At 39.9% G+C, this 576,716-nt stretch overlaps 3 protein-coding genes across 5 annotated transcripts in view; 2 read left to right on the plus strand and 1 right to left on the minus strand.

Moving 5' to 3' along the window:
* Positions 1-5,562: 5,562 nt before the first annotated feature.
* On the minus strand, positions 5,563-171,971 carry LOC126094658 (angiomotin-like protein 2). Its single transcript, XM_049909167.1, has 13 exons — positions 171,837-171,971; positions 170,247-170,419; positions 158,837-159,053; positions 155,489-155,711; positions 128,080-128,411; positions 100,891-101,029; positions 90,661-90,946; positions 87,080-87,225; positions 83,619-83,992; positions 72,455-72,589; positions 72,075-72,268; positions 45,390-45,652; positions 5,563-8,225 (listed from the first exon to the last, which is right to left on the minus strand). Exons 2-13 carry the CDS (start codon positions 170,323-170,325, stop codon positions 7,518-7,520), a joined length of 3,096 nt encoding a protein of 1,031 aa, XP_049765124.1. The 5' UTR covers positions 170,326-170,419; positions 171,837-171,971; the 3' UTR covers positions 5,563-7,517.
* A 65-nt stretch (positions 171,972-172,036) lies between these two features.
* Positions 172,037-399,087, plus strand: LOC126094702 (rhodanese domain-containing protein CG4456-like). Of its 2 annotated transcripts, XM_049909233.1 has the most exons (3): positions 172,037-172,223; positions 321,657-321,816; positions 398,980-399,087. In XM_049909233.1, exons 1-3 carry the CDS (start codon positions 172,115-172,117, stop codon positions 399,035-399,037), a joined length of 327 nt encoding a protein of 108 aa, XP_049765190.1. In that variant the 5' UTR covers positions 172,037-172,114; the 3' UTR covers positions 399,038-399,087. The 2 variants fall into 2 exon arrangements, 1 of the variants encoding a protein (XP_049765190.1); XR_007521861.1 differs by lacking the exons at positions 321,657-321,816; positions 398,980-399,087 and adding an exon at positions 267,896-267,978 and having other exon boundaries at positions 172,088-172,223.
* A 123,633-nt stretch (positions 399,088-522,720) lies between these two features.
* The window catches only part of LOC126094676 (uncharacterized), a 261,576-nt gene continuing 207,580 nt past the window's right edge, over positions 522,721-576,716 (plus strand). Inside the window, exon 1 of one of the 2 annotated variants that reach the window (XM_049909190.1) lies at positions 522,721-522,939. In XM_049909190.1, the coding sequence (XP_049765147.1) occupies positions 522,831-522,939 (109 nt within the window). In that variant the 5' untranslated portion in view covers positions 522,721-522,830. The remainder of the gene's footprint in view (positions 522,940-576,716) is intronic. The other variant, XM_049909200.1, reaches the window with a different exon arrangement.

A 576,716-nucleotide genomic window follows, 5' to 3' on the forward strand; every position in this document is an offset into this window, starting at 1 on the left:
TCTTTTTAAATATATTTTTCCCACGTGGAATGTTTCCCTCTATTATAATATATATTATATATATATATATTTAAAAAGAAAGATGATGAGACTTACCCAACAAAAGCGCTGGCAGGTCGATAGACACACAAATAAACACAAACATACACACAAAACTCTAGCTTTCGCAACCAACGGTTGCCTCGTCAGGAAAGAGGGAAGGAGAAGGAAAGACAAAAGGATTGGGTTTTAAGGGAGAGGGTAAGGAGTCATTCCAATCCCGGGAGCGGAAAGACTTACCTTAGGGGGAAAAAAGGACAGGTTTACACTCGCACACACACACACACACACATATCCATCCACACATACACAGACACAAGCAGACATTTTTGACAAATGTTCTGTGGAAGGTTCCAGAGCCACTTCCTCATCTCCTCAAACCCGGAACCTTCCACAGAAGAACCCCAAAAGTGCCCCACTTGTGACAGGATACTTTCCGGGACTGGATCAGATTCTGAATGTGACTCTCCAGCAGGGATACGACTTCCTCAAATCCTGCCCTGAAATGAGATCCATGCTTCATGAAATCCTCCCCACTCCACCAAGAGTGTCTTTCCGCCGTCCACCTAACCTCTTAGTTCATCCCCATGAAATCCCCAAACCACCTTCCCTACCCTCTGGCTCCTACCCCTGTAACCGCCCCCGGTGTAAAACCTGTCCCATGCACCCTCCCACCACCACCTATTCCAGTCCTGTAACCCGGAAGGTGTACACGATCAAAGGCAGAGCCACGTGTGAAAGCACCCACGTGATTTACCAACTGACCTGCCTACACTGTGAAGCGTTCTATGTGGGAATGACCAGCAACAAACTGTCCATTCGCATGAATGGACACAGGCAGACAGTGTTTGTTGGTAATGAGGATCACCCTGTGGCTAAACATGCCTTGGTGCACGGCCAGCACATCTTGGCACAGTGTTACACTGTCCGGGTTATCTGGATACTTCCCACTAACACCAACCTGTCTGAACTCCGGAGATGGGAACTTGCCCTTCAGCATATCCTCTCTTCTCGCTATCCGCCAGGCCTCAATCGCCGCTAATTTCTAATTTCAATCTGCCGCCGCTCATACCTCACCTGTCTTTCAACATCATCTTTGCCTCTGTACTTCCGTCCCGACTGACATCTCTGCCCAAACTCTTTGCCTTTACAAATGTCTGCTTGTGTCTGTATATGTGTGGATGGATATGTGTGTGTGTGCGAGTGTATACCCGTCCTTTTTTCCCCATAAGGTAAGTCTTTCCGCTCCTGGGACTGGAATGACTCCTTACCCTCTCCCTTAAAACCCACATCCTTTCGTCTTTCCCTCTCCTTCCCTCTTTCCTGATGAGGCAACAGTTTGTTGCGAAAGCTTGAATTTTGTGTGTATGTTTGTGTTCGTTTGTGTGTCTGTCGACCTGCCAGCACTTTCATTTGGTAAGTCACATCATCTTTGTTTTTAGGTATATTTTTCCTTTGTGGAATGTTTCCTTCTATTATAACTATATATATATATATATATATATATATATATATATATATATATATATATATATATATAGTTTGTGTTCGTTTGTGTGTCTGTCGACCTGCCAGCACTTTCATTTGGTAAGTCACATCATCTTTGTTTTTAGGTGTGTGTATATATATATATATATATATATATATATATAATAAGGAAGGCTTGATAACTTTCAAGTCTCCCACTTCATTGTACCTGCACAAGCTGAGAACAAGATGCCATTGTCAGTCATCATAATTGTTACATTACAGTAATGGCTGTGTCTGCAATTGGGGGAAGGGGGGGGGGAGGGGCGACAGCTGTGGTGCTCCAAGAATGCATCGCACTCTCGTCTTTGAAAGGGACGTACTTTTTCATGCAGAAGAAAACCCAATGATGAGTACTCAAAACACTGCCCATGCTTTGATCTCCTGTAGAGCATACATGTCAAAGCTCACTGCCTGTGCACATAGCATTAAGTAGGGCATATGACAGTGATCTTTTCTTCAAACTTACTTTATATAAAAATTGTACATTTCTGGACATGGGTTTCTTATCAGAACTTTCAACTAAGTCCCCTCTATAACCCATACAAGCCCGTAATGGGAAATGTGTAACACCCTTTATAACCTGAACAGTAGTGGCCATATCACACTTTGAAGTGGTGTGCTAGCAGTTATTTTTATCCATGAAGACAACACACTAACTAGAATAATGCAATGCTTTCCCAGTCAAGACTTACTCTGCCCAGTTGCACACGTGTACAAACCTATCAGGTCAGTGTGATTATAAGCAGTCAGCTTATCAAAAGCTCAGAAAAGTTAAATCCACTTTGTTTTCTCCATCCATTGCTTTATTACGTAAATTTTAGTTGGTTGTGCTGGGTGGTGCTTTCGGAATCCAATTTAAAAAGGTGGTTGTATTTGAACTATGAATATGATCTAGAATGCTGTTAAATGTAAAGATGGTATTACTCAGAAACATATCTGGATCCTTTCACTATGCAGGCACGTATGGCCTGCAGTCTCTACCAATCACTGGAAACAGTTCTCTTCTCAATAGATCTGTTGTAGCATACACCAGAAGAGAAAAAGATCCAGAAGACCAAATACTCTATGTAGCTTACAGACACAGATGCAGTCAGTTTTCCGTAGCAGTTTTTGGTGGTCACAACATAAGTATGGCTGCATCCTGGCTATTTATAGGTACCAAAGCAGAACACTTATGAACACTTTAAAAAAAAAAAAAAAAACAACCAACAACGTGAGAACTACTGCACTTAAACTTCACACATGTTATTCCTGGTCAGAAATCCACACTTGCAAAGCAGAAGAGAAGCCACCGAGAATAATTTCTATTCACTTGCAGTTAATTAATGTTTTGCAATATTTCAGCATTGTGTTTGTGGATACCAGTGCCAAGTTCTGTTAGCTGCTGTTAGGAATCCCAGCTGATTATATGATTATATGATTACAATTTGATTCTGGCTGAGTATCTTATGTTGTACATCAACTATTTGTTTTGTGGAAATATATATGTAATTTGAGACTATTATGCTACATGACACCAGTAAATTAAAATAAAACCTTAGTTAACAAGAAAATTTTATTATGTCTACAGTTGGCATAGATACTGCAAGAGTCACTGGACCTAGTTGAGCGGTATCAATAATCTGTATTTTTTTCAAAGTCCAATGTGTTAGATAAGCATGTGTAAAAGATCTGAAAGTACTGCAGATATGTTAATTTCTTTTTGTACACTAAATTTATTAGAACACTTTTTATTTAAAAATACAAAGTGTTATGCAGTTTTCTCTTAGAGTGCTCGAATCATCTTCATCACTGATGACGTATTATGTACAGTTTGCGGTGATCAGCAGAACAACAAATGATATTTTGGAAAATTCGCTGGAATTTTGCATGAAATGCAATTTTTTTGTTTTCTGACACTAAATGCATATCAGCCATCAGCTTCAAAAATCAACTGGTACACTACCAATAACATAAATGCTCTCTGGGAGTACTTACCAGATGCGAAAATTCTGTGAAAACTCTCAGGATTCCATAACAAAAGAAAGCTATGAGCTTATACATGCATTTTGGTAAGAAGGGGCTGATGCAACAGCATGATGTTATGAAATGAGGCTATGCTTTCATTAAGATGGTGATGAAATTTGCTGAAGCATTTTGAGGAGCACAGAAACCAAGTGCATCAAATAATTTTAGAAGATAAAAGACTTCCAGCATCGTTTTTGTAATTATGACATAGGGCATCATTGGGAATGTCAAGGAAAGGGTATGTAGGAGAGAGAAGTTCTGGAGGCACTGTTATAGAAGAGTGAGCAAGAGCTAAGGTAGTATCACAATTAAAGCAACCTTGCTGAAAAAGGGGGAATTTTCTGCAAAAAAAAAGCAAGATAAGGCTAATGAAGTAAATGACAACTTGACTTTAATTGCAGGCATAAGTGTTTTAGATGTGGTATGCATTATTGAGTGGCAATAAACAGATAAGTGGACTTCTGTTACTACACCGTATTTCATATCTCATTTTATGCATGGCATTTTTGTATATCTGTTGTTATGTGCCTACCCACAGTCACATAAACAGCACTGACAAAATTATCTGTTGCTACTCATGTTGCACAATAAGGGTTCATCCTTTACTTTTTGAGACAAGTAGTATTGTTAGTCTCCTTTATCCTATTTATCCTTTGGGGGAGGGGGGGGGGGGGGCAACAACCATGGAATCTTTCCTCAAAAGGAATCACCACAAACATCAAGACAACTATCCCACTGGGAGATGAGATGATCGACTCAGCCGTTAATTGATCCACAACAGCACTGACTCTTGCCATTCCTCATCTGACTGAAACCGCTGTCCAGTTTCTTCAGGTTGCCAAAGATGCGAAAATCGCATGGTGAAAGATCTGGGCTGTACAGAGGATAATTCAGAGTTTCCCAGCCAAATCACTGAAGCATAGCCTTCATCCGATTGGTGGTGTGGAGGCAGATTCATCATGCAACAGGATGCTTCAGTCCAAAAGGATTCTGGGATGTTTTGACTTTATGGCACACTCCAGTTTCTGCAAAGCGCTGTGAACTGATTTTGGTTCCATGCTTGAGGAAGTCGACAAGGAGCAGAGGGCCTCTGCAGTTGAAGGATGTGGTCATCACAACCTTCCTGGAACTTGCGTAAAGGGAGATGTGACATGTTTCTACTGTTGGGCTTGCCATTTGCTTTCGGGCTGTTGACTGGCATCGTCCTATTGGCTGATAATGTCTGCCCCTACACTGCCCCTCGGATGAAGGCTACAATTCAGCGATTTGGTTGGGAAACACATCCCCCATAAGGCCGAATATTTCACTGTGTGATTTTCACATATTTGGGAACCTGAAGAAAGACATGCATGGGCGTTGCTTTCTTTCAGATGAGGAAGTGCAAGAGTGGGTGCAGCTGACCTTTGTGTTCTATGAAACAAGAATTGAGCATTTTGTCTCACAGTGGGATAAATTTCTTAACATGTGTTGTGATTATTTTTTAATGGAACTATTCGTTCTTGCCTTCCTATGCCCTGTTAACTGGTTTCCACAGCCACTTATAGATGAGGGAGGACATAAAGTTTCACTAAAAAGCCAGATCATTATATGATCTGTGACATTTTACACACATGCCAAATATTGCCAAAGGTGAAATTAATGATGGGTGACAAAGGATCCTGAGGCGGCTCTTCCTCTCAGAAAAATGGAAGCTGCAGGAAGGGGAGGAGGGAGAGAAAAAGAAAGAGAGAAAAAAAGAACAATCCTCTCTGGCAAAGACCAAACAGTACTTATCTCTCAGATTGAGGGGAGAGAGGGGGGGGGGGGGGGGGGGCAGATGTAGAAAGGACAAAACTGTGTGCCATTCATTAGGCAACTCCAATGAAAACAGCAATGGCTTTACTATACTGTCATTAATTGTTCAAGCCAATTGTAAAGTGAGCAGGATCTATTTAGAAAATGCTGACTTCTTGAAAATGAAAGACAAGATTTTAAATTGTGATGTAATTGCCATTTCTTTATTACAAAATTAATATCTGTTTCAGTACTGCAGAGTTTATCACAATATTTGTAAATAATAAACAGTGTATATATTGCAAAAAGCCATCAATACAAACATACACATGTAACAAGTTTTCCCACAAAAGTAAATTATCTCTGAAACAGGAAAATGATTTTCCCTGCTGCTCGTTATAGACACTTAAGAGAATTACAAAAATATTTCAGTATCTAAAAATTTCAACAATTTACATTTGTATATGAGCCTCATGTTCTTCAGGATACTAACAGGAACACATTACTAACAGGCACTTAAAACTAGAAGGGATGTCTTGCCTAGTGCTGGTGAAACTAGAAGTAACAACCACAACTGACTGGGAACATGATTTTTTGACCAAACAACATGGCAAAGACAGGCAACCAATACTGGTGTTTGGATGTGGATGAAAAATGAGTGTCTTATCTATGTATCTTGACTGTGAAGAAATAATGTAATTTACTGTAACTGCCAAACTATATTGTCCTCTAAAAGCCAAATTCAATTCACTTTCCCATTGTTGTGTTATTTTTCACTTACTGTTGTTATTACACATGGATATCATTGACTAACTGAGTAACACTGATTCTAACAATGCCAAATTACAAGCATTTCTTGCAGCTCATCAAGCTCTTTTTTGGTGAATGCTATGTTCCCTGTACTTGCAGAATAGTAATTACTGATTTGGTGTCTAATGTCATCCTGCTTACAGAATGAAACCTGCATTTTTTTCCCAGCCATAGCAAGACATTCCTATGAAATGCACAGTGCAGTCAATAAAAGAATAGATAAAATAAGATAATAAATTTCTGGTTGCTGACAACTTCACAGAGAAAATAATATAATCTTAAAAATTGTGTATGTTTAACATATCAAAACCATTTTCACGTACTTAGAAAAATGGCAGCGTCACAAAAATAGTGCAAATAGCAAGACAGCTAGTGAAATGGTACAGTTTCCCATTCTTCTCTGTATATTTCTGAGAGGAAACATACATGAGCACTTTGTATACTATATCTGAAGCAACAGCAATGGCCACCACTGATTACTATATGACAAATTGTAGCTAAATTTATTTACAACTATCTGATTTCTATGAGAAATTGTGACAGAGAAACCACAATCAATATGCATAAAATTTCAGTCAAAATTTGTTTCCTTGCACTACAGAGTACTAATTTGTTATTTTGTCTGTGGTATTTTAAAGCACACTGTTGATTCTGATGTTATAAGGAAGACTATTATTTGAAGGCACAGTAAATATTATTAAGATACGGCAATTTCCTAGAATTCTATCACATTTTTAAACATACTTGACAAGAAGAAAAAAAAGGAAATCTGTCTTCACTATATGAATACTTATATACACAAGGCACATAAAACATTAATTCATGGCAAAGAGCACCTTACAAGTGTGTCAAAAGCTATGATACATCAGACTAAATAATGAGACTAGAATTGTGGTACTAGCAAGTTACTTGAATACACAAATTAAATTGCTAAAAGCAGAAAACTTTGAGGTAGGGTCTGCTACATAAAACTAACTTTATTCTGCAAACACACTTTCATGGAGGGGGGGAATAAAAAAAATGGGAGAAGTAAACAGAGTGTGACTCCTATTGCATTCTGACCATACTGCTTTTGGGTTCATTTTTATGTCATTCACTTTCTTCACATATTAAAACAGTAGTTAACATTACTCATTACAAACAGTTAAAAGGCACTATAACAGGAATCTGTATGTGATGTTTTATAAAGCTCATTCTTCCATGGATTGCAAATCACAGAGATAACTGAAACACAGCTCTGCTCAGTGATTGAGGAAGAACACTAACAAGTCTCACTGAAGAAACATTGAAATCATTAAACACATCTATCTTAATTTTAAATCAGTATGGAGTAATCACCGGCAAATGGAAGACATTTGTTAGAACTGAATTCTGTACTTACCAGTACTAGCAACCGACTTACTGCTAGCATTGCTGCTATCTGTAGAAGCAGGCTTCGCTACAGATGAACTACGACGTGATCGAGGTCCTGTAAAGAGTCGCAGCTTGGCACCTTCTGCTCCAGCTACACCTGAACTACTCGGTTGGCCATTAGAATGAACCGAACGGCTTACACTTCCTGACACTGAACAGGGAATTGACGATTTCCTCTGGCGAGAAGGTGTTTCTACAGATCCTTCAGCGAGACGCCCATATCCACCGAGTTTGCGCGGGATGCCGGAGCGGTGTGATGCTGATGGTGGTGGCGTAGCAGCTGGAGCCGGAGGTGGTGATGGTGGGACAGGTCCATGGCTCTCACTGCCGCTAGCACTTCCATCTCCGAGGCGACCATACCCTGCACCACTGCCAGCTGGTGGCCTGCGAGGTGGTCGTGGCAGAGATGTTGGAGGAAGGCTGGCTGCACGCTGCTGCTGTGAGCTGCGTCCTTGCTTCTCTAACAGAAGTATCTCTTCAGGACGACCCTGCTCATAGCGTGTGGGCACCAAGCCCTGCAGGAACCCTGATGGCTCAAACAAATGGTGGGGTGAACCTGTTCGCCCTACACCCGCCAATAATGGCTTGGGTAATTTTCCTTTTCGCGGCGTAGTGCCTGTATTAGAGAATCCTGGAAAACAGCAAAGACCTCTCTGGAAAAAAAGAGAAGAAACGGCCGAGAGTTGGGATGGTCCGGGACGGACGATGGTTGGTTAGAGGTTAGTGGCACACCACACATGTATGCAAGGGAAGGTAGGTTAAATAGGTTGGTTTTAAGGAGAGAAACAAAACTTTCCTAAAACAAGCTTGGGTGAGAACATTTTTCTTTGCTAACAGTATAGTAACAAACCGTGATTTGCTAGTCATATTTTCTCTCATGTTTTAGCAGACAGTTTCAATTTAGCTTTTGCAACGTGTGACTAGCGTCAGCCCAAAGAAACATTGCTACTAAAGTCTTTCATGCGACACTCAGTGTCAACGGAAAGTGTTTGTTTCTTTCCCTGTTATGAACAAAATGATTTTTAAAGCATAATTGTATTTGCCCAATCCATAGAGTGGCTCCAAATTAGCCTAGTGGGATATCCGTTTCATCAGTATGCATTAATGGGGACTGTAAAACATGAAGAATACCCCAGCTTCTGTGTGGTGCATGGTGGTGGCAGCCAGTACAGGCATGGCTCGTGCTGTTGTTGCTGGAGTACTGGTTACTCTTCATGCTTTGATGTCTCTGTTACTGCATAAAGATAAAACGAATATCACACTAGGCTAATTTCGGACAGCTTCAATGATTGGGCACATAAAATTCCACTTTAAAAATAATTTTGTTTATAACGGAAAACAAAATGATGCTTTCTGTCAACAGTGAACACTGCATGAAAGGCTCCAGTTACATACTGCAAAAACGAAATTGTAAATATCTGCTGAAACTCAAGAGAAAATGCGTCTAAAGACACTTTCGAAAGTGCTGGTATGTTGATAGACACAATAAAATAAACACACACACAAATATTCAAGCTTTCGCAACCCATGGTTGCTTCATCAGCAAAGAGGGAGGGAGAGGGAAAGACGAAAGGATGTGGGTTTTAAGTGAGAGGGTAAGGAGTCATTCCAATCCCGGGAGCGGACAGACCTTAGGGGGAAAAAAGGACAGGTATACACTCGCACATTCATCCGCATATATACAGACACAGGCAGACACATGTAAATGCAAAGAGGTTGGGCAGAGATGTCAGTCGAGGCGGAAGTACAGAGGCAAAGATGTTGAATGACAGCTGAGGTACGAGGGGTGGAAACTCTAAATTAGCGGAGGTTGAGGCCAGGTGGGTAACGGGAAGAGAGAATATATTGAAGGGCAAGTTCCCATCTCCAGAGTTCTGATAGGTTGGTGTCAGTGGAAAGTATCCAGATAACCCAGACGGTGTAACACTGTGCTAAGATGTGCTGGCTGTGCACCAAGGCATGTTTAGCCACAGGGTGATCCTCATTATCAACAAACACTGTCTGCCTGTGTCTGTTGATGCGAATGGACAGTTTGTTGCTGGTCATTCCCACATAGAAGGCTTCACAGTGTAGGCATGTCAGTTGGTAAATCACGTGGGTGCTTTCACACGTGGCTCTGCCTTTGATTGTGTACACCTTCCGGGTTCCATTCGCATGAACGGACACAGGCAGACAGTGTTTGTTGGTAATGAGGATCACCCTGTGGCTAAACATGCCTTGGTGCATGGCCAGCACATCTTGGCACAGTGTTACACCGTCCGGGTTATCTGGATACTTCCCACTGACACCAACCTATCAGAATTCCCATTACCCACCAGGCCTCAATCTCCGCTAATTTCAAGTTGCCGCCCCTCGTACCTCACCTGTCATTGAACAACATCTTTGCCTCTGTACTTCCACGTCGACTGACATCTCTGCCCAACCTCTTTGCATTTACATATGTCTGCCTGTGTCTGTATATGTGCGGATGGATGTGTGTGAGTGCGAGTGTATACCTATCCTTTTTTCCCCCTAAAGTAAGTCTTTCCGCTCCCGGGATTGGAATGACTCCTTACCCTCTCCCTTAAAACCCACATCCTTTCGTCTTTCCCTCTCCCTCCCTCTTTCGTGATGAAGCAACCATGGGTTGCGAAAGCTTGAATATTTGTGTGTGTGTGTGTGTGTGTGTGTGTGTTTTTTTATTTTATTGTGTCTATCAACATACCAGCACTTTCTAGTTTGGTAAGTTAAAGCATCTTTTTTTATATATATATATATTTTTCCCACGTGGGATGTTTCCCTGACCCATTTAGCTTGTCTCAGGACAATACATTCAACTACTAACTTAATCAAACCACAATGTAATGTAAATATGTTAAAAGCAAACATAATTCTACAGCTAAAAAACAAACAAGCACAAGATTATAGTGTTGTCATTTCAGGTTTTTAATACAGTAACAAGAACATTATTCCTTTTCTTGTGACAAAGGATTGTGGAGAACTGAGAAAATTTTACTGGAAAGAGATTCACTAAACATAAGTTTTGTGTAGTAAGAGCTAGTATGTTTTCATGAATCACCAGACAGAATTGCAAATACAGGAGCAACATCCCTTTGTCACATGCACAATAATAGGGTAAATGTTTGCACAAGAATAAGGTAAATGTTTGGAAACACCTTCAACAAATAAACCCTTTAGTGTATTAAATGAACTCCATGCACTTTTGATAAAAGTAAAAGGAAAAAAATGTGTTAAATATTACTATCTAAAAACTTGGTAACACCTACAATAAATGAAAGCTAGATTAACTCAAAACAGACATTCCCATTGTAATTCTTCTGCACGCAGAAAACTGTAAATGCAATAATTTTCATTGTAATCCTAAACTGTCACACATGTCAAACTGCTTTTAATTACTCTTCTTTTACAAAAATTGCTTTTACCTGCACATTTCGATACAAATGTAGCACACAGGTGATACTGCTGTGGAGTTGGCCAACATGCACTGACTCCAGACCTAGAGATACAGTTTTCTACCTGAACACAATATGCTGCTCCTAAATATTACTGTCATGTTACTATCGCAGACTGACCTTTATTTTTTTAATGCGCTGAGTCACAATTTACTCTCATTCAGTAGAATTGTTGAAAGGAATTAACCGATACTATATCTCTGTCAACAAAGAGAGGCCAAACATGTTTGTGGCAGGCTACACTAAGCTCTTAATCCATCACCAGTCTTAGAATATCATAAATGTTAATCTGATCTCAAAAGCTGTACTGCCAAATAAACTAACAAATTGTAAAAATACAATTGCAAGTAAAACCATTTCACACAAATCACTCACTCATGAACAACAATTCAATGAAACTTTTCACAAAATACTGAACAGTTTGAAATATGTACATCGGCAGATGGAGTAAATGCTAACAAAGTGAGGTCTTCAAGAGTGCGATCAACTTTTTGAAATTGTCTATCTGGAGGTGTAGGTTAGGATACTGATCATCACACCTTGCAGTCTTTCACCAAAGTAAACCCTCATTTGTGAGTAATCAATGAATATTAACTCCACATGGAAGCTCTAGAGCAAGGGTTCCCAAACTTTCTCCACCATGCCCCCTTCTGAAACCACTTATTTTGTCCCCCCCCCCCCCCCTCCCACCCCCATTTTTCTTCCCTTCCTCAGGTCATCTCATACTTGGCACAATCTGTCTAATTAAACAACAACAACAATAATAATAAGTAAGAATGTGTCCTTCACTCGTTCGGACAGCCATGCAGGGAGGTGTGCTGGCCCTGGACTGAATCCCCTGGCAGATTAACAATAATGATCAGCGTGCAGGCCAGCCTGGATGTGGGTTTTAGGCAATTTTCCACACCCCCACTAAGTGAATACTGGACTGGTACCCAAGTCCTGCCTCTGTTACATGATTTGCAAACATTTAGAAAACTTTTGCTCACTTTCACATGAATAAAGCTACATACAGACAGTTGATGATACACACATTTCGACCAGAAGGAGGGGTGGGGGTAATAGGTTGGCGACAGCATGTTTTTTTTTAAGTTAGGTAAAGTTTAATTGTTTCCATCTATATTGCTTTTAACACATTTAGAATGTTGTTATAATATATGAAAGTTCATGAGTTACAAATGATGATAAAATGCTAAGTCAACTTTTAAATGCCAATAAAAAAAAAAAGAAAAAAGAATGTTATATTCAAACCGATCATCCAACAATGGAACACACAGGAGTAAAAAGGCACAAGGTTCAAAATTCTGGAATTTTTTGACATATGTACATTTAGAATGATGTGTATGCTCGAATTTGTGAAGAAAGCAGATCCAGTTTTCGTTGGATCTTTGGAACAGCAACTTGCAAGTCCTCTTGCAGATGCAGTCGAGAACAATGTTTCATCTTTGGTAATGTTATTGCGGAAAGTGTTGACTCACATAAGTAAGTTGATGTGAAGTTCTATTTTTAACAGCATATCAAATGGATTGTTGATCCATTAACACTCAGATGAAGATCCTGGAAATTTATCCCCTAATTGCTGATTAAGGTTTTCAAGACATACTATACCAATTCTACTAGTTTTACTTACGAGGTGCGATAACAAAGTAATGAGACTAATTTTTTTTGCAAGATGTGGCAACCCTGCAAGCTTGTGTAGGCACAATATCTTTGACCTTGGTCTATAAGCTGCTTCTAGTCCAGGCGGCACATCGATGCCACTACTCAGTCATTAGTTGTTTTGTAATAAGTTAACACGTGTTTGTGTCTCTCTCACGGAAATGGAACTGCATAATATTGCGCAATGGTATACCATTTCTTTTTGCGTTAAATTGGGTGAAAACATGATGACAACTTATGGTAAGCTTCGGAAGGCTTTTGGAGAGAAGGTTATGTCAAGGGCTCAAGTTTTTCGTTGGCATAAAATGTTTAGTGTAGGCAGAACGAATATTGAAGATTAAGACCCCAGTGGACGACCATCAACCTCACGGAAGGATGTCAACTTGGCCAGGGTACGTGAACTCTTATGATCTGATCGATTATCCATGAAAATGATTGCAGAAGAACTGAACATCAATCGAGAAACAGTTTGTCTAATAATAACTGAAGATCTTGGTATGAGAAAGATTTGTGCAAAAATGGTCCCCAAAAATTTCACACCACACCAGCGACAAATACGGAAAAAAGTGGCAGCCGATCTGTTAGAGCAAACGGAAATCAATCCAGAATTGTTGAGCCATGTTATCACTGGTGATGAAAGTTGGTTTTTTCAGTACGATCCAGAGACAAAACGCCAAAGTTCGCAATGATGCTCAAAGGGATCACCCAGACCAAGAAAAGCTCTCATGTCAAAGATAAAAGTAAAATGCAAGCTTGTGTGCTTTTTTGATTCCAAGGGAATTGTTCATAAAGAGTGGGTGCCTCCTGGACAAACACTTAAACAATATTACTACAAAGAAAGTTTAGAAAGACTTCGAAAAAGAGTTCTTCATGTCCGTGCCGACATTTCTGACAATTGGATTCTGCATCACAATAATGCGCCATCCCATACTGCTCTGTCAGTACAGCAATTTTTAACCTCAAAACAAATTTCAGTACTACCACAGCCACCTTATACGCCAGATATCAACCCATCCGACTTTTTTCTATTTCCAAGAGTCAAAATGGCGGTCAAGGGACACCATTTTCAAACAACACAAGATGTCCAGAAAGCTGTGACTAGGGTCTTGGACAATATTACAGAAGATCAGTTCCAGAAACATTACCATCAATGGCAGAAGTGCTGGAAAAAGTGTGTGCAATCAGAAGGGAACTACTTTGAAGGAGACAACATTAAACTTGACAAAAACTGTAAGCAACATTTTTTTCCACATCAGTCTCATTACTTTATTGTCACACCTCATACATCCAACCCTTTTCTCTTCAAAAATTTACTCAGACAAGAAAACATCACTTAGTTGCCTTTTTCCATCTGGATTTTCCGCAGTCCAAGGTTTCTCTTAAATGCAAACATTTGCTTGGTTGGATAGAAAGATGAATTACTATTTCAGCATTGAAGTGATATGTGACAGCATTCAGTTTCTCAAAAATGTCAATAAATTATTGGAAGCCATTTTTGACCCAGGAAAACAGGAAAAAGATGACCTTCATCCTTCAATGTGATGAAGGACTTTACTAAGAGACAATCAATACACCTCCATGTAACACAACTCCTTGTGTAGAATGGAAAATTTACAACACTGATTGTGTCCATTCAATACTTTATTGATTTCCAGCTGTACTATGTTAGAAGATAGTGCCTCCCTCTATATCATGCAATGTGTAAATTTTACAGAAGGAGAAACAGCACACAGTCTTGCCGTGAACCCCTTTTTAGTTCCAGTAAATGCTGCTACCCCACTGGTGCAAACACGAACATAATTCGTCCATGACACACTTTCATCAACAAAAAGAAACTCAAAGCAAATGAAATCTATTCACTTGTAGTCCTCCCATACAGAGCTTTACCGAACAAAGTCCTCATACATTTCATTTTCATAACAGTAGCACACTAGAACAAGAAGTTGTGAAATATTTCAGATAGCAGTACAATCAAAAGTTGCAGGGCGAATTTTGGGTTATTGTGAAGATGTAGTAGCAATTGGTTTTTCATGTCAGTGACTACTGCATCAATACGATGAGCCACAGTATCATCTGAGAGTGGTCAACTTCAGACTCCCGCCAAGCTTTCTACACACAAGATTTCGCACATTTTGACAGCTGTGGGAAGATGTAATTTCTCACCGCTGAAGTGTGGTGATTTGGATTTTTCAACTAAGCAGGATACCTCTAGGATGCTCTTAGGGCTTTCTTTACAACTGGTATTATTATTATTATTATTTTGAGAAACCTGGCATTTCCTTTCAGTTGTTGCTTGCGACGCTCAAAAAATTCAAAGCGTTTACTTATATGGACTGAATGTTTTGCCTGCAAGTGTATTGTTTAATTTATAAGCTTCAACCTATCATTGGCTAAAATCTCCAAACAAAGAGAACACTGTGGTCATCACATAATCAACTTGTAATTTGGTCTTGCATTTAGAACTAACGTTGCTGATAGGAACAGAAAAATAGGCATAAGAAGAATGTACTTTGATTACATTTGAAACTTTTTCTTTATTAGAGCAGCATACTTTCCAAAGAGAAGAGAGACTCAGTGAATCACTTCAATGGGATTCTCTTGTTACCACTGCAAATTAGTCACTTCTATATGGGAATGACAGAGCTTTTACCACTTTATTGTAAATCCTGTTGACTACTTACATTGAACATGTTCTGGATTCAACTTCTAGCTCCAGAAGCCTGTGTGAAATCTAGTGGACAGTTATAACGGCTCTGGTTAACAACCTAATCTTGTAATCAGTGTTGCAATGAAATGGTAGTCAGATCATGAAGCAGCTTATAGTTACTAGTGGTTATTAAAAGTTTAGTAAGCAGCTAACCCTGCATGTGATCAATGATGGGCTGTAAGGTGAAATATTGCTAGTGATTTGTCTCAGCATTCCTACTGACAGGGTATACTAGACAGTTCTTGTGAAATAAGACAGCAAATTAACAAGTTTCCTAAATTGGTTCATGAAAATGAGAATCTGAGGAGGAGATTAATGTTTAAAGTCCCGTCGACAACGAGGTCATTAGAGACAGAGCACAAGCTCGGATTAGGGAAGGATGGGTGAGGAACTCGGCCGTGCCCTTTCAAAGGAACCATCCCGGCATTTGCCTGGAACGATTTAGGGAAATCACGGAAAAAGAATGAGAATCTGACACTAGCAATATTTGTTCACTGGAAGTCTTATTCTTACATAATATGAAATATAAATACTTAGTCACAGAATGACACAACAAAGAGACTGTTGAAAAGTTAGCTTTCAGCCAACATGGCGGTTGTCAAAAATAGACCCGCGCGCACGCACACACACACGTGACCACAGTCTCTGGCAGCTGAAGCCAGACTGGGACCAAACCCCCCCCCCCCCCCCCCCCGTCTAACCTCTTGACTGCATCTAACTGCCCTGCTCTCCACCTCGCTCTGCATGCTCCCAGCAGCACTTTACTGACCCCCCCAACCCTATCCTGCTATCCCTTCGCCTCTCTGCACCAGCCTCCTCCTCACACCCACCCAGTTGCCTCTCTCATAATGCCCTGCTGCTCACAGCTGCTTCAGACTGTGGTCATGCATGTGTGAGTTGCATTTGCATCTGTGTGTGTGTGTGTGTGTGTGTGTGTGTGTGTGTGTGTGTGTGTGCGCGTGTGAGACAAAGGTCTTGTTGGCCGAAAGCTAATTTTACAACAGTCTTTTTTGTTGCGCCTTTCTGCGACTCAGCATCTCCACTTTACGGTGAGTAACTACTATACTTCGCATCATATTGTTACATTCTTTCCTGAATTTTCCATTGTTTGAAATATAAATTTCTCATTGAGAGCCACCGATTCTGAGAACAGCTGCTGGGGCAGTGCAGTGTACCTGTTACGTTCTTTTCCTGATACACAAGGGGAAGTGTTCAAACACTGATGTGCTTTTAAATTTTTATTCTTAAATCTACACTGAAATGCCTTTGATCATTGTTTTTATTCAATTAATTTGTTTAAATATAAGGGTTTTACTTTTAATTCTTTGCCAGATCATTTTAATCACACTATTACTCTTTGTACTTGCTCTCATTCCTCCCCCCCCCCCCCCCCCCCACCATTCTTTTTTCATTTGGAACCATTGTGCATGTGATTTTAATCGTTTTTCTTTAACAATCGAAACATTTAAACATTTTAAAATGCCAATCAATCAGTTAATAAAAAACAGAAAACAAAACAAACTATTTATATCTGCTGTGCAGTGGTGCCATTATAAGATATACACTTTTTGGATGGTAATCGTCAAACAAACATTGAAACAAATTATTCTTGTACTACAGATAAAACAACATACATGCACCTTTACATGAAAGAAGGGACTGTAAACAAAACAAAATTCAAGTGAAAATTAAACAATGAAAACTCCAGGTGGGAATATCAACAATGTAGGAAAAGATAGATTGTTTTTACTTACTGTGAAGAATACATGTCAAGTTGCAGACAGGCATTCTTAAAAGACACTCACATATAGCTTTCGGCCCCAGCCTTCATCAATAAAGACACACACACACACACACACACACACACACACACACACACACACACACACTCTCACTCTCCAGCATCTCGGGCTGGAGTGCAACATCATGTGGGATGCAAGCAGCAATCTGGAGGGGATGTGGAAGAGGAAGGGGAAGGTGAAAGGATAGGAGTGTAGGGCTGGGGAGAGAGACAAACACTGTCTGGTAGAGTGTGCAGGGACTAAGGGACTAGACTCCAACAGGTGCAGTGTCAGGAGACTGCAGGGCAGGGACGTAGGGAAAAAAAGCAACAAAAAATGAGAGGAGCAGGAAAAGACGGTTGGATGAATTGGCAGATGGCTGCAAATAAACAGGGTGGGAGATGAGAATGGGGAGGAGATGACAGGACATAGGGGGTGGAAACTGTTGTGTGGAGTGTGTGGGGACAGCATGTTACTAAGGTTGAGGCCAGGATAATTACGGAAGCAGAAAATGTAGTTTAAGGATAATTCCCATCTGCACACTTCAGAAAAGCTAATGGTGGAGGGGGGGATCCAGATGGCTTGGGTTGTGAAGCAGTAATCGAAATCAAGTTTGTTATGTTCAGCTGCATGTTGTGCCACAGGGTGGTCTACTATGCTCTTGGCCACAGTTTGGCGGTGACTGTTCATTCTGGCGGACAGCTGGTTGGTAGTCATACCAATATAAAAAGCTGCACAATGATTGCAGCAGAGTTGGAAAACGACATGGCTGCTTCCACAGGTGGTCTGGCTCCTGACAGGGTTAGATAAACCCGTGACAGGATTAGAATAGAAAGAGCTGTGTGGGTGGATTAGGAAGGTTTTGCACCTGGGTATGATCCTTGCAGCATGGGATTGGAATTGGGAGTGGCATGGGGATGGACTATGATGTTGTGGAGGTTGGGTGGGCAACGGAACTGTACTTTAGTAGGGGTGGGAAGAATCTCAGGTAGGATGTCCCTCATTTTAGGGCATGATGACAGATAATCAAAGTGCTAGTGACAGATGTGGTTCGGTTGTTCCCATCCTCAGTGGTAATGGGTGACGAAGGGGACACTCCTTTGTGGCTGGTGGGAGGACTTGGTTGTTAGGGGAAATAGCACTGGATATCTGCTTGCGGACTAGGTCTGGGGGATACTGCCTGTATGCGAAGTCCTTGGTGAAACCCTTTGCATATTGAGCAAGTGAGTTTTTGTCACTGCAAGTATGCCATCCCTGGGTAGCCAGGATATTTTGGTGTGAAAGGGATGACAGCTGTCACAATGCACGTACTGTCTGTGGTTGGTGGGTTTAAAGTGGACAGAGGTGCAGATGGAGCCATCAGAGAGGAGGGGGTCAACATCTAGGAAGTTGGATTGCTAGGTTGAGGAGGACCATGTGAAACAGATGGGAGAGAAGGTTTTGAGGTTGGGACGGAAAGAAGATAGGGTATTTTTGGACCTGGTTCCAGATCATAAAGACATCATCAATGAAGCTGCACCAGACTAGGGTTTGGTGTTTTGCGAGGCTAGGAAGGTCTCCTCTAGACGGCCAATAAAAAGGATGGCATAGGAGGGAGCCAAGTGGGTGCCCATGGCTGTTCCACAGATTTGTTTATATACTTTCCTTTCCAATGAGAAGTAGGTGTGGGTTAGGATAAAGTTAATAAGGTGTATGAGGGATGAGGCAGTGGGTTTGGAGTCTGAAGGATGTTGGGAAAGGTAGTGTTCAATAGTGTTAAGACCATGGGGATGTATAGGGAGGTGGTGTCAACAGTGATGAGTAGGGATCCAGGAGGTAAAGGGGTGGGGATGGTGGTGGGTCGATGAAGGAAGTGGTTGGCGTCTGTGACTTGGGAGGCTAGACTACAGGCAACTGGTTGGAGGCGTTGGTCAATGAGTGCCAAAATTCTTTTAATGGGGGCACAATAACCAGCCACCCACCTTCTACATGCTCCCCAAAATCCACAAACCCAACAATCCTGAACACCACATTGTGGCTGGTTATTGTGACCCCAATTAAAGAATTTCGGCACTCGTTGACCAAACCTTCACCCAACTGCCTGTAATCTGACCTCCCACGTCAAAGACACCAACCACATCCTTCACTAACTCTCCACCATTCCCACACCTTTGCCTCCTGGATCTCTACTTGTCACTGTTGATGTCACCACTGTATACACCAACATCTCTCAGGCCCATGGTCTTACTGCTGTTGAACACTACATTTCCCAATGTCCTTCAGACACCAAACCCACTACCTCATTCCTCATACACCTTACTAATTTCATCCTAACCCACACCTAGTTCTAATTTGAAGGGAAGGCATATATACAAATCTGCAGCACAGCTGTGGGCATCCACACGGAACACTCCTACATCAACCTTTCTATGGGCCGTTTAGAGGAGACATTCCCCTTCCCCACTCCTTCCTGGCATCCCATGTATTGTGACATTCCAGCCCGATATGATGGAGGTAGTGTGTGTGTGTGTGTGTGTGTGTGTGTGTGTGTGTGTGTGTGTGTTTTTACTGACAACACCAAACCCCTAATGTTATTCAAGTTCACTGACGACATCTTCACGATATGGACCCAGGGCCAAGACAATATATCTTCGTTCTTTCTCAACCTCACCACCTCTCCCATCCACTTCATGTGGCCCTCCTCAACCCAGCGAGCCACATTCCTTTTTCCCCACCTCCCTGCTCCACAACCACCTGACACTACACCTGTTGGAGCCTAGTTCCTGCACACTCCACCAGACAATGTTTGTCTCTTTCCCCAACCACACACTACTGTTTCTTCTCCTTCTCCTTCCCCTTCCCCACTCCTTCGTTGCATCCCATGTATTGTGGCATTCCAGCCCGATATGATGGAGGGAGGGAGGGAGTGTGTGTGTGTGTGTGTGTGTGTTTTTACTGACGACACCAAACCCCTAATGTGGTTCAAGTTCACTGATGATACCTTCATGATATGGACCCAGGGCCAAGACAATATATCTTCGTTCTTTCTCAACATCACCACCTCTCCCATCCGCTTCATGTGGCCCTCCTCAACCCAGCAAGCCATATTCCTATACGTTGACCACCTCCTATCTGACGGCTCCATCAAAACCCCTATCCACATGAAACCCATCAACCACCAACAGTACCTGCATTTTGACAGCTGTCATCCCTTTCACTCCAAAAAATCCCTACCATTATATAGACTGGCTACCTGGGGATGGTGTACCTGCAGTGACTCACTTGCTCAGTATGCTGAGGGTCTCACCAAGGACTTCACAGACAGGCGTTATCTGCCAGACCTTGTTCACAAACAGATATCCCATGCCCATGCCATTTCCCCTTACAGCCCCAATCCTCCCACCAACCCGCTACAAAGGAGTGTCCCCTTCACACAAAGGAGTGTCCCTTCCATCACCCAGTACCACTCCAGACTGGAACAACTGAACCATATCCTTCGCCAGTGCTTTGATTACCTATCAACATGCCCCAAAATGAGGGAAATTCTACCTAATATACTCCCCCCCCCCCCCCATAAAGTGCTGTTCCGTCACCTATCCAACCTCCACAACATCCTAGTCCATCCCTATGCCAATCCCAATTGCTTGTCACAAGGATCATATCCCTGTGGGAGGCCCAAGTGCAAAACCTGTCCAACCCACCCACTCAGCACTTCCTATTCCAGTCCTGTCACAGGTGTACCTTACCCCATCAGGGGCCACGTCATCTGTGAACACAACCATGTCATTTACCAGTTCTGCTGCAATCACAGCACAATGTTTTATATTGGTATAACTACCAACCAGCTGTCCATCAGGTTGAACGGTCACCACCAAACTGGGGCCAAGAGCAAAGTAGACCACCCTGTGGCACAACATGCAGCTGAACATAACACACTTTATTTCAATGGCTGCTACATTACCCAAGCCATATGGACCCTTTCCTCCACCACCAGCTTTTCTAAAGTGCACAGATGGGAATCATCCTTACAATAGATTTTCCACTTCTGTAATTATCCTGGCCTCAACCTTAGTAACATGCTGTCCCCACACACTCCACCCAATGGTTTCCACCCCTTATGTCCTATCATCTCCTCCCCATTCTCATCTCCCACCATGTTTATTCGCAGCCCTTTACCAATGCATCTGCCTGTCTTTCCCTTTCTCATTTGCCCCCCTTTTTCCCCACCTCCCTGCTCCACAACCATCTGACACTACACCTGTTGGAGCCTAGTCCCTGCACACTCCACCAGACAATGTTTGTCTCTTTCCCCAACCACACACTACTATTTCTTCTCCTTCTCTTTCCCCTTCCCCACTCCTTCGTTGCATCCCATGTATTGTGGCATTCCAGCCCGATATGGTGGAGGGAGGGATTGTGTGTGTGTGTGTGTGTGTGTGTGTGTGTGTGTGTGTGTGTGTGTGTTTTTGTGTGTTTTTACTGACGAAGGCTGTGGCCGAAAGCTACAAGTTAGTATCTTTTAATCCTGCCTGCTTGCAACTTGATGTGTCTTCTTTACAGTAAGTAACAATCTATCTTTTCCCATATTGTTAAAATTTAAGGAAAATGAGGAATAGAAATAATGAATGCAATCACACGTGAAAATATAAAATGATAAACAGAAGAAGTTAAATCAAAGTTAATACGCAAAAATAATGAAAATCACACATACAAAAATTAAAACTGTGTGATAAGAGATTAAAATGGGAGCAGATAAAACAGTTAATACGATGATTGAAATGACACAGATAAACCGAAATAAAAAAAAAATTACATTGAAACAAATCAATTGAATAAAAAGAATGAATCATTTCTATAAAGATCAAAAAATAAAAATTTGAAGGCACCTGTCAGGAGTGAAACCCACAATCTTCAGCCGTCAGGAAAGGAAATAACCACTACACTACACTGTTGCTCTGAATAAAACCATCATCATCAGGCTCTAGAATGTGCTGTGCAACTCTTTTACATTGATTACTCATAAACAAGGGCTCACTTGGGTGAAGGGCTGCAGATTGTGATACATCACCGTATACAGTAGAACCTCAATCATCTGCCCTTCCATTAACTGATTTCTATTATTATCCAACAATCTATCTGCACCGAATGGCATCCCAGTGTTATCGATCGATTTTACTCCTGTCACAACATGTCCAACACTGAGTTATGCCCCTTCAAAAACATAAAACTGTCAACCCTTCCTGTTTATTAAAAAGCCAAAAAAGTGCTTGGAGGAATGGTAATTTGTTTAAAGACTGGTTTCTTAATGGATTTGTTCCAGCTGTTACAAAATACTTGAAATCAAAAACCTATAACCCCATGCAACTGTACTGCTTGGACAATGCCCCAAGCCACCCCTCTGATTCTGAAGTTCAACAAGGTGACATAAAAGCTATGTTTTCACCTCCCCTCCCCCCCTCTCACACCTCCACGTGACTTCAATAATCCAACCAACAGACTAGAATGTTACTTAGTGGTTTAAACAACGTTACAAGAGGAAATATGTCAGCATTTTGTTAGAGAAAAAAGGAGAGGGTTGTCATATTTTTGAAGCAATGATAGGCCTTCACATAAAAGATGCAATTTACACAGTTGCACAGACTTTGGAAGAACTAGAGAAAACCACTCTACAAAAATCATGGAAGGAAGTCTGTCCCAGCCTAAACCATGAACATGAACTTCCAGAAACTAACGAGTCATATGCTGCAGATTTAGTGATTGATCTATAAACTCTTCAGAATGATGTCTAACCTGCTGAAGTACAGGAAGGACTACAAGAAGGTGATGTTGCTATAGTCACCAGTGAAGAACTTTAAGATGATCAGATCATTGATGGTGGTTCCCCCCACACCTGCTCTCTCTCTCTCTCTCTCTCTCTCTCTCTCTCTCTCTCACACACACACACACACACAAAGAATCAAAGGAAGAAATGGAAATGTCAGCCATTCTGCAGCAAAGTATGCACATTCGAGACTGCCCTCAAATATTTGGAACAACAGCTAATTGCTACAGCTACGGACATATTGTACGGAAAGAAGTGGCGTGATGCAGCTACACAATCAAGGTTAAGAAATAGAAACAAAAAATATTTTATACTTTTATGTAGGATTTTCAGTATCAATTTTTTGTTTTCCTTTCTCATAATAAAAATGTAATTTTTTACCTTAATTTTGATTTACTACATTGTTTCGAGCTCAATGACTTGTTTCATTCACCTCTGATTATCCAACCTTTTTACCATTCTGTCCACCCCTAGTCCCAAAAGTAATGGTTAACAGAGGCTCTACTGCAGATGCTGTCTTAAAAGTTGATCCCACTCCTGAGGACCTCCCCTACAAACAGGTGGCTCATAAAGCAACAAGATGAATGCATGTACCAGAACAGACCTGAAACACAGTCATGAACCTTTCCTCCAAAAGTCTTAGCCTCACAGAAGTATCAGTCCTTTCCAAAGGCCTCACCTTTTGCCTCACTCCCAAATTCAATCATGCAGGACTTATTAAAGACCTCTCTCCTCCTCCTTATCCCTACAGTCGAAGCACTTTCGCCACCAATCCTAACAATCAGATTCAACCAAAGACCAATATTTGACCCTGCCTGACTCAGTTCACTCCTTTTTCCAACCATGATCCACTCCCATTCCCTTTGCTCCCAAATCATCCCTTGTTAACTTTCCAGAATTTCTTAACCTTGAACCTCGCCTTGCCATTATTCCCCAAATCCCTCAACAAGCGAGCTAACCTTACATCCACAGAAATAATCGCAAAGCTGATACTGACCTCCTAATCCTACCTGCCAACAAAGGCTCCACCATTGTTGTTTTGAACTATAAGGATTACCTGGCAGAAGAACTCTGCCAGTTGTCAGATTCATCCACCAACAAAACCTGTCACAGTGATCCCATTCCAGGAATCCAGCAGGATCTCCAGTCTTCTCACAACCTCAGGCCCACCCTACCCCTCCCTCCACTCTCACCTTCTACATGCTTCCTAAGGTCCATAAATCCAACCACCCAGCACACCCCATTGTGGCCAGTTACTGTGTCCCACTAAAAAAACTCTGCTCTCGCAGACCAACACCCTCAGACTATAAACTGCGACCTACTCTTCCACATCAAAAGACACAAACCTTTACCTCCACTGACTCTCCACAGTTTCTGTTCCTTTACCACAGGGTGTCCTGCTCGTTATTATTAATGCCACCTCCCTTTACACTAATATCTCTAATGCACATGGCCTTACCACTACTGAACAATACCTTTCCCAACACCCAATGGATTTCAAACCTACGACCTCCATCCTAGTCATCATGACCAACTATATCATCCAGAATTACTTCTCCTTTGAAAGCTTCACCTACCAACAAAGCCAGGATATGGCTATGGGCACCCATATGGCACCATCCAGGCCAACCTATTCATTGGCTACATCTAGAGAAATCCATTCTAATCACTCAGAATCCTAAACTCTTCACCTGGTTCAGATTCACTGATGAAACCACCTTGATTTGGATTGAGGGTGAGGACACCAGCCACATTTCTCCAGAACCTCAACACATTCTTCCCCATTCACCTCACCTGGTCCTCTTCACCCCAACAAGCCATCTTCCTCAACGTTGACCTCCACCTCAAAGACAGCTACTTATTAAACCTACCCAACCACCAGCAGTAACTCCTCTTTGACAACTGCCATCCATTGCATACCAAGAAGTCCCTTCCCATACAGCCTCACCACCTGTGGAAATCACATCTGTAGTCACAAGCAAATACATCAAGGGCCTCACTGAGGCCTTCACAAATTGTAATTACCCTTCCAACCTTGTACAAAAACAGGTCTCCCATGCCTTATGTCTTGTCACCCACCACCTCCCAAGTCCCACAGTCCAGTCACACAGTCCATTCCACTCATGACTCAGTACCACCCAGAACTTGAGCAAGTGAAACACATTCTCTGCCAGGGTTTTGACTACCTCTTGTCATACCCTGCTCCTTGCCTCATGGCTCACCTAGACACAAGACCTGTCAAATACATACTCCCACCACTACCTACTCCACCCCAGTCAAAAGCATCACCTGTCCCAGTCTGTTCGCAGTAATAGCCACCAACAAACTTTGGCCAAGAAACTGGTGGACCACCCAGTTGCTGATCATGTTGTCCAACAACATTTCAATGATTGCTTCACAGCCTGTGCTATCTGGATCCTTCCCACCAACACTAGTTTTTCTGATTTGCACTGGTGGGCACTCTCCCTGCAATATATCCTACATTCCCGTAACCCTCCTAGCCTCGACCTTCATTAGTCATAGTCCTTTATCCATCTCGGCCCCGTCCTCTTCCATTTCAGTACTACACAGCCCTCTGTTCCACCAATGCACCCACAGTCTATTTACTTCTTCCTTACCCCCTCCATTAACCCCCCCCCCCCCCCCCCCCAAACCTCCGCCTAACCTTCCGACTGCACCTAGCTGCTATACCTTCTTCCCACCTCATCCCTGTATGCTCTCGCAGGCAGCACTTTACTGTCCCCCTCCCCTCACATGTGTGTGGAAGTTGCATTTGCATTTGCATTTGCATTTGCGCGCGCGTGTGTGTGTGTGTGTGTGTGTGTGTGTGTGTGTGTGTTGCCTAATTCAAAGAAAGCCTTTTGGCTGAAAGCTTAGTTGTTTTACAGTCTTCTGTTGTCCTTATCTGTGACTCAGTATCTCTGTTATATGGCAAGTAGCAACTATCCTTTTCATTATATTGTCGGAACAACATTTTTAATGTCTAGTCTGGTTTGACAATTTTCCTCCATTTCTTCTTATCCTGTGCCAATTTGTTTTCATCTTGTCATACTTATTGTACTGACATATACTGTAGCTTGTTTAGCAGTTACCAATTTTTGTTTTCTTTCATAATTTTTCTCCTCTACTGCTTCCTCCACTTCCAAATGAGTAAGTTCTGGTTGGCTTACAATACGTTTTGCTAACTAGTTCTTTCTTCTGCTTAAGTTTTTTTAAGGATTTCATTTCTCACCTATATGTTCTAATTATTTTCACTTCATACGTAATTTTTCACAGTTTCATAAAGACATGCATTTCAAATATTACCAAATTCTTAATTTTCTGAGCTTTCATTCACTTGCCTCTTTGTTCAACACTGAGATGTGCTGCAAACACACAGCTTCGGGGAATTCTTCCAAGAATGATGCCAACAGATTCCTTTTGCTTGAGGACTGCTTACTCTGCATATGGCAATCTGCACTTTATACCTTTCTTACTTTGGCTGTTAGATGTATTAGTGTGCTTAGAGTAACAGTACAGTTATACTACTACTAATTATTTTCTTTAATTCTAAAATACAACATTTTGTATTGTCTTAATAGTTTTCCTTACTACTAGCATTGTTTTGTTATGTCCCAAATTTGAATATCATTCACAGTTACTACCATTATTCCAAAGTTGTTCTATGCTGTTATTACTTTCAACTATATGGGCAATGTCATCTCTAAGCTAAGTACTGGTAGAGTGTCCCCTGCACTTTCATTATTCTTATAAAAATTTTGTTCTCTTTTTCACACCTTCACGGTGTATATGCAGATAAGAAGTGAAAAAAATCTGATTTTTCTCGGTTTTTCCAGTTAAAAAACACACTTTTTCTCAAGTGAAATTACATTTTTTCATGGGTAAAAGCACATTTCTTCCGTGTTAACTGACAATATACACTGTGTATCTTCATATTATGAAAGTATAAACACAAATTCCACCAAATACAGCAGGGCCGCTTCCGAATCAATGGTATCAAGACTGAGATGCATTTTTGTCAGTCAGTTACAGCTCATGTCATGTGATCTCGCCAGCCAATGACAGCAGATATTCAAAGCATATGACACTGTGCTCCAAAAATTTTGTGGGTGACCTGGCTGAATACATGTTCCGCCAAGCACTTACTTTTCCAAAGAAAAGCCAATTACGTGTGAAACTGCATAAGAACTCACTTTGAACCTTTTTTTGAAGGATGATTTTACTTTTTTCCATCATTATTGCATAATTTGTAATCTATGAAAACTAACATGAAGAGCTAACCTTGAAACTTCATCTATTTTAGTGTGCATTTCCCTTTAAGACATATCAAACACAAACATGGCATAAATGGCTGGTCAGTTGGGCCACAATTATTTCTACGTAGCTGGTACTCAGTGTTAAGTTTTGAACGAGTGTCTAACACTCCATGGTTTAAAAAATTCATTGCACATTCTCACACATAACATACACTATGTGATCAAAAGTATTCAGGCACCTGGCTGAAAATGACTTACAAGTTCGTGGTGCCCTCCAGCAGTAACACTGGAATTCAATATGGTGTTCGCCCACCCTTAGCCTCGATAACAGCTCCCACTCTTGGAGCCGTACGTTCAGTCGGGTGTTGGAAGGTTTCTTTGGGAATGGCAGCCCATTCTTCATGGAGTGCAGCACTTAGGAGAGGTATAGATGTCGGTCGGTGAGGACTGGCACGAAGTCAGTATTCCAAAACATCCCAAAGGTGCTCTATAGGATTCAGGTCAGGACTCTGTGCAGGCCAGTCCATTATAGGGATGTTATTGTCGTGTAACCACACCGCCACATGCTGTGCATAATGAACAGGTGCTCGATCATGTTGAAAGATTCAATTGCTATCTCCCAATAGCTCTTCAACAGTGGGAAGCAAGAAGGTGCTTAAAACATCAATGTATGCCTGTGCTGTGATAGTGCCTCGCAAAACAAGGGGTGCAAGCCCCTTCCAAGGACAACACGACCACACCATAACACCACCACCTCAGAATTTTACTGAATGGCACTATACATGCTGGCAGATGACGTTCACAGAGCATTTGTCATACCCACATCCTGCCATTGGATCACTACATTGTGTACTGTGATTTGTCATTCCACACAATATTTTTCCACTGTTCAATCATCCAATGTTTACGCTCCTTACACCAAGTGAAGCAGCATTTGGAATTTTCCAGGATGATGTGTGGCTTATGAGCAGCCGCTTGACCATGAAATCCAAGTTTCCTCACCTCTCACCGAACTGTCATAGTACTTGGAGTGGATCCTGATGCAGTTTGGAATTCCTGTGTGATGGTCTGGATAGATGTCTGCCTATTACACATTACGACCCTCTTCAACTGTCGGCGGTCTCTGCCAGTCAATAGACGAGGTCGGCCATACGCATTTGTGCTGTACATGTCCCTTCACATTTTCACTTAACTAACACATCAGAAACAGTAGACCTAGGGATGTTTAGGAGTGTGGAAATATTGCATACAGATGTGTGACACAAGTGACACCCAATCACCTGACCATGTTCGAAGTCCGTGAGTTCTGTGGAGTGCCCTATTCTGCTCCCTCACAATGTCTAATGACTATTGAGGTCACTGATATGGAGTACCTGGCAGTAGGTGGCAGCACAATGCATCTAATATGAAAAACATATGTTTTGGGGGGTGTCTGGATACTTTTGATCACATAACATAATTCATCCTGCGTAGAATGAAATTTACTTTTAAAGTAACACTTCTCAAACCACCATTTGCAATATTTTTCTGTTACCTGTTAAGGTATGTTGTCAATAGCACTATTACTGATTGCTACAACTCTTGTTATAAATTGTATGAAGGAGAATTAGATTATATGAAATGACAAGTGACTTGAGTATAACTGTTTAATTGATTTGCACAGAACATTTTAATTTAAATGTCCTCTTAACATCACAGTAGGTACATATGCCATTATATTTGGAAGTTAGAAACTTTGATAATGCAAATAATTATTTAATAAATAACACAAAATCATAACATGGAGCCCACTGTATCATGACCATTACTATGAGCTTCCCATCAGTTGTATTTCTATAGCACATGCTTTGCTGCAAAGTCAGAGGGGTCCTATTTTGTATTACTTCTTAATATAAATGGCATCTCCAGCTTCCACTTCTCACAGACGTTTATGGTCCCTGGATAACTATAAATTATAATGTAAATTTCCTACTCAATGTGGGCGAAGCAAAACGAAACAAAAACGCAGATTTACACTTGAAAAATAGAAAAACAAGTCCAGTCACATTGCCACACATTGATGCTAACTAGCCAAGCAGTCATACTGAAGGCATGTATCACATGCAGTCCGTCAGATTGCCTGGGATTTCCACATAGCCAGCAGTGACCGACTGCTGGCGATTTGTCCATACATGTGCTATCTACGAAGCAATTTGTCGCTTGTGCTACGGATCACTGTGATCTGACACTTGTCTGTTCTGCCCTTTAGAAATGTAAACAGTCGTCGTGTCACGCTCGTCGAAATGAGGCCCACAAGGAAGATACATCGAAAGCAGTTCATTGTTACGAAGTATTGTACAGTCATTGACATGTTTTGCTGTCAGCAGATGCTTGTGTGTGCACTGTGTTTCATTGATGTAAATGGCAAATTTTCTTTGCAACTGAAATTTTATTTCGGTGTTATTTTCTCGTTTATGTTTTATTGCTGCAGTCTTAATCAGCAGAAGCAGGCTAAAGTAAACTTTTTTCTTTGAGTATCAGTTCTTGCCAGTCAAAATTATAAAACTTTAACTGTGAACTAAGAAAATGAAAAATTCCCAGGATTCTAAAAAATTCCCATGTTTTCCTGGATGAAAAAATTTACTGGTTTTTCCCAGATTTCCTGGTTGTCCCAGAGTGTATACACTCTGCTTTCTACATTGCCACTTGATGTATTGGGCGGGATAGGTAATGAACTTTGGATCTGTCCAACAGGCTTTTTGGTATCACCCAGTCTTCCGTCACTTTTAACTTTGATTATTCTAATTTTTCACCTTTGCATTTATATCAACTCTCATTCTGGACCTCACATTAATTTCTGCCCAAACTCTGATCATTTTATAACACTCTATAACACCAAAAGTTACACATACGTAACAATAGGTTTGTACGCTTTCTGCAGGTGTGCATCTTGTTAAAATCCATCCATGTTCACTGTTACATACCTGAACAAACCACATAGCACTTATCCAAGCATGGTACAAGTGTATCACTGTCTTCGTTTGAAACTTTTTACAAGCATCAGTTCAGAAGATTGTACCCACCATATTTTACAAGGCATGCAAGATGCTTTTTTGCCATGGAATGTATCTCTCAATTAGCAGATGAATTATTTCAATTCCTCTGGCTCTATTATTTAAATAAAGGTGAAATGTAAAACTACACTCACATTATGTGTATACTATTATTAGAGTATGAGGTTACATTGACAAATATTCATTTCTCCGATGCTTAAGTATTTTCATTTATGTTTCATTACAACCTGATGACATTAAAATTTTTAACACTCCTCAAGGCCTGATTTGTTGCTGTTGTTGTTGTTGTTTGTGGTGGTGGTGAAAAATTTCTAACAAATGAGAATAATTTTCATGTTAGTCCAGAAACAATTGTCGATGTGTTGCAACAGGAAGAGATTTGTGCTTCAATAAACCTACTGGATGATCTAGAAGATACTGGGTTGTCAAGGAGTGTGGTGACTTCTATTACATAAATTTGTGTTGTGTAGTTTCCAGTTCACCCATCTGAGTATTTAAGATCACTTTTTACATGTGAAATGCTGGAACTCTGCACTCAACAACATAATGTTTTAGTGCATAGAAACTAGATAAATCTACTGAAATTACCATACCTAAACTACAGTAGCTTTTCAGAATGTATCTGTAAATGGTCTCAGTTCAAGTATCTAGTGTGTGATGTCACTGGGAAACATGGGTGTCTGCAAAAATTCTAAAATTGTCATTTTCAATATAACTGATTCAGTTGGTCTGAAAAACATGTAGCCCCTCAAGAACTTATTGCATCCAAATCAATTGCTAATTACCCCCTTAGCACGCTGTGCTAGGAATGTTCATATCAAGGTGATGAACCAATTCATTTCTGCAGCTTGGTAATGGCTGTATGAGGGAGTGAAAGAGGAAAGATTGAGGACAGTTACGGCAAGTCACTGTATTTCCTGTCTCAGTCACCAATGTTAAATCTGCAGTTTAGTAGTGTGGCAGACAGTCACTGCTATAAATTCATGATACTTTCGTAACGAATAAAAGGTCTGTGACCACTTTGCAGGAGGGGCCAAGTGAACCTTTATACTCCACATCATGTAAATGAACATGGAATTTTTTAAATGTAGGTTTGATGCAGCTCTCCTCTGTAAGTCTTTTCATCTCCAAACAACTACTGCACATACAACCTTCTGCTTATTGTATTCACCTCTTGTCTCCCTCTACAATTTCCCATTCTTCCTTTCAGGACTACAGATCCATCGATGTCTCTGACTGTGTCCTACCAACCAATACCTTCTTCTAGTCAGGTTGTGTTACAATTTCTTTTCCTCCCAATTCTATTCAGTATCCCCCTCATTTGTTACATGATCTACCCATCTGATCTTCAGCATTCTTCTGTAGCACCATATTTCAAGTGCTTCTCTTCTCGTCTAAACTGTTTATTGTCCATGTTTCACTGCCATACATGCCTAAGCTCCACCCAAATATTTTCAGAAAAAGACTTCCCTATACTTAAATCTACAGGGGGAAAAGTATTTAAACCGAAAAACTCTGGGAGGTTGTAGGGGACATCAAAACAAATATTTTTCCCTAATGTCAGGAGTATTTAAACAGGTAGAGGAAGATTTCTCTGGCGGCGAATTAATTAAACCAACAAACACTTTTCCATTTTTTTATGACCAAGAGACAACACATTAACACAACCAAATTTCAATTACAGTAGGTTTTTAAAAATGCAGTCATTGACACATAGACAAAGGTTACACTGTCTGATCATGTTCTGTCTGACACGGGCAAAAACCCCACGAGTATCCTGAATTGTTCCTGCTGCTGCTACTATACAGGCAACCAGATCCTCTTCTGAAGCAACAGGAGTTGCGTAAACAAGGTTGCGCATCTCTCCCACACAAAAAAGTCCAGAGGGGACATATCTGGGGATCGAGCAGGCCATGGTACAGGACCACCTCTGCCAATACACGTTTCTGGGAACCGCCGGTCCAGGAATTTACGCACACGACTGAAATGTGAAGGCGCCCCGTCATGTTGGAACCACATGCGTTGTCTTGTAGGGAGGGGGATGTCTTCCAGTAATTCTGGCAATGCTCTGGGGAGAAAATTGTAATAGTGCCTGCCATTTAATGGCCTAGGTAGCAGATATGGCCCAATTAAACAGTCCCCAACAACACCGGCCCACACATTAACGAAGAATGGCACTTGATGAGTGCTGGTAACTGAGGCATGTGGGTTATCCTCACTCCAAGCATGCGAATTGTGCAAGTTAAAGACTCCATCACGCCTGAACTTTACTTCATTGGTAAACAACACAGAGGATGGAAATGTGGGATGCATTTCACACTGTTCCAGGTACCACTGCAAAAACTGTGCTCTGGGTGGATAATCAATGCTCTACTACACTGGTGGACAGCAGTTGTCTACCACTGAAGAGTGTAATACGCCCTCTAACAACTGAAGATCGTAATACAGCCTCTAACAACTGAAGATCGTAATACAGCCTCTAACAACTGAAGATTGTAATACAGCCTCTAACAACTGAAGAACTTAATACGGCCTCCACCGGGAAAAATATTTATTTGATGTCCCCTACAACCTCCCAGAGTTTGTCGGTTTAAACACTTTTCACCCTGTATATTCAGTGTTAACAAACTTGTCTTCTTCAGAAACATTTACATTGTCAGTCTACATTTTAGATCTTCTCTACTTTGTCCGTCATCAGTTATTTTGCTGCCCAAATAGCAAAACTCATCTACTACTTTAAGTGTGCCATTTCCTAATCTAATTCCCTCAGCACCACTTGATTTAATTCCAATACATTCCATTATCCTTGTTTTGCATTCTTGTTATTCACCTTATATCCTTCTTTTAAGGCCTTGTCCATTCCGTTCAACTGCTCTTACAAGTCCTTTGCTGTCTCTGACAGAATTATGTTGTCACCGGCAAACCTCGAAGTATATATTGATCCCCTTGACTTTCATTCCAAATTTTTCTTTGGCTTCCTTTACTGCTTGCTCAATGCACAGACTGAATAATGTTAGAGATAGGCTACAGCCATGCCTCACTTCCTTCTCAAGCATTGCTTCCCCTTCGTGCCGTTTGACTCTTATCACTGTCGTCTGGTTTCTGTACAAGTTGTTAAGAGTCTTTTGCTCCTTGTATTTTCTCCATGCCACCTTTGGAATTTAAAACAGAATATTCCAGTCAACATTTTCAACAGCTTTCTCAACATTCACTATAATCATATTTTTGCCTTTCCTTAACCTATCTTCTAAGAAAAGTTGTAGGGTCAGTTTTGCCTCACATGTTCCTACATTGCTCCAGAATACAACCTGATCTTACCTGAAGTCTGCTTCTACCAGTTTTTCCATTGTTCTGTAAAGAATTTGTGTTAGTATTTCACAACGGTGACTTATTAAACTGGTAGTTCATTAATATTTGCAGCTGTCAGCACCTGCTTTCTTTAGAATTGGAATTATTATATTCTTCTTGAAGTCTGAGGGTATTTTGCCTGTGTCATACACCTGGCACACCAGATGGAAGATTTTTGTCATGGCTGGATCTCCCAAGGCTATCAGTAGTTCTTATGGAACGTACTCTACTCCTGGGGCTTAGTTTCAACTTAGGTCTTTTGCTGCTCTATCAAATTCTTCTCACAATATCATATATGCTATCTTATCTTCAATTCTATAATATTGCCTTCACGTTAGTCTCCCTTGAATAGACCTTCTATACACTCCTTCCACCTTTCAGCTTTCCATTCTTTGCTTAGGAATGGTTTTCCATCTGAGCTCTTGATAGTTATACAGTTCCTTTTGCCTGCCTAATTTGCTCCACTTTTATATTTTCTCCTTTCATGAATTGTGGTTGTTGTTGTTGTGGTCTTCAGTCCTGAGACTGGTTTGATGCAGCTCTCCATGCTACTCTATCCTGTGCAAGCTTCTTCATCTCCCAGTACCTACTGCAACCTACATCTTTCTGAATCTGCTTAGTGTATTCATCTCTTGGTCTCCCTCTACGATTTTTACCCTCCACGCTGCCCTCCAATACTAAATTGGTGATCCCTTGATGCCTCAGAACATGTCCTACCAACCGATCCCTTCTTCTAGTCAAGTTGTGCCACAAACTTCTCTTCTCCCCAATCCTATTCAATACCTCCTCATTAGTTACATGATCTATCCATCTAATCTTCAGCATTCTTCTGTAGCACCACATTTCGAAAGCTTCTATTCTCTTCTTGTCTAAACTATTTATCGTCCATGTTTCACTTCCATACATGGCTACACTCCATACAAATACTTTCAGAAACGACTTCCTGACACTTAAATCTATACTCGATGTTAACAAATTTCTCTTCTTCGGAAAGGCTTTCCTTGCCATTGCCAGTCTACATTTCATATCCTCTCTGCTTCGACCATCATCAGTTATTTTGCTGCCCAAATAGCAAAACTCCTTTACTACTTTAAGTATCTCATTTTCTAATCTAATTCCCTCAGCATCACCCGACTTAATTCGACTACATTCCATTATCCGCGTTTCGTTTTGTTGACGTTCATCTTATATCCTCCCTTCGAGACACTGTCCATTCTGTTCAACTGCTCTTCCAAGTCCTTTTCTGTCTCTGACAGAACTACAATGTCATCGGCAAACCTCAAAGTTTTTATTTCTTCTCCATGGATTTTAATTCCTACTCCGAATTTTTCTTTTGTTTCCTTCACTGCTTGCTCAATATACAGATTGAATAACATCGGGGGAGAGGCTACAACCCTGTCTCATTCCCTTCCCAACCACTGCTTCCCTTTGATGCCCCTCGATGAAGAATTTGATAGAGAACTGAAAGACCTCAGTCGAAACAAGGCCACACAAGCAGACAACATTCCATTAGACCTACTGATAACCTTGGTAGAGCCAGCCATGACAAAACTATACCAGCCTTGGGAGAGCCAGAGATGACAAAACTGTACCACCTGGTGAGCTAGATGTACGAGACAGGCGAAATACCCTCAGCCTTCAAGAAGAATGTAAAAATTCCAAATCCCAAAGAAAGCAGGTGCTCAAGATGTGAAAATTACTGAACTATCAATTTAATGACTCACGGCTGCAAAATACTAACATGAATTCTTTATAGGCGAAAGGAAAAACTGGTAAAAGCTGACCTTGAGGACCATCAGTTCGGAGTACGCGAAGCAATACTGACTCTATGGATTATCTTAGAAGATAGATTAAGGAAAGGCAAACCTACAGTTCTAGCATTTGTAAACTTAGAGGAAGCTTTTGACGATGTTGACTGGAACACACTCAAATTCTGAAGGTGGTAGGGATCAAGTACAGGAAGCGAAAGGCTATTTACAATTTGTACAGATACCAGATGGCAGTTAAGTGTCGAGGGGCATGAAAGGGAAGCAGTGGTTGGAAAGGGAGTGAGACAGGGTTGTAGTCTATCCCCGATGTTATTCAATCTGTATATTGAGTAAGCAGTAAAGGAAACAAAAGAAAAATTCAGAGTAGGAATTAATATTCATGGAGAAGAAATAAAAACTTCGAGGTTTGCCACTGACATTGTGATTCTGTCAGAGACAGTAAAGGATCTGGAAGAGCAGCTGAACATAATGGACAATGTCTTGAAAGGAGGATATAAGGTAAACATCAACAAAAGCAAAAGAAGATAATGGAATGAAGTCTAATTAAATCCGGGGTGTCTATGTGGACAAGAAAAAAAAAAAATTCCCGGATTTTTCCCAGATTTCCCTGTTAAAAATGCCATTTCTCCCGGATGAAATTACGTATAAAGCGGGTGAAAATACATCCGTGTTAAGCAACAGTATACTTTCCCTTGGAGCTGTAAAACCTATCAGTCCTTTGAATCGCAAGGTCTTATACTGGCGGAGGACGTCCCAACACTTTAGAAAATGAAATCCAGGAAAAACAATGCATTTGGAAAGATGTTTGATGCGAGACAATGTGCACAGAGTTTATTTTCGTATTGCGAAAGTATATACACAAATTCCACAAATTACAGCCGAAACTCTAAAATAGAGATTGCGTTGAGTGATGCACTTTTGTCAGCCAGTCATAGCTCATGTCACGTGATCTCGCTAGCGAATGACGGCAGTTATTCAGAGCACGAGGCCTATGAGAAAGACAGGCCGCGGCACGTACGTTACGAAGGTAGGCCGAGCTCGCTCAACTCAGCAAATTGCGTTTCTACACCGGTTAACTCTTAACTAGATGTGTATGTACGGACGAGAATTTCATCGTCTATTGGAATTCACTGTTATTAGTCCTACAATGATAGGAAGTCCGTAGGCCTAATAACAGGCTGTAATTTGACAATTAAAATCATGCCAAAATGATTATCATTTGCGTAAGGTACCACATCTTCTATGAAAGGAGAACTGTTACGAAGAAGAGATTAAATGCTATAAACGAGCGGTTATACCATTGCTATCGAGAATTGATTTTAAATTTCGTTGTACGAACAGTAATCAGTAAGACTTCATAATAACGGATTCCAGTACAAGATGCAATTCTCATTAGTATGCACGCACCCAGTTGCGAGTTAACAGATTTAGAAACGCATTTTGCCCGCTGAGTTAAGGGAACGAGCGAGCTCAGGCCGTTCTTCGTGACGTACACGCCGCGGCCTGTCTTTCTCGTGGGCCTCGTTCAGAGCATAAGACAGGTTATGTAATCAACCACTAGCAGCATCATTGTTAAGTAGCGCGACCATACAAAGATGAAAGGTTAGTGGGTGAAAGTAATGTAAGCACACTATATTTTCACGAAAAGCTGAACTTTCACATATAATATTGGGCATTAACAATGTTTTGCTGTTTTTTCTCGGAGGGCAAGGTTAGGCAGGAACCTAACAATGCTTTGGAAACTAAACTTCTGTATTTGATGTATTTCATACATCTACTTTCGTATTAGGCAAACATGCTGTTCAAATGCCGATGCTATTCAACTATCTTTCCAAAACGCATTGTTTTTTGCTGGATTTCGTTTCCTAAAGTGCTCGGAAGTATAAAACCACTAACCTTTCCATAAGCCGTTTTCCAATAACACAATTTATTTAGTTTTTATTTCGTGATCATGGCTGCAGCGATTTAGGAGAACCTTTACAAAGTGAAGTTTATCCTTTAATGTAGTCGGTGTCATGTTTTCTCGAAGAGTGATGCAACAACTTTTACATTGTTTTTATTCGAAACTCCAAATATACTGTACAACATTTAAACACCCACTGACGTAAGGCTGTGAGCACTCACAGCGAGGTCTAGTGATCTTTGCGAGCATTCTGCGTTCTGCCTGACTGGGAGTGGAGTGGCAATGAAGGTTGGGACAGAATAGGAGCAGTCAATGAAAAGCGATCCAGTGACTGGATGAAGTGGGAAGAGACATCGCTGTGAGCTGAGGAGGCGAGGTGAGATGACCAAGCCAGCAATCGATCACACGAAAGACGAGCCATCGCTTTCAGCAGCTAACATCGTTACATTCCTGCTCAAAATCCCAATACCGTGAAATGCAATAATAATACAGCCGCTGTTACCGTGATTAAATACAAATAAAACAATTCCCGTTTATACATCCAATGCCAAAAAATATAACTTGATATATGTAAAGAGAAAAAAAAAACGTTGAGACAGTATTACAGGAAAATACTAACTGGCAGATAAGTGGTAAACAAAAATGTTAGGCAGATAAGTGGTAAACAAAAATGTTACGCAAGTTGGTCAATAAATAAAGAAGAAAAGTCTGGAGCAAGAGTCTTGAAATGCAAGTTTATTGAGCCGAGTAGCATGTTCTTCAGAGGATCATAGACCACCGTGTAGCTAGCACGTTTCGGGTTCTTTTTGTGCTCTATCTTTGCAACAAACATCCGCAGATACAGAAGCAGTTACTAGAGCGCACTCGGCAACATCTACGTTCTCCAGCCAATGGATCACGCAAAACTTCAAGGGCAACCGTTCCGATTCTGTGGTCCAAATATACAGAGCTACTCTGGAATGGAAATCCTTAAATAGGTTTTACAAGGTACGTACAAACTAAATTATCATCCAGGGTGTTTCCTTTACTGCGGACTTGATTAGTAGAAAAATATGGAGAGGGGGCTTGCAAGTACGTCAAAAAACAGCAAGAAAACATAACGTGAAGACAACAATAACAGCTGAACAGCGTTAATTACATTTCTAGGTATGGAGTGATACATAAAAAGCGACATTATCAATATACTGGATGTCAAGTAAAACCATATTTTAAAATTAAGCAGGTAAATCATTCCTCTACAAGTAAATCAACATGTACGCTGGTAAAGAATCTAGGCTTTAAATTAAAATCGGTATATGTACAACAGAAGGTCTACCAAGTCCTAGAGCACTTCAGAAAATTTACATACAGTAGAGTGCCTCAGCTGTAAAGTAACTGGGAGGCCAAGTCGTTCGTAACCGGCAGACTTAATAACTTAGAAATTGTGGATGCGAGATGAGAGCAACTAACCAATAGCAGCAGCAGCAGCAGAGAGAGAGAGAGAGAGAGAGAGAGAGAGAGAGAGAGATACTCATGATAAGGAATAAGCTAGAACGAAAAGGTGGCAAAGTGTTCAGAACAATCTTTCGTCTTTATAACTGAGGTGCTGTACTGTACATGTAAAATTAGCTAGAAACTTGCAACAGATTACTGGAGTAAGACTAGTTGATAAGTCTTGTCATTCAGAGTTTCTTAAAGGGTCAACAAACGCAGCGCTACAAATAATATCATAATTAATGCTGATTGTTGTTTGGCAGAGACAGTATTGTCAAACATGCCTCGCTCACTTTTCAAATCACAGTCTGTCAGTAGTCAGTGTGCTCGGCTCACCTGTTGAATTCAGTTCTGCGCACGTGTGGGGCAAAGTTTTATAAACTGACAACGTAGGTAATACTCATTGTGTCATATTTCATTATGCGTAATGACAAGGCGCAGTCTTATTTGCATCCATCGTTCCTCTTTCTCCAATAAAGGTTGCCCACCAACAATCACTGCGACTGCGCCATGTCGATTGGTTTTCAAGATATCTAGCTTACAGATCTAGCATTCAAGGACTGGTTGGTGAATGGACCCACAGACCTTTATAGTGCTAAATGTGGATTATGTCCAGGGACCCTCATTAACATCTGTACGATGGGAAGATCGGCTCTTACAAGTCACATGACAAAATCCAAGAAGCACATCACGAAAGTTCTACACCCGTCCGGTGGTGACCACTTCAACCCAGCAGACAGATTGTACTTCCACTACCACATCTGCGGATTCAGCTGGGTCTACAACAGTGGCGTTGGCCGCTGGAATTGTAGCGCCTCCGCAGAAGGATGTCACTGCAGTGTCAAAACCCAGGGATAAAGGATGAAGTAACAAAGGCGGAAATATTGTGGTGTTTGGCGTGCATCGTTTCACACAAGTCACTGCGTTGTTCTGCGAACGACGTGTTACTTTTCTCCGCAATGTTCCCCGAGAGTGAAGTGGCCAAGAGCAAGCGTTTACAAAAGGACAAAATTGGTTATATCGTGCAATATGGACTAGCTCCCTTCTTTGAATCTGAAATTAAAAGCTGACCTCGTAAAAGCATCACGGATTATTGTTTATTTTGACGAATCCTTGAACAAGGTGTGCATAAGAATCCAGATGGAAATTTTAGTGTGTTATTGGGACATTAAAAAGAATCTAGTGTGCAATCGTTACTACACATCGGCTTTTCTAGGCAGTTTGACGGCAGCTAAGCTACTCGAGTCCTTCAAGAAAAAAACTCCCAGCGAAGCAATGAAAAAACTTTTACAAGTATCGATGGATGGCCCTAACATCAACTTCGCGTTTTTAAGGGAACTTCAAAATTTTTTGAAAGAAATTGAAGGAGTAGACACCGTTTTATTGGAAATTGGAACATGAGGGCTTCACATTGTTCACGGCGCCTTCAAGTCCGCAATTCACGAAACACAGTGGATGATAATTCAGTTTTTACGTGCCTTGTACAATCTTTTTAAGGATTTCCCTGCCAGAAGAGCTCTGTGTATTTCGACAATGGAATCGGAACTGCTGCTCTTAAAGTTTTGCGTGATCCGATGGCTGGAGAATGTGGAAGTTGCTGAGCGAGCTCTAGTAATTCTTCAGTTTCTGCGAATATTTGTTGCAAAGCTGGAAGAAAAAAACAAATAAAAATGTGCTAGCTACAGAGTAGTGGAGGATCACCTCAAGGACAAGCTACTCAGACCGAAAATTGCCTTTTTCAAGACTCTTGCTGGAGACTTGACACCCTTCCTAAAGGATTTCCAATCCGATTGGCCGCTAGCACCGTTCCTCCACTCTGCTTTGACAGAGATAATGGAGACAACAATGACACGATTCGTCCAGCTGACGAAGATCTCACCATCAGTTAATTTGGACAAAGAATCCAATCTTTTGGGTGCGAACCACATCAAGATGGGGTTCACCATCAAGAACAAGTTCATTCAAAAAATATTTGAAAAATAAACCTAATTTAAGAAATAAAGTATTAAAATAAAGACCATAGGTAAAATTTAGCAACACTAAAATCCGAAAAAAAAGACTAAAAATGCACAAAATATTTTACGGAAAATCTCTTATTATTCTAAAATGAAATAAAGTAATTCAAGGTCTTTAACAAGGATTAAACCGCAAGCTTTTGTATTTAAATAAAAACAATAATAAAATCAGAAAAATCGAGGAATGGAAGAGGTAAAAGACAAACTTGTCCTTACTGAGAGCAAATTTTAGAGCAGGGAATAGAATAGCCGTGCTTGACACAGGTTTTTGCTCTAAAACTGGACTATTTTCGTTCGAGAGCAAGGTACGAATGTCCCGCTACCTGTCGCTTGACTGGTGCTGCCTTCTGTTGTCCATTTATAGGATTAGTTAGAAAGAAGTAGTAGCGAACATTAGAGCTGTTCGGAGACAACGAGACAATTCACCGGAAAAGAAGTAGAAAAGGAGCCACCTGGTATTGCTCTGCATGCCAGAACACTTCGTCTTTTCTATACTATAGAAAGGTCGAAGTGTTCTGGCATGAAGAGACTTGTGACATTGCTCAGTAACACATTATGCACATTTTTTTGAAGGTCAATTACACTTTTTTCCATCAATTGCATAATTTTTTTAATCTATGAAAGAACAACATTAAATATGAAAACTAACTTGAAGCTTGGTCTTTTTTTTAGCGTGTGTTACACATTAAGTCATAGAAATACAAATGTGCCGGTAAAATTTTAAATAGTGGCATAAATGATTTATCTTCTGGGCCCGAAATTTTTCAAATGGCTGATCCTCAAAGTGTTACGTTTTGAGTGAGAGTTATAACGCCCTGTGATTTAAGAAATTCACTGCACATTCTAACTCTTAACATAAATCATCTTGCGTGGAAATTTACTTTGAAAGTAACGCTTCTCAAGCCACTATTCGTAATATTTTCTAGTGATCTGTTAGAAATGTAAACAATTGTGCCGTCACGCACATCGAATGCTCGTTAGTTGTTACGGATGTACAGCATAATCTTCAACCTAAAGCCTTTGACACTTTTCGGTGTCGGCAAACTGGTCTGTGCATTGTGTAAATTACCCATTTTCTATGCAACTAAACTTTTATTTTGGTGTTATTCTCTGATTCATGTTTCATTGCTGCAGTATTATTCAACAGTAGTGGACTAAAGTTCTTTATCAGCGTATCAGATCTTACACGTCAAACCTACAAAACTAACGGAAATCTAAAACAATGAAAAATCTCAGAATTCTAAAAAATTCCCGGGTTTTTCCCAGATGAAAAAATTCTCGGGTTTTTCCGGGATCTCCAGGATGTCCTGAGCAAATTAGATTAGGAAATGAGACACAAAGCAGTAGATCTATTTTGGAAGCAAAATAACTGATGATAGTCAAATTAGAGAGGATATAAAATGTATACTGGCAATGGCAAGGAAAGCATGTCTGAAGAAGAGAAACTTGAAACTTCCTGGCAGATTAAAACTGTGTGCCCGACCGAGACTCGAACTCGGGACCTTTGCCTTTCGCGGGCAAGTGCTCTACCATATGAGCTACCGAAGCACGACTCACGCCCGGTACTCACAGCTTTACTTCTGCCAGTACCTCGTCTCCTACCTTCCAAACTTTACAGAAGCTCTCCTGCGAACCTTGCAGAACTAGCACTCCTGAAAGAAAGGATATTGCGGAGACATAGCTTAGCCACAGCCTGGGGGATGTTTCCAGAATGAGATTTTCACTCTGCAGCAGAGTGTGCACTGATATGAAACTTCCTGGCAGATTAAAACTGTGTGCCCGACCGAGACTCAAACTCGGGACCTTTGCCTTTCGCGGGCAAGTGCTCTACCAACTGAGCTACCAAAGCACGACTCACGCCCAGTACTCACAGCTGCCAGTACCTCGTCTCCTACCTCCTAGAGCACTTTCCTGCGAAAGGCAAAGGTCCCGAGTTCGAGTCTCGGTCGGGCACACAGTTTTAATCTGCCAGGAAGTTTCATATCAGCGCACACTCGGCTGCAGTGTGAAAATCTCATTCTGAAGAGAAACTTGTTAACATCGAGTATAGATTTAATTGTCAGGAAGTGTTTTCTGATAGTATTTGTTTGGAGTGTAGCCATGTATGGAAGTGAAACATGGACAATAAATAGTTTGGACAAGAAGAGAATATAAGCTTTCGAAATGTGGTGCTACAGAAGAATGCTGAAGATTAGATGGGTACATCACATAACAAATGAAGAGGTATTGAATAGAATTGGGGAGAAGAGAAATTTGTGGCACAACTTGACTAGAAGAAGAGATCGGTTGGTAGGGCATATACTGAGGCATCAAGGGGTCACAAATTTAGTACTGGAGGGCACTGTGGTGGGTAAAAATCATAGAGGGAGACCAAGAGATGAATACACTAAGCAGATTCTGAAGGTTGTCAGTTGCAGCAGGTACTGGGAGATGATGAAGTTTGCACAGGATAGAGTAGCATGGAGAGCTCCATGAAACCAGTCTCTGGACTGAAGAAGACGACAACGACGACAACATTTACTGTGTTATACAAGGATTTCTGCCTTGGCTTTTCATCTACTTGATCCTTTGCTGCCTTCATTATTTTATCTCTGGAAGCTATCCATTTATCTTCTGTTGTATTCCTTTTCCCTGTTGTAGTCAATCGTTGCCTAATGCTCCCTCAAACTCTCAACAACCTCTGGTTCTTTCAACTTAAACCAAGTCCCATCTCCTCAATTTCCTACCTTTTCGTAATTTCTTCACTTTTAGTCTACAGTTCATAACCAATAAATTGTGGTTAGAGTTCAACTCTCCTCCTCAAAGTCTTGCAATTTAAAAAGATGTGTTTCCGAAATCTGTCTTAACACAATATAATCAATGTGAAATCATCTACTGTCTACATGTGTCTTCCACATATACAACATTCTTTCACAATTCTTAAACCAAGTGTTAGCTATGATTAAGTTATGCTCTGTGCAACATTCTACCAGACTGCTTCCTCTTTTGTCCTTTTCCCCCTTTCCATATTCACCTGACTAGAAAAAAAAAAAAAAAAAAAGAGTGTGAGTGTTAGTGTTAGGTGGGGAGGGGGGGGGGGGGGATAAAGATCATAAAGGGAGACCAAGAGATGAATAGAATAGGCAGATTCAGAAGGATGTAGGCTGCAGCAGTTATTCAGAGATGAAGAGGCTTGCACAGAATAGAGTAGTATGGAGAGCTACAGTAAACCAGTCTTCGGACTAAACACCAAAACAACAACATAAAAAGTAATACCTATTCATTTTCCAGGAAAGGCATCCACAATGTGAGGTAAGAGGCACTTGGCTCCTACTGAAAAATGGGCACAGACTTTTTATTCATTACAGAAGTATCACAAATTTGCAGCAATGACTGCAGATTCCGCACTGCCAACTGTGACAGGAAATGCAGTGACTTTAGCAGTCTCTTGGGCTTTTTGGTTGTCAAGTTGTATACGATCAATTTCTGAAACTTGGTAAGGGCTGTATGAGGGAGTGACAGAGGAAAGATAGATGACTATTTCAGCACTGTTCTGGAAACATTCGCAACCATTTTGACATCATAAGGTCATGGAAACCACTGCCTTACCAAGGAGCCAGCAAAATTTCTTGTGTACGACGTGACAACCGAAAAGCACTGATAAACTCTCTGCATTCCTGTCACAATATGCAATGTTAAATCTGCAATTTAGTAGTGTCGCAGACAGCCACTGCTATAAATTCGTGATACTTCTGTAATGAAAAGAAGGTCTGTGCCTAGACAGCAGGAGGTGCCAAGTGTTCCCTCTCGACCTGCTTTGTGAGTACCTATACCGGATAATGAATATGCATTGTTTTTTATATCAAACAGAAAATTCAAATGTGGAAAAAAACTTAAAATAATAAGAATAATTGGCTACTACTTATCACCATCTAGTGAAATTCCTACAACAGCTGACAGAAAATAGCAGGCCTATCTTTTGGAACTAGATGTCCCTTCTTCAGAGAGAGAATCAGGAATACCAGGTGCACAAAAACTGGGGAGGGGGATTACTCAGAGCTTGGTACCTCTTGATCAAGGTTCTGAGTAACCTGCACCCTTCCTCTTTCTAATCTTCTCCAGTGGATTATCTTTCCTCCGTGAGGAACAAACATTTAGTTCCGAAAGCTATGATTATCATTCCCCCCCCTTTTCTGTGTTTCTATCACAAGAACTCTGGATTCTGCCTACTGAAGGCTAATAATGGCCAGCCATTCTGGTATTTCCAGGAGAACCTCAATATTAATACAACGAGTGAAGACTCTGAGAACTGTTATTTTGTTATACCCAAGCAGTCAATCGATTACAATAAGTTTTTTACCGTTTTTTCATACTAAACTGGTATGTTTTTATCTTATATTTGCTTGGAGAGACAAGTGCTACGTTACACACTTTTTACCACTGTACATACCAAATTAATGATGGTTACAACAATCCTGTAGCTTTCTTTTATGCACAACCAGCTGCAAATTTTTCAGCTAAACAAAACACCATGTTTGCAATTGGCTGTTTCAAATCAAACTTTTGCTCTTAGGTAAAGCTTTGTTATGTGCTGTATGTGCCCAACAAGGTGGGCTTCCTACCTTACTGAGGAGTTGAGAATCCAGCTGAGAATCTAACTCTTTAAGCTGGTCATCAAGTGACTTGTTTGTTTCATCAAAACTCTTGTTTGCTGCAACACTGCCGTACTTTGTACGAGTTGCAGCATAACTTGAAGTCAGAGGGCGATGGTAAGAGCTCAGCTTGCTTCCAGCAGAGTCACTACAGCTCCCTGTGTACGAACTGATGCCAGTACTACAGCTTGCTCCACTGACAGTGGAGAAAACACTGGTTGTAGACACAGGGTCTGTAAAATAAATATGCGCACTAAGTAAGGACAATAATGAACCTTATCTACAGAAGCATAAAATTCAGATAATACAAAACCAAAGATTTTAGTTTACTAATACATGTGGGTTGCACACAGAACATTCTTCTAATCAAGCAATATGTTTTGACACCACTTATTTATAAATCAAAACACAGGACACATTCCTAAACAAAAATTATGTTGAAGCTTCCAATGAGTGGAGGGCAAATGGCCCAATCCACATTTTACAAATAAATAAAGTGGTTACAACCCCAATATTGTTCTGAATGATATAGTATATTAAACATGACCAACAAGTGAAAGATCATATAAAAAAAGTTACAATAAGACCTAACAGTTTCACATGGAATCTAAAACAAAGCATGTATTGGCATTTTTCATATACATAAACCACTGTCAGATACAAAGAGAGACATTGAGAACAACAAAAGAATGTGTGAATATTCTCTGAAATTGTAGTCTGACAATTGAGTGGTGAACTGTCATGCTGTCACTGAACCACAAGCTACATTTGATAATTTTTCTGCAATAGTGTGGTCATATGGGGTGGAAATTAAACCCCATGAACTTTATTTGGGATCTAAATGTGACAGATATCATTGTTTTTGGTCATTCACAAATCAAATATTTTTGTGAGCATTACACTGTAAATTTTTTAAAATGTAGGGGAAGTCTATTTTTACTGAAAAAGTCCAGTTAATGATCATCACCCTTAACTGTGTGATTTTATACAAGGACTTCATAGTCCCTAGTGTCTTGTTAAGGCAGATATCCACTAGCAAGTAACTTACACAAGTAACTGCACTTGTTGAGGTGTTTATGTTAGAACAAAAACTTGCAGAAATTTTATACATCTGCAAGTTGTTTAGGCAAGTTAATTTCAGGAACTTTGTTGGAAATAATTCCACCTGTGTTTCCACTATAGTCATATTGTGAAACAGGCAAGTGGAAGTTTACAGTGTCACGGTTAAAAACCAGAGCAGCCACCAATGTTGAATAATAATAATATTTTCATCACTGAATGTATATTTAAGTTTCAAACATCTCTAGTCTATTGTACAATCAAATATTTGGAAACAGAATACTAAAATGCGGCAGCTACATCATGAAGAGATCACCTTTTAATTATTCTTCAATATTTGCAACCAATATTTATTACTTTTACTGCTAATGTAGTAAGTCTATGTTTACGCTAATGTTAAAAAAATCAACTAAAATTTATAGACGTCCTTACTGCAATTCTACTTCCCCCTATGGTGAAACAAGTTAAGTGATAAATTCATTTCAGACCTCCTTGGCTGACGATGGCCGCTTATATTTATTTAGCTGTTCCAATATTACATTTGTTTTGGCACATCTGTCTCTATAAAATTCTCCTTTTCAACACTGCCTTTTTTGTACCAGTACTGAACGCACAAAACTTCAAGCTTGAGATAAACCTCCATCAATTGGTAAATACACTAAGTATGTGTAGCAAGATGCGGAAAATGTTAACTTGCAGAAGCTTACTCGTTTGTGGGTGTACAATTCATTCAGTTTGCTACCTTGTCACAACAGAACATTTTCAGTACGGTAATGAGGTTTTCACCCCCCCCCCCCCCCCCCCCGTTCCTCTACACGTATAGTGTCCTATTACTGTCAGAGTTCAAATATGAGAGTGAACAGGCAAGAAGGATTCTCAAGATAGCTCACACAAATGTATTTAGGTCCTTTATCTTTATACTCACGTCTCAGTAAACTTTACAGTTTTTGAAGAGTCCTCCAACAACTCACACAGATACGTAAATCACTTATGTAAGTCACTTATGTAAGTCAAGACCAGAAGCAGGCCAAGCACCAAATCATACGGGAAACTATTTTAATGTCTCCCACTCTGAATTTGATTTTATTACTATTATATTTTTTGTAATGCAGCCTTCAGATTTCTTTTAAGGTAAGACTACATCCATGAAAGGGGAACATCTTTAATGCCATACAATTACAGAATCCTTACAGTCAAGAGAGCAGAAGAAGATCCCTGACAGTTCGCTGTGATGTTGCCAGCTTTCAACTGCGAAGTACTAATGGTTGCAGATGAAAGCAGTAGCTGCCTACAGAGCTGTGATAACACTGAGGCGTTTCCACAGATGTGTTTACAAAATTGTGTTTTGTTATTGGTTGAGGTAGGCCCATGAAACTGCTGTGCCCAGCCCACTGCAAGTGTCAGGGATCAACTTTTGCCGAATCAACTATAGCGGAATTTCATGACCTACACAATCGACGATATTGGTTAGATAAAAGAAAATGCCAATAGGGTAATTTTTGTTGTTTATTGCTATGAGAACCGAGTTTGTGAAATCATATACTGGTTTTATAATATGTTCTGAAGAATTAATTTAATTTGGTGGCAAACGATTTGAATGTAATAACATTTTTCTTGATGCTACTGCCATCAAGGAGTTGAATATAATTTGCCTTACTGACTTTATTCACATCACGGCTAATACTACTACACATTGTTATTGTCTTATTGTCTTTAAAATTTGGATTTCTTGTACACAGTACACGGTTTATGCCTTTCTGGTGGTATGAGAATAATTTTACAATATATTTTTTTTTAATTTTAAAATTCACAATTTTACAATACTACTAATACCGCAGTTTCAATTTTTGATTAGGGCTAGTTCTCCACATAGTGCCTTTTTCATAGAACAATGGAAATGCCTCTGTTACCTGGGCTATACATTCGAATTAGCATGTTTTAAGTCAAAAGAAGTTTTTGAAGAACTTTATTCAGTTCAGACACCATGTGTGATCCTGACTTACAGTTAAACCATACATTCTCTTGACAATTGGTCAGTCTGATGTGATACTTCAATATCAGTAACCACATCTGCCCTGGTCTGATATACAGAGTGATCAAAAAGTCCGTATAAATTTGAAAACTGAATAAATCACGGAATAATGTAGATAGAGGGGTACAAATTGACACAGATGCTTGGAATGACATGGGGTTCTATTAGAACAAAAAAAATACAAAAGTTAAAAAAATTTCCGACAGACGGCGCTTCATCTGATCAGAATAGCAATAATTAGCATAACAAAGTAAGACAAAGCAAAGATGATGTTCTTAACAGGAAATGCTCAATATGAAACTTCCTGGCAGATTAAAACTGTGTGCCCGACCGAGACTCGAACTCGGGACCTTTGCCTTTCGCGGACAAGTGCTCTACCAACTGAGCTACCGAAGCACGACTCACGACCGGTACTCACAACTTTACTTCTGCCAGTACCTCGAGTCTCGGTCGGGCACACTGTTTTAATCTGCCAGGAAGTTTCATATCAGCGCACACTCCGCTGCAGAGTGAAAATCTCATTCTGGAAACATCCCCCAGGCTGTGGCTAAGCCATGTCTCCGCAATATCCTTTCTTTCAGGAGTGCTAGTTCTGCAAGGTTCGCAGGAGAGCTTCTGTAAAGTTTGGAAGGTAGGAGACGAGGTACTGGCAGAAATAAAGTTGTGAGTACCGGTCGTGAGTCGTGCTTCGGTAGCTCAGTTGGTAGAGCACTTGCCCGCGAAAGGCAAAGGTCCCGAGTTCGAGTCTCGGTCGGGCACACAGTTTTAATCTGCCAGGAAGTTTCATATCAGCGCACACTCCGCTGCAGAGTGAAAATCTCATTCTGGAAATGCTCAATATGTCCACCATTATTCCTCAACAATAGCTGAAGTCGAGGAATAATGTTGTGAACGGCACTGTAAAGCATGTTCGGAGTTATGGTGAGGCATTGGCATCGGATGTTGTCTTTCAGCATCTCTAGAGATGTCGGTCGATCACGATACACTTGCGACTTCAGGTAACCCCAAAGCCAATAATCGCACAGACTGAGGTCTGGGGACCTGGGGAGGCCAAGCATGACGAAAGTGGCAGCTGAGCACACGATCATCACCAAACGATGCACGCAAGAGATCATTCACGCGTCTAGCAATATGGGGTGTTTCTAATAAAACCCCATGTCATTCCAAGCATGTGTGTCAATTTTTACCTCTCTATCTACATTATTCCGTGGTTTATTAAGTTTTCAAATTTATACTGACTTTTTGATCATCCAGTATATGTGGTTGACTGACCTTTTCAGGCATGTAAGTTTACTTCTTCGAAAGGAAAACTGATTTTCATCTAGCATAAAATGAGAGAGAGAGGAAACATACTTATACTGTAGCAGCTGGCGTTATGTCAATGTCTTTGGCCCCCTGGTAGAAACACACTGAATCGCATTTTTATTTCATTGCAGGCAAATATAAAAGTTGAAACAGTTCTGATTTAGAGTGCCTTCAAACTGTTTCTGAACAAAGAAGAAGTACTGTAGAGCTTCATGCTAATCACATGCATAAAACTAAGAAACAAATACTTATTTATTTACATATTTGAAATCACTGTCGCATTTCAGTGCAGTGGCACTTGGTAAAGAGTGAAATAGTACAAATTCTTGTGATCGAAGAAATTTTATTGGTAATGTCTCCCCAACAGGTGGAAAAGAGGTAACCGTGTCAAATTCTTATTGCCAGAGCTTGTATCAATGCTCTGAGTTATATCCCAGAACTCTCTGCAGAGGGTCGGAAGCTGAGGGCATGTGATACTATTAACTATGATTAGTTTGTTGGATGGGGCATTAAACACTGTGGCCCCTTTGGTGCTCTTGAGAGTACTGTAAGTCCCAGCATTATGTTTCATCCCCATTCTTTATTTCATTCATTTCATCTATAACAAAATCATCAACATGCGGTACAAGCACTTACCACAGTTCTCAACATGACAAACATTAGCAATATTATGAGGAGGATAGATTGTTACTCACCGTAAAGATTAGCATGTTGAGTTTGTAACAACAATAGCACTATACCATTGTACTTATAATAAATTTTTCCCCTGAATTTCAATAAATTAGCCTAATCGATGTTCTGATTTCATTGCTTTTTGGTTTCATGCTATTATGTTAAAGCAACTGTAAACAATTTTCGATGTAAATTTTAATATTTATGTCAAATTTCAAGCAATGTTGTAATCAAAGTGAAGTGTAACTAATGTTGGAAATATTGTAAGATGTGAAAGATGTAATTGTATGCCTGGTCCATACGTAGGTAATGTATTAGGATAAGTAGAATGTAAAACCTTTGGTGAATACCCTGTCTGTAGGGGAGCGGTAAAAGGTGGAGGCAGGCGAGCGCGGGAAAATGCACACGGGCACGGTACGGCACAACGGGCTCAGCAGTAGTAGTCGGAGTTGGGCATCGATCTGAGAAACACGTGCTGGATCGACGAGGCTCTCCTGGAAAAAGTGGTTTCGTTGAGCCTTGGATGCGCTGTTTCCGACGCCTATACAGCATGGCTATATTCCATAGGCACTAAATGGAAAAGCATTGTGACGCTATGAAGAAGTAAACTTCCGATATTTCATGAGCCATTGCTGTAATTACATGCGTGCTTTGTGCCTCGCCATCTCGCCGCCTGCCGACCGCCTCATCGATACGAACAGGTTGAAACTTTTAGTACTGTATTCGTGTGGACCAGTGTTACTTTTGCTACATACTGTTCAATAACAACTTAAATTTTACCAGAACTGTCCTATCAATTAATTATACTCACTACTAACCTAGACAGGGTCCTTTCCACATGTTGTGCAATCCGAGTGTCCCAAGATGAAGATTTAAAGTTTACGTTAATAATAATTACCTGCAGACCTATCTATGTTAGAAAGATGTTTAAAGAACTTTGTTGTTAATGAATACTGGACGAGTAATATAGGTATGACAAAGTTGGAAGATAATGTTGAAATTGGTTTAGTAATGAAGTTTATTTAAATTGAGACAAAAATAACGGTAGTTAAATGAGCAGGAAATAAGACAAAAAGAGCAGTAAATCATATTTTGGAAATCTTGAATGCTTAATGCTCTCAATAATCAAACTTTCACTACAGTGATCATAATAGTTTCAGGGTCACCCCCCCCCCTTTTTTTTCTTTTCTATTCATTTGAATTCTGAAGTGTACTGAACTGCTTTGACCAGCAAAGTTAAAGTCTATATAAAACCTAAATTTATCAGTGTTTTACCCTTCTTAAAATTGACTTTGTATGTGTGTTTCAAAAGTGCTATTTCTAGGGTAACCTATGCCCGAGTTCAGTCGGATCAATGGACAAAACGCAGTTTGTAGTAAACATTATAGTGTAATGTTGTGTATTTATAGCTTGCCCAAATTAGTACAAAAAGTGAAAATATTAGTTCAGTAGATTTTTCTGGTTCTCGAATTTACCATATAATGCAGTTTTACTACTTGTTGTTATGCTTGCACGTACATCCACTTGTACAGAAAAAAAGAAACTCAGTTAATGCCTAATTAGGCTGGCGACCGTATTATTAACAATTGGTAGCATCTGCTGTGTATGTTTCTTGCCCGTCCTAACGTGTAGTTGCACTTTAGACTTGCTTGACGTATCATTGTTGTTACTGAGTGGGTGTAAGTCTGATTTTGCCCCCATTCAGGTACACACGGTCAACTTATTTACTAAAATCCTTTCTTATAAGGTGAAGCCCGTCAACTTACCATAGTACAGGCTTTAAAGAGTTAACGTACGCCAGAGACAGGCGTTACAAGTGGCTTCCCGGTGACAGGACATCCAGTTGTTGTCGGTCACAAATTAATGTGAATACCGAGCAGTGGATGTTCAGTGGCACGAATTGTAATAATATTCAGTAAAATAAATAGCAGTGAACGTCAAGTACGGTAGTGTGGTGTAGCTTGCATTCAGTATGGACAGGAAAGTAGACAGGGTAGATGTGCCGAGCGTAATGGAAGATGCACATGGCAATAGCAGGAGTTTAAGCGGCCAGATAACAGATGGCGTTAGCAGAAGACAGTTGGCATACATACAATATCACGAACATGTTAATGAACAGATTAAGATGTCGAGATTGCCTCGAACACAGCAAAGGAAAAAACAAGAAGTAGGGGATGACTTTGTAGACGATAGTGGATACGTGAACGAATCCACTGACATGTTTGATTCTCCACAGGTAAAGAAAGAACCAAAAGAAACTTTTGAAGTAGGATCGGAATACACCGATCCCGTAGAACAAAACAGTGTGAAAATTTTAAGCATGAACGATTTATTTGAACAATTAACCAAACAAATTGCAGGGCAGAATTATCAGCTTCAAAAACAAGTCAGTAATCAGGTTACCGTATTTACTCGAATCTAAGCCGCACTTTTTTTCCGGTTTTTGTAATCCAAAAAACCGCCTGCGGCTTAGAATCGAGTGCAGAGTACACGGAAGTTCTGAAAAATGTTGGTAGGTGCCGCCACAACTAACTTCTGTCATCGAATATATGTAGCGCTACAACAGGCATGTTTTGCAGGCACAAAGATAAATATTGGTGCCAAAACCTCTTCGTCAGTAAATAAATTTAAAAAAAAGGTGGAAAACGAGCTTTTTTTCTCCGCCCCAAGTTTCGACCACTGCACTTTCATACATTATCCAACGAAGTAAATAGAAATTTCGTATTGTTCGTCTTCTAGCAGCATTTCAATGTACTACGAAAATCCGACTGGCAAGACTGTTTGGGATGTTTGTCAATATGGGAAACTCTACGTCCTGAATTTTTTCCTACCTGTGAGAAGAGATGGTTGCTACTAGGAACTTTTATAAATTGTGAATCACATGCAGTATTCTCTTCACAATAAGAATAATACGAATATAAACATTTTGCCACGTATTCTTTCGTGTTTGCTGCTGTCTCATTTAAATCCTGTCTGCCTAATAAACTACGAAACTACAGCGAGACAACAGCAAACGCGGAAGAATACACATATCATGTCATGTTCGTCATATTCGTATTATTCTTATGCCTAATAGTGATACAGTCAGAAATGAAGCACGGCAATTGACTAGATTTTTAAATCTAAGATGATTCTAATTTCTGTGCAGAATATAATGTACTAAAGAGGCATCTGCAAAGATTTTCAAATGGTGAAAAATGTTCGCTAAACTCTCGTTCAGAACATCTTCCATCATATGCAGTCTATTATTTGGTTCTTGTTGATCATTATCAAATAAAGCAGCAGTGTAAGTAACCTCGCACAAGAGCAAGCCACGCCGCGAGCGGCGACAGGCCGTAAACACTCATTATCAGAATGCGACAAACAATGCAAGACACAGTACAGTAATGCATTTTCAGCTTAGAGTGACGTAAACACATAACGGCACTTATCAGATCAAAGAAAAATAAGCAATCAATTCAAACCAGACGAAGCACGTGAAAAAGGAAGGGTACCCGTATAAATACGGACGGAGCGCCTGATGCATAGCAATGGCTTCCTGGTAAAGCTTAACTGCTAAGCTTACGACTCGAACCAAACTACTGTAGCTGTATCGTCATTCATTTGACCTAAATTGTGTCTCGTATTATAATGGACCAACATTGTTTCGATTTGGAGGTGCAGCCTAAAACTTTTATCTCCCCTTGAATTTCGAGTCTCAAATTTCGGGTGCGGCTTAGATTCGGGAAATTTTTTTTTTCCTTTATTTCGAGTCTCATTTTTAAGGTGCGGCTTAGATTCGAGTAAATACGGTAGTCAGCTCAGAACACAAAATGATCAGCTTAAAGCACAAGTTGATGAGCAGCTTAAAACTCAGAGTAATCAGCTCAAAACACAGAATGATCAGCTTAAAAAACAGGTTGAAGAACAAGGAATTAAAATTACTAAACAATTAGAACAGGTAGAACAAAAAGTGGGTAGTTTAAGCTCTGTAGTAAATACTATGAAGTTTGAAATTGACACAATTAATAAAAATATGGATACTATGCAGGTGGAAATTGTCAACATTAACAGTAGGTTTGATGTTTAAATTCTCAACATGCAAGAGAAAGTAGAGCCTCTAGTGGAAACAAAAGTAGACGAAAAAGTTTTCGGTCTTAAAACTGAGATCGTAAACGAATGTCAACATGGAATATCACAGTTGAAAAAGGCAGTTTCAGACACTGAAAGAGAATTAGGGGAAAAAGTGATCGGATGTGTACAAGTGTGTGAACAAAATACTTTCGAAAATTCAAGGCAAAATTTTAGATCTTGAGGGTAAAATTAAAGATAGGCCTGGTGTTGTCTATAATGGCACACCGCTTATGAAGCTATTGGAAGGTGAGGAACGCTTCGATCCCGCCAAGAAACATAACGGATGGCATCCGTTAGATTTCATCAAAAATTGTGAGAGAATATTTCCTGAACACTTGTCTGATCAGGAAAAGATAAACGTAGTAATCAGCGCCTTAGCAGGTGACGCTAAGCGCTGGGGAATTAATTTGAATACCGAACGAATGACCTTCGAAGAACTTAAGCAAAAGTTTACAGAAGAATATTGGTCTGAACAAAAACAGGATCATTTGTGGCGCGAGTTTATCATGGCCAAACTTCACAATAACAGGGGCAGGAATTCTTTGAAAGATTTCTGCAAATATTGGTACCGAAAGTTGACGCATTTAAGAGGGAGAAGATCTGATTCTGAAATCATACGGGAGCTATATAAAAAGCTTCCAGAAGATTCAAAGAGATACGTGGGAAGCAATCATCGCAGCTTCCAAGCGTTTCTCGAAAGGGTGAAAGACAAAGACCACTGGCGCGAAAGTCGTGCCAATTATCAGAATTTTGGCAACAGAAATAATCGTAATAGTGACGAAAGAAATGACGGCGATGGAATTCGCGTCAATATGATACAGAGAGGAAGAGGTAGAGGAAGAGGAAGTTATATAGGTCGCGGTAGAGGGTATACCGCACAAAATAATAACGACGCGGGAAACTGATTTCCGCGAACGTTGCGGGCCAAACGGAAGCGGATAGTACATACCGGTCCCGATTTAAGAAATGTTACCGAACTGACAGTAATGTTATGAGACAGGTTAGAGACAGGCGTGGAACGACGCAACGCGTAGTTGCGGGCCAAGCGCCAGGTGCGAGCGGTAGTGAGTCATCTGCGCCGCGCAGAGCGCTACATATTAACAGGCGAGTGGAGCATCAGAGGGCAACGGCCCAGCCTAGCAGAACAGCTGTTCAGAGAGAAGCCGCTAGCGATGCGGCAGCATTAGATACGAACATTGCCGTAAGAACTGGTGCATACATTACGAGTGGTAATTCCGTGGCGAAGGAAATAATAGATGAAGCAGTGGATACGCAGAGAGGTGCGGTTAGCAGTGTTAGCAATAAAGTAAATGGCGAGAAAGAACTAGCAGAAGTAACTAATTGGTGTGTGCAGATCGACGATCTGTGCAAGGGTCTCAAGCAATGTGAGTGGGAAGATTTTAAGAAGGAGTATGAGGCAAGGAGGTTAATTAGTGAAAAGGGAGATAATAGGGACGTTGATAAGGTGACGTGGCCCAAATTGGAAGAGGAGAGATTAAATAGCGCCGCGCAAAGTACACGTGCTGCCGATAGGACAATGATTAAAGATAGGAAGGAATTGGAGGATGAAATCCTAAGCACTGACGAGGAAGTAACTTCTGTTAACGATCCGCCAACAGTATGAGCTGCTACCGAAAGGCACCGTGAGGAAGAGGCAGGTAATTACCTGGAAGTAATTGAAGTCCACGAGGATTACACTAAATATGAAGTAACAGTAGATGCGAGTAAAGCTGATAATGAGGACGTTTTGCCGAAAGAGGATACCGAGTTAAAATCTAAACCTGACGAAAACGCAGAGGAAGAACTTAGTGCCTGTCTCAGAAAAGTTTTTATGTTAGAACCTGAAAGCGATCCAGAATGGTCGGATTCTGTCGATAGTTCAGATGACGAATATTTCGGTACTAGTGAAAATAATGGGGATACAGCTAATTGCGATATTGTACCTACTGATGACGAAGTTTCAAAACAAAATCCGGATGTTGAAACTGAACAAAGAAAGAAGGAACCACCTGACGACTCAGTGTTTATTTTGCAAAGAGTTCGAGTAAGTAAAGACTTTGAACTCCAGAAACCGAAAAAGCCGCCAGATATAAATGGTTCACAGGTCAGGAACGTATCTTGGGACAATGTCACAGTCGACCAAGGTGCGTTGTGGAAAAAACAGGAAGGGGCATGATTTAGAGTCTGGGGCAGATTTATATTGGACTTTGAGAACATCATGAACACCTTACATCATGAAACTACTGGATTCCCACCGGAAGAAATTTTGTTAGGCAGCAGAAATAAAAGTTTAATTGAGGAAAAACTAGAGTTTCCGCCTTGTACAAGCTTGGGGTTGAGTCACAAGAAAGAATTAGTCAGAAAACGGGCTAAGCAAAAAGCTGAATCGAGATCTAAAAGACATGATAAAAATCTGAAAGTTTCAAAATTTAATATTGGAGATTATGTTCTTTTAAAAATCCACGAAAAATCTAGTGAACTGAACCATGAAATTTCCAAATTTAAATATATATTTATAATGGACCGTATGTAATACAGAACATTCCACACGATAATGCTTACTACCTGATCTACCCAAAATCCAAAAGACCTTTACGTGTAAGAAATGTTGTGGACCTGAAACTGTATGTTCCTAGAAGTGAGTGAACTAAGTACAATCAGAAAACAATTTACAGTAATTGTGCTGTATATAATGCTGAAACTAATTTATGCCAAATGTAACAAACCTTTGTAACATAGGTAGACCAATATCAGTGTACTAATGTAATTATGTGAGTTTCAGATTGCCAATTGTACTATCAATGTAAAGAGGTATGGAGAAAAGGGCTGAAAAGAAAGGATAAATGCTGTCAACCAGATAAAAGATGGGACTGTCAAAAATGAAAATGGGCAGTATATGAGTCATAATATAAAGGACTGCCAAACACCAAAGAGGGCAGATAAATAGTCAAAGGAGAATTGTAAGTGTGGTACAGGAGATGTGATAATATGATGTGAAAAGGACTGCCCAAATCTGAATAATAGGCAGCAAATATGTGTGGTAATTTTCTAAATATTATTGTGTGTTTTTTTTAGTAAGTAAGAAAATGGACTGCCATTCAATGCAAGCAGCAACAAATTGTTTTATAGTGTATATAGATATTTTTATTTGCTTTTGTAAATAAGTGTTTGTGTTCCAAATTTGGTTTTATTTGTCTGAGAAATAGAACAATGATGAGTAATTTGCTACTTAAATAATGTTGTGATTGGAGGTTGGACTGTGCCAAAGGTACTTAAGCAAACGATAGGTAAATGTTCTTGATATATTAAAAAATTATAGACTTATATAAAGTGAGTGAAAGTAAGTTTGCGGTATAAATTTTTTTTTTTTTTTGATGGGACAATCACACAAAGATTCAGAACCATTATATAAATATAAAGTTCAGTGTTCCCATCAAATTTGCACTTAGTGAAATTTACTGGAAACAGGGGCATGTGTAACAATAGCACTATACCATTGTACTTATAATAAATTTTTCCCCTGAATTTCAATAAATTAGCCTAATCGATGTTCTGATTTCATTGCTTTTTTGGTTTCATGCTATTATGTTAAAGCAACTGTAAACAATTTTCGATGTAAATTTTAATATTTATGTCAAATTTCAAGCAATGTTGTAATCAAAGTGAAGTGTAACTAATGTTGGAAATATTGTAAGATGTGAAAGATGTAATTGTATGCCTGGTCCATACGTAGGTAATGTATTAGGATAAGTAGAATGTAAAACCTTTGGTGAATACCCTGTCTGTAGGGGAGCGGTAAAAGGTGGAGGCAGGCGAGCGCGGGAAAATGCACACGGGCACGGTACGGCACAACGGGCTCAGCAGTAGTAGTCGGAGTTGGGCATCGATCTGAGAAACACGTGCTGGATCGACGAGGCTCTCCTGGAAAAAGTGGTTTCGTTGAGCCTCGGATGCGCTGTTTCCGACGCCTATACAGCATGGCTATATTCCATAAGCACTAAATGGAAAAGCATTGCGACGCTATGAAGAAGTAAACTTCCGATATTTCATGAGCCATTGCTGTAATTGCATGTGTGCTTTGTGCCTCGCCATCTCGCCGCCTGCCGACCCCCTCATCGATACGAACAGGTTGAAACTTTTAGTACTGTATTCGTGTAGACCAGTGTTACTTTTGCTACATACTGTTCAATAACAACTTAATTTTTTACCAGAACTGTCCTATCAATTAATTATCCTCACTACTAACCTAGACAGGGTCCTTTCCACATGTTGTGCAATCCGAGTGTCCCAAGATGAAGATTTAAAGTTTACGTTAATAATAATTACCTGCAGACCTATCTATGTTAGAAAGATGTTTAAAGAACTTTGTTGTTAATGAATACTGGACGAATAATATAGGTATGACAAAGTTGGAAGATAATGTTGAAATTGGTTTAGTAATGAAGTTTATTTAAATTGAGACAAAAATAACGGTAGTTAAATGAGCAGGAAATAAGACAAAAAGAGCGGTAAATCATATTTTGGAAATCTTGAATGCTTAATGCTCTCAATAATCAAACTTTCACTACAGTGATCATAATAGTTTCAGGGTGCCCCCCCCCCTTTTTTTCTTTTCTATTCATTTGAATTCTGAAGTGTACTGAACTGCTTTGACCAGCAAAGTTAAAGTCTGTATAAAACCTAAATTTATCAGTGTTTTACCCTTCTTAAAATTGACTTTGTATGTGTGTTTCAAAAGTGCTATTTCTAGGGTAACCTATGCCCGAGTTCAGTCGGATCAATGGACAAAACGCAGTTTGTAGTAAACATTATAGTGTAATGTTGTGTATTTATAGCTTGTCCAAATTAGTACAAAAAGTGAAAATATTAGTTCAGTAGATTTTTCTGGTTCTCGAATTTACCATATAATGCAGTTTTACTACGTGTTGTTATGCTTGCACGTACATCCACTTGTACAGAAAAAAAGAAACTCAGTTAATGCCTAATTAGGCTGGCGACCGTATTATTAACAATTGGTAGCATCTGCTGTGTATGTTTCTTGCCCGTCCTAACGTGTAGTTGCACTTTAGACTTGCTTGACGTATCATTGTTGTTACTGAGTGGGTGTAAGTCTGATTTTGCCTCCATTCAGGTACACGCGGTCAACTTATTTACTAAAATCCTTTCTTATAAGGTGAAGCCCGTCAACTTACCATAGTACAGGCTTTAAAGAGTTAACGTACGCCAGAGCGAAGGCGTTACAAGTTGTACATAGGCTCAATGAAAATACTGTTACACATTTAGCTTTCAGACGAAGTCTTAGAAAAGAAAACACACATTCGTACTTCCAAGCACACCTCACCACATTACTACTATTTCCATCAGCTCCGACCGAAATGCAACTGTCACGTTGAATGAAAGAAGTAATCTGCAGTGCAGTAGGGAGGGGGAAGAGAGAGCAGAGCATGAGTGCTGGAGAGATGGGGGTGGGATGCTGATCAGGGAGGAAGGGGGGGGGGGCTGTGGAAAAGAAGAGGAGAAGAAAAGTGGAAAGATTGGTGGGTGCATTGGCACGGAGTAATGCACAATGAGGGTGATAGGATGTGAATAGGGAGGAGGTGATAAGATGGGGGCGGGAGGGGGAAATGTTGGGCGGAGGGTGTGAGGACAGTAGGTTACCATAGGTTGAGGTCAGGATAATTTCAGGAGCAGAGAATGTATTGTAAGGATAACTCTCATTTCTACAGTTCAGAGAAGCTGGAGGTGGAGCGTAGGATCCAGACGGCTCAGGTAATGAAGCAGCCATTGAAATCAAGTGTGCTATATTGAGCTGCATGGTGTTTCCACAGGGTGATGTACTTTACTCTTGGCCACAGTTTGACAGTGACCGTTCATCCTGGTGGACAGTTGGTTGGTAGTCATACCAATATTAAAAGTTGTGCAGTGATTCCAGCAGAGCTGGTAAATGACATGGCTGCTTTCACAGGTGGTCTGGCTGCTGGTGGGATAAGATAAACCTGTGACACGACTGGAATAGAAGTGCTGAGTGGGTGCATCGGACAGACCTTGCACCTAGGTCTCTCACAGGGATGTGATCCTTATGGCAAGGAGTTGGGATTGGGAATGGCATTGGGATAGACTAGGATATTGTGGAGGTTGGATGGGTGATGGTGTACCACTTTAGGATGGGTGGGAAGGATTTTGGTTAGGATGTCCCATATTTCCAGGGCATGATGATAGATAATCAAAGCCATGACAAAGGATGTGATTCAGTTGTTCCAGACCGGGGTGGTATTGGTGACAAAGGGGGCATTCCTTTGTACCTGGTTCTTGGGGGTGGTGGGAGGACTGGGAGGTATATGGGGATAGGGCAAAGGAAATCTGTTTGCAGACTAGGTTTGGGGATAGTTCTTGTATGTGAAGGCCTTGGTGAGATCTTCAGCATACTGGGCTAGGGAGTTCTTGTCACTTCAGGTACGCTGTCCCTAGCTGACCAGGCAGTATGGAAGGGATTTTTTTGGTGTGGAAGGGAATGCAGCTGTTAAAATGCTGGTGGTTGATGGATTTGATGTGGTCAGAGATGTGGATGGACCCATCAGAGAGGAGACAGTCAATATCCAATAATGTGGCATGCTGGGTTGAGGAGGATAAGGTTAAGTGGAGAAGAGACATGTTGAAGTTAATAAGGAATGAGGATAGGGTGCCTCATCCCTGAGTTCATATCATGAAGGTGATATCAATGAACCTGAACCAGACAAGGGGTTTGAGGTTTTGGGAGGCCAGGAGGGTTTCCCCTAGATGGCACATTAACAGGTTGGCATAAAGGGTGCCATATGGGTGCTCATGGCTGTGCTCCAAATCTGTTTGTATACCTTTCCTTTCAGAGGAGAAGTATAAATGGCAGGGGCTTTCCACCAGGTAGTCATTGTGATTCACAATGACAGTGGTGGAACTCCTCTGTCTGCAGGTGGGATGGTAAGGCCGGGATCCATTTCGAGGCTATGTAAGGCTGTCCTTTCTTCTGCTGAACGGTTGGTGTTCTCAGGAAGGATGGTGAGCCCAAGTTGGGGGTAAAGAATTCGTGGAGGGTGATCAGGGGGTGATTATGTGGGAGGGAGGAAGGATCACAGTTGCATGGCGGTATGGACTGGCAGGGTTAAATGCTGGGATTAGGATGGCTTTGATTGGGAGGATTAGTGGCAAAGAAGTGGTTCCATTAAGACATCGGGAGGACAGTAGGTATTTAAGAAGTACAACATGATTAAATCTGGGTGTAGAGCTAAAACTTCTGCTGGCCTGAAGATTTTGGTAGGAAGGGTAACAACAGAATCACAGGATTGTTTTGGCTGTGGACTTCGTGGAATGTTGGTTGGGAGAGGTTTGGAGGATGTGTCAAGTTCAGACGGTCATCTAGGCAGGGTCTGGTTGCTATGAGGGGTTCACAAGGAGGAGCACTGTGGGTAGGATATGGGTTAGACGATGGTGCCCCAAGGCAGCAGTAGCATTTAAGGAATAGGATGTAGGAATGGGTTTTACCCAGGGAAAGGGATACTTTTCTGAACTAGTGTGTAAAGATGAAGCACCAATCCATTGTGCTTTGATTATCTAATATAATGCTCTGATATGAGGGACATCCTACTCAAGATCCTTCCCACCCCTCCTAAAGTCATGTTCCGTTGCCCACCCCTATGCCACTCCTAATCAGTCCCACCCTCTAGCCACAGGGATCAAATCTCTGAAGAAGACCCAGGTGCAAGACCTGCCCAATCCAACCACCCAGCACTTCCTATTTGCATCCTTTCACAGGCATATCCCATCCCACCACATGCCAAACAACCTATGAAAGCAGCCATGTCATACACCAGCTCTGCTACAACCGTTGCGCAGCTTTTTATATTGGTATGACTACCAAGCAGCTGTCTACCAGGATTAACGGCCACTGCCAAAATGTGGCCTAGAGCAAAGTAGATAACCATGTGACCAACATGCAGTGGAACATAACATGCTTGGTTTCAATGGCTGCTTCACAATTTTGATCCTTCCCTTCACCCCTAGCTTTCCTGAACTTGTGACGAAGCAAACTAAGATAATTTTAACTCCCCTCTTGTTTTGCAATCTGCATCCTTAAATTTGTTTTGTTAGTTTTAACTAATTATAATTAACATAAAACTAATTATCATTAACATACATGAATATAACCTGCATTTCCATAAAACAGAAAGATTGGTCCTCAGTTTTAAAGTAAATAACACATCTAATTTTGTGCTTAGTTTTATGTATGTTATTGATTTTCTAATTTATTTTGACTATTCCTAGTAAAATCAGTAATTGTTTAATAACATAAATTCTATTGTTGACATATAAACAAATATAAATTCTGTACTAATTATAAACATTTGTAAGACAAAATACTAGTAATCTTAAAGTATCTATTTGGCGCTATTTGAAAACATATTAGCAAAACCAGCCCTGAATTAATTCCCAGGTAATTAACAGTTTCGGCAAAAGTGTTGTTTACATAACTATAGATGTTAATTTCATCATTTAAACAAATAATTCCGCTTAACCCTTGTAATAGGAGAAACTGTTAAAAGGAGCAAATCTTTCGGCGTATTCAGTTAATTTAATGCGATAAGTTTTAATTGTAATTTCTGTAAATTTAACTCTGAACAAAGTATAGTTTCAGCACCTTTTCTTGTGATGATATATAAGGGTCCGATTTTTGGTCATGAGACAGTCAGTCCACAGCAGAGTTTCAGACAACTAACCTGTGCTGGTTAGAACAACAACAGTGCTTCAATTTAACTGTGAAATAAGTGTTAAACAATAAGGCCGTGTGTAAAAACAGTGACAGAGTCTCCTCCATACGTACCTGATTATTCTTCAAGAGCTGTGGACTTTGTGGCTATGTTTGTACCACTCGTAGATGTTCAACAGTAAACTATTGTAGCAGTATGTGGAGTTTCGTATGCAAACTATTAATGAGGCTTAAGGAAAGTTTAAACACTAGTGCACTGGCCATACACATATAACTGTATATTATTGGGAGGTTGTGAACCGTGACATTAAAGTACTATGAAAAACAACTGTGCACCTGTCGGCTACATAAATTGCAGTAGCCAGTGTCAAAATCCACAACCCATTTTTTCAGCCAGTGTAGTAATGCAGTACATCTACACCGAGGACAATAATCAACAAATGAAGAAATAAAAGCAGGAGGACCCTAATAGTGTCCCTTTCCATATATTTGACATGAACAATATAAATAACGACAAAAGAACAATACATGCGCAAGGTTGTGTGAACTTTAATGTCTAAATGTGATACGGACAAATTGACGAAATAACTTTAAAGACAATTTATCGATTCTGATGGTTGGTTGGTTGTTTGGGGTTTAAGGGACCAAACAGCAAGGTCATCAGTCCCTTGTTTCAAATGTGGTCCATTTCGCTAATGTGACATCTCAGGAAAGCCAGAACAATAAAAGGGAAAAGGCTAAAAACGTAAAAGGGCAGTCATGTTGTCAATGGTAAAAACAAAATGAGGGGAGTCAGCAAGAGAATGAACCCAACGCTATGCTGAAGCAGTATAGGCAAGACCACCTGTGACTTAAAAGGTGCAACCGCTAGAATGTAGAAGTACGTATGGGAAAAGGAGACTAACCAATCCTTAAAAAAATGGTAAAAACAGAGTAAAAGGGGAAGAAAAGAGGATCTCGGTCAGGGAGGTGAGTCGGGAATCTCCAAACACGGCTTACAGTGGGAGACACCCAAACACTCACCGCCCTGCCCTACACCAGAGAGAGATTAAAAACCTTAAAACTGAGAATAAAAACCACTTTCCCAGAGGAAACCGAGAACCAGAGAGACCATCAGGGAATCATCAGCCAACATCAAAGGTAAAGTGTGGGGGAGTCTGTACTTAGCACGCAGAGCCAAAAGAAGGGGGCAGTCAACCAAAATGTGGGTGATTGACTGGAAGGCTCCACAACCACAAAGTGGAGGTGGCTCATCACGCAAAAGAAAACCATGGGTCAGCCTGGTATGGCCAATGCGGAGACAACACAGTGTGGTCGAGTCCTTTCGGGAGAGGCAAAAGGAAGAACACCATGGGCCTGGTGTCACCTTAATCGCACGAAGTTTATTAGACAGGGGAGTAGTCTCCCAAGAATTGGCCCATGACTGTGCAAAGTGGGATTTGATGTGAAGCCGTAAATCTGCTGCAGGAGGGGTTACAGAAAATGGGGGGTAAGTGACTGCTCCCCCACCCAAACGATCAGCGAGCTCATTACCCGGAATACCCACATGGCCAGGGACTCAAAGGAAGTCAATGGAACAAGCAGCACAGTGAATATCAGCGAGATGGTCATGGATGGCAGAGACCAAGGGATGGCGCGGAAAACACCGGTCAATAGCAAGAAGGCCACTCATCGAGTCCGTACATAACAAAACGCAGTTGTGTTGGGACTGTTTAATAAAGGTAAGGGCCTGGGAAATTGCCATCAATTCCGCAGTAAACACCCCACATGTAGGTGGCAGCAGATGATTTTCCATTCCAACAGAGCACGTGAAGGCATACCCCACATGATCAGCAGATTTAGAGCCATCAGTGTAAAAAACAACAGCAACCCGAAACTCCCATAAAATTTGGCGGAAAAAGGAACGGAACACCATCGGGGGGATGGAATCTTTCGGACCTCGGCGGAGATCCATTCGAATTAGAGGCCGAGGAACTAACCAAGCGAGGAAGACAGGACAAAGAAGGAAGCTGAAAATCACGGCAAGGAGACGCAAGGCGGAGCTCAAACGGTAAACCCACCCGAGGGCGGGAGTTGGGCAGACGCCGTCCATGGTCTGGGAACAGGATAGAATAAGAAGGATGAGTGGGAGAGGAACGGATAGCGAGTGCATAAGACACCAGAAGCTGGGACCGCCGAACAGAAAGGGGGGGGGGGGGAGGGGAGATCCCAGCTTCAATTGGGGGGGGGGGGGGGGAGATCCCAGCTTCAATGAAGAGACTATCAACTGGGCTAGTAGGGAAGGCACCGGTGGCCAAATGGATACAACGATGGTGGACTGGATCCAGCACGTGCAGTGTGGAAGGAGCAGCTGAACCATAAACTTGACAACCATAGTCCAAGCGAGACAGAACTAGAGCACGATACAGACGGAGAAGGAGGGAATGGTCCGCAACCCAAGAGGAGTGGGCAAGGAAGCAAGGACATTGAGTTTACAGAAACATCCTACCTTCAGAAGTCTGATATGGGGCAGACAAGTGAGCTTGTTGTCGAAAAGAAGACCCAGGAAACGAAACTGTGGGACCATAGGAAATCGTTGTGCATCGAGATAGAGCTCTGGATCAGGGTGGATCGTAGTACGGCGACAGAAGTGGACCACCCACGATTTTGAAGGAGAGAATTTAAACCTGTGGGAGAGGGTCCATGCAGAGGCACGCTGTATAGCTCCCTGGAGCTGCCGTTCTGCAGATGCCATCGAGGAAGAACTAACCCAAATGCAGAAATCATCTACATACAGGGCAGGGGCGACCAAAGGACCGACAGAGGCCCCAAGTCCATCGATAGCAATGAGGAAAAGAAGGACACTCAAGACAGAACACTGTGGGATGCCCGTCTCCTGGGTCTGTGGAGAACTAAAAACAGTACCAACTTGAACTCTGAATGACCGATTGAACAGGAACTGGCGGATAAAAATCGGGAGTGGGCCCCGAAGACCCCACTGATGAAGGGCAAGTAAGATGTGATGGCGCCAGGCCGTGTCATAGGCCTTGCGAAGGTCAAAAAAACACTGCAACCAAATGACGGCACTGGGAAAAAGCCTGCCGAACTGTGGATTCCAAGCGAAGTAAATGATCGATTGGAGACCGTCCCTCTCGAAAGCCACAGTGGTAAGGGGACAATAGATCCCGAGATTCGAGGACCCAATTGAGCCGACGGGCTACCATCCGTTCAAGTAACTTACAAACAACATTGGTCAAACTAATTGGCTGATAGCTGTCAACAGATAGGGGTTTTTACCAGGCTTAAGGACAGGAACCACGATGCTATCCCTCCACTGAGAAGGGAAGTCACCCTGGAGCCAGATACGGTTAAACACCCGAAGTCTGGGATGTTGAAGCAGTTGGTTATGAATGGAATTTGGGCCAGGGGCCGTATCATGAGAAGAAGATAGAGCAGAAAGAAATTCCCATTCAGTAAAAGGTTCGTTGTAAGATTCTGACTCACAAGGGGTAAAACATAAGGTGGAAGCTTCAGCCCGCTGTTTCTGGTGAAGGAAAGCAGCTGGATAGGAGGCTGATGCTGATGCCACTGCAAAATGGGTCGCAAGATGTTCTGCAAGAACTAATGGGTCCGTACAAAGGCCATCTGGGAGGTGAAGGCCTGGGAGGATGGACTGCCGATGGCAACCTTGGAGAGAGCGAAGTGTAGCCCATACCCGTGACAGAGGGACAGTAGAACCAAGGGAAGAAACAAATCGTTCCCAACATATCCACTTGCTCTGTTTGATTAAATAACAGGCTTTAGCGCGGAGGCGTTTAAAGGTAGTAAGGCTGGCTACGGATGGGTGCCTCTTAAAGTGTTGCAAAGCTCGACGGCGATCACAGATGGCAATGGCAATGGCCGTACTCCACCATGGGACTTGCCGGCAACGAAATGGTCCAGATGAGTGCGGGACAGCAAGGCTAGCAGCGCGAACAATCGCGTCAGACACGTCACGTAGGACGTCATCAATACAACCCGACAAAGAGGGAGGAAACATGACCTGTGCAGTGTATAGAGGCCAATCGGCGCATTGGAAAGACCAACGAGGTAACCTGTCCATCGGGGAGCGGGAAGGGAGCGAGATAATCAATGGGAAATGGTCACTATCACAAAGGTCATCGTGTGGTGACCAGTGTAATGAAGGGAGGAGAGAGGGAGAAGAAAGAGAAAGATCAATGGCAGAAAAGGTACCATGACTGGCACTGAAATGAGTAGGGGAGCCATCATTAAGAAGGCACAAGTCGTGGTCTGCAATACACTGGTCTATGAGAAGACCTCGTCTAGATGGAAAGGCACTGCCCCCCAAGGGATGATGAGCATTAAAATCCACAAGGAGGAGGAAGGGAGGAGGAAGTTGCTGAAGAAGGGCAGTTAAGGCAGCAGGTGTAAGAGTCCTGTCAGGAGGGAGATAAAGATTGCAAACTGTGACCGCAGAGTCTAGGTGGACCCTAACAGCAACCGCTTCCAATGTAGTTTGAAAAGGAATCCACGTGCTAGCAATGTCTGTATGGACCAACATACAAACACCACCAGAAGCCCGCAGGGGTCCGACCCAATTTCGACAGAAAACATGGAACCCACGGAGGGGCGTTGAGTGAGCATCAGTAAAATGAGATTCCTGGAGAACCACACAAGCTGCAGAGTAAGACGAAAGAAGGGATTTCAATTCCGGAAGGTGACGATAGTACCCATTACAATTCCATTGGAGAACCACAGAACGATGATTTAAATGGGGGCTGAACATGCTAAAGCCAGTCATACCGCCAGGTCCCCACCTGTCACCGACAAGGAGGGGGCGACATCCATGAACGACAAGTTAGAATCCGGTTGTGAAGTCGGAGATGGGACCTCCGGTGACACCAGAGGCTCTTTGTCCTGGGACTTATGTTTCTTCTTCCTTTCAGGCTGAGATCGAGGAGGGTTGTGTGGCATAAAGGAGCCAGCTGCAGCAAGATCAGGAACAGAAAGAGACCGGGTGACCTGGGGGCCGACAGACCGCGGTCGTCGCGCGGCAGCAGACCTTTGGCCTGGAAGGTGCCGGGAAGGGGCATCCCGGGAGAGGCGCCCTTGACTGGCAGACGCCGAAGGAGTGGCCCATTTCTCTGGCTGGGGAGGGGGAGGAAGGGGTGAAGATGTAACCAAAGCGTAACTAGATGTCATGGACACAGGGTGAAGACGTGTATACTTCTTACGGGCCTCTGTGTAGGTTAAACGATCAAGGGACTTTTACTCCTGTATCTTCTTTTCCTTCTTATATACTGGGCAATCTGGTGAATGTGGAGAATGACTGCCATGACAATTTACACACACAGGAGGGGGAACACAGGGACTCCCCTCATGGAGTGGACGTCCACAGTCACCACAGAGAGGGGCCTGTGAACAGCGGGAAGACGTGTCCAAAACGCAAGCACTTAAAACACCTCATAGGAGGTGGGATGTACGGCTTCACATCACATCGATAAACCATAATCTTAACTTTCTCAGGGAGGGTATCCCCTTCAAAGGCCAGGATAAAGGCACCAGTATCAATGTGATTGTCTTTAGGACCCTTCTGAGCACACCGAACAAAGTGAACACCCCGCCGTCCGAGATTGTCCTGAAGTTCCTCATCAGTTTGAAGGACGAGGTCTCTCTGAAAAATCACACTTTGAACCATATTTAGAGACTGGTGGGGGGGGGGGGGTAATGGACACAGGAATTGTGCCAAGAAGGGTACAGGCACGAAGGGCCACAGATTGGGCAGCTGAAGCAGTTTTGATCAGCAACGAACCTGACCGCATCTTGCTCAGGGAGTCCACTTCGCCAAACTTGTCTTCAATGTGTTCCACAAAGAATAAAGGTTTGGTATTGGTGAAAGTATCTCCATCAGTCCTGGTGCAAACTAGATAATGGGGGAAAGGTTTCGCCCCTAGCCGACGGGCCTGACCCTCTTCCCATGGGGTAGCCATGGAAGGGAAGGCCGAAGGGGCAAGAGAAGTAGCACTCGAAGAATCAGTTCCACACAGAGAGACGGCCACAGAAGAACGGCCAGAGTTCTGGACCCGTATGCGTTTCATTTGCGTAGTGTCCGCCCTGATACCACCCACTCTGCTCAGGGGCTCTCCTCATGGGCGCCACCCAGCCACAGCAAGGGCTGTCTGGCACGGCGGCCATTGCCGCGAGTTCCGATGCTCCAGGATGACAAGCAACCACTCCAAGGCATGCATGAGGAGGTATCAGAAGTGTGATCCCTGTGTGTTCAGGGGGCTCAACCAAAAGGGTACATAGCGACCCCACCACACGGGCTGGCTACCGTGCTGGCTATGCACCCTAGCATCAGACAACGAAGTGAAAGAACAGGTGGAATGTACTAGGAGGGCGCACGTCGGAGACACTAGGTAAGGTGCTCTTCCCCAAATGGCTCACACTACAGAGGAGAAATTTTGTAATGGAGGTCAAACGCCAGAGGGGGACCAGGGAATGCCAAAAGGAGGAGATGATTACGCAACAAAGCCGAATTGTAAAACCAACAGAACCAGGAGGATAGCGGGGGCCAACATAAGCAAGGACACCAAGAGAGGGAGAGGAGAGGGCGATGGGAAAGGAGCAAGGAGGGGGAGGGGAAGGGGAAGGAAATGCAGCCCTGGAAAGAAAAAAGGCTGCAATAGCTCGGGGCCCCGTGCTCGCCATGCACGTATCCACAAAAGAGTTGTCGACCCCCTGGGGGGTTTCGATTCTGATAACAGAAAAGAGACATTATTCTCCGTGATATAAGATCATATGTGTAAACTAAAGAACTGAACACTATAATCTTTGTTATATTATAAAAGGACAGGAAGACAATGAACTTAGTCGTCTTCTGATGTTTTCTTGTGTCTTAGCTATTGTTTGAGTGCTGAAGGCACGATTGTATTGCGATAGCTTTTGTCTTGCTCTCGTTTAAAACAATACTGATGTGTAAAAGAATTACGAAAATATAATAAGCTAACCTGGAGTGCAGAGTAATCATTTAAGGAACCTACGCTACATTTGTTATAACACAAGAGTTTGTGTAGCATTTTTTGCAGCTTCTGCAGAGCTTGTGCGATCATCTTTGACCAAGAAAGTTGGTCACCATGACGTGGCGCATTTAAACTTTTTATTTCCACTGGAAATACAACAAAGCCAGAGCAGAAGAACTTATTTAAAAATACTATCAACATTAATGAGCATCAAATCACAAGATTTATTTTATCATAAAGTGACTATTTTAAGTGATATAATTTATTATAGGTCAGGTGCCTCTTTGCATAAATTTTATTACACTAACACGTCTGATATTATTTGTAGGGAGCCTGACACTCGTTTTCAATCAGAATTTAAAGTTTAATTTGGCAACCTGCAAGTATAATACTGATTATTTGTAATTGTTTCTTATGAGGTTTCATGAAAAATAACTTTACGAAATTTAACTCCACGAACTTAATAGAACCCTCAGATAACTTGTAGCAGAAAGAGACATTACAAAACGTCATGAACTACACAGATGGGAGTTTTCCTTACAATACATTATCCACTCCTGGAATTATCCTGCACTCAACCTAACGTAACCTACTGTCCTCACACCCTCCACCCAACAGTTTCCACCCCCTCCATCCCATCATCTGCTCTCTATTCATGCCCCCTCACCCTCAATCTTCTCCATTCTCTGCCAAGGCACCCACCAATCTTTCCCCTTCCATGCACCACTACTTTTTCACCTCCCTCCCCCCACCTCTCTGCCCTACAGCCATCTGATATTGCACTGGACAGCACTACCATGCCACCATCCAGCCCTAGCATGCTCCACCAGACAGTGATCTTGCTTCCTACGCCCATACTCTGCTATTCTTACCTCCTCGCTGCTGCATCCCAAATTGCTGCTTTCATTCAAGTGAAAGCTGCACTTTGTTCGGAGCTGCTGGTGGTCATATGTGCACGTGGTGTTCTTGCTTGTGTGAATGAGTGTGTGTTTTCTTTTCTGAAAAAGACTTTGGCTGAAAGCTAAATGTGTAACCGTCTCTTCGTTGTGCCTGTCTGCAACTCCTGTGTCACGTGTCTTCTTTACAGTGAGTAGTAATCTACCCTTTTGCTAATATTGTTGATATTCGAAGCAGAATTTTCCATTATTTGACAAATTACCTATATACATAACACATTAGATACATAACAGCTCAGAAGAAGGCAGTAATCAAGATTATTGCTTGTAAAAACGTAATATTATAGCAGTAACAAAATTACCTCTATTTCTAAAATGTGAGGCACCTCTTAGGTTTTGGTAATGATGAAATTATGAACTCACTGTTTACGATAGCCATCTGACTTCATGCCTGTTAAAAAAGTATGACTTATTCCACACACATATCCTGTAAATTTTGTAATCTAAGAGTTCATACTGTGTGTGTGTGTGTGAGAGAGAGAGAGAGAGAGAGAGAGAGAGAGAGAGAATGCACACACTAGCATTTGTTTCCTCTACATGCTGTGCAGTTGTCTTTGTTCTTACCATCATAACTCAGTTATTTGTTTCACTGATGTAATTCAGTATTTAAACTGGTTACCATTTATACACATACTTTCAGAACCCATAAAGAAATTTCACAGAAATGCAGGTTCCATAAAACAAAGTGATAGAACAGTTACAATAGAGGCAGAGTAATTATGAAAATGCAACTACTTTATTGTATTTCTACTGGTTTTACTAAGGAAAGAAACTTCTTACCGAGTTCCTCTCTGGAAACTGAAGTTCCCAAAACACCAAGATCAGAATTGCCATGTAGACTGGGATGAGGGGTGTGATGAGGTGAACATACCAGCATGCTCGGAAAACTAGACACATCTTTATCATATGTGTGTTTCTGTAGCACCCTGATCATCGCATCACGTTCTGCAAGCTTTGATTCTAGGTCCTTTAACCTATGCAGGGTAAAGTTATAAATAAATAAAATGGTACACTATCTGACAGCGGATTAATTATTAATTCAAAAAATACATGCTATAATGTGAATTTAGCATTATTTAATGTGATAGTAATTGTCAAAATACTGCAATTTGAATATGAAATGCCTCAATCATAGGAAAATAAAGCATTTAAAATTGTACCTGGACTCTAGATCAGCTACTTTTTTCTGAGCTGCATGGACTTCATCCATGTGGCGTATCTTTTCAGATCTTGCTTCAGCAATCAATTTTTCAGTTTCCTGGCTTGTTTTCTCAAGGGCAGCTATCTTTGCATCCCTTTAAGAAAATCGTACATTTAATTAAGTTTAAGTCCACGTCTAGATTGTGACTAAAATTTTCAGTTTGGTTTAGGCAAATGCAACAGGTCACTTCTTTCCGTTTTTCCATTTCTTATTAACTACAATAAATAGGTCTTAAACTAAAGACTGACTAGCTGCGATTCCAAAAACTTATCCCAAGATTACATTCCACAACTATCACAGATTTAAACAAAATTAATGTCTAGTGCAGAAGTAATCCATTGTTAGAGCCATAGTTTAATATAGTTTTGGAAGACTTGCAACCAAATATGGCAGACGCAATAGACAAAATTCCTTCTGAATTTGTGAAATAATTGAGGGAAGTGGCAACCAAGTGATTATTCAAGTTGGTGTGTAAAATCCACAACTTTGGAGACATATCATCAAACTTTTGGGAAAATATCATACATATGATCTCTGAGACAGCAAGGGCATAGAAAAGCAGGAACTATCGCACAGTCAGCTTTAATGACTCCCGCATGTATGTTGCTGAAAAGGATAACACACATTAGAAAAGAAAGAAAATTTAGGATCTGTCAGACAATGATCAATTTGTCTTTCAAAAATGTAAGGGCACCAGAGAGGCAGTTCTGCTGTTGTGAATGATTCTGAAAGCAAGCCTGAAGAAAAATCAAGACAAGTTCATGGTATTTTTCAATCTGAAAAGGCACTGAACAATATAAAATGGCGCAAGATGTTCAAAATTCTGAGAAAAATGCAATAACAACTATGGATATTCCTAGATGGAATAATACATAAGATAAGGAAGGGCAACCTCTCACCTATATCTGACTGATGTGTGTGGCTCAGAAAAACACGCAACAGAAAATAATATTCACACTAGCTTTCAAAGTTCTTCCTCCTTCTCTAGCAAAAGTAAACACACAATCATGCACACAACTGCCAGAATATACACAATCTTGGCCGCAGCAAGACTGCCTCAGCCAGTGGCTGCAGAAAGACTGCCTCAGTCTAGGCTCAGCCACACGTGTGTTCAAAGAGAAGTCTGCTAGTATCAAGCATCAGTCTTAATCCAACAAATTTCTGAGCATGTACGTTTGTATCACAGTACCATTTTGCAGTGAGTTATGAACTGTAGGAAAATCAGAAAAGAACAGAATCAAAGCATTTAAGATGTGGTGCTACAAAAGGAAGTTGAAAATTGGGTGGACTGATAAGTTTAGGAATAAAGAGGTTCCCCACAGTAACAACAAAGAGAGAAACATATGGAAAACACTGGCAAGAAGAAGGAACAAGGTGACAGGACATGTGTTAAGACCATCAGGGAATAAATTACATAGTAGCAGAGGGATCTGTAGGGAACTGCAGAGGAAGACATACATCGGAATCCATCCAAGAAAGTGGATTTAAAGAAGACAAAGTGTAATCATAATAAAACGTTTTTAATTAAAAACTCAACAATTAATTTTTTCTTATAACAAATATTTGCAATTTGAATAAAGGCATACTGCTGTGGTACATATCCGACTGCACGTATGAAATCGCTTTAAAAAAAATCTAGCATCAAGATTATTATTGGCAGGTTGAGTTGTACAAGGGGCGCAAGTTGGTAAGACACACTCAAAACCTTCATTTCAAAATCGAGAACTGTAGATTTTTCTAAGATAATTACATAATAAACAACAATTTGTTATTACAGAGAGTGACGAATGTGCCATCTCTTGCTTAGTACACCAAAGAAGCATTCTATAAAATGATTAGCACAAATTAGCTTTTAACTGATAACTCTTTATCAGTCCAACTACATTACGCCATGGATGCAATGTTACAGTCTGTGCCGAAAGACCGAAAGCTTAAGTTTCCAAACCACACAAAAAGCACACTTACTCAGTCTTCATTTACAGGGAACTGTTGTTGATACTGAATGTTTAACCGCTTGTCAGTAGCCTCTTCCCAAAAATTTGGAATTTTCAATTTGTTTGTGTCACTACTTATGCCATTAGGATCTACGCCTGAAGAAGAGAAACTGCAATTTGCCTCACACATCCTCTACTGTAACAAATTGGTGCATGAAACAGTATGTGGCAAAAGAGCTCATAACCAGCACAGCTTGGGTTCTTTATCCACATTTAATTTCCCTTCTATTGCTAAAATTCTTCAGTTTCACTCTAGTCATCTCCGTTTCTGAAAGATGGCACATACGAGGGCAAATCATACAGTCTTTGTCCCTATTTTTTATTGGCCAAAGTAAGGTACATATAGGTAATGACAAATATACATCCTATTCTGTGTACATGACCATTCTGTGTACCTTATGCTATTTTCCAAATAGTCCCCACACCAGTTAACCCATCCGTCACATCGCAGAACTAAATTCGAGATGCCCCTGCGGAAGAATTCGTCCAGCTCAGTACAGAACCACTGTCCGACTGCTTTCTTTGTTACATTACTTGTGAATCACAGCACTCCCATACAATATGTCAAGCTACTGATAAATGGCTGTGATGTGCACTCACTGATCTGCTTTCACCATTGCATCCACAGGGGACATGCTGTCATCAGTCAGTGAGGAACGCAGCCTCCTCGACCACTCACTGTCATGCAAGACTTCACGGCCTTTGTCAAACTCACACCACCACCACCACCACCACCACCACCACCTCACAGTTCTCAAAGTGAGACAGTTTTCCAAAGTGTGGGTTGCATTTCACTGTAGGTCTTGATGGGCGTTCATCCCTTGCTCCATAGAAAATTAATCACACTTTGCTGCTCTAATGCTGTGGATGTGTGAAACAACTGCTATCTTCAACAACTGACAGTAGTGGCATGCAGCAACACTACCAGGAGATAAGGCCGGTGCAAACAAAGAAAGGCCCAACACCAGGAATGGATATGTTGACTTTGCATTTACAGCCATAATTTGGCTAAAATTATAGGGGCAAAGACTTTCTGATATGCCCTCGTAATTCGGCTGCAAACAGGTGGACAGTTGCTTGGGTATATCACTGATTATTTCTCTTACTGAGCAAATATTTTATTATAATGAGTAGAAACTTTTACTTCAACTTCTTTCAGGTAAAATAGTGCAGAACATATGGAAAAACTGCTAAGTAGTTGGCATTATAAATGTAGAGCATGCCGCTTTCAGTTCTTTCAATGGAGCAGCATCACTCTATATGCAGCATAGCCAGTGAAATATGTTTCACACAGAACCTGAAGCTATTGAGCCTGAAACTATCCAAACTGAATTTAAACACCTACAAATCCTACACCATGTACTCTTACTGACCACAGTCATAGGAAGCCAAAGTAAGATTATAAACAGCAGCTGCTGGACATTTTGAAACAGAAGAAAAAAAATGTGAAATAAAATGCTATAATGTTAGTATCCACAAAGAGAAAATTAAGCATGTATTGATGTAATGGATAGTTAAAACCCTAATTTTAGCTGTAATCAGATATCTCACACAATATGACTCATGCAGAAAACAACCATTGCGAGTGTACTCACTCTTGTAGGTTTACTTTTTTTTTAATTATTTTCTAGTCACAGTGAAAGCACCACATGGCATTTTATGTTGCACAACAAAATGCAGCATTACAGACCTAATCTTAAGACACTAAGCATTTTCAGCAAGGCATGTAGATACTTCTGACACGTGGGCAACTATATCAAATCTACAAATATTTTCTGTGCTCATGAAAATAAAAAATACACTGTAGAATAACTGGAGCTATTTTTAGTGACCTGGCACACAGAGCATAGTGCAGCAGGGAGTTAAAACACATTGTGTCTCCTTATACACACATTGAAACTTTTGCCCTCATGAACCGGATCCACATGTACAACGCCACCTCAACCTCTCCAACCTGCTCACTTACTGCTCCCGCCTTTGAGTACCACTGTCCACTACCTCCACAACCACCTCCAAACCTCCAACCGTCTCCTCATAGCTGACAAAACCTGTCTTTCAGACCTACTACATTTACCTCACCCTCCAAAACTCCCTCCCACCACCACACAGAATCCAGAACTGAAACACAGTCATGAACTTTTCCTCCAAAAGCCTTAGCCCCACAGAAATACCAGTCCTTTCCAAAGGCCTCACCTTTTGCCCCACTCGCAAATTCAATCATGCACGACTTGTTAAATACTTTTTCTCCTACTGCGTGACCCTACAGTGAAAACACATTTCTGCCATCAGCCTTACCAATCAGACTCAACCAAAGACCAGTGTTGAACCCTGCCTGACTCAGTTCACTCGTCCATCCAACCGTGATCCATCCCCATTACCCCAAATCAATTCCTGTTAACTTTCCAGAATTTCTTAACAACCACATTGCCTCACGATCATTCCCCAAATCCCTCAACATGCAAACTAACCTTACAGCCACAGAAAGAACTGCAGTCCACCTAAAAACTGATTCCGACCTTTTATATCTACATCTACAGTAAAAGCCCGCATTTCCAGAATTAATGTTTTCCCATCCTTTACAACATTTTTTATTGCTCCCGTCAAATTTCCTATGTTCACAATGTTAATTCACACCTGATTTTGTGTCAACATATTTATAATTTTCCCATAATTTACATTTTATGAAAAAATATTTGTGGGGGAAAAAAACTGATGTAAAATTACACTGGCATGATGTTGGCCGTCAAGTAGTGTTTACGAACATTATGTGGTTAAGTTTCTTGACACTAGGCTGCTCTACTTAGTGGATTTAAACCAATAAACGTGTAAAAGTTTGAACAATTCATGCCATATCTCCTGTCGCTGCCAGACTTTAATCTGCATGGTGGCTGATAGGAGCAACTAGGTTCATACGAAAAAAGGTATCATGACTAATCCCATTGATTTCCAAACTGTCTCTACAGCGCACACGCAGTTTTGTGATTGTTGTAATAGTCATCACACTTCTGTCGAACTATATTTAGTGTGAAACTTCCTGGCAGATTAAAACTGTGTGCCGGACCGAGACTCAAACTTGGAGGTTTGGAAGGTAGGAGATGAGGTACTGGCAGAAGTAAAGCTGTGAGGATGGGGCGGGAGTCTTGCTTGGGTAGCTCAGTTGGTAGAGCACTTGCCCGTGAAAGGCAAAGGTCCTGAGTTCGAGTCTCGGTCCGGCACACAGTTTTAATCTGTCAGGAAGTTTCATATCAGCGCACACTCCGCTGCAGAGTGAAAATCTCATTCTATATTTAGTGTGTTTCGTCTCTTGGCCACTTGCAGCACTAGCTGACACCTTCACTCAGCTCGCGGCGATGCTCAGATGTTTTCAGTTTAAACACAGCATGAATTACATATATTCTCATGCTGAGCAAAATGTGTTTCCAGGATTTATTCTCTTTGTTAAGTGCAATATTTACATATGTATTTTTTGTAACGTTACACAAAAAGAAACCATGTGAGTGATAGTTTGCATGTGTGTGGTTTTCTACACAACTGAGGAAGCACAGTACCGGATAACCTCAAAAAGACAACTACACTTCAAGAGGCGCAGAACTATACATATGCAAACACTGCACGAAATACTTATGTAAATATTTTCACTTGATATAAAGAAAAGATTCTCAAAACACACTGTGCTAAGCATGAAAAAATATTTAACTGATGCAGTGTTTCATTATTTAAATAACGAATGACAGCTGCAGGCGTTCCAGAAACATTGATAATGACGAATGGTAAAACCATTATTAGTTAAGAAACAAGTCCCTGACATGAGTATTTTGATGACTATTATGTGCACATACATAAAATGAGAAAATGTAAGGGAGTATCCTATACATAACTTTTACAGCTTAAAATGTTATTCACCACATTTTACATTTTCCTGAGTTTTACACAATTTTTTTTGCAGTCCCTTGAAAAGTGTAAAAGCAGGGTTTCCCTGTACATCTACATGGATACTCTGCATATCACACCTGAGTGCCTGGCAGAGGGTTCATTGGACTACCTTCACAATAATTCTCTATTATTCCACTCTCGAACAGCGTGCAGAAAAAACAAACACATATATCTTTCTGTGTGAGCCCTGATTTCCGTTATTTTATAATGGTGATCATCTCTCCCTATGAAGGTCGGCAGCAACAAAATATTTTCGCACTCTAAGGAGAAAGTCGGTGACTGAAATTTCATGAGAAGATTCTGTCACAATGAAAAATGCCTTTGTTTTAATGGTGTCCATACCAAACCCTGTACCATGTCCTTGACACACTCTCCCCTATTTCGTGACAATACAAAACATGCTCCTTTTCTTTGAACTTTCTCAATGTACTCCATTAATCCTATCTGATAAGGATCCCAGACCATGCAGCAGTACTTCAAAAGATGACAGACAAATGTAGTGTAGGCAGTCTCTTTAGTAGATCTGTTACATTTTTTAAGTGTTCTGCCAATAAAACAGAGTGTGGTTTGCCTTCCCCACAACATTCTCGTTGTGTTCTTTCCATTTAAATTGTTCATAATTGTAATTCCTAATTATTTAGTTGAATTTACGGTCTTTAGATTGGGCTGATTCATTGTGTAACCGAAATTTAACAGATCGCCAATTCATGCGTCGTTCAGATATATTTTCTAAATCGCTTTGCAACTTGTTTTGATCTTCTGACGAGTTTCCTACTCAATAAATGACAGCATCATCTGCAAACTACCTAACATGGCTGCTCAGATTGTCTCCTACATCATTTATAGAGAAAAGGAACAACAGAGGGCTTATAACACTATCTTGTTGAACACCAGAAATCACAAACCAGTAACTTAACTGAGATGATATTCCAGAAGTGTGTAATTTCACTACAAGCCACTTGTGTGGTACAGTGTCAAAAACCTTTTGGAAATCGAGAAATATGGAATCATTTTGAAATCCCTTGTCAATAGCAGTCAACACTTTGTGTGAGTAAAGAGCTAGTTGTGTTTTGTAAGAAGGATGTTTTCTCAATCTGTGCTGACCATGTGTCAATAGACGGTTCTGTTTGAGGTAATTCATAATGTTCAAACACAATATATGTTACAAAATTCTTCTGCATATCGACGTTAACAATATGGGCCTGTAATTTGGTGGATTGCTCCTACTAGGACCAGAAGACTTGCTTTTATTAAGTGATTTAAGTTGCTTCACTACTCTGATGATATCTACTTCTAAGTTACTCATGTTGGCAGCTGTTTCTAGATTCCAATTCTGGAATATTTACTTTTCTTCTTTGGTGAAGCATTTTCGAAAGGCTGTGTTTGTAATTCTGCTTTAGCAGCACTGTGGTCAATAGTATTTCCATTGCTATTGTGCAGAGAAGGCAGTGACTGTGTCTTGCTGCTAGCAGCCTACATGGTGACAAAGCCTCCACCAATGTTGTCTTGAACCGTAATGATTACCTGGCAGAAGGTCCCTGCTGGCTGTCAGACACTTCCACCTAGAAATCCTGCCACAGTGACCCCATTCCAAAAAAATGCAGCACGATCTCCAATCTCTATTCAAATCCTTTGGCCCATCCCAGAACCTCTTTCAGGAGTTGATATCTCTGCTCCTCCCTACCAATCCCCGCACTCCTACCTTCTATATGCTTCTTGAAGTCCATAAACACAACCACGCAGGACACCTAATTGTGGCCGATTACTGTTTCCCCACTGACAGAAATTCTGCTCTCACAGACCAACACTTTTAGCCTATTACCCACAACCTACCCTTATATATTTTATATAGAAATTATTTTCTTCACCAACTCTCCATGGTTCCTGTTTCTTTACCAGACAGTGCCCAGCTTGTCACTATTAGTGCTACCTCCCCTTACACTAACATCCCTTCTGTCCATGATTTTACTGCTATTGAACACTACCTTTCCCAACATCCGATGGATTCAAAACCAACAATCTCCTTCTAGTCGCCATGACCAACTATATTGTCATGCACAATTACTTTTTCTTTGAAGGCATTACCTATGAACCAAGTTCCGTCGCTTTATAAGCTGGTGAATGCGGAATCACTTAATACTTGGGTGTTCTAGGGAAGGGTGCCGCTTATGTCACTGTAGAGCTCGCCGACACACTTTAATTGCCTTAGTGACTACTGGCGCCTACCAAGTGACTGTCCTTTGCCGGGGACACCCTAAAGAACAAGGGATCGCATTTTCTGCTGCAGAAACGATTGTTGTTGTGACCTGCTCAACGACAATATTGATGGCACCTTGACGGGGAGATTCAGCGGTGACAGCAGAGGTGAAGGCTTCAGAGTCTGTCTTGTTTAAAGCCCATCTGGTTAGGCGTCTGTGGGCATGACACCAGGGGAGTGACAGGAAGATGGGGAAGTGGTCACTACCACACAGGTCGTCATGTGCTCTCCAGTTGATAGGCAGGAGAAGGCCAGGACTGCAAACAGAGATCAATGGCTGAATATGTGCCATCTGCCACACTGAAATGAGTGGGGGCATCTGTATTTTAAGAGGCAGAGGATGAGTTGACAGTAAATTCTCGACCTCCCTACCTCCGCCAGTAAGCATGACGCCACCCCACAAGGGGTTATTAGATTAGATTAGATTACATTAGATTTACTTTCATTCCAATTGATCCATAGTAAGGAGGTCCTCCAGGATGTACAATATGTCAGAAAAACAATAATACATGACAAATATTTACAACTGAAACAAATAAGCTAATGTACCTTCCACAGGTCCCAAGTGGAATGATGATCATTTTTTTTTAATGAACACGATATGAAAATCTTTTTACAAACACTAATGCACGGAATTTAAAATAAAAAAGTTTTTATTTATTTATAAGGTAATAAACTTGTAATAGAACTAATATAATACTTATTTACAATGAACACATTTCTGCACTGAAATGGTGCAGAAGTTAGATTGTACTTACCCACACACGCACACGCGCGCTCACGCGCGCCGCGCGCGCACGCACGCACGCACGCACGCACACACACACACACACACACACACACAACAAAAATCAGTTGGTTCTACTGAGAACTTCATCAATGGAGTAGAAGGAGTTGGCCACCAATAAATCCTTTAGGCTTCTCTTAAACTGAATTTCACTGGTTGTTAAGCTTTTTATGGCTGCTAGCAAGTTATTGAAAATGCGTGTTCCTGAATAATGCATACCTTTTTGTACAAAAAAGTAAGTGACTTTAAATCCTTGTGAAGATTATTCTTAATTCTAATATTGATTCCATGAATTGAGCTGCTGGTTTAAAAAAGTGATATATTTTTAATGACAAATTTCATTAAGGAATAAATATATTGGGAAGCAGTAGTTAGTATCCCTAGTTCCCTAAACAGGCTCCTGCAGGATGTTCTGAAGTTCACACCACATATAACTCTTACTGTACGTTTTTGTGCCCGGAAAACTTTAGCATGGCTTGATGAATTGCTCCAAAAAATAATCCCTTATGACATTATGGAATGAAAGTAAGCATAGTATGCCAGCTTTTTCATTTTTATATCCCCTATGTCTGACAATTCGCATTGCTAATAGAGGTGCTGGAAGTATAGCGGGAAGACATATGGCTGTATTACGCTTCATGGCGTCCTATCCGCCCAGATGCTGCCCACTCCAACCAGTGGCCTTCCCCACGGGCACCACCCAGCGCAGCATAGGCCACCTGGCAGGATGGCCATTGCCGGGAGTCCCGATGCCTCAGGGTGACGAGCATCTACTCCTTGGCATACGTGGGGAGTTAACAGTGCAGGCATCATCAGCAGAGCGATCCCTGTGTGGTCAGGGTGTTAAAACCAACAGGGTACATGGTGGCCCTACCACAACGGACTGGCTACCGTGCTGGGTATCGTGCGCAAACGAACTAAGAAATCCATTATCGTCGACAGCACTGAAAGCGATACTGCACAGAGGATGGAAGAAAATGCACCCAGGAGAGTGACCTTGCCCAACAGCTGGAGAATGAGCAGTATTGCAGATCCACGTCGGCGAAGGATGTGAGAGGTCTCAGCGCAGATGGACACTGCACCATGTAAGGCGCCCTTCCTCAACAGGCTCGCTCTTCAGGAAAATTTTGAAAAATGAAGGTCAAACCCAGAGGCCCACCACATACAGGCCGAAACATGTAAGACTACTTTTAGTCGCCTCGTAAGACAGGCAGGAATACCTCGGGCCTGTTCTAACCCCGATACCTGCAGAGGGGCTTTATTCAGGACTGAAGCTACTGTATGATCAATTCACTGTTGCTCTACAATTTCAGAACAATACTGAGAATGTACTGCAAATATAACATTACAATCTTGTTACACCAGAACATGATATTTGAATTTTTGGCGTAAATGTGATGGATAGTAGACTTGTGAAGCAACACTCCCTCTCCCTCTCTCTCTCTCTCTCTCTCTCTCTCTGAACCATCTGATTATTCTTAATGAAATACCCACATTCAATAATCACATTTCCTACTGGCAAGCCCTTCTTCCCACCACCACCTTGGTGATGTAAGTAGCTGAAGGCTGTGTTCTCAGCAGAACAGAGACAAATGACACTTAAAGATAGCTGCATTGTTTGAGACATACATGTCTACAGTACATCAAGCTGCCCAAAACTGGAACTGAAGTACATAAATTAATAGATGAGGAAGGGGGAAAAAAAGGAACTCCATGATCAGGATCTGAGGACCATGTGATAGTCGACTGATCTGTGTCATCCTCAGTCATCAATCAATGGATGCAGTATGGAGGGACATGGTGTCCACACACAACACTCACGGCCATCATAGACATTCTGACCTTGGAGCTGCAGCCTCTCAACCAGGTAGTTCCTCAACTGGCATCATGAAGCTAAATGCACCTTTGTCCAGTCCTTCTGCCAAGGAAAAATCCCTGGCAGTACAGGAATCGAGCCCATGTCCTCCCACACAAGGGTCTGTTGCACTGATCATTTGGTTACAGAGGCGGACAGGTAGGTAGAGTGCAGGGAAATTGTGAAATTAAGAATATGCACAATGTTAGCAATTTGATACGGATAAATAACTCTACTGTATTTATCAAAACTAGTAATACTTTAGAAAGATGCCTATGTGTTGAATGGTATCCTTACTTGGGAATACTAGCGGCATCTATTGCAGCTTGGCGAAGCGCACTCTCTTCCAGATATCGCTGTTCCCATTTAGCCACTTCACCTTCAAGCCGTACTAATCGATCATCACGCTCTCTCAGTTGTCGTTTTAGTTCAGCAATTACTTCGCTACTCGATGGTGCTCCATTACCGGCAGATTCTCCTGACTTGTTATCAGCTCCATTTCCAGACCCTGCTCCTTCACCACCACCACCACGCTCTGAACGCAACTCTTGCTCCAGCTGCTGCCTCAGTTTTCGTTCAGTCTGCTCTCGACGCTCACTTGCTAACTGAAGTGACGATAGTGCTCGCTGCAACTGAGCCACTCGTTCAACATAAACTTGCTTTTTTCGACACTGAAAAAGAACAGAGCTATGTTACGTCCTGATCATCAAATTCCTGTAGCCACTTTAAATTAGTGATCTATAGGTTGGAAAGTCTTTAATAATGGAACAAGTAAAGATAGTAACTCACTGTATAGTTGAGAGCCTGAGTTACTGAAAGGCAAATAAACAAGCCTGAAAATCTTATTAAGCTTTCTGACAATCTTCAGAGTTAGCAGCGCGCGCGCACGGACGCACACACGCGCGCGCACGGACGCACACACGCGCTCGCACGCACACACGCGTGCACACACACACACACACACACACACACACACACACACACACACACACACCTGTAAAGCTACACTGTGCCAGCATTGCAGCTCAAATGTGAGTGGGCGACAGGAGGAAGGAGTGGGGGAACAGGAGGGAGGATTAAAGAAAAATTGTTGATAGCTGGAACTGAGAGGCAGCAAGTGTACATGATAGGAGTGTAGTATTGACGAGCTGCTCTGGTGCAGATAGGAGTAGTTATACGTCTTGCACAATGACATGGAGGAGTGGATTGTGTCAGGAAGTCAGAAAAGAGAAAAAGGGGGACTATGGAAAGGAAGGTTTGAGTGCAGGATGAGTGAAGTGGGGGTAATGAGGACAGGGGTAGATGGAGATGTGAGGCAGGAGTTGGTGGAGACTGAGGCAATTAAGGTTACAGGACTGAAGTGTGTGCTGCAAGGACAAATCCCATCTACATAATTCAGAGAGATACACAGGACAAGTTCTGCAACAGCCATTGAAGTTGAGCATGTTGTGCTCAGCCATGTGTCCTGCCACTGGCTGGTCAGCTGTGCTCTTGAACGCAGTTGGATGCTGATTATTCATTTGGGTGGAAGACTGGCTAGGGGTGAAGTCCACATAAAATGCTGTGCAGGAGTTATAGCAGAGCTGGTATATGATAGGGTTGTGTACTCTTTTAGCTCTGAAGAAAGATTCAGAAGTAAGCTCAGCAACATTCTCAGTCTTGTTTACATGCTTGTTGAGAAATTCAGTTAAACACTGAGTTTCTATCTTTGCTACTTCCCTTAATTAATTAAAGTTTAGTTGTTGAAATTTTTAAATTGCATTTGTAACTCAGCTGGTGTAATCTGACACTGCAATTTAAGTTTATCCTTATTTTCCTAAATTATTATATGATTATCAACATAAAATTGAAGTACTCAGGTTTCCCATTATTAAACCCAGAAAAATTTTAAAGTGTGTTCCAAAATGCTCAGTCATCAGTAGCTGGTTTTTCTTAACTGTACACGACAACCCCACATTTCAAATAAACAAGAAGGAGAAGTAACTATATTTCAGAGCAACAGCACAGAAAATTGCCTTTATTTAAAAGTTGTTAAACTGTTCAATGTTTGCAGAAAAGTAGAGAGGAAAGGGTCTTGGAGCTTAACTAAGAACTTCATGGAATTTTTAACATACCATAGTTCCATACATGAAAGACGACAACTAGAGCTCTAAGAATATACATCAAAAGATTGTAATAAGAATGTGCCATACACATTGTGCTATGTTACTTAATACAGGGTGAGAATTATTGAATTATGTGAAATAAAATAATCATAACTTCTGCACAGTTCGCATTAGGACATTCAAACTGCACGTTTGGCCACAGGGCATGGTGCGAATTAATATGGTATGTATGGTTCAGTTTGGCAACAAAGCTCACTTTCATCTGGAAGAGTTCGTCAATAACCAAAATTGGCACATTTAGGGGAATCAGAAGCCGCATTTCACAATCGAGAAGTCTCTTCAGCCACAACGGGTGACTATGTAGCGAGCAATGTCCAGACACAGAATAATCGATGCAATATTCCTTGATGGCACGGTGACTACCAAAAATTACATAAAAGTTTGGGAAGATGATTTCCATCCCCATTATCCAAAGTCACCCTGATTTTGAGAAGATATGTTTCATGCAAGACGGTGCTCGCCCCGTCAAAGCAGGAGTGGAGGAGCACTTTGGTGACCGCATTCTGGCTCTGGGGTACCCAGAGAATACAGCAATGGGCCTTGATTGGCCACCATATTCTCTGGTTTTGAACACATGCAACTCCTTTTTGTGGGGATATATTAAAGACAAGGTGTACAGCAATAACCACAAAACCACTGCTGAGCTGAAAACAGCTATTCAGGAGGCCAACAGCATTGATGTTCCGACACTTCAGCAGGTCATGCAGAATTTTGCTATTCGTTTGCACCACATCATCACCAATGCAGGCATACTGACCATGTCTTTAACCTAAATCTGAATATATGTAGTGACGTTTACATGTTGAATTAAGTGTGTGCACGCCATAGTTTGTAGCTATCTCCCCCCCCCCCCCCCCCCTCCCATATAGTTCAGTAATTGCCACCCCATAAATTCTGTTACTGAACAAACATTGAGGTACTCGAGAGATAAATTTTCAGAATGTATACAACGAACTTAAGTGGTACAATGATCGGGGTCAGCTACCCACTGTTAACCAATCTACTTGATTATGCACTGATGATATGAACTCAACAATAAAAATTTAAGTACCAGGTGGTTGCAATTAAAGTGCAGAGACTTATAGAGGTCCAGTGTGGGCTGTAATTATCTTATGATATAAAAACTTGGTAGATATTCTAATATGTTAATGACGAATCGATTTACACCAGAAAATCATTAGTTCCAATTTGGGCACCAGGTGCGAATCTGGCACTGTGAATGTAAGAAAGTCAAATAGAAATGTTTGTATATGTAATGTATTAAGAACAGGATGTGGGCACAAAAGGTCAAGTAAGTGAAAAGGCATAATGCTGATTTTATTAATTGCCGCTTACATAATTTGTTCAACACAAGCACCAGAGACATTGACAAGATGCTGTACATCATCAAATTTTCACTTGCTGGCTAAAACTGGTAATTTTTTTCCAGCATCAGTCGGTTCTGCATTAATGCATTAGCACGTCTACCAAGTTTCACTGCCATACGATAATTACAGCCCACACTGGACCTCTGTATCTGCACTTTAATGATAACTAATTGGTTACATACACTTTCCTCAACTATTCTTTTATATCATGGAAAAACATACTAACCTCTTCTTCCAATCTCACTACATTTGCCTGTGCATTTGTGAGAGCAGTATCCAGAATATCAATGTGTGTTCTCTGCTCTTGCAACGTAGCTCTCTGAGCAGCCAATTCAATTTCCTGGCGCTCCTTTGCTGCAGCAAGCTCTTTGTCTGGAAGAATGGTCATACAGAACCTAGTAATATAGCACGTAAACAAAAGGAGACCACAAACTATCAAATAACATTCACGAAACGAGTCTCTATCAAATAACATTCAAGAAACGAGTCTTCCAAGAACAGAGTTATACAAGCTACACTTGAATAACAGAAATTGTTTGATGGAACAATACGTAAAATAAAGGAAAAGCAACCAGTCACCTTCAGCAGACTGGTGTGTGACGCAAACACACACACATAGTGGAACATTGTATTCTGTTAAGTGTTTCAATGCACCAAACATTAGTCTGCTAAGAGTGTGTGATCACTTCACCTTTATTTTTTGGGAGCTACAAGTGTGTGTGTGTGTGTGTGTGTGTGTGTGTGTGTGTGTGTGTGTGTGTGTACTTTTACTAGAAAAAGAGCAAGAGTTTAAAAAGTAGTGCAGTGAGTGGTTGCCTTCCCTTACATTATATGTGGTTCGATCCAAGATATCCACAATTGTTTTCTGTTAAAAAGGCTGCCAATACAAACATGATGTGAGGAAAGACAGTGTGTTCCATCCTGCGTGAGTAGTTTGGTAAGTATGATAAAAAAGCAATAGAAAAAGAATGTTAGTTTCATACACAAGTCATCTTACATCTCGACAGTCTCCTTCTCAGGGATACACACTTGATCCAGCGATCCTCTAGCTTTCTCATTACAATGGAAAAATAAATTCTGACAAACTCTGCAAAATACTTATTGAGTGCAATTATTACTACCTCACTTGATGAGAATTTCTTCCCAGAAAGCCAAAGTTTCAAGTTTGGGAAGTCTGGGGCTAAGTCTGGTAAATAGGGTAGTCGAGGAACCAATTCAAGGACCAATTCAGGCACTTTCGCCACTGTTATCGCTGATGAGTGGGTAGGAACACTTTTTTGCATGCCAACCTTGGTCTTTTTTTCAGCCAACACAAGTTTCAAACAATCCAAAAATGAAGCATAATAGTGTCCAAATACAGTTCTGCCTCTTTCCAGGTACCGTATTTTACAGACAATTAAAGCAATTTTTTCTTCGAAAACTTGCCTCCAAAATTCTAGTGTGATTTATACTTGAAATTAACATAGAAATGTCCAGTATTTGATTTAAAATTCCCGCCAGTCTTAAAAATGGCCACATACTCGATACCACAGGCAATCTATCTCTATCTGGCAACACTGGATTCAGCTGACAGCAGCAGTGCACCGATCGGGGATTCGCAAGCTTGGTAACACTGTTTTCTTCCTCCCCCACCAACACCTGTTTTCTTCCTCCCCCACCAACACCCAGCAACGCCATGTAGCCTATGATGTGTCATTGCAATCTATTGTACCAAAGAACATTAACTGAAAATGATTTGTGTTACCGGTAACAGTACAATATTTTCCTTAGTAGTTAGTTTCGTAATGGTAAAAATAAAAGGCATTCATAAGATACGGGCTACAAATTGAAAGTAGTAGCATATGCAGAAGAACACGGAAACAGAGCAGCTAAGTGGCAATTCAGCCCTCCCCCCAGCAGATAAAACTATTTGTGATTGGCGGGCTAGTAAGAAGAACTGAAAAAAATGAGCAAGACTTAATGTGCAAATACACGATTGAATGCAAAATGGCCAAAACAAGACGTTGACATTTTGAAATGGATTCATGGACAACGTCAAAATGGCACTGGAATTAATACAAACATGATTCAAATAACGCTTGTAAGCTAGCGCTACAGTGCAACTTAACAGACTTCATGGATGGAGTTGGTTGGGGTTGGTGCTACAGGTTTATGAAGCGTCATGGACTTAGTATGTGAACCAAAAGCAAACTATCTCAGAAAATGCCACAAGAGCATCAAGAGAAGATATAATCTTTCCATCACTTTGCTATTCAACATCAAATGAAAACCAGTGTGGAACTAAGCCAAACAGCGAATATGGATGAAACTCCTCCGACACTTGATGCGCTAAGAACAGTTGCAACGAAAGATGCTAAAACTGTCTATAAAAACAAATGGACATGAAAAAATGCACTACATTGTTGTCCTTTCATGCTGTGCTGACTATACTAAATCCAGTGATCATTTTCAAGTGCAAAAGCCTTTTTGCTTGGGCAGAGAATAACACAGATATTTTACGAAAGGGAAATCTATGGGCTATTTCAAGCGGAATTGAGATACAAAATTGGTCACATACGTGGCCTAACTACTAAAATCAACAGAATATGGTTTGAAGACAACACAGACACACATGAAACCTGAACACACCGAATGCCCTGGCATGTCAAGTCCCTTTATCAATAAAAATGGCAGTACACAGATTAGTGAAACTAAAAAATTCCCATTTATTGAAGTAACACACAATGTAGTCAACATATTGCAATAATGTATCTCTGTTTAAACAATTTGACATCAAATGTAGCAGAATTAAAAGTGGTGTTGAATTTGGAGACAAAATTGGATCAAACTTCCTTTCTATTCTACTCAGCCTGAGAAATGTAAGACCACACAATGAAGCCCACTGATACAGGAACTAATCATGAAGCACAGTAAGAGAATCCAGCCCCAATATTTTATTACCTTATTTTAATGTTTACATTGCCTTCCTCAAACCTCTCCCCTCCTACTTGAATGAAATTTAATTTCTGATAGCTCAAAAAATCTGCTAATTTAAAATAAATTCATGTCACAGGGCACTGCTTTGGTGTTTTCAAATCAAATGGCAAAGAACCTTACCTCTAATGACAACAGTATAAGAAAGCAGCAGGAAGTGAAACAGTGACGATAGGATATATGTTTAATTTTACCAGATATTAAACAGAATTTGTTACGGGGTGAAGCAAAGACTCCTCAAGTGCTCTGTGTCTAGAATCTGGGCTATATTGTGCCAACTGAAAATGCTATGGGTACATCTGTTTCAAGGGACCCAGATACTTCAAACATTGATCACATAGAGATGTCAATGATCAACTATGAAAGTTGTAACACATAAAATTAAGCGAAACTTGTTAAAATGTTTGTAACACTAACAATTGATCATCACACTCAATCACAGCAGACATTTTGAAATTCACAAGTATGAGAACAGACAATGAAGCACTATGCCTCATGTATGAAACTAACACTCCCTTAAAGCAAGTGAATACTGTAGCAAGTAATGATGTAACAGCATCAGTAGCTTGCTACATATTTTAATAAATTTCTGATAGTGTACAATTTAAGACAAAACTTCAACCCACCACCTTGCTTCTGTCATGTCATTTCATTCTGTGCTGTGTAAAATGCAGGCCGGCAACAATGCAGAGCAGCATCCATGCCAGCCAAACCATACAGTTATCATGCATAGGATCTTGTTCTTTTCCAGTATCCAAGGAAGGTATCTGAACAACTTCACCTCAGCCAGTTTTGATTATCTGCCAATTTTTTAAACCATAAAATGTTACTTACTCTGTGTGATAAGTTGGGCAACTAGTATTTCTCGTCGATTGAGTTCTTCTCTAAGACGCGAATCGGCAGAGTGCTCTGCAACAGCTGCTACTGACACTCGGGGCCCTGTTAGAAGCTGTGCAGACAGTAATTCAGCCTGTTCTCTAAGAGCACGGTTTGCTTCTTGAAGCCGCCGCACTTCTGTCTGCAGCTTAGTGCGAGCAGCACGCTCTAGTCGCTCACGACGCTCTGAACCCTGGACTAGTTCCTCATGTGCTCTGTGTACTTTGGCTATCTCTTGCTCCAACTGAAAACATTACAGATGCAATAATTTCATTTGTAAATGTCCTTAATTCAAGTGCACGAATGTGAGTCATATAATAGAATTAATATTTTATTATTTATTTTATGGCCTTCATTGGACCACTCTAGTCAAAAATACAAAGTTGTAAACAAATTGTTACACATGGATACAATTTGGCTCAACAATAACTTAATATGATATTTAGGTAATATAATTATTAGAGGCTATTATATGAAAGGTGTTTTGCTCTTCTGTCTGCCCAATATGTCTTCATTCTTTCAGATATTTTCTTTCTTTCTTCATCTGAGACCACTCTTCCTGTACTCCTTTTATTGATTTTCATTTGTAGTCTGGTTTGCGGGTCTTGCAGTATTCTGGTTTTCCTGTCTTGTTTTTTAGGTCATCTACTGTAATTTGGAGTTCTTTTATATCTTCCTTAATTTCTGTGATCCATTTAATGTCGCTCTTGCTACTCCACAATTTTTGTATTATTTTTTTACTAATTCTGTTTTCTGGAGTTCCTACCAGATGTCCAAAGAATGAGATGCGTTTCTTCCTGATCGTGCTCATGACAGGTTCTACTTTCTTATATACTGTTTCATTTGATGCTATTCTCCAATGCCCATTTATTTTATACTGTTTATTTATAAATGTCCTAATTATTCTTCTTTCTATTTTTAGTATTCTGTCAATTTCTGCTGTATTAGTTGTTTTGAAGATAGTTTCAGCTGCACACGTTATTTCTGGTTGTGTAACTGTTTTATAGGCTTTTTTTTGTTGTATGTAGTTTTAGTAGTGCAATTTGCGTAGTTCAGTTTTTTTATTCTATTCTGCCATGATGGCTTCTCATTTAGATTGTATGTTATTATTTCACCTAAATATTTAAATTTATCAACAATTTTGATTTCCTGTTCTCCTATTGTAATTTTGTTTGCAAGTGGTGGGTCAGTTAGCATAATCTCCATTTTTTCAAATGATGTACTAAGGCCTACTTTCTCTGCTATTTCTTGTAGTGATTTCACTTGTTGTGTGGCTTCTTGAATGGTGTTGGCTAGGAGAACAAGATCATCAGCAAATCCCAAGCAGTTTAAGCTAATATCATCTTTTGCACTTCCAATTCTTATCATCTTTGGATTGTCCTTGTACCATTATCTCATTATGTATTCCAGTGCACAGTTGAACAGTAATGGTGATAGGCAGTCACCTTGTCTTAAGCCTGTTTTTATGAGGAATGGTTCCGAAATTTCTCCTCTAAACTTCACTTTTGATTTGGTGTTGGCTAGAGTGAGTTGTATTATTTTAGTTAGTTTTGGATGGAGTCCTAGATTTCTTAAAATTTTTAATACTGATGGTCTGTGGAGACAGTTATATGCCTTCTTAAAATCTACAAATGTTATTGCCAGAGGTTTGTTCCGTTTCTTGTAGTATACCATAATCAATTTTAAACTAATTATCTGCTCTGCACAGCTTCTCCATGGTCTGAAACCTCCCTGATATTCCCCTAACTCCAGTTCTAATTGCTCCTTGATTCTTTCATATAGGATCTTGGATAGAATTTTGTATGTGCAATCTAGGAGAGAGATTCCTCTTTAGTTGTCTGGGTTGCTCTTATCTCCCTTGTTGCGTAGTGTTGGTGGATGATAGCTGTGGTCCACTGTTCGGGGAATCGTTCTGTTACCCAAATTTTTGTTAGAGCCATGTGTAAGGAGGTCTTGACTGTGTCACTTGCATATTTCCACATTTCAACAAAAACCTGATCTTCTCCACATGCTTTATAATTTTTTTGTTCTTTCAGAATTTTTTCTACTTCTTGGAAAGTTGGAGGGTCTAGTTTGTTAGGTTTGGTTTTTATTGGGGTATTTATGTTGATTTGTAAGAGTTCTTTGGGTTCCTCGCAATTCAGAAGTTTGTTAAATGCTTTTGCCATGATTTCTGCATTATCCTTGTTACTGTGTGTCATTCTTCCATCTTCATCTTTCAGTATTAGTGTAGGGGCCTCATATTATTGTAGTTGTTTCCCAAAGATTTTATAGTAGTTCCTGGAGTTGGTTTTCTGATAATTACCTTCTATAGAGTTTATAATATCTTTATGGAATCCTCTCTTGATTCTTCTAATATTTTGTGTGAATTTTTTTCTTTCATTTTTAGGTTTATGGCATTTTCTTCGGTTTTGTGTGTTTGAAACTTTAACCATGCTTGGTGTCTATCTTCATGGAATTTGTCACATTCTGATGACCACCATGCATGTTTCCTTCGGGTTCAAATTAATAATTAGCATACATTCGCTAATTTTTGAGGTTGCTCTTAGTTTTTTGTCACTTCACAATCTCATATGAAATTTCTTTTATTAAAATTTTTCCTCTGTTACCATCATTAAGAAGCAAGAACTGTTACGACCCTGCAATGAGTTTTGTTTGCTGTTTCCTCAATTACAACTGCGTGCAACTAAATACTGACTTTGTATTTCCCAAGATATACAACATCCTACAACAGGGTGTATACGAAGACAAGAAGAAAAAAAAATTCCCAGATTTTCCGGTTAAAAATATACTTTCTCCTGGGCGAAAATACACTTTTTCCATGTTAAGTGACAGTATACTTTTCCTCGGAACTGTAGAACTGTAAAACTTATCAATCCTTTGAATGATTATGGTTTTATACACCAGCATAGAATTTCCTGGCACTTTAGAAAACGAAACTCGGGGGTGGGGGCAGCAACATATACACTGCCTGCATATTTTCGTATTACAAAAGTATAAATTCGAATTCCACCAAACACTACATGTTACTTTCTGAAGCATTGAAATCGAGATTACGATGCGCTTTTGTAAGCCAGTCATAGCTCATGTCATGTGATCTCGCCAGCCGAAGACAGTGGATATTCAGAGCATAGGACACGTGATGTAGTCAGCTAATAGCAACATCACTGTTAAGTAGCGCGAACACACAAATAAGGAAAAGTTAATGGTTTAAATTAATATGCATAGCGTTGCTACAAGAAAATAAAAGTTTTCACATATAATATTGGTGTCGAAGATCAACAAGCTGCAAGCGAAGCTAAGCTTTCACATATAATGTTGATCTTTTGTGCATGTGTTACATTCAAGATACATCACACAAATGTGCCAGTAGAATTTTTGACAACGACATAAATGTCTGATCTTCTGGGCTTGAAATTCTTCTAAATAGTCGTCCTCCAACAGTTGATTTTTAAATAAGAGTCAAATGCTCTGTAATTTAAGAAATTCCTTGTACATTCTCGCACATAGTTAATCTAGCGTAAAAGGAAACACTTTTGAAACAACCATTCATAATATTTTCCCGCGACCAGTTAGAAATAAGTTCATTTCAGCAGTTGCCATAGAGTGCCAGATAACAGGCATCACCGCACTTGCGCAGCTACGATGATGCAGGAAGTCCATATTTTTGTATGTGTAAAACATTAAAAGATCTTAATTATGTCATAAAAGAAACAAGACTTTAGAGGATATTGAACTTCGGAATGTCGTGAACCATACTAAAATGCATAATTCGGCTTAAAGTGAACATTTGTACGTACAGATTCGGATGTAAATTTTCTTGGAGTACCAGTACCATTTTATCTCTTGTTTGGTTCTTTATTATGGCATAATGCCATACAAGCTTATTCTCCAGTTAACTACACTAACCCTGCGTTTATTTTCTGGTTAGGCGTTATTACGTCTTCGTACAATGTGTTCTTTACAGCGCTACTCTCAGAGTAGTACTTAAGTGGCTGCTAGCCGAGGACGGTACAACTGGCCCTTACTTGTGTAGCAGTCTGGCCAAAAATGTTCTGTCAAAATTCATTTTCTTGGATACACCGAGAAGATAATACGCAATCTATCTTACCTGTTATTCCTGTTAGTCATTTATTTCCACTCTGGCAGTCTGAATCTATGGTTTTCGCAAGTGACTATAACAATGCTGATCATTTGCAAACCCAGTCAACCACATAAACAGCAATTGGCATTCATCACTTCGGCTTTATTTCGCTCAGCTTGTGTAGCCCATCCCCTTTTGTCTGCAGGAGAGTTTATTTATAGATGCAACGAGGATTCCTCTGGCAGAGACATTACATACATTATGCACACATTCAAAAATCAACTTAGAATGTGTTCAAAAACCAACAGGGATGCGTTTCAAAGTCATATGAATAATCGATAGACCGAAGAGCGCTGGATGCTAGACGCTTTGTGAAACTACTTTTTTTCCCCTCAAGAATATGAATTTGCCTCCTCCCCGAAATTGGCACAAGGGGCAGATACCCTGCTTTGTCCCCCGCACCCTGGATCTGGACCTGTTGCGCACGTGTGAATCTGGCAGCTTCTGCGCACCAGTAAAATTTTCCCACGTAGAATCTGGCCACTTGCTGCTACTGCTTATACGGCTAACAGGCACACTCCCTGCAATGTTCCCGTAACCCTCCTGGCCTCAATCTTCATTAGTTATTGTCCTCACCCATACATCCCCTTCCCTTTTCCATTCCAGCACTACAAAGCCATCATTCCACCACCACACCCAGTCTTTTTATTTTTCTCCTTTTCCACTACTCCCCGACCCTCCCTACCTCTCCCCTGCCCTCCATCTAACCTGCAACATTTCACTGTCTGCCACCCCCATGATACTATCCCTATTGCTCCCTGCCCAGTCGCCACTCCCATCACGCACTGATGCAGCTGCTCGCAGTGTGGTTTCAGTTGTCTAGTACTGCAGTCATGTGTGTGAGTTGCATTTGCGTGCGTGTGTGTGTGTGTGTGTGTGTGTGTGTGTGTGTGTGTTTGTGTGTGTGTGTGTATTGTTCACAAAGGCCAATGGCTGAAAGCTTTAAGTATGAAAGTCTTTTTGTTGCACCTATCTGCGACTCAGTATCTCTGCTATATGGTGAGTAGCAACTTTCCTTCTCATAATATTGTTACATTCCATCCTGGATTTTCCACTGTTTGTTCCATTGTTTGATTTTTGTCTGTTGAATATGATCTATTTATTTTCAACAGCTTCTTCAAAGCCCCTTGTAGGTAACAGTACACATGGACACCACCTGCCAATAATGAAGAAAGTACTGTATGGAACCACACTGATTTCATTTTCAGAATGAATTTCTCACTCTGCAGCATAGTGTGTGCTGATATGAAACTTCCTGACAGATTAAAACGACATGCCAGACCGAGGCTCCAAATCGGAATCTTTGCCTTTCGCAGACAACTGCTCTACCAACTGAGCCACCCAAGAAAAACTTACAATTTGTCCTTACAGCTTTACTTCCACCAGCAGCTCATCATCCAGATTTTGCAGAATTTCCGTGAAATCTGCAGCACAAGCACTCCTGGAAGAAAAGATATTGCGGGGACACAGCTTAGCCACAGCCTGGGGGAGTTTACAGAATCAAATTTTCACTCTGCAGCGCAAACATCTCCCAGGCCGTGGCTAAGCCATGTCTCCACAATATCCTTTCTTCCAGGAGTGCTAGTCCTGCAAGTTTCACAGGAGAGCTGTGAAGTTTGGAAGGTAGGAGATGAGGTACTGGCAGAAGTAATCCTGTGAGGATGGGTCATAAGTCATGCTTGGGTAAGTCAGTCAGTAGAGCACCTGCCCACAAATGACAAAGGTCCCAAGTTTCAGTCTCAGATTGGCACAAACTTTTTATCTAACAGGAAGTTTGATTTGACTTTGGTTGGACAACATCTGAAAAAATAGGTGATATTCATTAAAAGTTACTCTGGTACCACTGTTTATAGTGATCATAATCCAGCAGTACTGGATTCTAAAATGCTTCACTTTGCAAAAACTAACAGGAATTCTCAGCCCCAGACCCATAATTATTAAAACACTAGGGTAATCAGGAGTAAGAAGTGAAGTAGGAAAAAGTCTTGAAGAAATAGTGAAATATCAGTAACTAGTTGGCCAGCAAAGTAGAGTACACACATCAAATATTGTCAAAGATAGTGTGACTGAAATCAAGGAACTTTATATTGGATTGTGCAACAACAAAATGAAGACCTAGAAGTAAGGAGGAAATATAAAGCAAAATATTACACTCAGTACTGAATATTGCAAAGAGACCTACAAAGAAAGTACAGAAAAGTTTGAGGAATGTAGATGTTGGACAAACAATAAGAAATTGGGATCTTACAACAGAAAAACAATTTTTATCAACCTGCAACGGCAACAATATGGTCAAATTCTGAGAAATGGCATCACCAACATCATTAAAGGCAAACTAGGTAAGTCAAAAAGAAGATGAAAAGAATACACTGAAATTCACTTCAAATATAGTAGAGATGTACAACATAGTTGCACATACTGTGAAATTTCAAATGAACGGTGAATTCAGAGGTCCAGATCAAGTCTATACTGAAGTTTCTAAGGCAATGACAGAAAGATAATCTACCACCTTCAACATCTTCATGTTCAGTGAAATATACAGCTCAAGAGTGATACCATCCAATTAGCTGTAATCAATGTTCATGCCACTGCCACATAAATTTAAGTCATCTCATCACGGCCACTACTGTAGGATTAGTTTGACGTCTCACACAAAATTTTCCTCCGAATCACACACACACATGAAATTCTCTTGGATCACACAGTCAATTCAATTCTGAAAGGTTGGTGGCACGTGTAAGGCACTTTTTTCATTAAGTGTCCTGGAACATTGGTGAAAGGATGTGACTCTGAATGTCTACGTCAGCTTTAAAGATCATAAAAAGGCCTATAACTAAAAAACAGAAAAAAATAGACTAATAAAACATTCCTCAATAAACTGGTACTGATTGCAATGATTTACATGTAATCACTAACCAATACTGGCCCAGATTGCAGACGTCAATAGTGGTCAAGGAACTTCAGAACAGCCTCAATCATGAAATGTGTTCATCAAAACCCTGTATCACTCTCTTTTGTTCAACATTTATACTTAAGTAATTTTTGAGAAAGCACCCATGAAAAATTGTGGAGGGCTCACAATAAAAGGGAAATTAATTAATCACATCAGATATGTAATGACACTGTCATCATCATAGCAAACAAACTACAGAGGCTGGAAAAAGATGTGTAAACATCACGAGAAATGTTTGCCTGAATACTAATGCAGATATTAGGCAAGCCTGAATATTGTGCTGTGCCACAGAAGACAACTATGCAAGTCTTCAACATGCTGCAAGTGCCTTTCGTGGTCAGAACAGTGTTCTGTGTAGTCGTGAGTGCATTATGTTAGGACCAAGTAACTTCAAACGTGAGCAAATTGTGGTACTCATATGCTGGATGCTTCCACAACCTAAGAGCAGAATTGTTTGGTGTTTAATGAAGCACTGTATTCATACTGCATATGGGAAAAGTGGAAAACCTTCATCAGCACAGCCACAACACAGATGAAAGTGTGTGATCACAACATATGGTCACTGAAGAGGATTGTGATGAAAAATAGGACGACAACACCCACGAAAAGTCACTGCAGAACCAATTGGTGCACAAGCGAACATTATCAGCACCAAAACATCACAAAGGGAGCTCCATTTGTAGGGCCAGCTGGAATTCCAAAACCACACATCAGTGATGCAAATGCCTGTAACAGGAAAACATGGTCCCAAAGCCATAAAACCTGGACAGTGGAGCAATGGCAGAAAGTCATTTAGTTGGCTGAGTCCTGTTGTACACTGCTTACCACTTCTGACTAATTTTACAACACACAAGTAAAACATGGCAAGTGTTTGGGATGATTTGCATAGCTTTGGCATTGTATTCCATGGGCCCCATGGCTGCTCTGCAAGGTGGCATTACTGCCAAGAGTTAGATGATCATTTTGGCTGATCAAGTCCACCACATAGTGTTTGTTCCCCAATGGTAATGCTGCATTCCAAAACAGCATGCCCCTATTCACACAGCTCTCATCATCTAGGACTGAGTTTGTGATCACGAGTATGAATTGTTGCATCTCCCTAGCGACCATTCACCAGAATCCGTTATTATTGAGTCTCGACTTATCTATTACCCCTTCAAAGATTAAAATCATGGAATTCTTCAAAAGGGAAATCCAAACAAATCTCACAATACAGGGTCCCATTGGAACAGTCCAGGAAACAATTCATCAACATGGAGAAACAGTGAAACCACAGTTTGCAACTGAGAAGCATATTTCATTGATGCTCTGCTCTCCTTTATGGGGATGTGAAACATGGACCTAGGACCCAAGTACTGAAAAACGAATGGAGGCCTTTGAAATGTGTGTGTATCGTCGTCTCTAATATATACCTTTGATACTGGCAATGTCAAGTGATGTGGTTGTTTATTCTATAAAAAAGCAACATGAACAGATAGATTATAAAACAAAGAAAAAACAATACCTGGAACATATTACGATGGGCAAAAAAAATCAATTATTACAACATACAAATCCATCCAAAAATTCCAAGACTGATTTTTTTCCAGGTGTAAAAGTGATGTCAGCACAGTAACTACACTGGCAGCTTGAATTACAGATGTCCTTTTCAATCAGTACAGATGTGCGTCCAACCAGTCAGTAGTGAACAGACAGTATGAAGTAGTGGACACGCGGGCATAGTGTTTCAATGTTGTCGCATCACAAATTGCAATGGAGCAACATACCTATATCAAGTGTTCTCGAATTTTCCAGAATGTTTTGAAGAAGAAAAAAGTGTGTGCAAAGTTTGCCTCGCACATCTTGACTACTGAAGAAAAACAATGACACACAGACACCTGTTGTGACTTGACTGAAATGCAAAATACGAACAATTCTTTTCTGGAAAAAAATTATAATGCATGACTAGACTACTTGTTATCACTGCAAACCTGCCACAAAACAAATAAGAGTAGAAATTCGGATTAAGCGTCAATGTTTTGACAACGTAACTAACATTCCAATGTGCGAGTTGGACAACATCTCGAAGAAAGACTTTTCTGACAATTTCACGTGGATGCATGAATGTTCTGTGCATTGAGTAGTTACAGGAGACTATGTAGAACATCCGAGGTATTAAAACCATGATCTTAAATTTTCTCTTTTTTTTATTAATCCAGTCTCAAAATTTTTTGGACTGATGGGTTATTGTTGAAGGAGACAGAGACTCATGACACAGACATCTGGAGATGGCACAGTGATACACCAGAAAAATCTTTCTGTGATGTGCTGTCAAGATCAGTGGATCAACAACCTTTGCAAGGAGATGATAGCTTAAGAGATTGGATTTTTTATGAATAATACTTCAACTATTGGTATACCCTTCTGTAGTATGCTCAACAAGCATATCTAGGACAACTGTTCCTGTGTAGGACCATCATCAAAACAATATGCACAAAAATGGAATTATCAACCTGTGCGGATTAAGAAGAATTCCCACTCACCACAAGAGAAAGTGTTCTGCGGCAGACAGGTACAGTTAAATGTAGAAAGTTGAAGCCGCACCTCAAGACTTAGAGATGACAGTAGTGTGTGTGTGTGTGTGTGTGTGTGTGTGTGTGTAAGCGCGCACACTCCTGTGCTTCTACATCTGACAAAAGAACTGTCCAAACTTAATAATATTCTACAGCCTATCTTAAACGTGCCTGTCTGCTGCTCAATGCCTCCTCTATGTGATCAGTGGAAATCTGTACTAATTTGCGTTATTGTTATTCTAGCCAAGATTATTCACTGTTTGAACTGTCATCCGGGTTGGACATTCAGAGAGAGCGCGCGCGTGCGCGCCCACACACACACACACACACACACACACACACACACACACACACACACACACACCCCAACGCAGATCATCTAATATTTCTCCTTTCCACAGTTGTAATCCTGTCTAAATTTAAAACAGCAACTGTTGTCGAACTACAGACATTTATCATAAAGTGCGGTACCAAATTTAATACAATTCATAGTTCTGAAATTCAATAAAAATTGTCATGCAAAAAAAAACTGGATTTACCTTCTGTGATTTTGCCACTTTTTGATAGCAAGTTTCAAGTTCTAATTTTAGCGAGCTATTTTCTTGGATCAGGATTTCAACCATTTCTGCTGGTGGCCAAACATCCCTCCTCACATCCTCACGTCCATTTGTTTTTGGCCTGTAACAGAAAGAGTTTGCTTAATTCTTTTTCTCTCAAACACTACCCCTCACATGACAATGTGAAATTCTGCAAGTAATACAAATAACTGTTTCTGTTAAGGAAGTAGCCACAACAGACTGGGTAAAAGGTGCATGTTGGAGTTTGGTTACTGTGGAACTTGAGATGTACGTTTCATGCTGCATTCAGGTCCTGATGAAATCCGTAAAACACAAAAACGGTAAAAAAATTGCAAATCTTCTGGACAAAAAGCAAAAGAAGGAATGAGAACAAAAATAAAGTGAGACGAAAAAATAAAATTGAAGAGCCAGAGAACTGAAACCCAGACGGTGGTCGGAACATGCAAACTTGAATGGTGTAGACAAAAAGCATTGTTCTGCATCGTAATGCAAAAAAAATTATATTGGAGAAACCAACATTTGGCCACAATTACAGTGGCATTCTTCCGAGCCTATTGATGTATGGTTTCTTTACACTATGATGTGGTACAATACTCAGAAAACTTTTATCTCAACTAATTCTGCTTGCAGCAGTCTATGTAATTATACTGAATGGTGTAGCGAGGACAGAAGTGACCTTTCCACAGTGTGTCACAAAAGTTATGAGCCATTAGGTGAAAAGTGACTGGTAGGTAACATGGATGCACAGAGCAAGGGATAAAAGGTATTAACATAAATAAATAGATGAACAAGAATGAAGACGACAGAATAACACACCAGAATGAGATTTTTCACTCTGCAGTGGAGTGTGCGCTGATATGAAACTTCCTGGCAGGTTAAAACTGTGTGCCAGACCAAGACTCGAACTCGGGACCTTTCCCTTTCGCGGGCAAGTGAACTACCATCTGAGCTACCCAAGCACGACTCACACCCCATCCTCACAGCTTTACTTCCGCCAGTACCAGTCTCCCACTTTCCAAAATTCACAGAAGCTCTCCTGCTTTCAGAGTATAATGTCTCTATCAACAAAACTTTCAAGTCCACCAACACTAGGTACACTGGTACCTCCACGTACAACAGCTACAGTAAGCCAGCCATTTCCATGTGAAAATGTATCATTAAGGTCAATACTAAAATTAAGTCTACAACCACAGAAAACACACGTCACCAACAAATTTTACATATTCACATACACCTTTACCTTTAACCCAAATAAACACAGACTCATTTACAGATATCTTTCTCTTACTACAGTATACAAAGACAATGGCGATGGTGACATATATGCAGATTTACCAAAGTCTTTATTTGCAAGTTCGGCCACATGGTAGGTCCGATAGGCGATAATGTCTATCAACAAAACTTTCAAGTCCACCAACACTAGGTACACCGGTACCTCCACGTACAACAGCTACAGTAAGCCAGCCATTTCCATGTGAAAATGTATCATTAAGGTCATTTTCACATGGAAATGGCTGGCTTACTGTAGCTGTTGTACGTGGAGGTACCGGTGTACCTAGTGTTGGTGGACTTTAAAGTTTTGTTGATAGAGACATTATCGCCTATCGGACCTACCATGTAGCCAAACTTGCAAATAAAGACTTTGGTAAATCTGCATATATGTCACCATCGCCATTGTCTTTGTATACTCGTAGTAAGAGAAACATATCTGTAAATGAGTCTGTGTTTATTTGGGTTAAAGGTAAAGGTGTATGTGAATATGTAAAATTTGTTGGTGACTGTACTTTGTACTTTCATAAATAAATGCATATGTATTCAAAATGATCTGTAGTTTTTAATTCCAAATAGTACATCTAGAACTGGGGACTCAAGGAGGCAACAGTGTGTTTGTATATTTCTGTTATCGCTTGACCTTCTTGACCTCCCTATCTCGTCCGGCTTACGCAATCGTGGGTACTCACGCCCCATCCTCACAGCTTTACTTCCGCCAGTACCCGTCTCCCACTTTCCAAAATTCACAGAAGCTCTCCTGCTTTCAGAGTAACACACACTTACAAAATGAAAGAATTTGCCAGCATCTCCCACATCCATGGTCTTTCTACCATGAAACACTACATTTCTCACTGTCACCAATTCCCCAACACTTCCTTAAAAATCCTTTTGGCATATGGTACTCCTGGTGTGTTGGCTTATATTTAAAGAAGGGCAGCAGCTTCAATACTACTTAAGTTTTCTGCACTATTAATTGCTAGCGCAGTGCTTAAACCCCCCTCTCCAGCCCCCCCCCCCCCCTCAAACAACCCGAGTCAGAGTGCTAGGGTTCCACTGTCCTAAATACTCACTCTTCCTTTATTGTACTTACTGGAAAAGGCACTTTTTTTACATAAGGGCATATAAAATAAACATTGATAGCACTTCATATATTGTGTGGAATGTCAAACTTGATCGGAAAGCATGGAAGTCTGAGAACAGTGACACCAGTGTGTCCTTGCTAGCTTAACTGGTTATGCAACTTACCTGCAGCAGTGTAAGGTGGATTTATGGACTGGACTAATAGCATTCCTACCTGTGGATTGCAAGTGCACACTTGTGACCACCAGCTACTACTTTGCTGCAGTCAAGTGTCATCTATCCTGTTTCTAATGTACGTCTAGCTTATCTACAACAGCAGTTAATTTTTTTATGTTTTTTTCTTTTTTTAAATACAAGTTTTCACTTTTAGAATGATTCCTCTCAAAATCAATTTTATATCGTGAACATTTTTAATCTTATATTTGCAATCTAAGAGTTACAAACTTTATACTATTATGTAATTAACTGCAGCCTTCAGTTCCAACAACTAGAGTGCAGATAATGGTTACAATTTGTATACAATGAGTAGATGTGGAATTGTTCTGTGGAAACCTCAGTCACCAGATTTTCCATCTCTTGACTGTTTTCTGTGGGATACTATGAAGACTATAGGTACACTACTCTTGTAACATCAGAGGGCCTTTCGCACATGTCCAGAATACAACTGAAATGCTGAATACACATTCACACTCATTTCACTCTGTCTGTCAAAACTCACATTGCCCATGTATATTCTGGGTAAAGTAGAAGAGCAAAATTGTGTGTTGTTTTTGTCACGTTTCATATATATCCTGAACCCTGGTTTTGGAACGTGTCAGTATAAAAAGTTAAATACAAAATTCAAACAATATAACATTCTCTCTTTGATAAATTTGATGGAAGATACAAAAATAATCTGCTGTATAAAATAGGCTCTATAGCACCTAGGGACAAGCAAGCAGTCTGGTAATAATGGAATAGGAAAATTTTTGCTGGGAAGCAGTCCCGACCTCTCCCCATGCAATTTCCATACTGTTGGAGCCTTGAACAAAGACATAAGTGGCCATCTATTTACTTTGGGTGAAGAGGTGCACTCCTGGGTACAATCATGTTTCTGCAGTCAACCACAAAGATTTTTCCACGAAGTAATTGACTATCTTGTCTCTCAGTGAGATAAATGTATTAACAGTTAGAGATACTTTTGAAATAATAAACAGTTTACACATTTTTTCCCCAACTAACTCGTTTCAATTTGAATGCCCTTATAACAGACAAATTCAACCTAGCTAGACTTGTCAAGGACCTACTCTCCTTTTCCCAACCCTTGTAACAGGAACATGTATCTGCCACCAATCCCTCGAACCAAAGCCAACACTGAACCCTGCCTCTCCCAGTTCATGCCACCATCCAAACCATGACACCCCCCCCCCCCCCCAATCACCTTCCAGGAAAACCTTACCTCCAACTTGACTTCACCATCCTTCCCCAGATCTTTTCCTAAGAACACCATACAAAAAAGGACAGCCATACGCAATCTGAAAACAGATCCTGATCGTATCATCCTACCTAGAGACAAAGGTTCCACCACTGTTTTATGAACTGTACTGACTACTGATGGTAGGCTTCTACAAAGTGTCTGACGCCCTCCACCCATAGTCTCTGCCAAAATGATCCCACCCCATAAGTACAACATAACTTCAATCCCTTCTTAAAGCCTTAGGCCTTATCAGAACTTCCCAGCTGAATTCATTTCCCTCCTCAACCCTACGACACCTCACACAGCCACCTTCTATGTGCACCCCCAAATCCACAAACCAAACAATCTTGGATGCTTCATTGTAGCTAATTATTGTGAGCCACTGACAGAATTTCATACCTCAATGACCAACACCTCCAACCAACTGCCCACAATCTAGTTCCCATGTCAATTTAACAACCACTTTCTTCACTACTCTCCAGCATCCCCAACCCCTTACCTCCTAGATCCCTACTCATCATCAGTGTTGAAGCCACTTTCGTATACACCTATGTCCCTCATGCCTATGGCCTTGCTGTTCACGAACACTACCTCACCCAACATCCTTCAGACTCCAAAGTTGCTACCTCAATCCTCATTCAAATTATTCACTTTATCCTAGCACCCAACAACTTCCCCTTTGATTGGAAGTATACAAACAAATCTGCAGCACAGCCATGGGCACCTGCATGGGTACCTCCTATTCCAACCTGTTAATGTGCCATCTAGAGGAAATCCTCCTCCCAAAATCCCAAACACCTGGTCTGGTTCAAGTTCACTGATGGTATCTTCATGATCTGGACTCAGGGCTAAGGCACCCTATCCTCATTCCTTCACAACCTCAACACCTTCTCTCCCATCCACTTCATCCACTCATCCTAAAACTAACATGCCATATTCCTGGGCATTGACCACCTCTTCTCTGATGGCTGCATCCCTACCTCTGTCCACATTACAGCCACCTATCAACAAAAGTACCTGCATTTCAAACAGCTGCGCTCCTTTCCACACAAAAAAGTCTCTTCGACAGCCAGGCTACCTGGAGATGGTGTATATGCAGTGACAAGAGTTCCTTTGTCCAGCATGTTTAGGGCCTCACAAAAGCCTCACAGACAGACACCATCCCCAGACCTAGACTGCAAACAGATCTCCCGTACCATATCCCCACACAGCCCAAAGAACCAGCTACATACAAGTGTCCCCACTCATCAACCAATACCACACCTGGCTGGAAAAAAAGTCCTCCTTCGATTATCTACACTACTGGCCATTAAAATTGCTACACCAAGAAGAAATGCCGATGATAAACAGGTATTCATTGGACAAATATATTATACTAGAACTGACATGTGATTATATTTTCACGCAATTTGGGTGCATAGATCCTGATAAATCAGTACCCAGAACAACCACCTCTGGACGTAATAACAGCCTTGATATGCCTGGGCATTGAGTCAAACAGAGCTTGGATAGAGTATACAGGTACAGCTGCCCATGCAGCTTCAACACTATACCACAGTTCATCAAGAGTAGTGACTGGCGTATTGTGATGAGCCAGTTGCTTGGCCACCATTGACTAGACGTTTTCAATTGGTGAGAGATCTGGAGAATGTGCTCGCCAGGGCTGCAGTCTAAAATTTTCTGTATCCAGAAAGGCCCGTACAGGACCTGCAACATGCAGTCGTGCAATATCCTGCTGAAATCTAGGGTTTTGCAGGGATCGAATGAAGGGTAGAGCCACAGGTCTTAACACATCTGAAATGAAACGTCCACTGTTCAAAGTGCCGTCAATGCGAACAAGAGGTGACCAAGATGTGTAACCAATGGCACCCCATACCATCGCCGATGATACACCAGTATGGCAATGACGAATACATGCTTCCAATGTGCATTCACCGCAATGTCATCAAACACAGAGGCGACCATCATGATGCTGTAAACAGATACTGGATTCACACGAAAAAATGACGTTTTGCCATTCGTGCACCCAGGTTCGTTGTTGAGTACACTATCGCAGGTGCTCCTGTCTGCGATACAGCGTCAAGGGTAACTGCAGCCGTGGTCTCCGAGCTGATAGTCCATGCTGCTGCAAACGTCGTCGATATGTTCATGCAGATGGTTGTTGTCTTGCAAACATCCCATCTGTTGACTCACAGATCGAGACGTGGCTGCACAATCTGTTACAGAAATGCGGATAAGATGCCTGTCATCTCGACTGCTAGTGATACGAAGCTGTTTGGATCCAGCACGGCGTTCCGTATTATCCTCCTGAACCCACCGATCCCATATTCTGCTAACAGTCATTGGATCTCTACCAACACAAGCAGCAATGTCGCGATAAACTGCAATCGCGATAGGCTACAACTCAACCTTTATCAAAGTCGGAAACGCGATGGTACGATTTCCCCTCCTTACACGAGGTATCACAACAACGTTTCACTAAGCAACGCCAGTCAACTGCTGTTTGTGTATGAGAAATCGGTTGGAAACTTTCCTCATGTCAGCACGTTGCGCGTGTCGCCAACCTTCTGTGAATGCTCTGAAAAGCTAATCATCTGCATATCACAGCATCTTCTTCCTGTCTGTTAAATTTCGCGTCTGTAGCACATTACCTTCATGGTGTAGCAATTTTAATGGCCAGTAGTGTATCATCACACCCTGAAAATAAGTATCGTTCTACCCAAGATCCTTACCACCCCTCCGAAAGTGGTGTTCTGTCACCCAACGAAACTCCACAACATCCTAGTCCACCCCTTTTTGTTTCCTTGACTGGTTTGATGCAGCCCACCACGAATTCCTATCCTCTGCCCCCTTTCATCTCAGAGTAGCAACTACACCCTACGTCCTCAGTTATTCCAATCTCTGTCTTCCTCTACAGTTTTTACCCTATACAGTTCCGTCTAGTACCATATAAATTATCCCCTGATGTCTTAATAGGTGACCTATCATCCCGCCCCTTCTTCTTGTCAGTGTTTTCCATATTTTCCTTTCCTCATCAATTTTGCGGAGAACCTCCTCATTCTTTACCTCATCAGTCCAACTAATTTTCAACATTCTTCTGTAGCACAACATCTCAAAGGCTTTGCTTCTCTTCTGTTCGGGTTTTCCCAAAGTCCATGTCTCAGTACCATACAATGCTGTTATCCAAAAATACATTCTCAGAAACTTCTTCCTCAAATTAAGGCCTATGTTTGATACTAATAGACCTCTCTTGGATATAAGTGCCCATTTTGCTAGTGCTAGTCTGCTTTTGATGTCCTCCTTGCTCCATCCATCATCGATTATTTTGCTGTCTAGGTAGCAGAATTCCTTAACTTCATCTACTTCGTCACCATCAATCCTGATGTTAAGTTTCTCGCTGTTCTCATTTCTGCTACTTCTTCATTACTTTTGTCTTTCTTTGATTAACTCTTAATCCATATTCTGTACTGTAGTGCTTCGAGAATTTATGTGTAAATTCTAGAACCACTCTGCCTACCAACAACTCTAACACCCAATATTCTAGTTGTGAGTGCGAGAAAGGAACCCTATTTACTGTGCATCACTTGTCTGTTTGTGCAGGTTTAAGGTTTATCGTGAGACGACTGTAGACGCGGTGATCGAAAGGCACTGACAAGTTTTTGCTGGTCACGCCATGGAAGCCGTAGTGAAAGAACAAGGAGTGTTTATGTATTGTGTGCTGTTTTATAACTTTAACTATTGTAGTGGAAAAAAAGAACAGTTGAAATATTGTTCATTAATGCTCGTCTTGGACTTTGAGAGGATAACGTGTATTTAGATTCAGAAAGAGAATGGACTTGGTTTTTAAGCCAAATTTCTATAATGTGTAAATGAACTTTGTTTCTAGCCTTTGGATACGCGAGGAGACTTACTTGACAGCGCTTGTCTATGTGGAGAATGAGATGTGTGTAAGTTTCATGTTTAAATATACATCGTTAAGTGAAGCAAAAGAAACAGTATACGTCTGTTTATTTTTATAAGTAGAAAACGTCTTGAGAAATTCCTGTTCCTAGCAAATATAGTTTGGAGAAGAAGAGAAAAGGGAGGTTGCAGCAGCAAGCTAACCAGCAAGGAAAGTCGGCTGACAATCTCAAGTAAGTAGTATCATTAAAGAAGTGGGAGTTTACACACATACTTCGCCACTTTAAGTCGTCCAAAGCATTAAAGTACTCATTAGACTGCTCATTCCATTCAGAAGACCATGTAAATATTTTTCACTTTCACTCAGGATGGCAATCTCATCAGCGAATCTTATCTTTCATATCCTTTCACCTTGAATTTTAATCCCACTCCAGAACCTTTCCTTAATTTCCACCATTGTTTCTTTGACATACAGATTGAACAGCAGGGGCAAAAGACTGCATCCTTATTTTACACCCTTTTTAATCTGAACATTTTGTTCTTGGTCTTCCAGACTTACTGTTCCCTCTTGGTTCTTGCACATATGGTACCTTACCCATCAATCCCTTTGGCTTACCCCTATTTTTCTAACTTCTTGCACTATTTTATACTGTCAAATGCTTTTTCCAGGTAGACAAATCCTATGACCATGTCTCAATTTTTCTTCAGTCTTGCTTCCACTATCAACTGCAACATCAGAACTACCCCTCTGGTGACTTCACCTTTCCTAAAGCTAGATTGATCATCACCTAACAGACCCTCAATTTTCTTTTCCAGTCGTCTGTACATTATTCTTGTCAACAACTGGGATGCAGCTGTTAAGCTGATTGTGTGAAATTCTCGCACTTGTTGGCTCTTGCTTTCTTAGGAACTGTGTGGATGACATGAAGCTGAACATAAAATGCTTGATTTCAATGGTTCCTTCACAATCTGGACCATCTGTGTCCTCCCCTTGTAGCAAAAAAAGCACTGTGTCCTTGTAGGAGAGACAGAGGCGAACGAGTGTACCAGAACTTACCCATTTCACTACTACTAGCACCATGTCATCATAATGTACCTGCGCTTAGCATACAAAGTATTGCGCCATAATCTAAGAGTGAAATTAAAAATCAAAATAACTTTACCAAAATTTGTTAATCTATGATTCAGTAGATTAATGTTAACACTGAAGTTTCAGAGCAATCTAATGAATATGTTTCGTAAAATACATTATCTTAAGAATAAAATAAGGGGTGCTAAATAATGAAACGAAAAAGCTAAATACGTTCAGGATTTGCAAAGGTATGTCACGATCAAAAGCTACAAGTCTCAACTTGAACGGAGCAACACATTAGTCAAAAATCGGCATTTTTACAAAAATTTGAAGGCACTATATATGAGAATCATAAAAATGAAAATTCACATTCAGTCTCAGTTTTATGTAAAAACATTAAGTATGTGACTCCATTACACTACCTCTATTAGTTTTTAAAAATTAAATTTGGAACAAAAACGTCTCTATTCATATTAGATTAAATATCATTTGCATTTGTTAATAGAAAGTTCTAATTACAGCACTTGATTGTGTTCATAAAATAACACAGCTGTACCAAATTCAAGACTTAATGGTAAATAACAATCACTACAAGGAATCTTAAAGAGACAGTTCAGATGTCACATTCTACCGTCGGTTCCGTTCTAAAAATTCTAGTCAGAGACGTTTAAATGCAGTCGAGCTAAAACTTTTTCAGTAACCAAATCAAAATTAACTTTTCTATGTAAAAAACACATTCATTAATATGTACCCGAGAAAGAGGCTATTTAGATGCTGCTATCTGTACCTAGAACGGTTGATAGCAGATGTTCCATTTGGCAGTCTGCTGCACCCATAAATAAATACAGCCAGAGTGTCAGTAAGGGGAGACACTTCATACCAAACTATCAATCTATCTGCATCAGTCAAAGGCTGGCATACGCTGAGCCTCAGATGACATCAGATCTAGGATGTGAACATGCGAACACTGTACACGGTCCTATGGAAGTAACTGTTCGTGTGCCACCCATAATGTTGACAATACCGTATGGCAAGTGGCAAGATTATTTTCCACTTTTAAGGCAGACATTTAATTCTGATGATTAAAAGTCACGGTGATAAACTATTTTACTTGGAACTTGCCACAGAGGTCACCTCTGAACTGCTAATAGCACTGTTCCCGATATGGACATTGTTGTTGTTGTGGTCTTCAGTCCTGAGACTGGTTTGATGCAGCTCACCATGCTACTCTATCCTGTGCAAGCTTCTTCATCTCCCAGTACATACTGCAACTGACATCCTTCTGAATCTGCTTAGTGTATTAATCTCTTTGTCTCCCTCTACGATTTTTACCCTCAGCGCTGCCCTCCAGTACTAAATTCCCTTGATGCCTCAGAACATGTCCTGCTAACCGATCCCTTCTTCTAGTCAAGTTGTGCCACAAACTCCTCTTCTAGTCAATACCTCCTCATTAGTTATGTGATCTACCCATCTAATCTTCAGCAGTCTTCTGTAGCACCACAGTTCAAAAGCTTCTATTCTCTTTTTGTCTAAACTATTTATTGTCCATGTTTCACTTCCATACATGGCTACACTCCATACAAATACTTTCAGAAACAACTTCCTGACACTTAAATCTATACTCGATGTTAACAAATTTCTCTTCTTCAGAAATGCTTTTCTTGCCATTGCCAGTATACGTTTTATATCCTCTCTACTTCGACCATCATCAGTTATTTTGCTCCCCAAATAGCAAAACTCCTTTACTACTTTAAGTGTGTCATTTCCTAATCTAATTCCCTCAGCATCACCCGACTTAGTTCAACTGCATTCCATTATCCCCGTTTTGCTTTTGTTGATGTTCATCTTATACCCTCCTTTCAAGACACTGTCCATTCCGTTCAACTGCTCTTCCAAGTCCTTTGCTGTCTCTGACATAATTACAATGTCATCGGCGAACCTCAAAGTTTTTATTTCTTCTCCATGGATTTTAATGCCTACACCGAACCTTTCTTTTGTTTCCTTTACTGCTTGCTCAATATACAGATTGAATAGCATCGGGGAGAGGCTACAACCCTGTCTCACTCCCTAATAAATCAGAACATTATTATTATTTCTTTCTATTCTCAGACGTTATGTCTGGTCAAAAATGGACAGTGACGCGGACCTCGATCAAGTGTGACTTCCTTTTACCTGTACGGTATATGTTATATTGCATTTAGGAACTTTCGGGTCATTGAACATGTATCAATAATTACAGATTTCTGTAGTTGTATATATACGTTTGGATGTATCTGTATTGCATTGACGCACTGGTGGATATTGTGTGGTATTACTCCTGTAGTTGATAGTATAATTGGTAAAATGTCAACTTTATCCTGATGCCACATGTCCTTGACTTCCTCAGACAGCTGGATTTTTCAATTTTTTCTCCTGTTTTCTCCTGTATATTTGTTTTATTGGGTATGGATATTTCGATTAGTTGTGTTAATTTCTTCTTTTTATTGGTGAGTATGATGTCAGGTTTGTTATGTGGTGGTGTTTTATCTGCTATAATGGTTCTGTTCCAGTATAATTTGTATTCATCATTCTCCAGCACCTTTTGTGGTGCATACTTGTATGTGGGAACGTGTTGTTTTATTAGTTTATGTTGTATGGCAAGTTGTTGATGTATTATTTTTGCTACATTGTCATGTCTTCTGTATTTGCCAGTACTGCACATTCGCTTGTGATGTGATCTACTGTTTCTATTTTTTGTTTGCGAAGTCTGCATTTATCTGTTGTGGTATTGGGATCTTTAATAATATGCTTGCTGTAATATCTGGTGTTTATTGTTTGATCCTGTATTGCAATCATGAATCCTTCCGTCTCACTGTATATAGTGCCTTTCCTTAGCAATGTGTTGGATGCGTCTTGATCGATGTGTGGCTATATTAGGTGATGTGGGTGCTTGCCATGAAGTGTTTTCTTTTTCAATTTACTTTCTTCGTATCTGTTGATGTTATGTGATCTAAAGGGTTGTAGAAGTGGTTATGAAATTGCAGTGGTGTAGCCGATGTATTTATATGAGTGATTGCTTTGTGTATTTTGCTAGTTTCTGCTCATTCTATCAAGAATTTTCTTAAATTGTCTACCTGTCCATAATGTAGGCTTTTTATGTCAATAAATCCCCTTCCTCCTTCCTTTCTGCTTAATGTGAATCTTTCTGTTGGTGAATGTATGTGATGTATTCTATATTTGTGGCATTGTGATCGTGTAAGTGTATTGAGTGCTTCTAGTTCTGTGTTACTCCATTTCACTATTCCAAATGAGTAGGTCAATATTGGTACAGCATAAGTATTTATAGCTTGTGTCTTGTTTCTTGCTGTCAATTCTGTTTTCAGTATTTTTGTTAGTCTTTGTCTATATTTTTCTTTTAGTTCTTCTTTAATATTTGTATTATCTGTTCCTATTTTTTGTCTGTATCCTAGATATTTATAGGCATCTGTTTTTTCCATCGCTTCTATGCAGCTGTGGTTATCCAATATGTAATCTTCTTGTTTAGTGTGTTTTCCCTTGACTATGCTATTTTTCTTACATTTGTCTGTTCCAAAAGCCATGTTTATATCATTGCTGAATACTTCTGTTATCTTTAGTAATTGGTTGAGTTGTTGATTTGTTGCTGCCAGTAGTTTTAGATCATCCATGTATAGCAAATGTGTGATTTTGTGTGGGTATGTTCCAGTAATATTGTATCCATAATTCGTATTATTTAGCATGTTGGATAGTGGGTTCAGAGCAAGACAGAACCAGAAAGGACTTAATGAGTCTCCTTGGTATATTCCACGCTTAATCTGTATTGGCTGTGATGTGATGTTATCTGAATTTGTTTGGATATTAAGTGTGGTTTTCCAGTTTTTCATTACTATGTTTAGAAACTGTATCATTTTAGGATCTACTTTGTATATTTCCAATATCTGTAGTAACCATGAGTAGGGTACACTATCAAAGGCTTTTTGGTAATCAATGTATGCGTAGTGTAGGGACCTTTGTTTAGTTTTAGCTTGATATGTCACCTCTGTATCTATTATCAGTTGCTCTTTACATCCTCGTGCTCCTTTGCAGCAGCCTTTTTGTTCTTCATTTATAATTTTGTTCTGTGTTGTATGTGTCATTAATTTCTGTGTGATGACTGAAGTTAATATTTTGTATATTGTTGGTAGGCATGTTATGGGGCGATATTTAGCTGGGTTTGCTGTGTCTGCTTGATCTTTAGGTTTCAGATAGGTTATTCCATGTGCAAGTGTATCAGGGAATGTGTATGGGTCTGCAATGTAACTGTTAAATAATTTAGTTAGATGTGAATGTGTTGAGGTGAACTTCTTTAGCCACTAATTTGCTATTTTATCATTTCCAGGGGCTTTCCAATTGTGTATAGAATTAATTGCTTGGGTGGCTTCATGTTGCAAAATTATCACTTCAGGCATTTGTGGTATCATCTTGTATGTGTCTGTTTCTGCTTGTATCCACCGTGCATGCCTGTTATGTTGTACCGGGTTTGACCATATGTTGCTCCAGAAGTGTTCCATGTCTGTTATGTTTGGTGGATTGTCTATTTTAATGTGTGTGTTTTCTATTGTCTGGTAAAATCTCTTTTGGTTTGTGTTGAATGTTTGGTTTTGTTTCCTTCTATTTTCACTTTTTTTGTATCTTCTAAGTCGTTTGGCCAATGCTTGCAATTTCTGCTTTTTTTCATCTAATTGCTCTATTGCTTCTTGTTGTGAGATTTTACCTAACCTTTTTCGTTTTTTGTCTGATATTTCATTTCTTATAAATTGTGTTAGCTGTCCGATGTCTTTTCTCAGTTTTTCTATTCTGATCTGTAGCCTGTGTTGCCATGCTGGTTTTGTGGGTTTCTTCTGTGTGTTGGTTTGTTCTGATCTCTGCCTAGTGTGTATATTTAGTGTAGTGAGTGCTCCTATATAAACCAGTAGTTGTAACTCTTCCATAGTTGTGTTTTCATTTATTTTGTTGTGTATGATTGTGTTGATAGTTTTTATTGTTGTTTCGACTTGTGGGTTATTTGGCGGTCTATGCAAGAATGGTCTAACGTCTGTATTTGTGTCTTTGTATTCTATATATGTCAGCTGAAATTTCTCTTCTATATCTAAAACATGTGTCTCTTCGTGTTCTATTTGTGCTTGTTCTGGTGGCTGTCTTAAGATTTCGTTTTCCTCTGATTGTTTAATTGATGCGTGTTGTTCTTGGTTTGTTTGCTCTGGGATGTTTGAGTCCATTACTGTATTTTCTTCTTCTTCTGATTGCACATTATTTTGTTCCAGTATTTGTTGTACTTGTTGTTTGATGTTTTCTAATTCTGACTGGGGTATCCTGTTATTTTTTATTATTACACGGATCTGATCAGCTAGTCGTTGTTCTGTTAAAAATTTTAATTCCGGGTATCTGGTAATAAATGTTGTGTATACTTGTGATCTGTATCCAGTTGTGTTGGTTCCTAGGTTTGTTGCTTGGTAATAACAGAACATGAGGTGTCGATTAACTTCATCTGACCATCTCATCCTCTGTCTTTGTTTTCCTTCTAGGGTGGTTGCAGGAAGCATGTCCTGCAAAACACCTCTATTTGGATTTATATCATTTTCCAGTTGGCTAGCAGTGTCGTTACCATTGTGGGCGGGCATAGGGTTCAAGCGTCGTCCCCGACCATGACAGCGCTTATCCGAGGCTTCTTTAGTTCTGTCCTGAACCAAGTAATCACACTAAAAGGGGGGTTAGCCCTATTAGTGGTTTGTTCTTTTCGTCGCCTTTTACGACTGGCAGAACATACCGGAGGTCTATTCTTTTCCCGGGCCTCCACGGGGGTTATTATTATTATTATTAATGACATCGACATCATCATCATCATCATCCAGTTAAAACATCTACATCTACATGGTTACTCTGCAATTCACACTTAAGTGCCTGGCAGAGGGTTCATTGAACCATTCTCATACTACTACTCTACCATTCCACTCAAATGGTGTGTGGGGAAAAAGGAACACCTAAATCTTTCCGTTCGAGCTCTAATTTCTCTTATTTAATATGGTGATCATTTCTCCCTACGTAGATGGGTGTCGACAAAATATTTACGCATTCGGATGAGAAAGTTGGTGATGGAAATTTCGTAAATAGATCTCGCCGGAAAGAAAACTGCCTTTGCTTCAGTGACTGCCACCCCAACTTGCGTCTCATATCGGTGACACTCTCATCCCTATTGTGCGATAACACGAAACGAGCTGCCCTTCTTTGCACTTTTTCGATGTCTTCCATCTATCCTACAAGGTAAGGATCCCATACTGCGCAGCAATATTCCAGCAGAGGATGGACAAGTGTCATGTAGGCTGTTTTAGTGGGTTTGTTGCATCTTCTAAGTGTTCTGCCAACAAAGCGCAGTCTTTGTTTCACCTTCCCCACAATATTATCTATGTGGTCTTTCCAATTTAAGTTCCTTGTAATTGTAATACCTAGGTATTTAGTCGAATTGACAGCCCTTAGATTTGTGCGATTTATCGTGTACCCAAAATGTATCGAATTTCGTTTAGTACCCATGTGGATGACCTCGCACTTTTCTTTGTTTAGTGCTAATTGCCACTTTCCGCACCATACAGAAATTTTCTCTATAACATTTTGTAATTGGAATTGATCGTCTGATGATTTTACTGGACGGTAAATTACAGCATCATCTTCGAACAATCTAAGGGGGCTGCTCAGATTATCATCTAGATCATTTATGTAAATCAGGAACAGCAGATGGCCTATGACACTACCTTGCGGAACACCAGATATCACTTCTGTCCTACTTGATGATTTACAGTCTGTCACTACGAACTGTGACCTCTCTGAGAGGAAATCACAAATCCAGTCACATAACTGAGACGATACTCCACATGCACGCAATTTGATTAATAGTCACTTCTGAGGAACGGTATCAAAAGCCTCCTGGAAATCTAGGAATATGGAATCGATCCGAGATCCCTTGTCGACAGCACTCATTACTTCATGGGAATAAAGAGTTAGCTGTGTTGCACAAGAACAATATTTTCTGAATCCATGTTGGTTATGTATCAATGAATCATTTTCTTCAAGGTGATTCATAGTGTTCGAGTGCAGTACATGCTTCAAAATACTACTGAAATTGAGGTCAGTTATATGGGTCTGTAATTCAATGGCTTTCTCCTATTTCCCTTCTTGAACATTGGTGTGACCTGTGCTACTTTCCAGTCTTTAGGGACAGACCTTTCGTCAAGTGCACGGTTGTATATGATTGCTAAGAAAGGTGCTATTGTGTCTGCATACTCTGAGAGGAACCTGACTGGTATACCACCTGGACCGTAATACTTGCCTTTCATAATTGATTTGAGTTGTTATGCAACACCTAAGACATCTACTTGTATGTCACTCATGCTGGAATATTTACTTCATCTTCTTTCGTGAAGGAATTATGGAAAACTGTATTTAGTAACTCCGCTTTAGTGGCATCACCATCGGTAACATTTCCATCGCTATCGCACAGTGATGGTATTGACTGTTTTTCGCCACTGGTGTACTTTACATACGACCAGAATCTCTTTGGGTTTTCTACCATATTTTGAGACAACATTTCATTGTGGAAACGATTAAAAGCATCTCGCATTGATGTCCGCACTAAATTTCAAGCTTCCGTGAAACTTAGCCAGTCTTGGGGATTTTGCATTCTGAATTTGGCATGCTTTTTTCATTGCTTCTGCAACAGTGTTCTGACGTGTTTTGTGTACCATGGTGGGTCAGTTCAGTCTCTTATTCACTTATGCGGTATGCATCTATCTATTGCTGTCGATACTGTATCTTTGAATTTGAGAAATATCTAGTCTACACTTACATAATTAGCTAGGAACGAATGGAGACTCACTCATAGGAAGGCATCAAGCAAATTTTTATCTGCTGTTTTAAATAGATATATTTTGCATTCATTTTAGTGGTTTTCGTTGGTATGGTTTTGAGCCTCGCTACAATGACCTTGTGTTCACTAATCCCTGTGTCCATCATGACGCTCTCTATCAGATCAGGATTATTTGTGGCTAAGAGGTCGAGTGTATTTTCGCAACCATTTACAATTTGTGTGGGCTCATGAACTAATTGTTCAAAGTAATTCTCAGAGAAAGCTTTTAGTACAATTTTGGAAGATGTTTTCTGTCTACCACCGGCTTTGAACATGTATTTTCGCCAACAAACTGAGGGTAGATTGAAGTCTCCACCAATTATAACTTTGAGTGGGATACTTATTTGTAATGGGATTCAAGTTTTCGTTGAAGCGTTCAGCTATTATATAATCTGAGTTTGGGAGGAGGGGGGGGGGGGGGGGTGTCAGCAGAAGGAGCCAATTATTATTTTGGTACGGCTGTTGAGTATAACCTCTACCCATAGTAATTCACAGGAACTATCTATTTCAACTTCACTACAAGATAAACGCATGAACGCATTATCGTGGCCAAGATAGATACGAAGCCCGCGCCTACTAAAGTAGTACAAGTTTATAAGCCAACTAGCTCTGCAGATGACAAAGAAATTGAAGAAATGTATGATGAGATAAAAGAAATTATTCAGATAGTGAAGGGTGACGAAAATTTAATAGTCATGGGTGACTGGAATTCGGTAGTAGGAAAAGGGAGAGAAGGGAACATAGTAGGTGAATATGGATTGGGGCTAAGAAATGAAAAAGGAAGCCGCCTGGTAGAATTTTGCACAGATCAAAACTTAATCATAGCTAACACTTGGTTCAAGAATCATAAAAGAAGGTTGTATACATGGAAGAAGCCTGGAGATACTGACAGATTTCAGATAGAACACATAATGGTAAGACAGAGATTTAGGAAACAGGTTTTAAATTGTAAGACATTTCCAGGGGCAGATGTGGACTCTGACCACAATCTATTGGTTATGAACTGTAGATAAAAACTGAAGAAACTGCAAAAAGGTGGGGATTTAAGGAGATGGGACCTGGATAAACTGACTAAACCAGAGGTTGCACAGAGTTTCAGGGAGAGCATAAGGGGACAATTGACAGGAATGGGGGAAAGAAATACAGTAGAAGAAGAATGGGTAGCTTTGAGGGATGAAGTAGTGAAGGCAGCAGAGGATCAAGTAGGTAAAAAGACGAGGGCTAGTAGAAATCCTTGGGTAACAGAAGAAATATTGAATTTAATTGATGAAAGGAGAAAATATAAAAATGCAGTAAATGAAGCAGGCAAAAAGGAATACAAACGTCGCAAAAATGAGATAGACAGGAAGGGCAAAATGGCTAAGCAGGGATGGCTAGAGGACAAATGTAAGGATGTAGAGGCTTATCTCACTAGGGGTAAGATAGATACTGCCTACAGGAAAATTAAAGAGACCTTTGGAGATAAGAGAGCCACTTGCATGAACATCAAGAGCTCAGATGGAAACCCAGTTCTAAGCAAAGAAGGGAAAGCAGAAAGGTGGAAGGAGTATATAGAGGGTCTATACAACGGTGATGTACTTGAGGGCAATATTATGGAAATGGAAGAGGATGTAGATGAAGATGAAAAGGGAGATACGATACTGCGTGAAGAGTTTGACAGAGCACTGAAAGACCTGAATCGAAACAACGCACCCGGAGTAGACAACATTCCATTAGAACTACTGACGGCCTTGGGAGAGCCAGTCCTGACAAAACTGTACCATCTGGTGAGCAAGATGTATGAAACAGGCGAAATACCCTCAGACTTCAAGAAGAATATAATAATTCCAATCCCAAAGAAAGCAGGTGTTGACAGATGTGAAAATTACCAAACTATCAGTTTAATAAGCCACAGCTGCAAAATAGTAACGCGAATTCTTTACAGACAAATGGAAAAACTAGTAGAAGCCGACCTCGGGGAAGATCAGTTTGGATTCCGTAGTAATGTTGGAACACGTGAGGCAATACTGACCCTGCGACTTATCTTAGAAGCTAGATTAAGGAAAGGCAAACCTACGTTTCTAGCAATTGTAGACTTAGAGAAATATTTTGACAATGTTGATGGGAATACTCTCTTTCAAATTCAGAAGGTGGCAGAGGTAAAATACAGGGAGCGAAAGGCTATTTACAATTTGTACAGAAACCAGATGGCAGTTATAAGAGTTGAGGGACATGAAAGGGAAGCAGTGGTTGGGAAGGGAGTGAGACAGGGTTGTAGTCTCTCCCCGATGCTATTCAATCTGTATACTGAGCAAGCAGTAAAGGAAACAAAAGAAAAATTCGGAGTAGGTATTAAAATCCATGGAGAAGAAATAAAAACTTTGAGGTTCGCCGATGACATTGTAATTATGTCAGAGATAGCAAATGACTTGGAAGAACAGTTGAACGAGATGGACAGTGTCTTGAAAGGAGGATATAAGATGAACATCAACAAAAGCAAAATGAGGATAATGGAATGTAGTCGAATTAAGTCAGGTGATACTGAGGGAATTAGATTGGGAAACGAGACACTTAAAGTAGTAAAGGAGTTTTGCTATTTGGGGAGCAAAATAACTGATGATGGTTGAAGTAGAGAAGATATAAAATGTAGACTGGCAATAGCAAGGAATGCGTTTCTGAAGAAGAGAAATTTGTTAACATCGAGTATAGATTTAAGTGTCAGGAAGTTATTTCTGGAAGTATTTATATGGAGTGTAGCCATGTATGGAAGTTAAACATGGACGATAAATAGTTTGGACAAGAAGAGAATAGAAGCTTTTGAATTGTGGTGCTACAGAAGAACGCTGAAGATTAGCTGGATAGATCATGTAACTAATGAGGAGGTATTGAATAGAATTGGGGAGGAGTTTGTGGCACAACTTGACAAGAAGAAGGGTCCGGTTGGTAGGACATGTTCTGAGGCATCAAGGGGTCACAAATTTAGCATTGGAGGGCAGTGTGTAGGGTAAAAATCATAGAGGGAGACCAAGAGATGGATACACTAAGCAGATTCAGAAGGATGTAGGTTGCAGTAAGTACTGGGAGATGAAGAAGCTTGCACAGGATAGAGTAGCATGGAGAGCTGCATCAAACCAGTCTTAGGACTGAAGACCACAACAACAACAACAACAACAACAAGATAAACTACTATTAACAGACACAAACACACCACCACCTACTTTATTTAATATACCCTTTCTGAACATGGTTTGCGGCTCTGTATAAATTTCAGCAGAATTTATCTCCAGCTTTAGCCAGTTTTCTGTTCCTATTGGAACATTACAAGTCAAGATAGCTGTAACGGAACTTGAATAGTGTAAAGTTATCATTAAAAATGCACGGCGCGCGATTTGTTACGATTTGGTTGGTCATAATAGTAGTAACATGCTTTTGAATACAATTAAAATATAACAGCGATACCTGTTTAGTGTTATTAGAAATAATATGTAGTAAATTAATGAGTAAGGTAGCCGATCCTATAAGAAGAGTGTTTTGCTTTATATTGACTAAGCCAAGGATACGGCGTCTTTTTTTTTCCGTTTACTCTTAGGAAAAAAAATAAAAATAAAAAAAAAAGTAAAGAAGTGCTAATTGTGCATTGTGAAAAATATAGGGGTGAATTTTAAATAGCTATTTTTTTTTAAATTATATCGCGGAGAGCGGGCTTCAATTTATAAAAAGGAGAAAAGCTATATCATTATCATTGACTGTTGGTGTCAAGCAACCAAAACTGTTCATCAAAGGGTTTCGGTGAATGCGAAATGAAACTGTGAACGAAGTTATGTTAAATAAAGCAGAAGAGACAAGACAGTTTGGTCGTATCTGTTATTATTCCATAAACTGTAACATTTCTTCTCGTTGTACGAAGCCTTTATAGACGATTGTTATGACAATTTGCTTTGAAGGGATCTCGTTACGAGTTAAGTTTTGGGGACCTGGTCAAGAGGGGATAGTTCGTAGATCCTAACTACTGCAGCTATTCTGGAATCAGGTGCTACCGTGACCATTGTGTGTTGTCAATGGCTTAAGGTCATCATATCTCATGCTCTAAGATCAACGCACCTTTCCTCTTGGTATAACAGTGTCTCACGGTAACAATGACAATGCCGACAGCGAAGGAAGATACGGTAGACTATAACAATTTCAGCTTCAGTGCTTTCTATCAGCGCTTGAAGCTCTGGTACTTTTCCAACGCAGCTATGACAATTTACACCTACAATACCGACTGTTGCTTGGTCAAGTCTCGTCATTTCTTTACCATGTACCCTTAGAGACTGGAGCCCTTTCCCAAGACTGTCTAACCTAAAAAACCGCTAAGTCCACGCCACACAGCCCCTGCTATTCGTGTAGCCGCCTCCTGTGTGTAGTGGACACCTGACCTATTTAGCAGAACCCAAAACTTTTGTTTATAGTCATAGTTCCTGATCCCGCCGAGTAAATAGCACGTAGTAACGTTTTCTTTCAGAGATTACGAAGTGTAATGTGGACTTGTAGGCTGGAAATTATGATCAGTATGTTCTCCATCACTTTCTGGCTGGCCGCAAAAATAGATATCAGGCTCTTGTAAACTGCAAAGCTATTTATTAATTTACCTGCCACCCCCCACCCTCCATCAGTTTTTCTGAATTTCGCAGATGCAAGTTACCTTACAATAGATTCTCAACTCCCGAAATCATTTCAGCTTCAACCTACGATAAAACTTACTGTCCTTGCACCCTTCACCCAACAGTTTACAACCCCTCTGCCCTTTCACCTCCTCCCAGTTCACATCCCCTCACCGTAACAGTGCACCGCTCTTTGCCACTGCAGTCACTGTTCTTTTCCCTTTCAGTGCTCCTCTCCTCTCCCGCCCCCTACTTACCCCACTAATTCCCCCACAGCCCCCAACACTGTGCCTGGCAGCCCTGTCCTGCCGCAAACTCTGCCAGTCAACGCTCCTCTCTTGCTGCACCTGTATACCCTGCTAATTCTCCCCCTTTCACATCCCATTCCGGACTGCTGATTTTGTTACAGGTCAGAGTTGTATTCTGGCCACAGTGACTGGAGACAGTGCTAATGTCTGCATCAGATGTGCCTGCTTGTGTGAATGTGTGTGTGTGAATGTGTGTGTGTGTGTGTGTGTGTGTGTTTGCTTTTCTGAAGAAGGCTTTGGCCGATAGCTCAATGTGTGACAGTATTTTCATTGTGCCTGTCTGCAAATCAATGTGCAATCCTTATGGTGAGTAGCAATCTATCCTTTTTACAATACTGTCAATGCCAAACATATTTTGTTGTGACAAGAGTACTATCTTCATGCTACAAATTTTTAGTGTATATTTAACATTTCTTGTCATGAACCTCTTATTTTTGGGGAAATACTACATAAGATTTCTGGGCTTCAATAAACCAACTACAAGACTACAAATGACAGTTCCTTTGCAGAGATTGAAACGTTTATGCAAAGTTGAGTGTAAAACTGTAGCACAGATGAACATAGAACTATTCAATCAGAATGTCCAAATTTTCCCCCACAAGTTTTGGTGTGACGTCATAAGCGAGTGACTGCGTGTGAGATCGCTCTCTAAGTTTCCATATATTTTTAGGTTTCAGATACATATTTTAACAGTTTTTGTGGTAATATTTACTATGTAAGTGACGTATTAGTGGTTTCTTCATTCACCTCTGTCTTTCTTGTGTTGTGACCTGATGTTTGTGAGTGTTTCGTATCGAGCAACTTAACCTCTTGCCTGTGTTTACATTCCGCGCTGACCAGTTGCAGCTGTAGCGGCGCATCGAAAGCTAAGTACTAATTAATTGTTTGTGTATAGTGGTTTATTTAGGAACTTTAGTAGTCTTCAACCGGTGTTCTTGGTGTTTTCTGGTGAAATAGTTTCAGAAGAACCTTTTGGGAACTGTTTACAGCTTCGTTACTGTGTCATTAGACATTTGATTCTCTTTCTGTAATAGTCTTTTGTTATATTCACATTTGTTGTTTATTAATACTGTTAATAATAGTAGTTACTTCCCTTGTAGAGGAAGTTTGTGATTATTGTAGTCAGGTTTTTAACATCTTCTTATTGTAGTAGCGGAACTTAGATAAAGTAAAATTTTACCATGAGTGAGAAGTGTGGGCTTTGCCGTAGGTTCGTGAGTAGTGGATTGCGGTGTGAGACTTGTTTGAAGTATTTTCACTGGGGGGAATGCAATGGGGAAGCCAGTGGGCATTCTGGTGAGATCCTCTCCTGGAACTGCAGGTTATGTCGCAAGAGTAAATTGATAGAGGAGCAGGAGCGTAAGATCTGTGCCCTTCAGGTGCAGTTGAAAGACGCACAGGAGGAGCTAGATAGGATGAGGAGGGAGAAGGGGGTTGGGGAATGGGAGCTGGCTGTTGGCAAGAGATCTGATAGGAGAAGAAGATTTTCAGATAGTTTTACTATTGGTGCTAACAATAGATATGACCAACTGTCAGAGTCTAGTGGAGAGGAATCTCTAGTAGCTGTAGATGTAGAAAGTATGCAGCAGACCTCAGTAGTTACTGTGCCTAGAACAGGTGAAAAGTCGAAGAGGAAGAAGAAGGTTCTGCTGTTAGGTAGTTCTCATGGCAGAGGTGTAGGCCAGCAGTTGCAGGAAGTGCTGGGGAGTGAGTACCAGGTCACCAGCATTGTGAAGCCTAATGCAGGGTTGGCTCAGGTGACTGTTAACATAGGGGGGTTATGTAGGGATTTTACTAAAGAGGATCAGGTAGTGATTGTGGGTGGGGCTGGTAATAGTATTGATAGGGATGGGGAGTATAACATAGATGGTGACCTGGAAAAGATAGCCACTCAGACTGGCAACACGAATGTGCATTTCGTGGAACTGTTTCAGCGTCACGATCGACCTCATCTTAATACAGCCGTCAGGTGTAATAACATGAGACTTGGGGGTGCGCTGATGACAGAAAGCATGGGTCACATTTCAGTGGTGTCAGTGGAGTCTATCAGCAGGACGGGTTTCACTAGACACGGCGCTGCACCTCAACAGGTATGGGAAGGGGAGGTTGGCAAAGCTTATAGGTGATAGCATAGGTGGGGTTGGTGGGATCACTCATGGGAAAATTCCTGCAGTAGTGGGTGTTAGAGCTGCATCTTTTTTAGATTGAAGTCAGCTGATAGGTATTCCTGCTTAAGGGAAGTCTCTCTAACAAGGGAATCACTTTTGACAAAGCTTAGGTATCCGAGTAATGAGGGAATTAGTATATTTCATCAAAATATACAAGGTATTAGAGATAAAGTTAGTGTACTGCTTATAGATGTTGACTCTGAAATTATTGGTATATCTGAACACTTCTTAAATAAGGAGATAATTCAGAGGCTTCCTTGACCAGGATACAGGTTGGCTGGCTGCTTTTCGAGGAGCTCTTTGCGGTGTGGGGGAGTAGCCATGTATGTGAAAAACGGCATCGCATTTGAGTCAATTGATGTTTCAAAGTACTGCACTGAAAAGGTGTTTGAATGTTGTGCAGGTGTGGTTAAATTTAACGGAGCTAAACTTGTAACTGTTGTTATTTATAGATCCCCAGACTCTGATTTCACAACATTTTTGCTAAAGCTAGAGGAGGTTCTTGGTTCACTTTATAGGAAATACAAAAAGTTAGTTACATGTGGTGACTTCAATATTAATTGTATAAGTGATTGTGCAAGGAAGAGGATGCTGGTAGACCTCTTTAATTCATATAGTCTTATGCAAACTGTATTCTTTCCAACGAGAGTGCAAGGGAACAGTAGAACAACCATAGACAACATTTTTGTTCATTCCTCATTACTAGAAGGGCATTCTGTTAGCAAAAAGGTGAATGGCCTTTCAGATCATGATGCACAAATTTTAACTTTAAAAGATTTTTATGCTGCAACACGTGTTAAATATAGTCATCAGCTGTTCAGGAAAGCTGATCCAGTTGCTGTAGAGACCTTTGTAAACCTTATAAAGGAACAAGAGTGGCAAGACGTTTATAGCGCTGATACAGTAGATGATAAATATAATGCTTTTCTCAAGACTTTTCTTATGCTCTTTGAAAGTTGCTTTCCATTAGAACATTTAAAACAGGGTACTAGCACAAACAGGCAGCCTGGGTGGCTGACTAGAGGAATAAGAATATCTTGTAGAACAAAGTGGCAATTATATCAAAACATTAGAAACAGTCAAAATCTAAATGCAGCAGCCCATTACAAACAGTATTGTAAGGTGCTTAAAATGTTATTAGGAAGGCAAAAAGTATGTGGTATGCAGATAGAATAGCTAAGTCTCAGGATAAAATTAAAACCATATGGTCAGTCGTAAAGGAAGTTGCTGGTCTGCAGAGACAGGTCGAGGATATAGAATCAGTGCGTAGTGGGAATGTCCATGTTACTGATAAGTCGCATATATTTACAGTATTTAATAATCACTTTCTGAATATAGCGGGTGAACTAAATAGAAACCTAGTCCCAACAGGGAATCATATAGCGCTCTTAGAAAAAAGTGTTCCGAGACTGTTACCTGAAATGCTCCTCCATGATACTGACAAGAGGGAGATTGAGTTAATAATTAAATCACTAAAGACCAAGAACTCTCATGGATATGACGGGGTATCTAGCAGAATACTGAAGTATTGTTCTATGTATGTTAGCCCAGTTCTCAGCCATATCTGTAACTTTTCCTTTAGGAGTGGTCGGTTTCCTGACCGATTAAAGTACTCGGTAGTGAAGCCACTTTATAAAAAGGGAGACACTGATAATGATGACAATTTTAGACCTATTTCTATGCCATCGGTGTTCGCTAAAGTTATCGAGAAGGTTGTATATACAAGGTTACTGGAGCATTTAAATTCACATAATTTGCTGTCAAATGTTCAGTTTGGTTTTAGAAATGGTTTAACAACTGAAAATGCTATATTCTCTTTTCTCTGTGAGGTTTTGGATGGATTAAATAAAAGGTTGCGAACGCTAGGTGTTTTCTTTGATTTAACGAAGGCTTTTGACTGTGTTGACCACAAAATATTACTGCAGAAGTTGGACCATTATGGAGTAAGGGGAGTAGCTTACAATTGGTTCGCCTCTTACTTTAAGAACAGAAAGCAGAGGGTAATTGTCCGCAATATTGAGAGTGGTAGTGATGTTCAGTCCCAATGGGGCACTGTTAAGAGGGGCGTTCCCCAAGGGTTGGTGCTGGGGCCACTGCTGTTTCTTATTTATATAAATGATATGCCTTCTAGTATTACAGGTGATTCAAAAATATTTCTGTTTGCTGATGACACCAGCTTGATAGTGAAGGATCTTGTGTGTAATATTGAAACAGTAACAAATAATGTAGTTCATGAAATAAGTTCATGGCTTGTGGAAAATAATTTGATGCTAAATCACAGTAAGACTCAGTTTTTACATGTGACTTCTGAAATTTTCCCGGCGTATTTCTTCTTCTAATAATTTCCGGGTATGCAGCCGGATCCCGTCGACATTCTGCCAGTTACAGTTTCTAACTCACAATTCAACAAGAACCGATATTTTGATCAGACAGAATGGGCATATTATAAGCGAGACAGAACAGTTCAAATTCCTAGGCATTCGGATAGATAGTAAGCTGTTGTGGAAAGCCCATGTCCAGGATCTTGTTCAGAAGCTAAATGCTGCTTTATTTACCATTAGAACAGTATCTGAAATAAGTGACACTTCAACACGAAAAGTAGTCTACTTCGCATATTTTCATAACGCTTATGTCGTACGGTATTATTTTTTGGGGTAATTCTTCTGATTCAAAAAGGGTATTTTTGGCTCAAAAACGGGCTGTTCGAGCTATATGTGGTGTAAGTTCGAGAACCTCTTGTCGACCCCTATTCAAAAATCTGGGAATTATGACATTGCCCTCACAGTATATATTTTCTTTAATTCGTTTGTTGTTAGCAATATGAGCCTATTCCCAAGAGTTAGCAGCTAATACTAGGCAGAAATCAAATCTGCATGTGGAATGCACTTCCTTGACTCTTGTGCAGAAAGGAGTGCAGTATTCTGCTGCATCCATTTTCAATAAGCTACCACAAGAACTCAAAAATTTTAGCAGTAGCCCAAACTCTTTCAAGTCTAAACTGAAGAGTTTCCTCATGGCTCACTCCTTCTATTCTGTTGAGGAGCTCCTGGAAGAGCTAAAAAATTAAGCAAATTCCAGTGTTACATTGTTGATTGTCTTCATTTAAACTTACGGCTTGTCACCTGAATATGTTTTTTTTTATATATATTTCATTTTATCTGTTTCTAATATCGTGTTATAATTTCATGTATTGACTCGTTCCATGACCGTGGAGACTTCTCCTTAATTTGGTCCCACGGAACAATAAAAAAAGTTCATAAATAACACTGAAGTTAACTCCAACAGAATAGTTATGCTCAAAAGCAGATTTTTCAAACAGCAGTACATGCAAAGACGTACCTGGGACTCCCAATTTTGCTGGCACCAATGCGAGAAAGATCTGGCTGGGATCTTGAGAGGTTGATCTTATCAGCAAGGGTTCCTGTGGGACCAGCACCAGTACCTCTTAATCTATATGACACAGGCGAGTCAAGCCATTTTGGATATTCTGGTGGAGGTCGTGGTGTAAGTTCTCTGCCTGCAGATAATCGTTCTGGTCTGTCACAAGAATCCCCTCTTTTACTTTCTTCCTCCTCTTCCTCGTCATCGCCTGCAGCAGATTCTCTAATTCCATTACTTCCCTCTGTGCCACATGGAACAACCTTCACTTCTTTTGCAAGGTGTTTTAAAACCTGTGGTAGATACGACATATAAATATACATTAAAACAAATTGTGAGGGACAGGGTCAGTTAACAAACTACATGTAATTTAGAAAATCTGTGTTATTTTATTTTTAATTACTGGTACACATCACCTCAAAACTCTTATTCTATCCATAAATTACCACACATCTAGCAACACAAAACTTCATATGTACCCACTTACAGTACCACACATATTATGTATTTGAAGCAGTTGGCGAATCGCCTCGGTTCACAATCTAGACCAATGCCTTTTACTTTCCCTACTAACTGATAGTAACGATAACAAGGAATGGCATAAGTAAAGACAATCATTCATCAACAAGGTGAAATGCTGAGCAGCAAACAAGCACTTAAACATGATGTTGATCATTGCAGCCCATCATCTGAATAAGTATTCTTCAGAGCAGTATACACAAATGCATCTTGTTAAATGTATGGTTGAGTGGTTGTATTTAAATGCAAACAACAGTTTGTATTTCATCTAGGATTTTCCATTAACCCATTAGGGCTTTGCTATTAAATATCCTAAAAAGAAGTTATTCAGTCAGATTTTTGCATGTTACAGTTACTTCCTCTGAATTTAGAAAGTCACTCTTATGCCAAATAGACAGGAGAAAGTGTATCAGACAGCAAGCTGCAACTGATGTAGTGTCACGTAGAATGGCAATACCAAAATGAAACTACAGTTTAACTAATGTCTACAAAATTTATATTTATTAGGCAGCAACCGAAACACATACAAGCAGAGGTTCCTGTAAATTCTAGGTTACAGAATTAAAGATGCTTTAATCATGTATAATAGAGGAGCAAGACATAAAAAAAAAACCCTTAGTAAAACCTACAGCAATGACAAGACACGCATCTGCTTGCTCGTTGCGTGTTAATAATAATCCTGAAATGTAAAAACGGATGAATGAGAATTATACACCTGATTTGTTTGCAAATAGGGCTTAGCTAACATTCTGTCATTCACCACTGCTAATAATAGACACACAACTTTACACTTAATATGGATTACGGGTATTTTGTGGTGTTTACTGCTAATAATAGTCACATTCACCCATATACTCCACATACTAAAACTGACTGATGCTGATGAAAAGAACAGATGGAGATGATGAGTATTTCTCTACAATCAGCCATGAAAGAAAAAGATTTATATTCTTTAAGCACCACAGCTTTTAAGTGTCACTTACGCCCTTGGACTCGTTGGACCAATGTTAGACACAAAAATGTGTATTAGATGGGAATGAAAGCTTTCTTGAAAAATTTAATTACTGTAATCTTCCTAGATTATCAGCCGAATTGTGGTACTATGTTGTCATAATGTTTTGTCGAGTTTTGTGTTTGTTATTCTCAATGCAGACTCTTCTGTTGAGGGCACAACAGGTGTACCAATCACATGCCTCCAGAAGAGATGCCACTGTCACTGGGGGAGGGGACAGTGCGGGGTTCTGTAGTGGAGTACATGGAACAATCCCATGCAGTGCTGTCCAAGATGAAAAGATTTTCATGTACTTATATTTCCACTGCCTCTTTGTTGACCAAATCTCAGAACCTGTTGGCGTGGCACAGCACCTTTTTTTTTTTATGTTCAAATACAAATTTGTCTTTCGTTCATGCTGAACATTGCTACTGCAGACTTGTCGGTTTGGCTGAGGTCAATGCTCCTCATATATTCCAAACAGCAGTACAAGATGCATCATTGCATATGACTGACATACTGCATACCACATTTTTAACTGATGCTGTAGCCTTAGTTGGTCATCTTGATTTTACCTCTTGATGAGAAAATGATTTTTATCTTGTGTTTTTCCATGGCATTATGGCCTCCTGAATATGCACAAAGGGCGAGTTCAACAACATCCAACAAGGAACACTACAAATTCTCCAATGTATGGTACAGTCAAACACCTTGCACAGCTTCCAAAATCTTTCACGATCGCTGTAAGTACCTCAACAGAGTTTGTGCTTCAGGAGATATGTCTGGACAAGGGAGACCTTCTGCCCATCTTCAACATCAAGTCTCTCTTCACTCAGGTACCGCTAGAGGAGCTCATGGTACTAATAGACAATCACTTCAACGATGACGTGGTGCAACAGTTTCAACATGCTCTGACCACGAACTACATCCAATGTGGTGTAAAGTTCTACGAACAGACACATGGAGTCAGAATGGGATCCCACCGAGTTCTAGGCATCGGTAACCTGTATGAGGAAACAGCTCTCTAAACTGTGCATCTGAAATCAAAGATGTGTTAAAGATATGTGGACTGCACATTCATAGTTTGGCTCAGGGTGAAGAAAACCTACAAGAGATTCTGTGCCTCCTTAACAGCATACAGAACAACTTCAGTTCCACCATGGAGGTGGAAGAAAATTAATGCCTACTGTTCTGAACATTCTTATACAGAAGAACACTGGTGGTGCACTGGGACATTATATCTACAGAAAGAATACCCTTACGGACATATACCTAAGTGCCAATAGCTGCCAACACCCAGCGCAACGCAAATCAGTGCTTGCCATCCTGGTACATATATGGGACAGCAAAAGTCTGTCTCCCAAGTTACAACATTCGTGTGAAACCTTTTGCAAGAACAGGTACTCCGAGACGCAAAAAGACACACTCTCCAGCCAAATAAGAAGAAGAAACCAATTGCCTGGGGTTCACTGCGTATGTAGGGCTGACCTCATTCCGGACTGTCAGAATAGTGCAGGAACACAACATAAAAACCACTTTCTGCTGAACTGTTCAAATCATGAATATGCTTGGCTCAGTCAGATATTAACTAGGGCTAAGGGCACCCAGCATCTCCAGGGTGTATACGTGGACGAGGAAAAATAAGTCCCGGATTTCCCGGTTAAAAATACACTTTCTCCCGGGTGAAAATATACTTTTTCCCTGTTAACTGACAGTATATTTTCTCTCGGAACTGTATAACTTATCAGTCCTTTGAATGATTATTGTTTAATACACAGGCGTAGAATTTCCCGGCACTTTAGAAAAGTGAACACAGGGGAAAAAACACATTTCGGAAAGATCTTTGATGTGCAGCAACATGTATACTGCATATTTTCGTATTACTAAAGTATAAATTCGAATTCCACCAAACACCGCATGTTAGTTTCCGAAGCATTGAAATCGAGATTGGGATGCACTTTTGTAAGCCAGTCATAGCTCATGTCACGTGATCTCGCCAGCCGATGACAGCGGGTATTCAGAGCTTATGACACGTGATGTAGTCAGCCAACAGCAATATCACTGTTAAGTAGCGGAAACACACAAACAGAAAAAGTTAATGGTTTAAATTAATATACATAGTGTTGCTACACGAAACAAAAAGCTTTTACATATAATATTGGTCTTTTACGCGCGTATTAGAATTGACGATTTATAACACAAATGTGCCAGCAAAATTTTAAATAACGACATAAATGTCTGATCTTCTGGGCTCGAAATTCATCTAAATGGCTCATCATCAAAGAGTTGATTTTAAAATGAGAGTCAAACACTCTGTGATTTAAGAAATGCATCATACATTCTGGCACATAGTTCAACTTGCGTAAAAGGAAATTTACTTTTATGGTAACGTTTTTCAAACCACCATTCGGAATATTTTCTCGTGACCTGTTAGAAATAGGTTCGTTTCTGCAATTGCCAGAGAGTGCCAGATGACAGGCGTCACCACGCTTGCACAGCTACGACGCCGTAGGGAGCCCATATGTTCGTACGTGTAAAACATTAAAAGATCTTACATTTAGTCATAAAAGAAACAAGACATCAGAGGATACTCCAAGAGCATCGGAATTTCATGATCCATACTAAAATGTGCACAATAAAGTGCACATTCGTATGTCCAGATTCCCAATGAAGTAGGCCACGACCTGATATTAAGCTTATCAATGTGGTTTTCGGGATGTAAAATTTCTTGGAGTACCAATACTATGTTATCTCATGTTTGGCTGTTTATTATGGCATAATGCCATATGTGTTAGAAGTTGAAAACGTGCACTTGAAATGCAGCGAACAGTGTGTGGAATTACACACTTCGTTTCAAATCTACTGTCTGCCTCAGCGGAAAAGATTAATAAAAGAAAATTGCTTTAGCAAACCGACAAAAATAACTTCATTGTTATGCAAGGTAATTAATGCTTGACTGTCAGGAAGGTGGAAATAAAATAAAATCTCCAACTAATAACACATTTTAGGCTTCCATAATTATGTGAATGTATTTTAATTCACTTGATAGCTCCCGGCCACAGAAATCTATTATGTTTTCATTTGACGTGAGAGCAGTAAAGGATGAGGAAATAGCAAAATCACTAAATGTAAACACGGGTCACGTGGAGACTACCCACTTCCCCACCATAACTCAGACTGCTCTGCGCATCAGCCTCGGGTCTACGATATTTCCGAACCGGGGCAATACCCCGCCACTCCCTTGAGCGTTTGAGATAGGACGTCAAAAATTAAAAAAAAAAATTTTCAAAAATATGTTCATTTTTTAGCGCTCAGCTTTCTGAATAATCTGATGCATGAAACATATATGTTCGAGGAAATGTAAGACATGTTATTTGGTCGTAAGTGTGCCAAAGTCCAGTGCCTCGCCTCCTCACACAGCATTCTTCTATCGCATGTCACTGTACTTCACTCTGTGGAACTGAAAAGTGTATATTTTGTAATGGATGCCATCAAACCATATTCAGGACAGTGGAAATTAAAATGTCCTGTGGTGCCTCTCCTGCTTACAGTCAGCCGGTTTCACATCCTGTCCCTCTTTTTTATTCAAAAAAAGAACTCTTCAGGAAATTTCCACTCTATTTCTTATCAGCTAACAACTTGCTCCTTTGTGTGACAAAATTAAATATAGGATACGTAGACCCAGTAAAGACACGAGACAAGCAAGACAATACACATTTCTTTAATCCTTAGCTCCTGGAATTTTTTTCTCTCTGATCTTGCTATAGCTTTACATGCCGTGCTTTCCTTTCTGCGAAAGAATCTATTACCTCATCAAAGTTCGCCAAACATTTTGCTACAGGAAAAATCGAAATGTCGCTGTCTAATACTGAAAAAGCTGTTAATACAAATAGGACCCAAAAAAAGGTTCAAATGGCTCTGAGCACTATGGGACTTAACTTCTCAGGTCATCAGTCCCCTAGCACTTACAACTACTTAAACTTAACTAACCTAAGGACATCACACACATCCGTGCCCATGGCAGGATTCGAACCGGCGAGCACAGTGGTCGCGCGGTTCCAGACTGTAGCGCCTAGAACCGCTCGGCCATCCCGGCTGGCCAAATAGGGCCCAAGACTGGTGTGGTTTCCCGATCTGATTACATCTATTTTGTCACTGTCTGCTACGTAAAACAAACTAGGGCTTTCTAATACTGCAACAAATGTAACACACACTAAATAAACGAGATTGTTTTGGCACAAACGGTCTTTTTTTGTAACGACAGAATATAATTCACAAAGTACCAATATCAAATATCTATTACTACAAGCAAAAAGCTTTATGTTAGGGAATAGTTTCACACTTCATTCATACGCTCCAGTTTCTCAAGCACGAAATCAGAAAGTAGTAGTAGGAAATTTTCATACAAACTTGGAATCGTCATATTGTTCCATAATTTGTGTGATGTCCCCGTTTCTCCTCCTTCCTCGTTCTAACAAACAGTCTGTTATCACTAATTCTGTAACTATTCCTGCCAATGTCAAAGCTTATTCACATATTAACTTGACTAACTCTGCCAGAATCACCGGTTTAGTTATCCCACGATTATTCTCCGGTTAGGCACTGTTACATGTTCGTACAATGCATTTTCCGCGCTTCTTCCAGAATAGAACTTAAAGCGGCTGCTAGCTGGGGACAGTACAACTGGCCCTTACTAGTATAGCGCGATCTGGCCAAAAATTTTCCGTCAAAATTTCATTTTCTTTGATACACCGAGAAGGTAATATGTAATCTTTCTTACCTGTTTTTCGTTTATTTCCACTCCTGTAGTCTGAATTTATGGATTTCGCCAGTAATTATAACAACGCTCATCATTCACAAACCCAATCAACCAGACAAGGGTTGGTATTCAGCCGTTCGGCTTTACTCCGGTCAGCTCGTATAGCCGCTTTTGTCTGTAGGAAAGTTTGTTTCCACATGCGACGAGGATTCCCCTGGCAGAGACATCACGCACACTATGCACGCATTCACAAATCAACTTACGATTCATTCAGAAATCAACTTAGAATGTGTTCAAAAATGTTCAACAACTGACAGGGGTGCGTTTCAAAGTCATATGAATAATCGATAGACTAACGTGCGCTGGATGCTAGTCGCTTTGTGAAACAAGATTTTTTCCCCTCAAGAATATGAATCTGGCAGCTCGGGCGCTCCAGTAAAATTTTTCCCGATAGCATCTACCTGCTTGCTGCGACTGCTTACACAGCCAACAGCTACATTTCTGTAGCCAGAAGTGGGAGAAGGTACTACTCAACTGCGCATGGGCTTGACCCCCTCATAACTGCTGAAACTAATCCAATGTTAACAGTTGTGACGTCACGCTCATCGGAGGAAATTTGTTGTTATGAAGCATTGCATAGTCTTCCTAAAGCCTTTGACACATTTTGCTGTTGGTAGACACTTGTATGAGCACTGTGTTTTGTTGTTGTATATGGCGCTTCATTTACAATTTAAGTTTTATTTTCGTTTTTCTCTCGTTCATGTTTTACTGCTGCAGTATTATCTGCGGTAGCGGGATACAGTAATATTCTTTGTTAGAGTATCGGTTCTTACCCATCAAAATTATAAAAATTTGACTGAAAACAATAACAATGAAAAATTCCCGGAATTCCAAAAAATTCCCGGGTTTTTCCCGGTTTTCTCCCAGATGAAAAAAATTCCCGGGTTTTTCCCAGATCTCCTGGTTGTCCCGGGTCGTATACACCCTGATCTACAGCACCAGTTGTGTATGTGGCATGCATTACATAAGCCAGACACAATGATGCATCTCACAGTGCTGTTTGGAGCATGTGAGGAGTGTTTGCCTCAGCCAAACCAACAAGTCTGCAAGCATCATTGAAGGACACACTTTGTTTTTGAACAGACAAAGATGTTGTGCTGCACCAATGGATTCTAGGATTCAGTCATCAAAGAGGTAGTGGGAATATGAGTATACGACAATCTTTTCCAATGGGACAGCATTTTCCAACTGAACTTTGCAGACACACAACACCAAGACTTGCACCCACATCACCTTTCACCCTGCCATGAGGTGCCCACTACTTACCATGACATCTTCGGAGACAGATGATTGGTCCACCTGTTGGGCCCTTGGCAGAGGAGTCTGCTGTCTAGAGGCTACAAAGCACAAACTGGACACGAACCCATCATTTCGCCTAAAGACAACAAGTAGGATGCTCAATGAAATGTTGTGGCAGAAAGACGTGATTCAACTGATAACACAAGATGATCTCATCAACCCACTATATTGGTTATAGACATGCCACAACATTAATGTTAATCGAACTTCATTACACTTTTGCGATATTTCTTGGACGATTTGGGTGTTTTTGGTCATGACTGTTTTTGCTCCTTTACCTTGGATTTTTCATTTGCATTGAAATTCAAGGACAAAAATTTAAAAGTTCCAGTGATCAACATTGCTATTATCTCAATTGATAATAGAACAAATACAACCTCTGAGCATTTTGAAAACATGCAGCATCCCTGGGTTCAACAATAAGTTTTATGGTTGCTTGTTTTGGAGCCTATACAGTGGCAGTTGCAAAAAATTGGTTGGAGGAAGTATTCGAAAGAAAGCCAAGTAGTGAACCGAATTTTACTGTCGCAAATCTGAACAACGTTGAACTGTAACTCAGAAGTGCGTTATGTCATCCACAAATAAAATTTCATGTAAGTAGAAGTTTTATTTGAGTCTTGTGGCTTGATTTTGTTACCATGATTCAATAATACCTTTTGATAACAGTGACATCTCAGTCCAACGTGATTCTACATCTACACTCTGCAAACTATCGTGAAGCATATAGCAGAGGGTATGTTCCAGTATGCTCTTTTCCCCCATTCCATTCACATATGGAGTGCAAGGAGGATGATTGACTGAATGCCTCTGTGCATGCTGTAATTATTCTAATCTTGTCATCATGGTCCCTATGACAGCGATATGTAGGGGTTATAGTATACAGGGTGAGTCACCTAACATCACCACTGGAAACACCTCCCAAACCACAACAAACACTGAATAACCAATTCCACAGACCGAAAGTGAGGAGAGGGCCTGGTGTAACTGGTTAATACAAACCATTGAGAAACGCATGTAAGTATGACTTTCAACACATAATTGCGTTTTTTTAAATGGAAACCTGTTATTTTTAGCACAAATGAAAATAAAAAAAAAAATACTGAATGCTGTTTGTCACATTGTTAAATGTTACTTACACCCAGAGTAATATGTAACAAAGTTGACGCTCGAGTAATTCCTCAGCAGTTCACTCGTGTGTATCGAAAAGAACCGAATTAATTAGGGATACAAAAAGAACAGTGATGTAACATAGGTATAGAAGACATGAGCAGCACGTTACGTCCACATGCTAACATTTTTATTAGTCTTTTTCTCTGAAGAATACTGTACGGCACTGATTTGTTAGAAGAAAATGTACATTAACATAAGAATATAGTAAAACTTATAAATTTGTTTTTTGCTTTCAATTACAGAAAGTAAAAGAGTGACTCCTGACATTTCAGGCCAATCAATGTTCAAAATGGTGCCCATCATTTGCTGCACACATTTTCAATCTACTGCATAGTAAATGTCTTACACGATGCAGTACATCTGGTGTAATGTTGCCACAGACTGCCTCAATACGATGTTTCATGTCCTCTGGGGTTGTAGGCACATCACAGTACACGTTCTCCTTTAACGTACTCCACAGAAAGAAGTCTAAAGGAGCAAGATCAGGAGAACGGTCTGGCCAATTTACGTGTACACCACATCCTATGAAATGCCCGTTGAACATTCTGTCAACAGTCAGCCTAGTGTTCATTGACGAATGTGCAGCAGCACCATCATGTTGATATCAAATACGTCTTGTTTCCAGCGGGAGATTTTCTAGCAATGTTGGCAGATCATTTTGTAGAAACTCTATGAATTTTGCAGCTGTTTTGGTGCCTTCAATGATGTGAGGATCAGTGAGATGGTCGCAAATTACTCTGCACCGTACATTTACATTCACGGTCGCTGTCACTCTACCTATCGAAGCCAGCGAGAATTGTCCATGGGCCAGTAATACATGTTTCGTAAATTCACTGCACTGTGGCTTGAGAAACCAACCTGCTTCATTGGTGAACAGATAGGACTGCAATGCACTCTCCGTTAATGCTCACTGACAGTAATTCACTCGATTATTAAAGTCATCTACATGTAATTGCTGATGCAGCGACCCATGATACGGGTGAAATTTGTGACGAAGTATATGCATTACATTACTTTGACTCATTGCACTGTCTCTAGTGATGTCACATAAACTCTTGTGTGGGTTCACGGCAACAGCAGCTAACACACCAACTGCACCTGCTTCTCCTGTGATGGGTTTGTTATGGGCCCCTTTGCATTTACGACCATACCTGTTGCATACAATTGTTTGTACATGTTTCCAAATGTGCGGCACGTTGGATTATCTCTGTCCGAGTACCTTTCTGCATACAATCTACAGGCTGCAGCTGCATTTTGTCTGCACTCGCCACAGATGAGTATCATCTCTGCCTCAGAATAAACCATTTTCACAGTTCTTACAACACTGTACACACTGTTGTACTTGCGACCTTCTCACGTTCCTAATGTGCGTACTTCTGTTCTTACTTTTTTACAGTACACTATCACAGACATCCTGTGACACAGCGAACTACAGTTATTCTGAGTACAAGGACTAATTCACCAACCCCTACATGCAGACACTGAGACAGCCAAACGCGTAAACACCGTAGTCTTCGTAAATATACCCCTGCAGATCTTGTTTGTTACAACACGCGACTGAACGTATGAGGTTTCAAGCATCAACTTAACTCCGTATGTACTTAACATTTTACAATGTAACAAAAGGCATTGATTAAGTTGTTTTTTTTTTCTATTTTCAGTTGCGTTAAAAATAATAACAGTTTACCATAAAGGAAAAAAAAACATAAGTTTGTGTTGAGAATCATACTTCCATGCATTTCTCAATGGTTTGTATTAACCAATTCCACCAGCTCCTCTCCTCACTTTCTGTCAGTGGAATTGGTTTTCAATGTTTGTTGTGGTTTAGGAGGTGTTTCCAGTGGTAATGTTAGGTGACTCACCCTGCGTTCCTTGATCATAATTTAAAGCCGGTTCTTTAAACTTTATTAATGGGTTTTCTTGGCATAGTTTATGTCTATCTACAAGAGCCTGCCAGTTTAGTTCACTGCGTCACTGTAACACTCTCATGGGTCACAGAAACCTGTGACCATTCGTGCTGCTCTTCTCTGTGTACATTCAATGTCCCCTCTAAGTCCTATTTTATTTGAATCCCACACATTTGAACAATATTCTACAATGGGTCACACAAGCGATTTACAAGCACTCTCTCTTGTAGACATTGCACTTCGCCAGTATTCTACAAATAATCTGAAGTTTATCATTTGCTTTACCCACAACTGAGCCCATGTGATCATTCCATTTCATATCTCTACAAAGTGTTACATCCAGGCACTTGTTGAGGTGGTCTATTCCAGCTATGACTCACTTATATTATATTCACAGGATAGTGTGCTTTTCATTTTGAGAGATGTGCTACTTCACATTTCTGAACAGTTAAAGCACATTGTGAATCTCTGCACCACTTTGAAATCTTACCAATATCTGATTGAATATTTATGCAGCTTCTTTCAGACAGTATTTCATTACAAATAGCTGCATCATCTGTAAAACATCTGAGATTCCTATTAATTAAGTCTGCAAGATCACTAATATACAAAATGAACTGCCAGGGTCCAAACACATTTCCCTGGGGCACACACGAAGCTACTTCTACTTCTCATGATGACTCTCCATCCAAGATAACACAAGCTGTATCTTCCCTATTGAAAAGGCCTCAATCCAGTCACAAATTTCATTTTACCACTTGTATGAATATCAAGAGCTCAGAGGGCAACCCAGTTCTAAGCAAAGAAGGGAAAGCAGAAAGGTGGAAGGAGTATATAGAGGGTTTATACAAGGGCGATGTACTTGAGGACAATCTTATGGAAATGGAAGAGGATGTAGATGAAGATGAAATGGGAGATAAGATACTGCGTGAAGAGTTTGACAGAGCACTGAAAGACCTGAGTCAAAACAAGGCCCCGGGAGTAGACAACATTCCATTAGAACTACTGATGGCCTCAGGAGAGCCAGTCATGACAAAACTCTACCATCTGGTGAGCACGATGTATGAGACAGGCGAAATACCCTCAGACTTTAAGAAGAATATAATAATTCCAATCCCAAAGAAAGCAGGTGTTGACAGATGTGAAAATTACCGAACTATCAGTTTAATAAGTCACAGCTGCAAAATACTAACGCGAATTCTTTACAGACGAATGGAAAAACTGGTAGAAGCCGACCTCGGGGAAGATCAGTTTGGATTCCGTAGAAATGTTGGAACACGTGAGGCAATACTGACCTTACGACTTATCTTGGAAGAAAGATTAAGAAAAGGCAAACCTACGTTTCTAGCATTTGTAGACTTAGAGAAAGCTTTTGACAATGTTGACTGGAATACTCTCTTTCAAATTCTGAAGGTGGCAGGGGTAAAATACAGGGAGCGAAAGGCTATTTACAATTTGTACAGAAACCAGATGGCAGTTATAAGAGTCGAGGGGCATGAAAGGGAAGCAGTGGTTGGGAAAGGAGTGAGACAGGGTTGTAGCCTCTCCCCGATGTTATTCAATCTGTATATTGAGCAAGCAGTAAAGGAAACAAAAGAAAAATTCGGAGTAGGTATTAAAATTCATGGAGAAGAAGTAAAAACTTTGAGGTTCGCCGATGACATTGTAATTCTGTCAGAGACAGCAAAGGACTTGGAAGAGCAGTTGAACGGAATGGACAGTGTCTTGAAAGGAAAATATAAGATGAACATCAACAAAAGCAAAACGAGGATAATGGAATGTAGTCAAATTAAGTCGGGTGATGCTGAGGGAATTAGATTAGGAAATGAGACACTTAACGTAGTAAAGGAGTTTTGCTATTTAGGGAGTAAAATAACCGATGATGGTCGAAGTAAAGAGGATATAAAATGTAGACTGGCAATGGCAAGGAAAGCGTTTCTCCAGAAGAGAAATTTGTTTACATCGAATATAGATTTAGGTGTCAGGAAGTCGTTTCTGAAAGTATTTGTATGGAGTGTAGCCATGTATGGAAGTGAGACATGGACGATAACTAGTTTGGACAAGAAGAGAATAGAAGCTTTCGAAATGTGGTGCTACAGAAGAATGCTGAAGATAAGGTGGGTAGATCACGTAACTAATGAGGAGGTATTGAATAGGATTGGGGAGAAGAGAAGTTTGTGGCACAACTTGACTAGAAGAAGGGATCGGTTGGTAGGACATGTTCTGAGGCATCGAGGGATCACGAATTTAGCATTGGAGGGCAGCGTGGAGGGTAAAAATCGTAGAGGGAGACCAAGAGATCAATACACTAAGCAGATTCAGAAGGATGTAGGTTGCAGTAGGTACTGGGAGATGAAGAAGCTTGCGCAGGATAGAGTAGCATGGAGAGCTGCATCAAACCAGTCTCAGGACTGAAGACCACAACAACAACAACCTCATATGACAGAACTTCAGACAATAAGCAAAGGTTCGGTACCGAGTCAAATGCTTTTTTGAAATCGAGAAATAGTGCATCAGCCTGACTGCCTCGATGCGAAACTTTCAGTACGTCATATCAGAAAAATGAGAGTCGGGTGTCACATGATGGATGTGTTTGAAATCCATGTGGGTTTGCACGGAGGAGTTATTCTGTTCAAGATATTTCATTATGTTTGAGCTCTGAATGTTTTCCAAGATTCTGCAACAAACTGATGTCAATAATATCAGGTAGTAATTTTGTGGATCACTTCTGCAACTCTTTTTGTAGGCGGATGTGACATGTGCTTTCTTCCAACTACTGGGCACAGTTTTTTCTTCCAGGGTTCTATGATAGATCATAGATAGAAGACGAGATAAGTCAGCTACAAATTCAGTACAGAATCTGATAGGTATTCTTTCCGGTTCTGGAGTTCCGTTCAATCTTAGCAATTTCAGCTGTTTCTCAACCCCACTGACACTAATATTATTTCATTCATCTTTTCAGTAGTATGAAGATTAAATTGGAACAATTCTCCTGTGTTTCCATTTGTAAAGGAAAATTTGAAAACAAGAGCTAAGCATTTCAACTTTTGGTCTGCTACCCTCAATTTCAGTTCCTGTCTCTTTCATTAGGGACTGGACACTAACTTTGGTGCTACTAACAGCCTTTATATATGACCAGAATTTCTTTCGGTTTTGTGAAAGATAATTTGACACTACTCTGCTACGGTAATCAGAAAGCATCATGCATTGCTCTCTTGATAGCCAAACAAGTTACACTCAGCATCTCTCTATCTACAGTCCTACACATTGTTTTACACCTATTATGCAGTAATTTCTGTTTATTTACCATTTTCTTTACAGTGACAGTATACCATGACAGGTCCCTAATATTATGAACTGTTCTACTGGGTATGTATGTGTCCAGTGCATGGTCAACTGTTCTCTTAAATCTGAGGCATTGTTCCTCTGCATGATCCTGCCCTGTTCTCAAAGTTTCAAGTTCCTCATTGACATATGACACTACTGATTTTTTATCTAGTTTACTCAACATATGTATCTTTCTGCTTGTTCTGTGTACTTTGGAAGTAATTGTTGGCACAACCACATCATGGACACTGACACCAATTTTAATGAGGACATCACCAAAGAGGTCAGGTCTACTGTTGACATTAGATCAAATACATTTCCATAATGAGTGGGGTTCTGAACTATCTGTTCTCTACATAGTTTTCAAAAAAGGAATTTAGTAATGTGTCACAGGATGTCTTGTCACACCCATCACTAACAAAACTGTGATTTTCTCAATTGATTAAATACTCCATTGACGATTACAGCATGATTGGGGAACTTACTTACAAGCAAACTGTGTTTTCTCTGAAGTATTCATTTACATTAGGAGAGGAGTATGGTGGGCATAGAAGGATCTAATTACCATTTTTTGCCCATCTCTGATACTGAGTCTTGCCCAAACAATCTCATATCCACCTTCAGTTTTTATCTTTGTGGATTTAAGATTCTTGTCTACTGTGACAAATACACCATTTCCATTTCCCATTCGTATTAGCCTATGTAACACTAACCAAAACGGCCTAGCTGTGCTGGTACTGTGAATGGCTGAAAGCAAGGGGAAACTACAGCCGTAATTTTTCCCGAGGGCATGCAGCTTTACTGTATGGTTAAATGATGATGGTATCCTCTTGGGTAAAATATTCCGGAGGTAAGATAGCCCCCATTTGGATCTCCGGCGGGGACTACTCAGGAGGATGTCGTTATCAGGAGAAAGAAAACTGGCGTTCTACAGATCAGGGTGTGGAATGTCAGATCCCTTAATCGGACAGGTAGGTTAGAAAATTTAAAAAGGCAAATGGATAGTTTAAAGTTATATATAGAGGGAATTAGTGAAGTTCGGTGGCAGGAGGAACAAGACTTTTGTTCAGGTGAATACAGGGTTATAAATACAAAATCAAATAGGGGTAATGTAGGAGTAGGTTTAATAATGAATAAAAAATAGGAGTGTGGGTAAGCTACTACAAACAGCATAGTGAACCCATTATTGTGGCCAAGATAGACACGAAGCCCGCATCTACCACAGTAGTACAAGTTCATATGCCAACTAGCTCTGCAGATGACAAAGAGATTGATGAAATGTATGATGAGATCAAAGAAATTATTCAGATAGTGAAGGGAGACAAAAAATTAATAGTCATGGGGGAGTGGAATTCGATACAAGGAAAAGTAGTAGGTGAGTATGGAATGGGGGAAGGAATGAAAGAGGAAGCCACCTGGCAGAATTTTGCACAGAGGATAGCTAACACTTGGTTCAAGGCTCATGAAAAACGGTTGTAAACATGGAAGATGCCTGGAGAAATTGGAAGGTTTCAGATAGATTATATAATGGTAAGACAGAGATTTAGAAACCAGGTTTCAAATTGTAAGACATTTCCAGAGGCAGATAGGGACTCTGACCACAATCTATTGGTAATGAACTGTAGATTAAAACTGAAGAAACTGCAAAAAGGTGAGAATTTAAGGAGATTGGACCTGGATAAATTAAAAGAACCAGAGGTTGCAGAGATTACAAAAGCGAGCATTAGGGTACGATTGACAAGAATGGGGGAAAGAAATACAGTAGAAGAAGAATAGGTAGCTTTGAGGGATGAAATAGTGAATGCAGCAAAGTATCAAGTAGGTAAAAAGACAAGGGCTAGTAGAAATACTTGGGTAACAGAAGAAATATTGAATTTAATTGATGAAAGGAGAAAATATAAAAATGCAGTAAATGAAGCAGGCAAAAAGGAATACAAACTTCGCAAAAATGAGATAAACAGGAATTGCAAAATGGCTAAGCAGGGATGGCTGGAGGACAAATGTAAGGATGTAGAGGCATAAATCACTAGGGGGCAAGATACATACTGCCTACAGGAAAATTAAAGAGACCTTTGGAGAAAAAAGAACCACTTGTATGAATATCACGAGCTCAGATGGAAACCCAGTTCTAAGCAAAGAAGGGAAAGCAGAAAGGTGGAAGGAGTATGTAGAAGGTCTATACAAGGGCGATGTACTTGAGGACAATAGTATGGAAATGGAAGAGGATGTAAATGAAGATGAAATGGGAGATATGATAGTGCGTGAAGAATTTGACAGAGCACTGAAAGACCTTAGTCGAAACAAGGCCCCGGGAGTAGACAACATTCCATTGGAACTACAGCCAGCCTTGGGAGAGCCAGCCCTGACAAAATTCTACAACATGGTGAGAACGATGTATGAGACAGGCGAAATACCCTCAGACTTCAAGAAGAATACAATAATTCCAATCCCAAAGAAAGCAGGTGCTGACAGCTAAGGAAATTACTGAACTATCAGTTTAATAAGTCACAGCTGTGAAACACTAACGCGAATTCTTTACAGATGAATTGAAAAACTTGTAGAAGCTGACCTCAGGGAAGATCAGTTTGGATTCCATAGAAATGTTGGAACATGTGAGGCAATACTGACCCTACGACTTATCTTAGAATATTGATTAAGGAAAGGCAAACCTACGTTTCTAGCATTTGTAGACTTATAGAAAGGTTTTGACTGCTGACTGGAATAATCTCTTTAAAATTCTGAAGGCGGCAGGGGTAAAATGCAGGGAGTGAAAGGCTATTTACAATATGTACAGAAACCAAATTGCGGTTGTAAGAGCCAAAGAGCATGAAAGGGAAGCAGTGGTTAGGAAGGGAGTGAGACAGGGTTGTAGCCTACCCCCGATGTTATTCAATCTGTATATTGAGCAAACAATAAAGGAAACAAAAGAAAAATTCGGAGTAGGTATTAAAATCCATGGAGATGAAACAAAAACTTTGCTGATGACATTGTAATTCTATCAGAGAAAGAAAAGGACCTGGAAGAGCAGCTGAACGGAATGGACAGTGTCTTGAAAGGAGGACATAAGATGAACATCAACAAAAGCAAAACGAGGATAATGGAATATAGTCGAATTAAGTCGGGTGATGCTGAGGGAATTAGATTAGGAAATGAGACACTTAAAGTAGTAAAGGAGTTTTGTTGTTTGGGGAGCAAAATAACTGATGATGGTCAAAGTACAGAGGATATAAAATGTAGACTGGTTATGGCAAGGGAAGCGTTTCTGAAGAAGAGAAATTTGTCAACATCGGGTATATATTTAAGTGTCAGGAAGGTGTTTCTGAAATATTTGTATGGAGTGTAGCCATGTATGGAAGTGAAACATGGACCATAAATAGTTTGGACAAGAAGAGAATATAAGCTTTCAAAATGTGGTGCTACAGAAGAATGCTGAAGATTAGATGGGTAGATCATATAACTATTGAGGAGGTATTGAATAGGATTGGGGAGAAGAGAAGTTTGTGGCACAACTTGACTAGAAGAAGGGATCGGTTGGTAGGACATGTTCTGAGGCATCAATTTAGTATTGGAGGGCACCATGGAGGGTAAAAATCATAGAGGGAGACCAAGAGATGAATACACTAAGCAGATTCAGAAGGATGTCAGTTGCAGTAGATACTGGGAGATGAAGAACCTTGCACAGGATAGAGTAGCATGGAGAGCTGCATCAAACCAGTCTCTGGACTGAAGACCACAAAACATTAGCCTATCCTTTTCATATACAGTTAAATTTTCCCCAAAAACCTCACTGCTATGAATTTAAAATTCAACCAGCTTTCTGTACCTAGTACTGTGTGAGGTTCATTGCTTTTCAAGAGCACTTCAAACTCCGGCACTTTGTTGCAAATGCTTCGCCAGTTAACCACTAGAATTTTACTACCCTCACCTATTGGATGCATTTCTTTCGATCTTACAATGATACGTCTGTGTTTCCTACAGCTATCCTTATCCAGATTGGATAGATAGCATCCTAATCTAAAAAACCATTGTGTGCACCCCACACACAGCCAGCTACCTGGTTAGCAGCTTTGGGGACCCTACAGTTCTCAATCCTTTGGTGCAAGTCCAGGAAGTCACCGCCTAATTTGTCACAGAATCTTCGAAGTCTCTGGTCCACTACTTCCATTCGACTCAGAATCAAGGGTCCACAATCAGCCCTGGGGACAACGCCACAAGCTGAGACCTTCGTTGAAACTCAGTGTGCGAGGCAGTCCTTTCAACCAACTCTGCCAGTCACTGGAATGATTGAAGTATAAACTCGGAGCAGACTGTACTAAGATTATGTTCTATTACCAATACTTGAACACTGAAACTGTCACTAATACACATCCCATTCACGACATTACTGAGTGTAGCTTATCGACCGTATTCAGTCAATAAATATGCCAGAGTGGGAGTAAGTTGCAATAGGGCCAGCGGCAGGCGGGTGTATTATGCATTCCAAATCAAAACACAGTCAACTGGTGTTGTGAAGGGGAGTCATCTGAGTGCGGTACACCAACAGCTGACGCTGCATAACACTAGCTTTTCCTCACTTGCAACTACGGAAGTGTTGGAGTACATGTCTTAAGCCAAGTACTCAGCCATTCGTGTACTCTTATCATTCTCATCTTAGCATCAAAGCCTATACCAAGAATCTATGACACCTGGAGCGACATCCCGGAATGCAGTACAGGGTCCACTGTTCAACCACAAGGCAGGGCAGCCTGCCCTGAGTCGTGAGGGAGCTGCCTGCTCTCTGGAAGAAGTTCACAGTCATTGTCAGCTGGGTCGCAGCTAGGGATGTCACTGACAGTGGCGTTCAAGTGATGCCATGCTCGGCCGCGCTTTTAATGCTGTGAACAATGCCAGACGTCTATTGTTTCGCACAAGAGAAGACAACTGGAAGCCTCCACCAATCTGCTCCTGTTGTACTACAGCCAAGGGCCAGAATAAAGAAATTAATTGAACAAATCTGTCATCCTGATGTCTCATTTCCCTCTCCATGGGTGACAACCTTAATGATCGGTTAACACTGGTGTCAGAACGCTGACATCACTTTCTTAGAGCAACATCTGGACCTACAGCATATGGTAAGGCAGAAAAAAAATGTATTCTGATCATGGAGAAGTAATTTGATGCTTGTACGTTTTGTAAAGTAGACTTTATTGCAAGTAGAGAACCAGTGGATTTGTCTTGCTTTAGAGGTCATGGAAGTCATGATTTCTTAGTGCCTGTTAGATGTGCACAGTGTACCCTTGAGGGTCACTCTGTATCATGTATGAAATCAGTTCCACTAACATGGTATATACACTCCTGGAAATGGAAAAAAGAACACATTGACACCGGTGTGTCAGACCCACTATACTTGCTCCGGACACTGCGAGAGGGCTGTACAAGCAATGATCACACGCACGGCACAGCGGACACACCAGGAACCGCGGTGTTGGCCGTCGAATGGCGCTAGCTGCGCAGCATTTGTGCACCACCGCCGTCAGTGTCAGCCAGTTTGCCGTGGCATACGGAGCTCCATCGCAGTCTTTAACACTGGTAGCATGCCGCGACAGCGTGGACGTGAACCGTATGTGCAGTTGACGGACTTTGTGCGAGGGCATATAGTGGGCATGCGGGAGGCCGGGTGGACGTACCGCCGAATTGCTCAACACATGGGGCGTGAGGTCTCCACAGTACATCGATGTTGTCGCCAGTGGTCGGCGGAAGGTGCACGTGCCCGTCAACCTGGGACCGGACCGCAGCGACGCACGGATGCACGCCAAGACCGTAGGATCCTACGCAGTGCCGTAGGGGACCGCACCGCCACTTCCCAGCAAATTAGGGACACTGTTGCTCCTGGGGTATCGGCGAGGACCATTCGCAACCGTCTCCATGAAGCTGGGCTACGGTCCCGCACACCGTTAGGCCGTCTTCCGCTCACGCCCCAACATCGTGCAGCCCGCCTCCAGTGGTGTCGCGACAGGCGTGAATGGAGGGACGAATGGAGACGTGTCGTCTTCAGCGATGAGAGTCGCTTCTGCCTTGGTGCCAATGATGGTCGTATGCGTGTTTGGCGCCGTGCAGGTGAGCGCTACAATCAGGACTGCATACGACCGAGGCACACAGGGCCAACACCCGGCATCATGGTGTGGGGAGCGATCTCCTACACTGGCCGTACACCACTGGTGATCGTCGAGGGGACACTGAATAGTGCACGGTACATCCAAACCATCATCGAACCAATCGTTCTATCATTCCTAGACCGGCAAGGGAACTTGCTGTTCCAACAGGACAATGCACGTCTGCATGTATCCCGTGCCACCCAACGTGCTCTAGAAGGTGTAAGTCAACTACCCTGGCCAGCAAGATCTCCGGATCTGTCCCCCATTGAGCATGTTTGGGACTGGATGAAGCGTCGTCTCACGCGGTCTGCACGTCCAGCACGAACGCTGGTCCAACTGAGGCGCCAGGTGGAAATGGCATGGCAAGCCGTTCCACAGGACTACATCCAGCATCTCTACGATCGTCTCCATGGGAGAATAGCAGCCTGCATTGCTGTGAAAGGTGGATATACCCTGTACTAGTGCCGACATTGTGCATGCTCTGTTGCCTGTGTCTATGTGCCTGTGGTTCTGTCAGTGTGATCATGTGATGTATCTGACCCCAGGAATGTGTCAATAAAGTTTCCCCTTCCTGGGACAATGAATTCACAGTGTTCTTATTTCAATTTCCAGGAGTGTACGTATCTGTTGGGGGAATGTGACTAAGCAATGCCGTAAATTGAGGTGTTTCATGATTAGATGTAAGAATTAAGTTAATATATTCTGTTTTCTTGTCTTGTGAATGTTACTTCCGAAAATGAGTGTTGTCAAGGACAAAGATTCCACAGAACCAGAGTAGCTATGTGTGTGAGAACCGGAAGCAGTACTCATACTGTTAGAAAAGGTAGCACAATTACCAGCAGGTAGTAGAGAACTGCATGGGTTGGTAGAATCACGATCATCACAGCAGGATGTAGATATGTCAGTCACAAGTTTCAGTGCTTCCTTTTCTGGTAAGGCAACTGAGGATGTGTAGGCCTTTATGGGAGACCTTGGAAATCTGGATCAGGTGGATGGTTGGTCCAGTAAGGAATCACTGAGTGTCACAAAACTGAAACCAACAGGAGAAGCGAAAGCTTCTGCAGGGTATACAGAAGCTCTTAACGAAGCCACAACATTCAAAGAATTTAAAGAATGGTTAATTCATGGATATACGAAATGAAATAGTGCCAGATACTATACAGGACAATGAGGTGTAATATCTAACAAAAATATGGAAACTGTGCAACAACTTGCAGATACGATACAGAAAATTAATGATTGTACCTATGAATTAGGACTGGATGTTGCAGTCAATGAAATTATTTTGCAAGAAGCTGAACAGAGGATGCTTGATGTTTTTTTTTTTTAAGATAGTTTCCTGCGGAATGTCAAGAAGTGTGCACACAGCGGGTCTGGCAGGTTTGCATACAGCAGTGGTGTTAGCTATAGAGTGTGAGGAGGTCGATTGGTTGACTGGAAAGCAGCGTGAATGGACAGTGATTGTAGCTGATGTTAACCATTCTGGTGTGAACCAACAGGCCACATAAGGAGGCAGTGTTGCCAGCCTCAGGGTGATGTGAATAAAGGGAACCCAAGGTCCACCTGCAGTTCATCCCAGTTAAGATTGGATGATATGAAATTGTATGCAAAGGTAGACTGTGCGGTAAGAGGAACAGCACGAAAAAAAGGTTGCAGGATATTATTGGACGCAAGGCCACATGTGTAGGTCGCCAGTAGTTATCTGGCGACGCATAAGCAATTGGACCCATCACAGTACAGACTGTGTGGAGTGAAGGGGGCAGGATAGTTTTAGTTGGATGAAGCCATTGCCAGTGTAGCGATGTCGTGAGGTGAGCATCACGAAAGAGGAACCGATTAAACTGCGAACAATCACACTAAGACTTGATTCATATGATTTTGTACCTAAGGGTACTGGGAAATCACTTTAGGTCAGTAATGAGTCTTAAGATGCCAGTAGGAATTTTGTATGTGGTGGAACCTGTAGAAGAGAATGACATATTAGATCGGGTGGGTTGCTTAGTTAGAGAGGTATTGTATGCATACAAGAAATAGAAGGTGCAAAGAAGGTACCTGATTCTATAAATAATTTTAGCGCAGAGAACATAGGATTGACAAACGGGTTGTTAATTGCCAATATGAATATCCTGGACGAAGAAGAATGGGTCATGAGGATGTCAGCCACAGACAGTCATCAGAAGTCAATGAAACTGCACTACGAGGGAAGCAATACGGAACAGCTGGAAAAGTTACTTTTGGACTTTAAAGATTTTTTTTTTACCAAAAGGGCCATTACCAGCTATGTATATTACACAGCACCGCAAACCAACGGGAAATGATTCGTCAGCCTACTGCAAACATACAGAATACCTAGGTACTTGCAGCCAATTCTGGAGGAATTTGTCAATCTAACAGCTCCAAGAGTGGTTATCACCAGATGGGGGATGCACTACAGGGTCAACACAAAACAGAGTTTTCAGCATCCTGGGGACACTACCAATTCAGAACAACACCATTCTGATTTTAAAAAATGCATCTGCAACATTTCAGAGATTACTGGAAAGCATATTCATGATATTTGAAACCACTGTAATGGTTAGAGTATTTTGATGACATAATCGTCAATGGGAGTGGATACAGAACAGCATTTCCAGTGATTATGGGAAGTATTCCTAAGCTTAACAGCAATTAAATAAAGCAGTGAAATTAACACTGAGTATGGAAAAGCGTAGTTTTGTGACAAAAGAGGTAGCATACCTAGGTCATATCAGAAGTAAAGACGTGGTTAATACAGACCCAAGATTAATTAAAACTGTACATGAACTTCCTGTACCAGAATCTGTAAAGGAGCTGCAATTGTTCTTGGGACTTGCAAGTCATTACCACCAGTTCGTAAAAGGATTTGCAGATATTGCCAGACGGTTGACACAATTAAAAAAAAGATACTAAATTTACGTAATAGAGATTTTGTTCTATCATGCGACATGTCGAACCATGCACTTGGCTGTGTGTTGTCACAAGAGACAGAAGGCGTAGAACATACTCAGCTTACACATCAAGGCAACTACTTTCTGCAGAAAGAAATTATTCCACAACAGGAAAAGAGGTTTTAAACCTTATTTATGTAATCACATATTTCAAATTTTATCTGCACAATAAAAATTTTTGAAAAATAAAAAATTATGCGGCATTAAAATAGTTGTTGGGGTTAAAGGATCCTTCCAGTAAGGTGACACAATGGGCAGTAAGACTAAGTTAATTTGATTTTGAAGTTACGCATAAACCTCGGAAGAAGCATGGAAAAGTGGATGGCTTAAGTAGAAAAGTAGCATTATTACACACTGAGGTAACGAGCATAAGGAATGGCGAGCTGGACAAAGAGTGGATGACAAATATAAGCAGTATTTTAAGCACTCACAGTTTTGTATGTAGGATGGGTTGTTATGCAGAGAAACCAAGTTGGGACCACAGGTAGTGGTAGGGTCTTACCACATGGTAGAGACTACTTCACCAGTAAATGTCAACATTCAACTGCTGACAAAAAAGATAACTGTGCTTGTAGGTGGGTGAAAGATTTTCAAGGGAGTGCAGAAGTTATTCCGCGGATAGAAGATGCAGACCAAAAAGGGTATTGGAAGGAGAAAGGTATTGAAAGATAAACAAGAACTTGTGAATGAAATAATAACAAGGAACTCATATGGATTAAGGCCTAAGAGATAGTCTTATGTAATTAGTGTAAGCAGCTGCGGAGCAGCAATGAATTTAAGGGGAGGAAAGTAACAGATATTCCTACGGTAGGTGAGGTTTAGAGAAGCATGTACTGAATAACTCAAAACTACTTCAACAACAACTGACTAGAAAAGTAATGTGGTATCCCAAAGCTGCAGAAGAGACAGTCAACCAAACCAAAGTAAAAGTCTTCAATAGGGAAGTAGTAATCACAAAATAGTTGCAGTGTGTAGAAGATAGAAGAAAAGGTGTGTGTGTGTGTGTGTGTGTGTGTGTGTGTGTGTGTGTGTGTGTGTGTGTGTGTGTGTCTTATGGGTGCCCAATGGCGAGGTCATCAGTGCCCTTACACTGATCAATACAAACAAATGTGGGGAGAAACTAAAATAAATGTACACCCACACATACAAAATGAGCACAAATACACTATAGACCAGTGAGTAGCTATACATGAAATTAAAACACAGAAAATGAAACACAAAAGAGCTACAAGAAAAGCATAGAGAACTGTGACTGGCTGACCACTTGCAAAAAACCTGGGTGGGCCAGCCACCCTGTTGACACTTTAAAAACATCTCCATAAAATCTTGTTAAAAATGTTGGGCAATTCACAAAACTTTAAAACTTGAACCACATTCATTTGAACATTGCTTAAAATAGACGGCAGATCTAACGGTAAACCCGCAGCAACATAAATGTGGCACATAGTGATCTGCACACCACAAGCAATAAACACTGGACAGTCCTCTCGTCAGAGTAAGAATCCATTTATCTTGAGGCTGGGGCCTATGCAAAGACACAAAGACTTCGGCATGGCCGGAAGGAAGTATGCCACAAGCGAATTGTGGGCTTTATTACACGGAGCTTGTTGTTGGTCACTTCAAGCCACTTGTCTTCCCAATGATGCAGGAGTTTGTGCCACAACAGCAAGATGGTAGCGTGCAGGGGGATGGCACACTGAAATACCTTAGGGTCACGACACGCCTCCTTGGCCGCTCAATCTGCCCTTCCTTTCTCCGCAATTCCCACGTGCCCAGTACCCAGCAGAAAGCGGCAGATGGAAAGTAACAACTACAGGAGGCTATGCAGCAGGCTCTAAGAGGTCAGCTGGGTATAAAATTGTTGTTGCCAGAGCAGTATTTAGAGGGCCTATGGAAAGTACAGAAGAAACTACTGCCCGAGCTGAGGATGGTTTTAGAACCCAAGTACAAGAACTTACCCTTTTATTTCAAGGTATACACAATATCGGTGAGAACTGATGGAGCAAAAGTTTACATTTCTGTTTCTATACCAGTAGAGGGAAACAAGCACAACACGAGTGCTACATAGTTCATGCATATTGTGTCAAGTGAGGGATATTGAGAAAATTTGTAAGAGAAAAAACGTAGCGACTGCTATTAACTGTAAAAGACAATGAGCAATATGTAGAAATGGAGCAAGCGAAGTTACAAGAATGCCACTGAGGGGAAATCACAGTCAGTCTGAATATGGTAATAACAGATGGGCAGCATTCCTGTGCAGTGAAATTGCTAATGGGAAAAAAGTAAGTAAGAAAATGCAATAAAGAAGCGGTCGAGCCAAAATTGTACTTTCAGCATGTTGAGGTGCACTGGTTGTACTCTACCTTTGACAAGATGGTAGTGATGGCTAGTTGTTCTGAGAAGGGGAAGCTTACATCAGCAAACTGCCTAGAATTAAACTGGAGTGGTTTGTTATTAAATGGAATAGTGTGCAAGATAATGGGGGCTACTTTCCGTCTGCCTGTCACATTTTCCGGGATAACTCACCGGAATATTTTGCAGCTTCATTTGTATTGGCCAGAGGAACCATGGAAGTGCTACCCTCCTTAAATCTAACCAGCTTAAATCAAACTCGAGCTGGGATTAATGCGGTTTATAAACACGCTTTCGAACCCGCAGGGGAACGAGTCTACCTGGAAACCTTATTGCAGCATGTAAATTCATATTGGGAAAATCAGTAGTGGAAAGAGACAACACTGGCTATTGTCGTACCAACCACTGAAGCGGGATTTTTTATGATGAGCGCAGTCCCTGTTCTGGAACGTAGAAGACGAAGCACAAGATTGTGCTCGGACTCAGCCATTGCTCAAATTCCAGTGAATTGGATACACCGAGCATAAATGCAGCAGAAGGAAGCTGAATGCACAAAGGGGTACTATTAGAAATAACTGATTCCTGTTTAGCTTATAAGTTGGAAACAGGGAGTTAGAAGTTATTGTGCAAGAAGTGTAGTAATGAATTAAGGTCCGTGGTGTTTGACTTTAGGGACAGGGCAAAGGCCCCCTGTGGAAATGTGTAAGAAAAGTGAAAGGGCAAAGGAAACCAATTTTAGAACAATTCTTAAGAGGTGAAACAGGACCAGTTGCCAGGAACTGTAGTGTAAAGGATAATCTAGTTTGGTTGACCCGAGGAATTGGGTCTTGATAAAAGGAGAGCACTGTAGCATACTGACCGTGTTTGGTCAAAAAATACACCAGAGCGGAAGCGAGCTGTAACAGGGCCAGCCAAAGGCGGGCGAGAGTGTTACATGTTGCCAAGCGCAACACAGCCAACTGGCATTGTGAAGGGGAGCCAGCTGAGGGTGGTATAGCAACAGCCGACACTGCAATATGCTAGTTGAAAGAAGGAAGCCTTTTCTCACTTGCACCACAGAAATGTTTAGAGTCCGCGCCTTAAGCCTAAATGAACACAGTCAGGAGCATATAAGTACTCTGCCATTCATGTACTAGCTCATTCTCGTCTCTGTATCACAGTCTACACCACGAGGCTATGACACCTGGAGCAACATCCTGGAATGCAGTACAGTGTCCGCTGTTCAACCACAAGACAGGGCAGACTGCCCTGTGTCACAGGGAAGCCATCTACTTGCTGGAAGAAGTTCATGGCCATCGTCAGCTAAGCAGATGCAATTGTCATCACAGTAGCAGCTGGAGACATTGCTGACAGTAGCATCGGAGTAATACCAAGGTAGGCCCTGCTCTTTGTACTGTCAGCAATGCTGGACCTCTACTGTTTAGCACAAGAGGCAACTGGATGCCTCCACCAAGGTGTTTCTATGAAATTATGCCATTTGATGGTAATATATTACTGTGCTTGGAATTTTGTTCTTCCATGGGAATTACTTTGAGTGTTAATGTACATACAGATTGTTCCCACTTCTTTCATGCTTTGGTTGGTTCTTATTGGCACACCATTACATGCTGATACAGTCCACACTATTGGGTGAAACAATTCACACATCTGACAAAACGATGCTCACAACATTAGCATGTTTCTGTTTACTTGTAGCTACAGCTTGTTTGTAGCTACAGCTATTATTTTATTAGCATGAACATTATAAAGCACCACATAATTTTTGTCATTTTCCTTAACCTCGAAGCATTTGTTCCAAATCAATTTACAGCCCGGCACACGAAAACTGGTTCAAGAATTTGTTGCGGTTCTACCATAAAAAAGATAATTCATAATTATTACAGTACCTGTGATTGACTCAAGTAATCATCAGGAATATCAGTTATCTCACGAACACTGGGATCATAGATGCGACCTTCTTTGTTGCTGCCCAATGAGAGTGAAGGAGACGGAGAATGGGAATGAGATCCCATTTTCTTGTTTGTTTCCACAGTTGGTGATGCACTGTAGGAATGAGATGACAAGTAGTTCTGACCATTTCCATCTTGCATATCTCGAATACCCGATAACCTGTAACAATTCCCTACTATCAAACAAAGCATCGTGATCCACGGGTAATATGGCTGTTTTCAACCATAACTGTTTGATAAAATTAGTACATAAAATGTGATAGATACATCACATGTTGTTACTTACCTTTTTATTTTATAAGGTGTTGCACTTCATGGCATTAGTTTTGCGATTAATCATTCAGCAGTACATAAACAATATTCAAAGAACAGTATGCACTATTTGAATTTTCTTAGAAATAATGAGAGTGTAGCCTGTACTGGGGAATGCATGGAAGAACTAAGGAAAGGAGAGGGGAGGGAGGGTGGAGGACATTCAATGTATTTTCTATGATGGAAGTTTGTGTGTGTGTGTGTGTGTGTGTGTGTGTGTGTGTGTGTGTGTTTTATACTGTTCTTCCTTGATATTAACAATAAGTTACCTATGGTTTGTGGTGCAATAACTACGTTGAATCTCTCATCTTCCAACAGCAATATTTTTTCACCTTATAGTCTCATAACACACTGATACTTATATGATGAACCACAACATAATTTCCTTCTATCCATTCACCAGTATTTAACTACATATGGTAACTGCAACTGATTATGGACTGCTGCAGTGCTTACGAGTTAGCACTTGTTGTGCCACATGTGTTGAGGTCCATGGTGTTACTTGTAACTTATGTAAATAAAAAAAGTTGCTTGTCACGTGTACAATTTATAACCATGCGGTTACTTTCATCATTCTATGTGATATGAACTTTTTGCTTTAACACTATTGAAATAAAATTACTAAAGAACTGTGTGTGTGTGTGTGTGTGTGTGTGTGTGTGTGTGCGCGCGTGCGTGCGTGCGCGTGTTTGAAGTCTGCTTTTCACTTATGATTCCCCTTCCATTTGATATCGTATACATATTTTTCCATCTCCTCTAATATGCCTATTTACCAGAATTTCTCTAGCAAGCATAACTAGGTCAGATCTTATTTCACAGTGCCCTGTTCTCTGGTGTGGTTTTAGAATGACATATTTGTTAGACTTCTCAAATGTAAAACAACCATTGTACTAATGGGAACAGGTATTGCAATTCCGGACTGACCTATATAAAATTTATGGTAATGACTGCATATAGTCTCATGAATATCTGACTTGGCTCACCTCTCACATACTAATTTTCCATAAACTGTTGGCAGTGACAAAAGACATTTAAATATTTATATTTTTTAACAGCTTAGTTAATTTTTACATATAAATCGTAAGTATGCCAGCCATTACAGAGCTTCAGAAGGCAAAATGTGCAGTACTGCCGTCACAGCCACATAAAAGTACGATGCTTTCTCGTTTTCAGAACTAATAGGTTGGCAAAGGTTAAACAGAGAGGCAGGTCATTCAAGCAGGAGTTTGAATGACCAACAAGTGGGTGTCACTGCATCCTGAGGTTTGAGTGGCCTGCCTTACCTTTTAATGTTCCCCAACCTATCTCACTCTTCTCCCCAAAACAGGAACTATTAGTTCTTAATGTTAAGAAGTATCTCACTTTTACTTTAATGTTTGTGTACTACACATTTAGCCTCCTGAAGGCTAAGTATTAGCCAGGAATTCTGTCTCACCATTGGCTTTCGCTACTGAATTTTCCTTTCTTACTATTAAATCTATAGCCTATATGTTCTTAGAGATTTTGTTCTTTTTTTGTAGGTGGTGAAATCATTACTTTTGTCACTATTTTTCTCTCTTTTTTTACAAGCTGTGACATATATTCCACTTTAGAATTCTTTACCCATTATTTTGTGCAGTTAATCTGATTCATTTTTATACTTAACAATATTTGTTAAAATGAGTGCTATGCCATCACTGCACCAAACACAGTCTGTTTAATATGAGCCAACATGAACTGAGGAGTTCTCTATGATTGTGTTTATACTTGTTTTCGAGATACAAATCAAGCACTGAAAACAGTTTTCAGCTTTGCACCTATCCAATATGTAGAACAAAACTGATCACATTTGTATGAGCTTAAAAAAACTACTCCACTGCCTCTCTGATAGCATGGTTGGGGAAAAAAAAGGGAGAATGCTTGTTCCAAAAGCAATGCTGATGAATGAGTCAAGTTGGTAGACTTACACAATATTCCAACTGCAATGCCAGAAACTCCAGGAAGGACTCCACAAGAGATTTCAGCACACAATTTATATTACCTTCAGCATACATGTCATTATTTTGTACATTGAGAAAAAGCAATCACAAAAGAAAATTGTCTACAAAAATCTCCATCAATTAGTGTAAAAGTTTTCAGAAATACGATTCAGCAAATCACAACATTAATTACTACAATTGTAAATACATGAAATGCTGTTCTGTGCCCAAGGAATCCAGAGGGCAATAGTTGTTCCAATAGTATTTTCAGGATGGATGATGTGTAGAAAAAGGTATTGAATGAGATGAAATATGTTAGAGCTAAAGGTAACAGTGGTGCCAGTGGTGGTACGAGTATTTGAGTAATGTGAAAGAATAATGCATAGACACATTGACAGTTCTTACACCAAATCCTTTTGTTTTACAACCATTTTTAGTTTTCCACATCATCTTCAGATTAATGACAACTGTAGTAGTAGTAGTAGTAGTAGTAGTAGTAGTAGTAGTAGTTATAGAAGGAGGAAGAGGAGGAGCGGAGATGGAATATTTTGTAACATTAGAATGATAGGGAGACAATAATTATTACTATGCACAAGTCCACTAAGATCAGGCACCTGTTTGTATGGCCTATTTTAGTTCACTTAGGTAACAGACTGTAACTGTGGAAGAATAAGAGATTTGGTGAATAACAGCTTAGCCACAGCCTGTATGGTGTTTCCAGGGTGACTTATTCTGCTATAATATAATCCACAATTTTTGACTGGCTAAAATAGTGTGCCAGACCAATATCCAAATCCAGACCTGTATCTTTCATTAGTAATGTGTTTATCACTATGTTACAAACTGAAGGATTTATTCTGCAAACAGCTCTTAGGTTGTGGCTATACAGCTAGGTACACATGAGAGGCTGTATGAAGTATAGTTAGCTGGGTAGTAGCAGAAAGTTAATGAAGTATTGAAGGTTTACAGAGAGAGTAATAAACATGCATAAGGAAATAATCCAAACTTCTATTACCGGCCAGTCCAGCTCTCATCGCCAGCTCCATGGATGATGAGGGTATTATAGGAAGACGATGATACATCTAAACTGCTTCTGTTTGAGCTAAGATTCTCCTGCCCTTGTGGCTCTTGTCGTGCTGTGTGCTTGATTACATATCTTTCTTCATGGCTTAGGTTCTCATTAGATGTAGAAACATCTGTCTCACTTCCACTGAGGCTTTGTGGGAAAGTTCCTGTAATTATGTTGAATTCATCATGATACTAAGCAATGAAGTAATTAATCTTATTATTCCATATGTATTTTAAAAAATAAAATAATTTTCAATCACCTATTCATCAACACAGTAAATGACTTCTCCACATTCTTCACAAATTATGCACACTGTGTCTAGAAAAGCCAGTCCTCATTCAGATGTACAGAAGAAAGGAACATTTTCCGGCACAGTTATAACTAAGTGGAATATGATACAGAAAATTAACTACACAGAACCATGTCATGGTTTTAGACAGAGTATTACTAATGCAGTAATCACTACACCATATTCCGTCCAAAGCAATCCGACCATCCTTGTTATTGTTAAGTTATATGTCTCATACTGCCTCCGAGTTGTTATGGCAACAACTGAATGAAAACAATCAATTCAATGAGTTGTTTCAAAACAATCACCTCATTTGGTTATATTTTTAGTTATTGGTTGAATTCCTCACTCATTCTTTTGAGTGAAACCAGTCTACTGGAAGAAAGAAATAAAATCACATGGTTTTAGTTTTCCTTATCAGATGGGCTATTCATTCATTTGAGTGAAGCTGGTGTATCAATCAGTACGTCAATATGGTGTAATGCGAATGCAGCAGAAGGCACACAACCTCCAAGTGAAGGAAGCAAAATAGCAATCTCTGCATTACACCATAACAGGGCTGTCGGAAGTAAGGCTCTGTAACTCCAAGCACCAGAGCATCACTGTAACAGTCCAACATTAGAGAAAGACCTGAGCTCGATAACCAAGAATAGTTACTGAACCACCACAATAAGGCAATGAATGCTGCTAAATCCAATAAACCAGGAGAAATACGATCACATGCCTACAGCAACCGGACCATAGATGTGAGCTATGCTTTTTAAATAACCAGGCTTTTGCAGCTCGTGGACACATTCAGTCATGCCACCATTCTGTACGTGTCCCCAGTACCAGAGAGAATGACTTTCTATTTAATTTCACTGAAACCATGGCAAGTCGATCGATTATGGTCTTTTAGCTACCTGCTTGTTCTCTCTGACACCAAGAGACAGGCATTCCAATCCAAGTCACAGCTGTGGTCTGCTGTTGCCACCTATTTGGACGTCGTAGATGAGGTGAAGACTAGTGTGTTGCCAACCCTTCACCTACTGAGGGTTGTTTGTGGATGATCTGCAAGTTGTCTTCCCGCACACTACCCAGATGCGGTGCATCCGAACTGTCCCCTGGCCGTTCTGTGAACATCTGCTGCAGTATTGGTCGTCCCACACCAGTCCTAAACAACGACTGTTGTATTGGACTGTACAGTCAGTTACACTTACCTAACCACATGACGGACCATCCTAGAGAGCACTGAGGTGTAGAGTCACCCTGTGCTGCAAAACATCCAGTAACGGACAAAACCTCTCATTTTCCTCACTGCAGCTGGCACACCACTGCATTGGCTGCCCTCACTAACCTGACTCGCTAACAATTGGCACCTGTCGTTCTCCCCAATGTGCCCATGAGGCCCAACACACTGCACGATGCTACGAAGCACCTTACCTGTCCTGCACTGCTGCTCAGCTCCCTCAACCCGCAGCAGCCTCAAGCAACCCGAGTCACTACATTTGCTGCCAGGAAGTGGTCATCAGATACTCTGACACTGCTACGTCTGGTGGCAGTGGTAGCTGTTGTCTCAATGGTTCGTTCATACCACATCAGGAGTGTTGACCATTGACTTGCAGTGCCAGCACAATGTGCTGCCGTAGTAAATATTTTTTTTTTATTGTTGACTTTTTGGTTTGTGTGTGTGTATCTTGTTTGCCCATGGTAGAATGTAGGGACATTTAGCCTAACGTTAAAGTTACCCTTGTCTTAAATGCTGGAGTCTACAGGTTTATTGCAATTTAGAGGGACTGGTAAAAAACACAAGGTAGGTTGGTTGTTGGTGTTAAAGGGACCATACTGTGAAGTCTCAGTCCCTTTATCTTTTATGTATGGAACCAGGAATAAACCTCAGAAGAGGAAGGCAATTCCTGGTAAGTCTGACTGCAAGCCAGATACAATAAGACACATATAATCATGGAGAAGTAGGGGGAGTGAGAGGTGATAAAGAGGTTGATACACTCTGCCCAGAATGCCGTTGGAGATTCCTGGCGTTTGGTATGCAGTGGGAGATGCACCCTCTGCGAACCACCAGCACCACCACACCATCTGCTGCCCCAATAAAATAAGCAACACAGACAAGATGATGAAAGTTTAAGATAGATAAAACATTAAAAATGGCAAACACAAACAAGGAGAATAAAAAAGTAGGAAGGGTAGGGGCCAGACCAGACCTCAAGTAAGGGTTGCCATGGGACCCCACCAATGGGCCATAGCAGGCGAGGGGTGTCCCTCCAACCTCTCAGGCAGTCATTGATGCCAAAGTGCCTCACCTCACAGAGATAAGCAGAAACTATCTTCGCGGGCGAAATGTAAAACCAGGTCAGCCAGGAAGTTTAAGATATCGCCACAAAGCAGCCAAATTTGGGCAGTCTAGTAAGATCAGGCAGACACCACATCAGCATTAATGTGGTCCTAACGTTGGAGAAAGTGGCTGTGGGTAAGCCAAGTATGTCCAATGTGTAGCCGAAAACGGGCAATCAATTCCCTGCAAGAAGGGAAGACCCTGTGTGGTCATGTCTCCTTTATTGCCCTCAGATTGAAGAGTCCATGGCGAATAGTTCAGAGTTCCAGACATCCAGCAACTGATGGCGTAGAGTCAACCAAAGGTCCAGTTCTCGGACACCCTTTTCCAAAATCTGCATCCTGGTGGTCAAATTTGCCAAGCTGTCAGCATGTTCATTCCCTGAGATCTCAACATGTCCAGGGGTAAAAACAAAGACGACTTGCTGTCCAGCTTTATGGAGGTCAAAAAGAAGATCCTGGATAGGCATGACTAATGGGTGATGAGGGTAGCACTGGTCTACAGCCCAAGGCTGCTCAGGGAGTCACTGCACATTAGATGAATCTTGCCACTGCAAGAATTAGCATGGCTAAGGGCTTGTTTGATGGCCACCCATTCAGCAGTGAAGATGCTGCATCCACCTGGCCAGCTAGGACAGTAGTGCACTTCACCTTGCACATGTGTATGCAAAACCAGTTTGTCGACTGACCATTAAGCTACCATTGTATACCACTTCCAAACCTGGAAACACATAAAAGACAGCCAGCAACAGGTGGCGAAACACCATGGTGTTGACAATCTTTCGGTCCAAATGATAAATCAAGATAGATCTGAGGTAGGAGTAAAACACATGGAATGTACGCGATTACTCACTGACAAGAGGCAACAGCGGGGAAAGTTGACATTCAGAGTAGAGATGTTTTAGTCAAACTGCAATTATGACCCCAATTCTAGGTCTCTGTTGTGGAAGGTGGACCTCCCTACCAGGGAAAAGGACATGGCAGTTTGGATGTTTAGGGGAGATTTGAACATGTATAGCATAACTGAGCAGCTGCTGTTGGTACCAGGTCTGTAGTGGAGGGATCCCATCCTCCGTGAGCAGGTTGTTCACAAGGCTAGTCTGAAAGGCTCCTGTTGCAAATCAAACCCCACAGTGGTGTATTCGGTCCAGTGACCACAATGCTGAGGGTGATGTCACACCATATGCTGGACTCCCATAACCAAGATGGGACAGGATCATGGCTTTGAAAAGCTTCAGAAGGATAGTGCAGTCTGCACCCCTGCTGCTGTTACTGAAGCAGCAAAGTGTACTAAGGTGTGTCCAGCACCTTTGCTTAAGTTGGAGAAGATGGGGAAGCCACATCACCCGGGCATTGAAGACCAGTCTCAAAAAGCAGTAAGTCTCCACCACATTGAGTAGTTTGTCTTTGAGGTAAAATTCTGGTTGTGGATGACCAGTACAATGGTGACAGAAGTGCATGATACAAGTCCTAGTGTCAAAAAATTGAAAGCCCTGGGTGAGGGTCTATAACTGCGCCTTCTGAACCGTGTCCTGAAGTCAGCGTTCAGCACCATCCGCATTAGAGGAGCAACAGTAAAAGCAAAATTCATCAGCATACAAGCAGGATGATACCAAAGACCCACAGCTAGACTGTTGATGTTCACTAAAAAGAAGGGGATACTTAATGCAAAGCCCTGCAGGACCCCATTCTCTTGATTATGAGGGGTACTGTGGGAAGCATGAATTCGAACGCGGAAAGTACGGTCTAATGAGAAGTTCTGGGCCAAAACTGGAAGTGGGCTCTGGGGACCCCAATCATGTAAGGCAGAAAGGGTGTGTTGTCGCCCTGTGATGTCATTAACCCTTTTGTAGATCAAAGAAGACAGCAATAAGCTGTTGACGTCAGTCGTAACCTGTCTGGATGGCAGACTCCAGGCAAAACAAATTATCAGCAGTGGAAAGGACTTGGTGAAAACCACCTTGGGAAGGAGCCAGAAGGCCCCAAGACTCAAGTGCCCACACAGCTGCTGTTTCACCACACATTCAAGCAACTTACATAGAACATTAGTGAGACTAACTGGGCAGTCACAGTTCATTTGCAGGGGATGCTTACCCAGTTTCATCACAGGGACAACGATACTCTCCCACCATTGAGATGGGAGTCGCGCTGACAATCTGCTGGTAGGATTTTAAGCATTTAGTTGTGGATGCAGTTTGTTTCTGGGGCTGTATCATTCCCACTCACTGAATGGAGGATTGCAGGGCTCCAGGTGCCGTGTAGTGAAAGATACATGCAATCATTCAATCCAATGTTTCAGGATATGAAAGACAGGTTGACAATTCTTGTAGGCAGAGGCTCGAGCACAATACAGAGCAAAAAGTTCAGCTACAGTGTCTGAGTCAGTGAATACAGTACTGTTCAAAGAAATACCAAGTACACCTGCAGGGGACTGATATGCATCGAGGCGTCTGCTCTTCACCCAAATCTGCGAAGGAAGCGTACAAGGTCCAATGATTGAACAGTACCATTTGCAGCGTTCTTGCTTCCGTTGTTTTATTAAGTGACAGACCCATGCACAGAGCCGTTTAAAGCCGATGAGAAGGTCAACTGACGGATGTCACGTATGGCATTGAAGAGCCATGGCTGCAAACAGGAAGATCAATAGCCAAAGTAAGTTCCATGTGTCACACTGAAGTGTATGGAGGCACCAGTACTCAAGTGACAGAGGTCAAGATGTGCCAGGAAGTTTTCGGTGTCTTTACCTCCTCCAGCATTCGAGGTTCCACCCCGCATAGGGTTATGAGCATTGAAGTCACCCAAGATTAGGAAGGGGGGAGAGGGGGCGATCTGAGAAACCAATGCACACAATACATTCTCAGGCATTCCATCATAGGGAGGGAGATAAACATTATAGGTAGTAAAATCCTGAAATGCCCTAACTCAAACAGCCACATCCTCCAAAGCTGTATCAAGGGGGACCAGTTCACTATATACAGAGTTAAGAAAGTATGTGCAAACTTCACTTGACACCCCATCATGATCAGCATGATTCTTAAAACATATATCCCCAGTAGCCACGAAGGGCACGGATATGTGTTGCTGGAAACCAAGTTTGCTGAACAGTAATGCAGGAAGCAAGGAAGGAACTCAACCTGGTGGCGGGGAAAAACCACAACAACTCCACTGGATAACTGTGCTGTCAGTATACTGTGAAGGCAAAAGACAGGTTATGTCTCAGGGTCACCTGCTCCCACTGGTTCAGAGTGTACGGTATCAAGACCCACAAGTTCTGGGGCATGTTGTGTGGTGCAATCTGAAGCCTCTGGGGCCACCGGGGTCGTTGCCGTGGGCTCAGAAGCAGAACATAAGAGATATGGTGGCCACCAGAATTTCCTTCATCTTGGAAGACTTCTTTTTGTCTTTCTTTGCTTTAGGGGTTTGGATGAGTGGGAGGATTTCCTTGAATTAGTTTCCGGGAATGGAGAAGATCATGAAGTCCTACAACCAACAGCCTGTGGCTTCTTCAGCCACTGGCTAGAATCCAGCTGAAGACCAGCAGAAACCTAGGAGGAGACTGTCCCAAGGGACCACTTCCTGGAGTGATAAGCTGTATGAGGGTGATGTGTCTCAGCTGCAGAAGGGGATCTGCATCCCCAGTAGGTGGGGAGCCATTGTTCCCAAAATGGGTGTGGGGGATACAGCATGGGGAGAGCTCCCAACCATCAGGTGGACAAAGCATGGTCAAGTGGCTCTTAGGGCTTACTGTAGGAAGCATAATGGAGGAGAGTACCACCAGCAGAGAGGGCAATGTTGTCACATTATTATGCGTGCAGGGTGTAGATGCTCATACTTTTCCTTGGCCCCTTGTTATATCAGTCCGTCCAGTCTTATATTCTTGTATTCTCTCTCTCTCTCTCTCTCTCTCTCTCTCTCTCTCTCTGAAAGACAGTGCAGTCTGGTGAGCAGGGAGAATGGTGCCCTCCACAGTTGATGCAGACGGGGGAGGAGCAAAAGGAACATCCACGTGCAACAGGCGTTCACAATCCCTACAAACTGGCCTGGTGTCACAACACGATGACGTGCCCAAATTTCATACATCTGAAGTACAGCTTGGGGAGGGGAGGGGGGGGGGACATATTATTTCATGTCACATCGGTGTACCACCACCTTTAACTTTCCAGGCAATGAATTGCCCTCAAAGGCCGATAAAGGCCCTGGTAGTAACCCTATTGTCCTTTGGCTCCCTATGGACATGACAAAGTGTACCCCATCCACTGTGCGATTTGCAGGGGGGGATGGGGGGGATTCCCCCCCCCTCTGCATCAGGCCATCCCCTCCTCTGGTTTTAGTTTATGTATCCCAACCTAGGATGTTTATTTCCCACCCACTGGAGTAAAACTTTACATATAATTTAAATTTGTGGAGCCGAATACTGAAAGTTTTTAATTATTCTTACTATTAATATGTTTCAGTTTTCTATCTTCAGAATAAGTACAGCTTTTCACAAATGTGCCTCTACTTTTTGAATTCCCCTCGTATACTTGTATATAGATTATTTTGTAAATAAGCTTTACCTATAATGTACTTTTAAAGATATAACAAGGGATGGCCTTTCTGATAGTACATATGCGTGAATAGTGAGGTTCGGCATTAACATCTATTTATAAATAGCTGTTTAACCATGCGTAACGCCATGGTCCAAGCTAGTAACATACATAATTCTACTAACCCCCTAAGACATCCCCCCCACTGGTAAAAGCACAAATCGCACCTTGACCCCATCACTCCAAGTTGGCACATAGCTCATTATCAGGTTACAAGAGGTGGTCACGATCAAAAATGATGCCTCGAACCATGTTTAGACTACTATGGGGAATGACAGACACTGAAATGTTACCCAAATTGTCACAAGCAAGCAACACCCATGTCTGGCAGGGGATGCTGTTCTAACCAGAAGTGACCCACTCTTTATTTCAGAGATGGCTGCAACTTCCCCAAACTTGTTCCCTAGCATCTCTACAATGAATAAAGGCTTTGTGGCCGAAAAGGAATTCCCATCTGTCCTTGAACAAACCCAGTGTTCGGGGGAGTATTTCCCTGCTTGTCCCTTAGCCTGATGTTCCTCCCACAGCGTAGCCAGGGAAGGAAACATTTTAGGATCGTATCTCTCTGCATTAATCGAGCTCTTTCCTTCTGAAGAGACTGCTGGAACTGTGAGACCAATATCAGGAGAAAGCTTCATAGTCAAGTCATCCACCACACTGCCACCCACTCTGAATGGAGATTCTCCCCATGGACACCCCCCCCCCCCCCCCCAGCCTCAGCAACAGTTACCTGGCCAGTAATCTGCTGCTCAGAGCCCCTGTGCCCTAGTCACGACAGGCACATACTCCTAGGTATGTATGGGAGATATCAGCTCAGTCACCAACAGTGCGAACCCTACATGGTCAGAGGGCTACTACCAAGCGACATGCAACAGGATGGCTACCAGGCTGGGTTTTGGGCATACTGCCTTACTGGAAAAAGAAGGGTGCTAAGGTGGAAAGGCACAGAAGTGGAAGAGACACACTGGGCAACCTTCCCTGCATGATCCCCAGGTCTGAAAAATTTGGAAAAGTGGTGGCAGGTCAAAAGTGGTGCCTAAAGGCAGGTTTTCACATGGTAGTTCTCCAGGCTGTCCGGTCTTCTGCCATCCTCTTCAAGTCTGCATAATTTCCTCTTTCCTTTATGTTGTCTATTATCTTGTATCTCCTGAGGTGTACAGCCATCCTATGTTGCAAACTTCCGGTAAAGAACAACACCTGCTCATCTCCCCTGCTGCAGCCCACATGCCATCGCACCTGCCTCCGCTCACTGACCTGCAGCTGCACCATAATCGCTCAGCTCCCTGACCTGTAGCAGCCTTGGCCAAGCTGAGCTGCTATGGAATTATTCACTCTTTCTTTTTCAAGTGAAACCAGTCTGCCTCTTGTCAGTCGAAACACGTGTTCATTCTTTCAACTGAAACCATCCTTTAGTGTTTTAGTTGGCTGAGCTATCCATTCAGTCTTCTGAATGAAGTCTGTAGTATTTTCACTGGTTGAACTAAAACAGAGATATACAATCAAATACACATATCTCCAAAAGATACCTGTAGCCACAGGGGTTTGTGAAGACATTTCTGGGGGTACACTAAATTGAAAATAAGTTTCACGTATATTCCTTTAATTGCACTAAATACATCAATTCTCCTTTCCATAATTAAAAACTGATTTTAGTGACTGTTTGCATTCCATTTTACTGAGTAGGTGTGGTGATGTCTATTAATTACAATCATTTGAATCTGCCTTAAACACTTATTAAGCCATATATTTGTGTGGAAGATAAATGAACTGGCTCACAAAAATAACTGATGCAACTAGGAGACATTGTTGGATGTCCATGTATCTTCATACATTGACACAAAATAGACAGGTATGTAAATGACTGGAGTTGCAATACTCAGTGACAAGTAGAATAGTCATCAAAGTGTATTGCTGTTGTTACTGTTCAATGTTGTTACCACGCCTGGTAGTGGGTATAAGAGGGAAATCAACTGTGTCAGATGTTGAGTGATGACAGATGTGAAGATGCTGCTTACCAGTGTGAGACAGCACCATCAGCCCCTAACAGTTTGAAAGCGGCTTAACTACAGGTCTCTATTTGGATGGCTGGTTGAAACATGCAATATTCAGATTTGTGGAGCATTCTGATGTGACAGTGGCCCAATGTTTGACTGTGTAGGAACACGAGAACAAGCATACTTGTCATAAAGAAGGCAAAGGTCCCGAGTTCGAGTTTTGGTCCGGCACACAGTTTTAATCTGCCAGGAAGTTTCATAAAGCTTCTGGTCGACCAAGCCTGAGCACCACAAGGCATGATCGCTGTATTGTGCATCAAGCATACTGTAACCCATTCTGCCCATGTCTTCTACCCTTGGACACAGTCTGTCAATTGGGTAAGGGACAACAAGGAGGGAACAAGTCAACTTATGTCAAGCAGTGCTGGCACTACACTTGCACTCGCATGTCAATTTATTTTCCAAGTGGCACTCCATCTGCCACCTTAATAGCCGTCAACCATGTATTACACGTTAACAAAAGTAAAAACTGACACTGAGGTGTAACAAATTCTTACAGGATTCGTGAAATTGAAATTGATAATTTCACGTTGAATAATCATGCTTGAAGTCAGTTCTCATAGGCAAATCAAAATTAAAAAGGGCCAGTACTAAAACTTACAACATGGCAATTACTGTCATTTTTATTGCAGCTTTAGTCACATAGCAGATCATAGGATTTTTTTTTATTGTTTGTAAACAAGTGCCCACCCCAGCAAATGACTGAAGTGCGTCATAATACCTACACAACTGCATATGTGGTTTCAAAAAATCTCCTTGTAAAGGAAGCTGTACCAGGAAGCAACTTTACAAATGCGCCTCCAACCACACACACAGTTACACTTTAAAGTGCATTTATTCCGCCATGTAGAATTGGTATGAGGTAAATTTGATTGTACGGCTGGAAGTTAAGTGGTGTGCTCGTCCAACAGGACAACCGGAACGGCCCTGCACAGGTACAAATATGGTCACCGGTGTGGCCAGAAATGAGTAAAGCACAGAGCATGTGGACAGTGGTTGCTCGCTTAGCCAGAGAACAAACAATGCGGCAGAAGCAGCTAAATGTAACAGTCTGAAATATGGCTTCTTACAGCTTTTAGAAATTCAATAATAAATCACAGTTAAATAATAGAGCAAATCTGAATACATATGCAATCTCAGAAAAAAATGGGGCTAATCCAACGAAACAATTATTTCAATAACATAAAAACTACGGAAGTTAATGTTTTTCAGCAATTAAATATTTTCACAAGGAACCTCCGAATTAACTTTTAAACATTTCAAGCGATAACAAACTATATCTCAGATGATAGCACTGCACTCTAGCTATCATCCCTGAAAGCTAAGTATCTCTATATATTTTATTTATTGATTTATTCATTTTATATCCTTTTCTTTACACAAATGTTTGTCAGAACATCATATCCACCACAAAAACACAGTAACTCAATGCACCATGAATACCTCATATCTTGTCACAAATGTGCAGTTATTTAAGGAACATTTTATTACTTTACAGTAACTGTATTTATATGTAATTACAGCCAAAATACATTCCTAACAAGTAGACATGAGTATTTATTTACATGGCATTTAACAACATTTTGTTATCATTTAACATGAACACACTTGCCAGCTTACTACCATTTGCCCTACTCCCAAAGGTGGAAAGTGTATCTGACACTGCCCCATGATGGGCTAGGAACCATTTTGTCACTAATCAATAGAGGCACAACATTCACTCTGCAATGACTCAACACAAGATTCTGGGTTTTGATCAATGAGGTTGGCAGTGGAAGATACACAAGAGCAGACCGAAGCCGATCAGCTTTTGCTTATTCGGAACTAGGGAGCCCTTGTTGTCTTTGTGAACAAACTGTAAAGACTCTACCATCTCCACAACTGAGTTTGGGGGGGGGGGGGGGGGGGGGGTGCATTATCGCACACTGGTCTATGTAGTCTCCAAAGATTGTAGCAACTATAGCTTAAGTGCCACTTCGATAAATAGTGCTACATTTCAGATGGGAGGCAATACATGGGTATGTACAAGTATAGCTTCAACACTGTTTTTCTCTAATTGAACCTACAAATACTACTGAAATAAGAATAAGTTTTCATACCTTGTCCAGGAAGTAGTTGTGACCGCTGAGCACTATTCGTGAATGGTATAAAGCGACTCGACTGTTGTAAAGAACTCATTGTGGCATTAATATAAGGATGGCCACATTTGGAAATTTATTTTAATTTTACATTATCTGCAATTCTGACAGAGCCAGCACAGTCTGCATAATAGCTGGAAAAAGGAAGAACACAATGAAAGATGATAATTCACAAGAACTGAATTTAATCCTTAAAGCAACAATAACATACAGAATAGTCCAATGGTGGTGTTGTCATATACTAACATGAAGACGAATACGGGGAAAAAAGTGCTTTAATGATGAATCTGCATCATTATTGGTTTATCAACACAATGTGAAACCTTCAGGGATGTGGAACAAATCAATGCATACAAGAGTAAAAGCTTTTTGTGGATGGTGTCCATTTAAATAAAATTCTTCTGAGTGTAACATGTGTCGACTGTTATTGCTGGCGGCTTTCATCAGTCACACACATTCAAAAGAAGTTTACTGCACAAATAAGTCGAGTAATTGCTTAACAAAAGAACAGCAAACTTAGGAACTGGTATCAGAAACTGAGTGTCCACACTATGGTTATAATTCAAATTTATCTATCAATAAACACGATCTCCGTCATATAACAACTTCTAGAAAATGCATTATGAGATTCAAACAATATTTCACAAATGTGCAGACTGCTTCTAATGGCAACAACTACCTCGTAAAATACAAGATTTCAGTGAAAGTCACATACACAAATTTTCAGCTCAAGACGTATTTACGGATTTGTATGTCTTACATAAATGTCGATGTCACATGTCAAATCAATAACTGCAACATCTCTCATTTAAGACAAATTCAAGACCAACTGGGCTGTTATTTAACTGACCAGTATTACTAGTCAGCTTCATTTAGGTGTGGAATACTGAGAAAATGCCGTAGCCTACATGCTGCAGTTAATATATGTAACTCTTCATATAAGCTAAATATTGACATTTAAGTTATGCTTACAGGCTGCATGAAAAACAGATATTGTTTCATCCCACTCTGCGTAGTCTCTTCACTCGTCAACAAGACTTCAGTAAAAACAAACTTCGTAACATACAATGAAATCACTGTACACGATAGAACCCAATAACAAGGAACTATTGCAGTAAAACTGAGTACAAATAAGGGTAGCTACCGTCGGTTACGAATTTTCTTGCGTACTTTGCACACAACGCAAAAACTGAGGCACGTAATGGATTAAAGTATAAGTTATTAGTAAACATTGCTGGTAACGAATGTGATATCATTAAGAGATTGACATTAGAACACAGGTACATCATTTGTTGTTAGGTTTCGTTGTCCACCGTTTACCACACAAGTCATCCCGCACTTATTCAAAACATTAAAACAGCCGCTGATTTGACAAAAAGTACAATATCGCACAATTACTCCATGCAATCTAAATCATAGCAATACATGAAACTCAGTTCAGGAGATATAAAACTAAACCATTTTTCAAATATTCAGACTTAAGTCGTATGTGCACTACAAACGTATGCGTCCACAAGAACCGTCCCAACGTTTTTTAAGTCTTAAACTTACGCTACACAATTCACCCCTCATCCCGTCTGTTGGAACTTAATTTCCGATAATCTCAATAGATGGCGATTGAATAGCTCTACGTAAAAAGTGGACAAAACAATGTCGGTCTCATGATTTCTTTCACGGAGACCAAAGATACTATTCTAACAATTCTCTGTCGCAGTTCATGTAGTGAGAAGTATGTCTTTGCTATTATTATTGTTTGGCTGTGGTTTCGAAATTTGAAGTGCTATTGCGGCATATAATTTCTTTTAAATTACTTTTTACCGCTTGCCAGAATGAGCTTCTGTCTTTTAAGAACAGCATCACTTATTCATGAGCGCATTGCTTATACAACATTATCACCCGCGCGTCTAATTCATCAGTACAGAAAGCGGCAGTTTGAAAGTAAGTTGTTCAGAGAAGAAGAGCATTTTCAGCAAATTGCTTTCAAGTAGAATTACGAATACTGCAAAAACAGTAATTTGGTAACTTGGACAGCAAACTTTCGTAATCTTCTGTAAATGGTTATTTCATTAAGGCATTCAGCCATCTAGTTGTAGGTTCAGTATTATAATGACGCCTAAGTTACTTTATGTTATATGCTTCATGGCAATTTTGGAGGAAGCATAGTAACTAGCATCAGTATGTGATTTAATTAAAACATTTATTTTGTGCATTTTGGTATCCGTTCAAGCTTGGTTCACGTAAAATTACCCGCCAGTTTTAATACAACATCATTCTTTAAATGTCAGCAGTTGCTTATTTCAGTCTCACTGATCTTAATCCGTTTACATAGATCATTGGCGATCCAGTGCCATACATTCTACACCACCAATTTTCATATGAGTCTAATGCAATCTATTCTTTTCATTCAATACATATACTTCATGCTCGTTCTGTTTATCCATAATAAAGGTTTCTACAGGCCTATGAAACGTGAGAGAAACAAAACGGTAAAAATTTTATTTACCGTTATCGGACTTCCTACCACTGTAGCACAACAAACGGTGCGTTTTGGAGATATCTTTTCTTTGCTGTGTCGTTCAAACTGCCCCTTTTCGGAACACGCTAGTATGAACACGAAATCCGCCAACTACGGTGCATCAACTTCACACACACACACACACACACACACACACACACACACACATTGAAATTAAAGCCCTTTCTTCATGGGGTGTGTAGGCTTGCAAGATTACCCATCATGCACCGGTTCCGCCGTGTAGACGGGGCCACTTGTACAAAACTCACGCGTACGATCGCTGTTAGATGGAATACGACAGATCCTATCCTCACGCGTATTTAAGTGCTGCGTACTTGCGCAAAAGATCAAGTGGAGAACACACATGACAAACAGCGCAACGCTCTTTGTGAATTGTGTCTCCTGCTCAACTAAATGTTCTGGTTCGTCCATCTCATAAATAGTTAACGGGTGGGAAGCATTCATTGGAATTTAAACGATAAGACGCTTATATGAGGAAGTAAATGTAAACCAGTGACCCGGATCTTTCTGGAACCGCTCGTAGAAATATGTTCTTGTTCATTGCCTATGCACTCGCACACCAGCCATAATGTGTCTTCTCACGAAAGGAAAAGCGTGAGTTAATCTAGTGAACTAACATTGGCAAATAATAACAAAACGACATAAAATACTTGATAATCACGAGAAGTAAATTTAGGCCGTCGGTTCACTTGCTGGGAGTTGACAACAAAAACTGTTGACACTTAGAGCAGACGATTAGACAGGCATGCACCGCGTAAACGCGTTTTCTTAGTTGGGCCACCTGTTGTGTAGAGCGTTGTAGTAGATGGCGACTTTCTTGTTCGCGTCGCACGTCCCGTGTAAAACGGGCATAAGATGGCGGCTGCTGAATTTGCTACTGTCAACCAATCAGCGTACCGGTACAGGACCCGTGATTTAGTCAGCCAACTACAGCGAGCACAGGAGACGTGACTTTAGTCAGCCAATCAGGATGACTTCGTCGCGCGCTCACACTATAGTGCGTTTAAAATACTGTAAGTTGCAACCTTTGACGTTTTGCTGACCGGAACGGGACGTGACACCGTTGTCCAGGAAACACCAATGGCGAGCCGGCTTTCCCTACCACACTGCCAGCAGTTCTGCTGGTAAAGCGCCCCTGTTGTTGTTGTTGTTGTTTCGACTCGTTCCACATCATTACGAAATATCGTATTCATGATCCATGGAACTAGTGTTAATCTAATCTAATCTAATCTGTTGTTGTTGTCCAGAGACTGGTTTGATGCAGCTTTCTATTCTACTCTACTCTATCCTGTGCTAGCCTCTTCACCTCCGAATAACTACTGCAACCTACATCCTCAGAATCTGCTTAGTGTATCCATCTCTTGGTCTCACTCAACGATTTTTACCCTCCAGCACTAAATTGGTGATCCCTTGATGCCTCAGAATGTGTCCTACCTACTGATCAGATGAATGTCAGGTCGGTAGGACACATTCATCTAGTCAAGTTGTGCCACAGATTCCTATTCTCCCCAGTTCTGTTCACTACCTCCTCATTAGTTATGTGATCTACCCATCTAATCTTCAGCATTCTTCTTGTAGCACCATATTTCAAGAGCTTCTGTTCTCTTCATATCTAAACTGTTTATCACCCATGTTATACTGCCAGACACAGATACCTTCCACACAAATATTTTCATATAAGACTTCCCTACACTTAAATCTATATTCAACGTTAACAAACGTGTCTTCTTCAGAAACATTTAGATTGCCAGTCTACATGCTGTCTACTTTGTCCATCATCAGTTATTTTGCTGCCCAAGTAGCAAAACTCATCTACTTCTTTAAGTGTCATGTTTCTTAATCTAATTCCCTCAGTACCACCTGACTTAATTAGACTATGTTCCATTATCCTTGTTTTGCTTTTGTTGGTGTGCATGTTTTATGCTCCTTTCAAGACACTGTCTATTCTGTTCAGCTGCTCTTCCAGGTCCTTTGCTGTCTCTGACAGGATTACAATGTCATTGGCAAACCTCAAAGATTTTATTTCTTCTCCATAGATTTTAATTTCTACTCCATATTTTGTTTCCTTTACTGCTTGCTCAATACACAGATTGAATAACGTTGAGGATAGGCTGCAACCCTGTCTCGCCTCCTTCTCAACCACTGCTTCCCTTTCGTACCCCTAGACTCTTATAACAGCCTTCTAGTTTCTGTACAAATTGTGCACAGCCTTTCGCTCCATGTATTTTATGCCTGCCACCTTCAGAATTTGAAAGAGAATATTCCAATCAACATTGTCAAAAGTTTTCTCTAATTCTACAAATGCTTGAAACTTAGGTTTGCCTTTCCTTAACCTATCATCTAAGATAAGTAGTAGGGTCAGTATTGCCTCATGTGTTCCAATATTTCTACAGAATCCAAAATGATCTTCCACAAGGTCGGCTTCTAACAGTTTTTCCATGTGTGTTAGTGTTTTGCAACCATGACTTATTAAACTGATAGTTTGATAATTTTCATATCTGTCAACGCCTGCTTTTTTTGGGACAGGAATTATTGTATTCTTCTTGAAGTCTGAGAGTATTTCGCCTGTCTCATTGTATTGAATCATATTATTTTTCCATTCATTTGTTTTCTTATGTGTAAACTAAGAGAGTTGTAGACACTGCCAAAGGTAAATTAATGAGCTGTTTTGTGGCAGGGGTAATGTAATCATTAAATATCTGTGTGAAACAAAGTAAGAAATACACTCTTCACTTTGGTAACTCGTATATCTTCACCCGTTTGTTTGGGAAGTAGTAGTGTACAGATGCATGCTTGGATTCGTTGTACCAGCATTGTTAAGAACGTGTACTTTAACTGTTCATTAAAAGTATTATAACAAGTTATTAGAAACGGAATATCTATTCGTACAGTTATAAGATCAACCCCTATCTGCTCATCATTGCACTTGCTGCCAAGATCCTGCATCGAGAAGTTCAGTGAAGACAGGAATAATTTACACGATATTCCGGAGGAGCATTCCTGCATCAACATTGTCACAATCAAGACTAAACACAATGGAATTAATGAGAAGGTAATGACTCGGACTTGATTGGTACCTATTGAACGTGGTTTAATTATACTAAAATGTGCTTCTTGTGACAGATCGACAATTTCAATGATTGCTGTGATTATTTGGTACTGCACACTACTGGGAGCAGCAGTACATAATCCAAACTATCTTTATTGACCTTGAATGTAATAACAGTAAAGGTCTGTTGATATTGGCATCAGTCAAAGTTCAACCAAGACTGTGCACAGACTGATAAATTACCTTCAACATTTTTCCAACTATTCTTTCCAATCAGTTTTTCCAATTATTCAAGCAGAATTACAATCGGGAACTTTTATTATGGTTCATGTAATTACACCAGACACAGGAAAAACATTTCATACAATAACAACTCAACATTCCCCCCCCCCCCCCCCCCCCCCCCCCCCCAAGTCAAAAGCACATGCAGTCCCATAAACACAGAGTCCAAAGACAATTTTCTCTGCAGGTGGCAGTTCAGTTACTGACAGTCAATGGTTGCCACATACTTTTATGTACTTTATGTATCATAGCTTTATATGTAAATAATTACACCAGTAACAAGTAAAATGTTCGTAGGTGAATAAATTCAAATAAATTCTTGAGTTTGTAACTAGGTATCTCTTGAGAATGAGCCATCACACAAAACTAGTAACAGTAAATAAGATAAAAAGGGAAAGAAAAACCAGCTTTGGTGGATTATTATTAGTATTGAAATTCTGCTTATCATTCAGTATGCAGAATTTTTTATGTTTGCAGTGTACTTCCATCTAGGATTACATTCCAGCATCACTTGTTGTATGCCTAATAATAATAATAATAATAATAATAATAATAATAATAATAATAATAGTTGTTATTTTTACATCCTGCAAAATCCACTTTGTGTCTGACTTGTAACAAGCGGGAAAGTGGTCTGCATCTGATTAGCAGAGATGCAGCTGGAATTCTTGTCCTGGAATTAACATTCCAATCATAAAAAAATGAACTTTGATGCAACACTTGAAATAATTAAGTACTGTGAGGTGTGACAGGTGGTAACCAATCCACTGCTGTCAAGAACAGTACAACTCAGTTATCAGATTCTGAGGCATCTGGGCTGTCTTGCAAACAGAGGGAATTGCAGTCCTCCGGCCAACTTCGCCCAAATGAGGAAACCCTTTTTTGGCACCCTAAATGTAAATAGTATGTTATGAACAGGAAAGTTGCTCGAACTAGAGCAAACCATAAAATGCACAACAAATTTGAATACTGGCACTCCAAGACACAAAACTGGCCAATGCAGTGGATTTTGGGAACTAAAGACTTTTCAGAAGTAAAGTGGATAAACAAATATTGAAAAAACACACCACTTTTAGGGGTTGCTTTTCCTGTCACAAGAGACATACCTCCGCAACAAATGTGAAACCTGTAAACAGCAGACTAATGACAGTCACCTTGAAGTGTGCAAATGAAACTACACACTAATCAATGCAAACATGCCAATCAACACTGAAAATAAAACGAACTGCTAAAAGGTAGGGATGTCATGGGAAACACTAGAAGAAATAGCATCTAAATTTCAACAAAACCATCTCAAAACCCTACAGGCAATCTCTATGCACAACTAGGCAAAGGAAGAAAGTACAGAGAAGCAACTGGAAATTTCCCAGCATATAAGTGAACGAACCACATTGGATGAAGATTAGTTGAGCTCTGCAGGGTATTCAGCCTTAAAATTATATCAATACACTTCAAAAAGAAATGATCAAAACAGATGACGTTGAGATCACTGAACTCGCTCATTGATTAATTCCAAATTGACCATTAGCAATCTCTTATTCAAACTACAGAGAAGTTATGAAGGTCCAAATGAGAAAGGGTGCAAACATAGACTCAGACCATTACCTGATGAGCATAAAATTACATTTAAAACTTCAGAGGTTCTTAAAAAAGGAGACACAAATCCTCAAATTTGAAACTAACAGGTTCCAACAATCTCTCATGGAAGAACTAGAGAAAAACAAGTCAAGACACTGACAACAACTCAAAAGTAAATTGATCAAAGCTACACAAACACTAATTTCTCTGCAAAAAAGGAAAATGTACCCTTGGTTGAATGAAGAATGTGAGTACACAATTCAGTCCCAGCAGGATGCATACAACAGTTGAAACAGCAATAAGACAGAAGACAACTTCAAAACATTCCTGATGGTTTGGAAAGATACTTTCAAAGTAAACAGAAAGCCTGAAAGAAAATATGAAAAGATCAACTTCTTGAAATCAAGAAAGACTTTGAAAGAAATGACACCTGCAATTTCTATAAGAACTTCAAAACTAAGCTCACAGGAAATCAACCACAAAGTCTCTGCTTCAGGAAAGAAAATGGACAAATAGTTCTAAACAATCAAGAAAACTGCAGAGAACTTTCTAGATATTTCAAAGAACTACTTAACTACTCAAAACCAAACCAAAGGTTCCACCGCAAGAACCTGAGGACACTGATCCTAATTCATAACTCTTGAAGAGAGATAGTACAATGTAAATTACTACAGGGGAATCTCACTCAAATCAGTTGCATACAAAATTGTATCTCATTATCTTCTTGACAGAGACCAGGCCATTCATGTCCAGAGCAAATTTGAACCTAAACCTAATCCTCACACTCTGGATAATTTGTAGCAAACCCAGTCGGCACATTTGTTGATTTCAAGAAAGCATATGACTCAGGTGACCATGAAAATTCGAAATATTAGAAAGAAAAGGTCTAGACCTGAAAACCTTCACAATCATACAACAAACACTGACAAATACAAAGTCTGAGGTTAATTTTGTGGAGGAACTCTCAGATCCTTTCAAAATCAAAAGTTTGGCAAGACAAGGAGATGGCCTGTCTCTATCCCTTATCAGAATTTCCTTGAGAAAGTGATCCTAGAATGGTACAAACAGAAATAAATCCTCAAAATTGATCAGCCAGTCAATTTAAGCAGAGACAAGTAATCTACAGATTACCTAGCATTTGCAGTGATTTAGCAATATTATCTTGCAACCTCTCATCAGCCCAAAATCAGATTCAATTCTTCAAAGACACTGCAGGAAAAGATGGTCTCCAGATATCTTTTGAAAAGACAGATTACATGACCTGCAACAAAGAAGCACAAACATTTTTGGAGACAAAAAAAGGCAGAATTAAATGAGTTCCACACTTTAAATATCTCATGGAACCAAAACAAATTAAATTAGATACCAAAAGATAGGAACTGTATACCGACTTAACCAAAATATCTACAACAAGAAATGTATCCCTAAGCTCACAAAACTAAGGCATTACTATACAGTAATTACATTATTGGTCAAAAGTTTTCGTTCACCCATGATAAAAACTATACACTTCATTTCAGTGTTCAAACACATCATACAAACCAAAAGACCAACAAAGTAAATATTTCATCTCTATCATTAAGGACTTGGAAGAGCAGTTGAACCGAATGTACAGTGTCTTGAAAGAAGGGTATAAGATGAACATCAACAAAAGCAAAACGAGGATAATGGAATGTAGTCGAATTAAGTCGGGTGATGCTGAGGGAATTAGATTAGGAAATGAGACACTTAAAGTAGTAAAGGAGTTTTGCTATTTGGGGAGCAAAATAACTGATGATGGTCGAAGTAGAGAGGATATAAAATGTAGACTGGCAATGGCAAGGAAAGTGTTTCTGAAGAAGAGAAATTTGTTAACATCGAGTGCCAGGAAGTTGTTTCTGAAAGTATTTGTATGGAGTGTAGCTATGTATGGAAGTGAAACATGGATGATAAATAGTTTAGACAAGAAGAGAATAGAAGCTTTCGAAATGTGGTGCTACAGAAGAATGCTGAAGATTAGATGGGTAGATCACATAACTAATGAGGAGGTATTGAATAGAATTGGGGAGAAGAGGAGTTTGTGGCACAACTTGACTAGAAGAAGGGATCGGTTGGTAGGACATGTTCTGAGGCATCAAGGGATCACCAATTTAGTACTGGAGGGCACCGTGGAGGGTAAAAATCGTAGAGGGAGACCAAGAGATGAATACACTAAGCAGATTCAGAAGGATGTAGGTTGCAGTAGGTCCTGGGAGATGAAGAAGCTTGCACAGGATAGAGTAGCATGGAGAGCTGCATCAAACCAGTCTCAGGACTGAAGACCACAACATCATTAAGTGCAATACAATATGTTTTAGCCTCTTCAGAGTATCCGCCCTTTGCCCTCAGAACAGCTGCACAAATTCTTGGCATTCTGTAGATAAGAATTTATACTGTTTTTGCATATATTGCAGTCCAACACATCTCTAAATTATTCCACAGCCCTTCAACATCAGACGACCTCAGTTTTCTGGCCACCTCGTCAAATTGATTCCATAAGAGTTCAATGGGATGTAAGTCAGGTGACAGACTCGGCCAAATCATATTCATCAGTTCCCTACTTTTCTCTTTTCTATTGACATACCTTCTGTACAATGATATCCTTCATTCTTTAATGTCCCAGAAATTCTCACTAGATCATCAACTTTATCTGCTGCAAAACACCCCCACACCATGGCCGACCCTCCACCATGTTTCACTTTTGGCTTCACATACTAACTCTTCATGTGTTCTCCATGAATTTTACAAACATACGTTTGACAATGGCTTTTAAATATTTCATTCTCAAATTTTTGTCCTTGAATATCATCTTGGACCATTGGTGTTTGCTCCAGTTTTTATTTTTTTGTGCCCATTGGAATATTTTAACCTTATTTTGTTTGCTTAATAAAGGCTTTTTTGGCCTCTATGCACTCCTTCAGACCTTGTTCAAGAAGACATCATTGCACTGTTGAGACAGATATTGGGGCTGATCACATATTATTTACTTCCTTGCATATTACAGGTGCTGTACAAGTCATCCAATGTTTACCCTGCATATGAACTTATCTTTACCTTATGATGTTACTCAGTTTCTTCTAGATCATGGGAATCTTGCTTTGTCGCCAGTATGTCACTGTTATTGTGGATACTCATCAGCACCCCTCAATGCAAACAACCATTCAAATACACAACAGAGGCACTTTATTTGTTTATACAGTAAAGCATCTGAGTAATGGACATCTATGGGGAAAATAAAAGTGTCTGCTTTTAAGAAGTGTTCTTTATTCAGGAATGGATAAATAGACAGTATACAATATAGTACGTACAATGTGCTGTGGAGAGAAAGGTACTGTACTGCTGTATACTGTGTTAAGTAAATTAGTGAAAATTTATCTTTAAGTACAGTACTACATTAAGAAATCATCGTACATTAGTATAATATAGAATTAAAATCCCTTTCATGCATTCTGCAAGGTTGGTCACGCTGTTTGAGGCGCCATGTCATGGATTGCACAGCCCCTCCTGTCAGAGGTTCGAGTCCTCTCTCGGGCATGGGTGTGTGTGTTATTCTTAGCATAAGTTAGTTTAAGTAGTGTGTAAGTCTAGGGACCAATGACCTCAGCAGTTTGGTCGCTTAGGAACTCACACACATTTGAACATTTTTTGCAATATTGGTTTGAAATAATCATGCATTTTTTCTGAACCAGAGTGTCATTTATAATTGCTTTCTTAATATGTGTTTCAACTGCTAATACTAAATTGGGTCTCTCATCATCACTTTTCACTAAAAGTGTTTCAATTTCCTTACCTCTTCAACAGTCTGTGTACTTGAAAGGGGAGTAAAATCCAGTTCAGTTATGTCATCTTCATCCTGTTGTCAGCACATCCTTCTTGATGCAGCTCTTGTATGAGTTCATTTATGCCAGTTGATTTACTTTCTGTGAACAGTGCATCATCAATAATGACGCATTCTTCGGATCCAACAAAATTCCTCTTCTTAAGTCTGATGTTCATGCTCATATATCTTGTGACTGTTTTCTTTGTCATCACTGTCAATCACTGAAGCATGGTCATTAAAAATGAACCTTGCCTTCTTGAAGCAGTTCCTGATTGTAGTCAATGGTACATGTTTTAAGGCTGAAGAAATCCACAGAATTGCATCCAACACTCTTACAGATTTTCGAAGTTCATATCCAGATTCAGCATAGTCCATTAGAGACAAAATCTCCCTCAACACTTTTTGGCTGTAAAACACTTTGAAATTTTGAATAAACCCCTGATCCAGTGATTGACAATGTGAAGTTGAGTTTGGCAGCAATGGAAAGTGGCATCACTTTCCTCCTTTGTCTTTCCATTCTTCTATCAAACTCCAACAACCACTCAGTCATTATTGCCCTCATTATTGAAGAGCATTTATTTGCATACCACTCCATGTTCAGTTTACTCAAGACAACACCTTTGAAGCATCTACGCTTCACAGCCTTAACAATAATCAAAGGCTTTTTAAGAAATTCACCAATTGTATTAACACACAATACAATAGTGAGCCATTCTTTTGAAATTTTGCCTCCTGATCAGGCCATTGTCTCACTGGGAAGAATTTAGAAGAAAACCACCAGTCTCATCTCAGTTAATAATGTTTCTTTCTTCATAACCCTTTCAAATTCCTGTTATCCTTTTTTGCCAATCTGGCATCCACTGAGCTGGATTCGCCACACAATTTAGAAATGAGATGTGTCAAGCCAGCCTACAGATGCTTTAAAATCATGAAATCCTAAATCTTTGGTGATTGTGAGTGCTTTCTCGTGGACCAGCAGTCCACTAAAAGACAAATTATTGCTACAAGCGTGGTAGAACCATTCAAAAGTCAGACTGTCAACTTTTGAGCCTGGTGTATGAGGAAAAGTGGTAAGGTTATCATTTCCAGTCAATGAATTCAGAATGTCCTTTTTGTTACTTAAAATGTCACTGATCTGTGCTTTTCCACCAGGAAACCACATGGCTGTTTCTCTACATTAATCTTCTCCTTTGCATACACTCCATGCCGTACATAACTTCTCTCATTTGAAGACACAAACAGTACACATTTTAACTTATAATATGTTCAAATGCATTTTAATTATTGCCACTGTTTCATTTAAAACTGTCTTTTTCTTCCAAACTGTCTTGTATTTGGAAGTTTTAATTGTTGTTGGGGGATACATTTCAGTATCCACTTCTATTATAGAGAATGCCACTGTTCAGAAGAATTTTATCATAAGAACTAATGTTATTTTGCAGAGGATTTTGAAATGTCACCTATTGAGAGGAGTCCACTATTGGGAAATGTCCGTTACTGGGAGTTTTACTGTACTTGTCGTAGTATGAGAACGGAGATATAATCGAATATTCGAAATGAAATCATTGTTTTAACCACAGATACATAGTTTGATAGGCGACTGAAAACTTTTGACCCATAGTGTAAGAATAAGAATAAGAATAAGAATCTTTATTAGCCGTTCAGCATTTTCTTATACAATGGGCTTCGTCAATAAGTTCAATTACAGTATAGAGATGGTTATATTCTCATAACAATGTATATATAAATCATGTGAAATTCAGTGTAGTACAATAGCACACATTTGGAATTTTATATATTGTTAATTTTACAATGAAAAGGAAAGCATTAGACAGATTTGTATTAAGCAGGGAGTATTCATGTTGATGACACTATGTCATTATCATATACATGTTGATAACACTATGTCATTATCCTAAGCTATTGATACAAATTTAGGTCCTACTACAGGCAGAGGTACCTTTCTCTATGTTAAAACAGCAAATCTGCCATATTACAATCTTTAAATTCATCAACTGAGTAAAATGCTTTACCTTTGAGCCATTGACCCAATGTTGTCTTAAATTTACTTTTAGATACTGTTTGTACAATTTTAGGGAGCATATTAAACAGTTCGAGGCCTACATATTTATAACTATTATGTACCTTAGACAGTCTAGAGTATGGCAGATCAATTGTGTGGTTTCGTCTTATATTGTGGGTGTGGACAGACGACCTAAGGGGATATTGAGCTATGTTTTCTTTTACGTGTAGTAAGCAATGATAGATGTACAAACAAGGAACTGTCATGATGTTAAGTTTTTTGAAATGTTCCCTGCATGTATCCCTGGGAGATAAACCCACTACACATCGAAGAGCTTTTTTTTGCCATCTGAAAATTGATATTGAACTGGGAGAATTTCCCCAAAGCAGAATACCATAAGAAAGATGGGGGTGGATATAAGCAAAATATGAATGCAGCAGTAAGTTTTGGCTGACATTACTCCTAAGCTTATAAAGTAGGAACATAGCACGTGCAAGTTTAGAACAGACGTATGTGATATGTTTATCCCAGCTAAGTTTCTGGTCAATCATCATTCCTAGCAGTTTAACGGACTTATTTTCTTTGTTTGATACCTTCAAATTAAAGAATATTTCCTCAGTTTTTGTTTCATTTATGTGTATTAGTGTAAACCAGAATGTCTCTGTGGATCAGAAGCACTTATTTTGAACAGGAAGAAAGACATTGAAAACATCGAGAAAAAGGGATGCAAAATTGTAGGAAAAATTCTAGACCCAAACCTCAGACAAACAATGACATCTCAGAAGCAGTTAGGAAGACAAAGAATACACAAATAAACATAATGACATGAGAAAATGCAATTAAAATTGTGTGATCACATTAAAAGAGTGAATGCAGATAGACTTACAAAACAAATAATTGATTTTTTTGACGATAGGAACAAAGCTGAAATGGACATGATTAAATTGGTTGGCAAGATCAAAACTGGTCCGAAATTGGCAAATATTACTCCAGATGATGTTCAGAACTGTGAAATCTTCAGGTCAAAAATTCACAAATGGCGAGTTGACAGAAGGGAAAACTAAAGAAGAAGACTGGGACAACATGGTCCGAAGAGAGGAAGGCAAATGCTTCTATCTATGTCAGATGCTTACCTCTTAGTACTTTGTACAGTCCTAATGGGCTTATTCACAATTATTATTATTATTATTATTATTATTATTACTGAAACTGTTTGTAAATTAGTGCATATTATACATGTATCCCATTTTTATTGTAACTTTGCTTATCACATTGTTCTGCAGCTAATAAGGTCCATAATCACAGAATTCAAATAAAAGTAAACAGATAAATAATGTTTCAGCAGCCAAAAGCGGAAATGATTTCATTTAAAAAAAGATAAATAATTTCTGCTTACTTCTTTTTCATGACTCAATGCCAAATGGAGATCTGCAAACAGAGAAGCAGCTACCTACTTGCAAATGGATGGGAGAATGATAGACATGACAAAAGCACATTGAAACTGGTCTTCTGTGTGTCAGAGACGGAGTTTGTTCAGTAGGAGGAGTAGGAGTATCAAATTTAGTAAGGGATTAATCACTGGGAATATAGGAAGCAAAAACTTGGAAAATTACTTTGCAGGATCTTATAAGAATAGGCAGAGATTGGAATGCAAACAGAAGACTTACAAGAATATTCACTCATTCATTGTGGCAGATCTCTTTCCTTGTCAATAGCCAACAATGTCCCAAAGCCCAGAATGTTCAATAAGAATAGATGAACAGCTGCCAGATGTGCTGTATGGCAGAGGTTGCACTTATGTAGGTTAGATACCATCCCACCCACTTCCCATTTCTTGAACATAAAGTGGCCAGGAAGAATGATAAGTCATATCTTTGCATATTAGCACAAATGTCTAATATTGTCACTAAGGGGTGTACAATACGGCGAAGTTTTGTCTTCTCAAAATCTTTTTGATGGAACCTTCTGTGGAACCTTCTTGTGAGCTCTGACGAAGCTGGGGAGGATAGCATAGCTTCTGGCAGGGCCAAATTGGCTCCAGTGTAGGAGCCAGATGAAGTGTGTTCCCAACACAAGGTAGGTAGGGCTCTTAGATTAGTTCAACCCACTAGGGGAGCTAACACGATGTGAAATATTGACACTCCAATTTGGGGGTTGACCATGGGATCAATACCCCTGCCTGGTAAAAAACTTATCATTGCAAACAATTTAACCAGGAATGCTGGACAGCCCTTAAAAAGACAAACTGTGCCTTTGAACAAGAATATGGATATACCAGTGCTTAAACTGGGAAAATGAAAAGTACATACACTGCTGCAGAAAAGAGCTATGAAGCATTGCTGAAGAGGCAATGAGGTGTGGAATGGAAGTTGCACTCCAGGAAATCTGGTGAAAGGGAAGGGGTGACATACATATTCTCTGTGTATTACTCAGAAAAAGCTGAAAGACAAGGAGAGTATTGAATTGGATTTATAATCTCCAAAGATGTGCCTAGGTCATTTCAACTAAAATAAAGCCGCACATCGTAAGTGGAAATACAGGGTGTCCCACAAAGGGGCTTACATTGTTTGAATTGTAATAACTGAGGAAATATTAAAGATAAACTGATCCAACTGTGATTATATGGTGTTCTTATGACTAGTATATAGCCATTGATTTTCCCCCCTTTTTTGTTGACAGTAACTAAAGGTAAATAACAAGATGGCTGGAAACTTGTCCTTGGAGCAAAGAAAGTGGATTTTAAAATGTTATTGGAAATGTGAAAACCTGAAAGGGAGGCTGTGGTGGAGAGTTTGATAATGCATCACCATCATGTGTAACAATAATGAACTTACGAGACAAATTTGATAGGGAAGGAAGTGTGCACAATTTGAAGAAGGGAGATTGTGACAGGAAGAAATCAGTAGCAGATGAAAGAGGGGTGGACACAGTGGTACAGATTTACACAAGATCACTAAAGAAGTCTGTATGGGAAGCTATGCATGAATCAGATGTAGGCAAATCAAGTGTTCACCACATTTTTAAAAAAGTTTAGTGGAAACCCTACATTCCCACGTTGCTCCACACATGAATGAGGATGATTCAGACAGGTGCCTCGAATTTTGTGACTGAATTTGTGATAATGAACAGTTGACTGATGTTATCCGTCAGTCTGATGAGGGGACATTTAAATTGAATTGAACCATCAATTGCCATAACTGTGTACTGGGCAAGAGATAATCCCCATGTTATGGAAGAATGAGCTGTTAATTTTTCTGTGTTATGAGTGTGTTATGGCATGTCTTTTAGAGGACTTGGGTCATTCTTTTTTGAAGGAATAGTGACAGGTGCAAAGTATCTTACAAAGTTATAGGAACAGGCTGTATCAGCTATTCACCAACTGTAACAAGATTAAGTCCCCCCCCCCCCCCCCCACCAAGACAGTGCACTGTCACATTACCATCATGACATGTGCCAGTTCCTTAATGAAACATTTTTTGAGACAGGCTGATGGTGAGGTGTTGAGTTTCCACCCAGATCCCCCAATCTAACAATGTTAGACTTCTTTCTATGGGCATCCATCTTCGCTACAAAGCCGCATATGCTGGAAGACATGAGAGAGGCAATTGTGAGAGCCTTTGAATCCATTCCAGCAGCATCAATAACACATTTGTTGATCTGTTCTGCAGTACTGCAGACACTGTGTTGCTCATGATGGAGGATATTTTGAACGTCTTCAAGAATAAAACACGGTCAGTAATGTCGCAGCCATCTATGAGACTTAAAAATTCATATCTTTTGCTAAATTTAGTCAAGTTATTAAAGTTCAAACTGTGTAAACCAGTGAAAGTCACCCTATAGATCTCTCTGTAAGTCCATCTTTATAAAGACAGCTGTGAGGTCTTGGCTGTTTAATATGAAATGTTGAATCAAAACACCTTTCAGCCATTTAAATTTCCAATTGAGATTTTTTACACAGTGTACCCTCTTACCCTGTAAATGCTTCCACATGCTTAATAAATTATTTGCCTTCAGTGTATTAAGTAGACAGCTGAAAATACAATTATTTAGAGTCATAATGATCTAACCCACTGAAGTGAAACATGGACATTAACGATTACTGATGATCAGCAGCTCAAGACATTTTGCTGTAACATGCTACTAGTGCTTGTGAGTGTGAGTGCTTCTAGTGCTTGTGAGTGTGAATGCACTAAGTGTGGTGTCACCACACGTGTGTGTTTGAATCAGCCACCAACTATAGCTGTGCAGGCTGTCCTCTGGAAGCTGCCAGTGAGAGGCATGTGCAGGACACGATCTCCGCCCGCATCGTCTGCTGGTGACTCGCACACATATATGTGCGCAGCAGTGCTGACTGACCCCTCTCTGTGTTGTTCTAGTTGTATCACTCACTTCAGTTGTGTTGCCTCTTGTGGAGTCCCAAGAGGTTATTTTCGGTGTATTTCAGAGGTTACGATTAAAACCATATTTGTATGACTTGGATTGGCTTTGTGTATTACTTGGTTACTACACAATTGGCAACAAGTTATGAATTGTTTCCGCATGTGAAATCTTTAAGTGCAGTTTTATCAGGTTTATTCATTATGGACACCATACTATTGGCCCTGATTGAGCTGCCTACTTCAGTTGTGACCACTTTGTCGGCTTTACAGACATTAACAGACAGGATACCATTCCAGTGATACTTCCACCCCCTTTTCCTCCATATCATTATTTAGCTCACTAAAAAAGACTGAGGTGGTATTTTTTGGGCTTGTGTATGGCAGACTTGAATTTGTGCAAAGCCTTCTTCCTCTTGTGGATTCCCCCTAAGGTGTATCAGTTACTGTGTCAGCTTGCACCTTTACAAGGACTGGCAGCTTTTACTTTTGATCACATATGCATTTTATTGTCCAACTACTATCACAAATGAATGCATGTCATTGCAGCTTGAACTGAATTCTACTGATGCCGCAAGAAATCAAACCGGTAATACAAGGCCTGTGCAGCCGAACTTCATGGCCTTAGCCATATGTGTCAGTTCATTACTGATGCCCATAATGTCTCTTATGCACATTTTATGGTGTGTGATGCAGCTATTGGTTCAGCTCTGGACAAGGAAGTGCACAGAAAGTTTTACTCTGTCAAAACCCCCCATTAGCAGTTTTTCAAATAGCACAATCTGTTGAAGTTTCTCTGGCAGCAGGTGAGCAAATTGAAGCTTGGGGCGATGTAGCAGTAGTGTCTCAAGATGTGCCCACTAGGATGACAGACAGCTTACATAAGGAAGCAGCAGTGGCAGTGGTAAACCAGCCCAAGCAGCCATGACCACTATAGTGCCAGTGTCAACGTTCTCTGTTTCCATCTTATCCTCTCTGTTTTGTCCACCACGAACATTTGGCATGCCCTAAGTTCTGGACCACATGTAATGCTTGCCAGAAGCAATGTCACTTCGCCTCCGTGTGTCGTTCACTGAAGGTTGCTCAAGATATGCACATGGATGTAAACTGTGTCACTCCAATGCTTTTGACTTCTCCTAAATTGTTTACCATCTATTGAGTTAAGTATATTTCAAATGTATGTGTGTCAATTACAAAGGGACCAAACTGCTGAGGTCATCGGTCGCTAGACTTACCCACTGCTTAAACTAACTTATGCTAAGAACAATGCATACATCCATGCCCAAGAGGGGACTCAAACCTCCGGCACGGGGCTGCGCAATCCGTGACATGGCTCCTCAAACCACGTGGCCACTCATTGCAGCTAAGCGTTTTTCACCAAGTGCTGCAGCTACAGGTCAGCACAGGTGCTGCAGTGATGTTATTGAATTCTTAGACATATGTAAGTTTGGGCTCACCACCATTGACAACGGTCACATGGAGGCTGATCAGTTATAACAAACAGAACATTGCACTGTCGGGACAATTTAGGACATCTGCCTCTTACAAGACAGTTGTTCATTACATTACATTTTTGGTAGTTGCTTATGCCAGTGTTGAGAAATTGTTTGGGATGGACGCATTTCAGGCATATGGATTTTCTGTCACCATTGCTGTTCAGCTCGTGTCTGACCAGGTACCATATTCTCAATTGGAAACACTGTGCGAGTAGTTTTCTCTTTTCGGATGGTATAGGGTTTGCTACAAATTTTTCTGCTTATATTTCTTTGAAATCCATGGCTCAGCCTCATTTCTTTGAAATCCACGGCTCAGCCTCTGTTTTGTCGTGTCCATCATATTCCTGTCACCATGAAAGATCAGTTGAAAGCAGAATTTGACAGACTACAATCTCTAGGGCCTGTTATGGATAGTGAATGGTCATCTCTGCTGGTTGTAGTTTGGAAGCCATCATCTCTGTGGTGACTTGAGTTCTACTGTCAATGTACAGTCAATCATGGACGCATCTCCTCTCCCAAGCCAGGAGGAACTGGTGGCAAAAAATATTTGGTGGCCAGTACTTTTCTAAAACTGATTTGATTGAAGTGTATCTGCACATTCCTGTGGACAAAGAGTCTCAGCAAGTTCTGGTGTCAATACTCCTTTGGTCTCTCTGAATATTTGTGCCTTCCTTTTGGTGTGGCTAGTGTCCCTGCTATTTTCCAATGATTTTTAGAGCAATTGACTATGCCTGTACTTTCATTAATTATCTGGATGATATTGTTGTCAAGAGTTCCTGTGTTGCCAATCACTTGAAAAATTTGTGCACTTTGATTTCTGTCTTAAAGTCCACAGGCTTATGATGTAACCTTACAAAATCTCAGTTTTTCCAGCCTTTCATTGTTTATTTGGGGTTTGAGGCCTTGTAGGATGGGGTTCGCCCTGTGCCAGACCACATCTCTGCTGTTACATCGATACCTTGTCCCTCGTCCACGAAAGAGCTTCATGCCTTCCTAGGGAAGGTACCCTACTACCATAAATTCAGGCTGGCCCACCCATTGCTTGCCTTACTATGCAAGAATGCACCATTTTGCTGGAGCCTAGATTGTGAACATGCTTTTCACATGTTGAAATCCAAATTATTCTTGGCCCGTTGTTAATTATGTTCTCTCTGAACCAGAACATAGTTATGGCGACTGCCCCCTCACAGTACAGCCTTGTCGCAGTCCCAGCACAATGATAAGCTGACAGGTCTGAATGACCTGTTGCTTTTGCCTCTAAATCTCTCATCCAGGCCCAGCAGCATTACTCTCAGGTGAAAAAGAAGCTCTTGCCAGTGTATATCCTCTCCAGAAATTTCTTGTCCTTTTTTTTATGGCTCCAAGTTTCACATTATTACTGACCAAAAAACTTTGATTTCCTAGTTTAATTCTCACACTTCCTTGCCATACAATGCTGGGCACTGTTCTTGTCTCTCTGTAATTATAAAATCCATTTTTGACCTATGTCTAAATGTGCCAATGCAGATGCCTTGTCCCACTTTAATGCGGGTCGTGATCCTGACTTTGACCAAGAAGAACTGCTTTTCTTCCATCTTGATACTGAAATGGTCAAGGGTTTCCCAATTATTAGCTCACGCATAGCTGTTTTTGTTGCCGCTGACCTGGTTCTCTGCCAGCGGTTCGGTTTGTTCAAAAGGGCTGGCCAGATAAACCACCAGGTCAAGCTTCAGACCCACTATGCAACTATTTTCCATATGGTATCACCTCTCTGTCTTTGATGGTGTTTTGTTTTTGTCTATGGAAGATCTTCTATGAGCGTAATCATTTCCGCCACTGCTATACAGTTTGTGGTTCTGTGCCTTCTCCATCAGGGCCATTGGGGAGTTTTGCACGCTAAAGTGTTAGCCAGGAGACTTGTTTTCTGATGAGGGATTGATGATGATATTGTCCATTTTATTGCAGCTTCAGAGCAGTGTGCCCAACAACAGGCAGCTCCCAGGGCATCTCTGTCACCCTGGCCCTCTCCACACCAGTCATGGGAACACATTCATTTAGAATTTACAGGTCCCTTCTTGTACTCCTATTGGCTCTTGGTTATGGATGCATTTTCCCAGTCTCCTTACTTTCTCTGGTCTCTTTTGACTTCTGCTGAGGTCACAGTTTGTATGCTTTTAGGGTTTCTTCTATTAAGAGATTGCCTTATACCTTTGTTTTCGATAATGGGCCCCAGTTCGCCAGTTTGGTCCCATAAGATCTTACCACAAATTTACAATCTACCCTGTTCACTTCTCAAAGCTTTCAGTTGTTTTGTTCTCATCATGGCATTCATCATGTTACAGTTCTTTAATTCCACTCTCAATTGTATGGTGAGGTGGAGTGCCTCATGTGTATATTCAAGTCTCAAATGAACAAATTGTTGTGGATTCTTCACTGAATGATGCCCTTCTCCATTTTCTGAGCACCTGTCATTTCATACCTAACGGAGAGTGGAGCTAAGCTGACTTGCTTCTTGACTGGCAGCCATGCATGCTCCTCCACCTTCTGCAGTCTGCACCCCACCTGCCATAGTCGGGTTGGGCCAGCCACTTTGTGCTGGGATCACCAGTGTGTTTTTGGTTTAGCAGGTCATGTGGGTACTGGCCATTGTTGTCCACCACTGGGGGCAACATCTTTGTGATGTCCATACAGCTGATGGGCTGGCAGCATGCCACTTTGATCAGTTGCTCCCTGCTCACTGCCAATAGTTACCAGTTCACAGGTGCAGCCCCCATCACTGCAGCCCTTTCGTCGCTCACTGTGGAGGTTCCCCTTCCCAATGGCTGCCTCCTCCAATCACAATGCCCTAGGGTTCCAGCTTCCTGATGCTGGGCTCTGGTCTATCTCCAACCTCAGGTCCGTTGCCACAGCCTACTGTTCCAATCCGACTGCCTCCATTGGCACCCTCATCATCATTTCCAGTGGGTCCAGCCCCATCACGTCTGCACTGGGAACTGCCTGCTGCTGATGACTTAGAGATGATGATGGCATCCTTCTCTCAGGTGTTTTCATCGGGTGCTATGTGCTCACCACCCCCAGGCATGCCCACTTCTCCACACATTCCATCCCTACGCTCCGGTGCCCAACAAGCACATCATCCTACCCCCTCCGTCAGCACTGGCTGCTGCCATGCCAGAGCCAATGAATGCGTCTCTCGTCAAGCTACCAGTGTTTCCCCCATTGTCTGGGTGCCTACTTCGTACAAGGGAGAGGTGTGGTGTATTCTGCTACTATTGCATGTGAGTGTGCTGAGCATGGTGTCGCCGTGCACATGTGTTTGAATTAGCCGCCAACTATATCAGCTGAGACTAGCCGCTGGAGGCCACCTGCATGAGAATGTGATTGGGTCAAGCATGGTGTCACCATGCACATGTGTTTGAATTGGCCGCCAACTATATCAGCTTGCGATGGATGCTGGAGGCCACCTGCGGGAGGGGTGCACATGGTGCGGTCTCCACCACGCCATCTGCTGGCGACTTGCACATATAGATGAGCGGAGCAGCATTGACTGACCTCTCTCTATATTATTCTAGTTGTATTGTTCACATCAGTTATGCTGTGTCTTATGGAGCCTGAGAGGCTATTTTCATTATAGTTCAGAGGTTATGAATAAAGCCATATTTGTGCGACTCAGTTTTGCGTACAACTTGATCACTACATATTTGAGCACAAAGTTCTATGCAAGATCTGTGGGGCAGTACAGGACGATGATGGTTTCTGGAGATCTAAAATGAATGTCTATTTGGACAGCCCCATACCAGTAGCTGACATTGTAAGATTAATAAAAAGTAGGCAAATAAAAACTTCCTGGCAGATTAAAACTGTGTGCCGGACTGAGACTCGAACTCAGGGCCTTTGCCTTTCGTGGGCAAGAGCTCTACCAACTGAGCTACCCAAGCATGACTCACGCCCCGTCCTCACAGCTTCAATTCCGCCAGTACCCCATCTCCTACCTTCCAAACTTCACAGAAGCTCTCCTGCGAACCTTGCAGAACCAGCACTCCTGGAAGAAAGGATATTGCGGAGACATGGCCCAGCCACAGCCTGGGGGATGTTTCTAGAATGTAATTTTCACTTTTCATTTTTCTAGTAGGAAAATAGGTTGGCTTGGTCATGTCGTTAAGATGCAGACCGGAAGAATGACTAAAAAGGATTTTGAATGAAGGCCAGCTGGAAGAAGATAGAGTGAGGAAGGTCACAAAAATGGTGGACAGATGATGTGGGAGAAGATATAAACTCTCTTAGAATCAGAGAGTGGTGGAGAGCTGGAGAGAGCAGAATGGAGGAAACTTGTTGAAATCACATTGAAGTTTAATGAAAAGTTTGGTGAGTCTGTTGGTTCCCTTATATAATTCCACTATCAAATGTACAATCATCCTTGAATTTTCTTCATTCAAACCGCTGTAATTTTATCTACTACTGGGCTATTTTAATCCCATTGACAGTTAACTTCTTATGGCATAGCAGTCTTCTGTATAGGAGTGAAACCAGAAAACTACTGTGCACCTTCTGCGTAAATGTTTTTCTTTTAGTGAAAAGATGAATGAATTGAATTGGCAAGAAATTATGTAGGGGGGGGGGGTTAGACAATGTTTTATTTTTCCAAAATATAAGAGCAAAATTGGTTTGTCACATTTGTGGCACACCATGCATTTAAGGTGCAAAGTCTAGGAGTTTGTTGTTTTTTCACTTCTATTGTACATATGACAAAACTACCACTTTACTCAAGCTATTCAGTGGCACATGATCTACACGAATATCCCATTACTCATAGAGTATGGAGCATTTTGAAACAATTTCTGTCCTTATTCACAAAGAGATATACTTCACACTTGTGACAAAGCAGCTTTCTGTCCTTCAGTTGAGCAAAGTTTCATAACTGTTGATCCCCCTCCCCCATCTAGCTAAGTTTCCAACACTGACTCATTTGTATATCAATAAGAAAATAAACTGATTCAGAATGTTCCATACTGCATAAGTAAAGGAGTGTTGATGTAGAATGTATGCCATTCAACAGGATAAATAGTGTACTACTTATTTCGTGTAGTATAATAATTGTAAAGAAACACTGAACTGCTAGATTTGCACCTTACATGTATGATGTGACAGAAATGGGCCAAACCATTTTTTTCTTATTCTTCATTTGGAAAATAAAACAGTTTTATTTCAAAACTGCTTGTCAGTATCGTCTAGTATACCCAAAACCCAAACTTATTTTCTTTTCACTAAAATAAATTTTTAAAAAATCATGCAGAAAGTGGTCAAAATACTGCAATGCGTCGATAGGTGATATTGGCCACATAAAGCATGATCTTTGAACTCTAACTGCTTTGATGAGCCGCCATGTTAATGTTCCAGCCAGCCTTTGTACCTTGTACAGTGTACACGTGTATCTTTCTTTGTGCTGAAATATATGTATGTATAAACATTTATGGGCACAGTTTGTTGCGTATACAGTTATCCGTATTCCCATTTCCCATATTGGTGACCCTGAAGTTTCTACGTCTTCTGCAACTTCCGTGCCGGCTGTGTGGAATCAACAGGTTTTACGTTCAATGCCATGGCTGCCTAACCCAACTTTTTATACGAGGATTTGGAGGCTCAACTACTACTACCAGGCCACTCCAATCCCCTGCCAACAGTTTTTTCACCACTAATGGACAGTGATTCGCAATCTCCAACGAAGTTAACCTCAAACTTTGCAGCTCTACAATGGTCGAGTGCTACGCTGTTACCTCAAACAATGGACTCAGGTTTCATGTCACCGGACTGTGCATGCCAACATGTGAAAGGTGAAGTGGACGATTTCCAGAATCGTGTAACGATCGATCCCTCATGTAGTGTTCAAAGGGACCCAAATTCGCACACCTGCTTTGATCCTCTACGTGCCGCAATGTCAGTTACAGTAGTGCCATGTGCAATGCCGCCATTCATACAAAATGCACACGCGGTCAACTGCTATCAAGCTATGCCAGTTTTGTTCGAGCACACCTGATGGCGCTTTGCCATCCAGGAAAATTGTACCACGACAATGTGACCACCAGCACGTTTCACCAGTGACTTATGGTCCTACCACATGGGTGCATTTACGATGTGCACAGAAAACTCTTGCTGTTGCCACACCAAGTACCAAACCATCCCCTCCCCCTACTCCCTCCCCCTGGCTCATGGGGGACCCTGACTCCAACCATACAGCCGCTCGTTCCTTCCTCAGTACTGTCTGCACCTGCCGCGCTGGCCTTCCATGTCGTTCCCGAGGTGGACAATTTAAGTACTGTGCCTTTAACCTCCGGACCAGTTTACAGGCCTACCTCGCATGCCGCTCATCCGTTCGTTCCCACGGTACTGACTGTGCCTGCCGCATCGTGCTTATGTGACTCATCAGGGACATTGCAACTGGCCGTTGTTCGAGACGTGTTTCCTAGTAACACGCCCATGCCAGTAGTGCTGGGTTACAGGACAGCCTATTCTACCACGGGACAGCAGGCCTTCCGAGGCACACCAAAACTACCCTCGTTTCCCCCCTCCCCCCGGCCGTCTGCTGAAGCTACCTCCTTTATACGAGGACAACCCCCTTTCATGGTTCGCGCTTGTGAAGCACCATTTGGAGTTAACATCAGGTGACCGACGACAACTGTAAATTTCTATGTCTCGTCGCTCACCTCCATGACCACTTAGATTTAATTTGTGGCCTCCTCCTTTCACCACCGCCACCAAAAAATACGAGTTCGCCAAGAAGACAATATTGGACAGCCTCGGCTGCTCACCACAGGAATTAATTATCAAGATCCTGTACGAGGAACACCTGGGGGACTGCACTCCATGACAAATCTGGCAATGCCTTTGCCCACTTGTGAGTGAATACATGATGCTGGACATTATCGTGTGAGCGGTATGGTCTGTCAGCTTACCTTCCGACCTGCAGATACACCTGCTACTGCACTCCTTTGAGTCTATCAGCTCTTGCCTTTGCATTGCAGATCAGCTGTATGCATGACTGCGACAAAAACAACCAGCACACCTCTCACCTCTGCTTGGCACTACACCGCCTGTTTACTGGCTGTCTGCTGGCAGAGGCAGAGCTTGTTCTGCCTCAATGCCATCTACACCACTGGGCAGTACTCGTTCGCTCTATCCTCTTTCCGAGCACTCAAGAATCATGCACACACACCATATGTCCCAGTTTACATTCTGGAACAGATCAACAAGGGCAAACCTCCTCCGCTGTCACAATCACCGCCACCACCACATCCGGCTCATCCGTACTGTTGGTACCACAAGATTTTCGGGGATGAGGCCAAGAAGTGCAGATTACCTTGCCAGCACCCAAATGCCGACCACAGGATCTAAAAGATGGCGAGTCCTACAGGGAACTTTTCAGGTGTCCTCAAATATAATACTCCATCCACTCGTCCTCTCGGCCGGCGGTCATTTACATGTAACCGACATTTCGTCGCAGCTTGATTTCTTAGTCGACACAGGCACTGACGTGTCCATCATACCTACATCATTGGCGCCCCCCGATTTTTCACTGACAAAGTTGCTTCCACACACTGTCAATGAATCAACATTACGAACTGTTGGCTCTGCTAAAGTTATGGTGCATCTATCTCCTTCTCTAAATTTCCCATGGACTTTTTACATCAGCGATGTTGACAAACCAATTCTCGGTATGGACTTCTTGTCCCATTACAAACTCTCCCTGAACATAGTCCAAGGTTCAGTGCTACACCACCCTTCTGACACTCAGACACTGTGCTCAGGCATGTACGCTCATTGTTCCGTTTCCGTCGCGACATGTGATTTGGTTTGCGAGTGCTCCACCCTCATGGACAAAATGTTACCTGCCTCACTAATCTACTGTCAGAGTACGACACAGTGGTGCAACTCTGTTGGAAAAATGATGCGTTGAAACAACACATTGCTCACACTTTCGACAAGCTCACCGTGGCTCATACCTCACTGCTGCCACTGCAATCCACGGTTCCTTCACCTGATCGACCTTCATCAGCAGACACCAGCATGGACACTCATCAGGTTGGTTCAAAAACATTCGTTGCATGTGTCGATTCATGTTCAGTGATCTCAGCACTCGCCACACGCCCGCTACATGCAGTGCCATGTGTTTCAAACAGTGCTTCTAATGACAGTCGCGTGCGCGATGCGATCACGCCCACTGTGCTGGCAGCTGCCCCATGTGTTGGTAAGCATTACCCCTCTCTCGCGTGCCAACCACGTGATTCGACAGCCATCGCCATTCCCCGCGTGACACCAACGCCTCTCTCGCCCGCGCCAGTTACTCAAGGTAAAACTAACAACAGACAGTCACTGCGTGCCCCAATCCTCTCCATGCTGTGTGCACAGCTGACCTCTCCAAACAAGTGCATTCTGCTTTCACGTAATAGGCATTTGACTTTTGTGCTGCCTTTTCCCACTCACACTAACGGCTACACCCCATCGCGCCCCATTCGTCCCAAAACTTCACGTCAGGACGTTACTCAGCCTTGTGTGCAGTTCTCAGTCTCTTCTGTCACTGATGGAACAACACACAAGATAATTACCACTGCCAACCCTCCTATTAGGCAGAAGCTTAGAGGCCTCAACCCCATTAAGTTGAGTACGGCCCGGCAGCAAATTAATGAACTCCTGGTGTCAGGCATTCTACAGCCATCGGACAGCAAATGGTCTTCACCGATTCACCTCGTCACCAAACACGATGGTTTTTTTTGAATGTGTGGTGATTACAGATGCTTAAATGCTCATACTGTCATGGACAATTACCCAGTGCCGAACGTAAACGATTTCACCCATATGTTATCGGGCACCACAATCGTCAGTGTCATTGACTGCAAACGTGCCTGTCACCAGATTCCTGTAGCACCGGAAGACATTCCAAAGACTGCTATCATCACACTCATCACACCACTCAGTTTGTTCCAATGCAGCTTCATGCCATTCTGCTTAAAGAATGCGGCACAAATGTGGCAACGTTTTATTGACTCAATCTTATGACAGTTCGAGTTCTGCTTTGCATATCTGGATGACATCCTCATTTTCAGCAGGTCGACTGAGGACCATGAAGATCATTTATCCCAGGTCCTCCAGACCTTGAACTCCAATGGTGTCAGGGTCAACAAAGATAAATTCCAATTGCGCCAGTCTTCTGTGACATTTTTGGGTTACACCATCTCTGCAGATAGAATACAGCCTCCCAAATCCCATATGCAGGCTATCACTACCATCGACATCTACCTTCTGCCACCACTGTGCAGGCCCTGTTGACGGACTCGGTGTCAGGCAAACAGACTTCGGGCCTTACCCCGTTGGTCTGAACCTATGCTAGAGGCCTTCATGGCTCTATAGACAGCGTTAGCTCACGCCATCATACTCACCCACTCCGATCCGTCTTCTGAGTTGTTCATCACTACAGACGCCAGCGACATAACGGTCAGGGCAGTATTACAGCAATGGAAAGGAGACTCGGTTTCACCTCTTCATTTTTTCTCTAAAAAACTGTCTACAGCACAGAAGAAATATTCCGCTTTTGATAGAGAATTTCTGGCAGTCTATCAAGCCCCAACATTGAGGGCCATTCTTTCTTCATCCTTACTGACCGAAAACCACTGACGGATGCCTTCTGCAACCCTCCCGAGGACCCACCCCCTTGGCTTTTTCGCCACTTCGACCTGGTCTCTCAATTTACTACGGACGTACGCTACATCAAAGGCATGGAAACAACCCCTGCTGATTTCTTTTTGCGGATCAATACTGTCTCATGCATCGTCGATTTATCCGACCTCGCCGCTCTCTAGGCCTCTGATGAGGAATCTCAAGCTCTCCTCATGGATCCTCAGACACCGCTTGTGTTTACCAAAGCCAAGTTCCCTGGTGTTTCAGATGAAGTGTGGTGCGACTCTTCTACCGGCACTCTGCGGCCGTTGCTCCCTCCCACGTTGTGCCGCCAAGCCTTCGACGCCTTGTGTAACCTCACCCACCCTGGCATCCGCGCCATCACACGCCTCATCACCGAGCATTTTGTTTGGAAAAATGTAAAGTAGGACTGTCAAACCTGGGCACACAGCTGCATTTCCTGCCAACGCAACAAAATCAGACGCCACACCTCACACTTCTCCACCTCTTGGCAAGTTTGACATTCCACAAAGATGTTTTCATCATGGAACGATCATATAAAATTAATTGTTGGTAAGGCGGGTACCAGGTTGAGATTCATTGGGAGAGTCCTTAGAAAATGTAGTCCATCAACAAAGGAGGTGGCTTACAAAACACTCGTTCGACCTATACTTGAGTATTGCGCATCAGTGTGGGATCCGTACCAGATCGGGTTGACGGAGGAGATAGAGAAGATCCAAAGAAGAGCGGCGTGTTTCGTCACAGGGTTATTTGGTAACCGTGATAGCGTTACGGAGATGTTTAACAAACTCAAGTGGCAGACTCTGCAAGAGAGGCGGTCTGCATCGCGGTGTAGCTTGCTTGCCAGGTTTCGAGAGGGTGCGTTTCTGGATGAGGTATCGAATATATTGCTTCCCCCTACTTATACCTCCCGAGGAGATCACGAATGTAAAATTAGAGAGATTAGAGCGCGCACGGAGGCTTTCAGACAGTCGTTCTTCCCGCGAACCATACGCGACTGGAACAGGAAAGGGAGGTAATGACAGTGGCACGTAAAGTACCCTCCGCCACACACTGTTGGGTGGCTTGCGGAGTATAAATGTAGATGTAGATGTAGATGTAGATGTAGATGTACATATCGACCTTATTGGCCCACTGCCACCATCAGAGGGGCACAGATGTATCCTCTCCACAATCAACCGCAGGTCTCATTGGGTGGAAGCTGCTGTTCCTTTACCCAACATCACAACAGAAACCGTGGCCAAGGGTCGCGTCTCATCATGGATCGCTAGGTTTGGTTGCCCATCCACCATCACCACTGACCAGGGTCGACAGTTCGAGTCTGCACTTTTCACGATTCTATGTAACCTTTGTTGTATTAAAAAAAATCATACAACAGCCTACCACCCGCAAAGCAACGGTTTAGAGGAACGATGGCACCGCACCCTTAAAACAGCACTCAGGTGCCATGATTGCTTCTGGTCTGAGGCGCTTCCTTTGGTGTTACTTGTGTCCGTTCGACCCTTAAACCTGACTTACAGGGAACCATCTCTGAATTCGTTTTCGGCAAGAACCTGGTTCTACTGGTGAACTAATCCTGCCTCAAGCACCCAAGGATTTCCACACTTTATTAGTAGAATGCGCACCCACTTTAGACACGCACGGCTACATCCACCTGTCAGTCATTTCCCGCTGGACACTTACATGCCAATCCCACTCAACTCATGCTCCCACATTATGCTCAGGGACGATTCCGTTAGACAGCCCTTGCAACTCCCATACCTCAGCCCCTTTGAAGTAATCCGGAGGGGCAAGACGATGTTCGACATTATGGTTAAAGATTGCCCGCAGACCGTTTCGCTACACAGGCTCAAGCCTGCTTTCGTGGACTCCAACATCACTCTTCCGTCCCAGTCGGACCATCCGGACGAATTTTCCATTGCCGAGCCCGATAATTAGTTAGCTCATCCCATGGTAGGGTCTTCTCCTTCTGATGATTCGTCACCGCAGTTCGCGGGTTTCCCAAGCATGTCGTAATGAACCCCATGCGCTGGTTTTGATGACGTTTCATCTACTGGAGAGACTTGCTCCCCGACTTCCAACTTGCGCTGCAATGTACCACCCAACCGCGTCGACTATTTGTCAATTGTCGCTTTCGACAACCATGTGCTTGTTCTCCTTACAGACATTGCAGACTCGACACTCAACGAGGAACTAGATGTTAAGATAGTGCATAGCCTGTCCTTCCCCCAAGAGTGTGATCCATCAAGAGTTTGTGCGTTCATCTCCTCAGACGGCTCAGTCTGCATTAGGGGTAGGTACACTTGCACGCCGCACCCCTCCCCACACCTCTACTCCCGGGCCAACTGATGCATCGGCCGCCCCCGCTGGCTGTCTGACTACGAAGTGGACCTGCAGCCTGTCACTGCACCTTTGCCTGCCACCCCGACTGAGATGAAGCTTCCAGTCATGCGGCTGCTGCCTCGCACTACCCACTCTGACGCCGATGCCCACACGACTTCCCCCCTCCCCTCAGGCCTCACAGGCCGTTCTGTGGGGGGAGGGGGGCTGTGTGGCATCGATAGGTCACATCGACCACATAAATCATGATCTTTGAACTCTAACTGCTCTGATGAGCCGCCATGTTAATGTTCGTCAGCCTTTGTACCTGGTACAGTGTGCACGTGTATCTTTCTTTGTGCTGAAATATATGTATATATAAATATTTATGGGAACAGTTTGTTGCGTATACAGTTATCTGTATTCCCGTTTCCCATAGCTTTAGCAACACTGTAACAGTGTGTAGCTTATCTGACAAGTCTTTACCATACATTAACAGGCATAATAATGATTGTTACATAAATGGAGAGTACTGAGAGGCTGAAAACTGCAGTACAGTTCATTTTATAACATTATTAACAATGGATTAAACATAACTGTTAAATTTCCTGTGCCTGAAGTTGCTAGCAGCAGTGTATTACTTATTAATAATATTTCTAACTAAACAGTCTTAAATTCTGCAGCAAAAAGTACAATAATAGTGTACTAAACAATAATTATGATGTGCCATATGATTCTTGTAGTTTGTATGGACAGTACTTACCACCCCAGTTTGTTTCTAAACTCCTCTTCTGTCCTTTGCAACTCACATGCTTAGTTTCTATAGGAAATACTGCTACAGAGATTAGAATCCAATGAACACAAAAGACATTGAAAGAAATATAAATCAATTACATGATTTGGTCTCTTAGCAATGATTATAATTATTTTTCTATTATTAAACAGAGCTCATGAAGACACTGTTTTTGTACAACAGCTCGAACCAGTGCAGAGTTCCTTCTCAGCTTGGTGTTGTACGCAGCCATTCAGATTTATTTCTTCAGTGTTTTTTTCCAATTAGGGCAAATGCTAAAACTGTTCCTTAAAAAAAATTTAAAAAAATCATGTCCATTCCACATTTACCCTGCACCAATCATCTCATCATCAACAGAAAACTGAACCTTTGAACTTACCTCCGATCAGTACCGTTGGTCCTTCATGGCCTGTTCAGGAGGAGTTAAGTTGTTTTTTTCGGGTATAATGCCACTGGTAATATATACTCCAGAATAGGATGGACAAGCGTGGTTTAATCAGTCTCTGTTACACCTTCTAAGTGTTCTGCCAATGAATCGCAGTCTTTGATTTGCTCTACCCACAACATTATCTATGTGATTGTTCCAATTTAGGTTATTTGTCATTGTAATCACTAAGATTTTAGTTGAATTTACAGTCTTCAGATTTGTGTGACTTATTGCATAATAGAAATTTAGTGGATTTCTTATAGTACTCATGTGAACAACTTCACACTTTACACTTTTCTTTATTCAGGGTCAATTGCCACTTCTCGCACCATACAGATATCTTATTTAAATCATTTTCTATTTGTTTTGGTCATTTGATGACTTTACAAGATGGTAAATGACAGCATCATCTGCAAACGTTCTAAGAGGGCTACTCAGATTGTCTCCTATGTCGTCCATATAGATCAGGAATAATAGAGGGCCTAAAACACTTCCTTGGGGAACACTGGATATGACTTCTGTTTTCCTTGGTAACTTTTCATCTATTACTACAAACGGTTACCTTTCTGACAGGAAATCATGAATCCAGTTGCACAACTGAGACAATATTTCATAGGCATGCAGTTTGGTTAGAAGACGTTTGTGAGGAATGGTGTCAAAAGCCTTCTGAAAATCTAAAACTATGGAATGAATTTGACATCCCCTGTCGATAGCACTCATTACTTCATGTGTATAAAGAACTAGTTGTGTTTTGCAATAACAATATTTTCTGAATGCATGCTGACTATATGTCAATAAATAGTTTTGTTTGAGGTAATTGATAATGTTCAAACACACTGTAAGTTCCAAGACGCTACTGCAAATTGACATTAGTGATATGAGCCTGTAATTCAGCTGATTACTCCTATTTCCCTTTTTGGGTATTGGTGTGACTTGAGCAATTTTCCAGTCTTTAGGTACGGATCATTCTGTGAGCAAGCAGTTTTATATAGTTGCTAAATATGTAGCTATTGTATCAGCATACTCTGAAACAAACCTGAATGGTATATAATCTAGAATGGAGGCTTTGCTTTTATTAAGTGATTTAAGCTGCTTAGCTACACTGAGGATATCTACGTCTATGTTTCTTATCTCGGCATTTGTTCTTGATTCGAATTCAGGAATATTCGTCTTCTTTGGTGAAAGAGTTTCAGAAAACTGTGTTCAATAACTCTGCTTTAGTGGCATTGTCATCAGTGACTTCACAGTTGTTATTGTGCAGTGAAGGTATTGATTGTGTCTTGCCATTGGTGTACTTTATGTATGACCAGGATTTCTTTTGGTTTTCTGCCAGATTCCGAGACAGAGTTTCATTACGGAAATTATTAAAAGCATCTTGCATTGAAGTAAACTCTATATTTCGAACTTCTGCAAAACTTTGCCAATCTTGAGGATTTTGCATTATTTTAAATTTGGCATGGTTTTTTCGTTTCTTCTGCAACAGTGGTCTGACCCATTTTGTTTTCCTTGGGGGATCAGTACCATCACTTATTAATTTATGTGGTATATATCTCTCAATTTCCATCAATACTATCTCTTTGAATCATTCCACATATTTTCTATGCTTACATAATCAGATCAGAAGGAGTGGAGACTGTCTCTTAAAAAGGCATTAAGAGCATTTTATCAGCTTTTTAAATAGATGTACTTTGCGTTTCTTTTTGATTGTTGTGGGTGTTATGGTATTCAGCCTAGCAGCAGCTGCCTTGTGGTCGCTAATCCCTGTATTTGTCATGATACTCCCTATTTCTCCAGGATTATTTGTTGCTAAGAGATCAAGTATGCTTTCACAACCATTTATGCTTTGAGTGGGCTCATGAACTAATTGTTCAAAATAATTTTCTGAGAAATCGTTCCTTACCATTTCAGGTGACGTTTTATGCCTACTGTCGGCTTTAAATATACAATTTTTCCAGCATATCAAGGATAGATTGAAGTCACCACTGACTATAATTGTACCTATTTGAAATGAGTCTCAAGTTTTCTTTGGACTGTTCAGTAACTATATCTTCTGAGCCGAGGTTCAGAAAAATCGATCCAATTAATAGTTTAGTTCGATTGTCAAGTATAATCTGTACCCATACTATTTCACAGGGACTATCAACTTCAATTTCACTACAAGGTAAACTACTTCTGACAGCAATAAATACTTCACCACCAGCTGTGTTTAATCTCTCCTTTCTGAACACTGTTAGGTCATTTTTAAAAAATTCGGCTGAGCTTATTCCTGGCTTTAGACAGCTTTATGTACCTAACATAACAAAAATAAAGGAATGGTTGAGCCCAAAGCACCAACTGAGTTGCCAGACATTCTGGAAATAATGGAAATATCAGGGAAATTTGAAATAAACACTGGAAAAATCTAATTTTTGTCTCAGTAGATGAAATGGTTTGTTTACTGAGATGCTGTGCATTGTTGCTGGCTGGGCACAGCTGAGTATGTGAGCTCCTTCCCTACTCCCTCATTCTTCTTGCTTCTCCCGTTTCTACCACTCTCCTCAGCTTGTAGTTGGTGCTACCACCGCTTCTTGCTGCTAGCCTAGCAGCTGCCAACAAGAGGCAGGGAGGCAGAGGAGTGGTTTGTTTAGATCTGATTCTCGGAGACTGTTACGCAGAGGCTGGAGACGGTGGTCATATGTGCATGAGTTGTGTCTGAGTGATTGTGTGAACATGTGTGTTTTCTCATTTTCTGACAAAGGCTATGACCAAAAATTTAATTGTGAGAGTGTGATTGTCTTTTACGTGTGCCTGTCTGCAGCTCAGTGATCATTTTTATGGTGAGTTGCTACCTATCCTCATTATTATTGATTCTCAGAGAGTATTCATGCAAGTTATCTGTTGCATGGATTGATCACCGCAGTCTCATTCCATCAACATAGTTTCTGTGACATATGAATAGCTGGCCACACCAGTTGACTTCCATGACAGGCCAAAACTGCGACCATTTCTGTGGGTATCTCTAATGACCAGGCCTGCCCATTGTAAGCCTATTGTTTCCCACTAATGTACAGGTCCTGCCCATTGGATCTAACCTCACCAATGTGCATGCAGGTCAGGTCTTATTTTGGCACTTCACAGGTAGTTTATGTACTAGAAAGTATGGATGATAAGAAAAAGAAAATTATGGCAGTCACTGGCAGTTTGTATGCTGCATACTAACGTATTTCTTGAAAGAAAAGCCACCCTATACCTGTAAAATAATAGACATAACACAGTGGGAAATAATGGACAATAACGGACTTAGAACCAACATTTTATTGTCAGACACCTATATGGTTGGTTTATACAACTCTTCCCTGCCTTATACACTTCTTCCAAGAGGCCTTCTTTTTTCTGAGGTTACTTCTGAAATTCTATTTTAAATCTGTCTTGCGACTCCAATGAAATGCATATTTTTGTCACCAAATGTGTTTCATTTTATTGAAATAAAATAACATCAGTGGTCTTAATGAAACAAATGTACCATCTGGATTGCTTTCTCCATCTACGAGTAAAAACGGTTCATTGCAAAAGATGTTGATGTTAGTACTTAAGATTTTTGCTCACACATTTAGAAATACGAAAGTCCTTAAATTTTTTGTCTACTTACACCTTTACTTACCCTTGAGATCTCAACATCTGTTGAGGAAGAATGCTAAAACTTGTCTGTTAATCAGGGAAATATCATGGAATTTCACTTGGGGAAACTTGTGGCAACCCTGACCAACTCCTTATACAAAGGAGCTACGTGCATGCCCAAAAAATAACGTTATGCATCTGGTGGAACGATGACACTGTGGTGTGCTACGAATTGCTTCCCTGAGGCATACCATCACTGCTGACATTTATTGTCAACAACTGAGATGTGATGCAGTCCAGAAACAATGACGTGTTCTTGCACCCTTAGATTTTTCACCTTTTCGCTTTTTTGAACAATCTTCAAGAAAATTCCTTTCTGGATAAAAATGCACTCTGAACATGGCTTGGTAAGTTCTTTGCCTCAAAACTGTGTTATTTCTAAGTCATGAAATCAAAAAGTTACCCCAGCATTGGCAGACTGTTGTAAAAAGTGAAGGAGAATATATTATTGATGACCAAAGTCCCTGTTATGTCTATCAGTTGTGCACAAACCCAATATAAAGGAAGCAGAGGATGTAGAAGTTGATGCACATGCAGCACTTATTTTTCTGCAAGAAGCCAATCGTCACCAAAACAATAAGATATGACATTTGTGAACGACCTCTCTTCTAAAAAGTTGGGAGCAGTGTGGTGGGACAAAATGTCTGACCTTAGAGCTGAATTGGAATATGGGCTATTTCATATTTTTTTTCCAAATGAAAGCTTAAGATTTCAGTACAGCTCCACTTCCTTTTTCACACTGTGCACATTACTTTCTATCAGCTCACTTTTTCTCTCCAACTGTCTAAGGGGTAGGGATAGTAGTGTGCGGATGGGGAGAGAGACTAACGCTGTCTGGCGAAGGGTGCAGGATCTAGAATGCCAACAGGCACAGCAACAGGAGGTTGTGGGGTAGAGAGGTGGGGAAAAAAGAAGAGGAGTGGGGAAAGATGGGTAGCGCATTGGTAGAAGGTGGGAAAGAAAGACAGTGGGTCTTCGTTTGCTTCCCTCTGTTAATGCACCTGCCCTTCTGCCCCACTCCTCTTGTGAGGGTACAATATTTTCCAGATATTTTGCAGCTTAAGTTTGGAAATAAGTAATTTCATTGAGTGGAAGTGAAATCTTGTACTAATTTTTAATAGAAATGAACAAGCTTTATTAATCAGAAGACAAGTCCTGATTTATGTATTTTATTATTTGAATGAGGTATTCTGTATGGTTTTTGTGTCATTCCTAAAGAGCTGATGATGTACCTGGAGGCTTGAGTGGCAAAGTAGTCAAAGGCAAATAGTCTTCTGTGCCAGCCATGCTGTCAAGGAATACCAATGACCAAAAATTTATATCAATGATGTATACATATATGTACTGATTAAACATTGTTATTCATTATTCAGAAGGTCTCCTGTAACAAGACACTTATCATCTAATGTGTGTTGTATTTAAAGGACAATAAAAGCCTTAAAAGATCAGAGATGCCAAGTCCTGATTTTAGCATAATAGTTAACAAATTGGTGGTTTGCACACTACTCAAAGCTGAAGATCACAATGAGGTAAATTAAAATGTGAACGAACCCTCGCACTCTCCTGTTTGCTCCTTTTTCCCTACCTCTCTGCCCCACAACCTCCTGATGTTGCACCTATGGGCATTCTAGTCCCAGCACACTCCACCAGACAGCGTTCATCTCTCTCCCCACTCATACACTACTATCTCTTCTCCTTCCCACCCCCTCCAAATTGCTGCTTGCCTTCCACATGACAGCTGCATTCTGGCCCAAGATGCTGGAGTCGACAGTCATGTGTGAATCAGGTGTGCTCGCTTGCTTGTATGAATGATATGTGTTTCTCTCTTGCTGATGAAGGCTGTGGCCAAAAACTTTATGTAAGTGCTTTTTAATTATGTCTGCAATTTAACATGCCTTCTTTAAGGTAAGTAGCAATTTATCTTTTCCTACATTATAAATACACATCTGTTCAACAGGCATAGCATATCGCTACTGAACCAATGAACACTCGACCCAGTGTCCACACTAGGAGAGGGATCCGAAGGTCAGCCCATTTGCAAGAGTTTGATGTTACCACTGGCAGTCTGAACTACAACTGTTGGTTCTGATTTGCTGCCTGTAAACACTAAGCAAATGTTGGCCAACGAAGTGGATGGTTGTCATTGGTTGGCCTTCATTGGCCCAGTGTTTATGCACCTTATTGTTGCCAACTGAAGGGCTAAAGCAGCTGAAGCATGTGATGTCAGGCCGAGCGATGTAGAGCATACTGGCCACATCAAAGTATTTTCCTTACCTTTTTATATAAAATGCATGTGTATCTATCTACATATGTGAACACCACTCTAGTTCAGTGCTCCATACAATACCAACTGTAAATACCATATATGAAATGGGTGCCTAAGAGTCATTTAACTTGTAGCTGGCTGTAACCAACAGGCACTTAATATGGCCTTAAGAACTTGCTCACATTTAAGGTTTCATTTGTACCTTTTATGTCACTGCACATAGGTACGTGATTAATTGCAAAAAGAAGCTGTTACAAATATAGTCTTATAAATCACCTGTAATGACATTTGTCACCGAGACCTTCCCTCCTTAATAACTGTCACTCTAAATGATGAAGCCATGTAACTGAAATGTATATTAGACTCATTGAATGAAACTTTCTGTATCAATTTAGATAGAATTCATTTTTCATTAGTTTTAATTTTCACCAAATGCTCTTTTGGTTTCATAAACCTAAAGAGGAATTTTATTTCAGTTTTTAGTAAGAAAAGAAGAGCTAATAACAACCAAGTGGGTGCTCATTTAGAGGCACATACAAAAGCTGACTGATTCTCTAGCATTCAGAATCTGGGGTTTCTACATCTTGGAAAATAGAACAAAAAGTTGTTGAAAGGAACAGGACTTTATGTGTAGGGAATACCTAATAAACCTGGATCATAATAGATGCAAGAAAAGTACAAGGGACAAACTAAAATGAAATTTCATTAACAGCCAAGTTTATGAAATGGGTTACAGGAACTTCGCAACTCAGATGTAAGGAAAGAATGGACTGAAATTATAAATGAGAATACGTGAGACAAAAATTGACAGAATCCTTTATATGAATGTGTAGTCTGTTCTTTTCAACATGTCTGCCTAGGCCTAGCTGGACAGTGGATACATTTTCTTCAATGTGAATGTATAAATTCATCCACCTCCTACAGGAATCTTACAGTAACAAACAGTGACTAAAATGGACAGGAATAGGTGGCACTCGGTGGGAGTGTACATCAACCTTGAGCTGTACCTAGATAGTCTGTGCAGTTGCAATACTGCTATGTCACAGATGGCACAGTTGTTAATACACTTACCTAATAAGCAGGAGATCCCCACTTTGAATCCCAGTACAGTCCACATTTTCACTTGTTGCTACTGATTCTGCATAATATTCTGCTGCCACTGGAAGCACTGATATTCTTCACTTTGCATGACAGAATTTGGGTGGCGAAACTTAGGAGAAACAAAAGAAGCAAGCTTTCATCTATTGCTCATTGATGTGTGGTGCATAACCACACCTCTGATATCGCTCTTTTCCTATTTTAAGTACATACTCTTCCACACACAACCTCACAGAATCCAAAATGTATCTGTTGCAGACATTACAACACACCCTGACCCAGTCTGCATGTCATCCTGGCTGTAGGTTGGTGCTTTACCATTTGACCAAGCTCTTTGGAACAAAAACAGGACGCAAATTAACTGCAGCAAGCCTTGCATATATGAATAACAACCTTCAATAATCATATTCAAGCAGGTAGTTGGCATATAACTGTGATAATCGTGAGTATATCAATTAACAATAGTATATTACTCATTGTATGGGATCCATGCCAGGTAGGATAAAGGAAATAGAGAAGATCCACTGAAGAGCAACATGTTTTGTTACGGCACGGAGATTTTAGTATCTGCACAGGTGTGACGCCACTGTTTCACTACACGGTTGGCATGGATACTTCACATGCTGATGTTGGCTTGATGAAGCACAGGAAGAACTCAGTCCATGGCTGGCACTGACAACTAAAGGCTAAGCACTTGGTATAACACACAGCATGATACTCGAGGTGAGGCCCGCAGTGATCGAACTCTGAGTCAGCACTGGCCTGTCTGGCCTACTACCTCCCACTGATAAATACCTCTGCCAGCAGGTCTGCCCATACCAAGTGCTGTGCACCCTCCAAGTCAATTTTCACACCAGCTCATCTGAATCCATTGTGATGTCTGCTGGCAGACATATAAAAATCCCTCCTCCCTGAAAAGACCACGTATGGCTGAAAAAGACCAGGCAGGGGTCGCGACCTCCGGCACAGAACCAGAGACGACTGTGGAACCTGCCAGTGCACTAGCCACCAAAGAAGGCAGTGCTGCCACCAATGGGCTTCACAAGAAGGGCACAGAGGCTGCAGCAATGGGGAATCCACCAGTGCCACTGGAGGTGGTGCCACTTCCATCAGTGAAGGGATGTAATCTTACCCTCCCACACACAACTATTAAAATTCTCTGTCTATAAAAATTTTGAAAGCTTCAAGAGGCATAAAATATGCAAAAGAAGAACTTTTTACTTATCTTCATTTTCTCTTCTTGTTGTTGTTGGCTCCAAGTCTTGTTGTGTCTAGGGGGACATTCTAGTGTCTGAAATTTTGACTTAATGGATTGCTGATAACTTAATAACTGATGAAGATTTGCCTGTTGCTAAGAATATCTTTTTACTTTATCCCATTCTTCTAAATCACACTGATTTTACAATTTTCACTTCTATCACATCACAAAGCAAAAGAGTTTACAAACTTCCTTAACAAAAGAAGGATCTTTGCTAAAATATATCATTATTTTGTAAATGAATCCAGAAATAAATTTAATAATTAGCATTATATTATGCAATTTCAAATATTACTAATACAAGAATAATTTTAAACCATTAGTATTATATCAATTATAACAAATTAATTTCTTTTTATACATTTTAGCCTGAAATATAACACATCATATACAAAATCATATGAATTCTTTCAGGGAAACAGCCGAGAATCTTCACTTATCGATAGTATACATGGTATCAGTTATTTCTATTAAAAAAAAAAGGTAAAGTTAGAGGAGGGTGTCCCATTACAGGGGCAAGGAGCAGGGTGGACCAAATTCTATGGCCACCACATCACAGGTGCAGCTGTGAGCTGCACTGGGGAGGGCTATTGCTGCAGGCGATTGGAGGACAGCAGAGCACGGAGAGGGATCAGCAACACGGAATCACACTGCTGCAACTGGGAGCTCTCCCCCTGGACAACATTGTGACTTACCTGCCATGCAGCAGACCATAGTGGTGATGTCCCAACAGTGGTTCAGCTGCTCCCTGCCAACATCCACCACAAACAACTGCCGACCTTAATGGGCTATTCAACACCCGACAGCCACCCCTGCCACTGGCAGCAGGACCAGGGCAGAAACGGCAGCTCCAGGAGGAAAGTGCGGTGGTCGGTTGTGGTATGTGACTCAGATTGTAACAAATCCAGGAAACCCCATTGCTGGTGCCCATGCAAACGTTAAGCCAGACTGCATCCATTGACCATCATCACCCAGTATGTAGCCAAAAGCTCAACAGCACATCATTGCATGAAGGGACAGACTCACCCTTCTTCATTTGTGTCTTAATTGTATACAGGAAGTGCTCCACCTCTGAATTAGAAGCTGTGTGAAATAGCATGGTAGTCAAATGCTGGATACCACATTGAACGCAAAAGTCCTCAAACTCCCCTGACACAAATTGTTGACCATTGTTGGACACCAGGGTCCTGGGAGATCCCTTAGTGCCAAAAATAACCAACAACAAGCAAACAATAGCAGTTGACGTGGAGAATAGCTTGGCTACATATGGAATTTTGGACAGTGCATCAACCACCAACCACCACATGCTGCCCCGAAACAGGCCAGCAAAAAAGACGAATGTCCTGTCCCAAGGGTGCTCAGAGACTGGCCAGTTGCCAGCCAGTAGATATAACATCGTTTCAGCGCCATCATATGAGTAATACACCAGTGCGACGTATGCAGCAACTGGACCATGTGAGGACGCTAAGCCAAGAAAGTGACCACATGACAGCATTGCTCCTCTATGGCAAATATGAGAACCTCTTGGACAATGTTGAGCCTATACTATGCCAGGTCCACACCCAAAAAGACACGCTCTGGCCAACCCAACTGGACTGCCAAAATGATATGCTGGGAAAACAGGTCAGCGGACATGGTGGGCACAACTTCATGTGCCATCAATGGAAAACCCACCAGGGTTTGCTGCAAGGCATCATCCAATGTGAACACTAATCTCTCCTCCTGATGGAACTCTAGATCAGTCCCTCCCCCTCGAAGTTACAATAGTACATCAGCATTGGCCTGCTGGGCAGTGGAATGGTAATGAATGTCATAATAATAGTTTCTGAGAAAGAGGGACTGGCATTTCAACTGGTAAGCAGTCTAACCAGCAGCTTGGAGTGGGGGCCAAATGACGAAACCAGTGGCTCGTGGTTGGTGATAAGGAGGAATCTTGCTCCATATAGGAAGACATTGAATGTTTTAATCCCAAAAATAATAGCTAGAGCCTCGTTTTTTACCTTTGAACAATTATGCTGCACTGTGGGAAGCATCTTTGATTGTAAACAATGGGCTGTTCAGCGCCATCTGGGTTCTGATGGGGCAGAACAGTGCCAGCGCTGTACTGGGACATGAAACAGTGCCCTGATCCTACCAACACTGCAGCTTAGCCTTTACCTTATTGCACATGGTGAAGGGAATGGGGTTGGGACAAAAAAAATTGGAAATTGCCGATGGCTTAAGAGAAACACGTGCCTTGAAATTTTCTGCTTGGCTCAAGGTATTCTCAAACAGCGGGCTACAATAAGGAGAGTTAAAGGTTTACACGGCATAAAGGAAGCCAGACAGGGAGCAGAGCACAAATGCTGCTTGAGAGACTGAAGACCCCGTTGACAGTCTGGCCCAGACAGACTTAATGGCCTTCTGGCAAAGCTGATTAAGAAGCTGGTAGATTTGCGTGGCCTGAGTAATGAAATGAGCATAGTACGATATCTTACCCAAAAAAGGCTTCAGCTCTTTCAGGTTCTTGGGTGCCCATAGGTTGACAATGTTCTTGATGTAGTCATCCATGGGGACAAAACCATCTTTACTAAGTACAGGATACAAAAATTGTACCTGCAGGGAGAAAAAAATGTGCTTCTCAAGCTTTCAGTGGAGGCCCTTCTCCAGGAGATGTGGGAAAACCAACTGAAGGGTTCACAAATGCTCATCCCATGTAGAGCTATGACCCAGATATATCAAGGTAATTGACACAACAGGGAACATCATGAGTCAACTGCATGAAATACCTTTGGTCAATTCTTGGCATTCGCAAGATTTCAAAAGGCAATTGATTAAACTGGTAAAGCCCGAAAGGGATGTTGAGGACCAGGAAAGTGAAAAACCACATCCAACAGCAACTGCAAGTAAGCATCACACAAGTCAACACTGAAAAAATACTGGCTCCATTGACAATTTCACCAAAAGCTCTACCTGCCATGGATTTGGATATGAACTGGCGATGCACTACATGTTGACCGTCAGTTTAAAATCATCACAAGGTGCCATCAGGCTTCGGAATCACCACCAAAGGGATTGCCCACTGACTTGACAAAACAGGTGGAACAATGCCCTGGTTCTGTCACTGCTGCAACGTAGTCTTTACCTTATCATGCATGGTGAAGGTAATGAGGCAGGTACAGCAAAATTTGGATATGTCAGCAGCTCAAGGGAAATATGTGCCTCAAATTTCTCTGCTTGGCCAAAAAAATGAACAGATTGAGACCCTAAATGCACTTCATCAATTATACAGAAGTCAAAAACAGAAGACGCTTTGAATCCAAAGATATTTTGACCACAAACAAGATAAGTTGTGTCCCACTTTCTTATAACATGCAGAAGTTGAGAATTGTGCCCACATTTTTGAAATGTACTATTTACTATAAGACAAAACTTGACAGAGTAGCTGTTGCAACTCTGGGCATCCAAAGAGCCTATACACATTTAAATTAATTAAGCTGATCATCACTCCCATATCTACCAAAATTTGACCAGCCAGTCATCTATTATCAATGTCACAAAAATATGACTGGATGACGCGCACAGAGGCGGTCCCAGTGTCCAGTGAAAATACTGGATCATAGCCAACTCACAGCCCATACAACATCACAAACAGTTGCCAAATGACCTATCCACTGGCATATCCCACACATGCCTCTACGTGCTTGTGATTTCAGTGAACATGCAACTAATGACACTTGTGGGAGGACCACTGGCTTGTACAATGAGTGAAAAAAGAATGATGCCAAGCACCTGAAAAATGTTGCTGGCAGGAGCGACTTGGTGCAAGTTGAGGCCACATAGGATATCCCACAGGGTACAGGATACAGGGGATGGTTTACCCTGCACACCCAATTGAGCCTCCTGCCAGTTATCAGAAAGGATGTCCCTTGCTGCCATAAGCTCATGCGATTCTACAATTTGGGAAATGTCAGCTATAGAGGGGTTGGAGAAGGTCAGTGCCCCAGTCTGAACCTCATATTCAGGAGCTAACCTTAGATGAGTGAACCAACATAGACACATCCAAAAAAGCTTTGCATCACCGCAGTTCCCAGAACTCCTGAAGATAGATGTTGACTGTGGATATTGTATCACAGACACAGAGCCTTTGACTGTTCAGAGATGCCACTAAACCCACGCAAAGATGTAAACAATCATGCGTGAGCAGCTCCTATTAGATGGAGGACGTCCGACAGCCGATCAGTTCCAGTCATTCCCCCAGGAAGAAGGTAAAAAAAATGGTTCAAATGGCTCTGAGCACTATGGGACTTAACTTCTGAGGTCATCAGTCCCATAGAACTTAGAACTAATTAAACCTAACTAACCTAAGGACGTCACACACATCCATGCCCGAGGCAGGATTCGAACCTGCGACCGTAGCGGTCGCGCGGTTCCAAACTGAAGCGCCTAGAACTACATGGGGAAGAAGGTACACGACTCATGTTGTCTGTAGTTCAACCTCGCCTAGAAAGTCAACGCTGCGGTTTGATCGTGTCCGCATTGTTACTTTTTGCCAGAAAGGGCTCTCAACAAGGGATATGTCCAGGCATCTCGGAGTGAACCACAGCGATGTTGTTCAGATATGGAGGAGATACAGAGAGACAGGAAATGTTGATGACATGCCCCGCTCAGGCCACCCAAGGGCTACTACTGCAGTGGATGACCACTACATACAGATTATGGCTCGGAGGAACCATGAAAGCAGCACCACCATGTTGAATAATGCTTTTCGTGCAGCCACAGGATGTCATGTTACAACTCAAACTGTGCACAATAGGTTGCATGATGCGCAACTTCACTCCCGACATCCGGCGAGGTCCATCTTTGCAACCACGATACCATGCAGCGTGGTACAGATGGGCACAACAACATGCTGAAAGGACTGCTCAGGATTGGCATCACGTTCTCTTCATCGATGAGTGTCGCATATGCCTTCAACCAGACAATTGTTGGAGATATGTTTGGAGGCAATCCAGTCAGGCTCAACGCCTTAGACATACTGTCCAGTGAGTGCAGCAAGGTGGAGGTTCCCTGCTGTTTTGGGATGGTATTATGTGGAGCCAACATACGCCGCTCGTGGTCAAGGAAGGCACTGTAACAGCTGTACAATACGTGAATGCCATCCTTCGACCGATAGTGCAACCATATCGGCAGCATATTGGCAAGGCATTCGTCTTCATGGACAACAATTCCCGCCCCCATTGTGAATGAATTCCTTCAGGATAATGACATCGCTCGACTAGAGTGGCAAGCATGTTCTCCAGACATGAACCCTATCAAACATGCCTGGGATAGACTGAAAAGGGCTGTTTGTGGATGACGTGATGCACCAGCCACTCTGAGCAATCTATGCCAAATCATTGTTGAGAGTGGGACAATATGGCCCAACAGTGCCTCGATGAACTTGTGGATAGTATGCCATGATGAATAAAGGCATGCACCAGTGCAAGAGGATGTGTTACTGAGTACTAGAGGTACTGATGTGTACAGCAATGTGGACCAACACTTCTGAAGGTATCATTGTATGCTGATACAACATCCAATGTGTGGTTTTCATGAGCAATAAAAAGGGCGGAAATGATGTTTACGTTGATCTCTATTCCAATTCTCTGTACAGGTTCCAGAACTCTCAGAATTGAGGTGATGCAAAACTTTTTTTGATGTGTGCATTAGTTTCTTCTATGTGTATCTCATGCAATGACTGTCAAGGCAAAATCAGAGAGATTACAGTTCACATGGAAGTTTACCAGCTATCATACTTCCCACAAAGCAATCGTGACTGCAACAGGAAATGGGGTAAATGACAGAAAAAAACAAAGTGCCCTCCACCACAAACCATGCGGTGGCTTGTGAGGCAGGCATAGACATAGATGATTTCTTTCATATGAATGTCTTCTTTCCTCATTTTTGTCTAATTAGATCTGGTGCTCCCTCTCTCAAAACACAATCACGGACAATGTTAAATCCTAAATCCTCATCCTTTTTTTCTCTGTAAGACGTCCTTTCTTGCCCCTTCCTCACCTCTGTCCTTTTGTTTGAAATGAAAGTCCAGTTTCCACAAATGAGATTTGTCAGCTTTTGCATGAGTCTGTCAGTGAGCTACCACCTGGTAAATAGGAAATTCTTCAGTCTGTATTTAACTTTTCTTAAGACATATCACAGGGACCAAAAGTGGATCCTTTGTAACAAGGTATAGGAATTTATTTAAGCTTCATTGAAATGAAATGTCATGTGACGAGGGCCTCCTGGTGGGTAGACCGTTCGCCTGGTGCAAGTCTTTCAATTTGACGCCACTTCGGCGACTTGCGTGTCGATGGGGATGAAATGATGATGATCAGGACAACACAATACCCAGTCCCTGAGCGGAGAAAATCTCCGACCCAGCCGGGAATCGAACCCGGGCCCTTTGGATTGACAGTCTGTCGCGCTGACCACTCAGCTACCGGGGCGGACTAAGCTTCATTAATAAGAAACAACAGATTCTTTGTGTTAGGGACAGCAATTCTTAGCTGCAACTCAACATTACTTTTAAAGCAATGTACTTTGTTTTGGTCCATAACCAGTTTACAATTATTGCAGGCTTTTCATCCCTGTGGTCTCCTCCTGTCAGTTCCACAGATGATCATACAACTGCAGCTCCAGCAAAAGCAGCACCTGTACTCCATACCCTACACCATCTCCTTCACAATTCTCCCATGGTCTCCACATGCTCCTGCCACTCTCTCGTATTTGGAATGTGTAATACTTCTGGTAAGTGATACCAAATAAATACTTATTTTTTTAAACTTTTTTAATTATAATTCTCAGAAAAACTCATTAATTTCTGAACAATAGCTAAATGTCTTAGATAGTCTGCTTAAACAGACATCTAGTTATGTACTGCAGTAACATAGATGGGCTGGAAAATATACAGACACATCATTTCCAAGACTTGGTTTCCCTTTCATAGGTGATGCTCTGGCAGCTTTCTTCTCTCTGTACTACAAAATCACAGAAAGTGTTCTGAGAGCCTGGTAACTAAATAATGGTTTACAAAAATATAAGGATATATTCCCAGGCCCTACAACATCTATTATCAAATGCTTCTACATCTTGGTGAAAATAGTGTTCCACTGATTGTCTTATATTTTTCAGAGTCAGGGTGGGTGTGGTTGTGGCAACAATGATTACCAAAGCACAAAGGACAACTAAAACAAGCAGAAAGATATATATATTCAATAAACTAGATAAAAAATCTGTAGTGTCATATCTCAATGAGGGACTTGAAACTTTCAGCACAAGGCAGGAGCATGTAGAGGAACACTGGATCAAGTTTAAAAGAATAGTTGACCACACACTGGATAGATATATACCCAGAAGAACAGTTCATAATGCTAGATAACATCCATGGTATACAGTCACTGTAAAGAAATTTCTAAAGACACAGAGATTACTGCATAATTGGGATAAAACAAAGTGTAGGGCAATAGGTAGAGAGATGCTGAATGAAACTCATTTGGCCGTCAAGAGAGCAATGTGTGTTTCCTTCAATAACTACCATAGCAGAATATTTTCAAATGATCTTTCACAGTACCCAAAGAAATTCTGGTCATATTTAAAGACTGTTAGTGTCACCAAAGTTAGTGTCCAGTCCCTACTAATGAATGAGACAGGAATTGAATCTGAGGGTAGCAAAGCTAAAGCTGAAAAGTTTAACTCTGTTTTCAAATGTTCCTTTACAAATGAAAATGCAGGAGAATTTCCCCAGTTTAATCCTCATACCACTGAAAAGATGACTGAAATAAATATGAGTGTTGCTGGTGTTGAGAAACACCTGAATTCATTAAAATTGAACAAAGCTGCATGTCTCGATGGAATCCCTGTCAGATTCTATACTGGATTAGTGGCTGAGTTAGCTTCTCTTCTAACTGTAATCTATTGTAGATGCCTCAAACAAAAATCTGTGCCCAGTTCTTGCAAAAAGAAACAGGTCACGCCCATGTACAAGAAGGGTAATAGAAGTGATCCACAAAACTACCATCCAATATTCTTGACATCAACTTGCTGTAGAACTTTACAACATATTCAGAGTTCAAACACAATGAGATATCTTGAACAGAGTGACCTCCTCAATGCCAGCCAGCATGGATTTTGAAAACATTGATCATGTGAAACCCAACTTGCATTTTTCTCATAAGACATGCTGAAAGCTTTGGATTAAGGCAACCAGGTAGATGCAGTGTTTCTTGATTTCTGAAAATCATTTTACTACGTACCACACCTATGCTTATTGTCAAAAGTATGATCATATGGGGTATCAAGAGAAATCTGTGACTGGATTGAGGGCTTTTTGGTAGGGAGGACACAACCTGTTATCTTAGATGGAGAGTCATTGTCAGATGTAAAACTAACTTTGTATGTGCCCCAGGGAAGTGTGTTGGGCTCCTTCCTTTTCATATTGTATATTAATGACCTTGCAGTAGGATTCACAGTAAAATCAGGTTTTTCGCAGATGAAGCAATTATCTATAATGAATTACAATCTGAGAGAAGCTGCATAAATTTTCAGTCAGATCTTGATAAGATTTCAACATGGTGCAGAGATTGGCAACTTACTCTACATGTTCATAAATGTAAAATTGTGCACTTCACAAAACAAAAATACATAGTATTGTGGCATCAATGAGGTCGACACCAGTATCGACTGAATATCATCTTTGAACTAAGCTAAACATTATCTTTGTGTAGTTCTGCCATCCAGTTCTTTGTAAGCCTTACTTGTGTAAAGAGGTGAATAAATGAACTCCTGATTATAAGGTGTTGTTTGGTGTAACTGACCCGAGCATCCACCTCAGTATCCTATGACTATAATATCGATGAGTCACTGTTGGAATTGGCCAACTCATACAAATACCTGGGTGTAACACTTTGTTGGGATATGAAATATAATGATCACGTAGGTTCAGTTGTGGATAAAGCAGGTGGTAGACATCAGTTTATTGGCCGAATACTGGGGACGTGCAATCAGTCTACAAAAGAGATTGCTTACAAATCACACATGTGACCCATCCTAGGCTATTTCTCAAGTGTGTGGGTCCCATACCAGATAGGACTGACAAGGGATATTGAACATATACAGAGAAGGGCAGCATGAATGGTCACGTGTTTGTTTAATCCATGGGAGTGTGTCACAGAGATACTGAAGGAACTGAGCTGGCAGACTCTTGAAGACAAACTTAAACTATCCGGAGAACCACTTTAAATGATTATTCTAGGTATATACTACAACCCCCCACATATTGCTTACATAGGGATCATGAGAGTAAGATTAGAATAATTACTGTATGCACAAAGGCATTTGAACACTCATTCTTCCCGCACTCCATACAAAAATGGAACAGGAGGAAACTGTAATAACTGATACAATGGCACATACCCTCTGCCATGCACCTCACAGTGCTTTGTGGAGTGTAGATGTAGATGTAGACACTTATCAACCAATACGTACAGGACAATTGAGTCCCACAACAATCAGTTTTAAGGGACTTGCTTTTTGCAATTGCAATAAATAACATAGTGGATGGAGTGGGACTTAAGAGTCACACCAACAATATATGTATGTCAGTGATCTTTGTTTATATTATAGCTGTGTAATGTTAAGTGCAGTAGGATGCCAACTACAGATGGCTATACAAAAGATGCAAAAATAGGTGTGAAGCCATGGGCACTGTTTCTCACCAAATAAATCATGCATTGTACACATCTGCAGTATACAATCTGCCCATCATTACCCAGGTCTATTTATTTATTTCGTTCCATGTTCCGTAGATCCTGATAGTGGATGAATCGCAAGGATATGGAACGTGTCAGATTCTACATAGTTCAAATATAACTTGTCTAAATATAATAAAAAGATACATTGTAAATAAAAATAAACTAAACAACAGCACAATGAACTAACAGAAAATTGTGTTTCACATGTTAATGATGACTAATATATTTGTGATATGGAATGTGTCAGATTGTACACAGTTGAAATATATCTTACATAAATAAAAGATACAGTGTAAATAAGATATCAGCTAAACAACAGCCATTCAGTTAACACAACACATTTGTTTCACATGTCAAGGATGTGTAATATATACAGGCATCAAGATAAACTAAATATTCCAAAGGAAATACAGGAATAGCAATAAATAAATACATTGAAACCCAACTGCTGTTCCTAGGACTTCTTTTAGATCTTAAACTTACATGCTTCCCACATATATGACACTTCAATTTCCTGCATGGAGAAACTCAATACTCTCCATTTCCTCAGTAACAGTTCCTGGATTGCAAATCAAACTTTTTTCAACATTTTATAAAACCCTCATTTTATCTCACTTGTACTATGGCAGCATTCTTTGTGTGTTAGCAGCACTTCCTATTCTAAAAAGGAGTCAGTTTGGCAACTGGAGCTTTCCATACAATACCAATCAATAGCGTTCTTTTGCAAGCAGGAATATGATCATTGAAAATATGATGCCAACAAAATTTCTTTAAGCCCCAATCATGATTAATCAAATGCCAAACAACCCTTGTCACACCATTTTATTTCACAGTACAGTGATCCGTTTACTCTTGAACTGCCTTAGAGCAGGACAGCTGGCAACAGTACGACTGGCAGCAGTAATACTGGGAGACCACCAATGTGAACTTTAGCATCCTCTGATTACTTTCTCATGGAAATCTTAATGGATATTCCCCAACAGGCAGATAGGATGGACCTATGGGTGCGACACCAAAGACAGTATAACACCTAGTTTTTATTGCTGTGGATTTTATTCAGTCATCCAAGAGTGCCCTCATTTTAATCTTCCATAAACAGACAGCTCCAAAGATGATGAATGAATCAGCTATGCATATATATACAACTGGCATCAAGAACAACATTCTCTATCAGAAGACTGCAGTATTTATACTGCAGAGATAATAGCCATCCATACTGCACTACAAAACATAATGAGTTTCCCTTGACACAATTCCATTATATGCAGTGACTCCTTTAATACTTTGCAAGCATTACACAAGTGGTGTCCAAAATGCCCTTAGGTCTCTGCCATCTGCAGTACAGGGGTATCCACCATTTTTTTCTGGACACCAAGTCATGCCGGCGAAGAAACTAGCCAAAGAAGCAAGGGGAATGGAAATACTTGAACTACATCTACATCTACATCTACATCCATACTCCGCAAGCCACCTGACAGTGTGTGGCGGAGGGTACCTTCAGTACCTCTATCGGTTCTCCCTTCTATTCCAGTCTCGTATTGTTCGTGGAAAGAAGGATTGTCGGTATGCCTCTGTGTGGGCTCTAATCTCTCTGATTTTATCCTCATGGTCTCTTCGCGAGATATACGTAGGAGGGAGCAATATACTGCTTGACTCTTCGGTGAAGGTATGTTCTCGAAACTTTGACAAAAGCCCGTACCGAGCTACTGAGCGTCTCTCCTGCAGAGTCTTCCACTGGAGTTTATCTATCATCTCCGTAACGCTTTCGCGATTACTAAATGATCCTGTAACGAAGCGCGCTGCTCTCCGTTGGATCTTCTCTATGTCTTGTATCAACCCTATCTGGTACGGATCCCACACTGCTGAGCAGTATTCAAGCAGTGGGCGAACAAGCGTACTGTAACCTACTTCCTTTGTTTTGGGATTGCATTTCCTTAGGATTCTTCCAATGAATCTCAGTCTGGCATCTGCTTTACCGACAATCAACATTATATGATCATTCCATTTTAAATCACTCCTAATGCGTACTCCCAGATAATTTATGGTATTAACTGCTTCCAGTTGCTGACCTGCTATTTTGTAGCTAAATGATAAAGGATCTATCTTTCTGTGTATCCGCAGCACATTACACTTGTCTACATTGAGATTCAGTTGCCATTCCCTGCACCATGCGTCAATTCGCTGCAGATCCTCCTGCATTTCAGTACAATTTTCCATTGTTACAACCTCTCGATACACCACAGCATCATCTGCAAAAAGCCTCAGTGAACTTCCGATGTCATCCACCAGGTCATTTATGTATATTGTGAACAGCAACGGTCCTATGACACTCCCCTGCGGCACACCTGAAATTACTCTTACTTCGGAAGACTTCTCTCCATTGAGAATAACATGCTGCGTCCTGTTATCTAGGAACTCCTCAATCCAATCACACAATTGGTCTGATAGTCCATATGCTCTTACTTTGTTCAATAAACGACTGTGGGGAACTGTATCGAACACCTTGCGGAAGTCAAGAAACACGGCATCTACCTGTGAACCCGTGTCTATGGCCCTCTGAGTCTCGTGGACGAATAGCGCGAGCTGGGTTTCACATGACCGTCTTTTTCGAAACCCATGCTGATTCCTACAGAGTAGATTTCTAGTCTCCAGAAAAGTCATTATACTCGAACACAATACGTGTTCCAAAATTGTACAACTGATCGACGTTAGAGATATAGGTCTATAGTTCTGCACATCTGTTACCCCAAGTACCCAAGTACTGATTTAAGAATGCACATTCAACACCTCATCCTGAAGAAATGGAAAAATGAATGGCATGATAGTATATAATCCAATAAATTGTGAACCATCAAAGAACACTACCAAGGACTGGAGACTGCGCTACAAAGCTCATGAAGGGAAGTTATTGCCATATATAATCTCAAAGTTGGACATACCAATGTAACTCATGAATTTCTCCTATGACATAAACAGCCCTTGCCATGCATCTGTGAAGAAACATTAATAGTATGCCCCAATCTGAAGGTTGTATGACTGCTCAAGACTTGTAATGTCAGATGTACATGGGACACCACCTGTCAGAGATCCTAGCAGACAATGAAACGCAAGCCATGGGCTACAGGTCCTACAAAGAAACAGATATTACAACAAGATTTAAAGACAACTCGATTATCTGTAGACTTAAGAGGACGGCAGTGGGGGAAGGGGAGGGGGTGGGCTCTCCTCAGATTAGGCCCCTAGGTTCCACCCAACCCTTTCCTTGCAACTACACCTGCCACAGATGACAAACTATCTCTATTTCTATCTTGAGGCCTAAAATACTAACTGAATATATTAGGTTGTCATTTTAGTCTTAATTTTGTATTTTGACAGTTGAATTTTAATGGACTAGTTACACATTCATGTTGCTAGCACAAAACTTCTGATAGCTTTTATTACTATTAAACAAAGAGAGGAACAACAAAAAGAAATGGCTTGTATGTTTAACTTCGGATGCTAAGAGGACTGAGAGACTAATAACCACTAGTTGAGTTCCTTTATATTTACACCCATCATCATAATCATCATTGTGTTCTGAGCTGCCAGAATATCTGTTATCATGCTGTTGTCCTACTGACATGCAGTAAGAGTGTGACAAAGCAGTTGGTTTCTTTCCATCTGTTATATCTTTCTACTGCCAGAAGTAACTAATTTTTTTGCTTAATTTCATATTATTTTCAGTACATTTACTGGGTGACAGCACTTACTTGGAAATCTAAAGTTTACACCAAATTTTACAGTTTACTAGCCAGATTCTCATTCAAAGCATTCTGATTCCATATGTGTGATTAATTTTCATTAGGGCACTATTAATTAAAAGTTACAGTTAATTGAAGTTAGCACAATAGTCCCCAGAAACTTCTTACTTTTGGTACCTTAATTTTTTTTGTAGCCTTTCATTGCCTGTATTTTACCCCTGCTACCACCAGAATTCCAAAGAGAGTATTCCAGTCAATATTGTCAAATGCATTCTCTAAGTTTTCTTAAACTACCTCCTAATATAAGTCATAAGGTCAATATTACCTTGTGTGTCCCTACATTTCTCCAGAATCCAAGCTGATCTTCCCCCAGGTGGACTTCTACCAGTTTTTCTATTCTTTTGTAAAGAATTTGTGTTAGTACAAAGCAACCATGACTTATTAAACTGATACTTCAGTAATTTTCCCACCTGTCAGCAACTGCTTTCTTTGAAATAGGAGGTATTACATTCTTTTTGAGACACTGAAAATAGTAGATGAGGTCTGCTATCTGGGAAGCAAAATAGCTGATGATGGCTGAAGTAGAGAGGATATAAAATGTAGACTGGCCATGGCAAGGAAAGCGTTTCTGCAGAAGAGAAATTTGTTAACATCAAGTATAGATTTAAGTGTCATGAAGTCTTCTCTGAAAGTATTTGCATTGAGTGCATGACAGCAGTCCAGAATTTCTTGGTTATTTCAAAAAATACAAGCTAGTTTTGAAACATGTGATAAAAGAGGCTAAAATTAAGGAAAGTGACAAATATGTTATGAAGTCATCCAATAAAACTAAGCCCATGTGGAAAGCTGTGCATGATCTTATGACAAAGAAGACAACTCACAAAATATTGTGATATCACATGATGGCAAGAATGTCACTGACGCTAGGGCAGTTGCAAACAGTTTCAATTCTTATTATGTGACTGTAGCTGGAAAATTAATGAAGGAAAAGTTTGGTAATCCACCTAATACAACATGGGAAGAACTTTAATCTATTTAAATAAATAATATATCCATGTTCCTCAGTCCAATAGGCCCAACAGAGCTCCTAAATACCATTAATCCACTGAAGAGTAATTATTCAACTGGTACTGATGATATTTCAGATTATATTATAAAAATAACAGCAAGACAAATACTTTCACCTTTATTGGATATATGCAGTTCATCCTTATCATGTGGTGTCTTCCCACAGCAACTGAAAATGGCAGAAGTAATACCCCTATATAAAAAAGGTGATCATCAATGTATGAGTGACTATAGGCCTGTGTCTCTACTGTCAGGATTTTCGAAAATTATTGAAAAAGTGTTCCTTTCAAAACTAACTACATTCTTTGATAAGAATAATATTATCGCAGAAGAAGCTGTGATGTAGTGGTTATGATACTAGACTGTTGCATGGAGGCTTGTGAGTTCAAAACTCACCTGAACTGTAAAATTTTAATTTCTATATTTGGATTGAGTACATTCTAGAAGTATCCACAAATGTCAAGAACCATTGTACTGGAATGTTCTGTAACTGTATATACACTGTATGTGTTCTGGCCAGAGGCAGTTCGCTCCATGCTCTTGTATGTGCAAGTGCTGAATAAACCTTTGTTCAGTGAAGTTAGTGTTCATCATTCATCTAATTACACCTTCTTCTTTGTGACATTATTCAGGTGGAGGCACTGGGTACTCCCATCAGACCATGACAGAGCTGCCGTTTACTTGGCGACAAACCCGAGTTCGAGCCATATTCAGCAGATCGCAGTATATCAGAGACCGAAGAAGAAGAAGAAGAAGTTACAATGACAGCAACTGTGTGCCACCGCATGAGACATCCTTCCAGGTTCTCTGGTGATGATGGCCAAGATCCAAACAAATGGCTGAAGATATTTGAGTGTATAGCCAAATTTAACAAATGGGATGACACTGCATGTTTGGCTAACATATTTTTCTACTTGGAAGGCACTGCCAAGCAATGGTATGAGAACAGTGAAGAGAATTTCACAAGCTGGGAAGTATTCCAGGTGGAAATGTGCAAGTGTTTCGGCAACACACAACGAAAGAAGTGCAAGGCTGAAGATAAAGTGCAGGGCACAGCGTCCAGGAGAAACTACAGCATCCTACATTCAAGACGTTTGAAGCTGTGTAAAATAGTGGATCCTAGAATGAAGGAGGAAGATAAGGTTGCACATCTCATGAAGGGTGTTGCTGAGGACATGTATCAAGCCCTACTCATGAAGGAAGTTTTGACAGCAGACAACTTCATAAAATGGTACCAGTGTACCGAGAAAATGCATCAAAAATGAATTACACACAAGAAGTTTGAACGGCTTCCAAATGTTGTATCAATGTCTGTGATGGAGGAAGAAACTGATTTCACAAGTGTTCTTCATCAAATAGTGAGAGAGGAAGTTCAGAAGGCACTTGGATTGCACGGCGAGCAAAAAACCAAGACGCTTCAAGAGGCCATAAGGGAGGAAGTGGAACAGACATTGAACCCAATCTCTTGTCCTTCATTTCCCTTTAAAACGGTGAAAAAGTCAAGACCCAGGCAAAGCTATGTTCCTACAATGCCACATGAGGAACCTGTTTGGGCACCAAGGAAGACTGATGTCTGGAGGACCCAGGATAACCAACTAGTATGTTTCCATTGAGGATGACTGGGACATGTGGTACGCTATTGTTGAGAACAGTGCTGGATATTCAATGATGCCTGTGCCTGAAGACAGCAGACTGATCTTAGCCGAAGCCAACTCCAGGACAATGAAGATGAACAAGATGATGTGGGTGCAGGACGACACAGGTCACCATCGCCGCAAACTAGCTGTTGGAGAGGATGCTCCCCAACAAGCTGATCAAGGTCTCCATCACTGTTTTGAAGCTCCAGCCAATCACCTAGCCGCTGCAACCTGGAAAACTAGAGGGTGTGGCCTTCCTTGGAGGTGAGGCCGCTAAAGCGCAAAATCCTCCACCGTCGATCACTACAAAAATGATAGGAAACTACATCGATATCCTCATGGATGGCAAAACCAGCCCAAGCTCTTGTGGACTCTGGAGCATCATATTCAGTCATTTCGGAGAAGTACCGTCGCCAGTTTCAGAAAACCATATTCATTAACAACAAAACATCACTGCTGAAGGTGGTTAATGGAAAGTATGTAAAACCTACAGGAAGATGTGTCATTCATTTGGGTATAAGTGGCCATACACAAGCCTTAGAATTCTTCATCTTACAAGAGAGTAGTCATGATGTCATTCTCGGATGGGACTTTTTGAAATCTTCTCAGGCTATTATAGATTGTGGTCACTCGAAGATTATGCTAGACAAGATGAGATAGTGTGGACAGGAAGATGCACATCTGAGTATGCGGAGACTATGTGTGCTGGATGGAGTGATCATTCCTGCAGTCAGCACTAGAAAGGTAATTGTCATGTGTCATGCCATGGATCTAGTAGTGACATGTAAGAGAAGCATACCACTGAAGAATAACTTGGTCATCCCAGCCTCTGTTGTCTCGTTTAAGAACAGATTCGGTGAATTGTGAATAGTTAACTGTCACCGAGAACTGCAGATCCTTCCAAGACGCATGTACATAGCAAACATTGAGCCATTAATTGCAGAATAGCTGAGCATCATAGAAACTTCACATGCTGAGTCTGTGGGCAAAATTAGCTCTACCACTATGAGACAACATCTTGTAGCTTAACTTTCACCAGATCTCACTAAGGCACTATGGAAGAAGCTGCTTGCCATTCTTCAAGAGTTCTCTGAATGCTTCAATCCACAGCTGAAGAGCAAATTAGACCAATCGACGGTGAAGCACTGGATTAGCACTGGAGACCATCAACCAATAAGCCAGAGAGCATACCGATGTCAGCAATGGAACATCGAATAATTCGCGATGAGGTAGAGAAAATGATGAAGAATGACATCATTCAGCCTTCGCAGAGCTCATGGTCATCACCGGTGGTTCTTGTCAGGAAGAAGAATGGCAGTTGGCGCTTTTGTGTTGATTACAGGAAGCTTAATAAGATAACTAAAAAGGACATTTACCTTCTTCCACGAATTGATGATACCCTAGATTGTCTGAAGGGGGCTAAGTTTTTCTCAACCATGTACTTGGGATACTGGCAAATTGAAGTAGATGAGGCTGATCATGAGAAAACTGCATTTATCACCCCTGATGACCTGTATGAGTTTAAGGTGATGCTGTTTGGTTTGTGTAATGCACCAGCAACTTTTGAACGGATGATGGATAATCTTCTAAGTCACCTGAAGTGGACAATGTGTCTTTGTTATTAAGATGACATTATAGTGTTCTCAGAGACATTTGATGAACATATAAAAAGACTGAGGGCCGTTCTTAAGTGTCTCAAACAAGGCGGACTGTAACTTAATCCAAGAAAGTGTCTCTTTGGAGCAAAAGAAATCAAAATACTTGGACACCTTGTGTCAAACGAAGGTGTGCAGCCAGACCCAGAAAAGGTGAGATTGTAACGCCTACGCTCTTGCGCACATTAACTCTTTAAAGCCTGTACTATAGTAAGTTGACGGGCTTCACCTTATAAGAAAGGATTTTGGTAAATACATTGACCGCGTGTACCTGAATGGAGGCAAAATCAGACTTACGCCCACTCAGTAATAACAATGATACGTCAAGCAAGTCTGAAGTGCAACTACACTTCAGGACAGACAAGAAACATACACAGCAGATGCTACCAATTGTTAATAATACAGTCGCCAGCCTAATTAGGCATTAACTGAGTTTCTTCCCTGTACAAGTGGAAGTACGTTCAAGCACAACCATACGTAGTAACACGGCATTATAAGGTAAATTTAGAACCAGAAAATCTACTGAACTAACAATTTCACTTTCTATACTAATGTGGACAAGCCATAAATACACAACAATACACTATAATGTTTACTACAAACTTCGTACTGTCTATTGATCTGATTAAAATTGGGCATAGGTTACCCTAGCAATAGCACTTTCGAAACACACATTCAATGTCAATTTTGAAAAGGGAAAAACACTGATAAATTTAGGTTTTATATTGACTTTAACTTTGCTGGTCAAATCAGTTCAGTACACTTCAGAATTCAAGTGAATAGAAAAGAAAGAAAATCGGTGGGGGGGGGGGGGGGGGGGGGAGGGGACCCTGAAATTGTTATGATCACTGTAGTGAAAGTTTGTTTATTGAAAGCATTAAGCATTCAAGATTTCCAATATATGCGTTACTACTCTTTTTGCCTTATTTCCTGCTCAATTAACTACCATTATTTTTGTCTCAAATTAATTAAGCTTCATTACTAAACCAATTTCAACATTATCTTCCAACTTTGTCAGACTTATGTTATTTACCTATGTATTCATTAACGACAAAGTTCTTTAAGCATCATTCTAACATAGATGGGTCTGCAGGTAATTATTATTAACATAAACTTTAAATCTTCATCTCGGGACACTCGGATTGCACAACATGTGGAAAGGACCCTGTCTAGGTTAATTGTGAGGATAATTAATTGATAGGACAGTTCTGGTAAAATTTAAGTTGTTATTGAACAGTATGTAGCAAAAGTAACACTGGTCCACTCGAACACAGTACTAAAAGTTTCAACCTGTTCGTATCGATGCAGCGGTCGACAGGCGGCGAGATAGCGAGGCACAAAGCACACATGCAATTACAGCAATGGCTCAAGAAATATCGGCACTTTACTTCTTCATAGCGTTGCAATGCTTTTCCATTTAGTGCCTATGGAATATAGCCAGGTTGTATAGGCGTCAGAAACGGCGAATCCGAGGCTCAACGAAATCACATTTTCCAGGAGAGCCTCCTCGGTCCAGGACATGTTTCTCAGACGATGCCCGACTCCGACTACTACTGCTGCGCCCGTTATGCCGCACCGTGCCTGTGTGCATTTTCCCGCGCTCACCTGCCTCCACCTTTTCCTGCTCCCCTACAGACAGGGTATTCACCAAAGGTTTTGCACTCTACATATCCTAATACATTGCCTACGTATGGACCAGGCGTACAATTACAACTTTCACATCTTACAATAGTTTCAACATTAGTTCCACTTCCCTTCGATTACAACATTACTTGAAATTTGACATAAACATTAAAATTCACATCGAAAATTGTTTACAGTTTCTTTAACATAAGGGCATGAAACAAAAAAGAAATGAAATCAGAACATCGATTATACTAATTTATCGAAATTCAGAAGAAAAAATTTATTATAAGTACAATAGTGTAGCGTTGTTGTTGTTACAAGATGTATAACAGAATTTCCTATTCCTAAAAATATTAGAGATTTGACAAGCTTCCTCGGATTTCATGCTTATTACTGTCGTTTTATCAAAGACTTTTGTGTCAAAGCCATGCCAGTCCAAGAGTTGTTAAAAGCCAATGCTAAATTTATCTGGGGCGGTGCTCAACAAGTTTCTTTTGATGTGTTGCGAAAAGCTCTGATGACTGACCCTGTACTTGGTCTGTATGATGAGAGAACATCTACAGAAATACACACAGATGCCAGTGGGTATGGGATCGGTGCTGTTCTGGTGCAAATTTTTGATGGAAAAGAGAAGATTATAGCCTAGGCTTCTAGGACACCTACAAAACCCAAGAGAAACTACTCAAATACAGAAAAAGAATGTCTTGCTGTGATCTGGGCCTTGTTCAGATTTTGACAGTATTTCTATGGAAGGCCATTCACAGTTGTTACAGGCCATCATTTACTTTGTTGGTTGACAGGTCTTAAGGATCCAACAGGAAGACTCGCCAGGTGGGTACTATGTCTGAGGGTATGACATCACCATAATGTGCAAAAGTGAAAGAAAACAACAAGATGTCAACTGTCTCTCAAGAAACCCTGTGCAAGACCATCAAGACTTTGACGAAGATAGTGACTATCTCGCTGCACTCCAGGATCTCTCTGCTGAGCAGAAGGAGAACACCAAGATATCTCAAATTATGCTTGCCTTAAATCAGTCAGAGGATGTGAAAGCTAGTTAATGGATTACATTGCAAGAAAAACTTAGATCTGTTTGGAAAGACTTGGCTACCAGTGATTCCTAAACACATGCGCTTAGATGTTCCATGACACACCTGAGGCCAGACATTTAGGATATATTTAGACATATGATAGGCACCTCAAGAGATTTTTCTGCCCATGTTTATTTAGGAGTGTCCATCACTATGTGTCCCACTGTTGAGAGTCCCAGAGGAGAAAGGCAGTTGCTCAGAAACCACCTGGCTGACTCATGCCAATTCCACCAGCCGAAACGCCTTTCCAGCATGTTGGGATTGACATCCTCAGGTGATTTCCAATGTCTGCTAGTGGCAATAGATGGATTATTGTTTGCATTGATTATCTGACACACTATGACATTACAAGAGCCGTGGAAACAGCTGAAGCTTTCACGGTAGCCAAATTCATCATGGAAGACATTTCATTAACACACGGTGCCCCATGGTCATTAATTACGGATCGAGTGACAGAGATAAACCATCGGTGCAACATTACCCAACACATGACAACTACCTACCATCCACAAACTAACGGGCTTACTGAACGCCTCAATAAGACTTTGGCTGACATGCTATTGATGTTCGTCAGTGTTGAGCAGAGCAACTGGGATGAGGTGCTACCTTTCATTAAGTTTGCCTACAACACCACCAAACAAGACACCACAGGATTTACGCCATTTTTCCTGGTGCATGGGCGTGAGGCGACGATGATGATGGACACTGTGTTTCCATTACATCCTGATGATGTGGACAATGACTACATCAGCTAGGTGTTAACCATGACTGAGGAAGCTCTGCAGTTAGCTTGACTCCGCACGCTGCAGGCTCAAGAAAACAATCGCCGAAGGTATGACGCAAGCCACCGCCCTGTTGCCTACCAGCCTAGTGTCCTTGTCTGGATCTTCACTCCTGTTCGGAAGGTTGCTCTCTCTGAGAAGCTCCTCAGGCACTACTTTGGACATTATAAGGTTGTAAGACAGTTGTCTGATGTTACTTGTGAAGTTGAAGATTTCGACCCCAACACAAGATGATGAAATATCGGAGATACGGTCCACGTCCTTCAAATGAAGTCCTATAAGGATCCTGCAACCCAGGGTAAATTCGAAGCTCCAGCAACAGGCAACAAGCAGAAAGGTGATGAAGAGAATAGCAGCAAAGGAAGTTCTAAGAAGAGCACCGCCAGGGCAAACATCAGTCATCGGGAGTTGAAGTGTGCAGGACCGATGACTCATTCCCGGACAAGGAGGACATAACACCGAGACACTGCTTTCTTAAGGAGGGAGCAATGTTGCAGAAAAAGCTGTGGTGTAGTGGTTATGATACTAGACTGTTGCAGGGAGGGTTGTGAGTTCAAAACTCACCTGAACTGTAAAATTTTCATTTCTGTATTCGGTTTGAGTATATTCTAGAAGTATCCTCAAATGTCAAGAATCATTGTACTGGAATGTTCTGTAACTGTATATACAGGGTGGTCCATTAATAGTGACTGGGCCAAATATCTCATGAAATAAGCATCAAACGAAAAAACTACAAAGAACGAAACTCGTCTAGCTTGAAGGGGAAAACCAGATGGTGCTATGGTTGGTCCGCTAGATGGCGCTGCCATAGGTCAGACAGATATCAACTGCATTTTTAAATAGGAACCCCCATTTTTTATTACATATTCATGTAGTATGTAAAGAAATATGAACGTTTTAGTTGGACCACTTTTTTCGCTTTGTGATACATGGCGCTGCAATAGTCACAAACGTGTAAGTACATGGTATCACGAAACATTCCATCAGTGCAGACGGTATTTGCTTCGTGATACATTACCCGTGTTAAAATGGACCATTTTCCATTTGCCAATTGCGATATCATGTTGATGTATGGCTATTTTGATCAAAATGCCCAATGGAAATGTCCTATGTATGCTGGTCAGTATCCTGGATGACATCATCCAAGTGTCCGGACCGTTCGCCGGATAGTTACGTTATTTAAGGAAACAGGAAGTGTTCAGCCACATGTGAAATGTCAACCACGACCTGCAACAAATGATGATGCCCAAGTAGGTGTTATAGCTGCTATCACAGCTAATCCGCACATCAGAAGCAGCCAAATTGCGCGAGAATCAGGAATCTCAAAAACATCAGTGTTGAGAATGCTTCATCAACATCGATGGCACCTGTACCATATTTCTATGCACCAGGAATTGCATGGCAACGACTTTGAACATCGTGTACAGTTCTGCCACTGGACACAAGAAAATTACGGGACAATGACAGATTTTTTGCACGCGTTCTATTTAGCGACAAAGCATCATTCACCAACAGCTGTAACGTAAACTGGCATAATATGCACTATTGGGCAACGGAAAATCCATGATGGCTGCGACAAGTGGAACCTCAGCGATCGTGGTGGGTTATGTATGGTGCGGCATTATGGGAGGAAGGATAATTGGCCCCCATTTTATCGATGGCAATCTAAATGGCGCAATGTATGCTGATTTCCTACTACATAATGTTATACCAATGTTACTACAAGATGTTTCACTGCATGACAGAATGGTGATGTACTTCCAACATGATGGATGCCTGGCACATAGCTCGCATGCGGTTGAAGCGGTAGCGGTACTGAATAGCATATTTCATGACAGATGGATTGGTCATCGAAGCACCATACCATGGCCCACACATTCACCAGATCTGATGTCCCCGGATTTCTTTCTGTGGGGAAAGTTAAAGGATATTTGCTATCATGATCCACTGATAACGCTTGACAACATGCATCAGCACATTGTCAATGCATGTGCGAACATTACGCAAGATGAACTACTCACTGTTAAGAGGAATGTTACACGTATTGCCAAATGCATTGACGTTGATGGACATCATTTTGAGCATTTATTGCATTAATATGGTATTTACAGGTAATCATGCTGTAACAGCGTGCATTCTCAGAAATGATAAGTTCACAAAGGTACATGTATCACATTGGAACAACCAAAATAAAATGTTCAAATGTACCTACATTCTGTATTTTAATTTAAAAAACCTACCTGTTGCCAACTGTTCATCTAAAATTGTGACCCATATGTTTGTGACTGTTACAGCACCATCTATCACAAAGCAAAAAAAGTGGTCCAACTAAAAAATTCATATTTCTTTACGTACTGCACGAATATGTATTAAAAATGGGGTTTCGTATTTAAAAAACGCAGTTGATATCCATTTGACCTATGGCAGCACCATCTAGCGGGCCAACCATAGCGCCATCTGGTTTCCCCCTTCAAGCTAGACAAGTTTCATTCTTTGTAGTTTCTTCGTTTGATGCTTATTTTGTGAGATATTTGGCCTGGTCACAATCAATGGACCACCCTGTATACAATATGTGTTCTGGCCGGAGGCAGTTCGCTCCGCACTCTTGCATGTGCAAGTGCTGAATAAACCTTCATTCAGTGAAGTTAGTGTCTGTCATTCATATAATTACACCTTCTTCTACGTGACAATATTATTTCTGGATGTCATCATGGCTTCAGACCACAGTGATCAATTGAAACAGCCATTTTTAGTCTGATAAACCATGTCTTAAATGTAGTGGACAACCACAGAAATAGCTCAGGTTTATTCTTGGACCTAACAAAAGCTTTTGTTGTGATTGATCATTATGTGCTTCTGAGGAAGCATGAACGGTATGGTGTAAGAGATGTGCCAAATCAATGGGTTAAATCATATTTGGAATATCGCTCTCAGGTAACTGAAATTAAGTACAGGGAAGGAAATGAACTCCAGGTACACCTTTCAGAACCATGTGGACTAAGTCATGGTGTTCCACAGGTCTCCATTTTAGGTCCCTTTCTTTTGTTGGTGTACATTAGTGATTTCCCATCACTCATTAGGGATTCTTAACCAGTACTGTTTGCAGATGACACCAGTCTATTGATTGAAGGGAATAAAGAAGAAAATCTTACTGCATCTGCAAAAGATATTACCAAAGCAGTGTCTGAATTGTTTACCAGAAACAGGCTAATAGTTAATCCCCAAAAAACAGTACTCATGAATTTCCACACCAATGAAAATAAAAATGTGGCACAACCCGTAATTTGTATAGATAACTAAAACATTAGTGCTGTCAATGAAACTAAATTTCTTGGGATTCATATCCAGGAAAATCTTAAATGGAGCACTCATATCACATCTGTAAATTCAAAATTAGCAAAAATGAGCTGTGTAGTAAGAATTCCATGCAACAATACTAGTGCAGAAACAGTTAGGGCTGTGTACTATGCTCGTGTACATTCAGTACTGAAGTACAGTGTCATTTTCTGGGAAAATGTACACCACGCAATAACAGTTTTCAGGAAACAGAAGTCAATTATAAGAATAATGAAACAAGTGAAGAGCAGAAAACCATGCAAACCTTTCTTTAAAGATCTATGGATCCTACCCCTTCCCTGCATTTATATATTGTAAGTAGTCATGCATGTCAAAAAAAGTATACTGAGGAAAGAAAACCTTTTACCTCAAAACAAAAGTGTCCATGATTACAGTTCCAGGTCAGGCAGTGACATACATGTTAATCATTGTAACACCACATTATGCCAAAAAGGTGTATATCATGCAGGAACAAAACTATACAACAGATTACCAAGACATATAAAATCTCTTCCTGAACTACAGAGCTTCAAAAAGTTTGCAACAATGTACCTTCTGAAAAACTGCTATTATTCAATCTCACAGTATTTTATGCAAGAAAAAATGTAATTTGTGTCTTTAATTGTTGAAATAAATTATAAATATACAGTATTTAAAAAAAAAATTGTAATTATTAACTGTATAGATCCAATCTGTTATAAAAATTTAAATAATGTACTTTTGACATTTAAAAAACCAACACATAAAAAGGTTTTCTGTCCACTATCCTGTGTATGATACATATGTACTGAAAAAGAGATTTATATGGACAAAAAACAAAAAAATAAACATCACACACAACATGAGTCCCAGAAATAGCCCAGCTGTGGCATACAAAGCAGCCAGCCATGACAAAGCTGTTCACGCGCACCTGTACACGCTGGCTCACTCAGGCACACCTCCTCTCCAGCACTCCTCACTATGAGGGGGATGGGGGTTCTCTCTGAAGATATTGACAGGAGCATGCATCACAGGTGAATGAAGGGAGATTTATTCTTTGTATGGAGCAAATACTTCAGTGTGTTTTGTGTCATGATTGAATATGGGCATGTCATTGTAGCGTACTTTGTAAATAAATCTTTCTTGCAACTAATCAACTGTGTTATTAGGACATTCCTTCAACTCATACAGAATTATTGTATTAATATGGGGTACTCTCTCACACACAGTACATTAACTTGTAGTGAAATATTGTAATATTTGGGATGAGTAGTTCCGCCTTATGCAATACACCTTATTTTTTTTGTTTCACCCATACATGTTTCAGCACTTTTGTGCTATCAACAGTGGGTTCTATTTATTTTTAACTGTAAATTTGTTGTTAACATATTAATATTTTCGTCGTTTACAACATTATGTAAAAGTTGCATTTATAACTTAATTGGTGAAAAGTAACATACCTTACATTATATTATTGTCCTCTTGTTTTGGTAGCTGTTATGCTACACAATATACAACATGTCATCTGCAAACAGCAAAACGTAATTTATTTTCTATTTGTTATGTATTTACGAACGGAAATAAGACTGTATCACGTTTTCTTTCTGTAACTTACAGTTTTGAAGTTGTGGTAGGTTTTCCTGTTTTGTTGGCGAAGTAAATGGGCTTACTTCTTTGCCTGTGTTCGTGTGGCAATGCAGTTTATCGATTATTCAAAACATAGGCGGAGTTTTCGCTGCCATTACGTGTTGTTGTGGTTGTGTGGCGTTCATTTGCTTCGTAGCGTGTTCTGTTGGCTGAGGCGCGCGAGTTTGAGTTGTATTTGGTGTCAGTTGTGTGTGGTTTATGTGGGTTTGTCTGTGTGTGATGAGTACTGGGGCAGAGAGGGAGAGAGTGTGTGTGTGTGTGTGTGTGTGTGTGTGTGTGTGTGTGTGTGTGTTTTTACTTGTACAGTTCTTCTATTGTGGTGAAGAGAGTTTTGTTGCACAGTGATGTGCATTCATTGAGTACTTTCTTTCCTTGGGCTATTGATTTTTGGATGTGGTAGTTTTCTTCTATAGTTAATTTTTGGTATAGGCTGCTGCTGGTTTTTAGGATGTGAAGGTCAGTTTCAATGTTTGTTGGGTGGTGGTTGTGTGCTACCAGGTGGTCTGCAAATGTTGAGTGTGTGCTATTGCTTTTCAGTGCTCTGAGGTGTTCATTATATCTGGTTCTGAAGGTCCTGCATGTTTGGCCCACATATACAGATTGACAGCAGTTGCAAGTAAGTTGGTAGATGCCAGACTGGCTGTATTTGTCAGTGTTGGTGGTAATTCTTCCAAATCTGCTCTGTATTGTGTTGTTGGTTCTGTATGCTATGTTGAGTCCTTGTTTCTTTAGTATATTAGCCACCCTGTGTGTGACTTTGTTGTTGTAAGTCATTATGTGCCATTTGTTGCTTACTGTCTGCCGATTTGTTGTGTGATGAGTTGTGTTTGTATGTATGTGTGTTTCATGGTTATGTGCTGTTTGTTTTTGTATTTTGTGGTTTATTTTGTCTATTCTCTTTGCATCATATCCATTCTCCTGTGCAATTTGTTTTATTGTGTTCAGTTCTTGTGTGTAGTCATGCTTATTCATGGGTATTTTGTTCAGCCTGTGAAGTAAATATCTGAAGCTGGCTTCTTTGTGGGTTATGGGGTGACTGGATTGGTTATGAATAATGGTGCTGGTGAGTGTGGGTTTTCTGTAGATTGTGAATTCATGTTTGTTGTTTCTCTTGTGTATAGTGAGATCTAAGAAGTTAAGTTTTTCATCTGTTTGTGTTTCTATGGTGAATTGTATTTGTGGGTGGATGGAGTTTATGTTATCATGAAGTTCTTTTATGCGGGACAGTGGTGCACCTATTAAGCAAATTATGTCATCTATGTATCTGTACCAATATATTATTTTGTACTGTTTTGGTATTACTATTTTGTCAAAGATTTGTTTTTCTATTTGGTTGAGGAAAATGTCAGCTAGGAGGCCACCGATTGGGGATCCCATGAGTAGTCCATCTTGTTGAGAGTAAAATCTGTTGTTGAATGTGAAGTAGTTCTGTTCTGTGATGAGCCTGAGTATGGCTAATATTTCTTGTATGTTTGTTGTGGGTATGTTTCCTTGCAGTTGGAGGTTTCTTTCTATTATGTTGATGGTTTCTTCTGTTGGGATGTGTGTGTACATTGAAATTATATCAAATGAAAACCAATGTTGCTGTGTTTGGTATGTTTTCAATTTTTATTTTTTCTATTAAGTCACTTGAGTTCTTTAGACTTCTGTTGTCAGTGTATTTGTATATTGTCTGTAGCAGAGTGTGTGTGTGTTTGGCTAAGTGGTATGTTGGTGCTTCGGTGAAGTTAATTAATGGACGTATGGGTATTCCGGGTTTGTGAACTTTAGGCAATGATTTTAGGGTGGGGGCCTTGGGATTTTTCTGTATCATTTTTTTAATCTGTGTTTCTGTGAAAATTGTTTCTATGTTTCTCAGGGTTTTCTGTAACTTGCTTTGGTATCGGTTTGTTGGGTCACTTGTTAATTCTGTGATGTTGTTGCTTTGGATGAATTCTAATGTTTTGTGAATGTATTCCTGTTTGTTTATGACTACTATTGAATTACCTTTGTCAGATTTTGTGATGATTGCATTTTCTTGTGTTAATTTATTCTGTAGTTTTCTGTAGGTTTTTTCTTCAGGAGTCCTAGTGTTTTCTTTTATGGTGGTTTTGTTCTCTTTGATTATATTTCTTATTTCCTCAGCAACTAGTTCTCTTGTTAGGTTTGCATTAAATTCAGGTGTGTTTAGTGTTTCTTGCGGCTTTATGATGTTTTCAGTTTCTGTTATGATATTTTTTTTTCTACTGTCCTATGTGACACCAATGTGTTAATGTTATGTTTGGGACCCTTTTCAAGTAGGCTGCTTTCTTGTTCAGATAATTTTATGTGTGTTAGATTAATCACTCTTTTGTGAAAGGTGTGTTGGTTGTATTGGTGGTGGGACTGGTGGGTGTTTGTGTGATTTAACATTTTTGTGAGTTTCTTTTGTTGGATTGTCTGTTTTCTTCCTATTATGGTCTCAATGTATGTTCTAACCCTGTATATTAGTTCGTCAAAAAATGGTGGGTATGTTATGTGGTTGGCTAATTCTTTTTATTTATTTATTTATTATTTGTCCCGTGGATCAAATCAGTACAATGGCTTGTACAACTGATATGGGATAAGTCAATACAAATATACAGTTTACAGGAGTCTAAAATAGTAAACATGAATACAGAGGATAGATTATTTTACATTACCTACAAAATTATGTTACTTAAAGTTACAGCTTTACAGATAAGTGTTACATGATGTGACAAAACTGACTTAACAACATTCAGCTTTGATACTTTATCATGCACTAAGACAATTTTGATTCCAAATATTCCTGGATGGTATAAAAGCATTCTTTTAATAAAAGAGATTTCACTGCCTGTTTGAATTTATTTATTTCTTGGATTTCTTGTATAAAAGTTGGAAGATGATTATATAATTTTATTCCCATGCACTTGACACCATCACTGTACAGTTTTGTTGAGTGGGGAAGTATTCTTAGAGAGGTTTTTGATCTTGTGTCATAATCGTGGTAGTCCATATTTTTGCTAATTTTGTTGATACTTTTTTTGATAAAGAATAATAATTCTAGTATGTATTGGCATGGGAGGGGCAAAATATTTAGTTTCTTAAATAATGGTTTACTAGTGTCTCTTTGTTTTTTGAATATAATTGTTCTGACTACCTTCTTTTGCAGTTTGAATATCTTAATTGATTCAGAATTTTGGCCCCATAAGATGATTCCGTAGTTAAGTACGGAGTGAAAGAGTGCATGGTACATTGTGGTTAGGGTACTTGTGTTAGTGACGTTCCTTATTGATCTGATCATGAAGCATACTTTACTAAGTTTTGTGCTGGTAATGTCAATGTGCCTTTTCCATGTGAGCGTATCAGTAATAGTGACCCCCAAAGATTTTATTTCATTTTCAAGTTTAACATTATTTTTTTCCAATGATATAGTTGGTTGTAATGGATTTCTGTTTTGGGCAGGGTGAAAGGTTATTCCAATTGTCTTTTTTGCATTAATCAGCAGCCTATTACTTTGGAGCCATCGACTTATTTGATCTGTGGTTCTATCTATATTGGATTGGAGAATTTGTTCGGGCGCAGATATGAGTATAGAGGTGTCGTCACAAATAAAAGGGTTTTTGTGTTTGGTAGGCTGTGAGGAAGGTCATTTATGTAAAGTAAGAACAGCAAAGGGCCCAGGACGGAGCCTTGGGGAACACCTTGCTTTATGGTATGTATGGAGGAATGTACTGTGCTAGCTGTACCTGAGAGCTTAGTTTCATTTAATTCGACATACTGCTGTCGATCTTCCAGATAGCTTTTAAACCAGTCATAGGCATTTCCTCTTATTCCATAGGAATGCATCTTTTGCAGAAGTATACTATGGTTAACCATGTCGAATGCCTTTGTTAGATCTAGGAATATACCTATGGCTGGGAGTTTTTTGTCCACAAGCTCCAGTGCATGATCTAGAAATTCTTGTATTGCATCTGTTGTAGCTTTCTTACTTTGGAAGCTGAACTGAGCAGGTGACAGGATATTTTCTTTGTCTAGAAAGGACATGATTCTGGTGGCCATTATATATTCAAATACTTTACTAAAAGTTGAAAGCAGTGCAATGGGTCGATAATTACTGGGATCCTCTTTGCTTCCTTTTTTGTGGACAGGTATAATTTTTGCAATTTTGAGCATGCCAGGAAATGTACCATTCAGGAATGAGAAGTTTATTATGTGAGCGAGGGGTTTACTGTTAGAGTTACTGCAATTATGAAGGAGGAAGCATGGGATTTGATCTTGTCCAGCAGATGATTTTTTTAAAATTTTGCTATGCAGTGTCTTTTCTATTTCAATTTCAGATGTAGGCCTTAGAAATAGAGTCTCAGAGCATAAGTTTGGTTCTAGTTGTAAGGGACAGCTATTTTTAAGATGGTTAGCCAGGTTTTCTACTGTTTCTGTAAAGTAGTTATTGAATTCCTCTGCTGTTTCTTTCCCACAGGAGACTAATTTTCCATTTATTTTTAGGCTAATATCACTTTGTAACTGTTTTCCTCTATTAGTATTCATATTAATGAGTTGCCACATGCTTTTGCTCTTATTTGATGACAATTTGAGGTAGTTATCATTCTGTAGCTTTTTGGCTGCATTTACTACGTTCTTTAATATCTTTTTATATAGAGTAAAGTATGACTTAAATGCTTCACTACTGCCTAGATTGGATTTGCTCATGTAAAAAAGTTCTCTTTTTCTTTGTGATGATCTAATGATTCCTGGGGTGATCCAGCTGGAGAGTTTTCTATCTTTGGTGATACATTTTGTTTGTAAGGGAAAGTGGCAATTAAAATAATAACAGAAAATATCCAAGAATGCTTCATATTTGCTGTCTACTGTTTGAGCCTCGTATACATTTTGCCAGTTTTCATTTTGTATATCAAAGAGGAAAGTATGCATGTGGGTTTTATTGAAGTTTCTCCTCTGTACAGTGATTTTATTGTGTTCGTGACTGTTATTTTGCAACCAGACCTGCATAATTAATGCATTGAGGTCTGAAAATCCTAGTTTGACGGAGGATACAGTACAATTTATATTGCTTGCTACTTGATCCAGACAAGTGGTACTGTGATTTGTTATCCTGGTTGGAGTGTTAACCATTAGGTCTAGGTTGTAGCTGTTCATAAAATTTTTAATGCTTAGATGGCTGGGGTTTTCTGAGAGAAAATCTATATTATAGTCACCACATATTAGAACACTATATGATTTTCTTTTACTTAGATTTTCTATTACTGGTGCTAGATTTTTGTAGAAAGTCCCTATGTTACCAGAGGGTGACCTGTAAAGTGCTATTATATAAACATTTAGATCTGTAAGCTCTACACCTGACATTTCTATATCTTTTTCAATACTATACGAATTGCAAATATTAAGAGGTGTAGCAGTAATGTTGTCTTTTACAAATATGCAACTGCCTCCACCTTTGTAAGATGTTCTTGAGAAGTGACCCACGAGTTTAAAATTTGGTATCACAACACTTTCTATTTCAAAAGACCTCAAGAAATGTTCATTAATACATAATATCTGAGTATCTGACAGTTCACTTGCACTTGATAACAAAATTTCTAATTCATTAAGTTTGCTTTTGAGCCCTTGTACATTATGGATGTATACTTTTAGATCAAAAATTTTTTTGTTTAATTTTTTTACACATTGGTGAGGAGGTTCAGACTTTACCTTATTTACTACAATTTGCTGATGGAGTCCTTTGCCAGTTTTATGGTGTATCTTTAACTTGTTTGATGATGCTAAGTTTTTTCTTTTCTCAGAGGGGGATAGAAAAAATCCTCCTTTTTGGGTATATTCCGTCTTGATCTTAAATTTGCTCTTACAGGTGTAGCTGCTGCAATCCTTAGTGGATCTTCTGATGTCTCCTCTGTCCTGCTTTCTTCGTTCTTGTCGAATTTGCTTTCCTCATTTTTGCTTGTAAGTCTTTCAGGAAGCTGATAGACTGATCTATTTCGTAATAGTCTTTTTTTAATTATTTCACTGATGTGATCGCACATGATACTTTTTCCGTCATAATTAAGGTGCATTCCGTGTTTGGTGTGTAGGTTTCGATGTAGTTTACTTACGTCCAGTACATTGCACTTTGGGTATTCTGCACACAATTTCTTAATTTTGATGTTAGTTTTCCTGATTTCTTTATTAACACACGATCTGTAAATTAGGTCGTGTCTATGAGGCACAGTGGCTACTATTTTGTTGTTAGATTTATTCACTTCTAGAAAGTTCTGTAGCGTTTTAACGCAGGCATCGGCTTCATTTTTAGCTATGTCATTCGAACCCGCTATACATACAATAAAGTCATTATCCTCTATTGTGTTCATCTGAAGATCAATGTCTACGACATGGTGTGTTCCCGCTCCAGGTTTCACTATGCTAGTCACTGCCGTTTCTCGATTTTTCTCCCGGAGCATGCTTGATAGCTTTCTGCCGTGGCTGTCGGCAAGCAAGAGAATACCACACTTTTCCCTTAATGATTCGTGTTTGCCCTTACCACTGTTTCCAAGTATTCTAAATGCAATCTGTATAATTCAATATTCAGGGTCTGTTTTTTGGAATACAAAGACCGGATTTCTTGCTTTATCCACATGATTTCTGCCTTACGTTTTGTTTGCTGAGCTGCTAGTGACATGTTGTTTACAGCTATTGTTACATAATTAGGTACAATTTTATATGCCAAACATAGTTTATTGAACTTAATGTTGAGTATGGTTTTATGAAGTCTGATGGTTGTGTTCTGATATTTGTTGAAGAGCTGCAATGGAAATACCTGGCTTGGTGTAGAAATAATCATCTTGTGGTGCAGTTCTTCTTGTTGTCTCCGTGCTTGCTAAGAAAATGGGATGAGAAGTTCCGCCTTATGCAATACACCTTATTTCTTTTGTTTCACCCATACATGTTTCAGCACTTTTGTGCTATCGTCAGTGGGTTCTATTTATTTTTAACTGTAAATTTGTTGTTAACATATTAATATTTTTGTTGTTTACAACATTATGTAAAAGTTGCATTTATAACTTAATTGGCGGAAAGTAACATACCTTACATTATATTATTGTCCTCTTGTTTTGGTAGCTGTAGATATAATGAACACCTCAGAGCACTGAAAAGCAATAGCACACACTCAACATTTGCAGACCACCTGGTAGCACACAACCACCACCCAACAAACATTGAAACTGACCTTCACATCCTAAAAACCAGCAGCAGCCTATACCAAAAATTAACTATAGAAGAAAACTACCACACCCAAAAATCAATAGCCCAAGGAAAGAAAGTACTCAATGAATACACATCACTGTGCAACAAAACTCTCTTCACCACAATAGAAGAACTGTACAAGTAAAACACACACACACACACACACACACACACACACACACAAATCCTCTCTCTTTTCTTTCTTTCTCTCTCCTTCTCTCTCTCTCTCTCTCTCTCTCTCTCTCTCTCACACACACACACACACACACACACACACACACACACACTCCATCTCTGCCCCAGTACTCATCACACACAGACAAACCCACATAAACCACACACAACTGACACCAAATACAACTCAAACTCGTGCGCCTCAGCCAACAGAACACGCTACGAAACAAATGAACGCCACACAACCACAACAACACATAATGGCAGCGATAACTCCGCCTATGTTTTGAATAATCGATAAACTGCATTGCCACACGAACACAGGCAAAGAAGTAAGCCCATTTACTTCGCCAACAAAACAGGAAAACCTACCACAACTTCAAAACTGTAAGTTACAGAAAGAAAACGTGATACAGACTTATTTCTGTTCGTAAATACATAACAAATAGAAAATAAATTACGTTTTGCTGTTTGCAGATGACATGTTGTATATTGTGTAGCATAACAGCTACCAAAACAAGAGGACAATAATATAATGTAAGGTATGTTACTTTTCGCCAATTAAGTTATAATTGCAACTTTTACATAATGTTGTAAACGACGAAAATATTAATATGTTAACAACAAATTTACAGTTAAAAATAAATAGAACCCACTGATGATAGCACAAAAGTGCTGAAACATGTATGGGTGAAACAAAAGAAATAAGGTGTATTGCATAAGGCGGAACTTCTCATCCCATTTTCTTAGCAAGCACGGAGACAACAAGAAGAACTGCACCACAAGATGATTATTGTAATATTATTAATTATTTAATGTGTTGCGTAGACCTGCCAATCTTGACAATGAGAATTTTTTGTGTCAGGGTATTATATGAATGAGCTATGATTACCTGGTTTATTTGTGCTGTAGTTTCCTCAGAAAAGAAATTAGTAACTAGTTATATTAAATTCATGACTCCATATTGGCAGTAAAATTTCCTTCTAAATGTGGCACTGTAAAATAGGTTTGCTCAGAAACCAATGGAACGGATGATGATGATGATGGAGATGGAGCATTTTATGTTGACTGTTGGATCATATACTTTATTATTATTATTACTATTATTCTTATTATTAGTATTGTTAATTATTATTATTACGACTACCATTACTATTACTGTTACTATTTTGTCAGGTGACAGAGCTTTAGTGTTTGTGACAGAAAATTCTAATGCCACTTTTGGCTGTTCCCGGCAGAGGTTCGAGTCCTCACTCGGGCATGGGTGTGTGTGTTTGTCCTTAGGGTAATCTAGGTTAAGTAGTGTGCAAGCTTAGGGACTGATGACCTTAGCAGTTAAGTCCCATAATATCTCACACACATTTGAACATTTTCTAATGTCACTTTGCTTTTCTTGTTGGAGAAAATGCCTAAACATTGATTTGAACATGGGAACATGGAAACTGAAATCATTTATTAATACTTGTCTTTTCAAGGCCATACAGTCTGAGAAGTTTACAGTGTTTATGGTTATGAGCACTCCCTAAATGCAGAAGGGTGATTAACGCTTATTGCTGTGTGAGGATCAGAGGAATAGAACTCCTTTTTAGATATTTTAGAGGAGAGATGAAAAAAGGTATTTTAAGATGCAAATTTCAAGTTTCAATGATGGAACACAAACTTCACTTGAAAATTTCTACACAACTCAAGAATATGCTTAAAAAGCTATTGGTTGGTAATATATCTTTAAAACAGTCCTTAGTGGTTTACCACTATTAATTGTTTAATATAATGCTAAGGAGATAAGTCATGATCCTAAGTGACACTGTTTACATAAAGGTTTTACACTTTTGAGATACGCACTTGGTTTGCCAAAATATGATAAAGAAAGTCAATTTACTCATTAAAAACAGATCAGTTACAGTTTAAATAAAAGCATGTTAGTGGATTTTTGTGCTAATGCCATCAGTGAATGTTCACTTTCTAGCTAACTTCATGACAGTTGTTGCCACCACACTCAGAACCTCCAGTTTTCTCTTCTTGAAGATTCTTGTAAAATGCATGGTGCTGTTCCTTGATAATGATGGTGCAGCACAGATCCAGGAGGACTTTTACTGTCTCTTCGTGAAGTTTTAGTGCTCCATTGTATTTGTTCCCAACTGGAAGATTGTATCAGAATATCAGGATTTTCTGGAAACTGGCAAACTTTTGAATTGTTGATGGTGGAAATGTTTGAAAAATATCTGATTAACACCACTTCTGTGATACTGAAATTGTCTCTCTTTAAAAATTGTACTTGGAGTTCTTTGCTGTCAGTTTTAGTGTTTTTCAACTTTTCCTTCTACGTAGCACCAAAATCCAAGAAGTTCTGGTCCATTTTAATGATTTCACACATCTTCGTTTTGTAGCAGTTTGAAGAACAATATACCTCCATGGATGGTCATAGATATTAACATTTTTCGCAGCCCTATCTCTATGGACATGGACTAAATCACACTTCTTTAAAGAGTGCCCAGGCTCAAAGAAGCATGAAGAAACATGGTGCTCGTGTTGACATTTCAATTCTGTCCTCTGCAAGTGTCATAGAACAAAACAACTAGATGGTCCTCTGCAATCCTCTGGAGTTCTTAAAATATACCTGATGCTACTTCATTTGATCTGCATTTAGCAACACTTTCTTGCCACATATGATTTCCAGCTTTCCTAGTAACAGTATTGTATACTATGAGGTTATATACAGCCATCCTTCTCTTATAAAAAAAATGGCTTTAGCTGCTATGTGTGGACAGTACCTTACAGCTTCTAGGTAAAATTCCAGTAAATGACATTCTACTGCTTGAGCCCACTCCTTCATTTTTTAAGTTTCTAGCTGCCTCTTTTCTCTTTAGGTGTTCTGAGTGCTGATCTTTCTCTGCCTCTTGATTTTCTGTGAAGAGATTCTAAAAGTGGTAGCAGTAATCACACACATCTTTTCTTGGTACATGAAAGCATAAGTTAAAATCTATATTGGTTATTTCTCTGTAGTGCCAATATTTTTCCGCAGTAACTTGTTCCTCTTCCCAACATTTCTTATACAGTTCATGCATTATTTTTATATTCACATCTCCTGGTAAGAACTTTTGCACAGTGCTCTGTCAGCAGTAACGCTGTGGATCAGTAGGAAATGATTTTATATGGTTCCCTAGCCTCTGCCTTGCCTTGTCGGACTCCTTAAACCTGGACTATAATGGCACCTCTGTCAGCAATCAGATTCACATTGCTGCTGTCTCTTCTCTTCTGTATGTATCACACAAATGTTGCTGATACATTAAAAGTGCTAAGGAAAAACCCTAAACACATGTGAACTTAACAACCATCTTTCAGGAGAAAGTATTTCTTTCTCACATTTTTTTTCAAGACTGGGCACCTGCAGCTCATGACCTTACTTTAGGAACCTCCTTAATACGTGGAGCTAAATACTGTCACTGCTTTTCTATATCTTTCATCATCCAGAATCCTTGGAACATCCTTCTCGCTTCTGGCTTGCTGAAGTACTTGCTATGCTTTCTCGGGCATTCTTGTACTTAAATGTTCTGGCTTGCACTTCTTTGTTAGCAGCCGAGTCTTTCCTTACTACCTATTCATTTTTCTTATGTTCCTTTTCCACTTGTCTGTGTTCTTACTTTTTTTTCATTTTATTTTCCTTTCCAACTTCAGTCCCTCACTTGTATTGTCCAGATCCTTTATCATTAGAGCAAAGGGCACTGGATGTACTTCTTCCTGTTGCATGTTCATTACTATCACAAAATCTTTGCCCAGACAAACTGAAGAATTAGCTGAATAGCTGATTTGTTGGTGAATGGGGATATACGTAATTTATCCCCTTTGTGACTTTGTCCAGAAAAGAGAAAATCGTTTATTGGTGATAGTGCCTTATTTATATACCACATTAATCATTTATGAATCTTGCACAGTCCCATTATATAATGAAACTTATAATATGTTATTATTATGACAAAATCTACGAGTCCACCCAAACACAAAATAATGTGGCCCTATATCTACTGAAATGCACTTGTCTAATTATTTTAGTGACATCACAGTTAGGAAAAGACTCTAATCCACAACCACTAAGGACAGTTGTATACACAATCATATTAAAATGATAGTCTCAGTATACATATTTTGTCTGTTTTTAAAAATGGAAAATCCAGGATGGAATATAACAATATTATGAAAAGGATAGTTGCTACTCACCATATAGCAGAGATGCTGAGTCACAGATAGGCACAACAAAAAGACTCAAACAATAAGCTTTCAGCCAGCACAGCCTTTGTCAAAAATAGACAATGTACACACACAGTGTGTTTATTTTTGTTAGATTCCTTTAAATATTGTCGTTGTTGTTGTTGCAGTCTTCAATCCAAGGACTGGTTTGTTGGAGCTCTCCATGCTACTCTATCCTGTGTAAGCCTCTTGCACAGGATACCCCCATAGTTCCCTCCAGTACTAAACTGGTGATCCCTTGTTGGTTCAGACTGTGTCCTACCAACCAATCCCTTCTTTTACCCTTCAGCATTCTTCTATAGCACCACATTTCAAAAGCTTCTATTATCTTCTTGTCTAAAATGTTTATCATCCATGTTTCATTTTCATATGTGGCTACACTCCGTACAAATACTTTCAGGAAGGACATCCTGACACTTCAGTCTATACTCGATGTTAACAAATTTGTCTTCATCAGAAATCAAACAATGGAAAATTATAATCTTCTTCAGAAATGCTTTTCTTGCCATTGCCAGTCTGCATTTTATATCGTCCCTATTTTGACCATTATCAGTTATTTTGCATCCAAAGTAGCAAAACTCATTTATTACTTTAATTGTCTCATTTCCTAATCTAAATCCTTCAACATCACCTGGATTAATTTGACTACATTCCATTATCCTCATTATGCTTTTGTTGATGTTCATCTTATATCCTCCTTTCAAGATACTGTCCATTCTGTTCAACTGCTCTTCCAAGTCCTTTGCTGTCCCTGATAGAATTACAATGGCATCGACAAACCTCAAATTTTTTATTACTTCTCCCTGGACTTTAACTCCTACTTCAGATTTTTCTTTTGTTTCCTTTACTGTCTGCTTGGTATACAGATTGAATGACATCGGGGATAGGATACAACGCTGTATCAGTCCCTTCTCATCCACTGCTTCCCTTTTGTGCCCCTCGAGTCTTACAACTGCCATCTGGTTTCCGTACAAATTGTAAATAGCCTATCACTCCCTCTATTTTACCCCTGCCACCTTTAGAATTTGAAAGAGAGTATTCCAGACAATTTTATCAAAAGATTTCTCTAATTCTACAAATGCTATAAATGAAGGTTTACCTTTTCTTAACCTATCTTCTGTGAGACGTTCTAGGGTCAGTATTGCCTCACGTGTTCCTACATTTCTTTGTAATCCAAACTGATCTGGCTTCTATCAGTATTTCCATTCTTCTGTAAAGGATTCTTGTTAGTATTTTGTAGCCTTGACTTATTAAACTGATAGTTTGATAATTTTAACACTTGTGAGCATCTGCTCCATTTGGAATTGGGATTATTACATTCTTCTTGAAGTCAAAGGGTATTTCGCCTGTCTCATACATCTTGCTCACCAGATGGAAGAGTTTTGTCATGACTGTCTCTACAAAGGCTATCAGTAGCTCTAACGGAATGTTATCTACTCCTGGAGCCTTGTTTTGATTTAAATCATTCGGTACTCTGACAAATTCTTGATGCAGTATCATATCTCCCTTCTCATTCACCTCCACGTCTTCTTCCATCTCCAGAGTACTGCTCTCAAGTACATTTCCCTTGTATAGACCCTCTATACACTCCTTCCACCTTTCTGCTTTCCCTTCTTTGCTTGGGACTGGTTTTCCTTCTGAGCTCTTAATATTAGAGATGGCCTCAAGCAAAAATTCATTCCAGTATAAAATTAAACTACATTAAATTTTCTTTATAAATGTCCTATTTATTTTTCTCAAGGACTTGCGTGTTGTGTGAAGAGAGTGAGAGAATATGGAAAATCTTGTGCAGTTTACTTGCAATGAGGTGTAGGTAAGCCTGTTTGCAGTATTCTCCCAACTTGATAGACACATGTGTCCACATCAAATTAATCATCTCAACTTCATCTAAACTACTGTGGCATGTTGTAAACAATGACGGCATACTGAACAATAAAGAAATTAAGTAACAATGTCCATTAAGTATGTTCTGTCTCGGAAACCATTCAGATAGCGTATATGTCCACATCAAGTACTTTGTTTCAAATAATCATTCCAGTCATATTCCTGAATATTGACTATTCACCCTGGGACAACCTGTAGATTATGTTTACTTTTTATTTATTCATCTAACCTGAACAATGCCTTCAGAAATCCTCTTACATTAGACCAGAATTTTATATGTAATTACAAAACTTAATGCATGAATTACTTAAAAACTCTTAATATTTTTAATATGATATCTTTTCTTTTCTCTGAATATATTAGACATTTGCTGTTATGCCCTCTTGGTTGAAATTGGTGATTTTCCTCAGTCTTCCTAAATTTCTTCTGTCCACTGGGTAACAGTTATCACCAATTTTGGTAATCTGTCATCTATCATTCTTGTGGCACAATCCTTCCAGTTGTTTTTGTATTCTTTAATCTGATCATTTATATTTTTCACACTCAGTTCTTTTCTGATGTCTACATTCACACTTCTGTCAGACAGAATGTACCCAGCTACTCTTCTTAGCAGTCAGATCCCTACTGCTTGTATTCTGATGTGAACGAATGTTTCTGCTGCATTGTCCAGGCAAGAGCTTCAAAGTCTAGGGAGCAGTAGTTATTATGAGCAGTTGTGGGTCAACAATAAGTCTGATTATTTGGGCTGTGATGGCATCCTGTACAGTAAATACTGAGCTGAAGGAGTTTTCGACAGTGTTGTCAACTCAAGAAAGAATTTTTCACTACTACTATCATTTACCTCCATGAATATGTTTTGTTTGTGGTTCAATGAAGGTTATTGCTAAAGTCAAGAACTGGTTTAGTTACTTGGTTGAGACAATGGGATCAGCTGCAGCTTCTGCTTTGTCTACTCCTCCCTAGATCACAGAAGCTTTTCCATAGAGCATCTGGGATTTATGTTTTAGGTTAATGTATTGGCATATCTTTAGTTATCATTTCTCTCAGATTGATTGACTGTTTGCTTTCTTCTTGTAATCAATTTTATTTTCAAGGGTAGGAGGTCGTTTGTAAGTCCAATGTGCAGTGTCTCCAAGAGTCATGAACTGTTTTTGCTCTTTCATTAGCCAAGGTGCAGGTTTTCCCTTCCAGTTTCCAGTCTTTGGCGGAGCATATTTATAGTGTAAAAGAGTTACTATGGTAGTAAATTCATGTAGTTGGTCTTTCACATCCAGGAATGGTATGGAAGCTGTCTCCAAATTATCTCTTGTGCCTCCACTGCAAGTTCAGGCTTAGTGATACACTTAAAGTCTCCGTATGTTGACATAGTTTACTCCTTGCATATTTTAGAGAGTAAGTCACGAATATTATGTTGTAAGCTGGTATTCCAGGTATGGATTCTTTGCTTGTGGATTTTGTGGCAAATATATATTTGGAAGCCGCACTATAGGCTGCATTATGGGTATGTGCAAGCTCAAATACTGTTACAGTTGAAGAAGATGCTACACACTTGAATTTCACAGTGAAGAGGTGGAATATTTATGTTAGTGTTCCTAGCATTATTTGTATGCTCCTAAGTCAGATCGGATTTTGAAAGATCAGTTTTGGAACATTCTATCTCACCTACTTTCGGAGGTCTCTAGAGGATGCAAATTAGGCATATTTTCTTAAGGGATTTGATATTTACGAACATATATTTGACTTGTTTGTCTTCATCAGGAATGGATGTGAGTAGCACAGTTGGCAATAAGTTAAAGCATTTGTAAGCAACTACTCCACCGCCTCATCTATTATTTCTGTGGTGTCTTAGGAAAATGGAGTCTATATTTACAGAAGTGGACAGCATGATTGTCTTGAGGCAGGTGTCCACATTCGTTTGAAGAAAGACATGGATGTCAATGTTCTGAAATATATGGTGGAGTTTCTCAAAATAAGTTGAATATGATGGCCAACTATGTTCTACAGTAACAACACAGACACACTGGTAGAACTAGTGGCTGTATGAATAGACAAGTTCATAGCTCCTAAAGCACAGGCTTTAGAGTTCATTTACACTGCTTTTTTCCAGCCTTTATCTGCACCATTATCCTGCCCTCTCTCATTCACATGGGATGTAGCCCAAATTCATATATCACAAACTAAAAATTTTTATCTTTCAGCATTGAAATCCTTGAATATTATCAGGCTTGCCTTCGCCAGTTTATTAACCACTATAACTGTTTCAGGCCTTTTCATATTTGATACAAACCTCATAATTGTGGGTCTAGGTTTCACAGATCACAAGGTTCTATGTCCTACTCTAAACTTGTGATTATAGAATGTGCAGCATGTATAACTGTTCTCACTTTAAGCTTTTACAATTTAAAGTACCTATGTTTATAGTAATTTTTTTAATTTTACCTGTGTAATTTTCAGTGCTGCACAACAATGTGTCACCTGCACTGCTTTCGCCTAGAATTACAAGTGATGTTCAGTACCATTTTACTAAAATGGAAGAAAAAGAAAAATTCCACTACTGTCAGCAGATAATTGCCATGGCTTCTGGCCCTTCATCAAACCAGAAGGACATCTATAATCAAAGCATCCTACAGTACCTCTGGAATGATGTGGGTCAGGAAGCCGATCAAGATCACCATCAATCAAGAAATCATTTCTCGTAAACCGTCCTCACAGACGTCTGCTTGTCCCTTGAGTGGAGGTATGCTCCCAGAAAGGCAAATTCAGTCTCAAGCTGTATCCAGCTCATCAGTGTCATCAGGTTCTGAACCAAGTCCTGATTTATTTCCTTTTGTGGTGCCCTCACCCTCAATTGCTTTGCATTTACAACAACAAATAAGTAATTTTTTTAATACTATGTAGCAGCCCACATTAAATAAAAGTAAGGCATTAGATGTATAGCCCAAATACCATATCAATTTTAAAATCACTTCCTTAATAACAGAAGATGAGTCAAATATGAAATTAACTGCCATGCCTCTGAAACTTCCACATATCCCATGCTTTGCGTGAATTCAGAACTTCATACAGAAAACCACTGATGAGGTCAAATGAGTTGTTGCCTTTCTTAAGGAGAGACCCTTTGCTTTAAACAACTAGCTGAAATGCAAGAAAATTTTAAAAAAGACCGACAAACTGAAACAAGATTTCCCAGCCAGATGGAACTCTACTTATGAGATGTTGCAAAGATTTACTTTAAATAAAGATCCCATAATTTTGTGGCACCGATCATATGGACACCAGCATCGATATGCATTCGTCTTTGGACTCTGAGCATCGTCTTTGGACTGTTCCGCCATGTTCAGTTCTTTGTGAGCCTTGCCTGTGTTTAGGTGAATAAATGAACTACTGCAAAATGGGTGTTGTTTGCTGTAACCAACCCGAACATCTCCCTCACTGGTGACCCCGAGTTGTAACGTCTCCTGTTTTCACCGTTTTAGTGTGTCCGCGACCTCTGCATCGGTTATTTTCATGTGTATTACATCAACACAGCATTCGGACAATGACTTCGACCCAGCACCTACTGCCAGATTTTGTGATCAACATGCATCGTGTTGCGGGCGATGTACACCTGCCAGGACTACAACACGATGCCTCTCACTCGACGATTATGCTGATTTCGCTGGACGTTTTCGAGCATGCAGCAATAAGTGAGATTAGGAGTGCGCATGACTCCGGCTATCAAATGCCTTTGTTCCCACCATATGTGCCCTCCCTCATCGACTATGCAGTTACCTCCTACGGATCTTCGTGCAGTGCGGGACCAATGCTGATTTCTGCAAATCCTTCGTCGGACAACCTACTACCAACAGGACAATGATTTGCCATGCCACCATCCGTGCAGTACCACGCGGATACCTGCCACATGGCTGGAACTGCTTCGTTCACAGGTCTACCTCCTCAGCATCCGACCAGCCCATGCCTGCCTCAGTCCAGCATCAGCACATGCCTTCCTACTTCGATACCTCGGCCTGCAACAGGAACAATAACTTGTTATCTGTGCCTGACCTCCACCTCCATCCCACTGCCACGTCTCAGTGTTTTGTGCCACGACATTCGCCTTATCCGCACACCATTTTGAGTGGAGTGACTATGAACAGTGAACATTCACACATTCCGTCCCACATTCGACATCATTTCCCACACTGTGCTTCTGGACAGCCCGCACCTCCACAGCCTACCTGCAACACAGGTGGCCCTGGCTCTGATCATACTTTGAGCTTTCCGTGGACTAACACACGTTCTCAAACTTTGAACATTTTCTCACCTGTTGCCCCCGTGCCAGCTCCAGTTGAGCTTCCGCTACCATTCTCAGCACATCTCGGTGCCTTTCGCGACGCATCAATCCGAACACACTCACAACATCTTGAGCTTCCACAACTGCAATTGACACATTACGCTCTCTCACCCGTGTCGGCCTTCTGCGTCGCGACGGATCACGCTCAACCACAACGTGTCACCTTCATGCTGCCACCCAAACAGCCATCGTTGCCACATCCCCTGGAGGCACACTCTCCTGGAATACTACACCAACAACAGCTCGATGCAGGCAGTGCCCCAACGAACTCAACTTAACTCAACCTGTTCTTCCGAACATTCTACAATGCTTACCGACACTGCCGCCTTTTAATCCCTACAGAGCAGCAACCTGGTTCAAAATTATGGACGAAGTGTTCGACCATTACAAATTCGACGAGTCAGCCAGGTTTCTGTGCCTCATCACCCACTTGCATGACCAGGAGGACTTGATTGCTGACCTGGTCGACGCCTTGCCTCATCTACCCGGTACACTCTAGCCAAAAAGACAGTTCTGCGTCGGCTTGCACGCTCAACTGAGGCAGCAATATGGCAAGTGCTCCACGTCGAGCAACTAGGCAATGACAAACCTTCCCAGCTCTGGAGATGACTACATGCACTGGTCAGCGCCAATCTGTTCTCTGACACAGCTCTCCTCGCCATCTGGTCAGATAAACTATCTCCTCACATCCGCTTTGCTCTGGCTCAAAGGTCTCCTGAACCTGTCGAGCAAAGAATGACAATTGCTGACAAGCTACACGATGCATCACTGCTCAGTTTCGCCAGCCACTGCCTACCTGACAAGTCTCAGGTTCAGGCTCATCACCCTGCGGCCGGGGCCGTACTGTGCCGACTGTTCCACTCACTCTGGAAAGCAGTAAACAAGCAACTGGGATGTCACCAGCTCTGCACATGGTCACGCCCCCTCCTGCAACCGAACCTGCTGCGGCCACCAAACCTCGGACACCACTACTGGCTATGAACTATCCACAGAAAATGCAACCGCACTACCCATCTGTTACTTCCACACACGGTTTGGTGAGGCGGCACGGAACTGCAGACTACCCTGCTACTTCCCAAACGCCAGTCCCAGGTAGGTCCAGGTGCCACCTCCTGCGCACAACATGACAGGCACCCCCCAGTGCTCCATTCTGTCCGGGAACGACCGGATAATTGCGGACAACTTTACATTAAAGACATTTCGTTGGGACACCTTTTCCTAGTGGACACAGGCACCGATCTTTTGCTGTTGCCTACGTCCTTAGCGTCATCAAACATCCGCCCTCATCATACTTCACTTCAAGCCGTGAATTCAACTAAACTACAATGCTCGGGATCAACTTCCCACTTCGTCTCACTCTCTGCAAACTGCAAACTCGAGTGGACTTTTTTGGTGTGTGAAATTGACAAACCTACATTAGGCATTAACTTCTTGTGACATCACAAACTTTCACCGGACCTAGTGTGAAACACCGTGTTTCATCATCCGTCCAAGACTCAATTCCCCTGTGCCACGTCACTCGCCTACGTAAGGAAAACTTCGAGCTCTCCCTCTGGCTCCACGAAACACAGCTCTCCAATGCAGCAAAGGAATTATAGATACTACAGCAAGTACAAAGGTCAGTAAGTGTGCCAAATCTGCTTGCAATCCCAGTAATCGAGCCCCGTGTGTGCCACCCGCTACCCCTCATAACTGTGCTATCAAGACTCCATAACGTGTACTGAAAGTTCCGCAGGGTCACACCCTCCTAAAACGTCAGCATTTGACACTTGGCTGGACACAAGTGAGCATGTGCGACGAGCGTCATGTGTTCCCGAACTGACGGCTCCTACCCCGCCCCTCGTGGACAGCACCTCAAACTATGCAACTTCGGCTCCTGTGCGCCACTGTGCAATCTCCACTGACAACCAAACAGTACACTCGTGCCAAGCCTTTCGCCCGCATTCGTGCTGCCACAGGCCGCGCCCTCAGACAATGGACTCACTAATGGCTCGCGCCGCTGTGCGATCGCCACTGGCAACACAAACAGTGCACTCGCGCCAAGCGTTTCGCCAGCGACCGTGCTGCCACAGGCCGCACCCTCAGACAATGGACTCACTAATGGCTCACGAGCTCTACCGAGCTCACCTGATGACGGTGCCACTGCTTTGGGCCGGTGGCCATCTTGTCACATTGACTCCTGGGATACTTCGCCCCCTCAGCTCCCATCGGATCCACCAAGTCGCTCCGATCACCAGGACCATGCCTCGCCTGCCCCACCCGCCACACATTGTAAACAAACCGCCTCCCGTGCCGTCGGCGACATTTCCGTCATCACCAATGACACGGTTCACAAGCTTCGCCTCATGCCAGGTCCTCCAATCTCCAGTAAACCACGTCGACTTTGTCCCGAGCGTCTCTCCGACCTTAAAAAAATCAGATTTCTGAACTACTAAGCTCCGGCGTCATTGAACCCTCTGCCAGCAGCTGGTCTACGCCCATACATATGACACCCAAGAAAGGCAGGTCCTGGCGCATGTCCGGCCTGTACTAAGTTCTCCGGCACTCAGCCAACACCTATGACATTCAGATGAAAAATTCAGCTGTTACAGTTTCTCTCAACAGACTTAAGCCTGCTCATGTCGAGCCTTCTTCTACCCCCCCTTCAGGCCAAGATCACGACACTCACTGTCATGGCTCACGACGCTCCGACCACTCCCTCCACCTCGGACTTACACACTCCGTCGAGTGACTTCCAGTTCCAATCGTTGAGCTCTCCACCGACCTCGCCCTCTTCTCTGGTTTCACGCACTCCGTAGAATGTCCACATGCTCCCCACGTTGAGCTTACCTACAATCACACCGCCGCCGGCCCCTTCGATCTCTCCACTGTTGCCTGTCGAGGTTTCTCACGCCCCCCCATCTTGAACGTGCCCCCACTCGAGGTGTTTGTGCCTGTCCCCCCGGACATAATCTGCGACATCTCAATAATACTGTGCGATGATACACTGTTTGTCATGTGTTTTCCTTCATCCAGTGCTCATGACACAACCTCCGCCATTCCCTGCCACCTGGTGAAATGTGTTCCCCTCCCACCCGACGTCGACCTGGACATGCTTTGTGTGTTCACCATGCCCTCCAGAGACATCGTCATCGTCGCTCTGTTCCACCCGCAAACTGCCAGCCTACCTGTTGCCACACAACCAGCACACCCAGTATGACGCCCAGCTCGCTTCAACAACTTCCAGGTTCGGTAGCTGAACCTTTCTTCATGACATCTACCCACACAGCGAGATCGACACCAGCATCTCTATGCGTTCGTCTTTGGACTCTGAGCATCGTCTTTAGACTCTGGACTGTGTTTAGGTGAATAAATGAACTACCGCGAAATGGGTGTTGTTTGGTGTAACCAACCCAAACATCTCCCTCAATTTCTTGCTTCACTATTTTAGGTGGAAAATCTATTGCCTTAAACTTAAAAGTTACGGACTGCAAGTAATGCAGCAGGCTTTAAGGATTTTGAAAGTCTTAGATGAGGAAACCAAAGAAGTGTCCTCAGAGATAACAGTCCCACTTTTAAAAATGAAAATATTGCCAAGATTAATGGAACAGCAACTAAAATCTTTTGAAAATAAAAATAAAGAATATCCTCAAGAAGTAGAGTCATTGGTTGATAATTTACTTAAAGGGTTATCAGAATGGTTTGGGGTTATATCCAACAGTGAACTGATTAGTCAGGCAACCTTACTGGACCCCCGATTCAAAGGCAAGGATTTTCAGATGACAAAACATTTCGGGACTGTTACATAAAGGATATTGCAAGAATGAAAGTGTTGGTTGTTCAACAAGAAAAAACAGAGCTCATTTCTCATTCTGTTACCACTGTGACGCCTGAGACTTCTCCAATCTGGGTGGAGTTCAATGAAACTATTAGTCAGCTTCAAGCAAGTCACAACCCAGAAAGTGTGTGGCAATTGTCGAACTGGACAAATATTTAGTGGAGGGAAATTTGCCTAGAAACAACAGTCTCTTGAACTGGTGGGAAACGAGAAAATTGCTGTGGCCAGTGCTGTATCAACTGGTTCTAAAAGTATTATGTATCACAGCAACGTCAGTGGCCTGTGCTGAATATTTTCAAAAGCAGGACAAATTTGCACTAAGAAGAGAGAGAGAGAGAGTCACATCGACTAAAGGGGGTCAAATTTTATATCGTAATACTAACTGCAAATGATAACTGCGGATACACTTCAATTACAATTTTTATATTTTTTCCAATAAAAGTGTCAAAATATAACAAGAATCAGTCTCCATTCTTAAAAATTTTCTACTTTTTGAAAAATATTTAGGATTTTGTTGTAATATTTATAATTTTTATAGCAGACGAAATTTGAAACTCTTGTATCTGAAAATTACTAGGGACATAGCACAAAATTATTATTCCTATTTAAACGTTCTTTCACAATAGGACCGAATCAGATAAAAATAGAGGTTTCATGACTTGAATTAAAATGGCATTGTACCTTCCCTTTACTAATTTTTGTGAGTGAATGGTGAGTGCTGAGTCATGAAAAAGAGCTAGGTCATTTCAGTGACTGACCAGTTCTGATCAGATCTCTGAAAAGAACAGTTTTGCTCATTTCTACTTTATATTCATACTTAGTTGTCATTCCTCCAGAGGTCTCTTTAATTATCCTGTAGGCAGTATCTATCTTAACCCTAGTGAGATATGCTTCTACATCCCTTTCTCCTCTAGTCATTCCTGCTTAGCCATTTTGCACTTCTTATCAGTTTCATTTTTAGATGTTTGTATTCCCTTTCACCTGCTTCATTTATTGCATTTTATATTTTCCCCTTTCATTGATTAAATTCAACATATCTTGTGTTACCCTTTAATTACACATTCAAATAATTCATAACTGTGAACTTAGTGTTTGAAATGTTAAACAAGACCCACAGTGGAAATGGATTATCATTTTACTTACTTAAATTTTATAAAGACTGTTGGGTTTTCAGTTGAAGTGCAGTTCTCTTTTTTATTGGCCTTAGAGATGGTGATGTTGATGATGATAGAAAATCCGTGTTGCTTTTGGGTATGTAATTACCTGATGAACCCAAACTAAGCACTTTGAATTCATTACACTCTTCTTCACTTAACTCTGGTAGGCATTCCATATCGAAACTATTTTGTATTACAGACAAGGTTTCACCATCCTTTTCTTCTGCTTCTGTAATTTCTAAAATATATAAACAATGAAGTCAACCAAATTAATGATCTATACCTCTGTGGATGACTATCTCATAGATGAAATCAATAGTAATTTGTCTTACCTTCATCGGATGTTGAGTTCCTTTCATTGCAGTACTTTTGCATCACTAGCTCAACCATTCTCCTTCGTTGTGAAGTCATTTTTATATAACAGAGAGCACACACTAACATTAACCTCTTCACAGTAAATACTTCACGAAACTAAACAAAATGTGATGTGACAATGAAGGCAATGTGACTGCACTGACGATGCTTACAAAAGGCACTTACTGTTCAGTTTATCATTTTTCCACTTACTGATTCTTGCAGGGGAAATGCTATAATTTGAAACCTCGTACAAAAAATGTTTCGAGAATTGATGGACAAATGAATGGCTCAGCAGGTAGACGTGATGCAACATTTCCACTTGGTGTCACAAGCTTTGTTATTTAGCTGCTAGACAACATATGCTTCTCTTTCAGCACATGATAAAATAGCACGCAAATGCAGCAAAATTATATTATGCAATACACGCAGATAATGGTCTCTGCTGCTTTAAAACATATTTCCAAATTTTCTTCACAAAGTAAGCAGCCAGAAGAACATAAGTGCCGATACATTTTGCTGATCCGAAAACTAAGATGCACTTTCTCAAGATAGAAGAACATTAGTGCCAATATGTCTATCTGTATCTGAAATAAGCTCATAACTTGGAGAAATGCAGTACCTTATTCTCACAAGGAAAAGAGATAGAGATATATCATTTTGATGCAACGAGGAGCTGATTACGGTGAGGACACATGTTGAAAAACCTAACGTCAAGTTTTTGGCGATACGTTCCTCTGACTGTCCGCATATGACGTGGTCTTGTAATATTATTGTTCCATCAGTATTCCATAAGATCTCAGTTTTTCCTAGTACATTTGTGGCTGTTCCACCTGCTTTTATTTATCTCTTCATTTGTTGATTGTTGTCCTTGGTGTCGCTGTACTGCGTTGCTATACTCGCTGAAAAATGGGGTCTGTGGGTTTCGACACTGACTACTTTAAATGATGTAGCTGACATATGCACAGTTATGGTTTACAGTGCTTTAATTTCACTGTTCACAGCCCCCTAATAATACATTGTCATATGGCCAGTGCACTATTTTGTAACCTTCGATAAGCCTCATTAATAGTTAGCAGGTGGAACTCCACATACTGCTACAATAGTTTACTGTTGAACATCTTTGAGCAGTAAAAACATAACCACAAAGTCCACAGTTCTTGAAGAATAATCAGGTACATACGGTGCAGTCACTGTCATTGGTTTTTACACACGGCTTAATTGTTTAACACTTATTTCACAGTCAAATTGTTGTTGTTGTTCTAACCAGCACAGGTTACTTGTCAGAAACTCGGCCATGGACTGGCTGTCTCATGACCAAAAATTGGGCCCTTATATATCATCACAATAATAGGTGCTGAAACTACACATTGTATGAAGTTAAATTTACAGAAATTACAATTAAAACTTAACTCATTATTTTAACTGAAGTCATTGAAAAATTGTGTCTCTTTAACAGTTTCTTCTACTACAAAAGTTAGGCCGAATTATTTATTTAAATCATGAAATTAACAAATATCTTTATGCAAACAATACTTTACACAAAACTGTTAATTACCTTGGAATTAATTAAGAGCTGGTTTTTCTAACATGTTTTTGAATAGATCTACATAAATACTTTAAGATTACTAGTACTTCTTCTTCCAAATGTTTATAATTATTACAGAATTGATATTTGTTTATATGTCAACAATAGAATTTAAGTTACAAAACAATTACTGATTTCTCCCTGTAATGAAAGATACTAACTAGTAATAGTCAAAATAAATTAGAAAATCAATTACATACGTAAAACTAAGCACAAAATTAGCTCTGGTGTTATTTACTTTAAAACTAAGGGCCAATCTCTCTCTTTTATGAAAATACAGATTACACTCACGTATGTTAATGGTAATTAAGTCAAAATGAACAAAACTAATTTAAGGAGGCATATGGCAAGACAAGAGGGGAATTAAAATTATCCCAGCTTGCTTCGTCACACACTGTTTGCCATTAAAATTGCAGCACTACAAAATCAATGTGCAACATAGTTAAATTGGCATAAAATGCATTAGTTGCTTGGATATGCAAATGATTAGCATTTCAGCACAGCTGCACAAAACAGATAGGAATAATGCCATTTACATCCTGTATGTAAAGATTAGCACCTTATGGTTTTTTCATTCAGAAATCACCTTTGAATGTTTGTTATTTGCCAGAAGATTGTGATTTTTAAGAAGGAGAAAAGTCTACCAGCACTTGTAAAACTTCCCCAGTGGCCGGGTCATTACCTGCTCTGTGTCAGCTTGCTTGTTTCCAGCGGACAAGTATCCACACAGGCAGTGTGGTGACATCTAGACCGTACTGGACTGTCAGTTGGTGACCATTGCTGTGGAATTACTTGATGCGGCAGTAGAGAAGAGGCGTACTGACAAGGGTTACACAATGACAACATGGGATATAGAAGTGGCACTACATCAGTTTTCAGACAAGTTCCTGTTCTGCGTACAGTATGTAACCTACCCCTCCTTCCTTTGTTGTTGCTACTGTCTACAATGGTGAAGTCTTCTATAAGATTCAAGAGGAGTAAGATTTAAAATAAAATTTTTACTTATCTTTTCTCATGCAGCTTGCTCCAGTTCTTAATGTCCAGGTGTCTGATTCTTGAAGCTGAAACTTTCATGTTTTAGGTTCTCATGGTCCAAATAATCTAAATAAATTGAAGAATATCTGTTAAGAATTTTTATTTTTTCAGTTATTTATTGCATCACATTTTACTATATCACACTGTCTTTTGAATTTTCACATTAACAAAGCCAAAATTACCTTGTTCATTCAAACTATAAAAATATGTCCGATCACATCAGAGGCATACTTACTACTACTCCACTCCATGGAACAACAATGCTCCAAAGGGTCTACAACTCCTCCCGGAACAAACCTCTGTTAGTCCATACTACTACTTTATAAATGAATCCAGAAATAAATATAATAAACAGCACCAGACTGCACAGCCAATTATAGAAACTTTTAAGTGTGCCAAATATCTTGTAATTCCAAATGTTTCTAAAAACAAAGCAATTTCAAATGTACATTCAGAGCCAGCACATATCGACTGTGACACTGAAACAAAGTAATTCTCCTTCATAGATTCTAGTTTGTAACACAACACATTGTGTATAAAATTATGTGAGACCCCCTCAGAAAAACAGCTAAGATAATATTGACCTGTCCAAAATTCGAAAAATATTTCTGGTATTGACCACTTCTGTTGCTCACATTGTCCTGACGTTCCTTGATACAGAGGGTGTTAGAATGTTGCTGTGGCTTTCATAATCTTCAGATCTCTCACTAGTGAAAAAAATAAATCTGGCTATGAGTTTCTGAGAGACTGGCATGCTACCATTATTGCTGTTAGAGGTGGCAACTCTCTATACTATATGTTACACCCATTATATCCCCAAATCACCTACAAATTTAATCTTTTACTCCTTCTACTGTACTTGGTACTCACAATAAGTAAAATTTCACTATTTGCTATCCTTACCGGTACCGGAGCTGTAATGGCCAGCAGTGTAGATCACCACATGCAACGCATACTTCAGTTTCATTATGTTATGCTGACAGCAAGAGTAGGAAGTACTGGGGCTATCCTGAAAGTAACGTCCATTAGATTCTAAATGAAATCACAGAATAATTGAAGCAAATTTGTCAGGAAAACCGTAAAACTACACCTCTATTTGACTTTTCTTCATGATCATCATTCTGATTTAAACCTTATCATATATCCTGACAAGCTGACTTATACCATGTCCATAAAATATTATTTGCCAAAGATTTCAGCCAGCATCTGCAAATTGTTCAACAGAGTCACAGAATAGAGAGCCGAGCCATTCTTTCATGTGCAATGGTGAGATGGTAATCACTAGGAGCCAAGTCTGAGCTGAAGGATGTGTGTACAAAAATATCCCATTTGAAATGACTCAACAATTCTAAAAAAAACACTGTTAGTCAAGAGACCGCATCACTTTGAATATCTTCTCAGTTCTCTTAATATTTCACACTAGGCCTCAAACTTGATTGTTCTTTCATGTTCCATATACAGTGAAACCTCTTTATAATGTTCCTCCATATAATGTTTTCCTCTATATTACATCCGTTTTTTTCAGTCCTGACTAAAGGCCCATATAAACAATGTTAAATTTTCCACTTTACTGAGTTTCCTCTATATTACAATTTCCTCCATTTAACGCTCATATTTTTGGAACCCTGGTCAATTATTTACCTCTTTATAACGTTTAAGTGACTGGATGTAGACACATAGTTTTCCATTCTGTAGATTCACAATTTGCACCGGCTCAGAAAGCCCGCGCTCAGTGTGTTTCATTTATCATTGGCAGAACCCGGTCACAAGATGTGACGCACGTTCTGCTTGTGATCTTTTTGGTGCCATTTCAGTCAATGCTTTGTATTCATAGCATGTTGTGTGAGCTGAGCAGCAAACAGTTCATGTGTCTAGTGAGAGTGTGTCTTCGATATAACTTTCATCAGTGGACATGAGTGAAAAGTGGAAGAACATTTCTCAGGAAGTGAGGTTTTCTGTTATTAAAAAAGTGGAGGCATCTCTTGGTGTGAGTCACGTGGAGCTAGCGAAGCAATTTGAACTGGCCCCCTCAACACTCAACACTACTATGAAAAACAGATTGTCGATAATGGAAGGGTTTGAGAACTGTGGAAATTCGAAACATATGCATGTGAAACCATTGACTTACGATGAAATGGAGGAAGTTTTATCAACTTGGTTTCAGCAAGCACACACTGCAAACATTCCTACAAACTGAACTATTCTGAAGGAGAAGGTGCTTCAAATATCACTGCAGTTAGGAATGGAAAATTTTAAGACATCTAATGGAAGGATTGATAAATTTTGACAGCATCAGGGTGTTGTATACAGAGCGGAATGTGGAGAAAGTAAAAGTGTGGACGAACCAACTGTAACTCAGTGGATGCAGACTCTCCTTAATCTGATACATGGCTACAAACTGCATGACATTTATAACACTGATGAAACCGGCATGTTTTTCAATTTAATGCTGGATGAGACATTTACTTTTCAAAGGGAAAATGCCATGGCGGTGAGAAGAGCAAGAAACGTCTTACCGTTTTGTTGTGTACAAACGCCGATGGCAGTGAAAAACTGAAACCTTTGGTTATCGGGAAGTCAAAAAATCCGAGGTGCTTCAAAAACATTTCCATGTTTCCATGCAATGCCAAGGCATGGATGACGAGTGATATATTTTTACTTTTTCTCAGAGAATTTGACGCCAAAATGGGGAGTGGTGCAAGAAAAGTGCTGCTGTTTGTGGATAGATGTGCAGCACATCCACCAGATTTATCCTTTCTGAGAAATGTGAAAGTAATTTTTCTGCCACCCAACTGCACCAGCCAACTGCAACCTTTGGACTTGGGAATAATACACACCCTTAAGGTTAAATACAGGACAGCCCTTAAAAAAAAAAAAAAAAAAACGGGAAGCCAGCAGAGCTCACAACTGAAGCTGAATATTTTACAGGCAATGAATTTAATTATGTACTCGTGGAGGGAAGTCAGTGCTGAAACTTTTAAAAACTGTTTCACAAAAGTGGATTCTGTGAGAATGAGATGGCAGCTCCTGTGGAAGATGTTGCAAGTGATTTGCAAGAGTTTCAGGAATTAATAGGCAGTTATTCTGTCACATTTGAGGACTTCGTGACTGTCGATGACACCGTGGCAACCACAGGAGTACAAAGTATTGAGGAGCTGACTGCAGAGAGAAGCTTGGAGAATAATAGTGGTAGTGAAAGTGACAAGGAAGATGACCCTGTGCCCTCATATACTAAGGCAGCTGAAGCCTTTGAAGCATTCAGGAGATATATGATGGCCCATAGACTTGAGGACAGAAAAGGCAATAAATGATTGCCATACAATCAAGAAGACATAGAAAACAAACATGCTTGCTTGAATATTTTAAAAAATCATAGTTATGAGATTTTCAGATTGCATAGGTTCCTAGAGTTTTGCTCAAATTTAAGTTCCATTTCATAATTTAATTATTAAAGTATTCTTTTTTTGTAACTAATTCATTTTTAATCTGTACTACTTACTGTGTTTTTATGTAATATGTGCAGTATATCATAAACAAAATTTGGCTCATATTCTATAATTGGGTCAACTGGAGAATGGGATACCACCTGTCAGCTTTGGACAATGATGTCATATCTTAAGAATCTGTTATAACTTTTTATAGTACAAACTGATCCATTTACTTTCACCCATACACCTTCCGGGCCCCATGTTTTAATTACAAAAAACTTGTTATTTGATACATTGATCATTTGCAATGAATATCATATTACGGTGTTGTGAAAATTTAAAATGTCATCTACGGCACCATTTTTCAAAGCTGATTAGTGGTATCCCTATCTTCAGTAATGCCCTATAATTATTATTTGGAAGCCTTCCTCTTTATAGTGTTTTCCTCTATACAGTGTTCAGAATTTGTGGTCCCTTGAAAAAGTTATATAGAGGTTTCACTGTAATTCATATCCAGATTCATTTAGCTTACCATAATATTTCTGGCTGACAGTTAGCATGCTTTGGTATCCTCTGCCCCCCCCCCCCAACCCCCTCCCTCCTCTCCCTCTGTCCCACTGTGCTTTAGTGATGGAAACAAATCTCATCACTGGTTGTGATTCTGTTCAATGGACCTACTTCTTTGGCATTATAAAGCAAAAGGAGATGCACAGGAGCTGTTATCCATTGAGTTTTGTGCCTCTCAGAAACTAATTTTGAAACCTAACAAGCACAGAACTTGTGGTAACCTTACTGTTTAGTTATGATCTCTTGCAAAACACTCAATAAATCTGCAGAAATGTGTCTGTCAATTGAGATATGAATTATTATTATTTTTTATTTTATTTTTTTTTTTTTTGTGGGTTTCCTATACACACTTTTTTCATCAACATAAACATTCTTGATTCTACACTTAAACAAACAACACCATTGATGCACACCTTCATTCATGGTGTTTAGTAGATATGCGCCAGAAATTCCACGATGAACATCGACAGCATTGAAGTTTTTTGCCATCAAAAACCATTTTACAGAATAGATCACTCATTTCACAGGGTTTTCAGTTGCAGTATTTGTTTTGAATTGTTACTGTATGCAAACAAGAACCAAAGTGGCCTTCTTGCTATTACAGCTTTAAGTATGCAAGAACCAAAGTGGCTTTCTCATTATCACAGCTGTAGGTATGCTAACCTACCGCATGAGTTAGTGTACTGACTGATACATTCTCAAACTACTTCCAATCCTGTAAAAAACTGAAGTTTTCCTTCTCATAGTCCTTGTATGTGGAATGATTTGTAGTTACAGCAACTATAAAATTTGTGTTAACACAACACTGTTTTTCCAGATCAGATACTGAAGAAAAATGTTCCCAGTGTTTTAATTTGTAATATGTCTACTGATGTACCCGATGATAAGAAGTTAAGCTATGAGGAGTTACTTGACCTTATAAAAAAAAAGGAAGTTACATTAATAGATGTGAGAAGTCGAGTTGAAGTGAAGTCAACTGGATTGTTACCAAAGAGTTTTCATATCCCAGGTAAGTAATTAGTTTGTTGAACAGCATGAGCAGCTGTGCACTTGAAGTAATATTCAAGATGGGGCAGCTAAGACAGGCCACCAAAAATATATCTAGAAGGAGTAAATATATTGCAATGCAGTTTTCCTTAAGCTGCAGCAGACAGTGTGGCAAATTTTCTGAGGTGAGCAAGTAATTTTTAATAGTTGCCGTATTATGATACCAGTCTGTTGTTGTAACTGTGTATTTTTTTCTTTGGCCTTGGAAAGAGCCTCTGAAGAGGACTTCAGTTACGTAACAAGTATGGAACAAGGTAATAGCACCACAGCCCACTGTTCTGCCATCAGAATAAGAGGTCCTGCAAACATTTCCCCAACTGTACCAATTGTAAGTGAACACACAACTTAGTCATGGTTGTGTGTTTAACTGTGCACTTGAGATCTATATGTACCTAGCTAATTTAAGTCAGTAACTTTTTTTAATAGAAATATATTTTTTTATATAGCATTAGAAAGAACCTTTAGATAGGACTTTGATGAAATAATGTGTGGAAATTGCCCTGTGCTCTGCTATTGTAACAATCAGACACCTTGCTCATGAAGCTATTAAGCCCTTCACAATGTATGCGCCAATCAGAAAAGTGAATATAGCCTTTGGTTGTGGCAAACAGGGTCAAATTGTTAGAGCAGCGGGATGGTCATATGCAGAAAGATATCCTGATCTTGCCACATGCTCATAAGTCTTTGCAAACTTTATTTTTAAAAAATTTGAGAAATTGAAAGTGTGAAACATAAACACAACACTGAAAAAGAACAACTAGTGATATTCAAGAAAGGTAACTAACATCTTCATAGTAGTAACACATAATCCACTTGTTGCTTTGAGGCACTTGAGTATGCTTTTGGGATCAGCCAAACCACTGTTCTCTGAATACTACATTCCAGTGCATTGCTTCCTTTCAATATTTTGCTCCATCAACAGCTTCAGAATATACAGCATTTCTAAGAAAGTTTTTGTTTTGGATGAAACAGTGTTTACAAACCGTGCAAAAATCAGTATTTTCAATGTGCACTACTGATCTGTTAAAAATCCATTTTGGTTGTGTGAGAGGGACTATTGATATTTTTAAAGAATAAGAATAAGAATAAGAATCTTTATTAGCCGTTCAGTATTTTCTTATACAATGGGCTTCGTCAATAAGTTCAATTACAGTATAAAGATGGTTATATTCTCATAACAATGTATATATAAATCATGCGAAATTTAGTGTAGTACAATAGCACACATTTGGAATTTTATATATTATTAATTTTACAATAAAAAGGAAAACATTATACAGATTTATATTAAGCAGATGTTCATGTTGATGACACTATGTCATTATCAAATACATGTTGATAACACTATGTCATTATCCTAAGCTGTTGATACAAATTTAGGTCCTACTACAGGCAGAGGTACCTTTCTCTATGTTAAAACAGCAAATCTGCCATATTACAATCTTTAAATTCATCAACTGAGTAAAATGCTTTACCTTTGAGCCATTGACCCAATGTTGTCTTAAATTTACTTTTAGATACTGTTTGTACAATTTTAGGGAGCATATTAAACAGTTCGAGGCCTAAATATTTATAACTATTATGTATCTTAGACAGTCTACAGTATGGCAGATCAATTGTGTGGTTTCGTCTTGTATTGTGGGTGTGGACAGATGACCTAAGGGGATATTGAGCTATGTTTTCTTTTACGTGTAGTAAGCAATAATAGATGTACAAACAAGGAACTGTCATGATGTTAAGTTTTTTGAAATGTTTCCTGCATGTATCCCTGGGAGATAAACCCACTACACATCGAAGAGCTTTTTTTTGCCATCTGAAAATTGATATTGAACTGGGAGAATTTCCCCAGAGCAGAATACCATAAGAAAGATGGGGGTGGATATAAGCAAAATATGAATGCAGCAGTAAGTTTTGGCTGACATTACTCCTAAGCTTATAAAGTAGGAACATAGCACGTGCAAGTTTAGAACAGACGTATGTGATATGTTTATCCCAGCTAAGTTTCTGGTCAGTCATCATTCCTAGCAGTTTAACGGACTTATTTTCTTTGTTTGATACCTTCAAATTAAAGAATATTTCCTCAGTTTTTGTTTCATTTATGAATAGGGAGTTTGCACTAAATCAATGAACTGATTTTTCAAATATTATATTATTTTTTTCTCGTACAGATTCAAGAGTCTGTCCTGAATTGATAAAAGTTGTATCGTCTGCATAGAGGACTGTTTTACAGGGTAAATACTGTGGCATATCATTAACATACACTACAAACAGGAAGGGCCCAAGTATGGAACCCTGTGGCACACCTCTTTTTATTGTTTGTGGGTTTGACAGCTGCCCATTTACACTAACAAATTGTACTCTGTTGCTTAAGTAGGATTCTAATAATTTCAGGGTGTCCTCTTCCAAGCCGTAGTGTCTTAATTTCATGATCAAAGTACTATGAGATACAGTGTCAAATGCTTTACTCAGGTCTAGGAGAGTAGCACATGAGATTAATTTATTTTCAAAGCCATCATATATATCACTAACAATATTTTCAACTGCTTTAACTGTGGATAGTTTAGACCTGAATCCATACTGTGAGTTACTTAACAAATCATTCCTCTCAAAATAGTAATTCATTTGTTGGTGAACACAGTCTTCGATTATTTTAGATATTATTGGGATTAATGAGCTAGGGTGATAGTTACTTGGATTTGATTTATCTCCTTTCTTAAATATGGGAATAGTTACTGCTATTTTCAAACAGTCGGGGAAAATCCCTTGCTGTAATATATGGTTAATGAGAGTGGTTAGAGGGGGCAGAAGATCACTTGATATCTTCTTTATGACAAAGTTTGACAGACCATAGAAGTCCTCTGCTCTGGAACTACTTAGTTTACCTATTGCTTTGCTAATATCATTTTCAGTTACTGTTGCCCAGCAGAATTTATGGACTACATACTTATTTGAACCTAAAAGAGTTTTAGCATCAAGCATGGCGTTGAGGGGAGACAAATCTTGTTGTAAACTGAAGTTAACAAAGTGTGAGTTTAAGATATCTGGGGCTATGGGTATAGCTAGTTGAGTTGTTGGTCCATTTATTTCACTTTTAATTACTTCCCAGGCAGCTTTACAGCTGTTTCTGGATTTAAGAATATAGTTATCATTCGCCCTACGTTTTGCCAAACTTATTTCAGATCTATAAATTTTTCTTATTCTAATGTACATATCTTTGTACTCGTTGCTGTTATGAGATCTGTCCTTAACCATAAGAAGCATAATCCTGATGCTGTTGAGATATGGCGTAAACCAATTATTTAGTCTCTGTGGTTTATGAGCTCGGTTATTATTCTGTCTTTTTACTAATCTGGGACAACACTCATCAAATATTCTTGCAATTTCCTCTATAAATAATTTGCTTGTGTTATTCACACACATATCTTTGTATAAGATGTCATTCCAGTTAACTGACCTTAATCTGATTCTAAACTCTCTTATGTTGCATTCATTCATAGGTCTAACAGTTTTGTGTTGTTCATCTGGAATGCTGACTGGAACTGTAATCCATAGGCCATCATGGTCAGCTAGGCCTAACTTCACTACTCCAATTTCAACATTATTTTCATGGATATTACTTATTATATTGTCTAAGCATGCATTATATCTTGTAGGCTTATCATTTAGACAATAGCAATCAAAAGCTCTTAGGCTATCCAAGAATTCCAAAATGATATGACTCTGTACCCTGATATCCATATTAATATCACCAAAAATTAAGATTCTTTGGTATTTATATTTAGGCTTAGTTAGTAAGACTAACAGTTTTTTTAAATTTACCATAAATTCATATTCACTAGAAGATGGTGTGCGATATACAGATGCAACAATAATATTATGTTTAGGTATATATACAACTGCAGCCTCAAAGATGGTGTCTATACACAGGTCTGTGATATCAATAGTAAAGTGCTGTAGATTTAGTCCATACTTAATATATATTGCAACACCCCCATGTCCAATTGTTGATCTGCAGTAACTACTAGCTAAGGAGTAACCAAATGGAATATTGAGATCAATTTCTGATGAATATAGCCAGTGCTCATTTACACTAAGTATACCACAGTTGGAAGTTTCTAACCAGTACTGCAATTCTTCCAACTTCTTTCTTAAAGACTGTATATTAATATGTAAGAACAGAAGACTATTTTTGCTAACCCTGGGCAGTAAAGATGAGGGTTCAGATTGTCTTCTTAAGGGCACTTCTATACAGCTGATATCTTGAGTTGTTTGTAAGTCTACTGCTGGTGGCCAGGCCCCATTTTGACAACGTTTGGATGCATCTAGTTTCCTGGACTCAGGAATCTCATATATCAGTATTTAAAAAAAATATCATTATCGATTCTCAATATATCAACAAAAAGGCTTGAGACATTGAAGGAAAAAATATTGACATATAAATATACTGCCAATTTTAGAGTTATACATTCAGGTATTGATTTATTATTAAATATTCTATACATCAACAAGCTAGCAGCCTGCCTATCCCCCTTAGAGCAAGAACTAAAAAAATAAAAAAATAAAAGAAATTTGCAAATATGTAAGTTAATAATGGGACTTTGTGCAGATGAAAAGCTCATATTGCAATACTTTTTGGGTCGACTGTTGTGTTCTTAAATAAGAACTGTGTACACAGTGCTTTGTCCTGCAATATTTCATTCCAGTTAGGCTCACATAACGTATTTTCTTAATTTTACATTCTCTACGTGTCAAAATAAATATTTTTTCACACTGATGTAGGAAAATTCCACGGTGGAGCTAAGTATTGCAGTTTCTGTTGGTAGCGCTGATTATGTCAGCATTTCCTGCCGCATGTCTCCACCTGCTGCAAAGACTAGTCTTATCATGTAGAATTTTGTTCATCATTTTCAGCAACTGTTTTTGAAGAATGGCAAAGAAACAGCACACTAATTGTGTTAAAAATTGTTTTTTAATGCAACTGATGCACTATTTCCTCACATCGAAAATGTTATTCCATTCACACAGCCAACCCTTGCCTCCACCTCCCCCTCCCCTCCCCCTGCCCTCCCCACCAGTGCAATCAGACTTCTTCTTTTGTGCCACCTCCATTTTGATATCAACATATCAATATACTGGGGAAGAAAACACCATCAAGCCCTAGTTGAGAGAAGTGGCTGTCAGTGTTCTCAAGAATTGCACTATTGGCTTCTGTTTTATTGATTGGACTCTAACTACCCACAAGTATCTGCAGTTCCTGAAGGATATGCTGCTGCAGCTTTTGTAAGAAATCCCACTCAAGAGATAAGGCAATATTATTATTATTATTAATTTCCTTTCTCAGACGTTATGTCTGGTTAAAAATGGAAAGTGACGCGGACCTTGATCAAGCGTGACTTCCTTTTAACTGTACGGTATATGTTACATTGCATTTAGGAACTTTCGGGTAATTGAACATGTATCAATAATTACAGATTTCTGTAGTTGTATATATACGTTTGGATGTAGCTGTATTGCGTTGATGTACTGGTGGATATTGTGTGGTATGACTCATGTAGTTGATAGTATAATTGGTATAATGTCAACTTTATCCTGATGCCACATGCCCTTGACTTCATCAGGCAGCTGGATGTGTTTTTCAATTTTTTCTCCCGTTTTCTTCTGTGTGTTTGTTGTATTGGGTATGGATATTTCGATTAGTTGTGTTAATTTCTTCTTTTTATTGGTGAGTATGATGTCAGGTTTGTTATGTGGTATTGTTTTATCTGTTATAATTGTTCTGTTCCAGTATAATTTGTATTCATCATTCTCCAGTACATGTTGTGGTGCATACTTGTATGTGGGAACGTGTTGTTTTATTAGTTTATGTTGTATGGCAAGTTGTTGATGTATTATTTTTGCTACATTGTCATGTCTTCTGGTGTATTCTGTATTTGCTAGTATTGTACATCCGCTTGTGATGTGATGTACTGTTTCTATTTGTTGTTTGCAAAGTCTGCATTTATCTGTTGTGGTATTGGGATCTTTAATAATATGCTTGCTGTAATATCTGGTGTTTATTGTTTGATCCTGTATTGCAATCATGAATCCTTCCGTCTCACTGTGTATATTGCCTTTTCTTAGCCATTTGTTAGATGCGTCTTGATCGATGTGTGGCTGTGTTAGATGATACGGGTGCTTGCCATGTAGTGTTTTCTTTTTCCAATTTACTTTCTTTGTATCTGTTGATGTTACGTGATCTAAAGGGTTGCAGAAGTGGTTATGAAATTGCAATGGTGTAGCCGATGTATTTATATGAGTGATCGCTTTGTGTATTTTGCTAGTTTCTGCTCATTCTATAAATTATTATTATTATTGACTTTTTTTCTCAGACTTAAGTCTGGTTAAAAATGGAACGTGACGCGGACCTCGGTCAAGCGTGACTTCCTTGTAACTGTATGGTATATGTTATATTGCATTTAGGAACTTTCGGGTAATTGAACATGTATCAATAATTACAGATTTTTGTAGTTGTATATATATGTTTGGATGTAGCTGTATTGCATTGATGTACTGGTGAATATTGTGAGGTATGACTCCTGTAGTTGATAATATAATTGGGATAATGTCGACTTTATCCTGATGCCACATGTTCTTGACTTCCTCAGCCAGTTGGATGTATTTTTCAATTTTTTCTCCTGTTTTCTTCTGTATATTTGTTGTGTTGGGTATGGATATTTCAATTAGTTGTGTTAATTTCTTCTTTTTATTGGTGAGTATGATGTCAGGTTTGTTATGTGGTGTTGTTTTATCTGTTATAATGGTTCTGTTCCAGTATAATTTGTATTCATCAGTCTCCAGTACATTTTGTGGTGTGTACTTGTATGTGGGAACGTGTTGTTTTATTAGTTTATGTTATTATTATTATTATTATTATTATTATTATTATTATTAATTTTTTTTGACTGCTCAGTCTTCTGAATGGTTTGATGCAGCCCCCCCCCTCCTCCCCCCCCCCCCCCCCCCCCCATGAATTCCACTCCTGTGCCAAGCTCTTAATCTCAGAGTAATAACAACTGCAACCTACATCCTCAATTATTTACTGGATTTGTTCCATTCTCTGTCTTCCGCTAGAGTTTTTGCCCTTTACAGCTCTCTCTAGTACCATGGAAGTCATTCCCTGATGTCTTAATAGATGTCCTATCATCCTGTCCCTTTTCCTTGTCAGTGTAACCATGGGTAACAGAGGGTATACTTCAGTTGGTCGATGAAAGAAGAAAGTACTAAAATGTTCAGGAACATTCAAACACACAGAAATATAAGTCACTGAGGAATGAAATAAATAGGAAGTGCAGTGAAACTAAGATGAAATGGCTGCATGAAACATGCGAAGAAATCAAAAACAAATGATTGAATGAAGCATTGACTCATATATAGGAAAGTCAAAACAACCTTCAGTGAAATTAAAAAGCAAGGGTGGTAACATTAAGCCTGCAACAGGGATTCCACTGTTAAATGCAGAGGAGAGAATGGATAGGTGGAAAGAGTACATTGAAGGGTGAAGATTTGTCTGATAAGGGGGAAGATTTGTCTGATATGATAGAAAAAGAAATAGGAGTTGATTTAGAAAAGACAGGGAATCCATTATTAGAATTAGAATTTAAGAGATCTTTGGAGGACTTAGATCAAATGAGACATCAGAATTTCCAAAATCATTGGAGGAAGTGGCAACAAAAAGGCTATTCATGTTGGCATGTAGAATGTATGAGTCTGGTGACCTGCTATCTGACTTCCAGAAAAATATCATCCACACAATTCTGAAGACTGCAAGAGCTTAAAATTGCAAGAATTATCACACAATCAGCTTAATAGTTCATGTAGCCAAGTTACTGACAAGAATTATACACAGAAGAATGGAAAAAAAATGAGGATTTGTTAGATGACCATCTGTTGGGCATTAGGAAAGGTAAAGGCACCAGAGAAACAATTCTGATATTGTGGCTGATAATGGAAGCAAAACTAAAGAAAAATCAAGACATGTTCATAGGATTTGTTAACCTGGAAAAAGCATTTGACAATGTAAAATGGAGAAAAATGTTCAAAATTCTGAGAAAAATAGAAGTAAGCTATAGGGAGAGATGGGTAATATACAATATGAACAAGAGACAAGTGGGAATAATAAGAGTGGATGACCAAGAACAGACTGCTCAGATTAAAAAGGGTGTAAGACAGGGATGTAGCCTTTCACCTCTACTGTTCAATCTGTACATCGAAGAAGCAATGATGGAAATAAAAGAAAGTGGAATTAAAATTCAAGGTGAAAGGATAGCAGTGATGTGATTTGCTGATGACATTGCTATCATGAATGAAAGTGACGAGGAATTGCATGATCTGCTGAATGGAATGAACAGTCTAATGAGTATAAAATACAGATTGAGAGTAAATCAAAGAAAGACAAAAGTAATGAGAAGTAGCAGAAATGAGAAGAACAAGAAACTTAATATCAGGATTAATGGTAACAAAGTAGATGAAGTTAAGGAATTCTGCTGTCTATACAGCAAAATAACAAGTGATGGTTGGAGCAAAGAGTACTTTAAAATCAGACTAGCACTGGCAAAAATGGCATTCCTGGTCAAGAAAAGGCTACTAGTATCAAAAATAGGTGTTAACTTGAGCAAGAAATTTCTGAGAATGTACGTCTGGAGCACAGAATTGTATAGTAGTGAAACATGGACTGTGGGAAAACTGCAACAGAAGAGAATCAAAGCATTTGAGATGTGGTGCTACGTGCTACAGGTGAATGTTGAAAGTAGGTGGACTGATAAGGTAAAGAATGAGATGGTTCCATGCAGGATCGGAGAGGGAAGGGATATGTGGAAAACGCTGTCAAGAAGAAGGGACAGAATGATAGGACATGGTACTTGATGGAACTGTAGAGGGCAAAAACAGTAGGCAGAGATTGGAATACATCCAACAAATAATTGAGAATGTAGGTTGCAAGTCCTACTCTGAGATGAAGAGGTTGGCACTGGAGAAGAAGTCGTGGTGGGCCACATCGAACCAGTCAGGAGACTGATAACTCAAAAGTAAAAAAGCATTAGAGTCTTCAATAACATTCACACTTGCAATGGTGATGACATGATATCTGTTGATGGTGCTGCATCAGCACCCTCCTTTTTCTGAAGGCTGAGGGCTGTGTCATGCTCAAGCATTGGCTTTCTTCTTTCCTCCATAAGGAACTTTTCTGAGGGAAGTAACCAGCTGTGTTGTGGCTGGTGTGGTCATATATACTGAACACAGCTGGGCCCTTCCTTGGCAACTTGGGGGAGTGTAGTGACGAAGCCAGTTTGCCATCGCCCGCCTTCACCACTGCATATGTTCTTACATGGACTGAGCAAGCAGCTGCCCACTGGGAAAGGATGCTCGATCTGCTGAATTGGGTTAGCATCTTGACAAAGTCTGCCCTTTGCAAAACCAGGAAGCCTTTCCACCTGCATGGACATGCCCCTCACTAGTGTGTCAGGCTATGTAAAAACTGGTGCAGTGTTGGGAGGGGGTTACCTCTGCAGAAGCTTGGAGATGTTCTCTCTCAGTCCCATTGCCTTTGAATCCAGTTGTCGTGTAGCGCTGAAAGGGAGGAGCTCTTCATGTGTCCATATATATGCAAATTTCAGTCTTTGAATCGATATGGTACCCCATTTGTCAGTCTTGTCAATGACAAATGTGTTTCCTCTCCTAGAAATGACCCTAAAAGGCTTGGAGTATGCAAGTGATGGCCAGATGAAATCATGTTTGCATACATACAGTAATCCTTGTTCCATAGATCATGAATACGACATGGGATGGGTTATTAATGACAAATTTTGTAATATATCAGGTTCCTTAAATAAGTGTCTGCAGTGTGATCTTGGTTGGGTTCCAGCTATTATTCTGATTACACATTTTTGTGCAATGAATACTTTCTCTCTTAATGATGAATTGCCCCAAAATATGATGCCATATGAAAGCAGTGAATGAAAATAGGCATAGTAAGGCTAATTTACTGACATATTTATCACCAAAATTTGCAATAACCATACTAGTAAGTAGCTGAACCTAACCGTTTCAGCAGATCCAATGAACTAAAAGCTTTGCAGGTTCTTACAACTGAACACTTTCCATTCACCACGATTAACAAGACTGAGTGGCCTGCAGTGTCATATGTGTGATCTCAATTATTGTACAAAATTTGTAGAAAGTTCTGATGACAGTGACAGTAGTGATGTGGTCACCAGCCACCAGAACTGTTGGGTGGACAGTATATATCTTCTTTAATTGCCATGCGTGATCCCAGCAGCATTAGCAGCAAGGCATCACACAGTGACTAACATCTTGAAGCCACTTTAAAAGTGCATTGCATTCATTTTACCATCACATTGCTTGCTAGCAGGATGGTGGTGAGTTGTGCGAATGTGGTTGCTGCCACTGAGCTGGAGCGATTCTTCAGACAACTGTCTTTGGAACTGTCACACTGTGTCGGTCGTAGAGATGGGCAAAACTGTTCTTTTCAGATATTGGATCAGAACTGTTCACTCCCTGAAATGAATTACCTCTTTTTCATGACTCACCACTCATTTACAATAGAAAATAAATGGAAGGCACATTGCCCTTTAAACTTGGTTTATTCCAGTACTATACCTGTATTTTGATCTTATTTGATCCTATTTTGAAGTAACACAGATAATGAGTAAGAATTTTGTATTGTTTATTGAAATTTCCACGATATGACAAAGTTTTTGATTATTGATTTATTTTGCACTATCGTGGTTTTTTGGGTGATCGGAAAATGTTGTAACTTGAGATTTACATTAACAATATATTTGGCTATAATGTATTAAAATTTCATTAACCTCATACAAATACATCGCAAGCCATATATTTTTAAAGTGAACGTTTCCTTCCGAAGACGCCCAAAATCGCAAAATCCGTACCAGAATAAGAAAAAAAAATATAAATTTGACTGTAAAACGAAAGTGCTGCATATAGCCTTACGCAGAATAAAACAAGGAAAATATTGGTGTATCACATTTTGCGATACGTTTATCGGTTCGCTCGTAATTAAAGCGTAAATTCGAGTGTCCATAATAAAAATCCTATAGTAAGAGGAGTCATCAGGAACCTAATTTAATCAGTTTAAACAAATAAAAATAAAATAAAAACAATTGATGTATACATAACATAATAATGTAATATACATAGCGGTATTACTACGAAGAACAATATCCAGTGGGGACAAACTCCGATGCAGAGGCGCTGAGTCGAGCAGGTCGAGCCGCGAGCTGTATTACTGCGTGAGCTGAGACCGCAGAGACCAGAGTGACACCTGAGTCGCTTTGCTCAACGCTCTGGCTAGAGTCGAGACGGTGGGGTGAGCGTTGAGCGGGCGAGTTCCGAGGGTGGGGGGAGCGGTGAACTCACCCGCTCCGAGACAAATCGTCCGTTCCCTTGCGAGCAGGTTTTTGCAAGTAGTTCCTATGTTATCCGCTAGGTGGCTCTCTGTCCTGTTGCTCGCATCAACTGCCCAGAGGGCAGGACGTGCGACTGAAACGATCGCCGACAGAGTGCGATGCGAAGTTAAGCTGCGCCAGACACTGCACACGGCAGACGACGCACAGAGACGGCACGGCATATGTGAAACACAAAATCCAATGGGGCACTGCACAATGCAGGCAGCCAAGGTAGAAGCAGGGCAGAGGCCGGCGCTGGCTGTGTTGTGTGGCGTGCACTGTGCTCTGACCAGCAGAGGCGCTGCTGATATGCTCCGTCTCTCTCTCTCTCTCTCTCTCTCTCTCTCTCTCTCTCTCTCTCTCTATCTGCCATGGGAAACGTTTGGAGCTACCGTTCTTTTTTTCTGAATCACTGATTGTTCACTCCTTTGATAGATTCAACTCTATGAATTAGTTCAAGGGTGGATCCCCCATCTCTAGTCGGTCGTAGCACTGTGTGGAATGTCAAACTGAACAAAGCCTGACTGTATCAATGCCCTGGCCACTAATTCAGCAGAAATATTGAGAATAGGTACCACTTCTGGCCACCCCATAAAATGGCCAACAATTGTTAGAAGGTATCACTATCCACCAACTGTATCTATGTGAGTGTGGGTGACTCTTGCTTCAACATGGGAAAGCACTCAACTGGCATAAACATGTGCCAGACTACTTTGCTGTGTTGGAACTCTTGCCTGCATGCACCGAGGCATGAAAATCTCTCTGTATGCCTGGCCAAACTGCTTTCATAGCTACCAGTTTGGCAGAGGCTCTAATAGCTGGTTGAGCAAAGTACTGATACACATAAAAAATTTTATGCCATCAAATTTCAGGGATGAATTGCCAGTGTCTTCCTCCAGTCATGTTGCACCAAATTTCCTGTTGTATGCCTTGCAGTGGCACTAGTAAATTTGTAGACGCAAAGATTTCAAGGCTACAGTGAAGCAAAACATCATCTTTCTGTTTTGCAGCCCCCATGTATAGAACTCAAAAGAGCACAACTGCAGAAAAGGCAGTCCACCACAGCCTTTTCTTTGGTGATATATGTTGTACGTCAGTTACAAAGAGCACTATAACCTCAGTGTGTCTGCATTGCCATGGTTAACTAAGGTCTGTCACCTGCAAAAAAAAAAAAAAAAAAAAGAGAGAAAAAAAAGAAACATCATTAGTAGTTAGCGGTGCACGAATATCATGAAGTGCAGCCCTTCAATGGGAAATCTGTTTGGCAGCCAGGTAGTTGATGAGTGGTTCTCTGTCAGTTTTGCTCCACCTCTGTTGCTTGGATAAATTTTCATGAAGAGCACAAGTGGTCACCATCTGCTGCTCACATGTTGCTGCAAAGCAGTACTGACTGCCATCTGGCTAGTGTCTACCATCAGTGCTAGTGGAGTACCTACAGTAGGGTGAACCAATGAGGTAGCTTTAGGTATTGCCATTTTCCAGTTGTGACATTCACCTGCTTTCCTCAGCGTCAACGTACTGCATTGTTATACTGGCTGAAAAATGAGGGTGGAAGTTCAACACTGACTACTGCAAATGATGTAGCCAACAGTTGCACAGTTGCATTTCACTGTTCACAACCCCCCCCCCCCCCCCCCCAATATTACACAGTTAATACAACCAGTTCACTATTGATTAACTTTTAATAAGCCTCATTAATAGTTTGCAGGCAAACATCAGCATACTGCTACAGTAGTTTACTGTTGAATATCTGTGAGCAGTAAAAACCTAACCATACAGTTTGTGCAGAATAATATGGTTCATGTGGCACTGTTGAACGGACACTGTCATTATTTTAACACATGACCTATTTATGTTACACTTATTTCACGGTTAAGTTGATGCATTGTTGTTGACCTAACCAATACAGGTTCCCCGTCTGAAAATTGGTCATGGACTGACTGTCTCAGAACCAAAAATCAGGCCTTTATATATCCCCACAATAATAGGTACTGAAACTAGACATTGTTCGATGTTTAAGTTATAGAAATTACAAATGAAACATAACTCATTCAGTTAACTGAATACATTGAGAAATTCCTCCTTTCTAACAGTTCCTTCTATCACAAAGGGTAGGCTGAATTATTTATTTAAATAATAAAATTAACAGGTATAGTTACCCAAACAATGCTTTTGACAAACCTGGCAATTATTTTGGAATTAAATAAGGGCTGGCTTTGCTAACATGTTTTCTAATAGAGCCCAATAAATACTTTATGAATGCTAGTAGTTCTTCTTCCAAATGTTTATAATTAGTACAGAATTTATATATATTTATAAGTCAACAGTAAAATTTAAGTCACAAAACAATTACTGATTTCACTCTATAACAAAAGTATTTACTAGGAATAGTCAAAATAAATTAGAAAATTGATTACATACACAGAACTAAGCACAAAATTAGATCTGATGCTATATTCCTTAAGACTTGATGCCAACCTTAATGCCGATTATACTCATGGATGTTAATTAGTCAAAAATGAAAAAATTAATATAAGGAGGCAGATAGCTAAACAAGAGAGGAAGTAAAAATATCCCAGCTTGCTTCATCACAAAATCATGAAAGGTTGCCTCAGCTTGTGGGCTTCATGGTACTTTCTTACTGCCACATGTGTTTTGCAGTTTGGCAATTTCATGAGTAGCCCTTGTACCTGAGCTGAGTGAGACAAATACCCCCAATAGTTGTTTAGCATTTCTATGAACCTGTGTAGTCCATTGAATGTAGGAGGCAACAACATCTGCTGAGCAGTCTCCATCTGCTCTAGGAGTGGGTAAATGCCTGCATTTGAGACTGAATACCCTAAAAAGTGCACTTTTTCTGCAATAACACATTTTTCTCTGTTAACTGGAGTGCTGAACTCCTCCAAACATTGAATAGCATTTAAAAGTGCTCTTTTTGTTGCTGCCTTGTCTTGGAGAACACTAAAATGGCACCCATGTAATAAAAAAAGAAGTGATAACCCTCTGATGAGCTACTTTTCTTAGATCAAAGGGCATAGGTGTAACCTCGAACAAACCAAAGGACATCTTGACAGCTGTCTTTTGTCTGTCTGCTGTTGTCTCCTAAATTTGTGAAAACACATTTCTGCAATCAATTACACTGAAAAAAAATGTGCACAGTAATATGTTAAAATCCACTACACTAGGTGCAGGATATCTACCAGGAATGGTGTGGCCATCTAAACCCCTATAAGCCCTAAATAACCTCCAAGATCAATCTTTTTTATGTGTCACATGTAACACTAACAGCCAGGAGCTGCTGGATCTATTTACAGTACCTTATGTCAGCATTTTGGTGAAGTCTGCTTGCTCAGCAAGAAGTATTTCTGCTGGCAGCCAGTGAGGTCATGCAGTGACAGGCTGTCCTGGCATAGTACAAATGTGATGCTGTACAGCATGATGACACCTCATACCTGCCACAATTTGAGAGCTCCTCTGGATAAGATTCATGTACAGTATGTTCGAACATATAGAACAAGGAGTTATTCTCGTGTAACACATGTGTGTGCATTCTGCATTGAGTGAGACGCAGCAGCAAGGCGTGTTGAACCAGTGCAAATGCCACGAAATGCCTGGCCATCTTTGTGCAGTGCAGTATGGTCCCACTGAACATTGTGCAACCTGATGCAGAAGGTAAAGAAGGAGAGGATGCTGTAGGTGTCACTTGCACTAAATGGCTATTTATGAGATCTGGCATTAACTAGAAATGTCTAAAGAGATACGTGCCAATTATAGGACCACCTATGGCTGCCACAAAAGTCAGTATAGGGCAGATTCCATTGTTGAAATGCAAGGTCAGCTTCTTCACGCCACATATGGAAATTTTTGTATTGTTGGCCACTGTCAGCAGCGGCTGTAAAGTTTCTGCTGTGTGCCTATTCATGCTCGTACCACACTTTCTAATTTCAGACTTGGTGTCACTGAGGAATTATTCATCAGATCATAGATCTTGTACAAAAAGACAAAATGAATGGTTGAAAGATGGGAATGTAGCTTTTGTGCTGTTTGTGCGGTGCTTGTGATTTTCTCAATGAGAATGCACACCCACTAGCACTCATTGTTGGAGTTTGGATACTTGCATAGCCTAGTACATTATCTAGCTGTGTTTCCTAACTGCATATGGTACCAACACCAGCTTAATTCTTCACTCTTTATTAGGGCTGGTTCTGAAACTGCACATATTTCTGAAATATGCTGCCCTTCTTGTGTCTCCATTTTGCCACTGAACCTCACTAAATCTACAGCAAGTTGGCTGACAGAGAGCTCTGTGTTCACCAGGTACTATTGTGGAGTCGCTATATGCATTCTAGGGCTGACAAGTTCAGCATGTGTGGGCAGGCAGGTGCCTGGTCCACTGAGCAGTACCTCATTAACTGACATACATGTACATTAATCAGTTAATGTACCATCTGCTTTACATGATAAATCAGTCAGTGGAAGTTCAGAAAAAAATAAATAAAATAAAAAAATAAAAAAAATAAACCAGATATAATTCCTGCAACACTGGCGAGGACCTGCATAGCCAGCAGATATGTAAGACTGCTGGGATGACAGATCTAGCACATGTTGCGGGCGATGTACACCTGCCAGGACTACAACACGATGCCTCTCACTCGACGATTATGCTGATTTCGCTGGACGTTTTCGAGCATGCAGCAATAAGTGAGATTAGGACTGCGCATGACTCCGGCTATCAAATGCCTTTGTTCCCACCATATGTGCCCTCCCTCATCGACTATGCAGTTACCTCCTACGGATCTCCGTGCAGTGCGGGACCAATGCTGATTTCTGCAAATCCTTCGTCGGACAACCTACTACCAACAGGACAATGATTTGCCATGCCACCATCCGTGCAGTACCACGCGGATACCTGCCACATGGCTGGAACTGCTTTGTTCACAGGTCTACCTCCTCAGCATCCAACCAGCCCTCGCCTGCCTCAGTCCAGCATCAGCACATGCCTTCCTACTTCGATACCTCGGCCTGCAACAGGAACAATAACTTGTTATCTGTGCCTGACCTCCACCTCCATCCCACTGCCACGTCTCAGTGTTTTGTGCCACGACATTCGCCTTATCCGCACACCATTTTGAGTGGAGTGACTATGAACAGTGAACATTCACACATTCCGTCCCACATTCGACATCATTTCCCACACTGTGCTTCTGGACAGCCCGCACCTCCACAGCCTCCCTGCAACACAGGTGGCCCTGGCTCTGATCATACATTGAGCTTTCCGTGGACTAACACACGTTCTCAAACTTTGAACTTTTTCTCACCTGTTGCCCCCGTGCCAGCTCCAGTTGAGCTTCCGCTACCATTCTCAGCACATCTCGGTGCCTTTCGCGACGCATCAATCCGAACACACTCACAACATCTTGAGCTTCCGCAACCGCAATTGACACATTACGCTCTCTCACCCGCGTCGGCCTTCTGCGTCGCGACGGATCACGCTCAACCACAACGTGTCACCTTCATGCTGCCACCCAAACAGCCATCGTTGCCACATCCCCTGGAGGCACACTCTCCTGGAATACTACACCAACAACAGCTCAATGCAGGCAGTGCCCCAACGAACTCAACTTAACTCAACCTGTTCTTCCGAACATTCTACAATGCTTACCGACACTGCCGCTGTTTAATCCCTACAGAGCAGCAACCTGGTTCAAAATTATGGACGAAGTGTTCGACCATTACAAATTCGACGAGTCAGCCAGGTTTCTGTGCCTCATCACCCACTTGCACGACCAGGAGGACTTGATTGCTGACCTGGTCGACGCCTTGCCTCATCTACCCAGTACACTCTAGCCAAAAAGACAGTTCTGCGTCGGCTTGCACGCTCAACTGAGGCAGCAATATGGCAAGTGCTCCACGTCGAGCAACTAGGCAATGACAAACCTTCCCAGCTCTGGAGATGACTACATGCCCCGGTCAGCGCCAATCTGTTCTCTGACACAGCTCTCCTCGCCATCTGGTCAGATAAACTATCTCCTCACATCCGCTTTGCTCTGGCTCAAAGGTCTCCTGAACCTGTCGAGCAAAGAATGACAATTGCTGACAAGCTACACGATGCATCACTGCTCTGTTTCGCCAGCCACTGCCTACCTGACAAGTCTCAGGTTCAGGCTCATCACCCTGCGGCCGGGGCCGTACTGTGCCGACTGTTCCGCTCGCTCCGGAAAGCAGTAAACAAGCAACTGGGACGTCACCAGCTCTGCACATGGTCACGCCCCCTCCTGCAACCGAACCTGCTGCGGCCACCAAACCTCGGACACCACTACTGGCTATGAACTACCCACAGAAAATGCAACCGCACTACCCATCTGTTACTTCCACACACGGTTTGGTGAGGCGGCACGGAACTGCAGACTACCCTGCTACTTCCCAAACGCCAGTCCCAGGTAGGTCCAGGTGCCACCTCCTGCGCACAACATGACAGGCACCCCCCAGTGCTCCATTCTGTCCGGGAACAACCGGATAATTGCGGACAACTTTACATTAAAGACATTTCGTTGGGACACCTTTTCCTAGTGGACACAGGCACCGATCTTTTGCTGTTGCCTACGTCCTTAGCGTCATCAAACATCCGCCCTCATCATACTTCACTTCAAGCCGTGAATTCAACTAAACTACAATGCTCGGGATCAACTTCCCACTTCGTCTCACTCTCTGCAAACTGCAAACTCGAGTGGACTTTTGTGGTGTGTGAAATTGACAAACCTACATTAGGCATTAACTTCTTGTGACATCACAAACTTTCACCGGACCTAGTGTGAAACACCGTGTTTCATCATCCGTCCAAGACTCAATTCCCCTGTGCCACGTCACTCGCCTACGTAAGGAAAACTTCTAGCTCTCCCTCTGGCTCCACGAAACACAGCTCTCCAATGCAGCAAAGGAATTATAGATACTACAGCAAGTACAAAGGTCAGTAAGTGTGCCAAATCTGCTTGCAATCCCAGCAATCGAGCCCCGTGTGTGCCACCCGCTACCCCTCATAACTGTGCTATCAAGACTGCCATAACGTGTACTGAAAGTTCCGCAGGGTCACACCCTCCTAAAACGTCAGCGTTTGACCCTTGGCCGGACACAAGTGAGCATGTGCGACGAGTGTCATGTGTTCCCGAACTGACGGCTCCTACCCCACCCCTCGTGGACAGCACCTCAAACTATGCAACTTCGGCTCCTGTGCGCCACTGTGCAATCGCCACTGACAACCAAACAGTACACTCGTGCCAAGCCTTTCGCCCGCGTTCGTGCTGCCACAGGCCGCGCCCTCAGACAATGGACTCACTAACGGCTCACAAGCTCTACCGAGCTCACCTGACGACGGTGCCACTGCTTTGGGCCGGCGGCCATCTTGTCACGTTGACTCCTGGGACACTTCGCCGCCTCAGCTCCCATCGGATAAACCAAGTGGCTCCGATCACCAGGACCATGCCTCGCCTGCCCCACCCGCCACACATTGTAAACAAACCGCCTCCCGTGCCGCCGGCGACATTTCCGTCATCACTAATGACACGGTTCACAAGCTTCGCCTCATGCCAGGTCCTCCAATCTCCAGTAAACCATGTCGACTTTGTCCCGAGCGTCTCTCCGACCTTAAAAAAATCAGGCTTCTGAACTACTAAGCTCCGGCATCATTGAACCCTCTGCCAGCAGCTGGTCTATGCCCATACATATGACACCCAAGAAAGGCGGGTCCTGGCGCATGTCCGGCCCGTACTAAGTTCTCCGGCACTCAGCCAACACCTATGACATTCAGATGAAAAATTCAGCTTTTACAGTTTCTCTCAACAGACTTAAGCCTGCTCATGTCGAGCCTTCTTCTACCCCCCCTTCAGGCCAAGATCACGACACTCACTGTCATGGCTCACGACGCTCCGACCACTCCCTCCACCTCGGACTTACACACTCCGTCAAGTGACTTCCAGTTCCAATCGTTGAGCTCTCCACCGACCTCGCCCTCTTCTCTGGTTTCACGCACTCCGTAGAGTGACCACATGCTCCCCACGTTGAGCTTACCTACAATCACACCGCCGCCGGTCCCTTCGATCTCTCCACTGTTGCCTGTCGAGGTTTCTCACGCCCCCCCATCTTGAACGTGCCCCCACTCGAGGTGTTTGTGCCTGTCCCCCCGGACATAATCTGCGACATCTCAATAATACTGTGCGATGATACACTGTTTGTCATGTGTTTTCCTTCATCCAGTGCTCATGACACAACCTCCGCCATTCCCTGCCACCTGGTGAAATGTGTTCCCCTCCCACCCGACGTCGACCTGGACATGCTTTGTGTGTTCACCATGCCCTCCAGAGACATCGTCATCGTCGCTCTGTTCCACCCGCAAACTGCCAGCCTACCTGTTGCCACACAACCAGCACACCCAGTATGATGCCCAGCTCGCTTCAACAATTTCCAGGTTCAGTAGCTGAACCTTTCTTCATGACATCTACCTACACAGCGAGATCGACACCAGCATCTCTATGCGTTCGTCTTTGGACTCTGAGCATCGTCTTTAGACTCTGGACTGTGTTTAGGTGAATAAATGAACTACTGCGAAATGGGTGTTGTTTGGTGTAACCAACCCAAACATCTCCCTCAATTTCTTGACAGTTCTGAGCTGGCAAAGCATGGAACGACTGGAAGATTTGTGTTGGGGAGTTATCTGCACACACTTTGCCTGCTATAATTTTGTTGAAGCATAATACCAGTGGCAAAACATAGCACTACAATGAGGCCTCTTTCAGTACTGTGTAGCATTGTTCTTGCAGTGCATGGTCGATTTGCTCAGTCACATGCAGGATGTTTTACATTGTTGATCCTGCAAGACCAGCTCACAAAGTGCTGATTATTGTTCATTACAGGAAAAGTCTGAGGAACACTGTTGGTGAAGGCAAAGCCAGATGTGCAGGTGAAAGCATCTCTTGTTACATCAGTGTGTTTTTACCGGGCTTGTCCCTCGATTCTTCAAGTGTTTGTAGCACAATGCACTTGAAAAAAGAACGTAGTGTCATGAACATTGTTTGACTCCAGGTTCATTACTATTCAGTTGGGGTTCATTATTATTTCCCCCTAATGTAACACACTCTGAGTAATAGAAGGTACAAATTTATAGCGTTCAAATGTATATGCTCACTAGAACAATAACCTCATGTGTCAAATATACCATAGACAACTAAAAAGACAGAGAGAGCACTTGAATCTGTGATGATGTTCACACTCACACTGTTGATAACACAATATCTACTGGTGTTACCACAATACAATAGTGCAGGTACATTCAGTGATATATGTAGATACTGTCTACAATGTGGGTTGCAAATAGAGTTAATAGGAAAGCAGTAATAAAAAACTTTACATCAGGTTACCTTCCATTCGGAAAGTGAGTGCACTCAGTGACTGTTACATGATTTATAAATTATATAGTACAGCAATCAGTTGTAAAACTTTACATCAGGTTACCTTCCATTCGGAAAGTGAGTGCACTCAGTGACTGTTACATGATTTATAAATTATATAGTACAGCAATCAGTTGTCCTTTCTTTTCTTTTCTTTCTTCTTCTTCTTCTTCTTCTTCTTCTTCTTCTTCTTCTTCTTCTCCTCGCTCTTTTTTTTTAAAATGCAAATCCAGATTTCGGCTAGTGCCTAACCATTATCGATGCATTATTTTCTATTCTCGATGCATGTTAGTTCCCTGTTGTTTGGGTGTCAGTCACAGTTCTTTGAATACTCAAGAATATTCAAAGAACTGTAACTGACGCCCAAACAACAGGGAACTAACATGCATCGAGATTAGAAAATAGTGCATCGATAATGATTAGGCACTAGCCAGTATCTGGATTTGCGTAATAAAACCTGTTGATTGCTGCGCTCTATATAATTTGTAAATGAAAATATAGTAAGCAATAAGCTTTTTTCCATTCATCATTTTTTTCTGAAATTATCTGCATGTTTTGGGCTGGCAATCATTTTTGTTTATTTTGCCATTTATAGTGCATTTTTGAGATTTTCAGAAGCTACCATTGTCCTTTGCATGATCTACGAGTACTTAGTAAATGGGTGTTTATGATCTAGTTACTGTAGCAGATATTTTAACTAACATATTGTGTTACATCTAGTTTTTCCTTAAAGAAGATTAGCCCTATATATTTTCTACATTTATTGTAAATTAACTCTGTTTTCAAGTGTGCTAACAACTATAATTAACCCCAAAAAGTTTTTGGAAACTAGTAATTTTTACTACAGATTTTTGTGTTGCCTGAACAGAAATCTCATTTTGTATACTTGCTTCAATTCTTATATGTAATTTAGCAACTATGTCAGCAGATTAAAACATAATTAGAGGAATTAATTTGAAGCCATTTCTTCATTGACCTGTAATATATTGCACCAGCCAAAATGCAGCCCCACTGTGAATGCTGTTCTCAAATGGGCTACAGTAGCCCATTACAAACAGTATTGTAAGGTGCTTATAAATGTTATTAGGAAGGTAAAGTGTACGTGGTATGCAAATAGAATAGCTAATTTACAGTATAAAATTAAGACCATATGGTCAGTTGTGAAGGAAGTGTCTGGTCAGCAGCACAAGGTCAACGATATAAAGTTAGTTTGTAGTGAAAATGTTTCTGTTGCTGATTAATCAGATATGTGTACAGTATTTAAGAATCATTTTCTGAGCATTCCTGGGGAATTAAAGAAAAATTTAGTTTCTACAGGGGATCATATAACTTTCTTGGCAAATGCCTTTCCAAGATTGATGTCTGAAATACTCCTCTGTGATACAGGAAAGGGGGATATTGAGTCAATAATTAAATCACTGAAGACTAAGGACTCTCATGGTTATGATGGAGTGCCTAACAGAATATTAAAGTACTGTGCTGCACATGTCAGCCTTGTATTTAACCATGTATGGTCAGTTTCCTGAACAACTAAAGTACTCAGTAGTAAATCTGCTTTATAAAAAGGGAGAAGGGGATAATGTAGATAATTTTAGACCTATTTCTATGCCATCAGTGTTTGCTAAAGTTATTGAAAAGGCTGTGTATGTAAGGATAATTGATCATTTTATATCAGACGATTTGCTATCAGATGTACAGTTTGGCCTTATAAACCGTTTAACAACTCAAAATGCTATATACTCTTTTCTTTGTGAGGTACTGGATGGGTTAAACAATTGGTTTTGAACACTAGGCATACTTTTTGATTTAACTAGGGCGTTTGATTGTGTTGATCACAAAATATTGCTCCAGAAGTTGGACCATTATGGAATACAGGGAGTAACTTACAATTGGTTCACCTCTTACTTTAGCAACAGACAGCAAAAGGTCATTATTCACAATGTTGATAACGGCTGTGATGTGGGGTCTGAGTGGGGTACAGTCAAGTTGGGGTTGCCACAGGGATCAGTGTTCGGGCCACTACTGTTCCTTATTTATATAAATGATATGCCCTCTGGTATTATGGGTAACTCTAAAATATTTCTGTTTGTTGATGACACTATCTTGGTAGTAAAGGATGTTCTGTGCAACATTGGCTCGGTTTCAAATAGTGCAGTTCATGACCAAAGTTCATGGCTTGTATAAAATAAACTAATGCTAAATCACAGTACGACTCAGTTTTTACAGTTTCTAACACAATTCAACAAAACTTGACGTTTTAATTTCACAGAATGAGTATATGATTAGTGAAACTGAACAGTTCAAATTTCTAGGTGTTCAGATAGATAGTAAACTCTCGTGGAAAGCCCATGTTCAGGATCTTGTTCAAAGACTTAATGCTGACATTTTTACTATTCGAATGGTATCTAAAGTGAGTGATTGTTTGACACAAAAGTTAGTCTACTTTGATTATTTTCATTCGCTTATGTTGTATGGTATTATATTCTGGGGCAACTCACCCCATTCTAAAAGGATATTTTTGGCTCAGAAACGGGTGATTCAGGCAATAAGTGGTGTACGTTCATGAACCTCTTGTTGACCCCTGTTCACGAGTCAGGGTATTTTGACATTGGCCTCTCAATATATGACAGTTGGAATTTTAATAGTGGCAACTATTTATTTACAGCTTGTACAAAATAGATATGTGTTTCAAAGTTTTACTGACCTTCAAAGACGTCACCAGCAGTGTGTATAACCCATTGCCAGCGATGTGGAAGTTGTAGGGTACTCTTAGCAGTGCCAGCTGTGTTGACAATTCGATCGACACAGTCTATTGCCCAATGAATTTGTAGCAGTTCTGAAGCAAATGCCGTGAAGTGTTTCTTTCAGTTTAGAAATCGAGTTGAACTCATGAGGGCTTAAGTCAGGGGAGTGCAGGAGGTGATATAGCACTTAGCAGCTCCATCAGTCAAACAAATCAGTAACAGCTTGCACTGTATGTGCTTGAGCATTGTCCTGCAAAATTATGGTCAGGTCCTGCAGAAAGTGTCACCACTTCTGTCTCTATGCTGGTCATAGGTTGTGTTCCAAAAATGAAGAGCTTAGAGACAGAAGTTATGGCACTTTCTGCAGGACCTGACCATCATTTTGCAGGACAATGCTCAAGCACATACAGTGCAAGCTGTTACTGATTCGTTTGACTGATGGGGCTGTAAGTGCTATACCCCCTACTACACTCCCCTGACTTAAGCCATTGTGAGTTCAACTCAGTTTCTAAACTGAAAGAAACACTTCACGGCATTCACTTCAGAACTGCTACAGGTTCATTGGGCAATAGACCACACTGCTCAAATTGTCAACACAACTGGCACTGCTAAGAGTATCCTATGACTTCTACATCATTGGCAATGGGTTATACACAATGCTGGTGACTACTTTGAAGGTCAGTAAAACTTTGAAACACGTATCTATTTTGTACGAGCTATAAATAAATAGTTGCCACTATTAAAGTTCCAACCCTCATATATATTCCTTGCTGTCATTTCTTTTTAACAATAGTAGCTTATTCCCAAGAATAAGCAGCTTTCACTCAGTTAATACTCGGAAGAAATCAAACCTGAATTTTGATCGGACTTCCTTAACTCTTGTGCAGAAAGGTGTGCAGTATACTGCTGCATCCATTTTCAATAAGCTACCACTAGAATTCAAAAATCTTAGCAGTAATCCACGTGCTTTCAAATCAAAACTGAAGAGTTTCCTCATGGGTCACTCCTTCTATACTCTCGAGAAGTGCCTTGAAAAATTAAGCTGATTCTTGTTGTATTATTGATTGACTTTTTTGGGGGTCATAAACATTTTATTTTTATCTGTAATTTCATGTGCTGGCACATTCCATGACCTTGGAGATTTGCTCTTCAGATTGGTCCTAAGGAACTCTATGTGTAAATAAATAAACACAAGATGAGTTAGTTGACATTTTTAAGCAGCTGGAAATTGCCCTGACTACTGTCAAATGATTGCCAGATGCTGCGAATTGGTGTGTTGGAAGAGCTTCTAAGAGTCGTGTATCTGTGATACCAGCACCAAAGGCACCTCAAGTACTATTCTTTCCTGCAGATCCTGTCTCCTCCACAGTAAGTACAGGATCTGTCATTACTCATCAACTTGACTGTGAGAGGCATGTCAGTGGTAGATCTAGGCATCTACTGCAGAGTGGATAGAGAAGATGGCGGCAAATAGTAATGGTAAAGTTCTTAGCTTAGGTAAAAACTCGTGTTTTGACGCGGAAAAGTACTGAAAACCGGAATCACGTGCAAGCAATGTAATAACTCGTATCATTTTCGATGTGCAAAAGTGAACTCATCTGTGAAAGAAAATAATGAATTTATAACATGCTGGAACTGTAGTCAGTGCTGCGTTCAGAACTCAGATAATTATCATAAAGCAAAAATTTGTGACTGTAGGTGTGAATTATCTGTTCTAGTCGGCGATATGGTAAGTAAAATCCAGAGCCTAAAGGCTGAAGTTACTCTCTTAAATAAGAAGGTGAGTGAATTTGAACAACAGCGCCTGATGAACGACTGCAGGCCTAAACTAAAAACCAAGGAAAGCTTTCCTGCCGTCAATACTCAAAACAGGTTTCAAATTCTCGAACAAATAGTGGACCAAGAACAAGTTCAGTCCGTGCAAACTAGAAGTAATCCTTCAAGCAGCAAAAAAACTGTTAGTGATAAGTTCATAAAACACGAAGTTCCAAACTCGTGTGCAAAACGTGAAACTGAACGTAAACAAACCGCCCAAGGAAGTGGAATCTGTGAAATTACATGCAAGAAATCGTCCCTAGAGAAAAACAGAAGAAACGACGACAATCAGAAACACAAGCAGGGCCGGATTCTACTATATGGAGACAGCCATGGACGTGAAATAGTGCAAAACATCGCAAACATGCAAGACAACTTTGCAGCTGTAGGCCACATCCAGCCTGGAGCCCCTCTTTCTGCTGTGATTAAGCCGTGCATGCAGGAGTGTGACTCCTTCTCATCCAATGACTGTGTCGTTATTATGGGAGGTTCATTTGATGTAGCAAGAAATCAAGCAAATGATGCAATTAGACATATGAAAATGGTACTGGGTAAGTTAAATGACACTAAAACAGTTGTTGTCAACATTTCACAGAGGCATTATCTTATAAAGCAGTCTATTGTGAACCGGGAAGTTCATAAAACAAATGACAGGATTAAAGATCTGTGTAGTAAATTTCAGAATGTGTCTCTAGTAGATGTCAGCTATCTAGAAAGGGAGCTGCACACGTCTCATGGTCTGCACATGAACAGAAGAGGCCAAAAGATCATTAGTAGCAAAATTATTGAGGAAGTCAGGTGACATTGTTCACAAAGTGATGAAAAGAAGTCCATTGCCATGGGGTGGTACAACCCACCTCAACAAAATCTGCCACAACACCAGCCACTGCTGGCAAGCCAGGGAAACTTGTGAAGCCTGCTGGCCTCATCGCTAGTCCAAAATTATCCTCTAAGGTCCAGCAGGTAAAACTCAGCCTTAAAATCATACACCAGAATCTTGGTAGTCTTAGAAATAAGCATAATGATCAAGATGTAATTTCATGGATTGACAAACCTGATATATTAGTCGTAACTGAACATTGGTACAATGAAGCTCTGATTAGCATTAGTCAACCACTGTGTATGAAATTCTGCACAGCCTTCAGTAGAAAAGACAAGACTGGGGGAGGTGTAGCAATTTTCACTGTAAATGAAAGTAATTTTAATGTTATTGATGTGAGTGCCTTCTGCTTGGAAGGAGTCTCAGAATTTGCTGCAATAAACCTGAAATGGGGTAGAGATAACATAACAGTTATCAGTGTTTATCAAGCCACCTGCAGCAAATACAGATACCTTTTTTGTAAATCTTTCTGACTTGCTTGTATATATAGACACAACATTTTCTGGGCCAAATGGTCATGTAAATATTATAGTTACAGGGGATATAAATATAGATTTATTAACAAATGATGTCAGCACCAAAAAGTTACATCGTCTATGTGATGAATTTAACCTGACCCCACTTATTCGGGAACCCACTAGAGAAATTGCCAATAGTAAAACATGTCTTGACAACATAATAACAAACATGGCCCACCTATCCCACAGTGCATCAGTTTTAAAACTAGCCATCTCAGATCACCATGCAGTACAGCTTAAATTGGAACACCATGAGGCCCCCACTGTCACCACAAAGCAACAGTTTGTAACCAAAAGAATAATGTATAATGACAACATAAATAGACTAAACTGGATGCTAGCACAAATAATATGTTTTGAAAATAATAGCTTTTCGTATGATAACTTTGCTGCTGACTTCTATTACTGCTTTGATACCACATGCCTAGTTGTAATCACAAAAATGAAACAAACAAAAAATATAAACAAAAATATTTGGGTAAGTAGTAATGTCACTGTAGCGAGGGAAAAATTAAAACTACTCCACAGTGCAATGCTGAATAATAGAGAGATTCCTGAGCTAAAGGAAGCCTTCAAAATGTATCAAGCACACTATAAGAAATTACCTACACAGACCAGGAGCAACTATGTTGCAAATAAGCTTCAAAACTCACACAACGTAACTACTGGCATCTGGGCAGTCATAAACAGTTTTAGAACTGGCAATGACAAATCCTGTATGGACTTTACTATTAACCACAATGGCATGCTCATAAAAGACCAACTGGAAATTGCAAATATTTTTAATGAATATTTTTCTTCCATAGGGGAAGCCATAAACGACAAACATAAAAACATGCACTACAGTTTTAAAGGTAATACATGTGACCATAGTATATACCTAGCCCCCACAAACTGTGCAGAAATAATGGGCATCATTAGCTCTCTAAAACCCTCTAATTCAGCTGGGCATGATGGCCTAAATACTAATGTTTTAAAAGCCTGTAGCCAAAATGTCTCTGTACCTCTGTCTGCAGCAGTCAACAATATAATAGAATCAGGCACCTTTCCAGACAGACTAAAAATAGCACAGGCAACACACATTTTTAAGAAAGGTGACAACAACAAAATAGAAAACTACAGATCAGTCTCAATCCTTCCTGTCTTTTCCAAAATAGTTGAGAAAGTTATATACAAAAGGATTATAAACTTTCTTAACCAACACAACCTGATGATCGAAAATCAAAATGGATTCATAAAAGGTAAATCAACTAGCACTGCAGCTGCTCAACTAATTGAAGAGGCGTTAGGGGGTATCGAAAGCAAGGAACATGTGGCAGGTGTATACCTAGACCTGGAAAAAGCCTTTGATTGTGTGAACGTTGACATCCTATTAGACAAGCTATGGAACATGGGCATTAGAGGTGCTGCTTATGACCTAATAAAGTGTTATATGAGCAATAGAAAGAAGTTTGTTCTACTTAAAACGGAAAGTGGTGTCTACAAATCAGAGATCACTTGCATAAAATATGGGATGCCCCAGGGCTTGGTGTTGGGCCCCCTTCTGTTCTTGATCTATGTAAATGATATTAAATACTGTACTATAAATTCCAAAATTGTTCTGTATGCCGATGACACGTCCATTGTATGTAAAAAAGAATCATGTAATGAACTAGAGGCCGAGTGTAATAATGTGACAAAAGAAATTGTTCAGTTTTTTAATGAAAGCCACTTAAATGTAAGCACCAGTAAAACATGTTTGATGGAGTTTAACAAAAGTAGTTTGAATAATGAAATTAAATTATACATGGGCAACGAATTGGTAAAGAAAGAGTCTAGTGTAAAATTCCTTGGCTTAACAATCCAAAGCAACCTGAAATGGGACACACATATTGACTCTCTAGCAACTAAGTTGTCAAAAAATATATTTGCAATCAGTACTATTAGCAAGTTCTGTAGAGACACCGTAGTCTTAAAGACTGCATACCATGCTCTTTTCTCCTCTCACTACGGTATTGAAATTTGGGGGGCAACAACCAAAGCTAATCTAGATAAGCTACTCATTCTTCAAAAAAGGGGTGTCAGAATAATCTGTGGAGCAAAATATAGGGAATCTTGTCGCAACTTGTTTCCAAAAACAGAGGTGTTAACTGTTATAAACACATACATTCTAAAATCCATATTGCTTGTGAAAAGACTGCACCCAAACACTTATTCATATTTCTACCAGTACAATACTAGAAATAAAGAAAGATTTTACATTGGCAGCCACAGAACAGCACTTTACGAAAAGGGGCCTCAGTATGCAGGTATAAAATTAGCTAATGCACTGCCTAGAGCAGTCATGGCTCTTCCTACAATTAAACTGAAACATCAGCTTAAGAAATTTTTAGTAAAACACCCTTTCTACACATTAGAAGAGTACCATACTTATATGAAGAACAACAAATGCTTTGTGAAATTATGTGAATAGAAATAAGTAAACACCTTATTGTAATTTTATTGTAAATTAATGACGTATTCAGAAGAATGTGTCGTGTGTATTGTACAAATAACTTTAATCATTACTGTTTCTTTGTACATGTGCAGTGTACCATTCGATGTTGAATAAAGCTATTATTATTATTATTATTATTATTATTATTATTATTACCAGGGAGGGCTCAGAGTGTTGTACTGATCCCCCTGACCAATAAGTTTGAGGTGCTGTCTTTCACTGAAACTGAAAATGAGCCTATGGGACACACTTCATGTGTTTTGGTGAAGCTTGTTCTGTCCAGTGTAAAGAGGTTGCCAATGCAAAAGTGTAGAGGTCTATTAATCATTAGCAGTTCAAAAGTACAGCAAATGATGGTACCCTTAGGGAAATAGCAGCTAGGGACAGGAAAGAACTCAAGGTGCACTCAGTGTGTAGCCTGGGGTCCTCATTCAGCATGTCAAAGAGGCTACTCTGGCAGCCATTGAGGGAACAGGGTGCAACCAGATGCCTGTTGTCCGGGCTCTGAGATCGTACTTGAGTCGTTCCAGCAACTGTCAGGGAAGGTTGAGAAGACCAGCTTTGTGCATGGAGTACAATGGAGCTCAAATTTTGCAGCATTGTCCCCAGAAGTGATTGTAGCCCTATGGTTCTGATTATATGGAAGGACTGAACTAGAGATTAGGAGGGTTCCATGCCATGACAAGTTAGGTTGTGACATCCTGGACTTGCGCCATAGGGTTGAGAACTGTGGGGTCCCCCTAAATAAGTCAGGTGTGCACTACACATCAGAGGCTGCTACTCAGGATAATGATAGCTGTAGGAAACCCAGAAGTGTAAGTATAAGATTAAAAGCAATGCCTCCCACAAACGAGAGTATTAATATCCTAATGGCAAACTGCTGAAGGATTTGCAACAAAGAGCCAGAGCTTGAAGTGGTCCTGAAAAGCAGTGAAGCTCACTTAATACGAGGTACAGAAAGCTGGATGAAACCTGAAATTGATAGCAGTGAAAATTTGAGTGTGTATCAAAATAGGAAAATGGAGGTGGTGTATTTGTTGCAGCAGGCAAAAAACTCTAATCCACTGAGACGAGACAGAAACTGAAACTGCCTGTGAGATTCTTTGGGCAACACTCAGTCTCAGGGGTGGGCATAAAATGTAACTGGATCCTTCTATCATCAACCAGACTCATATCCTGATGTAACAGAAAACTTTAGAGAAAACCTCAGTTCACTTGTTTGCAAGTTTCCCAATCATTCTTTAATCACTGGTGGAGATTTTAGTCATCCAACAATTAACTGGGAAAATTACAGTTTTGTTAGCAGTGGGCATGATAAGGCATCCTATGGGACATTACTAAATGTCTTCTCTGAAAACTACATAGAACAGATAGTTAGAAACCTCACTCATGATGAAAATATATTGGATCTAATGGCAACAAATAGACTTGACCCCTATGAGGATGTCCACATATAAACTGGTATCAGTGACCACAATGCGGTTGTGGCAACAATGACTACCAAAGTACAAAGAACAACTAAAACAAGCAGAAGGATATGTATGTTCAGTAAAGCAGATAAAAATCAATACTGTCATACTTCAGTGAGGAACTTGAAACTTTCAGCACAAGGCAGGAGCATGTAGAGGAACTATTGCTCAAGTTTAAAAGAATGGTTGACCATGCATTGGATATAAATGTACCCAGTAGAACAGTTCATATGGGGAGGGACTGTCAATGGTATACTTTCACTGTAGTGAAACTTCTAAAGAGACAGAGATTACTGCATAATTGGTATAAAACAAAGTGTAGGTTTATAGATAGAGAGATGCTAAATGAAATGCATTTGGTTGCCAAGACAGCAATGCTTGATGCCTTCAGTGACTACCATAGCAGGATATTATCAAATGATCTTTCACAAAATCCAAAGAAATTCTGGTCATATGTAAAGGCTATTAGTAGCACCAAAGTTAGTGTCCAGTCCCTAGCAAATGAGACAGGAACTGAAATTGAGGGTAGCAAAGCAAATCTGAAATGCATAACTTCATTTTTGAATGTTTCTTTACAAATGAAAATCCAAGAGAATTTCCCCAATTTAATCCTCATATTACTGAAAAGATAAGTGAAATAATATTAGTGTCAGTAGTGTTGAGAACGGCTGAAATAGTTGAAATTGAACAAAACTCCAGGGCAGGATGGAATCCCTAGGCATATTCTATACTGCATTTGTGACTGAGTAGCCCCTCTTCTGACTATAATCTACTGTAGATCCCTTGAACAAAAAACCATGCCCAGTTCTTGGAAAAAAACACAGGTCACACCTGTCTACAAGAAGGATAGCAGAAATGATCCACAAAACTACTGTCCAATATCCTTGACATCAATTTGTTGCAGAATCTTAGAACACATTCTGAACTCACACATAATGAGGTATCTTGAACTGAATGACCTCCTCAATGCCAGCCAGCATGGATTCCTAAAATATCGATCATGTGAAACCCAACTTGCACTCTTCTCATGTGACATACTGAAAGCTTTGGATCAAGGCAACCAGGTAGATGCAGTGTTTCTTGATTTTTGAAAAGCATTTGACTCAGTAACGCACCTACACTTATTGTTAAAAGTAAGAACGTATGGGGTATCCAGTGAAATCTGTGACTGGACTGAGGACTTTTTGGTAGGGAGGACTTAGCATGTTGGATGGAGAGTCATTGTCAGATGTAGAAATAACTTCAGGTGTACATCAGGGAAGTGTGTTGGGAGCCTTGCTGTTCATATTGTATATCAGTGACATTGCAGACAATTTTAATAGTAGCCTTAGACTTCTTGCAGATTAGGCTGTTATCTTTGATGAAGTACCATCTCAAAGAAGCTGCATAAATATTCAGTCACATCTTGATAAGATTTCAAAGTGGTGCAAAGATTGGCGATTTCTTTTAATGTTCAAAATGTAAAATTTTGAACGTCACAAAATGAAAAAATGTAGTATCCTATAAGTATAACATCAATGAGGCACTATTGGAATCAAATTACAATGAAATCCAGACCTTTAGCTGCTTATAGGTGTTGATAAATATCAATGGGGGCAGTTGAAAATGTGTGCTCTGACCTGGACTCGAACCCAGAATCTCCTGCTTACATGGCTGATGCTCTATCCATCTTAGCCATTGAGGACATAGAGGATAGTGTGACTGCAGGGACTTATCTCTGCCACCCTCCCCGTGAGACCAAGTTGGAAAACTTACTGTTCACACACTACATTTGTAGTGCCCCTGCCCACTATACTCAGTACTCGCGGCAGTCAGTCTACTGATTCCCATTAGAGTTCGGGCAATGTATCCGCACAGAAGAAGATCATTGGCCGGTAAGCCTTACCTATCTAAAGATGGTATCTGTTCTTTCGGACATGTCCGATAGACCAATGTTACTGACAGTAGTTTTCAATTTTTCATAATCATTCTTTAAATCTGGCTTGTGAGTATAAGAATTCCAACATTCTCAAAGATATGAAGCAGCTTTCAACAGTTGAATCAGTGACTGAAAATATGAAGCTGGTGCCTTACAAACATATATGCAGTTTCTACCTCATCATCTAGTGTTATCTTTAACAACCCCATAAGTATGTGGGAGTGAAGTACTATAGTTGGTTAATATAATGACATGTGACCACTTTATGTAATGGAATGTATTTATTTTGATACACTGATACAAAGTCATAATTATTGATCCCAATGGTGAGAGAAAACAGACTGAGTCAGAGGTGATATCGTTGGGTTTCACAGCAGTTTATACAGACGCTTCATAATTGATCTTGTGATGTTCACTTGCTTTATTTCTTCACTTATGGTCCTTGGTGTCGACATACTGCATTGTGATACTGGCTGAAAAAATAGGGGGTGGAATGCAGTACTGACTACTGTAAATGATGTAGCCAACAGGTGCACAATTGCATTTCACAGTTCTTTACTTTCACTGTTCACATCCCCCCAATATTACACAGTTATATGACTAGTGCACTATTGTTTAACTTTTGATAAGCCTCATTAATAGGGTGCAGACAAACATCCACATACTGCTTCAATAGTTTGCTATTGAATATCCACAAGCAGTAAAAGCCTAACCACACAGTTCACAGCTCTTGTAGAATAATAAAATACATATGGAACAGACACTGTCATTGTTTTAACACGTGGCCTAATGGTATTACACTAATTTCACAGTTAAGTTGATGCATTGTTGTTGTTCTAACCAAAAAAGGTTTCTAGTCTGAAACTTGGCCGTGGACTGACTGTCTTGGGACCAAAAATCGGGCCCTTATATATCCTCACAATAGTAGGTACTGGAACTGTACATTGTTCAATGTTTAATTTCCAGAAATTACAATTAAAACATACTTCATTCAGTTAACTGAATACATAGAAAAATGACGTTTTTTGTAACAGTTTCTTCTACTACAAGGGCTAAGCTGAATCATTTGTTTAAATGGTGAGGTTAACAGATATAGTAATGCAAACAATACTTTGACAAAATTGGCAATTACTTTGGAATTAATTAAGGGCTGGTTTTGCTAACATGTTTTTGAATAGATCCAAATAGATTCTTTAAGAATACTATTAGTTGTTCCTCCAAATGTTTATAATTAGTACAGAATTGATATTTGTTTATAAGTCAACAACAGACTTTGAGTTACGAAACAATTACTGATTTCACCCTATAACAAAGGTATTAACTATGAATAGTCAAAATAAATGAGAAAAACAATTACATACATAAAACTAAGCACAAAAATAGATCTCGTGTTACATTCTTTAAAACTGAGGGCCAACCTTTCTCTTTTATGAAAATGCAGATTATACTCATGTATGTTAATGATAATTATTTAAAAGTGAAAAAATGAATTTTAAGGAAGCAGCTGGCAAAACAAGAGGGGAAATAAAAAAAAAGTAAAAATATCCCAGCTTGCTTCGTCACGTCACCCCCTCATTGGATTGGCCTGAGAGATATTGCAAATAGCTAACTGGGCAATTTGACCATCACAAATGACCCCAGACAGTAGGTCTAACAATCTACGCAAAAGAAAAATACTACATAAGAAATCTTATCAAAACTACAGTACAAATGCTTTTTTTTTAAATTCCTACTTATATGAAAATCCCCATACAAACTATTTACATACAGTGTATTGTACAATGGCACTACATATCTATAAGTTATACTTTTAATACGAATTAGGAATCTTCATCATAAGTGATGACCTTTTTGGGTAAACAAAGATTACATTTTAAGGTACATATCAATTTATTCAAGTCCTGTCTTGCAAAAAGTTAAATTACACTGTGCATTGCAGTTCACTTTTCAGACAGAAAACTTCACTTGCACAATGTTTAGTATTTTTCACAAGCACTTTCACTCTTTTAATGAGCTTTAACACACTAACTCATCAAGTTGTCCACACCTTCAACAGGTCCAAGTGGCAGTTAGCAAGAAAATGCACTGCAATCAGTTCCCTTGGAGTTGGTTCTCGTCCGCCACAGTTCATTAAAAAATTAGGCAAAATACCCTACTTTAGTACATTTCCTTTTTCTTCTAACTTAAGTCTAAGTGAAAAAAGGTTTCACACTAAAAATGATAGCCATTACTTTATAATTTAATATATTACATAGTTCTCATAACATCACAATACCGGTAATTAGCACTAAAATTGACTATAGTAAGAAAGGTGGTGACTACTAAAAATTTAAAATCAAGTACACATTACACTGCAAAACATTACTCTAAGTCATAACTCTGTCTGAAACTAGTTAAACTTGAAAGACTTTTGTTTCTTTCCCATTTGCAAAATAGCAAAAACTCAATATGTTCAGCAGCATAGATTTACTAATCATTACACTAAAGTCACCATCACGTAACTTAATTACTACTCAAATCAAAATTAAGGGGATGGAAGTTGTACCAAATCATTGCCCTACTTCTCCACTCAACTCTGAGCACTACTCTCATTCAATCAGAAAATTAAATCCTCACAAAATCCCAAAATGTTACCAAGTAGTTGACCTCTCAGAAATACATCAGTCTGGTGTCACAGCTATCAGTTAATCAGCAAAACTATTGTTCTTCGTTCCAGTACTACCATTTTAAGCTCGTAATTCCTCAGTACAAAACAGAAGTTTTCAGATAATCTATAGATACAATATTGCAGCATTATATGACTTGTACTTCACTAAAATATTGCTCTTTCTGTTAAACTTTCATTCCCAGCTGTAGTGTCATGAATTGTACAATATTAACAGTACCCAATGTTGCCTAGTTCACAAATAGATCCTCAATACAGTTACACCACATTTGTTTGTATACAGTTTTTTTCATTAATCATGTCTATCAGCTCCATTATTTTACTTACATTTATTATCTTGTTAGCCAGTGGAGTGCATTCTCAAAAATATCTCTGCTGCAGAAACAAGCTCCCTGGCCATTAAGACCCTAACTTTATCCATTATTTTATTATTTCTTTGTTGTTACATTATCTAATAAATAAACCCTTGCTCTGCTTATCCTATGCAAACTTGATTCTACTGAAAAATACTCCACAGTAACAGATCCTTATGCTAAGGCAAACTTAACTCTCATTACTAATCAGACAAAATTGTTGTTGTTGTTATGGTCTTCAGTCCTGAGACTGGTTTGATGCAGCTCTCCATGCTACTCTATCCTGTGCAAGCTTCTTCATCTCCCAGTACCTACTGCAAACTACATCCTTCTGAATCTGCTTAGTGTATTCATCTCTTGGTCTCCCCCTACGATTTTTACCCTCCACGCTGCCCTCCAATACTAAATTGGTGATCCCTTGATGCCTCAGAACATGTCCTACCAACCGATCCCTTCTTCTGGTCAAGTTGTGCCACAAACTTCTCTTCTCCCCAATCCTATTCAATACCTCCTCATTAGTTATGTGATCTACCCATCTAATCTTCAGCATTCTTCTGTAGCACCACATTTCGAAAGCTTCTATTCTCTTCTTGTCCAAACTATTTACCGTCCATGTTTCACTTCCATACATGGCTACACTCCATACAAATACTTTCAGAAATGACTTCCTGACACTTAAATCTATAGTCGATGTTAACAAATTTCTCTTCTTCAGAAACGCTTTCCTTGCCATTGCCAGTCTACATTTTATATCCTCTCTACTTCGACCATCATCAGTTATTTTGCTCCCCAAATAGCAAAACTCCTTTACTACTTTAAGTGTCTCATTTCCTAATCTAATACCCTCAACATCACCCGACTTAATTCGACTACATTCCATTATCCTCGTTTTGCTTTTGTTGATGTTCATCTTATATCCTCCCTTCAAGACACCATCCATTCCATTCAACTGCTCTTCCAAGTCCTTTGCTGTCTCTGACAGAATTACAATGTCATCGGCGAACCTCAAAGTTTTTATTTCTTCTCCATGGATTTTAATACCTACTCCGAATTTTTCTTTTGTTTCCTTTACTGCTTGCTCAATATACAGATTGAATAACATCGGGGAGAGGCTACAACCCTGTCTTACTCCCTTCTTAACCACTGCTTCCCTTTCATGTCCCTCAACTCTTATAACTGCCATCTGGTTTCTGTACAAATTGTAAATAGCCTTTTGCTCCCTGTATTTTACCCCTGCCACCTTTAGAATTTGAAAGAGAGTATTCCAGTCAACATTGTCAAAAGCTTTCTCTAAGTCTACAAATGCTAGAAACGTAGGTTTGCCTTTCCTTAATCTTTCTTCTAAGATAAGTCGTAAGGTCAGTATTGCCTCACGTGTTCCAACATTTCTACGGAATCCAAACTGATCTTCCCCGAGGTCGGCTTCTACTAGTTTTTCCATTCATCTGTAAAGAATTCGTGTTAGTATTTTGCAGCTGTGGCTTATTAAACTGAGTGTTCGGTAATTTTCACATCTGTCAACACCTGCTTTCTTTGGGATTGGAATTATTATATTCTTCTTGAAGTCTGAGGGTATTTCGCCTGTTTCATACATCTTGCTCACCAGATGGTAGAGTTTTGTCAGGACTGGCTCTCCCAAGGCCGTCAGTAGTTCCAATGGAATGTTGTCTACTCCGGGGGCCTTGTTTCAACCCAGGGCTTTCAGTGCTCTGTCAAACTCTTCACGCAGTATCGTATCTCCCATTTTGTCTTCATCTACATCCTCTTCCATTTCCATAATATTGTCCTCAAGTTCATCGCCCTTGTATAGACCCTCTATATACTCCTTCCACCTTTCTGCTTTCCCTTCTTTGCTTAGAACTGGGTTTCCATCTGAGCTCTTGATGTTCATACAAGTGGTTCTCTTATCTCCAAAGGTCTGTTTAATTTTCCTGTAGGCAGTATCTATCTTACCCCTAGTGAGATAAGCCTCTACATCCTTACATTTGTCCTCTAGCCATCCCTGCTTAGCCATTTTGCACTTCCTGTCGATCTCATTTTTGAGACGTTTGTATTCCTTTTTGCCTGCTTCACTTACTGCATTTTTATATTTTCTCCTTTCATCAATTAAATTCAATATTTCTTCTGTTACCCAAGGATTTCTACTAGCCCTCGTCTTTTTACCTACTTGATCCTCTGCTGCCTTCACTACTTCATCCCTCAAAGCTACCCATTCTTCTTCTATTGTATTTCTTTTCTCCATTCCTGTCAATTGTTCCCTTATGCTCTCCCTGAAACTCTGTACAACCTCTGGTTCTTTCAGTTTATCCAGGTCCCATCTCCTTAAATTCCCACCTTTTTGCAGTTTCTTCAGTTTTAATCTACAGGTCATAACCAATAGATTGTGGTCAGAGTCCACATCTGCCCCTGGAAATGTCTTACAATTTAAAACCTGCTTCCTAACTCTCTGTCTTACCATTATATAATCTATCTGATACCTTTTAGTATCTCCAGGGTTCTTCCATGTATACAACCTTCTATCATGATTCTTAAACCAAGTGTTAGCTATGATTAAGTTGTGCTCTGTGCAAAATTCTACCAGGCGGCTCCCTCTTTCATTTCTTAGCCCCAATCCATATTCACCTACTACGTTTCCTTCTCTCCCTTTTCCTACACTCGAATTCCAGTCACCCATGACTATTAAATTTTCGTCTCCCTTCACTATCTGAATAATTTCTTTTATTTCATCATACATTTCTTCAATTTCTTCGTCATCTGCAGAGCTAGTTGGCATATAAACTTGTACTACTGTAGTAGGTGTGGGCTTTGTATCTATCTTGGCCACAATAATGCGTTCACTATGCTGTTTGTAGTAGCTTACCCGCACTCCTATTTTTCTATTCATTATTATCATTATTATCACTTAGAAAAACTATTATCACTGTATTCCATCAAATTGCTTGAGATTCTAGCCTGAAGGGCAATATACATACAAATCTTGCTTATTCTTCTCACATACATTACTCCAGACAACTATGTCTGAAATTGTAATTCCTGAATGTTAGAAGAGGCTGTACCATGACACAGACACAGATCTCACATATACTAATTGCACCAAACACAAACACTTCTATTATACCACAATTAATATTAAGACCTAGTATTCAAGATGGTTTTTTACTGCATATTGCCTCTACTGCTGCACCAAATTATACTAATTTCACACATGAGCTGATTACTTCAGATGTTAATTATCCTCTACATATGCTGACCCCTTTTGTTTTCAGTTTACCTCACCTCTTTGTTTGACAGAAATTCTTTAACCATGATACCAATTTACTTTCTTCCATCCTCTTATGATAACTAAAACAACAAGAATATATATATGTTTGACTGTCTCAGGAAACATGAAAAATTTTACTTCTGGTTCAGTGCACAACATTACAGTAAGTTTCTCCTTTTTTTTATGGGATAAAAAGTAAAAATTCATCGGGTGTAGACAATATTTCCAGCAAACTGCTAAAAGCCAGCTGTAATAAACTCTCTTAAGTTCTAGCTCATATATTCAATGCCTCTCTAAATCAAGGTATCTTGCCTGACAGAATGAAGTACGTCACTGTGAAGCCCCTCTACAAAAAAAGGTGATCCCACAGATGTTTCCAACTATAATCCTATCTCTCTTGTAACAGCATTTCCTAAAGTCTTTGAAAAATTAATATATGTCAGAATTGTCAATCACTTTGAAAAATTTGCACTAATTAGTAAACAACAATTTGGTTTCAGATCAGTTATATCTACAACTGAAGCATTTTACGCACTTACAAATAACGTTTTAGAATGCCTTGACAAAAAAAATTACCGGTTGGCGTATTCTGTGACCTGACTAAGGCTTTCAACTGTGTCGATCACAGAATACTTTTAGGAAAAGCAGCCCGATATGGAATCTGTGGACAAATGGGCAACTGGCTCAGATCATATCTAGAAGACAGACAACAAAAAATAGTATTAGGTGTTAACAATCTACAAGTACGAGAGGTAGAGTCTCCTCCTACTTATTATATATATTAATGACCTATCCCTGTCCTCAAACAGTGCTAGCAATATCACAATGTTTGCAGATGACACAAGTATAGTGACAGCCAGCAAAACCTCCACTGATGTAGAGTTAAATGCCAATCAGGCACTTGCAAATGCTCTAGCAATAAGCCTCAGTAAAACAATTACATGCAGTTCCAATCCAGTTACATAAGCCCAGAAGAGATTAACATTACACACAAGAGCCAACAGTTACAGAATGTTCCTTGCACAAAGTTCCTAGTTGTCCACATAGATAACTGGTTCAACTGGTAATTCCAATACAGTAAACACTAAAAAAGCTTAGCTCAGCAACATTTGGCATCCGAATAATCTTCAAAATTGTAGACATAAATGTATCAAAGTCTGCAAATTTTGGCTACTTTCATTCAGTGATGTGCTGTGGAATAATCTTTTGGGGCAACTCACCAATATAAAAAAAAAATTGTAAGCCAGAAAAAAGTGGTCCAAATTATATGTAGTGTTCTTCCAAGAACCTCACGTTGCAATCTTTTTAAACAGTTAGGTACATTAACCACCACCTCACAATATCTCCTCTCACTCATGGCTTTCACAATTCTCAATCTCTCTGAATTTGAAACAAATGAGGCATACCATCATTATAACACAAGATGGAAAGGTGATATGCACTGTCAATGGAAAAATCTGTCTCTGGGACAAAAAAAGGGTAAAGTACACAAGTACAAAAGTCTCTAACACACTCCCGAGTAATATAAAGTGTCTAAAAGAAAAGAAAGCACTATTCAAAACAAAGCTAAAGGAATTCCTACTGGAAAAATGTTTCTACGTTTTAGATGAATTCTTCAGCAGAGATAAATAATTTGAGTAGTAATTCAGATTATTTCCTTTGTCATTGTATCTGTATTGTTTTTATCACTATTGTATTTTTGTATTGTATTGTTTATTATCTCCATTGTATTACTGTATTGTACCAGTTTTGAATCATTCATCTACCATGTATAATATACCAGTTTGTATTGTATTGTGTGATATCTATATTGAATTTGCTTTGACGCGTTCCACATCCGTGCATAATCATGCCATACTGAATCTATGGAATATGTATCCCCAAGAAAATAAAATAAATAAATAAATAAACATTGCTACCCTCACCACCATTCAACAGCTCACTAGAATTAGAAATTACACTACTGTCATTTACATTACCCTTACTTGTGATTACAGAACATTTATATACACGTGGCCCCTCATCACAACCTGCTCTAATGTGAGCCAGAACTGGATCATTACCTAGTTTAAATGGTTTGATCCAGAATTAAAATCATCTCCTTCATTTCTTGTACTTGAATTTCTCCTACCATTTCCATACCCATTCTGGCTATCCTCCACCCAACCATTTTTTGAATTTCTACTGTGATTAGTCCTATTGATCCTGAAAGTCTCTCCCTGATCGATTATTCTCATCAAAATTCTCCTACGATCTTCCACTGAGGGATTCACCTTCTCCACTTTGTCAACATACTTCAAGAAATCACTAATATTACCCCTCGGGGCAGGACCAAACAATTCTCTAACTTTCTGAGGCAATTTAGTTTCTAAACCCATAATTATTGATTCACTGCCTAGCTCTTTGTCCAAATATTTCAGTTTGTTTATCAAAAGCTGACAGAAACCTTTCACAGTACCCTTCCTAGAGTCAAATCTCTCTCCTCCCCAAAATTCACTCAAAATTCTCTGCTGCTGTCATGCAATATTTTGTGTAATGTAATATCTTGTACAGACATCTTTTATTAACCTGACTCGTTCCACATCATTACGAAGTGTCGTATTCATGATCTATGGAACAAGTATTAATCTAATCTAATCTTTGGACCAATATTCATCTAGCAATGCTTTCTCAAAGCTTTGCCACGAAGTACAGCTATCAGCTGCCTGAGCTGCCCATCCATAAGCATCCCCTTTCAAAAAACCTCTCACAAATGACATTTTCTCTTTGTCATTCCATGTTTCAGGCAAATCATTAAATTCAGTGGATGCACTTCCCCATATGGTTCAACATTATTAAATTTCTTATGACTAACAAATGAAGGACTGTTTGGGACACTAGATACTCAATGCTTTAGATTTTGTACCTCTTCCACCTTTTTCTCTATTTCAGCCAATTTTGACTCTACATTTTTATTTACTTTTACCAGTTTTTCTTCTACCACTACTGCACATTTTGTTTCTACCTCCATTCAAAATCTTTTTTAATCTGATCGACTTGGTTCTTAAGTTGAACCCTATTTTCAGCACAAAATTTTCTGGCAGCCTGGTCTTCATCTTTACACTGTTTTCCAGAAGCCTCCACCCTCCTACTATAGTCATCACAAAGTTTTTTTCTCTCTTCTACACATGTACTATTCATTAATGTTAATTTCTCATTAGTGTTATGTACTACTTTCTTTGTCTTTTCATCACAATCTTTAGCTACAACCTCAACCTTGTTATTTAATTCTGAAAGATTAGGGGTGACTACCTGAATCTCCTTTTTAATTCCCTTCTTCAGTTCATCCTTTAAGCTAACCATGTCCTTTCCAATGCTATCAGTTTTCTTTTCCACCCTATTAATGTCTTCTTTCATACTATTTTCCATCCTATTACTGTTTTCTTTTATACCATTTTCCACCCTATTAATGTCTTCTTTCGTATACATACTACTCAAATAACACAAACTACTCATAATTTGCCTTAACATTGCTTCTAATTTTCCATCTGCCATAAACTGTAGTCCTTGCTGACTTTTGCTACTATATTCCTCCCCCTTAAACTTAAGGATCTCATCCACTTTGGTACTGTTTTCATCCATTTCACTCATATCACCACACAATGTAGATGACACTTTTATCATTGCAACTACAATAGGACTTTCATCCCCATCATTCAAAGTTGCATTCATGTCTGATTTATAGCCACTACCATCTACAGAACCAGTCCCACTTAGGTCTTACTGTTCGTTTAAAAACTTAACCTCTACAGCTTTGTTCTCAGTCACACTGTCTTGTTCATTAAGGCCACTCCTTATGTATCACCTAATATAAAACAGCTTTTGCTATGAAACTACATTATCTTTATTAACTCTTCTTCTGCTGCTGCAGTGGCTGTCATCTCGATTCGACATCTGCACGGCAGCTGCAAGTTGTAATTCTCTTGGCGAGGCATCTTTTTTATCCCAGTCAGCTGTGCTGATTGGCTGCTCCGGTACTCAATTACTGGTTACATAGAACCTGCTCGCTGATTGGCTGCTGTCCTACTGTGGCCATGAAACCCCAGCACTGATTGGCTGTCGCATCTCCTCCATTTAAACTACTGTAAACCGTTCGAATTCTTTGTCAAAGTTTGCGAGTCCTAGTTTATTGTGCCCACATAAAATAGTCCTCCCCTGGAAGGGCTCCATATGTGATGTTAACCTGCTTTATTCCTTTGTTGATAGTCCTCGGTGTCAACCTACTGCTTTGTGATACTGGCTGAAAAAAGAGGGGATGGAAGTGCAGTGCTGACTACTGTAAATGATGCAGCCAACAGATGCACAATTCCATTTCACAGTTCTTTACTTTAACTATTAACTACCTGCCAATATTACACAGTTATATGGCCAGTGAACTATTGTTTAACTTTCAATAAGCCTCATTAATAGGTTGCAGGCAAACATCCACATACTGCTTCAGTAGTTTACTGTTGAACATCTACGAGCAGTAAGAGCCTAATAATAAGGTACATATGGAACAGACACTGTCATTGTTTTAACACATAGCCTAATTGTGTTACACTAATTTCACAGTTAAGTTGCTGCATTTTGTTGTTGTTCTAACCAACACAGGTTTCTAGTCTGAAACTCGGCCATGGACTGACTGTCTCAGGACCAAAAATCGGTCCCTTATATATCCTCACAATAATAGGCACTGTAACTGTACATTGTTCGATGTTTAATTTCCAGAAATTACAATGAAAACATACTTCATTCAATTAACTGAATACATAGAAAAATTCCGTCTTTTTTAAGTTTCTTCTACTACAAGGGCTAAGCCGAATTTTTTGATTAAATGATGAAATTAACAGATATAGTAATGCAAACAATACTTTTGACAAAATTGGTAATTACTTTGGAATTAATTAAGGGCTAGCTTTGCTAACATGTTTTCGAATAGATCCAAATAGATCTTATAAGAATACTATTAGTTGTTCCTCCAAATGTTTATAATTAGTACAGAATTTATATTTGTTTATAAGTCAACAATAGACTTTGAGTTACAAAACAATTACTGATTTCACCCTATAGCAAAAGTATTAACTAGGAATAGTCGAAATAAATGAGAAATCAATTACATACATAAAACTAAGCACAAAATTAGATCTCGTGTTATATTCTTTAAAACTGAGGGCCAACCTTTCTCTTTATTGAAAATGCAGATTATACTCATGTATGTTAATGGCAATTAGTTAAAAGTGAAAAAATGAACTTTTAAGGAGGCAGGTGGCAAAACGAGAGGGGAAGTAAAAAAAGTAAAAATATCCCAGTTTGCTTCATCACAATCTCCTATTGATAGATACCACAGAGCCTCGACCCTCTCCCCCCCCACTGCCACCCCCTCCGTCCACCACCACCTTCATGGCAGTGTGGAACTTGGGGAAGGATAAGAAAGCCAGTGTTGCAGTCAATAAGGTGGAGTAGCGGCTGGCTGGCATCAAGGCAAGGAGATGTGTGAGAATGGACCATTTCTCGAGCCCCGAAGCTGTGTGAAGTCACAGATCCCAGAAACTGCATAGTACTGTAGCCAGCGAGGAGACTCAGAGGTCAGCCCACTCGAGAGAGACTGGCCTTCGGGTCCCACATTGTAAAAGGAGGGTGTGCAATGAGCAGGACAGCAAGGCAACCTTTGTTGTCGATGGAAGCTGCACTGTTGTCCTCATCAGTGTCGTGCAGAAGCTGGAAGGAGTGAGGAGAGCGATGTGGGAGGTTGCTGAATCATTGAACGTGCATGGAGGAGTGTGGAGAACTAAGAAAGTGCCATCTCAAAGTTGGAGGGAGAGAGAGAGAGAGAGAGAGAGAGAGAGAGAGAGAGAGAGAGTGAGAGAGAGAAATCTTCAATGCAAAATGCAGATTTGTTGCCGTGAAGATAGCAACACAAGGGGAAGTGTGAGGTGAAGACAGTATACGGATCATGCTGGGAGAGTGCACGTCATCTGGCAGGGAGTCATCACGTGGATCACTGGCTTCAGCGGGTACACAGGGAGAACTGCACTCAGAAGACAACTGGTTAGCATACACAGAAGAAGGGATGTCCATGGATAACATCTCAGAATTGGATGTTAACGGAGGCTCCTCATCGAGGCTCCAAGTGGGTTTAACTCAGTTAAGTGACACAGTTTGTTGTTTGCCATTGAGGCAAATTTCTGAAGTGTTATTCGTGCACTGGAGCACTCTGTGTGTGCTGGAGTAAGAAGGCTGTACTGCTGCCCAGACTGTGCCATCTCAGAGCATAAAGAACTCACAGTGCTCTAAGTCTTTGTGCATTAACAGTCATGGTACAATGTGATTGCACTGAGACAGAGTACAGATGTTTTCAATGTGCAGGCTGATGTACTCAACTAAGTTGGGGAGCTCAGCAAGAGAGATGAGCTCAGAGTCTTCGACATATGCTGCAGGGAGTCATGTAACCTCCCCCTCACTTATCGACCTTAATGACAGTGAAAAATTAAACCGCATGTACCTAATGGGAATGTGGGAAAAGCAATCGTCACTGAAGTTAATCTGTCAGTAAAGAGGGAGGAAAGGGTTACATCTAAATGAAAGGAAAAATGCAAATGCAATTGGTAGAAATTAATTTTGAGAAAAGGGTAAAATTAATAAAGAAAGTAAATGTGCGGTTGTCACGTTAACAGTTAATTGGTGTTAATTAGATATTTGAGATTTGGGGAAAATTACAGTCGCCAGTCCTATGGACAACTACTATAATAACTGAAAAAGAAAGGTTATTGCACATATAATTAGCACTAAAAGCGTGGCAACTGAAGGTTGACACGTGTTGTCTGAAAACTGAAAGTTTGTCAGAAGTAATAAATTTCTCTACAATCTGACTTAATTTAGCAAAAGAATTAATAAAACCAGAAAATTGAAAGTTAATTTAGTGACTGAAATTAATAGTGAAATTTGTTGCTAAAGCACTACGAAATTCAGTAAAATAAGGTTAGTCTTGGGCTACCTCAACAATCATTTCAAAAGCTACTTGAATCTACGCAATTTAGAAATAAGAGATTTAACTTTGAACTTGAATTAAATTATTCTGAACAATTAAAAATAGTAAAATTTAGTATGTACCAAGCGGAGCTGCAGTCACAGGTAAGCTAAAATATGGTAACAAAACTCGCACTCTTAATTTGTGCTTGTGTAATCTAAATATTGTAGCCAGCTATGAATACTTTAACTGAACTTTGAAATTAAAGCAGTGAAATGGAATGATATTACTTTAATGCTGTCGTTTGAATTTCAATAACACTCGGGTTCATTCCGGAAAAGGAAGGGACCCTGCCTGGTAATGCAATTGGGACAATGAGCAACAAATGTTCATGCTACGTTGCTGTAATTTGGTGACACAAATTGACCAGTTTGAAAAGCTGAGGTCTGCCATACAGTTCTAAAACTTTACGTGCTTCCAGTCTTCCTTGTTGGTTGATTGAAGGTTTGAAGTCGTCAATCGAGGAGGTGGCAACAGTCACTCATTGTCGGCCGTCACTGTTGTAGAAGCTGGATGTTGGTGCGCCTTCTTCTCGACATGGTCTCCAGCCGAAACGGGCTCTTGATGTGTGCCAGCTAACGCTTCCCGTCCGCGACACCATGTCAGAAACTAACATAGCAAGTCGAGCGCAATTACATGCTGCCAAACCCCGAAAGCGCGGCAACTCGCAGGAGCGTCACACAACACACCTGCTCCACTGCACTACTCCAGCGAGACTCCCTCTGCTCGCGCTCCACGCAGCCGAGTTCACACTACCAAAGATCCTAAACACTTTGGTTCTCCATACGACCTATCGATGTAATCGTTCGATAGCATAGTTTTCCCTAGGCCAGAGCCAGCGTAAAAATATAAATAATATTTACAAACAAACCAATTATACATCAACATAAATGCATAAATATATATATATATATATATATATATATACAAATAGTAAACAATTAAAATATACAAAGACACATAAACATCATATCTTCAGGTAACAAAATAAGGAAAAAAAAATAGTACAATAGATGGAAATAGGAGGATATGCATTTCCGGCGTTACAAGAATTGGATGTTGATGGAGGCTCCTCATCGAGGCTCCAAGTGGGTTTAACTCAGTTAAGTGACACAGTTTGTTGTTTGCCATTGAGGCAAATTTCTGAAGTGTTATTTGTGCACTGGAGCACTCTGTGTATGCTGGAGTAAGAAGGCTGTACTGCTGCCCAGACCGTGCCATCTCAGAGCATAAAGAACTCACAGTGCTCTAAGTCTTCATGCATTAACAGTCATGGTACAATGTGACTGCACTGAGGCAGAGTACAGATGTTTTCAATGTGTGGGCTGATGTACTCAACTAAGTTGGGGAGCTCAGCAAGAGAGATGAGCTCAGAGTCTTCGACATATGCTGCAGGGAGTATCAAAGGCTCGGCATAGAAGATTTTGGCTAAGAAGGGGTTTAGGTCATCTTTAAAGGCTGTGAGGATGCTGATAACACCCATGGTTGGCCTCTGACCAGGGTGGAGGGGAGGGGGGGGAGGGTGGTGGTACAAGGTTGTGTGGAATTTGTTGACACCATACAGGACACATAAACACCTAAAGACGAGTTACTCAAATTGCCTTCCTTAGTCAGTTGTGACAAAAGAAGTACAACCAAAGTGGACAACAATGTAGTGACAAAGGCTCTTGTGACCAAATTGGCAAATACGTCTGAGAGGGTTACAGCCTACACCCATCTGCTGGCATGATCGATGGCTGCTTGTATGTGCCTAAAACCTCCTGAAGGAGCAAGAGGACCCACGAGGCCAAGTTTGAGAAGTTTCCAAATAAAGAGAGCTGTTCTTCAGCTGAGATCAAATGCTAAACATATGTTATCAGCTTCAAAGAGTTGATCTTGCTGAAATTGCTGTATATAGACCAACTGGGTTGTAATGCCCACATTAATTCATGCCACACTTTGTTGTGAGCCTCAGTTTTGTTTATTGCAGAGTACAACTGTGTAAAGTTGGCACAGTGTGTGCCATTTAGAATCGATTACATGTTAACTGATTGTCACACGTACCACATTCATATTTCAAGCAAACCTGGTGTACAACAGTGGCTCCATATGGGCCTTATATAGGTTTTGCTGCAGTGACATAATTGTTAAAAACAGAAATTTAAAAATCACAATCAATGTTGACAGATAACAGAATATTAAATAAGACTGAATAAATTATAAAATAAAATTGCATTATAATTTCATTATAAAGCAGTCTCATTCAGAGTGAAAATAGTTCAAAATGGTTCAAATGGCTCTGAGCACTATGGGACTTAACATCTATGGTCATCAGTCCCCTAGAACTTAGAACTATTTAAACCTAACTAACCTAAGGACATCACACAACACCCAGTCACCACGAGGCAGAGAAAATCCCTGACCCTTCCGGGAATCGAACCCGGGAAGAAAATAGTCAGATACATATTTGTAACAGTGCATATTACATTTCAGTGGATTATTCATAAAATACAGAACATAAATTCTTCTGGGCGTGTTTTCTAGCTTTAACAGAAATGTACTTCATTTTAATAAAAAGAGTCATTTCAAAACAAAGTGTGGCTGACAGGATATGTGTTGTAATTTCATAGTTACACTTGTGTTTCAATTAGATTCTTTTCTTTGTTTTTTTTATTATATTAGTTTTAAACTATATATCATCAATACTGATAATGATTGATTTTTTCTGATTTTAATTACTTCCAGATTACTTCTTTTTTAAATATGTTATTGACAATGATAGTAGCAGAAGTATATGAATTTTAATGGAATAGAATGCTTTTAACTATTCATACTAATTACAGTGTATACTTTAGACATAAGGAAAATATTATGCAGGTTTAATTCATGATAACAGTTCCAAAAATATAGTATTACTAATATTGCCCATATTTGGCTATTCTCAGGATTGCTGTTGACATGGTATTTGCTTTTCAGTTAGTTAATGTGAGTGAAGAATTGCTGGTATCAAAGTTTTAAAAAAGGGAAAGGTCCTAGCTGTTATGTTTCAAGGTGAACCATCCTTTCAGTATTTCAGACCTCCTAAAGAGGGTTGAGTGTGATGAACAACCTTGCTATTCTGGCAAGGTAACCATGTGCATATTCAAAAGTGACAGTCAGTTTTTACTCCAGGCTGGACAAAATGTTCGATTATGATTCACATGGTAGCCTTAATTCCTGTGTGTGCCTGGTAATGATTGGCTGCAAAAACTGTCATCAGAGGGACAGAGGGAGGCCAAGACCTGGGAGTGGAGATTACCTGTAGAGGTATCACACATCACTGGACATGAAGAGCTGGGAGACAGCAGGAAACCACTGTCAATGCAAAGGTAGTGTCGTCTTGCAGATTTTGAATATCTGGTCAACTGTCTGCATGTGTGATAGTTCATCCAAGCTCAAGGGAGAAGAAATGACATGCACACACGACATATAATCAGCAACTATAATGTTATCAGCCCCCTCCCCCTGACGTAGTGGACATCTATGGCATATTGACTAATGAGGTCCATACGATGGAAACATCATGGGGGAACATTGTTGGCAGGGTTGCAGAGCATATCTGTGAGCAGTTTATGATCAGTGAAGATTACGACTTCACATCCTTCAATGTCCTTGCGGAAATATCACACAGCCTCAAAGATCACAAGGAATTCCAGGTTGAATGCTGGCCACTTGCATTGAGTAGAGGAGAGTTTCTTTGAGAAAAAATGGAAAGATAGGGTCATATCACTGACGTGTTGCTGAAGAATCAATGATTCACTAATGTCGGGTTTGATAGAGATTGGAGCATCAGTAAGTGGGTATGTGTGTAATGGAGTTCATGAGGGTAGATTTGAGAGAGTTGAATGTGCAGATCATGTTGTCAGATCACTGCAATTTCTGTGCTCCAGAAACATTCTTGCCACCATGGTATCCATCAGTGGGACCTGGAGAGAAGCAGTGTGAGGTATAAGCCACTGGAAAAATTTACTATCCGAGGAATCATCGCAGATCGCAGTAGGTCTCTGGTAATGGCAGGACATTGACAAATGCAGTGCAGTCTGATGTTGGATGGATTCCTACAATGGTTACAGTATGGCCAAGAAAGGTAACACTAGTGCGGCACAATTGTGATTTTGCATGGTTAATCTCCACACCGTATTTGGTTAGTACTTTAAGGACCTGTGTTAAGTGCTGCTGGTGTTCCTCAGTGGAACTGGAGTAGACAAGAATGTCATAAAGATGGGCATAGCAAAAAGACAGGAGAAAAGTACAGTCAATAAACCATTGCCACAACTGACTGGAATTCTTGAGACCATATGGCATAAAGCAGAACTCAAGCAAGCCAAAGTGTAATGATGGCTGTTTTGGATATGTCATTTTTGTACATAGGGGTCTCATGATAGGCTTTGTGACAGTCATGCTAAAAATCCATGCACCATTGAGCTATAGAGCGAAGTCTTATATGTGAGGAATACAACACTGAGCTTGCGACAGCCCCGCACAACCAGAATGAACTTTCTTTCTTAGGACAAGATGAATGGGCAATGCCCAATTGCTGTCAGATGGACATGTGTTCATGAATGGCTGCTTTCATGTGGAGATGTTTCTTAGAGGTTAGCTTTTGGGCCTTGTCATGAGGGCCTTATTTAGTGGATAGCCTATGGCAGGTACCATTTGCAGTCGTGCCATTGAGAGCAGTTTGAGTACATGGTCGGAACACACATGTATCAACATTATCTAGAACTGACTGATCACATGAAACATTGATAGTTTGAGTGTCACTGGCCTGAGTTGTATGAAGCATGATTGGAAAGCAAGGAAGTGGCAGTTGCAGAAGCTGAACCTCTAATATGAAGCAGCCACAAAGTATTGAGGTTGTTGACTGTGCAAAAACCACATGCCAGGTTGGTTGATGTGTGATGTGATAAGCTCAAATGGCTCTGAGCACTATGGGACTTAACATCTGAGGTCATCAGTCCCCTAGACTTAGAACTACTTAAACCTAACTAACCTAAGGACATCACACCCATCCATGCCCGAGGCAGGATTCGAACCTGCGACCGTAGCAGCAGCGAAGTTCCGAACTGAAGCGCCTAGAACCGCTCAGCCACAATGGCCAGCATGATAAGCTGATGAAGGATGTTGTTGTTGGAGTGGAGGGCATCAATTTTACAGTGCTCACAGATGAGGGCTTGGGGGGAAGGGATGAAGGAACCACTAATTTGTGTGCTGGATGCCTGATGAAGCAAAGTGGCCAAATGCAGACCAGGAGAGAGAGATTGAAATACTTAAGGAATTTGATCCTGAGGACAGGGCCATCCACATCAGCAACATGGAAGGTTTGAGGGATATGTAGCACTGGTGTAAACTGGAGCCAGAGGTCAATGGAACTGTAGACAGTGATTTTAGAGTTGTTGGCAGCGCAAAGAACTAGCATTGTATGGAGAAGCCTCAAAGGAGTGCAGGAGGGGGCGAGAGGGACAGGGAGGAATAAACACTGGCATCTGCCCTGGTGTCAATCAGAAACATGAGTATGGTGGCAGAGTCCGCGATGTCCGCTGGGAGGAGCAAAGGAGCTACTGTGTTGGATTACTGATGTGAGTAATGGTGCACTGTAGCTTTGCTACGAGCATAAATCAGCCCACGTGTTAAGTTTGGGAAAGTGTAGGGTGGATGAGAGGTTGTCGCCACATTTGCAAAGATCAGATGGTACCAGCACAAACGGTATGATGTTTCAGGAAAGTTGGGGGCTGGAAGGGGGACAGCAGAGGACAGAGCATGAGGTGCCAGAAGCAGTCTACCAATTGGCAGAGGGAGGTGGCTTGTTGAGATGCAGCAGGTCATGTGTGACCTCTACCAGCCGGGTGCGGAGGTGATGAACAGGAAGCAGGAGTGCTGTTACCAGCCCTTAGAGGTAGGCAACAAGCCAGCCATAGGGAGAAGCTGTCAGTGGCAGATGATATTCAATTCCAATGTATTTGCAGAGTGCTAAAGTAACTGATGTTTCAAGTTAATGGGAAGTCTGATAAACCACAGTGTCAACAAGGTGACATTAGGCATGTCCTCTGAACCAGCCTGCACTCGAAGTTGCCCCCACAGCTGCGAAGATGTTCTGTCTTGAAGTTGTACGTTGTGGATGATGTGATGTATCATCACCTGTGGTGGAGGATGCGACAGGTGCTCAACAATGAGAGACTTAACAGTGATGTATTTACATTGAGTAAGCAGGTGGAAAACCAAATCACTAATATGGTCTATATGATCATGGAGATGGCTGTAGGATAAATAAAATGAGCATTATCATTAATTATTCCATGAATGGTGAAGACATTGTACACCAAGGCAAACCATGTTTTTGGATTAACTTTTTGCCACTGGAGAAGTTTGGGGAATCTGCTTGGAGGAATATGCTGCAGTGGAACAGGGTAAGGTGTGGAGACAAGTGAATGTTGAAGAGAGACGTAGTTGAGGAGGGACGCTGTAGGCAATGGAATTCTGAGTAGAGCAGCAGATGAGGTAGGTAAAGGGTACATGCACCAAGTGCAGATAAACAATACTCACAGGCTGCTGAGGTAGTGAAGACGGAATTGGTGGTTCAATTACCTGATTTGACAATGTGGCTTCATGTTTAAATTGCATTTACTTAGTTTGGATAGGCCAAATAAGCCTGGAAACACATGTGAGGTAGTGGCATGAGTACATGTGCTTCCTGCCATGGTGGCATTAGCCAATTGAGGTTAGGGGCTAGAACACCAGTATGAAGTAAATGTAAATGTGCACACAAATCCGGGAAGTGCAGTGAAGACAGAGTTTTTGCTTCACAGTCTAAGTTTACTGTATGAGCCTGGAACATAGAGTTTGAGTCACAGTGGGGTATGTGATCCATTGTTTACAGGTCCTGATGCAAAACCGGTAACGCACACACATATTTCGTGGGTGGAAGAAACAAATCAGGGTCACCAATATGGGAATGAGGCACTATACTTGGTGAACATAATGATGTGCCACCATTTTCTGTAACAAAGCATATTTATTAGGATACATTGGTAGAAAGTCATAAATCACTTACAGTTTGGCAAGAGAAAATAGATTGAATCAAAGGTGATATCACTGAGCTTTGCAGCAGCTTAGGCAAACTCATGACTGTGGATCCACTATTGACAGTCAGCACAAGCACTTTTGTTTGGCATCTAGATTATATATTCAGTTTTCCTAAAGTAATTAATGTGAAAGTCAGGGTGGTTCCTTTAAAAAGAAGATGGCTTGTTTTTCCCCCATACATGACCCATTATTGATGGCCCCGTCAAATGTAACCTTCTGCTATTCGTTCAGACAGATAAGTTCCATGTAAAAATATGTTTTAAGACTGCAAACTATATGACATAGTTTTAATTTTTTTTCCTGAAAATTAAAATGAAAGATACAATTAAATATTGTTCAGTACTTTTTAACACTAATTCATGAAAATTTATTTCTTTCAGTAAATGAATATGTTACTGCTATGAAGGTCCCAGATAAGATATTTAAAAAGAAATATGGTTTTGATAAACCAAGACCAGAAGATCAAATTGTTTTTGTCTGCTCTACAGGAGCAAGAAGTTACAAAGCTCTGAGAGCTGCTCTTCATATGGGCTACAACAAGTAAGAATAAAAAGTTATTTGTTAAAGAGATTTTATTATATTTTCCACTATGATAAATGAAATTACTTATGCTGACGCTACCTCAGCAGAGCTAATGTAGATACTGAATTTGGGTTTTCAAAACTTTTAGTTGTTTATTCTTCCTTGAAATAGAACTCATTAACAATCCTCTTATTTATATAAATATTTCCTTAATCTTTTCTTATTTTGTATCTCCTTCCCTATGAGACAGAATAATTATTGTTAACAAATTCAGAGATTTTATGCTTGCCTATTTTCTGCTGGCATGTGTTTCAATACTGTGTGTGTGTGAAGGGAGGGATGTTGGGAGGGGAGGAGGCAGTGCTCATATGTATACCTTTCCAGTACTTAAGGTCTCTTCTTTGCCTCACCGTGTCAACTTGAATATGACCATCCTGTTTCAAGTTAAGCCTACTTATATCTATGACATTAATCTTTATTAGTAGACTGTCAATGGCAAGGAAAGCGTTTCTGAAGAAGAGAAACTTGTGAACATCGAGTATAGATGTAAGTGTGAGGAAGTCATTTCTGAAAGTATTTGTATGGAGTGTAGCCATGTATGGAAGTGAAACGTGGACAAGAAATAGTTTAGACAAGAAGAGAATAGAAGCTTTCAAAATATGGTGCTACAGAAGAATGCCGAAGATTAGATGGGTAGATCACATAACTAATGAGAAGGTATTGAATAGAACTGGAGAGAAGAGAAATTTGTGGCACAACTTGACTAGGAGAATATTGGAGGGGAGACCAAGAGATGAATACACTAAACAGATTCAGAAGGATGTCGGTTGCAGTAGGTACTGGGAGATGATGAAGCTTGCACAGGATAGAGTAGTATGGAGAGCTGCATCAAACCAGTCTCAGGACTGAAGACCACAGCAACAACAATATAAACGTAAGATGTAATGGTTTTTCCTCCCTCATTATAGTAGACCTAGTAAGTCACAAATCATTGAACTCATTTCTACATCTTATATCCACTAAGTCTTCAATTGAGGAATGGAACAAAGAACACAATGTAGAAAAAGACATTGCTACTTACTGTTAAGAAGACAGGTTAAGTTGCAGACAGGCCAGTCTGCAGCTTACCATATCTTCTTTACAGTAAGTAGTACTCTACATTTTTGATATTCCTACCTGGATTTTCCATTGTTTGAACATAGATGTGTTGTATGTAAGTCTGCAAGAAAATATCAATACTAGTTTCACACATACTTCGTGGCCTACAGTCCACATGTCAACACGAATTTTCTATACAATATCTTGACAAATAATCTGTTTGTCTGTCATCTGCAGTGAGTACAAGATAATCAGTCTGTATTGTAATAGTGTCTATCCATGAAATAATGTGACTACATATGTTAATAGTTAATACTCACATGTAGTGTTTATTGTTTAAACCAGATCCAACATTTATCTTATTCTCAGTAGCATACATTACTTCTTAGCCAATGGCTGCATCAGTATGTAGTAGAAGCTTGCCTCTCCTTAGGAATGCTACTAGAGTATCAAGAAAGACATAAGAGATGTAACTGGTTTAGCCAGTAAATGATCTTCATGAGCAAAAGACTGATGCTCCATGCAGGTAGTGGTAATTTACCCTCAACATAAACAAATGTAAGTATTTTGGATACACAGACAGAAAGACTCTATATTGTATGATGTCAGAGTAATCACTGGGAGATTTTAATTCCATAAACTACTTGGAGCATGCTTCTAGAGCAATCTGAATTGGAATGACCACATAAAATTAATCACAGGTAAGGCAGATGCCAGACTGAGATTCTTTGAAAGAATCCCCAGAAAATGCAGTCCATCAACAAAAGTAGTAGTTAACAAAACACTTGTTACTCACCGGTGTGGAATCCATACCAGATACAACTGATAGAGAAAATTGAGAAGATCCAAAGAAGAGCAACATGTTATACAACATATTCATTTAGTAAGTGTGAAAGCATCAGGGAGATGCTCAGCCAACTCTGGTAGCAGACACTGCAAGAGAGGCATTCTGCATCACAGTATGATCTACTGTTAAAGTTCTGAGAGCATGCTTGTCCAGAAGAGTAAACCAATGTATTGCTGCCTCCTATGTATATCTTGTAAAAGACCCTGAAGATAAAATTAGAGGGATTGGAGCTCATGTGGAAGCTTTCCAGCAATAGTTCTTCCACAGACTTTACACTAGTAGAACAGGAAAGGGGGAAAGTGACAGTGGTACACAAAGTACCCTCCACCACACACTGTAAAGTGAATTGCAGAGTATAGATGTAGATGTTGATGCAGAACAAGAACATGAAAGTAACAGTCCGTGCGTGCTGTTTTCTCACATGTTCACAATGTGGAATAGTCCCTAGTAAAATTACTTAAAAGAATGCTAATTACTCCCCTGCCATTTATGTGAAACACTTCTCACTCTAAAAAATCTTGTGTTTTGTAATTGAGACATATGTACATGACTGGGTTAAAAATGAACACCAGTCTGCAGTTTAAGACATATATATTTCTATAAAAACAATCCAGTTTTAGAAGCACTTTCTGTCTCTTGGAACAACAAACATTGTGCAGGCCCTGTATATTCACTTACAATGCAAGCATCATCTATTATCTTCTGTAGATGACAATTAACAATGTAAGATTGACACTTCCACATCCATTTGATACAAGCATTTTACTCTAGTTGCATAACTCTAATCATGCTCACATGAAGTGAAATGATCATTCAAACATTAACAACAACTTTATAATGTCTGTATAGGTTCATGTGTAGTAGTAATCGCACTTAAATGAAAATTGTTATGTATTGGGGTTTGTTACAGACAGATGAAATGACAGTCAAGTAGACTAGAAGTAATAACACATTTATTCAGGATACAATAAGGGAAGAAATAACAGTATCGGGTAACTGTACAGTATATGCAGGTTACAGGAAGACATAGTATTTAGCAAGTAACCACTCAAGGAGTTAGTAGAGAAGATATCATCTGGCTGATATTTTTTTCATTTTTTATTTGGTATGCATATTCCATAAATCCGTACATGCGAGTGATTCGCCTGGATGTGGAACGTGTCAATACAATTGTACAAATACAATTAATGCTACAGAATAGTAATATAATACAATGATATAGATATTAATAAGCATCACTTTTTCTCATTTACAAGCTGTCATTTAACTAGTATAGCAATTCTGTATATAACATTATAACTATAACATTAACACTGTAACATTAACATAATATTGTATCATCCATCTAATAACTAAGAGACTAAATACATCTATTATTAAGGGAGGGCATTACTTCTGGAAAAGAATTCATCTAACGAGTACAGTGGATGGTCAAGCAGGTATTTTTTTAACGTACCTTTGAACAGCATTTCATTTTCCCTTGTACATTTAATATAATTAGGCAATGCATTAAAAGTCTTTATAGCAGCATACTTTACTCCCTTCTGTACAAGTGTTAAATTTTTTAGTTCAACATGTAGATCATATTTACCTCTAGTATTGTAGTTATGGTATGAACAATTTGTTTCATACTGAGCATAGTCTTTATTAACTACATTCAGCAGAGAGTATATGTACTGACATGTTGTGGTCAGAATACCTAACTGTGTAAAACATTTTCTACATGAGGTTCATGGAGGAACCCCACATGATTCTGACTGCTCTCTTCTGAGCAGTTAAGATTTTTTTTGAGGCTGGTGAATTACCCCAGAATATTACGCCATAACTCATTAATGAGTGAAAGTACCCAAAGTAAGACGATTTTAAAATGTTGATGTCCCCAAAATGAGTAATGATTCTTAGAGCAAAAGTTGCTGATGAAAGCCTTTTTAGAGTAAGGGACAGATACTGTTCCCAGTTGAGCTTACTGTCAATGTGAACCCCCAGGAATTTAGTGGAGTGCACCTGTTCTAGTTCCTGATTGTCATGAGCAATTACTATATTTTCTAGAGTTTTATTTTTTGTGTGGGACTGTATAAAATTAGTTTTTTAAATATTAACTGAAAGAGAATTAATTGAAAACCAAGCTGTAACTTCTCTGAGTATATCATTAACATCAGTCTCCAGATCAGCAGTAGACTTACCATCTACGACAATGCTTGTATCATCAGCAAACATTGTGAATTCACAATTTTTACTAATGGACGGGGATAAATCATTAACATATATTAAAAACAGCAAGGGTCCAAGAACAGATCCCTGGGGAAATCCATGCTTAATTTTGCCCCATTCAGAATCCACTAGATTAGAAGATCCTTTGTTGCAGCCATTTAGAACCACCTTTTGTTTCCTGTCTTCAAGATATGATTTTAGCCAGTTACCTATAGCCCCCCCCCCCCCCCCTCCCATGAACCATGGACCTTGCCGTTGGTGGGGAGGCTTGCGTGCCTCTACGAGGGGTATCTGTTGAGAGGCCAGACAAACGTGTGGTTCATGAAGAGGGACAGCAGCCTTTTCAGTAGTTGCAGGGGCAACAGTCTGGATGATTGACTGATCTGGCCTTGTAACATTAACCAAAACGGCCTTGCTGTTGTGGTACTGCGAACGGCTGAAAGCAAGGGAAACTACAGCCATAATTTTTCCCGAGGGCATGCAGCTTTACTGTATCATTAAATGATGATGGCGTCCTCTTGGGTAAAATACGGAGGTAAAATAGTCCCCCATTTGGATCTCCGGGCGGGGACTACTCAAGAGGACGTCTTTATTAGGAGAAAGAAAACTGGCATTCTACGGATCGAAGTGTGGAATGTCAGATCCCTTAATCAGGCAGGTAGGTTAGACAGTTTAAAAAGGGAAATGGATACGTTAAAGTTAGATATAGTGGGAATTAGTGAAGTTCGGTGGCAGGAGGAACAAGACTTCTGGTCAGGTGAATACAGGGTTATAAATACAAAATCAAATAGGGGTAATGCAGGAGTAGGTTTAATAATGAATAAAAAAATAGGAGTGTGGGTAAGCTACTACAAACAGCATAGTGAATGTATTATAGTGGCCAAGATAGACACGAAACCCATGCCTACTACAGTAGTACAAGTTTATATGCCAACTAGTTCTGCAGATGACGAAGAAATTGAAGAAATGTATGATGAGATAAAAGAAATTATTCAGGTAGTGAAGGGAGATGAAAATTTAATAGTCATGGGTGACTGGAATTCGACAGTAGGAAAAGGGAGAGAAGGAAACATAGTAGGTGAATATGGATTGGGGCTAAGAAACGAAAGAGGAAGCCGTCTGTTAGAATTTTGCACAGAGCATAACTTAATCATAGCTAACACCTGGTTCAAGAATCATAAAAGAAGGTTGTATACATGGAAGAATCCTGGAGATACTAAAAGGTATCAGATAGATTATATAATGGTAAGACAGAGATTTAGGAACCAGGTTTTAAATTGTAGGACATTTCCAGGGGCAGACGTGGACTCTGACCACAATCTATTGGTTATGAACTGTAAATTAAAATTGAAGAAATTGCAAAAAGATGGGAATTTAAGGAGATGGGACCTGGATAAACTGACTAAACCAGAGGTTGTACAGAGTTTCAGAGACAGCATAAAGGAACAATTAACAGGAATGAGGGAAAGAAATGCAGTAGAAGAAGTGCAAAATGGCTAAGCAGGCATGGCTAGAGGACAAATGTAAGGATGTAGAGGCTTATCTCAGTAGGGGTAAGATAGATACTGCCTACAGGAAAATTAAAGAGACCTTTAGAGAAAAGAGAGCCACTTGTATCAATATCAAGAGCTCAGATGGAAACCCAGTTCTAAGCAAAGAGGGGAAAGCAGAAAGGTGGAAGGAGTATATAGAGGGTCTATACAAGGGTGATGTACTTGAAGACAATATTATGGAAATGGAAGAGGATATAGATGAAGATGAAATGGGAGATATGATACTGCGTGAAGAGTTTGACAGAGCACTGAAAGACCTGAGTCGAAACAAGGCCCCGGGAGTAGACAACATTCCATTAGAACTACTGACAGCCTTGTGAGAGCCATTCCTGTGACAAAACTCTACCATCTGGTGAGCAAGATGTACGAGACAGGCGAAATACCCTCAGACTTCAAGAAGAATATAATAATTCCAATCCCAAAGAAAGCAGGTATTGACAGATGTGAAAATTACCAAACTATCAGTTTAATAAGTCACAGCTGCAAAATACTAACACGAATTATTTACAGACGAATGAAAAAACTGTTGGAAGCCGACATCGGGGAAGATCAGTTTGGATTCCGTAGAAATATTGTAACATGTGAGGCAATACTGACCTTACGACTTATCTTAGAAGAAAGATTAAGGAAAGGCAAACCTACGTTACTAGCATTTGTAGACTCACAGAAAGCTTTTGACAATGTTGACTGGAATACTCTCTTTCAAGTTCTAAAGGTGGCAGGGGTAAAATACAGGGAGCGAAACACTATTTACAATTTGTACAGAAACCAGATGGCAGTTATAAGAGTCAAGGGACATGAAAGGGAAGCAGTGGTTGGGAAGGGAGTGAGACAGGGTTGTAGCCTCTCCCTGATGTTATTCAATCTGTATATTGAGCAAGCAGTAAAGAAAACAAAAGAAAAATTTGGAGTAGGCATTAAAATCCATGGAGAAGAAATAGAAACTTTTAGGTTCACCGATGACATTGTAATTCTGTCAGAGACAGCAGAGGACTTGGAAGAGCAGTTGAATGGGATGGACAGTGTCTTGAAAGGAGGATATAAGATGAACATCAACAAAAGCAAAACGAGGATAATGGAATGTAGTCGAATTAAGTCAGGTGATGCTGAGGGAATTAGATTAGGAAATGAGACACTTAAAGTAGTAAAGGAGTTTTGCTATTTGGGGAGCAAAATAACTGATGGTGGTCGAAGTAGAGAGGATATAAAATGTAGCCTGGCAATGGCAAGGAAAGCGTTTCTGAAGAAGAGAAATTTGTTAACATCGAGTATAGATTTAAGTGTCAGGAAGTCGTTTCTGAAAGTATTTGTATGGAGTGTAGCCATGTATGGAAGTGAAATATGGACAATAAATAGTTTGGACAAGAAGAGAATAGAAGCTTTCGAAATGTGGTGCTACAGAAGAATGCTGAAGGTTAGGTGGGTAGATCACATAACTAATGAGGAGGTATTGAATAGAATTGGGGAGAAGAGGAGTTTGTGGCACAACTTGACTAGAAAAGGGATCGGTTGGTAGGACATGTTCTGAGGCATCAAGGGATCACCAATTTAGTACTGGAGGGCAGCGTGGAGGGTAAAAATCGTAGAGGGAGACCAAGAGATGAATACACTAAGCAGATTCAGAAGGATGTAGGTTGCAGTAGGTACTGGGTGATGGAGGAGCTTGCACAAGATAGATTAGCATGGAGACCTGCATCAAACCAGTCTCAGGACTGAGGACCACAACAACAACAACCTATAGGCCCTTTTGATTCCGTAATGATAGGCCTTCTCCAAGAGTATCTGGTAGTTTACACAATCAAAGGCCTTGGAAATATCACAGAAGACACCAACTGGTGACTTCTTATTATTAATAGAGTCCAAGACATCATTTTTGAGTGAATATATGGCACGCTCGGTGGAAACCCCTTTTTGAAAACCAAACTGTCTGTGGTTAATGATATTAAGTTTATCAAGATGTGCCAAAATCCTGTTATACACTGCCTTTTCAAGAACCTTTGAAAATGTTGTTAAGAGAGAGACAGGACGATAATTTTTGGCATCTGTAGCATCGCCAGACTTGAAAAGAGGTCTCACAATGGCATATTTCATTCTCTCTGGAACAACTCCTTCATAAAGAGGCGTGTTGCAAATGTGAGCAAGTACAAGACTTACATCATTAGTGCAAGCTTTCAACAGTTTACTAGAGATGTTATCTATACCTGAAGATCCTTTACTTTTCAATGAGTGAATTATTTTTTTTATTTCATTAACAGTTATGGGTGTTACATTTATATTATTAAAACATTGTGGGAGGTTAAGTTTCAGAATATCTGCAGCTTCCCTTCGGTCACCACTGCAACCTATTTGAGAGGTGACACTTAGAAAGTGGTTGTTAAATGTGTCTGCTATCTGTTTACTATCAGTTATTTCCAAATTGTTAATTTTTAAGACAGCAGTTTTTTCATTGTCAGATGGTGCAGTACCTGTTTCCCTCTTGAAGGGTATGGCTGAGCCCTAATACTGAGGTGGAGTCCAAGACCAAGGTCTATGAGTCAGTGCCCACCAAGAGAAGGATTTGTCAGATTGGCAGAAGCTGACACTAGTCGGGAGGTACTCCAAATGAGGCACCATGGAGCTGTCAGCACAATTACCCGGTGTTACATCTAACAATGACTGACTCATCAAAGGCTGTTCATCGGCCTAAGTACTACTTAGGCAGGGGAACACAGTGTGAACTATTTCCAGGCATGTGACTTGTGGAAAGAAACAGTCCCACTCTGGCTGCAGCTCCTGCTGTTGATTGAAATGCCTCCTGTCAGCATCAGTAACACTTGAAGTGGTGTCAACCTGAGCTCACAGCAATAACAAGTCACTTTGTTACTATTGTTGTTGTGCTAGCTTGCTACCCAAAAACTGTTGCGGTGCAAGTGGTCTGCAAACACATGTGCCAGAAGTGGACAGTGCTTGAGACTAGACCACCCCTGGACTCAGGTGTGCGAGCAGTTGCTTTCTGGTCAGAGTGTAGGTGTGAATATTGCATTCCTTCTTCCTTGTGGAGATGATGAGGGAGCCAACTTCTTAATAGCCAAAGATAATGCATTCCCTTTCCCCTTGCAAAGCCTGTACCCTCTCCCTCCTGTGATGAAAGAGAGAGATGGTGGCACCCACCAGATCCTGGAAGGAGCGGCATCGACAAGTGTCCACCGTGGGCATGGTGCCTCCCTTGGATGATATGGTATGTCCACTTGTGCCCAGAGAGCTAATGGCAGCTGGAGTCCAGACCTCACAATTGGTACTAAAGGAGTAGAGGTGTTGCCAGATAGACATTATGGATGGCTCAGGAATGACAGTGAAGAGCAGATTGGGCAAGAATGGGTGTGACCGAAAAAGAAACAGATTAAGAATAGGATGTCATAGAAAGATGATGGCAAAGGATCATGGGAGGTGTCTCAAGGAAAATGTGGGAGGTGAAAGGCAGAGTGCTGGAGGAATCCATTGACTGGAAAACCATTGAAAGATCCAATGTGAAGGAACATGGCAGGAAAACAGGAAAGTGCTGGAAATAATGGTATGCTAACTGCCAGCTGCTGGATAGTGAGTATGAGCATGGACAAGAAGAGGGTGCAGTGCTGCAAGAAGTGGTCTGAAAAGCACTTGCTGCTGTGGCATATGCAAGGGCATGGAAGAGAAAAGGATAAGCTGCATAAGTGGCCCATTGAGTGCTCAACACTATGGTATGTGTAAGGGAACAGAAAAGCAATAAATAAGTGTTGGGTAAGGAATGAGGAATCAAGGGTCTGGTGAGCCAAAGAGGCTGGTGGAAGAGGATAGTGCATTGGAGGTGCCCACTGAGTGTGAGTCGCACCAAGCAATTGATCCTTAGAGCCCTTGGGGTGAGTCATCATTCAAGGCCAGATGTCCATGGAGGCCAAATGAACCTGGAGGCTGGATGACCATGGAGTGTGGATGCCACTATGACTGTGGAAGTGAGATGACCCTGGAGGCTGGATGACCCAGTAGGCTGGTTGATCCTGTAGGGTGGTAGACCCAGGATACATGCCACTCTTGGAAGGACATACCATGGCTGCAACTTTTAATTGTAATTTCTGTAAATTTAACTTCAGACAATGTGTAGTTTCTGCACCTATTAGTGTGAGGATGTATAAAAGGCCTGATTTTTGGTCACAATACAGTCAGTCCATGGCCAAGTTTCAGATGAGGAACGTGTGTTGGTTAGAATGACAACAACGCATCAACTTAACAGTGAAATATGTGTTACACCAATAGGCCGTGTGTTAAAACAATGACATTGTCTGCTCCATACATACCTTTCTATTCTTCAAGAACAGTGAACTTTGTGGTTAGGTTTTCACAGCTCGTAGATGTTCAATAGTAAACTATTTAGACAATAGTGCACTGGCCATACATATATAACTGTGTATTATTTGAGGGGGGGGGGGGGGTGGTTTGTGAACAGTGAAAGTAAAAGACTGTGAAACACAACTGTGCATCTGTCAAATACATCATTTACAATATACAGTAGTTGCACTTTCAACCCCTATTTTTTAAGCCAGTATGTCAACACCGGGGACAACAAACGAAGAAATAAAGAAGGCAAAAACCATCACAACACACTAAAGATTTTTGTGGCCAGCCTGTTTTGATGACTGTTTTCTTAGAACCTTTGAAGAGATTGATATGTAGATTCAATTGTTGAAATATTATCTTGCTTCTCTTATTGAAATTTGCTTCAAATATTTCAACAATAGTAACCAGTGTCATGCAAAATTAGTATATTTTTGGAAAGAGAATAACATTTGTTGTAAATTTAAACTTCCATATATCATGTTTCCATGAATGACTTTTGGAGAGTAGAGAGCAAGTATTTGAATTAAAACTGTACCTTTTTCGTTATTCAATCCCACTGAAATATTTGACAACATTGTTGATTGATTATCAGTAATTGTTCTTAAATTTTTATGTAATTGTATAGTTTTGTCTTAATATGTCAGGATCCTTTTGGCCTGATTGGCAAAGTTACTTTTCCTGAGGAGTGTTAATAAAAATCTTGATATGATTGATGTTCCTTATACCAGTAGTGCTTACTGATAGCCAAGAAGGGTTTTACTGTCATCATGTTCCTTACACCAGTAGTGCTTACTAATAGCCAAGAAGGGTTTTACTATCATCACTAATTGATTTGGTGAATGAGGCTTTGGGAGGTGGTTGAAACTGTATGGTCATTGCCATTGGGATACAGTGGTTGAGAGGAGAAAATGCAATAGGATTTCAATCATTATCTTTCCCAATCTGTTGTGTACTGGGGTTCAGAACATACACATAAAACAGCAGTCAAGTAGACAATAAGTAATAACGCATTTATTCAGGATACAAATACAGGGGAAAAAAAACATTATCAAGCAACTGTACAGTATATCTGGGTTACAGGAAAACATAGCACTTAGTAAATAACCATCGGAGGATTTATGAAAGGAGATAGCACCAGGCTGGTAACTCCATTGAAGGTGCCTGATGGAGCCCTGTCAGTGAGGTGTAGTCCAAGGCTTAGGTCTGCAAGATGGTAACCACCAACAGGAGAATTCATGTTATCAGCAGAGGTCATCACTAGTCAGGAGTTACTCCAAATCAGGAACTGCAGAGTGGTCAGCACAACTGCCCAGCATAACTCTCAATGATTACCAACTCCTTGGAGGCCATTTGCCAGCCTAAGTATTTTAGAGGCAGAGGTACACAGTTGAACCATTTCCAGACATGTAAGGTGTGGTGTGAGAAGATGATGGAGCCACCTTGCTAGTAGCTGAAGATCCTGCAAAAATTGAATATTCTTTTCAGTGAAATAAGATAATTAAAAAACAATATTTGAAAACTATTATTAAATGTGAAAAAAGGTAGGTGCAAGTGCCTTATTTGTTAGACAGGAGCTATTCAAAACCTATTCAACTGAGCTGTTGCTGCATAGTATAAGAAGTAAAATAGCAAGAATCTGACAACTAACAACCGTGAAAAATCTGAGAACTATGGAGTGACAGGGAACACAGACAAGAAATCTGAACTATGGGAAGGAGAGACTGGGAATATAACCATAAAAGAGAAAATGATTGACAACAAGAGAATAAATGTAAAATAAAAGCAAAAATATGGGAGAAATAAACTGCAGACTATTGAGTGGTGAAAAGTATAAAATATAACAAATGATGATACAACAAGGGAAAGAAACAAATAAGAAGGTACAGGTAGCAATATGGGATGGGAGAATGAGAAAGTGACAGCTAACAACAGTACTTGAGTCCAGTTACGTGATAGGAAACAAGCATATGCTATAGATCAAGTTGCCATTGTTAAAATGTTCAGATGTCCATTGCTAAAACGTTTAGGAGTTTCTGTGAGGAACTGTCCATGTCACTCATCTGATGAATGTTGTGTTATGGGGCTAACATGGGTACCTCACTCATTTTCCTCATACTTACAGGATTTCATTCATACTTATAAGATTTTAAGGCCAGTGCCCAGACATCAATTTTGTGAAGCACTACAACAAAAATCTCACAAACACTAAAAAGCTGCCTTTGAAGATTAGAAAATTTCCAAGTGCTATTAAGTATAAAACAGTGTATCACTTTCATAACAAATTCAGTAGTGGGTCACCATGAAATATAATTGGATTGTAATCATTTAGTTGTTGGTTCAGCTTCCATTTTTATTAACAAATGGAAATGTTATTTAGCAAATATTGCATTATAATTTTTAAAACAATGGGAAGTCCTGGAATGAATAACAACAATCAAACAACAGAAATTCCAGGATGGACTGTAATAATAATAGGAAAAGGAAAGTTGCTACTCACCATGTAGTGGAGTTGCTGAGTCGCAGATTGGCACAACAAAAAATAGACAACACACACACACACACACACACACACACACACACACACACACACACACGACTGCAGTCTCTGGCAGCAGAAGCCACACTGCGAGCAGCAGCAGCAGTGCATGATGGGAGTGGCAACTGGGTGGGGATAAGGAGGGAGCTGGGGCAGGGAGGGGAGGGGGAAAGATGCAAGGTAGGGGTGAGTGGCAGTGAAGTGCTGTTAGGGAGAGTGTAGGGATGAGGAAGAGAGAGGGTATGGCAGCTAGGTGCAGTCAGGAGGTTAGACAAATGGCAGAGGAGAGGTGGGGTATTGGGGGGGGGGGGGGGGGGGGGGGAGCGGGAAAGAAGAGAAGGAAAGAAGTAAAAAGACTGGTTAGACTGGTGGAATGAGGGCTGTGTAGTGCTGGAATGGGAACAGGGAAGGGGCTGGGTGGGTGAGGACAATGACTAATGAATGAAATGATAATTAAATCAAGACCCTAAGCTGTTGACAGGCATTGATATACATCAATGGGGACAGTTGAAAATGTGTGCCCCAACCGGGACTCAATCCCAGGATCTCCTGCTTACGTGGTAGACGCTCTATCCATCTGAGGCACAGAGGATAGTGCGTCTGCAGGGATTTATCCCTTGCACACTCCCCGTGAGACCCACTTTCCCAACTTAATGTCCACACACTACATTCGTAGTGCCCCTGCCCATTACACTCATTACTCGCAGCAGACAATCTTACCGAGTCCCGTAAGAGTAATGTGTGTGCATCCAGTACAGGAGAAGGAGGTCAATGGCTGGTTAGCCTTAACTATATGAAGATGATATCTGTTCTTTCGGACAGAACAGATACCATCTTCGTATATGACTAATAGAGGTTGAGGCCAGGAAGTTTATGGAACGTAGGCTATATTGCATGGAGCGTTCCCATCTTTGCTATTCAGAAAAGCTGGTGTTGGTGGTAAGAATCCATATGGCACAGGTTGTGAAGCAATCATTGAAATGAAGCATGTCATGTTGGGCAGGATGCTCAGCAAAAGGGTGGTCCTCTTGTCTCTTGGCCATGCTTTGTTGGTGGCCATTCATGCGGACGAACAGCTTGTTGGTTGTCATGCTCACATGGAATGCAGAACAATGGTTGCAGCTTAGCTTGTGGATCACATGACTGGTTTCGCAGGCATCCTTCATTTCTATGACTGCTTCAGAGCCTGTGCCATACAGAACTCTTCCTGCAATTACCATTGTCCTCACCCATCCAGTCATGTCTCTGTTTCCATTCCAGCACCAAAAGTCCTCATTCCACCAGCACATCCAGTCTTTTTACTTCTCTCCTTTTCCGCTACCCTGCTCCCCCCCCCCCCCCCCCCACACACACACACACACACCACACCACCACTCCCAGCCCACTGTCTAACCTCCCAACTGCACCTAGCTGCCCTACCCTCTCTCCACCTCATCCTTGGATGCTCCCCAGCAGCACTTCACTGTCCTTCACACCTACCCTGCATCCCTCCCCACGCCAGCCTCCTCCTTACCCCCATCCAGTTGCCACTCCCATTATGCATTGCTGCTCCCATTTGCAGTGTGGCTTCAGCTGCCAGAGACTGCAGTCATGTGGGAATGGAATAACAGCTATAATCTAATGGAATGTGTGGTGACAGTGAGGAGTAGGCATGGGTGGGGAGAGCAAGTGAGGGATGGCAGAAGATGCTGTGCTGCCTGTGGGAGTATACAAGGATGTGATGGGAATAGGACTGGGCTGCTAGGTATAGTGATGTGAGGCTGTGCTGTGGGTGAGCAGGAGTGGGGGAGGGGGCAAGGGAAGGGAAGGGGGAGAGGAGGAGAGTAGAGATGGGGAAAAGGCTAGTAGGAGCTACCTACCCACTTTATCTGCACAGGTGTCCTCAGCAACTGGCTCTTCCTCTGAAAACTGGCTGGAAAGTTGGTAGTGAAAGTAGGCTGTTGTCCCAGTGTTCACTGACTGCAAACCTACATCCTCCTTCCTCATCACCATGACTAACTGTATCCTCAACCGTAATTACCTCTTCTTTGAAGGTACCACCTACAAACAAATATGTGTTATACCAATGGGCAACTGCATGGCTCCATCCTATGCCAACCTGTTTATGGGCCATTTAGAGCATTTTATTTGTAGCCAAGCATTTTACATGCATTTTGTGTGGTATTGATGTTAATAGTTTGTACAAACTGAATAATACATAATGGCACCTATAATAATAATAATAATAATTATTATTATTATTATTATTATAATCCCTAGCCGAGCCTCAGGTACAGGGCGGGTCGCAGGTGGCGGATAGCGAACGATCCATCAGATCTGGTGGACAGCTGCGAATAAGGGGAAACCCAAATAAGCAGTCCCGGACCGAGGCGGCAGCATCACGAGGGTGTGGGAGGGTGACTTTTGGCAAGGGTCACACTCATTCAAAAACCACAGAACCCGAAGACGTTGCTGTGTCATGGCGAGTAAGTGCCGCCATTACAATAAGCACTGTCAACACCCAAATCCAGGACGCGTCTGAAGTGGGAACCATCGGCATCCTGGTCAGCGTCTGTTCACACAATGTGCAGCTGGTCATAATGCGCCAGGAACTAACAATCCCTGGTTCTAAACACCCAGTGGAAACACTGGACCAACTTGATTACAAGCAAGTAGGACTCGTGCAAGTAATAACAACATTACCCCAGGTGGTAACCAATCCACCCATCAACAGATGGCAACCAGGAATTCGGATTCTGGGGAACCTGGACTTACACGATTACATCAGAGAAAGTCGGAGCTCTCTGGCAAACTTCCACTTAAAACACCTACATACATTGGAACCTTTAACATAAATACATTAATCCAACCAGGAAAACTTCTAAACCTTACAACAGAACTTGAAAAGCAAAAGATAGTAATACTAGCTTTACAGGAGACACGTTTTACAGATGAAGAAACATCAGATTATGGCAACTATCGCATCTTTAAGAGCAAGACGGATAAACGAATCGGAAGAGGAGCCCCCCATCTCGGGATGGCGTTTATCATACACAAGAGCGTGCTCAGCTCCATCAAGGAAGTTACTCCCGTAAATAATAGGATAATGACGATGCGCTTACAATGTGCCAACAAAACATACACAATGGTTAATGTTCATGCTCCCACAAACGGAGACAACAAGAAAAACCCCATAGAAACAGAAAAGTTCTGGGAAAATTTGGAGAATATAATGGCCAAGATGATACAAAAGTTCTTCTCGGCGATTTTAATGCCCAAATTGGTAGAGAGAAAATCCACCAAAAAACCATAGGCAAATATCCTGCACATAAATTTACCAATAAAAATGGTACAAGGCTCGTCGAACTATGTAAGCAGAATAACCTGAAGATAATGTCAACATCTCTAAGAAAATGTCCAAGAAAACAAAAGACATGGAGATCTCCTATACAACAAATTGGCGAGTTTCAAATAGATCATGTGGCGATTTCATACCCAGTACAAAAAGAAATTTACGACGTCCAAGTACACAGAGGAGCAAACATTGATTCAGACCATTACCTAACTAGAATTAAAATCAAGTTTACAGCACGAAGAAGTCATCAGAAGAAAACAGAAATACAGAAATATGACACCAAGAAGATTAAAGAATCTAAAGTAAAAGAAGAATGGGAGAAGGAAAAGGCAAACACATGGGAAGAATTTCATTCCAAAATCGCGCGAATAGCTAAGGAAACTATTCCCTTGAAAAAGATATTCAAACACCCTTGGTGGGATTCAGACTGTGAAAATGCATTGGAAAGGAGAAAAAAGGCATTTCAAGAATATAACAGTAAAAAATCACAAGAAAGTCTACATTTATTTAACGAGGTTAGAAAACAGGTTTCAAAATCTATTAGGCAAGCAAAAAGGAAGTACACAAAGGCACAACTGGATGCCATAGAAGAAAATTTCCGAAACTATAATACAAGAGACTTCTACAGAACTTTCGCAGATAAAATACGAGGATATATCCCTCAAAATTTATGTTTCAGAAAACCAGATGGTAAATTAGCCCTAACAAACCAGGAAAACTGTCAAGTATTGGCTCAATATTTTTCTAACCTACTAAATTGCCCAGAACCTAGTTTAAGGTTTCCCAAAGAAATCAGTGCCAACGCTCAACCGGATTCATTACCACCAACACAGGAAGAAATCAAATGTCACATTAAAAACTTAAAAAATAATAGAACATCTGGCGAAGATGGCATTGTTGCAGAACTATTAAAAAACCTAGGACCAAAGACGTTGCAAGAGCTCACAAAAATAATAACAAAAATATGGGAAACAGAAAAATTACCAGAGGATTGGAAATGTGCCCTTATTCACCCGTTACATAAAAAAGGAGACAGAACAAATGTCAATAACTACAGGGGAATCTCACTTTTACAAGTCACCTACAAAATTCTCTCAACATGCCTGCTGAAAAGAACACAAGAGCAGCTGGAACGCCAAATTGGTGATTATCAAGCAGGCTTCCGGCCCGGTCGCTCATGCATAGAACAAATATTTAATTTAAAGACAATATTAAAACACAAAGCAATTAGAAATGCCCCCATAATTTGTACATTTGTAGATTTTAAGAAAGCCTATGACTCAATTGACCGGCAATCTTTGTTTAACATTTTAGAGGAACTTGGACTTGACTCCAAAACACTAAGGCTTATCAAAGAATCACTGACAGACACTGTATCTAAAGTTAAATTCAGGGGAGAAATCTCTGAACCTTTTCTCATAAAAACTGGAGTACGTCAAGGTGACGGGCTATCTCCACTTCTGTTTAATATAGTCCTGGATAAAGTCATTAAGGAATGGGAAAAAGAATTAAAAAATCAATCCTACTGGAAACCAATCCATCTTGGTAGAACCAAAGACAACGTGGAGGTATCTTGTTTAGCATTCGCGGACGACTTGGCCATACTTGCAGATGATGAAGAAATCGCCACCAAACAAATAGAGATCCTTAAGGAATGCGCGGATAAAGTAGGTTTACAAATTTCGTTTCAAAAGACAGAATTTTTCTGTACGAAATTCCATATACACAGTTTGAACACAAAATATGGAAAAATAAATAGAGTAAAACATTTTAAATACCTAGGTGAAATTTTGGAGCCAACCGGAGGAGAGAAAATTGCACAGAAGATCAGACAACAGAAAATGAAGAGAGCATATGGTATGACACATGAAATATACAATAAAAAATGCATCTCCTCGAACACAAAAATCAGACACTACTGCCCAGTAATTAAGCCAGCAGCACTATATGCTAGTGAAACGCTCACACTCCACACAAAATGTGACTTAGAAAAAATACTAAAAGAAGAACGCAAAATTATGAGAAAGATTTTAGGTCCAAAATTAACAGAAGAAGGATACCGGATACAATCAAGAAGAACCACAGAAACTATATCAAACCTGGCAGCAGACATAAGAAGGCAAAGATTAAAATTTTATGGACATGTCACTAGACTTCCCCCCACACGACTCACCAACAGAATTCTCACTTACATAGAAAAAGTCAAATCAACAACACCATGGATTAGCCAAGTAAAATTAGATTTACAAAAAGCAAATATTGAACTTAAAGATGTCAAAGATAGAAAAACTTTTAGAAATAAGGTGGAAAAGTGGATTGTATTGTCGGAGAAGGAAGCACTAAAGAGACCAGGAACAAAATGGACAGAAGAAAGAAAAAGAAAACATGGAGAACGAATGAAAGAAGTATGGAAGAAACAACGTCAGAAAGCTTTGTGTGATCCTTCTGGGTCCATTCGCGATAAGTAAGTAAGTAAGTATAATAATAATAATAATAATAATAAAGAAAGTAGTAAAATTATGTAGATTTGGATACTGACATACAATGATTATAAGTTATAATTTTAAATCTTATTTTGCGCAATCAAAACAGTCCTCTGTGGCATAGAAAGCCTTCTTTTTAAACCAGTTTTATTGAACATTGCTGAAGGTTTTTAATGAGATTGTGGGAGCTTCTTGTGGCAGTGGAGTTTTACTCCAGGGTCTGTTTGGTTATTGTGAATATTGATTAGTCTTGTAAAGGGTTGACAATCTTTTCTTTGTGATGTGTATTGTGACAGTGAAGTGATTGCCTTACTTTGTAACTCCCTTGGTTATCTTGTGTGTATACTAAGCAACTAACAGGGTGTATACGGGGACAAGGAAAAAAAATTCCCGGATTTCTCCCGGATATCCCGTTTAAAAAATATGCTTTTTCCCGGGCGAAAATACACTTTTTCTGTGCTAAGTGACAGTAGGTTTTCCGTAGATTTTCCCTCGGAACTGTAAAACTTATCAATCCTTTGAATGGTTAACGTTTTATACAATCGCGCAGAACTTCCCGGAAAAAAAAAAGAAAAGACGGGGCAGAGAAGTTTTGGAAAAACCTTTGATTTGCAGCAACATATACGCTGCATATTTTCGTATTACAAAAGTATAAATTCGAATTGCACCAAACACAGCGCATTAGTTTTCGGAGCGTTGAAACCGAGGTTGCGATGTCCTTTTGTAAGCGAGTCATATCTCAAGCCACGAGATCTCGCCAGCCGATGACAGCAGCTATTCAGAGCATAGGACACATGTTATAGTCAGCCAATAGCAAGATCACTGGTTACATAGTGCGAACACGCAAGAGGGAAAGTTAACGGTTTACATTAATGTACACAGTACCGTATATCCACAAGAAAAGCTAAGCTTTCACATATAATTTTGGTCTCTAAGATTAACACGCTACAACAGAAGCTAAGTTTTCACATGTAATTTTTATTTATTTATTTATTTTTTTTTTTTGCGTGTGTTATATTTTAAGATACATCCCACAATTGTGCCAGTAAATTTAAAATTCTGACATAAATGTCTCGGCTCGAAATTCTTGTAAGTGGCTGGTCCTCAAACTGTTCAGTTTCGAATGCTCTGTGCTTTAGATATCCATCCCACTTTCTCACACGTAACATAATTCATCTTGCGTGAAAAGAAATTTTCTTTGAAAGTAACGCTTTTCTAACCACCGTTCGCAATACTATCCAGAGACTGTTAGAAATAGGTTCGATTTACCAGTTACCAGAGAGCGCCAGAAAAACAGGCATTATTGTGCATGTGCAACTGTATTGGTGTAGGAAGCCCGCATGTTCGTGTGTATTAAGCTTGTCAGTGTGGTTTTTGGGATGTAAATTTTCTTGGAGTACCAGTACTCTGCGATCTCATTGTTGGTTCTTTATTATGGCATAATGCCATATATGGCAGAAGATGATAATGTGCACTTTAAATTAGCTTCGCTTGGAACTAGGCAATACTGTAGAATGAAACACTTCGTTTCAAATAAAATGACTGCCTCAGCGGAAAGATTAATAAAGCCAAATTTCTTTAGCAAACTTGCAAAATTAACTTCAGTGTTCTGCAAGGCGATTAATGCTTGTCTGCTACAAACTTTGGAAATAAAATAAAATCAGAAAACAGAAATTAATAATATATTTTTGCCCTCTGTAATTATGTCAATGTATTTTAATTCACTTGATAACTTCCAGCCACAGAAATCCATTTTGTTTTCATTTTATGTGGGAGCTGTACACGAAGAGAAGCAGCGAAATCACTTAACGTAAACACGGGTCACGTGGAGAACCCCCTCCCCACTACAACTCTGTGCAAGCGTGAATCTGGCAGCCAGGGCGCGGGAGAAAAATTTTTCTTGTTTGCATCTGGCTGCTTGCTACTACCGATACACCTAACAGCCAAACTTCAAGTAGCGGGAGAAGGTACTGCTTACACGCGAGTCAAATGCGCATGCGCAACAGACCGCTGGCAATTGGTCAAACGAACCTTACGTGAACAGTTGTGACGTCATGCTCATAGCAAGCCATTTATTGTTATGAAGAATTACAGTCTGAGCCCTACGGCCTTTGACATATTTTTGCTATTTGCAGACGCTTGTGTGTGCACGGTGTTTTGTTGTTGTAAATTGCACATTTCCTTTGCCACTTAAGTTTTATTTTTTTCCCTCTTGTTTATATTTTCTTGCTGCAGTATCATTCTCCAGTAGCAGGATACAATAACATTCTTTGCTAGAGAATCACTTCTGCAGTCAAAATTACAAAAATTTAACTGAAAGCTAAAACAATGAAAAATTCCCGGAATTCCGAAAAATTCCCGGGTTTTTCCCGGTTTTCTCCAGGATGAAAAAATTCCCGGGTTTTTCCCGGATTTCCCGGTTGTCCCGGGTCGTAGACACCCTGAACTAAGTATGAGTAATGATGCGACTGTCATGACACCCAGTGTCTTGAAAAGCACCATACAGGATACATTATTTTTTAGAACACCAGCTACACATCTGCTAGCCACATAAGAGTGGCACATCTTTTTCTGCCACAGAAAAACTATTTTTGTCCCAGTGGAGGTGCCTCAAAGCAGTTTGCATTCTGTTATGTGGCCATAAAAAATGAATAATGGGAGCTCAGCATCATGTTTTCACTCACACATGCTGTAAGTTTGTGTAACAGGTATATAACTCTTGATACTTTAGTGCATAAACAATCTGTGTGAAGGTTCCAAGTTAAATTGGAATCCAAGTGTGCACCTATAAGGTTAACAGTTTTTTATGGTTTGCACTTACTTCATCATCTTTAAACCAGATATTAGATATTGTTATGGTGGCTTTGTTTTGTTCCTTTAGATGCTCTATGCCATTTCCAGTTGCAATGAAAGTAGTATCATCAGTGTACAGAACACATTTACATGTCATGATACTAGGTACGTCATTGATCCAGATTGTAAACAATAAGAGTCCGTGCATGGAACATTGAGGCACACCTCTTAAAACATCTAGGAATCCAGATCTCATATCATTAAAGTATACATTCCACTTAAAACATCTCACTCACTCTATAATATTGACTTCTATTTCAATTGATCTGAATTTACTATTTGAGTTGAGTCTTTAAAATTATTAGTTATTCACAAGCCTAATCTGAAATCAGGAATTTAATTTAATGATCATGTTAATAGAAAATAAGTGGATAGAAGGAGCTCTAATCTGTGTTATGCACACCAGATAGTGGAACCAGATGATCTTTCTGTGCACTGTGAAATATTTTTTGACCAGCTGTAGGCTTGCTTGCAACCCTCCATGAGTCCCATCTTTTCCTAACCAATGATAACTGGATTAATTAGATGAATATACATAAGTAATTGCAGTTAAATTTCACCATTGATCTTTTGATGAAATATTTATTGCTCCTTTTGCATCAGTACTCCAAAATCAGAAATTATGAAGTACAACTCATACATCCATTCACAATGTCTTCACATTAACAAAAAGCCAAGATAATACCTAATTCTTCTTCATTCAGATTATGATAGTAGAATTTAGCAAAGCATAAACGGTGCACAGAATGTGTAAGGCTGACGTAATGCAGTAAAACTAACTTTGATTAGTAAAGTGGCACACTGCCTGTGCACATATTTAACATGAATAACAGCATGGAAAAATAAAAATTGCAATGGCACTATTATCAAAACAACATTTTCAACAGCTTTCAGTGTAGATGTTTTTTCTCAGAAGCCATAATGAGTGTTTGTCAGTATTCCATTGCAGATGAAATTTTTGTAAATTTGTTGGTACATGCAATGTTCTACTATTTTCAAAAAATATTGGTGCAGGAAAAATAAGATGATAGTTATCAACACATGACTTGTCTCCTTTTTTATGTAAAGGGCAACTACTGCTATCTTGAAGCAGTTTGGAAAAGAACAACTCATAAAAATCAAATTTTATCAGTGTACCAAGTGGTTGCTATCTTTTTAATAACAAAATTTGGTAGACCATACAAGTCTTACGATTTTGTATTGCCGAATTTTGCTGTAGCTACTGTAATGTCAGTGACAGCTATTTGAGTCCGCTTGAATGTAGATGTTTCAAGTTTAATCAAACAATGGAAATTCCAGGATGAAATAATGACACTGGCCTCAGTGGCCAGAGACAGTTGTCATGTGTAGTGTGAGCTGCACTTGCCTGAATGTGTATGTATTTTCTACTGCAGAAGAAGGCCTTTTGGTCAAAAGCTCAAATTTATAGCGTGTTTTTGTTGTGCTTGTCTGTGACTCAACATCTCATCTTTACAGTGAGTAGCAATCTGTCATGTTTCAGGTTTATTGTGTGATATTAATAACTTTGTTTTTTTCTTGACGTTTATTATCTGCTTTATAGTTGTCATTTTGTTGAACAGATTGCCCTTTGTTACCAGAATTAATAAAGAAGCTACTGTTTCATTGGGTGTGACACTGGAAGTCTACATCTACATCTATACTCTGCAAACCACAGTGACATGCATGGCAGTTGGTGCATCCCATTGTACCAGTTATTAGAGTTTCTTCCTGTTCCATTTACATGTGGACCGCAGGAAGAATGATTATCTGAATGCTTCTGTGCATACAGCAATTATCCTAATCTTATCCTCATGATCCCTTTGTGAGTGATATGTAGGGGGTTGTATATTTCTAGAGTAATCACTTAAAGCCAGATGTTTAAACTTTAATAGACTTTCTCAGAATAGTTTGCATCTATCTTCAATAAATAGTCTTCCAGTTCAGTTCCTTCAGTATCTCTGTGACACTCTCCCATAGATTAAACAAACGTGATCATTTGTGCTGCCCTTATCTGTATATGTTCGTTATCCCCTCTTAGTCCTATCTGGTATGGGTCCCACACACTTGAGCAATATTTTAGGACCAGTCGCACGAGTGATTTTTAACCAATTTCCTTTGTAAATTGACTGCACTTCACCAGTATTCTCCTATAAACTGAAGTCTACAACTGCTTTACCCATGACTGAACCTACACTCCTGGAAATTGAAATAAGAACACCATGAATTCATTGTCCCAGGAAGGGGAAACTTTATTGACACATTCCTGGGGTCAGATACATCACATGATCACACTGACAGAACCACAGGCACATAGACACAGGCAACAGAGCATGCACAATGTCGGCACTAGTACAGTGTATATCCACCTTTCGCAGCAATGCAGGCTGCTATTCTCCCATGGAGACGATCGTAGAGGTGCTGGATGTAGTCCTGTGGAACGGCTTGCCATGCCATTTCCACCTGGCGCCTCAATTGGACCAGCGTTCGTGCTGGACGAGCAGACCTCGTGAGACGACGCTTCACCCAGTCCCAAACATGCTCAATGGGGGACAGATCCGGAGATCTTGCTGGCCAGGGTAGTTGACTTACACCTTCTAGAGCACGTTGGGTGGCACGGGATACATGCGGACGTGAATTGTCCTGTTGGAACAGCAAGTTCCCTTGCCGGTCTAGGAATGGTAGAATGATGGGTTCGATGACGGTTTGGATGTACCGTGCACTATTCAGTGTCCCCTCGACGATCACCAGTGGTGTACGGCCAGTGTAGGAGATCGCTCCCCACACCATGATGCCGGGTGTTGGCCCTGTGTGCCTCGGTCGTATGCAGTCCTGATTGTGGCAGTCACCTGCACGGCGCCAAACACGCATACGACCATCATTGGCACCAAGGCAGAAGCGACTCTCATCGCTGAAGACGACACGTCTCCATTCGTCCCTCCATTCACGCCTGTCGCGACACCACTGGAGGCGGGCTGCACGATGTTGGGGCGTGAGCGGAAGACGGCCTAACGGTGTGCGGGACCGTAGCCCAGCTTCATGGAGACGGTTGCGAATGGTCCTCGCCGATACCCCAGGAGCAACAGTGTCCCTAATTTTCTGGGAAGTGGCGGTGCGGTCCCCTACGGCACTGCGTAGGATCCTACGGTCTTGGCGTGCATCCGTGCGTCGCTGCGGTCCGGTCCCAGGTCGACGGGCACGTGCACCTTCCGTCGACTACTGGCGACAACATCGATGTACTGTGGAGACCTCACACCCCACGTGTTGAGCAATTCGGCGGTACGTCCACCCGGCCTCCCGCATGCCCACTATACGCCCTCGCTCAAAGTCCGTCAACTGCACATACGGTTCATGTCCACGCTGTCGCGGCATGCTGCCAGTGTTAAAGACTGCGATGGAGCTCCGTATGCCACGGCAAACTGGCTGACACTGACGGCGGCGGTGCACAAATGCTGCGCAGCTAGCGCCATTTGACGGCCAACACCACGGTTCCTGGTGTGTCCGCTGTGCCGTGCATGTGATCATTGCTTGTACAGCCCTCTCGCAGTGTCCGGAGCAAGTACGGTGGGTCTGACACACCGGTGTCAATGTGTTCTTTTTTCCATTTCCAGGAGTGTATATGATCATTCCATTTCATATTCCTCAGAGTGTTACACACAAGTATTTGTGGTAGTTGGCTGATTCTAATAGTGATAGGATTCTACTACTACCCTTTTTTAAAGTACAAAATCTTACACTTCTGAACATTTAAAACAAGTTGCCAGTCTCACCACCACTTTGAAATCTTATCAAGAATGACAGAATATTTATGAAGCTGCTTTCAGCTAGTAGTTCATTATAGATAATGGCATCATCTTCGAAAAGCCTAATTTTACTATTAACATTGTCTGCAAGGTAGTATCACAAGTAATCCTATTAATATTACCCAGTTCTGATTTGATGATTCTCCAAGCAGCCTTGCATTCATCTACATCTACATCTACATGACTACTCTGAAATTCATATTTAAGTGCTTGGCAGAGGGTTCACCGAACCACAATCATACTATCTCTCTACCATTCCACTCCCGAACAGCGCACGGGAAAATCGAACACCTAAACCTTTCTGTTCGAGCTCTGATTTCTCTTATTTTATTTTGATGATCATTCCTACCTATGTAGGTTGGGCTCAACAAAATATTTTCGCATTTGGAAGAGAAAGTTGGTGACTGAAATTTCGTAAATAGATCTCGCTGCGACGAAAAATGTCTTTGCTGTAATGACTTCCATCCCAAATTGTGTATCATATCTGCCACACTCTCTCCCCTATTACATGATAATATAAAACGAGCTGCCCTTCTTTGCACCCCTTTGATGTCCTCCGTCAATCCCACCTGGTAAGGATCCCACACCGCGCAGCAATATTTTAACAGAGGACGAACGAGTGTAGTGTAAGCTGTCTCTTTAGTGGACTTGTTGCATCTTCTAAGTGTCCTGCCAATGAAATGCAACCTTTGGCTCACCTTCCCCACAATATTATCTATGTGGTCTTTCCAACTGAAGTTCTTCGTAATTTCAACACCCAGGTACTTAGTTGAATTGACAGCCTTGAGAATTGTACTATTTATCGAGTAATCGAATTCCAACGGATTTCTTTTGGAACTCATGTGGATCACCTCACACTTTTCATTATTTAGCGTCAACTGCCACCTGCCACACCATACAGCAATCTTTTTAAATCACTTTGCAACTGACACTGGTCTTCAGACGACCTTACTAGACGGTAAATTACAGCATCATCTGCGAACAACCTAAGAGAACTGCTCAGATTGTCACCCAGGTCATTTATATAGATCAGGAACAGCAGAGGTCCCAGGATGCTTCCCTGGGGAACACCTGATATCACTTCAGTTTTACTCAATGATTTGCCGTCTATTACTACGAACTGCGACCTTCCTGACAGGAAATCACGAATCCAGTCGCACAACTGAGACGATATTCCATAGCTCCGCAGCTTGATTAGAAGTCGCTTGTGAGGAACGATGTCAAAAGCTTTCTGGAAATCTAGAAATACAGAATCAACTTGAGATCCCCTGTCGATAGCGGCCATTACTTCGTGCGAATAAAGAGCTAGCTGCGTTGCACAAGAACGATGTTTTCGTTTTGTTATTGCTGAGTATAGTTATTGTTTGCCATTCATTTCTGTTTTATAATTTCTGATCTGTACATCTTCTTTAGTTGAAGGTACTGAAGTCTGTTTTCTTCACTGTTCTTTGATCTGTTGTGGAAACTGATGACCTGCATTCTTAATTTTTTGAGGTCAGGTGTGAACTGTTGAAGTAAATTTCTATGATTACGTTTGCTTGGTTTCCTTTTGTGTCTTTACAGTACTTTAGAACATCAAATATTAAACGGATTAGACACAAGATTGACAAAGCTTCCAAAAGCTTCATCAACAGTTGTAGATTGAGAAAGTAAGTAGGACCATTCTGTCATACACAGCTGTGATCTGGAAGCATTGATATGAGTATCATTAACAATTCCCATGTATTTGGATTGTTCACACTTTTCTGTGGCTTTTTTGTCAGTAATAAACCATATCCCTTCATGATTTGACAGATACATAATATTAAAAAGCCCTATTTCACACTTATTTCTGTCTACATTTGTTATAACATTGTCTTAATATGATAACTCTCTTGTTGGCATGTTATTTGCACGACACATATCGTGTGACTTGAGGACGCTGAGCAAGTGTAAGTGCTTTGTTGTTGTAACCCTAATGCCAATATTAATATCCTCATTGTTGTTGTTGTTGTGGTCTTCAGTCCTGAGACTGGTTTGATGCAGCTCTCCATGCTGCTCTATCCTGCGCAAGCTTCATCATCTCCCAGTACCTATGGCAGCCTACATCCTTCTGAATCTGCTTAGTGTATTCATCTCTTGGTCTCCCTCTACAATTTTTACCCTCCACGCTGCCCTCCAGTACTAAATTGGTGATCCCTTGATGCCTCAGAACATGTCCTACCAACCGATCCCTTTTCTAGTCAAGTTGTGCCACAAACTCCTCTTCTCCCCAATTCTATTCAATACCTCCTCATTAGTTATGTGATCTACCCATCTAATCTTCAGCATTCTTCTGTAGCACCACATTTCAAAAGCTTCTATTCTCTTCTTGTCTAAACTATTTACCGCCCATGTTTCACTTCCATACATGGCTACACTCCATACAAATACTTTCAGAAACGACTTCCTGACACTTAAATCTATACTCGATGTTAACAAATTTCTCTTCTTCAGAAATGCTTTCCTTGCCATTGCCAGTCTACATTTTATATCTTCTCTACTTCGGCCATCATAAGTTATTTTGCTCCCAAATAGCAAAACTCCTTTACTACTTTAAGTGTCTCATTTCCTAATCTAATTCCCTCAGCATCACCAGACTTAATTCGACTACATTCCATTATCCTCGTTTTGCTTTTGTTGATGTTCATCTTATACCCTCCTTTCAAGACACTGTCCATTCCGTTCAACTGCTCTTTCAAGTCCTTTGCTGTCTCTGACAGAATTACAATGTCATCGGCGAACCTCAATATTTTTATTTCTTCTCCATGGTTTTTAATACCTACTCTGAACTTTTCTTTTCTTTCCTTTACTGCTTGCTCAATATACAGATTGAATAGCATCGGGGAGAGGCTACAACCCTGTCTCACTCCCTTCCCAACCACTGCTTCCCTTTCGTGTCCCTTGACTCTTATAACTGCCATCTGGTTTCTGTACAAATTGTAAATAGCCTTTCGCTCCCTGTATTTTACCCCTGCCACCTTCAGAATTTGAAAGAGAGTATTCCAGTCAACATTGTCAAAAGCTTTCTCTAAGTCTACAAATGCTAGAAACATAGGTTTTCTTTCCTTAATCTTTCTTCTAAGATAAGTCATAGGGTCAGTATTGCCTCACGTGTTCCAACATTTATACGGAATCCAAACTGATCTTCCCCGAGGTCGGCTTCTACCAGTTTTTCCATTTGTCTGTAAAGAATTCGCGTTAGTATTTTGCAGCTGTGACTTATTAAACTGATAGTTCGGTAATTTTCACATCTGTCAACACCTGCTTTCTTTGGGATTGGAATTATTATATTCTTCTTGAAATCTGAGGGTATTTTGCCTGTCTCATACATCTTGCTCACCAGATGGTAGAGTTTTGTCAGGACTGGCTCTCCCAAGGCTGTCAGTAGTTCTAATGGAATGTTGTCTACTCCCGGGGCCTTGTTTCGACTTAGGTCTTTCAGTGCTCTGTCAAATTCTTCACGCAGTATCATATCTCCCATTTCATCTTCATCGACCTCCTCTTCCATTTCCATAATATTGTCCTCAAGAACATCGCCCCTGTATAGACCCTCTATATACTCCTTCCACCTTTCTGCTTTCCCTTCTTTGCTTAGAACTGAGTTTCCATCTGAGCTCTTGATATTCCACGCTCTGATCCGTAGAACGCCAGTTTTCTTTCTCCTGATGACGACGTCCTCTGGAGTAGTCCCCGCCTGGAGATCCGAATGGGGGACTATTTTACCTTCGGAATATTTTACCCAAAAGGACACCATCATCATTTTATCATACAGTAAAGCTGCATGCCACCGGGAAAAATTATGGCTGTAGTTTCCCCTTGCTTTCAGCCATTCGCAGTACCACAACAGCAAGGCCGTTTTGGTTAGTGTTACAGGGCCAGATCAGTCAATCATCCCGTCTGTTGCCCCTGCAACTACTGAAAAGGCTGCTGCCCCCCTTCAGGAACCACACGTTTGTCTGGCCTCTCAACAGATACGAGATACCCCTCCGTTGTGGTTGCACCTAAGGTACAGCTATCTGTATCGTTGAGCCACGCAAGCCTCCCCAAAAACGGCAAGGTCCATGGTTCATGGGGAGGGGGATTAATATCCTCAAAGATTAAAATTTTATTATGGTTGTATTTTTACTTATTGAAGATTGTTCTGCAAAAACATCAATACTGATATCGAGGATATGGTTTACAGACACTGGAATTAGTGAGGGGTCCAGTAGTAGTATAGGAGCTGCATCAAATACACTTTCAGTGCAGAAGTTACTGATGCCAAAATTAGTGCATTTTGCTGATGATGTGCCCCTCGCTCAAATTATCATTTTATCCTATATGAATTCTACCAAATAGTAGTATTTCTCCCACAGAATCTGCTGTAACCTTCATATTAAATATGTTTTTGGCGACTGGTGATGTGTGTTGAAATGGAGTAAACAACTGGGTCATCAGTCCCAATATTTCTTTAATGGTCCTGTAAATCGTGTTTTGCACAAACAATGTAGGAAAAGTCAGGTTGGTACATTATATACAACATCATACACATTGTTATTAAGAAAAGAAAAATAATTAAAAATTATTCAGAACATGTTGAATATTGATGACAAAATGATAGATTGGTTAAGAATATTTGAGCAGTTACACTATACTTTTCTGGTACTTAAACTCGGAAACAGAATAGAGGTAGTGGTCAAGCAAGTACTCTTTCAGTTTCACTTTAAACTTTTGTAAATTTTGCATCTGTTTCAAATAGGATGGCATGTGATTGTACAGCATTATGCCAGTATGATACACTCTTCTCTTACAGATGTTTGTACTTACTGTACTGACATGCAAATAATGCTGCTCCCTAGTATCATGAGGATGGTAATCACAGTTATACTTCAAAATATTTCCATCTTTTAACATACTTCCTTTTGTGAAATTTAGTATTTCATACATATACAAGCAAGGAAGAGGCAGTATATTGAGATTTTTAAATATTGGTCTACAGGAGACTCTGTACTTAGCAGGGTTTATTATTCTAACAATCTTTTTCTGTAGCCTAAATGTTTTGTTTGTACCTACGGAGTTCCCCCAAAAGCTAATGCTGTACATCAGCAGTGATTGAATACTGCCATGGTACATTGTGATCACTAATGCAAGGTTTGTATTTTGTGATAGGATTCTTACTGCAAGTGTGTTTAACTTTTTATTTACATGATTAAGATGTCTCTCCCATTTTAGGTTTTGCTGAATATGTATACCTAAAAATTTTGTGTCACTCACAGATGAGACAGTTTTTCCATCAATTTTAAAAATCGGTCTTGCAGGATGTAATTTCTGTGAATTGTGGAAACTGACTGTCACTGTTTTTTCATTACTTATTATTAGTTTGTTTGTTCTGAACCATTGCGTTAAATTTTGTATTATGCCTGTAGCTGTTTTTTGTAGGCTTTCCTCATCACATGATTTGATTAGGATATTTGTGTCATCTGCAAAAATTACTGTTGTCCCTTCAGTTATTTTTTCTGACAAATCATTAACATAAAGAATTAAAAGAATTGGCCCAAGGACTGGCTCTTGAGGAACTCCATGTGTAATGTTTTGTGCATTACTGTAAAAATTACAATTTTGTGTGTTTTTATGTCTTTGTATTTTATTTGAGTGATCTGTTGATGGTCATGAAGGTAGGAATGTATCCACTTGTTTGGCAGGCCTCATATTCCATGATTACCTAGCTTCTGCAACAGAGTATTATGATCAATTACATCGAAGGCTTTACTAAGATCAAGAAATATGCCAGACACATGTTGCTTATTATCTACTGCAGTTAGAATTTCATTTAAGAAGGTATAAATAGCTGACTGTATTGATCTGCCAGTTCTGAATCCATGTTGCGCACCAGTTATTATGTTTTCTTTATTTAGAAAGGCTGTCAAGCCTTCTAATAAATAGATTTTCAAGAATTTTGCCAAAGCCTGACAATACTGATACAGGTCTATAGTTTGCAGCTTCATGTTTGTCACCTTTCTTGTACAGTGGTGTGACTTTTGCCATTTTCAGATTTTTCGGGAATATACCATTCACGAATGATGGATTGGAAATATCCATTAATGGTTCTACGGTAGATGTTACACTTGCTTTGATGATAATATCTGGTATTTCATCAGTACCTGCTGAATACTTACTGGGAAACCTTTTTATAATGACAGATAATTCCTCAGGTGTTGTAGGAGACATGAATAGTGTTCTTGCAAGAATTTTTGTATCTGACTAGAGTGTATTGCTGTCTGGTTGTGAGTTGTAATGTTTGGTAATAAGGTAATCTGTTATGTTAGAAAAGTAGTTGTTAAAATTATTAGCCACTACTGTGGGGTTGATTACTATATTGTTGTTTTCATGAAGTTCTATATTTTTATGGTCTAATGATGTAGTACCTGTTTCTCTTTTTATGACACGCCAGGTTGCTTTAGTCTTATTCCTGGAATTTTTTATTTGTTTGTCGTTTTCCATTTTCTTTGCTTTTGTTATAACTTGTCTAAGTATTTGTTTGTATTGTTTAAAGTAGTTGATAAATACAGGATTTGTGGTTTGTTTTGAGTATTCATGTAAGTTCCTTTTATTTTGGCATGATATTTTTATTCCTGTTGTGATCCATTTATTTGGTTTGTGTACAGAATTTATAAGTGACATTTGTTTAGGAAAGGCTATTTCAAAAAAATGTTTGTACTTTGTCATAAATTTATCAAACCTGTCATCTGTGTTGTTTGAACTGTAAACATCAGTCCAGATTTCTCTTCTCAAGAGAGAACAAAAGTAATCTATGTTTTCATTATTAACCTTCCTGAGAATAGCTCTAGTTTTCTGGGCTTTTGTGTTTCCTGGAATAGCAATTGTTAGTATATGGGCATTGTGATCACTAAATCCAGTGTTTGCAGTCTGTGTGTTGCAGATTTATTTACTGTATTAACAAACACCTGATCTATGGTTGTTGCAGAAGTAGTGGTTATACGAGTTGGGATAGTTGTAGTTGGTTTTAGGTTAAAGGACTTCAATAAGTCTTTGATTTCATCTTTAAATTTACTGGGTTTGGAGAAATCAACATTGAAATCTCCACATATGATAATATTTTTTTGAGGGTGTTGAAATCCTCTAACAGCCCTTCCATACGATTATAAAAACTTTATCGCCATCTGGTGACCTATATACACACATGATTACAGAATTTCTAGTTGGCAGTTCTACTGTTGAGAGTTCTATGTCTCTTTCTTTAGATTGTCAAATTTGGTTATGTTAGTGAAGTCTATATCTTCTCGAACATATATGCAGCTACCACCATGCCTGAGCACTTCTCTACAAAATGTGGCAGCTAATTTAAACTGAGGCATGTGTGCTAGTTCTATCATGTTTTTGTTTAGCCAGTCAGCTTAAGATGGTGGCCACTGAGTGACGCGCGTTTCTTCGGCTCGCGAGTTTTTCCGCTCATTGAAGTTGTTACAGAGAAGTGCGGCAGTCCACAACGTGTGCATCCGACTAAACAAGTGTAACTTGCCGTGGTGTATTGTTCTCCGTTGATTACCACACGTGATAAGTGATAAGTGAGTGAAATATGGGAGGACCACGAGTAAGCGGCAGCAGGCGAGGCTACAGGTGCGCATGCAGTGCGGGCGCCCGGTCTCCGGCGGCAGGTGAGGCCTCGCTTCCCGACATCCGGGAGCTCGTCCGGTCCCAGGTGACTGCGGCGCTGCACAGTAGAGACACGCTAGACGTAATCGTGCAATCCATCACGGACTCTGTGACGGCTGCAGTCATGGACAAACTGCAAGAGTCTGTCGGGCGCAACAGCACCGAAATCCAGTCTCTTAGAAAGTCCCTGGCCGCACAAGAGAAAAAAAGCCCTCGACCTAGAAGCTAAACTGTCTGCGGCCACCGATGAAATTGAGCAGTATCAGCGAAGGAACAGTTTGCGCTTGTTCAGGGTAGCTGAAAATGATCACGAAAACACCGACGACCTGGCCATTAGCCTCATGCGTGAGAAACTTGGCGTGAAGATCGACGTGGCCGATACTGACAGAAGCCACCGCGTTGGGCGCAGGATACCAGGTGCCATGAAACCCAGGCCCATAATAATTAAATGTGTGTCATACCAGAAAAGAGCTGAAGTGTTTGCTCAGAAAAGAACACTCGCCAAGAGTGGAGTTACCCTGAGGGAAGATCTGACGCGCGAAAGACTAAAAGTTTTGAAAGCTGCGATCACATTGTTCGGCCTTCAAAATGTATGGACCCAGGATGGCAGGATCGTAGTCAAGACGGAAGGAGGGAGGAAAACGGTGACGAACATGTTCGAACTGAAAGACTGAGCGAAATCTCACGAGACACGAAGTCTCATATTGTAGTCTGTCTAATATAAGTTAATTTTTATTCTTTCTTTTCATTTTTTAACGCAAATATTGCTTCGTTATTTCTATAAGTACCATAAGTACTCTATTTAAAATCAGTCTATTGTTTCACATAAATATTGCTTCTTTATTTGTCTATCATAAGTGCTCGTGTATATTCATATTGTCAGTCAAACGGGAATTAACATTCTCCATTAACAGGAATCTTAAAACCGCCTTCCTATATCTGTTATTTTCACCCTCGTCACTACCACTACTACTACTATTATCTTTTTCGTAACCACCACTGCCTCTTTTCGCTCCCTTCTCCGATACCTCCAGGCTGTCTTTCACCTTTAGCCCACAGACACTTGAGTCAGCCACGACCTTGGGCACACCTGTAAATATGTCTTCCCCCACAAACTCCAGCTTTAGTCCTTCTTCCGGCCAGCAGGTAAATGGAGAGCGCTCGGTCCTACAGGCGGCCACAATGGGACGGACCGGTTCCGGCGGCGGGCTCTTTGTGGCCCACACGAACGCGCCGTCACTAACGGCTCACTTCGACGAGTTCTGTGACCTGTTCTGCCAATCGCTGTTCCATATTATCCTCGTCTCTGAAACTTGGTTGAAACCAAACATTTCTTCCGACGCTATCCGAATCACCGGTTACTCTCTCCTAAGGGCAGATTGTGAAACATGACGCAGGGTTGGTGTGGGTGCCTATGTTCGCTCTGATCTGACACCTACTATACTATGCACATCGGATGCAAAGGTCGAAGGAGAAGCAGAGTTCTTGTTTTTCGAAATAAATACATCAAATCAGAAACTGCTAATTGGAGTAATCTATATCCTCCAAATGTCGGCGCCGTGCCCTCCTTTCAGTCTGCCCTGTCCTCACTCGTGACACAGTATGAACACATAATCATTAAGGGCGACACAAACATCGACTTACAGTTAAAATCTCCCTCTGCAGAAAAACTATGGAGACTGTTCCACTCCAATGATATGAGTTTAACACCGCTGGACCCAACTCATCACACGCCACACAGCCATACACTCATAGATATAATAGCAACAAAGCGACCAGATAAAATAATTCGTGCCAATCAGACTTCAGTATTTTGGACAGGTCAGGAAAACTGCTGGTGAATCCTGTGGATGCCTTCGGCAGATGGAGGGAACATTTTGAAGAGTTGCTCAATGTAGGTGAAAATGCGATCAGTAATGTTTCAGATTTCGAGGTAGAATGGGATAGGAATGATGATGGAAATAGGATCACATTTGAGGAAGTGGAAAAAATGGTCAATAGATTGCAGTGCAATAAAGTGGCTGGGGTGGATGAAATTAAGTCGGAACTCATTAAATACAGTGGAATGTCAGGTCTTAAATGGCTACACAGGATAATTGAAATGGCCTGGGAGTTGGGACAGGTTCCATCAGACTGGACAAAAGCAGTAATCACACCAATCTTTAAACATGGAAACAGAAAAGATTGTAACAACTACAGAGGTATCTCTTTAATCAGCGTTGTGGGTGAAATCTTCTCAGGTATTGTTGAAAGGAAAGTGCGAGTATTAGTTGAGGACCAATTGGATGAAAATCAGTGTGGGTTTAGGCCTCTTAGAGGTTGTCAGGACCAGATCTTTAGCTTATGGCAAATAATGGAGAAGTGTTATGAGTGGAACAGGGAATTGTATCTATGCTTTATAGATCTAGAAAAGGCATATGACCGGGTTCCTAGGAGGAAGTTATTGTCTGTTCTACAAGATTATGGAATAGGAGGCAAACTTTTGCAAGCAATTAAAGGTCTTTACACGGATAGTCAGACAGCAGTTAGAGTTGACGGTAAATTGAGTTCACGGTTCAGAGTAGTTTCAGGGGTAAGACAAGGCTGCAACCTGTCTCCACTGTTGTTCATATTATTTATGGATCATATGTTGAAAACAATAGACTGGCTGGGTGAGATTAAGATATGTGAACACAAAATAAGCAGTCTTGCATATGCGGATGACTTAGTTGTGATGGCAGATTCGATTGAAAGTTTGCAGAGTAATATTTCAGAGCTAGATCAGAAATGTAAGGACTATGGTATGAAGATTAGCATCTCCAAAACGAAAGTAATGTCAGTGGGAAAGAAATATAAACGGATTGAGTGCCAAATAGGAGGAACAAAGTTAGAACAGGTGGACAGTTTCAAGTACTTAGGATGCATATTCTCACAGGATGGCAACATAGTGAAAGAACTGGAAGCGAGGTGTAGCAAAGCTAATGCAGTGAGCACTCAGCTACGATCTACTCTCTTCTGCAAGAAGGAAGTCAGTACCAAGACTAAGTTATCTGTACACCGTTCAATCTTTCGACCAACTTTGTTGTATGGGAGCGAAAACTGGGTGGATTCAGGTTACCTTATCAACAAGGTTGAGGTTACGGATATGAAAGTAGCTAGGATGATTGCAGGTACTAGTAGATGGGAACAATGGCAGGAGGGTGTCCACAATGAGGAAATCAAAGAAAAACTGGGAATGAACTCTATAGATGTAGCAGTCAGGGCGAACAGGCTTAGATGGTGGGGTCATGTTACACGCATGGGAGAAGCAAGGTTACCCAAGAGACTCATGGATTCAGCAGTAGAAGGTAGGAGGAGTCGGGGCAGACCAAAGAGAAGGTACCTGGATTCGGTTAAGAATGATTTTGAAGTAATAGGTTTAACATCAGAAGAGGCACCAATGTTAGCACTGAATAGGGGATCATGGAGGAACTGTATAAGGGGGGCTATGCTCCAGACTGAATGCTGAAAGGCATAATCAGTCTTAAATGATGATGATGATGATGAATCAGACTTCAGCTCCGGGAATCTCTGCTCATGACGTGATATTCTTAAATTACTTAATGCATACTACCAAAGAAAAATCTCACCTGGTAACCTACAGAAACCTAAAAAATGTTAACCATGACGCTCTTCAAAAGGATTGCTCAGACATCCCTTGGCATGATATAAGCAATGAACCGACTTTAGACGGAAAAATTCGGGAATTATGTCGCAAAATTATTGCACTGTATGATAAACATGCTCCTCAACGCACTGTCAAGGTAAAGAGAGCTCCCGCTCCATGGCTCACCACTGCATTACGCCAGTTAATGAATAAACATGATGCTGCACATAGGGCCTTCAAGCGTAACCCAACTCCCGAGGCATACGAAGCTTATAGGAAACTCCGAAACAGAACCAAGCAAAGCATGAGGAATGCCAAAATCAGACATGCCCGCTCTGTTGTATGCGGCATATCAAAACCTTCTGCACTGTGGAAAAAGCTGCGCAGTTTCGGTATAGGGAAGCGAAGATCCGACGCTGTTTATCAAGCATCTGCAGAAGAATTAAACGATTTCTTCTCAACAGCTGTAAACTGCCACGCAACAACAAATTACCAGCCCCAAGATATCAGTCTCTCGAGAGACAAGTTTTTCCTAAAACATGTCACTACCGGCACAGTACACAAGGCAATTATGCGAATCTCTTCCGAGGCAGTAAGAAATGATGGAGTGAGCATTGGCATGATTAAGAACGTCGTAGACACCATTATTCCAGTTATCACAGACATCTTCATCCTGTCTCTTGTCAGTAGTACATATCCCACTGAGTGGAAGCAAAATTTAATTCAACCTATACCCAAGACTGACAACCCTAAGTCGCCAGACGACTACAGGCCGATCAGCATACTACCTGCAATATCTAAAGCCCTAGAATACATCGTCCATGAACAGCTGACGGATTACCTCAAAACTCATAACATCCATGACAAATATCAGTCAGGCTTTTGAAAGCACCATAGTACAGCAACTGCATTAATCAAAGTAACTGATGACATTAAACATGCTATGGACAGACGTGAAGCTACCACCCTAACACTGCTTGACTTTAGCAAGGCTTTTGATACAGTTGACTTTGATATATTACTAATTAAAATGAAACAGCTGAATTTCTCAAACAGCGCAATACACTGGTTCAACAGCTACCTCAAAAACAGAAGTCAGCAAGTCATTTGTGGGTCGGAAAAGTCATCATGGAAAAACGTGCGCTCTGGAGTTCCCCAAGGCTCCGTCCTTGGTCCGTTACTCTTCTCACTGTACATTAATGATATTTCTTCAGTGATTCACTCCTGCAACTACCATCTATATGCCGACGACATCCAACTGTACATAAGTGCAAGCCCCAAGAACATTGCTGACGCAGTAGCGTGTATGAATGCAGATCTTTGCTCTGTTTCTCAATGGGCACAGAACCTAGGTCTGAAACTAAACCCCAAGAAATCCCAGGTCATACTTATATCTCATGCAAAGTTAATCAGCCAGTACTTTTGCGAAACAGTCCCTCGAATACTCCTCAATGGTACCCAACTACCATACCAAAAAACAGTAAAAGACCTTGGAATAATCTTGGATGAACACCTAAACTGGGAAGAACAAACAGTCACAGCTTGCTGGAAATTGCTCTCCTCCCTCCGTGCAATTCAAAAATTTAGAAAAATATTTCCAACCCATGTTAAACAAAAATTAGTCCAAACACTAGTCTTGCCTAATCTTTACTACTGTGATGTGGTTCAACAAGGCACAAATAGTGAAAATTTGAGATGCCTTGAGCTAGTGATGAATGCTTTTGCATTAGATACATGTGCAATATATGGTTGTATGATCATATCAGTCCTTCATACTCCCAGCTAGGATGGATACGCCCACGTAAGGCACGCGATCTCCACACGATGTGCTTACTTCATCGATTTCTTAGCCACTGGTGCCCCCAATACTTATCTTCTCACATTAAACACGTATCATCATCCCACAACCGCAGTACCAGATCGGATACGTCTAGCATCTTGGCTGTACCTTTACATAACACAAAATCTTTCTCAGTGTCACTCTCCATCTCAGCCATACGACTATGGAACACGCTCCCCTGCGATCTGCGTCTTATCCAGAACCACTCAACATTCAAGAGGGAACTCAAAACTTACATATTAGGGATGGTATAGCCACCATTGTTGTGCCCCTCTTCATCTCTTTCTTTCTCCTCTCCATCATAGCTTCGAATTTTGCCATTCTATTTCTCTTCCTCTAACCTATCTACCTCTTCTATATCTCTTTCACCCCATTCTATCATCTTATGTCTCTGCTCGATGAGAATAACTCACAAGCTGCAAGAACATAACGAGAAAATTCCCAACTAGCAATAGGACTGACATTCATAAAAGAAAAATGTTTACTTTCATATACACAGTCATTACTATTATTATTATTATTATTATTATTATTATTGATTGTTATAATTATTTCTTTGATTGTTATAATTATCATTGTACTACTGTTATAATCACTATTTATTTTTTCTTTAACATTAATATTGTATAACACGTTATATGTCCTTAATGTTCTAACTCGTTCAATCTGAGTATGCCTGTGGGGACTTCAATATTGATTCACTGAAAGAAAGTAATAGGAAGAATGACCTGGAAGTCTTGCTCGGTTCTTTCAATTTGACATCTGTCATTAATTTTCCTACTCGGGTAGTAAAGGACAGCAGCACATTGATAGATAACACTTTTATAGACCAAGATAGGTTTAAAAACATAAATTCTTGTCCTGTTGAGAATGGCCTTTCTGATCATGATGCTCACCACCTCTCACAACAGCAATAGTCAACCAACCATTACCACTAACTACTTCGTTAGTAGTACAGGTAAAATTAATTTTGGCTCCAACAAAAGAAATAGGTCCTGTGAGAAGTTCTTGTTGAGAAACATTGTTCGGAGTCATCTTAAAACTGTCTACTGTTTTATAAACAGTCATCCTCGTCCTCCTTGAATATCTTCTGCGTCGGTACGGCATGGCTGTGTGCACAGTGCGGCTGCCTCGAGTCGACTGAACAAGCAGCTGCCTGTGCGCTCTGTTATCAAGCAACTAGGGCGTGGCAGGAAGTTAGCCATAGCTCCATTCGGTAATTCAAAACTACCTTCCAAAGATGTGCGTTCAATTAATGACTCAACAATTAGAAATTTCAGAGAAAATCTTCAGCAGTTAGTCTGGAATGAGGTGTACAAGGAACCTGATGCTAATTTAAAATATAACTTATTTCATGATACACTTGTAAGAGAATTTGAAAACTGTTTCCTCAAGAAAGTAGTTAAATCTAATTATAAGAAACCATGCAAAAAAACCTTGGGTTACTAAAGGAATAAAAATACCTTGTAACCACAAACGGGAACTGGATCTAACAACAAGAAAGAGTAATGACTCAGAAACAGCCAAATATTATAAAAACTACTGTGCTACATTAAGAAAGGTTATTAAAAAGTCCAGAAGCATGTGCATCAAAACAATTTGGAATATTATTACAAGGGAGACAGGGCAACCAAGAGCACAGGATGACGGCATCACCATCAAAGCAAATGCAAACTTAAACAACAAGCCGGAAGTCGAAAACATTTTGAATAATCATTTTTTAAATGTTGTAGAGAAAATAGGATCTAAATGTTCATTAGAAGAAGCAAGGCAGTTAATGGAAGAGGCCTTACCCACACCATTTGATACAATTGAAATTCCACCCACCTCTCCTTCTGAAATTAGGAAGATAATAAACTCTCTCAAGAATAAAAGCTCACACGGAATTGATGGCATTTCAGCAGGATAATAAAAGCTCGTTCCCAAGAAATAAGTGGGATTCCTAGCCACATATGTAATAGCTCTCTGAAGCAGGGTATTTTCACAGATAGACTGAAGTGTGCCGTTGTTAAAACACTGCATAAGAAAGGGGACATGTACGATGTCAACAACTACCGCCCAATCTCTCTTCCGACTGCCTTATCCAAAATTCTTGAAAATGTAATGTATTGTAGAGTAGCTTCACACCTTTGCGAAAATAAAGTTTTAACAAAATGTCAGTTTGGTTTCCAGAAAGGTTTTCCAACGGAAAATGCTATATATACTTTCACTAATGAAATATTAAATGCTCTGAATAACCGGAAGTCACCCGTTGGGATATTTTGTGATCTATCAAAGGTTTTTGATTGTGTAAATCATGGAATACTTCTAGATAAGCTCAAGTACAATGGTATGAATGGGACAGTGCTCAAATGGTTTTAATCATACCTAACTGGAAGAGTGCAGAAAGTTGAAATAAGCAGTTCACATAATATGCAAAAAACTGGGGAACAATCAAGAAAGGGGTGCCGCAAGGTTTGGTCTTGTGTCCTCTGCTGTTCTTAATATATATTAATGACTTGCCATTCTATATTCATGAAGATGCAAAGCTGGTAATTTTTGCCAATGATACAAGTACAGCTATCGCACCCAACAGACAAGAATTAACTGGTCAAATTGTAAACGATGTTTTTCAGAAAATCATTAAATGGTTCTCTGCAAATGGGCTCTCATTAAACTTTGACAAAACACAGTATATATAGTTCCACACAGTGGAACCATTAATAAATATATACTTTGATCAGAAATCGGTAGCTAAGGTATAATATTCAAAATTTCTAGGTGTGTGCATTGATGAGGGGTTGAACTGGAGAAAACACACTGAGGATCTGCTGAAACGTTTGAGTTCAGCTTGTTATGCTATTAGGGTCATTGCAAATTTTGGCGACATACATCTCAGTAAATTAGCTCACCACACCTATTTTCATTCTCTGCTTTCGTATGGCATCATATTCTGGGGTAACTCATCATTGAGTAAAAGAGTGTTCATTGCACAAAAGCGTGTTATCAGAATAATTGCTGGAGCTCATCCAAGATCATCCTGCAGACACTTATTTGAAGAGCTAGGGATCTTCACTGTAGTCTCACAATATATATATCCACTTATGAAATTTGTTATTAACAATCCAAATGAATTCAAAAGTAATAGCAGTGTACATGGCTACAACACTAGGAGAAAGGATTATCTTCACTACTCAAGGTTAAATCTAACTTTGGCTCAGAAGGGGGTAAATTATGCTGCCACAAAAGCCTTTGGTCACTTACCCAATAGCATCAAAAGTCTGACAGATAGCCATATAGCATTTAAAAGGACATTAAAAGACTTTCTTAATGGCAACTCCTTCTACTCATTAGATGAATTTTTGGATATAGTAAGTGGGTAATTTCCCCAACCCCCCGCCCCCAAAGAAAGGAAAAAAAAATACAGGTATATGCGGATGGATATGTGTCTGTGTGTGCGTGAGTGTATACCTGTCCTTTTTTCCCCCTAAGGTAAGTCTTTCCGCTCCCGGGATTGGAATGACTCCTTACCCTCTCCCTTAAAACCCACATCCTTTCGTCTTTCCCTCTTCTTCCCTCTTTCCTGCCGAAGCAACCGTTGGTTGCGAAAGCTTGAATTTTGTGTGTATGTTTGTGTGTCTATCGACCTGCCAGCGCTTTTGTTTGGTAAGTCTCATCATCTTTCTTTTTCTTCTGATTTTTTTTAAATTTTTTTTACTCATGTTTTTTGTATATTTTTTGCTTATGATTTTCTCCTTTTAGTATAGCTAAAGATACATCAGTATTATCTAAATTTTTTGCAATTATTTATGTACACTTGCCTCTCTACTACAATATTACTACAAGTCACATTCTTGTGAAGAGTACTTTCGCTCCCCACAACATCAGTATAAACAACAATAAATTGCTCATATATCATGAGGCTTTATCTAAAATTGGTTTTGAAACTTATACCTTTGCATGCATGTCCTCACATGCATGCCTTCATCCACAGGGAAGAATTAGCTTCCAAAAATTAGAAAAATTCAGAAATACTCACTAGGGAGACTTTTTTTTGTAAAAAAGTAAAAATAAATCTTTCTCTCATTCTTTGTTACAACAGTGTTTTTTCATCAGTTTCAATTAACATGTGACTTCAAATTATTAATTTATACATGCAAATATACATACTTGGTTGTACAGGTAGTTTTGTTCTAATAAGCATATTCCAGTGGAGGACTTTTGTTTTAGATGATAATAGGTTATTTAAATTTTGAAATTATGATTTCTGTTTATATAGCTTCAAAGAGACAACATTCCTGAGACCAAATAATTTCTTTGACTTGGGATACACCAAACTATAAGCAGTAGGGTGTGGATTTTCTATGACTTTTCTCATGCTTGAGCAACCTTCTGCTTGCAAATGCTATGGTACAATGTATTGTAACTCCATTCTCTACTCTTTCTTGAAATAACTCTGCTCCAAGCCCATAATTACTGCTATCAGTGTTCAAACAAAATGGTAAATTAAAATCAGGTCTGTGTAATAAGTGTTGCTTCCTCAACTCTTGCTTAATTTTATCAAACTCTTCCTGACAACTTTTATCCCAAACCCAAACAGTGTTTTTCTTAAGTAACTGACTTAAATATGGTGCATTCAGACTCTGATCACTTATATGTTTTCGGTAATAACCGCATAACCCAAAGAACGACTTTAATTGTTTTTTAGTCTTAGGAATAGGAATTTCTGAAATTGCTTTAATTTTTTCTGGATCTGCCAAAATTCCCTTGTCTGTGACAACATGACCCAAAAATTTTAATTCAGAAACTGCAAATTTACATTCCTCTAATTTCAATGTCATCCCCCCTTTTCTAAGTTTTTCACAAACTGACTTCAAAATCGAAAAATGTTCCTCCCAATTTTGCCCTGTAACCAAAATGTCATCTACATAAATTATCAGTTTAAACGCAAGTTCTTGCCCCAGTACATGATCCAAAGCTCTTATAAATTCGGAAACAGAAGAATTTAACCTAAATGGCACAACACAATATTGGTAACTCTTACCATTGTACAAGAAAGCAGTATATTTCCTAGAATTAACCGAAAGTGGTACCTGATGAAAACCCGAAGTTAGATCCAAACTTGACATATATTTTATATCTGTAAATTTATAGAGTAACTCATCAATATTTTCGGGATGGTCTGTCCGTCTGAACAAAATTTTGTTTAAGTGTCTAAAGTCCAAAACCAATCTTACTCCACCATCTTTTTTCGAAACTACTACTAGAGGATTATTATATGCACTGATACTCCTTTCTATTATATTACATCCTTCCATCTTTTTCATCTCTTTCTAAACAGCAGGTCTTTTTGATATTGCAATACCGTATGGTTTCATGAAAAATGGTTCATGAGGTTTTACCTGAAGCTCACACTGATAACCCTTTACCCTACCAGGTACGTCACTGAAAACATCACTGTATTCCCACAGCAGATTTTGTAACTGTTGTTTTTGCTCCCCAGATAAATTTTGTGTTTCTGAAATTTTCAAATTTACTAAATTCCCAAATTCAACTTCATCAGTATCAAATCTATGAGTTTCAATATTCTCCAATCTATTTTCTTTTAGTAAATTGATACTGTCAAAATTTCCATTACTCTGATCACCCAGTGTGTTCACAAAATTTGTCTGAATGTATTCCCTTTCACTAGTTTCTATCAAAAGTTTTCTTCCAACCCAATCAAATGCTGTATTTACTTTTACTATCCAATTCATACCCAAAAGAAAATCCTCATTAAATTCCTGAATTACAAAACATCCATGTGTGAACAACTTGCCTTCAATTAAAAATGTCACCAAAGCCTGGCTTTTTACCGATTTACTACTCTTCCCAGTAGCACCTTTTATCTTTACCCCAACAACTGGCATTTCAACAAAATCTTTCCCCACTTTCAATTTCTTGCTTAACCTTTCAGATATTCCCGAGACCTCACTTCCTGTATCAATTAAACATTTACCAATCCATGACCCAATTTTAACTTTTATATAAGGACTGCAAAGTTGATCACTTTTCTCAGAACCTGTATCCTCATGTAATAAATCACTTACAATTTCCCCAAACCTATACTTATCAGAATCATATGGTATATCATTACGTGTATTATTTGTTACAGTTATAAAATTTGCACAAGATACAAAATTGTCATTAGTACTCTCTATTATCTCAAATAGCCAAGAATTTTCATCCAAATCACATTGTATACTATTGAAGTACTTATCCTCCAGCTTTTCAAAAAGAAAATATTCATCTTTTTCCACCATTCAGGACATACAGTTTCACATACATTAATAAGCATCTTTCTAAAGTTCTTGTCAAAAGAAATAGTTTCACTGTTCAGCCATAGATTCATAAGAAATGTGTGTGTGTCATTAGTATCTGTAAAAGTTTCACTTAGGCTAGAAGTTATACATGTGTCATCATTATTTGTGTAGTCAGATTCTTTACCAACAACATCAAAATTCACACTTTTACATACACCCTGCTTGCGAGCCTTATTCATCCTGGTAACATCCCTGGGAATTTCTATAACATTTTCACTATTTAATCCATTTTCAACCATGCGTATACCCAACTCCCTATTTAAACTAATAAAACACCTTTCCTCAACATCATCATCAATACCATTACCATCATTATCAACTTTATCATCATCATTATCATTATACATATTCAGGTCATACGCATTCAAATTATTCCCCAAAATATAATTTCCCCTTTCTAAAGTTACCAGATCCCTTTCACCAATATTTTCATTCTCACAGCATGCATTCTCTCTTTCATTCACACATGTCTCTGAACTACTACAAATTACATCATCTGACAAAGTGTTGTTCTTTTCTGCCCAAGTGTAAAACTCTGTTAAATTAAATGAATCACAATTACTTTTATCTATTGTATGTTCTTGTGTACTGAAAATTTTATCTTTATCAATATCATCATTATTTTCCTCTTGAAATTTCTTCAATAAGTAACAACTAATGACCTCATGTGATAGCTTAGGTTTGGAACTGTCATGTTTGGGTTTATGATAGTCACATCCATTGGTCCTTTCATCATGCTCACCTTCTGCATCAACCTTGTGGACCTTCAACGGGGCATCTACTCGTTTTTTATTTCCTGAATTACAACTGGTTCATATTTGAACTGCTGATTGTGGTTCTGCCAATGTCTGTGATCAACATTTCTGTTCCTATGCCAAACATTACCTGATTGTTGGTAGTTTCTATTGAACTGATCTCTAGCAAAATTTCTGAGATTTTGATCCCTAAAGTGTTCTCTATTTTGTTGATTATTTCCGCGAAAAAGGACAAGTATACACTCTCTCTCTCACACACACACACACACACACACACACACACACACACACACATATCTCCATCCACGCATATACAGACTCAAGCAGACATATTCAAAGGCGAAGAGTTTGGGCAGAGATGTCAGTCAAGGCGGAAGTGCAGAGGCAAAGATGTTGTTGAATGTATTGAAGGGCAAGTTCCCATCTCCGGAGTTGGATAGGTTGGTGTTAGTGGGAAGTATCCAGATAACCCAGACGGTGTAACACTGTGCCAAGATGTGCTGTCCGTGCTCCAAGGCATGTTTAGCCACAGGGTGATCCTCATTACCAACAAACACTGTCTGCCTGTGTCCATTCATGCGAATGGACAGTTTGTTGCTGGTCATTCCCACATAGAAAGCGTCACAGTGTAGGCAGGTCAGTTGGTAAATCATGTGGGTGCTTTCACACGTGGCTCTGCCTTTGATCGTGTACACCTTCCGGGTTACAGGACTGTAGTAGGTGGTGGTGGGAGGGTGCATTGGACAGGTTTTGCACCGGGGGTGGTTACAAGGGTAGGAGCCAGAGGGTAGGGTAGGTGGTTTGGGGATTTCATAGGATCCGCCGTCCACCTAACCTTCGTAACCTCTTGGTTCATCCCTATGAAATCCCCAAACCACCTACCCTACCCTGTGGCTCCTACCCTTGTAACTGCCCCCGGTGTAAAACATGTCCCATGCACCCTCCCACCACCACCTACTCCAGTCCTGTAACCCGGAAGGTGTACACGATCAAAGGCAGAGCCACATGTGAAAGCACCCACATGATTTACCAACTGACCTGCCTACACTGTGACATTTCCTATGTGGGAATGACCAGCAACAAACTGTCCATTCACATGAATGGACACAGGCAGACAGTGTTTGTTGGTAATGAGGATCACACTGTGGCTAAACATGGCTTGGTGCACGGCCAGCACATCTTGGCAGTGTTACACCGTCTGGGTTATCTGGATAATTCGCAATAACACCAACCTATCCGAACTCCGGAGATGGGAACTTGCCCTCCAATACATCCTCTCTTCCCGTTATCCACCAGGCCTCAATCTCCGCTAATTTCAAGTTGCCGCCACTCATACCTCACCTGTCATTCAACAACATCTTTGCCTCTGCACTTCCGCCTCGACTGACATCTCTGCCCAAACTCTTTGCCTTTAAATATGTCTGCTTGTGTATATGTGTGTGTGTGTGTTTGTGTGTGTGTGTGTGTGTGTGTGCGAGTAACATTGCATATGAAAAAATCTTCCTTTTTATGGAAACTGTTTATAATATAAGTTCTCCACTTATTGTTTCCTAATTTTTTTTTCCAAATGAGGTAAGATATGGAGTCTAACCAGCAGTACACAGGCTTTGTCACATGCTAAATATTTTTGTAATTTGGATTCAACGCGTGCCATTCTAATAATTAATTCCTTAGGAATGCCATATTGATTATAGCAGGGAACCAATCTGTTGCCTTTCTTTACCCATGTGTCATAATATCTATTTGTATTCTAGTTCTTAACCCCTCATTATAATGCTTATCTATATTTCAGTTGTGCCATACTCTCTTTTTTCCTCTCTTAACTTTGTGAAGTGTATCCCTACTAAAACATTAATTTCAGCAAGCACAGGGTCCCTAACTATTCCCTAACCATTACTTCATTTTACTATTTCATACTCCTTGACTTCATATTCCTTATTCACCATTATTCTCATTATCATCATTAAATAATTAATTAAGTAACCCCCTGCTCCGCCTTCACTCAACCTCTAATAACAAGAAAGACACTTCACAATTCCACTTTTTCATAGTTATCTTTGACTTACTTTATATACAGAACTTCATTATTACACACTTTATATACTTAAATACTCATCATATTACTGATTATTCATGCCTGAATCCTCAAACCATTATCACGCCTGAAGACGTTTACTTTATTCTGTTAATACTCCATATAGGCAACTCTGTTTCATCACTTGACAGTATAACCAATATTCCTTCTAATTATATTTGAAAAAATGGCATTATATTTCTCATATTATTTTATAACCTCACAATATTATTGCTGCTGTTCACTGATACGCTATTACTCTACGGTGAGGCAAGTGTTTTCTTACTTTAATTTGCATTTTCCCATTTTGCTTTTTACCCCCTAGATTCCAACATAAACATAATTGCTGTCCAAGTAATCCATAGCATTTCTATTCCAATGTTATATTTTTAAAAATTATTTCAAATCACTTTCCACCCTTTGTAGCTTCCTATTCCACCAGTTACCAAATATCATTACTAATACATACATAAATAGTAAACTGAAAATTAAATTTGCATGGCCTAACTTATACGATAAGAACACCGACCAGCTAAGATATTCTCAACGGGCACTTGCCAAGTAGAAAAGTGGGTAATAACAATAAAGTTTATCATTATTCATATTTCCTCCTCTGCAGCTTTCTATCTAATTAGTTTTCCAAATACTATGACAGCACTTTCATAAAGTTACCATAAGCATCATTATTCACAAAACTTTCTGGTTTCTCATACTACATGGCCCTCTCTTGATAATTAGACTGGCAACTATAAGTATTCAATTGAAAATAAACAGTTCCTAAGCAAAGTCAACAACCTGCCACAGGCCTCAAGATCAACAAAACAATAATTCACTTTCAGGTAACACTCAGATACAATAATACTAAAGTCATGCATTATATTAACAGTATATATACATACAACGTCCTGCCCCCAGTCTCTTTATTAACAAAGCAGTCTTTTATGGTTCATAAACAGTGATTTAAATCTATTGGCTTTTTAGGCCTCCTATTTTCTACATCTTTCACTAACCTATTCAGATCTTGCCAACATTTTGTTTCATCAGATGGCTCTTTTTGTTCCTGTAATTCACACTCCTTCAAAACATTTGTTAAGGCTTGCCCCAGTTTAGTATCAACTGGAGGTTCCTGCAAATTATGCCCCTGTGTTACATTACTGAATACTTCCTTCGGTTTTTGTCCAGTTCTACTTTCTGTATCTTGCTTTGGTAAAATGTCAGTTTTTTTGTACCCTCTTTCAGTAAAAGTATATTCACTTCCTTTTACACCTGAAAATTCATCTTCACTGGAGTCATCACTACCCTCTTCCTCACCACCAGATTCACTTAAGTACTCGACTTTTGAACAATAGGGAAAGTTAGTATATTCATTCTTATCTGTATTCATATACCCTTCATCATCTGAACTATTACTGATTTCATTTTCGCCATCAGATTCTAGCAGGAAAGCAACTTTTAGACGGTGGAGCAGATTGTCACTAGATTTTTCAGCCACTTCATTTTTCAACTCATTTTCTACACAATGCACACCGTTTGGACACTCAGGTACTTCTGTTGTATCACTTTGAATGATTTCAACCTTAACTACATGCTTAGTATAATCGTCACAAACTTCGATAACCTTCGTTTCACTGTTTCTTTTACTGTCAGTTTCAGATAATTGTGCGAAATCCCTACCAGACCCTTCTGCATCAGAACCAAAAAACACCTTTTCAGCAACAATAATTTCACCTGCACTGTTTATAATGTGATGTTTACTAACATCCTCCTTTACATCACTTTTACCTATTATTAATTGTGCACACATCTTTTGCGTGGCATATTTCATCATAACCTCCCCCACATCTACATCGTTTACCTCATACACATCATTAACAGTACAAATATCCTCCTCCTGTTTGACTGTGATGCCCTCAATAGCTTCTACCTTCTTTACTAATTCATTCTTAATCTTTTCTTCCTCACCATACTCAAAGTTTGTTTCCACAGACATATATCTTAAAGGTAAATCTAAATCACTTTCATTAGCACTATTGACTTTGTCTGAAAATGTCATTTTGTACATATTCTCTTGGCTCTTAAAACTAAATTTACCATTTGCAAAATCAATGTTTACATGCCATTTACTTAAAAATTCAATCCCAAAAATAACTCCAACACTGAGACAGGGAACCACTAGGAAGTTGCATTCTAATAGTTGCTCTGCCAATTCCACATTTAAGAGTACTTCATGTTTTATGCTTCTACATAGTTTACCAGTAGCACCAATAATTTTTATACCAGATACATGCACAACAACTATTCCTTCAGTATCTTTTATAGATTCAAAGAAAGCTTGTGAAATACAGTTTAAATCACTACCACTGCCCAGTAAACATTTCACAGGTACACCCTGTATCTTAGCAGCAATCACAGGATGCCATATCTCACTAACTTTAGCCTCTGTGTTCCCCTCATACAAAAGATCTTCAATGATTTTCTCCCTGCTAAAATGGTCACCTGGTTCCCCAAAACCTTCATTAACCACAGCTAAGTGACAGATAGCTTGTTCCTCTTCACTTACCATTTCTTCATCATTTGCTACCATTTTTTTCATTATCTGATCAGACTTATATTTAATATTCCTTTTACTTATTAAATTATTTTCATTGTCCAACACAAATTCAAACACTTCATCATCATCATCATCATCATCATCAGTACTAGAATCATCACTATCCTCTACTTACGCTATTCTCATACTCTGAACTACTGTCACTTTCACTTTCTATCAATAATTGATCAATTAATTGTTTCTTACCCTCTTCAGATGACCATAAAGCTAAACCCCTGAATTCTCTCTGATGACTTGTACTCTGAACACTATTAGCATCAATATGGCACACTCTGCTATCCCTGGCTACTTCCTGAATAGAAGTACTTCTACTCAATTCATCAACATTATCTGCTGGAACAACCATTTCAGCACTTACTCTCTGGGTACTGCTGGTAAGATTTTCATTTGAACTACTATGTATATTACCCTTTTCACTTATTCTGTCGTTTATGGAGTGCCTCTGCTCCTCAATCATTTGTCTGTGGCTCTACATAGTACCTTGCCCAAGTGCGAGCCTTCACAGGAGCCTGCCTTAGTTTAAATGTCCTGACTGAAAATTTCCATTCCTCCCTCTGTTCCTATCTCCAGACATTCCCCCTTCACTTCTGTCTCCATTCTGGTTATTTTCCCTCCAATTACTCCTAATGGCATTACCATAATTTCTAGAGTTAGATCCACTCATATTATTAACATGGAAATTTCTCCCTTGTTTAATACTATCATCAAAACTTCTCCTACTGTTATCAACGATAGGTTTTACTCTCTCTACTTTGTCCACATAACTTAAAAATTCGTTAATGCTACTCCTTGGAGCAGGTACCAGCAATTCTCTAACCTTTTGTGGTAACTTTGTTTCCAATCCCATAATAATCACTTCACTACCCAATTCCTTATCTAAATATTTCAGTTTGTTAATCCAGCACTGACAAAAGCCTTTGACAGTACCCTTTCTAGATTCATATTTCTCTCCTCCCCAAAACCCACTCAGAATCTTTTGCTGTTTCTCCTTAGACCAATATTCCTTCAAAAATGCAGTTTTGAAGTCACCCCATGAGTTACAAGAATCAGCTGCTTGTGCAGCCCAACCATAAGCATCTCCTATCATAAAACCTCTAGCAAAAGACATTTTCTCTTTATCACTCCAGATATCAGGTAAGTCATTGAATTCTCTAACAAAATCTAATGGATGCACTCCCCCACATGGGTCAAAGTTGCTGAATTTCTTACAACTAATAAAAGAACTATTTACACCATTAAATGAGTTGTGCCTTACAGTTTGCACTTTCTTTTCCATTTAAGCTAACTTAGACTCTATACTAGTTTTTACATTCAGTAACCTAACATCTAGTTCACTCTTTACATCCTCAGTTTTGCTTTCAATTTTAGATCTATTTTCAGCACAAAATTTCCTAGTTGCTTGTACTTCTGCCTTACCCTTTTTCTCAACAGCCTGTACTGTATTCACAAGTCCTCACATAACTTCCTTCTCCCTTCAACGCAATTAGAACTCACTTTTTTAAGTTTGTTATCAGTCTCTTCCCTTACTTTTATCATATTATTATCAGTTCTTTTCTGCTTCATTCACATGCTGTTCTAATCTAGACACTTTTTCCTGAATGAGACTAACTTCCTTTTTAATGTCATAGCTAGTATGGTCATTCTGGTACCCAAGCTAATCATATCACTCCTCACCTTACCAAGTTAATTTCTAAGTTCAGTACTTATATTATTACCCATATTATTCACAGCCCCCATGATTTGCATGAGCATATCTTGTAAATTATTCTCATTTGTCAAAGCCTGTACCCTTTGAACATCACTATCAGTGTTCTTTTCCTCACTGAAGTCCTTTCCATCAACATTACTCCCTCTCTTCCCACTTTGTCTCTAATTGCAATAGACGAAGCCTTAATTTCCTCGTCCTGAATACCACTTACTTCACTGTCAGTTATGGTCAAATTTAATTCTGACCTATACCCACTGTCGTCTGTGAATTCTAATACTTCAACTTTTCTACCCTCTAAAGTGTCACTCCCTTTCATTCCACTCGCAATGTCACTAATGTTTTCCACTCACTCAGTCTCTACTGCTTTGTTTTCCTCACTTTCCATTTCGATAAAAGTTACAATATATATACTGCTCGTACGATACCTTAAAGTTCCGGGTGTCTTCTCCGTCAGTCGTCAGCCAGTGTCTTGTTTATAATGTCCTTGGTCTGCTACTGCTGCTGTTGCTGCAAACTCGCGATCTGCCAAGCTGCTCCCATTTGTATTCGGCACCTGCTGTCACTGACCCTGGTCAGCTATGTCCGGCTTGCATGGACTGGCTGCTGCTTCCATCATGGCCGCCACTGCTGCAAACTCGTCGCGTTGATTGGCCGCTACTATTGCGGCTATTCTTAAACTGCGTCGGATGTAGTTATATGTGCACAGTTCTCACTTCTGCTGCTGTTGCCACTGATTTCGCTCTCACTCGAAGTCGGTCTGCCAAATAAAATCTTAAGGCTCATAAGTTCGATATCCTCAGCCAAAGGTGCACCACGTGTAACGTGCCGGGCTGTTTCCTCACCTGGGGCACCACATGTAATGTGCCGGGCTGTTTCCTCATTTATTAGTGCCACTTAAAGTTCACGTCACAACCGGATGTACCGGTATTGGAACATTTCCTCACCCAGTAGATAGTGCGCAGTGTTCTCGACCTACCTTGCTTTGTTTATTCAATATTGTCTTCCCAGTAGCTGCATCCATCTCACCTAAATCACGCTGAAATTAAGAAGCCAGGATCCTAGGTGAAGTTTTCCAAAATCAAAAGTCAAGATCGTATTCATTGTTGAACATTTATGCCAACCACAGTGCGATTTATTTGTTATTACTCCCACACACAATATTCATGTGACTAGGCCTCTTACACTTAATCGTCTCAATAGGTGGGTCAAAAACTTCTATTCTTTAACAAAGTTCACAATTACAATTACCGAAAAATTAACCAACTTGCCGCACTTTTGCTCCAAGAAAATCTGACCGAGAACTAACTTAGAACTGCACCAGCTCGGATCTTATATAGATGAGCGCTTGGATATTTGACTATTTCTGTTAATATATTACATCCATTATAATTATCCGGGCTGTTATGCCGTGGTCGGTTGATGAATGCTGTGGTGATTCCCAACGTTTCGTCTCCGACTGCGGGAGACATCTTCAAGGGGGTCCGTAGCTTGATGGAAGATCCAACACACACACTGGCTCGCTAGCGAGCCAGTGTGTGTGTTGGATCTTCCATCAAGCTACGGACCCCCTTGAAGATGTCTCCCGCAGTCGGAGACGAAACGTTGGGAATCACCACAGCATTCATCAACCGACCACGGCATAACAGCCCGGATAATTATAATGGACATGATGTTTCCGGCCGTGAAAGTTTACATTTTAGTATAATATATTATAGTTTATAATTTCCCAGGGTTAAAATGATCCTTTCTAACTGGTTTTGAAGTTAACTATTGGGTTTTATTATTTAAATAACATGAGTGAGCTGTATCAATTTAAATACGTAGAACTAACTTATGCATTCGCCGTGGGAATTCCCGACTTATAACCACGGCAGCCCTTTTGAACAATAATTTTTACATATTCAAATTTACTTAATTCTTAATTACTGCACTTACAAAGTTGAGACTGGAGTTATTTTACGTAGAAAAATAAAGGTAACAAAAGTATCGAAACAGATCTCGGAATTATTTGGTAGTTTGGTCACAATTGGCACTGAAAGTCATACAGGCTACAGATTTTAAGTCTTAATATCTATTTAATTAATAGACTTTAGGTTAATTTAAACACTTTGCTGGAATCAGTAAAAGTTAGGCTTTATTTTGGATGCAGTCTTATAGCTGAATTTGATCTATTAGCTCACTCAAATTTTACTTAATATGTATTGCACAATATACGTCATTGTCCATAACTGTTAATAGCATGCATTTCCAATAAAACTGATTACCTCATTACTTTCAGAATAGACATTAGAATGTACTGAAATAATAGATTTTACTAGGGGAATTTTATTTAAATTATTTCTGAATTCTGTACTATGAGGCTAAAGGCCACAGAATCTGTAGTCGGAATCTGAGTAGTGAAAATGAAAAAAAAAAAATAAAAAGTTCATTGCTTAATTAAGTTACTGAAGGAGTGTAAAACCAAAATAGGATAGCAGTGGTCAACCCTGCTTCGTTACAAGTGTAGCCATGTATGGAAGTGAAACGTGGACGATAAATAGTTTAGACAAGAAGAGAATAGAAGCTTTTGAAATGTGGTGCTACAGAAGAATGTTGAAGATTAGATGGGTAGATCACATAACTAATGAGGATGTACTGAATAGAATTTGGGAGAAGAGGAGCTTGTGGCACAACTTGACTAAAAGAAGGATCAGTTGGTAGGACATGTTCTGAGACATTGAGGGATCACCAATTTAGTATTGGAGGGCAGTGTGGAGGGTAAAAATCGTAGAGGGAGACCAAGAGATGAATACACTAGGCAGATTCAGAAGGATGTAGGCTGCAGTAGGTAGTGGGAGATGAAGAAGCTTGCAAGCTTGCACAGGATAGAGTAGCATGGAGAGCTGCATCAAACCAGTCTCAGGACTGAAGACCACAACAACAACAACAACAATTTGATACTAAACAATAGCCTGATGTCTCATACAAGTATAGTTGATTCTTATTTAGCCAGTGTTCATTAATAAATAGAACAGAATTTTTGCTTTGTGGTAGAACATTATAATCATCTACTTTCGTTCTTTTTTTTTTTTCTTTTTTCTTCTATAAAAGAAAAAAGTCTGATGTTGACATGCAAATTATCAGAGAGCTATTGCAAGAGAGGAAGTTCTGTCTTGTTTGAATGCAATTCACTTTGTAGTTTGTCAACACAGTCAGTCTCCACATGAAGCCTAAAGAAGATTTGTGATGAGATTGTTGACCTGTCCTACCAATATTTGCTGTATATTTAATGTGTGAGGCTTGTTTACTATTATTTATTTATTTATACTATATCCCATAAATCCAATACTGCGAGCCATTTGCATGGATGTAGGATGTGTCAGAATTATTACAAATAATACAAAAGGAATACACAAAAGTACCTCTTGCAAGAGGATATCTGGTATAAGACAAAATAGGTATAGAAAAAAATTACATTAAAAAATATGGTAGATCTTAATAGCTAAATGAAAGACACAGTAATGTTAACAGTAATTGTGAGTATCATAATGTACAATAGCACATCATATTAGTAAATGAAAAAATCAATTACAGTTAACTCTACTGAAATATCCTTCTACCGAATAGAAGGAATTATGTAATAAATACTGTTTGAGCTGTTGTTTAAATTTGGGAAGCTCATGGATAAGTAATTTCATTGATGGTGGGAGAGCATTGAAAACCTTGCAGCTTATGTAATGGACTCCTTTTTGTACAATAGTAAGGTTTTTTGATTCGTAATGGAGGTCCATCGTCCTCCTGGTATTATGGGTATGGTATGAATCATTGGTTTTGTACGACTGCCCATTTTTACCAATGATAAAAAGCACTTTCTTGGTAACTAAATTTAAGCTGCGGTGAGTATGAAATCTGCATCAAATCCTATTACATTTACCATACTAATGTTTTTGAAATGTTTACACATATTTTCAGACTTTTGGTTTAATGCACTTATTTCTTGGTTAACTCTGAAGCACCATGGCAGATAGTAAGGTTGTGGCATGTTGAAAACTAGGACATTGGTATGTGTCAGCAGGCCCAAATAAATATATACATATATATATAATAGAGGGAAACATTCCATGTGGGAAAAATATATCTAAAAACAAAGATGATGCGACTTACCAAACGAAAGCACTGGCACGTCGATAGACACAGAAACAAACACAAACAAACATACACACAAAATTCTAGCTTTCGCAACCAACGGTTGCTTCGTCAGGAAAGAGGGAAGGAGAGGGAAAGACGAAAGGATGTGGGTTTTAAGGGAGAGGGTAAGGAGTCATTCCAATCCTGGGAGCGGAAAGACTTACCTTAGGGGGGAAAAAGGACGGGTACACACTCGCACACACACACACACACACACACACACACACACACACACACACACACACACACACACACACACACACACACACACACACACACACATATCCATCTGCACATACACAGACACAAGCAGACATTTGTAAAGGCAAAGAGTTTGGGCAGAGATGTCAGTTGAGGCAGAAGTACAGAGGCAAAGATGTTGTTGAAAGACAGGTGAGGTATGAGCGGCGGCAAATTGAAATTAGAAATTAGCGGAGATTGAGGCCTGGCGGATAACAAGAAGAGAGGCAAGTCACAGCGGGACCCACCTCCTCTTCCTCAAAAATCACCCTCTCCAAACTTTCCAGGAATTTCTGACTTCCAGCCTTGCCTCTCAATCCTTCTTAAAAAACCTTAATCCTACTCCCAACATCACCACTGCTGAAGCCCATGCTATCCGTGATCTGAAGGCTGACCGATCCATCGTCATTCTTCCGGCGGACAAGGGTTCCGACTTGATCGTTGGGAGTATGTGGCTAAGGGACTCTGTCAGCTTTCAGACAACGCTACTTACAAAGTTTGCCAAGGTAATCCCATTCCTGATGTCCAGGCAGAGCTTCAGGGAATCCTCAGAACCTTAGGACCCCTACAAAACCTTTCACGTGACTCCATCAACCTCCTGACCCCACCAACACCCCGCACTGCTACCTTCTAACTTCTTCCTAAAATTCACAAACCCAATCATCCCGGCCGTCCCATTGTAGCTGGTTACCAAGCCCCCACAGAACGTATCTCTGCCTACGTAGATCAACACCTTCAACCCATTACATGCAGTCTCCCATCCTTCATCAATCACACCAACCACTTTCTCGAACACCTGGAATCCTTACCCAGTCTGTTACCCTCGAAAACTGTCCTTGTAACCATTGATGCCATTTCCTTATACACAAATATTCAGCACGTCCAGGGCCTCACTGCAATGGAGCACTTCCTTTCACGCCGATCACCTGCCACCCTACCTAAAACCTCTTTCCTCATTACCTTAGCCAGCTTCATGCTGGCCCACAACTTCTTCACTTTCGAAGGCCAGACATACCAACAATTAAAGGGAACAGCCATGGGTACCAGGATGACCCCCTCGTATGCCAACCTATTCATGGGTCGCTTAGAGGAAGCCTTCTTGGTTACCCAGGCCTGCCAACCCAAAGTTTGGTACAGATTTAGTGATGACATTTTCATGATCTGGACTCACAGTGAAGAAGAACTCCAGAATTTCCTCTCCAACCTGAACTCCTTTGGTTCCATCAGATTCACCTGGTCCTACTTCAAATCCCATGCCACTTTCCTTGACGTTGACTCCACCTGTCCAATGGCCAGCTTCACACGTCCGTCCACATCAAACCCACCAACAAGCAACAGTACCTCCATTATGACAGCTGCCACCCATTCCACATCAAACAGTCCCTTCCCTACAGCCTAGGTCTTCGTGGCAAACGAATCTGCTCCAGTCCGGAATCCCTGAACCATACACCAACAACCTGAAAACAGCTTTTGCATCCCGCAACTATCCTCACGACCTGGTACAGAAGCAAATAACCAGAACCACTTCCTCATCTCCTCAAACCCAGAACCTCCCACAGAAGAACCCCAAAAGTGCCCCACTTGTGACAGGATACTTTCCGGGACTGGGTCAGACTCTTTTTTTTTGGGGGTTTAAGGGCGCTTAACTACTGAGGTCATTAGCGCACATGGAATCTAGTAAAGCTCAAGGGGAGGGGGGGACACCAGAAAGTCCTGACAAAGACGCAGATAAAATAAGTAAAAAAGTTAGATGTCTTTGGACAAGCCAGTCAAAGTTATAAAACGCAGAACACGAGCAGCTGCTCGAGCGTCATCAGCTAAAATATTCGGTAAAGTGGATGGCAGGGACAGGACAACACGAGATTGACTGAAGCGGGGACACGACAATAAAACATGGCGCACTGTTAATGCTTGACCACAAGGGCACTGCGGGGCTGGGTCACCGGAGAGAAGGTAGCGGTGGCTAAACCGGCAATGCCCAACCTGCAACCTGGTCAGAAGGACCTCTTCTCGCCGAGATGGGCGGGAGGAGGTTGTCCAAGCAGTTGAGAGCGATTTTACTGCCCGGAGCTTGTTTCCTTGGAGGGATGCCACCACAACGACACAAGCCTCTTACAAACAACCCCACGAACGTCAGATGACGGGACACAATGGGAGGCTGGCTGAGGCAGGAGGACTGCAGCCTTGGCTGCAGCATCTGCAGCCTCATTCCCAGGCACTCCTACATGTCTGGGAACCCACAGAAAGCTGACAGGAGAACCATTATCAGCGAAAGAATGGAGGGACTGCTGGACCTGTTGAACCAAGGGATGGACCGGATAGGGAGCTCCAAGGCTCTGAAGAGCACTGAGTGAGTCAGAGCAGAGTACATACGATGAATGGCGGTGGCGGCAGGCATACTGAACGGCCTGATGGAGAGCAAAATGCTCAGCTGTAAAGCTGGAACATTGGTCGAGGAGCCGGTATTTAAAGGTGGCGGCCCCAACGACAAAGGCACAGCCGACACCATCGTCAGTTTTGGAGCCATCGGTGTAAATAAAGGTGTGACCGGCAAGTCGAGCACGAAGTTCGACAAACCGTGAGCAATACACTGCAGCCGGAGTACACTCCTTCGGGAGTGAGCTGAGGTCGAGATAAATATGAACCGGAGCCTGGAGCCAAGGTGGTGTCGGGCTCTCACCCTCTCTGAAGGTGGTAGGGAGGGCAAAATCCAATTGTCGAAGCAGGCGACGGAAGCGGACTCCGGGGGGCAGCAGGGCAGACACATACAACCCGTACTGACGGTCGAGAGAATCGGCAAAGAAGGACTGATAAGAGGGGTGGTCAGGCATTGACAACAGCCGGCAGGCATACCGACACAGCAGTACGTCGCGCCGGTAGGTCAATGGTAATTCGGCAGCTTCAGCATAAAGACTCTCGACAGGACTAGTGTAGAAGGCTCCGGTCACAAGACGTAACCCCCGACGGTGGATGGAGTTGAGACGGCGTAAGAGGGATGGCCGAGCAGACGAGTAGACGAAGCTCCCATAATCCAGCTTTGATCGGACTATGGACCGATACAAGCTAAGCAAGACAGTGCGATCCACTCCCCAAGATGAACCACTAAGAACTCTGAGGATATTAAGGGAACGTGTACAACGGGCTGCCAAATAAGAGACATGCGGAGACCAACCAAGTTTCCTGTCTAATGTGAGCCCTAGAAACTTAGTTGTTTCCACGAATGGGAGAACAACGGGACCGAGATGTAATGATGGCGGAAGGAACGCTTTATATCGCCAAAAGTTGATACAAACCGTCTTCTCTTCAGAGAACCAGAAGCCATTTGCCATGCTCCATGAGTATAGGCTGTCTAGACAATGCTGAAGGCAGCGCTCCAGGAGGCATGTTCTCTGGGCACTGCAGTAGATCGCGAAGTCATCGACAAAGAGAGAGCCTGAGACATTAGGTGGAATGCAATACATAATTGGATTGATCGCGATGGCAAAAAGGGCTACGCTCAAGACGGAGCCCTGAGGCACTCCGTTCTCCTGGAGGAAGACGTCGGACAATACGGAACCCACACATACCCTAAACTTTCGATCCGTTAAAAAGGAATCAATAAAAAGGGGCAAGCAACCGCGTAGACCCCACCTGTGCATAGTGCAGAGGATACCTCCTCTCCAAGCCTTCTCCAAATCAAAGAACACGGCTACCGTTTGGCGCCTTCGCAAAAAGTTATTCATGACGAATACCGACAAGGTCACAAGGTGGTCAACAGCGGAGCGGCGGCAATGAAAGCCGCATTGGACATTGGTAAGTAGCCGTCGAGATTCAAGAATCCAGATTAACCGAGCATTAACCATGCGCTCCATCACCTTACAGACACAGCTTGTAAGAGAAATGGGACGGTAACTAGAAGGAAGGTGTCTATCCTTCCCGGGTTTGGGTATAGGAACAACGATGGCGTGGGGACCTGACCTTCGGTCCAGACGCGATTGTAGGTACGAAGAAGGAAGCTTTTGCCCACCAGAGAAAGGTGTGCCAGCATCTGAACATGAATGGTATCTGGCCCCGGAGCAGAGGACTGGGACAGTGCAAGCGCACGTTCGAGTTCCCACATAGTAAAGGGGGCATTATAAGTTTCCAGATTCAGCGAGTGGAAGGAAGGTCGCCGAGCCTCTTCTGCCTCTTTCCTGGGAAGGAAGGCAGGGTGGTAATGGGCGGAGCTTGAAACCTCCGCGAGAAACCGGCCGAAGGCTTTGGAGACAGCCACAGGATCAACAAGGACCTCATTACCTGAGGTCAGGCCAGGTACCGAGGAGTGGGCCTTAATGCCCGACAGCCGGTGCAGGCTACCCCAGATGACAGAAGAGGGAGTAAAACTGTTAAAGGAGCTGGTGAAAGAGGCCCAACAAGCTTTTTTGCTGTCTTTGATGACTCTACGGCAATGCGCTCGGAGTCGTTTGTATCCAATACAATTCGCCAACGTAGGATGGCGGTGAAAGGTGCGTAAAGCACGTCGTCGAGCACGGATAGCGTCTCCACAAGCCTCATTCCACCAGGGGACGGAAATGCGACGTGAAGAAGAGGTAGTACGAGGAATGGAACGTTCAGCAGCATTGATGATAACAGCCGTGAGGTATTCGACCTGACTGTCACAACTGAGAAAATCGTGGTCCGGAAAGGTCGCCAGGGAGGAATAAAGTCCCCAGTCAGCTTTCGGTATGTTCCAGCTCTAAGGACGTGGGGATGGGGTGTGGTGCAGGAGACGAACGACACAGGTGAAGTGGTCGCTCGAATAGGTGTCAGAAAGGACATACCACTCGAACCGACGGGCAAGAGTGGTAGAACAGATCAAGAGGTCCAAGTGGGAGTAGGTATGAGTAGAGTCCGAGAGGAAAGTCGGGGCGCCAGTATTGAGACAGACAAGATTGAGATGGTTGAAGACATCCGCCAAGAGTGAGCCTCTTTGACAGGATGCAGGAGAGCCCCAAAGGGAATGATGGCCATTGAAGTCGCCAAACAATAAAAACGGCGGAGGAAGCTGAACAATCAGGTGCATCATGTCAGCCCGACTAACTGCGGATGACGATGGAGTGTAGATGGTACAAACTGAAAAAGTAAAAGCAGAAAGAGTAATACGGACAGCTATTGCTTGGAGTGAGGTGGTCAATGGGATGGGATGGTAATAGACATCGCCCCGAATGAGCAACATGACCCCACCATGAGCTGCGATACCGTCCACAGGGGTGAGGTCATACCGCTCCGAGGTATAGCGGGTAAAGGCAATACGGTCAGTCGGGCGCAACTTGGTTTCCTGGAGACCAAGGACGAGCGGACAGTGCAGCCGGAGGAGCAGTTGTAATTCCTCCCAATTAGATCGAATACCTCTTATGTTCCAATGTAACAAGGCCATCACTAGTCAAAAAAGAGGGGGAACGAGACGGGGGAAGAGCTGGTCACCTCGACAGCCGCGGAGGGCCAGGTTTCGAGGGAACAACGCTACAACCGGCGGGAGGCAGATCCTGTTCCATCGAGTCATCACCAGCTGCAGCCGCTGTCCCGGGTTGTGTAGAAGGGGCAGCATCATTTGCCGACGAGAGGCCAGCTGAGCGCCTGGCAGCAGAGCGTCCCGGCGAAACTGAGGACGGCCAGGAGCAGCGACTCACGGATGGAGCGTCAGACGAAACGCGCCGGGGTGGAGAGGGGGATAGAGACTTCTTCTTGGAGGCCTTCTCGGAAGTCCGAGGAGGCACAGAGATGGTGGGCTGGACCTGAAGAAGGTCCTCACGCACGGGGTCCGTTTTGGAACGCCGGACCTCGGAAGCTGGGGTCCAGAACGTTTCCCCGATGGACGCCTGAGAAGAGGATCGCTTCTCAGGCGGCAGGGGGGGGGGGGGGAGGAAGGGTGGCCCCTGGGGCAGAGGAGGCGGGGGCCGCGGGGGAGGAGGATTTGGAAGGGAGGGATTTGGGAGGCGGAGGCAGAGACCCCGGATGGGGGGAGGAGGTGGAGGGGGGACAGGATAGGGGTGAGGATACCGTGGAAGGAGTGGACACGACTGAGGCAAACGAAGTGGTCAACGTCACGGGATGGAGGCGGTCATACTTCTTCCTGGCCTCAGAATGAGAGAGATGATCCAAAGTTTTGAGTTCTTGAATCTTCTTCTCCTTCTGATACGCGGGGCAGTCTAAGGATCTAGGCAAGTGGATGCCAGGACAATTAACGCACCGAGGTGGTGGGGTGCATGTATGTCCCTCACGAAGAGGACGTCCACAATCGCCACAAAGGGGCTAAGCCTCACACCGTGACGACATGTGCCCAAAGCGCAAACACCGAAAACAGCACATAGGAGGCGGGACATAAGGTCGCACGTCGCACCGGTAGCACATCACCTTTACCTTCTCCGGGAGAACGTCCCCCTCAAAGGCGAGGATAAAGGCCCCGGTGTCGATGCGACGGTCTTTGGGGCCGCGCTGGACTCGCCGGACGAAATGCACGCTCGGCGCTCCAGGTTGGCCCTGAGCTCCTCATCAGATTGCAGCAGGAGGTCCCGATGAAAAATAACCCCCTGCGTCCTATTCAGTGCCAGATGCGGGACAATGGACACTGTGATGTCCCCTAGTCGGTCGCACGCCTGGAGCGCCGCCGACTGTGTGGCGGAGGTGGTCTTTATAAGAACGGACCCCGAACGCATCTTACTGAGAGCCTCGATTTCCCCGAAGATGTCCTCGATGTGCTGAACAAAGAACATGGGCTTGGAGGTGGCGAACGTCCCCCCATCGGGTCGAGAACAGACCAAATAGCGGGGGAAGTACTTCGCCCCAAGTCGGCGGGCCTGTCCCTCCTCCCATGGAGTGGCCAAGGGGGAAAGGGCAGGAGAACCAGAACCAGAGACAGTACCTTTCCTTTTGAAAGACTCGGCCGCAGAGCGACCTGATACGTGTTGACATTTCATCTGCGAAACGTCCGCCTCGATACCACCCACTCCGACCAGGAGCTCTCCCCATGGGCACCACCCAGCCTCAGCAAGGGCCACCTGGCAGGATGACCGTTGCCGGGAGTCCTGATGCCCCAAGGAGACGGGCATCTACTCCTTGGCCGACATGGGGAGGGTGCAGCTCAGGTATCGGCAGTATGATCCCTGTGTTGTCAGGGGGCTACAACCTAGAGGGTACATGACGACCCCACCACAACGGGCTGGCTACCGTGCTGGATTTCGGGTGCCATGGAAAGTCCATCATGATCGTAGGTGCAGATGGGGACGCACTATGGGCGTAACTTGTACAACCCATCAGGCGTTTAGGCCCAATTTGAGGAATAGTGGGTATGGTGACAACGCCGTTACAATGCTGAGTGCCAAGGTCTTAGTGCACTGAGGACCAGTGGTACACCACGTAAGGTGTCCTTCCCCAAAAGGCTCGTACTTCTGTAGAGTTTTGAAAAATGGAGGTCAAACCCCAAGGGGGACCATCACATGGAAGGCTGAAACGGTTGAAACTCCTTTTAGTCGCCTCTTACGACAGGCAGGAATACCTCGGGCCTATTCTTACCCCGGACCCGCAGGGGGATGGGTCAGACTCTGAATGTGGCTCTCCAGCAGAGGATACGACTTCCTCAAATCCTGCCCTGAAATGAGATCCATCCTTCATGAAATCCTCCCCACTCCACCAAGAGTGTCTTTCCGCCATCCACCTAACCTTCGTAACCTCTTAGTTCATCCCTATGAAATCCCCAAACCACCTTCCCTACCCTCTGGCTCCTACCCTTGTAACCGCCCCCGGTGTAAAACCTGTCCCATGCACCCTCCTACCACCACCTACTCCAGTCCTGTAACCCGGAAGGTGTTCACGATCAAAGGCAGAGCCACGTGGAAAGCACCCACGTGATTTACCAACTGACCTGCCTACACTGTGAAGCTTTCTATGTGGGAATGACCAGCAACAAACTGTCCATTTGCATGAATGGACACAGGCAGACAGTGTTTGTTGGTAATGAGGATCACCCTGTGGCTAAACATGCCTTGGTGCACGGCAAGCACATCTTGGCACAGTGTTACACCGTCCGGGTTATCTGGATACTTCCCACGAACACCAACCTGTCAGAACTCCGGAGATGGGAACTTACCCTTCAGCATATGCTCTCTTCTCGTTATCCGCCAGGCCTCAATCTCCGCTAATTTCTAATTTCAATTTGCCGCCGCTCATACCTCACCTGTCTTTCAACAACATCTTTGCCTCTGTACTTCTGCTTCAACTGACATCTCTGCCCAAACTCTTTGCCTTTACAAATGTCTGCTTGTGTCTGTGTATGTGCGGATGGATGTGTGTGTGTGTGTGTGTGTGTGTGTGTGTGTGTGTGTGTGTGAGTGTGTGTGTGTGTGTGAGAGAGTGAGAGTGTATACCTGTCCTTTTTTCCCCCTAAGGTAAGTCTTTCTGCTCCCGGGATTGGAATGACTCCTTACCCTCTCCCTTAAAACCCACATCCTTTCGTCTTTCCCTCTCCTTCCTTCCTTCCTGACGAAGCAACCGTTGGTTGCGAAAGCTAGAATTTTGTGTGTATGTTTGTGTGTCTATCGACGTGCCAGCACTTTCGTTTGGTAAGTCACATCATCTTTGTTTTTAAATATATTTTTCCCACGTGGAATGTTTCCCTCTATTAAGTACATTATTAATACTACAGAAAAAAGTTATCAGAATTATTTGTGGTGTCAAACCTCGAGAATCATGTCTGAATCTGTTCCCAAAATTAGGTGTGCTTACCATTATAGGTGTATACATATTGAAAGTTGTATTGCTTGTGAAAACAATAAATCCAAATTTCAACTGTGACCTGCACCAGTACGATACAAGGCAAAAGTTCAGATACCATGTAAATTGCCACAGAACAGCTTTATATGAAATAAATGCACTTCATGTTCGGCTGAAGCTACCAATGCCCTACCAAAAAGTCTCACAACCCTTCCTACTAACAAATTAAAAGATCAGCTAAAAAGAATTCTAATTGAAAACCCTTTTTATTCCCTAGACAAGTATTATATCTGTATGAAAAGTGCTTCATAAGTATGTCAAATTCATAATTTTACGTAACCTACAACTAATATAATGTTGATAAAAACAATATTTGTAATATTGTGATTGTATACTACCAAATGTAAAATCCATCAAAATGTAAAATTTATTAACACAAACAAATCTTTAGTCTGTAATTTATAAACTGACGTATTCAGAAGGATAATCTGTATGATGTCCTGAAACTGTATTTGATTATTCAATGTTGAATAATAATAATAATAGATCACATAACATAATAATAATAATAGATCACATAACATCAACAGATACAAAGAAAGTAAATTGGAAAAAGAAAACACTACATGGCAAGCACCCGTATCATCTAACACAGCCACACATCGATCAAGACGCATCCAATACATGGCTAAGAAAAGGCAATATATACAGTGAGATGGAAGGATTCATGATTGCAATACAGGATCAAACAATAAACACCAGATATTACAGAAAGCATATTATTAAAGATCCCAATATCACAACAGATAAATGCAGACTTTGCAAACAACAAATAGAAACAGTAGATCACATCACAAGCAGATGTACAATACTAGCAAATACAGAATACCCCAGAAGACATGACAATGTAGCAAAAATAATACACCAACAGCTTGCCTTACAACATAAACTTATAAAACAACATGTTCTCACATACAAGTATGCACCACAAAATGTACTGGAGAATGATGAATACAAATTATACTGGAACAGAACCATTATAACAGATAAAACAACACCACATAACAAACCTGACATCATAGTCCCAATAAAAAGATGAAATCAACACAACTAATCGAAATATCCATACCCAATACAACAAATATACAAAAGAAAACAGGAGAAAAAATTGAAAAATACATCCAACTGGCTGAGGAAGTCAAGGACATGTGGCATCAGGATAAAGTTGACATTATACCAATTATACTATCAACAACACAATATCTACCAGTACATCAATGCAATACAGCTACATCCAAACGTATATATACAACTACAGAAATCCGTAATTATTGATACGTGTTCAATAACCCAAAAATTCCTAAATACAGTGTAACATATACCGTACAGTTAAAAGGAAGTCACGCTTGATGAAGGTCCGTGTCACTTTCCATTTTTAACCAGACCTAAGGTCTGAGAAGAATAGAAATAATAATAATAAACCCCGTGGAGGCCCGGGAAAAGAATAGGCCTCCGGTATGTTCTGCCGGTCGTAAAAGGCGACTAAAAGAACAAACCACTAATAGGGCTAACCCCCTTTTAGTGTGATTACTTGGTTCAGGATAGAACTAAAGAAGCCTCAGACAAGCGCCATCATGGTCGGGGATGACGCTTGAACCCTATGCCCGCCCACAATGGTAACGACACTGCTAGCCAACTGGAAAATGATTTAAATCCAAATAGAGGTGTTTTGCAGGATATGCTTCCTGCAACCACCCTAGAAGGAAAACAAAGACAGAGGATGAGATGGTCAGATGAAGTTAATCAACACCTCATGTTCTGTTATTACCAAGCAACAAAACCTAGGAACCAACACAACTGGATACAGATCACAAGTATACACAACATTTATTACCAGATACCCGGAATTAAAATTTTTAACAGAACAACGACTAGCTGATCAGATCTGTGTAATAATAAAAAATAACAGGATACCCCAGTCAGAATTAGAAAACATCAAACAACAAGTACAACAAATACTGGAACAAAATAATGTGCAATCAGAAGAAGAAGAAAATACAGTAATGGACTCAAACATCCCAGAGAAAACAAACAAAGACCAACATGCATCAATTAAACAATCAGAGGACAACGAAATCTTAAGACAGCCACCAGAACAAGCACAAATAGAACATGAAGTGACACACATGTTAAATATAGAAGAAAAATTTCAGTTGACATATATAGAATACAAAGACACAAATACAGACATTAGACCATTCTTACATAGACCACCAAATAACCCACAAGTCTAAACAACAATAACAACTATCAACACAATCATACACAACAAAATAAATGAAAATACAACTATGGAAGAGTTACAACTACTGGTTTATGTAGGAGCACTCACTACACTAAATATACACACTATGCAGAGATCAGAACAAACCAACACACAGAAGAAACCCACAAAACCAGCATGGCAACACAGGCTACAGATCAGAATAGAAAAACTGAGAAAAGACATTGGACAGCTAACACAATTTATAAGAAATGAAATATCAGACAAAAACGAAAAAGGTTAGGTAAAATCTCACAACAAGAAGCGATAGAGCAATTAGATGAAAAGAAGCAGAAATTACAAGCATTGGCCAAACGACTTAGAAGATACAAAAAAAGTGAAAATAGAAGGAAACAAAACCAAACATTCAACACAAACCAAAAGAAATTTTACCAGACAACAGATAACACACACATTAAAATAGACAATCCACCAAACATAACAGACATGGAACACATCTGGAGCAACATATGGTCAAACCCGGTACAACATAACAGGCATGCACGGTGGATACAAGCAGAAACAGACTCATACAAGATGATACCACAAATGCCTGAAGTGATAATTTTGCAACATGAAGTCACACGAGCAATTAATTCTACACACAATTGGAAAGCCCCTGGAAATTATAAAATAGCAAATTTCTGGCTAAAGAAGTTCACCTCAACACATTCACATCTAACTAAATTATTTAACAGTTACATTGCAGACCCATACACATTCCCTGATACACTTACAAATGGAATAACTTATCTGAAACCTAAAGATCAAGCAGACACAGCAAACCCAGCTAAATATCGCCCCATAACATGCCCACCAACAATATAGAAAATATTAACTTCAGTCATTACACAGAAATTAATGACACATACAACACAGAACAAAATTATAAATGAAGAACAAAAAGGCTGCTGCAAAGGAGCACGAGGATGTAAAGAGCAACTGATAATAGATGCAGAGGTGACATATCAATCTAAAACTAAACAAAGGTCGCTACACTACGCTTACATTGATTACCAAAAAGCTTTTGTACCCCACTCATGGTTACTACAGAAATTGGAAATATACAAAGTAGATCCTAAATTGATACAGTTCCTGAACATAGTTATGAAAAACTGGAAAACCACACTTAATATCCAAACAAATTCAGATAATATCACATCACAGCCAATACAGATTAAGTGTGGAATATACCAAGGAGACTCATTAAGTCCTTTCTGGTTCTGTCTTGCTCTGAACCCACTATCCAACATGCTAAATAATACAAATTATGGATATAATATTACTGGAACATACCCACACAAAATCACACATTTGCTATACATGGATGATCTAAAACTACTGGCAGCAACCAATCAACAACTCAACCAATTACTAAAGATAACAGAATTATTCAGCAATGATATAAATATGGCTTTTGGAACAGACAAATGTAAGAAAAATAGCATAGTCAAGGGAAAACACACTAAACAAGAAGATTACATATTGAATAACCACAGTGACTCCATAGAAGCAATGGAAAAAACAGATGCCTATAAATATCTAGGATACTGACAAAAAATAGGAATAGATAACACAAATATTAAAGAAGAACTAAAAGAAAAATATAGACAAAGACTAACAAAAATACTGAAAACAGATTTGACAGCAAGAAACAAAACAAAAACTATAAATACTTATGCTATACCAATATTGACCTACTCATTTGGAGTAGTGAAATGGAGTAACACAGACCTAGAAGCACTCAATACACTTACACGTTCACAATGCCACAAATATAGAATACATCACATACATCCAGCAACAGAAAGATTCACATTAAGCAGAAAGGAAGGAAGAAGGGGATTCATCGACATAAAAAACCTACATTATGGACAGGTAGACAATTTAAGAAAATTCTTTCTAGAACGAGCAGAAACTAGCAAAATACACGAAGCAATCACTCATATAAATACATCGGCTACACCACTGCAATTGCATAACCACTTCTACAACCCTTTAGATCACGTAACATCAAAAGATATGAAGAAAGTAAATTGGAAAAAGAAAACACTACATGGTAAGCACCCGTATCATCTAACACAGCCACACATCGATCAAGACGCATCCAACACATGGCTAAGAAAGGGCAATATATACAGTGAGATGGAAGGATTCATGATTGCAATACAGGATCAAACAATAAACACCAGATATTAGAGCAAGCATATTATTAAAGATCCCAACACCACAACAGATAAATGCAGACTTTGAAAACAACAAATAGAAACAGTACATCACATCACAAGCGGATGTACAATACTAGCAAATACAGAATACACCAGAAGACATGACAATGTAGCAAAAATAATACATCAACAACTTGCCATACAACATAAACTAATAAAACAACACGTTCCCACATACAAGTATGCACCACAAAATGTACTGGAGAATGATGAATACAAATTATACTGGAACAGAACCATTATAACAGATAAAACACCACCGCATAACAAACCTGACATCATACTCACCAATAAAAAGAAGAAATTAACACAACTAATCGAAATATCCATACCCAATACAACAAATATACAGAAGAAAACAGGAGAAAAAATTGAAAAATACATCCAACTGGCTGAGGAAGTCAAGGACATGTGGCATCAGGATAAAGTTGACATTATACCGATTATACTATCAACTACAGGAGTCATATCACACAATATCCACCAGTACATCAATGCAATACAGCTACATCCACACGTATATACACTCCTGGAAATTGAAATAAGAACACCGTGAATTCATTGTCCCAGGAAGGGGAAACTTTATTGACACATTCCTGGGGTCAGATACATCACATGATCACACTGACAGAACCACAGGCACCTAGACACAGGCAACAGAGCGTGCACAATGTCGGCACTAGTACAGTGTATATCCACCTTTCGCAGCAATGCAGGCTGCTATTCTCCCATGGAGACGATCGTAGAGATGCTGGATGTAGTCCTGTGGAACGGCTTGCCATGCCATTTCCACCTGGCGCCTCAGTTGGACCAGCGTTCGTGCTGGACGTGCAGACCGTGTGAGACGACGCTTCATCCAGTCCCAAACATGCTCAATGGGGGACAGATCCGGAGATCTTGCTGGCCAGGGTAGTTGACTTACACCTTCTAGAGCACGTTGGGTGGCACGGGATACATGCAGACGTGCATTGTCCTGTTGGAACAGCAAGTTCCCTTGCCGGTCTAGGAATGGTAGAACGATGGGTTCGATGACGGTTTGGATGTACCGTGCACTATTCAGTGTCCCCTCGACGATCACCAGTGGTGTACAGCCAGTGTAGGAGATCGCTCCCCACACCATGATGCCGGGTGTTGGCCCTGTGTGCTTCGGCCGTATGCAGTCCTGATTGTGGCGCTCACCTGCACGGCGCCAAACACGCATACGACCATCATTGGCACCAAGGCAGAAGCGACTCTCATCGCTGAAGACGACACATGTCCATTCGTCCCTCCATTCACGCCTATCGCGACACCACTGGAGGCGGGCTGCACGATGTTGGGGCGTGAGCGGAAGACGGCCTAACGGTGTGCGGGACCGTAGCCCAGCTTCATGGAGACGGTTGCGAATGGTCCTCGCCGATACCCCAGGAGCACCAGTGTCCCTAATTTGCTGGGAAGTGGCGGTGCGGTCCCCTACGGCACTGCGTAGGATCCTACGGTCTTGGCGTGCATCCGTGCGTCGCTGCGGTCCGGTCCCAGGTCGACGGGCACGTGCACCTTCCGCCGACCACTGGCGACAACATCGATGTACTGTGGAGACCTCACACCCCACGTGTTGAGCAATTCGGCGGTACGTCCACCCGGCCTCCCGCATGCCCACTATACGCCCTCGCTCAAAGTCCGTCAACTGCACATACGGTTCACGTCCACGCTGTCGCGGCATGCTACCAGTGTTAAAGACTGCGATGGAGCTCCGTATGCCACGGCAAACTGGCTGACACTGATGGCGGCGGTGCACAAATGCTGCGCAGCTAGCGCCATTCGACGGCCAACACCGCGGTTCCTGGTGTGTCCGCTGTGCCGTGCGTGTGATCATTGCTTGTACAGCTCTCTCGCAGTGTTCCAACAGGACAATGCACGTCCGCATGTATCCCGTGCCACCCAACGTGCTCTAGAAGGTGTAAGTCAACTACCCTGGCCAGCAAGATCTCCGGATCTGTCCCCCATTGAGCATGTTTAGGACTGGATGAAGCGTCGTCTCACGCGGTCTGCACGTCCAGTACTGACGCTGGTCCAACTGAGGCGCCAGGTGGAAATGGGATGGCAAGCCATTCCACGGGACTACATCCAGCATCTCTACGATCGTCTCCATGGGAGAATAGCAGCCTGCATTGCTGCGAAAGGTGGATATACACTGTACTAGTGCCGACATTGTGCATGTTCTGTTGCCTGTGCCTATGTGCCTGTGGTTCTGTCAGTGTGATCATGTGATGTATCTGACCCCAGGAATGTGTCAATAAAGTTTCCCCTTCCTGGGACAATGAATTCACGGTGTTCTTATTTCAATTTCCAAGAGTGTAGTTTGGCAAACTGTTGTACAGAAGCATCCTGCTTTTACAGGCTCTTTGTCAGTTGATTTGAACCAGCTCCTTCAATATGATGATCATTTTTATTTCTTGTGTTGTAGTTATTGATATCTCTGTTTAACAATGCAGCATGGTTATTTTCTACATAAATAATTGATTCATGTGTGTACAGTGACACTACTGTTAATATGTTTAGTTCCCTGAATGTATTTTTGCAGGAATGTCTTGAAGATAATTTTGTCATGTATCTTACACAGTCTTCTTTTGTACCTTCAGTACTCTGTATGTGCACATTTGCAGAATTTCCCCAGACCAGGATATCATATTATGTTGGTGAATAAACTAGCCCTAGTAAATTGTTAGAAGTGTTTGTGTGTTTATTGTCCTTGTCACTTTTCTGAACTCACTTTATGACAAATATTTTTTTGCTTCTTCCACATCAAGTACATATCCACTGTCACGCCCAGGGATTTATAAATTTCTGTCTCTTTTAGAGCCAGATCTCGAAGCATGACAGTAATATTGTTCAAGGTAGGCGTTATATTTGCGTATGTTTCATTTATGTTTATAGAAAAAGATTTCCTCTGAAATAATTGTTTCCATTTTCTATATTTAGAGAATGTTGGTATTGTGAGTCATCTGTTGAAATACTTCTTATAACAAATGAAGTGTCATCTGTGTACATGAGAGCATTTAAACCTCCTATATTTGGCATATTCTTTACACAAAAAATAAAAAGTCGTGGGCCCAGAACTGATCCTTGAGGCACTCCATATTTAACAAATTCAAAATCTGAGTAGACATTTGTAACAGTATTGTTCACATTTCTACACACTGTTCTCTATTTGCCATGAATGATTTCATGATATTGTCTGCTTACCCCCTTATACCATAATACCTAAGCTTTTTTAATAGTATGTTGTGGAATATACAATCAGAAGCTTTTGAAAGGTCGAGAAACATACCAAAAACTTTCTTTTGTTTGTCTAATGCCTTAGTTACACATGCTATAAATTCAGCTACTACTACTACTACTACTACTACTACTACAAGCTATTGCTGTATTGTTGGATCTATCCTTCCTAGCCCATGATGGACATCATTCAAAGTATTGCATTTTTCTAAAAATTTTACTGTTCTGCCTTTACTTATACATTCCTTTATTTTAGATAAGACATTTGCAATAGTTATTGGTCAGTAACTTACTGGATCTTCCTTGTAGCCTTCTTTGAAAATAGGGATCACTTTACTCTTTTTAACGGGAAAATTCCATCTTCCATGGCTAAGTTTATGAGGAAAAAGTCAGAGGCTTTACCACACTCTGTAGGCAGCATTTAATTAGTCTGGTAGATATACTGCCTAGTCGCTCAGTATTTTTTGGTGTTAATTAGTGTATTATTTTTATTAATTTAGGTTCATTTGTTGGGAGAAGGAACAAACTTTTTGTCTCATGAGGAGAACTTTGTATGCATTTTGTATCAGGAAAGCTTTTGATTTATTAATTTGTCATCTACCTCAATATAACTTTGATTTAAAGTATCACTGACCTCTTTGGGGTTCCTGATTTCTTTCCCATTCTTCTTCATAGTTATGTTCTCACTCCCCCCCCCCCCCCTCCCCAATGAACCATGGACCTTGCCGTTGGTGGGGAGGCTTGTGTGCCTCAGCAATACAGATAGCCGTACTATAGGTGCAGCCACAACGGAGGGGTATCTTTTGAGAGGCCAGACAAACGTGTGGTTCCTGAAGAGGGGCAGCAGCACTAGGGGTAATGCAGCAGTAGGTTTAATAATGAATAAAAAAATAGGAGTGTGGGTAACCTCCTACCAACAGCATAGTGAACGCATTATTGTGGCTAAGATAGACACGAAGCCCATGCCTACTACAGTAGTACAAGTTTATATGCCAACTAGCTCTGCAGATGATGAAGAAATTGATGAAATGTATGATGAGATAAAAGAAATTATTCAGGTAGTGAAGGGAGACGAAAATTTAATAGTCATGGGTGACTGGAATTCGAGAGTAGGAAAAGGGAAAGAAGGAAACATAGTGGGTGAATATGGATTGTGGGGAGAGAAATGAAAGAGGAAGCCGTCTGGTAGAATTTTGCACAGAGCATAACTTAATCATAGCTAACACTTGGTTCAAGAATCATAAAAGAAGGTTGTATACATGGAAGAATCCTGGAGATACTAGAAGGTATCAGATAGATTATATAATGGTAAGACAGAGATTTAGGAACCAGGTTTTAAATTGTAAGACATTTCCAGGGGCAGATGTGGACTCGGACCACAATCTATTGGTTATTAACTGTAGATTAAAACTGAAGAAACTGCAAAAAGGTGGGAATTTAAGGAGATGGGGATAAACTGACTAAACACGAGGTTGTACATAGTTTCAGGGAGAGCATAAGGGAACAATTGACAGAAAATGGGGGAAAGAAATACAGTAGAAGAAGAATGGGTAGCTCTGAGGGATGAAGTAGTGAAGGCAGCAGAGGATCAAGTAGGTAGAAAGACGAGGGCTAGTAGAAAGCCTTGGGTAACAGAAGATATATTGAATTTAATTGACGAAAGGAGAAAATATAAAAATGCAGTAAATGAAGCAGGCAAAAGGGAATACAAACGTCTCAAAAATGAGATCGACACAAAGTGCAAAATGACTAAGCAGCGATGGCTAGAGGACAAATGTAAGGATGTAGAGGCTTATCTCACTAGGGGTAAGATAGATACTGCCTACAGGAAAATTAAAGAGACCTTTGGAGAAAGGAGAGCCACTTGTATGAATATCAAGAGCTCAAATGGAAACCCAGTTCTAAGCAAAGAAGGGAAAGCAGAAAGGTGGAAGGAGTATATAGAGGGTCTATACAAGGGTGATGTACTTGAGGACAATATTATGTAAATGGAAGAGGATGTAGATGAAGATGAAATGGGAGATACGATACTGCGTGAAGAGTTTGACAGAGCACTGAAAGACCTGAGTCGAAACAAGGCCCCGGGAGTAGACAACATTCCATTAGAACTACTGACGGCCTTGGGAGAGCCAGTCCTGACAAAACTCTACCATCTGGTGAGCAAGATGTATGAGACAGGCAAAATACCCTCAGACTTCAAGAAGAATATAATAATTCCAATCCCAAAGAAAGCAGGTGTTGATAGATGTGAAAATTACCGATCTATCAGTTTAATAAGTCACAGCTGCAAAATACTAACGTGAATTCTTTACAGACAAATGGAAAAACTGGTAGAAGCCGGCCTCAGCGAAGATCAGTTTGGATTTCGCAGGAATGTTGGAACACGTAAGGCAATACTGACCCTACGACTTATCTTAGAAGAAAGATGAAGGAAAGGCAAACCTACATTTCTAGCATTTGTAGACGTAGAGAAAGCTTTTGACAATGTTGACTGGAATACTCTCTTTCAAATTCTAAAGGTGGCAGGGGTAAAATACAGAGAGCGAAAGGCTATTTACAATTTGTACAGAAACCAGATGGCAGTTATAACAGTCGAGGGGCATGAAAGGGAAGCAGTGGTTGCGAAGGGAGTGAGACAGGGTTGTACCCTCTCCATGATGTTATTCAATCTGTATATTGAGCAAGCAGTAAAGGAAACAAAAGAAAAATTTGGACCATGGAGAAGAAATAAAAACTTTGAGGTTTGCCGATGACATTGTAATTCTGTCACAGACAGCAAAGGACTTGGAAGAGCAGTTGAACGGAATGGACAGTGTCTTGAAAGGATATAAGATGAACATCAACAAAAGCAATACGAGGATAATGGAATGTAGTCAAATTAAGTCGGGTGATGCTGAGGGAATTAGATTAGGATATGAGACACTTAAAGTAGTAAAGGAGTTTTGCTATTTGGGGAGCAAAATAACTGATGATGGTCGAAGTAGAGAGGATATAAAATGTAGACTGGCAATGGCAAGGAAAGCGTTTCTGAAGAAGAGAAATTTGTTAACATCGAGTATAGATTTAAGTGTGAGGAAGTCGTTTCTAAAAGTATTTGTATGGAGTGTAGCCATGTATGGAAGAGAAACATGGACGATAAATAGTTTGGACAAGAAGAGAATAGAAGCTTTTGAAATGTGGTGCTACAGAAGAATGCTGAAGATTAGGTGGGTAGATCACATAACTAATGAGGAGGTATTGAATAGAATTGGGGAGAAGAGGTGTTTGTGGCACAACTTGACAAGAAGAAGGGACCGGTTGGTAGGACATGTTCTGAGGCATCAAGGGATCACAAATTTAGCATTGGAGGGCAGCGTGGAGGGTAAAAATCGTAGAGGGAGACCAAGAGATGAATACACTAAGCAGATTCAGAAGGATGTAGGTTGCAGTAAGTACTGGGAGATGAAGCTTGCACAGGATAGAGTAGCATGGAGAGCTGCATCAAACCAGTCTCAGGACTGAAGACAACAACAACAACAACATATGGATCCAGTTATGTAATAATTTTTTGTCACGTATCATCCCATTGTCTTCAAAAGATATATCCAGTGAAATTATTCTGGGGCAAATGAAAAGATCTTAACTTGTCAGCAAAAGGCAGTGTTTTGGAAATAAAAAAATCACTCACAGTACTTTTTTATGTAATTATCTTTTAGAACAGTGTTCTTTGACTAATGTTTTTGGCGTGAATAAATGCTCTCTTTGAAGTGAAATTCTGTAAATTTTGTCGGATATAATCAATTATTGCATCAAGTGCAAAATCTTATATCATTTTTATAGTTATATTGGTAAGATAATAAATTTAATTATATTCCTCTTTCCCTCTCTGGCTATCCTGATTCAGGTTTCCCAAGATTTCTCTAACTCACTCATGGCAAATTCCAGGATGCTTCCTCTGAAATCCTTCCCCATCCTTGAAACAATCCGAGCTTGTGCTTCTTTCTGAAGACCTCGATGTTGATGGGATGTTATACCCTACTCTTCTTTCATTTTCTTTTCCTTGACTCTCACCATCAGAACAGGTGGGTCTCTCTAAACATGGGGCCTGAGTGAGCTGCCCCTCCTTTCCAATATTCTGCAACCTATCCCTTTTACCTCCATGATTAACAAACAATTCTGAAAACGAAGTATAGCTTTTTCCAGTGTTAAATGTGTCTATTGGCAGTACATGGGCTTTCACCTAATGAAGGTAAGTAAGAGCATTCTATTTCTGTGTAGATTTACAAATAATATAATATTTGAGTCTTAAGTAGTTTGATGTCACTGTGGATCTGTATCAATTGACATAGGCAAATAACTATATATTAAAACCACTTACAATAAGTTACCTCAACCTGCAAATATATTGTTGTAACTGACTTTTCACTCTGTTGCTCTGAAAGGTAAAATTTTCTTCAATTTGACTTTCAGCAATATTCAGTATTGTAAAGTTATTGATCTAAGCTAATTATAACAAACTGCGGAATATCTTCTGTAATTTCACATCTGTGATTCTAATTCTTCTAGTGCCCGCATGTTTGATGGAAGCTTCAGTGATTTGGCGAAGCAGATTACAGATATGTGATTGAAGCATGCTGGATTTTAAATGACTGCAGCAAAGAAGTTTATTAACAGACATTTTTCAAATAACATTATCTACTGGAAAATTTGCCATGCATACTAATATACAAATATATAATCACAATACGTATGTCTTTCATTTGTAGCATTTTGTATGTCTATAGTTTAGTTATTTACTTGTGTCTATGATGTATGTTTTGTGGGGGTGTGGGGAAGGGGGGGGGGGTGGCTGGAGGTTCTTTGCTCTGCTTGATACTCAGTTTTATCACGAAATTCATCTGTAGTAAAGAAGTTATCAAGAAGGTACAATTTTAATCAATCATTACAAATAAAACAGTAGATACAAAATAGAGAAAGTACAGTAGTGGATCTATGCAAATGGTGTCCAACAGTCATTTTAATTTCTCTACACTGAAAATTACTTGAACAATATAATATGGCCTTTCCTCAAATTCATTGTCAGCCAGGCTTGTATTATAAATGAACTGTCTGGCCTAATAGCAGAAAATTTAAGGGCAGGAGCCACCATCATGAGTGGTAAAATACCAGTGATTACAGGTGTCAGAGCACCACCTTTTTTAGGATACGAAGGACAGCAAGAAATAAAGTTTTTGAGAGGTTAGGTTTGAAAGAAACATTCAGTTTGACAAAGAAACCAAACAGCTTAATTCTGACATATTGCATCGTCACAAATACGTTCATTAAAAATTTTTCAATAATGAGCAGAAATTTTATTTCCACATAGTTTTATCTCAGTTATTGTGAAATGCCAGCTGTCTCCATTGCATCAAAATAGTCAAAGACTAAGAAGTAAAATTAATAAACGTCCCACTTTCAATGATGAATTATTCATCAAACTAAGTTGACACGAAATGAAATGATCGTGTGGCATTTTTGGCTGGGAGGCCCCATTCGGGGAAGTTCGGCCGCCAAGTGCAAGACTTATATCAGTTGACGCCACATAGGGCAATTTGTGTGCCAGTGATGAGGATGAAATGATGATGATACAACACAACAACCAGTCCACAAGTGGAGAAAATCTCCAACCTGGCTGGGAATCGAACCCGGGCCCGTTGCATGGGAGGCAAGCACGTTACCACTCAGCTAAGCAGGCAGACTGAGTTGACATAATCTGCCTCTTTTAACATCTTGTGACCACTGGCTAAGTGTTATAAGATTTAGGTTAGAATCACACTTCTGTAGATCAGAAATGGAGAAAGGAGAAGTTATTATATTCATCAGGAATTGTCATAAATTGAAGAACATAGACATTCATGAATTTTGCCTAGAGAAACATACATAATTGTGCAATAAAAGTAGAATTTCACAATAAATCCTTCCTAGCACTAAGTATATATCGAGCACCTGCAGGTAATTTTAATCCATTTGTAAATAACCCTAGAACATTAGTGTCCTATTTAACAGGGAAAAAACCACCCACCAAAGAAATAGGGGTTACTGGTCATTTTAATGTAGATTTTTCTTAAAAACTCTTCCAGTAAGAATATATTACAGTCAGTAACACTATCAGTCAATTTAATTTCTACTGTAATCTTTCCAACTAGTATGGCTAATTACTCAAAAATGGCCACTGATAAAATCTTTATAGAAATATCTAATGAAAAAAAATTAGCTCACCAGACAAAAACTAACTTACCCCTAAGAAATCATTACAAGCATTCTGTTAGACAGCGTAATTCCTCCCCTAGAGTTGGTAACCACCTGCACTCAGGAAGTGAGTGCACAAGGTTGTGCAGGTACGTTGGATCCAGGTTAAGCCATTTTCTGAGGTTTTGATTGTGAAATTCCATTACATTGTGGGAATGTTGATGTCAGTGTTTTACTCACTGTTACAACATGTCCTACAGATTTTCTGTGGGATTTAAATCAAGTGATTTTTCAGGCTAATCAAGATGTAATAGGGTACAGGAGTGTTCAGAACACCAATCACTTATTCTTCCAGCCTAATAAACATTGCTGTTGTCACCTTTGTGCACCTGTGTGAGCAATAATATCTTGTGCAGTGACTGACATCAAATGCTCATTGCATGCAGTTGCTATCCCAATGGTCTCTCCCTTATAGATTGGGATGGACCTTCATTCAATGCCTGCAGTAATTTCTGTCAGGTTTGGAAGCAATTTTGATTAACAAGCTGTGAAATGTGTCTCCGGCCCCTCTCAATCGGGATCTTTTTCTGACCACAATTCTGATAGTGTATTTTGTGGCCAGGTCTGTTACACCACTTTCATACTCACATGGCCATCAATCAGTAGGGTGTAACCTCCCCCTTACTTACTGACCTTAATGACAGTGAAAAATTAAACAGCGTGCACCTAATGGAAATTTGGGAAAAGCAATCGTCACCGAAGTTAATCTGTCGGTAAAGAGGGAGGAAAGGGTTACCGTATTTACTCGAATCCAAGCCGCACTTTTTTTCCGGTTTTCGTAATCCAAAAAACCGCCTGCGGCTTAAAATCGAGTGCAAAGCAAGCGGAAGTTATGAAAAATGTTGGTACGTGCGGCCACAACTAACTTCTGCCGTCGAATATATGTAGCGCTACGCAGGCATGCTTTGTAGACACAAAGATAAATACTGGCGCCAAAACCTCTGCGTCAGTAAATAAATTAAAAAAAAAAAGTGGAAGACGAGCTTTTTTTCTCCGCCACGAGTTTCGACCACTGCATTTTCATACATTATCCAACGAAGTAAATACAAATTCCGTATTGTTCATCTTCGAATGTAGCACAATTTCAGTGTACTACGAAAATCTGACTGGCAAGACTGTTTGGGATGTCTGTCAATATGGCCAACTCTACGTTCTGAATTTTTTCCTATCTGTGAGAAGAGATGGTTGCTAATAGGAACCTGATGAAATTTGAATCACATACAGTATTCTCTTCACCATAAGAATAATACGAATATAAACATTTTGCCATGTATTCTTTCGTGTTAGCTGCTATCTCATTAAAACTCTGTCTGCCTAATAAACTACGAAACTAGAGTGAGACAACAGCAAACGCGGAAGAATATACGTATCGTGTCATGTTTATATTCGTATTATCCTTATGCTTAACAGTGATGCAGTCAGAAATGAAGCACGGCAAGTGACTAGATTTTTATATCTAGGATGTCTAATTTCTGTGCAGAATTTGATGTAATAAAGAAGCGGCCGCAAAGATTTTCAAACGGAGAAAAATTTTCGCCTAACTCTCGTTCAGAACAGGTTCTATCATACGCAGTCTATTATTTTATTCTTGTTGATCGTTATCAAAGAAATCAGCAGTGTAAGTAACAACAAATAGCAGTCTCTTGCCATTGTTTCGCTAATGAGACGATTCCTCTCTTTTTTTTTTTTAATTGTACGCGGCAGTAGCGCGCACAAAAGCAAGCCATGCCGCGAGCCGCGACAGGCCGTAAAGATGCGCTATCAGAATGCGACAAACAATGCATGACACAGTGCAGTAATGCATTTTCAGCTTAAGAGCGACGCAAACACCTATAACAAAGAAAATGGCATTTATCAGATCAAAGCAAAATAAGCAATCGATTCAAACCAGACGAAGCACGTGAAAAAGGAAGGGTACCCGTATAAATACGGACGGAGCGCCTGACGCATAGCAATGGCTATGTGGTAAAGCTAAACTGCTAAGCTTACGACTCGAACCAAACTACTGTAGCTGTATCGTCATTCATTCGACCTAAATTGTGTCTCATATTACAATGGACCAACTTTGTTTCGATTTGGAGGTGCGGCGTAAAACTTTTCTCTCCCCTTGAATTTCGAGTCTCAAATTTCAGGTGTGGCTTGGATTCGGGAAATTTTTTTTTTCCTTTATTTCGAGTCTCATTTTTCAGGTGCGGCTTAGATTCGAGTGCGGCTTAGATTCGAGTAAATACGGTACATCTAAATGAAAGGAAAAATGCAAATGAAACTGGTGGAAATAAATCTTGAAAAAGGGTAAAGTTAATAAAGAAAGTAAATGTGCGGTCGTTACGTTAACAATTAACTAGCGGTAATAGATATTTGGGGGAAATTACAGTCGCCAGTCCTATGGACTGAAAAAGAAAGGTTATTACACATATAATTAGCACTAAAAGCGTGGCAACTGAAGGTTGACACGTGTTGTGTGAAAACTGAAAGTTTGTCAGAAGTAATAAATTTCACTACACTCTGACTTAATTTAGCAAAAAAATTAATAAAACCGGAAAACTGAAAGTTAATTTAGTGACTGAAATTAATAGTGAAATTTGTTTCTGAAGCACTACGAAATTCAGTAAAATAAGGTTAGTCTTGGGCTACCTCAACAATCATTTCAAAAGCTACTTGAATCTACGCAATTTAGAAATAAGAGATTTAACTTTGAACTTGAATTAAATTATTCTGAACAATTAACAATAGTAAAATTTAGTACGTACCAAGCTGAGCTGCAGTCACTATTCGTACGAACCTTTTACCGTAAGTCACATCACTCCTCCCTTGCCCCTGCCTCTCTGCACAGTTGCCATCCCTACCGACAAACAACGCCTCCTCTGACTCTTCCTTCATCAATTCGTCACTCTGACCGCGAATTGTACTTATTTCATTCACGTGAGCCGTCACATCTGACCGATATTCTTTTCCTACTTCATTTCCCTTAATAATTCCTCCCTGCTCTCTCTTCTCTGTTTGTATCCCTGCATTATACTTCGCAAAGTTTCGTTTATGTAACTGCTCTTCAGGCGAACGACGCACTATCCTACTATAGTACTGCCTACTCCGATCTTCCCTATATTTGGGCCATTTCTTTCTTTCCGCGCGCGTTAGGCCCTTGACCTGCGCGGTATTTAGTTTTCCTGATTTTGATAATGCATCCTGTTTCCCTGATAGTGTCCTCTCCCTCGCTGAGAGTTACCTTCTTGACCTCTTCCTCTCATCATGTTAATTTGCGGTTCATTCCTACCACCTTTTACTATTCCATTCTGATTTCTGAAACCTCGAAACTCTCTAGTTTCACGCCACCTATCTTCATTCTCGATTTTTTCTAAAAATTCATCGAATGTTCGATGAGTGCCTCCTACATAACGCTTTGAATCGTCAGGTAGCTTTTACCACAACTCCCACACTATCTCCGATTCTGATCTACGATCTTTAAGATACTCCAAACGCTTGAACCATCCTTCACAGTATTCTTTCATGAGCCCACGCCCATGTTCTGGCATTCTGGCGACAACGAATTCTCTCCACAACCTATCTCTCTGTTGTGTGCTCCAGAATTCCTCAAGGAACTTTTCTTTGAAGTCTGTAAACTTCAAATTGTCGATATCCAAATTCAATCCCCAACGTTTAGCATGACCTGCTAAAGCGTCTATTACTAAATTAATTTTTTCTTTATCCGACATGTCTGTTGGTAAGACACGTTCACAATTTTTTATAAAATCCATCGGATGCCATCCACCTTGTTTCTTTTGAGGATCGTATTTTTCCTCCCTACTCAGTATTTCCGATTTTTGCATTACCAATGGGATACCACTACAGTTAAGAAACGTCTGATTCTGAACTTGCTGACTTAATAATTTTATCTCATTACGCAGTGTATTTTCCTGCTCCTGCACACATGCATCAAAACTCAACATGGTATTGCGCAGTGTTTCAATATCAGCCGCCGTTTCTTTAACAATCTTTCTTTAGAACTGGTACTATCACCTGTAATTTACTTTCAATTATCGGTTCTAATTTTTCACTAACCAAAGGTTCCACTGATTTCTCTATTCTCTGAATTTCGGTATCAAATCTTTTCTCTATTTCTGTGACTTTTCTCTGAACATTTGTTATTTCAGCCCTAATGCTATTTACTGATTTGTTTACCTCTGTGATACGTTGGCGTATTCAAAATATCTAAATTGGCTTTTATTTTACCAGATAGGTTTTCATCCAATTGGGATATATGACTAGCCATTTCTGCTTTCAAACTAGCATTCCCTTCTTGAATTTGCGCCATCATCCTATTTAACAAACTTGTTAATTCCATATCCTCTCCCTTGTGACTTGCATCCACAGATACATTGGGTTCACTTTTCACTACCTTTGGTTTCACTTCCCGTTCCTCCTGTCTTATGGGTGTGGATTCATCTATAAGATTTTCCAACCCTACAACAGTATCTATGGTCCCTAATTCTGGGTCTGACCTTGTAATGTTTTCGTCTTGCTTGTTACTATTCGACTCCATCTTATGCTGCTGTATTTTGTGCCTAATAGAAATGTTTATTAAACCAAGTATTACTTGTTTAACTCCTACTATTGGACTTTCTTTTGCTGCTTTGCAGGTTGTCGTCTTGAACTTACCAATTGTGGTATATTTGTCTACAACAGAATTTTAAATTTAAAATTTTCTTGAAACTACAAGTTTATATAACACACTTTTATTGCAGCCATTATTCTACAAACTTGGTTAGTCCTGTCACGGTCGCCACATGCGACCGAACCGCTGTATCTTTCCATCAGTAAATGGGGTATGTTCTCCACTGACTCGGTTGTTTTAACCCCCTCCACTGACAGAATGACCCACTTCCCAATTCCGTATGTATAAAACCAATACGGACTTGTAGCTGTCACGCCTTTGCGCTTACTGCTACGTATTTTAACTGTAAATAGCTCAGTCCCAATGGTAAGAGGCAGTAGTGAATTCACGTAGTTAATATTTGAATCCAGCACAGCTGCCACAAGCTCAGCTCACTTTTACTCCACTCCTACCCTCGCCATTGCACCACATTAACTAGGTGCTACGTGGACCTTGCTAAATTCACTTGCGTATACATTTTTGACCGTTACTCGCCAGTATTTACCTAATGAATAGTACACTCCTAACCGGACTATTTCCCTAAGAGCTGTGATGATTGAACGGGTTCGATCCACGGCCTACAGTGCCCTACAGTTCACACGGTAACACTGCCTACCTGACCCACTTAACTTGGTAGTGAGCTTATGTATCCAATCACCACTGCTAGCAGCAGTGGATAATCCTATCAGCACGACGAGAGCAGCAGACTTACCGTCGAATCCTCCTGAAAATACTTATAACTACGGTCGCCAGCTCTGAAGGAGCAAAAGAATAAATCAATTTTTGGGCTCGTTTCAAAGTGAAATGGCTTGAGTTGAATTTAAACTTAATTCTGAATATTACTATTTCTGATCATTCTAGATGATTCTACAAAGCAAATACTCTCTCAATTTCTGTGAGGTGGCTTGGTAATTACTACCAAGACAGGTTATGCAACTTCGGTTAACAAAATTCTATCCTTCAACTTATTTAATGATTTTGGATATTACTCTTTGGACTATTGATACAGAATCAGTTAAGTGACTTTACTTGAAAGGTAGCTCAGAAAAATTTAAGTAACTGTAAATAGGCGACTCATTCTGGTGTGACCATTGCTCTTTTCAACATTTTTATACGCTAAAGTATTCTACAACCAAAAGAATTGTAAATGAAAGAGGCGATGGTGGCCTCAGTCTGATTTCACTATACTATGTTTGAGGTTACTACACTTTACAATGAACAACATGCGTCGTAATTTTACTCATTACTATATTCTGTCCTCTGCACTTGCATAAAAGAAAACTGGTATTCTCCTTTTACATGTATACAAAGTTTGACTTAACAATTGCAAGCAGTCTTGCCTTGGCTAGACGTGTCGGTGCTGGTGGTGAGATGCCGGTGGCTAACACAGCTCTTCACGCCTCATGCCCTTAATGGCGGCTGGAACTACGAGCTGTAGCACTCGTATAAGCTACTGCACGTCCGCCATAACATCTGGGCGCAGGAACTCTTACAATCAGCCCCAGTGGCATAGAGGCGGCTTCAACAACCATTCGTCGCGTTTTACTCCAAAAACGGCGACGATATTCGCCTCTTCTCTGTTGCACAATCACTTTTGCGTGAGCACAGTTACGCACGTCCGATCACGTCAACACTCCCCAGGCCATTCCTTGTTCAGTCCCTGTGTCTCCAGCTACCCCTAGCTACGCTCGTATCACCAAGAGTGGGGGCGTTCCCCTACCACCTTTTTACCGAAATCATTTAGTATTTAAGAATATTTATATTTACTACCCTGGAGTCCATACCAGTCATAATAATTTACTACTAGTGTTTTACAACATTAAATTATACAGTAATAACTTATAATTACCAAGAAAAAGAATACATTTGACTCTGAGAGCTTAGTGCATTGTCTGACAGCGCTAATTCCCAGTTTCGCCAGTGCATCAGGGTGCACTCCCTGGCAGTCTCACACAAGCGCGCCCGTTTCAGACGCGCGGGCTCCAAATTACTGTCAGCCCACCATCATTTCAGTTCCGTTACACATGCCCCACTTCTTATTGAAGTATCTTACAGTGATAATTCAATAAGAAGTCTCTCCTATAATGAATCTGAAATGTTCGATAAGCTTTTTACCAAGGGTTTTCCCTTTCTTACTGATACACCTCGATACTTATATTACATATTTAAAATGAAACACCAATTCTTTCTCTCTTTCCTGCTAAATATTACATAAATGTTCTTTTATCTCAGGCAAGTAAAACACACGTTATGCGCCTATTACTTTGTAGCCCGTCCTTTTCACTTTACCTCCTCACTTTTCTACCTCTTCCACAACACTTATTTACACATCTATTAAGGCTTTCTTAGAAGCTCAGTCTTTCCCAGTCCATTTAGTCTCTACTTAAACTAGAAGTTTCATTAGAATACTGCAATATATTTTAGTGAGCATTTACCTTTCACATAGAACAAAAGAAACACAACTATTTACATATTGGTTTACTTTAATATTTATTTATATATTTATTTTCAATCTGGTAGAATTCGTGGTTCATACCTTTTGAGATCCACTATGTTTCTTACTCCCAGGCGTTTGCCTGTTAATGGGTACTCTAAATAATAAGCATTCACATTGGGTATGGACACTATTTTAAATGGTCCATTATATATATATTTAAATTTGCTGATCTTGTTATTAATTTCACTTGACTTTTCATGTGTTTTTACAAGAACGAGATCACCTATTTTGAATTTGGGATTCCTTACTTTTTCGTCGTTACGATGAATTCTCACATCTGCTTGTTTTCTCATCTTGTCTTTTACTAAGTTCTTTTTACTATCATAATCTAATTCAACTCTATTTGGAAATTCTAGTAGGTCTTCTACTAGACTTTTACTCCTTGTCTTTTTCAGGATTTCTTCTGGAGTAAATCCAGTGCTCTCGTTTGTTAATGAATTCATGATTTCTTCGAATTCACTCACATACATGCCCCACTTCTTGTGGTTACTATGGCAGTACGTCCTAAATAACCGACCTATCTCACGCATATATCTTTCTGCTGGATTGCTTGATGGGTGATAAGCTGAGATATGTACCACTTCTACCTGTTTCTCAGTTATCCCATCCTTCCACATTTTTGAGCAAAACTGAACACCATTATCTGATAGTATTCTCTTTGGCTTCCCTACTTTCACAAAATAATCACACACCATTTTATCATACACAGCTCTGGCAGTAGCTTTTCTCAAGGGATAAAGCTTTATATACTTTGAGAAAAGTTCAACTGCTACAAATATGTACACAAAACCCCCCATGGTTTTCGGTAATGGTCCACAGATATCTACTGCTACTATTTCTAATACTTCATCAGGTTTTATTGATTGCATGGGCCCTTGATTAGTTGCATTTGTTACTTTCGCCTTTTGGCATAGATCACAAGATCTTATCCTCTGTGCTACCCTTCGTGCCATGTTGTTAAAGGTAATGCATTCATCTAACTTATCGGTACACTTCTGTGCACCACAATGGCCATATGCCAAGTGAACATAATCTATCAGCACTTCAGTGTGTTGTTCCGGCCAACATACTCTCCACTTCCCTGGATTATTTAATCTTTGAAGATACAGTACACCTTTATGTATTTTATATGAAGCCCTTATGTTAGTTGCGTCCGGACTGTCAAACTTGACCTTTACCGACTTGAGTGCATCATCATCACTTTGATATCTTCGCATATTCCGACATATTTCCCTAATTTTTTCTCTTCCTTCCGCTTTTTTGAAGTAATTCACCTCAAAAACATCTTCCCTATTCTTTACACTTTCTAGTGTCTCACATCCTTCCGGTAATCTCGACAAAGCATCCGGTACTGCATGTTCTTTCCCTTTAACATACTTGATCTCTGTGTCAAATTGTTGTAAAAACAGCGCCCATCTGGTCAACCTGTTATGTAACAATCTGCAGTCCTTCAAAAATATTAAAGCTTTGTGGTCTGTATGGACCACAGTCTTATGTCCCCATAAGAAAAGTTGAAATTTCCTAAAACCCCATACTATAGCTAAAGCCTCCTTCTCTGAAACTGTATAGTTTCTTTCGTACTTAGACATGGTTCTACTCGCAAATGCTATTTGTCTATGAGTTTTTTCCCCATCTATCATTACCTCCTGAAATATGGATACTCCCAATCCATAATCTGAACTATCTGTTGCCATGTGGAATGGTTCACACAGGTCAGGGTGCCATAACTTTATGTTTTTAGCCAAATTGTCTTTTAGCCGGTTGAATGCTGTTTCACATTCCTCAGTCCATATATACACACTGTTCTTCTTAAGTAGGTTGTTCAGATGTGGGCTATTGAACACTTGATCATCCACATACTTACGATAAAAGGAACAAAGTCCTATAAACGACTTTAGTTGTTTTTTATTCTTGGGAGCCGGACAGTTTCTTATTGCTTTGACTTTGTTGGGATCCTTTTCAATTCCCTCTGGTGTTACTATGTGCCCTAAAAACTTGATTTCTTTCTTCACAAACTCGCATTTTTTCAGGTTCAGGGTCATTCCTCCTTTAATTAAAGCTTTGAACACCCTGTCGCATAACTCCATGTGCTCTTCCCATGTCCTTGTAGCAATTAACAAATCATCTACATAAACCGTGATTAGCGAACTAAGTTCACCCCCTAAAATTTTGTCTAAAGCCCGAATGAACACTGAAACAGAAGTATTTAGGCCAAATGGTACCACTGTGTAATGGTAGCATTTGCCATTGAATAAAAATGCCGTGTACTTCCTAGACTCCTCACTTAATGGGATTTGCCAGTATCCTGCCGTTAGGTCTAAACTAGTCATATACTTTACACCATTAAACTTCTGCAATAAATTATCTATGTTCTCTGGACGATCCAACTCCCTCTTCACTACTTTATTCAGAGTACGAGCATCTATCACTATTCGTACACTTCCATCCTTCTTACCTACTATCACCAATGGGTTATTATATGGGCTAGAACTCCGTTCAATGACCCCACATGAAACCATTTTATCTATTTCTTTTTGAACTGCTTCTTTCTTAGACAAGGGTACATTATATGGTGGTTTAAAGAAAGGTTCATGCTCCTCTACCTCCATGCAGTACTCATAATTTATCACTCGTCCCGGTTTGTCCGAAAATACCTCCTGATTTTCTTTCAGAATTTGCCATAGATCCTCCCTTTGGGCATCAGATAGTCCTTCCGTTTTATCCACTACATTTCGAAGGAGTGTCTCCTTATTTCCATCTTCAACTATCTGCCTCACCAGAAACCAATCGAATTTTTGACCTATTCCTGAATCATGATCATCTCTAAATTCTACCCATCTCAGCTGGTTCTCTTCCATTACTCTAGATGATTCAAATGGTATTTCTAATACCGCACTATCAACTTTACAAACTATTATCCCTTTGTCACAATCTATAATTACTTTTTGTTTTATTAACCAGTCAATGCCTAAAATGATCTCGGCACTGAGCTCTGGAACTACTAAAAATGCATTAGAAAATAGCTTGTTTTTTATCTTAAATTCCATCATCACTTGATGTTTAACAGGTTTACTACATTTCCCTGTCGCCCCTATCACTTTAAGACCTGTTACTGGCATCATGACTACTCCTCGTTGCTCTTTGATCATCTCAAAAAATGCGTGCGAAATAGCACTTATTTGAGCACCCGTATCCAACAATACATATAAATCGTACCCACATACATTAATAGGTAGGATTGTTTGCATCCTATTGTCCTCTTTCATACTTTCTTTATCTTCCCATAATAAATCCTTTTCCACCGCCAAGTCTTGCCATATTATTTTTCCGGTTTTTATACTGACCATTCCATCCGGAGGTTTCTTTCTCCTTTTCATCCTAAATTCTTTCACCACTTTTTCCAATAGTCCTTCGTCTAGGCTCTTTAATGCCATCGCGTTCTCATTCGAATCTGTCATGCCTGAACTCTCGGTTGCGGAATCGGAAACTTCCTCTATTTCTTTTTCTCCCTGGATGCTTTCTGATGATTCTGACGATAATTCCTCCTCCTTAGAAATATGACCTTCTTCGGGTTCAAATAATTCTCGCAAATTATAATCCATTTCAATACTTTCCCTTTGTTGGATAGTGCATTCGCCACTCTTACTTTCATTATTTTCCCCTACTAATGGAATTCCAGTCTCACTCAACTCATTTGCTTCAGTACTACAGGGATCACAACACTCTTTCTCTTGGTTAGATACACTTTCTCTAATTTCTTTAAAAGAATCTTCATCACAGTCATGTACTCTTGCTGTCACTAGGTACACATCATAATCGGTATGGCTCTCTAACACTGTCATATTCGGGTCCAAATTAATCACTTGAGTGGAAGATCTTTCTAATTGTGCTGGCTGGCTTTTGAGCTGATGTATATATTCTGCATACGAGGCAATTTCTGAATCGGCATGCGTCTCTGCACTATGCCCCTTTTTCTTATCCACCCTTTCCTCTTTAATTACTTCTCGATGCGATTCGTCGACTATTCGTACGAACCTTTTACCATAAGTCACATCACTCCTCCCTTGCCCCTGCCTCTCTGCACAGTTGCCATCCCTACCGACAAACAACGCCTCCTCTGACTCTTCCTTCATCAATTCGTCACTCTGACCGCGAATTGTACTTATTTCATTCACGTGAGCCGTCACATCTGACCGATATTCTTTTCCTACTTCATTTCCCTTAATAATTCCTCCCTGCTCTCTCTTCTCTGTTTGTATCCCTGCATTATACTTCGCAAAGTTTCGTTTATGTAACTGCTCTTCAGGCGAACGACGCACTATCCTACTATAGTACTGCCTACTCCGATCTTCCCTATATTTGGGCCATTTCTTTCTTTCCGCGCGCGTTAGGCCCTTGACCTGCGCGGTATTTAGTTTTCCTGATTTTGATAATGCATCCTGTTTCCCTGATAGTGTCCTCTCCCTCGCTGAGAGTTACCTTCTTGACCTCTTCCTCTCATCATGTTAATTTGCGGTTCATTCCTACCACCTTTTACTATTCCATTCTGATTTCTGAAACCTCGAAACTCTCTAGTTTCACGCCACCTATCTTCATTCTCGATTTTTTCTAAAAATTCATCGAATGTTCGATGAGTGCCTCCTACATAACGCTTTGAATCGTCAGGTAGCTTTTACCACAACTCCCACACTATCTCCGATTCTGATCTACGATCTTTAAGATACTCCAAACGCTTGAACCATCCTTCACAGTATTCTTTCATGAGCCCACGCCCATGTTCTGGCATTCTGGCGACAACGAATTCTCTCCACAACCTATCTCTCTGTTGTGTGCTCCAGAATTCCTCAAGGAACTTTTCTTTGAAGTCTGTAAACTTCAAATTGTCGATATCCAAATTCAATCCCCAACGTTTAGCATGACCTGCTAAAGCGTCTATTACTAAATTAATTTTTTCTTTATCCGACATGTCTGTTGGTAAGACACGTTCACAATTTTTTATAAAATCCATCGGATGCCATCCACCTTGTTTCTTTTGAGGATCGTATTTTTCCTCCCTACTCAGTATTTCCGATTTTTGCATTACCAATGGGATACCACTACAGTTAAGAAACGTCTGATTCTGAACTTGCTGACTTAATAATTTTATCTCATTACGCAGTGTATTTTCCTGCTCCTGCACACATGCATCAAAACTCAACATGGTATTGCGCAGTGTTTCAATATCAGCCGCCGTTTCTTTAACAATCTTTCTTTAGAACTGGTACTATCACCTGTAATTTACTTTCAATTATCGGTTCTAATTTTTCACTAACCAAAGGTTCCACTGATTTCTCTATTCTCTGAATTTCGGTATCAAATCTTTTCTCTATTTCTGTGACTTTTCTCTGAACATTTGTTATTTCAGCCCTAATGCTATTTACTGATTTGTTTACCTCTGTGATACGTTGGCGTATTCAAAATATCTAAATTGGCTTTTATTTTACCAGATAGGTTTTCATCCAATTGGGATATATGACTAGCCATTTCTGCTTTCAAACTAGCATTCCCTTCTTGAATTTGCGCCATCATCCTATTTAACAAACTTGTTAATTCCATATCCTCTCCCTTGTGACTTGCATCCACAGATACATTGGGTTCACTTTTCACTACCTTTGGTTTCACTTCCCGTTCCTCCTGTCTTATGGGTGTGGATTCATCTATAAGATTTTCCAACCCTACAACAGTATCTATGGTCCCTAATTCTGGGTCTGACCTTGTAATGTTTTCGTCTTGCTTGTTACTATTCGACTCCATCTTATGCTGCTGTATTTTGTGCCTAATAGAAATGTTTATTAAACCAAGTATTACTTGTTTAACTCCTACTATTGGACTTTCTTTTGCTGCTTTGCAGGTTGTCGTCTTGAACTTACCAATTGTGGTATATTTGTCTACAACAGAATTTTAAATTTAAAATTTTCTTGAAACTACAAGTTTATATAACACACTTTTATTGCAGCCATTATTCTACAAACTTGGTTAGTCCTGTCACGGTCGCCACATGCGACCGAACCGCTGTATCTTTCCATCAGTAAATGGGGTATGTTCTCCACTGACTCGGTTGTTTTAACCCCCTCCACTGACAGAATGACCCACTTCCCAATTCCGTATGTATAAAACCAATACGGACTTGTAGCTGTCACGCCTTTGCGCTTACTGCTACGTATTTTAACTGTAAATAGCTCAGTCCCAATGGTAAGAGGCAGTAGTGAATTCACGTAGTTAATATTTGAATCCAGCACAGCTGCCACAAGCTCAGCTCACTTTTACTCCACTCCTACCCTCGCCATTGCACCACATTAACTAGGTGCTACGTGGACCTTGCTAAATTCACTTGCGTATACATTTTTGACCGTTACTCGCCAGTATTTACCTAATGAATAGTACACTCCTAACCGGACTATTTCCCTAAGAGCTGTGATGATTGAACGGGTTCGATCCACGGCCTACAGTGCCCTACAGTTCACACGGTAACACTGCCTACCTGACCCACTTAACTTGGTAGTGAGCTTATGTATCCAATCACCACTGCTAGCAGCAGTGGATAATCCTATCAGCACGACAAGAGCAGCAGACTTACCGTCGAATCCTCCTGAAAATACTTATAACTACGGTCGCCAGCTCTGAAGGAGCAAAAGAATAAATCAATTTTTGGGCTCGTTTCAAAGTGAAATGGCTTGAGTTGAATTTAAACTTAATTCTGAATATTACTATTTCTGATCATTCTAGATGATTCTACAAAGCAAATACTCTCTCAATTTCTGTGAGGTGGCTTGGTAATTACTACCAAGACAGGTTATGCAACTTCGGTTAACAAAATTCTATCCTTCAACTTATTTAATGATTTTGGATATTACTCTTTGGACCATTGATACAGAATCAGTTAAGTGACTTTACTTGAAAGGTTGCTCAGAAAAATTTAAGTAACTGTAAATAGGCGACTCATTTTGGTGTGACCATTGCTCTTTTCAACATTCTTATACGCTAAAGTATTCTACAACCAAAAGAATTGTAAATGAAAGAGGCGATGGTGGCCTCAGTCTGATTTCACTATACTATGTTTGAGGTTACTACACTTTACAATGAACAACATGCGTCGTAATTTTACTCATTACTATATTCTGTCCTCTGCACTTGCATAAAAGAAAACTGGTATTCTCCTTTTACATGTATACAAAGTTCGACTTAACAATTGCAAGCAGTCTTGCCTTGGCTAGACGTGTCGGTGCTGGTGGTGAGATGCCGGTGGCTAACGTAGCTCTTCACGCCTCATGCCCTTAATGGCGGCTGGAACTACGAGCTGTAGCACTCGTATAAGCTACTGCACGTCCGCCATAACATCTGGGCGCAGGAACTCTTACAATCAGCCCCAGTGGCATAGAGGCGGCTTCAACAACCATTCGTCGCGTTTTTCTCCAAAAACGGCGACGATATTCGCCTCTTCTCTGTTGCACAATCACTTTTGCGTGAGCACAGTTACGCACGTCCGATCACGTCAACACTCCCCAGGCCATTCCTTGTTCAGTCCCTGTGTCTCCAGCTACCCCTAGCTACGCTCGTATCACCAAGAGTGGGGGCGTTCCCCTACCACCTTTTTACCGAAATCATTTAGTATTTAAGAATATTTATATTTACTACCCTGGAGTCCATACCAGTCATAATAATTTACTACTAGCGTTTTACAACATTAAATTATACAGTAATAACTTATAATTACCAAGAAAAAGAATACATTTGACTCTGAGAGCTTAGTGCATTGTCTGACAGCGCTAATTCCCAGTTTCGCCAATAGATGGCATCAGGGTGCACTCCCTGGCAGTCTCACACAAGCGCGCCCGTTTCAGACGCGCGGGCTCCAAATTACTGTCAGCCCACCATCATTTCAGTTCCGTTACAAGGTCAACAAATTACCTTGGTTGCCGAAGCTTTTAACTACAGGTATAATTCGGAAAATGAAGTGTGGAAAACAGTGAAGGCGCCTCTTGAAAAAAAGTAGACATCGTTTGCTTAGGGGTATCTCTACTGACAACATAAATTACAACTGAGCTATTAAAGTATTACCTACTTATAAACGGAAAAATTGTTATTCTTCTTTATCTGAAGTGATGCATTACTGATCTGCATATATGCTGAGACTGTAATTGCAACATGCACTTACCAATTTGGCTCTCTCTTTGATCAGAAATTTGAATGTCATGATTTTATTAACGCCTGTACATGACACGGTGTATTTTAACTGAGTGATAAGGTTTTTGACATTGCTTCAGTCTTTGATACATGACAAGAAATACATTTAAATGAGATAAACACAAAGGCCAACGTTAAGGCTCCTCTTAAATGCATAACTTGTATCATTTGGAAGTTAAGTGTAGTAATAATATTATACTGGACTGATCCATGATGATATAGGAAGTGAAGGAACTTGTTGAAAATAACATCGATCACAGTTGTTAATTTTAAGGTTGGGGTGTCTTAAAACTGTAATTTTCCAGTCTGACACCCAAACAGTAACTGGTACCATGGTTTTATTTTAAAATTGAATTCAAAATATGTCAGTGAGCAAAATTAATTACACTATGAATTACAACCATGGAATTTTATTTCTGTTAATCTTGGTTCCAGTCTTTGACATGGTGTCTATCACTGGACTGACTGGTTGTCATGCTACGGCCCAAGCAAAAAACAAACCTGAAAGCGAAAGCTGCAGAAGCTGGCCAGACAGGCACCCCAATGGCTGCTACAATCTGTGTGAGACAAGGGTGACATATTGCAAATTTAGTGTAAAATGTTCCATATTGTCTGAATTTGTCCTATACTGACAGGACATTCCAGTCCAGTCGATTTTCTTATCTGCAAAAGTACACTAGCCAATACCAGTGGTACAAAGGTAGTGCCAAATTACAAACTATCCAGTAACAACAGAAGTATTGCTGGACAATGTACAGTAAATAATATGTAATAACTTGAGACATTCAGAATTGGTCTGAAGAAATAGAACAGTATTTGGAAAGAGAATAACATTTTGAAAATAACAAATGACACAAGTAGAGTTTTCAGTTCTTATGAAAGCACGCTTAATTAATTAGTTTATTTATTTTTCCCTCCTCTCTCTTCTCCATTCTCAAGGGAAAAATGTGATAACATAAAAGTGCAAGAAAGTTATGTACAATGTTGGAAATGATGAAAAAGAAAATCTCACTATGCTTTTAACAGCATATGCTGCTGTAAAGCTTGCTCCTCCTAAGAACATGATTTTTTCTGGTACAGACGTCTGATACAACAATTCCACAGCAAAATTTACTTTCAATAGGTGTGGTAGCAGTGCACTCCCATAGGATAACAATATTATGTCCTCCAGGAATCACATTGGGTACACCACTTACAGCATAAACTGTACAGCAACTACAATGTTTTGTGAGCAAGTAATACCAGTCAGTATCTTTAATTTTAACATAAATCTTGACTCCCATAATTACCTGCTTATATGTGTGTTTGTACTACAGGTTATTGGAAAAGCAAATACTTATTGAATAGGTCTTCACACTTTTAATACTTAGCTGAAATTCTGAAAAAAGTAAATTATTTTATTACTATATCACCTCTAAGGTAAATTAAGAGGTACTGACTGGTTTCTTTGAACATTTAATACAAGCCTTCTTTTTACCTGCTATTGATAAAGAGCCATTCCAAGTTCTGTACACAACAATCTCTCACATTTTTCATGAGGTTTGTTATTCTGTACACCAATATTTCTTCTTCTAAATGGTAAATATCGCATTCAGATATTGTTGGTATTAAAGGTAATTCATGAAATAAATTATATTTAAACCAGAAAATTAAAGGTTCCACATGGCACATGAAAAGTACCTCGTTACACACATGTATGTACAGATTCCAAAATGTCTGTGAATTTGAGTTACAAACTTTTTTAAATATAAATATGAAGATCACAATACTTTGGGTCTGCAATAACTCAAACGTAAAATACTTTAGTTCCCTATGGAAAACTTTGTTCTTTACGTGACTCGTGCAACTGCTTTCACTCTTAATGGAAAACTAAATGGTTTATGATAAAGTTAACTTGCAAAAAGTGTAACCATTATTACATAATTTCTGTGAAGTAAGATTCCTTAATGTTAATTCCTTCCTTTGTCATCGTAACTTGATAATTTCAGTTCCATATGGGACATAGGGGGGGGGGGGGGGGATGAAGAAATGCTTTTATTATTATGACCAAACAAAATCTTTTTAACATGTAGTATACAGTTCAAATCAGCAAAAAGTTTAATTGTATAATTAAGGTAAATGTTGATGAAAATTAGGCATGTAACATGAATACTGAAATTTCCTAGTCCGCAGCTTGTGGTCATGCGGTAGCGTTCTCGCTTCCCGCGCCCGGGTTCAATTCCCGGCGGGGTCAGGGATTTTCTCTGCCTCGTGATGACTGGGTGTTGTGTGATGTCCTTAGGTTAGTTAGGTTTAAGTAGTCCTAAGTTCTAGGGGTTCAAAAATGGCTCTGGGCACTATGGGACTTAACTTCTGAGGTCATCAGTCGCCTAGAACTTAGAACTACACTAAACCTAACTAACCTAAGGACATCACACAACACCCAGTCATCATGAGGCAGAGAAAATCCCTGACCCCGCCGGGAATCGAACCTGGGAACCCAATGTGATTCATCCTTTGAAGTTCATCATTATACAACAACAAATCTATGGACAAAATAGTTTTAAAAATCTGTCAAAATGTCACACCCATCTGCATGGAATGTCCCATTACATTATCTTTTCCAATTTGAGCACTATACATGATTAAACAATATGAGTTTATTTAACTTCTGCCTTATACTTGATTGTTGTTTAAAATTTTCTCAGCAGGCTTTTTTTTCCATGTGTTTTTAAGCATGTGCACGAGTACATGGATGCAATCTTACAAACAAGTTGAGTCTGATGTAAGTCCTCAATCCCAATTTCATAATGGTAACCATGACCAAGAGCAGGAGCAGGAAATGGGTAATCTACAAATTTATTTTTAACATAACACAATGCAAACTCTTGGCCAGTATATATTTCTGTCGCATATCCCCAGCAGTCACAAACATCTGAAACAGTTTCGGAGTATTCTACAACAGAGTACACGCAGTCACTTGTTTTAACCAGTTTTCCCCAGTTAATAAAATTTACAAATGCATTTCTATTAGCCATATTGGGAAAAGCATAGAGATAAATACATTCCAATGCAGATTTAGCTACTGGTGGCTTCAGTATGTGAAGACAGTTTTTTCATGTGATCTGCCTTGAAAGGCGCAATGACACATACCCTACAATATAATAGAGTATGTTTTGCTTGTAAAATGAGAACTTAATCTTATCATCAAGAAGTGCACACCACTTCTCTACTTCATTTTCTGCAGCACTTTCATCACTTTCTACTACATGCTTTCTTGCATGAAAATCATAAACAGGTGGCAAACACCACACATTAAAATTTGAGCAATTCCCATTCATTGCAGTGCCAGTGTTACCCAAGAGCAACTTCCTCATGGCACATTTGAACTGGTATGCATTTGGATTGTTGTTCCAACCACCTCTGGACCGAATGCAGGAAATGGTCTTGTGACAGTTTATAATTTAGCAAATACTTCAGAGGAGATTCAGCACGAAGCATACTTGCCAGAGCTATGTGCCTGACTGATTGCATATTGAAAATTATCCCAAAAGCAAAAGTATTTCTTGCATGAAGCAGCAATGGAACACCAATGATTTTTAAGCTTTTGATATAATTTTCAGTGTCTCTGAAAATACCAAGCCAATAAGATTTGTTGTCAAGTCTCAGGAGGCTCTTATACCCTTTACCTAAGAGTTCAGAATATCAAAAATCCTATCAGTATAATACAAAAATTCTACTGTTGTTTCACTTCCTTTAAAATTTGGATTACCAACCCTCCTCAAAAACTCTATACCATCTGCCACACTAGAACTCAAAGTCTGTGCAGCTAATGAAACATTCATTTTTCTATTTATATAACTTATATGTTGTCCTGATAGTTTGTTGGCAAATGTCATACCATCTTCTTCTTGTACCTTGTTCAATTGCTCAATGAAATGCCATCTACTAATGCCAGTTGGAGACTCAATAGCAGATACATCTGCTAGAGCATTTCTGGCAAACTTAATCATATGACACATGTCCAAGATACGATAAACATTGTATTTTTCCACAGGATGAGGAAAGTAGCTTTTAAAATCACCCTTGGAAAAATTTAAAGTACAGCCAAGTGAACGTAAAGTGCTTATATTTACCTTACAGCCGTCACATGTAACACACCAAACCCTAATGCCAGAACTATGCAGCCTCTCTAAAGCAGATTTTATCACTGTGGCCTGATTATTTGCCCGTACACCAGATTATTTGCCTGTACACCGTTGATAAAGAAATATGCAATCGGGCATTTAAATTTGCCATTAATAGAGACAAGCATGAAAACCAGAGCCTCAGATGCCTCTATTACTTCTTTTGACTGAGGCACTTCCCCACCAAAGTCTAAAAAACCTGTGTATTGCTTAGTTCCTTGGTCCCAAACTACTTGCTTTCTAATTGCCATACTGTCTACAATTAGACATGAATCGCTGAACTGTTCCCTTACAATTGGGTTCAAATCAATGTACTTAAAAACATCTTTTAAGAAGCCAGGTTCACAGTCTACACTTGCCACCCATTTGGAAATCAATGATTTATGGGGCAGAGGCATTAATTTTTGCAGGTATTCATATGCTGCTGGTGAATAAAAGTAGACAGTCATCGCAAACATTTTCATATTTGTTGTGTATCTATTACTCTTTGAGGAGAGAGAGTTGTTCACTAAATTGCACACTAATTCCACTTGTGTTCCTTTCTGATGATTGAGGAAGTTATGTAACTTCTCAGGAAGATGCCCCTTCTCCTTCAATGAACTTATGATGTCATCCATGGAAAACACTTTCTTCTCTCTTCTTCGAAGTTTTTCACGGACACACTTCAGTTAACGTTTTAATTCGTGCACAGTGTCTGAGAAAAAAAGTGCAAGTTTCAGTCGCCTTGTCTTCCATTTCTACTTTCGACTGTATACCACAATCAATTACTGAAGAACCAACTGCACTCTGAAATAAATAATTTCGTTATGTATGATTGAAACAACTCAAGGCTTGATGAAAAAATATTATAAGAAAACTTTGGGGGTGTGAAAACATCCTTATACTAACGTTTTCGACACAATTCGCAGCTTCTGTATAGGATAAATGGGACATTCTTTCCACGGAAGAATTCTCATTGACAACATTCTCCACGCAATCAGTAGCGTCTGCAGTGGGCAAATCGAGCACGGATTCCATCCACGTCTTTAGTAGCTCTGGGTGCTTTAGAGGAAACCTGTTCACAAATCTGTATTTTTATCGTATTGTATCGGTAGTCCTATTACCTGTGAAATGATATGTCACTTTCCTTACTCCATCGCTTCGTACAATTGAAAGCGGAACAAGAAATCACCATTTCGATAGTCCTTAATTCCTTATACACCGTACACACCAAGAGAAACTTCTTGCCAAATTCGAATATGGCGGGCAATACAGACGACAGTAAACAGCTGGTAGAGCCATCTATCGGTAGGTCCGTTAGTTGAGGATCCCTCATTTCGCTAGCTTTAGTTTACAATACCAAAGATCCTAAACACTTTGGTTCTCCACACGACCTATCGATGTATTCGTTCGACAGCATAGTTTTCCCTGGTCAAGACCCAGCATAAAATACAAATAATATTTACAAAACAAACCAATTATACAGCGACATAGATGCATAAATATATATACAAATAGTAAAACAATTACAATATATAAAGGCAAAGAAATGTCATATATTCAGGTAACAAAATAAGGCAAAAAATTTATAGTACAATAGATGGAAATTGTCGGATATGCATTTCCGGCCTTACAAGGGCCAAACATGATTGCCTCTTTTTGCCACTTTGTCACATCCTGATCTTTACCTACATTTCTGTACAATGTCCACTTGAAACATAAATGTCTCTCTCATTGCTACTATCTTATGCTCACATAGAGGCAGTGTGCTCATGGTTGAGCATGTGACTATCGCTACACCAACTGTAAAGGCTTACCAATTCGTCTGTGCCTGCACCCTGGAGTGATTAATTTTTGTTGTCTTTTGTTACAAAAGTGGTACCCATTGGCCTCTCAGACCATATCATTCCTCAAAGACATACTACAGTGATGTATACAGTGCTCATGGCATGAATGTAAAATGCAATACTTTTGTTAATAATGTCCTTGCCTTGCTTGTAAATTAAGAGGAAAAGGACACTGTATCTGTCAGTTGAAACAACCCTGATCTTGGTGCTATAACTCATTAAAAGGCATACTGCAAAATGTTGAAGATAGTAATATAGACATCAAAACAAATGCATTATGAATAGTAGTCATTTGTATCAGATAACAAAATAAACAGAAGAGGAATATAGTGAAGGAGGAGACTGGTAAAAGCAGATGTGAAGAGGAACAGATTGTGTTAAGAATAAATTATACATTGGTAACAGATGTGTGCACTGTTGCGAAAGTTTTTAACAAGCATTTTATAACTATTACTGAAAATATGAGCTAGTCGGACTCAGAAGATGCTGCCGTAGAATATCTCAAATTAGTCATTACTAATTATTTCAGCAATATGAAAATGACCCTCACTACACCGGCAGAAGGAATGGGCACCATAAAATCTTTAAAATAAAACATTTCTAGTGGTTATGAAAAAATATCAACAAAGATAATTATGGAGTGTGCTTCTGAGTTTAGCAATACATTAAATTGTTTGTGTAACCAGTCATTTATCAGTGGAACATTTCCTGAATAACTGAAATACACTTAAGTTAAGCCCTTGTTTAAGAAAAAAGGTAAAGAAGTGCCGTCAAATTTTGGTCCAGTTACATTTTAGCCAGCAATCTCAGAAATTTTAGAAAAAGTAATTTACAGTTGGCTTCTTAAACCCCAACAGGCTTCTTAACCATCTGTAGTGGTCCCAGTGTGATTAGGACCACTACAGAGTAGAAATGGTGGAGTGGTAGGGTGTTGAGCCGTTAGTGCTGGCCACTGTGCGGCGGCGCGGTTCTTTCCGTTCCTTTACGACGGACCTACACCTACCTGTGAACATATTCTCAGCAGATCATCAGTAGGGAAGCCGAGTGAAACCTACTGTACTTTGACGTGAACCAGGCTGCAATTAAAGTCACTAATCTACGTTTCGGGAGAAAGTTTTCATATGAAATGAAAGGTTGGAAATTTTGTCCTCAATTAATATATTCTGACACTTAGGTGAATAAGTATCACTGCCAAGCCCGTGCTAGTCTTAACACAGTCACTCACAATCCCTTTCACTCACATTAGCAAGTTTATGGTGTTGCATTTCCCGAAAACGTAATAGCTACAAAAATACTGATTGCTTTTGATTGATAATATATTAAGTCTGTAATTACCAAATGCAGTCACAGTTTTTAGCCACTGACCTGCTCAATACGCCACGCGGAATATATGTCTTTTCTCGTCACAAAATTCACTTAAAAATTCCGAAATTTACACACACACATCGGAATAATTATGCCGTCACTTTCCAACACTTTTGATATATGAAACACTGCTAGATCCGGCAACTTATCATTTCCATCGGAACTACTACTACACACGTCCGATCTATTTCATGGCTAGGCTTCCATTCTTCTCTAGAACACTCTAAAGTCTTCTCTACCTGCAGGGTAAGGTGCGCGAAGAATATTGCTTTACCATTGGTCAGTTTACTCAACAGCCAATAGCAAAACAACATTCTCCCGCGTCAGTCCGCGCTTTTCATCCATAACCAATCGCAAAATAGTAAACCCAATGACTGCACTTTTTACTGACGTAATTATCTAATATACTGAAGTTTTATTTATGCATGAAGTTATTTACTATTGTTATTTATGCCTGAAATTACTTTCCCTTTACCATAAACTTACTTTACAAATCTATTCTACAGAAATCCCCTTTGTTCATATCCATACTACTTCGAAATGTTCCCACACTAAATCCTACTACATAACTTGTTAAACAATTATCTTCATATTAACATTAATCCACACTCACCCATCATTCATACTGCTAAAACACACTTATAACATTTTATATACACAAAAAGACATTAAAACATTTTATGAAAGTACCAGAACAGTTTATGAAAAACATTCTATTATCTTAGTGCACTCTACTGGGCACAATCAAAACTAAATCAGTCCCCTATCCAATACTGTCCTCTATCGGCTGATACATAAACTATGTGCGCATCCAGTCTTGCGTCACCATCTGTCACTATCCAGCTCTGAGACACATCTCCCACTTAACCGCCTCCAAGGCAGGATCGTTATATGGCGCTACGCATCAACTGGTGGCTAGGAAAACTCAGCAGCAGGGTAAAACATCTACACTACAATAATCAAAATGCTGTGATGTCAGTTGCATGTGCATTACAGGAGCATGGACTGTCGGCTGCCCAGTCAGCTGCGGAAGCTTGTAGCAGCATACTGGACCTATGACACCCATTTCCTGCTTTACTGGCACTATTTGCTTCATTTGGCAGTGCACGCCCCAGTTAGCACTGTGTGGCCATGGGTGAGAACTTGCAAACAACCTGAACATCTGCACAGATTATCATAGAGGTCCACTGCTAACAGATGAGAAGCTCGTACCAGGGAGGGTGGATAGCAGCGGTATCACACCGGCCGCAAACTGCTCCCATCCAGGGCAAAATTTCAGTTGTGACTGCAGAAGCTGGAGATGGCTAATCCATTGTACTACTCCAAGTAATGGGTGCAGACTTACCCGCCAGTTGGTCTGGTGGAACTGATTGCCCCGATTGCCCTGACTGGCATTGGCAGCTCGTTGATCGGGAACATGGCAGAGTCTTGCGGTGCTGTGGAGGATTGTACCAGACTGTGCATAACTGCACTAGAATAAGAGTATATTTATAATGGATAATGGCAAATTTGTTGTGTTGATACAATGCCCCCAGGCACATACAGATCGACACCTTCATGGCGGAATGGTATGGAAACTTCCCCAGTCAATTTGTAATGGCACAGCTTTTCTGCAACGTCGCCAGGATTGTGCAGCTCAGCCTTGTAGTAGGTAAAAAGGTTGCATGTAAAATCACACACCAGTACCTCTGCACCTGCCTGCTCACCCTACATATTGCTGCAGTAAGCTGCTTTTCTCACAGTAATACCCAAAATGAGTTATGGCATAACACATTGGGCAACAAATAATATATACTGATCTTATTGATAACGATTGTTCAGCAGCTGCAGAATATTTCAACAAAGATAAAAAGTCAGTCACCAGCTGCACAAGAAATCCTTTAATTGGTTCACTTAAATTGTTGGCAGTTTAAACAGTCATCTTCAGAAGTGAAATAGGCTCATATCATTGGTAAGCCAATGTCAAAATAATAATCGGATGCAGTGCCCTACAAAGGATTGGAAAAATACATATCTAAAGCAAATATGTTAAAAACAAATCAAAAAATATTGAAAAGCAAAAGTAAAACAGATTTGCTGAAACAGATGTAAAATACTTAAGCTTAAGAGCCACAACATACCTTTGTTACAGAATCAGTAAAACAGTGACATTACTAAAAATATATGATATGTGTGATGAGTGGCAAACAATTAACTGTCAAATTTCACCTCATACATACTACATGCAAAGAAAGTCAACCACCATACTGATGATGTGAAGGGCATTGAGCATGCATATATACAAAGTGAGAGAAGTAGTGTACATATAAAGTGTAACAAATTCTGTGGCAGATGAAGCACAAGTATGCATCAAACGTTATAAAACCATGTAAAATGATTAACGAAAGACAACAAACCAGGGACCAAGTTTTAAGCAAACACACACAAAAATGACATCATTACTATATAAAGGGAGATAAACGAAGGAAGAGAAACTGTTCAAATTTTATTATCATTTTATGGTGTTGCCATGGGTGACTGGAACAGCAGCAATACGTGTAACTGTTCAGTATGCTGGAGACAAGTCCAGCTGTTGGATCACATTAGCAGGAAACACAAGTAAGTGAACTGCAATCCGCATCAGTAGTGGGAAGTGGACGCCGCCGAGTCGATGGTATTTGAGGGGCCCCAGCATGTGTTTACACATTAGCCTGCTGTGTGGAAACATGCCTGTAGCATATATACAAGCTTATCAAAACTTGGTGTGTGGGAGGTAATACAGAAAGTCAGCATTTAAAAAGTCAGCATGTGACAGTTACACATTAATTTCCTTGACTTAAAATAGTGGCTGCTAGATGGAAAAATTAGTTTTGACATCTACAGGAAATCTAGTACGACAGATGACATCATCTGTGCTTCTTTCTGTCATCCTTTTAGAAACAAAATGGCATTTTTGCGTACTATGATTGACTGTTGTTGTTGTGGTCTTCAGTCCTGAGACTGGTTTGATGCAGCTCTCCATGCTACTCTCATACAGTAAAAGCTGCATGTTCTCGGGAAAAATTACATGTATTTGAGGTTCATCTTAGTCCCCCCACTATTGTCACAGAGATTAACAATCTTACGTACATTGCTTCCAATAATGGGTATCTGGCCAGTCTTGTGCAAAAACTATGTAAGGCTAAAACTAGTAAGCATACCACTGTTTATGCATAACAAGTGACCTGCAATTGACAGATACCTCAAATCTGAGATATATAAAATTCTACATCTACATACACATATATACTCTGCTAGCCACCGAGCGGTGTGTGGTGGAGGACACTATATTCGTGCCAAAGCCATATTTCCCCCACCCCCCTCTGTTCCACTCACATATCACACAAGGGAAATACAACTGTCTGAACACCTCACTACGAGCTCTAATTTCCCTTATCTTTGAATGGTGATCATTGTGTGATTTGAAAGTTGGTAGTAATAATATATGCTCTACAATGCAATACGTGCCTGAGCTTTTACATGGGATGATAGGGAGTGCTTTTAAAGCCTGTTTTTGTGAGCACTTACTCAACAAAGATGGTGAGAATTCTTACAAGTCAACTTCTGCAGTCTTAACACTGAAAAACTCTATTCAATATGGAAATTTTACAAAAAGATGCGAAATGAATCTGTTAAAAGAAACTGACATTTATAAACATTCCTACCTTAACTCTAAGGATTTGCTGTATGATCAACTTGAACTGAAGAACAGATTGGCTTTTGCTTGTGTAGCTTAAATAATTTACAGTGACCTACTTTATGTCTGACTCTGACTACACAGTTGAAGCTGGCTTGCTCACAGATTTTACTTTATCTTTTTTATCCAGTATGTTCTAATGGCTTTTGTGTAATATAATCTTGTTACATTCTGACAATTTCTTCTAGGCATAACCATGCATTTTTCATGTGTAATACCTTTCAAGGTATACTAGCTCCCACATATAACATTTTACTTGGTATCTAGATATGTTTTTACATGGTATCTAGATATGTTACAGGCATGTTTTCACACAGCATGTTAACTTGTAAACATGTGCTGTGGCCCCCCACACGTCTTCAATTCGGTAGTGTCCACTTCCTGCTATCAAAGCCAGACTGCAGCTCACTTAATGGTGCTTCCTGCTAATGCGATCCAACAGCTGGGCTTGTCTCCAGCGTACTGAACAGTTCCACGTATTGCTCCTGTTCCAGTCGCCCATGGCAACACCATAAAATGATAATAAAATTTGGACAGTTTCTCTTACTTCGTTTATCTCCCTTTATATAGTAATGATGTCATTTTTATGTGTGTGTTTGCTTAACACTTGGTTCATGGTTTATTGTCTTTCGTTAATCATTTTACATGATTTTATAAGGTTTAATGCTTACTTGTGCTTCATCTGACGCAGAATTTATTACAGTTTATATGCACACTAATTCTCCCACTTTGTATATATGTGTGTTCAATGACCTTCAAGTCATCAGTATGGCTGTTGACTTTCTTTGGACATAGCATGTATGATGTGAGATTTGACAGTTAATTGTTTGCTGTTCATCACACATATCATATATTTTTCGTGATGTCACTGTTTTATTGATTCTTTAGCAAAGGTATGTTGTGGCTCTTAAGCATAACTATTTACCATCTGTTTCAGCAAACCTGTTTTACTTCTGCTGTTCAATATTTGTAGGTTTGTTTTTAACATATTTGCTTTATGTATTTTTTCCAATCCTTTGTAGGGCACTACCATCCGATTCTTATTTTGACATTGGCTTACCAATGATTAGAGCCTATTTCACTTCTGAAGATGACAGTTTAAACTGTCGAAATAAGTAAAGTGAACCAATTAAAAGATTTGTTGTGGAGCTGATGACTAACTTTTTATCTTTGTTGGAATGTACACCGAGGTGACAAGTCATGGGAAAGTGACACGCACATATACCAAAGGCAGTAGTATTGATTATACAAGGTGTAAAAGGGGAGTGCATTGACGGAACTGTTATTTGTACTCTGGTGACTCATGTGAAAAGGTTCCAAATTTAATTATGACTGCACAATGAGAATTAAGACTTTGAATGCAGAATGGTAGTTGGAGCTACACACACGGGACATTCTGTTTTGCAAATCATTAGGAAATTCAATATTTTGAGATCCACGGTGTCAAGAGGGTGCTGAGAGTACCAAATTTCGGGCATTACCTCTCACTACGGACAATGCTGTAGCCTATTGCCTTCACTTAATGACCAAGAGCAGTGGTATCAGTGTAGAGTTGTCAGTGCTAACAGCCAAGCAACCTGTGTGAAATAACCACAGAAATCAGTGAATCAGTGTGAGATGTACGATAAACATATCCATTAGGACTGTGCAGCGAAATTTGGCATTAATGGGCAATGCCAGTGGATGACCAATGCTAGTGTCCTTGCTACCAGTGCGACATCACCTGCTGTGCCTCTCCAGGGCTTGTGACCATATCTGTTAGACCCTGGATGATTGGAAAACTGCGGCCTGGTCAGATGTGTACCGATTTCATTTGGTAAGAGCCAATGGTAGAATTTGAGTGTAACACAGACCCCACAAAGCCATGGACCCAGGCTCTCAACAAGGTACTGTGCAAGCTGATAGGCATAGACCTCAATTTCCAAGCTCGTTTACCATGGACTTTTGTGATTAACGGTGTGTCAGACGCAATATTGGGTGTGGATTTCTTGTTTCATTATGCAGCTGAAGCAGTTATTGGCTCGACAGCATCCACCAAGGTAAACAGAGCATTAAAGGCACCCTAGGACAAGGTTCTCTGCCTACGTTCAATGACAGACAACAAGTGACAACACTGTAGCAAACTGCAAATCCGTGCAGCGTGCGCATACAGTTAAGCACATCACGGTCCATCATATCAGAACTATGCCTGGTCAACCGGTAGCTTAGTGCCGATGCCGGTTAGCCCCTGATAGTTTCACAACAGCGAAGGCAGAATTCAAAGAACTCTTGCGCTCAGGACTCGTCCGTAGATCCGACAGCCCATGGTCATCACCACTTCATCTAGTAGCAAAGAAAGGTGGGATCTGGAGACCATGTGGAGACCACCAAGCACTCAATACCCGTACTATTCCCAATTGCTGTCTGTTACCACATATTAGGGATTTTATGCATGCATGACCATTTTTAGTGTCAGTGAATGCCAGAAAGCATATCACCAGATACTGGTAGCACCTCCTGATATACTGAAGACGGTTATCACGACACCATTCAGCTTATTTGAATACTTCAGTATGCCATTTGGTTTGAAAAAGTGGCACAAACTTGGCAATGGTTCATTGACGGAGTTCTAAGTGGTTTACCATATTGTTTTGCATACCCTGATGATATCCTGGTCTTTTCGGCAACCAAGAAATAGCACAAACTGTTTACCAATGCATTGATGCATATGGCATTTCAGTCAATGAATCAAAGTGTTTATTTTGATAACGTCAGGTGCCATTCTTGGGATACTAAGTGACAGCATCCATTTCCGGCCACAAGTGGAAGCCAGGCCATTCAAGTTTTTCACAGTCCACAAGCCGATTACTTTCGCTTTCAGTTACATCTGCGGCAAATACAACCTGCTGGTGAACATTTGCGAGTTTGGTGTGATGTATCACAGGGAAAACCAAGACCTTTTGTACCTAAGAATTTGCGGTGGCAATTATTCGACAGCACCCATGGGCTGGCTCATGTGGGAATAAATGCCAGCATCAAACCGATGACGGACAGTTTTGTGTGGCCAGATATAAAGAAGGGCTGCAGTAGTTGGGCTAAAACATGCTTAGAATGTCAGAGGGCCAAAGTTGGATGACACATGCACAAATTGATAGACTTTCCACTTATGACGCAACATTTCACACATGTGCACCTGGCCATCATGGGACACTTATTGTCATCGGAAGGATACTGTTACCTCCGTATTACAGTGGACCACTTCACCAGATGGGCAGAGGCAATTCCATTATCGGACAATTCTGTGGAACGGTGGCACGGGTATTTCTTTTGTTGTGGATCACACATTTCGGCTGCCCTTTACATGTCGCCACAGACCAGGGCTGTCAATTTGAATCGACACTGTTCACACAATTGGCCAACCTCTGCGGTTTCCACAATCATACCACGGCTTACCACCCAAAAAGCAATGGAATAGTGGAAAATTGACACAGAACATTAAAAGCCGCTTTAGTGTGGCCCATGCAGGCTTGGTCGTCAGCTTTGCCACTGGTTTACTTCGGCCTTTGTACGGCATTAAAAGCAGATTTAGGAGTGTCCACTGCAGAATTGGTTTATGGTGAATCCTTAAGACTGCCTGCAGAATTCTTCCCTGATAAAACTGTAGGACAACAGACCAAATTGCCTTATGTACTGCAAACGGTGGGCGAGCATATGGCCAGACTTTGCCCATCCACTGTCTCGAGACATGTGCATAGAGGTCTATGTACATGTACACATGTGATGCTACAGGCAGGACTGTCATGTTACCACTGCAGCCCCCATATTATGGAGACTACAGAGTTCTCTCCCGGGAAGAACATACCATGCTTATAGATCAAAATGGGAAGACCCAAGTGCTATCACTGGCACATGTCAAACCTGCACCAATGTTACTGACCGAAGAGGATGTACATACTGAACATGACATGTCACCTTCCACACTACTGGACACGGATGACACTATCTCAGTGCAACAAGAGGAGGTAGCACCGACAACGCCAGCACTGGGGGCTGAAAGTTCAAGCAGACTATGTTTCCCAGAGCTCCACTCTACCGTGGGGATGCTGTGTAGGAGTCACCAGAAGGACATACGTGAATACACAATGAAACACAGCATTATTCTATGGCAACAAGTGCATAGACAGTCTGCTTTACTCTTTGATTTTTATTTGAATTCTTTGTATGGATTTGGATTTTTGAGTTGATTGATGTTCGAGCTTGAGGGAAAAAAAAATATTGCCTGACTACTACATTGTATCTTTTTAGCAGACAGAGATAATCTGTAATAGGCTGTTATGGGGCAACTAATCTGGAGAAAAAATAATTTTTATTTGGCAGAAAAGAGCCAAGGTGCATTGCTGGAGTAAGAAACAATGTATCATGTTTGTTGTTGTTGCGGTCTTCAGTCCTGAGACTGGTTTGATGCAGCTCTCCATGCTACCCTATCCTGTGCAAGTTTCTTCATCTCCCAGTACCTATTGCAACCTACATCCTTCTGACTCTGCTTAGTGTATTCATCTCTTGGTCTCCCTCTACGATTTTTACACTCCACGCTGCCCTCCAATGCTAAACTTGTGATTCCTTGATGCCTCATAACATGTCCTTCTTCTCGTCAAGTTGTGCCACAAACTCCTCTTCTCCCCAATTCTATTCAGTACCTCCTCATTAGTTATGTGATCTACCCATCTAATCTTCAGCATTCTTCTGTAACACCACATTTCGAAAGCTTCTATTCTCTTCCTGTCCAAACTATTTATTGTCCATGTTTCACTTCCATACGTGGCTACACTCCATACAAATACTTTCAGAAACGACTTCCTGACACTTAAATCTATACTCGATGTTAACAAATTTCTCTTCTTCAGAAACGCTTTCCTTGCCATTGCCAGTCTACATTTTATATCTTCTCTACTTCGACCATCATCAGTTATTTTTCTCCCCAAATAGCAAAACTCCTTTACTACTTTAAGTGTCTCATTTCCTAATCTAATTCCCTCAGCATCACCCGACTTAATTCGACTACATTCCATTATCCTCGTTTTGCTTTTGTTGATGTTCGTCTTGTATCCTCCTTTCAAGACACGGTCCATTACATTCAACTGCTCTTCCAAATCCTTTGCTGTTTCTGACAGAATTACAATGTAATCGGCGAACCTCAAAGTTTTTATTTCTTCTCCATGGATTTTAATACCTACTCCGAATTTTTCTTTTGTTTCCTTTACTGCTTGCTCAATATACAGATTGAATAACATCGGGGAGAGGCTACAACACTGTCTCACTCCCCTCGCAACCACTGCTTCCCTTTCATGCCCCTTGACTCTTATAACTGCCATCTGGTTTCTGTACAAATTGTAAATAGGACTTCGCTACCTATATTTTACCCCTGCCACCTTCACAATTTGAAAGAGGGTATTCCAGTCAACATTGTCAAAAGCTTTCTCTAAGTCTACAAATGCTAGAAATGTAGGTTTGCCTTTCCTTAATCTTTCTTCTAAGACAAGTCGTAGGGTCAGTATTGCCTCATGTGTTCCAACATTTCTGCGGAATCCAAACTGATCTTCGCCGAGGCCGGCTTCTACCAGTTTTTCCATTTGTCTGTAAACAATTCACGTTAGTATTTTGCAGCTGTGACTTATTAAACTGATAGATTGGTAATTTTCACATCTTTCAACACCTGCCTTCTTTGGGATTGGAATTATTATATTCTTCTTGAAGTCTGAGGGTACTTCGCCTGTCTCATACATCTTGCTCACCAGATGGTAGAGTTTTGTCAGGACTGGCTCTCCCAAGGCCGTCAGTAGTTCTAATGGAATGTTGTCTACTCCCGGGGCCTTGTTACGGCTCAGGTCTTTCAGTGCTCTGTCAAACTCTTCACGCAGTATCGTATCTCCCATTTCATCTTCATCCACATTCTCTTCCATTTCTATAATATTGTCCTCAAGTACATCGCCCTTGTATAGACCCTCTATATACTCCTTCCACCTTTCTGCTTTCCCTTCTTTGGTAAGGACTGGGTTTCCATCTGAGCTCTTGATATTCATAAAAGTGGTTCTCTTTTCTCCAATGGTCTCTTTAATTTTCCTGTAGGCAGTATCTGTCTTACCCCTAGTGAGATAAGCCTCTACATCCTTACATTTGTCCTCTAGCCATCCCTGCGTAGCCATTTTGCACTTCCTGTCAATCTCATTTTATGAGACGTTTGTATTCCTTTTTGCCTGCTTCATTTACTGCGTTTGTATGGTTCCTCCTTTCTTCAGTTAAATTCATAAATCTTCTGTTACCCAAGGATTTCTACTAGCCCTCGTCTATTTACCTACTTGATCCTCTGCTGCCTTCACTACTTCATCCCTCAGAGCTACCCATTCTTCTTCTACTGTACTTCTTTCCCCCATTCCTGTCAATCGTTCCCTTATGCTCTCCCTGAAATTCTGCACAACCCGATACCTTTTAGTATCTCCGGGATTCTTCCATATATGCAATCTTCTTTTATGATTCTTGAACCAAGTGTTAGCTATAATTAAGTTATGCTCTGTGCAAAATTCTAACAGATGGCTTCCTGTTTCATTTCTTACCCCCAATCCATATACACCTACTATGTTTCCTTCTCTCTCTTTTCCTACTGTCGAATTCCAGTCACCCATGACTATTAAATTTTCGTCTCCCTTAATTATCTGAATAATTTCTTTTATCTCATCATACATTTCATCAATTTCTTCATCATCTGCAGAGCTAGTTGGCATACAATCTTGTACTACTGTAGTAGGCATGGGCTTCATGTCTATCTTGGCCACAATAATGCGTTCACTATGCTGTTTGTAGTAGCTTACCCGCACTCCTATTTTTTATTCATTATTAAACCTACTCCTGCATTACACCTATCTGATGTTGTATTTATAACCCTTTATTCACCTGACCAAAAGTCTTGTTCCTCCTGCCACCAAACTTCACTAATTCCTACTATATCTAACTTTAACCTATCCATTTCCCTTTTTAAATTTTCTAACCTACCTGCTCGATTAAGGGATCTGACATTCCACGCTCCGATCCGTAGAACGCCAGTTTTCTTTCTCCTGATAACAAAATCCTCTTGAGTAGTCCCCGCCCGGAGATCTGAATGGGGGACTATTTTACCTCCGGAATATTTTACCCAAGAGGACGCCATCATCATTTAACCATACAGTAAAGCTCCATGCCCACGGGAAAAATTACGGCTGTAGTTTCCCCTTGCTTTCAGCCGTTCGCAGTACCAGTACAGCAAGGCTGTTTTGGTTATTGTTACAGGGCCAGATCAGTCAATCATCCAGACTGTTGCCCCTGCAACTACTGAAAAGGCTGCTGTCCCTCTTCATGAACCACACGTTTGTCTGGCCTCTCAACAGATACCCCTCCGTTGTGGTTGCACCTGCGGTACAGCCTTCTGTATCGCTGAGGCACGCAAGCCTCCCCACTAGTGGCAAGGTCCATGGTTCATGTGGGGAAGATGTATCATGTAGAGAACACTTTAAGGAGCTACAAATACTGACAGCCACATCAATGTTTACTCTCAACTGCTTGGTGCGTATCAGGGAACGCCAAGACTGTCATAAACTATAACAGTCCATGACCCATATCAAAGGCAGATGACAGACATCCGAGTTATTGCACTTAAAGAAACCCACAATAGTTGCTCACACATAGAGATACAACTATTTAATATGTTATCACATACAATGCACAGTGTCACTGTATGTTTTCACAAATATTACAAAAAGGTGGCTTGAACAAAATGCCTTCTATACGATAGAATTTAAAATATGTAATAAAAATGATGTAATCTACTAAAGCTGCTGTAGAATATAACCACTATATTACATGAACTATTCTGAAAATATTGTTGTATCACAGTATTGCGTTTTATTTTCATAATGCATTTATACTTAATGGTCATCATGTATCAAGCAAATCGCATTTATATTTGTTGAAATGTTTTGTTCAGCATATGTAGTGTGTTACACAAACTGTTTTCCTTTTGTCATTCTGCATGACGCATTTATATTTAATGATTTCTAAATGTATTCAGTATAAATCATGTATATTCCCTGAACATAACTTTTAATAAAATGTATGACTGATGTAGCTATGTAAACTGTATGTACAATGATAACAATTGCATGGAAATTGTTTATAGATGTATCAATAAATCAAATCAGTTCATGGCTGTACGATTAGATTAGATTTACTTTTATTCCAATTGATCCGTAGGGAGGAGGTCCTCCAGGGTGTAGAACATGTCAGAAAAACAGTAATACATGACAAAATTTACAACTGAAACAAATAAGATAATGTACCATTCCACAGGTCCCAAGTGGAATGATCGTCATTTTTTTAATGAAGATGATATGAAATAATCATTTTACAAACACTAATGCACTGAATTTAAAACAAAAAAAGTTTTTTTTCAGGGTGTATACATGGACAAGGAAAAAAATCCCGGATTTTACCCGGATTTCCAGGTTAAAAATTCACTTTCTCCCAGATGAAAATACACTTTTCCCGTGTTAAGTGACAGTACACTCTTCCTTGGCACTGTAAAACTCATCAGTCCTATGGTTTTATATGCGGGAGTAGAATTTCCCTGCACTTTAGAAAACGAAACTCAGAGGGGGGAAAACACGTTTTGAAAGACCTTTGATGTGCAGTAACATGTACGCTGCATATTTTCGTATTACGAAGCAAAGACCTTGTAAAAAGTAACTAGACTCGCTGATGGCGCTGCAGTCGCGGGATATTTTGAACCTTCGGCTGGACGCCATTATAGTGGTTGTAATCTGATGTGTTGTGTAGTACTGTTGTTTATGAAGACCCTGATTCAACGTTGTATATTTGTTGGGACGTACATACAGTATTTGTTACTCGTAATTCTACTGTTTGTACGTTCTAATCAAAAGAAGTACAGTGGTGAAGAGTCGTGCAGCGATTAATTGTACAAATAAATTCGAGAAAGGAACGAATATTACATTTCACAGGTAAGTGTATATTTTAAGTTGTTTTGTATGTCAGTGCACTTGCTTAATAAATGTTTTTGTAGCATGGTATTAGTATAATGTCTGTGCATCTATTTGCATGTTTCCTTTCTCAAAACCATAGCTGTTACAAAAATGGTTACATGCTGTCAGGAGGCAACATTCCCGACCGACAGAATACCATTTTATATGTTCTGATCATTTTGAAGAAAGTTGGCTGATCTTTAGTGTTTTCATGGTCTAGCTTAGGTTGAAACTTGATAATTTGGTCGTGAGTTGCCAAAGCACTATGCCATATATAACGCAATTCTCGTCATAAAATCTAAAGCAAGGTAGAGTCAGAAAATATCTATTAATATAGTGGGCAAATCTTCGAGTATTTTGATGCATTTTGCGTACATCTATCGTAAATTAACTACGAAAAATGCTAGGGGTCCAGTACGTAACTTTTAGCTACGGCAGATTCCATGTAGTACGTAAGATAAATTCATAAACAGTGACTAGTTGCTGTTTGTTCATAAATTAAAAAGTAATTTGTAGTAACGTATTTAAATGAGGCATTATGTTTGTGACCTAACTCAAGGGAAGGCATTTTATAACCAAAAGCGATGTATAAACATTCGAACTCTGTGCGTCATTTTACCACTCCAATGGCCGCCGCCCAGCTATTCAATTTGTCTGCTCTTCACAGTCGACCACTCGTGCGGTTGTGGGGGCCTGTTACGAAGGTATAAATTCCACCAAACACCGTATGTTACTTTCCGAAACATTGAAATCGATATTGCGATGCGCTTTTGTAAGACAGTCGTAGCTCCTGTCCTGTGATTTCGCCAGCTGATGGCAGCATAGGACACATGATGTAGTGAGCCAACAGCAAGATCACTCTTAAGTAGCGCGAAAACACAAATAGGAAAAGGTAATGGTTTAAATTAATATACACAGCATTCACGAATAATATTGGTCTCAAAGATTAATAAGCTGGAAGAGAAGCTAAGCTTCCACATATAATGTTGATCTTTTTTGCGCGTGTTACACTTTAAGATACATCATAAAAATGTGCCAGTAAAACGACGTAAATGTCTGATTTTTTGGACTCGAAATTCTTCTAAATGGTCGTCCTGAAAGAGTTGATTTTTAAATGAGAATCAAACGATTTCTGATTTAAGAAATTCATCGTACATTCTCGCACATGCTCATCTTGCGTAAAAGGAAATTGCTTTGAATGTAACGCTTTTCATATCACCATTCGCAATATTTTCCCGCGACCTGTCAGAAATAGGTTCGTTTCAGCAGTTGCAAGAGAACGCCAAATAACAAGCGTCACCGCGCTTGCGCAGCTACGATGACGCAGGAAGCCCATATGTTCATACGTGAAAAACATTAAAAGACCTTGCATATGGCATCAAAGAAACAAAACATCAGATGATACTTCAAGAGCGTCGGAATTTCGTGAACCATACTAAAACGCATAATTCGGCTTAAAATGTACATTCGTATTTAAGTTTTCTTGGAGTCCCAGTACTGTATTATCTCATGTTTGGTTCTTTATTATGGCATAATGCCATACGTGCACTTGAAATGCAGCGAACAGTTGAAACTAGCCAGTAGTGTGAAATTAAACACTTTGTTTCAAATAAATTGACTGCCTCAGCAGAAAGATTAACTTTAAGCCAAATCTCTTTACCAAACCGGCAAAAATAACTTCATTGTTCTGTCAGAAAGATGGAAATAAAATCTAATAACATATTTTAGCCTTCCATAATTATGCGAACGTATTTTAATTCATTTGATAACTCCTGGCCACAAAAATCCGTTTTGTTATCATTTAACGTGATAGCAAGAAAAAGAGGAAATAAAAAAATCACTGAACGTAAACACAGGTCACGTGGATGCTCCCCACCTCCCCACAACAACTAAAAGTGCTCTGTGTATCAGCCCCAGATTTACAATATTTCCGAAAAGAGGCAATATTAAGCAGTGGCGCCCAGTCACACTTATGTAAGAAGAAGCGGGAAAAGGTACTACTCATACGAACTAAACTCCGCATGCTCAAGAGCCCGCCCGCAACAGCTCAAACGAATCTCATTTAAACAGTTGTCACATCACGCTCATTGGAGGCAATTTGTTGTTATAAAGCATTGCAAAGTCTTCCTAAAGCCTTTGACACACTTTGCTGTTGGCAGACGCTTGTATGAGCACTGTTTTGTTGCTAAATACGGGGCATTTCCTTTGCAACTTACGTTTTATTTTCGTTTTCTTTTTCTCTTGTTCATGCTTTGTTTCTGCAGTATTATTCTGCAGTAGAGTGATACAGTAATATCCTTTGTTAGAGTATTGGTTCTTACCAGTCAAAATCACAAAAATTGAACTGAAAGCTAAAACAATGAAAAATTCCCGGAATTCTAAACAATTCCCGGGTTTTTCCCGGTTTTTTCCCGGATGAAAAAATTCCCGGGTTTTTACTGGATCACCCGGTTGTCCCGGGTCGTATACACCCTGTTTTTATTTGTGAGATAATAAACATGTCTCCCCCATGAACCATGGACCTTGCCGTTGGTGGGGAGGCTTGCGTGCCTCAACGATACAGATAGCCGTACCGTAGGTGCAACCACAACGGAGGGGTATCTGTAGAGAGCCCAGACAAATGTGTGGTTCCTGAAGACGGGCAGCAACTGTTTCAACGGCAATAGTCTGGATGATTGACTGATCTGGCCTTGTAACACTACCCAAAATGGCCTTGCTGTTCTAGTACTGCGAACGGCTGAAAGCAAGGGGAAACTACAGCCGTAATTTTTCCCAAGGGCATGCAGCTTTACTGTATGATTAAATGATGATGGCATCCTCTTGGGTAGAATGTTCTGGAGGTAAAATAGTCCCCCATTCGGATCTCTGGGCAGGGACTACTCAAGAAGACTTTGTTATCAGGCGAAAGAAAACTGGCGTTCTACGGATCGGAGCATGGAATGTCAGATCCCTTACTCGGGCAGGTAGGCTGGAAAATTTAAAAAGGGAAATGTTATATTCCATGGAAAAAAACATGTTATTGAGTAATAGTTTTTACAGTATTGAAGAGTTTATGAATCATTGACAATAAAAGCGCAGTTAATATTTCCGTGGCATAATAAATATGTGTAATTGATCACATTTAAATACTTCCTGTTTCTATGAAAGTGTGAAACAGTGTTAATGTAAGAATGGAAGTAATCTTTGATGGTATATTTTTATGTCAATGTTCTTATAGTTCTATTAAATTGTAATGTCTAAGTGACAAGTAAATTCATTTATAAATTTTCATGTACATGTATTTTAAATTGTAATGTTTATTGACAATTTCTATGTCATTTTAATGATGTACAATAAGGACGCTAATAAACTGAAATGAACTGAACTGAATTTCACTGAGGAAGACACCGTGTTTATAGTGGATGGGACAGGTAACAGAATTGACAGAGATCCTGGGTACAGTATAGAGTGTGACCTGGCAAAGATTGCATCAGCATCGAAGCATACTAGTGTTGAGTTTGTATCTGTTCTTCGGCGCACATGACCGACCTCATTTGAACTCTCAAGAGAGTTAATTTTGAGCTGGAACAGATGCTTATGTCGGGTGCAGGGTCACACATTGGTGTGGTTCCTGTTGATTCTCTCAATAGGTGGGATTATACTAGGCATGGTCTTCACCTCAACAGGAAGGGGAAGGGTAAATTGGCAGGGGAAATAGCAAGAAAGTTAAAGGGGGGAGGCACTGTCATGACTGGTAAATACCAGTGGTTATAGGGTTCAGAAAAGACCCTTTTTTAGGGTAGGGAGGACAGAAAGAAAGCAAATTTTAAGAGAGGTTAGAACTGAGACAAACCTTCAGTTTGAGAAAGAAACCAAAAAACATAATTCTAGCTTATTACATCAGCATAAACAACTATTGGTTAAGAATTTCAACAGTCAGCAGATATTTCAACTCTACCCAATTTTAACTCAGTCAATGTGAAATGTCAGCTATCTTTATTGCATCAAAATATTCGAGGACTGAGAAATAAAATTAATGAATTAACTATCTGCATAGAAGAATTAAGAGTCTACAAACCCAGTTGACATAATCTGCCTCTCTGAACATCATGTGACCACTGGTATAGAACTTTTAAGTGTTACAGGGTTTAGGTTAGCATCTCACTTTAGTAGATCAGAAATGGAGAAAGGAGGAGTTGCCACATGCATCAGGAATTTTCATAAATTTAAGAACATAGACATCCATAAATTTTGCCTAGAACAGCATATGGAATCATGTGCAACAGAAGTGCAATTTCACAAAAAATCCTTCATAATATTAAGTGTATATCGAGCACCTGCAGGTAACTTTAATCTGTTCATAAACCACCATTAAGCTGTACTGGCCCATTTAACAACCAAAAACATAGAAATAGTCGTTGCTGGTTATTTCAGTGTAGATTTCCTTAAAGATTCTCCCAATAAGAGCTTATTTGAGTTAGTAACACTATCATCCAACTTAATTCCCACTGTAAAGCTCCCCACTAGGGTAGTCAATTGCTCACAAACAACCATTGATAATATCTTTATAGGAAAGTCCAAGGAACAAAATTATATTACAAAACCAATGGCTTCTCAGACCATGATATGCAGTTCCTTGTGTTAAATGTTAGTACTGAACAGGATATAAAATCTGTTAAATTTGAGCGCAAGAGGGTAATCAATAAGCCAAAAATTGATCATTTTAGGACACTCCTCAAAGACATTCACTGGACTGATGTTTACAGAACTCATGGTATGAATGAAAAGTATAACACTTTTGCTAATACAGTGCTTACCCTATTCGAACACTGTTTTCCCCCAAAACTTACCAAGGTTAGAGCAAAGTCTACAAAGAAGCCATGCATTTAACACTGTCCACTTCTTCTATCTTCTCATCATCGTATGTTAAACATATACTCGTGGGAAACCCCTTACAAGTTCTGAACTGTATGTAGTGTGTTATTTCAAAGTTTAGTGACAAAGAATTGGCTAGGAACCAGTGGTTAATGTCCACAAATATTTTATTAGATGATCTTTCCAAGACTACACTTGATTTGCTATTTATTGCAATGTTTCTATCATCAGCAAACAAAACGAACTTGGCATCTGGTAATGTTACTGATGAAAGATCTTTGATATACACAAGAAAAAGTAAGGGCCCCAAAATGGAACCTTGTAGGGCCCCACATGTAATTAGTTCCCAGTTGGATTATACATCATCGAGCCTGCTATACAGACGTCTGAGCCACAGCTCTCGCACAAGATAAGTAATTTAAGTAGTAATAAACTGTTTTTAACACTTTAAACTAATTTATTACGATAATTATAGTGCTCCTCAGGCGTACCATTAAAGGTTTTTGTGTTACTCGCGTACTTTCAGAGTAATCACGTAAAGTTCGTTTTGTTTACATATCGCGACCAGGCCGAACTTTTGAGCTTTCAGATTAAATTTCATACCGCAATTTTAAGTGCATTTACTGATAGTTTAGTGTGTTAAATACGTTTGGTGCCCCTATATATCTGTAGAGTATCGCCATCTCTTAAGTAATTTCCAGTAAAAAACTTCTGAACCACTGTTTACATAGTCGCGAGTAGGCCTAATTTTTCGTACACGTATTTTCATTGTTTTCCGGTAACTTAATTGTCTTTTTGTCACTAAAATCGATTTGTACCATGAGTGTAAAGCGCCTGACGTGCCGTAGAATCGTTAGCACCGGGGTCTGGTGTGATGGATGTAGTAACTTTTTTCATTGGGGCGATTGTAGTTGCGTGGGAATTGGGAAAATGAGCGAGACTCATCAGTGGTTCTGTAGGCTATGCAGTAGAGATAGAAAGATTGTGGAACAGGAGGGGAAAATTGCTGAAATTCAGGCTGAGTTAGATGAGGCTAGGCGAGAACTGGGCAGGTTAAGGGGGGAGAAGGGTAAACAGGGGTGGGAAGTGGCAACAGGCATAAGGAATAGGCCAAGAAATCCATCTGACAGCTTTGTTTTAATGTACAAAATAGGTTTGACCTGTTGCCTCAGTCAGAAACTGATGAGCCTCTCACAGAAGTAGATGTAGACAGGGGCCAACAACCTTTCAGCAGCAAATTGAATAAGAATGTAGGGAAGCCTGCAAAGAGAAAGGAAGTCTTGTTGCTAGGTAGTTCGCATGCTAGGGGTGTGGGCCAGCTTCTGCAGGATGAATTAGAGTCAGAATACCAGGTCACAAGTTTTTTCAAACCTAGTGCTGGACTGGGGCAGGTTACAGAGGATTTAGGTTCGCTATGTAGAGGAAGATACCGTGGTTATTGTGGGTGGGCCGGGCAACAGTATTGACAGAGATCCGGGGTACAGCATAGAGTGTGACCTGGCAAAGATTGCATCAACATCGAGTCATACCAGTGTTGGGTTTGTGTCGGTTCTGGAGCGCCACAACCGACTTCATTTGAGCTCTTCTGTCAGGAGAGTTAATTTGGAGTTGGAATGGCTACTTGGATCTGGTGCAGGGTCACACATTGGTGTGGTTCCTGTTGATTCACTCTGTACATGGCCTACACCTCAACAAGAAAGGGAATGGTAAACTGGCTGGGCTGATAGCAGGAAATTAAAGGGGGGAGGAACTACATCTCATAGCAGAAACTCTTTTTTAGTGTAAGTCAGAGTCCAGTGGGAAACTCAGCCAGCCAAGACTAAAGATGTTAAAAAAGTTCAAGATACTCACAAAAGCAAAATGAAAAATAATGTTAGTATATTTCATCAAAATATTGGGGAATTGAAGAATAAAACTGATGAGCTTCTGCTTTGTTTAGAAGATATAGAAACTGAGAATGTAATAGATGTACTATGCCTGTCTGAGCATCACATTGTCAGATATGCAATAGGTTAGCATCAATGGGTAAAAATTAGCTGCACATGTAAGTAGAGATAATATGATGAGAGGAGGAGTTGCCATACATGTCAAAAGCTTCCACAGTGTAAAAAATTTAGACACTAAAAAATTTTGTATAGAGCAACATATGGAAGCGTGTGCCACTGAACTTAAACTAAATGATGGCACTTTCATAATTGTAACAGTGTGTAGGTCCCCCTCAGGGAATTTCCAGCTATTTCTAGAAAACTTGGATGCTTTGTTGTGCTATCTGTCAGACAGGGGGAAGCAAATTATCATTTGTGGGGATTTCAATGTTGATTACCTGAAAGAGTGTAATAGGAAGAATGGCCTTGTAGTATTACTCAGTTCTTTCAATTTGAGCTCCGTCATTGATTTTCCTACCCGGATAACAAAGAACAGCAGTACATTGATGGATAACTTTTTTATAGACCAAGATAAGTTTAAGGACATAAATGCTTATCCTGTTGAGAATGGTCTTTCAGAACATGGTGCACAGCTAGTTACAGTACATGACATAGCTCCATGTAGTATATCAAATCAGACTTTCAAAGCAGTGCGTTCAATCAACAATATAAATATTGCAAACTGTAGGGAAAGCCTACAGCAGCTAGACTGGGATGAAGTGTATAAGGAACCCGATGCAAACTTGTAATATAACTTATTTCACGATACGTTTTTAAGGGTACATGAAAATTGTTTTCCCAAGAAAATAGTTAAACATAATTCCACAAAAACATTTAAAAAACCTTGCCTTGGCTAACTAAAGGAATAAGAATATCTTGCAACTGTAAAAGAGAACTGTATCTAACAGCAAGAGGGAGTATTGCCCCCGAAATTGTTCAATATTATAAAAACTATTGTGCGGTACTAAGAAAAGTTATTAAAAAGTCCAGAAGCAAGTGTATCATGTCTGAGATCAGTAACTCTGATAATAAAATTAAAGCAATTGGGAATATTATTGAAAGGGAAACAGGGCAACCAAGAGCACAGGAAGACTTTAGTATCATAAAACTGAATGACAAGTGTACTAACAAACAATCAGAAATTGAAAATATTTTCAATAATCATTTTTTAAATGTTGTGGAGAAAATAGGATCTAGATCTTCACTAGAAGAGGCAAGGCTACTAATAGAAGAGGCCATACCTGTGCAGTTTGAAACAACTGTAATTCCACCAACCTCTCCCTCTGAAATCAGTAAAATAATAAAATCACTGAAAAGTAAAAGCTCTTACGGAATTGATGGCATTTCCAGCAAGGTACTTACAGCTTGTTCCCCATTGATAAGTAGGATTCTCAGCCATGTATGTAATAGCTCATGGAGCAGGGTGTTTTCCCCGATAGACTGAAATATGCCATTGTAAAACCATTGCATAAAAAGGGGGATACATTGGATGTCAACAACTTCCGCCCAATCTCTCTTCTGACAGCTCTATCAAAAATTCTTGAGAAAGTAATGTATTCAAGAGTAGCCTCCCATATTTGTAAAAATAAAGTACTAACAATATGTCAGATTGGTTTTTCAGAAAGGCTTTTCAACAGAAAATGCTATATACGCTTTCACTGATCACATATTAAATGCTCTGAATAACCGGACATCACCCGTTGGTATTTTTTGTGATCTCTCAAAGGCCTTTGATTGTTTAAATCATGGAATTCTTTTAGATAAGCTAAGTCATTATGATTTGAGTGGGGCAGTGCACAAATGGTTTAATTCATACTTAACTGGAAGAATGCAGAAAGTTGAAATAAGTGGTTCATGTAATGTTAAAACAACAGCTGATTCCTCAAACTGGGGGACTAACAAGTTCAGGGTCCCACAGGGTTCGGTCTTAGGTCCTCTACTGTTCTTGGTTGGTTGGTTGTTTGGGGAAGGAGACCAGACAGCGTGGTCATCGGTCTCATCGGATTAGGGAAGGAAGTCAGCCGTGCCCTTTCTGAGGAACCACCCTGGCATTTGCCTGGAATGATTTAGGGAAATCATGGAAAACCTAAATCAGGATGGCCGTACGCGGGATTGAAACGTCGTCCTTCCGAATGCGAGTCCAGTGTCTAACCACTGCGCCACCTCGCTCGGTTTTAGTGTTCTTGATATACATTAATGACTTACCATTCCACATTGATGAAGATGCAAAGTTAGTTTTTTTTGCTGATGATACAAATATAGTAATAACATACAAAAACCAAGAACTAAGTGATGTAATTGTAAATGATGTTTTTCACAAAATTATTAAGTGGTTCTCAGCAAATGACTCTATTTAAATTTTTTTATAAAACACAGTATATACAGTTCTGTACAGTAAATGGCAGAACTCCAGTAATAAATATAGACTTTGAACAGAAGTCTGTAGCTAAGGTAGAATTTTCAAAATTTTTAGGCGTGTCCAGTGATGAGAGGTTAAACTGGAAGCAACACATTGATGGTCTGCTGAAACGTCTGAGTTCAGCTATGTATGCTATTAGGGTTATTGCAAATTTTGGTGATAAGAATCTCAGTAAATTAGCTTACTATGCCTACTTTCATTCACTGCTTTCGTATTGCATCATATTCTGGGGTAATTCATCGTTGAGTAGAAAAGTATTCATTGTTCAAAAACGTGTAATCAGAATAATTGCTGGAGCCCACCCACAGTCATCCTGCAGACATCTATTTAAGGATCTAGGGATCCTCACAGTAACCTCACAGTATATATATTCACTTATGAATTTTGTTGTTAATAATCCAACCCAGTTCAAAAGTAATAGCAGTGTGCATAGCTATAACACCAGCAGAAAGGATGATCTTCACTATGCAGGGTTAAATCTGACTTTGGCACAGAAAGGGGTAAATTATGCTGCCACAAAAGTCTTTGTTCACCTACCAAACAGCATCAAAAGCTTGACAGATAGTCAACTAACATTTAAAAATAAATTAAAAGAATTTCTAGATGACAACTCCTTCTACTCATTGGTTGAATTTTTAGATATAAATTAAGGGAAAAGAAACAAAAAAAACAAAAAAACTTAAACATTAGTGTCATCCAATATTTTGTGTAATGTAATATCTTGTACAGACATCTTCTATTAACCTGACATGTTCCACATCATTACAAAGTGTCGTATTCATGATCTATGAAACAAGTATTAATCTAATCTAACCTGATAGTTTAATAGATGTCTCTTTCCTAATAACACCCTTTGTTTCCTGCCAGAGATATAAGATTTGAACCATTTTGCAGCATTTCCTGTTACACTATAATATTCTAGTTTACTTAAAAGGATATTGTGATTTACACAGTCAAATGCCTTTGATGTATCACAAAATATACTAGTTGCCTGCAATTTTTTGTCTAATGAATTAAGGACATATTCACTGTAAGTGTAGATAGCCTTCTCAGTATCAGAACTCTTTAGAAATCCAAACTGTGAATGCTGGCAAAAGTGAAATTGGATGGAAATTTGATGCTATTTCTATATCTCCCTTCTTCCGTGTCTTAACTTCAGCATATTTCAACCATTCTGGAAATATTCCACTGATAAATGACTGGTTAGACAGATAGCTTAGTATGTTACTTTACTCAGAATCACATTCTTTAATTAACTTTGTTGATATTTCATCATACCCACTAGATGTTTTTGATTTTAAAGATTTTATGATTTACACTATTTCTGCTGGGGTAGTTAGGGTCTAATTCTTATTATGAAAGTTACTTGAAATGTCTGGTCTGAGGTATTCCATAGCAGCATCTACAGAACCTGACAACCCCATCTTTTCAGTAACAGTTATAAAATGTTTGTTGAAAAGTTCTGCAACACTATACACATCTGTCACCAATGTATCATTAACTGTTGAAGCTATTTGTCCCTCATCATATCTGGTTCTACCAGTCTCCTCCTTCACTGTATCCCATATTGTCTTTATTTTGTTATCTGATATGACTATGTGTTCCTTGTAATATATTTACTTTTATGTCCGTATTACAGTCTTTAATATTTTGCAGTATTTCTTGTAATGTGCTGTAGCATCAACATCAGAACTCTTTCAGATTGACAGATACAGTTTTCTTTTTGTTTTACAAGATACCCCTATTCCTTGCGTAATCTATGGCTTCTTTGTAGACATTGCTCTAACCATGGTTAGTTTTGGTGGAAAACAGTGTTCAAATAAGGTAAGCACTTTATTACCAAAAGTGTGATATTTTTCATTCATACCACGAGCTCTGTAAACATCAGTCCAGTGAATGTCTTAGAGGAGTGTCCTAAAATAATCAATTTTTGGCTCATTGATTACCCTCTTGAGCTCAGATTTAACAGATTTTATATCCTGCTCAGTATTAACATTTAACAGAAGGAAATGCATATCATGGCCTAAGAGGCCATTGACTATTGGGTTTGTAATATAATTGTATTCATTGGACTTTTCTATAAATATATTATCAATGGCTGTTTGTGAGCAATTAGCTACCCTAGTGGGGAACTTTACAGTGGAAATTAAGTTGAATGATAGTGTTACTAACCCAAATAAGTTCCTATTAGGAGAGTCTTTAAGGAAATCCACTTTGAAATCACCAGCAACGACTATTTCTCTGTTTTTGGTTGTTAAATGGGTCAGTACAGCTTAAAGGTGGAACAGATTAAAGTTACTTCCAGGTGCACGATATACACTTAATATTATGAAGAATTTTTTGTGAAATTCTACTTCCATTTTGCTGTTCTAGGCAAAATTTATGAATGTCTATGTTCTTAACCCCCACCCCCACATGAACCATGGACCTTGCTGTTGGTGGGGAGGCTTGTGTGCCTCAGTGATGCAGACAGCCGTACAGAAGGTGCAACCACAACAGAGTAGTATCTGTTGAGAGGCCAAACGTGTGGTTCCTGAAGAGGGGCAGCAGCCTTTTCAGTAGTTGCAGGGGCAACAGTCTGGATTATTGACTGATCTGGCCTTGTAACATGTAACCTCGCCACAGAAATTCTAAAAATGAGAAACCAGGAATAACCTCCCCACAGAATTATTTTAAATGAGAAACCAAGAACCAAGTGTAAACTCCCCACAAAAATAATAATTAAATGAATTTTTTTAATACTGTAACATCTGAACAAAATTCGTTCCCATTTATAGTCAGCATGCAGAAATGCATTCACATTTAATGTAACCACAAAATTCAATTTCTAAACCCGTAAATAATAAAAAAAATGCAGTAACCTGTAAATTTTATGACGACACCAGCCCTGTATTCTGAATAAAAAAAGGAAAAATTCTTACCTCAATAAAAACTGCCAATATATCTGCTCTTATGTAAAAAAATTTTTGGCACAACTTCTTGCAATGCTGGCCTATATTTTTTTTATTCTTGGTAGGAATGATCATGCATTGGAAATATTCTTTAAATTGCAATGAATGCTGATTTTAAAAAATATTACTTTATATTATAAAAATTATTATTGGGGCATTTTTGAAAAGAAATTAATGACAGTTAATATACATTACTAGATATGCGCAAGGCTGCTTCTTTACCTTCTGCAACAATACTCATCCTCCAAAGTCCCTACCAGAGCAGTTTGCCGACACGCACAGGCATGCGCCGACTACTGTCGACTACTGCAGACTACTGAAGACTATTGCACACTCCTGCAGACTACTGAAGACTACTGTCGACTAATGCCGACTAGCGACAAGCAACAACTAACTACATACTACTCTCTGGTCAGAGACTCTGCCATGCCTTGCCCATCGCCGGCAACACATACGTCTTACATAACCCTCCACTGGGGGGGGGGGGCAAAAATTTAGCAGCGATGGTGAGTCAATTGGACTTGCCATGAGCAACAAATTTTTTCTTAATTAACTAAGTTTACAATCACAGAATATATACATATATATAAGTGCAGAACATGAAATAAAATATGGTGCACATGCACTGAGTACAGAACATATCAAGCAATGACAAAATGTATACACAATGAGTACAAATCATATTAACAAATGACATAAAGTGCACTCGCACTGTAGTACAGAACATATCAGCAAATCACAAAATGTATACGGAATGAGTACAAATCATATTAACAAATGACAAAAGTGCACACACACTGTAGTTCAGAACATATCAGCAAATCACAAAATGTATATGCAATGAACACAAATCATATTAACAAAATGATAAAAGTGCACTCGCACTGTAGTACAGAACATATCAAGAACTCTCAAATGTACATGCAATGAATACAAATCATGTTAACAAAATGACAAAAGTGCACACACACTGTAGTGCAGAACATATCAGGAAATCACAAATGTATAGGCAATGAGTACAAATCATATTAACAAGTGACATAAAGTGCACACGCACTGTATATACTTTTTTTTACTATTTTACAAGAACTAGGATAGGAAAGGGAAGGATTGCATCATGGTTGTAGCACTTTAGGTTGTCCATATCTTTCTACAGAAGTACAACACCAAGTGAGACAATCTGAAGTTCTTTTCCTTGAAGTATTAATCAGTGTAGCCAAGACACTGAAATGTCGTAGTAATATTCCATGTTATCATTTTGGTAGTACATTAGGTACACCAAACAGTGGGACCATAATAACATCTCCATCGCTCAAGGTGGTGGACAGCATGTCGTGTCAACACCACGTTCTTGTAAGGTACACCAACGTAGAATTAGTGCAAAAACCAAATATAGTGCTCCATGATCATGAGGATAGACAGGACAAACGGATATTGCAGTAATTTCTGGTAATTAGGTCAGAAGGTGAAGGACATTAAGTCACATACTAGTCTTCATTGAGAATTACACTTGTCTAACAACTGATTTGAGTAATTGGTGGCACTCATCACCCAGTTATTGAACATTTCTGTACCACATATGAAGTATTACAGAATAATGTTCATAAATCATCTGATTACAGTGAACATTGGCACTCATTGGCCAGTTACAAACCATCAGAAGTCATCATTCAAAACAGGAGCTAATGAATTGCATAGTATTAACATAATTCACTTACAAGGGAACATCCCCATCGCACCCCCCTCAGATTTAGTTATAAGTTGGCCCAATGGATAGGCCTTGAAAAACTGAACACAGATCAATCGAGAAAACAGGAAGAAGTTGTGTGGAATTATGAAAAAATAAGCAAAATATACAAACTGGGTCGTCCATGTGTAAGATAAGCAATATTGAGGGCAATGTGCAGCGAGGAGCGCCATGGTCCCGTGGTTAGCGTGAACAGCTATGGAACGAGAGGTCCTTGGTTCAAGTCTGCCCTCCACTGAAAATTTTGCTTTCTTTATTTTCGCAAAGTTATGATCTGTCCGTTCGTTTATTGACGTCTCTGTTCACTGTAATAAGTTTAGTGTCTGTGTTTTGCGACCGCACCGCAAAACCGTGTGATTAGTTGACGAAAGGACGTGCCTCTCCAATGGGAACCGAAAACATTTGATCGCAAGGTCATAGGTCAACCGATTCCTCCACAGGAAAACACGTCTGATATTTTGTATACAACACTCGTGACAGCATTTTGTATATGACACTCGTGACAGCATGTGCATCACATGACAGGAATGTTGTCGACCCACCTAACTAGTACACTTGGCGAATGGGTGAAAAGTTTCTTCTATCTTGCCCGATTTAGGTTTTCTTGTGGATGTAATAATCACTCCAAAAAAAATTATGAAAACATAGGAGTTTTTCACATAAACTGAAAATAAAAAGTTAAAATTTTCGGTCGAGGGAAGATTTGAACCAAGGACCTCTTCTTCTGCAGCTGTTCACAGTAACCACAGATCTCCTCGCTTCACATTGTCCTTAATATTGCCTATCTTACGCATGGACGACCCAGTTTGTATATTTTTCTTATTTTTTCATAGTTCCACACAACTTCTTCCTGTTTTCTCGATCGATCTGTGTTCAGTTTTTCAAGGCCTATCCACTGTGCCAACTTATAACTAAATCTGAGGGGGGTGCGATGGGGATGTTCCCTTGTTAGTTATAGTAATCATTGGCACTCATTGGCTAGTTACTAAACGTATAGCAAGTATTGAATATTACAAAACATTTTTCATCATTCAAGTGACATATTTAAAATAATTATTGGCAGTCATTGGCTAGTTACTAAACGTATAGCAAGTATTGAATATTACAAAACTTTTTCATCATTCAAGTGACATATGACATATTTAAAATAATTATTGGCACTCATTGGCCAGTTGCAAACCATCAGAAGTCATCATTCAAAATGAGAGTTAATTATTGGCATAGCATTTATAGAGTATAACAAAAATATTATTTACAGAAATTATTGGCATAGCATGTATGCATTATTACAAAATATCATTCACTATTACTCAGAACTCATCATTCAAGTGACATAGGACATATTGAAAATGTAACATACTGTAACTATTACTCAAGGTCTGTGGTTAGAAAACATTACTCAGAACTCATCATTCAAGTGACATAGGACATATTGAAAATGTAACATACTGTAACTATTACTCAAGGTCTGTGGTTAGAAAACATTACTCAGAACTCATCATTCAAGTGACATAGGACATAGGGAAAATGTAACATACTGTAACTATTACTCAAGGTCTGTGGTTAGAAAACAATACTCAGAACTCACCGTTCAAGTGACATAGGACATAGTGAAAATGTAACATACTGTAACTATTATTCAACGTCTGTGACTAGAAAACATCATTCAGTATTACTCAGAATTCATCATTCAAATGACATATTACTCAGAACTGATCATTCCAGTGACATAGGACATATTGAAAATGTAACATACTGTAACTATTACTCAAGGTCTGTGGTTAGAAAACATTATTCAGTATTACTCAGAACTCTCTTAAACTGGTAGCATTATTTGGGACTGGTAATACATTTTTTTGTGCTAGCAATGCATTGCGTTGGGATCGATAATTAATTGCTGGAGCATAACAATATTTGCTTTTGAGTTATTGCTGCAAATGAAGATGTGTAACGTCATTCGTCATGAGTCAGCTGTAGCAAGGTTATGAAACAAATAGAGTATATGTGATCACATTCATGAATGACACAGGTTTAATGACCAACTGCTTATAGCACATTAATTTCATTAATAATTTCTCCTGCAAAATATACAAAATGGATTATTAAACTGAAAGACGAAACGCATATTATGCTGAAAAGTAGTGAACTTCGAATTAACAGGTAATGAAATGTGTATAAAATATATATGTTCTCTAGCTGTCCTTTCCAAAACCTTCAGTCATCATACCATGTGACATAAGACATACTGTCAAAACGAACTGCAACAAATACCTAAATAACTACATAGCATTTCTTAACTAACAGTAAATATATAAACTTCATCATTATTTTCATCTGCAAAGAAAAACTTCATTATCATTACTATCATCACCTGCAAAGAAAAACTTCATTATCCATATCATAACTCCATTATTATCATCACCTGTAAAGAAAAACTTCACTATCCATATTAACATATTCTTCATCATTATTCATCACCATTCATTATCATCTGCAAAAAGTCACTTCATTATTCATTATACATCTATTCCTTATTTCTAGCATATTTCATCACTAAAACTAAGATAAGTAGTTCTGTCTGACAGTCTGCATCAATCGCCTCGTATTCTGAAAGAAAAAATTAGGTAAGACTGCTATCATACGATGTGTATAGTATATTCTCGTTAATGCTTGTTAATTCTGATCCATTTACTCTTCGTAACGAGGTATTGCATCTTCTTTCGTTCATTCTGAAGGTGAAATTCCCATTTCTGTTTAATTTAAATCTTTGACACGTTATTTCTTTCTGAAAATGATGAACAAAGATTAATGTCTTGCATTTAAATCATATACCCATTAAATAGAAACTGGTTTCTAGTGATATAATTGAGCATACAGCATAGCATGACGGAAAACGTAATATGCAAAAACACAGACAGTGTGCAGGTGCAAAAATGTACACAGAGTATCACAATGTAGCAGCAAAAAAAAAATGTAAAATAGTCTTGATGTTGAGATATCATAAGGCAAAATGTTAAAGTCAACTGGTGTTTGTTATATCTTAAATATTTCATAGTGCATACAAACAAAACAGGAAAACAATCATACATACATAAAAAATGGAAAATGTACACAGTCTGATATATAAGGACAAGAAATTACTTTCTTTGTGTTCAGCTTGTATGTTGTGTAGTTAATAGAGGCGAGAATTGAAGACTTTAATGGAGAGAGAATTTGATAAAATTAATATGTCACTAGATAGAATTGCATAATTGTTCATAAAATATGTAAGCTTATCTGGAAAAATGTGCATGGTCTGATGTGTAACGACAAGAAAAGCGACTTGCTAACCTTACCTTGCCGGGCACTTGCCAAGAAAAAATACGATAATCATCAGTAAGTAGTCACATAAATATAATTGTTTAAGTGGTCATAAAAAGTGTAAGTTCATCTGGAAAAATGTGCACGGTCTGATGTGTAACGACAAGAAAAGCGACCTGCTAACCTTACCTCGCCGGGTACTTGCCAATAAAAAATACGATAATCATCAGTAAGTGTTCATGTGAATATAATTGCATAAGTGGTCATAAAAAAATTAGGAAATGGCATTACAGTGTGATAAATCATAAAATATGTTCATTCAATAAAGGGTTTGATGTTGTAGACATGGTGATTGCCCCTGCTTTTTCTGGTTCTCAAAGTTTCGATGTGTACTACATTGGGGTGAGGAATGCTGCGAATTCGATATGGACCTGCATGTAGAAGCTCAAATTTACTGCATCTATTCTTTCCTCTGATGGATAAATAGTGTGTACCTGCTAATATCTTCTGTCCAATGTGAAGGTCACGGCATGTACAAACCTGTTTTTGCTGTCTTCTCCGGCGCTCTGCGGCATGTTTGATGTTGTTCAGCGCAATGTCAATTATTTCATGGTGTCGTAGTCGACGAGATGTAGGAAAGGATACTAATTCTTTAATTTTGTTAGGTGGTTCAACATTTTTCAATATAACGGTCGGAGATAGCATAGTAGATTCATTTGGTATGGAATTAATTACATCCTGGAATGAGAGTATGTGTGTGTCCCAATCAATATGTTTTTATGGCAGTATATTCTACACAGTTTACCAATTTCTTTCACTTTTCGTTCACAAGGGTTCGAAGAAGCATGGTACCTGGATATATAGATCGGAGAAATGTTTCTAGCTCGTAACATACGTGTCCATATAGTAGATCGAAACTGTGGTCCTTTGCCGGAAATTACTGTCAATACATGCCCTACATGAAATAGAAAATGTTTTACAAATGCTTTCGAAACAGTTTTAGCAGTAGCTTTGCATAACGGAGTGAAGGTAACAAATTCTGAAGTGAGTTCAACAGCGACAAAGATGTAGCAAAAACCTCTATTAGTTCTGGGAATCGGACCAAAAATGTCTACAGCGGCCATGTGTCTCAACTGAACAGGTACAATGGGATGTAATGGAGGAATATGTGAAGTTGTATCTGACTTAGCTTTCTGGCAGATTTTACATGACGCTAAAACTCGTCGAATACGTTTCTCCATGTTGGTAAAATAACAGTTCTGTCTCAGTATAAGAAAACATTTTCTGGCTCCGTAATGAGTATACCAAATTAATTTGTTAACAAGTTCGTCAGGAATGCATAATAACCAATTGTTGCTGTCAGGGCGAGAGCGGCGAAACAGAATATTATTGCGTACAGTGTAATGGTTTCTAATGGTAACATTATTCCTATCTTGCCAAAGGTATTTAATCTCTTCCCATACGTTGTCTTTACTCTGCTCTTGTGCTATGTCTTGTAATGACGATGAAACGAAATTTTCAAATGCAACTTGTTGAATGTACATGACGCTGAAATTTGCTTTGCAGAAGTTGGTTGCGATGTCTTGCTGATTGTTGCTGAGAGAACAGGATAGTGCGTCTGCTACAATATTTTGTGTACCGGGAATGTGAACAATTGTAAAATTAAATTCTTGTAAATAAAGTTTCCATCTACTTAATCTGTCGTGTGTAAATTTATCGGAAAGTAAAAACTGTATCGCTCTATGGTCTGTATAAACAGTCGTATGTCTTCCATAAAGTAAATGCCGAAATCTCGTAAATGCCCATACAACACATAATGTTTCAAGTTCTGTAACAGAATAATTGCGTTCAGCATGTGACAGAATGCGACTCGCAAAGGCTATGTTTTTAATCACTGTAGTGCCATCTTCTTCAATTTCTTGAAAAATGTATACGCCTAAAGCGGTGTTAGAACTGTCAGTGGCAATGGAAAAAGTTCTAGTAAGATCTGGGTGCGATAAAAGTGGCGCATTCAACAAAGCTTCTTTCAGGTTCATAAATTCAGAATGTGCTTGCTTATCCCAGGACCAAATAGTGTTTTTCCCTGTCAATTGACATAATCTAGGTGTGTCTAAAGCAGAGTAATGAATAAATTTACGAAAAAAAATTAATTAAACCCAAAAAGCTGCGTAGTTGTTTCTTCGTCGTAGGAACAGTAATGTCACGTAAAGCTTGAAGTTTTTCCGGATCAGGAGCAATGCCCTCTGCTGAAATTACATGTCCAAGAAATTTTATAGAAGTTTTACCAAAACGCGATTTACTGATATTAACTGTGAGTCCTTGTGCTCGAAAAGTTCGTAACAGTTTTTCAAGAATCAGATTGTGTTCAGACCAGTTAGCTTCTGCAATAAGAATGTCGTCTACATACGTTGTGATTCTGTTCTGAGGAAGTATTGTATTCAAACCGCGAATAAATGCTGCTGAAGAAATAGTTAAACCGAACGGTAATTTACAAAATTGATAACAGTCACCAAAACAAAGAAAAGCTGTGTACTTTCTGCAGTTCGGATGGAGTTGAATTTGCCAAAATCCCGATTTCAAATACAATGTGGAATAAATAGCAGTACCATGAAATTTCTGTAGAAGTTCTTCTAGTGTTTGAGGGCGATCCGTTTCATTAATAATAATATCATCGATGTGCCGCGAATCAAGTACGAGACGAAGTGAACCATCCTTTTTCTTAACAATATGGAGCGGGTTTATGTACGGACTAACTGCCGGTTCAATAATTCCTTGGTCAAGCATAGCTTGCAATTCTTTCTTAACTTGTTCTCTGTGAATATACGGAATGGGATAATGTTTGGCTTTAAATTTGTCGTGCTGTTTAACTTGAAATTCATACATAAAACCGGACATAGTACTAGGCACTTTTTCAAAAACTGGAGCTTGCTGTAAAAGAACTTTGCGTAGTTGCGTGCGTTCGTCGTCTGTATTTGCACTGCTCTGTTTAACTTTATCAGAAATCATCTGTATAACGTCATAGTCGGCTTCGTCTGGAGTATTATAGTTGTGTACATACGTATCTGTGAACAATGTGGAACGACAGTCTATGTTACGTGATGCGGAAATGACCTCTGTACGATTAATTGTTTGTTCTTCTGCAGATAAAGAGTACTGAAATTCTAAAGCCAGTTGTACATTTTCATCCTTTAACATTAAATAGGAATTTTGAAAGTCAATAATTGCGTCGTGTTGTACCAGAAAATTCGTACCTAAAATAACGTCTGTCGTCAATAAGGGAACAATCCAAAAATTTGAGTGAAATGTATGACCTGCAATACGAAATGATAAATGTGTCTGTAACTTAACATCTACTCCTTTACCAGATACTGCTCCTTTTACTTTAGTTTTGCCTAATGGTAACGTAGGATAGGTATTCTCTTTGTTACATTTGTTGAAAGTTTCCTCATTTATGACTGACATAGGAGATCCAAAATCGATTACTGCTGAAAATTTCGATGATCCATTTTTTACTTCAATGACAGGGTGTGAAACGGTTTTTTGAATAACTGGTCTTTCCTGCAAAAGAGTGTCTCCAATGTCCTCAGAGGTAATAACTTTTTCGTGAACAAGATTCTCTGTGTCAAAAGTATTGCTTGCGTTACTGGAAGATGCAACCTGTACTGTATCTAGTCAAATTCTATCTGACGCGCTATTATTTTCAGGAGGATGCTGTGGCATTTCAACTATTTGTACGGTTCTGTTATTTCTTCCTGACGTATTATGTTCGGGATGATATCTACTGTCTGGTTCATTCATGATAATATGTTGTTGCGGATGATTTTGCTGTTGGTAAGACCGACTGTTATTAAATGTACACTGAAAATTGTGTTCATTACTTTTACGTCTGTCATGTTAGTCATTTCTATACGGTGCATTGCGATAGGAATTGAAATAGTGTGTTTTCTGTACGTACTGATTCCCTTGTTGCTGTGCGTTACTATTCATTGGAGCTGACGCCATACGTGTAGGTGGCGAAACATTAAAGCTTGGTTGACCTTGTACATTACATTGTTGGTTAGGTATGCTAACCGGTTGGCTTTCATGCTGTTGCGGTGAAAAACGTCTATTGTTACCAAAATTTGGTTCCTGTTGCTGATAATTTTGTCGATACTGATAATTAACATTTTGTCTGTTATTAAAGTTCTGGTGGTTGTCGTTCCTGAAGCGTCTATTACCTTTGCTATTGAAATTGCGTGGCTGATCGTAATTGCTGTATGTTTGTTGACCTTGGTTATTATATGAAAAATTTTTGTTTATAAAGGAATAATCCGATTGCTGCACTTCCAAAAGCTGTAACAGATCTCTGAATGCCGAAATATTTTCTTTCTGCTGACCCGTTAAAAGTGACACTCTTAATGATCGTGGTAACTTAGAAATACATAATTGAATAAGTGCAGATTCACTGTATGGTTCACACAAGTACTGGTTTTGTTGAACCATGTGTTCAAAAAATTGCGTGTCAGTGGGAAAATTTGAGTTCTCATAGTTCGATAAACTAATTAATTGATCCTTGATTCCGCGCTGTGTCGTCTTCGACCAATACGCTGACAGCAAAGCATTCTGAAATTCTTCTACCGAGTAGCATTGTCTCGCGATCGGTCTCATACGAGTTGCCGGTTCGCCTTCCAAAACACTGCAAATAAATTCAAGTTTGTGTGTTACAGGCCAAGTCGGTGGAAAAGCAAAGCTAAATTCTTGTATCCAATCCAATGGGTGAATCTGTGTTCTATCATTTTTAAATACTTTAAATTTTCTCACAGATAGAAAATGTTTGTACTCAAAATTATCGTCTCTGTACGTCTGAACAGGTTCAGGATTGTATGAGAATCTATTTGTCTGTGATTGTTCGGAATCTAAGTCACGTACTCTCTGTAAATTACCTAAATTATACTGGCTGTGTGAGTGTGACAAATGTTCGGAATGTGCCGTATGCTGTGACGTGTTATTGAGTGAAACAATTTTAATTTCTGTCACTTTAAAACATTCGTCAATTTGGCTATTCTGTTGTTCAAATTTCTTATCGACTTCCGTATCCAGAGTGTGTGAAAGTTCTGGTGACTTTAAATTAAACTCGTCGTGTAACTGTGTCGCATTTTCAGAACATTGTTCAGCGGCCGCACTACTTTCATCTCTAACTGATTCTGTTGTCGCTGCATCCGTATTACTTAATTCACGTGCAACAGATCTAATTTCTTCACTACTGTTACCAGCACAAGCTTTAATTTCCTCACGTAATTGTTCTTTAGTATCATAACGTTGCACGGTAATGGCTGTAATCTGTTCATTAAGTTGTTTGTTCTGTTCATTAAGTTTGTCGTGTTTTTCATTCGACTGCTTGAAACTTTCATTAAATTGTTTGCACGATTCATTAAGTTGTTTATAATTATTGTCTAATTTTTCATTAAATTGTTTGAAATGGCTGTCAATTTTTTCATTAAGTTGTTGTTTGAGATTTTCATTATTTTCATTAAGTTGTTTGAAATTGTTGTCTTGTTCTTTCTTAAACTGTAGAAATACTGCCATAATTTGATCCAAGCCAAAATTAGCGACTCTTTTCTCTGAGCTATGTGGTGGTGTATCTGAATTTGTCACGTTTTGTGTAACCATTTGGTCATTTTCTGATTCTTGAAAAGGTTCTCCAATTGGATGTGCACTGTTGGTCACTACCTCGGAATCAAATAAATCTGACGTATTTTGCCTACATTGTTCATCTTCGTGAGAAAAATTTATCTGTTCACTATGCAAATTTTGCAAATCGGGTGTGTCCAACTGGGCAGCGTTCATTGTAACAGAACGTGCCGCATCATCAATTGTCGTTAAATTAACAGTGGACACAATTGAATTTGTTTGCTGATCATTAGGATTAAAATCATTACTAATAATCCGCACACACTGATTGTCTGTAAATAGGGGATTATCACTATTACACTGGGTGTCGCTAGTATCATCGGTCAAATTATTCGAGTCGGCTGTTTCACTCATAGCACATCGCGATGTACTGTTAACAGTTTTTCGTAGCATTTTTCACAAATCACAATTAAGCACAAAATGAAACAAAGACAGTGCAAAATGCAACAAACACAATTACAACAGAGAGCAACAAATTGCCGATGATCTGTGAAAGCAATAGTGACAAATTAGTAAATGCGTTGCGCCAGATGCAAACTACATTTAACTAAATAAGAGCAGATATATGACTACTTATCAGAAGATTCACAAAGAAATACGATCCTGGCCAGATGTCGCCAAGTGTAACCTCCCCACAGAAATTTTAAAAATGAGAAACCAGGAATAACCTCCCCACAGAATTATTTTAAATGAGAAACCAAGAACCAAGTGTAAACTCCCCACAAAAATAATAATTAAATGAATTTTTTTAATACTGTAAACTCTGAACAAAATTCGTTCCCATTTATAGTCTGCATGCAGAAATGCATTCACATTTAATGTAACCACAAAATTCAATTCCTAAACCCGGAAATAATAAAAAAATGCAGTAACCTGGTAAATTTTATGACGACAGCAGCGCTGCGCCTCGGCCCTGTATTCTGAGTAAAAAAAAAGGAAAAATTCTTACCTCAATAAAAACTGCGAATATATCTGCTCTCATGTAAAAATTTTTTGGCACAGCTTCGTGCAATGCTGGCCTATATTTTTTTTTTATTCTTGGAAGGAATGATCATGCATTGGAAATATTCTTTAAATTGCAATGAATGCTGTTTTTTTTAAAAAAAAATACTTTATATTATAAAAATTATTATTGGGGCATTTTTGAAAAGAAATTAATGACAGTTAATATACATTACTAGATATGCGCAAGGCTGCTTCTTTACCTTCTACAATAATACTCATCCTCCAAAGTCCCAACCAGAGCAGACTGCCGACACGCGCAGGCACGCGCCGACTACTGCAGACTACTGAAGACTACTGCACACTCCTGCAGACTCCTGCAGACTACTGAAGACTCCTGTCGAGTAATGCCGACTAGCGACAAGCAACAACTAAATACATACTACTCTCTGGTCAGAGACTCTGCCATGCCTCGCCCATCGCCGGCAACGCATACGTCTTACAAACAATAACCAAAACGGCCTTGCTGTGCTGGTACTGCGAACGGCTGAAAGCAAGGGGAAACTACAGCCGTAATCTTTCCCGAGGGCATGCAGCTTTACTGTATGGTTAAATAATGACCCTCTTCGGTATAATATTCTGGAGGTAAAATAGTCCCCCATTCGGATGTCTGGGCGGGTGCTACTCAGGAGGATGTCGTTATCAGGAGAAAGAAAACTGGCGTTCTCGGGATCAGGCTGGGGAATGTCAGATCCCTTAATCGGACAGGTAGGTTAGAAAATTTAAAAAAGGAAATGGATAGGTTAAATTTAGATATAGTGGGAATTAGTGAAGTTCGGTGTTGGGAGGAACAAGACTTCTGGTCAGGTGAATACAGGGTTATAAATACAAAATCAAATAGGGGCAATGCAGGAGTAGGTTTAATAATGAATAAAAAATACGGGCATGGGTAAGCTACTACAAACAGCATAGTGAACGCATTATTGTGGCCAAGATAGACACGAAGCCCACACCTACCACAGTAGTACAAGTTTATATGCCAACTAGCTGCCCAGTTGACGAAGAGATTGATGAAATGTATGATGAGATAAGAGAAATTAGTCAGATAGTGAAGGCAGACAAAAATTTAATAGTCATGCGTGACTGGAATTCGATAGTAGGAAAAGGAAGAGAAGGAAACGTAGAAGTTGAATATATGGAATGGGGGCAAGAAATGAAAGAGGAAGCCGCCTGGTAGAATTTTGCACAGAGTATAACTTAATCGTAGCTAACACTTGGTTCATGAATCATGAAAGAAGGTTGTATACATGGAAGACGCCTGGATATACTGACAGGTTTCATATAGATTATATAATGGTAGGACAGAGATTTAGGAACCAGGTTTTAAATTGTAAGACATTCCCAGGGGCAGATGTGGTTTCTGACCACCATCAGTTGGTTATGAACTGTAGATTAAAACTGAAGCAACTGCAAAAAGGTGGGAATTTCAGGAGATGGGACCTGGATAAACTGACTAAACCAGAGGTTGTTCAGAGTTTCAGGGAGAACATAAGGGAATGATTGACAGGAATGGGGGGAAAGAAATACAGTAGAAGAAGAATGTGTATCTTTGAGGGATGAAGTAGTGAAGGCAGCAGAGTACCATGTAGTTAAAAAGAGGAGGGCTTGTCGAAATCCATGGGTAACAGAAGAAATATTCAATATATTTGATGAAAGGAGAAAAAATAAAAATGCAGTAAATGAAGCAGGCAAAAAGGAATACACATCTCACAAATGAGATCGACAGGAAGTGCAAAATGGCTAAGCAGGGATAGCTGGAGGACAAATGTAAGGATGTAGAGGCATATATCACTACAGGTAAGGCAGACACTGACTACAGGAAAATTAAAGAGACCTTTGGAGAAAAGAGAACCACTTGTATGAATATCAAGAGCTCAGATGGAAACCCAGTCCTAACCAAAGAAAGGAAAGCAGAAATGTGGAAGGAGTATATAGAGGGTCTATACAAGGGCGATGTACTTGAGAACAATATTATAGAAATGGAAGAGCATGTAGATGAAGATGAAATGGGAGATACGATACTGCGTGAAGACTTTGACAGAGCACTGAAAGACCTGAGCCGTAACAAGGCCCCAGGAGTAGACAACATTCCATTAGAACTACTGATAGCCTTGGAAGAGCCAGTCCTGAGAAAACTCTACCATCTGGTGAGCAAGATGTATGAGACAGGCGAAATACCTTCGGGCTTCAAAAAGAATATAATATTTCTAATCCCAAAGAAATCAGGTGTTGACAGATGTGAAAATTACCGAACTATCAGTTTAATAAGTCTCGGCTGTAAGATACTAACGCAAGAATTCTTTACAGACGAATGGAAAAACTGGTAGAAGTCGACCTCAGGGAACACCAGTTTGGTTTCCATAAAAATACTGGAACACATGAAACAATACTGACCCTACGACTTATCTTAGAAGATAGATTAAGGAAAGGCAAGCCTCAAGGTGGCATAGGTAAAATACAGGGAGCGAAAGGCTATTTACAATTTGTACAGAAACCAGAAGACAGTCAGAAGAGTCGAGGGACATTAAAGGGAAGCAGTGGTTGGGAAGGGAGTGAGACAGGGTTGTAGCCTCTCCCCAATGTTATCAATCTGTGTATTGAGCAAGCAGTAAAGGAAACAAAAGAAAAATTAGCAGTAGGAATTAAAATCCATGGAGAAGAAGTAAAAGCTTTGAGGTTTCTAATGACAATGTAATTCTGTCAGAGACAGTAAAGGACCTGGAAGAATAGTTGAACAGAATGGACGGTGTCTTGAAACGAGGATATAAGATGAACATAAACAAAAGCAAAACGATGATAATAGAATGTAGTCGATTTAAATCAAGCAATGCTCAGGGAATTAGATTAGGTAATGAGATGCTTAAAGTAGTGAAGGAGTTTTGCTATTTGGGGAGCAAAATAACTGATGATGGCCGAAGTAGAGGTTGTACAATGTAGATTGGCAATGGCAAGGAAAATGTTTCTGAAGAAGACAATGGGTAGATCACATAACTAATGAGGAGGTGTTGCAGAGGATTGGGGAGAAGAGAAGTTTGTGGCAAAACTGTACTAGAAGAAGGGATTGCTTGGTAGGACATGTTCTAAGGCATCAAAGGATCACCAGTTTAGTATCGGAGGACAGTGTGGAGGGTAAAAATCGTAGAGGGAGACCAAGAGATGAATACAGTAAGCAGATTCAGAAGGATGTATGTTGCAGTAGGTACTGGTAGACGACAAAGCTTGCACAGGATAGAGATTACATTAGATTAGATTTACTTGCATTCCAATTGATCCGTAGTGAGGAGGTCCTCCAGGATGTGGAACATGTCAGAAAAACAACAACACATGACAAATATTTACAACTAAAACAAATAAGCTAATGTACCATTCCACAGGTCCCAAGTGGAATGATCGTCATTTTTTAATGAACACTAAGAGTCATTTTACAAATACTAATGCACTGAATTTAAAATAAAAAAGTTTTTTATTTATTTACAAGGTAATAAACATGTAATACAACTACTGTAATACTTATTTACAATGAACACATTACTGCACTGAAATGGTGCAGAAGTTAGATTATACTTACACACACACACACACACACACACACACAAATTTTCAGTGAACACATTACTGCACTGAAATTGTGCAGAAGTTATGTTGTACTTATATACAAATCAGTTGGTTTTACTAAGAAATTCATCAATAGAGTAGAAGGAGTTGGCCACCAATAAATCCTTTAGGCTTCTCTTAAACTGAATTTCATTGGTTGTTAAGCTTTCTATGGCTGCTGGCAAGTTATTGAAAATGTGTGTTCCTGAATAATGCACACCTTTTTGTACAAGACTAAGTGACTTTAAATCCTTGTAAAGATTTTCTTATTTCTAGTATTGATTCCATGAATTGAGCTGTTGATTTGAAAAAGTGATATATTTTTAATGACAAATTTCATTAAGGAATAAATATATTGGGAAGCTGTAGTCAGTATCCCTAGTTCCCTAAACAGGCTTCTGCAGGATGTTCTTGAGTTCACACCACATATAATTCTTACTGCACGTTTTTGTGCCCAGAAAACTTTAGCTTGGCTTGATGAATTACCCCAAAAAATAATCCCATATGACATTATGGAATGAAAGTAAGCATAGTATGCCAGCTTTTTCATTTTTATATCCCCTATGTCTGATAAAATTCGCATTGCAAACAGAGATTTGTTAAGACGCTTCAGCAGTTCTGTGGTGTGCTCCTCCCAGTTGAATTTATTATCAAGCTGTAATCCCAAGAATTTAACACTGTCCACTTCTTCTATCTTCTTGTCAACGTATGTTAGACATATACTCTTGGGACACCCCTTACAAGTTCTGAACTGCATGTAGTGTGTTTTTTCAAAGTTTAGTGACAAAGAATTGGCTAGGAACCAGTGATTAATGTCCACAAATATTTTATTGGCTGATCTTTCTAAGACTACACTTGATTTGCTATTTATTGCAATGTTTGTATCATCAGCAAACAAAACAAACTTGGCATCTGGTAATGTTACTGATGAAAGGTCATTGATATACACAAGAAAAAGTAAGGGCCCCAAAATGGAACCTTGTGGGACCCCACATGTAATTAGTTCCCAGTTGGATGATGCCTGATAGCTTGATACATGTCTCTTTCCTAATAACACCCTTTGTTTCCTGCCAGAGATATAAGATTTGAACCATTTTGCAGCATTTCCTGTTACACTATAATATTCTAGTTTACTTAAAAGGATATTGTGATTTACACAGTCAAATGCCTTTGACAGATCACAAAATATACCAGTTGCCTGCAATTTTTTGTCTAATGAATTAAGCACATTTTCACTGCATCAAAACCAGTCTCTGGACTGAAAACCACCACTAGAACAACAACATGTTTATGACAGTTCCTGATGAATGTGGCAACTCCTCCTTCCTCCATTTCTGCTCTACAAAAGTGAGATGCTAACCTAAATCCTGTAACACTCAAATGTTCTGTAGTTGGACACATGTTAAGTAATAAACTGGTATTACTTATCAAAATACCCGGTAATTTCGAGTATTAACACACATTTCACTATCTGCTGTAACTAAGTATCTTTTTAGAATATCCACTAAAGTCATAGAGGGCACAAATTCAAAAAATTGTGTATGATTTAAGCAAAAAACATCACTACACTGCAACCACTCTGTATCTGAGGTTTTAATCACTTCTACAATACAAATTCGAATTAGGCCTGCATGCACAAAATATAAAATTTAATGGCGAATCTTGGTTTCGTGAGGGTGGGAATACTAATATTGTATTTCACTGGTACACAATGTTTACGCTGCCATAGACTTCATATTCACAGACAATGAATTCCACATTACATGAACGAAATATTAAATATGAATGTGAATCATGTATTTGTGGGGAAAAAGGAAGTGTAGGTAGTTGGGATCAGGTGTGGTAATTACGACAATAATGAATCACTCCCAAATCCGTCACTTACTATCAATACTTTACTCTAGAGCGTATGCAAAACGTGTGTAGCCACAGCGAGTACTACAGAGTACAAAGGACTGATTTGGTGAAGTTACCGTTCAGGGTTGCCAACCATAGAACATTCTTCCTCGTACAAAAACAACTAAGGATCTCGTACTTTGGCTTTCAAACCTCGTACATTTATCAAGAATTTAAAATGTTATAAATGCAAATATAAGTTGTATTAAATGAGTGTGAATTTAGCAGTCATTTGGTAATTTAAATACTCTGAATTAAACAAATAAAATGTTACTGTGTCCATATTTCCGAGACCTTAATTCAACACATATTTCTCGTCTCGGCTGTTTGGGGCGATTAGGGGGGGGGGGGGTATAGGCGGTGAGATGAGATGTACTGGAATACAACTATGATATAACTCTATGATAAAATTTTATTTCACTCTCGGAAGTAACAGGGATTCGCAAAAGTGCATTATACATTGATGTTAAACGATAATGCACATTAATAATTTCACCATGAGATATAATAATTAGGCGAGAATTTATTATTTTATAAAATTACAAAGGTACATGATATGTTTTTATTATTTAGACGATTTTTAAGACAGTTTTGTTAACTGTGTTCTTAGCTGACTGGAATATACTACCCCCTCATTGGAGGAAGAAACCTCTTCGTTGCTATGGCAAATGTTTGGTGAAGTTGAAGCGTTTTTCGTTCCTGGTCTGCCATTACAAGTGCGACTTAGGCCACTACAGCGCCACAGATTACTCAACTAGGGCGCTATCTAACCTACATTTACATATAACTATAAAATTTTGTGGTATTTTCTAGTCTTAGTTTATGGTTCCAAATATAATATCAGGTACATCCTCAGTCACTGTCATCGTTCTTATTTAGGTTGCCGTATAATTTTTCCGTAGTCATACACCTGTGTATGTCTTCTGTCGCTTCAAAACTGACGCAATTTCCAGTATGTGTTGGTCCTTTTACGCTCTCTGCAGCAAAAAGTGTCCCATTTACACTTTCCATAGTTAGTGGGTTTCTTATGTCTGTTTTTATCAAATTAACCTTACTGAAAACTCGCTCGCAGTCAGCATTTGTATAAAGTAGGGACAGTGCAGTTAGAGCAAAAACAGCCAGCTCAGAAAAATCTTGAGTTTTCAGTAAAAGATCCCAAAATTTATACGGCAATCCTTCAGGATAACGAGCTTGTGCATTTGGCAGCCTCCTCCATTGATCGTCTATTATTTGTTTGTTTTTTGGTTTTTTTGCGTGATCATCTGTTGCAATTATAAATGGAACAACTTCAATGACAGGCATTAGTGTTGGGAAATGGCTCCTGAAATTGTGAGAGAGCGCTGATTCTGGTTTGAAAACTTGTTACTTTGACAAGACTGTGTCCTCCACGTTGTATCTTTTTTTTATTTATTTTTTTATTTTTGTGGCAGCAACTTTTAGAAATTTTTGCAGCATGAGAAGAAATGTTCAATATCTGCAGGATATCTGACCACATCTGAATATTTTAAGATGTACACTTTGACGCCAAGATACAGTTCAGTGTTATGGAGTTGACGTCAGTGACTTTCAAGGTCTATTTTACCTAGGTCTGGCCTAGTTTGCGTTGTAAATAATGCAATAGGATTTCCTGCTAGAACTGATGTATGTTCTCATGTAGATCGTGAATAACTACTTTCTCGCTTTGAAATTCCAGATTGAATTTATTAAATAACGGGAGTGTCCATTCAAGGAAACAAAAATTAAGTTTGTAGAATGAGTTCCTGAGCTTTTCAGAAATAAATAGTGCCCGATTTCGCACATCGACTTTGGCTTCATGTGCCCGATTTGTCGTGAAATCGATAAAAAATAAACGTAGGGTTTCTCACTGCTCTAATATTCTTTCAGCCACTGCGGACAATCAACGCCATCTTGTCTGAGGTAGCTTAAGAATTTTGTGTGGCTCCACTTCAACAAATGACTGGAAGTTACGAAAATTAAACTGGCGTTTGTCACTGTGTTTAAAAAAGTTATAAATATCATGGGCTAGTTGGTCTACACTTTCAGGTAACTGTTACATGCTTCGCTGGCACACAAATGGGCTGAGGTAAAAGCACGTTGTAATCTAGTTTTTACGGAGTCGTTTTCACCTATCATGACGTTAAACCCATCTGCGCCAAAGCCTATAACATTTTTTAGTGGAACATTATGGCTGGCGATAAGAGGCTGTGGGAATATCATCAGGATCGGTTCTTTCCTTAAAAACTTCGTGCAACTCCCAAAAGGTGCTACATATTTTTTTAGCTTCTTGATCAAAATAACGTATTACCACAACACAAGCAGTTTTGACAGTTGAAATGTCGATTGTCTCCTCCGTCATGACCGAAAATTTATTTTTCTGTAGTTTTTGGGCTAATTATGCTTTATGTCCTTCTCTAAGAACTTCCTTTACCACTGCTGTTACTTTAGTGCGTTTGAGTTCCATGTCCTCAATTAATTTAGAATCCGTCACAACTTATTTTAATAAAGGTGTCAAGTGGTCAACAACCGAAAATGCAATGTTATGCTCTGCAAAAAAAGGCAGCAAGTTTAATTTCTGCACGTGCTTATCCTTTTTTTTTGTAGCTACACTTTTTTTGGAATCCAATCGATGTTAATGTTTGTGTTTTAGTGCTAGAACTGGGTTTGTTATTTATGTTTTGTGGTTGTGGCCTGAGATTTCAAGTTAGATATTTCAGCTACCATCGATGTTCCAGGCAAAATGCATTCTTAGCTTTAGTTGAATCACTGATGTGTTGCAAAAGCCAGTCCTTAAAAGCCGGATCCTTTAACCACTGATGTCTAAAATTTTGTGAGCACTGCTGCGATTATGTGTTACCTACATTTTTTCTTGTTCAGCCATCTTTTTTGGGAATTTTTCTTGGTGGAGTAAGAGTAAACGAACGGTCACTGTCTTCCTCACAATCACCCATAATTACAGGTATACAGGTAACACAAACAACTACACAAGAAACATAATACTACACGTATGGAACAGAGGAAAGTAGATACTACATACAGTGAGGCGGGCTACTGTCAGTGCCAGAAACAAACCTGTGCTGAATTATTAATGCACTGTGGGCTCAGAGCTCCATAACGATTGCCTGATTTTGTTAAAGAGCGTTGCATATGTGTTCATGTTCAAATGTGCGGCTAATTCATTATGAAATACCTACTGAAAAAATACCACACCACATATTGTTAGATGCACACGTTGGCAGCGCTACGATTTCAGTTCGGTAATTGTCGGCAAGCGTTGGAGGAAGGGGCGATCTATTCTTGGCTGAGTAGTACTTTCGTTTTTGTGATAGTCAGAGATGACAAATACGAAGAACGAAATTTGTTCCTCGTGGATTCCTGGCTAACTAACCATAGAGTAGACTGTTTTTTTCTTTTAAATGATTAGTATACGATTGCAAGTGTTATGTCAATTTTTGTGTGACTGAAGGCCACTGAAACGAACATTAATATCAATGAGAAAAAAATTATTTTATTTCAATTGCACTTTCTCGTGCTCATTGTCATTTACACTACTGTGCAAAATTCGAAATGAACTCCAGAGATAGACTTTATCAACTGATTATTTTGTATGAATTGCTAATAAATAAAGTTTGATTACTGTAATTATTACAATAAAGCATTTAATTTCTTTAGTGATAGGAAAATCACAGGTATATTGCGTTTATGTCAAAATTTTAGAAATTTAAATTGTAATTAATAAGTACAAAATGTCTACCAACAGAAGCGCAAATTGTAGAGAACATCCCTCCACATTTAGGAAATGAACGAGTCTAATGTATTACCATAGTCAATTGATCTAATCTCCTTGAGTATTACAGTTAACAGTTTTTGGATTGCTGAGTAACAATCTGTTGCGCATGTATCATTTCCATGCAAATTAGAAGTATAGCTTATAATACGCATGGGCATGGGCCACTATTACTTGTAAAGTTTTTCTGTTTTCCTTGGATGAGAGGGGAAGTGTGGCAAGGAGGAATGAAAGCAATAGCCAATACGTAACAGCAGTTTGGTTTTGCAGTATTGCCAACAGGCATGCAGTCCTCACTTATTGTGGTGTGAACAGCAATGAAAGGAAACACATTTGCTGAAAGAGTGTATTTGTGCAAGTTTATATTAAGTTACAGTACTGTTTTATATCAAAGAATATGAAATATAGAAAATATTAAATCATGATATGACACAGTTATTCGATGAGTGGGACATGAATTACACTAAAGACTATGTAAAAATATAATAATTAACAAGTCATTCGCAGGCACTGCATTCGTCTGGACTCTAGATTTCAGTATCATCATTATTATCATCACTATCATCATCATTAACACTATCACGTCCACTGCACACTCAACTTCTATTCATTGTAGTGCCACACATTGCAAATCACATTTGTTGCCAGCAGTGCGTAAAACTATAGAACATTCCGGATTCTGCTGACTAGCTCCGAGGAAAATTGAGGGAGCTAAGGGAACTAGGAAAACTTTAAAAGGTACATTAAAATGAAAAAAACCCGCGAATGTACCCAATGCGTCTACTTTTCATGTAGCACACCCAATGTAACCAAAGTGTAAAGACCCATTTACGCTATAAATTGTCACCCACAATAAAAAATGATGTTATAAAATTTTGTATGTCGGAATCTCGAACTTGACTGTGTCCTCGTACCTGGTACAGCACACCACAAATCTCGTATTTGTACGAGTAGCCTCGTACGTTTGGCAACCCTGTTACCGTTGTTCTTGGTGCGGTATGGCAGCGATATCATTGGGAGTAGAGCCAATGGTTGTACGGACCCACAGAGACAACACAAAAAGTTTCACGGTGCTTTCATAACCCATTTAATCCCGCTCTTACTATATTTGTATCGATAGTGAATCAAGCTGGAACTCCGAAACCAATGCTTATTTGCTTACTGGTGCCGGTTCAGCCTCACATTCGTTACATTTTCAGCTTGTATGCACAACATTTTTAATGTTCACGTTTGTAAAAACTTTCTTCCATGTTCTTTGACAGCCCACAAACTTGTGCAATGAAGGAAGACGCCAAGGCATGCTGTCGTATCTTATGCATGTCAACAAAGTGAAAGACAGTTGAGATGTCAAAGAAACAGAACCGCGTAGAGGCCTACCTCCATGCGGAATAGCGTTCTTGTTTTATTAGACCGAAAAACAGAGAGAGAGAGGATCTTTTTTATCTTCCAACCATAAATGAAACTTAGAAAATGGCCTCAAACACTTAAGACACGATAAAATGGATATTTTGATTTAACATGGATGTAAGTATTTTTTAAGTAAATACACTGTGCAGGATATACGTGTATCTTTCCATTAGTATCCTATTTGTGTCCTTTCCAGGAATATTTCTCACCTGTAACTCTGCCAGTTTTTCAGGAATAACAAACCATAGCACAATTAGAATGTACATCTACTTTGATCGTCTGCTTCATTTTACTTTTGAGTTGCATTTTGAGGTTTTCAAAGTATATAAACCAGTACAATGCTTTGTGCTATAACTACAGTTCGCTAGTTACTTACGGCCAGCTGTACAATCTCTGGTTAGCAGCCAGTTAAGCTCTATTCCCGGAGTAGCGGGAGGAACGCGTTATACGAACCCAGAACAACGCCTAACCGAAGAATAAACTCGGTAGAACGTAACTGGCGATTCTTAGTCGGTTAGCGAACTTAACCAGGGAATAATTTTTCGACATGCCAGGAATAGTGACAGATGCAGTTGCAGACAGCAGTGACAAGTATTTGTTTGAACTGTTCATGAGAATGTGGAAGGAGAAAAAAGTGAGATGATGCTGATTCCGAATTTTATATTCAGAATTTGCTTATCAAAGCAAGCTGTACTTCGTCTTCTAATCATGTACGTGAGAAACTGGAACATATAGCGCAAGGGTGAGGCTACTTCTCTGTTTTTTAAAATAATACTGTTCATTTGTAGTAGTATGCATTAGATTTGAGCACTTCTTGTTATTTATGTAAATCAGGCTCATTAAAATGACGATTCGTGCCAAAATAGACTTAACCAAATCGATGATTCATACCAGTTATAGATACTATTTGTATTAACAGCTGTTTCTGTTTTAGACGAAAAGATAGATTTTTCATGCAGCAAAATCTTTTGAAAAAACGGTTGTGTTCCAATTTCTTTCAGACATGTTATTTCAATAGCAGAAAATGTTGCTCCACTCTGTTTTTTATTAGGAATGACACTTTGTAAACACCACCACAGCTACGCACGAACATTCGCCTTTTAGTGAAAGTATAAGAATTACAGGCTCATTAATGCTTGAGAGTAACAGTGTTGTCTCCCATCAACCATCATTCACTGAAGCCTGTGAGCTATCTGTGCTTACTCACGCTAAGTTTAACACAGTGTCATTAACGGTAAAGTTAGTATTTAAAAAGAAGGTGATGCCTTCTCAGCAACAGAACATAGCTCTTGCTTCTCAGTTATCAGTATAAAATAATAGCTATATACGTAATATAAGCAGAACAGCAATCTAGGTAATGAATCTACATAGTTGCAGCATGTGGAATGAGTGCCTTGAGTTCTATGTTTTTACGGTTAATTGAATATTAAGTTATTTTTAGTGTCCTTCTTTGTTTCAGACTGCAGCTAGCCGAAAGTAACTTAAACTGAAATAGCTTATACTGCATTCCTGTGAAGTACCAGCTTTCAGAAATTGAAGGCTTATTATGATGTGTAATGTAACAAAAAGTCTGACAGCATACTAATATCCAGAGTTCATTCTGCCATATCTAAAGCAGAGAACATAGTTCATTCTTACCTCCCATTGGGAAAACTATTTTCCATCTTTTAGTGAATGCTTCAGAGCTAAAATACCATGCATCACCCAGCATTATTCCTGCTAACATATAATTTATTTGTGCTTACTCAAACAAAGGTTAACACAGTAAAATTGATAGGAAAGTCAGTCTTTTTAAGAAATCAATAGGCCATCACTGTTGTGTTTGTCAGCTATTATAATTATCCATAGATCACATCTGTACTTATCATAAAGTAATTATTATCTGTGTGTCATAAGAAAACAGGTACTTGTCATTCAGCTAACAGAGAATCTTTAGTTATTGACTCTATATAATAGTAACAGTGGAAGGAGTGAGTAGCAATTTATGTTTTTAAATTCTCTTGAGTTTTCAAACAAATTGTTTCATGTCGTTCTTTTTCTTTCTTTCAGGGAACGGCCTTGCCGCAGTGGATACACTGGTTCTTGTGAGATCACCGAAGTTAAGTGCTGTCCGGTGTGGCTGGCACTTGGATGGGTGACCATCCAGGCTGCCATGCGCTGTTGCCATTTTTCGGGGTGCACTCAGCCTCGTGATGCCAATTGAGGAGCTACCCTACCGAATAGTAGCGGCTCCGGTCAAAGAAAACCAACGTAAAGACCGGGAGAGTGGTGTGCTGACCACACGCCCCTCCTATCTGCATCCTCAACTGAGGATGACACGGCAGTCGTATGGTCCCTGAAGACAGAGTGGTTTTTTTCTTTCTTTCAGAAATGACTCTCTTCCACCAATGAAGCAGCTACTGCTGACACTCAAATATTTTGCCTCTGGTTATACTGTCTCTACATTGAAGACTTCACTGGTACTGGCAAGGGAACAGTCACCAGGATTATTAAAAGCATGTTTACGACACTGGACAACATGCAAAGAGACAGTTTTGTTAATTATTACAGTTCTCTGATGTACTTAAGTAAAAATAAAATAAGTACATTTATATAGAATCATATGCTTTTATTCAGAAACCATTTCTTTAATTTGTATTTTCTGATCCTAATTTTGATTATGCTCTTTTTCTATTTTAACCAATTCAGTTCTTCCCAGGTAGCATCACAATCTGCAACTCTTTTAATTCTTTCACATTTGAGAACACATATTTTTATTCTGGAAACAAAACTGATAGTTTTAAGCTGAGATGGCTGTAGAAAAGGAAGAACAGATTACATATAGCTGCTAAAGATGATAGGAAAAATCTAAATAATATTTGAAATGGTTACTGTTCCTCAAGCATTTAGAGTGAGATACAGCCTCCAGTTTGGAGATTAACAGTTTAAACCTGCGTCCGGCCATCCTGATTTAAATTTTCCGTTATTTCCCTAAATCGCTTCAGGCAAATACCAGGATGGTTCCTTTGAAAGGACGTGCCCAATTTCCTTTCCTTTCCTTCCCTAATCTGATGGGACCCGTGACCTCACTGTTTGGCTCCTCCCCCAAATCAAACATCCAATCACCAGTTTGGATATGTACCACAGGCATATTTCTAACCTAGAACTACAAAAACGATTTTGGTTGTTTATTGTAAATGTTGGCATCTTATTCTTCATATACAGGGTGATTTTTCCGCCATGAACAAACTCTAGGGATTGATCAATGATAGGATACAGAAAAAAGCGCTAGTGAGCTTATGTCCGGAATTGCTTGGTTTCCATGCTGTAGTCCATTTATTCAGTCATACATTGTTACAGCGACTGAAGTCTAATAGGCGCTGTACCATGCAGCCTCAGTTACAGTATGAACCGTTTCCTGCCAGAGCATAGTACTGTTCCTCATACATCATGTCCTAGTGGCCACTTCTTCCATAGTCATTGGTAGTATTGTGTCCGATTCACTTCTCTTGCTGACTCACCTTGCAGAGGATGTTATACAGCATTGTACACAATGGCTCCACATTTGAATCAGAGCTTGCTGACATGGTGTTTACTTATTGAAACGCAAATGGCAACTGGCGGCAGGTAGCAGGTTTGTATCAGAAGGCCTATCCCCATGGACAACAATGACAGCATTCGACGTTTGCAACAGTGTTTCACCGTTTGCCTGAGACAGGGACATTTTAGGAAGCAGGAAATCGTGAAGGACGTACCCGAAATGTTCGGACACCAGATCTGAAGGCAAATGTGATGAACACTGTGGAAGGAATCCGATGTGTCGTACCAGACAGTTGACCCACCAGTATGGGGTAACTAGATGATCATGTGCAACATTATCCATGACAATTGTTACTACACTTGTCACTTACAGCGTGTGCAGGGCTTACTATTGTGCGCCTCACATAGGAAGGCGGCCCAATATTCACCCATTCACCCGTTCTGCATATCCCCCCCCCCCCCATAAACCACTGACAGCGAAGAAGATTCATTCTCCTTAGGAGTGGCTAGCCACGAGTTCCGAGAATCTCTCTCCAGCAAGCTGCTCTGTTACCATACTTCTCAACAATGCAATTTAATTCACAGAGCGAGCGTTTTATTCATTCAGTCATCGGTGTTATTTTCTTGTTGCCTTATAGCTGTGAACATCTTTCTTTAAACGTGTTAGTGTGATTTCCAGACAAATATGTCAGATGACCGCAATAAACGTGAAGTGCTTCACAAACAGGTGAGGGGGATTATTTACCGCATTTACAACTTCTTCAAACGTGAAGCTGAAAGTGGGGCTCCCATCGCTGATATTTCGAAGACACAAGAACGGAGTGCAGAAGCGTGTGGCGTAGGCAAGAGAACTGTACCGCGAATTATATATGAAAGTGTCACAGCCTTAGAAACGTCAGGAGAAGATCGTTTCATGTTGCCTGGAAAGTGTCGAAAACGCAAGAAACCTGTCACGCAAATGGATGGTTTTGACAGGGATGTTTTCAGGCTCTCTGTCTTTGAAATGTATATGAATGGTGAATAGCCGACTTTACAAAAACTTGTTAAAATTTGAAAGACAAAACTGGCTCCAAAGGAAGCGCTTCATCAGTGCAAAGAATTTTGAAAGCCATTGGTTTCAAATATGTTAAAAGTAATGATGGTAGAAAGTGTATAATGGAACGAAATTACATAGTTGCAGCATGAGCCATATTCCTGAGAAATATGCATGAAATAAGAGAAGGTAGATCAACAGTGTATAACCTGGATGAAACATGTATGACTCAAAATCATTCCAGAAAAACTGCTGGAAAATGAGTGATGGTAGTAGCGGTTTCAACATTCCCATAGGAAAAGATTTTCAAAGAATTATTCTGCACGCTGGCTCTTCTGGTTTTGTTCCTGAGAATAAACTTGTTTCTAGATGTAAGAAAAACAGCAGTGACTACCATTCGGAAATGAACGCTGTCACTTTCAAGAAGTGGTTCATGCCATACCTGGCTCCGCAATCCGGCATTGTAATGGACAATGCCAGCTATCACTCAGCTGTGACAGAGAAAACAACAAGTACAAACACCAGGTAAGCGGATATTATGCTCTGACTTAAAAATAAAAAAAAAATTGCGCGCAGTATTAGCCAGACCTGTGCAGAACTCCTGCAGCTCGTTAATTTAAACAAGTCATGTGATAAAATGTACGAACTTGACTTACTTGCACGTGAATGTGATCACACAGTTTTGCGTTTACCACCATACCACTGCCAGTCTAATCTGATCAAATTAATTTGGGCACAGGTTAAAAGCTATGTGATAGAAAGGAACAAAACATTCAAGATAGCAGACACTGAGCAGATTGTGTGCTAGCACACTGAAAAGCTTCAGGAAGATGACTTTGATAGGGAAGCGAAGATGGATAGAAGCCTTGAATCCATAATCGTAAATTTGCAGTCAGATGGTTTTGGACACAGACTCAGATAGCAGTGACGGTGATATTACTACGATGTGGACTCAGAAACAGAGTGGGGTAATAATTGTTCTTGTTTCTACAGACTCATAATTTAAAAAAAAAAGTGTTTTTGTGTTTCAGTTGCATATGTAGTGTATGAAAAAGTTCTGGTTTTCATTGATTGGAAATTTGTGTCCTAAGAAGTATGCAGTTCTTAAATTTTTATGAGTGACACACCTTTAATTTTTGACGTATTGCCTAAGGTGAATCAGTTAGTTACTTTGTTAGTTACGAACTTTAAGCTTCTCCTGGCGTTTACGTTGTACTCGCGAGAATGCAATTTGACAAAAATTCCGATATTTTGACAGGTAATAACCTTTCAATTTCAAGGCACAGATTGGAAAATGTCGAGATACTGGTCGTTTTCGACGTACTTATAGCACAGAATTCCGTCGATTTATTCGAAGATTACGTATGTTGTTTGGTTGTTCTGTGGATGACAGGTGTGGTCTTTAACTGTACTGTGGAAAGTGTTAGTTTGCACTCATAATGGTGTTTGTAGCGAAAAATATGACAACATACTGACCTTTCACACTATAGTATTTTGCATTAATCTTTGCTACCAGTAATTCTTTCTTGCACACAGTGATTTATATTTAACTACATTCAAGCACACCCACATAAACATATTATAAAATTTGTGTTTGAAATTAAGTTTGTTATCCATTAGATTCTTCACTTCAATGATTAAGTTGTGAAGTACTGGTGTTGCAAAAATCTTAATCATTTCTAAATTCACTATACTGGATCATTGATTAGTGTAGATAATTCCTCTTCCTCTTATTGTAATGATGAATGCTTGCTTACTGTTGTTCTCGAACTTCAATTGGTAATTGAAAACAATGGTGTAATGAGCTGCCTTCAACAAGTTCTAGAGTGAACATTACGTATTATCCTTGTTACAAGTTTCTGTGTGACAAACATTTTCTTCCTTTAGGAAAAGTTATCAAATGCTATGCTGTCAGAACAAATCATTGAACGAAAGTAGAAAAATTAAGTTAGTTTTTTGAAATCTGCGACTGCATCTCTGCTGTTATCCATAGCGGGATAAGTTGTAGAGCTTGGACGCTAAGGATTTGTAACCTGTGAATTTAATTTTCTGTTTTTATCTACAGGCGATGTATATTACAGTTTTACTTCTATTTGCACCAAAATGACAAATACTGTAAGTAGTCTCGATAGCCTTGTCGCTTGACGATCGTCTTTTTGAAAAAAAAAAAACTGTACTTGACGCATTCACAAAACTGCATCAGTTGTTCTTGCCTTTTGACATTACATGGAATAAAGCTTTTGAGCACCTGAACCAGTGCATCAACATTTTAATTAAGATTTTTCTCATTCAGATGACTGATCGAATCAGTTATAAAATTTATTGTGTTCATCACAATCTGAATGTGTAACAGGATGCACAGTATGCAAACGAATCTGATTTTTCTCAGCAAATCTCATCCCCTCCACACTTCACTACTGCTCTGCCTCTATGCGCAGAAGTGCTGTCCTACATGACGTGGGCAATAGAGACAGACTTTCTGCATCAGGAGCACTTTTGTCATTGGTTTCTTCACTAGGCAACCATTATCCTGGGATCTATGTCATCCGTCCTATTCACAGGTGATTCCATCTTTACACAGATTGGTATCTTCAACTTTCATAACAGTCTTCTGTGGGATAATATGCAGAACCCCCATGGCATGGTGACAGTGGATCATCAGCATTGGTGCAACTAGAATGTGTGGGCGAGGATAATTGGCGACCATATTTTGGGACCAGTCTTTCTTTCACGCCGTCTAACAAGCTGGCGCTATCGGCGTTTCTTGCAGGTGACTTTGCCTCCCTGCTGGAAGAATTGCAAATGATGATGATCTTGGTGCTCCAGCCCACTTTGCCATTAACATCCAGACACATCTCAATTGTGTTTCTCTGGTCATTGGGTCAGACGATCAGTCCAGTTGTCTGGCCTGCTCGTTCACTGTGAGATTTCTAGTTATGGGGCTATCTCAAAAGTAAAGTGTATGCAGAGCCCATTCCAGATGTTCAGACAATGGGGAAACGATTCATGCTGCCTTTGACACTATTCGGATGCAGCCTGACCGATGTGAAAGTGTGAGACAGATCATGCTACAACGTGTGCATGATTGCGTTCAAGCACATGGAAACCATTCTCAACACATACTCGTACTATAGCTGTAGCTGCAAGGTATGTGTATAAGTACATGATGGAAGGCCCGCAGGATGCTGTAAAATTAAGAGTTATTAAAAAACAAAAAATTGAAACACCGAGTAACCAGAGTTAGCAAAGACGTTAATTATGAATGCGCGGTAAGGCACAGACAAACGAAAACATTTTCTCATTCAATTTGTTGTACAGTTTTTTATTTTAGACGGACATAGTCAGACTTTCTCGTATGTACAAGGACGATGAGGATGTGCGATTTAAGAGATGAAGTATTGCGATCTCGATGTGATTACGACAAGCGCCGGTGTCCCCAGAGTTCTCCGCCGCCTGCAGCTTCAGCAAAAATGTAAGCAAGTCCGATGCCCAAAAGAATACCAAAAAGCACAGAACATTTTAACAACCATATTCATATTCATTTTATATATATATATATATATATATATATATATATATATATATATATATATATATATAATATATATATATATATATATATATATATAGTACAAGTGTCGAACTGTGTGCCAGGACTTCTAGGCACTGGTCGTGAGTAGTGTTTGTTAACTATTGTTATACTAAGAAATTTCTATAACATTTTTATGAATTATAAAAACTAATTGCCTGTATCTTCTGTTTGCATGAATCACGACGGGAAGCAAGGAATGCAAAAAGTCAAAATTGAGGAGAAAAATTTTGAAAGGAACAAGAATTGGACGCAAGTTACATAAAACGTTTTCCATAGTAAGCTGTTTTATTCGGCGCAGCATAGGTAGGACAGCTACGCAAGTTGCTTGCATGGTTAAGCTTGGTGGCACCTCTTTTGATGTAGATAGAAAGAAACCTTTTCCTCATCATTTCCTTCCTTGAATTTTATTGGCGAAAAATTTACAGAAATTTTTCAATGTGATACACATTGTTAGTAAAACATAAAGATTTGTAACAGAATAGTTTGAGCATCATAATAGACGTAAAACAGGCTTTGACATTACGTAATTTACATTTATCAAGTGTAATAATGAGTGTATGAAATTTTTAACATTTTTGTTATTTTTTTATTTTTTGCAAACCCATATAACATGGCTGAAAAACATATGCCCATTGTTGATAGCGATAGTGAAAATGTCATCAGCCAAGACAGCATAGAATTGCGAGATCGAACAATTGAAGTTCAAGCGCCATGCACGCCTACTGCAGAAGAGATGAGTGTCGCAGGAGTGACAAATGATAGCGACGCTCCACAACAGAATAACCTTGACAACACAATGTTAACAATTGGCGAGACAATGTCGCGCATCACCCAAAGAGATATACCGCTTGTGAATGAAACGTCAGAGAGCGATTTAAATATGAATCTTGAGGACACGTTACAAACACCACTTGGTCACAACACAAATATTAACTTGGGAAGTACAGCTGGCAGCAACCACCGTAGTACAACTGAAGCACTGCTATGGCATCTACTATCTAACATAAATGCGAAATTTGATAGTATGAAACATAATATAAATACCAATTTCAGTGATTTCACACAAGATATAAACATGGTAAAACAGCAACAAAACACTGTTACACAAGATCTAAATACAATGAAGCAAGAACAAAAACAAGTATTCAAGGATTTGCAAGACACGGTCTCACAGAAATTCGATGGCTTAGCCAATAATTTTCCCACTGAAATCGATGTAAAATTGAATGATATGAAAACACAGGTAAAACATGAAGTACTTTCTGAAGTTAACAGTAACATTACAGAGTTAAAACAGAAGGTAGATACTTTTAATGACCATCGCAATCTAGTAGAACAACAGATAAAGAAAATCACAGACGTAAACACACACATTGAAGCAACACCAAACCAGTTTGCTTGGACAGTAAAAAAGGTAACCACTGCCGTTAACAAACTAAATAACGACTATGAAGGCGTACCTCCAGCTGTCGACGAGCTTACTTTAAGGGTAGCAACATTAGAAATTGACTCAGCATGTGCTAAGAAGGAGAAAGAGAAGATTAATGAAAATCTGAGTGATGTCATTAGTGAAGCTGAAGCAGGTACGGTAGATAAGGGTAACACCATTGCAGAGAAGTTATTTACCGATTGTAAGTTATACGCAGATGTAGTAGAAATGGCTATTCAGAAAAAAGAAAATGAAACCGTGAACAAGGTAAACATTAACCTACAAGCCGCGGAAAATAGGATCCGCAATCTTTTAGAAGAAAATATTACCGGATCTCGAATTGTGAGTGTAAATAATACACAGGCTACAGTGAGCAAACCACAACTTGGTATCTATTCACAGTCACGCGTCTCACAGCAGGTACCAGTAACAGTTGTAGATTGCAAAATGTAAACATACCCACAACTCCAATACCTGCACAATTACCAGCCGGAATTACAGGCAACTACAATAACGACATAAATACGATCGAAAATGCCACGAGTCTATCAACTATTTTTACAGACAAAGGTTTGCTGAGACATCGACAGTTTCCTACATTTACTACCGAAGGTAAAAGAATGAATCCCATAGTATTTATTAGTGCTTTTCTTCGTGTATTTCCATGCAGCTGGACGGAAGCACAGAAAATTACATTTGTCGTGGGATATTCGGAAGGCGATGTGCTCTTATGGGCAGCTGAAGTGGCCGAATGTTGCAGCACTTATGTCCAATTTTAACGAGCTTTCCTCGGCAAATACTGGTCTGAGGCAGTGCAAGAGAGACTCAGACGCGATGTGTTCAACCCTGCACAATTCAGTGGCAAATATGGTAGTCTACATGGATACTTTGTAAAATATCTGAACAAGACACGCTACTGGACGAACCCAATATCACAGGTAGACGTGGTAAAAATTTTGGAAGGTCGTTTACCATCGCCCATTAGAGAAAAATTAGTCGCAACACTCGAGCACGACACTGAATATTTTCTATCAGTGCTCGATTCTATCGACTTAATACATGAATAAAGACCTGTACCCCATAGAGCAACATAAAATCAGCACAACAACAACATAATTTTGTAACTCAGTCAGTAAAACGTGATTTAAACACACAGAAAGGTTGGTACACACAGCAGCAATGCTACATACCCAGAGGTAATGAGTACGGTAATGGGAACGGAAAAAACAAACGATTCAAAAGAAATTTCCAAAACACCAGGGGTAATTTCAATGCACGAGCGAATTGCGATTCACTATCACAACGCCCTATGCCGAGTATGAATAGAAACAGTCAGTCGCAGCAGTGGCTGACGCGCTGTAACAATGCCATGCAAAACACTGTACCGCAGCCGACCTTTGGTCAGCGAAATAACAACACAGCAGCTTACGACACAAATTGGCGAAGTACACACACAGTGCAATTCACTGAAATTTCTCCAGGTAATGAACTAAGTCACACTTCACCGCCGGAAAACACCAACTGGTCGTAGTTAAGCCCCAGGCAATTGACCTCTCAGGAAGTGGGGGCAAGGCAGAACTACAAATATGTTTCATAAGATTTGACAGATGACGTGACATCAAGGATGATTTGTATCAGCTTGAGTTAGATATACACTCCTGGAAATTGAAATAAGAACACCGTGAATTCATTGTCCCAGGAAGGGGAAACTTTATTGACACATTCCTGGGGTCAGATACATCACATGATCACACTGACAGAACCACAGGCACATAGACACAGGCAACAGAGCATGCACAATGTCGGCACTAGTACAGTGTATATCCACCTTTCGCAGCAATGCAGGCTGCTATTCTCCCATGGAGACGATCGTAGAGATGCTGGATGTAGTCCTGTGGAACGGCTTGCCATGCCATTTCCACCTGGCGCCTCAGTTGGACCAGCGTTCGTGCTGGACGTGCAGACCGCGTGAGACGACGCTTCATCCAGTCCCAAACATGCTCAATGGGGGACAGATCCGGAGATCTTGCTGGCCAGGGTAGTTGACTTACACCTTCTAGAGCACGTTGGGTGGCACGGGATACATGCGGACGTGCATTGTCCTGTTGGAACAGCAAGTTCCCTTGCCGGTCTAGGAATGGTAGAACGATGGGTTCGATGACGGTTTGGATGTACCGTGCACTATTCAGTGTCCCCTCGACGATCACCAGTGGTGTACGGCCAGTGTAGGAGATCGCTCCCCACACCATGATGCCGGGTGTTGGCCCTGTGTGCCTCGGTCGTATGCAGTCCTGATTGTGGCGCTCACCTGCACGGCGCCAAACACGCATACGACCATCATTGGCACCAAGGCAGAAGCGACTTTCATCGCTGAAGACGACACGTCTCCATTCGTCCCTCCATTCACGCCTGTCACGACACCACTGGAGGCGGGCTGCACGATGTTGGGGCGTGAGCAGAAGACGGCCTAACGGTGTGCGGGACCGTAGCCCAGCTTCATGGAGACGGTTGCGAATGGTCCTCGCCGATACCCCAGGAGCAACAGTGTCCCTAATTTGCTGGGAAGTGGCAGTGCGGTCCCCTACGGCACTGCGTAGGATCCTACGGTCTTGGCGTGCATCCGTGCGTCGCTGCGGTCCGGTCCCAGGTCGACGGGCACGTGCACCTTCCGCCGACCACTGGCGACAACATCGATGTACTGTGGAGACCTCACGCCCCACGTGTTGAGCAATTCGGCGGTACGTCCACCCGGCCTCCCGCATGCCCACTATACGCCCTCGCTCAAAGTCCGTCAACTGCACATACGGTTCACGTCCACGCTGTCGCGGCATGCTACCAGTGTTAAAGACTGCGATGGAGCTCCGTATGCCACGGCAAACTGGCTGACACTGACGGCGGCGGTGCACAAATGCTGCGCAGCTAGCGCCATTCGACGGCCAACACCGCGGTTCCTGGTGTGTCCGCTGTGCCGTGCGTGTGATCATTGCTTGTACAGCCCTCTCGCAGTGTCCGGAGCAAGTATGGTGGGTCTGACACACCGGTGTCAATGTGTTCTTTTTTCCATTTCCAGGAATGTAGTAGATAAAGTCAAGGAAGAACAAGTACAAGTAATCATTAAGGTGAAGATATTTAACATTGACACACAGTTAATTTTAGATACAGATTCAACTACCATTCTAATGTCAAATGCATTTTTTGTGAACTGAAGAATAGAGAAAATTCCCTACATTTCCTCTACAAAATTGCAAGGTGCAAATTTCTACAGGCAGTAATACCATCAGCTACTTATTCCAGTACAAACTGATCCTTTTACAGTGAAGTGCAACTTTTGTAATTGACAAACGTATTGTTAATTGTCTTATTTGCATGGACACGTTTAGAACGTACAAAACACATAGGTAATGGCAAATGCCACTTTTATGTAAAGGATCAGATCTTTACTATTGATTTAGTCAAAACTCCTGATGAAAGTAAGAAAAACAAACCAGAGTCAAATGTTGTAGTACAATATTCCTTTCCAGCTGTGTATTTCACAAACAAATTTGATACTGGAAAAGAAGTAAACACTGTGGTTAGTTACGAAATGGTAAAGCAGTAACAAGTGAATCACAGGTACTAAATGAGATGCAATGACAAGAAATTTCTAACTTGTTAGTTAAGTAGGCCAGTGTTTTCAGTAAGGAGCCAGGAGTAATCAAAGACTATGAATTCACATTTGAAGTCTATCCACCTGAGACACTTTGTGTAATGTCATATCCTATTCCATGGGCAAAGGAGAGGCACTAAGAGATGAGACAAATTGTATGATAAAATTGGGAACTATACAACCTTCATTTTCACTTTATTGTAGTCCAATATTACCAGTAAGCAAACCAGATGGTTCTGTAAGATTAGTTATTGATGCTAAAGGTATCAATAAGACTATAGTACCAGCACACATAAGCCAGACAACTTGGATGAACAGCTTCTAAAGTTTTATAATACAGAATATTTCAGTCTCAAAAGTCCTATTGCCAAATAAAGTTCCACAAAGGAAGTCGAAAATATACTGCATTTGTTTGTGGGGGCAGAAGTTACGAATTCTGTGTTCTACCTTTTGGACTGAACATTAGTGCAGGAGTGATTATACCTGCATTGGACAAGGTCTTAGGACCAGAATTGCTTAGCAAAGTCACTGTCTATGTAGACGACCTGCTAATAGCCAGATCTATTTTGTTAGAACATATCAGGCTCACTGAACAAGTTCTTCAACGATTTTCAGATTATGCAGTAATAGGCAATTTTAAAAGGTTTGGTTTTGGTAAGGAGCAAGTCAAATTTTTAGGGCATGTTGTGTCAGAACAAGGTATATTACTTGATCCAAAAAAACTTGATGCCATACACAACTGTCAAGCTCCAAGGAATAAAAAATAACTAAAAGCCTTTTTAGGACTGGCTTCATTTTTTCGTAAATTCGTGCCACAACAACTGATGAACAGTGATGCATTGCTCAATTTAATACGAAAAAATAGGCTTTGGTTAAAGGATGATAAGCGACAAGAGAACTTGAATAGCATTAAGCAGGCACTGGTAGTGAAATTACATGCTTGTGGAATATAGTCTCAGTTCTGTGACTGGATTTGTGATTTCCTGTCAGAGAGGTCACAGTTCGTAGTAATTGACGGAAAAGTCATCAAGTAAAACAGAAGCGATTTCTGGCGTTCCCCAAGGTAGTGTTATAGGCTCTTTGCTGCTCCTTATCTATGTAAACAATCTGAGCAGCCATCTTAGGTTATTTGCAGATGATGCTGTCGTTTATCGAGTAATAAAGCCATCAGAAGATCAAAACAAATTGCAAAACGATTTAGAAAACATATGTGAATGGTGCGAAAATTGGCAGTTGATCCTAAATAACGAAAAGTATGAGGTCATCCACATGAGTGCTAAAAGGAATTCGTTAAACTTCGGTTACACGATGAATCAGTCTAATCTAAAAGCCGTAAATTCAACTAAATACCTAGGTATTACAATTACAAACAAAAATTGGAAGGAACACAAAGAAAATGTTATAGGGAAGACTAGCCAAAGACTGCGTTTTATTGGCAGGACACTTAGAAAATTTAACAGTTCTACTAAGGAGATTGCCTACACTATGCTTGGCCGTCCTCTTTTAGAATACTGCTGTGCGGTGTGGGATCTTTACCAGATAGGACTGACAGAGTACATCAGAAATGTTCAAAGAAGGGCAGCATGTTTTGTGAGAGAGTGTCACAGAAATGATACAGGATTTCGTTGCGACGAAATCTTCTCACGAAATTCCAATCACCAACTTTCTCCTCAAAATGCGAAAATATTTTGTTGACACCGACCTAAATAGGGAGAAACGATCACCACGATAAAAGAAGGGAAATCAGAGCTCGTACGGAACGATATAAGTGTTCGTTCTTTCCACGTGCTATACAAGATTGTAATAATAGAGAATTGTGAAGGTGGTGCAATGAACCCTCTGCCAGGGACTTAAATGTGATTTGCAGAGCATCCATGTAGATGTAGATGTAGATGCCTTGTCTAGGCTACGACAAGGTTCAGAGGAATTTGGTGAATTAACAGAGCAATATGCAGAAATCAAAACATTATTGATGCAAGGTACAACACAACAGTCTTATTGTCATAAGTTTTGTAAGCAGATGAAAATTATACAACAGCAAGATCGCAGATGGAGCAAGGTCATGCAAAACCTTCAGCAAGATGAAAGTGGGAAGGTAAGTAAATGGTATCAGGAGTACACGGCCATTTTGTTTCACAGGAAAAATGAAAAATCTGATCATATCGACGAATTTATAAGACACACATATAAAATACAGGGACATTATGGAGTGAGCAAATGTACTGCAAAAATTGCAACACTTCGTTATTTTCCAAATTTGTGAAGGTGAGTCCTACAGGTATTGAGAAAGTGTGCAATATGTCAAAAATCAAAACAGTCCAATGTGTCAAATATACTGAGCTACACCCAACCTAGATGTTGTATCCCTGGACATAGCTGATCCATATTCAAGAAATAAAGGAGGAGTAAATTCCGTAGTAGCATTATTGACATTTTCTCGAAACATATCAAAATGTCTCCATTAAAAACCCAACACTCACAAATATCAGAAAGAGAACTAAAGGAGACTATTTGGGAAGAGTAGGTAAACAGAGGTACTACTAACTGAAAATACTTCATATTTCGTTGGGCGAAAGTGGAAACAATTTATGACGCACTGAAACACGTATGTAACATAGCAGCAATGGTGAGGCACGTTAAAATCTTTGACCAGAGAGCCTATTTTCGTGGTTAGTCTGCGCTTGACCGCGCGAGTGTTGCAAGCAGTACGCTTGTAGTCGTCATGTAGAGCAGTACAGTAGTAGCCGTCGTGCAGTACGCTTGTAGTCGTCATGTAGAGCAGTACAGTGGTACTCGTCGTGGAGTACGCTAGTAGTCGTCATGCAGAGCAGTCGGTCAGTAGTAGCAGCCCAGTGCGGTTGTGTGATGTAGTGTGTCGGCAACACTGGTCAAGATGCTGAATGAGGTATATTGTTAATTAAGGTAATCATCAGATAATGTAAAGTTTATTTATTGTAATTAATTTCCAACAAGTGCCCCAATAATAATTTTGATTTCAAAAGCAATTTTACAAAAAAAAAAAATTATTTAATTGAATTAACGATTTCGTTCCATTTCCCTTAAAGAAAAGTTTCAGTTAAATTTACAAAAAAAGGAATATTATTATTTGCAATGCAGTTCCTCCAAGCTGTGCGCAAGAATAAGAGCAGAAATTTGACTAGCAGTTGCAATGAGGTAAGAATTTAATTCTGATTTGCACAGGGCCAAAGACCGATATTTCGGTTTAATTGAATTATCATTATCACTGAGATTTTCTTATCACTGAATTGACTTTCATTATTTTCGTGAGGAATTTATACTTGGGTCAGATTGCTAATTTTTGTCTAATTGTCATTGTCAGTAAATTTATTTGCTGGGAGATTACGTTAGGTTGTATTCTTGTTAATATTCAAATTATTGTCCGGTCAACATTTTGTGGCAAGGTTTCTCTTGGCCCCTATTATTATTAAATATTGTCTTTTCTTTTAAATTATTGTGGGGAGGTTACACTTGGCGACACCCAGTCCAGGATCGTCTTTCGTTGAGAGTCTTTTGAACAACAGTCAGAAATCTGCTCTTATTTGCTTAGATATAATTAGGTTTTGGCGCAACACTTTTACTAATCTTGTGACTTTCTTTCTACAGGTCAACAGCAATTCGTTGCTCTGTTGTATTTCTGTGTTTTTTTGCATTTGTGTTTATTGTTTTGTGAATATTTGTGACTATTGTAAAAATGCCGCGAAAGACTGTGAATAGTGTATCGCGAGGTATTACGAACGAAATTACCGGCTCAAACGACTTTACCGATAGGACATGTGACACGCAGTGTAATGATGACAATCCTGCGTTCACTGACAGTCAATGCATTCCAACCAATAATGATGACTATTATCTTAATGATGAACAAACGAACTCAATTGTCTCTTCTGTTAATTTGACGACAATTGATGACGCTGGACGCTCTATTGTAATGAGCGCTGTCCAGCTTAACACACCCGGTTTGAAAAATTCAAGTAAAGTACAGACAAATTTTTCTAATGAAAATGGACAGTGCACACAAAGTAGGACAGATTTATTTAATTCCGAGGTAGTAACTAGCAATGCGCATCCGATTAGCAGGCAGGATCAAATTATAGCATTATTGCTACAAGTTCTTGAATCGTGCAAACAACCTAATGAAAGTTTCAAACAATTGATGAAAGAACAAGAAAAGTTTTCCAAAAAACTTGATGAACAGCTTAATGAAAGTTTCGACAACCATTTCAAACAACTTAGCGAAACGATTGATGAGAGTTTCAAACTGACGAACGAAAAACAAGACAACCTTAACGAACAGAACAAACAAGTTAGTGAACAGATTACAGCTGTTACCGTGCAATGTCAGGACACTAAAAAAACAATTACGTGAGGATACTAAGGCTTGTGCTAAAAACAGTAATAAAGAAGTTGGCACTGTTGCACAAGAAGTGAGTAGCACACGCGTAGGTACAACAGAATCACATAAGGACAAGATTAATGTAGTCACTGAACAATGCCGTAAAAACACAGTACAGATACGCGACGAGTTTAATTTAGAGTCAGTGGAAGTTTCACACACTCCGAATACGGAAGTTGACGAGAAATTTGCACGACACAACAACCAAATTGACGAAAGTATTACAGTAACAGAATTAACAATTATTTCAGTCACCAATACGTCACAGAACCCGCCACGTTGCGAGCATTTGTCAGACTCGCGCAACGCGTATAATGTGAACAATTTACAGAGACTACGCGAATTAAAATCCGAAAAGCTACGCGATTTAAAATCTGAAAAGCTACGCAACTTGAAATCCGAACTGACACAGAAAAACAGATTCTCGCACAAACCTGAACGTGTTCACAAATTCAGAGACGATAACGTTGATTACGAGCAGTTTTTATCCGTAAGAAAAACTAAAGAATTTAATAATGACAGAGCACAGATATACGATTTGAACTGTATACGACGATTTATTTTTGTACTTTCACCGCTATTACCTGTAACGCAGAAACGAGTTTTGAACCTGATGCGACAATTTGCTATTGCATTTTTATCGGCATTGCCTGTAATGAGGAAACTTGAATTAGCAAGAATACAGCAATTTGCTTTTGGAATTTTACCGCCATTGCGTGTAACGCAAAAGCTAAAATGTATTTGTAGCGCGTAATTGACCTCAAGGGATTCATTACGCTTTAATGAAGATGTGCCGTAGCGAGCATAGGGCCCCGAGCTGTAGTAGTGCTGTTTCATCTTTAGTTTTCTGCACTGCTGCCTTCTCTTCTACTATCCTTTATATCTATCAAAACCGCTCTTTAACTATTGCTCTACCTAGAATTAAGAATATGTAATGAAAACCCGATGTGACAAATTTTTGCCGAAAGTGACAATTGTTATTAGGCACTCCAGAATTACCAGCGTAATTTTGACATCAGGAAAAATTTTAATCATCAGTACGTGTAAAATTATCAGCAACAGTAAACACATTTTTGTAACAATAGACGTTTTCCACCGTAACAGCATGAAAGTCAGCCGCTTAGCATACGTAACCAACAATGCAGTCTACAAGGTCAACCAAGCTTTAATGTTTCGCCACGTGCACGTATAGTCCCAGCTACAACAAATAGTAACGCACGGCAGCAATGAAATAACTACGTACAGAAAACACAGTATTTTAATTCCTATAGCAATGTGCCGTATAGAAGTGACTATCATGACAAACGTAAAAATAATGAGCACAATTTTCAGCGTACATTTAATAACAGTCGATCTTTTCAGCAGCAAGAACTTCAGCAATAACATATTATCATGAATGAACCAGACAATAGGTGTCATACATAGCGTAATACGTCAGGAAGAAATAACAGAATAGTTCAAATAGTCAAAATTCCACAGCGTCCTCCTGAAAATAATAACATGTCAGATAGAATTTAACCAGATACAGTACAGGTTGCATCTTTCAGCTACGCAAGCAATACTTTTGAATCACAGAATCTTATTCATGAAAATGTTATTTGAAACATGCTTTGTTGAATGCTCCACTTTTATCGCACCCAGATCTTACCAGAAATTTTTCCATTGCCACCGACAGTTCTAACACCGCTTTAGGCGCACACATTTTCCAGGAAATTGAAGAAGATGGTTCGATAGTAATTAAAAACATCGCATTTGCAAGCCGAATTTTGTCACCTGCTGAACGAAATTACTCCGTTACAGAATTGGAAACATTATGTGTTGTATGGGGTTTTACGAGATTTCGGCACTTTCTTTATGGCAGACATACCACCGTGTACACAGACCACAGAGCGATACAATTTTTACTTTCAGCCAAATTCACGCACGACAGATTAAGCAGATGGAAACTTTATTTACAGGAATTTAATTTTACAATAGTTCACATTCCCGGTACGCAAAATGTTATAGCAGACGCACTATCGCGTTCTCTCGGCAACAATCAGCAAGACGTAGCAACCAACTTCTGCAAAACAAATTTCAGTGTCATGTACATTCAGGAAGTAGCATTTGAAAATTTTATTTCATCGTCATTACAGGACATAGCACAAGAACAAAATAAAGACAATGTGTGGAAAGAAATTAAACACCTTTGGCAAGATAGGAAAAATGTTACGATTAGAAACCATTACACTGTACGCAATGACATTCTGTTTCGCCGCTCTCATCCTGACAGCAACAATTGGTTATTATGCATCCCTGACGAACTTGTTAACAAATTAATCTGGTACACTCATTTAAGTTACGCACATTACGGAGCACGAAAATGTTTTCTTATACTGAGACAGAACTGTTATTTTAACAACATGGAGAAACGTATACGACGAGTTTTAGCGTCTTGTAAAATTTGCCAGAAAGCTAAATCAGACACCACTTCACATATTCCTCCTTTATATCCCATTGTACCTGTTAAATTAAGACACATGGCCGCAGTAGATATTTTGGTCCGATTCCGAGAACTAACAGAGGTTTTTGCTACATCTTTGTCGCTGTTGAGCTCACTTCAAAATTTGTTACCTTCACTCCGTTACGCAAAGCTACTGCTAAAACTGTTTCGAAAGCATTTGTAAAACATTTTCTATTTCATGTAGGGCATGTGATGAAAGTAATTTCTGACAATGGATCTCAATTTCGTAGTAGCATATGGACACGCATGTTACGAGCCAGAAACATTTCTCCGATCTATATATCCAAGTACCACGCTTCTTCGAACCCCTGTGAACGGTTAATGAAAGAAATTGGTAAGCTGTGCTGAATATACTGCCATAAAAGACATATTTATTGGGATACACACATACTCTCATTCCAAGATGTAATTAATTCCATTCCAAATGAATCCACTATGCTATCTCCGTCTGTTATACTGAAAAACGTTGAACCACCAAACAAAATTAAAGAATTTGTAAATTTTCCTACATCTCGTCGCTTACGACACCACGAAATAATTGACATTGCGCTGAACAACATCAAACGTGCCGCAGAGCGCCGGAGAAGACAGCAAAAACAGGTTTGTACACGCCGCGACTTTCACGTTGGACAGAAAATATTAGTACGTACACACTATTTATCCAGCAAATTAAAAGGTAAGTGCAGTAAATTTGAACTTCTATACGCAGGTCCATATAGGATTCGCAGCATCCCTCACCCCAATGTTGTACACGTCGAAACTTTGAGAACCAGAAAATCGAAAGGCAATCACCATGTCTCAAACATTAAACCGTTTATTGAATGAAATCACTTTATGATGTAACATGCTATGATGCCATTTACTAATGCAATTATTTCACCTGACTAATTACTGATGATTATCGTATTTTTTCTTGGCAAGTGCCCGGCAAGGTAAGGTTAGCAGGTCGCTTTTCTTGTCGTTACACATCAGACCATGCACATTTTCCACTTTTTTATGTACGATTGTATTCCAGTTTTGTCTATATGCACTGTGAAATAGTTAAGATATAACACACACCAGTCGACTTTGACATTTTTTTTTTTTGGCCTGATGACATCTCAACATCGTGACTTTTACATTTTTTGCTGCTGCATTATGATATTCTGTGTACATTTTTGCCTCTGAACACTATCTATGTTTTTCACATGTTACGTTTTCTGTCATGTTATGCTGTATGCTTAATTATGTTACCATAAACCAGTTTTTACCTAATGGGTATATGATGTAAATGCAAGACATTAATCTTTGTTCATCATTTTCAGAAAGAAATGATGCGTGTAAGAAATAAATTCAATAGAAATGGGAATTTCACCTACGGAATAAACGATAGAAGATGCAATAACTTTATGAGGAAGAGTAAATGGATCAGGATTAACAAGCATTAACAAGAATATACTATACTCATCGTAGAATAGCAGTCTTAACTAATTTTTTCTTTCAGAATACAAGGTGATTGATGCAGGCTGTCGGACAGAACTACACATCTTAGTTTTAGTGATGAAATATGCTAGAGATAAGGAATAGTTGTATAATGAGTAATGAAGTGATATTTTTGCAGATGATAATGAATACTGATGAATAATGATGAAGAATATGCTATTATGAAGAATAAAGTTTTTCTTTACAGGTGATAATATGGATAATGAAGTGATTGATAATGAAGTTTTTTTCTTTACAGATGAAGTTATGTATTTATGCTACGTAGTTATTTAAGTATTTGTTGCAGTTTGTTTTGACAGCAGGTGTTATATTGCATAGTAGGATGACGGAAAGTTTTGGAAAGGACAGCTATGGAACACATGTTTATACACATTTCACTACTTGTTAATTCGAAGTTCACTACTTTTCAGCATAGTGTGCGTTTCTTCTTTCAGCTCAATAATCCATTTTGTATTTTTTTCCAGCAGAAGCTTTTCATGATACTTACTAAACCTGTTACCTATTATACCTGTACTAGCACTTACATTTTTTTACCCATTTGTGTCTATCATTTATAAATGTGATCACATATACTGCCTTGTTTCATAACCTTGCTACAGCTGACTCATGACGAATGACGTTACACATTTTTGATTTACAGGAACAACCCAGTACCAATTATTTTTTCTTTTTTCTCTTCTTGCTTTCTCTTATAATTACCAAAAGCAATGCTTTGCTAGCACAAAAAAAAAAAATGTATTACCAGTCCCGAATAATGACTTAAGAGATTTCTGAGTAATACTGATTATTAATGCTATGACTGTAATTAGCTGATTTTTAATAATGACTTCATAATGATCTGAATAATACTGAATGATGAACAATGTTTATTCTATTCAATACTTGATGGCCACTGAGTGCCAATAATTAATGTCACTCAATGAATTATGTTATTAATTATGCCATTAATTAGCTCTTGTTTTCAATGTTGATACTTTGTAACTGGAAAAGAATATGATTCTTACTATATTGAAATGACAAATGATTAACTATGCTTTATAATTGGGAAAGAATGTGATTGTTTAATAATGCTTTGTAATTAGGAAAAGGCTAATGATTCTTACTATATTGGAATAACAAATAATTAATTAACGATGCCATACTTTGTAACTGGAAAAGAATGCGATTGCTTCATAATGCTTTGTAATTAGGAGAAGGCTAATGGTTATTACTATTGAAATGACAAATAATTAATTAACGATGCCATACTTTGTAACTGGAAAAGAATGCGATTGCTTCATAATGCTTTGTAATTAGGAGAAGGCTAGTGATTAATACTATTGGAATGACAAATGATTAATTAACTATGCCATACTTTGTAACTGGAAAAGAATGCGATTATTTAATAATGCTTTGTAACTAGGAAAAGAAGGTTACTGATTCTATGTAAAACAATTAATGAACATTTTTCTGTAATACTACATACTTGGTACAGAAATGTTCAATCACTGGGCTATGAATGCCGCACACTACTAATGAAGACTGTAATTGTCAATATTATGTGACTTAATGTCCTTCACCTCATGAGCTAACTACCCTGAATTACTGCAATGTCCATTTGTCCTGTCTATCCTAGTGATCATGGAGCACTATCTTTGGTTTTGCACTAATTCTACGTTGGTGTGCCTTGTAAGAGCGTGGTGTTGACACGACATGCTGTCCACCACCGTGGGCGATGAAGACGTTATTATGGTCCCACTGTTTGGTGTACCTAGTGTACTGCCAAAATGAGAACATGGAACATTAGTACGACAGTTCAGTGTCTTGGTTACATTGGTAAATTCTGATGGGAAAAGAACTTCAAATTGTGTCACTTGGTGTTATACTTCTGTGGAAAGATATGGACTTTCAGAACAGCTGTGTGCAATCTAAAGTGCTACAACCATGATGCAATCCTTCCCTTTCCTATCCTAATTCTTGTCACATAGTGAAAATTATTTTTTTTGCTAACATTATTTATGTTCATGGGTTATACATTTTTTTGATTCGCTGAACTCCAGTGAGAGTACACTTATGTCACTTGTCGATATGATTTTTTGCCATTATGTTTATATATTGCAAAAATGCCTAAGACATTTTTTCGATTTGTTCTCAAGGACAGTATGTACACTCTTGTCTTTTATATTGTATATACATTTTTTTTATTATTTTATTTTAATGATATGTTCTGAACTACAGTGCATGTGCACTTATGTTGTGTGTTAATATGTTTTCTACTGAACTTCAGTGCCTGCGCACTTTTCTCATTTTTCAATATGATTTGCACTCATTCTGTATATTCAATACTTCAGTACGTATGCACTTATGTCATTTGTTACTAATTATATATACATTTCGTAAATTGCTAATATGTTCTCAACTCCAGTGCGAGTATACTCATGTCACTTATCAACACGATTTTCTGCCATTCTGTTTATTTGTTCTGAAAATGCTAAAGAATTTTTTCAGTGCGTGTGCACTTTGCTATCTGTCAAATAATTTGTATATACAGTTTTCTGTTTTACTACTATGTTTTGTACTCACATCCTGTCTTTGTCTGAAATGTTTTGTACTCGGTGCATGTGCACAACATTTAATTTATGTACTAAATTTGAATATTCTGTAAATTGTAAAAATTTCTTGCGATGGCAAGTCCAAATGACTCACCATCGCTGCCAAATTTTTGCCCCCCCCAGTGGAGGGTTATGAAACACGTATGTAACATAGCAGCAATGGTGAGGCACGTTAAAATCTTTGACCAGAGAGCCTATTTTCGTGGTTAGTCTGCGCTTGACCGCGCGAGTGTTGCAAGCAGTACGCTTGTAGTCGTCATGTAGAGCAGTACAGTAGTAGCCGTCGTGCAGTACGCTTGTAGTCGTCATGTAGAGCAGTACAGTGGTACTCGTCGTGGAGTACGCTAGTAGTCGTCATGCAGAGCAGTCGGTCAGTAGTAGCAGCCCAGTGCGGTTGTGTGATGTAGTGTGTCGGCAACACTGGTCAAGATGCTGAATGAGGTATATTGTTAATTAAGGTAATCATCAGATAATGTAAAGTTTATTTATTGTAATTAATTTCCAACAAGTGCCCCAATAATAATTTTGATTTCAAAAGCAATTTTACAAAAAAAAATTATTTAATTGAATTAACGATTTCGTTCCATTTCCCTTAAAGAAAAGTTTCAGTTAAATTTACAAAAAAAAAGGAATATTATTATTTGCAATGCAGTTCCTCCAAGCTGTGCGCAAGAATAAGAGCAGAAATTTGACTAGCAGTTGCAATGAGGTAAGAATTTAATTCTGATTTGCACAGGGCCAAAGACCGATATTTCGGTTTAATTGAATTATCATTATCACTGAGATTTTCTTATCACTGAATTGACTTTCATTATTTTCGTGAGGAATTTATACTTGGGTCAGATTGCTAATTTTTGTCTAATTGTCATTGTCAGTAAATTTATTTGCTGGGAGATTACGTTAGGTTGTATTCTTGTTAATATTCAAATTATTGTCCGGTCAACATTTTTGTGGCAAGGTTTCTCTTGGCCCCTATTATTATTAAATATTGTCTTTTCTTTTAAATTATTGTGGGGAGGTTACAGCACAAGGCATAAAGCACATATTAGTAAGCCTTTTTCACCCAGAAGCAAGCCCAGTTGAACGAGTCTTTTAAGAATTTAACCAGTTTATTAGGACATACACCGCTCACAAACACACCCGATGCATAGAATATATAAGTCCTTTCATGCAAGTTGTCAGTAACCTTCCACATTCTTCAACAGGTTTCAAACATAATGAACTGATATTCCAGACAAAGCAAACGAATGAGTGGGAGTCACCCATACCAAAGGTACCAACTACAGAAATGACGCTACAAGACAAAATCAAACAAGGCATGATAACACTATAAAACAGGGCCGAGTATAGAAAGAAAATTTATGACAAGAAACTGAAACAGGTTACACAGTTTTTTGAAGGGCAACGAGTCCACTTACTGATGCACCCCAAATCGACAAAATTTGGCAAAGTAAATAAGAAGTGGCAATTACTCTATTCAGGACCATATGTAATTTCCATAATACCATATCCTGGGACATACAGATTAGCCTATGAGAAAACAGAAAGATACAAGGGTCTCTACTCTCACAAAGATATAAAAGCATTTATAGAATGACAAAGCATGGTGACAATTTTTTATATCACAAGATAATTGTACATAGTGTTCATAATTCTAAGTGTAATTTATCTTCTGGAATGTATTTTAACATAAAGCAATGTGTATAGGCATAAGTAATCCTTTTGATTTGTACATGTAGGCATAAAATTAACAGCGATGAGAAGTAACACACCACTTCATCCGAAGCGAAAGTATAAACGCAATTAACTTATGGCTCAATCGTCACCCGTTCAGCAATACCCGCTGACGCCAGTAGCAGGAGAGGAGACTTTGACCTCTGTGCATGCACGACAGACTGGCAGAACGCATAACCAAAATAGGAATGCAATGTGTACTTAACCTATATACAAAGTAAACGGAAATACTGCGCAAATACATCTACTGTCTAAGAACTAGGGAACCTATTGATATACGTACACAGAGATTTGATTAAATACTGAGCTAAATACAGCACATTTACAACCAAAAGGAAGCATTATGAAAAACTGTACGAAACATGTAAGCTAAGGACTAACGACAAAATACCATAAGAAATGTCAGATTTGCAGGGAAAGTTATCATAAAGGGTAACTGATTTTAAGCAAAATTTGGAAATACCTGTGGACATATGCAATGACCAAATATATCAGTGGCCACCGAGCTATGAAATGGAATTAGTTTTAAGTTATATTCTTTCAGCGACCAGTGCATCGTCACGGCGCTGAAGAAGAGAATTACGTCGAGAGTAGCAGGTACCAAATGAAGAAACAGACCGCACCTCGAGTAAACAATTAGGTTATAAGGATATTTACAGTAAAGGTCATAAGCAAATGAAAAATCACAGTGTGTCTCCATGACAATTATCAGTACCTATTCGCCGCAGAGTACACATACACATTTAAGCATGAGATTTTACAAAAACCAATTAATTTTTTATGGAGTCACATGAAAGCTTGACTAATGACATTTCCAGTTATTTGAGAAAGATAAGTGTACGATGGTTGAAACATCAGATTTCACACCAAGCTACACATCAATTGAAGAAAACAGAACTAGCACATGAAGAAACAACATGACACTCCTCAATGATTAGTCGGTAAAAATTATTTCAATGAAGCAAGAGTTCCTTGGCAATAAGTCCATGATTGTACAAGTAAAATTCCCTCAGAAATCCTTGAACCAGTGGATGAGTATTTCCTTTCTTCCCTTCCAAACAAAGGAGGCGGCGCCAGGCGTAGACAGGCCAGCAATGCGCGACGTTGTAGTCCTATTTCGAATTTTTTTCTCCCTCTTCTACCTAAGAAAGAAATGAGCTCCCATAAGTGGTAAAAGACTATCTATAAAATGAACCAAAAATGTATCATATGCTTGTATTGTGTCATAAAAATGTGATATGTAATTAATTTGTATATGTGATGTAAATGGAGATAAGTTGAAGCTATCAAACAAACTGAAGTAACAGAATCCAGTTAATGAACATTTTTATGATGTTTTGAAACTTAAGAAACCAATGGATGGAATGTCAGTCATAGATATAAGCTACCATGTTATGTATATTGTGTAACTCAATATCTGTATGAATTTTCATTGGAAACAAAACTCTATACGAAGAAATGAACTTCAAAGACAAGCAATTTATACAATGTTTTGGACGGCTATATGTGTCTTTCAACAAGTCCACGGTCAAGTGTGGTGACATGAACATGTGTGTGCAATGAAATGACTTATGAATATCATGGCTCACAAAACTTGATACATGGACAAGTTAACTATAGTTGTTTGAACAGGTACTCACAGCATCAGTGGCTGCTCTTGGTCAGGGTTCTCTCCACTGTAAATGCGAGTACAATGGTTAGTTTTGACTTGCGGGCCTGCCACAACATCATATACTGAACGATTAGCACACACTCACTGCACCCAGAATGAAGACAATCGCCACAGCAATTCTTCCGTACATGGCACTTAGGTGAACTTGTGAACGAGTGCATGCATGTGCAATGGTAGCATATAGCATGTTGACCGTTAGCAACTAGTTCTTGCCGCCAAATCAGCCAGTACGCCAGCCCGAAACCTAGCAGCGACATTGGAGCAAACTGGACGTTTTTGTTAGCACACTAAATTTAAATATGTAATGGACTTACATATTATGTATGTAATATTTTAATTTCTTGTAGAACTTTAACATACATAGAATAAGCTGAAATATCCAATCCATTAAAAAAAAGAGGCTGACAATAAAGGATATAGACCCCTATTGGAAAATGAAAGTAAAAAAAAAACATTATGTGTCTCCATAATATATCTACGTATAGTGCAGGGGCAACTGTATAAGCACATGATGAAAGGCCTCCACGACGCCATAAAATTAAGAGAAAAGAAAGACAGAGTAACCAGATTTGGCAAAGACGTTAATTATGAATGTGTGGTAAGGCGCAGACAAACGAAAACATTTTCTCATTCAATTTGTTGTACAGTTTTTTGTTTTAGACAGACACAGACCTTCTCGTATGTAAAAGGAACATGAGGAAGTGCGATTTTAGAGATGAAGTATTGCGATCTCAGTGTAGTATATCTGTAAGTGAATAATCTATATATATATAAAACAAAGTTGGGTTTGTTACAACACTTATAACTCGAGATCTGCTGGACCAATTTTCATGGTTTTTGATTTGTTGGTTTTGTCTCCGCCCCGAATAGCAGACTACATCTTAAAAATAATGAAAAATTGACGAATAAAAATTTTCATGGTTTTTGATTTGTTGGATTTGTCTTCGCCCCAAATAGCAGAATACATCTTAAAAATAATGAAAAATTAACGAATACTTGAAAAATGCGTTATTTTCCCTAAAAGTTCTTTAGTTTCGGAGCTGTCAAATTTTTTTGTCAAAATCTGTAAGTAATGATTGACATTTATGCATGCGTTCATAAACTATTTATAATGGGTGAATAAACTATTATGTGTATTTTTTTTAAAAAAATATTGAAAAATATTACATGTGCGTTCAGAAATGTGTAATGAATACTTATTCATTTCAATAAATGCTCATTTGTTTATTACATGTCAAACATTTGTTGTCCAATCCTGTCAAATACTGTAACAACTATTTATGTGTGCGTTCAGAAATTTATTTTGTGTAAAATGTCTGAAAAGTTCAGGTAGGTACTGTTATATTTGTTTGTTTTAGACATTAATTTGTGTAAATTATTTATTATATTAATTAAAGATTTATTCTACAGGTTAACAAAAGTGTAAATGTCTTTTCATAGGTTGTCTATGATTTTTCTTGATAAGCTATTGTCTATGTCTCGATTGTTTTATGTGGTTTTGTGTGAGTGCATATTCAGTATTACTATTAATAAAAATGCCGCGTCCTAGAAGATCTAATCTTTCCCAGCAGAGCCGTAATGCAATTAGGCAACGGAATATCGCGAGTCAATTATCTGACGAAGAACGAGAAATTGCCCGAGAAGAGCGCTGCGTTAGGATGGAGCAAAGAAGGGCCTTAATTCGTGCTTCTCAAACACAAGAGCAAAGAGAAGCAGCCCGTGAAACGGCTAGATTAGAAACGAGAAATCGTAGAGCTTATCGTACAGATGAACAGAGGAATAATCTTCGAAGTGCAAGAAGAAATGGTTCAAGTATTGATTTGAATCGAGCAGCGTTTCGATATGATTGCACCATCGACTACAGCTTGCATCGTTTAGTTTGCATTGGTCCAATGGACGTTGTTTACCAGCATTGTGGCGTATTGAAGTTTGCTGGTGAAACGCCTGGTTTGTGCTGCCTTAGTGGTAAAGTGACATTGCCATTAGTGGTCCCGCCACCAGAGCCATTGCGTTCCCTGCTTTATGGCGAAACACTAGAATCACGACATTTTCTAGCGAACACAATGTCTGTTTCCAAATGACTTCATTTGGGGCGGAAATCATCGAAGAACACGGATATAATCCGACATTTAAGGTAATTTACGTTAAAAACTTTATTTTCTATGATTGTAAAAAAAATTTGGAATGTAGTTTGTTAGATTTCTGTATTTGTCTCTAAAATAAAAATGGTATGTTATTATTTGAAAAAAAAGTGTTTGTAAATCTAACTATAACTATGGCTTTGAATTTACAGATTCAAGGCCAGATTTGCCATCGCATTGGATCATTGCAACCTATTGAAGGTGCACAGCACAAATTCTTGCAAATATACTTCATGGGCAATATGGAAGAACAACTTGACCGGCGTCAAGGGATCAACACAGCTACGAAAAGAGCAATTCTCCAAGATTTGCAGCAAATGCTTCATGAACATCATGCATTGGTCAGGCGGTTCAAGACTGCTTTAGAGTGCATGCCAAGTGATGACTATAAAGTTGTAATCAGAGCAGATAAAAGACCAGCTGGAACACATGAATGCACATTTAATGCTCCAACAATCGATGAAGTGGCAATCCTGATTGTTGGTGAAAACTTGGAAACACGTGATATTGTGCTTACACGACGCAATACTGGGCAACTACAAAGAATATATGAAACACACCGTTCATATGACACGTTACAATACCCGCTGATGTTTGGGCAAGGAGACGATGGATATCACATTAATATCAAAATGATTAATCCATTGAATGGTAAGATCAATATCATTGTTTTCATTTTAACTTGATATACATTTTATTCTGTTTGCTTTTGGTACACAAAAAAAGTTGTCACTCCTAATTTAGTAGAGAGTAGCTGTAAGAGTTGTTAACCTATTAGGGGTTCTAAAATACAATTTTTACTGTATTTGTTTCAGGAGAGGAAACTACCAAGAAGGTTAGTTCGATGAATTATTACGCTTATCGTTTGATGATTCGTGAAAATTCTGACAATTATTTGTTGCGATTTCGTCGACTGCTTCAACAATACTGCGTTGACATGTACGTTAAAATCGAAACGGAGCACCTGACTTTCATCCGGTTGAATCAAGCTGAATTGCGTTTGGAAGAGTATATTCATTTACGCGATGCAATAAGCACAGAAGGAGATTCAGAAAATGTTGGTCGATTGACTATTTTACCAGCAACATACACAGGTAGCCCACGTCATATGCATGAATATGCGCAAGATGCAATGACATATGTTCGTCATTATGGTCGGCCAGATCTATTCATTACATTTACATGTAATCCGAAATGGATGGAAATTATTCAATTACTGCTTCCCGGACAAACATCAAGTGATCGACACGACATCACCGCACGGGTTTTCAAGCAAAAAATTCGGTCACAAATAAATTACATTGTTAAGCAACACGTCTTTGGGATTACTCGATGCTGGATGTATTCAGTCAAATGGCAAAAACGAGGCCTACCGCATGCTCACATTCTAATTTGGTTAGTAGTCAGAATTCGGCCAGATCAAATAGATGACATCGTATGTGCGGAGATTCCTGCTCCTGAAACCGATCCAGACCTACATGATGTTGTAATCACGAATATGATTCATGGACCATGTGGCACTATCAACCGCCAATCACCGTGCATGGTCGACGGCAAGTGTTCCAAACGGTATCCGCGAAAATTCAAGGCAGAGACCATTACAGGCAACGATGGTTATCCATTGTATCGGCGTCGATCGCCCGATGATAATGGTAGAACTATCACAGCTAAAGTGAAAGGAAACGATTTCATAGTTGACAACAGTTGGATTGTTCCATATTCGCCACTTCTTGCCAAAACATTCAAGGCACATTGTAATGTTGAGTATTGCAATTCGGTCAAATCTATTAAATACATTTGCAAATATGTCACGAAAGGGAGCGACATGGCGGTTTTTGGTATCCAAACATCCAATATCAACGATGAAATCATGCGCTATCAAGTTGGTAGATATGTGAACTGCAATGAAGCAATTTGGCGTATATTCTCATTCCCTATTCACGAACGTTATCCCACTATTGTACATTTGGGGGTGCATCTAGAGAACGGTCAGAGAGTATATTTCACAGCATCGAATGCTGCTCAACGTGCCGAAACACTTCCAGCGACAACACTGACCAGTTTCTTTGCGATTTGTCAAAACGATCCGTTCGCACGAACGCTGCTTTACTCGGAAATGCCATGTTATTACACTTGGAAAGCTACATCGAAGAAATTTCAACGTCGGAAGCAAGGCGATGCAGTTCCTGGTCATCCAGATATGCGTTCTGCTGATGCTCTTGGTCGTATTTACACAGTTCATCCGAAGAATGATGAATGTTTCTATTTGCGGTTGTTGCTGGTACATGTTCGAGGGCCAACATCATTTGAATCACTACGAACTGTTAATGTTATAGTGTGCCCCACATTTTGTGCAGCATGTCAAGAGCTGAATTTGCTTGAAAACGATACTCATTGGGACACGACAATTGCTGAAGCAATTATTTCTGCATCTCCAAGTCAGATACGCACATTATTTGCTATCGTCATTTCGACATGCTTCCCATCGAACCCACGTGACCTGTGGAACAAATACAAAGATAACATGTCAGAAGATATTTTATATCGAATTCGTGTCAGCTCAAGAAATCCCGATCTTGAGGCGAATGAGGAGATGCATAACCAGGCTTTGCTTTTGATCGAAGATATGTGTTACCTCATGTGCGGCAGTTTGTTAGTTAGGTTAGGAATGCCAGCGCCAGATCGCGGAATGAATGACGCATTTAATAGAGAATTGGAACGTGAACGTGAATATGATCCACATGAACTAATCCAATCAGTTCAAACGAATGTACCACTGTTGAATCCTAAGCAGAAGGAAGTCTATGATACACTGATTAATGCAATTGATGATGGAAATGGTGGCTTCTTTTTTGGATGCCCCCGGTGGAACTGGGAAGACATTCCTCATGTCACTGATTTTGGCCACTGTACGTGCGAGATCCGAAATTGCGGTAGCAATTGCTTCTTCTGGAATAGCAGTCACATTGTTAGACGGATGCCGTACGGCTCACTCAGCGTTAAAATTGCCATTAAACCTTCAAACTACTGAACAACCGACATTTAACATTTCGAAACACTCCGCAATGGCCAAAGTTTTAGTAGCATCAAAAATCATCATATGGGACGAATGCACAATGGCGCACAAACGCGCATTTGAAGCACTAGACCGAACATTAAAAGATCTGCGCAATGACTCGAGATGTTTTGGTGGTTCAATCATTTTATTATCTGGCGATTTCCGATAAACACTACCAATAATTCCAAGATCTACTGCTGCCGACGAAATAAACGCTTGCCTCAAAGCATCAAATCTGTGGCGATATGTAAACAAACTTCAACTGTCTGTAAATATGAGAGTTGCATTTTTGAACGATCTATCTGCTGATGATTTCTCGACGCAATTGCTGACTATCGGTAATTGCCATGTTCCTGTTGACGAATCGAGCGGTTTGATTTCATTTCCTCCAAATTTTTGCAATTTCGTCTCATCAAAAGACGAGCTTATCAACAAAGTATTTCCGGATATCATTGCTAACCACAAAAATACTAAATGGTTAAGTGAGCGAGCAATTTTGGCGGCTAAAAATAAAGATGTAGATGACCTCAATTTTATAATTCAAAATCAAATCGTAGGTACTCTGTATTCATTCAAATCTATCGACTGTGTAACAAACGAAGAAGAAGCCACTAATTATCCATCTGAATTTTTGAGCTCCTTGGATGTGCCTGGTTTACCACCGCACAATTTACAACTGAAGGTTGGCTCGGTAGTCATCATGCTTAGAAATTTAAACCAACCAAAACTGTGCAATGGAACGCGTTTGGTGGTAAGAAAACTGATGAGCAATGTGATTCACTCGTCGATACTTAAAGGAAAATTTAAAGATGAGGAAGTTCTTATTCCAAGGATTCCGATGATCCCAACAGATATGCCCTTTGAGTTTAAACGAATTCAATTCCCGATTCGTCTTGCCTTCGCCATGACGATCAACAAATCACAGGGCCAATCCTTGACTATTTGTGACCTCAATCTAGAAAATGCGTGTTTTTCTCATGGTCAATTGTACGTGGCATGCTCATGTGTCGGCAAACCATCCGCATTATTTGTTCTTGCGCCTGACCAAAAAACAAAGAATGTCGTTTACCACAAGGTGCTTGAATGAAAATCCGATTAATGAATTAATCAGAGTGTATCCCAACCTGCACAACATAGTTTTCAATGATTTTTTTCTGACGCGTGTTTGAAATACTTAATTATTATTATTTTTTAATTTTTTATTCTCATTCTGTATGTATTCATCATCATTCATCAAAATAAAATACTTTTATATTTCTATCTATATTAATATTATTTTGTATCATTGTATTACGTTGATCAAAGTCTAAATTAGTTCAGCTAAAAGGTAACACAACAGTCATTGACTGTTAGGTGGTACGAAGTTCGCCAGGTCAGCTAGTATAATGTTAAAGGAACATATCAAGCATTTTATTTATTTAAGTAAGTGAAAAGGAAAATTACAGGAAGAGGATTTTTGTGATTACGACAAGCACCAGTGTCCCTGGAGTGCTCTGGCGCCTGCAGCTTCAACAAAAATGTAAGGAAGTCCGATGCCCAAAAGAATACCAATAAGCACAGAACGTTTTAAGGACGGTATTCATTATTTTTTTTTTAATTTATAGGGTGTCCCAGCTATCTTGTCAACCCAAAATATCTCTGGAACAATTACAGCTGTTGGAAAACGACTTTCACCGGTATCAATGTAGGGGTGGGGCCCATGAATGTACATATTTGGAAACATTCTAAAACGAAAGCATATGTGTTTTTTAACACAAACTTATGTTTTTTTAAATGAACCTCCTATATTTTTTCTTCAGCAATCAATAGCATTACAAAACACATACACAATGGCATCGATTGGATCGCAATATTCCCATTATATCCCGAAGTTGACGCTTGAAACACCCGACATGCGCTGCTAGCGCACGTCCTGAGGCTCAGGCGTGAACCCCATGCTGCCCGTAATCGCGATGTGATTGACATGAGTAATCACACCTCCATACTTACCAAGAGGTCCGAAGCGAATAATACGGTCTGCTGCCATCAACTCTCATAAGCACATAATGGTTTCCCTCTTGCACATTTTACGTATCTACGTACACAATATGAACCAGTACCGATCGGTGTAAACCCGTCAGGTTGTCTTATTTATCCTGCACACCCAAAATAAGGTTTATCTAATGTGTTATATGACCCATTGTGCCTGTCGCGCAGGGCCTGGCTCTACCTAGTCAAGTGTCCAACGTTGTTCCCACTACTGCCACAGTTACCACTTTGCCTTGTTTATGATTTGCGACCCATGCAAACTCCCGTACTCCACCACCCTCCGAGCATCCCATTTGTTGTTGCTTTGGCGTGCAGCACACCGCTTGCCAGTGTAGTCATGCATCAGAGTAATCTAGTGACGGCACGGAGGTAGTACACATTGTGAATAAACGTTGTGTTGTGGCACTTATACTGTACAGTATAATGTACACACATGAAGATATGGTAGAAATGCAGCTGATCTATGGAGAATGTACGTTGACGGGAAATACGTTATGAGATTGCTTGTTTGTTGATATTACTGTTAGCGAACATTATGATTATTAAGTTAATATGTCTGTTTTCTACCCTACTCTACATACCTGTACCTGTACCTGTACCTGTTGTAGGTGGACGAAATGCTGTTCAGGCAGAACAACTGTACAGAAGACGATTCCCTGACAAGCCATCGCCTTCGCGCCGGATGTTTGGTCGTCTCACATCTCGTCTATGTGAAATGGGAAGCTTAAATTCAAGACCTCGACATCGTCCTAGAACACGCACAGATGAACGTGCTGAAGTTGCTGTGCTCGCTACCATAGCTGTGAATCCTCAAATCAGCACACGTCAAATTGAACAAGAAGTTGGTGTGTCGAAATCAAGTGCACAGCATATTCTTAAACGTCATAAATTTCATCCTTACCATGTTAATTTACACCAGGATCTTCATGGAAATGACTTCCGCAATAGGGTAACATTTTGTCGGTCGGCTCAGCAAAAACTTCTGACTAATCCGAATTTTTTTGCAGATGTTCTCTTTACCGACGAGGCATCATTCTCCAACAAAGGAATTGTCAATATGATGAATATGCATTATTGGTCCGCAGACAATCCAAAATTGCTCCGTCAGGTAGAGCATCAACGTCCGTGGAAAGTTAATGTCTGATGTGGGGTTATTGGAGACACCATTATCGGACCTTTCTTTATAAATGGCATCCAAAATGGCAGACAATACTCCAGATTTATATGACACTATCTTCCTGTTCTCTTGGACACCGTACCTCTGAACCGGAGAATGGTCATGTGGTATCAGCATGACAGATGCCCTGTACATAACGCCTTACGAGCACGACGACTTCTGAACCGTAAGTTCCCTGGTAGGTGAATTGGACGAGGTGGCCCAGTTAGGTGGCCTGCCCAATCTTCGGACCTTACACCGCTGGATTATTTTCTTTGGGGAGCAGTGAAGGATGCTATTTACCAACATGAACCAACAACACCAGAGGACATGAAGCAACGCATTATTGATGCTTGTACAGCCGTCAAAGAGGAAACAGTAGCACGAAGTAGGGCATCCTTCATCCGCAGAGTGACCCTATGTATGCAAGCCAATGGACATCACTTTGAGCATGAGATGTGAACGCTATGTTTAGTATGTAGTGCTGGTATCACAGTGGATGGTTCTACAAAGGGCCATTTTACCCAGTGATGTTAAAAAACATTTGTTTGCAACAATTTGCCATTTAGCGCATTAGATAAACATAACATTGATAATTATGTGATAATAAAACTAATTGGTTAAATATGTTTACATTCGTCTTCTATGTCCTACCTGAACTTCCCAAATTAAAACATTTTTACCTATGTTGTTGTTGTGGTCTTCAGTCCTGAGACTGGTTTGATGCAGCTCTCCCTGCTACTCTATCCTGTGCAAGCTTCTTCATCTCCCAGTACCTACTGCAGCCTACATCCTTCTGAATCTGCTTAGTGTATTCATCTCTTGGTCTCCCTCTGCGATTTTTACCCTCCACGCTGCACTCCAATACTAAATTGGTGATCCCTCGATGTCTCAGAACATGTCCTACCAACTGATCCCTTCTTCTAGTCAAGTTGTGCCACAAGCTCCTTTTCTCCCCAATTCTATTCAATACCTCCTCATTAGTAATGTGATCTACTCATCTAATCTTCAGCATTCTTCGGTAGCACCACATTTCGAAAGCTTCTATTCTCTTCTTGTCTAAACTATTTATCGTCCACGTTTCACTTCCATACATGGCTACACTCCATACAAATACTTTCAGAAACGACTTCCTGACACATAAATCTACACTCGATGTTAATAAATTTTTCTTCTTCACAAACGCTTTCCTTGCCATTGCCAGTCTACATTTTATATTGTCCCTACTTTGACCATCATCAGTTACTTTGCTCCCCAAATAGCAAAACTCCTTCACAAATTTAAGTGTCTCATTTCCTAATCTAATTCCCTCAGCATCACCCGACTTAATTAGACTACATTCCATTATCCTCGTTTTGCTTTTGTTGATGTTCATCTTATACCCTCCTTTCAAGACACTGTACATTCCGCTCAACTGCTCTTCCAAGTCCTTTGCTGTCTCTGACAGCATTACAATGTAATCGGTGAACCTCAGAGTTTTTATTTCTTCTCCATGGATTTTAATACCTATTCCGAACTTTTCTTTTGTTTCCTTTATTGCTTGCTCAATATACAGATTGAATAACATCGAGGATAGGCTACAACCCTGTCTCACTCCCTTCCCAACCACTGCTTCCCTTTCATACCCCTCGGCTCTTATGACTGCCATCTGCTTTCTGTACAAACAGTAAATAGCCTTTCGCTCCCTGTATTTTACCCCTGCCACCTTCAGAATTCGAAAGAGAGTATTCCAATCAACATTGTCAAAAGCTTTCTCTAAGTCTACAAATGCTAGAAATGTAGGTTTGCCTTTCCTTAATCTTTCTTCTAAGATAAGTAGTAAGGTCAGTATTGCCTCACGTGTTCAAACATTTCTACGGAATCCAAACTGATCTTCCCCGAGGTCAGCTTCTACTAGTTTTTCCATTCGTCTGTAAAGGATTCGTGTCAGTATTTTGCAGCTGTGACTTATTAATTTTCACATCTGTCAACACCTGCTTTCTTTGGCAATGGAATTATTATATTCTTCTTGAAGTCTGAGGGTACTTCGCCTGTCTCATACATCTTGCTCACCAGATGGTAGAGTTTTGTCAGGACTGGCTCTCCCAAGGCTGTCAGCAGTTCTAATGGAATGTTGTCTACTCCGGGGGCCTTGTTTCGACTCAGGTCTTTCAGTGCTCTGTCAAACTCTTCACGCAGTATCGTATCTCCCATTTCATCTTCATCTACATCCTCTTCCATTTCCATAATATTGTCCTCAAGTACATCGCCCTTGTATAGACCCTCTATATTCTCCTTCCACCTTTCTGCTTTCACTTCTTTGCTTAGAACTGGGTTTCCATCAAAGCTCTTGATACTCATGCAAGTGGTTCTCCTTTCTCCAAAGGTCTCTTTAATTTTCCTGTAGGCAGTATCTATTTTACCCCTAGTGAGATAAGTCTCTACATCCTTACATGTGTCCTCAAGCCATCCCTGCTTAGCCATTTTGCACTTCCTGTCGATCTCATTTTTGAGACGTTTTAATTCCAATTTGCCTACTTCATTTACTGCATTTTTATATTTTCTCCTTTCATCAATTAAATTCAATATTTCTTCTGTTACCTAAGGGTTTCTACTAGCCCTCGTTTTTTTACCTATTTGACCCTCTGCTGCCTTCACTATTTCATCCCTCAAAGTTACCCATTCTTCTTCTACTGTATTTCTTTCCTCCATTCCTGTCAATTGTTCCCTTATGCTCTCCCTGAAACTCTGTACAACCTTTGGTTCTTTCAGTTTATCCAGGTTCCATCTCCTTAAATTCCCACCTTTTTGCAGTTTCTTCAGTTTTTATCTACAGTTCATAACCAATAGATTGTGGTCAGAGTCCACATCTGCCCCTGGAAACGTCTTACAATTTAAAACCTGGTTCCTAAATCTCTGTCTTCCCATTATATAATCTATCTGATACCTTTTAGTATCTCCAGGGTTCTTCCATGTATACAACCTTCTTTCATAATTCTTAAACCAAGTGTTAGCTATGATTAAGTTATGCTCTGGGCAGAATTCTACCAGGCGGCTTCCTCTTTCATTTCTTAGCCCCAATCCATAATCACCTACTATGTTTCCTTCTCTCCCTTTCCCTACGCTTTAATTCCAGTCACCCATGACTATTAAATTTTCGTCTCCCTTCACTACCTGAATAATTTCTTTTATCTCATCATGCATTTCATCAATTTCTTCGTCATCTTCTGAGCTACTTGGCATACCTTTACCTAAACAACGGTAAAACTTTTAGTCCACTTGCTCGTTTCACTAAAACCATCAACATGAATTTTACTATTACGAGTGAATGATTAACTGTCACTTGCGCTAGATCTACAGTAAAGTAAAGTTTTAACGTTGAACGGCATTACCTTTTTAGTAACGGATTGACGATAAGCGAAGTTAACTTTATGACTAATGTTGCGGTACACAGATATGTTACAGAACCACATCACCCCTAGCCTATGGGATAAATACCTGCTGGAATGTACGACGTTAATGCAGGATGGCAGCAGACCGTATTATTCGTTTCGGACCTCTTGATAAGTATGGAAGTGTGATTACGCATGTCAATCACATCGCGATTACGGGCAGCATGGGGTTCATGCCTGAGCCTCAGGACGTGCGCTAGCAGCGCATGTCGGGTGTTTCAAGCGTCAATTTCGCGTCTTAATATCTCGGGATGTAATGGGAATATTGCGATGCAATCAACGCCATTGTGTATGTGCTTTGTCATGCTATGGATTGCCGAAGAAAAAATATAGGAGGTCCATTTAAAAAAGCATAAGTCTGTGTTAAAAAACACATATGCTTTCGTTTTAGAATGTTTCCACATATGAACATTCATGGCCCCCAGCCCTACATTGATACCGGTGAAAGTCGTTTTCCAATAGCTGTTATTGTTCCAGAGATATTTTGGGTGGACAAGATAGCTGGGACACCATATATATATATATTACAAACAGTGTGTACTACACTGCAATCTCTGAAACACTGTATTGTTGTTGTTGTCTTCAGTCCTGAAACTGGTTTGATGCAGCTCACAATGCTACTCGATCCTGTGCAATCTGCTTCATCTCCCAATACCTACTGCAGCCTACATACTTCTGAACCTGCTTAGTGTATTCATCTCTTGGTCTCCCTCTACGATTTCTACCCTCCACGCTCCCCTCCAATACTAAATTGGTGATCCTTTGATACCTCATAACATGTCCTACCAACTCATCCATTCTTCTAGTCAATTTGTGCCACAAACTCCTCTTCTCCCCAATTCTGTTCAGTACCTCCTCATTAGTTACGCGATCTACCCATCTAATCTTCAGCATTCTTCTGTAGTACCACATTTCGAAAGCTTCTATTCTCTTCTTGTCCAAACTATTTATCGTCCAGGTTTCACTTCCATACATGGCTACACTCCATACAAATACTTTCAGAAACGACTTCCTGACACTTACAACTATACTCGACGTTAACAAATTCCTCTTCTTCAGAAATGCTCTCCTTGCCACTGCCAGTCTACATTTTATATCCTCTCTACTTCGACCATCATCAGTTATTTTGCTCCCCAAATAGCAAAACTCCTTTACTACTTTAAGCGTCTCATTACCTAATCTAATTCCTTCACCGTTGCTTGATTTAAATCGACTACATTACATTATCATCATTTTGCTTTTGTTGATATTCATCTTATGTCCTCCTTTCAAGACACTGTACATTCCGTTTACCCGCTCTTCCAAGTCCTTTGTTCTCTCTGACAGAATTACAATGTCATCGGCGAACCTAAAAGTTTTTATTTCTTCTCCATGGATTTTAATATGTACTTCGATTTTTTCTTTTGTTTCCTTTACTGCTTGCTCAATATAAGATTGAATAACATCAGGGAGAGGCTACTACCCTGTCTCACTCCCTTCCAAGCCACTGCTTCCCTTTCATGCCCCTCGACTCTTATAACTGCCATCTGGTTTCTGTACAAATTGTAAATAACCTTTCGCTCCTTGTATTTTACCCCTGCCATCTTTAGAATTTGAAAGAGAGTATTCCAGTCAACATTGTCAAAAGCTTTCTCTAAGTCTACAAATGCTAGAAACGCAGGTTTGCCTTTTCTTAATCTAGCTTCTAAGACAAGCTGTAGGGTCAGTATTGCCTCACGTGTTCCAACATATCTACAGAATCCAAACTGATCTTCCCCGAGGTCGGCTTCTACCAGTTTTTCCATTCGTCTGTAAAGAATTATTAAACCTACTCCTGCATTACCCCTATTTGATTTTGTATTTATAACCCTTTATTCATCTGACGAGTAGTCTTGTTCCTCCTGCCACCGAACTTCGCTAATTCCCACTATATCTAACTTTAACTTATCCATTTCCCTTTTTAAATTTTCTAACCTGCCTTCCGATTAAGGGATCTGACATTCCGCGCTTCGATCCGTAGAACGCCGGTTTTCTTTCTCCTGATAACGACGTCCTTTTGAGTAGTCCCCGCCCAGAGATCCAAATAGGTGACTGTATGACTGACTAAATCGTATCTAACATGGAAACCATGCATTGCAGGACATAAGTTGATGTGACGTTTTTTGTTCCGTGTACCCTCATTGATCACTCCATAGAGCTTGTACATTGTGGAAAAAATCACCCTGTGTGTACTCAATATAATTATTAATAATCCAGTCATAGAAACAAAGTTTGTATGTGCCCAGTCACTGCAAAACTGGATGCAAAATGCTGAGTAATTGAAGAAAGATACTTTCTGTAGAAACCCTCTTGGTGCTGTAATGAATTAATCATTCTAAGACATAAATACAACAGCAAGCTAGCCAGTAACACCTCTCAGGATCTGTTTTTTGTTGTCTATGAATGGAAACTGTTGCATATTTTTTCCCACACTTTATTCGAAAATCCAGAATTATCTCTTACTGGTCAGACAACAAATACCCGATCCTTTAACTAATTTTACGATAGATCGTTATACATTTATATATGCAAGTACCCTATAAACTTAGTTAAATGTTTTGCACCAATGTTTGTATTCAATGAGACCCCAAGTTTTCGTGTTTTCTATTGCACTCTTGTGCTGGTCAACAGTATCTACCAGCCTCAAAATATCCTCAAACGATTACTTTTGGTATCTGGAAAGCTTATCGCTCACATTAGACATGCTATTATTTCAGGCAATGACTAAGGTAAATATGAAATGATGTATGTGAAAATACCCAGTCTGCCCTTAAGTTCTTACTAACTTAACTGGATGGAAATGCCATTCCTGGAATAACTAACTGGGGAATAAAATGATGCTGTACAACACTGTCTCTAAGTTAACCCGTGATTAGTATATTCCTCGATTAGCTATCCTTGTATTGTACAACTGGCCCTTAGTTAGTTTCATATTCCATGAATCATTTGCATGGTAAGCTGCAATGCAATAGAACGAGTCATTATACACTGACATCAATTTTTCTTTTCAATATGCCACCATGTTTATTATTTATTAGTTTTTTCCTTTTTTAGTTAAAAACAGATAGATGTTAGTAATTTCTAGCATCAGCATTTACACATTACAGGGATAGATAGTCTTCTGAGAAATAGGAGGAGTTAACAAAAAAACACTTTTTCAGTTTCAATGTAGCAATGTCATGCTACACTGGACCCAAGGGGAGCTCAATCGACACCAGGCTTAAACAACATCATAGAAGCTGGGGACCGAAGAAGCCTGATTCAGCCTTTGTGGAACATTGGCTTAACAAAAACTACAAAAACATAATAGATGTACAAATCTTAGAAACAGAGGAAAAGGGGGCTAAACTCAGTCAGTTAGAAATTTTAGAAATTAAAAAACAGATGTATACATCCCCACACTTATTATTAAACGAGCAAACCCAACACAATTATTCAGATCTTTTAGATGATATCACAACAGTGGAATAGAAGTAAACCTTTGGGCTTTAGTCTATCAGTAGATAAAAAATTCTTGGCTGATACATAAATTTATTCATAGATACATTTAGTCATGTTGATGTAATTGGTGAATTGTGTATTTCTATATGCATTTTGTCAAGAATGGTCATTGAAGTAAGTTTACATTAAGCCTAGGATCAATACCTTAAAAGTTGAGATGACTATCTTCGCCTTATCATTCTTACTGTCTTTGCATTACAATTTTTGTAATCAGTAATGTACTTGAAAATGGGCTTTTTAAACCAAACCCAGGTTTACAGCATATGTGAACAATATATTTCGTGTGAAACGGCGGCAAAGTGCATCATGTGGAATATAATAGACCTCGCTAGTGCTATAGTACACTCTAAGTTTTACGTATGTAATTAAATGTTCCTTGGTTGTTGTGTTCGATGTATTTTACCTGGAAGTGCACATATAGTTTTACCGGCACTAAATTTGGTTTACTCACTATTACTAATTCACCTATGTCAACTATAACGGGTTATGGGCCCAGCGATGCAATTGGAATAAGTATATATATAATATAATAGTGAGAAAGCATTGGAAAAGTTCCAAGTAGTGCACTTGTGTTAAGTACTAGTTGTCCTTACAAGACGAACGAAACTCTTTTGCATTATTCTTCGGTATTATTCTTTTCATCAAGAAATATCAAAGTTACTGTAAAATGAGTGCGGCACAAAGTCCGCAGATTCAAAGACGTATGGATCGTAATAACTGTGCAATGTGAAAATTTGCAGTAGAAACGTATTTACGTTTAGATGACCTATGGGGTGTGGTGGATGGGAGAATGTAATCAACAGATCAGAATTATTCAAGTAAGGATAGGAAGGCAAAATCAAAGTTGATATTACTAGTTGACCCAGTGAATTATGTTCACGTTGAAAAAGCAAAATGGCAAAAGAAGTCTGAGACAAATTACGAAATGCATTTGAGAGTGGAGGTTTTACAAGGAAAGTAGGATTATTACGTGAGTTAATTTCCACTCAGCTGGACAAATGCGAGACTGTAGACTAATACATCAATGAAATTTGTTATTAACAATCCGAACGAATTCAAAAGTAATAGCAGTGTACATGGCTACAAAACTAGGAGAAAGGATGATCTTCACTACTCAAGGTTAAATCTAACTTTGGCTCTGAAGGGGTTAAATTATGCTGCCACTAAAGTCTTTGATCATTTATCTAATAGCATCAAAACTCTGACAGATAGCCTAATAGCATTTAAAAGGAAATTAAAAGAATTTCTTAATGGCAACTCCTTCTACTCATTAGATGAACATTTGGATATAGTAAGTGGGTAATTTCCCCATCCCCCACAAATAAATTAAAAATATTAATGTCATGTAATATTTTGTGTAATGTAATATCTTGTATAGACACCTTTTATTAACCTGACACGTTCCATATCATTATGAAGTGTCGTATTCATGATCTATGGAACAAGTACTAATCTAATCTAATCTAATCTCTAATCAAAATAATAGCCACGCCGAACCGACTGAGAAACATTGGGTTTGAGATCGCTCACGAATGGATAGGGACACTACTGTTGGCAGGACTGCCCGAAAGGTTTGCGTCTATGATTATGGGGCTGGAAAGCTCAGGTATACCGATCACAGGCGACAGTGTTAACGTGAAAATCTTACAGGATGTAAAGAGTACTTCAAGCTGTCATATATTGGAGAAAGAAACTGCATCTGCTCTTCATTCAAGATACAAATAGAAGAAATCAGTGAGAAGGTATAGATGTCAGAAGAAGGGCCATATTGCATCTCAGTGCAAGAACCAAGATCAGACCTGCAGCAAAACAACTACGTTGCTGATAGCCCAGAGAGAGGGACTGATAATAAAGGTAAAGCACTCTCATGTTTTTATTCTTTTGGAGATGTGTGTAATCATCAACGGGAATGGATTTTAGACTCAGGTGCATCTGTGCATATTGTTAAAGACAAATTTCTTCTTTATGATGTTACAGATGACTCATATGGGAATGTCTACTGTTGATGGCAGCAAGCTTTAGTGTCATTTGACTGGGAAACTAGACCTACATGTAAGTGTAAATGGTGAACCTGATATGGTTACAGCACATGATCTTCATTATGTAAAAAATGTTGCGATTAACCTACTGTCTGTAGGGGAAATTGTCAAGAAGGGAAATAACGTCATTTTTGACATGCACGGAGCAAGATTAATCAACGAAAATGGTGAAGTTATAACTTCAACAAGTAACAAAAGGGGTATTTTTTAAATTGGATACCATTGACAGTAAACACAGAAACGTTAGTCATTCAGTATACTCAGCAGAAGGTTTTTTATGGCACCACAGACTTAGACACCTAAATAGATTGAGCATGTCTTTAATGAGAGATATGGTGAAGGGAATACAGAATTATAGTGTAAGGACCCTTGTGAGATATGCATAAAGGAAAAAAACAAGCGAGACTATTTTTGAAGACTAGTAAAAGTAAATCTACAGATGTCTTACAGTTAATCCATACAGATGTATGATGGAGTGCCAACCCATGGGTGGGAGCCATTATTTTCTTACATTTATTGATAATTATTCACAATATACTCATGTTTATTTTCTTAGTTCCAAAGACCAAATGAGTTATATTTTTGAGGAGTATTGTAATATGGTCGAAAGGTGGACAGAAAAGAAGAATAAGATCATTAGGTCTGATAATGGGAGACAATATATTAACCATAAATTGAAGACACTTCTGGCAAAAATGGGAGTCAGGCATCAAACTACCATAAGGTACAGCCCATCTCAAAATGGGATTGCTGAGAGGGCTAATAGGACCATTGTCAAAGAAGCAAAGAGCATCGTAACTGATGTTGGATTATCAAAAGATTTTTGGGTAGAGGTGGTATCAACAGCTGTATATTTGATCAATAGATCACCTACAAAAGCATTAAGGAATAAAACCCCTATGAGAGATGCATAGGAAGGAAACCTGACCTAAGTAATATAAGGGTTTTTGGGTGTGATGCAATGGCGCACATTCCAAGACAGCTAAGAGGAAAATGGGACCCAAAAGCTGAAAAGTATATTTTTGTAGGCTATTGTGAGAATTCAAAGGTCTACCGATTAATGGATCCATTGAATAAAATGATTTATAAGCAGAGATGTAGTATTCTTTGAAAATAGAAAGGACTCTAAAGAGGCCAAGATTACTAAGTTAACTGCACCTAGTTCCAAGAGTGAAACCTTATGTGAAGAAAGAGAAAGTGAAGAACAGGAAGAGGATAGTCAAAGGCAAATGGAGACTATTTATGATGACAATGAGTTTGAGGACAAACAAAATGAAGAGAACAATGTAAGGCGTTCATCTCACGTACCAAAAGCAAAAGAATAACCGGATTTTGAAATGTATGCAGCCCAGTCTCTTAATGATGAGCCAGCAACAGCAGAAGAAGCAATGAGTGGCCCAAACTCTCAAGAATGGTAAGAAGGGATAGAGAGAGAATCTTTATCTAAGAACAAAACCTTTGAATGGGTAACTAGGCCATCAGATAAGAAGCCATTGCAGGCAAAATGGGTATTCACTTTGAAGAGCCCTGAAAATTCATCACCAAGATACAAAGCATGACTTGTAATTAAAGGATATTCGCAAAAACAGGGGTGGATTACAAAGGAACTTCTTCACCTGTAGTCAAGTATGCCTCATTGAGATATCTTTTAGCCTTGGCAGTAAAACAAAATTTAACAATTCATCAAATGTATGTAAAAAAAGCATATTTAAATGGGAAATTGGAGGAGGAGATACGAGAGTGAGTAAAAATAAAACCTTAAATATTTTTTTAAATATCATTTATTGTGCAGAAGTGGTTTGAAGCCGTATGACTTTTCCACATAATCTCCCCCACGCTCAATGAAAGTCCTTCAGCGCTTACAAAGTGCATAAATCCCTTTAGAAAAAAATTCTTTTGGTAGTCTGTGCAACCACTCATGCACCGTGTGGCGTACCTCTTCACCAGAACGGAACTTCTTTCCTCACATTGCGTCTTTCAGTGGTCCAAACATATGGAAATCACTTGGGGCAAGGTCTGGTGAGTATGGTGGATGAGGAAGACACTCAAAATGCAGGTCTGTGATTGTTGCATCGGTTATACGGGCAGTGTGATGTCTTGCATTGTCATGTTGCAAAAGGACACCTGCTGACAGTAATCCACGTCACTTTGATTTGATTGCTGGTCGCAGATGATTTTTTAGGTCTGTGTATGATGCACTGGCGACAGTGGTCCCTCTAGGCATGTAACGCTCCACAGTGACGCCTTTTTCGTCCCAAAAGAGAGTCAGCATAATTTTCCCTGCTGATGGTTCTGTTCGAAACTTCTTTGCTTTTGGTGATGAGAAATGGTGCCATTACTTGCTCGCTCTCTTCGTTTCTGGTTGGTAGAAGTGAACCCAGATTTCGTCTCCAGTAACGGTTCTTGCAAGGAAGCCATCACCTTCTCGTTCAAAGCGCCGAAGAAGTTCTTCACAAGCACCAACACGTCGGTGTCTCATTTCAGGAATCAGCTGCCATGGCACCCACCTTGCAGACACTTTGTGAAACTGGAGCACATCATGCCCAATGTGGTGTGCTGACCCATGGCTAATCCGTAAACATGCTGCAATGTCACTCGCCGGTTTCCTTCACTATGGCTTCAACTGCTGCAATGTTCTGTGGAGTAACAACTCGTTGTGCCTGACCTGGATGAGGAGCATCTTCCACTGAAGTCACACCGAGCGAGGTGGCGCAGTGGTTAGCACACTGGACTCGCATTCGAGAGGACGACGGTTCAATCCCGTCTCCGGCCATCCTGATTTAGGTTTTCCGTGATTTCCCTAAATCGCTTCAGGCAAATGCCGGGATGGTTTCTTTGAAAGGGCACGGCCGATTTCCTTCCCCATCCTTCCCTCACCCGAGCTTGTGCACCGTCTCTAATGACCTCGTTGTCGACGGGACGTTAAACACTAATCTCCTCCTCCTGCTTCACTGAAGTCACACCATTTGCGAACTTTCTACTCCATTTGTAGACTTGCTGCTGTGACAAACATGTATCACCATACTGAACATTCATTCGTCGATGAATTTCAATAGGTTTCACACCTTCACAATGCAGAAACCGAATAACAGAACACTGTTCTTCCCTGGTGCAAGTCGCAAGTGGGGCAGCCATCTTTATACTGATACTGCGACGGTATGTGTACATCTACACTACGCTGCCACCTACAGGCCATTCTGTACGCTGTTTGTAGCACGCTTACCAACTTACAGGATAACGGCGCGAAATTTCGATTTGTAATTACAAATTTAAGGTTTTCATTTGACTCGCCCTCGTATATATCATTGCACCAAGAGAAACTACGAAAACCAGATAGGAAAGGGAAAAGATTTGGCGTTTGCAAAAAAGTATTTATGGACTTAAACAGAGTGGTCATTCTGGAATCGATGTCTACATTACACTCTAATAAATATGAATATAAAGCAATCTAAGGCAGATCCCAGTATATACTATAAAAGTGAAAGAGAATGGATAATAATAATGGCAATATGGGTGGACGCCTTTTTTATCCTGGCTGAAAACGAAAGTCAAATGAGAATTTTTAAGAAACAGCTGCAAACCAAGTTTAAGGTGCATGACTTGGGAGAAGTTAAACGTTATTTAGGTAAGCAGAGTACTAAGGATGAAGAGAGGCAAGAATTGAGAATAAATCAATCATCATATACAGAAAAAATCTCAAAGAAATTTGGCATGAGTGATCGTAAACCCATAACTAATCCAATGGCAGTAGGAGTGAAGTAAAATATAAATGAAACAGATGTGGAATGTGGTAAGAATGTTCCATATTTAGAAGCAGTAGGGGGTCTATTATATTTGTCTCAAAAGTCAGCAGATATTGCAGAGACCCAAAGGAAAAGCACTGGTAAGCTGTGAAAAGGTTATTCCGATATCTAATAGGAACTTCAAACAAGGAATTAAGATATGGTAGAGAAGGTAATGCAAAACTAGAAGGCTACAGGGATGCAGACTGGGGGAGTGAATTGGCAGATAGGCACTCCACTAATGGCTGCTGATTTAAATTAATGGGAGGCCTCATTTCATGGTCCTGTCAAAAGTATAAAACTGTTGTAATGAGTACTGTAGAGGCCGAGTATATGTAGTAGTCTTACACTACACAGGAAGCATTGTGGCTAACAACATTAATAAGTGAAACAGAACCCAATTTAATAGTGGAACCCATAACGATCTTCTGTGACAATAAAGGAGCCATTAACCTAGCTAAAAATGATGTCACTAGTGCTAGAACAAAACATATTCATATAAGGCACCGTTTTATTCCGGACCACATAGAGGGCAAAACATCGCCGTGGAATACCTCTGTACAGAAGACATGTTGGCTGACCTTCTGGCAAAACCCTTGGACAAAGAGACGTTTGAAAATACTGTAGGACTATTTGGTTTATCTTGTGAAGGCATGCCACAAAATATATGCTCAAAGGGGGGGAGGGGTTGTTGGAATTGTGTGAACAATATATTTCGTGTGAAATGGCGGCAAAGCGCATCATGTGGAATATAATAGACCTCCCTGGTGCTATTGTACACCCTGAGTTTTTCGTATGTAATTAAATGTTCCTTGGTTGTTGTGTTCGACGTATTTTACCTGGGAGTGCAAATACAGTTATTGGCACTAAATGTGTTTTACTCACTATTTCTTATTCACCTGTGTCAACTCTAACAGCATATGTAATAAAATTTGTGTAACAAGGCAAAAAACTGTTTATTTAGTTAGTTTTATCTTTAATTTCAAATTTTATTTTGCTGTCTGCCAGGCACTTTACACCAATGAGCAAGTGATCAAACGTTTGGCTGAAACATTGTGAAACGCTGTTTGTGCTACAATCTTAATGTGGCGTAGTGAATGTAATTTTTTTCCTCTAATATTGTAGTTATACATCATTGTTCATGTTGAAGTGCAGTGAATTATTTACAACAAAGATCATGAGGGAATAAATATAGTGTGAAAAGGATAGATCGCTACTCACATGCCAAGCAGCAGGCAGGCACGATGAAAAGAGTGTTCACAAACGTTTTCAGCCAAAACCTTCCTCAGAAACGAAACGAAGCACACATACAGGTTCTTACAATACTGCACACAAAACTCACACACACGTGACCGTTATCTCCTGCAGTTCTAGTCAGAATCTTTTTTAAAAGGGCTGGACATGTGGATAATGAATAATAATCGGCGGGAGGAATTTAGGGCGTTAGATGCTGCTCCAGCAATCAACATGGTTACGTAGCTGTGTGTTGTGTGGGGATGAGACCATTGAGAGAGTGTGGCTCGGATGTCGGAGCGTTTGCGATTTGAAAGACAATGAAAAACATAGGCAAGGAGAGAAAGAATGGACCCTGAGGAAAGTAAGGCGAAGCTAAAGTCAAATGATGGAAGCAAAACCACTACAACATAACTAAACTGCGCAACCATAATTGATATATACAGAAGAAAATATTTGTTGAATAGCTCCACTTAAAAAAACATGTGATTCTTTCAAAGTTTCGATTAAGATCGGATCGATTAGTACATCTATAAACAGTGCAAGCTGACATTTTTGATGAAACAACTAATTCTCCACACAATCAAAGTAGCCAACACGTCAAAGCTGGACATGGGCATGTCAGAGTGACGTCGTGCAGTAAACCATGGAGATATCAATGTGGTGAATCTAATGTTTAGGCTACTTAAGATGGTGGACTTCGGCTTCAAGTTTGTGACGTAATGACAACTCATTTCTTTTGTTTACCTCCACGATAATTGACTACAGAATGACATCCTGTTAATTTTAGACGCACACAACACAAATTAAGAAACAATGTCAAGCCTAGAGGAGGTAATGTTGAAACATGATTTTTTATCGGAAAACAGTGTGTTTTAGGGAATGCAGATTTGTAAAATTCTGCTAAAGCTATCTCTATATTTCAAACAAAGTATTGTATTCACTACTACTCACCAAATTTGCCTGCTTAGTCATCTTGAACTGAACATTTAATTATGTGCGTATGTGTGTAGGATTTAGAAATCTTACAGTACGTCATAAAAGAAACAGGATATTACAGAATACTCTAAGAGTATAGTAATTTCGTAAATCTTCAGCTTAAAGAGCACATTCATGTATCCAGATTTCCGTTGATATAACTTGTGTCAAGCTCTTCATATTGTTTTCGGGACGCCAGTATAGCATTATCTCATATTTGGTTCTTTATTATGTTTCAATGCCATACGTGCCAGAAAACGAAAATGTACAACTGAAATTGATAGAACAGTTGAAACTAGCCAATAGCGCGGAATGAAACACTTTGTTTCAAAGAAACTGACTGCCACTGAGGAAAAGATTCATAAAAGCCAGATTTCTTTGGTAAACCAACAAAAATTAAGTTAATTTTTGTTCAAGACGATTAATGTAAAACGCTTGATTGCCAATAACGAGGAAATGAAATCAGAAAACAGAAACTAATAAATATTTTAGTCTTCCGTGAGTCTGTAAATGTATTTTGATTCTCTTGATAGCTCCCAGCGACAGAAATCCTTGTTGCTTTCATTTGACGCGAGAGCTGTAAATGAAGTGAAAACAGCAATTTTGCGAAACTTAAACACGTTTCAAGTGGAGACTACCCCGCTTTCAACTCTGACTGCTTGTCTCATGCGCGAATCTGTCAGCCTGGGCGCGCTAGAAAAAATTTTCCGGGTAGCATCTTACTTCTTGCAGCTGACAACGCTAACAGGTATATCCCAAGTATACCCGGGGGAAGGCGTTGATCATGCGCGACTTCAGCTGTGTGTATGGGCGTGAGTCAGCTGCCAACTTCTCTAACGAACCTCTTATCTCCTTGTTGCAGTCCTACTCACAAGCGATCGTGGTTAGTGGAGATATGTATCGTTTTGAGAGATAATAGAGTGTTTGCAAGGACTAAACGCCTGTATTTATGGAGACCAAAGATATTATCCCAACAATGCCCTATGCCCCTATCGCAGTTAATGTTGTTATAAGACAGTCTGTGGTATTGTTATTGTTTGGTTGCGACTTTGAAATTTGAAGTAGTCTCATGGCATTTATGTACATTTAAATTACTTATTTTATCTTGCCATAATGAGCCTCTGTGTCTTAAGAGCAGCATCACGTCTCCATGAGCGTATTGCTTATACAAAATTACTACCGGCGCGTGTAATTCAACCCTACAGAAAGCAGCAGTATGAAAGTAAGTTGTTCAGATAACCAGACGGAAGGGCATTTGCAATGAATTATTCGTGTTGACAGGCCTTTATCTGGAACTTAGAATATTGGAAATAAAGTGATTTGCAACTTTGGACTACCTGGCACAGTTGGTTAGTTCATTAAGGCACAGAAGCATTAGCCAACCAGTTGTAGGTTGACTGTATAGTAACTACGATGGCTTGTTTATTCAGTGCGCTTCTATACAATAACGCTCAGTTACTTTATGTTGTATACTTTAAGATAATTTTCGAAGTAATTTTATTAATGACCATCAGTATGTAATTTAATTATAACTATTTGTTTGCGTATTTTGATATTCATTCAAGATTTGCCGACGTAAAATAATTTGCCAGTGTTAATTCACCATCGTTCTTTAAACATCAGCATTTGTGTGTTTCATTTCATTTACATCGATCATTGATGGTCCAGTGGGAAATACGGAAGCGTCCGATCTAACCCGTCGGCTTTGACCCATGACGTCACAAATATAGCGGAAACGACAATTCCAATATGGCGGATATAGAAACGTTGCATACGTATCACAAAGACGAAAACACATAGAAAAAGAACACACACAAAGGTTTCACAAGAACAATCTGCTAACATTGATAGCAAACAAAGATAATAATAAACAAGTGGTACTCAAGGCCAGGCAGGGGGGGGGGGGGGGCTGCGCCGCCCCCCCTGACTCCCCCCCCCCCCCCCCCCCCCCCGCCAAAAAAAAAACTCCCAACCTAACCTCGTATTCAGGGCTACGCTACAGATCAATGTGTAGGTCAATCAAAAGATAAAAAAAAAAAGAAAAAAACAATATTGATTCATTAGACATAACGAGTAGCGACAAAACATATAGACCATAAAGATTGAAATGACGTCACACACCACAACACCCTTCGTCACGGGTCAAAGCCGACGCGTGAGATCGGATGTTTCTGTTGACCCGTCCAGTGGCATACATTCCACTTCACCAATTGTACTATAATGTTTTTAACGTTGATTACACTTTTCATTCCCATGTTAAATTGCATATATTCTACCTCATTCTGTAGATCCAGTGAGCGTTTTTGGAAGCACGTGAAGCATCTCAGAAAAAGAAAAATACTTTCACGGATCTTCCATGAGATTGCCTTCTATAAGTTTTTCCATTCCTCTGTAAGTGATTCGTGTCAGTATTTAGTAAATTGAAGGTTTGATAATACTTGCAATGTACATACGATACCTGTAAGGGATGATAAAAAAGGTTTCCATTCAAGGGCTGTACCGCACAGAAATGATATGTGAATCAGGCAAGATCACTATGATCCTTGCGGCAATCATCCAATCGACATACCAGGTTGAAGATACCCATTTGGTGAAAAACCTTGTCCTGCTGCATAAAGAAGTCCACAAGTGCCTGCTGCACACCCTCCTCCTCAAACAGGAATCATTGACCTTTCATGGCCTTTTTTAAGGGACTCAAGGTGTGATAATTGCATGGGGAGAGATCAGGCTCATAGGCTGGGTGCTCAAGTGTCCCACCCTAGAGCTGGTATCATCTGTAATGGATGAGGCTGACCTCCATGATCAACCGACATATTGTGTCGAATCACGACCAGCACAGAACTTGGCGCACCATTTCACTGCAATGGTTATTGACAGACTTACTGTCCCATATACATTTTCCAATGGATGTCTGCTGGTGTTTGCCCTTTGGGAGCCAGGAAAAGAATAACAGCATGTTGGCCGTGTTTGGATGCATTTGGTAATAACATCAACATAGTTCGTGTTTTCACAATCGCTTACTTACATGTCAGTGCTTATATACCACCACTGGAGCCATGCTACAGCAATGCCCTGAAATACAAACATTTTGATCACCCCATACTAATCACAGTCTAGCATAGTTACCAACAACTAACAACACAACCCAAAATTCATTAAAAATTGCATTAACACCAATTTTGATGCACAAGAAACACAATTATGCCCATAAACAAACATACTATACATACTACAATAAAAATAAAACCTTAAACATGGCTGCAACATCAGCAACTGTGTGATAGCAAACTTGGTGAGAGTTTCTTTTTTTTTTTTTTTTTTTAAAGGAGTTGCAAATAAAGGTATATTGGAACCATTGACCTAGGTTTAGACAATTTTAAAATTGTTTTCTTCAGATGATGTAATTGACCCTCAAAATTACATTAATGATTAGAAAACTGTTTTAAATCAAAGTAACAACTGTAGCTAAAAAAAGATCTATGATATAAGGGTACTTACTTGTTACATCAGATGCTGATTAAGTACATTGAATAAAGCCAACTGGTGCTTGTTGTGTTTGACATCCATTGTAAGAACACAATTAATTATAAGCCATGACTTATCAGCAGACACTTAAACATGTAATAGCAAAAATAAAATATCATCAACACAATCTCTCAAATCGCCAGCCTATACACCTCAAACTAGGAATCTCTCTGTATAGAGTGCTGTACATTGTCCTGACAACAATGCCACATATACAGTTTACCTGGTCTGAGATGAAATAACGTTGGTCAATCTTGTATCTTCTCCACAAACATTGCACTTCACATACCGAGCAGTTAAACCAAATAACAGCAGAAATTTGATCTTGGTCAACATATTGTCTCCCATTGTGGCATGCAGGGACTTACTCGAGAACTTCATTTTCATATCCATACTAAGTAAAAACAGAACTTAAAATTAAATCTCAAACCATAAACAACACACCACACTAATATTTACAAGCCCAAAAATGAATCTATTGCTCATAAATACCAACTTAAAATGATTCAGTAATAAATCGCCGCAAACTCTTCCTGATGTAATGTGTATCACTTCAGGCAGGGGGGTTACCTTCATAGTCTCGGATGTTATTGAATTTAGCATACGTTAAAATTCAAGAGTAAGTAACATGTACTTTTTTGTTTTCTCCAAAACAATTCCTGCCCTGAGATACAGGCCCCCAAAGATGACACTGTGAACACCATTTTGAAGATGCGAATTTTGGAAAATTTTTTAAATCTCTGTTACAGTTCTAGATATTTTATTAGAGTTTTTTTTTTATTTAAAAGCTAATTGCTTTATGGTTACAACAAATTCCTCCATTTGGACTTACCTGTCAATGTTCTTTTACTATAGCTTTCTGAACTATTTTTTTTATGTATGAAAAATATTTTTTTTCAAAAATGCCAATTCATAAAATTATGCTTTTTTTTCTGTGGTTAGTACCGTGTAGTACTATATTCTCTGTAAAGAAGAACTTCCACTTTTAAGTTGGACAGGTATTATTTTAAAAAATCATTTTTTTAAACTTTCAAGTGTAATGTATGTCTTCACTGAAGTTGTTTCTTACTCATTTCTTTGTTACAATGTTTAGGCCTGTTTCTATTGTCTTTGTCCTTCTGAATCTGCTTAGTGTATTCGTCTTTTGGTCTCCCTCTACGATTTTTACCCTCCGCACTGCCCTCCAATACTAAACTGGTGATCCCTTGATAGCTCAGAACATGTCCTACCAACCGATCCCTTCTTCTAGTCAAGTTGTGCCACAAACTTCTCTTCTCTGCAATCCTATTCAACACTTCCTCATTAATTATGTGATCTACCCATCTAATCTTCAGCATTCTTATGTAGCACCACATTTCGAAAGCTTCTGTTTTATTCTTGTCCAAAATATTTATCGTCCAGGTTTCACTTCCATACATGGCTACACTCCATACAAATGCTTTCAGAAACTACTTCCTGACACTTAAATCTATACTCGATGTTAACAAATTTCTCTTCAGAAATGCTATCCTTGCCATTGTCAGTCTACATTTTATATCCTCTCTACTTTGACCATCATCAGTTACTTTGCTCCCCAAATAGCAAAACTCCTTTACTACTTTGTGTCTCATTTCTTAATCTAATTCCCTCAGCATCACCTGACTTAATTCGACTACATTCCATTATCCTCGTTTTGCTTTTGTTGATGTTCATCTTATATCCACCTTTCAAGACACTATCCATTCCGCTCAACTGCTCTTCCAAGTCCTTTGCTGTCTCCGACAGAATTACAATGTCTTCGGCGAACCTCAATGTTTTTATTTCTTCTCCATGGACTTTAATACCTACTCTGAATTTTTCTTTTGTTTCCTTCACTGCTTGCTCAATATACAGATTGAATAACATTGGGGATAGGCCACAACCCTGTCTCACTCCCATCCCAACCACTGCTTCCCTTTCATGCCCCTCGACTACTATAACTGCCATCTGGTTTCTGTACAAATTGTAAATAGCTTTTTGCTCCCTGCATTTTACCCCTGCCACCTTCAGAATTTGAAAGAGGGTATTCCAGTCAACATTGTCAAAAGTTTCTCTACATCTACAGATGCTAGAAACGTAGGTTTGCCTTTCCTTAATCTAGCTTTTAAGATAAGTCGTAGAGTCAGTATTGCCTCACATGTTCCGATATTTATACGGAATCCAAACTGATCTTCCCCGAGGTCGGCTTATACTAATTTTTCCATTCATCTGTAAAGAGTTCGCATTAGTATTTTGCAGCCGTGACTTATTAAACTGGTAGTTCAGTAATTTTCACATCTGTCTTTGGGATTGGAATTATATTCTTCTTGAAGTATGAGGGTATTTCGCCTGTCTCATACATCTTGCTCACCAGATGGTAGAGTTTTGTCTGGACTGGCTCTCCCAAGGCTGTCAGTAGTTCTAATGGAATGTTGTCTACTCCCGGGGCTTTGTTTCGACTCAGGTCTTTCAGTGCACTGTCGAACTCTTCACGCAGTATCATATCTCCCTGTGCTTAGAACTGGGTTTCCATGTGAGCTCTTGATATTCATACAAGTGGTTCTCTTTTCTCCAAAGGTCTCTTTAATTTTCCTGTAGGCAGTATCTATCTCCTGTCGATCTCATTTTTGAGACGTTTGTATTCCTCTTTGCCTACTTCACGTACTGCATTTTTATATTTTCTCCTTTCATCAATTAAATTCAATATTTCTTCTGTTACCCAAGGATTTCTACTAGCCCTCGTCTTTTTTCCTACTTAATCCTCTGCTGCCTTCACTACTTCATCCCTCAAACCTACCCATTCTTCTTCTACTGTATTGCCGGCAGGGGTGGCCGAGCGGTTCTAGGCGCTACAGTCTGGAGCCGCGCGAGAGCTACGGTCGCAGGTTTGAATCCTGCCTCGGGCATGGATATGTGTGACGTCCTTAGGTTAGTTAGGTTTAAGTAGTTCTAAGTTCTAGGGGACTGATGGCCTTAGAAGTTAAGTCCCATAGTGCTCAGAGCCATTTGAACCATTCTACTGTATTTCTTTCCCCCATTCTTGTCAATTGCTCCCTTATGCTCTCCTTGAAACTCTCTACAACCTCTGGTTCTTTCAGTTTATCCAGCAGGTCCCCTCTCCTTAAATTCCCACCTTTTTGCAGTTTCTTCAGTTTTAATCTTCAGTTCATAACCAATAGATTGTGGTCAGAGTCCACATCTGCCCCTGGAAATGTCTTACAATTTAAAACCTGGTTCCTAAATCTCTGTCTTACCATTGTATAATCTATCTGAAACCTGTCAGTATCTCCAGGCTTCTTCCATGTATACAGTCTTCTTTTATTCTTGAACCAAGTGTTAGCTATGATTAAGTTCTGCTCTGTGCAAAATTCTACCAGGCGGCTTCCTCTTTCGTTTCTTACCCCCAATCCATATTCACCTACTATGTTTCCTTCTCTCCCTTTTCTTACGCTTGAATTCCAGTCACCTATGACTGTTAAATTTTCGTCTCCCTTCACTATCTGAATAATTTCTTTTATTTCATCATACATTTCTTTAATTTCTTCATCATCCGCATAGCTAGTTGGCATATAAACTTGTACTACTGTGGTAGGCATCGGCTTCGTATCTATCTTGGCCACAATAATGCGCTCACTATGCTGTTTGTAGTAGCTTACCTGCATTCCTATTTTCCTATTCATTATTAAACCTACTCCTGCATTACCCCTATTTGATTTTGTGTTTATAACCCTGTAGTCACCTGACCAGAAGTCTTGTTCCTCCTGCCACCGTACTTCACTAATTCCCACTATATATAACTTTAACCTATCCATTTCCCTTTTTAAATTTTCTAACCTACCTGCCCGATTAAGGGATCTGACATTCCACACTCCTATCCGTAGAACGCCAGTTTTCTTTCTCCTGATAACGACATCCTCTTGTGTAGTCCCCGCCTGGAGATCCGAATGGGGGACTACTTTACCTCCGGAATATTTTACCCAAGAGGACACCATCACCATTTAACCATACAGTAAAACTGCAAGCCCTCGGGAAAAATTACAGCCGTAGTTTCCCCTTGCTTTCAGACGTTCGCATACCAGCACAGCAAGGCCGTTTTGGTTAGTGTTACAAGGCCAGATCAGCCAATCATCCAGACTGTTGCCCCTGCAACTACTGCAAAGGCTGCTGCCCCTCTTCAGGAACCACACGTTTGTCTGGCCTCTCAACAGATACCCCTCTGTTGTGGTTGCACCTACGGTATGGCTATCTGTATCGCTGAGGCATGCAAGCCTCCCCAACAACGGCAAGGTCCATTTCTTATCACTTTCTTTGTTGCAGTTATTTCTTTTCATTTTCATTATTGCAGAATTTCTTAGGCTTTGTTGAGGTTTCTTGTCAGTTTCTTTGTTGTGGTTGTTCATTGCAGGTTTTTGTATTGTAGTTGTTCAGTGCTAATTTGTTTACTGAAGACGCTTCTAAGAAATCTGAGGCCATACAGTTAGTTCTGTGTTTTCATGAGGAATTTGCCAGTGGACACAGTAATCTAATCTAATCTAATCTCAGTGTGTTTTCTGAAAAGAACTGTTTGAAATGTCTTCTTACTGGGGCCACAGGAGAGTGAAGTATGCTGACTATTTGCATATCTATAAAAGAGTGATATATAAGACACACAGCCGGCCGGAGTGCCCGAGCGGTTCTAGGCGCTCCATTTCGGAACCGCGTGACCGCTACGGTCGCAGGTTCGAATCCTGCCTTGGGCATGGATGTGTGTGATGTCCTTAGGTTAGTTAGGTTTAAGTAGTTCTAAGTTCTAGGGGACTGATGACCTCAGCAGTTAAGTCCCATAGTGCTCACAGCCATAAGACAAACAAAAAATAACAGACTTTATTCAGGTTGGGAATAAGTGCTCTCATTTGAAGACTCTGTTTCAAAGTGAAGATGTGTCCAGTAATGCCTTTTTGTGTTCTAAATGTTTTGAGAAAATAATAATAATGATAGTATCTGAACAAATTGAAGCCTCCCATACTGCAGATGATGCAGATTTTGCGTAAGTAGAGGAAGAATTAAATTAAGTCGAGTCATAGCTCTATGTATAAAAAAAGCACAGAGAAATTACTAAAGCTATGGATGAATACATTACAGCAAAACTGACCACTCCATCTTCAGAAGAAAATGTTTTTCACAAATATCAATCCAGCTATTGAATATTGTGCATCCTGCAGTGGAAAGGATCAAGTTTTAACTATTACTCCAGAGACATTTTCAAAGAAAACAATTTTGAACCACTTTCCATCAGTATCAAAGTACATGGTAGACAAATCAAGAAATTTGAGATCTTTAAAAGGAGTCTTTGGAAGACTAGATCCCTATTATGGCCATCTTGTAGAAGCAGCTCAAGTTCAGATAGTGCAGTATTTTATCTGGACTGTTCTCACAAGAGTGCCAACAAAAAAGATACTATAACTGTAACAGTTGAAGATCAAAAAGTTGTGAATGTGAAGAGCTACATGACTCACAGTATTAAAGAAACTTTTGCAATTTATAAGAGTAACTATACAACTTCACGCATTGGAAGATTCAAAATCTTATGCACTATGACCAGACACCCACCAAGAGATGTCTGTTTATGTGTGTACAGCGTGAATGTTGAACTTTGTGTGGTAACTTTGAAGAACTTACTGGAGCATGTGACATATGACACCTTGGTTGTGTGTGTGAAGTCTGTAGTAGTCTGTGACGTAAAGTGAGAGACTTGTTTGTTTCAAGAATGTGGTGACTGCCCTGTGTTAACAGACACTTGGCCTGGAAGCCATAGCAGATAACTCTGCAGAAATTACATATGCGCCATGGGAGGAAAATAAACAGTATAATAAAGCTGCACATTTCCAGGAAATATAATGGCTGTGGTTTCCCCATGCTTTCAGCGGTGTATAGTACCCATATAGCACAACCAGGCCAGTCAATCATTCAGACTGTTGCCCTTGCAACTGCAGAAACAGCTACTGCCGCTGTTTAGGAGGATGGTTGTAACATAACAAAATAATAAAAAAATTAAAATCCAACTATATTTAATTATGGTATGAGTATTTAATTAATATACGAGGTATTATGTAGTTAGTCTTACAAAAATTATGAAGCACCATAATATTTATTTACTATCACAAGAATTTATATTATTAATGTTGTAGTTTAACTTTTCTGTCAATATAAGAAATCACAGTTAAGTAACTTATGTAGTAATGTGATTTAGTGTAAATGCAGAAATTTATAAATTGTCACTGATTTTGCGGGTCTGTTCATACCTACATTGTTTCTCAAGTTTGAGCAAGTTAGACCGTAGATGGAGAAGATTCTTTCATTGGATGCAGTGCTGAGAGGGTAAGAAATGAGGCCACTAATAAAGTAGTTGTAAGAATGGGTTAGTGTTTCGATTAAATTAATCATAGGAATTTAAATTGACCTGTTTAATCATTATTATAAAAAAACCCTTAGAAACCCAGGTTTGCCCACTGTGTTCCTTTTTTTCTTTTTTTCTTTTTTTCTTTTTTTCTTTTTTTGGGGGTTTTCTGCTCTTTAGGAACCATAAGTTAGTGTAGCCCATCCATAGTTACTGTACCTACAGTACAGCTGTCTGTTATCATTTAGGCACACAAGCCTCCCCATCGTGGCATGGTAATGGTTCATGGGTGTAAATACTGATGAAAATTTCATCTGAGAGAAACATATTATAGAGCTGTTCTAACAATGAAGTTCAGCAGCTGTTGCATTTCGTGTAACTGTTGTTTTGCAACCAAAGAAATCAGAATCTTCATATTTCCCCTCATTAATATCTTACGTTGTAATTTTCAATGATTTTGGCATTTTAGCTGCTCCTCCACAATATGTGTATCCGCTTATGAAATTTATTATTGTTAATCCACTGCTGTTTGGAAGAAAAGTGATGTTTACAGCTACAACATTAGAAGAAACATTATTACTCATTACTTAAGCTGTCACTGACTGATGAAAAGAGTTCAGTACACAGGCACAAAACTCTTTGATCATTTACTCTTTAAAGTAAAATGTCTGACACATAGCAAGGAAAATTTGATATCTGGCTTAAAATCATTTCCTCAAGATAACTCCTTGTATTCCTTAGAGAAATTTAAGAAAGACCTGGTAGCCCATTAAAATGAGTAGGCCTATGTTCATTCTTATTAAAATTATGCTATAGTATTACTTGTAATGTGGAAATGGCCAGCATGTAACCATACTCACAAACAAAACATATATCCAATAGGCTGTAAACTGACTCATTCCGTATCATTTGGGGGGGGGGGGGGGGGGGGGGGAGGATGATGCCAAAGGTCTGTGGAACATTAACCAACCAACTAAATAGGCATTTGTTGCCTCCATGTGTTCTTTGCACTTTTTTAAATGCTCAGTACAATGCTCAAAGGAAAGATATAATGACTTCCTTATTTGATAAAGACAGAGCTTGTTCTGACCATACTGTAAATCTGATGACAGTCTCACTTTGTGTGCTAACCCTCAAGATTATTTTAAAATTTTATTTTATATATTTAGCAGGTTTGGATGTACATATTTGGATCAGATCCAAATACATATTTTCATTGTCAGTTTTCAAAATTATAAGTATGTACAATAATTATTATAAGTAACTAATTTTTAACTACTATACCACAACACACAATTACACATTTTGAATGTGCTGTGCAATCTGCCTATACACATTTCAGTTCCATTACACTATACAGAAGCACATACATCTTGAATCTGCCTATACAGGATGTTTCAGGACCTCACTGGTAAACTTTGAGGAATGATACACAGATCCTTACAATTACTGACATATTAATTTTCTGTGAATGGAGAAACAAATTTTCAATGAGTTGCTCCAATTACTTCGTACTGTGAAAAGACGTGAAGAAAGAACTAAATAAATCAAGTAACTAAAATCACATTAATGTGACCACCGCCCACTTTCGACGACAACGTACAACAATCACTCTCATACAGTAGATGGGCAAGACTAGCAGTGGGGGGTGTAACACGTCAGATTTGTTGGAATGCATCAGTGAGTCAGGCTATTAGCTCATCTGTAATGGCAGTTGAAGTAACATAAACCATACTCTTTACATGTCCCCAACGAAAATAATCAAGGAAGTCAGACGAACATGCTGGCAATGGAACAGATCCTCCTTGTTGTATCCAATGTTACCCAGAATCAACAGTTAGCTATGCTCACACATCAACACTGAAGTGTGCTGGGGCTGCATCATACTGGAACTAGAAGCCTCTGTGCACAGCAAGCAGTAGGTTGTCCAGCAGTTATAAAAGTTTGTACTGCAGTAACTATCAGTAAGTTGCTCCATTTAAGCTTGGTGGCAGTATTACATGCCCCCAGAAGATGATATCCACAATTTCCAGCCACATGTTTATGGAGAACTTTCATTGGTAAGATCTAACAGCGACTGCATGCAGGTTCTCATTGTCCCAGATGTGGTTGTTCGCTCTTTTAGAATACCTGACACAAGTAAAGAAGGCCTCATCTGTAAATAAAACTTGGATGGAAGGCAGCATCATTTACTCTTTGGTATATGAAGCACTGCATAATAGGCATACAGTGTAAGTGATCACCTGATCCTAAAACCAACAGCCTTTGAAGATATTATGTATGTAGGTTATACACCTGCAGTACTCTCCAAATAGGTACATGACCTTTTCCCACTGCACAGGCTATAGCAAGCATGCTGTTTGAAAGTTTGTTGCGAAACCTATTGAGCACTTCACCTGGAAATCTGGTGTTCTCATGTCTTGCCTACCGTCCCGAACATGCTCATGATGAACTCTTTTTTTCTTGTAAGCATTCAGAACTGCAGAAAATGTACTGTGATGTGGATGCCTTCCATTAGGGAATCAATTTCCTTAGCTGCGAAGAATTTCCCCTGCCTTAGCATAACACATAAACGTGTTAGTGGGCTCACCAAATCCACGTTTCATCAGCTGTTAACAACAAGAAAACCTGTAACAACAAGAAAACCTGAATGTGTTGCTAGTAAGATGTACAACACTGAAGATACAGTATTACAACAACACTAGCTGATTGACAGGATTGGTATGATTCCACCAAATAACAAGCCCAGTAGGAGCTGCACATGAGGTTGCTAAGTAGTGGTGCACATCATGACCATATCCGTAACTTGTAAGCAGTGGAGCAAATTGTATGAGTTCCTTAACAAAAAATTATCATCTTTGTGTGGTCTACCATACCTCAAAATTTGTCGGTGAGGTCCAGAAACACCCTGTACACATTTTACTTCTAATAAGCTGTGTCCCTATTTCCAGTTTTTTGCATTTAGTGTATATTCATGGACTGAATGGAAAGTATATTCTACAAGCAGCAGTTTTGTTGTTTGCTTAAATATCTCTTTCGAACTGGTATTTGAAATATAAAATGGTGAACAGTTTTATGGTTTACTTGAAAAAAGAGACAGCATTGCTCTTGTTGGAATGCCATGTACATGTTCACTCACCAAATTTTACAAGCATACCTGTTATCTGGTCGTAGTGCACAAGACAACATGGAGTCGCCAGTCAATAAGTTTTATGGTTTCATTGCATTATAAACAGTGCTTCTTTTAACTTTAGCTGTGTTACATTGAGAAACTCTTAACTTTTTACAGTTTCTGGTAATGTGGCTATGTATGTTTTCATATATATTGGACTTGTTTCTATTTTCCCATCCAAGCAGTAATATTTTACATATATTCATATTGTAGAAAGTTAGAATATTCAGTTTTTTGAATACCAGCTGAGCTAGCTGTTATTCTTACATTGACCATTGTTCTGATAGTTACTCTTTGCTGTTTGAAGGCTTTAATTGCATCGCTCGACTGAACAAAGTGCTGGCATAAATTTTAAGTTATTCCATGATAAATTCATGCAATTATTTGAAAAAAATCTTTCTGCATAAGCTAATCAGAAAGGATCTTAACCAGCCACATGAAAAACCAGTAGAGAGGTTAAAGTATCTTGGGAAAGGAAAAGAGAAATGTGTCTGTTGACAAGAATAAGTAGAGATCCTGCAGTAGTTGCACAGTACAAAAACTACTCAAAATTTTATTAAAAAATGAAGGAGCATGTACGCTATGTCAGAAATCAGTGATTCCGACAATGGACTTAAGGCTACATGGAATTTAATGAAACGAGAGACAGAACGACAAGCCAAAGAATGGGTAATATCGCTGTGGAATGAAATGGAAGGGCTTTAAATGATGTCAGATGTAGAAAATGCATGTAATAATTATTTATTTAATATAGTAGAACGTATAGGCTGAATTAGTTCAAGAGGAAAATCACAGCAGTATCTTGAAAAACAACTCTTGTACAATTCAATCATATGATTGTATCATCAGCTTTTCCCTCTTAAATTAAGAAAATTATATGTTCTCTCAAAAATAAAAGCGTGTCTGGGTTTGATGGTGTTTGTGACCAAGTGCTAAAAATTTGTTCCCATATAATAAGCCCTGTCTTATCTGAAGTATGTAATGCATCACAAATGCAAGGCCTTTTTCCAGAGAGATTGAAATATGCCATTGCTAAACCCCCCTGTAAGAAAGGTGATAGGGAAAATCCAATAACTACTGACCTGTTTCGTTATTGACATTGTTTTCCAACATTTTTAGGAAGGTGATGGTTTCTGGAACAATATTCGCATGAGAGACAGTGGTATCCATAGTAAATCACAGTTTCGATTTCAGAAGAATTGCTCTTGTTGGAATGCCATGTACATGTTCACTCACCAAATTTTACAAGCATTAAATAACAAAACAGTACTGGTTGGTAGATAAACTGAGATTTTAGGGAATTGATGGTATAGCCAACTAATGGCTAACTCATTTATAACTAGAAGAATGCAGCGCAGCAAGTTGTTCACAGTATCTCAACCAATGTAATCAGGGGAGATTCCTATGACTGGAGGGGGGGGGGGGGGGGAATCACATATGAGGTTTCCCAAGGCGCTACTTAGGTTGGTCACTGTTCCTCATAAATGATCTTCCATCTCCGTAACAAGCAGATTTAGTTCTATTTGCGGGACACTAGTCTTGTTAGCAATCCAAGCATATGTACAGCAACAGAAGGAATGGCAGGCAGTGTTCTTAAAAGTGTTTCTGACTGGTTTCATGCAAATGGTTTCAATCTTGATTTTAAAAAGACACAACATATTCCGTTGTGCACATGAAGAGTTATTGTACCAGCGATAACTGTAACACATGGTGAGGAAGTAACAAATAAGGCAGAAACTTCAAAAATTTTGGGGGTCCATATTGAAGAGAACTTAAACTGGAAAAAAGCACAATTCATAACTCCTAAAACAATGTAGTTCAGCCAAATTTTCACTTAGAATCATTGCAAGTCTTGGAAGTTGATATATGTTTGTTCAATAATGTCATGGGATAACTCATTTTTCAGATGGAAGGCCTTCATTGCTCAAAAACATGCTGTAACAATAATATGTGCTTCTCACCCACAGTCATCTTCTAGTCATGTGTTTAAGGAGGTGGACATTTTGCCTACTGCTTCACAGTATATTTATTCCCTCATGAAGTTTGTTGTAAGTAATCCATTGTAGTTCAAAAGGATCAATGATGTACTTTATTACAATGATGTTGTTGTTGTTGTTGTTGTTGTCGACTTCAGTCTGAAGACCAGTTTTATGCAGCTCTCCATGATACTCTATCCTCTGCAAGCCCCTTCATCTCTAAATAACTACTGCAACCTACATCCTTCTGAATCTGCTTATTATATTCATCTCTTGGTCCCCCTCTATGATTTTTACCTCCCATACTTCTCTCCAGTACTAAACAGGCGATCCCTTGATGTCTCAGAATGTGTCCTGTCAACTGTTCCCTTCTTTTAGTGAAGTTGTGCCACATATTTCCTGTCTTCCCAATTCTATTCAGTGCCTCCTCATTAGTTATGTGACCTAAAAACTAAACTCCGTCCTAACAGGCCTTTGAAGGCCCAATGGTACCGACCGACCGCTGTGTCATCCTCAGCTCACAGGCGTCACTGGATACGGATATGGAGGGGCATGTGGTGAGCACACCACTCTCCCGGCGGTATGTCAGGTTACGAGACCGGAGCCACTACTTCTCAATCAAGTAGCTCCTCAGTTTGCCTCACAAGGGCTGAGTGCACCCCGCTTACCAACAGCGCTCGGCAGACCAGATGGTCCCCCATCCAAGTGTTAGCCCAGTCCGACAGCGCTTAACTTCGGTGATCTGATGGGAACTGGTGTTACCACTGTGGTAAGTCCGGTGGCTAGTTATGTGATCTACCCATCTAATCTTTGGCATTCTTCTGTAGCACACTTGAAAAGCCTCTATTATCTTCTTGCCTAAATTCTTTGTTGTTCATGTTCCATTACCGTGTATGGCTACACTCAGGACGAATACCTTCAGTACAGAATTCCTAACATTTATATCTATATTCAGTGTTAACAAATTTTTCTGTTTCAGAAATGCTTTTCTTGCCATTGCGAATGTACAGTTTATGTCCTCTCTACTCTGGCCATCATCAGTTATTTTGCTGCTCAAATAGCAAAACTTTTCTACAACTTTTTGTGTCTCATTTCCTAATCTAACTCAGGATCACCTGTTTTAATTTTACTCCATGAAGTTATCATTGTTTTGCTTTTGTAGTTGTTCATCTTGTATCCTCCCTTCGAGACACTATCCATTCTGTTCAGCTGCTCTTCCAAGTCTTTTGCCATACCTGAGAGTGTTCAGAATTGCAATGTCATTAGCAAACCTCAAAGTTTTTATTTCTTCTCCCTCAACTTTAATTGCAGCTCCAAATTTTTCTTTGGTTTCCTTTACTGCTTTTTCAATGTACAAGGTGTAGATTATTACAAGATGAAAAAATGACTCTATTACTCCATATTAAGGTTGCTTTTAGTACAAAAAGGATGTGCACAATGCACTTACCCAGTAATATACAAGGCATATTCAGAAAGAAATTGTACTAGATATTTATATATATTTTTAGACAAAAAGTGTATTTGAATAAAATTTCAAGGTATTGTTGATACACTTATTGACTATTTTTCCACATAATCACCATTCTGTTCAGTGCATGTGGTGAGCTGTGGGACAAGCTTCTTTATGCCATTCTTGAACTCTCCCACCAGCTCCTTCTCCCACTTCAGAACCTCTTTCCGCACCTGCTCATCAGCTAAAAATTTAATTCCTCTCATGTGTGCCTGAGGTGAAAAGATGATAATCTGCAGTTGACAAGTCAGAGGAATACAGGGAGTGGTTCAAAACATCCCAACCAAATGAGTCCAAGAGTGCCTTGGTAGCTAAGGCTGCATGAGGATAGGGGGTGTTGAGCAATAAGCGCACTCCTCTTGTCAGAATTCCCCTCCTTTTGTTTTGAATGCTCCTCGTGAGTTTTTTAGGGTCACACAATATCATTGTGCATTGGTGGTCTCCCATGAGACAGAAATTCAACCAAAGTGTGAATTTTTTGGCAGATGGTGAACTGGTGTGAAGCCACTGTGATGACTGTCCTTTTGTCTCAGGCTTGTAATGAGCCACCCACATTTCATCTCCAGTCACAATAGAGCTCAGAAAATCATGACCTTACAGTTCAAATAGCTCAAGAAACTTATGGGTGCTATTGACCCAGTTTTTCTTGCGCTGCTCTGTCAACTGTTTTGGGATCCATCTTGTGCACAGTTTCTGGTACCCTGGGGTTTTTGTGAGTGTCTTGTATAAAAGAGCTCAGGAGAGTTGTGGAAACATCACAGAAATTTCGTCCACTGTCAATGGATGATCTTCATTTTTTGCATCAAATTTTCATTCAAAAATTGAAGGTCTTTCACTCCTCTGTTCACAATGAACAATTGTTTTGGTTCCTCCAAACTCCCTACACCACTTAAACACACTCATTCTGTTCATAATTCCTTCACTGTAAACCATTTTGATTTGCGAAAAAATTTTGGTAGTAGCATGTAGGAAGCAGATCACAGCACATGACTTGCACTTGGTGGGATTTCTTACCGATATCTTTCACGCAACTGGACACTACAGTGTGAGTTTATGTACTACTGTATACCTGCGACACTTGCTGTAGTCAGGGCACCCCCCCCCCCCCCCCCATTCATTGTTGTCAACCCTCAAAATGCACAGCCCATTATGGCCACTTGCTTTCTGAACATGCTTGTATAAGGGCCAGTCAAGTGAAAACAGAACACCCGTCACAACAGGACCACAGAATGGTTCCAGTAAACATAATTACCACACATGTTAATCCATTTATCCCACTGGGAGACACCGAACACCGTTAGCCGCTGATGGATCCACAACTGCACCCACTCTTGCACTGTCTTGTCCAAATGAAACTCACGATCCCACACGTTTTCTTCAGGTCGCCGAAAATCACACTGCGAACAATCTGGGCTGTACAGAGGATGTTGCAGTGTTTGCCAACCAAATCACCAAAGCATAGTCTTTGTCCGATTAGCAGTGTGGGGGCAAGAGTTATCGTGCAGCAAGATGATTCTGTTCGACAGCCAGAGGGCAGATGGCAAAACCAACAGTGGAAGAATCCCATCAAAGAAATCTAAACACGTGCACACAAGTTCTGATAATGTTATGACAACCTTCTTTTCCTACAGCTGGGACCCTCTGCAACATGCCATAAAAGTCAAAATGCCCAGGAATGTATGTTGTTGGACGGAATCATCATGTTGCACGATAATGCTCCCCCCCCCCCCCCCACCACCACCACCACCACCACCACCTCTCCCCCATTGCCAATCAAAAGAAGGCTACGTTTCAGCGATTTGATTGGGAAACACTGCAACATCATCTGTGCAGAATGGATATTTTGCCATGTGATTTTCATATCTTCGGTGACGTTGGTTTCAGTCAGATGGGGAAATGCAAGAGTCATGTGACTCAGCATTCTGCAAAGCAAGAATTGAGTGCCTCATTGCCCAGTGGGATAAATGTCTCAATGGGTGTGGTGATTACTTTTAAATGGAACCAATTCCCTGGTCCCACTGTGGCGAGTGCTTGGTTTTCATTTGAGTGCCTTTCATAAAATATCTAACAGATAGCACAATAAAGTTTGTAAACAAACTCATAAAGTTTCTCCTTGACAACTCCTTCTATTCCATAGAAGAACTTCTATTATTGTAATGTGTAAAGGGTGGTGGTTACAAATTACTAACTCACACCTGTATATTATTAAACAAAAGAAAAAAAAAAGACATTACAAATGTTCAGCATGTAGGTGTATGAACAAATTAATTTGTGGTGTGAATGTAAATGACTTGCTACACATCATTAGGATTTATTGTAAAAATGATCCATAGAACATGAGACTAACTGACCCCATATTCCTGTTCCATAAGCCATGATAGCATTAGAATATGAGAAATACACCAGTTGTGTAACATCATCTGCTGTGAGTGGCTTATTGTCTCGCAGAACAAATATGGTGGAGCTTAGTTTGCTGGTTGTGGTAGCAATGTGGCCTTTCCACAGTAAAATTTATGTACAGTGAGTCCAAAGAATTTTATTGTTCGAGTGTGAGGATTCCTCTATTCTTTGTTGTTGTTGTTTTTGTTGTTCGTGAACATTATTGTTTTCGTTTTCTCATTATTGAGAAGTAGCCTATTGGTTGAAGCCATTGACCAATAGATTCTCGGATATCCTTTTAGTTTTTTGTATCACATCCTTTAAATTTTTGTCAAGAGGTGTGCTTTTTGTGTCATCTGCAATAAGACTCATTTCACTTTCAATGTTAAGAAATAAACCATTTATGTATTATATGTAATAACAAGGTCCCGGTGTACTACCTGTGACACTCAATGATTTATTTGTTGAAATTCTGATAAATATATATTTTTTTAGTTTTATTTCTACTGCTTTTGTTTTTCTTCATACCTGAACAGTACACCTATACTTTGCTATACGATCGCTCTACCTTTTCAAATTATGGTACTTTTTGATTTATGGGCCACATTGTTACCTTTTACATCCAATAGTGACACTCTGTTTAGTTTCAGCTCTCTTTAGGTGGCTCTGCTATATTTTGTCTTTGTCGTTACTTTATTTGCTACGCTATCACTTGGTTGTTTTCCAGTGACTCAATAGACTGATGTATTAGATCTTGTTTTGTTTGTTTGAAGTAATCGCTGAAATACGAGCATGTTTGGTACAAATGAATTACAAATACTGTATTTTTGTTATATGTGCAATTAATTCATTAAATGTGCAATTAATTCATTAATTCTTAGAAATATAGTGATTCATTTTTTTAGGAAAACTTGCCACCCAAACATTTGAAATTGAATATGGAAACTGATACGAAGAGAACCCGAAAGTCTGTCACAGTAGAGACCAAAATAGAAACTTTGTCACATAGAAACTGTTGAAAAAGTAATTAGCATCTGTAGTATAATGGGACTGCCAAAGTCCACTGTTCAAGGTGCTCACGATATACAAAGGTCATTAGGAAAGTTTTCCAATATGATGCAACATTAAGTCGCAAGAGGCTGGTTGTTGCTGTGTTCTGGGAATGCCTCATACTTGCACTGTAGCCGCTCTGCCAAGTCTGTGGGTGATGTCGTTCACTAGCAGTGTTAGTTTGAAGTGCTTGCTACAGTATTGTGGTCATGAAGTGAGATTCGGGCAGTTTTTCGGTACAAGTTTGCACTTGGTTTAAGCATAGACCAGTGCTTAGAAGAAAAGACTCTTGCACTTGATGATATTGTGTCCATGTCATACAACTATATTCAGGTGGTACAGAGAATTTCAAAGAGGAATTTTCACTCTGGAGGATGCTGAGCAGATGGGAAGGCCACTATCATCAGTTACAGAAGAAAATGTTGGTTGTGTGAGGAAAACGGTAGACAAAGACATATAAGCAGATAGCAGGTACCTTAGGGATAAATGCACCAGCAATTCGTTTGATTCTGCATCATCATTGGCAAGTAAAGAACCTTTGTCGTCTCTGGGTGCCGCATAGACTGATGGAAGAACAGATGACACGATGTGTGATTTGGTGCCAGGAGATGTTAAAAAAGTTTTCTAAGATACAATCTTGACATGTGAATGACATCGCTGTCAGAAAATCCCGATCAGTAAAAAGAAAAAAAAATCTGTGACTGATGTGAAGAGTGGATGCTTGGTTCCTCCATCACGAGAACGCTCCAGCTCGGCACGCCAAAGTACACTTGTTCATCTATAATGACCACGTTGTCAGTTGGGTGTTAAACACTAATCTCCTCCTCCTCCTCCTCCTCCTCCAGGGATACATCAGGTCATTGGAAGTATAGGCTATGAGCATGGTAGCCAGCTAAATTCTCTCTGAAGGTCTTGTAAAAACTGCAGGTGCTGTTCTTGGTAAAATCTTGTATTTCATTTAACTTTTTATTAAGAGACATTTATGTCTACCTCTACGAATTCTTGCCACTTTTTTCTGTGTTTTATGACTATGGAAATTATTCCATGCTTTAATCCTATATTTGACAGTTTAATCCCTTGTGATGTTCCATCATCTACTGATATGTTTTTTCCTTCTCGGGAGTAACCTAATTTTATTGTTTGCTTCATTTTCTCCATAAGTTCAGACCAGTTTGTGATGTACACCCTATGGATTTCTTCAGTGATTTTCTTCTGGTTGAGACCTAGGTATTCGGGACCAGCCCAGAAACTGTGGGTTACTCCTATCTGTTTTCTGGTGGGCTGAAATTTTACTTTGATTTGGAGTAAGTGATGGTCTGACTCGAAAAATCCTTTCCTGCTTTTTACACTCAGGACTTCTTCGGTTTTCCGTTTGGTGATAGCATTATGGTCAATCTTGAATTCTCCAAGTGCTTTATTGTAGGATTTCTATGATTTAGCTTCTGTGTGGGTTTATGGAATTGTGTTGACATAATTTTGAGACTAAAATTTTGGCAGAAGCTTGTTTTCATTGTTTTGCATTGTGTAGATGGAGGTGGTCCATTGTTGACGGGAAGCATAATAGTAGTATTAATAATGTTGTTGGGGTCTTCAGTCCTGAGACTGGTTTGATGCAGCTCTCCATGCTACTCTATCCTGTGCAAGCTTCTTCATCTCCCAGTACCTACTGCAACCTACATCCTTCTGAATCTACTTAGTGTATTCATCTCTTGGTCTCCCTCTACGATTTTTACCCTCCACGCTGCCCTCTAGTACTAAATTGGTGATCCCTTGATGCCTCAGAACATGTCCTACCAACCGGTCCCTTCTTCTAGTCAAGTTGTGCCACAAACTTCTCTTCTCCCCAATCCTATTCAATACCTCCTCATTAGTTACGTGATCTACCCATATAATCTTCAGCATTCTTCTATAGCACCCCATTTCGAAAGCTTCTATTCTCTTCTTGTCCAAACTATTTATTGTCCATGTTTCAATTCCATACACGGCTACACTCCATACAAATACTTTCAGAAATGACTTCCTGTCATGTAAATCTATACTCGATGTTAACAAATTCCTCTTCTTCAGAAACGCTTTCCTTGCCATTGCCAGTCTACATTTTATATTGTCCCTACTTTGACCATCATCAGTTACTTTGCTCCCCAAATAGCAAAACTCCTTTACTACTTTAAGTGTCTCATTTCCTAATCTAATTCCCTCAGCATCACCCGACTTAATTCGAATACATTCCATTATCCTCGTTTTGCTTTTGTTGATGTTTCAAGACACTGTCAATTGCGTTCAACTGCTCTTCTGAGTCCTTTGCTGTCTCTGACAAAATTACATTGTCATCAGCGAACCTCAAAATTTTAATTTCTTCTCCATGGATTTTAATTCCTATTCCAAATTTTTTTGTTTGTTTCCTTTACTGCTTGCTCAGTATACAGATTGAATAACATCGTTTTGCTTTTGTTGATTTTCACCTTATATCCTCCTTTCAAGACACTGTCCATTCCATTCAATTGCTCTTCCAAGTCCTTTGCTGTCCCTGACAGAATTACAATGTCATCGGCGAACCTCAAAGTTTTTATTTCTTCTCCATGAATTTTAATGCCTACTCCGAACTTTGCTTTTGTTTCCTTTACTGCTTGCTCAATATACAGATTGAATAACATCGGGGAGAGGCTACAACCCTGTATCACTCCCTTCCAAACCACTGCTTCTCTTTCATGTCCCTCGACTCTTATAACTGCCATCTGGTTTCTGTACAAATTGTAAATAGCTTTTCGCTCCCTGTATTTTACCCCTGCCATCTTTAGAATTTGAAAGAGAGTATTCCAGTCAACATTGTCAAAAGCTTTCTCTAAGTCTACAAATGCTAAAAACGTAGGTTTGCCTTTCCTTAATCTTTCTTCTAAGATAAGTCGTAAGGTCAGTATTGCCTCACATGTTCCGATATTTCTACGGAATCCAAACTGATCTTCCCCGAGGTCGGCTTCTACTAGTTTTTCCATTCGTCTGTAAAGAATTCGTGTCAGTATTTTGCAGCCGTGGCTTATTAAACTGATAATTCGATAATTTTCACATCTGTCAACACCTGCTTTCTTTAGGATTGGAGTTATTATATTCTTTTTGAAGTCTGAGGGTATGTTGCCTGTCTCATACATCTTGCTCACCAGATGGTAGAGTTTTGTCAGGACTGGCTCTCCCAAGGCCGTCAGTAGTTCTAATGGAATGTTGTCTACTCCCGGGGCCTTGTTTCGACTCAAGTCTTTCAGTGCTCTGTCAAACTCTTCACGCAGTATCGTATCTCCCATTTCATCTTCATGTACATCCTCTTCCACTCGCATAATATTGTCCTCAAGTACATTGCCCTTGTATAGACCCACTATATACTCCTTCCACCTTTCTGCTTTCCCTTCTTTGCTTAGAACTGGGTCTCTATCTGAGCTTTTGATATTCATACAAGTGGTTCTCTTTCTCCAAAGGTCTCTTTAATTTTCCTGTAGGCAGTATCTATCTTACCCCTAGTGAGATAAGCCTCTACACCCTTACAGGTCTCCTCTAGCCATCTCTGCTTAGCCATTTTGCACTTCCTGTCTATCTCATTTTTGAGACATTTGTATTCCTTTTTGCCTGCTTCATTTACTGCATTTTTATATTTTCTCCTTTCATCAATTAAATTCAGTATTTCTTTTGTTAACCAAGGATTTTACTAGCCCTCCTCGTTTTACCTACTTGTTCGTATGCTGCCTTCACTACTTCATCCCTCAAAGCTACCCATTCTTCTTCTACTCTGTTTCTTTCCCCCATTCCTGTCAATTGTTCCCATATGCTTTCCCTGAAACTCTGTACAACCTCTGGTTCAGTCAGTTTATCCAGGTCCCATCTCCTTAAATCCCCACCTTTTTGCAGTTTCTTCAGTTTTAATTTACAGTTCATAACCAATAGATTGTGAACAGAGTCCACATCTGCCCCTGGAAATGTCTTACAATTTACAACCTGGTTCCTAAATCTCTGTCTCACCATTATAGAAACCTATCTATCTGAAACCTGTCAGTATCTCCAGGCTTCTTCCATGTATACAACCTTCTTTTATGGTTCTTGAACCAAGTGTTAGCAATGATTAAGTTATGCTCTGTGCAAAATTCTACTAGACGGCTTCCTCTTTCATTTCTTACCCCCAATCCATATTCACCTACTACGTTTCCTTCTCTCCCTTTTCCTACTACCGAATTCCAGTCACCCATGACTTTTAAATTTTCGTCTCCCTTCACTATCTGAATAATTTCTTTTATTTCATCATCCATGTCTTCAATTTCTTCGTCATCTGCAAGATTAGTTGGCATATAAACTTGTACTACTGTAGTAGGCGTGGGCTTCGTATCTAACTAGGCCACAATAATGCGTTCACTATGCTGTTTGTAGTAGCTTACCCTCACAACAACAACAACAACAACAACAATAATAATAATAAATACAATGGAAAATCTAGGATGGAACATGAGAACATTATGAAAAATATACTTGTTACTCACCACATAAGAGAGATAGTGAGTCGCAGATAGGCACAACAAAAAGACTATCGCACAAAGCTTTCAGCCAAACAGGCCTTCATCAGAATTAGACAGAACACACACACACACACACACACACACACACACACACACACAGTGCAATTGAAATTCATACACTCATGACCACAGTCTCTGGCTGCCAATGTCAGACTGATTCAACATCTCTGCTACATGGTGAGTAGCAACTATCCTTTTCATAATATTGTAATAATAATAATAATAATAATAATAATAATAATAATAGGCCTCCGGTATGTTCTGCCGGTCGTAAAAGGCGATGAAAAGAACCAACCACTAATAGGGCTAACCCCCCTTTTAGTGTGATTACTTGGTTCAGGACAGAACTAAAGAAGCCTCGGACAAGCGCCGTCATGGTCGGGGACGACACTTGAACCCTATGCCCGCCCACAATGGTAACGACACTGCTAGCCAACTGGAAAATGATTTAAATCCAAATAGAGGTGTTTTGCAGGATATGCTTCCTGCAACCACCCTAGAAGGAAAACAAAGACAGAGGCTGAGATGGTGAGATGAAGTTAATCGACACCTCCTGTTCTGTTATTACCAAGCAACAAACCTAGGAACCAACACAACTGGATACAGATCACAAGTATACACAACATTTATTACCAGATACCCAGAATTAAAATTTTTAACAGAACAACGACTAGCTGATCATATCCGTGTAATAATCAAAAATAACAGGATACCCCAGTCAGAATTAGAAAACATCAAACAACAAGTACAACAAATACTAGAACAAAATAATGTGCAATCAGAAGAAGAAGAAAATACAGTAACGGACTCAAACATCCCAGAGAAAACAAACAAAGAACAAAATGCGTCAATTATACAATCAGAGGAAAACGACATCTTAAGACAGCCACCAGAACAAGCACAAATAGAACACGAAGTGACACACATGTTAGATATAGAAGAAAAATTTCAGCTGACATATATAGAATACAAAGACACAAATACAGACATTAGACCATTCTTACATAGACCACCAAATAACCCACAAGTCGAAACAACAATGACAACTATCAACACAATCATACACAACAAAATAAATGAAAACACAACTATGGAAGAGTTACAACTACTGGTTTATGTAGGAGCACTCACTACACTAAATATACACACTAGGCAGAGATCAGAACCAACCAACACACAGAAGAAACCCACAAAACCAGCATGGCAACACAGGCTACAGATCAGAATAGAAAAACTGAGAAAAGACATCGGACAGCTAACACAATTTATAAGAAATGAAATATCAGACAAAAAATGAAAAAGGTTAGGTAAAATCTCACAACAAGAAGCAATAGAGCAATTAGATGAAAAAAAGCAGAAATTACAAGCATTGACCAAACGACTTAGAAGATACAAAAAAAGTGAAAATAGAAGGAAACAAAATCAAACATTCAACACAAACCAAAAGAAATTTTACCAGACAACAGATAACACACACATTAAAATAGACAATCCACCAAACATAACAGACATGGAACACTTCTGGAGCAACAAATGGTCAAACCCGGTACAACATAACAGGCATGCACGGTGCATACAAGCAGAAACAGACACATACAAGATGATACCACAAATGCCTGAAGTGATAATTTTGCAACATGATGTCACCCAAGCAATTAATTCTACGCACAATTGGAAAGCCCCTGGAAATGATAAAATAGCAAATTTCTGGCTAAAGAAGTTCACCTCAACACATTCACATCTAACTAAATTATTTAACAGTTACATTGCAGACCCATACACATTCCCTGATACACTCACACATGGAATAACCTATCTGAAACCTAAAGATCAAGCAGACACAGCAAACCCAGCTAAATATCGCCCCATAACATGCCTGCCAACAATCTACAAAATATTAACTTCAGTCATTACACAGAAATTAATGACAATACAACACAGATCAAAATTATAAATGAAGAACAAAAAGGCTGCTGCAAAGGAGCACGAGGATGTAAAGAGCAGCTGATAATAGATACAGAGGTGACATATCAAGCTAAAACTAAACAAAGGTCACTACACTACGCATACATTGATTACCAAAAAGCTTTTGATAGTGTACCCCACTCATGGTTACTACAGATATTGGAAATATACAAAGTAGATCCTAAATTGATACAGTTCCTAAACATAGTTATGAAAAACTGGAAAACCACACTTAATATCCAAACAAACTCTAATAATATCACATCACAACCAATACAGATTAAGTGTGGAATATACCAAGGAGACTCATTAAGTCCTTTCTGGTTCTGTCTTGCTCTGAACCCACTATCCAACATGCTAAATAATCAAATTACAGATATTATATTACTGGAACATACCCACACAAAATCACACATTTGCTATACATGGATGATCTAAAACTACTGGCAGCAACCAATCAACAACTCAATCAATTACTAAAGATAACAGAATTATTCGGCAATGATATAAATATGGCTTTTGGAACAGACAAATGTAAGAAAAATAGCATAGTCAAGGGAAAACACACTAAACAAGAAGATTACATATTGAATAACCACAGTGACTCCATAGAAGCGATGGAAAAAACAGGTGCCTATAAATATCTAGGATACAGACAAAAAATAGGAATAGATAATACAAATATTAAAGAAGAACTAAAAGAAAAGTATAGACAAAGACTAACAAAAATACTGAAAACAGAATTGACAGCAAGAAACAAGACAAAAGTTATAAATACTTATGCTATACCAATACTGACCTACTCATTTGGAGTAGTGAAATGGAGTAACACAGACCTAGAAGCACTCAATACACTTACACGTTCAAAATGCCACAAATATAGAATACATCACATACATTAAGCAGCAGAAAGATTCACATTAAGCAGAAAGGAAGGAGGAAGGGGATTCATCGACATAAAAAACCTACATTATGGACAGGTAGACAATTTAAGAAAATTCTTTCTAGAACGAGCAGAAACTAGCAAAATACACAAAGCAATCACTCATATAAATACATCGGCTACACCACTGCAATTTCATAACCACTTCTACAACCATTTAGATCACATAACATCTACAGATATGAAAAAATGAATTGGGAAAAGAAAACACTATATGGCAAGCACCCGTATTATCTAACACAGCCACACATCAATCAAGACGCATCCAACACATGGCGAAGAAAAGGCAATATATACAGTGAGACGGAAGGATTCATGATTGCAATAGAGGATCAAACAATAAACACCAGATATTACAGCAAGCATATTATTAAAGATCCCAACACCACAACAGATAAATGCAGACTTTGCAAACAACAAATAGAAACAGTAGATCACATCACAAGTGGATGTATGTACAATACTAGCAAATACAGAATACCCCAGAAGACATGACAATGTAGCAAAAATAATACATCAACAGCTTGCCTTACAACATAAACTTATAAAACAACACGTTCCCACATACAAGTATGCACCACAAAATGTACTGGAGAATGATGAATACAAATTATACTGGAACAGAACCATTATAACAGATAAAACAACACCACATAACAAACCTGACATCATACTCACCAATAAAAAGAAGAAAGTAACACAACTAATCGAAATATCCATACCCAATACAACAAATATACAAAAGAAAACAGGAGAAAAAATTGAAAAATACATCCAACTGGCTGAGGAAGTCGAGGACATGTGGCATCAGGATAAAGTTGACATTATACCAATTATACTATCAACTACAGGAGTCATACCACACAATATCCACCAGTACATCAATGCAATACAGCTACATCCAAACTTATATATATTGATACATGTTCAATTACCCGAAAGTTCCTAAATGCAATATAACATATACCTTACAGTTAAAAGGAAGTGACGCTTGATCAAGGTCCGCGTCACTTTCCATTTTTAACCAGACTTAACGTCTGAGAAAGTAAAGAAATAATAATAATAATAATTATTATTATTATTGTTGTTATCTTTTTTTTCCTCAGACTTAAGTCTGGTTAAAAATGGAACGTGACGCGGACCTCGGTCAAGCGTGACTTCCTTGTAACTGTATGGTATATGTTATATTGCATTTAGGAACTTTCGGGTCATTGAACATGTATCAATAATTACAGATTTTTGTAGTTGTATATATATGTTTGGATGTAGCTGTATTGCATTGATGTACTGGTGGATATTGTGAGGTATGACTCCTGTAGTTGATAATATAATTGGTATAATGTTGACTTTATCCTGATGCCACATGTCCTTGACTTCCTCAGCCAGTTGGATGTATTTTTCAATTTTTTCTCCTGTTTTCTTCTGTATATTTGTTGTGTTGGGTATGGATATTTCAATTAGTTGTGTTAATTTCTTCTTTTTATTGGTGAGTATGATGTCAGGTTTGTTATGTGGTGTTGTTTTATCTGTTATAATCGTTCTGTTCCAGTATAATTTGTATTCATCATTCTCCAGTACATTTTGTGGTGTGTACTTGTATGTACTTGTATGTATTATTATTATTATTATTATTATTATTATTATTATTATTATTATTATTATTATTAATAATATTATTATTATTATTATTCTATGTGCTATTAACTTATTCAATTTGCAGTTGTTGATGATACAATCTGTTATGGAAATATGTGGAAGTATTTATCTGCTAGTATTCTCTTTCACTCTTGTTAAAGTTATTTGAGGTGTTCAAAATGTATGTAAATTAATGCTTTTGTTAATTTTGTTTGAGTAGTTGAAATTGCTTGTAAATTAGTGCTTGTTGTACATGTAACCAATCTTTATTGTAGCTTTATGTACCATATTGTTCTATATGTAATAAGGTCCATAAGCACAGAATTTAAATAAAAATAAGCAGATAAATTACTTCTGCTTGCTGCTTTCTTATGACAAAATACAGATGGAGACCTACAGACAGAGAAAGAGCTATCTAGTTACAAAGTGATGGGAGATTGAGACACATAGCAGAAACACAATGGAGTTTGTCTTATGTGTGATAGAAATGGAGTTTGCTTCAGTAGGAGGAGCAAGGATTCCAAGGGATAAATCACAGAGAGAATTTAGAAAGTAAAAAATTGGAAAATTACTTTGTAGGATCTTATAAAAATATGTAGAGATTCAATTGGAGACAGAAAGCTAAGAAAAACATCCATCGTGGCAGATGTCACACCTTGATAATTACTAACTGGTGAGTTTTAAAAAGATTTTAGTAATCAGAAATAATATTTGCCTGTTAATGTAAGGTCACAATTGGTATCAGTGCATTGTTTCTGTAATACATTGGCAGTATGAGTTGGTTGTTGTTTGAAAAAAAAATATAGGCAGTTGTTTTTATAGATTTTGCTCAACATTGTATTCTTTAAAAAAGAAATCCTGTGTAGTGTCTCAAGCAATAAAAGACAATCCTCAAATTTGATATTGAGATATCTTGACAGGTTATGGGCCCAGAAAATCTGTGTGGAAAAAAAAGTGAAAATTTGTGAATGTATAAAAGAATTGTGCATAGTGTGTCGAAATGTGGTGTCGTCAGCAGAAGATATAGCATTAAACAGTGTGCCAAAATTAAAAGATGTTGCAAGTTTTCTGATATGGGACTTGGAAATAAATGTGATGTTCTTGAAAAAGGACCTTAGCGATACATTACCGGTGATATCAAGAAACATGAAAAAATTGAAAAATAAAAATTCAGTGGGAACAAACAGGTGAATTTGCAAAATACTGTACTTTGAGAACTATAGATATCAGTGCTTAAGCAATATCCTTAGTTGTGAGATCTCGAAGGAAATGATGATGCACTTACAAAGATGTATCAGAAGAACACAGACCAACAGAAGGCCTCAATTACTTGAACAGGCACACAACTCTGTGTATGATAGAAATAGAATTTGGTGTGCAATAGTTCTAATGTTCAAACCTTGTCATTCAGATCGAACCGCCTGAGACAGAATATTGATGAAACAGCATTGATCACAAGGATAAGAAGAAAGTTGCCTAATGAATATAAACATTTTATAAGTGCTTGGGATGGTACTACTAAGGAGCAGAAAATGTTGGACAAACTGAAATGATGTCTTCAATCTGAAGAAGATAAAATGCAGGAAAATAAAGAAGACATATGTGTCAAACAATGGAAAATCCATGGTGGAATGTAACAATAATGGATAGTTCCAGCTACCAGAGATGGTGGCCATGTGTGTGAGTTGCATTTGCGTGTTTGTGTGCATGTCTGTATGTTGTCTATTTTTGATAAAGGCCTTGTTGGCCAAAAGCTAACTTTCCGGCAGTCTTTTTTTGTGCCTTTCTGCGACTCAGTATCTCCACTATATATTGTTTTCATTATATTGTTGAGAAATGTGTGTTGCATTTAAATCTGTAGCCTACAAGGAGAAGAATCAGAATAAAAACAATGAGAAATCAGTGAAGTGCTTTGGATGTGGATGTTTAGATCATTAGTAAGTGAATATAAATGTAAAATTTGTGATTAAAAAAACTGTGGGAAGTATCATCTGGGAGAATGTTGGGCAATAAAGTGACTGATCATCCTCACATGAAGGAAAATTAGGTCAGGTGTGAAGCATGTTGAAAACACAAAAATTAAGATTGCAAATGGAAATTTTTTTGTGTTCTAATCTTGTTGGTGAAGTTGAATGACAATGAGTGTTGACAAATGTGTCACATGTTGCTGACCTGTCAACAAATTTATTGTCAGTAAACACCATTAATGAAAAAGGGGGAGTGACAATATTTGAAAAGAAAAAGGTGGAGATTTTGAAAGAGGGAGTTGTTATTTTGAAAGGCGACAAATCAGAAAATGGACTGTACGTCACTGATCTAAAAAATGACTGTAAAAAGAAGCACTAATGACAGAAAAGAAGAAAACCATCCAATGGCATAAAAACTAAGATTCTGAATTTCAGCTATCTGAAGAAAATAGAAAAATAGAACTACCTGATGGTGTGGACAAAATTGTGTCAGAAGAGGACACGTCTTGTTGTGAAACACGTATTGTGGCGAAGCAACTAAGAAAGTCATTCAACACTGTGCAGCACAGAGCAACAAAATTGCTTGAGATTATTTGTATTGATGTTTGTGGTAAGGTAAGCCTACCAACATATTTTAATGAAGAATATTTTTAACATGTCTTGATGATGATACACATTCCTTGAAAGTGCATCTTTTCCAAACAAAACGTGATACAGAAGATCGCACCAAGAAATCTGTAAGAGAAAGTAAAACTCATTTCAGTCTGAAGACAGGAAAAAATAAGATGTGACAGAGGAGGAGAGTACAGAAGTACTGACATTAAGGAATTGCATAAACAGAAGGGTATAGTGATTGACTGCACACTTAGTGTCTCTTCGACTAAGTGGTAAGGCAGAAATAGTAAACCTTACTAACCTGAATAAAGTAAGAGCCATGGTGTTTGATCCAAAAACTGGAAACAACATGTGGGGCTATGCAGTTTTGACTGCAGCTTATCTCGTGAACTGAAGTCATGGAAGAAGACTAAATTGGGTATTTTTTAATCTGTTTTTTTTATTGTTATTTCATGGGTGATTAAACAAAATTGAGTGTAAGAGGTATTCTTGTAGGATATGCAGAAAATTCCCGTGTCTTGTGGAATCCTAACACTAAAAAAATTTCTGAAGCAAGAGATGTTGTGTTTACTCATCAATATGAAGACAAAAGAAGAGGAAAGCAAAGAAGAAGGAATAAATCTTAGCTGTGGAAAACCAAATTTTGTTGTTGAAGTAGAAGAAGAAGAAAAAGAAGAAGAAGAAGGAGGAGGAGGAGGGAGGAAGAAGGAGAAGTGTCAGAAAAAGATAAAAAAAGTATCAGAAACCAAGACGTGAAATAAACTAGGCAAAGAGATTGGATGATTATGTCATGTTCACAGACAAAGAATACATTGCAGGTGAAGACAAGTAAAATTGGGTGAATGCAATACAAGGGGTTATCAGAAAGTGACAGGAATTATTAATTTCGTGGGTTTATATGTCCTGAAGAAAAGGAAAATTGGATGAAGGCTATATGAGGTGTCATCAGAAAGTAATGATAATTTTTTAATTTTGCAGGCTTTATAAATGTGCTTTTTAAAATGTGTTTTGTCTTGTTACATATATTCCTGATGTATGTTTGCATTTCCAATTGTTTTGAATGTTACTTTGTTGTTAAAAGTTGAGGAGGTTATATGTGTTGTCAACTTCTTGGTGAATTTTTACTATAGAAAAAGATGGAGCAAAGCATTTGTTTTAAATTTTGCTTGAAAAAATGGAGTAAAGTGCAGCACCACATTCGAAATGTTCACTGTGGCTGTTGGCTAATCTTCAATGATTGAGACAGGAGCTTACAAGCGGTATAAACATTTCAACGAAGGTTGAGAAAACAATGAAGATGATTACCTCCCTGGACGCCCTAGCACATCAATTACTGACAACAATGTGGAAGAAGTAAAGAAAATGGTTATAGAAAATCACCGAATCACCATCAGAGAGATTGCTGATGATATTGGCATATCCTTTGGCTCATGCCAAAAATTTTGTTGTTGTTTTGGTCATGAAATGTGTAGCAGGAAAGCTTGTTCTGAAATTGTTAAATTATGACTAGAAATGTCATTGCATAGACATCCCTCAGAAATTGCTAAATGAAGTTGACAGTGATCCAGTACTTCTAAAGAAGGTTGTGGCAAATGACAAAATGTAAGTTTGATATTGAAACTGAGGCCCAGTCGTCAGAATGGGAAGTGTCTGAAGAGCCATGACAAAAAAAAAAAAAAAAATTGACAAGTTTGATCACATGTGAAGGTTCTTCTCACTGTTTTCTTAGCTGTTCATCCTGATGGACATCTGGTTGGTTGTCATACCAATATAAAAAGCTATGCAGTGACTGCAGCAGAGCTGGTATATGATACAACTGCTTTCACAAGTGGCCCGGCCTCTGATGTGGTGGGATAAGCTTGTGACAGTGCTGGAACAGGCAGTGCTGGGTGGGTGGAGCAGGTGTTGTACTGGGGTCTTCCGTAGGAATATGATCTCTGTGGCAAGGGGTTTTGATAGGGAGTGAGCTATGGATGACTAGGCTGTTGTCAAGGTTGGATAGGTGATGGAACACCACTTTAGCAGGGGGTGGAGAGCGTCTTGTATAGGCTGTCCCTCATTTCAGAGCGTGATTACAGGTAATCAAAGCCCAGACAAAGGTTGTGGTTCAGTTGTTTCAGTCTGGGATGGTATTGTGTGACAAAGGGGGCACTCCTTTGTAGATTGTTCTTGGGGGTGGTGGGAGGTTTGGGGTGTGTGGGAAAAATGGTACATGAGATATGTTTTTGGACTAGGTCTGTGGGATAGCGCCTGTCTGTGAACACCCTAGTGAGACCATCAGCATACTGGGCAGGGGAGTTCTTGTCAGTGCAGATACACTGTCCCCGGGTGGCCAAGCTGTGTGGGAGGGATTTTTTGGTGTGGAAAGGATGACAGCTGTCGAAATGCAGGTATTGTAGCTAGTTGGTGAGTTCAATATCTACAGAGGTGTGAATGGTGCCATCAGAGGGGAGGAGGTCAACATCCATGAAGGTGGCACACTGGGTGAGGAGGACCAGGAGAATCAAATGAGAGAGAAGCTGTTGAGGTTGTGAAGCAATAAGAATAGAGTGTATTAGTCCTGAGTCCAGATCATGGAGATATCATGGGTGAACCTACATCAGGTGAGGGGTTTGGGAGGCAAGGAAGGCCTCCAGTAGTTAGACAATAAACAAGTAGACATAGGAGGGTGCCTTGTGGCTGTGCCTCGGATTAGTTTGTATTCCTTCATTTCAAAGGAAAAGTACTTGTGAGTTAGGAGAAGTTACTAAGATGTATAAGGAATGAAGTAGGGGATTTGAAGACTAAAGCACTGTGAGAAAGTTAGTGTTCATAGTGGCAGGACCATGGGCATGATGTATAGGGAATTGGAGTCAAGAGTGATGGGTAGGGATCCAGAAGGTAAAGGGCTGAGGATGGTGGAGAGTCGGTGAAGGAAGTGATCGGTATTGTTGATGTGGAGGCTAGGTTAAGAGCAGATTGTTGGAGGTGTTGGGTCAATGAGGTCCAAAATTCTTGCAGTGGAGGGACAATAAACAGCTGAAAAGGGGGCCCCAGAACTGTTGGGATTGTGGATTTTGGGGAGCATGTAGAATGTGGGTGCGCAGGAAGTCATAGGGGTGAGGAGGAAAATGGATTGAGGGAAAGTTTCTGGAAAGGCCCTAAGGCTTTAAGCAGGGATTGGAGGTTACGTTGTACTTCTGGGATGGGATCACTCTGGTAGAATTTATAGGTGTAGTAGTCAGATAATATACAGAGGCCATCCACCAGGTAGTCAACTGCAGTTCATAACGACAGTGGTGAAACCTTTGTCTGAAGATAGGATGAATAGATCAGGATTTGTTATGAGGTTGTGTATGGCTGTCACTTCTTCTGCTAAAGCAGAAGCTGCTTCTGCTGAAGCTTAGGAAGCAACCTGAGGTAGGGTGGTGAGACCAAGTTGGAGTTCAGAAATTCTTGGAAAGCGACCAGGGGTTGGTTAGGTAGAGGGCGAGGGAGGGGTGGAGGTTCACGGTTGGATGGTTGAATGAACTGGGAGAGGCTGGGTTCAGTGTTGGGGTTTGGTTGGCTTTGGTTGCACGGATTGGTGGCAAAGAATTGTTTTCACTGCAGGAGTCAGGAGAAGGAGAGGTGGTCTTTGACAAGTCAACTTGATTAAATTTGGGTGTTGGTCGAAAGGCGAGGTCTTTGGATAGGACTGAAACTTCTGTGGGACTGAGGGCTTTGAAGGAAAAGTTAAGAACAGTGTTTCAGGAATGCTTCAGCTTTGGATTTGGTGGTTTGTTGGTAGAGAGTTTTGAGAAAGTGGCAAGTTGAAAAAAATCATCTAGGCAGGGACTTGGTGCTATGAGGGGTTGTCAACGAGTAACACTGTGGGTAGGAGTTGGATAATGATGCCCCGTGGTGGCAGTTGGATGTCAGCAGGTTTGATAACTTACATATGTAGATGGTGCCTGGAATGCTTCTCCAGGTGTTGGAGACCAAGAATTCAATTTCACAGATGTGACACATGTATGTCTGATACGTGTATGTGTCAGAGGAAGGCAATGGCAAACCACCTCCACTAGGACCTTGCCTAGTACGGCTGTGCGGGTCTCCCGCATTGTCCTCTATGCTCTGTTATGGAGTATGGGACTTCATCATCATTGATACATGTATGTAGCAGTATCTTGCATAAGGAGTGGAGGTTCTTGGATGCCTGTGCCATGGACATGTGTTTTTGTGGTACCAGTACCAGGTTTGTGAGAACCGGGGACTGGCATAATCTGAAAGGTAAAGCTCATTCTGAAAGGAGTGGGATCCAGAGAAAGGAGTTTTTACGGTTAGGCCTTTAGGGGGGGGGGGGGGGGAGATTGCATGGTCCAGGCAGCATTTAAGAAGTAGAATTGGTGGAGCAGTGATCCTTTGTGGCAGGGATGGCATTGTGGATATGGGGATGGCATGGAAATGTGCAAATGAAGGTGTTGGATAGTTGTGAGGGGAGCTTGATAACAGAAGGGATGCAAAACACTCTGTCCACATTAAACCCTCCAACCTACAACAGTACCTCCATATTGACAGCTGTCACCCCTGTCACATCAAAAAAATCCCTCCCATACAGCCTCGCCACCCAGGGACAGCATATCTGCAGTGACAAGAACTTCCAGGCTTCACAGGCAGACACTGTCAGCAAACAGATCTCCAGTGCCATTTCCCCACCCACAACCCCAAATCCTCCCCCCTCCCTCCCTCCCTCCCACACCAAGAACCTTTTTCAAAGAAGTGCATCCTTCATCACATAGTTCTATTCTGGACTGGAAGAAATGAACCACGTCCTTCGTCAGGGCTTTGATTACCTATCAATTATACAATGAAATGAGAGACATCCTACCTATGATCCATCCCACTCCTTCCAAAGTAGTTTTCCGTTGCCTATCCAACATCCACAACAGCTTAGTCCATGCATATGCCACTCCCAATCCCAACCTCTTTGCCACAGGGATCATATCCCTGTGGAAGACCCAGGTGCAAGACCTGATCAATCCACTCATCCAGCACTTCCTGTTTCAGTCCTGTCACAGGGCTATCCCACCCCATCAAAGGCTGGACCACCTGTACAAGTGGCCATGTCATATATCAGCTGTACTGCAATTGTTGCACAGCTTTTTGTATTGGTGTGATTACTAACCAGCTATCCACTAGGATTGTAATTCTGTCAGAGACAGCAAAGGACTTGGAAGAGCAGTTAAACGGAATGGACAGTGTCTTGAAAGGAGGATATAAGATGAACATCAACAAAAGCAAAACGAGGATAATGGAATGTAGTCCAATTAAGTCGGGTGATGTTGAGGGTATTAGATTAGGAAATGAGACACTTAAAGTAGTAAAGGAGTTTCGCTATTTGGGGAGCAAAATAACTGATGATGGTCGAAGTAGAGAGGATATAAAATGTAGACTGGCAATGGCAAGGAAAGCGTTTCTGAAGAAGAGGAATTTGTTAACATCGAGTATAGATTTAAGTGTCAGGAAGTCATTTCTGAAAGTATTTGTATGGAGTGTAGCCATGTATGGAAGCAAAACATGGACGGTAAATAGTTTGGACAAGAAGAGAATAGAAGCTTTCGAAATGTGGTGCTACAGACAAATGCTGAAGATTAGATGGGTAGATCACGTAACTAATGAGGAAGTATTGAATAGGATTGGGGAGAAGAGAAGTTTGTGGCACAACTTGACTAGAAGAAGGGATCGGTTGGTAGGACATGTTCTGAGGCATCAAGGGATCACCAATTTAGTATTGGAGGGCAGCATGGAGGGTAAGAATCGTAGGGGGAGACCAAGAGATGAATACACTAAGCAGATTCAGAAGGATGTAGGTTGCAGTAGGTACTGGGAGATGAAGAAGCTTGCACAGGATAGAGTAGCATAGAGAGCTGCATCAAACCAGTCTCAGGACTGAAGACCACAACAACAACAATCCACTAGGATGAACAGCTATCACCAAACTGTGGCCGAGAGCAAAGTAGAGCGCTCTGTGGCAAAACATGCAGCTGAGCATAACATGCCTAATTTCAGTGGCTTCTTCATGACCCAGGCCATCTGGATCATCCCCTCCACCACCAGCTTTTCTGAACTGCGCAGATGCAAGTTATCCTGGAAACACATTCTCTGCTCCTGAAATTATCCATCCAACATTCTCCACCTACTCTGACCTATCACCTTCTCCCTATTCACCTCCCCTCACCCTCTTTGTATACTGCCCTCTGCCAAGGCACCCGCCCATCTTTCCCCTTCCCTGCTCCTCTCCTTTTCTGCTCCCCTCCCGTCCCCACCTCCCTGCCCCACAGCCTCCCAATGCTGCAACTACTGGTGGCAGTCTTATCATGCCTCCTTCTGGTCCTTGCAGGTTCTGCCAGACACCTTTCTTCTCTTTCCCCACCCAAGCCCTACCATCCCTTTTCCCACTCCCTCAGTTTGCTGCCTCAGTTTAATGTGACAGTTGCATTTTGGTCCGAGCTGCCGGAACTGGCAGTCATGTGTGCATGAGATGTGCTTGCTTGCGCTAATGAATGTGTGTGCGTTTCCTTTCATGAAGAAGACTTTGACCAAAAACTAATTGTGTAACAGTCATTTCATTGTGCCTGTGCTACTCAATGTGTCATCTTTATAGAGTGTAGGGACCTAAAGGAGACTGCATATAGGACCTGTTCAAGTACTTTGTTAACGTGTCACGATTGGCCAGGAGGGGAAAGCAGTAGGCACCCGTTGAGGTGAAAAATCAAATATATTATAACTGCATGAATGTTTAATGCCGTAAAAAGAAAAGGCGGGCCTAGAGAAGCCGTCAAAACTGAATGGGCTGCTGCCCAAGAGAGCAGGAGAGGAAAGTGTCTGGTCAGGTTGGAAGCTGCCAGCAGAAGAGACCGGACGGCGTGTACGTTCCCAGTGGCTGGCAGCGGTTCCACCCCCACTTGAATGCCTCCAAGGCTCCCTATTGGTCAGCCAAATCATAGACGCGCAGTTCAGTAGCGTTACCTCATCAGCAACATGCGAGTGTAACCTGCTGATGGCTCAACACATGAGTTTCAAAGTGGTTCTGTCCAGTTTCTTGCAACGTGACTGACCTACTACAACTAGCTGCCAGGCAGAAGGCACTGACAAACATCAAGCGAAAAATAAAAATCAAATTTTTATAATAATAAATGCATTCATTTACGGCCCCCACTGTACACGCTTCTCCCCTCTGCAGGAGTGAAGTGCCGGGGGGGGGGGGGGGATACAGTTACTATGGGGCTCCTGCGTAGGATGGCCTTACATAATTTTGACAATACACTTTTTTTTAATGCATTGGTTTAAGAAAGTGTGACAATGTTTGCATTGGGTGATAAAGACTTGCGTGACAGAATTTGGTCGACGGCGGATGGTGTGGCGGTGGTGTGAGACGCGACGAGTGGCGGTGCAAGGAGCGACGATCAGCAATTGGTGCTGGCAGCAGTGGAGGTCGCTGGCTGTGGCGGGCAGCGGCGCGTTGTCACACACTGCAACTTCCACTGGAGCATATAAGCGGGGAGTTCCGGGACACCTGATGCACAGATCACAAGGGGGGGAGGGGGGACTGGGGAGGGGGGGGGGGGCAGGGCAGAGGGCTGACACTTGTGAATCACTTCACACGCATAATTTGTTGCTTACACCTAAAGGAGGGCCATGCCTTTTCTTTTGGGTGTATTTTACTTACTTGCTATTCCTTTCTACTCACTACTATGTCCTACCGGGCTACTAGAATATGGGGGCAGCAAGGAACACTCTTGCTGCCATTTCACTACTTAAGCATGGTATTCCCCAGGAGGTTGCTGTTCAGGGATAGCAGGAGGGGATGACCGAAGTCATGCAAGAAGTCCTTTTCTAAATGCTACCCATAGCAATAAACCAATAAAGATAATTAGTAAAGGGGTACACACAGAACTAGAAGTAACTATACGACTGAGATACCAGTGGTGGTGCCAATCCGTGATATGCGCTGTGGCACGGTCTAGCATAATCTACCCTAACTCTTTGTTTCCCAGGTCAGTTAAAAACTGGACCAGCTGGGAATGTGAGTGATTGGAGAGAGATGACCAATTGTCAGGTGACGGTAGTACCATCTGTTGCTCTGGAAAATATGACAGGAGAGGGGGAAGTCGCACATTATGGGCTTAAGATAAGTTTGCAAACACTTCCTCGGTGGGGTAGTGATATTGCAGTGGGAGGTGTTAAATAGTAAACCGCTACAATTGAGTAGCACATGGTAGGGCTAGGTCGCTCGAAAGTGTACGACAGTGGCTGTTACTGGGTGGGGTACAGTGTATAAAATACTGTTGCCTATAGCAATGGACTAATATTGTTAGCTCCATCTGGGAGTTATGTTATGTAGGGAAGGATTGCAGTGGATGAAAAAGTAGTAAGTAATTACCTGAGGTTGTAGTGGCAGCTGAAAAGTCAATGGTTAACAGACTCGTGTGCACTATGTCACTCAAACCTTATACAATAAATGACTTATAAATCTTATGAAAATTAGACTTAATTAGGGCAGACAAGACGTAGAATAGGGAGAGAAGTGGTAGCATTCGTGGACGTGACTGGCTTATCACAAGGCGACAGCTGTGCCAGTCCACGTGTTTGCAACATGCTCTGCTTATAGTAAGTGTTTACTGGCAACATAACATGCAATTTAAACGACTCCAAAAATTTGTATCAACTGGAAACTCGCTGCATGGTAAAATGAATCATGGCTAACGGTTCTGCTCTGACCTCTGGGGTGGCAGCATAAAACAGGCTATTTATCATCACTTAGCACAACACACACAGAAACTCTTGCCTGTTCAGGAATAACCTCAATAAAACTACGTATTACATATCCTGATATCAACAAAACTTCGCTCCCCTCTGGGTGATAACAGCCGGAAGTCATCTATCCTCTCTTATCAACTTACAGGAGTAGAACAGATCAATTCTCTTTCATAGCTTTGTGCATTGAGTTATCCAATCAAGGAACTACCACTTATGAGAAACAAAAGGCATGGACAGGAAAAGAATAAATGGTCGGACCGAGCGAGGTGGCGCAGTGGTTAGCACACTGGACTCGCATTCGGGAGAACGACGGTTCAATCCCGCGTTCGGCCATCCTGATTTAGGTTTTCCGTGATTTCCCTAGATCACTCCAGGCAAATGCCGGGATGGTTCCTTTGAAAGGGCACGGCCGACTTCCTTTCCTATCCTTCCCTAATCCGAGCTTGTGCTCCGTCTCTAATGACCTCGTTGTCGACGGGACGTTAAACACCAATATCCTCCCCCCCTCCAATAAATGGTCGGGAAAGATTTCAGAGAACTGCAGGGGTATAAGTTAGTAGCAACAGGGTAGTGAGGGAATGAGGCGACTATGGTCGTGCTGAAAAGAGGCTTACTCATCATCCTGATCAGCATGAGTGCAAAAATGAGGGGTTGCATTAATCAATGCCTGCAATCGATACATAGGTGGAATTCGAGTATGTAGCGGTTTCATAAGTGATTTGCTGAATCGGAAGCTTTAGTAATGGATGTTGGAGCTTAGGAAGAAAAGGAATTTGACCAATGGAAAAAATCATATTGCGCTTAACGCAGGGTTTTTCGTGAGTATATTCGTGGACAGCCATCTGTGATGCACAACGCCAGGGTAGCCCGACATATTGGCCAATCATGCCGAGCGACCCATCTGCTGCGAACCGGAAGGGTGTTCACGTTGAAGAATAAAGAATTGGGTATAATCAGGAACAAGTTCAGGTAACGGGTTTCAGAATAAGAATGATTCAGCGGTGATAAATCCACTAGCCACAGGGTACAGAGATATGAGGCTAGAGACACATGTCTACTGGGTGATAGGACACTTGCTCGAGTGACTAGCCAAGACACAGGTTTTCCCCAGCGGTAATGCCTCAGAAAGTAGCTAATGGGCCACTGAAATCAAGGGAGGAGTGATACCTGCATAAAATGGCTGGAAAAGCATGTCTATTATACAGTGTTAGATTAGCTCTTGTGGTCCTGCTGGAAGGCATAGCTAAGCTACCCTTCCCTGACAGAAGAAAAGAAGAAAAACAGAATAGAGACATTGACCCGGCAGGAGGGTAAGAGAAAAAGGGGAGGGCAAAAAAAAAAAAAATAACTGCAGCAACTGATATGGCAGTAGGGCGTACTGTCCACAGGGACTTCCACAGCAGAATTGGTAAGGAACCGAGTCAATGAAATGGGTCGAAACAGCTCTGGTCTTAGTTAACCGGCAATGAATCGACTATGTAGCGCCTTGGGGGGGGGGGGGGGGGTGATCTTAAAACCAAGGTAGATGGGGCACAGGTGTGAGTCAGTTGTGACGTAACCATCGTGTAGCATATTTACTCATGGGTGCAGGTAATTACTCATATTATACGAAGATGAGTGGTGGAATTTCGAGAAAACTTCTTGGGCGGCTTGTGACCCATACAGTAAAATCAGTCACAAACCATGTGCTAGCTGGTTTGGAGGTGGGGCATCTTGTTGCCGCGACAGTAGGAAGCGTGAGTGTGGGAGGACCATGTCAAATATCCTGGGTTACTAGTGTTGTTGGTTTAGAAACAGCTGTGCTTAACTCCTATGCCAGGGAAAAGTAGAGGGTAGCAGTTCTGCTTAACCCTCATACAAGGGAAAAGTAGGAGGGGAGCCATGTTGCTACAGTTGTATAATCACTGAGCAAGTCTGTAACTAGATAGTACTGCCAGGTTTCCATACAAGGGATTGGAAAGGGTGGATAGACTAAGGGCAGGCAGGGTGCAGTACGAATGCTGCTGGAGGAGCCCAGCCACAGGCTGAATGTGACAACAACAGAGAATTTCTGACTGTAACAGCCGTACTGGAAGTTAAAAGGTATCCTTCCTCCTCCCTGTGGGGGGAGGCAGTGACGCATAGGTGAAAGAGATAGGTAGGCGATCGGTTTACGAAAGCGAAAACTGAAAGAATAAACCGATCAGTTGGGCACTCTGCAGGTGCTAACCGCAAAGTGTAATACACGCGGCCCTGGAGGAGGAAGGGACAAAGTAATGGTCGAGGTTTGAATGAATGTACAAGCGACTGAGAGCAGTGGTAGTAATGCAGTGCAATGCGTGGGTGAGGAAGAATAGGGCAGTTACGTCTCGTGAGGGTTCACTACTACAAATTTCCCAAAGTCCCTGAAGTTAACAGGGTGAGCAGGGGGGGGGGGGGGGGCTACGAACTACTGTGACATTGTACCATAAAACTTCTTTTCATTAGGGTGGAAATCTCTTGGTAACTATATTTCTAACAAGATAAAGCATTACTGCTCTTCGGAGATGATGTCACGTCATGGGTGCTAATCATCAACAATCTAGTGCTGATTTCAGCGGGTGCTTCATTCATGTTATATCATGGGTGCATTTGTTTGAATAAACAAACGGGGGTCTCTCCCTCCCTAAACGCATGGCGGGGCACTGTACCCAAATGGTAGCAATGTCGATTTTCGTGCTCGCTTGTAACATCAGTTTTCAATACACCCTACGTCGTGAGAAGTAGGGTGAACAACAGCGAAACCAGTTTTCATCTGGGTGAACTCTTAAATGTGCAACACGCACATGGGGTGCTAACTACCTATACTTGGGTAAAACTTAATTACTTCTATCCAACCACAAAATCTATCTCGCTTACCGCTCTACAGCGAGAGGGTAGCACACTTCTTCTCAACTTCAGGGGTGCATTCAACTCTTCTCTGTTGGGTATTTTAAATAACTCGGGTGCTTCACTCTCTTCTAAACATACCAGTCCTGAGCACGAACATGGTGCATAATAGGATTCCAGAATCGCTAACTCATAAAGTCGTGTATCATGACTGAAGGGGAAGTGAAAAATAAAAATCAAATTTTCAAACTAATAAATCCATTCAGTAACGGCCCCCACTGTACAACTGGTAGAGTGTTAGAGATTCGTACCAGGTCGCAAGTGTTAGGGGGATGCTTCAGGGACTCAAATGGGAACCCCTTTAGGAAAGGCAATGTTTGAGAAACACTATTGAGAAAATGTAGAGAACCATCATTTGAAGCTGACTGAATAATGATTCTGTTGCCTCCAACATACATTGCATGTAAGGATCACGAAGATAAGATATGAGAAATTAGGGCTCATATGAGGTATGCAGACAGTTGTCTTTCCCTTGTTCTATTTGCGAGTGGAACAGGAAAGGAAATGACTAGTAGTGCGGGGTACCTTCCACCATGCACTGTAGAATAGATTGCAGAGTGTCAATGTAAATGTAGATGTAGCATCTATCTTTTTTCCTTACATTGTTGATATTCCTATCTGGAGTTTCCATTGTGTGATTTTGCATAGTGGCTTTTCTTGCAATCCATCACTCTGTGATTTTTTATTTCGTTACTATTCTCTAAAACATTACTCTTCGAAGTGTCTCTTCTTTCTCTTCTCTCTTGTGTTTATTCATTGCCTTCCAAACCACACAAGCTGTGACTTCCGAGCACTTCTCATCCACGCACAACTCTCAGCTACATGACTATGCAGACTAAATGATGACTAACTGAAAACCTCAGCTGCCGACAGGTGTTGTTGATATACCTCGATGTGGACAGCTGAAAATGTGTGCTCCGACCGGGACTCGAACCCGGGATCTCCTGCTTACATGGCAGACGCTCTATCTATCTGAGCCACTGAGGACACAGATGAATAGCGCGACTGCAGGGACTTATCCCTTGCACACTTCCCGTGAGACTCACATTCCCAACTGTCCACAATTCTACAAATGTATTGTGGCTCGGTGGGTTCACTAGTCCTACATAAAATACACTTCAAATGCACTCGAGAATTAACTTAGACCACCAGATGATAGGAGGTTGATCCCACAATGTTTTGGTGTTGTTTGCGTTCCTAATATTAGAGGTATTGAATAGGATTGGGGAGAAGAGAAGTTTGTGGCACAACTTGACTAGAAGAAGGGACCGGTTGGTAGGACATGTCCTGAGGCACCAAGGGATCACAAATTTAGCATTGGAGGGCAGTGTGGAGGGTAAAAATCATAGAGGGAGACCAAGAGATGAATACACTAAGCAGATTCAGAAGGATGTAGGTTGCAGTAGGTACTGGGAGATGAAGGAGCTTGCACAGGATAGATTAGCATGGAGAGCTGCATCAAACCAATCTCAGGACTGAAGACCACAACAACAACAACAGGTTTAACATCAGAAGAGGCACCAATGTTAGCACTTAATAGGGGATCATGGAGGAATTTTACAAGGGGGGGCTATGCTCCAGACTGAATGCTGAAAGGCATAATCAGTCTTAAATGACGATGACGATGATGATGATGATGATGATGATGATAATGATGATGAGTTATCAAGGAGGGAAATTCTCAGTGATAACTCACAGCAAGTGATTTTTGAGACTGTATATTTCTAATAGCATACTATCGCCAATGACACTAGATTGCAAAATGACAAAATGCCTGTAACATCTACTACCACAATATTTAGAATGTGTTGCAAACAAATGTGGGTCTATTTCATGCTGTCTATAAGTCTTAATGCGACATTTACTATGTCTGACATCAAAGGTGTCGGGTTTCTCTGCCTCTCTTAAGCTGACATATGCTTCTCCTGCTTTATCATGGCAATTGGCAATACTGTGCCATGTGCTCCAAATGGAAATTTAGTTTCTGTTACTGACTCCTGTCATAAAACATTTAGGTACAGAGAACACTATTGTTTTCATTTGAATAACAAGTAGTATATTTCAATACATGAATACTAATTAGCAAAAGAAGTAAGTTCAAAAGTTCAATTTTCTGTTGACAATAAAGCCATTAGACATGGAAGACAAACGCGGAATGGACAAGATGGGGAAGGAAATTGCCATGTCTTTTTTGATGGGAAAATCCTAACATTCATCTTCACTGAGAAAAAAACACACTGAAGAACTAAATCTGAATGGCTGGATAGAATGCCAAGCTGATAAAGAACTCTGCACAGGATAACTGTACTGAAAACTCTCTTCGCACGCACTGTTTAGTATAATAATAATAACAATAATAATAATAAAACTATGTAAGTCATTTCACTTTCTTGCAATGTCTTTTGTGTTCACTGGATTCTCTACAGAATACTGGTACCTCTATAGAAACTAATCGTGTGAGCTGCAAAGAACAGGAGAGGGGTTTAGTGAGATGCTGAGTGTGGTAGGTGCTGTCTGTATATACTGCAAGGATCAGTACTGCACACCATGATTTATGTATACCACAGAATTAGTGTACTTTTCATTGCAGAACTTAAGACTGTTCAGTTAGAAGGATTACTCGTAAGTAATACATCGCTGCTAGTGACATACAAGCAAAGGGCATTTAACAGTGATGTTTCACCCCCGTGTTAATAATGTTATAAAATGGATGTACTGCAGTTTGTACCCCACTTAGTACTCTCCATTTATTTACCAATCATTATTATGCCTGCTAATCTATGGTAAAAACTTGTCATTTGAGTTACAGAACTGTCAAAGCCAAATGAATGCAGTACTTTCAATGGATGTAAAATAGCCAAGCTGTAGGTAAAAAATACAGACATTTGAATGAAGAAAATTCAAGGATGGCTGTATATTTGGTAGTGGCATTGCGTGATGGAATCAAGATTTACCAGCAAATTGAATGTTCAAACAAATTTCAGGCTTGCAGCTGGTCGGCATTCGATCCAACAATATTTCAACTGGGTACCTTTCAGTCATTCTCAGGTAAGCCATCGAAGACTGATGAAGATGTCCTCCATTCAGCAATGTAAAGCGTGCTATAAGTATCTGCCCATCCATCAAAATCAAGATGACCCTTGGACTATATTACCCAGTGGCAGTGTCCTCACTGGTGGAACTGCAGAACTCAAACTGTCTTCTGTATTACCACTTGCCATTGCCATCAGTGTAGTTTTTGATTACAGCAAATCATGGAGATGACTCCGCACATTGTCCAACTGGTAGCCACTATCGTGGTTCATCAGATTTTCCACCAGGAGTATTTTCACAGATTCTTTAATAATGGAAGCCCAAAAAGATGTTGCTGTGGTCAGAACATTGTTTTATTATATTCCACTGAATTTCGTACAATGTTCAGCAACAGTGGATGTTCTCGGTTGCAAAAGGCAAGTGAAGTACGGATTTTCAGTACACTGTTCTATCATGGTGTGTGTGATCTAACCTTTGTAAGCAAGGTATTTTGTAAATTATGGCCTCCAACAACAACTAATTGGCCCTCACTGATCCCAGCATGTGCAGAATACTTATAGCAAGCTACATATTATGGAATGGAGGACATCTTCCATCAGTTTTCAATGGCCAACTTGAGGATAAATGGCAGATTCACAATTGAAATATTGTGGGATGTACTGAACAATGAATGACTGCAGGCCTGAAATTTGTTTGTACGTTCAATGTGATACTCTTCTCCAACAAACTGCTATGCATCACATGATGGGCTGCTTTTAACATCTTCAAAAAACTGGCTTCATGGAAGATTAACAAAAGACAAAATTCAATCATAGGCCTGTATTGTACTGACCACAGTGACAAATCTAGAGATTTGTGCCTATACGGGAGTATATGGGTACTCATTCTTCCTGCCCACTATATGTACAAGAACTGGGAAGTGGATGTGATGGTGGTGGTGGTGGTGGTGGTGGTTGTTGTTGTTGTGGTCTTCAGTCCTGAGACTGGTTTGATGCAGCTCTCCATGCTACCCTATCCAGTGCAAGCTTCTTCATCTCCCAGTACTTACTGCAAACTACATCCTTCTGAATCTGCTTAGTGTATTCATCTCTTGGTCTCCCTCTACGATTTTTACCCTCCACATTGCCCTCCAATGCTAAATTGGTGATCCCTTGATGCCTCAGAACATGTCCTACCAATCGGTCCCTTCTTCTTGTCAAGTTGTGCCACAAACTCCTCTTCTCCCCAATTCTATTCAATACCTCCTCATTACTTATGTGATCTACCCATCTAATCTTCAGCATTCTTCTGTAGCACCACATTTCGAAAGCTTCTATTCTCTTCCTGTCCAAACTATTTATCGTCCACATTTCACTTCCATACATGGCTACACTCCATACAAATACTTTCAGAAATGACTTCCTGACACTTAAATCTATACTCGATGTTAACAAATTTCTCTTCTTCAGAAACGCTTTCCTTGCCATTGCCAGTCTACATTTTATATCCTCTCTACTTCGACCATCATCAGTTATTTTGCTCCCCAAATAGCAAAACTCCTTTACTACTTTAAGTGTCTCATTTACTAATCTAATTCCCTCAGCATCACCCGACTTAATTCAACTACATTCCATTATCCTTGGTTTTGCTTTTGTTGATGTTCATCTTATATCCCCCTTTCAAGACACTGTCCATTCCATTCAACTGCTCTTCCAAGTCCTTTGCTGTCTCTGACAGAATTACAATGTCATCGGTGAACCTCAAAGTTTTTATTTCTTCTCCATGGATTTTAATACGTACTCCGATTTTTTCTTTTGTTTCCTTTACTGCTTGCTCAATATACAGATTGAATAACGTCAGGGGGAGGCTACAACCCTGTCTCACTCCCTTCCCAACCACTGCTTCCCCTTCATGCCCCTCGACTCTTATAACTGCCATCTGGTTTCTGTACAAATTGTAAATAGCCTTTCGCTCCTTGTATTTTACCCCTGCTATCTTTAGAATTTGAAAGAGAGTATTCCAGTTAACATTGTCAAAAGCTTTCTCTAGGTCTACAAATGCTAGAAACGTAGGTTTGTCTTTCCTTAATCTATTTTCTAAGATAAGTCGTAAGGTCAGTGTTGCCTCACGTGTTCCAATATTTCTACGGAATCCAAACTGATCTTTGCTGAGGCTGGCTTTTACCAGTTTTTCCATTTGTCTGTAAATAATTCGTGTTAGTATTTTGCAGCTGTGACTTATTAAACTGATAGATCGGTAATTTTCACATCTGTCAACACCTGCTTTCTTTGGGATTGGAATTATTATATACTTCTTGAAGTCTGAGGGTATTTCGCCTGTCTCATACATCTTGATCACCAGATGGTAGAGTTTTGTCAGGACTGGCTCTCCCAAGGCTGTCAGTAGTTCTAATGGAATGTTGTCTACTCCCGGGGCTTTGTTTCGACTCAGGTCTTTCAGTGCTCTGTCGAACTCTTCACGCAATATCATATCTCCCTTTGCTTAGAACTGGGTTTCCATCTGAGCTCTTGATATTCATACAAGTGGCTCTCTTTTCTCCAAAGGTCTCTTTAATTTTCCTGTAGGCTGTATCTATCTTACCCCTAGTGAAATAAGCCTCTACATCCTTACATTTGTCCTCTAGCCATGCCTGCTAAGCCATTTTGCACTTCCTGTCGATATCATTTTTGAGACGTTTGTATTCCTTTTTGCCTGCTTCGTTTACTGCATTTTTATATTTTTTCCTTTCATCAATTAAATTCAATATTTCTTCTGTTACCCAAGGATTTCTACTAGCCCTCGTCTTTTTACCTACTTTATCCTCTGCTGCCTTCACTACTTCATCCCTCAGAGCTACCCATTCGTCTTCTACTGTATTTCTTTCCCCCATTCCTGTCAATTGTTCCCTTATGCTCTCCCTGAAACTCTGTACAACCTCTGGTTTAGTCAGTTTATCCAGGTCCCATCTCCTTAAATTCCCACCTTTTTGCAATTTCTTCAGTTTTAATCTACAGTTCATAACCAATAGATTGTGGTCAGAGTCCACATCTGCCCCTGGAAATGTCCTACAATTTAAAACCTGGTTCCTAAATCTCTGTCTTACCATTGTATAATCTATCTGATACCTTTTAGTATCTCCAGGATTCTTCCATGTATACAACCTTCTTTTATGATTCTTGAACCAAGTGTTAGCTATGATTAAGTTATGCTCTGTGCAAGATTCTACCAGACGGCTTCCTCTTTCATTTCTTAGCCCCATTAAACCTATTACTTCAAAATCATTCTTAACTGAATCCAGATACCTTCTCCTTGGTCTGCCCCGAGTCCTCATACCCTCTACTGCTGAACCCATGAGTCTCTTGGGCAATCTTGCTTCTCCCATGCGTGTAACATGACCCCACCATCTAAGCCTGTTCGCCCTGACTGCTACATCTATAGAGTTCATTCCCAGTTTTTCTTTGATTTCCTCATTGTGGACACCCTCCTGCCATTGTTCCCATCTACTAGTACCTGCAATCATCCTAGCTACTTTCATATCTGTAACCTCAACCTTGTTGATAAGGTAACCTGAATCCACCCAGCTTTCGCTCCCATACAACATAGTTGGTCGAAAGATTGAACGGTACACAGATAACTTAGTCTTGGTACTGACTTCCTTCTTGCAGAAGAGAGTAGATCGTAGCTGAGTGCTCACTGCATTATCTTTGCTACACCTCGCTTCCAGTTCTTTCACTATGTTGCCACCCTGTGAGAATATGCATCCTAAGTACTTGAAACTGTCCACCTGTTCTAACTTTGTTCGCCCAATTTGGCACTCAATCCATTTATATTTCTTTCCCACTGAAATTACTTTCGTTTTGGAGATGCTAATCTTCATACCATAGTCCTTACATTTCTGATCTAGCTCTGAAATATTACTCTGCAAACTTTCAATCGAATCTGCCATCACAACTAAGTCATCCGCATATGCAAGACTGCTTATTTTGTGTTCACATATCTTAATCCCACCCAGCCAGTCTATTGTTTTCAACATATGATCCATAAATAATATGAACAACAATGGAGACAGGTTGCAGCCTTGTCTTACCCCTGAAACTACTCTGAACCATGAACTCAATTTACCGTCAACTCTAACTGCTGCCTGACTATTCATGTAAAGACCTTTAATTGCTTGCAAAAGTTTGCCTCCTATTCCATAATCTTCTAGAACAGACATTAACTTCCTCCTAGGAAACCGGTCATATGCCTTTTCTAGATCTATAAAGCATAGATACAATTCCCTGTTCCTCTCATAACACTTCTCAATTTACCGTCAACTCTAACTGCTGCCTGACTATTCATGTAAAGACCTTTAATTGCTTGCAAAAGTTTGCCTCCTATTCCATAATCTTGTAGAACAGACAATAACTTCCTCCTAGGAACCCGGTCATATGCCTTTTCTAGATCTATAAAGCATAGATACAATTCCCTGTTCCTCTCATAACACTTCTCCATTATTTGCCGTAAGCTAAAGATCTGGTCCTGACAACCTCTAAGAGGCCTAAACCCACACTGATTTTCATCCAGTTGGTCCTCAACTAATACTCGCACTTTCCTTTCAACAATACCTGAGAAGATTTTACCCACAACTCTGATTAAAGAGATACCTCTGTAGTTGTTACAATCTTTTCTGTTTCCATGTTTAAAGATTGGTGTGATTACTGCTTTTGTCCAGTCTGATGGAACCTGTCCCGACTCCCAGGCCATTTCAGTTATCCTGTGTAGCCATTTAAGACCTGACATTCCACTGTATTTGATGAGTTCCAACTTAATTCCATCCAACCCAGCTGCTTTATTGCACTGCAATCTATTGACCATTTTCTCCACTTCCTCAAATGTGATCCTATTTCCATCATCATTCCTATCCCATTCTACCTCGAAATCTGAAACATTACTGATCGTATTTTCACCTACATTGAGCAACTCTTCAAAATATTCCCTCCATCTGCCCAAGGCATCCACAGGATTCACCAGCAGTTTTCCTGACCTGTCCAAAATACTTGTCATTTCCTTCTTACCTCCGTTTCGAAGACTGCTAATTACACTCCAGAATGGTTTTCCAGCAGCTTGACCCAATGTCTCCAACCTGTTTCCAAAGTCTTCCCAAGATTTCTTCTTGGATGCTGCAATTATCTGTTTGGCTTTGTTTCTTTCTTCAACATAACTTTCTCTGTCTACCTGAGTTCTAGTATGTAGCCATTTTTGATACACCTTCTTTTTTCCTTTTACAGGCTGCCTTGACTGTGTCATTCCACCAAGCTGTTTGCTTCATCCTACTTTTACACACTACTGATCCAAGACATTCTTTAGCCACTTCTAGTACTGTGTCCCTGTACCTTGTCCATTCCTTTTCCAATGACTGTAATTGACTACATTCAACTAACTGGTACCTTTCTGCGATCGCTGTTATGTACCTGTGCCTGATTTCCTTATCCTGATGTTTGTCCACTCTTATCCTCCTACATATGGACCTGACCTCCTGCACTTTCGGCCTCACAATCCCAATTTCACTGCAGGTTAAATAATGATCAGTGTCATCAAAGAATCCCCTGAATACACGTGTGTCCCTCACAGCCTTCCTGAATTCCTGATCTGTTATTATATAGTCAATGACAGATATGGTTCCCCTGCTTTCCCAAGTATACCGGTGAATGTTCTTATTTTTAAAAAAGGAGTTTGTGATTACTAAGCCCATACTGGCACAGCAATCCAAAAGTTGTTTCCCGTTACTGTTGGCCTCCATATCCTCTCCAAATTTACCCATAACCTTTTCATACCCTTCTGTTCGATTTCCAATCCTGGCATTAAAATCACCCATGAGCAGAACACTGTCCTTGTCCTTTACTCTAACAACTACATCACTGAGTGCCTCATAAAAACTATCCATCTTATCTTGATCTGTCCCTTCACAATGCGAATATACTGACACAATCCTCCTTTCTTGCTAGACACTGTCAAATCTATCCACATCAGTCGTTCGTTTACATACCTTATTGCAACTACGCTGGGTTCCATTTCTTTCCTGATGTAAAGCCCTACACCCCATTGTGCTATTTCTGCTTTGACTCCTGACAGGTAGACCTTGTATTCTCCCACTTCCTCTTCTTTCTCACCCCTTACCCGAATGTCACTAACAGCTAAAACGTCCAGCCCCATCTTACTTGCAGCCTCTGCCAGCTCTACCTTCTTCCCAGAGTAGCCCCCATTGATATTAATAGCTCCCCATCTCATTACCATTTGTTTGCCAAGTCGTATCTTAGGAGTTCCTGGTTTGTCAGTTAGAGGTGGGACTCCGTCACCTCCAAAGGTCCGAGGCATTTTGCTCTGATTGTTGCTAGCATCATATTTAAAGTACCAGGGAAGCAGGTTGCTAGCCTTACTTGCCCCGAGTCCCATTGGGTTTTACCCCTAATGGCTGAGGGACTAACCGGTGGATTTGGTAGTCTTTGCCGTATGAGCACAAAGGTGACCACGACTCAGAATATGTCCGAGATGCCCAGCCTTATTCCAAAGTAACTGGTATCCCGACTGTCGGGACCACTTACTTGGCACTCATAGGTTGCCCGTGGTTCATGAACGAGGACATGACCGCAGGAACCCACCCATGAACCACCTCCTTGATAACTGATAACTAACGAAAAATGAATTCTACATAATTTCATTCAGAAATTTGCATTCAATGAGTCTAAAATACCATTCAGTTGGTTCATCATTAGAAGTGGCAGTTATCAGTCAGCTTCTTGATAACTGCCACTTCTAATGATGAACCAACTGAATGGTATTTTAGACTCATTGAATGCAAATTTCTGAATGAAATTATGTAGAATTCATTTTTCGTTAGTTGTAATTTTCACCAAATACTACAAATACTATTTTACTGTCGTAAACATAAAGAGAAATTTTATTTCAGTTTCTACAAAGAAAAGAATAGTTGTGATAAATAAAAACCAAGTGGCTGCAAATTTACAGGCACATACAGAAGTTGACAGATTTTCTAGATTTCTGAAACAGGAGTTTCTACATCCAGGGACTTAGAGAAAGAAGGGTTGAAGGGGGCAGGACTTTATGTATAGGGAAAACACCTGAGAACCCTATATCAAAGTAAGTACAGCAGGGAAGCACAAAAGGCGAACCAAGAATGAAAGTCCATTAACAATCAAGTTTTGAAAATATTAACACAACTAAGAAAATTACATAAATGGAGGCCTAGTAGATGATAGGAACAAGGCATGAACTGCAAACAAAGCTGATCCCCCAGTGTTGCGATTTTCTTGAGGACTGTGCTTTCAGGTATTTCCTTCTCATTCACCATCTTCAAATTTCATACTTTTCTTCCTTCAAAATGTTGTGTGTTAATATTTTTGCTTTTCACTGTTTTGCATACTACTGTTAATGCTGTTCTTTTCCCTCTATGATTTTTTTCTTTGCCTGTTCTTCCACTCAGTGGTCAGTAGTTTTCCTCTGCACCCTCCACCTTTATCTTAAGTGTTAAAATAATAGTAACTCCAGGAAGAACAATAAAAATGTGGAAAGACAGCCTTTCATCTGTTGTCAGTTATTGTGTGGTGCATAGACACACATCACTGATAGTGCTCTCTCTCTTGTTTAAGTGCATGCTCTTCCACACACAACCACACATACTCTGAAACACACCTGTGACAGATGTGACCTGCACACTCAGCCATTGTGTGCCACCCAGGCTGTATGTTGGTGCTTCACAATCTGACCCAGCTCTTTGGAGTAAAAACAGGATGTATATTAACTGTGGCAAGTCTTGCATATATGAGCAACCACCTTCAACAATCATCTTCATGCAGGTAGTCTGTATGCAAGTATGACAGTGGTGAATATACCAATTAACAATGGTTGGTGGAGGCACATAAAATAGAGCCAAATAATCTTCTTGTACAAGTGAGAATTTGGTATTAGACATGGTAAATGACACATTAACACTTACAGACAGCATGAATGGACCCGCATTTTTATGCAGCACATTCTAAATATTGTGATAGTAGACATAAAAGGCAGGAGTTATTTTAGGCAGCAGATGACCTCAACATTGCACAAAAAAACCTTATTTGACAGACAGAAAGACACAGGCAATTTGTTCTGTTGCAATCTAGTATTGTCAATAATTCTTTCGTTTACACAAGTCATCCAGATGAAAATTATATAACAGTTGGATGACGTGATCCTGGTGCTTTACATCACTGTCGGTGTACAATTAAAAGTAGTGCGACAGTTGTGGTGGTGGTGCTGGTGCTGGTGCTGGTGCTGCTAATGATAATGATAGTTTAACGTACCACTGTCAGTTAGGTCATAACAGTGAAAGATGATCATCTGCCTAATATATTTGGCCACTACAGTGTCATGTTGTCAGTAATATGCACACCATTAGTATACAAGCTTAGAGACCACCTTCATTAGATGATTGTGGTGGGCTATTCTTAGCAAGAGTATGCAACTGATTTTATTTTGCTTCCTCTCCCAAAAAGCTGGAAGGAAGTTATTGCCCTCAACTGCATCTGTTGAAATGCTCATACTGATTTGAGTTGGTGCCACTGCAACCAAAGGTGAATACTTTAAGTTGTCTGTGC

The sequence above is a fragment of the Schistocerca cancellata genome, chromosome 1 (assembly GCF_023864275.1).
Source record: "Schistocerca cancellata isolate TAMUIC-IGC-003103 chromosome 1, iqSchCanc2.1, whole genome shotgun sequence".
Lineage (NCBI taxonomy): Eukaryota > Metazoa > Arthropoda > Insecta > Orthoptera > Acrididae > Schistocerca > Schistocerca cancellata.

Coding starts and splice junctions, on each gene's coding strand:
- LOC126094658 (XM_049909167.1), bottom strand. CDS start 170,325: ATGAGTTCTTTACAACAGTCGAGTCGCTTTATACCATTCACGAATAGT. Junction 83,993..87,079: donor TAGTGAGATTGGAAGAAGAG/GTTAGTATGTTT, acceptor GTTCTTTTTCAG/TGTCGAAAAAAGCAAGTTTA. Junction 72,269..72,454: donor GTAGCTGATCTAGAGTCCAG/GTACAATTTTAA, acceptor TACCCTGCATAG/GTTAAAGGACCTAGAATCAA.
- LOC126094702 (XM_049909233.1), top strand. CDS start 172,115: ATGAGCTTCTGTCTTTTAAGAACAGCATCACTTATTCATGAGCGCATT. Junction 172,224..321,656: donor CAGAAAGCGGCAGTTTGAAA/GTAAGTTGTTCA, acceptor TATTTCTTTCAG/TAAATGAATATGTTACTGCT. Junction 321,817..398,979: donor CTTCATATGGGCTACAACAA/GTAAGAATAAAA, acceptor TAATTCTTCTAG/TGCCCGCATGTTTGATGGAA.